We start from the raw sequence: 495,865 nt of genomic DNA, 5'->3' as shown, positions 1-495,865 counted from the left end.
CATGTGATAGGGCAAATTGGACATTATTCTACAGGTGAATGAACTGCAGGAATCTGACAAGAAGCCCAGCCTCTCCCGGCCTTCCTCCTGGGGCTGCATCTGGCTGCTCTGGAGCTGAGTTGGGGCCGAGCAGAAGTGACCACAGGACAAGCCTTTCTTCGTTTGCTTTCACAACCGGGTCGCCCACCTGAACCTGAAAACAGGTTGTCTTGTTTTGTAAAAGACACCCACTGAAATCCTTTCCCCCACCGCAGCAGCAAAGGAGAACACGCACGTGTCTCAGAGAATCAGAGAGGCAGGGTAACATATTTCATGAAGATGGTAAGGAGGAGAAATTAGCTTAAAAAAAAAAAACAAACAGATATGCCAGCAGTACTTTCCTGTTAGCATCGACATTCTTCAAGGAAATGGAGGCTGTGGAAACCTCTGCGGAGATTTTTCTTCTGACTCCATGACTGTTCCCCCCTACATCATGCTTTGCCTCCCACGCATCCTGGAGGATGCACAGTTACGTTTATGTGACTGAGCCGATAATGTCCCCTTACTTTAGTTGTGCATTATGTGTGGTTCATAATTCGGCCCGTGTACTATTTTCTTTCTTTTTTAATAAATTTATTTATTTTATTTAATTTATTTATTTTGGCTGCGTTGGGCCTTCGTTGCTGCGCACAGGCTTTCTCTAGTTGCGACGAGCGGGGGCTACTCTTCCTTGCAGTGCGCGGGCTTCTCATTGCGGTGGCTTCTACTGTTGAGGAGCACGGGCTTCAGTAGTTGTGGCCCACGGACTTCAGTAGTTGTGGCATGCGGGCTCAGTAGCTGTGGCGCACGGGCTTAGTTGCTCTGCGGCATGTGGGATCTTCCCGGATCAGGGCTCGAATCCGTGTCCCCTGCATTGGCAGACGGATTCTTAACCCCTGCGCCACCAGGGAAGCCCCGTGAACTATTTTTTTTCAATGATGGGAAACCATGTCCTAAGCCAGGGAAAATTAGGGTGCAGAAAACCTTGGTGATATGAGAGCTGAGACAGAAGAGGTGGTTTCTCATTTACCTCTGGGTCCTCAGTGTTTAATACAGAGCTTGAAAATACATCGAAATAAGTCTAGCACAGTCAACTCATTTTACAAATCGATGGAGTTTCTATGAATAATGACTCATTGCCCTGGTTCTCATTAGTCCTATTTTACAGATGTGTAAACTGAGACTCAAGAGGCGAAGTGGCTTTTCTATAGTGACATGGTAAATAATAGAGCCAAGAGTCCAACACAGCTCCTCCCAACTGGTTTTTTGCTCCTGAATTCATGGCAGTGTAGGATCTAGAATGCCACTGAAGAAGGAACTTCAGGTTATAAACAGTCTGGTTGGAAGGGGGTGGAGGAGCAGCCAGGAGACTACTAGTCTTGAACTCCTGCTTTCAGTCAGATTGCATATCTGTTGGAGCGGCTGCAGGTGGGAGAGGGCATGCTGAGGCCATAGATGAGTTTACAATGAAAAGGCAGAGTTGAGGTGTGGGTTCTGAATTCCAAGCTGAAGATAGACCAACCTGGTTCTCAACCTCCACCAACGCTGTCAACAAGACCCACCTGGGGCTTAGATAGCAGAGGATTTAACAGGCTGAGCTGTCTCTGTGGAAGGAGGGGCACTTTTCTCCCTATGCCACCTTTTTCTTGCTGGTCCATTCATTCACTGAACTGGATTTCTTCGGGACAGGAGGTTACCCTGGGACTGGCAGGAGAGGTTTCCACTCTCCCATCCAAGAGGCCTCTGTGTACTGGGGGCTGGGAGCTGTTGTGTCTTTCACCAACGACGAAATGAATTATGCACTGAAGGAGAAGGTAAAGATGAAATCTCAGTTTTGAGAGTCCGGGTGTGGAGGAGAAAGAAAGGGTGTGAACAGAGGGAGGGAGTTCCTGCAAAGCACTGCTTTCCTCCACATCTACCCCAACCGCAGAAGAGGAGCCCTGGTGGGAAGCAGGGGAGGGGGTGGAAGCACAGTAACCAGTGGGCTGGCTGAAAGAAGCCTCTCTTGGGTACTTATAGAGCTTGCATCTCCATGGTACCCAGGCACTTAAATTAAACTCCAGCCCAACTGCTTAGAGACTGGTGGAATGAAATGCTCTTTACCTGTCCTCTGCTCACCGTTTGATGCCTCATTGTCAGAATTTTAGATGAGCAAACTGAGTGAGTTTTATAAGATGCTATCAAGAAGGGTGTAGGGTTTGGGGCTAAAACCCAGATAACTTGCCTTAACATGGGGGCTGGGTAGAGTAGTGGAAAATACACAGGCAGAAGAAAAAAATCCGTGTGTGAAATTGGGCTCTCCATCATGGTTGCTGTGTGACTTTGGGTATGAGACAGTACCTTTTTGAGCCTCAGTTTTCTCATCTGTGAAATGAGAGGACAATACCCACCTCACTGTCCACTTGTGACAACTAAACGAGATGATGTATGTAAAGTGCTAGCTCAGCCGCTGAAACACAGGGGTTCTTTTAAAGGTGGTCCCTTACCTCCTTAGCTCTTTACTCATTTATTCAACAAGACTTTTGTCTGTCAACTGTACCAGACAATGGGTCAAGCCCTCGGGACACAGGGTTGTTTCTGGTCTCAGGGCAAGGACAGTTTAGTCGGGGAGATATACAAGTCAACAAATAAATAAATATTTGCATGTTAGGATTGATAGCAAGAAGAAAACAGCATGCTATGACAAAATATCTTAGGGTGGGGACTGGCCCAGAGGAGAAGACCCTTCTAAGAAACTGACATTTAAGCAGAAACCTGAAGTAGCCAGCAATGTAAACAGGCCAAGAATGGGCATTCCAGGCTAAGGGAGCAGCAGGTAGAAAGGACCCAAAGATTTGGTGTGTTCAACACATCCAAAGAACCCTGTTTCCATTCCACTGTAAACTGTAGGAGGTTGTTTTTAAGGAGGGATCCAAGCTAAGCAGTGGTGTCCTAAAATCTTGCAAGGTTCTCTGACCCCAATCACATGGCTTCCTGCACGGTCATTGACATCCTGATCTGGGCTAAACAGAGTCCCTGCTCCCCAGCCCCTGTTCCTCAGCTGCAGAAGCCTCTAAATGTCCAAGACAGCCTAGTAAAGTTTGGATACTTTACTTACTCTATCTTTAGTTTTCAGAAGGTGTTATGTGTCTCGATGTGGATTTGAGGGGGTTTATCTTCTTTGGCATTTACTTAGCTTCTTAAATCTGTTGTCTGATGATTCCTGTCAAAGTTGGGAAGTTTCCAGCCATTATTTCTGAGTCCTTTTTCAGTCTACCCTCTTTCTCCTCTCCTCCTGGGACTCTCATCTTTAGTTACAGTCCTTCAGGTCCCTGGGGCTCTTGTTAATTAAAAAATTTTTTTTCAGTCTATGTTCTCTCTGTTGTTCAGATTAGCTCATTTCCATTGTTCTATCTTCTAGCTCACAGTTCTTTCCTCTGTCCCTTCCATTCTGCTCTTGAACCCATCCACTGCGCTTTTCATTTCAGTTGTTATGTTTTGTTTTTAGTTCACATGTTTCCATTTGGTTCTCCTTTATGTTTTGCTAAGATTTTCTGTTTCCATGCTGAGGCTTTCTGTTTCTCCATTTCTGTCAAGTGTGTTGATAAATGCTCATTGAAGCATTTTTATCATGGCTGTTCTAAAATCTTTGTTAGATAATTCTAAACCTCTTCTTTTGTTGCTGGGAGGGCATCTATTGACTATCTTTTTTCACTCGGTTTGAGATCTTCCTGGTTCTTGGTATGACGAATGATTTTTGACTGAAACCAGGACATTTTTATATGTTCTGAAACTCTGGATCTTAGGTAAACCAGTTTTAGCTGCTTTGCTCTGATACCATTCCAGCAGGGGAATGGGGCAGGGGGCATACCTCATTATTGCCAGGTGGAGGTGAAAGTCCAATTACCCTCTTGGCCTTGTTGACACCTGGTTGGGGCGGGGGAAGCAGTCCACACTGCTCACTGGCCTTCTCTGACACCATCCCAGGGGAGTGTTGGGGCACCTCATCACAGCCTCTTTTTTTTTTTTTTTTTTTGGCCTCACCACACAGCATGTAGGATCTTAGTTCTCCAACCAGGGATCGAACCTGTGCCCCCTGCAGTGGAAGCGTGGAGTCTTAACCACTGGACCACCAGGGAAGTCCCTCATCACAGTCTCTTGAGCGTGGAAGTTTAGGGTCCCTACTTGGCCTTTGCCTGTGTAGGTGAAAGTGTGGCCACAGTTTTTTTTCCATGGTATTTAGCTAGAGTAGGGTGGTTATTGTCTAAAAGTTTTTATTTGCTAGTCTACCCCTTTGCTAGGTCTTGGCTAGAGAGAGCAGGCTTTTGTTGAACTTCTTTTTGTTGGGACCACTGGCGTTTGTGGGTTTCTCCAGCACTCAGTCTGGGATATGGGAGGCAAAAAGAAAACCCAGAGAACTCATCACCATGCCATTCATTACTTTGGCTTTGCAGGCCATATGGTCAGTCTTTGTCAAAACGACTCACCTCCTCGGTTGTAGCTAAAAGCAGCCCTGGACAATCTGTTAACAAATGGTGTGGCTGTGTGCCAATAAAACTTTATTTCCAAAACAGGCCACTGGCCCTCAGGTTTGAGTTTGCCCATCCCTGTTTTAAAATATTTTAATTACTGAGACTTGGGTCTCATCCTAGATTCTCACTTTTCTTTACTCCCTGTGTACACTCTGTCTACAAAAGCCTTGGATCCTATCTCCAAAATATGTGTCCGTTATCACCTCACACCAGTCAGAATGGCCATCATTAAAAACTCTACAAATAATAAATGCTGGAGAAGGTGTAGAGAAAAGGGAACCCTCCTACACTGTTGGTGGATATGTAAATTGGTGCAGCAACTATGGAAAACAGTGTGGAGGTTCCTTAAAAAACTAAAAATAGAACTACCATATGACCCAGCAATCCCACTACTGGGCATATATCTGGGGAAAACTCTAATTTGAAAAGATACTTGCACCCCAATGTTCATAGCAGCCCTATCTATAATAGCCAAGACATGGAAAAACCTAAGTGTCCATTGACAGAGGAATGGATAAAGAAGATGTGGTACATATAGACAATGGACTATTACTTAGCCATAAAAAGAATGAAATAATGCTATTCACAGCAACACAGATGGACCTAGAGATGATCATATTTAAATAAAATTTATTGGAGTATAGTTAATTTACAATGTTGTGTTTGTTTCAGGTGTACAGCAAAGTGAATCAGTTATACGTATACATATATCCACTCTTTTTTTGATTCTTTCCCCATATTGGCCATTGCAGAGTATTGAATAGAGTTCCCTATGCTGTATATACAGCAGGTGCTTATTAGTTATCTATTTTATATATAGTAATGTGTATATGTCAATCCCAAACTCCCAGTTTATTCCCCCCCTTACTCCTTGGTAACCATAAATTTGTTTTCTACGTCTGTAATAGAGATTATCATATTTAGTGAAGTAAGTCAGACAGAGAAAGACAAATGTCACATCACTTATGTGTGGAATCTAAAAAAATTATACAAATGAACTTATTTACAGAACAGAAATAGACTCACAGACATAGAAAACGAACTTATGGTTACCAAAGGGGAAAGGAGGGGGGGAGGGATAAATTAGGAGTATGGGATTAACATATACACACTTCTATATATAACATAGATAATCTCTGTGATAACCTATATGGGAAAAGACTCTACAAAAATGAATATATGTATATGTATGACTGAATCACTTTACACCTGAAACAAACACAATATTGTAAATCAACTATACTCCAGTAAAATTAAAAAAAAAAAAGACAACCAAGAAGGATTAAAAAAAAGACAATCAACAAGGACCTACTGTATACACAGGGAACTATATTCAATATTTTGTAATAACCTACAATGGAAAGGAATCTGAAAAAGAATATATGTATGTATAACTGAATCACTTTGCTGTACACTTGAAACCAACACACCATTGTAAATTAACTATACTTCCATTTAAAAAAAAAAAGTTTGAAAAAATACAAAATCTGTCTGTTCCCCTCTCTCCATCTCCACTTCCACTGTCTTAGCTGCGGCCACTCCTCACCTGCATTATCAGCTTCCCAACTGCGTCTCCTCTGCCCCCTCGCCCCATCACTCTAGTGGGCCAGGACATCTGGGCGTGCTCCGGCCCTCAATAGCGCTTCACTGGTCTTAGGATAAAGTCCAGCACCTTACCATGTACTGTAAGGACCAGTTTACGGGGGCCCTCGTGTCCCCCATCCCCACCCCCAGAGCCTCAATTCCTTGCCTTCTCCCCTCACACCACACAATTGAGCTTGTGTATGTGACTTGCCCTGGGTCACTTCTTCTCACCTCTGGCCATTCACACAGCCTATTTCTCCTGTTAAGGATACCCCTCTTCTGTCTTCAGCTGGTGAATTCTCCTTCTTCAGCTTGTAGCTTAGATGGGACCTCTTCTCCACTGCCCAAGGTGGAGTTACATGTCCCTCCATCTATTATACCCTTTAGGAATCTAGCCTCATCAATTGATTTCCCTATTTCTCTCTCTTTCTCTCTCTCTCGTTGTTGTTTTTCCCTTCCCCAGCTAGACCATAAACCCTGTGAGAGCAGGATGCTTTTTTTGTTTTTTAATATTTATTTGGCTGCGCTGGGTCTTAGTTGCAGCATACAGGATCTTTAGTTGTGCATGCGGGATCTAGTTCTCTGACCAGGGCACTGGGAGCATGGAGCCTTAACCACTGGACCACCAGGTAAGTCCCGAGCGCTGCTGGGTTGTTTTTCATCTTTCCCACATTTCCAGTACCCAGAACAGGCCCCGCCCAGACTGACCTGGATTTGCATTAGAGAACATGGGCTAAACCCTGATCAGGGGCCTAAGATTCCCTGACACCACCTTGTAACCACTTTTCCTGCTCGTAGGGAGCAGATGGCATTAAACTGTTGGAATAATTAGGAGTCCATATGCCCCTCTAAGAAATAATTTGCCCATCTGTGGTGAGGAATGAGAATTATGCAGCATCCAAGTGTCCTTATGGAAGGATTTGTCTTTTTATTTTGAATCTGAAGTTTCTTTCTCAAAAGTCTTTGAGAGCTCTATCTCTTTCTTTACATCTATCAAAACATTAGGAAGAAGCCAAATGCAGTGCATGATCCATGAGTATATCTCCTGGATTGCTTTAAAAAGAGCAAACCACAAAGAACATTCCTGGGACACTGGGGTAAAAGGGAATATGGAATGCATTTTAGACAATATTATCATGTTGGTGTTAACTATCTCAGGAGTGATGGTGGTATTGTAGTTATTGCAGGAGAATAATCCTTGTTCTCAGGAGATAGAAGCTGAAACATTTAGCAGTGAAGTGTCACGATGTCTACAACTTACTTCAAATGGTTCAGGAACCATTTGAGCATTTCGGAGGAAGGGAGGGAGGGAGGGAGGGAGGGATGAAGAGAATGCAAATGTGGCAATATTGTTGAAAATCAGTAAATAATTTTTTTAAAAAAGGAACTGTATTTTATGTTTTATTCAACTCTCATCTCTGAGATGAGATGGCGTGGAATACACCTCGATAAATGTTAGCTAAACTGCAGCAGCGACAACTACTAGGCTGTCTAACAATGTGCACTGAACTGCTTTAGATGATCTGTTAAATTCCTCTCTATGAACTTCTGATATTAGGATTTGAGCGGCTTTATAACTAAAAAGCCCAGCGAACATCCATCTCTCCCCTAGTGAGCCGAATGGCCTGGGCTCTAGATAGATGTCACATAGCTTAACATTTTTATTGTAAAAGTCTTTATAAAGGAAAATAAGCTAAGGTAGGGAAGAAACTTGCCCACCATATTCCAAATAAGGGAAAAGAAATCTGGGTTTGGGTGTGACCATGGGTCGCCATGTCTGAGCTGATCCAGATTAAGAAGGACGGAGGGGCTTCCCTGGTGGCGCAGTGGTTGAGAGTCCGCCTGCCGATGCAGGGGACATGGGTTCGCGCCCCGGTCCGGGAAGATCCCACATGCCGCGGAGCGGCTGGGCCCGTGAGCCATGGCTGCTGAGCCTGTGCGTCCGGAGCCTGTGCTCCGCAGCGGGAGAGGCCACAGCAGTGAGAGGCCCGCGTACCGCAAAAAAAAAAAAAAAAAAAGAAGAATGGAGACACTCTTTGGCTCATCTTCCGGGACAGCTCCCTGGATGTCCCTTTAAGAGCTCGGCTGCCAGTGGACTGCAGCCCCTCTGATGTCCACCCCCGACCCAACTCAATAACTGAAGCTGCCTGGGAGGCTGAAGACTTGCACCTGCATGAAATTAACAGGGATTCGGGGGCCTTTCCTGGCCTCAGTCTCCTGGTATCGTAGTTTTCACGTCCTGGTGATCAAACATAAGGTCCAGCCCGGGAAGCCCTCACATTTGGCAGCTCTTAAGGCAGTGGGACGGGCCTTCAGAGATTGGCCAGCCCTCTGACATGGGCCAGGGACCAGAGGATGGCATGAGAGCAGGCACAGGATGGGTTTGCCCTACACACAGCCTCCAAGGGAGCTCACCTCGTAAACAGTGGCTTCTCTGGGGGACAGCAGTGATAATAGTATCGATAGTGGCTGTGGATTGAGCACGTACCCTGTACCAGGCATCGAGCTGGCACGTCCCACATCCAGCCTCAAAATGTAAGTAACTCTGGGAATTCAGACCCAGGCCTGCCTGACATTAAATTCCAGGCTGCAGAGTAGCTGGTGTAACATAACCACCCCTCACCCCTGGGAATACAGAAGATTCTACCAGCACCTGAGATCTCGCGTCTGAGTGCTTGGTAAAGTTCTAGGTTAATCTAATTACTGTTACTGTAAGGGCGCAAGGACTCAGAAGCCCTCCCCTCCACAGGTGTTCACCCTTAGCTCAGCTCCAGCACCGCTGAAGAGGAATTCATTTCCAATCAGCAAGTTAACAAGTAACGTGGTTGGCCCTCAATAGGGGCAAGGTTCACCCATGGGCTACCAGTGAGTGCCGGGATTGGGAAGCAGAATTATGGGGGAAGGTGGGGGGCAACTTCTGCCTCTGCTTGGAACCATCAGCATGGACGAGGTCCACTGCCTGCAGTTTGTCCAACAGAGCCCTCTCGTCGGCAGGGAGTCCAGGAACTCCCTTTGTCCAGGTGCTGGAGAAGCTCTCCATCTGTGCAACAACCTCTTGAGAAGAGTCAGCTGGGGCTCCCATCATGAAGGGGGCTTCTGAGCCAGCAAGACGGCAAAGAGTAAGTGCAGCGAGTCTTTGGGGGAATGAATGAATGGGTTTATGCAGAAGCGAGTGACACGTGCCAGAGGCTAGGATTTACCTGTGACCAGGAGCTGATCCCAGAGCCTGATTCTTCAGCTTCACCTCTTGCACTAAAGGTGAGCTGGGCTGAGTTCTTCCCATCTCCAGCCAAGAACCAGGACCTGGAATGTGGGCTGTGTGTTTGGGGCAGTGTGAGTTTTGTGCCTGGATGTAGAGAGGGCATGTGTTCCTGCATGCTTAGGTCTCTGTGTAGTCAGCAGGGCAGTGGCTATTGCCGCAGAGGTCCTGGGTGCTGCTAAACTCAACAAGCAGGTGGCTTTCTTTTGTCTCCCCTCCCCTTGCTGTGCCCTTCAACAGGGATGCCAGCCTGGAAAACAAACAGCAGCTCACACGTGTATATATATATACACACACACACACACACACACACACACAAACATACACATGCACACTCCATCATGCTTCTCCCCCTACTTCCCCCATCCCCCAGCAAAACACACAGTGAGGCACCTCTTCCGAGGAATCACCTGCGTTGGCTCTGCAGGTCCCAGGCATTTCCACAGCCACGCACATGCCCCCACTGCAGAGAACCACATGGGACTGGACAGTAGTTTTCCTGGGTAGTGGTCTATTTACAGGGAGATGGGCAGGGGTGTCTTAGGTTGAGTTCCCTGGGGAAAAGATTCTGGGCTGGAGATTTGTGTGCAGGATGTTTCTTAGTGTGTCAGGCACAGCACCCAGGAGGGAGTGAGGGATGCAGGATTGGGCAGAGGGGGAGCTTGGGCTGCAATGCTGTAGCAGCGATGGCCTCAGCCAATCCCATTGGGAGCTCTGGAGCTGGGACAATTCTTCAGAGATATCGCTTACCCAGGTGAGCAGCCAGGCCTTTGTAGCCCTCTATGGACCTGTCCCTGGATGTGGGCTTCCCACCTCACCACCACCCCCGGGGATAGGTGGTGTGACCTTGCCCTGGGCAGCTCCGTTCAGAGGGGGGCTTTATGAAGCGTCCACGGGCAGCATTTCCAGGCACAGGGAGAACCAATGCCTGGGAGCTAAAGGCAGGGATCTGCACTTGCTACAGGGGGTGGTCCACATCATGGTCTAAACTGTGATATTGTGAACTGGTTAAACACACCCTGAAAATTTGGAAGAACACAGAAAATGTTCTCTTGCTGCTTCTACCACAGTTATTATTATTAGTTAATTGTTTATTTATTTTACAATGGTGCCAGGCCTGAGTTCTTGACCTTGGGTGTCCAAGTGCCCGTATCTTTGAAGTCAACAGAGAAAGCTTTTCTCCCTTGGGTTTCTCCTCTCTCTCCTCCTCTTAATGGCTCTTTGACATCTTTATTCTTTTTTGTATCCCACCACCAACCCCACCCCAGTCTCATGGAAATTTGTCAATGTCCATGGTGTAGACATCCCCTCTATGGCTCATGTCAAACTACCAGCGTGATGTCACTGAACACGGGGCTGGGAAGGACATGTATCCGTCTTGGGAGTGGGTTCTAGTACATCCCTGAGTGCAGTAGCAGCAGGGAGGGGCCAGGGGCTGAGGCCCTGAGGCCGTGGGCTGAGGCCTGCAGTTGGTAGGGAAGGGCTATCCTGCTTCCCTCTGTTCTGAGGACCTGAGCCGGCTTGGAGTGTCTGATCGCTTCGACTTGGTCTCCATCCTGTTTCCCCCATGCTTTCCCATCCACAGGATGTGCCTCAGAAGAGGAATCTCATTTCTTTATGTGCTGGTCGTCAGTTCTTTCCCTCTGCCAGGTCTCCTGCAGGTTAATGCAGGGGCTTCCAGCAGGGGTGGGGTTGCCGTGAGGGGGAAAGGGGCCTCCACGTCAATGCTTCTGCCCTCGGTACGATAGCAGAGCCTTTGGCAGGGCCCAGGTTCTCTGTCCCTTGGGCATTTTGTGATGGTGCTAAGTGCTGGTGTCCGTATCCTGTGGTTAACAAGAGCCAGCATGTAGGACTCTTCCATCTCTGTGTAAATGCTTTACCCCTGGACCTCAGTGAATTCTCATGACCTCCACAGGAGGCATGGAGCATTATTTTTCCCCATTTCACATAAGAGGAAGCTGGGTCTTAGGGAGGTTTAAGATGTGTCGAAGGCTTGTAGCAAGTATGTGGTAGAGCAGGGTTCCAACTCAAATCACTGATTCCGGAGTTTGTGCTAAAAACCATTTCACTGTATAGCCTCTCGGGCATAGAGACTGTCAATTGTCCCATCCTACAAGGTCAAAGGAGGAAGGATAAAGTGACCTTTCTACTGTACTTTTATATACATAGTATATATCCCGTGCTGCGTGTGACTCTGTGGGAACTTCCTGCCTCCCCTCGGCACAGGGAGAAGCGTGAGTGTGTAGTGCGGATGGATACAAACACCTCACCTCAGCGCTTGCTGCAGTATCAGTGCGGCTGCTCCTGGACACGCAGCCTTGCTCGGCATGTTCCGTTGTTCTCACATTTCCACAAGTCATACCCCATGCATTCCCCGCCCAGTGCAGGTCACCCCTCCACACGTACCTCCATGATATCTTCATTCATGCCCAGCATCTCTGCACCTGCGTGGTCCTTCCCACGCCTTTGCAGTGTGTCTTGCACACACCCAACACCGCCATACTTGTCCTTCTTCCATGTAGCTTGCACTGGGAATCGTGCTTGAGTGTACAAACCAATACTCACCTGGGCATACACCGTGTGCTCCCCTGCACACGAGCAAACACACAGTGTGCATTGCAATTCGACATACACACCCATGCAGGACATAGCACCTGGGGCAGAGCCTGTGTTTTACACCCCATTCCTCAAAAACACAGTCTGTGGTACCCGTCTGGGCGGACTAAGTAAGTTATGCCTTTCCCTGGCCCATCCTCTCTTTCTTCACCCCAATGTCACTGGCATCAGGATGCCTGGCACACCCTCAGAGCTGCAAGAGTCAAGACACATCCAATCAGTGGAGGTTCCCACAATAATAAAAAGGAAGGAAAACAGCCTGACAGACTTGCGCTCCTGAGAACTGCCCTCCTCCAAGCTGCCCTTGAAGCCTTACAGGTAGGGCGCAGATGGATATCAACTCACATTCTCTCTAGAAATGCTATGGATGCCATGGCTGCATGCCCAGCCCTGCCCAGAGAACACTGGGCATCATCAGTCACTATCAAGATGTTCCTTTTCTGGGCTTCCCTGGTGGTGCAGTGGTTAAGAATCCACCTGCCAATGCAGGGGACACGGGTTCCATCCCTGGTCCGGGAAGATCCCACATGCCGCAGAGCAACTAAGCCCGTGTGCCACAACTACTGAGCCTGTGTTCTAGAGCCCGTGAGCCACAACTACTGAGCCCACGTGCCACAACTACTGAAGCCTGCGCACCTAGAGCCTGTGCTCTGCAACAAGAAAAGACACCGCAGTGAGAAGCCCGCGCACCACAATGTAGAGTAGCCCCCGCTCGCCGCAGCTAGAGAAAGCCCGCACGCAGCAACGAAGATCCAGCGCAGCCATAACTAAATAAATAAATAAAATCTATTTAAAAAAAAGTTCCTTTTCAAGGGGGCTGCATGACCTCCAGCACCGGGACAGTGTAGGAAGGAGGAAATCAAACATTACCCTGTCATCTTGGGCCCTAGCATCCTGCCCAGGTCCCGAAGGAAGGCCCTTGAGAGGTCCCGGGCTCCTCTCCACTTGTCACTTTCCCTTTTGGGTCACCTCGCTCAGACAGACCTGCAGTGCTCAGTGCTGCTGCCTCTCCCCCTCGCCCCTCCCTCCAGCAGGGGCAGCTCCTCAGGGGGTTCTGGGGGAGGACCTGGGACGGGTGTGGGAAGCAATCAATTCTCTCCTCCACACCTGGCACATGAACTCGGCTACTGAGTAGTATCTCCTGGGTGGTGGAGCCCGGAAGGAGACTCAGGGCGGAGACCCAGTCTTTAGTTCTGGAACCCCTGGCCTGGAGAGGCAGGTTCATCCCTTGGATGAACATGGGTGAGTACTGATAAATGTCTCCTTAGGGGGAACTAGGCTGCCTAACCAGGGGACGGAGGCTTCCCCCTTCCAAAGACTGGAGTCTGGGGTGGAGGAGAGATGGGGGAGAAGGCACTAGAGCAACTGTTCTCAACTGAGGGCAGCTTTTCCCCCCAGAGGACAGTTGGCCATGTCTGGAGACAATTTGGGTTGTCGCATGCAGGCAGGGGGCTCTGGTGCATAGAGGCCAGGGATGCTGCTAAACATCCTACCATGCACAGCACAGCCCACGACAGAGCCACCTGACCCCACATGTTCATGGTGCCCAGAAGGACAACCCCTGCAGTAGAGCAGAGGCTGGTCCAATGGGCAGAATGACCTCTGCCGACAGAACGTGGTTGACACTGAGGGGCGGTCCTGCTCCCCATGTGTGGAGGGAGGGAGTGAGGATCCAGAGTGAAGGAGCAGGGGACGTCCAGCCACCCGCTCCCAGCAGTTCTGCCCAGGGACAAGTTCTCCAGGCCGGTGTTGGGAAGAGGTTTCCTGCCTTCCCGGAGGAAGGGAAAGGCCCATGCTGGGGGGTGGGGCAGGGGAAGAACCTTGGTGGGAAGACTTGATGGGCTGGATGTCTTTTTGGCTATTAAGGTTCAATCTAGATCTTCCCAGGGCACTATTTGTGCACGTGTCTGTGTCCTTTCTTCCAAATTCCCATCAAAGCTGAATTAACTGCTCCTCCCACTGTGTTCCCGTCATGTCTTGCACGGTTCTCTCCCCAGCACTTCCGTGTTGCATTGCTATTGTTGATTTGCTGGTTGGTATTCCCCACCAGACTGCTCCTGGATGGCCGTGTTTATTCATCCTTGTATCCCTAGCACTTGGCTTAGTCAACCGAGACCTAAGATATGTAGGCATTCTTTGTTGACAGAATGGACAGATGCATGATTTCAGTGGATATATCAGTAGCTAACAAGTTTTTGTCTAGGCAGTTATCTTTCCTGGGGGAACGACCGTTTCTCTCTCTTTATGGCCCCCAAGTTCTTTTTTTTTTTAATTGAAGTATAGTTGATTTACAGTGCTGTGTTAATTTCTGCTGTACAGCAAAGTGAGTTAGTTATACATATGTACATTCTTTTTCATATTCTTTTCATTATGGCGTATCACAGGATATTGAATATGGTTCCCTGTGCTATACAGTAGGACCTTGTTGTTTATCCATCCTATATATAATAGTTTGCATCTGCTAATCCCAAACTCCCAGTCTATACCTCTCCCACCCACCTTCTCCTTGGCAACCACCAGTCTATTCTCTATGCCTGTAATTCTGTTTCTGTTTCATAGATAGGTTCATTTGTGTCATATTTTAGATTCCACATATAAGTGATATCATGTGGTATTTGTCTTTCTCTTTCTGACTCACTTCACTTAGTATGATAGTCTCTAGCTGCATCCATGTTGCTGAAAATGTATGGCCCCCAAGTTCTGATGGGATTTGGGCCAATGCAAGGTCTTCTGTGAGTTAGAGGGAGGGTCTCTCTGCTGTTTCCATGGGTGCTGCAAGGATGAAGGTTTAGGGCTGCTAGCAGTCATCATTCCCACACGTAGAGAAAACCTATCTGGGAATAAAGCCACTTCCCAAGGGAAGAGGAGCTGGAGGTGGAGCAAAGACATCCTTTGAGCCCCTGGATCCAAATATGTCTGAAGTCAGTCATGCCTTTGGACTTCCCAGTTTTTGCTTTGTGTCCGGATTCTGTCACTTACCATCACAAGCATCCTGATTAATACGGTGATGCTGCCTGGGGGCAAAGCTAGCCTGTGTCCCTCTTCTCATCTCCTCTCCCCTCCAGTCACCTACATGATAGATGTGCATCTGGTTGACTTGCAGCCAGTGGGGCAGGATCTTTCTGGCCAATGGCTCCTGCCTTAGAATAAAATCCACATGTAGGAGACGGAGAACAGGAGGGGAATATCCAGCCACTAGGAAGGGTCTGTTGGGTTGTGTGTCTTCCTCTGGTCACTTCCTCTCTCTAAGCCTCAGTTTCTCATCTGCTCCTGACTGTCTCACTGATTGGGTGTAAAATTCAAAGAAAATCAATTAATTTGGGTGAAAGGGTTTGATAACTTTCACGGCTGCTGCCGCTGGGTTTAGAGGGGGAAGGGGACAAGGGTGGAGAGCCACTGGAAAGGACAGAGGAGCATTCGGGAAGGGGAAAGGATGGAGGGGAATGCTTTGTGAAAGTAGCCGCCCCCATGGAGGACTAAAGGTGGGTGGGGTGAGGTAAGGAGAGATGTGGTCTGTCCTGCTCAGCCTGGGGGCTCCTGGAGCCCTGGGGAGGGCTCTGCAGCTGGCCAGGTGCCAGGTGGTCACGTCCTACCTCCATTACCCTCATAACTGAGGACCCAGGTGAGGGACCCCAGCAGGAGCCTCCTATTTCATTCTCTGGCAGGATGGCCACTGGGGTACAGGCTTTGCTTCTTCTTCTCCTCCTGCCCCAGGGTCTGCTAGCCGAGCAAACGCCTATCGCTTTACGTAGTTTATGTGGGGGACGGATGGAGTGGGTGCTGGAGACCTTTGCTATTTGACAGGTCAAGCTCCAGGACTGGGACTGTGTCCAGCCAATCTCAGGACAGGGGCCTCACCTTCCATCCTCACAGGCTGAGAATAATAATAGCTAGTGGTGGATTAATAGCCATCCCCGTTTGCCAGGCACTAGACTGGGTGTTTGTTACAGCAACCCTGTGAGATGGGATCATCATATGCATTTCACAGGGGAGGAAACTGAAGTTTCAGAGGTTAGGTAAAGAACTCAGGCTTAGCTAGAAAGGGGAGCAGTTGGAATTTAAATGGTAAACTGCTGTTAGAGGAAAATAGTGGATCATTTTTGGGTTATAGTATTCGGAGTAAAAAAATAAAACTTTAAATCCCAATTTTGCACTTGGCAAGCACTGTGCATTTGTTAGTTTTGTTAGTCTTTTCCAACAATCCTATAAAGCAAGTTTTTTTTTTCTTTTTCTCCTATTTTACACATGAGAAAAGGGGGGCTCAGGAAGGGGAAGGTTTATATGGACATCTACCCAGGAAGTACATGATGGAGCTGGGCTCAGAATCCAGTCTGGCTGTTATTCGAGTCAGGGCGAATATTCTTTGCAATCTTGCTTCCAGGAACCAATTCCAGGGACCTCTTTTCAGGGCCCAGGACTCTCCCCTGGGCCCAGGGCTCTCTTGGTGCTCTCTTACTTCTCAGGCTCTCAGAGCTGCCCAACATTTTCACAAAACCAGCCTGGGGCGCCTAGGCCTGGCTCCAGAAAGATTTCATGGGAAGGGCCGCCACCTTGTGGCCAAACAGCAAGCCCACCATGAAGCAGGAGGAAGCCACGGCTTAGGAAGGTGGGGCTTGGGCAACAGGTGAAGTCAGTCTCTGGCAGGACTCCAGCGGGGACAGACTTGCTTTTCGAAGGCTGCCCCACAGCCAGAGGGCCAGCTTGGGCGTCGGAGGGAGGGCTCAGGATGGACGGTGGGGCTTGGCTGTGAGCAAAGTGGATGAGCACTTTTCCGCAAAGTCCCGACTTGGGCCCATCAGAGGATTCCTGAAGGTAAGCCTAGGTTAGACTTCTCCTTAGGCCCTCTCCAGAGGCGTTGCTCCATTTACCTGCGTCGGGGTGGGGAGAGGCAATGCCGGCGTATATGGCACTTCCCCTGCTGAGACGCGCCCAGAGCTTCTGGGGCTGGACCCTCCCTCGGTGAACTACCCTGTATAGACCCTGTCCCCAACTCTGAGGGAGTTACAGAACCTCGTCCTCACTCCTAACCCTAATCCTGTACCTCCGTCCTCATCTGGGTAGTTCCATGCGGGCTATTGCGTCTCCCAGGCTCTGTTCTCTCTGCTCCTTGCCTCTCTCCACTTTGCTAATCGAAGGATTTTTTTTTTTTTTTTTTCCTGCGGTACGCGGGGCTCTCACTGCTGTGGCCTCTCCCGTTGCGGAGCACAGGCTCCGGACGCGCAGGCTCAGCGGCCATGGCTCACGGGCCCAGCCGCTCCGTGGCATGTGGGATCTTCCCGGACCGGGGCACGAACCCGTGTCCCCTGCATCGGCAGGCGGACTCTCAACCACTGCGCCACCAGGGAAGCCCTGGAGCAAAGATTTAAAAGTAATAAACGCTAACATTTACTGGGGACTTACCAGGTGTCGGTGAGATATGTAACCTCATTTAATCATCAAAGCAGCCCCATTCTTATCAGCCCTCATTTATGGGTGACGAAAGGGAGGTTCATAGATGCTGAGTTATGTGGGAGGGACTGCTGGGACTCACCAACACCTAGTCCCCTCCTCTTCCTGGATTCATAGATGACATTTTCTAGTCTCTTTTGCAGTAGGTGGGTCCATGGAACTCCCCATGGAATGTGAGTGGAGGTGATGAGTATATTTCCAGGTGTGGCTCATTAAAAATAAAATAGTTACACATGTGCTCTTGCTGTTCCTTCTCCATCAACCAGTTGAACGCAGAGGACTTCAAAGATCCTGAGGACCTAGAAGAAGGCGGAGCCACAAGATGTAAGGCGCCTGGGGCCCCCGGCTGGAGCAGAGCCGTTGCCGTCACTGACCACGATGAACTACGTCATGAGTAGGGACTCAGCTTTTTTTGTGTTAATTTATGTTGGGCTTCTTTCTTTTCTTTTTTCTTTTTTTTTTTTGCGGTACGCGGGGCTCTCACTGTTGTGGCCTCTCCCGTTGCGGAGCACAGGCTCCGGACGCGCAGGCTCAGCGGCCATGGCTCACGGGCCCAGCCGCTCCGCAGCATGTGGGATCTTCCCGGACCGGGGCATAAACCCACGTCCCCTGCATCGGCAGGCGGACTCTCAACCACTGCGCCACCAGGGAAGCCCCGAAGGACTTCTTAGTCACATTTCTCCCCAGGTACAAGAGCCCCATGCTGGCTCCTCGTGGCCTGCAAGAGGTTGTCCAGCTTCTTAGCCTGGTTTTCGTTCCTGCCTCACTCCCGACATCCACATCTCAGGCCACGTACCTCCTGTTAGGCTCCCATCAGTGCTTCTCAGCCCAGGCTGTACATTCACATCACCTGCGGAGTTTCAAAACCTACCCATACGGCTCCATTCCCCCTCGAGATCCTGATTTAATTGTCCCGGGCCCCGGAGGTTATGGGCATGTTCAGTAAAGCTCCCCAGGGGATCCTAGTGCGTAGCCATTGCTCCAGGCTTTCTGAACTTCTCTCCCGTTGGCTTGTGTATTTCATCTCGCGCCTGTAGCGGGTGCCCATCTCCCAGTCCTGGCGGCGCTCTCACCTTCTCTCCCTACATTCTCTTCCCTGTGAGTACCCAGCTCCAAGGCTCGTGGACAGAACTTGTGGTCCCCTCCCCTAGCGTCACATGTTTGCGCATCAGTCCTGTGCCAGCACTCAGCTCGCCGGGTCCCGCAGATTGCCTTGTGAGTTGGTCCTCACACCTTAGACGCTGCCATGTTGGACCAGGTTTTATTTCTCTTTGTATTCCCAGCCTCTGACGGCGCCCGGGACAACAGTGTGTTCGGTGACTGGGAATGCTGACGAATGACTGAATGGATGGCCTTCTTAGACAGCCAGACTTCCCGTTGCTGAGATCTCCGACACTTTCTGAAAAGCCCTGGAGGCTGTGAGCAGCCCTCTCCCACTGAGGTACCAGTTCCTGAGCCCTGGGCCTGGGAGGGGGAGGGGGCAGGGTGGAGTAGGATTTGAGGGAAAGTTTTCTCCATCCTCCCCCATGATGAACGGGTCATGCCTCAAGTTCCGCTTTTAGAAAATCCGTGCTTGGAGCAAAGTTTTTTTTTTTTTTTTTTTTTTTGCGGCACTCGGGCCTCCCACTGTTGTGGCCTCTCCCGTTGCGGAGCACAGGCTCCGGACGCGCAGGCTCAGCGGCCATGGCTCACGGGCCCAGCCGCTCCGTGGCATGTGGGATCTTCCCGGACCGGGGCACGAACCCGTGTCCCCTGCATCGGCAGGCGGACTCTCAACCACTGCGCCACCAGGGAAGCCCTGGAGCAAAGATTTAAAAGTAATAAACGCTAACATTTACTGGGGACTTACCAGGTGTCGGTGAGATATGCAACCTCATTTAATCATCAAAGCAGCCCCATTCTTATCAGCCCTCATTTATGGGTGACGAAAGGGAGGTTCATAGATGCTGAGTTATGTGGGAGGGACTGCTGGGACTCACCAACACCTAGTCCCCTCCTCTTCCTGGATTCATAGATGACATTTTCTAGTCTCTTTTGCAGTAGGTGGGTCCATGGAACTCCCCATGGAATGTGAGTGGAGGTGATGAGTATATTTCCAGGTGTGGCTCATTAAAAATAAAATAGTTACACATGTGCTCTTGCTGTTCCTTCTCCATCAACCAGTTGAACGCAGAGGACTTCAAAGATCCTGAGGACCTAGAAGAAGGCGGAGCCACAAGATGTAAGGCGCCTGGGGCCCCCGGCTGGAGCAGAGCCGTTGCCGTCACTGACCACGATGAACTATGTCATGAGTAAGGACTCAGCTTTTTCTGTGTTAATTTATGTTGGGCTTCTTTCTTTTTTTTTTTTTTTTTTTTTTTTTGCGGTACGCGGGGCTCTCACTGTTGTGGCCTCTCCCGTTGCGGAGCACAGGCTCCGGACGCGCAGGCTCAGCGGCCATGGCTCACGGGCCCAGCCGCTCCGCGGCACGTGGGATCTTCCCGGACTGGGGCACGAAGCTGTGTCCCCTGCATCGGCAGGCGGACTCTCAACCACTGCGCCGCCAGGGAAGCCCTGTTAGGCTTATTTCTTAAAGCACCTAGTGCTATTTACCCTAATTAATACATGTAACCTTCCCAAGCCCTGTGTTTCGTGAGTGGTCAAGTTAGGATTTGTTCCTGTCGGGCTGTCTTCAGAGCACGTAATCTTATTCCCTGAAAGGCCTTTCCAGAATTGTCTATTATTGTGCAAATACTTCAGGAAGGGGCCAAACATTTCATCCTGGTTATTTTAGGGCTGGCCTGAGGAAAGGCAGGAGAGGATTTTTTTTTACCCAAGACCATTTCCTTCTCCCATATTATGAGTTTGTGTGTGTGTGTTGTGAGGGGCTGCGCTGGCCTGGGTGTAACAGAACACTCATGGATAATTCAACGATGGTTGGCATAAAAGAGGAGAGTTTCACGTTCAAGGGAAACTCTGGTGGCATGTGATTGCCTGTGTGCCACACGGTATGCCCACGCCTTTGGGTCTACCTGGCAGCCGAGAGGCTGGTGGAGGCAGAAAAGTTCTGGGTTGAGCGAGCTCCCCACTGCCTTCTTTTTTTTTCTCCCATTATATGGGTTGTCTTTTCACTTTCTTGCCATCCTTTGAAGCACAAGGCTTTAAATTTTTATTTATTTATTTATGGCTGCGTTGGGTCTTCATTGCTGCGCACGGGCTTTCTCTAGTCGCAGTGCGTGGGCCTCTCATCACTGTGGCTTCTCCTGTTGCAGAGCACGGGCTCTAGGTGTGCTGGCTTCAGTACTTGTGGCTCGTGGGCTCTAGAGTGCAGGCTCAGTAGTTGTGGCACAGGGGCTCAGTTGCTCCGCAGCACGTGGGATCTTCCCGGACCAGGGCTCGAACCCGTGTCCCCTGCATTGGCAGGTGGATTCTTAACCACTGCACCACCAGGGAAGTCCCCCCCCTCTCCGACTGCCTTCTTGCCTGAGATCCCCTCCCTGTCTTGGTAGCCCCCCTGGCTGCATCTATCCTGGGAGGCAACACCATGGTTAGTCCCCGTGTGGCTCCCACCAAACCAGGATTCAAGTAGGCCTCATAACCAGCTAGAGGCTGTTCTGTGGGCGCATATCCAAGAGGTCCTGACGCCAGTTGAATTAAACAAGGCAGCTGGGCTAAAGCACACAGGAGGACCTGTGTCCTGTTTCCTGTCCTCCTGAAGGGAAACAGGGAAACAAGGGTGTTCACACGTGCTTCTGAGAAGGAAGTTCTCTGGAGTAGTTTTGTTCTCCTCTTTGCTTAACTCACAGCTTGCTCTGCTGACAACAGGGCCCATGGGGTCTGATAATGAGTGTAAAGCAGGCTAGCCTGGTCTCTCTCTCCCTCTCCTTCCACCTGGGGAAGCCGCCCCTGACCGGGTTAGAGGATGGGAAGGCAGTGGCGATTCAGAGCCCTTGAAGGGCTCAGGGTGACATGCCACCCAGACTTGCTGGAGAGGCTTGGAAATCAGCCGCAGCTGGGCTTGAATCATTCTACCACCTCCCAGCTCGGTGATAAGTGGCCTCAGTTTCTCCACTTGCAAAGTGAATGATACTAGGAGCTTGTCTTTGCAATCTATCCACTCAATTTACTTCTATTTCCTCCTCGATGGCCACTAGCCTTGTCACCTCACACAGATGATCACATCAGCTCCCCTGCCTGTTCACGCTGCATCAGGAGCACTTGTTGATGAAATTAAAACAAAAATCTCTCTTTCTTTTTTTTTTTTAAATTAATTAATTTATTTTTTGGCTGTGTTGGCTCTTCGTTGCTGCGCGCGGGCTTTCTCTAGTTGCGGCGAGCGGGGGCTACTCTTCTTTGCGGTGTGCGGGCTTCGCGTTGCGGTGGCTTCTCTTGTTGCGGAGCATGGGCTCTAGGCGCTTGGGCTTCAGTAGTTGTGGCACGTGGGCTCGGTAGTAGTGGCTCGCGGGCTCTAGAGCGCAGGCTCAGTAGTTGTGGTGCACGGGCTTAGTTGCTCTGTGGCATGTGGGATCTTCCCGGACCAGGGATCGAACCCGTGTCCCCTGCATTGGCAGGTGGATTCTTAACCACTGCGCCACCAGAGAAGCCCTGCCTCTTGTTTTTAATGAAAAAAAAAAATCAGCCTTTAATCGGTGGGTCTTTTGAACCTTGCCAACCTCTTCTGTTTTCTGGCCTTACTATGCGACCATAGTCCCTTTGCATATGCTGTTCCCTGGGTCTGGGATGCATTTTCTTCCTTCCATCTGGTTAATTCCTCCTTAACTTTCAAACTTCTGTAACTTCCTTTACATTCTCAGTCTAGGTCACCTCCCCAGTTATGTGCATCCACAGCTTTGTAAATCTCTCCTCCTTGGCACTGAACACCCCTGTCGTTTTCACTTCTTAGGGTAACTATTTGCCTATTGTCTGTCTGCATCCCTGACTGTAAGTTTCATGAGGCGAGGGACCCTATGTATGTCTACTGACCTCTTTTATCCCCAGAACTTAGCACAAGACTTGGCACATGGCAAGCTCTCAAAATGTTGTTGAATGAATGAAAGTTGAGGATTAAATGAAAGTATTGTGTGTAGAGCACTTATGTTCTTGGCATGCGGTACACATCAATAAATATGAGCTATTAACGATAATATTGCTCTTCTAACTGTAGGATTGGTGGGGGAAAATTAATCCAGATCATAACTGCTCTTCCTTCTTTGGCTGCCCCAAGTGTGCAAGTTTTGGGGTAAAGTGATCGAGTCTGGAAGAAAGTACACACACACACACACATGAACGCACACATAGAGCCACACAAACTACAGGCATGTCCTCTAATGTGGGGAGAGTGTTTGCCTTCAGTTTTCTGGCAGCACCTTCTGGAACTAGAACATGGCATCAGGGAGAAGTCTGACTGTCCCGGGAATGCTGGGGGGACCCATCCGGGCACAGGTGGGCCTGAGGGTCCTCGCCACCCACCAGCCCCAGGCCCACACTCTCCTTCCCGTCTCTGCTCCGTGAAGGGCGGGGGCTGCAGATGTAGGGAGAGGTCACTCTAGAATTTAGAGCAGCTTGGGGAGCAGGGGGTGCCTGTAACAGAAGCTCCTCCGTAAGTTCACAATTCCGTCTCTGCCTGAGCATCTTGAGAAGCTCCCCTTTCCTCCAGAAACTTTGACCAGGCCCTCACCTCAAAGCATTTGCACAGAAGACCAGTGTCCACAGGAGTTTTAGAGACTTTATTTATGTATAAACAATTTAAACACTTTGCCATAAATTATCTTTGCTGTCCCTAGTCTTTGCTTAGCAGCAAATTAAAATTAATATAAAAACTCGATGAACAAGTCATACATGTATATTACAAAAAAGTTCCTGTACCAAAGTTCTTATTAGACATTTTTTTTGTTTTTTTTTTTACTTTTTTTTCTTCTTTTTGTGGGTTTTTAAAATTTTTTATTTTCTCTCCTCGTGGTGACTGTCATGTGATTGTCTCAGTTTCTGGACCAAACAAACACACTAATAATTTTAAATCTCAAACAGTGATTGTGCCTTGAGGCTTAGGTATGTACAGGGTGATCTGAAGTGGTGCCCGTTAGCAAAAGAGTGTCACGATGCCCACACCTCTACTGCAACTGATACCCACGAACTACAGAATCTAAACAGACTACACCCTGTAACTGCGTATTACTGTCCACAATGGAATCTTCAAAGACAAAAGAATATGAAATTTATCTGTAGTGATTATAGCCACCCTTGGAATTAAATTTTACACTCTGCGCTCAAATAAATTAGCTCAGGCCAGACTAAATCGGGACCTGAGAGTTAAGTGCTGAACGGTATTATTTCGCTTTGATATCAATTTCCTTTCTTTTCTTGTGTTTTTATATATTTTTTTTCTTTAAAAAGTATTTCCAGTGCTCACTCTTTCACTTTTATCCCCCCCCCCAGTCGCTACACACAAATCACCCCCAAAGTCGTGGTTTAAATGCACCTGTATTTGTTAAAAGGAAAACGTCTGTAGTATCTGTCCAACCAGCGGTCTGAATTGTTGTCCTCAACTGGTCCTGGAATGCTGGCCCTCATGGACGTCTGTGTGTCGCTCACGTGTGAATGAGTGAGGTATTAGAAGATGAGGCCTTCTCGTCTTCACGTCTCTGTTTTGCGGTCGGTGTGTTTGTTTGTGTGTATGTGTGTGGGTTTTTTTTTTTTTTTTTCTTCATGTTGTGCGTGTGTCTGTTCTTCCTTTTGGACATTTTGCGTCTCTTTCCATCTCTTTGCTGTGTAGACCCAGAACAAGTGGGTCATATTTTAGGGGAACTCGGAACATGGTTGTGTGATCGTTCATTCGTCTGTTTTGTTTTTCCTCAGGAATTTGCAGCCGGGCTTTAGTCTACTTCGGGAGGTGGGACTTCTCGCGTGGACAGTAGCATTTGAACTCAAAAAATGTGAGCTTTCTTGCCACTTGGTGTCCTAAAGCAGCCCGGCCTCAGTGCCCCTGTTAGGTCTTCATCTCCTTAGGAGAGGAGAGAACAGTGACTCCCGCTGAGCCATCCAGACGAGGAATGGCAGTACATGATTTTGTTACCTCTTTCCCATCTCATTCTGTCTTAAAAACTGGATGTTGCTGCTACTGTCTGCCAGCTCGGGGTATTGCTCGACGGGAAGCACGTAATAGCCTTCGTAACCCTGCACACGCCCCGTGCTCAGAAGCTGCTGCTTCTCGCCCTCAGTCCACAGGCGGCTGCCCTCTCGGCCGTCCCTGGCTTTCTGCTGTTCCTTGGCCCAGGCGGTGCCCAGGGCCCTCTGCCTGGCCTGGTCCAGGATGCGGGCCTTCTCTTCGTCCAGGGTGTCGGGGGTGAGGCCGTAGCGGATGCTGAGCAGCAGCGTGGAGTACTGGAACTCGATGTTGGTGAACCTTCGAGTCCTGCCGTTGACCAGCAGCGTGGGCTGCGACACGGTCACGTTCACCCCGCTCTCCAGCACCTTGCGGCCGATGGTGGTGCCCAGGGTGACCAGGTCGCCGTCGGCCGAGCCGATCTTCACAAAGTAGTGGGTGTCCTTGCCCTCGATGCTGTAATGCATCTTGTCCAGGTAGTAGGCGTTGTTCAGCACGGACGCCACCTTGCGGCTGTCCTCGCCAGCGATGCTGGACGTGCCGGTGGTCACCCGGCCCTCTTTGATGGCGAACATGATGCCTTTGCCAATGATGGGCGTGGTGGTGGCGAACCAGTGGCCTGCTTTCTCTCGGATGCTGGCGTGGAGCTTCTTAGAGATGACCTGCCCTTCGAGGGCCATGAAGGCCTGGTTGTGCCTCTCAGTTGTCTGCTGGACACCTGTAATGAGCTGTGGGCATAAGAAAACACAGAAAGCTGAGAAGGTGGGCTGGGCCGCTGTGTGTACGGGCTGGGCAACACAGCGACAAAGGGTCAGAAAGAGGAAGGCTGGGACTCTCTTGCAAGAATATGTCTTGCGTCTGTCATGATAGGAGCTAAGATAGTCCTACCTTTTGGAACTAGGACAGACTGGCAGGTTTCCAGTGCTCTGATGCTAGGGCCTCTCCACCTTGTAACTGTGCCATTAACTTAAAAATGGAGGTACGGAGGAGTACCGCATTGCTGGTATCTGCACCCAGGCCTACCCACTTACCATGGCTCTCCATCACTGCGGAAGAGAGAGTCACTCTGCCCGCTGATGATCCGGCAGCTGCCGTACACACTTCAGACCCAGGAATATCCTGACCTGAAGGGCAGGGTGTTTGTCTGAGCAGCTGTGAACCCCGCTGCTGTGACCTACCTCTCTTTGAGGCCAGTGCCCTGGTTATTCATTAACTTCCTTGGGTTAGCACCTGGCTACTCAAAGTATGGCTAGCAGCTGAGACATCTCCAGGACTTGCCCTGTTAGAAAAGCAGGATCTCAGGCCTCCCTCCTGACCCACCGAGTGAGAAGCTGCAGCTTAACAAGACACTCTAGCTGGTTTGCGTGCGTATGAATGCTTGAGAAGCACCGGAATAACAGATGCTGGCTTCGTGGGCCAGAGGGACCGTCCCTGGGCTTTCTGAGTCATTTGCTTTGGATCCTAGCCCTGCTTCTGCAGAGGGATGAAATCCCCATTATCTCCTTGGCCTTGAGTTCTCTACTCACAAATTACAGCTCACCTCAATTGGTGGTTGGGGGACAGGCAGGGATAATGGAAGAGGCTGTGCTTGGGAGGTAACAGCACTTAGATAAATGAGCGAAATGATGGCTATTCATCCCCCGAGTGGTCCCCACGGGCAGAACTGTGAGAATGCTGTTCTCAGTTACCCAGCAGCTCCTCTGGTCTCTCTCTAGTGACACAGTCGGGACGATTATTCAGAGCAGGTGAGACCTTTCAGACTTCTATTGTGCCGAGCACAGGTTCTGTAGCTGGGGATATCTGAACACAGATATCCCCTGTCCAGGTGTGGCCGAGGTCTCGGCGGCACCCAAATTGAAACCACCATCTCGGTCATCACCAAGAAACCCAAGCACAGATTATGTTCAGAAAACTCAATCTGTATACCTTTGGGCCATAAAACGCTGAGGTTTTATGTAAGGCATAAAAATGTTCTTTAATGGGACAGAAACTGCAAACCACCGTTTTATTACGTCCCATAAAAGCCAAAAGGGTTATGATCTTACAGGCAGCACAGATGGTAGGTTGCTGCTAGATTTCTCAGTGCTGTGGTTAATCAAGGAGTGACTCAAGGGTACACACGGAACAGATAATGATACCACAATTAAGGTAATAATTGAGGTTGGGAAGAAATACGTGCTGCGCCAGACAAGTAACAGTACTGACATTCGTTGTCCTGCGAAGTCACCACGTTTCACGCCCCTTTTATACCCAGCTCCGATGTTTTCCTCCGCTACTGACGTGCCCTTGGCTCCAACACGGTTCTGTTTGCCAAAGGGAATGCTGATGGTCATCGGATTCTTGGCAGGGACTTCCACTTACCTGTCCGTTCTCACTTGCTTGACTCTCTGACAACTCATAGGGCGGAGGCACGAAATACATTTTGGCCCTTGGGAAGCCGGGAATTATGTTGCTAAGCTGAAATCCAAACATCACCAGCCAGCTTTTCACATCTACGGTGGAAACGAAAATAAAGATTTCTGAAATCATGATGGATGGAAAGCCAGAGAGGATCTTGGAGACAGAACAAAATAAAATGGGGGGTTGTGTATGGAGTCCAGCAGGAGAGGGAGGCAAGAGCCTGTGAAGGTCTCCTGGCCCGGACCCAGAGCTGCTTACCTGGGTTCTCGGAAGTAGATGCCCTTCCAAACTTGGTCAGTTGACCGCCACTCACCCCTCCCCATGTGGTGATTTAGGACAGTGCTGGAGTAAGATAGATCTACTTTCGATGACCTTGCTGTGTGACCTTGGGCAAGTTCCTGACCCTCTCTCAGCTTCAGGTTCCTCAGATATGAATTGGGATAATAACTGTACTAATTGCACTGGGCTGTCGTGAGGACTGACGGAAAAAATCCATGCCAAGGGCTTATCATAGTGCCTGGCACGTGGGTTGCTCAATAAATATGGACACCTTCATTTGGCAAGTATTTAAGGGAGCATCTATTATGGGCCAGTCAATGTGCTTAGAGGCTAGAGACACAACGACTGGCTACATGCAGACGTGATGATTAACACTGTGCAGGACCTCGGTGGGGGGGGGGGGTGCTGCTGCACTGAGGCTGGCTCATTATAGAAAGGGGATTCCCTGAGTGTATGGAACGCAGAGAGTCATCTGGCTCCTGAGACCCTTTCCTCAGGTGTCTACGCTTCAAAGAGAGGTCAAGAGAGAGCTCTGCGTGCTCAGAGGACGACTGCCCTTCCTTGCTAGGGCTCAAGACTGAGTCTGCTCCACTGTCACTCTCTCCATCTCTGTTCCTGAATTCCTTCTTAGTAATTTCATTAGACAAGCAGTCGATCCTTCCAGCAGCCTAGCCTCTTATTTTTTTGGTGATCCTCCCCCTACTAACTCTCCTGCTCATCCTCTGGACCTTGTTATCATCAATAATTCTGATCCCCCCCATTATCTCAATTTCATGTACATCATCCTCTGATCACCACCTGGACTCTCTAGTTTACTCCTTTTCGTAACCTGACACCCATACTCCCCGAGCCTCTCCTCTCCTTAGGACCTTCAACCTACCCTAAACTTCTTTTCCCTCCCTCAGCTTCTTGGTCTCTCTTCTCTTCTCACCTAGCACACATTCCATGGGCAATCATTAGAATTATTCCCTTGTGTATTATCTCAGATCCTTGCCCCTTCATCACACCGGCTTGGTGAAACCACAATTTTGGTTAAATCATGGAAGGCCCTGCCTATTCCATGTTTATCCCTGTGCAGCTGAATGTGGCAGCAGAAAGGAATGTAACCACACTGACTGGCGTCAATTTAAATTCCTGTCAATGAACCCCAATTGTGCCTTCCTGCTCCCTGGCAATCTGACTACATCCCCTTCCTCCATTTAGCCCTTCTCCCATTCTCCTGGATGATTTAACCTCTTCTCATCTCGCCTAAAACCTCCCACACCTGCTTTCCCTTCTGCGCTCTAGCAGATGACCTTAATTTCTAGTCTAAGAAAACCGATGAGGCCAGAGGGGAATGTCCCTAAACCCTCATCATATTTATCAGCCTACCAGCATCTGCACCCATATTCCCGCCTTCCTCCTGTTACTCTAGATGAGCTGTTGGAATCAACCCTCCACTTGGGCACCAGCTCACGTTCATTTTTGCCCACTCAGGGGCAGCACTCCAGCAACTCTCTCTCTCCATCAATTTACTCCCTCTTCCAATGGATCAACCCCATCAGCGTACAAACATGCCACTAAAAAAAATCCCTCTCTTGTCCCTCCTTCTCCCTTTAGCCACCACCCGTGTCTCACCCCCTTTACAAGAACTTCTCAAACTCAAAATAATTTTCTAGACTCACTGACTCCCATTCATCTCCTCTGAATCAGGCTTTGCTCCCAGATACTCATTAAAACAACTCTCGTCAAGGTCACAAATGACCTCTGTGTTGCTAAGTCCAATGCTGACTGCGGTCCTCATCTTGTTTGACCTATCAGAACTTATCTGATAACTCCTGTGTCTCTCTCTGTCTTGGCTTTCTCGACAGCACACTCCCTTGTCCCCCTCTCACCTTTGTGGCCACCCCTTGTCCCTCGTTGGTTCCTCCTCATCTCCCTACTCTGAATATCAGGATGTCCTAGACTCAGTCTGTGAACTTCTTTTGCATTCTATCTACTCTTCCAAACACGGTGATCTTATGCACCCTCAGGGCCCTCAATACCATTTACATACAGATGCTGACTCCAAAATGTATGTCTCCATCCAGGACCTCTCCCTCAATTCCAAACTAGTGTATGTAATTACACTTCAGACTTCTATCCAAAACTGAACTCATCTTCCTCCCCGCACCTGTTGCCATAGTCTTTTCCATGCCAGGTTACGGCAACTCCATCCTTCCAGCTACCATCCTTGACCTCTTCCTTTTTCTCACTCTCTATGTCTAAACCATCAGTAAGTCCTTTACTTTTTAAAAAAAATTGAGGTAAGTTTCACGTAACATAAAATTCATCATGTTAAACATTTTAAAGTACACAATGCAGTGGCTTCCAGTACCTTCACAATATTGTACAACCTTCATTTCTGTTGAATTCCAGAACACGTTCATCACCCCCAAAGAAACCGCATACCTGTTAGCAGTCATTCTGCATTCTCCTTTACCCTCAGTCCCTGAAAACCAACACTGCTTTCTGTTTCAATGGAGTTGCCTATTCTGGATATTTTGAAATCATATAATATGTGGCCTTTCATGTCTGGCTTCTTTCATTTAGCACAATGCTTTCAAGGTTCATCCATGTTGTAGCCTATGTCAGTACTTCATTCCTTTTTATGGCTGAATAACATTCTGTTATTTGGATATACCCCATGTTGTTTATTCATTCATCAGTTAATGGTTATTTGAGTTGTTTACACCTTTATTTTTTTACTATTATGGATAATGCTATTATGAATATTCATGGGCAAATTTATCTTGATTTTTCTTCATTCACTGTCAGGATTTTATTATTGTTATTTTAGGATAGCATTTTAAAAAATGAAGTGTAGTTGATTTACAATGTTGCATTTGTTTCAGGTGTATAGCAAGGTGATTCAGTTATACACATACATACATATATATTCTTTATTTAATTTTTATTTTATGTTGGAGTATAGTTGATTTACAATGTGTTAGTTTCCAGTGTACAGCTAACTGATTCAGTTACGCATGTACATATATCCATTCTTTTTCAGATTCTTTTCCCATATAGGTTATTCCAGAATATTGAGTAGAGTTCCCTGTGCTATATAGTAGGTCCCTGTTGATTATTTTATATATAGTAGTATGTATATGTTAATCCCAAACTCCTAATTTATCCCTCCCCACATTTCCCCCTGACAACCACAAGTCTGCTTTCAAAGTCTGTGGGTCTGTTTCTGTTTTGCAAATAAGTTCATTTGTATCATTTTTTTTTAGATTCCACATATAAGTGATATCATATGATATTGTCTTTCTCTGTCTGACTTAACTTCACTTAGTATGATAATCTCTAGGTCCATCCATGTTGCTGCAAATGGCGTTACTTCATTCTTTTTAATGGCCGAGTAATATTCCACTGTATATGTGTACCACATCTTCTTTATCCATTCCTTTGTTGATGGGCATTTAGGTTACTTCCATGTCTTGGCTATTGTAAACAGTGCTGCAGTGAACATTAGGGTGTGTGTTTCTTTTCAAATTATGGTTTTCTCTGGATATATGCCCAGGAGTGGGATTGCTGGGTATATGGTAGTTCTATTTTTAGTTTTTTAAAGAACCTCCATACTGTTCTCCTCGTGGTCATGCCAATTTACATTCCCACCAACAATGTAGGAGGGTTCCCTTTTTTCCACACCTTCTCCAGCGTTTATTGTTTGTAGGCTTTTCGATGATGGCCATTCTGACCTGTGTGAGGTGATTACCTCATTGTAGTTTTGATTTGCATTTCTCTAATAATTAGTGATGTTGAGCAGCTTTTCATGTGCTTTTTGACCACATGTATGTCTTCTTTGGAGAAATGTCTATTTAGATCTTCTGCCCAGTTTTTGATTGGGTTGTTTGTTTCTTTGATATGGAGCTGCATGAGCTGTTTGTATATTTTGGAGATTAATCCCTTGTTGGTTACTACGTTTGTAAATAATTTCTCCCATTCTGTAGGTCATCTTTTCATTCTGTTTATGGTTTCCTTTGCTGTGCAAAAGCTTTTTAAATTTAATTAGGTCCCTTTTATTTTTGTTTTTATTTTCATTACTCTAGGAGGTGGATCCAAAAAGATCTTGCTGTGATTTATTTCAGAGTGTTCTGCCTATGTTTTCCTCTAAGACTTTTATAGTATCTGGCCTTACATTTAGATATTTGAACCATTTAAAGTTTATTTTTGTGTATGGTGCTAGAGAATGTTCTAATTTTATTCTTTTACATGTAGCTGTCCAGTTTTCCCAGCACCACTTATTGAAAAGACTGTCTTTTCTCCATTGTTTATTCTTGCCTCCTTTGTCGGAGATTGACCATAGGTGCGTGGGTTTATATTTGGGCTTTCTATCCTGTTCCATTGATTTATAGTTCTGTTTTTGTGCCAGTACCATACTGTTTTGATTACTGTAGCTTTGTAGTATAGTTTGAGGTCAGGGAGTATGAGTCCTCCAGCTCCATTTTTCTTTCTCAGGACTGCTTTGGCTATTTGGGGGTCTTTTGTGTTTCCATACAAATTTAAAAATTTTTGTTCTCGTTCTCTAAAAATGCCATTGGCAATTTGATAGGAATTGCATTGAATATGTAGATTGCCTTGAGTAGTATAGTCATTTTCACAATATTCATTCTTCCAATCCAAGAACATGGTGTATCTTCCCATCTGTTTGTGTCATCTTTGATTTCTTTCATCAACATCTTATAGTTTTCAGAGCACAGGTCTTTTGCCTCTTTAGGCAGATTTATTCCTAGGTATTTTATTCCTTTTGAAGTGATGGTAAATGGGATTGTTTCCTTAATTTCTCTTTCTGATCTTTCATTGTTAATGTATAGGAATGCAACAGATTTCTGTGTGTTAATTTTGTATTCTGCAAATTTACCAAATTCATTGATGAGCTCTACTAGTTTTAAGGTAGCATCTTTAGGATGTTTGCCATTGTGGCTGGAAAAGATGCTTGATATGATTTCAATTTTCTTAAATTTATTGAGGCTTGCTTTGTGGCCCAAGATGTGATCTATCCTGGAGAATGTTCTGTGTGTACCTGAGAAGAATGTGTATTCTGCTGCTTTCAGATGGAAGGTTCTATAAATATCAAGTCCATCTGGTCTAATGTGTCATTTAAGGTCTGTGTTTCCTTATTGATTTTCTGTCTGGATGATCTGTCCATTGATGGAAGTGGGGTGTTAAAGTCCCCCACTATTATTGTGTTACTGTTGACTCTCCTTTTATGGCTGTTAGTATTTGCCTTATATTTTGAGGTGCTCCTATGCTGGGTGCATATATATTTACAATTGTTATATCTTCTTCTTGGACTGATCCCTTCATCATTATGTAGTGTCCTTCTTTGTCTCTTGTAACAGTCTTTATTTTAAAGTCTATTTTGTCTGATATTGATACTCCAGCTTTCTTTTGATTTCTATTTGCATGGAATACCCTTTTCCACCTCCTCACTTTCAGTCTGTATGTGTCTCTAGATCTGAAGTGGGTCTCTTGTAGACAGCATATATCCGGGTCTTGTTTTTGTATCCACTGAGCCAGTCTATGTCTTTTGGGTGGAGCATTTACTCCATTTACATTTAAGGTAATTTTCAATATGTATGTTTTTATTGCCGTTTTGTTAATTGTTTTGGATTTGCTTTTGTAGGGCTTTTTTCTTCCCTTCCTCTTTTGTTCTCTCTCTTGTGATTTGATAACTATCTTTAGTATTGTGTTTGGATTGCTTTGTGTGTGTGTGTGTGTGTGTATCTATTGTAGATTTTTGGTTTGCAGTTCCCATGAGGTTTTGATATAGAAGTCTATATGTATACAAGGTTGTTTTAAGTTGCTGGTCTTCTAATTTCCAATGCATTTACAATATCCTGTATTTGTACTCTGCTCTTCTCACGACTGCTGGTTTTGATATCATATTTGTATGTGGATGATTTCCTACCTTTACTTTATGTTTGCCTTTACCGGTGAGCTTTCCCATTTGCAATTTTCTTGTTTTTAGTTGTGGCCTTCTTTTCCGCCTAGAGAAGTTCCTTTAGGATTTGTTGTAAAGCTGATTTGGTGGTGCTGAATTCTTTTAGCTTTTGCTTGTCTGTAAACCTTTTACTTTATCCATTGAATCTGAGCAAGAGCCTTGCTGGGTAGAGTATTCGTGGTTGTTGGTTTTTCCCTTTCATCACTTTAAGTATATCGTGCCACTCCCTTCTGGCCTGCAGGGTTTCTGCTGAAAGATCAGCTGATAGTCTTATGGGGATTCCCTTGTATGTTATTTGTTGCTTTTCCCTTGTTTTTAATATGTTTTCTTTGTCTTTCATTTTTGTCATTGACTAATATGTGTCTTGGCGTGTTCCTCCTTGGGTTTATCTTGTGTGGGACTCTGCACTTCCTGGACTTGAACGAGTGTTTCCTTTCTCATGTTAGGGGAGTTTTCGGCTATAATCTCTTCGAATGTTTTCTTGGGCCCTTTCTCTCTCTCTTCTCCTTCTGGGACCTCTATAATATGAATGTTGGTGTGTTTAATGTTGTCCCAGAGGTCTCTGAGACTGTTCTCATTTCTTTTCATTCTTTTTTCTTTATTCTATTCCACGGCAATGATTTCCAGCACTCTCTTCCAGCTCACTTATTAGTTCTTCTGCCTCATTTATTCTGCTTTTGATTCCTTCTAGTGTATTTTTCATTTCAGTTATTGTATTGTTCATCTCTGTTTGTTCTTTAAATCTTCTAGGTCTTTGTTAAACATTTTTTGTATTTCCTCAGTCTGTGCCTCCATTCTTTTTCCAAGATCTTGGATCATCTTTACTATCATTACTCTGAATTCTTTTTCAGGTAGATTGCCTATCTCCACTTCATTTACTTATTCTTCTGGGTTTTTATCTTGTTCCTTTGTCTGAAACATATTTCTCTGCTGTCTCATTTTGTCTGACTTCCTGTGTTTGTGGTCTCCTTTCTGCAGGCTGCAGGTTCGTAGTTCCTCCTTCTTCTGGTGTCTGCTCTCTGGTGGCTGAGGTTGGTCCAGAGGCTTGTGTAGGCTTCCTGGTGGGAGGGACTGATGCCTGCACACTGGTGGTTGGAGCTGGGCTTGTCCCTCTGGTGGGCAGGGCTGTGTCAAGGGGTATATTTTTAGGTGGCTGTGAGCTCAGTACAACTTTAGGCAGCCTGTCTGCTGATGGGTGGGGCTGTGTTCTCTCCCCCACCCCACTGGTTGTTTGGCCTGAGGCGTCCCAGCACTGGAGCCTGCAGGCTGTTGGGTGGGGCCAGGTCTCGGTGCCAAAATGGTGACCTTTGGGAGAGCTCACACCAATCAATATTCCCTGGGACCTCCACCACCAGTGTTCCTGCCCCCACAGTGAGCCACAGCCAACTGCTGCCTACCCAGGAGACCCTCCAAGACCCACAGGTAGGTCTAGCCCAGGCTCCTATGGAGTCACTGCTTTGTGCTGGGCCCAGTGCATGTGAAATCTTGTGTGCATCCTCCAAGAGTGGAGTCTCTGTTTCCTCCAGTCCTGTAGAGCTCCTGCACTCAAGCTCCTCTGGCCTTCCAAGTCAAATGCTCTGGGCCTCCTCGTCCAGTTGCCAGATCCTCAGGCTGGGGAGCCTGACATGGGGCTCAGAAGTCACTCCTGTGGGAGAACCTCTGCAATATAATTATTTTCCAGTTCATGGGTCACCCACCCAGCAGGTATGGGATTTGATTATAGAGTGAAAGCACCCCTTCTCCTGTCTCATTGTGACTACTTCTTTGTCTTTGGTAGGTAAAATATCCTTTTTGCTGATGGGTGTTCATCAGTTGTGATTTTGGTGTTCAGTGGTTAGTTGTGATTTTGGTGTTTTCATGAGAAGAAGTGAGTGTAAGTCCTTCTACTCTGCCATCTTGTCTGGAATCGAGGGGCTCTACATATATATTCTTTTTCAAATTCTTTTCCATTATAGCTGATTACAAAATATTGAATATAGTTCCCTGTGCAATACAGCAGGTCCTTTTTGTGTATCTATTTTATATATAGTAGTGTGTATCTGTTAATCTCAAACTCCTAATTTATCCCTTCCTCCTCCCTTCCCCTTTGGCAACCATAAGTTTTTTTCTCTGTCTGTGAGTTTGTTTCTGTTTTTAAATAACTTAATTTGTACTATTTTTTAGATTCTACATATAAGTGGTATCATATAATATTTGTCTTTCTCTCTCTGATTTTTTCACTTAGTATGATAATCTCTAGGTCCATTCATATTGGGGCAAATGGCATTATTTCATTCTTTTTTATGGCTGAGTAATATTCCATTGTATATATATGCCAAATCTTTATCCATTTATCTGTTGATGGGCTTAGGTTGCTTCCATGTCTTGGCTATTGTAAATAGTGCTGCTATGAACATTGGGGTGCATGTATCTTTCTGAGTTATAGTTTCATCTTTTCTGGATATATGCCCAGGAGTGGGATTGCTGGATTATATGGTAGTTCCATTTTTAGTTTTTGTAGGAACCTCCATACTGTTCTCCATAGTGGTTACACCGGTTTTCATCCCTGCCAACAGTGTAGGATGGTTCCCTTTTTTCCACACCCTCTCCAGGATTTATTATTTGTAGACTTTCTGATGATGGTACAAACTGATGTTTGAAAACCTCTTTTCAGTTCTCTTGTGTATACACCTAGGTGTGGAATTGCTGGGTCCTACGGTTAAATCCTTTACTTTCACTTTTAAAATAGACCAGAATCTGTGTCCACTTCTCACCACTTCCACCACCTCAGCCCTGGCCCATCATCTCTTGCCTTGATTTCTAACTGTCCTCCCTGCTTTCACTTCTGTGCTCCACATACCTTGTATGCTCCACATACCTTTAGACATGGAAAAGGCCCTTACCATTCCTTTACTCATAACACTCCAGCGATCCCCCATTTCTGTCAATGAAAAAGTGAAAGTCCTTCTAATGGTCTCTAAGGACCCTTGCCCGTGATCTCTCTGACCTTGTCTTCTCCTCCTCTCTCTCTCTTGCTCACTCAGCTCCAGCCTCTGTGCCGTTTCTTGAACATGCCAGGTGCACACTCATCTCGGAGCCTTTATACAGGCAAGCCCTCTGCCTGGAGTGTGCTTCCCTGAAGGTATCTTCTGGCTGTCTCACTCTTCCATTTTTCAGGTCTTGCTCAGATGTTGCCTCCAATAAGGCCAACTTCATGTTTAACCCCTGCCTGTTCCCACCCCCAGAAATCCCAAGTCCCCTTCCTCCACTCATCCCCCCACCCCCAAAACAGTTACCACACTTGAACATGTGTCTCATTTGGGCATTTATGACATTTATTGTTATTGTCTGTCTCCCTCACCGGGAATGTAAGCTCCATCAGGACCCGGAGTTAAAAAATCTGTTTCATTCACTGATGTCTCCCCAGGCCTAGCACAAAATAGGTGCTCAATAAGTATCCATGGAGTGGATGAACAAACACTGACTATATGTGGCAAAAGCCACCCTGAATAGTGTGTGTGACAGAGGAACTACCTGTACCTGCTTGAGAAGATGCTTCTGAAGGGGCTGAGTAAGGTCTACACACCTCCTGCCCTGGGACTGTTATGAGGGGTTTAATGCTGACTTCACTACTGAACATACAGGCCTAGAAGACCCTCTAATGAGAGTGACTCTGGAATCTACAGTGTGTCCATCAGCCTCAGGCATAAACAAGTTCCTTGAATGACGTGGCAAGTACACGTATTAGCGATAGCCCACTTAAGAGTCATTTAACCTCAGTAATCATCAGAAAGATGTAAGTAAAAGCCACAGTGAGATAGTACCATACACCTGTCAGAAGCACTGTCACCAAAAAGACAAGAAACAGTAAGAGTTGGTGAAGATGTGGAGAAAAGGGACTTCTCGTGCAGCGTTGATGGGAATGAGAATTGGTGTAGCCACTATGGAAAACAGTATGGAGGGTCCTCAAAAATTAAAAATACAACTACCATATGATCCAGCAATTCCACTCCTGGGTATTTATCCAAAGAAAACACTAATTTGAAAAGATATATGCAACCCCATGTTCATCGTAGCATTATTTACAATAGCCAACATATGGAACCTAAGTGTCCATGGACAGATGAATGGATAAAGAAGATGTGGTATATATACATATATAATGGAACATTACTCAGCTATAAGAAAGAGTGAAATCTTGCCATTTGTGACAACATGGATGGACCTGGAGGAGATTCTAAGTCAAAGAAGTTACAGAAAGACAAATAACATATGTTTTCACTTAAATGTGGACTCTAAAAAACAAAACTAATGAACAAATGTAACAAAACAAACAGACTCAGATACAGAGAACAAACAGGTGGTTGTCAGAGGGGAGGTGGGTTGGAAAATGGGATAAATAGGTGAAGGGGGTTAAAAGCTACAACTACCAGTTATAAATAGGTCACAGGGATGTAATGTACAACTCAGGGAATATAGTCAGTAGTACTGTAATAACTTTTGTGCATAATCTATAAAAATATTGAATCACTATGTTATACCCCTGAAGCTAATGTAATACTGTAAGTCAACTATACGTCAATAAAAAACGTCATTTAAGAATACAGGTTTGAAATTGCCTTAAAAAGTGTATCAGCATCAAGCAGACAGAAGCCTCGCTTTAGTCTAGCAATGATCATATATCCACAGAGCACCTCTGTGCAGAGTAGGTGGTGAGTGCTGTGCAGTGCGGTTACCAAACTTTGGGTATTTGTGGTTACCCGTCACGATCACCTATCGTGGTTGTTTTGCCATATCCGGGGATCACCTGTACTTGTTTTGCTTTGTCTACTTAAGCACATCCATGATAAAAAAGAAACTTTATGTCACTACCATAAGTGGGAGAGCCCTCTCACTTGATGCAAACAGAAAATAACTGTAAAATTAAAACAGAACAACGCAATTAAGCTGGAGCATGATTTTGTTACCTGCTACCCGGGGAGTCTTAGACCTGCTCTGTCTGTTAAAAAGGGAGATGAGAAGTGTTAATGAGGTGTTACGTACACACCGGCATCAAGTGGAGGCTTTCTCCTCTGCCGAATTGGGAGAATAAAAAGATCACTGAAGAGAAACCAACTTTCCCCATCTGTGTTTCCATGTTATTTAATACCTCATCTGAACAACATATAAACTCAGCCCATCTTTCACCAGGGATATGGAGGGAATCCCAAGAAAGGCAAGAGAGAGGTCTTTGCCCTCAACAGACTCTCCCCTGCAGGGATCAACTTGATCTCTCCCCTGCAGGGATCCCTCCCTAGTCTCCAGGAGATGATGTTAACAACCCCCTGCCTTTGGGACCAGACATTTTAATGGCTGCTCCCATGAACAGTAATAGTTCATGTCATCTATCTGTTCTAGCTTTTTAAGTTTCTAACATGGCTTGGTTTCCAAGTCTAACTCTTCTGAAAAATGTTTCTTCAAGTTGCTTGTCTCCTCCATCCTGCAGAAGGCACTTTCGGTACCACACAAACACCCCTCCTCCTTTCAAAGTCACTGGCTGTCTCTGGTGACAGCCTCCCTAAACAATCTGTCGAGAGGGAGTCCTTGAGGTAGGAGTGGCGATGTGGCCCTTCCTAATAGCCCATCACTCCCCTGCCCCATGTTGCTCACAGCATGGGCAGCTGAGGCCTGCGCTCTCTCTCTAACGCACGCTGTCAGCACAGCAGCCTAGGTGGTAAGTGCAGCGAGAGAAGAGAGTAAAGCAAGAAGGAGGCTGGGCCTCCCTCCTCACTTATGGAAATCAAACTCCACAAAATCCGACTTCACGTTCATGTGTGCCTGGGGGTCTGTAAGCCCAGAGACAGCCGGGGAGAAGCCAACCAGAGTCATCGTGGGTGACATATGGGAGGTTCGCTTACCTCCAAATTTGGGGTTTCAGATTTGCCAAAGCAACGCCACTCAGAGCAGAGTTGGGATCTGTTTCAGGGTGGAGCTGGAGACCCCTGGGAACCCCAGAGAATTACACAAAGGTGGTAATTTCACTCCTCACCTACAAACTCCCTGTCTCCAAGTGCATAGCTGCTTATAAGTAACAAATGCATTCCTACCATTGATAAGTCTTTGCCCAGGGCTAGGTGCCTTAAGTGTCATGATTCACTTACTTTTCACAGCACTACAGGGTGAGTGCTGTTACCGGCACAGTGCTGCCAATGAAGAAGCTAAGGCTCAGAAAGTTTAAGACATTCGTATGGGTCACACAGCAAGTGATTGGCAAGGCCAGAATTGGTGTCTGGAGATGTATTCAGGTTCTAACATCAGAAGGAACCGGCTTGAGGACGGGCCAGGCTTGGGCCTGAGCACAGGTCTTGGTTTGCCCAGGACTGAGGAGTTTCCTGGGACTCGCTGTCACTGGAAAAGCCCAGGGCACTGCAGGTTTTTGGGGAGAGGGTCTGTACCTCTCAGTCTGTCTTTTATATCCTTTCCTCTAGTATCTTTCGTATCACAGATATATCAGTCATCAATATATTACCTTAAACAATAACTGGTAAAAAGGGTGCAGCTTTAGAGCCCGTGAGTGGGAAAGGAATCACTTCTTGCCCTCCCTTACCCTACGTTGGTAGATACAGCTGTGTCCAGCCCAGATGTCTTTGAGCTCCTCACGGGTGTCCTCTCCTGCTCTCCTTTGTGCCAGCATTTTGGGGGAGGACACAGCCTCCTGCAGCCTCAGGAGCTGTCTCTTGCATTCGGAGAGCTCTGTTTCCAAACAGCAAAGATTCTTTTGAGCACCAGAGAGACAGTAGTTCTGTCCACTGTGCTCCTGCCGACTACATCTTAATTCCTTCTTCAATTGTGAGCTGCAAGTTCAACCACTCTGCTCGTCTCCTACGATGCAAATCAAGACGCATATAGATGGGTTTACAGACTCGCCAACATCCGAATGGCGGAGAATGACTTGGTGTTCTCTTCTGGGCTGCAGTCTCCAGGGGTCATCTCACGTTGAGCGGCAGCCCCTCTTACTTTGCTTTGACTGCAGACATCAGCTCTATGCGTGCAGCTTCTCTAATGTTACCTTTTATTTTAGACTCTTTCTAATGTTTTCTGGATTCGGTTTTGTCGGGCTTAGTTCAACTTGGTTTGATGCCCGTTTATTGAGTCTCCATGAAGCACTGGAATGAGGAAAGCCGTCTTGCTATTCAGAAAACTCGAATTTCTTTTTGTCTTTTCAGGAGGACCAGGAGAGTAGCTGAGGGGGTCAGTGAGGCACACTGTGCTCTGCGAATGATTTTGTTTGGGTCTTGGCAGCTGTGGGTGTGTGTTCATCCCACGCTGAGGGCTTTCTTTTTATTTGCCTTTGGCTGATTCATCCCTAAGGTATCCAGTGCCAAGCCAGGCTCTGGGAAGCGCATTCTTGCGGGGCGGGGCCTTCTTCTCCTATGGCTGAGATAGGCATGGGCTGCCTCCCCGTTCACATTGTTTCCTTTGGCTGGAATACGCTTCCTCTCCCTCCCCCACTTCATAATGGCCTCTGCTCAAAGGCCACCTATCTGTGAGTGCCCTAAAGAGACAAGACACTTCCCACCACTCTCTAACTCTCTACCTACTTCATTTATCTTCCCTGCTTTATCATTATCTGAAACTATATACATATGGGTGTGTACTTTCCCCGAGAGGTCCTTTAATTTGAAACTGCAGTGAACTGGGGGGGGGGGGGACACAAACCCGGCCAAGCCCTGGGGAAGAGAGGACGCCCTGGTAGAGCAGCATGGCAGGGCCTCCTGACGAGGCGCACTGGGGAGACCAGGAGGGAACTAGCTTGGCCAAAACTCCTGCACTCCAAAGGTGGCAGCTGCTTCGGTTGTAGGAGGATGCTGGCTTCAACTTCAAAGGCTCTGGGACTTGTCAGTGAGGCATAGCAGGGCCACAAGTTGACCTTTAGGGTCATCTATTTCTTTCTGCAGCATGGGGCACTGAGGGCAGCCCTGTGTTCCAAGGAGCTGCTGCTTTCTTTCCAATCTTGGGGGTGGACAAGTGATCCCTGGCCACCTGAGGGTAGGGACCCCTTGGGCTTGACGCTTCCCTGGCCCATTGGCCAAGAGCTGTGAGTTTCCTGGAACTTGGGGAAGGGCTTGGAATTGGGGTCCCCATTGTTACTCCTCTACAATGCATGTACAGGTGAAATGGCTCCAGATTCCTTGCTGAAAGTTGGTATTTTCCCTCCCATCCATCCATCCATCCATCCATCCATCCATCCATCCATCCATCCATCCAGATTTCCTTGCTTATCTCTCTGAAGATAGGGACTCTATCTCGCCCTCCACTGCATTTCTAGGGCTTATGTATTAGATGAAAATATCTGTGAATAGGTGGATGGATGGAGATGGATAGAAATAGATGGATGTTTCCTTTTACCAATTTCTCACTTATCATGAGGAAGTAGATTATCTGCCCTCCTTGGCCCCTCTGTCCACACCCGTGTCCAAGCTTCCTTTGTCCTTTTGACTTTTGCTCATAGTCTTTCTTCAGCCTTGAGCTCGTTTCTGCCAAACAAGATCCCCCTCGTCCTTCAGGCCCAGTTTGACACGGGGCTCTTCTGTACTATGTCAAAATTTTCAAATCTGAAGTTATCTGCACGTGTGCTACACACACACACACACACACACACACACACACACACACCACTTTGAGAGAAGAGTGTTTGTCTTGCTTATCATTGTATCCCCAGAATGTAGCATGCTGGCCCACTATAAATGCTTGTTGAATAAATAGCTGAACAAACACCTATATGGTAGCACAGACTTAATTCTGCTTTGCATTATCATTGGTTATTTGTATTTGTATCTCACCAGCCTGGTCGTGAGGTCCGGAACTGGGTCACAGTCATTTCAGTACCTATTCTCATTCATTGCTTCACTAGTAATGGTGATGTTAATAACATGAGCAGATACCCTTTTGTGAACATCCTCGGTCTAAGCGCCAGCCACTAGACTTTACCTACATAAGTTCATTTCCTTCTTACGGTCACTCTGTGAGATGATTTTGTTAGTGCCCTTTTGCAGAGAAGGAAACTACAGCTCAGAGATACTGGACAACTAGCCCAAGGTCCTTTAGCTTATAAATAGAAGAGAGGGAATTTGTTTGAATCAGGTACTTCTGAGACCAGAGTCCCATTCTTTCCCCCTTCATAAGGCTGCTTTCCTCTTTTGGGGTAGTAAGGGCTCTTGTACAAGTTATTTCAATTGAATGGACTTGAAAGTGGTCAGGACATGTTCAAATAGACCTGATGACTGCTCTGTACTGCTGTCACTTGACTGCTCTAGATCCTGTACTGCCGGCGTACACAGGCCACCAGGATTCTCCTAGCATCGGACATAAGGCCTCGTTTTGAAATCCCTGGCAGTCTACTGGGACCACCACCCCACGGGGAGCCACTGCCCAACTGAGGTGGCCAGGTCCTCACCTGTCACGTAGTTCTTCAAATCCAGCTCATTGCTGAGAGGATTGTTGCTCTTGAACATATACAGGTTAAAGGGGGCCGGCTCCTTGCCCACGTTTTTCCACATGGTATAGTCTGGAGAGGTCCATCGTCCCGCCAGCACGTCATAATCACGCTGCGTGAAGTGGACCAGCTTGGTCAGGGGATCGTAGAGTCCCCCATGGAAGCCGATGACCATCTGGAAGTCGGGGTTGGAGTCGTGATAAATCTCCCCGTAGGCGGTGTACTGCAACTGCTTGACCATGAGACCGTTGATGCTGAACACAGCCAGGGGAGTCCCTGTGTTATCTGAGGCAACATAGTACTCCTCCCCACTGCTGCTCTCCATGGCGAAGAGGTGACCTTGGAGGTCATAGTAGAGCGAGGTTATCTCCGAGTTGGAGTGATTATAGACATGGGTGATGCGAGTCGGGTTGTGGAGGTCAGAGTAGAAATATTGCAGATGGTGGCCCAGGTTGGTCTTGTAGGAAGCCCGCCGCCCCACGCCGTCATAGCGGTACTGGACACTCCAGCCACTGGCCTTGTTGTAGGCTCTCGTTAGAAGGCCCTTGGAGTTATACTCAAAGATGTCGGCCCCTCGCTGGCACAGATAGCCATCGTCGTCAATTTTGTACTGCACGTCACCGAGCCTGGTTATCCGATCTCGGAGGTCGTAGCGCAAGGGCATGAGGCGCACGCTGTTCCCCGGGTTCAGCAAGTGGAGGTTCCCATTGAGGTCGTAGCTGTAGCGCCAGGTCGGGCGGTCATTGACGGCCACGCTCTGGAGCTGCCCATCCCCATCATAGTCGTAGGTGTACTTAGTGGTGTTGGCATAGGGCCCCAGTTTCAGCTCCCTCTTGATTACCCTGCCCATGCTGTCATACTGCACCGTCATCCAGTACATGAGGGACCGGAACATCTCGTACTGGACTTCCTTGATCCGCCCGTGGGTGTCAAAGTGCTTGCTGAGGGTCATCACAGCCGTGGTGATGATCTGGTTGATATCATAATAGATGACTCCGAACTTGCCGAAGTGCTCCACTTTGCCAGAAATCTCGTCGTAGCGGTAGAGGTCAACAGGAAGGGGAGTCTCACTTATGACCGGCTTGACGCTTGCAATCCGGAAGCTGTTGTCGTGATAGGTGTATTCAAACCTGGCGTTGACCATGCCTTCCTCAGAGAACCTGTAGATTTGCTTGTCCACAAGTGGGCCTATCTTCCGGTACCTGATGGTGCAGGAGAAGCCCCCACTTTGGAGGCTGACCATTTTTAAGACACCGGTAGTCTCATCATACCCGAAAGCGATGGCAGTACTGTCATAGACAATCTCCGATAGCTTGGAGAGTTTCCCATACTTGTAGAATACCTGGCGCCCAGTGCCTAAAAAGGATGTCTTTAGGATGCGGCCGTCATCACTGTAGTCAAAGATGACCGAAGCGTTGCTTTCAGGCGGGTTGTAAGTGTTGCGGATGTAGCCAATGGAGGTGTGGGTGGACATGCTGTGCCGGGCAACACTGGGCATGGTGACGGCGTGGAGGCGTTCAGAGGAGTCGTACTCGAATATGTACTGACGCTGACTCTGAAGCAGGAGGACCATGGACTGGAGGAAGGAAAGGGGAAGGGAACACATGAGTTGGCCACTTACGACCAAGTGCTCAAATGGACAGAATTTATTCCATTTCCCTAAATGGCAGTTCAGAAGCCGTGAAGGATGGGGAAATTTAGACCGGAGATTATGGGTAAGTTGATTTCATCGGGCATGCTACTCTACGGATCATGGTGGCTACTTGGGAGAATGCTCCCCAAACTTTAACGTGCATGCGAAATACCCAGGGATCTGGTTAAAAGGCAAATTCTGATTCAGTAGTTCGGTGGGGGAGGGTGGTGGAGAGGTGGCCTGAGAATCTACTTTTGGAACAAACTCCCAGGTGATACTGATGTTGCTTGGACCATAACTTTGAGTTGCAAGGGGTTTGAAGGACTGAGGTGAGAGGCACTGAGTTTGCCCCCAGGCTCAATGACAAGAAATCCTGAGACTGGTTAGAAATGACTGCTGCTGGCCCAGCAGGGGACAGGTGTGATACACATACTATCTTTGGGACACCGCTGATTAAATCTAAGGAGAAACCACATCCTCCATTTAGAAGCTACCGAAAAGATTAAGTAACCCAGAAGCATTGATTGTCTGGGGAAAGAATGGTCTCAAACTTGAAGCTGTGGAGAGATTCTTGCCTCCCCTGGTCAACCACTGTAGCATCTTACTGTAGCGTAATGAGAACAGTATTCAGAAGGGACCAAAGAGACAGCAGCCCCTTTACAGAGGAGGTAACAGCTCTATGTGCAAGTGACCGCTGTCATGGGGAGGCAAGAAAGGAAGAAATGGAAATGGGCTTGTGTGGAGGTGAGTCCAGGTGAGAGGCCCAGGCTGAGCAAGCCCCTGCCTGATGACCAGATGACCAGGGCTGCCTTTACAAGTCTTGACTCGTGACCTGAAGGCATCTCTTTTTACCGCTGCTACAACTGGACCTTTTCTGACGCGGAGACCTGAGCCTGCCACTTGTAGACACAGGAAAAATATATATAGCAAGAATCCATACGGCTGGTTCAGCCAATAGGCCAGGTAGGGGAGGGTGCTGGTCCGCATGCTCGAGTTTTAGGCAGAATTCCCTACCCTGATGGCTCAATTTCGGGCAAGGCAGAAATGAATCACTGCATTTCCAGTGATTAGTGATAAGGAGTGATTAGCCGTGCTGCCAGTGGGATGATTCTGTCCGTTTCAACAGCACTGTTATTTTGGGGTAAAAATCAGACAATCCACCCTTTTTGCCATTACTGAGTGTCTAGAACTTTTTTTTTTTTTTTTTTTGCTTTTAATGGTAACAGTGCTGGGCTATGAATAACATTTTCCTTCAGACTTCCTCCCTCCCAGAGGGTGAGAGTGCGTGGGGAGCCCTGGTAGAGTCAAAGTAAAGATGTTACAATGTCTTATGGCAAAGCCTGTCAGGTCAGCTTAAACAGAGAAGCATGAATGAGAGAGAGCGAGCTAGCCCCAGATGAGCAAGGGCAGCACATCCACCCACCTTGTCAAGGTAGGAATAGCTCCACACTTTCCCGTCGGCAAACATGCGGGACACGATCCGGCCTTGCTTGTCGATGTCTGTCCTCTCGCTCATGGCCCCGCGCTGAAGGCCAGCCAAGCGCCCATTGAAGAAATAGGAGACGTTGACAGCCGCCAGCCCACTGCTGGGGAGCCAGAGGAAGGGACGGCCCACCTGGTCATAAATGATCCTCAGGGTGAACTTCCGGTGATCATCGTAGATCTTCTCTGTCCGAATATTCCGGTCATAGTCAATGGACAAGAGATTTCTTCCGTGGACCTAGGAAAACACAACGGGCCTGCTTTGAAAGACATCACCGGGGCATGTTAGCTCAGGCTTCTACGGAGGACACAGCTGGCGTGGCCAGGGCCTGTGCGTGCGCTGGAAGAAGAAATACCCTTGAAGACGAGTGCTTTCTAAACTCCTTCACATCGTAGTACACACAGAAAGTGGTCATTTCTGTAGGGTGTGCTAGAATAGAGCAAGGCTGCTAATGGCCAGAGATGACTGATCTGGGCATGGCTGCCATGAGCAGTTAGGTAGGCTGGGCACTGCACCGTTACAGAGGTGCCATCGTGTTGTAGAGAGTGTGAACGGGAAAAACTGGGCAGTGCACAAATTACAGAGCCATACACAATAGCCCTGGCCCCTGGGGTTCTAACTGGCCACCCTGGGAAGCAAGAGGATTTGTATATTTGCACACTTACAATCCTTTTGTGGCACATTATCAGCTAATGAATAGCTGATGATCTTTAAGAGCAGGTGCAGAGATTTCTTCCGAAACCTTAAGAGAAAGGTACCTAGGAAGGTGAGGAGAAGGTCTCAGATATACATATTTTACGAAGATCTGGGAATACGAAGTCTTATTCCTATGTGAACTCCTTTAATTCTCCCTTCTAGAGAAAAATCTCACCACTGTCAAGGATGCAAGACATCAGTGGGGTGATCTCAGCAGGCCTGGGGAATTCCAACAAAGGGAGGAACTGATTTACTTAGATTTGAGAGGAGTGATGGAACACATCCAGACGTAATTGAATATTTATTTAGAAGTCGATCTGATCAGAGAAGAGAGCCTGTCTCAGAAGGCAGGGCTGAGAGACTAGACTCTGGGTAGGGGGAAAGGAGAGGGACTCTAGAGATTCAGCTAGCCCTGAGTGGATGGCTGGAAGGGAAGGAAATGAGGCCAACTCAGCCCAGGCTCTTTCAATGTAATTGACTGTAAATCCAGACATCCCTGGGGTGACTGCTGAAGGCGAGGGAAGGTGTAAACATGCAGAAGGAAGGGATGTGAGACATGTCTGGCACCTGCTCACTTTACCCTAATACTTCAATAGCACTTAACGATAATAATGATGATGGTGACGATGACGTTGATAGTAATAGTAACTTTGGCGTGTGCTGAGGGCTACTGTGTTAGGCATTGTGTTAGGCAGTTTGCATCCACTGTCTGAGTTGATGCTCACAAATGAGGAAACTGAGCCTCCAACAGAGGTTATACACTTGCTCAAGGTTACACAGCAATGAAGTATTAGGTTGGCCTGGAACTTAGGTCTTTAGACTTTGACTAGTTAACGAACCAGCTTTACTGTTTTCTGCATTGTATATATCGTACATGCATTGAGTGCCCTGAGATGTGTCATATGATGAAGAGACTGTAAGGGACTCTAGAGGGTTCCACCCTGCGGCTTTGGAGGAGACAAGGAATAATTCTAACATGACAGGCACCTGTTGTATTGGGGAGCAGCATTGTACCCAGGTAAAGAACTACATTTCACAGCTTCCTTTGGAGGCTGGGGTGGCTAAAGTGATTTAAGTACTAGTTGTTGGCTAGGTGTCTTCAAGATGACCTAGGTCATCTGTACCAGCCATGAATTGCTTCCCGCTAGACTCCTTTTAGGTCATAAAAAATAATAAGCCTGTATCTTGTGTAAGATACTGTTATTTCTCATTTCTGTTACCAGCAGTTGAAACTAATCTAAACTGATAAACCCTTGATGCTTTGACAAGTACTGTGCTAGGTACTTTACATATCTGATCCCAGTTTAATTCTCACAACGTAGGTAGAAATTATTTTATATATGGGCAATTACCCTCAGAGGCAGAGGCAGGATTTGAATCCAGGACCACCCAATTCCCCAAACCATTGCTGTTTTCATGGAGTCATCCCAGGAAAAAGGAGACAGAACATGTGAGATAAACGTTTAGGGAAAAAAAAATGCTGAGGCATGGAGAGAGAACAAAGGTGGTGAGTTCTTGGGATTATAACGAAATCCAGCTTCAAGTGGAAGAGTCATATCGTCAAACCTGGGGTAATTGGGAAGAATCGTCAAGAAAGCAAAGAGCGAGTGTGGTAGGATATTTTCAACAGGCCCAAAAGTTAATGCTGTCAGAATCACTGAAGATGTTGAAGATATGGTCTAGAGTTCCAGAGCAGACCACAAGCTGGCGTCAGAAAGCTCACTTCCTCTGGAAACACAAGTTTGGACATACTGGGTTGCTTCATTTGGGACAACAGCAGAAGGCCACCAAGATTCTTAATCCTACGTGTTTAAGAGTTTCAGTTCAAGACCTCCTTAACATTTTATTAGGCAGAATGAATACTGTGGCAACAATGAGGAAGGATTTTCAGGATCTCCCCCACCATGCCTATGCATATCCCACCTCCTTGGCCATGCTTCTATTCTTCTATCCCTTTGCTTATTCTTTTCCCTTTTGCTTCTCTTTGCTGATAGCATACATTCCCCAGTGCATTTATTATTTATTGAACGTTAAATCTCTGCTCCTGTCAGGCATGGTGCCTGCTCTGGAACGCAAGGACGAGCAACACCAACAAAGCAACACGTCCCAAGAACTTACGATGGGCTTAGTCTGTTCTCAGCACTGCCCAGGTTTTATCCTGTTTAATCCTCACAACGCTCCCAGGCAAGCACTATTATCCCCATTTTACATGCAAGGCACAGACAGGTTTAAGTGCCCTGCTCAAGCTTACACAAATAGTAAGTGGTGGAGCCAGGGTCCCAATCCTCAGCTCACTCTCTTCACCCCTAGGCTGAACCACCCCCTCTGACGAGTGGCTCTCCATCAGACGTGAAATCCTAAACCACCCGGGATGCTCTCTAAAGCATGGCTGCAGGGCTGACTCCACAGCTGCTGAATCAGCTCCCCAGGGAATAGGAGCTGGGTGATTCCGAAGCATACTATTGGTTAAAATGCACTTATAAGGCCTTATCTTCAGTTACCTGGGGGAGGCCAACAGACAAATCATATATCCGTAATATAATCGTGTGTGTATGTACGTATGTGTATGTTTGTATGTATTTATAGTGCTGTAACGTATTCATCGGAGATGCTAACATGTAAATCAAATATACAAGCATGGTTATCATTATAACAACTATATTAGTACGTGAAGGTGCTAAGAATGCAGAAAGAACAGCATAGTGGGCAAGCACAGAAGATGGGTCCCCAACCTCAGACTGCTACCATTTAGGTTTGTCACTATTACTTAAAGCTATCGAGGCCTTTTGTCTCTTGGCTCAGGTGCACCAACCATAAAAAAGTAATAGGTGCCAATCATTAGCCATTGATAATTTAGGGTGGGATTTTATTTCCAAATTCATCATGTCCCTGGGAATGGGATTTTGTTATAGCGCTGATTTGAGCTAACTTTCCCTCCCGATTTTAATGAAATAATTGACATACATCATTGCGTAAGTTTAAGGTGTACAGCATAATAAGTTGACTTACATATATGGTGAAATGATTACCACACTAAGTTTGATTAACATTCATCATCTCATATAGATATGAAAGAAAAAGGAAAAAACACTTAAGATCTGCTGTCCTCACAACTTTTTTTTTCTTTTTTCGGGGTACGCGGGCCTCTCACTGTTGAGGCCTCTCCCGTTGCGGAGCACAGGCTCCGGACGTGCAGGCGCAGCGGCCATGGCTCACGGGCCCAGCCGCTCCGCGGCATGTGGGATCCTCCCGGACCGGGGCACGAACCCGTGTCCCCTGCATCGGCAGGCGGACTCTCAACCACTGCGCCACCAGGGAAGCCCCTCACAACTTCTTTAATCAATGACTTTTATGTTTATTTTGAAAGTTAAGATAAAATTGACATGCAATATTATATTAGTTTCAGGTGTACAACATAGTGATTCAATATTGTATCTATTGTGAAATGATCACCGTAATAAGACTAGTTAACATTAGTCACCGTACGTAGCTGTGAATTTTTTCTTCTTGTGAGAACTTTTAAGATCTACTCTCTTAGCAACTTTCAGATACACAATACAGTATTAACTATAAGGTCCATGATGTACATTACAACCTCATTACTCATTTATTTTGTAACTGGAAACTTGTGCCTTTTGACTCTCTTTTTCCATTGTGCCCATCCCCACTCTTCACATCTGTCAACCACCAATCTGTTCTCAGTACCTATGATCTTGTTTTTTTTTTCTTCTTTTTAAAGATTCCACATGTAAGTGAGATCATATGGCATTTGTCTTTCTCTGTCCAACTTACTTCACTTAGTATAATGCCCTCAGGGTTCATCCATATCACAAATGGCAGTATTTCATTCTTTTTCTTTTGGCAGAATAATACTCCGTTTGTGTGTGTGTGTGTGTGTGTGTGTGTATGTATATTATATATATATATCACATCTTCTTTACCCGTTCATCCATTGATGGACACTTACATTGCTTTCATGTCTTGGCTATTGTAAATAATGCTGCAGTGAACACGGGGGTGCATATCTTTCTGAGTTAGTGTTTTCATTTTCTTCATCTATATGTCCAGAAATGGAATTGCTGGCTCATATGGTAGTTCTATTTTTTAATTTTTTGAGGATACCCCATACTGTTTTCCATAGTGGCTGCACCAATTTACATTCCCACCAACGGTGCACGAGGATTCCCTTTTCTCCACATCCTTCCCAACACTTGTTACTTGTCTTTTTGATAATAGCCATTCTAACAGGCGTGAGATAATATCTCATTATGGTTTGATTTGCACATCCCTAGGGATCAGCAATGTTGAGCACCTTTTCATGGATCTGTTGGCTATCTGTATGTCTTCTTTGGAAAAATGTCTATACAGATATTTTTTTGCAGTACGTGGGCCTCTCACTGCTGTGGCCTCTCCCGTTGCGGAGCACAGGCTCCGGACACGCAGGCCCAGTGGCCATGGCTCACAGGCCCAGCCGTTCTGTGGCATGTGGGATCTTCCTGGACCGGGGCACGAACCCGTGTCCCCTGCATCCGCAGGCGGACTCTCAGCCACTGCGCCACCAGGGAAGCCCCACAGATCCTATTTTTTAGTTGAATTTTTTGGGGTTTTTTTTTTTTTTTTTTTTTTAGTATATCTATTTATTTTTGGCTGCATCGGGTCTTAGTTGTGGCACGTGGGATCTTTCATTGCATCGCGCGGGCTCTTCGTTGTGTCGTGTGGGCTTCTCTCTACATGTGGTGTGCGGGTTTTCTCTCTCTAGTTGTGGCGCACAGGCTCCAGAGCATATGGGCTCTGCAGTTGTGGTGTGCAGGCTCTAGAGGGTGTGGGCTCTGTAGTTTGTGGCACGTGGGCTCTCTAGTCGAGGCGTGTGGGCTTAGTTGCCCCATGGCATGTGGGATCGTAGTTCCCCGACCAGGGGTCGAACCCACATCCTCTGCATTGGAAGGTGGATTCTTTACTGTTGTACCACCAGGGAAGTCCCTTAGTTGAATTCGGTTTTTTCTTTTTTCTTTTTTTTGCCTGTGTCGGCTCTTTGCTGCTGCGTGTGGGCTTTCTCTAGTTGTGGCGAGCAGGGGCTACTCTTCATTGCGGTGTGTGGGCTTCTCATTGCAGTGGCTTCTCTTGTTGCGGAGCATGGGCTCTAGACGTGCGGGCTTCAATAGTTGCAGCACACGGGCTCAGTAGTTGTGGCATGTGGGCCCCAGAGAGCATGGGCTTCAGTAGTTGCAGTGCATGGGGTCAGTAGTTGCAGTGCATGGGCTCTAGAGTGCACGGGCTTCAGTAGTTGTGGCTCACGGGTTCTAGAGCGCAGGCTCAGTAGTTGTGCCGCATGGGCTTAGTTGCTTCGCGGCATGTGGGATCTTCCCAGACCAGGGATCAAACCCATGTTCCCTGCATTGGCAGGCAGATTCTTAAGCACTGCACCACCAGGGAAGTCCCTTAGTTGAATTGGTTTAAAAAAATTTTTTTTGCTATTGAGTTGTACGAGTTCTTTTTATATTTTAGATATTAACCCCTTATCAGATATATGATTTGTAAATATTAAAAAACATTATAATGAAAAGGCTGTCTTTTCATTTGGTGGATGGTTTCCTTTGCTTGTGTAAGCTTTTTAATAGCCCCACTTATTGGTTTTCGCTTTTATTGCCTTTGCTTTTATGTCAAATCCAGAAAATCATTGTCGAGACTAATGTCAAGGAACCTACGCTTTTTCTTGGAGTTTTATGGTTCCAGGTCTTATGTTCAAGTTTCTAATCCATTTGAGTTACTTTTTGTGCATGGTATAAGACAGTGGTACAGTTCCATTCTTTTGTATGGCGATGTCAAGTTTTCCCAGCACCACTTGTTGAAGAGAGTGTCCTTTCTCCATTTTATATTCTTGGCTCCTTTGTTGTAAATTAGCTGACCATACATGTGTGGGTTTATTTCTGGGCTCTCAATTCTGTTCCATTGGTCTTTGTGTCTATTTTTATTCCGGTACCATATTGTTTTGATTACTATAGCTTTGCAATAGAGTTTGAAATCAGGGATCATGATGCCTTCAGCTTTGCTGTTCTTCTTTTTTTTAATGAAACAATTAAAAAAATAAATTTATTTATTTATTTTTGGTGTGTTGGGTCTTTGTTGCTGCTTGCGGGCTTTTTCTAGTTGCGGTGAGCGGGGGCTACTCTTCGATCTGGTGTGCAGGCTTCTCATTGCAGTGGCTTCTCTTGTTGCAGAGCATGAGCTCTAGGCATGCGGGCTCCAGTAGTTTTGGCACACGGGCTCAGTAGTTGTGGCTCACGAGCTCTAGAGTGCAGGCTCAGTAGTTGTGGTGCACGGGCTTAGTTGCTCCGCGGCATGTGGGATCTTCCCAGACCAGGGCTCGAACCCGTGTCCCCTGAATTGGCAGGCAGATTCTTAACCACTGCGCCACCAGGGAAGCCCCAATGAAACAAATTTTTAATTTCAATTTTATATTTACAAAAAGACAAAGAGAATAGGGAGCGGGGAGGCAGGAATGATGCTGGTCACCCCCCCCCCCCAGAGTGCAGCGAGAGGCCACAGCCAACAGAATGGGTCAGACTGCTCTCCCCTGCCATTACTGATAACAGCGATGGACCAAAGGCTTCAGTTAACACGGTCAGTCTGTTTGGGGAGAGTCAGACGGTCTGTCCAGTCCATGTGCATGAGGAGGAAGTCCCAAGTCAGTCTGTTGAGGCCTTGGCTCTCCATAGGCTGGGGTCCTTCTCTTGGAAGTTCTGGGCCGCCCTCTCCAGGGCACATAGGGGCCACAGGGACGATGCCAGGGAAAACCCCTGTGGACCACAGGGGCCCGCTGCTGATAACAGGGTCGGGGGAAGGGAGGCCTAGGCGGCTGGGGACTAAACATAAAGTCAACTTCAAAGGTAAATTCTGTCTGGGTAGTTTGGGGGAATATCTGAATGGAAATGGTTTAAGGAGAATTGATTCAATTGGAAAGGATGGTCTGAAGAAAAATGGGCATCTTGGGGACAGACTAGGAACGGGGGTGTCACCTCGTGAAAGGGGATGGGACAGGGTTGTGGGGACAGGGTTGTGGGGACAGGGGTGGGTGGGGAGATGGTGTGGGGGGCAGGGGGCAGCACCCAGGTGGAGGCAGGGGTTGGGGAGGAGGGAAGGCTTGTTGATCTCTGCAGCCCCCCCTTGAGAGGGGGCTGCCTCTCAAGTCTCTAGCCAGGTCCTCCCCTGGCAGGGCCATCATTGATGCACTTGCCCACTGGGTCGTGCTGGGGCAGCTCCACCCCCCAGGCGTTGGCCACGTGGGGCAGCAGAAGCTGGGAGAATTGTTGGTGTGCGTGCTCGTTCCAGTGCACTCTGTCGGAGCCGTGCTTTTGGGCCTCGTCAGAGCTGTAGAAGTTGGTTTCAATCACATTGGTTTTCAGGGTTGAGGCTGCGGGTCGGAGCTCCGGTGGGAGGAAGCCACTGGTGATGTTGTCGCCCACGGGCATGGCCGTGTTCCAAACCAGGAGGCACGACTAGGGCAGCACCTGGCACAGGCGCCCAAATAGGCTCTCCAGGTTCTGCAGGTAGTTTGGCCAGGAGTCCTCTGCGTACCTGGTGAGGCCCCAGAGGCAGGAGCTCATGATGACCAGGTTCGGGTCGTGCTCACCCGAATGCAGCTCCTCCAGGATGGCTTCGAGGTAGTCGCGCCTCAGGAGTACACGTGCGTCAGGAAGTAGAAGCGCACCAGGTGCGGGCCGGAGCCGAACTAGCGCACCTCGCGGTATGGGTGCCGTTATGCATGCGGCCCTGCTTGCCCCCCTGCACCAGCTCGTCCTGCTCGAAGCCGTATTCTCCCTTGGCCTTGAGCTGGCTGAGTGTGAGCAGGCAGTCCTTCTGCAGCAGGCGCACCAGGTCCTTGTACACGGCCCTCTGGACCAAGTCCACCAGGATGGCCACGAACTTGTTGTGGAGCAGCTGCTGCACTTCGGAGGCGAGCCCGTGGCCCATGACGCTCGGGGCGCGCCGCCTAGCTCCTTCCTTTCACTCGGTGGGTCTGTGGATGGCTCCTCAGGTGTAAAGGTGATCCCTCAGCTCAGGTGGCTGGTCCTGCTACATCCTCAGGCACTTTGCTCCAGGAGGTGCCCCGGAGAGGGGAGAATTAGGCATTCTATGTTTCCTTCAATCTCCTGGGGCTGGCTCCTTTCTTTAAACCTTAAACACATTCTAGTTTCTTGCTTTAAAAAGGAAAGGAACCATCTTTGACTCCACCTCCAGGACAGTCCTATCTTTTGCTTCCCCTTCAAGGCTACTTTTTGCCAAGTTGTTTGAACTGGCTGTGTCTGGGTCCTCACCTCCCACTCACTCCTTTTACTTGATTTTGGCTTCCAACTCCAACAAAGCGAAGAAACGTTTGTCAGTAAATCCCCAGCGATTTCCTTGGTGCTCCTTTCAGTGACTACTTCTTGGTCGTTATCACATCTGTAGCATCCCTAGCTCCTTGGGGCTGGGGCACTGATGGTGATTCCCTTCCATGACTCTGCCGGAGAGTCTGACACCCTGGTCTCACCTCCCCCGGTATCCTGTGTGAGTTTCTCTTTCTCTGGCCATCCCCAAACGTCAGCCTTTCTCAAGGCCCACTCATCGGCTCCTTCCTTCTTTTCTCCAACATTCTTTCCTTAGGTGAATTCACCCATGCTCTTGGTGCCCATACACTCCTATTTGCCCCAACTTTTCTGGTCTGTTCTTTTTAAAGATTGCTTTGGCCATTTGGGTATCTGTGGTTCCATACAAATTTTAGAAACGTCTGCTCTATTTCTGTGAAAAACGCCATTGGAATTTTGTTAGGGATTGCATTGAATTTGTAAATTGCTTTCGGTAGTATGGACATTTTATCAATATTAATTCTCCCACTTCGTGAGCATGGAACACCTTGCCATTTATTTGTGTCGCCTTCAGTTTCTTTCATCAATGTCTTACAGTTTTCAGCATACAGGTGTTTTACCTCCTTGGCTAAATTTACTCCAAGGTATTTTGTTTGTTTTGATGCAATTGTAAATGGGATTGTGTTCTTCATTTCTCTTTCTGATAATCTGTTACTAGTGTATAGAAATGCAACAGATTGCTGTATATTAATTTTGTGCCCTGCAACTTAAGTTTTTAATTCTTTTTTTGTTTTGTTTTGGTAAAGTCTTTATGGTATTTTATATATAATTTCATGGCTTCTACAAATAGTGACAGTTGTACTTCTTCCTTTCCCATTTGGATGCCTTTTACTTATTTTTCTTGCTTCATTGCTGTGGCTAGGACTTCCAATGTTGTGTTGAATAAAAGGGGCAAGAGTGGGTGTACCTGCCTTGTTCCTGATCTTAAAAGAAGAGCTTTCAGCCTTTCACCATTGACTATGATGTTAGGTGTAAGCTTATTATATATGGCCTTTATTATGTTGAAGTACGTTCCCTCTACACTCACTTTGCTGAAGGTTTTTATCTAAATGGATGTTGAATTTTGACAAATGCTTTTCACATCTATTGAGATGGTCATATGATTTTTATCCTTTATTTTGTAAATGTGTATCACATTGATTTATCGATGTTGAACCATCCTTGCATCCTTGGAATAAATTTCACTTGATCATATGTATGATTCTTTAAATGTATTGTTGAATTCATTTTGCTAATGTTATGTTGAGGATTTTTTCATCTATGTCCATCAGGGATACTGGCCTGTAATTTTATTTCTTGCAGTGTCCTTGTCTGGTTTTGGCTTCAGGGTAATGCTGGCCTTGTTAAATGAGTTTGGAAGCATTCTTTTTAGAAGAACTGGTATCAGTTCTTCTTTAAATGTTAAGTAGAATTCACAAGTGAAGCCATGTGATCCTGGACTTGTGTTTCGTGGGAGGTTTTTGATTACTGATTCAAACTCCTTCCTAGTAATTGGTTTGTTCAGATGGTCTCTTTCTTCTTGATTCAGTCTTTGTATGTTGTATGTTTCTAGAAATTTATCCAGTTCTTCCATGTTGTCCATTTGTTGGTGTATAATTGTTCATAGTAATCTAGTATGATCATTTTATTTCTGTGATATCGATTGTAATTTCTTCTTCATTTCAGATTTTATTTATCTGAGTCCTCTCTTTTTTCTTAAGTCTAGCTAAAGGTTTGTCAATCTTGTTTATCTTTTCAAAGAACTAGCTCTTGGTTTCATTGAATTTTTGCTATTGTTTAATCTCTGGTTCATTCATTTTTTTGCTCTGATCTGTATTATTCCTTCCTGCTACTAACTTTGGGCTTTGTTTGAGGTATAAAGTTAGGTTGTGTATTTATGATTTTTCTTGTTTCTTCAGGTAGACATTTACCACTATGAACTTCCCTCTTAGAACTGCTTTTTCTGCATCCCTTAAGTTTATATTGTATTTCCATTTTCATTTGTCTCAAGGTATATTTTTATTTCTCTTCTGATTTGTTTCACTCATTGATCTATAGCATGTTGCTTAATCTCCATATACTTGAGAATGTTCTAGTTTTCTTCTAATTGAGTTCTATTTCTAGTTTCAAACCATCGTGGTCAGAAAAGATGCTTGATATGATTTCAACCTTGTACATTTTTTAAGAATTGTATTGTGGCCTCATATATGATCTATCCTGGGGAAAGTTCCAAGTGCACTTGAGGAGATGTGTATTCTGTTGTTTTTGGATGGAACATTCTATTCATATCTGTTAAATTTATCTGGTCTTATATGTCATTTAAGGCCAATGTTTCCTTATTGATTTTCTGTCTGGATAATCTATCCATTGATGTAAGTGGGGTATTAAGTCTCCTACTATTGTTGTATTCCTGTCTATTTCTCCCTTGAGATCTGTTAATATTTGCTTTATATATTTAGGTTCTCCTATGTTGGGTGCATAAATACTTACAAATATTATATCCTGTTGTTGGATTTACCCCTTTGTCATTATGTAATACTTTTCTTTAACAACTTCCACACATATCATACGGCAGGGTTAACCATGGTCGTCATGTTGTACGTTACATACCTAGCACTTATTTATCTTATAACTGGAAGTTTGTGCATTTTGATCACCTTCCTCCAGTTCTACCTCCCCCACCTCTGCCTCTGGAAACCACAAATCTGATCTCTTTTACTATAAGTTTTGGGATATTTTTGTTTGTTTGTTTTATGGATTACACCTGTAAGTGAGATCATACAGTATTGGTCTTTCGCTGTCTGACTTATTTCACTTAGCACAATGCCCTCAAGGTTCATCCATGTTGTTGCATATGGCAGAATTTCCTCATTTTTTAAATGACTGAATAACATTCCATTGTATATATATACCACAACTTCTTTATCCATTCACTGTCAGTGGACACTTAGGATATTTCCATATTTTAGCTATTATAAATAGCTGCTATGAATATGGGGAAGTAAATATCCATTGTTTTTTTTCCTTCAGACATATTCCCAAAAGTAGAATTGCTGGATCATATAGTAGTTCTATTATATTTTTAATTTTTTGAGGACCCTTCATACTGTTTTCCATAGTGGCTGCACCAATTTACAACCCCACGAATAGTGCACAAGAGTTCCCTTTTCTCCACATCCTCACCACATTTGTTAACTCTTGTCTTTTTAGGATGGTCATTCTAATGGGGGGTGGGGGTGGTGGTGAGGTGATATCTCATTGTGTTCTTGATTTGCATCTCCCTAGTGATTAGTGATGTTGAGCATCTTTTCATGTACCTGTTGGCCATCTGTATATCTTCTTTGGAAAAATTTCTATTCAGGTCCTTTGCCCAATCCAACTTTTAATTTTTTTTTTTTTTTGCGATTGGATTGTATGAGGTTTTTAAAATAAATTTTAGATGTTAACCCTTTATCAGATATATGGTTCACAAATATTTTTTCCCATTTTGTAACTGTCATTTCACTTTGTTGATTGTTACTTTTGCTGTGCAGAGCTTTATAGCTGATGTATTCTCACTTGTTTATTTTTGATTTTATTGATTGTGCTTTAGGTGTCATATCCAAAAAAATCATTACCAAGACCCATATCAAGGAGCTTCTTCCTGTTTTTTCCTCTAGGAGTTTGATCATTTCAAGTCTTACATTTAAGTCTTTAATCAATTTCAAGTTACTATCTGTGAGAGGTCTAAGACAGGAGTCTAGGTTCATTATTTTACACGTGAATATCCAATTTTCACAGCACCATTGATTGAAGAGATTATCTTTTCTCCATTGAGTATTCTTGGCTCCCTTGTCAAATAGAGTTGACCATACAAGCTTGAATTTATTTCTGGGCTCTCAGTTCTATTCCATTGGTCTATCTGTCTGCTTTTATGCCAGTACCATACTGTTTTGATGACTGTAGCTTAGCAGTTTAGCTTGAAACCAGGAAGTGTGATACCGTCTGCTTTGTTCTTCCTTCTTAGGATTTCTTTGGTCATCGGGGTCTGTTATGGTTCCATATAAATTTTAGAATTTTTTTTTCTACTTTTGTAAAAAATGCCTTTGGAATTGTAATAGGGATTGCATTGAATCTAGAGATGGCTTTTGGTAGTCTTGACATTTTAACAATCTTAATTCTTCCATTCAGTGAAGTTGGGACACCTTTCCATTTATTTGTGTCTTCTTTGATTTCTTTTATCAGTGTCTTGTATTTTTCAAAGTAGAAATCTTTCACCTCCTTGGTAAATTTGGTCCTAAGTATTTTATTTTTTTTGATGCTATTGCAAATAGCATCATTTTCTTCATTTCTTTTTTAGATAATCCATTCTGAGTGTATAGAAACACTACTGAGTTCTGTTTGTTAATTTTGTATCCTACACTTTTGCCAAATTTGTTGATTATATCCAACAGTGTTCTGGCAGAGTATTTAGGATTTTCTATGTATGAAATCATGTCATCTGCAAATAGAGATGATTTTACTTCTTCCTTTCCAATTCTGATACCCTTTATTTATTTTTCTCGCCTGACTGCTCTGGCTAGAACTTTCAATACTGTGTTGAATAGGAGTGGTGAGAGTGGGCACCCTTGTCTTGATACTGATCTTAGGAGAAAAGCTTTCAACCTTTTACTGTTCAGTATGATGTAGCTATGGGCTTGTTATATATAGCCTTTATTATGTTGAGGTATGTTCTTTCTATACCTAATTTGTTAAGCGTTTTTATTACAGACAGGTGTTGAATTCTGTCAAATGCTTTTTTTCTGCATATATTGACATAATCATATGATTTTTTTCTTTCATTCTATTAATGTGGTGCATCACACTGACTATTTTGCATATGTTGAAACATCCTTGCATCCTATGGGTAAATCCCACTAGGTCATGGTGAATGATCCTTTTAAGGTGCTGCTGAATTTGGTTTGCTAGTATTTTATTTTTGCATCTATATTCATTAGGGATATTGGTCTGTAGTTTTATTTTCTGGTTTTGGAATCGGGATAATGCTGGCTTTGTAAAATAAGCTTGGGGGAGTGTTCCCCTCCTCTTTATTTTTTTGAAAGAGTTTGAGAATGATTGGTATTAATTCTTCTTAAAATGTTGGGGAAAATTCACCAGTGAAGCCATCTGATACTGAGCTTATCTTCATTGGGCAGTTTCTGGTTACTGATTGTCTCCTTATTAGTAATTGGTCTGTTCAAATTTTCTATTTCTTCCTGATGCAGTCTTGGTAACTTGTACGTTTCTAAGAAATTTCTATTTCTTCTAGGTTATTCAGTTTGTTGGTGTATAGTTGTTGTTCAGAGGAGCCTCCTATGATCCTTTGTATTTCTGTAGTATAAATTGTAATGTGTCCTTCTTCATTTATAATTTTTTAAAAATAAATTTATTTTATTTTTGGCTGCGTTGGGTCTCCGTTGCTGCGCGAGGGCTTTCTCTAGTTGCAGTGAGCGGGAGCTACTCTTTGGTGCAGTGCGCAGGCTTCTCATTGCGGTGGCTTCTCTTATTGTGAAGCATGGACTCTAGGCACGTGGGGGCTTCATTAGTTGTGGCACGTGGGCTCAGTAGTTGTGGCACGCAGGCTTAGTTGCTCTGCAGCATGTGGGATCTTCCTGAACCAGGGCCCGTATCCCCTGCACTGTCAGGCGGACTCTTAACCACTGCACCACCAGGGAAGCCCTTCATTTATAATTTTGTTGACTGGGTCCCTTCTCTTTTTGCCTTGGTTGGTGTACCTAAGGGTTTGTCAGTTTTGTTGATCTTTTCAAAGAACCAACTGTGAGTTTGTTTTATATCATCTATTGTTGTTCTCTTTATTTATTTCTGCTCTTTTATTTCCTTGCTTCTGGTAACCTTGGGCTCAGTTTGTTCTCCTTTTTTCTAGTTCCTTAAGACACAGAGTTAGGTTGTTTCTTTGGAGTCTTTCTTGCCTCTTAGTGCAGGTGTTTGTTGCGGTGAACTTCCCTCTTAGAACTGCTTTTGCTGCATCCGATAAGGTTTGGTATGTTGTATTTCCATATTCATTTGTCTCAAAATACTTTTAAAATTTCCGCTTTAGTTTGTTTTTGATCCATTGGTTGCTCAGGAGAGTGTTTTAAAATTTCCATGTATTTGTAAATTTTCTAGTTTTCCTCCTGTTACTGATTTCTAGTTTCATACCACTGTGGTCAGAGGAGAAACTTGCTATGATTTCAATCTTCTTTAATCTGCTAAAACTTGCTATGACTTCAGTCTTCTTTAAACTTGCTATGATTTCAATCTTCTTTAATGTGCTATGTTGGTGGCCCAACATATAGTTTATCTTAGAAATTGTTCCATGGGCGCTTGAAGAATGTGTTTTCTGCTATTGTCAGATAGCATGTTCTGTATATGTCTGTTAGGTCTCTTTTGTCTATAGCATTGCTTAAATCTGCTGTTTCCTTATTGATTCTGTGTCTGAAGGATCTATCCATTGTTGAAAGTGGGATATTAAAGTTCCCAACATTTTTGTGTTGCCATTTATTTCTCCTTTTAGCTCTGTTTTTGTTTTATATATTTAGATGCTTCAGTGTTGAGTGTATAAATATTTATAATTGTTATATCTTAATGGATTGACCTCTTTATCAGTATATAATGAACTTTTCTGTTTCTTTTTACCATTTTTAAAGTCTCTTTTGTTTCATATAAGTATAGCTACTCTTGCTTTTCTGGGGATTATTATCTGTTTGAAATATCTTTTCCATCCTTTCACTCTCAGTCTATACATGTCTTTAAGGCTAAAGTGAGTATCATGTAAGGCAGCATATTGTTGGATCTTTTCTTTTAAATCAATTCAGCTATTCTGTGTCTTTTAATTAGAGAATTTAATGTTTGCAATTGAAGTAATTATTGATAAGTAAGGACTTACTGTTGTCATTTTGTTCATCATTTTCTGGCTTTCTTGTAGATGCAGTGTTCCCCTTTTCATATCCTGTTGCCTTTTTTTTTTTTTTTTTTGCCTGCACTGTGCAGCTTGTGGGATCTTAGTTTCCCTGACCAGGGATCGAACCTGGGCTCCCTGAAGTGGAAGCGTGGAGTCCTAACCACTGGACTGCCAGGGAATTCCCCTTGCTGTCTTTTTTTTGTGTGTGTTTTGATGTCTTTTGGTACCAGTGTTCTCTGACTTCTTTATCATGTTCTTCCATGTAATTACTACAGGTTTTCCCCTTTGTGGTTACCATGAGGCGTACGTAAAATATCTTAAAATGATAACATTCTATTTTAAGCTGATAACAACTTAGCTTTAATATAACTCCTGAAATTTACACTTTTACTTCTTCACATTTTGGGTATTAATGTTATAGTTTACATATTTTTAATACTGTGTAACTACAAACAGATTATAGTAGTTATGATTATTTTTTTAAACTTATAACTAGAGTTGTAAGTGAATTCACACTACTCTTACCATATTACATAATCTAATTTTGACTACATGTTTACCATTAAAAGTGGGTTTTATGCTACTTTCTTCTGTTTTTATGATGCTAATTAGTGACCTTTTACTTCCACTCAAAGAACTCCCTTACCATTTTGGTAAGGCAGGTCTAATGGTGGTGAACTCCCTTGCTCTTGTTTGCTCATGAGTCTTTTCCTTCCTTCATTTATGAGGACACTTTTGCTGGGTATAGAATTCTTGGTTTACAGTTGTTTTTTTTTTCCCTTTCAATATTTTGAATATATCATCCCATTCCCTTGTGGCCTGAAAAGTTTCTGTTGAGAAACCTGCTGATAGTCTCATGGAGATTCCCTTGTATGTAATGTCTGTCTTTTGTCCTGCTGCTCTCAACTTTCTTTATCTTTGACTTTTGACAATGTTAATTGCAATGTGTCGCAGTGTAGTCCTATTTGGGTTCAACCTAGTTGGGGTCCTTTGGGCCTCATTGATCTGGATGTCCATTTCTCTTTTTTGGTTTGGAAAGACTTCAGCCATTATTGCTTTAAGTATCCTTTCTGTTCCTTTCTCTTTCTCTTCTGGAATTCTCATAATGCAAATGTTCTTTTTTTTGTGTGGGGGTGGGGGGCTTGTGTCTCATAAGTGCCAAGGCTTTCATCGCTGTTTTTCTTTTTTGCTCCTCTGACTGGATAATTTCAACTGTCCTGTCTTCCAGGTTGCTGACTTTTTTTTCTTCTGTATTGAGTCTGCTTTTGAAGCTCTTAATTGAATTCTTCAGTTTAGTTATTGTATTTTTCAGCTCTAGAATTTTTTTCATGGTTTTTATTTTTGTTCAACTTCTTGTCATGTTCATGAATTGTTTTCCTAATTTCATTTGTCTGTGTGTTCTTGCAGTTCACTAAAGTTCTTCAAGAGGACTATTTTGAATTCTTTGGCTGACAGTTCATAGATATTCATTTAAGTAGGCTCAGTTACTGAAGTTCTCTTAGTTTCCTTTGGTGGTATCATATTTCCCTGATTTTTCATGAGCTTTCATTCCTTACATTGGTATCTGTGCATTTGAGTAAGTGATCTCTCTTCTAGACTTTGTAGGTTTGCTTTGGTAGAGAGAATTCTTCGCCAGTTAGCTCAGTTTTAGTTTCTGCAACTGTCTGCTGATAACGACCTTGAGCAGCTGGGGCTTGCTATCAGGGTCTATTTTTGGATGAGGCAACTGCCTGAGCTCTGAGGGCAGGGGTGGGAGGGTGTGCTGCTGACTGAGAACAGTTGGATAGGACTCTTGTCTTGGTTCCCTGCCGAAGTGAGGCTGTAGGATGGGCTCTGCAGTTGCCTGGGTTCTCTGGTCAGGCTTACTAGACCAGTGGGCCTGGGTACTGTACTTAGCGGTAGGTATCTGCCCTGCCCTAGTGGGGCAGCAGAATGGAATCCAGAGTCTGCACGGCTTGTTTCCAGACTTGAATTTGGGAAGAGTGTATACTGAATTCCCTCTCCAGACGCGGGGGCTACAGGTTTTGCTCTGCAGATGGGAAAAGCCATAGACTGTGCTCTCTGTTCAAGTACCACTGTAAGCAGGGCAGATGGATGGGCTACATAGCTTCGCATGTGCTGTGGTTAGGTTCCTTGGTCGGGTGGGCTGAAGCCTATAGTCAGCAATGAGTGGGGCTACAAATTAGTTTTCCTGCTTGGGGTGAAGTGCAAGAACTAGCTCCAAGGTTTGTAAGGCTATTTGTTGATTCAAACCAACCTCTGCCCCAAGTTCCCTGGCCAAATAGGGCCACTGGCTTTGCTTTGCAGGCTGTCAGCTCTGCCTGCCCACCTCTCTGTTCGAGCTTGCTGTGCTATACAGCCTCTACGTGTTCCCACCAGTCCCCCTGGCCAGTCAGGGTGGGGAGACACACTCAGCAGCTGGTAGGCCTATGATCGGCTCCCACGCCTGGGTGGGGCAGGAGGGTCCATTTCAGGCACCTCCCAAATTTTCTGAACAGGCTTTCTGGTTGGAAGGGGCCGAGAGCTACACTTAGCAGCAATGGGGCTATGAATGAACTCCCCCTGTCTGGGCATATCAGGGGAAGCCTCCATGCCTGGTACTGACTTTGCTCTGGGGCAATCAGCTCTGCCTGTCCGCCTCATGGCTTGAGCATTACTGGGTTTTCATGCCTTGGAGGGGGAAGTGGGCAGATCAGCCTCCAGAGCTGGTAAAACTCCTGCCAAGTTCCCTGCTCAGACTGACTTGGTTCTGCAGCTGAGCAAAGCTGCCGGCTGGGATTACCCGGGCGCTGCAGGGAGGGACTCGGTCTACCGAGATCTGAGTGCTGGTTGTTGCAAGCCCCTCCCTCTTTCTCCATCAGGATCAGCTTCCCAGTGGTTGAGCCCCGCAGATCCTCCTGCAGTCCCTGTGGGGTGATACAGGAGTAGCCGCCCTCACAAAGCAGTTCACAATGCTGGGGGGGTCCCAGATGTCGCCCACGAGCTCTCTTTTCCCACTAGTGGAGCTGTGTTGGCCTGGGGGAGGGGCAATGCAGTCAGCGTGCAGGTGCTCCTGTTACCCTTCTGATACACATGTCTTGATCTCTGTGTGCAAGGCGCGGGGGTGGGGGTGTGTGTGGCTCAGCCTCACCCTGTGTTCTAGGACGCTCTTGGTGGTTTCCTGTCCATGAATCCTTGTTAGCTGCTGTGCTTGCGAGGGCAAAGTCAGAGATGACCTATGTTCCCATCTTGGTGATGTCGCTGAGTTAACTTTTGAAATACGTAATTTCTATAAAAATGCCTGATCCTTCTAATAGTTAAATATAATAAATTCGCTGGAAGCTGAGTCAAGGAGTTCAGGCCAGCAGTATAATCTAGTCAAATATGTTTAATTGCGAGGGTCCCTTCATTAGAGAGGAGGTGCCTGGGCTATGGGGTTCGAGATCTTGGAGGCTCTGACAGGCATGCTCATCTCTTCGCAGGCACCTGCCCCCAACTTCAGAGTGTGCCGGGGCTTTCATTTAGCCACACTGTTCTTATTCCGAATTCCACCTAAAAATATTTAAATTAACCTTCAGGCTTCCTGGAGAACATAAAAGTTATTCTGAATTATTTTCACTGCCAGGATCAGCACAATTCCCTTCCCAGCCAGCTCAGTAGGTATTCAGTGATAGAGAAACCAGTTTTTAAATTAATACAATTTTGTGTTGGTAAGGAAGCCGTTATTTTTAATTATTGGGCATTCTCCTCAGCCTGGCTTCCCCAGTTAATAAAACTCAGCTATTTAGCATGGTTTTTATTTTTGCAGAGGGCAGACTTTGGGAAGTAGTTTCCCGATGTGGAATCTCCCTCCAGAATGTTTTGATCTCTCCAGGCGCACGCCTGTCACAAGGAGCCTTGTAAGAAACCCTGAGAAAAGGAAACGCTGTCATTAAAATGGCCCTGCTGGGCCTATAACTGGTGACTCTAACTTAGCTTGAGGGGCAATGTTGGGAGCTGGCGAATCGAGAAACTGGAAAGAGGAAGTTAACGCTGGGCTGGATCCCCTCCTGGAAAGGGCACTGTAGCACAGCAGGAGAGACCTCAGTTGGACTTACAGCAGAATCCCTTGCCCATCCCACGTCACGTCTGGGAAACCCAGAAAAGATTAGTGAGGGAGGGCAAGAGATTCTCCATGTCTGGCGATACTGAAAAGCAGAACTCCCTGCTTGGAGAGTTTAGTTATTCACCCGCCCAGAGGAAAAGCCTGGCCTAGATGACATCTTCATTTCCTTTCTGGGTCAGTCCTCTGGGATTTAAAAAGCAGCTCCCATACAAGACTCCATGCTATGATGGGATCAGGGATGGAGCAGACATAACAACTTGCTATAAATTTAATATCAGCTTAAATAATGCATAATTAGAAGGGTAAGCCTCTGCAAACACATTAAATAATGTATTCCCCAAGCAAACATGATTCTTGGATGATTTGCTGTTTTGGATGGCGGTGAGGTAGAAAGGTGGAGAGACCTGAATTTGAGTTGCAGGGATTTTTTGTTTTGTTTTGTTTTTTAAATGTCGGTTCATTGGGTTGTTTATTTTACTTTTATTTTTGGCTGCGTTGGGTCTTCGTTTCTGTGCGAGGGCTTTCTCCAGTTGCGGCAAGCGGGGGCTGCTCTTCATCGCGGTGCGCGGGCCTCTCACGGTCGTTGCCTGTCTTGCTGCGGAGCACAGGCTCCAGGTGTGCAGGCTCACGGGCCTAGTTGCTCCGCGGCATGTGGGATCTTCCCATACCAGGGCTCGAACCCGTGTCCCCTACATCGGCAGGCAGATTCTCAACCACTGCGCCACCAGAGAAGCCCTGAGTCGCAGTTTTAACACTGGTCGGTTTTGTCATTACAAAGCTGAACCTTTACTGGTCATGCCTCTGTTTCCTTATCTGTCATGGCCTGTGAGCTCCTAGTGGGTAGAGACTATATTTTATTTTTCTTAGTGTCTCTATTATTTTGGAACGTGCTTGGCGCTCAGACATTTGTGAGTAAGGGGGTTGAATTAGACCGAGCGTAAGCACGCTGGCAGCTCTGATAATCTAAGCTCTAATATGAAAAACTGAGATGAGAAAATGTGAGCAGGACATTTGTGACTTCCAAGTATCTGAAAGGCTTCTTCCTTCATTCTAAAGAGCAATTGGAGTCATTCTGGGAGGAACCCCCGAGACCTGGAATTTAATAGACAGAGGTTGGAGGGAGAGGATTTCCATGATGTCAACTTAAAATCACATCCACTCATTCAGCATTGACTGAGCACCTACTCTGTGCTTGTTAATGTGATCAATATTTAAACTAGAGCAGAACAGTTAGGGCCCCTGACCTCATGACCTTACAGGTCAGAGGAGGATAAAGACACATGAACCAACAATGAAAAACATTCGTGTGGTGATGAGTAAATAGAGGAAGGCACTATGGGAACGGAGGAGGGACACGGAGCCAGAACTGGACGGACGAGGCCAGTTTCTCAGAGGAGCTGCTGCCTCAGTGGGGCCCAAAGTATGAGACTTCACAGGTGAGGGCAGGAGATGAGTCAGGGAGAATATTCCAGAGGGGGCAGTCAGCAGGTGAGAGCTCGGGTGTTAAGCAAGGGCCCTGCCCAGGCAGAGAACCTCACTTCCGATGCTATGGGAGTGTTCTAGAGCGGGCAGGTGGTCCATGGGTAGGGATGTGGCAGAGAGGAGGGGTGTCTGATATGGAGCCTCAGCCCAGACGACCTGAACGGACTTGGACTTGTCATCCTGTAACCTGAACTTGTAGAAGTATGTTGCGTGTCTCCTAGCCTCTCAGAAGCAGGGAAGGCACAGATGAATGCTCCTTTGTGTTCAACAGTGGGTACATCTGGGGAGGACGTCTATGCTTCTCAGATCCTTAGCAGCACCAGTCAGGCCCCAATCCTTTGACCTCACCACCTCCCCAGCTAGTCTGCTCCAGCTACACTGGCTCATGTTCTGCCTCAGGGCCTTTGCGCATGCTGGTACCTTAGCACAGAAGGCTTTCTTGCCATTCCATTCCTGAAAATTTCCTACTCTTCATTCAGTTCTCAGCCCAAATGTCATCTTCCTAGAGTGGCCTTAACCTAAATCAGACACTCCCTGTTATTTCAACCGTTTTTTTCCCCCACAGCACCCATCACCATTTCTTTATACTATTTGTAACTTATTTGATTATTATCTGTTTCCCCTTGCTACAGCATAAAGCTCCACGAGGGTCTTTGCATTTTTCCATCGCACCAATCAAAACAGCAAGCAAGTCATCCGAAAGTAATGTTTGCTCGGGGGATACATTGTTGAATATATTTTGCAGAGGCTTACCCTTCCAATTATATATTATTTAAGCTAATATTACGTTTATAGCAAGTTCTGCCTGCACAAGCACTGCTCAGAATTCAGTGTCTTGTCTGTTCACTAACATACACTCAGTGCCTCGAACAGTGCCAGGAACGTAATAGGTGTTTAAAAAAATAAAACGTTGGTTGGTGTAGAATGAATGCACTGTGGCAGGAAGGGCTGATGAAATTCAGGCTCTTGTGATGACTGCATACGTTAACGGACCTACCTGAGTGGGTTCCATGCAGAACTGAGTTCACGTGCGTGTGTTCACAGGCACACATGCATACCCGCCTCCCACCTTGTTCCTGCGTCACTGTCATTTGCCACAAAAGTAAAAGTAACACAAGCCAACGTGTAATTGTTCTGCTACCTACACATGTAGCTGTTTCTTGCTTTTGCAATCTCTGTGTAAATCATAATCAGGAGGAAATATCCTAGAGGGTGGTTATGTGCCTTCCTTATCAGAGAGTCATGCACTAAACCCATCTTAGGAAAGAGCAGAAGTTTTAAATCTTAACAGGAGGAGGTGGTTTCAGTTCTCTCTTCCAAAAGTCTAGAAAAATGTCTTGCTGGAGGGGAGGTGTATTAATGCATTAAGAGGTCCTCAGGACCAGAAGTTTGCTTTATGATTAGGCTTTGGAGGGAGGGAGGATGAAGAATATACCTGGGTGTGTATGAGTGTGATTTAACCATCTCTTCCTTCTGTGGGTGTAGCACCCCCTTTCTCTAAGGTTTCCCCATCCAGGAGTTTTTACTGAGATGTCCGTCACACGAGACACGTGTCCACGTGTGACCCAGCCAATCACAGACCCCCACCTGCCTGACCAGTGGTTGGCCCCGGGGTGTGACTGCCATTCCATCTGTGGCAGGCCATTCAGAGCTCTTCCAAGGGATTTTAGATTTTAATTCTGTAAAAGATTGCTTCCTCTTCCCCCTGGGTCACTAAGCTGAACTGGTATATCAGCCTGGAGTCATCTTTAGCCAAGTCTGCCTGACTCCCAGGGTGAAGAGGTCACCAGTCGAATGTAGGGGTAAATTAGGCTAAGTGTCAAGGGAAACACTGCTAAGAGATGGAAGGGGGCCGAGAGAAGGATGTCAACCTGATGATATCATTTGAGCTGGTGAAGTCGCTAAGGCTAGCTCCTCTCTGGTAGGGGCCCGCGAGGCAAGACAACACATGCCCTTTTTAATTGAGCTAATTTGAGTGCACTTCCTGTCTCTCTCTTGCAGTGGAAAGATCCCTGACAGATACGGAGGCATTTATGCACTAAACATGTTCCAAGAAGGCGCCTTAGAAGGGGGCATGGTCATCATACCTTCCTGTGTCACCCACTGGCTGAATGCCCATCCCATGGCACTTGTCACCAGGGATACGGCAGTGAGATGGTCCTCGTGCTTACGGAGCTTACAGGTACCCTGATGTAACAGCTTTGTGTGTTTTTTGAAGGCCAGAGGAAACAGGAAACAGTGCTGGGTGGTGAGGGCCTGAGGGAGGAGGGCTCTTTCAAGTGAGATTCCTGGAGAAATCCTTGGGAGGCATAATGAAGACCTCCCCTACTTTGAGTTTGGGCACGGACAACCACTTGAGATTTTGCCAAAGCAACAAAGCCATAAAGATTTTGGTGGAAGCGGGTGGCCACGGTCCATCCATCCACCAGTTTACATTTCACCAGCCTTTATGTAAGAGCTGCTGACGCGTTCCTCACCTGAGAGGTGCCCTTGGCTGGAATGCTGGAAGAAGGGGTACCTAGTTTCACTGGGTACTGTTCTATGGTAATATCTTCACCGAGATTTTCGGTAAACTCCAGGGATGCTCAGAGCCTTGAGCCCTCACGGCACTCAGCTGGCCAGGCTGCCGGGAGCTTGCCAGTCCCTGGGAAAGGTCAGGCGATTTGCCTCACTGCACGAGACCTTCAGTTACCACACCAGAGATGCTCTCCAAACCCCTTGTTATCCACGGGGGTGGGGGTGGGGGTGGGGAGCAACAATTACGTGGTGCTGGTTCAGTGGCAGCACCTGCAAGTTCAATCAGTTTCTTCCCCGTTGCAAGTGGCAGCACTGGGGCGGTCAGAATCTCACATCTCTGTCTTGGGGTTCAGTTCCCTGCCTCTTCCCTCCACAGAGCCTGGCAGGCCAGCCCCTGAAGTCTGGAGGGCTTCTCGGCTTCCCAGTCTACATGATCGTGGAAGGGGCCCCTTAAAAGGTGAGCATGACCCAGCAACCCTGCTGGCTGCCAAGTCCCGTTAACTGTGTGTGCCAAGTAGCTCTCAGATGTCCCTCTGTCTTCTCTGCTAACGATTTCGTTTCTTGTTTGGATTACCCCTCTCCTCCTATCCTGTCCCCGTCTGATCTATCTTCCTCTGCACCCGAGGAAGCCTGAGAGGTCTTTCTCTAATGCGACAAATCCCAACACGTCGCTCTGCTAACCAAACCCTGGAACAGCCCTGCCACTGTCCTCAGGATAAATGCCAGCCTAGCAAAATATGCCCTTCCATTCCCTTCCCACCCTAACCAACTCTCTGGCCACGCTGAGTTAGTTTTCTGAAATGACATTCCTTTTCTTTTGGACCTCTCTGCCTTTTTACAGGCGACACTCTGTCTGATCACCCCTTGCTGACATCTCTGCCTGGCTAATTCCTACTGCTCTGTAGAACTGATTCCAACTCTTCTGTGAAGCAACCCTCAGCCCTGATCGGGATGGCAGGGACCCTGCTACGTGGTCACCAAATCTCCTTTCATGGTCTTCTTAGGCATGCAGAAAGACACCATTTCCTGGGCTTCCTGGCAGTTAAGTTGACGTCACCCCACTGTGTTCTCACCAGGAAGGATGGCAGTGATGCCTGCCATGTCTAGCCCTGCTCATTAAGCCCTGAGTTCAGGGCTTATTTGTTCACATTTGTTAACCGATCACACCCACCCCACCCTCCCCTGACTGATACAATGACATACCCCTTCCCTTGAAATCCTGGCCTCTGGGATAGCTCACGTCACACGGCTCACATGTGACACTCTACTTTCCCTCTCTACCTTCTCCCACCTGCTCCCTGGCAATTTCCAGGAGTTGCTTTTATTTCATTCACTAAACGATTTATGAATTGAATTAAAATAAATGAGATGCAAATAAATTCCAGGCTTTCTCCCTCATTTTCAAATTACATTTTCAGTCCACTCAACCTGTTATAATCTCGTAGTGATTTTCATTTAAGAGAGCTAAATGGATATGTGATTATTGTTACAGGAACTAACACCAGACAATTAAATGTTGAGGTGTTGATAGATAAAGCTGTGTTTCGATTTGCATAAACATGATGCCAGCAAATCTAACCCTGGCAGAAACTCAGTTATGAGACTTGCGTGCCTAACTTCTGCTAATTACCATGAGTACCATTATTACGATTTTTAATATTCAGAGTTGGGAATTATAGCCATTTTATTTTAGGGCTGCATTTATCTTTATTTTGAAAACTTTTAGTCAAAATGCATCACCGATTTATCCGAGAAAAGGCACGATTACTATTTCTAATCAAACTTCATCACCGATTTATCCGAGAAAAGGCACGATTACTATTTCTAATCAAACTTCTATGGTGCAGTGTATCAAAAATCAATTACACAGCCCTGAAATCCAGTCATTAAGGATTTAGCTACTAATCTCATTTCATTTTTGTCTTTAGGAAGATACTGCAGCTTGCAACTTTGCAGATACCAGCAGAGGAAGAAAAACATGGGAGGCTGCTGATAACCTAATGTGGAGAATTAAACTCCAACCAGACAAAGGTGAGGGCGGAATCGTAACATGGAGTGGCCTGGCTCTGCAGGGAGGCCGCCTGGGCTGGCTGGATTTCAATCCAAGAACACGGCAGAAGTTATGACCCAGGTTTTGTTGAGCGTGAGCCTTCTAATCTCAGGAACTCCAAAGCAAAGCAAAGCGTGTGTTAAACCCTGCCGTATTGCGCGGTTTACCGTCTTCCTGGTGAGTGTCTCACTCTGCAGTGATTTTATCTGTTTGTTAGTTGACTTCTTATCTATCTGCGGCCCCTGTTGTGCCATGTAGCTCCAGCTCATAGCACAGTGCCTGACTCCTAGTTAGGTGTTCAGTAAGTAGGTGCTGACGAGGACCGAGATCCCGAGGATTCTACCCAGTTGGAGGGAGAGCCTGACGGTAAGAACCAGTCCCTCTTGATGCCACGTAAGTGAACAGAGCAGGAACCAGATTATCTGGATGACTGTTGCTCTAATCAGGAAGCTGTGAGGCCTGCTGGTTAAGAATCCTGAGGGCAAGTGAGACAGACAGAGAGAACTGGGGCTGAGTCCTGGCTTTGCTGTTTGTTTGCTAGACGCTGTACCCTTGGACCGGTTATTTAGCGTCCCAGAGCCTCTGTTTCCTCATCTGAAAAAGGGAGATAATAACACCTACTCCCACAGGGTTGTTTGTTGTTTTTTGCGGTACGCAGGCCTCTCCCGTCACGGAGCACAGGCTCAGCGGCCATGGCTCACGGGCCCAGCCGCTCCGCGGCACGTGGGATCTTCACGAACCCGTGTCCCCTGCATCGGCAGGCAGACTCTAGGATAATACAAGTAAAGCATTTAACGTCGTGCTCTCATCACAAAAGTCCTCGATAAATGTTATGTATTGAAATGTTATATATTGGTTTTTAAAGCTGTAACTTGTGGGTACGTTACCTAGTCTGGGGAAGCTAGAGTTGGTTAAAACTTCCTGCTGCAGTTTGCTTGTTACTTCCTCTTCGGAAGCCTTCCCTGATGCCTGCAGGCTGGGTAGCAGCGCCTCCGCTGTGATTCCCACGAAGCCCTGGCTGTTCCTCTCTCTACTCACCTCTCTACTCACTTAACCCATCGGATATGGATTATCCTGAGGTTTATACATTCTACCGGACTGTCCACTCCTTGAGCGTAAAGAGCCCGTTATAAAACTCAGTATTTAGCACACCGAAACCACACAGTAGCCATGGGCACACAGTGGAAGTTGACAGAGAAGATGATAGCGAGTGTGAAAAGAAGACCCGCGGGATCTCTGCTTATAGCTTAAGGTAAATCCCCAGCTTTTCTAGTCCTGGGAAATGCAGAACGTTTTCTCCGAGGTCCAGCAGGATGTGGCTCACGTGTCTCTCTCAGGGAAGAGAGAAAGGCGCAGTGGAGGCTTGGGAACTGGGAGATGGCCTCAGCTCTGGAGGAAAGGGGGCGTCCCGTACCACGTTGTGGGGGACAAGTTGGGTGGAACGACTTACCCGGAGCTTCCTGCCAAAGATGGTAACTTTGCCTTTAATCTGTTCCTTTCTTAGGCGCCACTCGATGGAGTTCAGGCCATTCTCCATGGGCAGCGAGATGTTGCAGCGCCCGATGGTGGGGGTGATGGTGCCCGCTAGGACGTGGGGCTCGCTGTGGAAGCTGACGCCCATCCCGTTGGCGTACATCACCCGCAGGGTACCGTTGTTGCAGAGCTGGTAGCTGTTCCGTACTTGATCTGGAGAAATGTAAGTGGGGGCGGGGAGAGGGAAATAAATTATCCACTGTGTTAGTCACGAGAGAACAGAACCCCTATTTTTATAGGTTTCCATGGTACTTTGCAGCTGCCAGTGTAAGGCTGCCTTCAATTAGCACACACGCAATGTTAAGGTGAGTAGCAGAGATGCCACTGATCCACAGAAAGAAAAACATTATTAATATGTGGCACTCCAGAAATAATTATGCTGGGACAGTTTTCTTTTACTCACTGAAGAGTACATTTTTTGCCTACACAATTCGTGTCCATCACATCCCCGATCTTTAACATATATATTTTAGCTTAAATGGAACAAAATAAAGGAAACCTACTTAAAAGAATTTGTCTTCTCCTTTCGCCTACCATCTAACCTGAGGCTGATGGTCTACCATAGGTCAGCTCCACTGCAAAGATTCTTTGAGAAAACAAAGAGAAAAAGCAACCTTCCTGCCCCTCATGCGTTAGCTGCTGACTGACTCCACCATGATGCCATCTCCACTCCAGAGGACTCCGAAGAGACTCAACTAGCATGAAGGAGGCCGAGCCAGGGGGTGCTGATAACGTGTGTGTCTTCCCAAATGGAATCTACACTAGTCAATCAATCAGTCAGACTTCTGACCTTTTCCTTTATCGAGAAGTTCCAGTGGGAAATGTGAGTCGGAGGCTCCTTTTATAGATACGATGCTTCCTGACTACCTGGGCAGAGGAGTCCACCTGGCCTCTGAGGCCCTGGCTTTTGGGGTAGTGCGCAAGTGTGCACCTGTCACGACTGCAGCCCTCGTGCAGAAAGACAAAATCTACATCGTTAATCATCTGGCAGAGCAGAAATAGAGGCATGGAAACAGGCTCTGTCGGGGGATAAACAGTCCAGCAATGACACCGTTTATCTAGCGCCAGGACACGTTTATCCTCGGCTAGCCCACGGACATTATATCTTCATTACCTGCACAATTCCTTTTCTTGCCAGCCTGTGCACTTGTCCTGGACTGTACGTCATGTCGAACAGCAAGAGCAACCACCCACGAGGTGGTGAGAAACCTTTGAGGTCTTGGCAAGAGACCGCTAAAGGGCTCTGTGACTGTAACAACCCACTCATCACACAAACCCTTGGAAGAAAGGGAGACTCAGAATGGGACCAAAAAATCAGGTGGGCTCAAGAGACTAAAACCACCTTTGAGAAGGTAACTGTGTGTGTTGGGTTGGGTTGGTGATGGAGAGGTGGGGGCAGAGTACAGAGGGATGAAAGCTGGCATTTTCACATAAATATAAATACGTAGACATTTCCAAATATTTGGTTTGGTATAGATGACATTCTCCTGCATCTGATTAAGTCCTTTTCTACAAGATTGACCTCTTGCAGAGTTAGTTTGCTAGCTATGGACTAAAACAGCAAGCTGAGGGGTGGGAGGTCTCTGGAAGTCCTCCCAGGCTTGGTAACTCACACCTATCCTCTGGCCTTGGCTGAGTCTGGCGGTGAGGGGTGGTGGTAGGTGAGGGGCTTACCTTGCACCACTGTGTAGGAGGCCTCCACAGAAGACAGGTTGGTAATGACAGTGACATCGTCATCACGGTTGGAGTTCTCAATGTCAATGGTGATGGACTTCTCCATTTCCCGGTGTAGGCTGGTCACCACCCCCGTGGGGCGTGTCACATTGGTTAGGCGGCCCTCGTGGTCATAGCTGGAGAACAGACACACTGGTTAGAAACACAGTTCCTGGGACTGAAGGCGTCCCCAAGGGACAGACTCATGGTGCCAGAGAAAGAAACTGGCAGGTGCGGTGGCCAGGTGGTGCAGCACGCTGAGGCTCCTCGGCACAGTCATCAAAACTCCAGCCTTGGGGCTTCCCTGGTGGCGCAGTGGTTGAGAGTCCACCTGCCGATGCAGGGGACGCGGGTTTGTGCCGTGGTCCGGGAGGATCCCACATGCCGTGGAGCGGCTGGGCCCGTGAGCCAGCGCGTCTGGAGCCTGTGCTCCGCAACGGGAGAGGCCCGCGTACCGCAAAATAAACCAAAAAACAACACTCTAGCCTGCCCTGAGAAACGGTGATGCTTTTTTTCTACTACCCACCGATACACCTGAAAACATACATTTCACCCTAGGCTAGGCAGGGGGTACTTAACCAAGTTAGTTAGTTAGTGAGAACAGCAACTTTATGCTCAATATTTGTGTTCCACAAATTAAAAGACGAATAATGAACAAATAAAATCTGAACGGGCCAATTCCCAGTAAGGAGATTGAATCAGGAATCAAAAACCTCCCACCAAACAAAAGTCCAGGCTCACTCGGCTTCACTGGTGAATTCTGCTAAACAAACATTCAAAGAACAGTTAATACCAATTCTTTGCAAACTCTTCCAAAAAATAACGGGGAGGGGACACTCCGAAGTCATTTTACAAGGCCAGCAGTACCCTGATACCAAAACCAGCTAGGGACACTGCAAGAAAAGCCAATTACAAGCCAATGTCTCCTCTAAACATAAATGCAAGAATCCTCAACAAACAAAATATTAGCAAACCGAATTCAACAGTACACTAAAAGGCTCATACACCATAATTAAGTGGGATTTATTCTAGGGAATGCAAGGATGGTTCACATTGGCAAATCAATCAATGTGAAATACCACATTAACAAAATGAAAAGAACAAGCCGTATTGTCATCTGAATAGATGCAGAAAAACTTCAAGGACGTGGGTATAGAGGGACCATACCTCAACAAACATACTAAAAGCCCACAGCTAACATCACACGCAATGGTAAAAAGCTGACAGTTTCTCCTCTAAGATCAGGAACAAGACAAAGGATGCCACTGTATTCAATATAGTATCGGAAGTCTTCTTATCCAGAGCAATTAGGCAAGGAAAAAAAAGGCATCCAAATTAGAAAGGCAGAAGTTAAACTGTCATTATTTGTATATGACATCATATTACGTGGAGAAAACCCTAAAAACTTCACCCAAAAATCTGTTGGAATAAATAAATTCAGTAAAAGCTGCAGGATACACAATCAGTATATAAAATCTGAATTGCATCAAGAAAAGAATAAAATAATACCTAGGAATAAAGTTAACCAAGGGGCAAAACGCCTGCCTGTACACTGTTATAAGACACTGATGAAAGAACTCAAAGAATACACAAATAAATGAAAAGACACTCCATGCTCATGGATTGGAAGAATTAAACTGTCCATATTACTCAAAGCAATTCCCTATCAATCGAAATTCCAATGGCATTCTTCACAGAAATAGAACAAACAAACACTCCTAAAATTTGTATGGAACCACAGATATCCTATTAGCCAAAGTAATCAAGAAAGAACAAAGCTAGAGGCATCATGCTCCCTGATTTCATTTCGTGTGGCACTGGAATAAAAAACAGCCACACAGACCAATGGAACAGAATCGAGAGTCCAGGAGTAACCCCACACATACATGGTCAATTAACTTATGACAAAGGAGCCTAGCATATACAATGAGGGAAAGAACAGTCTCTTCAAAAAGTGGTGTTGGGAAAACTGGCCAGCCACATGGAAAAGAACGAAACGCTATCTTATGCCACTCACAAAATACCACTCACAAAATTAACCCAAAGGGATTAAAAACTTGACTGCAAGACCTGAAGCCATAAAACTCCTAGAAGGAAATACAGGCAGTAAGCTCTGTGACATTAGTGTTCTTTTTTGTTTGTTTGTTTTTTTGCATTTGACACAAACGCAAAGGCAATAAAAGCACAAACCAACAAGTGGGATTATATCAAACTAAAAAGCTTTTGCCCAGCAAAGAAAATCATCCACAAAATAAGGCACCATACGGGCTTCCCTGGTGGCGCAGTGGTTGAGAGTCCGCCTGCCGATGCAGGGGATGCGGGTTTGTGCCCCGGTCCGGGAAGATCCCACATGCCGCGGAGCGGCTGGGCCCGTGAGCCATGGCCGCTGAGCCTGCACGTCTGGAGCCTGTGCTCTGCAGCGGGAGAGGCCACAACAGTGAGGGGCCCGTGTACCGCAAAAAAATAATAATAATAATAATAAGGCACTATACTGAATGAGAGAAAGTATTTGCAAATCACCTATCTGATAAGGGAAGAATATCCAAAATATATAAAGAATTCATACAACCCAATAGCAAAAAACGCAAATAATTTGATTGTAAAATAAGCAGAGGATCTGTATAGACATTTTCCCAAAGAAGACACACAGATGGCCAACAGGTACATAAAAAGATGCTCATCGTCGCTAATTACTAGAGAAATGCAAATCAAAACTCCAATGGGGTGCCACCTCACACTGGTCAGAACGGCCATCATTAAAAAGTCTACAAGTAAGAAATGCTGGAGAGGGTGGACAAAAGGGAACCCTCCTACACTGTTGGTGGGAATGTAAATTGATACAGCCGCTATGGAAAACAGTATGGAGGTTCCTCAAAAAACTAAAAATAGAGTTACCATATCTAAAAATAGAGTTACCCTATGATCCAGCAATCCCACTCCTGGACGTATAGCTAGACAAAACTATACATGCACTCCTATGTTCGAAACAGCACTATTCACAATAGCCAAGACGTGGAAGCAACCTAAGTGTCCATTGACAGAGAAATGGATAAAGAAGATGTGCTGCATATATACAGTGGAATACTAATCGGCCATAAAAAAAGAAATGAAATAGCAACATGGATGGAACTAGAGATTATCATACTAAGTGAAGTAAGACAGAAAGACCACATGATATCACTTATATGTGGAATCTAAAACATGACATAAACGGACCTATCCATGAAACAGAAACAGACTCGTAGACCTAGAGAACATACTTGTGGTTGCCAAGGGGAAGGTTGGGTGGGGGATGGATTGGGAGTTCGGGATTAGCAGATGCAAACTGTTATATATTAGAACGGATAAACAACAAGGTCCTACTGTACAGCACAGGGAACTATATTCAATATCCTCTGATAAACCATAATGGAAAAGAATATATATATATATGTATGTAAAACTGAATCACTTTGCTGTACAGCAGAAATTGACACAACGTTGTAAATCACCTAGACGTCAATAAAATAAATGTTAAAAGGTACAGATTTTCAGTTTTAAAATAAATAAGTGGGCTTCCCTGGTGGCACAGTGGTTGAGAGTCCGCCTGCCGATGCAGGGGACACGGGTTCGTGCCCCGGTTCGGGAAGATCCCACGTGCCGCGGAGCGGCTGGGCCCGTGAGCCATGGCCGCTGAGCCTGCGCGCCCGGAGCCTGCGCACTGCAACGGGAGAGGCCACAACAGTGAGAGGTCCGCGTACCGCAAAAAAAATAAATAAGTCATGGGGATCTAATATACAGCATGGTAACTGTAGTTAATAATACTGTATTACCTATCTGAAAGTTGCTAAGAGAGTGGAACCTGAAAGTTCTCATCACAAGTAAGACAGTTTTTGTAACTGTATGGTGACAGACGTTAACTAGACCTACTGTGGTGACCATTTCGCAATATATACGAACACTGAATCATTATGTTGTACCCCTGAAACTAATATAATGTTATATGTTAATTTTACCTCAATAAATAAGAAAATTAAACAGTTCTACGTGTATTGATATAGGGTGCTTAGTGTCCCCAACTCTTGCTGCCAAGCAGGGACAATGTGAGAAGTGTATTCTGGGAGCCCCAGGCAGTGATTTAATTCCAATCTACTGTATTACCTGGACACCTACGACGTGTAGATTGCTGCGCCTCATTGTGAGATAAACAGTAGGAACTGGAGAGTCTACTTTTGGGGAAGAGCAGGTTGGGGTTGAGGCCAGACTCTCAGGGGCCAGAGGGAGAAAATAGGTCTTCTTTAACTTTCAAGGGAGATTCCACTTCCGATACCCATGGAGTGAGTATCTCCACATTCAGGTCTCTTTGCAAATAAGTCTGCACATCCTGGCAAGGAGTTATGAGTTCCAGTAATGGGACCTCTCAGCGACCCAGTGGAACCAGTCCCGCCTTGACTCACGTGGGGCTGGAGGCTGCGTCTGACTCATTTCTTCAACGTCTACTCACTGACTTCCTACTATGTGTCAGGCACCGTTCAAGGCTCTGGGGACGCGGCTAAGAACAAAATGGATGAAAATCCTTGCCATCGTGATGTGTGCAAGCTAGATGGAGACAGTCAAAATAAACTGAAGTCTAAACTATAGTGTATGTCACACACTATGGCTACTACGTATAAAAGAGAGCTAATGAGAACCTACTTTACAGCACAGGGAACTCTACTCAGTGCTCTGTGGTGACCTAAATGGGAAGGAAATCCAATAAAAGAGGGAATATATGTACACGTATAGCTGATTCACTTTGCTGTACAGCAGAAACCAGCACAACGTTGTAAAGCAACTATACTCCGATAAAAATTAATACAAATATATAGAGTATGTCAGATGGTGAAAGTGGAAAGGATTAAAATCAAGGCGGGAGAAGAGAGAGAGCACGTGTAGTGGTGGCTGTGATTTTAAGTACAGTCCTGTGACTGTCAGGAATACAGGCCACGCTCGCCCAGTCCGAGAACTTAGCAGACACGACAGAACCTCCAGAAGGCATTCCCACGTCTGCTCCATTCCTGCCGAGCTCTCCGTGAGGCACTTCCCGACACAAAGAAGAGGTGGGAGAAAGGTAATAGTTAAAGGGACCCACTCCAGGCTCCTTGAATTGCAGTGCCTGCTTATTCTAGGAAGTAACTCTTGAACCCTACTCCATGGAAAGGCAACTTCCATCCCTCCCTCCGTCCCTCTGATCCGATATTCACTCCTTCCCCAGTTGCTTGGTTGGGAGGAGTTGCTCAGGACTGGAATAGCCCTTTACAGTTTCTCTCTTCTGGAGGGCCTGTCCTTGAGGGTGACGTGTTTTCTGTTCCTCTGGGCCCCAGGTTTACCAAGGCAGGCTCTGCCCTGGCAGGGGCTGGGGGCGGGGCAGAAGTACGGGGGCACGGGGAGAGAGCGGGATAAATTCAAAGTGGAGTAGTAAGGAAAGACCAAACGTGAAAACTGCATTCTTCAATTCTGCTTCTCCAAAATGAATCTCCATCTACCTGACTCCTGTATCCACTGTGCAGTTGGTTGTTTGGAGTCTGAGGGGGCGGGATGGAGACAGAGGTGTGATAAATCAACTGCTTCTCTCAATCTCATTGGCATGTACCCTTCGTTGAATTTCTTTATGCCAGGTGCTTTGCTAATTTCTAAGAGTATCAATATATCATCTCAGTGAATTATCACAGTGCCCCTATACGGTTTGCATTATTATCCCCACTTGACAGATGTATGGACATTGAGGCTCAGAGAGGTTAAGTAACTTGTCCAAAGTCAATAAGTAAGTATATGGCATTCATGTCCTTGTCTTCCTGACCCCAAGATCCGGGAGCTTTCTGGTATACTGTGCTGTCTTCTGGGGAAGGCTGTGAAAACCTGTGTTCTCTCAGAGATATACCCACCAGGCTACGTCTTCTATCAGGACCCAGTGGCCTCCATCGGGGGAAAGTTCAATTCCAAGGCTGGGGCTTCCTGGAACTTTCTGAAACCGACTGGCCATCGAGTAGGGCCAGGATAATTCAATAGTGTTATTTTTCCTCACCTTTCTCTCCCGCTCCCAGAGTCAAGGAGGAATTTGTCTTTAGGGGTTGTACCTTCCCCCAACTTTTGGGACAGGTGAGTTCCCTTTTGGGATCCAAAGGAAGGCAGGAGTTCCCAATTCTACTCACAGCCCCGCTTCAGGACACTGGTGTGTGACGCCAAGAGAAGGCGAGACTTGGAGATCTGGATTTGAGTCGTGCTGCACCACTGACTCTCTCTGTGGCCTTAGGGGCGGGGTGACGGGGGTGGTGGTGGCTTCACGTCTCTGAGCCTCAATTTCTTTATCCGTAAAATGAGGATAATCACACCTGTACTTAGAAGGTCGTTGTGACGGGTGGGCGGACGAAAGGCTTCTCTACCTATGAAGCACTACGGAGAAGGCAGGTGTTTTCACAAGCACTCACTGAAGGACAGATTGTTTTCTAAGAGCCTCGAGGCCTCTGTGTGGTTTTGTTCATCACTCTGTTAACTCCTTTCTCTAAAGTTTTCGCTAAGGCTACTGCGGTCCCCACGGGAAGTAGAGTCTGTCTCTGATGTTTTTTTTTTTTTTTTTTTGCGGTACGCGGGCCTCTCACTGTTGCGGCCTCTCCCGTTGCGGAGCACAGGCTCCGGACGCGCAGGCTCAGCGGCCATGGCTCACGGTGCTAGCCGCTCCGCGGCACGTGGGATCTTCCCGGACCGGGGCACGAACCCGTGTCCCCTGCATCGGCAGGCGGACTCTCAACCACTGCGCCACCAGGGAAGCCCTGTCTCTGATTTTTAAACGACCAACTTGCCGACCAGGTGTAAAACATACCACAAAACGGAAAGAAATTACCATCTCGTTTAGGAGGCCAAGAAAGCCAGACGCATCGAACACCTACAACGGGGAACGTATGATCATTTACCAACTCAACAGTATGGAAAGAAAAGCAGCTCTGCATATCGAGAGAAAAAAATTATGCTTCCATGTAACTTCTGAACGAACATTAGAAAAAGAAACAAACCAAAAAAACGTTAACCTTGTTTTCATTCAGCGAGGGGCCCCTTCTGGAAAATACTCTCTCAGTTAGAGTTCCTGTCTCAGGATGCCCCTCAGTCTGGATGAACTTTGTTACTACAGCTTCTTAAGTCAGGCCTACTTCAGACTGGCCTCCTGAGGGAGACACCAGTTCTCTCTGAAATGCACTGGGTCTTCAGGTGCAACTTCCAGAAGAGAAGATGAGAATCTAGGAGGCGTTTGGGTTAAAGTGTAGCTTTAGCCTAACGTGGTGTGAGAGCTCAAGGTGGCACTTAGATGGCGCCTTCAGGGACAGAGGCACTGGCTGATAAAGTGTGATCAAGTCCCAGCGTCTGGAGGATATGAGGGTGCTTCAGAAGTCTGAGAAAGACAGCTTGGCCCAAAGAAGCAAGGAGAGCAAGGGCAAGCAATTCTGCAGTGCAGCCGATCTCCAGGAGGTGGCAACAGCTTCCTTTACATGCTCCCAAACCCTCTGGAATGCAAACAGGAAGTGCACATCCCTGAGAGTAAAACTGATCCACAATGAGGTCTTCTGTTCTCTCCCCTGTCCCTCTTTCCTTCTGTGACAACACCTTGCCAACTCACTAAATTCTCAGCTGGCAGCAACACCTAGACCGGAAGCAAGCAACGACTCCAAATATATAGTGGTTAGCCAGATCCTTCACCATCAAGGAGAGCCAGATACTTATAAATTCCATCCCCGTCTCAGCCAGCGAATCATGCCTTCGCAATTTCCTCCCACCAGCGTGCCACTGGTTAATACCTGCAGCAGCAGGTAGCTGGACCAAGAACTGCCCGCAGGAGCGAGAGGGAAAACAGCTTTTTGGTAAAACAAACAGCGGGACTATCAAGTACGAGATAATTGTTAGGGGAAATATGCCCAGCTCTCACATCTTTTAATATACCTAGCACTTTATCTGTATTGATCTGCTTCTGCTAAAGAGGAAATTCAGAGTTTATCTACCTGTCTGTGCAACCAAGTGTGTTGCTGGACCTATCGGCAAATTACAGGAGCCCCACCAGGATCTTGCCTTTTAGTTTCTCATTTCCGCACCCATGGCAAACATGAATAATCGGCAAAGTTAATCAACCCTTGATGTCTCAGGCGCTGTGCGTGTCCAATATCCTGAAATTGGAATGGCAAGCAGGCAACAGGCATTCCCAACTCTTGTAGGGAGGGCGTTCAATACCAGACACCCAATAGTGCAAAGCATTTAGGAGTCAGGGGACAGGAATATCCTGGGGCATTAAAGTTAGGAAGACAAGACGAGTAAACGATTCTAAAAGCTACACGGACGGCCAGTCCTGATGCCGGTGAGGGTAGGGTGAGTACTGTTAGGAACTACTTTAAAAACCTACTTACTCATAGAAAGTTGTCCATCCGGTTTCATCACTCTTGGTGGCTAGGAGGCCAGTGTTCCCATCGTAGGTCATGAGGCCAAGCTCCAAGTTCTGCGTGGACACGACTTTGAGGCCTCCACTGGTGCCCACTGTGAGGGTGATGATCTGGTTGTCAGGCATGAGCAGGTGGCGGGGCATGCCACTGCTGTCCCGACGGATCTTCAGGGAATTTCCATTATTGTCAATCAACTCAGTGACATCATTGTCAACACTGTACGTGAAATTGTACAAGTACTCCCCTGTCACCAGGCTCACAGTGTACTGGTGGACGCCATCGGCGTTGAAGACGTACAACTCCTGTTCTCCGGGGGATGCAGCCTCATACTGGTTGAAAGCATTCAGAACGGGCTTGTTCTCGCTGACCGCCCTGATCCGAATATTTCCAAGGTCTGCAACGTAGATGGTACCATCGGGAGCTACAGCTAGGGATGATGGGGAATTCAAGATGGCGTCAGTCGCATAGGCATCATCTCCTGCGTAGCAGTTGCAATTGACGTCGTTTTTGCAGTCACAGTCGGAGGCTGCGCCCGCTAAGAGGCAGATCTCCCCATTGGTTGTTACCTGGCGTAGACGGTTAATCTTCTTCTCGTCTGTCTCGGTGATATAGAGGACCCCAGTGTGAGAGAGGGCAATGGCACTGGCTGACTCCAGAGCAGAGTGAATGGCTAGTTTGCTGAGCGAGTAGTCAATGCCAGGAACCTGGCAGTGCATGGGGCGTCCCGCAATGATGCTGACTTGGTGGTTCTCGGTGATGCGAAGGATGACGTTGTTCTCTAGAACATACAGGGAGTTGTCCATGGGGTTGATGGCAAGGTCTGTTGGCCATTCCAGGCGAACCTGTGGATGACACGGCACCAAATTCAAGAACAGCCTCTAACGTGCTCAGTGTTTCACTGCGCGGGGCACTTCCATTGATTTTATGCAACTGGGAGAAAAGACTTACTTTTTTTTCTTTTTTTTTTACTAACACGCTGTACGAGACGCGCCCATCACGGAACCAACTGCTCATTGCCTATGCTGGGCGTACGTGATAGCGAAGGAGTAACTTGGAACAGACATCTCCTGCTCTATCACCTGCTGTGGCTAGAGTAGGTCATGGCTAGAGTAGGTCACCAGTTCTACCCATGATGCTCTTGACAGCCCCAGGTAATTGGACCAGGGTCAGAGTCATCACATACAGTTAGGGGGTTCACAGCACAGAGGGCTAGTGTGATGCAGCCCATACTCTGCTCACCAAGCTGTGGCCCTGAGGAGGCTAGGTTCATTTAGCATCTTTATCTGATTCACGACAAGGAGCCACGCGGTTTAGAAGGTGTCCCTGACCCAAGGACAGCCAATGCACAGGCTGGCCAGCGAACTACAACCTGAGTGTTTGCTTGAAAAAGTGTACTGGACCAAACACATCCCTTCTCTGCAGAATCTGAAATGAAAACCTCAGTAACTAGTGGTCAGTTAGTTGAGGAACTTGAGCTGAAATTAATGAAGTTGACCGAGGGTGGAAAAGGCCCTTTTGGAAGAGTAAACATAGACTCCAGGTTGTTTGAAGACCCTTATATTCAAGTCCCGTTTCTGTAAATCAACTATACTCCAATCAAAATTTAAGAAAAGAAGTATAAAGTCCCGTTTCTCCTGTGGTACATTCGAGTGAGCCTCTGTTCTCTGCCAACAGGTAAGAACCTGGACTAAAAGACTATCACTTGGGGGAACATCGCAGAGGGATCTGCTTTAGTTACTACTGCGCAAAGTAAAGGTTTATCTAGTGAGGATGCAGTCATTTCAGATTAACAGGGAAGTTCTCATTGACACGTAATACTGTATGGTACATTCTCAAACCTGCAATAACGATGAAGAAGAAAGGTAATTACACAGTAACTCCTACCCTATAATCTGCCAAGGCTGGAGTGTGTCACCAGCTCCACTCTTCTGGGCAGAATTTCCCTCTCCCATTCTCTTTTTCTACTTCGCTCTCATTTCTATCTGACATGTCCCGTTCCATCCTGCCGTCTAGCTCACCTGAAGCCTTCTGCAAACAAACCTGGGATCTGTATCTGTATCACCTCCTCCCCCTCCACTTCTGACCCAAACAGGCCCCAGGTGAGAACTTCAGGCCCAGAACCAGGTGTGGCATAGTGATGAGAAATGAGAGAGAGAGAGAGAGAGAGAGAGAGAGAGAGAGAGAGAGAGAGAGAGAGGGAGGGACGGAGGGAGGGACGGAGGGAGGGACGGAGGGAGGGAGGGAGGGAGGGAGGGAGGGAGGGAGGGAGAGAGTGAGTCCCACCTGGGCCACGTCCATGCTGGAGTCACAGCTCAGTGGCCGGACAGCAGTGAGGTCATTGGAACCCAGCAAGGTGGAGATGATTCCATTCTGGTCAACCTTGCGGATCATGGTGGCGTCGACAAAGTACATGAGCCCGTTCTTGTCAACTGCAATACCTGAGCAAGACAAACAGTGGGAGTACGTCTCTTGGCAAAGAGCAGGGCTGGCAGGATGGGGTTGGTGGATAGGGATGCCCTACCGGGGAATTCCCTTCTTGGATTAGGGACCTGACTGGAGTAGCACACTGAGAGCTGTGGCTCTCAATCTTTTAAGGTGATACCCTTTCTCAGGGGCACTGTGCTAGATCTGCCTAATTCCTGGGGCACTGGCTGTTTCACCACGCAGCCAAAGAATGAACCTTGGGCTGCAAATGAACTAAGGCTGCAAATGAAGGAACGGGGAGATCACTTTGCATCTTCTCTTTTTAGAAAAGATGTTACTTCCCAAGTTCACTGCTTAAAAAATTATTGGTAGTAAATTACTTGAATACCCTTCACGACTGACTGCAACAATGAGGTTGGGAAACAGCGACGCTTGCAGTCACAAACTCCTAAGTCAACATGTATCCTCCAGGAAGTGTTCCCAATGAAGCCTTGACTCCATCGATACTCTGGGGGCGGGGAATGCTGGTCTTAGCACTCCCTTGGTAAGAGGCAGACAGCAGCTTCTATTTCTTTTGCATTTTCACCCCAGTGCGCAAGCCCAAGGCTCCCCATCCTTATTTCATGCTGCTGTGTGCTTTCAGCATAGCTAAAAATGCTAACAAGAATTGGACCTCCAAATGACGGGTCCTTAACCTTCTTTTTTTTTCCTTTTTTTTTTTTAACATGCCCTTAACCTTCAGTTAGTCCTTTTCAAACAGAGATCCGTCAGGGCCAAGAACTGCACCCCCCCGCCCCCGCCCCCAAATCCAGGCCCTTGGAAATGATACCCGTTCTTAATTGCTACCATTATGGGGCCTTTGCAAAATGTCAGGTACTGTGCTTTTGACTTTAGATACACTATTATCTAACAGAACAGCTGTGGAGTGGTTGGAGGCCCTCCTACCGGGCTCTCTTCTGTCTGCAGCCCACACAGCTGGCACTCTGGCTCGCGGAGCCAACATTTCCTTCTGACTCTCTGTGACTGGCGGCAGCCAGCAATCTCCAGGAGCAATCCACCCCACTTTCCATTGGTAAACTAAAGACATTTGCGGGTGATGAAGTGTACCTCAAATAAATAAATGCGGTCTCTTTAAGAAACATTCACCCACACACCAAAGCCATCTAGCAGAGTTAAATTATTCTAGGGGAAGCTGTGTTTGGGACGGCCTGGGCTTAGTTCAGTTCCAACAGGGAGGGAGCCATGCGTGTGGCAAGCTCTCTTTGGGGAAGGGCTTTCTTCCTCTGCAGACTCTACCTCGAGGGCTCATCAGGGTGGCATCCACAGCCTTGCCTCCATCCCCGCAGCGGGCTTCGTCGAAGGGCAAGCATTGCTCTCCCGTCCCTGCCACGACTTCTGAATTCCCAGCCAGGTCTTTAGCTCCGCTCAGAGACTTGACTCGGTAGATTCGCCGACTGTTGGTATCGGACACGTAGAGCGAGCCGGACACGGGGTCCACCGCCAGATAGTACTTGTGTGCTGGGTTGTTGCTTTAGGAGAAGAAGCACAGAGAGGAATGAGAAGGGGCTATGCAGCTGGCCTCCTGGATCAAAGAGATGACAGAAATCCCAGCAAGACTCTACCCACCTCCGCTGTCTTTCCACTTTAGTGAACTGGAAAGAATCTAACGTAATAAGTTAGTGTTCTAACATATCATGGCTCTTAGCTGCTTCTAATTGGACTTAAGCTCCTCACGCTACCAGAGGATTCATCGCTTCCCTTCATGCTAGAATACCATTGCTTCATTTAGCCGTTGCGAGAGATCTCACTCTGATACTGCTTTTGTGTTTGTGTTTTGTGGGTGCCAGCCTCCTTTCTTTACCCCGTGGGTTTACTATGTTCGCAAGGGGGGCTGAGGAACACTTCCACGGGACAATGTCCCCTTCTTAATCTATGCTTCCTCAGTGCCTCCAAAGTACTAGATCATGAATACTGGGGCAACCTGGCGTTTTCCTAACTGTGTGATGGGCGGCTCCCCAGAGCCATCCCCAGTCCTCAGCCTCAGATCTTCTCTACTGTTCCTCGGTGTGGATATGAACAAAGTTGGCATCTTGTGTGATGACACGTGATACCTTGCCGATATCACGTCCAGAATCTGAATGGTAAAGGAAGGAGGCGTAGTTTTCAAATCTTGGGTAACAGTGAGGTCACAGGCATGGCCCGGGATCTGCCAGGACCCTAAGACACACTAGGAGAGAGATACCTCAGGGTGGGGGAAATGAATTAGGAGAGCAAGAAGCCTCAGAGACCTGGATCTCTTTCTCTGCCGTGCGTCCAGCTGTCCTATGTGTTGCTGACGAGGACAGGGTAAGATCTGTAAACTTGGCTCAGGACTAAGACACGAGAAACTCTAAACTCAACTTGGGCCCAGCTGGCGAACCTAGGGGAGTCTTTTGGCCACGATGGGTCCTAGATTCCTTACTGGGGTAATAAAGAAGTCAAATCAGAGCATCACTCATGACCCTTTGGGCTCAAACCCTACATTTTCATCCCTCTGCAGTGTCTGTCCCTGGCTGGAGGCTGAGACCAGAATGGGTACTCGTGCTATTTCCACATTGGTGATTAGCATCACCGCCCCGAGGATGCAAGCAGCAGACACCTCTCTGTCCTAGTGTGGGAGACTAGGTTTTGGTGCCACATGCCTAAAATGAGCACAGGTCTTTTTTTTTTTCCTTTTTTCAGTTATTTTTCAACGGTAGTTTGGAATTATGGGAAGAGAGGAGCTGGGAAAGGTGAAGGGAAGGTGAGGGCGATGGTAGTGTTGGGTACATCTGTCCGGTAGACAGTAGCTGGTCAATTACTAACGAAAATACCACCACCATTTGGGTTCTTCCCTGAGTTAAGGAAGAAAAGAACAAGGAAGCCATTTTTAGGAACAGTTTGTGCGTCGAGACCGTCTTTAATTCCAGCCTCTCCTCAGGTCGCTATTAAGGCATATCAACGAGAATCAAGGTCTTTCTAAAATTCCAGCCTAGATAACAGGTCTGGGAGAGTAGGCTACCTGGGTTCCTTTCCTTCCTTCCTTCTTCTTTTTTCGCCTACTAAGTCTTGAGAGACTATCCATACATGCAAAACGAATTAGGGCAGAAAGGGAAAAAATTCATGCCATTTTCTAATTAGACGCTGTACTTTGTTACTGACCACACAGGAGCTGGTACCATCATCTGAAGAATCAGGGCACTGCACACCTGTGCCTGTCTGTGAGCAACACAATTAATTCTGGGCTTTCTAGGGAGCCCAGTTCAAGGAGGCTTTTCAAAATCTCCGGCAGAAGAGCAGCCAGTTGAGGGGGTGGGGTCAGTTCTTGCTGGGAGCCCATTCTTCCCAGGGCCTCATAACTCATTTCAATCAACATTCTTGCAGAGGAGCTCAGGGAGATGGATGGCCATGCTTTCACACTGGGGCTGTGGCAAAGGTCAGATGGAGTATGGAAGTTTGAAGCGGGTGTCCTTCCGGGGCATTGCTGCCTTTGAAAAAATTTGGCCCAATGCGGGTGTCTAAAACCAGCCAATTTGGGCGTGCCTGAGATGGAGGAGGCAGAGGACTCGTACGCGAGGCTTTTGCACTGACTTTGATGATCTTGTACAGTTTTATTCTTTGTCTAATTTTGACCTAACGTCACGCAGGAGCCTCTGCCAACTTCGTTTCAAGGAGGGAAGAGAAGGATTCCCTTGAGTATTAAAATACATTGCTTTGTTTTTTCCTCCTCTTCCAAATAAAAAGAAGGTCACTTTGCTTCCATTTTAGTGCAACCTGGAGTTTTCCTAACGTTGTGACAGGAAGCTCCCCAAAGCAACATGCACATATATGTGAATTGGACCAATATGGTTTAGGCGATAATCTCAGAGCATGACAAAGCCTACTTAGACAAAAAGTACTCGGCTCGCACCCTTCCTAATACTTAAAAGTGACTGAATTCCATGGCAATTTCCAATGCATCTGACTGCTGGATTCATTCTGACCAGCAGATTGGCAATTAACTTGTTTTTCTTCTTTCTTTTTTAAAGTGACTATATATCCAGGGGGAAAAAAAAAATCATTAAGGAGTTTGAAAATGGGTTTTTGACCCGTTTCCAGTTCATTAAAGCTTTTGTGAACCCAGTCCAGCATTTACAAAAGCTAGAAGTTTGCCTCAACAGTTTAGCCCAATTATGGACCGCACTGAGTAGTCGGGATGAGAGTTTGCTGAGGGTTCATTACCTTGCACTTGCATCTTCCGGAAATTCTAATTACTGTCAGCTTATTTGGTTCCTTTTTGACTGAATTTCATAATTGCTAAAGCTTATCATATCCACAGCACACAATTAGCACATAAAAAGTTACTATATTTGGTACATAAAAATATACAACATTACACAAGAAAGCACAAAACAAAAAGCAAACACAAGGTAGCAAACGAACCATATCGAATTATACGGGAAAGACTTCTTCATCTTACCTATGTTTAAACTCTTTATTTCTTTAGAGAAAGAAAACAGAAGGAAAAAGAACAAACAGTTAGCGGAAGAAGTGATGATAAAGCAAACATAACATTTTCGTTTCTTGTGTAATGGGCCCCCCCCAAAGGCACTCTTTTTCTTTTTTTTTCCCTTCTAGCTGACGGCTCCCAGCACAATTATCTGGGAAGCTCCTCTGATCTTGGATTCCTCCCGGCCATTGGAGAATCTAGACAAGAAAGCTTGAATTCTCTGACCAGCAATGTGGCGTCACGTGACACAGGTGGCAACAGGTGAAACAGGCTAATGAAGGGATGGCACACAGGTTACCTCTTGAGTGCCAACACCTATCGATTGGTAATGGCTGGGAGGGCGGGAGTGGAAGGATCCTGAAGCCAAATTCAAGCTCAGCCGTCAAGAGTGCTGTGACGCCTTTGGAACATCCGCCTTGGGTGTCGTGATGCCTGTACCACCTACTTGCCATTGGTGCATTACAGAGTCTGTACCACCCGAGAGAGAGAGCGGCCCTGCCCACAGCCAAATGCATTTGCCAAACACCCTGTTGAACCCTGAGAGTCTCAACCATTTCCTCGCTCTGCTCCTTGCCCCCTCCCCTCTCCCCATCTCCCTCGCACGCGTGGGCCCCCAAGTATGCATTCTTTCTTACAGATAACACCCATCGGTGAAACTCACAGGCGATACCATCCTCTTGTAATTGGAGCCAAAGACTCCAGTTAACATTCTTTTTCGGAAAACTAGTCAAAGTGTTGCTTCTGTTTTAAGAATAAAAATACACGTCAGTTTCAACAGGAGAGTGGCTGAATCTTAAGGGCATTAAGGAGAAGAGGAGAGAGGCTAGGGCCTTAAATAGAAAAGTGCTCCCCACTCCTGAGGCTCCTAGGCCAACGTGGAAGAAACCCCTGACCCCTCTTTCCCTTCCAGCTAAGGGAGGAGGCTTCAGGGAAGGAACAAAGAGGGTTTAATGCCCTGATTCCTGCCTGGGTGCGGCTCGGGTCTCTGCCGGGGGCCATCATTAGTGCTGGGTTTGCACAGGGATTACATTTTTATATTTTATTCCGACATGTTAGTTTTTACATTAAAAAAAAGTTAATTAAATGATGCTGATAACTCTTGAGCTCTGACTGACATAGTGCAATTTAAGATTCATTCTGCAAAGCCTGGTGTGTCAGGGTGGCAGCCAGGAATTCTCGCATCTATTTTATATTGCTTAATGAAAGTGAAATGTTATCTGTCACCAGTGGTAGTCATATTTGGCTCTTAATTATTGCAATATCAATTCCACTTTTTTTTAGTCAAGATTTTGTGAAAAGACTGGTTGGGATTTGGGTCTGCAGACCCGACCTACTTCTTTGCTAAGAACATCTGCTTTAACTTGATTAATATAATACCTGTGTTGGGGGAAGGAGAAGGCAGGGGTGACTAAGTCACTGAGACTGCAGAGTCCAAATGATCATGTAGATCTGAACTTTGGAGAAAGGCTGAGGTCACCGCTATTCCAGACCAAGGCCATTAGCAGAGTGGGTGTTTAGCAGGCAACAAACCCAAATACGAGCACCGGTGAGTCAGTCTGTGTATTGGGTTGGCCACAATGTTCGTTCAGTTCATGAATCCTTTGTTCGATAAAGTCCTTGGTGAAAATGAAAAAGGTCTTTTATTTTTCTTAAAACCAAACGAACTTTTGGGCCAACCCAAAAGAAGAGCATAGGTGCCCTACTTACAAGGGACAGGCCTAGGCTTTGCGTCCATGGCTTCAAAGAAACCAACGCTTTGAGGAAAAAGTGCTGTCTCAGATTCGAGAATTGAGATGGATTAGCTCTTCACACTGTGGAGTCTCAATGACTCCCCTGCAAAGCCTTCAGGGTCTCCCCAGGCCTTCTCCGCTCGTCTCAGGGAGCTCTCAGCAGGCTGTCTTGTGATTTATGTGTGTGCGCTTGTCTTCCTAGCTTCATCGTGAACAGAAGCGAGTAAGTAAATCTGGACATCTGACTCATCTCCATACGGCTGATTCTTAGTAGAGAGCCCTGGAGAGAGTAAGGGCTGGAAAAATGGGTTCTTGAGTGGAGGAAGGAATAGGCTGCTTCCCTTAGCGCTGCCAGACCCTGCCTTGGATGAGTTCCAATCCCTCACGTTCTGCTCAGAATCACAAAGCTGCAATAAGATGAGACTGTTGTCTCTTTTCATTCCAATTCTATCCCTCTGTGCCACAGAACAGGGTGGAGTTGGAGCGGCCACAGGTTGTGTATGTTTTAGGTCTAACTCAAGAGAAGTGAGTTGAGATACATATAGTTCAGTTTTAGGCGGATGTGCTTACGCAGCTCATACATGGTCCTTCTACCATCTTTTAGATGGTTGCTGGCCATTCTGGTACTCACGGCTTTCAGGAATCCTCCTGCCCTATTGTGCCAACTCACCTAGCATCATTACAGAAAGTGGTGTGCTCAATGGAGAAGTCATATATCGTGGAAGTGTAATAGTTAATTAACAACAAATTTTAGGTTATTTGTCTGGATTTTGTGATGTTTGCACTAATTGTCAGACTTTCAAAATTTTCCATTTGTTTTGGTTTCTTTTCTTATCCTAAATAATAGTCAGCTTCATTCCAAAATTGCATAAGATTCAGGCCCCATGAAACCCTTGGTAAAAGAGCTTTGAACACAGTGCCAAGAACTGTCCAAAATTTTATGGAAATATTGTTGTCATTGTTACTCTGGGTAGGTGCTGTGTTATAGTTTGTTTCCTGACCTCCATGTTTATACCCTGACCTCACAGAGGAAGCATTCCTCTCTGACTACAATCTCATTCTCCTCCCTAATGTTCTACGTTGGCATTAAGCAGGGTCTGTTGGAGCTGTACTCTCAGGCAAAGCTGGCCTTTGGGGAAGCTTACTTTCAATTTCTGCTGCCCTTGCCCACCTTCCTAGGCTCCCAGTTTTCTTGCCTCTCTTCCCTCTCTAGCACTCACACATTTGGGCTGGACCATTCCCTCCCCGAAACATCCTCCCTGGTGCAGTGATGCTGCTGACCTACCCCAATACCTCCGTCAGAATCTCAGCATGGGGAAGTGTTTTAGTTGGGAAAAAAGCATAGTTCATATCATAATATAATTTTATAATGGGAAGATGAAAAGAAAATTAGAATTTCAAACATGAAGGAAAGTGTGAGATTCTTATGTTTATGGAAAGGGGGCCAAGTTAAGAAAAGGCAGAGCGACACTGTCCCGTCCATCATCATTTACTGCCTCACACTGGGGTTCACGTCTTGAGATAGTCTCAAATGGGGGGAGAAAGGAAAGCTTTCCCGCTGACCGAAGTTCACCCTAAGACGTGAGTGACTGACAGATTTACTCTATTCCCCAGGGCCTGGGTTTTCCAGAACCATCTGAAGAGGGTGATAGTTATGAGAAGGGAAATGGGCTCCTAGAGGTGGGGTATCAGGCTTTCTGGGGAGGTGGGTGTTGAAAATGTCTTGAATGCCAGTGCAATTGGAGCTGCCAGGTGATAACCGGTTTACCTAGGAATAAGGCTCCTTCTACCATCAGAAGTTTTTCAAGCACGTAGAACTCTGCCCCTGCATGTTTTGGTCAGGCAAAGGAAGAAGCAAGGAAGAAGGAGAGTGAACGTTTAAATAAAATTCGGGTTCGGGGGGTCAGCTCTGGGTTGGGTAAGTGAGACAGGGACGGGCACCGACTCCCAAAACTGGATCGTTCAGCTGCCAACTCACAATGGAGAAAAGACAGAAGCACGACAGGTCTCTCCCTGCCCGCCCATGGCCCCCCACCTCCCCGCCCTTTGCTGGTTACTGTTTTGAAGAGAGGGGATTGACATCCCTTTGTTTTCCGGTATGTAGTGGGAAGAAAAGAGGAATCAAACCAGTGTTCTTGTTAAAGCTTAACTTCTAATCGCCTGGATACCTGGCTGATAAAACAAGAGCGAGTCCAAAGGCGGTTAAAAAGGGGAAAAAAAAAAAAAATCACACAGCCGTGAAGGGAAATTGACAGTTACACTTCTCCGCAGCTGTCCTCAATGTCACCACGTGGGCCCTTAGCTTGTACCATTGATGTTGTGGCCCCTGCAACTTCAGAGACGTGGAATCAGGGACAAACTCCAACCAAACGGTGGATGCTGGTCTTCGTGCCCTTTAACCCAAGCAACATGTCTTGACCCCCTCCTGTGGGCCAGGCACCGCTCTGGGCATCAAGGGGCAAAGATGTCAAAGGTGCCGGCTCTACAGAAGTTCACACCCTGGGGCCCTACAGACTTGCAGAAATAGCTAAAAAACAAGGCAGTCAATGGTGTCACCTTTGTGGAAAATTAGAGTTAAGTGGCCCAGGGGAGGGAGAGAATTATTTCTGCTGGGGAGACTGGGCTTCATGGAAGAGCCCAGTCTTAAAGATGGAACTGATGAGGGAGACGAGGTAGAGAAGGTATTTTAAGTAGAGCGAGTCAAGGTGTGGAGGCGGGGATGGGCAGGCAAGGGCTGATGTGGCTCTGAGCGGGAAGAGAGGCGACAAAGAAGCCACGGCCAGATGTGGAGGGTGACAAATGCCAGATGAAATCATGCAGCCCTCATGGAAAAGCCCAGCGCCAGCTCCACCCCCTTCCCTGCCTGCTTTCACGGCTCTCCACTGCCCAGAGGATGCCTACGAAGAAGATGCTTTGCTAGGGTAAAAAAGGAAGTAAATGTATTAGGAAAGGGACCTAGCTGGGGAGCTCTAGGAGGGTGGCTTGTCTGATTGTCATTTTGACGGCCTGAGGATTATCCAGCCTCTTCCACTTTGCGTCCTTCTTCCTCTCACTGTTCGCCTTTCAATGATTACACCCTCTTACTCTACCCCATGGCCTCCCCCTCTGTGTTTCCATGATGGTTGGCTGTTGGCTCTTCTAGAACACTCAGCTTGAGTTGCCTTTTCTTGCCCAGGTCCCCATCTCTCACCCTCGAATGGGTGCTCTTTGAGCCTGGGTTTCATCCCCTTTTGGACCCTCAGGGCCCAGCACGGGCCTGACCCACCCTAATGCTTGGTAAACACATCCTGGATCACTGATCACAGAGGCTGGAACCTTCTTGGGTGGAAGCTGGGTTTTCTTCTCTCCTTTTACCCCTCCCAGTGCCCAGCACGGTCTCAGCTCCTCAGAACACTCAGCATCACTTTCTGGTGGTCAGAGCACTAATCTCTCCCCCAGGCGGGGCCTCAGAGACACAGAATGTAGGTGCACCCTGTGACTTCTTCTAAGTCCTTCACTTGGCAGCTGAAGCTGCCTCAGAAAACACCACCGCCCATTTGGCTGCTCAGGTCAAAATCCCAGCATCACCCTTGATTCTTCTCTCCTCTCTCTTTTTTTCCCTCATTTCTTTTTACACCCTATAAACACAATTCCTATCAGATTTACTTCGAAAATATATCCCAGTTGGAAGCTCCCCATCTCCCCTGCTACCACCCTAGTCCATCTCACCATCCCCCAAATCCTGGACAACTGCTACAGCTCCCAACTGTAGTCTTACACCCCAACAGTCCATTCTTCACCCAATAGCCAGGGTCCTCTTTAAAAAATGCAAATCAGACCATGTCAGCTCCACCCCCCTTCCTACTTCCAAATTCCAAAGTGCATTACATAATGGAAAAGAAAATGAAAAAGAATGCATATGTATGTATAACTGAATCACTTTGCTGTACAGCAGAAATGAACACAACACAGTAAATCAACTATACTTCAAGAAAATCAATTTAAAAGCAGAATACGATTCACACGCGTCGACATGGTCATTCAGACCCTGAAGCGCTGGTCCCCTATCTACCTCTCTGCCCCCCTCTGAGACACTCTCAGAAGTCCATACTGGACTTCCATCAGTCCCTTAAATAAGCAGGCTGTTTGCTGACGTTAGAGCTTTTGCACAACTTTTCTCTGCCTGGGATACTCTTCCCCAGGTCTTCACGTGGCTGATCTCATCATTCAGGTCCCACCTCAAATATCACCTAGGATGAGGGGTTTCTCTGACTACTTTATCTTACGAAGCTTCTTTCTCCCTCCTTCCCACCACCACGGTTCCTATTTCTTACCCCGTTAGAGTTTCCTTATGGCATTTAGTGCTTCTTGAAAAATTTTTAATTTGTCCACATGATGTAGTTTGAAGTTCCCTGTCAGACCACAAACACAACTGAGGCTTTGCTTGTTCCTCTGTTTGTTTTGGTTTTTTTTCCCTTCGCCAGACAGTTCTGCACATAGTATATATTTGCCTTGTTGAATGAATTATTTCCCTTATTTATAGACTGCATTTCTCCCTCTACTTACAGATCCCTCTCTAGGTTTGAGGGCCTAGAATCAACTTTCCTGAAAAGAGAGTTTCAAAGAGCTTTTGTCCAGCACAGAGGCCTGGACTTCAGACTCAGTAGCTAGCAATGGCCAGGAGGAATCTCCCAGGGGTGGACAGAAGTTACCTAGCAAGGCCTATGCAGTACTTCTAAGTCAGATCCTAGTAAATGTGCACAGATATCCAGAAAATTCATAGTGAGCCAGCACACAGAGGTGCTCAATATAAATGCCTGAATTAATAGATGAACGTTAGAGGTTCTTAAACTTTGATGTACATCAGAATCTTCTACAGAGCCTGTCAAAGAGAAGAGATGCCTCGGCCCTTCTCTAGACTTACTGAACCAGTGCCTCCGGGGGTGGGCTCCAGGAATCTGTATTTTTAAGAAGTGCCACTTTAGAAACCCGTGAAATGGACCATCAGCTTAAAGGAGTGGTCCTTTCACTCTTTGGTATGTATCAGATTCACATGTGAAGGTTTTATACAATACGGCTACCCAGGTCCCACCCCCAGTACCTTGACTGAAGGCTTTCTCCTTTGCCGTAAGGCAGGTGTCGACAACTGTACTAGATACACATGCAGTGTTTTATAGATACACAAAGCATTTCCCCTAGCCCTTATCTGATTCCAGGCCTAGGTTTTAAACCTCAGCCCGTCACACAGAATCTGTATTCTCTGAAGAACCCCACATGCGGCCACCATTTACCCAGGCAAGTTTCGTAGCAGTGGGAGCAACAGGGCAAGAGAAGGTTTTCTGTGCAGTCACTTACCGTAACTCCAAGATGCTGGTCACATTTCGGGAGGGAAAGATGCGCCGGATGTAATTGAAGTCACCAACGAAGAGGCTCCCATCGACTCCAACAGCCAGAGCTACTGGGGCTAGCAGCTTGTTGCCTTCAGCAAGGCCGTTGCAGCTGGGACAGGAAATGCTCCGGCGGCGGCCGTTGCCCATGATGCTGGTGATGATGGCGGGCTGCTGGGTCAGGAACTGGTTCTCCCCAGTGCCCTTGTGTAGGATTCCTGGGGCAGGGGCAGTAAATGGGGGCAGTTATTGCAGCCCTCTGGGGAGGACACTTCTATAGGCTTACTGAGGATGAGGGGAAGTGACAGAGGGAAGAGAAACAGTAGGAAACGGCAACTTTGGGGAGCTCCCCAACTTCCTCATGATGCTGAGAGAGCTGTCATAGGATAGGGAAACCCCAAGGCCATGGTACGGGGTAAGATAACATTTGTAGAGATCACTGAAGAAGAACTGTGAGGTACACTAAGGTGGACGGTCTGGAAAAAAACAGCTCAACATTCCTTGACATTTACGAGTATTTTGGTCATTTGATGAAAAAGAGCTACGGGAAGGGGAGGGGGCTACCACTTAAATGTCAAGGCCGGAGAGAAGGTTCCAGAGGCAAGACTAGGCCGTATTTGGGAAAAGGAAATGTGCTCACATACCACTTTTAACGTTGAGGATGTGATGTTTGTCCAGGGACCAGCCCCCGAGGTTGGAAGGGTCCAGCTCAAATCCCTGAAGGAGGGCTGTCCTTTTCTCCCACAGGATGAGACTGGGGCAGGTCTCATATTCAAACCCGACAGACACTGAAAGATAAAAGGGGGTGGGGCAGAGCAGGAGATGAGAGAGTTTCCTTGATTACTCCAGAGCCCTCCAGCAGGAATGAGAAACTTGTGCTCACGGTAATACAGATTCAGCTCAAAAAACTCACTCGAGGCAGGCTGATTGCTTTTCGCCTTGTGATTCCATACAATATTAAATTCAAATTTCAAGCTGAACTCAACCTTGAAACTTTACACAGTAATAGTCTGTGGGGATAGAAAGAACTTTCCAATGAACAGTTGGTTTTCAAAAATGACCCCAGCGATGGGGAGGGAAGAGATGAATCATTTAGAAACTGAATACAACGCTCCTTTAGAGATGGACAGGAGACCATTTCCCTTAGCCTGTTCACGGCCCGCATTCGCTATATTTTGTGTTATTTATTTTCACTCACTAGGAGAAAGACCTATGGAAGCTTTGTGGCTCATTTATAAGGAGATTCTGGAGGCAACAGCTTGTGTTAGCTGAGGCACTTTGTACATTCACTGAGGATTCCAGAGAGTTCCAAGTGAGGCAGGCATGGGGACACTGCCTGCCAATTATATGGCAATTCAGTGGGGAACAGAATCCAAAAACTATAAAAATCCTGCATTTGCCACATGGACAAATAGGAGAGAGGGGTGGGAGAAGAAGGATTTTAGTTCCAATTCTGTTCCAGCTCACACTTCCTCGTGGCTCCATCTCCCCCCGTGTGTAAAACAGAGCAAGTGAAGCCTCAGTTTCTCAGAGAGATGTCGTAAGAATAGAGGAGACAAAATGCCGAGATGCCATACATTTTTAATTGGAACGCCGCTTTAGAAACATGAGGCATTGTTATTATGGCTGTTCCTTCTACATTAAATTCTTAACTATGTGTGTCACCTTTGGGGATTCTCCACAGCTTTTTTTAAATCCTGAGATACAGGAGTGTTGAAATGAAGGAGAGGTACATTTTATCTTTTAAAAAAACCCATGTATTTACCGGCTTGTCCTCTGAAAATTCCAAGAAACAATGACCAACTCAGTAGCAAAGAGAAGTGCTAGTGCCTGGCTTGTGGCCTTGAAATATTATTTCTCATTAACAGGAATCAGGGCTCCTTGAAGAAACGGCTGGAACAAGAAATGAACAACAGAAGACCAGGCGATTTGATCACACCAGATAGCAAGGAAGGAAATACAATCTACTAGGGCCACGTCAAAAGAATTTGGGAATCAGCTTGAAGAAGCTTCCACTGACCAAAGATGAGACAATTTGACTATGAGGAAAGATAATAACTTCAATGGATATATTAGAGGTATTTCATCCTGTGAGTTCATAATGGTATTTAAAAACACTGATTTGCCACCAGTAGAGGATGTGAGAGAGCCAACTTATTAGGTTGAAAACTGGTAAATAAAGGGAAAGAATCAAGCATTTATCCTTTCTTTCTTATTTGAACTATACCTCAAATAACCAAGTAGTTAATGAGAAAGTATGTCTATATAGAAGTATTCTAGCTAGTAAATAATAAAGAAGCAATGACAATTAAAATATCATTCTGCAATCCCTAATGACCTAATGAATCTAGGCAATGAGCATCAATGCTGCTGAAATCACAAAAGAATAGACAGGCTGACGTTAGTCACCTCCAGACAGAAGAAGACAGAACCATCTATCAAGCTGTCTTGCTTAAAAAAAAAAAATCAAAGAATAAAATACTTAGGAATAAATTTAACCAAGGAGGTGAAAGACCTGTACACTGAAAATGACAAGAAAGTGATGAAAGAAACTGGAGAAGACACAAATAAATGGAAAGATACTCTATGCTCATGGATTAGAAGAATTAATATTGTTAAAATGTCCATACTACCCAAAGCAAAGTACAGATTCAATGTAATCCGTATCAAAATTCCACTGCTATTTTTTCACAGAAATAGAAAAAACACTCCTAAAACCTGTATGGAACCACAAAACCCTGAACTGTCAAAGCTATCTTGAGAAGAAGAACAAAGCTAGAGGCAACACACGCTCAGATTTCAAACTATATTACATGGCTATAGTAACCAAAACAGTATGGTGCTGGCATGAAAACAGACACAAAGATCAATGGAGTAGATTAGAGAGTCCAGAAGTAAACCCAAGCATACATAGTCTATTAATTTATGACAAAGGAGCCAAGAATATACAATGGGCAAAGGACACTCTCTTCAATAAATGGGTTGGGAAAGCTGGACAGCCACATGTGGAAAAAAAAAAAAAAAGAAAAAGAAATTGTACAACTCTATGACACTCACAAAAATGAACTCAAATGGATTAAAAGCTTGAATATAAGACCTAAAACCATAGAACTCCTAGAAGAAAACATAGGCAATAAGCTCCTTCACGTCAGTCATTGCAATGATTTTTTGAATTTGACACCCAAAGCAAAGGGAACTAAAGCAAAAAGGAACAAGTGGGACTACATCAAACTAAAAAGCTTCTGCACAGCAAATGAAACCATTCATAAAATGATAAGGAAACCTGCTGAATGAGAGAAAATATTTGCAAATCATATATCTGATAAGGGGCTAATGTCCAAAGTATATAAAGAACTCATACCACTTGACAGCCAAAAACCAAAGAACGCAATTAAAAAATGGGCAAAGGAACTGAATAGACATCTATCCAAAGAAGACATACACAAGGCCAATGGTATGTGAAAAGATGCTCAGCATCACTAATCATCAGGGAAATGCAAATCAAACCTACGATGAGATATCACCTCACCCCTGTCAGAATGGCTATCATCAAAAAGAGGATGTGGAGAAAAGGAACCCTTGTGCACTGTTGGTGGGAATGTAAACTGGTGCAGCCATTATGGAAAACAGTATGGAGGTTTCTCAAAAACTTAAAAATAAAACTACCATAGGAGCCAGCAATTCCACTTCTTGGTATCTACCTGGAGGAAACAAAAACATCAACAGTGAAAAGATATATGCACCCCTATATTCGTTGCAGCATTACTTACAATAGCTAAGATATAGAAACAACCAAGGTGTCCATCGACAGATGAATGGATAAAAATGACATGATACACAATCAATGAAATATTATTCAGCCGTACAAAAGAATGAAATCTTGCCATTTGTGACAACATGAATAGACTTTGAGGGCATTATGTTAAGTGAAATAAGTCAGATAAAGAAAGACAAATACTGTATAATCTCACCTATATGTGGATCTAAAAATCTGTGTAAATAGGAATATCATTTGCTCTAAATGCCTCAATGTTTTATTGTGATAAATAGTAAATTTTGGGGACTTCCCTGGTGGCACAGTGGTTAAGAATCCACCTGCCAATTCAGGGGACATGGGTTCAAGCCCTGGTCTGGGAAGATCTCACATGCCACAGAGCAACTAAGCCCATACACCACAACTACTGAGCCTGCGCTCTAGAGCCTGTGAGCCACAGCTACTGAAGCCCAAGCGCCTAGAGCCCGTGCTCCACAACAAAGAAGCTGCCACAGTGAGAAGCCTGTGCACTGCAATGAAGAGTATCCCCCGCTCACCACAACTAGAGAAAGCCCGCGTGCACCAACGAAGACCCAACGCAGCCAAAAATAAATAAATCAATTAATTAAAAAATTTTTTGGAGAAATCTAAGTAATGTTTTTAAAGTGTTTATGAAACAAAGATGATCATAAGCAGAATTTAAAAAAAATAAAAACAAACATAGCAAAGAACAAAAAGCCAAGCTCTTGTACAGGGAACAGACTGGTGGTTGCCAGAGGCAGGGGCTGGGTGGACCAAACAGGTGAAGAAAGTCAAAAGATACAAACTTTCAGTTAAAAAATAAATGAGTCACAGGGATGTGATATACAACATGGTAACTATAATTAGTAATGCCGTACTGTATATCTGAAAGTTGCTAAGAGAGTAGATCTTAAAAGTTCTCACCACCAGAAAAAAAATTTGTAACTATGTACGGTGACAGATGTTAACTAGATCTACTGTAGTCATCATTTTGCAATATATATAAATATCAAATCATTATGCTGTATACATTGTATGTCAGTTAAACCTCAAACAAGTTGGTATAGATAAAATATCAAACTTGAACCTAGAAAGCCTCAAGGTCCAACTATCAATTTATAGGAGATATAGGACAGAGGAATATGTTAAACAGCCACAGGTGTGCAATCAGAAAACAAACCAGACTATGGGAAATGCTACAGGCAAACAATACAGTTTCTTCAACAAATAAATCATAAAACCTAAAAAAAGAGGTTGAAATGGAAGGAGAAACCATAGATTAAAATAATTGAAGAGGGGTTTCCCTGGTGGTGCAGTGGTTGAGAGTCCGCCTGCCGATGCAGGGGACGCGGGTTCGTGCCCCGGTCTGGGAAGATCCCACATGCCGCAGAGCAGCTGGGCCTGTGAGCCGTGGCCGCTGAGCCTGCGTGTCCGGAGCCTGTGCTCCGCAGAGGGAGGGGCCTCAACAGTGAGAGGCCCACGCACCGCTAAAAAAAAAAAAAAAATAATAATAATAATAATTGAAGAGAAATCAGCCAGTTGCACAAGGTGGAACTCGTCTGGATTCATAGTAAGTAAAGGTAAAAATCTATAGTAATTACACAAAGGAACATGAGAGAAAGTCAAAGTAACTAATACCAAAGACAGCAGAAAAAGAAAGAAGGAACAACGGATCACAAAAGGGCCAGAAAACAAAGAATAAAATAACAATACTAAGTCCTTATCATTAATTAGTTTAAACGTAAACAGATTAAATTCTCCAATCAAAAGACATGAAATGGCTCAACGAATAAAACCAACAAGAGCCAATGTTATGATGCCTATAAGAGACTCACTATAGCCATAAGGACCCATATGGACTGAGAATGGAGGGATGGAAAAAGGCATTGCAAACTTTCAAGCAAATGGTAATCCCATCTCCCCCAAAAAGCAGGGGTAGCTATATTTATATCAGACAAAATAGACTTTAACTAAAAGTGTTAAAAAGAGACAAAGAAGGCCATTATATAATGGTAAAGGGGTAGATACATCAAGAAGATATAACAATTATAAATATTTATGCACCCAAGAGTGGAGCATGTAAATATATAAAGCACAAACTAGCAGAGCTAAAAGGAGAAATAAACCATAATAGGATAAAGTTGGGGACTTGAATATCCCACTCTCAAAAATGGACAGATCATCCAGACAGAAAGTCATAAAGGAAACAGAGGATTTCAACAACGCTACAGACCCAATGGACCTAACAAACATACATAGAACATTCTATCCAACAATGGCAGAAGTGTACGTGGAACATTTTCTAGGATAGACCATATGTTAGGCCACAAAACAAGTCTTAGCAAATTCAGGAAGATTAAAATCATACCAAATATCTTCTCTGACCACAATGCCATGAAACTAGAACTCAATAACAAGAGGAAAACTGGAAAATTCAAAAATATATGGAAATTAAAAAACACTCTCCTGAATAACCAATAGATTAAGGAAGAAACTAAAGGGGAAATAAAAAGAGACAAATTAAAATGGAAACACAAATACCAGAACTTCTGGGATGCATTAAAAACCAGTTCTAAGAGGGAAGTTCATAGCAATAAGCACCTACATTAGGGAAGATCCCAAATAAACAATCTAATTTTGTGCCTTAAGGAACTAGAAAAAGAAGAACAAACTGAGCCCGAAGTTAGCAGAATAAAGGAAATAATAAATATTGCAGCATAAATAAATAAAATAGAAAAGAGAGAAACAATAGAAAAGGTTAACCAAAAAAAGAGTTGGTTCTTTAAAAAGATAAACAAAAGTGACAAACCCTTAATTAGACTACCTAGGGAAAAAACAGAGAGGACCCAAATAAAATTATGAATGAATAAGGACACATTATTTAATAATTTATACTACAGAAATACAAAGGATCATAAGAGGCTCCTCTGAATAACTATACACCAACAAACTAAACAACGTAGAAGAAATGGAAAAATTCTTAAAGACATACAACTTACCAAAACTGCATCAGGAAGAAATAGAAAATCTGAATGACCAATTGCTAGTCAGGAAGAAATAGAAAATCCGAACGACCAATTGCTAGTCAAGAGATTGAATCAGTAATCAAAAATCTCCCAATGAAGAAAAGCTTAGGACCAGATGGCTTCACTGGTGAATTTTCCCAAACATTTTAAGCAAAATCAACACCAATTCTTCTCAAACTCTTCCAAAAAATCAAAGAGGAGGGAACACTTTCCCACCCTCATTTTCAAGGCCAGCATTACCCTGATACCAAAACCAGAAAAGGACACTATCAGAAAAGAAAACTACAGGTCAGTATCCCTGATAAGTACAGATGCAAAAATTCTCAATAAAATACTAGCAAATCAAATTCAGCAGCATATTAAAATGATCATACACCATAATCCAGGGGGATTTATCTCTGGAATGCAAGGATGGTTCAACATATGCAAATCAATCAATGTGATAATCCAATTAATAGGATAAAAGAAAAAATCATATGATTATCTCAGGAGATGCAGAAAAAGCATTTGACAGTACTCAACATCCATTCATGATAAAAACTCTTAACAATATAGGCATAGAAAAAACCCAACTCAACAAAATAAAGGCCATATATGACAAGCCCGCAGCTAACATCATACTCAATGGAAAACTGTTGAAAGCTTTTCCTCTAAGATCAGGAACAAGACAGGAGTGCCCATTCTCACCACTCCTAGTCAACATAGTATTAGAAGTCCTAACTGGAATAATCAGGAAGAAAAATAAATAAGATGTATCAGAACTGGAAAAGAAGCAGTAAAATTGTCCCTATTTCCCAATGGCATGATCTTATATATAGAAAATCCTAAAGACTCAAAAAAAAATGTTAAGACTTAATCAGTAAATTCAGTAAAGTCGAAGGATACAAAATTAACATACAAAAACCAGTAGCATTTCTATACACCAAAAATGAATTTTCTGAATAAGAAATAAAATAAATAAATCCCATTTATAATAGCATCAAAAAATACTTAGGAATACATTTAATCAAGGAGGTGAAAGATCTCTACTCTGAAAACTACAAGACATTGAAAGAAATCAAAGAAAACACAAATAAATGGAAGGTATCTTGTGTACATGGACTGGAAGAATTAAGAGTGTTAAAATGTCAATACTACCAAAAGCCATTTATAGATTCAATGTAATTCCTATTAAGATTCCAATAGCATTTTTTTTATGGAAGTAGAAAAAAACAGTCCTAAAAGTTATATGGAACCACAAAAGACTCCGAGTAGCCGAAGAAATACTGAGAAAGCAGAAAAAAGCAGGATGCATCATACGTCCTGATTTCAGGCTATATTATAAAGCCATAGTCATCAAAACAGTATGGTACTGGCATAGAAACAGACAAAGAGACAATTGGAATAGAGCTGACAGCCCAGAAATAAACCCATGCATATATGGTCAACTAATATTTGACAAAGCAGCCAAGAATACTCAATGGAAGAAGACAGTCTTTTCAATAAATGGTGCCAGGATAATTGCATATTCTCATGTACTAGAATGAAACTGGACCCATATGTATACCACTTACAAAAATTAACCCAAAATGGATTAAATACTTAAACGTAAGACCTGAAACTATAAGGAAACAGGAATAAAGCTCCTTGACATGGGTCTTGGTAATGAGTTTTTTTGGCTATGACACCTAAAGCACAAGTAACAAAATGGAAAATAAGCAAGTGGGACTACATCAAACTAAAAAAAAGCTTCTGCACAAGAAACCATAAAAGTGAAAAAACAACCTATATAATGGGAAAAATATTTGCAAATAGTAGATCTGATAAGGAGTTAATATCCAAAACACATAAAGAACTCATACAACTCAATAGCAAAAAAACCCAAATAATCCAATTTAAAAATGGGCAAAGGACCTGAATAGACATTTCTCCAGAGAAAACACACAAACGGCTAACAGATACATGAAAAAATGCTGAACATCACTGGTTATTAGGGAAATGCAAACGAAAAGCACAATGAGATAACACCTCATGCCTATTAGAATGGCCATCAAAAAGACAAGGGATAAAAAATGCTGGTGAGGATGTGGAGAAAAGGGGACCGCTGTGCAACGTTGGTGGGACTGGAAACAGTATGGAGGTTCCTGAAAAATTAAAAATTAAAGTACCATATGATCCAGCAATTCTACTTCTGAGAATGTATCTGAAGAAATGGAAACACTATGTCAAAGACATATTTGCACTCCCATGTTCATAGCAGCATAATCAAGATATGGAAACAATGTAAGTGTCCAATGATGGATGAATGAATAAAGAAACTGTAGTATGTGTGTGTGTGTATATATATATATATATATATGTATATGTATACATATATATACACATACATACAGTATACATAAGTGTGTGTATATATATGTGTGTGTATATATATATATATATATACACACACAGTGAAATATTACTGAGCCATAAAAAATGGGAAATCCTACCATTTGCAACAACATGATGGAACTTGAAGGCATTATGCTAAGTGAAATAAGTCAGACAGAGAAAGACAAACACTGTATGATCTCACTTATATGTGGAACTAAAAACAAAACAAACTCACAGAAAAACATATCAAACTTGAGGTTTACCAGAGGCAGAGAGTGGGGAAAGGGGAAATTGGATGAAGGTGGTGGAACGGTACAAACTTCTAGATACAAGATAAATAAGTACTAGGGATGTAATGTACAACATGATGACTAGAGTTAACACTGCTGTATGATATACAGGAAAGTTGTTGAAAGACTAAATCCTATGAGTTCTCATCACAATTTTCCTTTTTTCTCTCCTTTTTTATTGTTTCTTTATGAGAAGATGAATGCTAGCTGAATCTATTGTGCTAATCATTTCACAATATAAGTAAATCAACTATCATGCTGTATGTCATAAAGTTATACAGTGATGTAAGTCAATTATTTCTCAGTAAAACTGGGAAAAATGAGCTAGTGATGAAAGGGAAAACTACAGATTAAAAAAATTTAAGAGAACCCAGCTATTCCCTTCTTGGTATATATCCAGAGGACACCAAAACATTAATTCCAAAAATATATACACCTCTATGTTCACTGCAGTATTATTTTCAATAGCTAAGATATGGAAACAACCTAACTGTCCACTGATGGATGAATGAATAAAGAAATTGCGGGAGGACGGGGGGAAGATGGCGGAAGAGTAAGACACGGAGATCACCTTCCTCCCCACAGATACACCAGAAATACATCTACACGTGGAACAACTCCTACAGAATACCTACTGAACGCTGGCAGAAGACCTCAGACCTCCCAAAAGGCAAGAAACTCCCCATGTACCTGGGTAGGGCAAAAGAAAAAAAGAAAAAACAGAGACAAAAGAATAGGGATGGGACCTGCACCAATGGGAGGGAGCTGTGAAGGAGGAAAGGTTTCCACACACTAGGAAGCCCCTTCGCGGGCGGAGACTGCGGGTGGTGGAGGGGGAGAGCGCAGCAACAGGGGTGTGGAGGGCAAAGCGGAGAGATTCCCGCACAGAGGATCGGTGCTGACTGGCACTCACCAGACTGAGAGGCTTGTCTGCTCACCTGCCGGGGCGGGCGGGTCTGCGAGCTGAGGCTCAGGCTTTGGTCAGAGCGCAGGGAGAGGACTGGGGTTGGTGGCGTGAACACAGCCTGCAGGGGGTTAGTGCACCACGGCTAGATGGGAGGGAGACCGGGGAAAAGTCTGGACCTGCCGAAGAGGCAAGAGACTTTTTCTTCCCTCTTTGTTTCCTGGTGCGTGAGGAGAGGGGAATAAGAGTGTTGCTTAAAGGAGCTCCAGAGACGGGCGCGAGCCGCGGCTAAAAGCACGGACCCCAGAAACGGGCAGGAGACGCTAAGGCTGCTGCTGCCGCCACCAAGAAGCCTGTGTGCGAGCACAGGTCACTATCCACACCTCCCTTCCGGGGAGCCTGTGCAGCCCGCCACTGCCAGGTTCCCGGGATCCAGGGACAACTTCCCCGGGAGAACGCACGACACACCTCACGCTGGTGCAACGTCATGCCGGCCTCTGCTGCGGCAGGCTCGCCCCGCACTCCGTGCCCCTCCCTCCCCCCAGCCTGAGTGAGCCAGAGCCCCCGAATCAGCGGCTCCTTTAACCCCGTCCTGTCAGATCGAAAAACAGACGCCCTCCGGCGACCTACACGCAGAGGCGGGGCCAAATCCAAAGCTGAGCCCCTGGGAGCTGTGAGAACAAAGAAGAGAAAGGGAAATCTCTCCCAGCAGCCTCAGGAGCAGCGGATTAAAGCTCCACATTCAACTTGATGTACCCTGCATCTCTGGAATACATGAATAGACAACGAATCATCCCAAATTAAGGAGGTGGACTTCGAGAGCAAGATTTATGATTTTTTCCCCTTTTCCTCTTTTTGTGAGTGTGTATGTTTCTGTGTGAGATTTTGTCTGTATAGCTTTGCTTCCACCATTTGTCCTAGGGTTCTATCCATCCGTTTTAATTTTTTTTCTTAATAATTATTTTTTATTTTAATAACTTTATTTTACTTTACCTTTTCTTTCTTCCTTCCTTCCTTCCTTCCTTCCTACTTCTACTAATTCTTTCTCTCTACTTTTTCTCCCTTTTATTCTGAGTCGTGTGGATGAAAGGCTCTTGGTGCTGCAGCCAGGAGTCAGTGCTGTGCCTCTGAGGTGGGAGAGCCAACTTCAGGACACTGGTCAACAAGAGACCTCCCAGCTCCACATAATATCAAACGGCGAAAATCCCCCAGAGATCTCCATCTCAACGCCAGCTCCCAGCTTCACTCAACGCCCAGCAAGCTACAGTGCTGGGCACCCTATGCCAAACAACTAGCAAAACAGGAACACAACCCCACCCATTAGCAGAGAGGCTGCCTAAAATCATAATAAGTCCACAGACACCCCAAAACACACCACCAGACGTGGACCTGCCCACCAGAAGGACAAGATCCAGCCTCATCCACCAGAACACAGGCACTAGTCCCCTCCACCAGGAAGCCTACACAACCCACTGAACCAGCCTTAGCCACTGGGGACAAACACCAAGAACAATGGGAACTACGAACCTGCATCCTGCAAAAAGGAGACCCCAAACACAGTAAGATAAGCAAAATGAGAAGACAGAAAAACACACTGCAGATGAAGGAACAAGATAAAAACCCACCAGACCAAACAAATGAAGAGGAAATAGGCAGTCTACCTGAAAAAGAATTCAGAATAATGATAGTAAAGATGATCCAAAATCTTGGAAATAGAATAGACAAAATGCAAGAAACATTTAACAAGGACCTAGAATTAAAGATGAAACAAACAATGATGAGCACCACAATAAATGAAATGAAAAATACTCTAGATGGGATCAATAGCAGAATAACTGAGGCAGAAGAACGGATAAGTGACCTGGAAGATAAAATAGTGGAAATAACTAATGCAGAGCAGAATAAAGAAAAAAGAATGAAAAGAACTGAGGACAGTCTCAGAGACCTCTGGGACAACATTAAACGCACCAACATTCGAATTATAGGGGTTCCAGAAGAAGAAGAGAAAAAGAAAGGGACTGAGAAAATATTTGAAGAGATTATAGCTGAAAACTTCCCCAATATGGGAAAGGAAATAGTTAATCAAGTCCAGGAAGCACAGAGAGTCCCATACAGGATAAATCCAAGGAGAAATACGCTGAGACACATATTAACCAAACTGTCAAAAATTAAATACAAAGAAAGCATATTAAAAGCAGCAAGGGAAAACCAACAAATAACACACAAGGGAATCCCCATAAGGTTAACAGGGGATCTTTCAGCAGAAACTCTGCAAGCCAGAAGGGAGTGGCAGGACATATTTAAAGTGCTGAAGGAGAAAAACCTGCAACCAAGATTACTCTACCCAGCAAGGATCTCATTCAGATTTGACGGAGAAATTAATACCTTTACAGACAAGCAAAAGCTGAGAGAGTTCAGCACCACCAAACCAGCTTTACAACAACTGCTAAAGGAACTTCTCCAGGCAAGAAACACAAGAGAAGAAGACCTACAATAACCAACCCAAAACAATTAAGAAAATGGGAATAGGAACATACATATTGATAATTACCTTAAATGTAAATGCTCCCACCAAAAGACACAGACTGGCTGAATGGATACAAAAACAAGACCCTTATATATGCTGTCTACAAGAGACCCACTTCAGACCTAGAGACACATACAGACTGAAAGTAAGGGGATGGAAAAAGATATTCCATGCAAATGGAAACCAAAAGAAAGCTGGAGTAGCAATTCTCGTATCAGACAAAATAGACTTTAAAATAAAGACTATTAGAAGAGACAAAGAAGGACACTACATAATGATCAAGGGATCGATCCAAGAAGAAGATGTAACAATTGTAAATATTTATGCACCCAACATAGGAGCACCTCAATACATAAGGCAAATACTAACAGCCATAAAAGGGGAAATCGACAGTAACACATTCATACTAGGGGACTTTAACACCCCACTTTCACCAACGGACAGATCATTCAAAATGAAAATAAATAAGGGAACATAAGCTTTAAATGATACATTAAACAAGATGGACTTAATTGATATTTATAGGACACTCCATCCAAAGACAACAGAATACACATTTTTCTCAAGTGCTCATGGAACATTCTCCAGGATAGATCATATCTTGGGTCACAAATCAAGCCTTGGTAAATTTAAGAAAATTGAAATTGTATCAAGTATCTTTTCCGACCACAACGCTATGAGACTAGATATCAATTACAGGAAAAGATCTGTAAAAAATACAAACACATGGAGGCTAAACAATACACTACTTAATAACGAAGTGATCACTGAAGAAATCAAAGAGGAAATCAAAAAATACCTAGAAACAAATGACAATGGAGACACGACAACCCAAAACCTATGGGATGCAGCAAAAGCAGTTCTAAGAGGGAAGTTTACAGCAATACAAGCCCACATTAAGAAACAGGAAACATCTCGAATAAACAACCTAACCTTGCACCTAAAGCAATTAGAGAAAGAACAAAAAACCCCCAAAGTTAGCAGAAGGAAAGAAATCATGAAAATCAGATCAGAAATAAATGAAAAAGAAATGAAGGAAACAAAAGCAAAGATCAATAAAACTAAAAGCTGGTTCTTGGAGAAGATAAACAAAATAGATAAACCATTAGCCAGACTCATCAAGAAAAAAGGGAGAAGACTCAAATCAATTAGAAATGAAAAAGGAGAAGTAACAACTGACACTGCAGAAATACAAAAGATCATGAGAGATTACTACAAGGATCTCTATACCAATAAAATGGACAACCTGGAAGAAATGGACAAATTCTTAGAAATGCACAACCTGCCAAGACTGAATCAGGAAGAAATAGAAAATATGAACAGACCAATCACAAGCACTGAAATTGAAACTGTGATTAAAAATCTTCCAACACACAAAAGCCCAGGACCAGATGGCTTCACGGGCGAATTCTATCAAACATTTAGAGAAGAGCTAACACCTATCCTTCTCAAACTCTTCCAAAATATAGCAGAGGCAGGAACACTCCCAAATTCATTCTACGAGGCCACCATCACCTTGATACCAAAACCAGACAAGGATGTCACAAAGAAAGAAAACTACAGGCCAATATCACTGATGAACATAGATGCAAAAATCCTCAACAAAATACTAGCAAACAGAATCCAACAGCACATTAAAAGGATCATACACCATGATCAAGTGGGGTTCATGCCAGGAATGCAAGGATTCTTCAATATACGCAAATCAATCAATGTGATACACCATATTAACAAACTGAAGGAGAAAAACCATATGATCATCTCAATAGATGCAGAAAAAACTTTCGACAAAATTCAACACCCATTTATGATAAAAACCCTGCAGAAAGTAGGCATAGAGGGAACTTTCCTCAACATAATAAAGGCCATATAGGACAAACCCACAGCCAACATCATCCTCAATGGTGAAAAACTGAAAGCATTTCCACTAAGATCAGGAACAAGACAAGGTTGCCCACTCTCACCACTCTTATTCTACATAGTTTTGGAAGTTTTAGCCACAGCAATCAGAGAAGAAAAGGAAATAAAAGGAATCCAAATCGGAAAAGAAGTAAAGCTGTCACTGTTTGCAGATGACATGATACTATACATAGAGGATCCTAAAGATGCTACCAGAAAACTACTAGAGCTAATCAATTAATTTGGTAAAGTTGCAGGATACAAAATTAATGCACAGAAATATCTGGCATTCCTATACACTAATGATGAAAATCTGAAAGTGAAATCAAGAAAACACTCCCATTTGCCATTGCAACAAAAAGAATAAAATATCTAGGAATAAACCTACCTAAGGAGACAAAAGACCTGTATGCAGAAAATTATAAGACACTGATGAAAGAAATTAAAGATGATACAAATAGATGGAGAGATATACCATGTTCTTGGATTGGAAGAAGCAACATTGTGAAAATGACTCTACTACCCAAAGCAATCTACAGATTCAATGCAATCCCTATCAAACTACCACTGGAGTTTTTCACAGAACTAGAACAAAAAATTTCACAATTTGTATGGAAACACAAAAGACCCCGAATAGCCAAAGCAATCTTGAGAACGAAAAATGGAGCTGGAGGAATCAGGCTCCCTAACTGTAGACTATACTACAAAGCTACAGTAATGAAGACAGTATGGTACTGGCACAAGAACAGAAAGACAGATCAATGGAACAGGACAGAAAGCCCAGAGATAAACCCACGCACATATGGTTACCTTATCTTTGATAAAGGAGGCAGGAATGTACAGTGAAGAAAGGACAGCCTCTTCAATAAGTGGTGCTGTGAAAACTGGACAGGTACATGTAGAAGTATGAGATTAGATCACTCCCTAACACCATACACAAAAATAAGCTCAAAATGGTTTAAAGACCTAAATGTAAGGCCAGAAACTATCAAACTCTTAGAGGAAAACATAGGCAGGACACTCTATGGCGTAAATCACAGCAAGATCCTTTGTGACCCACCTCCTAGAGAAATGGAAATAAAAACAAAAAAATGGGACCTAATGAAACTTCAAAACTTTTGCACAGCAAAGGAGACCATAAACAAGACCAAAAGACAACTCTCAGAATGGGAGAAAATATTTGCAAATGAAGCAACTGACAAAGGATTAATCTCCAAAATTTACAAGCAGCTCATGCAGCTCAATAACATAAAAACAAACAACCCAATCCAAAAATGGGCAGAAGACCTAAATAGACATTTCTCCAAAGAAGATATACAGACTGCCAACAAACACATGAAAGAATGCTCAACATCATTAATCATTAGGGAAATGCAAATCAAAACTACAATGAGATATCATCTCACACCGGTCAGAATGGCCATCATCAAAAAATCTGGAAACAATAAATGCTGGAGAGGGTGTGGAGAAAAGGGAACACTCCTGCACTGCTGGTGGGAATGTGAATTGGTACAGCCACTATGGAGAACAGTATGGAGGAGGTTCCTTAAAAAACTACAAATAGAACTACCATATGACCCAGCAATCCCACTACTGGGCATATACCCTTAGAAAACCAGAGTCATGTACCAAAATGTTCATTGCAGCTCTATTTACAATAGCCCGGAGATGGAAACAACCTAAGTGTCCATCATCAGATGAATGGATAAAGGAGATGTGGCACGTACATACAATGGAATATTACTCAGCCATAAAAAGAAACGAAATTGAGCTATTTGTAATAAAGTGGATAGACCTAGAGTCTGTCATACAGAGTGAAGTAAGTCAGAAAAGAAAAGACAAATACCGTATGCTAACACATGTATATGGAATTTAAGAAAAAAAAATGTCATGAAGAACCTAGGGGTAAGACAGGAATAAAGACACAGACCTACTGGAGGACGAACTTGAGGATATGGGGAGGTGGGAAGGGTGAGCTGTGGCAAAGCGAGAGAGAGGCATGGACATATATACACTACCAAACGTAAGGTAGATAGCTAGTGGGAAGCAGCCGCATAGCACAGGGAGATCAGCTCGGTGCTTTGTGACCTCCTGGAGGGGAGGGATAGGGAGGGTGGGAGGGAGGGAGATGCAAGAGGGAAGAGATATGGGAACATATGTATAACTGATTCACTTTGTTATAAAGCAGAAACTAACACACTAATTGTAAAGCAATTATACCCCAATAAAGATGTTAAAAAAAAAAAAGAAATTGCAGTATATATAATCGAATACTACTCAGCTGTAAAAAGAATGAAAGCCTGCCAGTTGCGACAATGTGGATGGGCCTTGAAGGTATTATGTTAAGTGAAATAAGTCAGAAGGAGAAAGACAGATCCTGAACGATTTCACCCATATGTGGAATCTAAAAAACAAATGAACAAACAAAATAAAACAAAAACAAACTCAGTGATACAGAGAGTAGATTAGTGGTTACCAGAGGGAAAGGGGTTTGGAGGGTGGGCAAAATGGGTGAAGGGGGTCAGCTGTATGGTGATGGGTACTAACTACAGCTGTGGGGGTGATTACTTTGTAGTGTATACAGATGTCGAATTATAATGCTGTAAACCTGAAACCTGTATAATAACAAAAAACTTGTTGCAAAAGGTAGATCTTATTTGGATTCTGAGTCAAACAAATAAAGTACTACTTTATTTTATGCTACTCATGAGGCAACTGAAATATTGAACAATGACTGGCTATTCGATATTAAGAACTTATTGTGTTTCTTTGTTGTGATATTGTTGTTATGCTTCTAAAGTGTTTTTTAAGGATACACTCTGATATACTACAGATGAAATGATCTGATGTTTGGGACTTGCTTCAGAAAAATATGGGAGGCGGAGGAGTGGAGGAAGGTAAGGAGGAAACAAGATGTGTTGATAACGGTAGGAGCTGGAGTACATGCGGTGCTTTATGATATGCAGTCTTCTTTTTGATGTTGGCTATCATTTTGATATTGGCTAAAGCCTGACATAATATTTATTAAATTAGCCACTGTTTACATTTAAATGCACTCGTTACTCCAATAACTTACTACTGTCTTTAAGTTATTAACTCCACCCATTGGCGAAGCAGACCGCAAGGGCAATATTCTGAGCATGTGTAGCCTGCTAGGGCTGTGACTTTAGGCAACTTGCTTACCCTCTCCCTCTGGTCCCATGGTAACTTATTGCAGTTCTTGAAAACCACAAGCCTACTGGTGAAGAAAATACAGGATTCTGGATTTTAATGAATCCCAGACAGCTTTCTACAAGTAAGAAAATATACTGGGTAGGTTGACATGAATCCACAGCTCACGACTCTTCAAAGACCGATAACGATACGACCCTTCTCTTACGCTGGTCTTTCCCAAGTGGGAAATCACGTGATCCCCTCAGAGGCAAAGCCTGAAACATAGCATGTGGCTTTCAGCCCCCCCTCTAGCTCCGTCTTCTGGTTCTCTGGTTCTGTGCCACCTGAGAGTGTTCTCTCTGGAACATGATCGAGCCCCTGCCCACCTCTCTCCCCATCTCAAATAGTCTCCCTGTCCACTACATTCCAGCCACACTGGCCTAGGTTTGTCCTTCAAAAACACCTCCCTCTTCTCTTTTCCTGCCAGGAAAAGAATGCTCTTTTCCTGATTTTCACACAGCTCCTTTTCATTCAAGCCTCTGTTTAAACATCATTGCTGAGGAACCTTCCCTGAACGCCCACCCACCGTTGCCCCTCTTCCCCAGTACACAACACGTTTTTATTTTCATATTAGCACCTAACGCTGCTTGATATCTTCTTGTCCAGGCTGTGTTTATTATTTCGATCCCTCAGTAGAATAGGAAGTCCACGGAAGAGGACGCTTGTCTGCTTATGGACCACTGCCTCCCTAGCTACTAGAATAGTTCTTGGCACATACTAGGAACTCAATAAATACAGGTTGATTTAATGCATGCCTAAATCCAAGAATCAATAAGGGGTTGAAACTGAAACATACCAACAGCGTCAGAGAGTCCGTAGACCCTTTGGCCATAGGCATCCGTCTTATCCCAGATGAAGGTGTAGGCCAGGTTGGGAGAGGCCTGGAATGACTTCTGGAAGAGGTGCCCCTCTACAGCTACCATGAGATGAACCTTGATGAGGTTCAGGGGCACCGTGGACTGGGTCATGGTGATCTTCAGCAGCGACTTGTAGCCTGCGGTCCTGGAGCTCAGGTAGCGAAGCTTCACGTTGGAACCAGGGAGCTCAATTTCTTCATGAAGAACCTGGAGAGGGAACGCAAGGTAGATACACTGCATCAAAGGCACCCCGGCAGCTGGGCTGCTTGCAACCCAAGGCTACCTGTCTGCTACCACCCCCACCAAAGAATCACGCCTTACGGGGGAGTGCAAGAACCACATTCCATGGCTGAGAAGAGAGAAACCGCCCCCCCCCCCCGACAACCAAAACTTTATCCTGCACTACGGAGCAAAGTGGCTGAGGTTATTATTTTTGGATTAATAATTATTCTTGGTCACTGTTGTGCTTCTTTTTAAAACCACGCTGTTGGCAAAAGATGTAAATAAGAACAGCAGGCTTTATTGCTAGTTGCATGCAAGGAGGCCACAAGAGGCTGTAATTATATGAACCTGCAACTTCCACCGACAATTGCTATAAAGCAACAGGGAGGCAATAATGTAATATGCCCTCTGTCGTAACACTGATGTAGATCGTTAAAGCGCCTCTTATCATGTATCTCTGTGACTAACAGGAATAAAAAGCAATTTGCAGGTGCGTTGCACATATGTGTATTGTTTTTATTCTATTAAAAGCTCCAGTGACTGCTAAAGTCTGGAAACATCCGGAATGTCCAGGAGAGATTCAGTTTTCTCTCCAGTGACTACAAATTCTACTGCATTCTTACTTTTTGTCCCTCCCCCTTAATATTAGTTTCTGGCTTATCCAGGCAGAGAGAGATGGTGGGAGGAAGTCAGCCAGCCAGTTTGGGGCAGGGCAGTATTGAGAGTCCCACCCTGGTACCCGGTGCTCCTACCTGGGTCTCAGGCACGATGGGATTCTGCCCAGGGGCAGCGCTGAAGAAGGTGGACAGCGGGGAGGAGATGATGATTGGATCCGGCCGGACAAAGCCACTGAGGTCACAGCTGGGGATGGAGTTCTCCTCTGTCTTCATCACCAGAGTGTCCATGGCATAAAAGCTATTCCACGGCAGCCACACGGTACGCTCCTGGCTCATGAACGGGGCTCGCTCAAAGTGCAGGGTCAAGGAGGCGCCGCCATTGGCGATCAGGTCAAACCTGGAGAGGGGGTAAGTGAGCTCACTGAGAGGGGTGAACTCACCTGCAGACCAGGTAGGTGCTCTGGCCTCCAGGCTTAAAGTAGTGGGAGGGGCGGAGCAGGCAGGAGAAGAACACGGGCTTTGTGGGAACCCAAACTCTACCACTTACTAGTTGTGTGACTGTGGGCAAGTTGCTAACCCTCTCTCAGCCCCCGTTTTTTCATCTGAGAAACGGAAATAATTATACCAATGTCCCGGTGTGGCTGAGAGGATGAAATTTTGTGATGAATTCAAAGTAGGGGTCAGCCGACTCGGCCCATGAGCTACCACGACCTGTTTTGGTAAAAAGTTTTATTGGAATCCCAGCCACGCCCATTGATTGGCTTATCCTCTCCAGCTGTTTCTGACCTACAGTGGAAGAGCCTGGTAGTTTTAACAGGAACCATATGGCATCAAAGCCTAAAATAGATACTACCTGGCCCTTTACAGAAAATGTATGTCCCCCTCCTCCCCCCTGCCCAGGTGTAAAGCATTTAGCATCGTGCTAGGCTAATAGGAGTCTTCACTACATAGTGGAGTTACAATGATTCGATTCTAGGACACAGGGAGGAGCTCATGAAAGCTTTCTTTTCATCAACCTGTACTGTTTCTGTTGGTTTCACAGAACCTTAACGTTTTTTGAGATATAATTGACATATAATATTATATTAGTTTCAGGTGTACAACATAATTCAATATTTGTATATACTGTGAAATGATCACCACCATAAATCCATTCATCACCACACCTAGTTACAATTTTTTTTTCTTGTGCTAAAAACTTTTAAGATCTGTCTCAGCGACTTTCAAATATACAATGTGGTAATAGTAACTATAGTCACCATGTTATACATACATCCAGGACTTATTTAACACTAGAAGTGTGGACTTTTTAAACCCCTTCATCCATTTTGCCTTGTTTCTGATACTTTTTTCCAAAACACAAATTTATTTGGCATTTGGATGAAATGGTTTCTGATATTTTTGACAATCGTTCTTAAACTATATTCCTGTTTTCCTCCAGAGCTGGATGGAAGTGTGTTACTAGTAAAGTAAAATAAAGGTAGTTCTTCCCCAATTAATGGAAAAGAACGTTAATGGCGAGAAGTCTCTCAATTTTGTGCTTTACTCCTCCGCCGGGATCTCAACTCTTTGAGGGCAGTGGTACTCCCTTGTATACACTTCAGAATCCCCAGCAACCAGCAGAGTTCCTGGATCACAGTAAAAACTCAATGAAAATATACGGACTCACTGGCTTCACTGAATTTTGGTAACACTTTTAGTGTTTTTCAATAGACGTAAAACGAGTGAACATGGAACATATGAATATTAAGGTAAATATCATGGTGGAAGAGTTTATTCTATTAATTTGTTTATATTTTATTTTGGGACATGCACGCTGCTGGGGACGCTTTTTCTTTTTAAATTTATTTATTTTTGGCTGCATTGTGTCTTCGTTGCTGCACGTGGGCTTTCTCTAGTTGCGGCCAGCGGGGGCTACTCTTGGCTGTGGTGCGCGGGCTTCTCATCACGGTGGCTTCTCTTTGTTGTGGAGCACGGGCTCTAGGCACAAGGGCTTCAGTAGTTGTGGTGCATGGGGTCAGTTGCTCCGCGGCATGTGGGATCTTCCCAGACCAGGGCTCAAACCCGTGTCCCCTGCATTGGCAGGCAGATTCTTAACCACTGTACCACCAGGGACGCCCGGGGATGGTTTTGTAGCGGGTACAGGAGAGTCAAATGTTTTGAAGTGAAATTGTTCCTCGTTGGGATGATAGCATCAAACCACCCATGTCTGTGGCACATACCACTACACAACAGATTGCGGGATTCCTCGGAGCATTTCCAAACACACCCTGTGACTTCCAGGGCTTTGCTACCTGGACAAGCTGAAGAATCACCGATCCATGAGGTTGGATAGATGAACTGGGAAGTGGATTTAGGCGATAATTAGTCAGGAAGCAGCTGAGAGGGATCGGGGAGCATAAGGTGGTGAGAAACCTCAGACCGAGGACTCAGAAATGTCCTCTGGTGTCGTCACAGGACTTACAGGGCAAGAACACTGGCTTCTAAGAATGAACAAGCACCGAGGCAGCTCGGCATGGTACACCTTCACAGTCCTAGTGCTTTCAGCTAATTAGAATTGCCTGCACCTAGTGAATACCGAGAATATTTGGTTTCACAGGTGAAAATAGGAGGACAGGGCTACTGTGGGCTGGTGATTTTTGAAACTACCTGCAAGGCTACCTTAGGACATTAGAAAAAAAGCCCAGATTCTTCACCAGAGAAAGGCAAGATTCACAGCACATGAAACGTTTATGATTTTCCAGGTTCCAGTTTTATAGAAAAAGTGTTGCATCAGATTTACATCAACCGTCTCCTCTTTCATTTGGAATAGAATACAATAGCGTGTCTGTGTGTGTTTTAAGGCTAGGGTGGGTGAGTTGTTTTCCCCTTCCCACAGATTTCGTTTCTTCTTTTTATCTTTTTCTTTAAATTTCAAGTCCATGCCCAACGGATTAAGGAAACGACAGCTTTCATCTTGGTGGAGGCTGCATGGGTGCGGGTTTTCAATCAGAGGATAATAGGGAAAGGTTGCCTCCTTCACACCGCAGGGTGACAGCTAAATGTATCTAATTAGGCTTCTCTGATTACATCCCACCCCCTCAAAACAGGAGCAAAAATAACACAACTCCTAAAGCCACAGATGAAAGCAGAAGGGGTTCACCACAGGACACTGTGGCATGTGGATCCTTGTCACCCTGCACTGCCTTTGATTTAAAATAAAATAGAAGTGAGGTTCCAAGAGCTACTCTCCCTTCCTTCTGGCCTCTGCCACACACACACACACACACACACACACACACACACACACACACTCACAGAAAAGCATTTACCTGCCATGGAAAAAGCATTGCTGTGGGCAGCCCTGGAGAGGTTGGCCATTCTAGTTATTTTCCATTTCTGAGACCATACTAAAATATATATATATATATATATATATATATATATATATATATATAGGGGGGATTCTCCCTAGAGATCTGGCCTGGTGGGTCTCCCCCCAGTCCACAAGGGGGAGGCACGTGGTTCCAAGCCAACAGCACCATCTGTCTCTTTGCAGCCTCAATCCTAAGTAAGTGGAGCCCCATAAAGCTACTTACGTGCCATCTTGGCGGGTAATGGTGTAGCCGTATTTTGGATACTTGACAAAAGACACGTTCACACCAATCAGGGGAGTTCCATCTGTAGTTACTACTTGGCCTCGGATGAGAGAAACCAAGCTGAGAGAAAGAGAAACACAAGCTTTTGAGCCCCAGGCAGGAGAACAAGGGGACAAGGGAGTGTCGTAGAGTTCCCCTTCCCCATTGCCCACCCCCCCATCCCCTCTGGTCCCTAAGGCAAGGACGAGACCTTTAAACATGAACTTCTGGCTTCACACAATCACATCTCCACGAGAGATGTGGGCCAGAGGGATGTCTCAATGCAGGCGTTCCCCGAGGAACAGTCTGGGGTGAAATCCACGGGCAGCATCTTCAGTCACTCTGCTGGGCGATGGGGTCCCCTGTGCACACTCCCTCTGCCCTCAGCCTCACTCCGTTTCTTGACATCACTTGCCTTTTGCTTGGCCCGAGCTTCAGGCTGCCCCTCATCACTCATGTTTGTGCCTTAGCCTGGCACGGAGAGTATTATCCTCGGGTGAGAGCTTCCCCATCTGCCTACTCATTTCCTTTTTTGGCCGTGGAGGAAGGCACTGTTACTCTTCTCCTCCAGGCTGGGATGACAGAGGGAGTGGGGGGTTGGGTGGTGGGAGCACACAAAGGTTTTTTATGAGGCTGGGACATATACATACATTATTTTTCCTGTTGCCCTTTAAGAGCAAAGTTTCTCACAATCCATGCCATCCTGAGGAAAAGAGAACATTAGAGATTTTTTTTTTTTTTTTCTGGTAGAACTATCTTGGATTCTGGATTCCATGTAACTATGTATTTCTCTTACATCAAATTCCTGCTACCAGGATTTGGGGCAGGGGAGCGGGGAGGTGATATACCTCTCAGCTTTTTGCCACCATGAGAGAAAGCCCCCCTCTCTCCAGATCACAGTAATTAGAACTTTCCCAAAGATGCCAGCATTCAACCAGCTCCTTCTGGGAAATCCCATAAAGCAATAGAGATGCCACAATAGTCTACTCAAAATCCATGCAGAGAGAATGCACATGCCTCACTTCACCTGAATTCTCCTGACTTCATAGAGAAATGGGCTAATGAGAAGTTCCATTTTTGTACTAAGTTTCCAGCCTACCAGGCAGGTTTGCAGCTGTACCGTTGGCCTTCAAGCCACTGGGCAATATGGCGAAGGCAGAGAGGTTCTCAGGCGTTCAGATTCTTGGACACACTCCCAATTTCTGGACCAGGTAATCAAGCTGACCCGTTCTTTGCCAGAATCTTGTCCAAGTCTCCTCAATTTTTTGGAATGCACTTATTTCTGCAGTCCCAGGTGAACCCAAAACTGGAGGGATGCTCTCTCCAAGCACCTCTCTTTTCTATTAGCAATCCCCCCAACTGTTCAACTCCCACCCCTTGGTGATCTCAGGAGGGTTTAGACTGTTCCACTGACAGCTCTAATTGTCTGCTACTGGCTGCCTATCAAATGAATTCCATTTTTAGCTGGTTCCAACCACAATGCCATACAGTCTTTTGAAAATGGAAAACTAATTTATGAAAATAATTCTTTCGTTCAATTCCATTTCCTTATCTTAGCTCAGACTAAGATTTCTTTCAGGCCTTCCTAGACACTATTTTAAAATCAGTGATGTGTGTTGATGACCACAAGGTACAAGCTGCTTGTGATGAGAAAACAAAATTGGGAGTACATCCCACAGTGGAGTATTTTTCCCCTCCATTTTTTATACAACTGTTATTTCTTTTAAATCATTCCTGTAGCATAAGACTTTGCAGAGTGCCACAGGAATAAAGGGAGCTGGGTTGCCTGTGATTTCTACCCTCAATTTTCCTAATTCTTCACTGCTGCTGGCTTCCTATCGTCTCTAGGCAGTCAATTCGCAGAAAAGATTCAGCTAAGACATGCTATCAGTTCGTTCCTATTTATGATTATTGGTGTGTAACAATTATCACATTATCTAGATAGTGAGATCTGCTCTATAAATTATAGTGGTGGAGTCCAGGCATTTTAGTTATTTTTGTATGCCATTATCTAGGGGAAACGCCTTCTTAGCAGTCTTGAATTAAGCTCTTTTTTACTCCTAGCTTTGTCTTTCATTATTTGTCAGAGGATAATGCACTGAAATTCACATGCTTGGTGAACTTCAACCTATGTCTTGGAGTAACATTTTGCATTTCTGAATTATGGATCCAAGCCGACATGCTGGAGCGTGGAGCTTTCTCTAAAGCAAGCTTCTTTTGCCCAGATCTCTGGGGCTGGTATAGTCTACCAAATATTCCGGAGCCCCTGCCTGCTCCCTACATCTTGCCTCTAACTCAAGGTGCCTTCTGGGAGTGGTAACTACTGGTGAGGAGGAGAAGATTGATTTTCAAGGCACAGGTGAAGAAAGAGTATGAAGAGGAGATGAGGAAATTACTGGATTTAGGGTAGAAATAATAAAATGTTAATAGGAAGCCGACTGAAACAGAGCACGAGCCTTTGAAAGATGCCCTTACAGTCTAAGCAAACTGTATGCAGACCTCACCGAAATGCTCACGGACTAGTGCAAGGGCCTGTCATGAGTCTCTGGCAATGGGAATTATGTTCATAATTAAAAAGAAACATACCTACACAATCCCCGTCCCAGAACTGGGATTTAATAAGCAGGGAAAATATATTTTTGTTCCGAGATCTGTGGTTTATTTTTTTGAGGGTTACTCATATTAAAATAATATTACTGCGTGTAGTATAATCTGTACGTATTAATTTAATTTTAACAATCAAGAAAATAAAGTTTGAGGTTAAATAACTTGCCTAACATGACACAGCTAGAGGGTGTTGGGGGGGGTGGCTGAAATAGACAAGGGCTGAGATTATTTTTTTCTTTTCTACTTTATTTTTAGTAAAACCAGAACAGAGAGAGGCTAAAGTTGCTGGCCCACGGTGACCTCATTAAGAACCCTCATAGTCAAAGAGCTGCCAGGAATTGGGGCTGCACAGCTTCCCAGAGAGTTCTAAGGGGCTGTAGAATTAATTGGCTGTACCATTACCCACCACTTCCCCGTCCCACCCTCACCAGGCTCTCCCAGGGAGGAGCGGAGTCTCAGTCATGGCCTGATGATGTTTCCTCCCCAAAGTCTAATGAGGGAGGCTCCAAGACAATCACTTATAAGGGTAAGGGCTCCTCCAAGAAGTAAAGTCTGTTATTTCCTTTGCCAGCGAGAAGTCTGCTTAAGCAGTGTTATTTCCCGAGTTGCTTCAGGGTCTGCCCAGACCTAAGTGAGGATGAAGAAAACTAAGAGAAAGATGGCATGAAGAGGGCTGTCAGAGGGGTAAGGGGGCAGGGACAAGTGCCTAGTTCCTAGAGGTTCCCAGTTCTTATTTCTCCATGAGGAGGGGTGCCCCCAAGAAGATCACACCCACCATCCTCACATCTGCGGACACCAGCATTATCTGGACCCAGTCCGACCCAGAGTGAGATCAGAGATGTGCAGGCAGGCCTGAAGAACATCCCTGCCTCTCCTATCCTTCCTTCCGCCCTCAGAATCAGAAACAGTGCCTAGAAGACAGAACGGGCCAGGGGGTATCTCAAAGCCAACTCTTCCCCTTGCTTTGTCCTCCAGGGGTACACTTCTAACCTGCCCTGGCGGTGGTGGGGGGGAGAGGAGAGGCCAAGCTGATTACAAAATAAATCCAGAATTTGCCTCTAGAATATTCATAAGCCTCACATTAGCAACTGAGAGCAAATGGAAACTCAAGAGAAACTCCCATCCCACCCCTACCCCCCGCCACTTTGGAATGAGAAGGGGACACGCACTGGCACAATGTCTAGCACGAACTCGGCAATTAGCAGATGCCACTGATGGGGTGGGTGACTGTGAGGATTAGAGCCAACCTACTTCAAGCCTCTAGCTCATCACAGGCATTCAATAAATTCTAGCCACTGGCATCATCTTGACTCTAAGATGGCACAAATGCTAAGTTGTGTTATTAAGTTTATAACTGCTTTTAGAAAATACTCTGCTGAATGAAATATTTCGGGGATGATCAAATAAGAGCCACAAGGAGAGGTATGCTAAAAGGAGATTTAATATAACAATAATATCATAAAATAATAGATCGTAAAAATGATCTAGAAAGAAGGCAATCAACAGGTGTCTCTAAGCAGGTTCTGGGTTGCAGGTGGCCAAATCCCATAGAGGGACCAGGACTCTGCTCTGGAGCTTGACCCACAGAGAGGAAAGGGCCTTCTATGAACCAGAGCAGGGAGCTGCTCCCATGGGGTAGTTTCCAGGCCAACTAGGCCCACAGAAAAACCAGGAGCACTTCCTCCTGCTTGGACAGGAGGGGAAGCAGCGACCTCAGCCACCCGCGGGGACAGAAGGGCGCCTACCTGCTGTTGAAGGGGTTGTCTCCAGGAATGATGTGGGTGCTGTCTTTGCCGGCCAGGAGCTTGATGCGGTCATAGAAGGACTTCACTGCGGGTGAGTCTGTCTGGCCCTGCTTAATGATGTCCAGGGGGTCCCGGGACCCCCGACAGAGCAGGCTGTTCTGACAGGCTGACTGCAGGCAGCAGTCAGGGTCCAGGCAGTCCACCAGGCCATCTGGAAGGGCAGAGACAGAGCTGGGGGTCAGCAGATATCACGGCACAAAGCTGCTCTGAGATGCTAACACCTTGTCCCGAGCAGCCTCAACCCTTCCCAATGGTCTGAATTGGCAGGTTTCACACAACAAGCCTAGGATAATTCCACTATATACTCACAGGAAGTACAAGACTGAAAGGAAATACTTGAGAATGCGGACAAATGGTTATCCCCAGGTAGTAGATTAGTGTGTTTCTCTCTTTTTCTTTCTTGTATTTTTCTGGAATTTCTACTTTTTCTATCATGAGCAAGTAGTATTTGAGTGGTTGGCAATAAAAACAAACATGTTGCTCTTAAACAACATTGCGCAAAAGAATTACCTGTTGCCAGATCTCACGGGCCCGTGCTAATGGGTGTGCAAGTCATCAAAATGCATGGGATTCCTTAAATCTTGCTTCAATGGAGAAAAGCATTCCGTCCCTTCTCCCTCTAAGCCAGGGAGGGTACTGCTGACTAGTGGGAGAACCAGGGTGATGAGTTTGACACTTTCCAGGAAATGTGGAGAAATGGCTTTAGCTTGAGCACCCACAAACTAAGCCATTAGTTTCCCCAATTGCTCCTGGAACTATCTTCCCCATACCTGCAGGACTTTGAACATTCTGATTTATTTGCCTAGATTCCTGCCCCTCCACCTCTTTCCTGAGCTGATTCCTATTCATCTACCCTTCAACAAATATTTGAGTGCCATGAACATTCTGATTTATTTGCCTAGATTCCTGCCCCTCCACCTCTTTCCTGAGCTGATTCCTATTCATCTACCCTTCAACAAATATTTGAGTGCCATCCCTGTTCGGGAAATAAAACAGGGAACAAAGAATGATGGTGTCTGTCCTTAAGGAGCTGACAGTATAGTGGAGGAAACAGATTATGACTCATCCTTTAAGACCCAGACTAGGTGTGGCCTCCTCCAGGAAGCCTTCCTGATGATGCCGTGGCTAGGTTTGGTATTCCCGTTCTGTGTGTCCCTGAATCAGAGATTCTCAGAGGATGGTTTTGCGTCACAATCCTGTAGGGAGAATCAAGGGCCTACCCCAGAGCTCCCCAGGCATAGCTTCCAGGAGCAGGTCCTGGAGTCTGCACTTTAAACATGATTCTCAGGTGATTCTAATGCACAAGAAATACTAGAAGCCGCTGTTAAAGCCAACTTGCTTGTACTAGAATTAATTGTCTCCGTATGCTTGCCTTCCTGTCTGGAAAATGAGCTCTTTGAAAAGAACAGTGTCGTATTCGTTTTTATATTCATGCCTCGCTTAGTGCCAACCATGGAATCAGGCACTCAACAAATGTTTGTTGAATGAGTAAATGACTGTTTCCCATTCCTCACATGTCTGTTAGGGCTGAGGATGGGGGTGTTTAGGGCAGTGTTTGCTCCTTAGAATTCCTATTAGAATGGATTAGTTAGCCAACCCTTCTTCACTCTGCTGGGAATTGATTGAATACACAGTGTAGGAGCTTGGAGAGTAACTTGCTTACATGTAACTCCCTGATTTGATAGCGAGGCATTTTGGGGCCATAATTAGCATCACAGAAACATGCACTCCAACCCTGGGCTGTGACTTGACAAACACTTGAACTGGAACACTGAATCAGAGGCCTGGCTGTGTGCTTTAAATTTACTACAGTGTAATTTTTTGGCATTACCCTTTACGTTTGGTTCCACTAATGAAATAGAAATATTTAATTTCACCAAAGTTCCACTGTAATTTAGCAATTAATGTACAATGATTTTAATGCACTACTTTCTTTTTAGCAAACAAACAAATTAGGAGGTTGCATGTTCTGCTCGGCTTTAAATTACTAACACTAGCCTCTCATTTTCCACGTGGGCAAATGTTGCTCGTGTGCCTCGTAACACATTTAGATTTACAAAGTTTTCTGGAAACGCAGACACAGGAGGGTGAGCAGGCACGCACGCTTGAAATTTAGAGACTTTCAAAGTCATGGCTCTGAGCACCTCAGCCTGATGTGCTGGTTGAATCGGCTGCCCCCCAGGGGCCCGCAAATCTCAGACCCAAGAAACGGTGCTGGAGAAGTGTATCTCAGCAGCAGAATGATGCTGAGGTACCATGTCAGACCCACGTTCAGATCATCCAGGGGCTCCCAGGGCCCTTGGCAGAATAAGAAAAAGAAAAGAATAGAAAATAAAAAGGGAGAGTATTCTGCCTCTACCATCACCTTCCGTGGAGCGCCTTCATTAGACAGAAGGAATCCACCACGGAATGCCTGCTTCAGATTTAAAAATATCCTGCTGAGACATGTTGGCAGTGCTTCATCCAGCCGCTGCAGAAACTTCTCAGGTGAGAAGAAAGCCACTGTTATTAGCACTATAGAGTTCTTTAAGGCCACTGGCCTCGTCCCATTAGGAGTTCCATCCATCTCTGGTGGCCTTTTCCTCCTGAAGCTGGGAATGTGCCACCTCCCACCCCCAACCCCTTTCCATACAACCAGCTTGAGGGCCTCACATCAGGAGTGAATAATAAATTACAGACAGTCTTGCCTATTAAGCACTGAACGTTTTCCTCTCCCAACCCCCTCTAGTCTGCTACTCCTTCTGTGACTGTGACTGCTTCAAAAGCATGGACCTCAAATTTCCCCACTGTTTTGTTGACTCCAGGCTTTTTATTCAAGGGCCTGTCTGGCAGGAGATGTCGTACAAACACATCAGCAATAGCAGATGGCAAATGCTAACAAAAAGGGGATAAAAAGGATAGAAATGATTTCCTCCTACATATTTACATTTACCTGCTCCAGAGATGGTGCATTTGGGGTTCTATCCGTTACTAAGTGTGAGCATACGTTACGCCTGTAATGACCTCATCATGTTTCGTGATTATGGCCTGCTGCCGCCGAACACTTGCAGACAACACTGTGAACTTGAAACTGGCACTCCAATCTCCCCGTGGCCTGTCAGTCATGAGAAGCGCATCTTTATGCCAGCAAGCCCCTCGCATGGAGTCTGACATGGCAATCTTCAGTAAATTACCCTGTCACTGACAATCTTGCAGTTATCTCGCAAACAATCAAGCAAGCAATCAAACTGTTCTGAATTGCCAGTTCAGGACCTGAGAGGCTGCCAATGTCTCCATTCAACAGGGGCATGAAAGCGGCACAGCCCCCCTACGACACTGGACGATTTATTTTTTTTATTTATCCACCTCCTTATTTGTTTGTCTGCTTGGCTTTTTTCCTGGTGAGAGAGGTTTGCAGAGTCTTCGAAAAGGGCCCCATTCTGACTCAGCGGTTATGGGAAAGTGACCCAGGCCTTCCCCATCGGCTCACAGTGGTGCCCTGCATCTGCTTAATAAACATCCTCATTTACTCCACTCTGTGAGATGTGGCCGCCGCCTATCACCTAGGTGCTTTCTGTTAGAACGTACGCTAAATCATAGCTCTGGCTGTGTTCCACACACGTACGTCATATGCTACTTGTAGTGGCCACTTCAGAGAAATATGGACGTGCAGAAACTTTCTGGGGAACGGTAGGTTAGGCATTCTTTGTCTTGCTTTTGATAAAGAAAATCAGAGAATCTTTCATAACAGTTCTGGCAACGTGACGCAGAAATCAGGTTAAGGCTACATTGAAGCCTTTGGATTGGAATTCCCAAGGTAAAAAGCCAAAAAGTCTATACAGCGTCAAAGGTAAGAGCCTGGCCTGTGGAATCCTCTAGGCTCTGGCTGTGTGAGCTTAGAAAGATAATCAACCTGGCTGAAACTCAATTTCTTTGCCTTTAAAACTGAGTGATAGGGCTTCCCTGGTGGCGCAGTGGTTGAGAGTCTGCCTGCCAAAGCAGGGGACACGGGTTCGTGCCCCGGTCCAGGAAGATCCCACATGCCGCGGAGCGGCTGGGCCCGTGAGCCATGGCCGCTGAGCCTGCGCGTCCGGAGCCTGTGCTCCGCAACAGGAGAGGCCACAGCAGTGAGAGGCCCGCGTACCGCAAAAAAAACAACAAAAAAAACTGAGTGATAACAATGCATATATCATAGGGTTATGTGATGGGGAGTTGACAGATAGAGTCTGGCATCCAGTATGTGTTCAATGAACAGTAGGTATTACTATAACCAGAAACTCCCTGAAGTTTTCCACTTTTTCAATTTATAAAAACTGGACATAAAAATAAATGAAATGAATGTCCCCTGATTAGAGTCATTCACTGGTATGTGCTATAGGTAGGTTGCATCTTGGCAAGAAGGCTATGCTTTCAAATAGTGATACGATAATAATAATGGGTGGTAATAATAAATGCTATATATTGCACAGGATTTACATATATTCTTGATTTAAATCCTCATGGTAACCCTGCAAAGCAGAATAATATAACCCTTAAGCTGCAGACTCTGGATCAGGGTATCTGGGTTTGAATCTCAGATCAGCGACCACCAATCTGCTGACCCTGGACAGCTCTGTGCCTCAGTTTCCTTATGTACAAAATGAAGAAGATGATAACATTAGAAGGTGCTGTTGGGAGGATGAAAGCAGTTATTACATATTCAGGACTTGGAAGAGTGCCTGGTGTAGCAAGCGCTCACTAAACTGTGTATCATCCCCCGCATCACGGTATCATCCATCCTACAGAGTTGGAAACTGAGGCTCCGAGAAGCCGAGTAAGTTAGCCAAGAGGCGGGGCAGCAGCTTTGGAGAAAAAGTAGGAAAAGGCAACCCATGAGATCATCACCCTTGTCTTCTTCATTATCGGAAGGAGGAGATGTTTCCTTCCCAAAGGGAGGCTGAAGACAGGGCAGTGGACACCCATCAAGCTGGCAAAGTGTGAGCAGCCATGAGATTTAATCACTTCTGAAGGCCTGTCTGCTCCTACAGCTGGGGAAGTGTTTGGCTGTTTGAGATGAACATCTGAAAAGGAATCAACATGAGAAACAAGATGCCTGGGAATTCATTCCCTGCAAGGCAGGCTGCTGAGGACCATACTATCTACCTGTGAGGCTCAAAGCCCCTTTCAGCTGTTTACTGCTGGCACAAGGTTGCACTTCTGGGCGGCCTCTCCCGTTGCGGAGCACAGGCTCCAGACGCGCAGGCTCAGCGGCCATGGCTCACGGGCCCAGCCGCTCCGCGGCATGTGGGATCTTCCCAGACCGGGGTACGAACCTGCGTCCCCTGCATCGGCAGGTGGACTCTCAACCACTGCACCACCAGGGAAGCCCTGCAAGACTTTTTAAGGAGCTCCTAAACAGTCAAGAGATTTAACCTCAAAGCCTTAATTGAACACCTACTAGCGATGCTACACTCAAGGGGAAGGGGGTCACGGGTAAACAGAGAGGTTACAGAGAAGCCACAGCAAACATCTGAATATTTCCGAGTTGGCTGAAACATGCACAGCTTTTCTGTCTCGGGAAGGCTGCCTGAGTCCATGCATCACTCCTACACGGAAGCAAAGTCTCCAGGAATGAGAGGAGGTTTATTTCATTTGTGTCCTCTTTGATCTTCGTAAACTGGGCAGCTTTGGGAGAATCCAGATGGAAGCATTTGGGGCAGTTTTGGGTGCCTTTTGTTCCCTGCAGCTTGGTTTGCAAGTGACTCCCTCTACAACCTGCATGAGCTCTCCGGTTTCCTTGGGCGGTAAAGCCTTCAGAGGAAGATCCGAATTTACTTTTCTTAGTTTTATTTTGCGACAGGGTGGCACAAATCGACTCCCACAATTCACTGCAGGCGCCATGGATAGCGCTGCTAGCGTCTGCAGGAAGCACTCGTTTGGGAACTAGGCAGCAGCTCAGATTTGAAAAATGAGCCCCACTCTTCCCAGACCGTGGTTTGCTGAGAGGGGCTACCAACCACCAAATCTACCTTCCCCACTCAGTGGGTCAGGAGGCCGTAGGGTGGACTGGGTAAAACATGGGCTTTGAAGACTACATAGTCTTTCATGTATAGGATGCTCGAGAACAGGCAAAGTTCATGAATTACAGTAGGAAGCTAGAAATTGTGGTCACCTTAATGGGGAGGTATTAGCTGGAAAAGAATATAGGGGGCTTTTCAGGTTCTGGGAATTTTCTAGATCTTCATCTTATTCACTTGGCTTCACTGGTGAATATGTCTATAAAAATTCATCAAGGTGTATATTTAAGATTATGCACTTTATGTATTTGCTAACAGACTGACTTTAGGCAAGATAATCACCCTCTCTGTGCCCTGTTCCCCTTATGTACAAAGTAGGCATGATGGTGAGGGTGAGGATGGTGATGGTGATGGTGATGGTGATGGTGATGCTTCAAGGAGCACTGGGAGGACTAAAGAAGATAATCCACATAAGGTCCTTAGAACAGTTGTGAGCACCCAGTAACCTACTAAGAGTCTCAGTCATTTCTACTTCTTTTCTTCTTTGTGAGTCTTCTTGGCATCATATATGTCTGTTTCGCATCCAGAGTGAGGTACTTGCCAAATTCTCATTTTCCCAGGAAAAATACAGGGAGTTAAGGTGGTGAACGCAATATACCCTAGGGCTATTTTTTTTTAAAAAATAAATTTATTTATTTATTTATTTTTTGCTGCGTTGGGTCTTCGTTGATGTGTGTGGGCTTTCTCTAGTTGAGGCGAGCAGGGGCTACTCTTCGTTGCGGTGCGTGGGCTTCTCATTGCAGTGGCTTCTCTTGTTGCTGAGCACGGGCTCTAGGTGTGCGGGCTTCAGTAGTTGTGGCACGTGGGCTCAGTAGCTATGGCTTGTGGGCTGTAGAGCGCAGGCTCAGTAGTTGTGGCGTACGGGCTTTGTTGCTCCGCGGCATGTGGGATCTTCCCGGACTAGGGATTGAACCTGTGTCCCCTGCATTGGCAGGCGGATTCTTTACCACTGCGCCACCAGGGATGTCCCCGTAGGGCTACTTTTGAGATCGGTTAACAATGGGGAGGTGGGGAAATCAATGAAGCAGTGGCAGGAGAAGGCAGGAGGCAACAAGCTGGGGCAAGAAGGGCGAGTCCTGCGCTGTCTGCTCTTTGTGATGGAAATGAAGAGGGACCAGGGGGCGCTGGAGAGCACCCTTCTCGGAGGGCTGGCAAAAGCCAAAGGTTCCTGAATTTTAGCCAGCAGCATAAAGGGGTTCTTGAGTAAAGAAGAAATATGGCGACCATAGCATTTGTTTTGTCTCCGGAGTTATTTTGTTTTAAGGTGAGCTCCTGCAGGACTGTGAGGAAAGTGTGGGGGGCTCCTGGCTAATATTTTTCTGCCCGGCCCCTATCTATATAAACAATTTGAGTTTCCCAAATCAGCATACCAGCATTATTCTGGCAGCCTGATCTTACATAAGCTTGCAAAACATACACTCCTTCAGCCAGCAGGAGCAATCGCCTTGCCAATCTGCCCTCTAGAATTGAGGCTGGGCATTGGACCCTGAGATAGCTCAGAGATGCAAATCTTCCAACACCTTAGGGTATCTGGTCAACCCTACATGCATGGGGGTGGAGGTGAGGAGAGGCAGAGGGTCAGAGAGCACCCTGAAAGGGAGAAACAGGGCCCAGGGCTAATGGGGGTCCTAGTCCGGGTGAGGGTGCTCTTCCCAGACAGCATTGCTGATCCTGGCCAGTCCCTGCCACTGGAACAGCACTTAGAAAATTTTAAGGTGGGCACTCCAAAGCTCAGGGAACCTCTGGGCTCCTATCCCAGTTAGACAAATAACATAATAATACAGGCTTTAGAGTCAGAATGGTCTGGTTTTAAAACCTGTTCCATCGTTCATTAGTTATGTAAATTTGGCAAGTGACTGACCTCCTGTGACTCAGTGTTCCCAGCTATAGAATGGACTTAATAGCACCTACGTCACCAGAGAGCACGGAGATGCTAAGACGGGCCCCGTGAAATGAGAAGATGAAGGTACTGCACTTAACACAGAGGAAGAACTCAATAAAGGGAGGCTATTCTCAATGATACTTCCTGCTCTCCACCGGGGAAAGGCACTGTTCTATTTGCATTTTACCCAATGCCTGCTGACAAGTTGGAAGTGAGGGATAATTGAAAGTATTCTGGCTTGATGTAACTAGGAAGTGAAAGGAATGGGCAAGGCTGACTTGATTTAACCTGGCAATATGAGATTAGTTCTTCATTGCTGCTGTTAGGTCTCCCGCATTGCCAACCTTTTAAAGCAATAGATTGGCTGACAGTGTGCTCATTTGGAAGGTTTCACCTGCCATTAATACCCTGGCTGCCTGATGGACTGTCTTTCAGCAGGCATCTTGCCTCTCCCTCCACAGGGCAACCGCCATCCTTAAACATTGCAAGAAGTAAAATTGTATTTGCACTCCTTCTGGAAGGCCTGTTGGAAGTTTTCCTCTTGCTTCTTGTCAACTCATTTTGTCAGTCTGTGAATTCCAAGCCCCGGGATCCTTGCCCCAAAAGCACCTTCCAGCTTTTCCTATAACTTAGCAATGGAAGATCCATCATGTCCAACCAGAGATCTGGCAGAGCGGAGGCCTCCCTGAGAGCTGCTTTGCTGGCTTTCCTAGTCTTCAGGATGGATGTGGGAAAGAAAGCAAAGGCTTCCTAGGACAACCCAGGCACTGTTACTGAAGGCAGGGATATGATCCAGGTAAGACCTCTCTTTGATATGACTCTGGCTTTACCGCGAAGCTACTGGGGCATCTGGTCGACCCCACATGGCTGGGGGTGGGGATGAAGGATGGTAGAAATTTTCTGACAATGATCTTGAAGTGTGTATCTAGTTGTTTTTGTTTTTTTTTTGAATGGTTCTTCATCAGAAATGAAACAGACGGACAAAAACCAAAACACTATTAACCAAACCCTTTAAAACCAATGCTTCTCAAATTCTAACCAGCATCAGAATCACCTGGGGAACTTGTTAAAATGTAGATTCTAATTCTGTAGTCCTAGACTGGGGCTCGAGAGCCTGCACTTCTTACAGGGTCCTAGGTGATGCTGACGCTGGTGCTCTGAGCACCGTACTTCTATAAGTCAGGCACTAAACCACTACTGGTCAAGTTGTGCTCCCTGATTTCTTGTCCTGGAATCACCTCAGTGATGTTAAAATACTGATCCCGGTTGTCACCCACACCTCCTAAATTTCTGAGGGTGGAAACTAGGAATCTGCATTTTAATGAAAAGGCCCCAATGATTCCTTAGTTCACTAAAGCTTGAGACCCCCTGCTCTGAATTATTGAAACACCTTTCAGATATCCACAGCAGCACAACTGACCCTCAGGAACTAAACCAGCTTTTCCAAATTATGCCTCCTGGGGATGTTAACAGGGGTTCCCTGAAATAGAAATGGAGGTGGGACAGGAGGGTCTGTGGTCAAATGCAGTTTGGGAGATGCTGGTTAAACAAAGTTAAACTGCTTTAATCACACCGGGAGTTCTCAGAGCCCTTGATGAGTGAATATGCATTAGGACTCTTTACTGTTGCAATGGAGTGTGCGGTATTTCCTGACCAAGGACCCCGTTTGGCTTGGAGCATCTCCCTGCAACAGTCTCCCCGCAATCAGCCTTACTGGTTGGGGAGCACTTCATGAGAACACAGAGCTCTAGGTTTGGGGGTTCTATCCCAGGAAGGACCAGCCAAACCTTCATCTATTCAACAGTCACAAGTGGCAGCCCCAGGCTTGATTGTCTCATAAAATGCAGGTTTTTGGCTGATCAGGCCCAATGCAAACCACGTCATCACTACTAGCACACCAGCTCAGAGCCTCTGTCCTTGGGCTCCCAGAGCCTCCCCCAAACCAATGCCATTTCAGCATAGGGGTCCTGTGCTAGGTGACAGTATCCTGGGGGTTCAGCACGACCATGAAGTGTTAATGGCAACCATGTCTTATGAGAGTCGATAGTTGGCATTTAGGAAAAGCTTACTAAGTGCCAGGCACCATGCTAAGTGCTTTACACGCATCCTCTCACTAAATCACCACCAGAACTCTAGGCACCATTAGCCCTGCTGTTTACAGATGAAGATCTGCAGATTTAGAGAGAGGTTAAATACCTCGCCTAAGACCGTGCAGCTTTCGTATGGTGGGGCTGGGTTCTGAACCCAGTTTGCTGCACTCCAACGTTAAATCCTACATGCAGCTGCCATGATAGGTCTGTTACCGTTAAACATTCCGAGTGGCCGATACACAGGAGGTGTTGTACCTGCCACTAAGACATGCTTAGGGCCTGCACCAAGCTCTTTTACTTAAGGCAGGACTACGTCAAACAGAAGAGGGACAATTTAAAGACATACTGAAGGGGCGATTTATTTTTTGGAAAACTGGGACACAGAATGTTTTCGTTGCCCTCTGCCCCAGCTCCTAACTTTACCAGCTTACACTTCTGACTTGGGTGGACCACCACAGGGCTGTCCCCCTCACCAGCAGCTTAAGCTCCTCTGTGCTTTCTCAGCCTGCATCATGCAACCTTATCCAGACACCATCCAGTAAGGCTCACAAGAACCCTTTGAGGAGGCTTCTGTGATCTCTACTTCGCAGATAAAGAAACTGAGGCTCAGAGAGGTTAAGGGCCTTGCCCACAATCACACAGCAAGTAAATGATGGAGGAGTGATTCACCCCTAGGCTGTCCACCTCCGAAGCCTACACTCTTGGTTTCTACCCTCCATTCTTCATAAGAGGCTGTGAGTGGTCACAGCCATATCAAGGTTCCCTGTGAATGTTGTAGAATGTGAGGAAGGAAAGGCCAAGCCTTCAGAAAACATTTTTTTTCTAGTTGCCGTTTCTTTTGGTCTTTCTCTTTCACTCTCCCTCTCTCTCTCTCTCCCTCTCTCCCTTCTTCCCCACCCCCTCCCACTGCTGCTTCTCCACAACCCAGACACAGGCTCAAGGAATAATGATCTCACTTGATCAGAAAGTTTTCACCTTGGACATCCCTGACAGGCCTCTCTGGCACAGTCTCACCCTTGTTAGCCCAGGGCCATGTTTGTATCCCCAGGGGCTTTCTACCCTGCCTGCAGCTGTCTTCCCCCCTTTCCTGTTACAAAAAACCAGTGGCAACAGAGAGCAGGGGCCTCTGATCTCAGCCACTCATTTCCCCACGTGCTCGCCCTTGCCCTGCTGTTTCTGGCCTCTCCCAGCCCGGTCTGCTCCACCCCACATGCCTGTTGACCTCATCAACCACCATTTCCAAGAGCCCACTGACAGGTCAGACAGAAGTGAGCCGATGGCCGGGGAGTCCAGGCCCGGCCTGGGGTGGCAGCCTGGTGGGGTGCCAGGCAGTGACCTGCTGGGCCCCTCAGAAAGGAAAGGGGCTGTCACCACCGACACCTCTGAGCAACAAGCCGGAACAGTGACTTTCCGCCTGAGGAGAGATCCCGTCTCTTGCGGGGGGCGGTGGGAGGACCGGCCCCAAAGCTGAGAGAATTAGCAGCTTTGATGACCGTGTAAAGAACAGACAAATACCCACAGCCCTGCAACTGGGAGAAGGACCAGACTCAGCTATCTACAAACTTCCTGCTAGACTAGGGAAATCAGAAGTACGAATTTCCTAAACACGGCCATTACTACACTCCAGGCACTGTGCTGAACGCTCCCTAGAGATTTTCTCATTTAATCTTCACATCCAGTCTGCTGCGTTGGTACTAGGAGCTGGTATTGTATTGCCAGTTATGAACACAGCATCTGGAGGTCGGCAACACATTGTCTGTGTGGCTTTGGGCTAGTTACTTTACCTCTCTGAGCCTCAGCTTCCTCATCGGTAAAATGGAAATAGTAATCATATCAGCATAATAGAGCTGTTGTGAAAGACTAAATAAGCTTTATGCAAAAGCATTCAGCGGAGAGTAACCATTGGTTTACTCTGGCTTCCTCACTATTCCACATCTGGCCAAGCAAGCCATCGTGTGGGACGTCTGGGCTCACTCAACAGCCATCCCTGGCCGCCCCTGCCTTTCCTCCCGTCCTGGAGGAGGGAGCTTGCCTACCTACTGCCATCAGCCCACAGGAAGCCGATACACAGGGTGAGCAAAGTCGGCCACAGAGGTGAAAAGCAGCAGAATCACGTGTTCACGTCTCAGTGAAACAAACAGTGTATCTTACGTTTGGATTTTCTTGGCATTGAGAAAATGGTGTCAGTGATATACAGTGACTTGGGTGTCACTGTCTGTATGCAATGTGTTTCTTTCATCCCCAAATGAAACTTATTCATCCTAAAATAATCTACTGAATAAATGATAACTGCTTTTTATCCTAGATACTTCTCATTAAAGCTTTCATTCTTCAATTCATTTAATAAGGAATTGACCAAGACAGACAGGGACCCTGAGGTTGTGGGTCTAGATTCGAGAGGGAAAACAATGAACAAATAAATGTATAATAGACTTTGCAAGAGTGATAGTGCTTTGAAGAAAAGTAAAGCAGGGTAAAGGGTTGCAGAGGGTTGGAGGGGAGCCAGGGATGGCATCTCTGAGGAAGTCACGTTTGGGTAGAAACCTAAATGAAACGAGGAAACAAGTCACAGAAACATCTGAGGGAAAAGCATTCTGGGCAGAGGGAACAGCAGGTGCAAACGGCCAGGGTTGGGCTGTATTTTGTGAGCTATGGGAAGAACAAGATGGTGGATGCTGGCCCAGCGGAGGGAGAGGAATAGAAGGACAAAATGAGATCAGATGGAAGCGGGCACCTGCTGATGCAAAGCAATGGCCAACGTTGCACCTGGACGCCATTCTTCGGGAGATGAGACGCCCTGGGAAAATACCAGAAGAGGCGTGATATGACCTGACTCTTAAAAGAATTCTTCTGAGGGCTCTGTGTGGGATAGACTGGCAGCTGCAGGAACAGTAGCCCAGCCTAGCAAAGCTGGTGGCATGATCTGGGTGGAGGTGGGAAGACATTAAGAAACCAGGGCCTTCATAATTAAGAACAGAGATTGGAGGGGCCAGACAGGGGTGCGTCCACAGATCTGTGCGGCAACACGCAGGGACAAACGTGGCAGGAGAGAGAGCCAGGGAACCTGCCACAGAGATGTGAGCCCAGGAATGTCTGCAGCATCCATATGCCAATCAAGTCGCCACTGCCTTGAGAAGCAGAGCATCTCGGCTTGTCTCCCCATCAGGCAGCCCAGGGCCACCACGCCCGGAGACGTCACTCACTGCAGGCCCCCGAGCTCCCCTCTAAAGGGGACATATTGTGCCAAGTCAGTGGTTCCCAAAGTGTCAGCATCATCTGGGTATTCGCTAGAAATGCACGTCAGCGGGCCCCATACCAGACCTATCGGACGAGAAACTGGGGGAGAGGCTCATGCCTTCCGGTGACTCTGAGGCCCACTGACCCACCAGAAGCACTGTGCTAAGCGTTTTGCACGCATAAACTCATCTATGCCTCACAGTGTCCTATAAGGTAGGAACCGTCATTAGCCCCACTTTACGGAGGACAAAACTGAGGCTCAGAGAGAGGGAGAGAGAATGACTTGCTTCGGCTCACACTGTGGAGCAGTGGAGGGGCCAGGACGTGAACCAAAGCTTCCTGACCCCAAAGCCTCGTTACCACCCTGCCAGGCTGCTTCCTCCTGCCACGGGCAATGAGGAAACGTAAGGAAAGGCCCTTCTTTCTTCCCTGCTCTGAGCATGTGTGTTCAGGAATAATCCAAGTAGACACATCAGTTTGAAGGAAGAGGGGTCGTTGCGATTTTGGGGACCAAGATGCTAAGTGGAGGGAGGTAAAGCCAATACGTGGGGTAAAGTGCACTCTGCCCAGCCTGGCACACACGACCTGTCTCTGTCTGTCCAGACCTGCTTCCCCAACCTCTCCCTCCTCAACTCTGCACACCCTGAGCCTTCTCAGATGTCCCCACATGTGCTCTGCTGCCTCTGGCCTCTGTGCCTTTGCCATTTTCTTTGCCCACAATGCCCTTCTCTCTTGCCTAATCTAATTCCTCTGTAGCTTTCAAAATTCAAGCTTTACCGGCTCTGGAAGCCTTCAATGTCCCTCTGCTGGTCTGCCATCACCCCTTGGCCTTATGTCTATCATGGACACTTAGGATACAGCTTTGCAGTGACTGGTTTCACGTATGCCTCACCCCTCCATGAGACTGTGGATTCTTTGCGGGTCTGTGTGTCTCGTTCATTCCTGCAGAGGAGAGATTTGGTGTATATTTGTTGAATGACTAAATGATTTGGGGGGTTCGTTCCAAGAGTGTGGCTTGTTTGTGGGGGAGGTGTTTGCCACCATCACCATCAATGAGAAGAGGTCTGTGCAGGGCAGGGACGGGAGGCGGTGAGGAAGGCCCACGTGGGGTGCAAAATTAAAGAAGGCGCTCACTCTCAGGTGTGAGGTTCCTCCGTTCATCCTAGTGGGTCTCAGATAGATCTTGGCTCAAACGAGCAATGCCAGGCACCTGTTCTCTGAATGGTGACTGGGTCCCTTTGGGGGAAGCATGTACTGGATTTAAAGCCAGGAAACTAAGCCTCTGGCTCCTATCTGCCCCACCCTGCTACGTGGCCTTGAAGAAGTTACTTTCCCTCTCTGGGCTTTGCAGCTGCTGAAGACTGTATATTTCAGCCTTTCTGTATCTGACATTCCTGGGCTCCATGATCTCCCTATCTCATGAAGACATAGCGTCCCTCAGTGCGTGGCCCTACCCATGGGTACTGCTGGTAGTGCTGGCTGGGCAGATCAAGGATGAAATACCTTGAGGATTGAAAAGGGAGGGAATTCCCTGGAAGAGGCTTGGATTTTGCTGTGTGTGGAGAGATACGGAAGCACTGGGCACAGAGCTTTGGGGGACACCTTGCAGTTTTCTTTGGATTCACATTTGGCCGCATAATTCTGGCCCCTCTCCAATCCCCCAGAGCTCGTGGCTGAGAAGATGGAAAGTCAAAGAAAAGAGCACAGGCTTTGGGGCAGCTGTTCTCGCTGCAGTGTGGAGAACGCCTAGCTATTTAAAGTCCAACTGCTCCACTTTCCCCCGCTGGCCCCCCCGCCGGCATTCCATTGCAGAAGTACTTTGTGGCAAAAATGCACTCCAGATCCAAAACGGGGAGCGGGGGGTGGGGGGAAGCTAACACCAAGGCTATTTTTCAGAATGCTGTAGAATTCGTGCTGCGGAGGGGCTGAGGGTGTTAAGGAGGTCTGCCCTGCTCTGATCCCAGACACGAAACTCAGGTGCTGCGAGGGGCCTACAAGGAGGGCTCTTAACCTGCTTCCTGAACCCTGACTTGGCTACATTCTAGCTGGAGGACCTGGGTAAGCCACTTCACTTCTCCGGCCCTTAGTTTCTGCTTCTATGTAAAGGGTAATAAGAGGCTCTCAGGGCTCTCATGGGCTATTGCCATGATTTATTTGGGCAGTTTGGTAACGTCTGAGCACCGGCCTGGCCTCTTAATAAGTGCTCCATGCATCGGGCCTTTGACATCGAACCAAAGGACACTCCCTGCGTTGGTACCGTCCAGCTCCTCCGGTACGTTCCTGGGAGATGCTAGCGTCTACATCAGATCTGTCAGCCCTGGCATGACTGACATTTTGGGCTGGACCATTCTTTGTGGTGAGGCTGTCCTGTGCACACGGGACGTTTAGCGGCATCCCTGGCCTCCACCCACTAGATGCCGGCAGCATCTCCTCTCTTTCTCCTTGTTGTGACTCATAAAATGTCAGACACTGACGATGTCCCCCGGACAGCAAGGTCACCCTCTGTAGGGAGCAACTGGCCTGGACTGAGGGGAGGACTGTGGGAGCCACAGAGCTAATCATGGCACCGGGGCCCTTGAACCTTCATTCAGATGCTGGTCACAGAAACCAAGAGGGTAATCTCTGCCATCTAGATGGTTTCTCTGGCCAAGGCAAAAAGAGAGGAAACCAACAGAATGATACAAATGTTACCTCTCTGCCACCAGTTAAACCTGTGTTTTGATCCTTTAATTCCCTAAAATAAGTCCTCAGTGATTTAAATTATTAACTCTTTTTTGCAGATTATGCATTTTAATTACAATTTTATGATGAATATTTGATTTGTTATCTAATCAGGGAAAAATATATAATCCCTTAAGAGACACTTAATAACCATTTAAACTATTAAAGATTTGATTCGAAAAGACTGAAGGTGCTATGTTAGGTAAACTCATGAACGACAAATTCCACGGTCAAATAAATTTACTGTGAAAGGGGAAAGTTTCTTACTATGCGAAAGTTTTACCTTGGAGGTGATTTTTCCGAAGACCTTTTTGCGACAGCACACATTCTGTACTTATTTGAACCTCCTTCAGAAACAACTTCCAAATTTCATTAGTGTTGTAGAAGAAATGTGATGCTGGCTTTAAGGTAGAAAAGCAGTATGCTGTAGTGGTTAGCGGAAAGGCCCGTTTTGAACATGACCTTCTTGAGGTACCTTATCTGGGAAATGGAAAAACTATGAAGAGGTAGACTCATAAACCTTGCACTTCTGGTGTGAAGAAACAGATGACATAGAAGAAAGAAGGGGTAATTTAGGGGCGTGACATTTGCTGTGAAGGAAACAACAGAGGGTGATGGGAGAGAGAGGTGAAACTTCCAGGTCAAGATAGGCCTCTTTGGGGCCTTTGAGCTGAGACCTAAGAATGAGTAGAAGAAGCCAGTCGTGTAAAATGTCCAGGTCAGAGTATTGCTGGCCCTGGACCAGCAAAGGCTCTTAGGGAGGATGAAGCTTAGCTTGTACAAGGATGGGAAGGCTGGCCAGAGTGGATGAAGCAGAGCTGCTACAGAGGCTGTCGGGGACACAGTGAGAGAGAAGGCGGGGACCCATCATAGCAGGCCCTCTAGGCCAAGGTGAAACATTTGATTTTGATTCTAGCTACAGGAGAGGCCCTTAGAGGGCATGACATCATCTGACTTACAATGTAAAACTATCCCTCTGGCTGCTGTGTGGAGGCACAGAGAACATGGGCAAGAGGAGCAGCAGAGAGATACCGCTGGTTGCCTATTCCCGTGATCGAGGTGCCTCCGAAGCCCAGCACAGCGCTCTTGAAATCTTACTGAGGATAGCGTTTTTGTTTTGTTTTGTTTTGTTTTGTTTTTTGCGGTACACAGGCCTCTCACTGTTGTGGCCTCTCCCATTGAGGAGCACAGGCTCCGGACGCGCAGGCTCAGCGGCCATGGCTCGCGGGCCCAGCTGCTCCGCGGCATGTGGGATCTTCCCGGACCGGGGCACGAACCCGCGTCCCCTGCATCGGCAGGCGGACCCTCAACCACTGCGCCACCAGGGAAGCCCGAGGATAGCTTTTATATGCAATGGAGAATGGATTCTATCTTTTTTTTTTAACCTCAATAGAATAAAAGAAAACTGAACCCCCAATTCTCAGTTTTCTAAACAGAAGATTCTCTAATGCAATGTGCCTAGGAAATCAAAGATCTTATTTCAACTGGAAGATCCTGAATAATAATAACAGCCCCCTGTCGCCATGTGGTCCTCTAGGACTTCAGTTGCAGCTAGTTCTGCTTCCCTCCCAAAGAAGAGAGCCCCAGGGCCTGGCCAGGTGGCAGTGGCCTCTAGGCCAAGTTTTCCTTCTAAGCATTAGATATATTGCTTTCCTCTCTGGGAGCTAATCATTTATGGCTCCAGTTACATTTCCCACAAGGTCTTTGGACTGCAAGGGGAATCCTTATCCAACCCAATTAATAGAGCAATGTTGCACTTTTAAGCTGTCCCCCACCCAACCCATCCATCAACATGATTTGCACACATTAATCAAGGCATTTACAATGGGTTCACCAAGCTTTCCCTCTCACTAGATGAAGAAATGGGACTATTTGGACTTGTGAACCATAACTCTTCCAGAGTCCCTGAAGTCCCGAGCTTGGCTCTGCTAAACGCACAGACAAGGTGAGTTATTAATTACCAATTGAGATAAAGGCCGGGAGAGCATCCCTGAATCATGTCAAGCCAATTTGGATGGTTATGGGATGGGGAGAAAGGGGGAGGCGGCGGTCGGTGAGGAGTGGGTTTCATCTGTTCCAAGTGCTTTTGGACAGACTCCAGTGTTATTTCTCCTCATTTAGACCTGGCTGGAGTGCCCTGAGCTCAGGCCAGCATCCACATCTCTTAACCCAGGGCAGCCTCCTTTGGAGCAAAACAAGGAATCAAGCTTCACAGATGAAGGTGGGCTGGGAAATTCCGTTCTGAAGAGCAGCCTGACTGAAGTCCTTAATTTAGAGAGAGAAATGCCGATGCTGCTGGTGGATGGAACAGCCGCTACCAGGGGCTCCTGATCACACAGATCCGTGGAATTGAGGGAGACAAGGAGAAAGGCTGAAGACCCTGGGCTTTAGGATTGCGACGGGCTTTCTTTCCTGTCCTGCAGCCAACACCCATGCTCCGGGACAGTCCCTTCCTACCCCGTCTGCCCTCACACACTGGATTGTAATAATAATACCACCATGTTTATACATCTTGTCTTTTCAGATGGATTCAGTGAGCTCTCTTTGCGGACACTTTGTGTCATGTCTGTCTTCGTATTTCCAAAGGCCTAATGTTACTAATGTCTAACATTTAGTAAACCCTCAACGAATGTCTGTTAAAACATGAATGAATGGCTGATGGATGGATGGATGGATGGATGGATGGATGGATTCATAACCTAATGACAGAGAGTTAAAGGATTTTTAAATTTTGAGACAAACATTGGCCACCTCTCCAGCCAGGAATGGAGAGCACTTCTAAAACATACTAAAGTTATTTGCTCAGAAACTAAACAGGAAAATGTGTTTATATTTTTCCAATTACTTCTTTCTACTTGAAGTAAAATTCCCCTTTCTTCACTTCACTCCTCTTGTGTTCTGGAAATTCCAGGGGTAGAGGTCTGGGAATAGGCACCATGACATTGGGCTGGGTCAGCCCACCCAGGGGAAACCATCATTTGAACCAGTTTTTCTCCAAATGTGGTCAGCAGACCACTTGTGTCAGAATCCTCTGGAGTGCTTGATAAAAATGCAGATTCCTAGATTCCACATCTGACTTAATGAATCAGAATCTCAAAGGCCTACAAATCTAAGTTTTAAACAAGCTCTCCAGTGTGGCCACGCAACACTGAAGTCTGAGGAGCACTGGTTACAATCTCAGTGGTTCTGTCCTGTGGGAAAATTATGGGTTAGGTGCCATCTCTGTGGATTCAGCATCCATTCTAGACAATAACAACAACATTAATACTAATAACATTAAAGCTAGCAACGGCCAACACAGGAGGGTATCCCATGAGCCAGGCACCTTGTAAAACATATCACACACATTTTCTCAGTGAAACTTCACCCCTGTTCACGGAGGTGGCATTGCCACGCCAGTCTTACAGACGACAAAACTGAGACTTTGAGGGGTGAACTGACGTGCAGAAGCGGGATACAGAGACTGAGCCCCGAGCCCAGGCTCTTATCTATATGATGCTCCAGTGTCACCTATTCAGCAATCAGGGAAGTGACATGAGAAGGAGCAAAGCATCTAACTTTCAGAGCTGTGTTGAAACAGAACAGAGGGAAACAAAGACAACTCCCTAGTGTGGCCAGGAAGGACATGGGGCATGGCGACTCGTGGATAAGCTCAGCTTCGGAAGGGCCATCTCCCACCCCTCCACCTCCGGGCCTCTGCCAACAGACTGGAGACAGCATCTGATAGGATTCCATGGGAGCTTCAGACGGGCTCCCGGGCTGGCTCACAATGATGGGAGCCTTGGGCTTCTATAGACAGAGGGCTGGGGCTCCTGACGCCAAGTTCTGGGTGATAAAAGGGTGGAGGGAAGGAATAAGGACTGTCTTTCCAGGCCAGAGAGCCTACCAACGCCTCCCCACCTCGAGGTTTCCACTTTGAGAGAAAATCTACACCCTTTCTCCTACCCCTGGCTGTGATGAACTAAATCTCACACCTCTGTCTTGGTGGTGATAATGAGATATTATCTGCCCGTCACTTGATCTACATGTTGTGTGTATTCTCAGACTTTAATGAGCTCGTATTTGTCTTCTGTAGCAAAAATATTTCTTTGAGTCTCTCCTTTTTCAAATTGGGGTGAGCAGTTCAAGTAAAGATCTCTCACTATTAAAAAGACAGTCTGCTCCCCGGCACGTCGGTCCGAACCGTTTCTACTACTTCGCAGGGGCCATGGCAGGTGAAGTTTGTCCCTTCAGAAGCAGCCAATGCTTCCTGAGTTTAAGCTGGTGGTCATGTGGCTGGGGGTGTTGGGAGAATTTGAAAGCCATGGGAGTGAGAAGGCAGGAATCCATAAATTGTCTTGGGGGGATATTTTTTCAACAGGGTTGCTCGTCTAAGTACCAGATAATCCAGAAAGTAGTTCAATGAAAAATTTCCCAAGTTTCCCAAGGAAGGTACTTAGGACCATTCTAGATGCATCGGAGAGAAGTTCATTCATTCCACATGATGGCTGGCTTAGGTCAGTGGCTCTCAAAGAGAGCCTGCATCGGCATTCTCTGGAAATTTACAAGCGATACAAATTCTTGCATCCTACCCCAGACCTACGGAATCAACCGGGGTAGGGTTTAGCAATCTGTGTGTAATCAAGCCCTCCAGGTGGTTTTGCTGTAAGCTAACATTTTGGAACTACTAGCGTCTGTAGGCATTAGAGCTTCTTTCCCTCGTGGAGGAACTCAGGTTGAAAAAGGCTGTTATGGGCTTCGAATATCTATATCCATATTTATATCTATATTTATACCGGTTTAAAATATAAAAAAAAGACTATCACTTTAAACTTGAGATTTTTAAAAAATGGAGAACATTCCTAGATGGAAAAATCATTTGCCTCTTCCAGCTCACTTTGGAAGGGCGCTCTATTACTTTCCCCATTCGTGAGGTTTATAACAAATGTGTTCACTGCAGCTGCTCCCCAGGCCTGGGTGGCTGCTCTTACCCACCCACTGCTACGTTTAGAGACCCACACAGCTCTTCTGAGAACTGGAAAAGCAGGACAGAGCTTGGGGCAGAACTTCCACCCCCCCCACCCCCCCCCAACAAACAAAACAGTGATGTAATTAGCGTGCTACAGGATTGGATCTGCAGTTGAGGAGGAACAACTTTAATATTTATCAATAAACAGCAAAGGGCTGAGCACACCTCCTAGGGAAGTAATTAACCATAAAAAAAGGATACTCTGCACAGAGGAATCTCCTCCAAAAAAGGACCTCAGTTAATTGTGAATTGCTTACATACAGCAGGTGAGACAGAATCCATGCCTACCCCTCTCACCTGACACAAGCAACTCTGAATTAACTGGGAGTTTTTTTTTTATAAACACAGCAGCAGAGCCTTTTTTTCTTGGTGGTTAATTACTTCCTTGGGAGGTTGCTTTAATAGTTCCCGTAACAAGGCCATTATTGTCTTTAGCATAATCACTGCCCCATTTGCTTTTGTGCCCTGCCTTTCGGGGTGCCTCTTGCCTCTGCCTGCCAGGAGGGGCCCTGAACTGTGCTCCTTGGGCCGTCCTCAGGCTGGGGACTTGCAGGGTTCCTTCTCCAGCCCCACCACTTCAGGAATTTGGTTTTCTCCTGGTGGGAGCTGGGATCAGGGTGGGGCTGGTGGAGAGGGAAGTGGGTGGCACAGGGCACATTGCGGGAGACTTAGTCCCCCTCCCCTGGGCGCACCGTTCCAGCCTGTTTGCTAAGCTTTCAGCTGCTGCCACCAGCGGCAGGGAAGAAAGCTAGGACAGCAGCTCCTTTCTGGAAGAGGAAGGAGTGGATCTGTAAACAACCGCTTTGCTTGGTGAAACCACCAGGGACCGGAAGCAAAAACAGTGAACATTACCAGGAAAACTAGTGCAATTTTGACCGTCTCTCTTGGGGAAAAAAATGTATATGGACTTACGGCTCACTTTATTCAAAAGTGAATTAAAGTGGCTTCTATTTTGGCTCTGTTTCAGGAAGGTAAATGAATGAACGGGAGCTCTGTAAACTGCATCAATCTATAAACTTTTTCTTGACTGGTGTGCTCCTATCAGCGTATGCACATTTGTTTACTTACAAATTGTAGACAGGTTACAGCTGCAGTCATAGGCTAACGTGTAAAATGTCTATCAGGAGGATGAAGAAAAAGAAAAATAGCATGTCTGATACTTTCAGCCTTAACCCAATGGATTGCACCTCACTCTGGACATCAGTGAAGCTTTCTGACCCCTTGGGGCCATGAGGGCAGGGGCTGACAGTCCCAGAGCCCAGGGACTGGCACATACAAGACAATACATATTTTTGTTAAATAATCAGACTCATACCCTCTTATACACTGAAATAGCTTCTGCCCTGAGGCGATTCTGACCAGTTAGCCATTTTGGTAGGGGTGGATGGCAAGCTGGTACTAATGTTACCGGAGCATGAATCTGTGTTCTCAGGAAATCACGTGGTCCATATGCTACTGCACCCCCATTTAGCCCCAGAATCTTAGCACTCCACCAGGAAACAACACAGGAAAATTCAGCTAGGCGTACAGAGCAGAGGTTAGCAAACTTCCTGTAAGGGGTCAGAGAGTGCAAATTTTAGGCTTCGTCTCGGCCAACTAACCAACATTGCCTTTGAGGGTGAAAGCAGGACTAACATAAATGAATAGTCGTGTCTGTGCTCCAACAAAACTCTACTTATGGACACTGAAATCTGAATTCCACATAGTTTTCATGTGTTGTGAAATATTCTCCTTCTTTAGGTTTTATTCCCCTCAACCGTTAAAAATGTAAAAACCATCTTTTGCTCGCAGGCCGGTACAAAACCAGGCAGTGGGTCGGATTTGGCCCAAGGGCTGTGGTTTGCCAACCACTGGGTAGAACATGGACTTTGGAGTCAGAGCTGGGTTTGGGTCATGATTTTACTATTGGTGACTAAGTTATCTTTAAAAAGTTACTTAATTGCTCTCTAGGCCTTCCCTGGTTTCCTCATTTGTAAAAGTAACATCTCAAAGGGCTGAAAGGATGAAGGGATGCACTGCTTACCACCTCTTAGCTCAGGGTGAGCACATACTGTCATCACCAGCACAGATTTGTTTGTAACTCCCTGCCCTGGAAGGCCTGGCAGGGACGGTCACCCAAAGGCAAAGGCAGGGCCCGGCCACCTTTCTGTGGCAATGTGTACTTGAGAAACCAAAGCCAGCATCCAATCCCAGTGCCTCCAGCCCACGTCTCCAGGAGTCCCCGTTGGCCCGAGGATGCCCGTCCTCCGCTGCGCTTGCTTCAAAGGAAATGTTACGACAACATTTGACAATAGCTGAGGGGAGGTCTTTCAGGATAAAGGACTCATGATGACCATCTATAAACAATGCTCTGCTCTTGAGGGGCTGGGAGTTAGAAGACGCTTGCTCACCTCCCTCATTATCCTTGTTATCCGCACAGGAGGTTTCCATGGCAACGTTGCATCCAGGCCCTCTCCAGCCGGTCTGGCAGACACACTGCCAGCTGTTCTGACCCAGTGTGCATCTCCCGTTGCCGTTGCACAAATCGGGGCAGCCATCTGGTTGGAGAAATGGAGAGAATGAGAAGGAGGAACGTGAGGCCGCGCTGGGGCAGCAGGGGAGCCATGCAAAGGGGGAGCAAGGCCACAGGGCAGCCGCTGGGCCAGCCGCAGAATGGGGCCCGGACCTGCCTTGGGAAGAGTCGGGGAAGCAGGCGACTCATGCGGTTGCAAGGCGTTAGCAGGGGCCCAGATGCAGAGGATCCCCAATGACACTGACCTGTGCGTAGGGGTCTGAGGCAACCTTCCCAGAGTGGGGAACATTCCAGAAAGCTAAACTAGCCCTGAGCTTACAACACACCTAGCTAGGCCATTATTTCCAGCCCGCTGGCTCCGGATGGATGCTACCTCAAGAAAAATCTTTTCTTTCTTTCTGTTTTCAGAAGAGCCTTCTGCAGAAGAGAGAAAATTCCCTATCAACCCAGAGTGGAGGCAGAGTGCCCTCCATCTTTCAGAATTTTAAAGCTAAATTTACAGGCGATTAGCACGAGCTTCTTATGACCAAGAGCTGGATGGTTCTGCTGGGCTATTTTCATATTTTTGTAGTATTTCGCTTTAAGGGGCACTTAAAAATGTTGGCTGCCAATCATTCAACCTATTTATGGCGTGATTTTAAAATAATGCAGGATCGGAAGGCTGGGGAAAGAGTAGGTGCTGAGTGCCATGAATCGGGAAAAGACAGAGGGATGCTTATGCCCGTGGGGGACGGCAGTGGGGTTCGAGTGATTCCTATTTTGTGGTTTTCTTTTCCTTTTGGGGGTGTGTGTGCGTGAAATCAGCAGCCTACCTCATTCCCTAATTGCTCCAGCACCCAAAACAATTGCAGCTATTACTCTCCTGACCTGAGCGTGGGCAAAGAGAGCCTGGATGAGGAAGGAAGAGAAAGAGCTGGGGGCACTAGAGTGAGATGGGGAGTCTCTGTGGCAAAGCCTCTGTCGCCATTTATAAGCTGTAGAGAGAAGCACAGGATCGGGAGGATGTGGCCACACTCACAGAACCTACTTGCTGGCAAGAATTCCTAGATACCCTTTAACAGCTTTACTGAGGTGTAATTTACATACCATAAAATTCACCTGTTTTAAGTGTACTGTACAAGGCAATGACTTCGAGGAAATTTACGGCATTATGGAACCTAGGTATGTTTCCCTACTACGTTTAAGACCATTAATTTAATTGTCCTCAGAAAATAACTCTCCTGAATCTCTCTCTCTCTCTCTCTCATTCTGTCTTGACGTCTGCTACCATCTCTATCTCCATCTCTTTCTATATCTATTTTTAAACTACACAAAGAGCAGGGTAGCTTGGGCCATGGCGGAGGGAGCACTTTGTAATGATGGAGGTAATTGATTTGAAACCTTTGTGGCCCACATCTTCTGAATCGAAAGTGTGCACCTCCCCCTACTTCTCTCTCCAGCGTTCCAGAGGCCGTCACCTGGCAGCCTTCCTCTCTTCCCTCGAGTACCCCTTACAAGAATGCGAATAAACCTAATTTGTGCAAGTGGCAGCGGTGGGAATTTAAAGGACTCCTCCTGAGAAGAAAGGGCTGGAGGGTTTGAAATTGAGTTGAAATTTACTTCTTTAAGGAGTTTCACTCCTCAACGCTTATTCCCTCCCATCCTTTCCAGAATGTGGTATGCATGGGTTAGGACCTGGGAGAACAAGGTAAGCAACAGAAGAGACGTGCCACGTGCAGAAGTCTCTGTAAGGAAGACGAGCTGTCTTGAGAGGAGGAATGAGGAGACGATTACCTGCGAATCTTTTCTTTAGTTGAAGAACCTGGCACTAAATCCACGATGTGCGCAAATCATCAGTGTTTGCATATCTGAAAAAAGACTTAACTTGTCCCCATACCTATCCTCACAAAAAGAGTCACATTTCCATACCTTCCTTACCAAGGAGGTGACCACAGCCCTACCTGGAATACCTGTGACTCTCCCCCTTTATACCTTGAGAGAGAGCGCTGGGAAGGGAGGCCAGCCCCAGTGGGTGTCAGAGAAATGCCACAAATATTTCTGCAGGAGCAAAATGCAACTCAGTAGGAAAAGCCCAAGGGACATTTCACAAATTCTCGAGGAAAAGAGAGTATCTTCAACCTCCAGCCACCCCCAGCTTTACAGTTTCTACCAGTAAGTTCTAGGGAATGGATCACAGAGAATACACTACATGACAGACCTACCAGCATTCACCTGGCACGGTATCTATTATATGTGCTTTGTTATTTAGCTACTTTGAGGTCTCATGTTTGAATAAAATCATGCACAAAGCCTCAACAGAAGCCTCACTGTGTAGGAAACCCACGTCCACTACATAAAAGTCAAATTTGCGAAGAACACTATACTAGCATGTCAGTCAGAGAGATGCGCTCAAAATGTGCACGCTCCTAGATTGAACGAGGCTTTTTTTCCCCTTCTCTTTCTCTCTCGATTCCCCCCCCCTTCTCCCCGACCCACTGAAGCGAGATAAACAGACCACAGTCGTGGGTTTTCTCCACATCGTGTGAGGAAGATGAAAACACAAACAGTGGGGAAGCTCGCAGATTTCTGAGAAGTTCTGGGGCAGCTGGGAATTAATGGACGGGACTTTGTTTTTTAGCTCGAAGAGGAAGAAAGCAGCCTTGCTGAATGCATGGCGTTGCTAGGCAACTCCAAGCTACCCCCCCCCAGCACAAGTTCCTTCTGCTGGTGGCCTTCTGAGGAGGTGATTCGTTGTGTTTGTAAAGTGCAAAGCCAGCCTCCACTTAAGGGAAAACAAAACGTAGGAAGTAATTAGTCTGGAGGGCAAATGGGTATCAGGTAGTGGCTATTCTCTGGAGAGGAATCTGTAACTGGAGTTGAATTGGGCTTATGGACTCATACTTCGGGATCCATGAGGTCTCCTGCATGGAGTCTTCTGGATTTCAGGCTAGCTAGCACTGCCCCTTCCTTGAGTGCCTATCTCTGAGACCACCGATACAGGAGGCCTTAGGCACAGCTGTCTGATTCTGTGCAGGTGGCGGGCTGGCTGTTGGAGACTTCAGGTTCTAGCGTGACCCTAGACTAGAGATTCTCAACTGAGGCAATTCTGTCCCCCATCCCTCCCTCCAGGGGACATGTGGCAATGTCTGGAGACACTTTTGATGATCACATCTAGGGGAGGATGCTACTGACATCTGGTGGGTAGAGGATGGATGTTCAGCATCTTAAAATGCCTAGGACAGCCCCCACAACAAAGAACGATACAGCCCCGAACGTCAGTAGTGCTGAGGTTGAGAAAGCCTGCCCTTGACCTAAAGCTGCATGAGAGCTGAGATTTCCCTGTTTGCTGTTGCATCCCAGCACCTGCCCTAGTGTCAGGCACATAGTAGGTGCTTAAATGAATGGAAAGCAGTCAGGTGGTGCCAGTATCATTTCAGCCTGGCTCTCATCTATAGACTCTTCTGAGAGTGATGAGAAGCTAGTGGGACCTCTTTCTCAAAGATCTAAGTCTTCTTCCCAGGGAGAACTTTCAAGGGCAACAGTGATATCTTGGGATGGTTCTCTCGCGCTTCCCATACTTCTGGCAGAGTGGAAATGGAATAGCTTCCAAGACTTTTCTGCACATAGAATTCCAACCACTAGGAGAAATATATCTGTTGGCACAGTTGCCAGGTAGGCAGGCTTTCTGTCTTAACAAAAATTAGAGCTGATGCAGCAATTTGGGATTAAAAACAAAACAAAAGCCAAGCACACAGAGGGCTCCCGAATTTTCAGCTCTTTCCCTGATCTCTGGACCTGGACTCCAACTTGCATTTCAGCATCTCCATCTGTTCACTCACAAGCATCTCAAACTCAGCAGAATTCAGTGTCTTGATCTTTCTTCCCCTCCCAAACTCTGATTCCTTGATCAACGAATGGCACATGCATGTACACCCCACTGGCCGAGACTGAAACCTTGGAGTCACTGTTAATTACCCTCCCCCACCTCCTCTCTCATCTCATGTATCTGGTCAAAAACCAAGTCCTGCCTAATTTTCCTCTTTACTGTAAGAAGCCCTACCTGCTCTTCCTAAATATCTCTAGAATCTGCTCTCCACTCCCACCCCTACTGTTACTACGTTAACCTAAGCCATCCTCATCTCTGGTTTAGACTCTGGTCAAAGCCATCTAACTGGTCTCCCTGCCTCCGGTCTTGCACCATCATCCATTTCTCTCTGTTCTGGACATTGCTGAAAATACTTCTATAGCTTTCCATTGACCCTGGGGCAAAGTCTGAAGTCCCTACCCTGGCTTCCAGATCTTACATGAACTGGTTGTCAACACATCAGCCTAACTCAATATCACTTTAGGCTTTGTTCAGACTGAAGCCATTTGGCCTTTCCTTATCTGCCTAACTTCAACCCATCCTTCGCCCAAGTCATCTCCAGGGAGCCTTTCCAAAGCTCCCAAATCAAGGCTAGCTCCACCTGTCATGGTACCTTTATCCTACCCTATCCTATCCCATCCACCACACTGAATCCCAACTGTCTGGCAACTCCCTGATGCTTGCTAGCCCTTGTAGCAGCCCTTCCTTAAGACATTTTACTGTCACCTGCAGGAAAATTGTTGTAATAAAGGTACACATCGTCATTAACTGCCATTTGAATGGGGCCCCTAGAACTGTGCAGTGTACAACTGCTCTGGGCATTTCTGTTATGACGTAAACCTGTCAGGGCAGGGACCACGTCTATCTTGTTTACTCTTGGATTGCCAGTACTCAACACAGAGTCAGGGGATGGATGAACGAATGACTTTTGACTGAAATCAGCATCTCTAATGCCTTTGGCAGAGTGAAGATGGAACAGTTTCCAAGACTTTTCTACACACAAGATTCCAAAGACTGGGGAAAAAAAAAAAAATCCATCGACACAGTTACCAGATAGTACCACAGTTACTTTCTGCCCCAACAAAAATTAGGCATGAGCAAAATAATGTCTACAGCACAGTAAAAAGGGGAGCATAAATGTACTTGAAGAAAGCTATACTTGCCATAAAAGGCTTTTCTAAAAAAGCATCAAGAAACGTTCTGCCATGTGCAGCAATTGAGAGGTAGAGATAAGTGGCTAATACGGTAGAAAGGATGTGGAAAGAGAAGTAGGATTTTAACATTCAACATCGGGCGCACCTTAGAAAAGCAGAGAGGGCAACACCCAGATGGGAATGCAAGTGAAAACACAGAACAGGCTGCATGTCAACACAGAGAGATGACAAGGAAAGCCAGAGAAGGGAGACGTCCCTGCTTGGTTCAAGAGACCATTAGGCGAGCTACTGCAGCCTGGACTACACCCCTGTAGGAAGGCTTTTCTGAACCAAGGGGAAAACCTTAACCCAGTTCGGAGTCAGAGGTCTGAGATTAAAACCTAGATCTGCAAAAAAAAAAAACCCCAAAAAACCTAGAATCTGCCTCTTGTTGTCTGTGTGACCTTGAGCTGGTAGCTTCACCTTTCACCCCCGTCTGTAAAACTATATATCTTGCTAATAAATCTTATTTCTTGTCCTTCCCAACAGAATGCAACCTGCACAAGGGCTAGGATTTTTGCCTCTCTTGTTCACTGAGGTATCCTCAGTGTCTAGAAAAATAGTTGGCGTATGACAGACACGCAATCAACGTTTGCTGAATGAATGAATGAAGAGGGATGATGGTAATACTTACTCTGTACAGATGTCAGAGGGGTAAAATGGAATGAGAAAGGCAAAGATCGCGCACATTGAGCTTGAGCACATGGTAAATGCTCAATAGAGAGTAGTACTTACAGTTGCTCATGTTGATATAATTTTTGATATTACAAATATTATAATTAGCGGCAGGCTTTTTTGGGGGGGGCATAGTTTGAAGTGCAGGCCACTTTTTCTTGCCTCACCTCCAGATCAGGAAAAAAAAAAAACCAAGAGCCTAGCCTATTTCAAATTAAGAAATGGAGGCTTCTGGGGTGTCCTGAGTGTGTGATTGCATCACATCCTAGGAAATCCTCACTCCCCTTTGCCCACCAGCCAAGAATCTAGTAATGTCACTAGAAGTGTTTTCAGAAAACCCACTGATGCTGAGGGTGACTCTGAAGGGCAAGAGAGTTGAAGGTGAAATAAGTGATGACTTCCTTTTGGGCGGCATTGTACTTCTGCTTGTTAACTTAATGAGGGAACCCCCCTCCCCCAACTGTTTTAAACATGACTGTTTTCTCAGAGCTGTGCACTGTTGGAACTGAGGAACGGACACACACTGGAAATACGTAATAGAGTGTCTGCCGTTGCACTCCAGAACTCTTTAGACTTGCAAACAGCTGAGGTGCTGGGGATCACTGGGGCTTTGGTGGCCGTTTCTACTGAACAGCAGTGACAAACGCTCAAAAATTAATCTGGTGTTTCAAGACACTCCGGGGAAAACTCCAACTAATTTGAGAAGACTGACTGCCAAAGGAGCATTCTGGTCCCAGAAAACAGCAAGGCTTGTCCTCTAGCTCATCTCTGTGAGCAGGAGGGAGTGGTGAAGAGGCACAAACTGGCATGGACGCTCAGCCATGAACCTGAGCTTGAACAAGTGCCCCTGCTTTGTCACAGAAGTTGTGGAAAATCCAGAGGCAGATGTTCCTCTTCGTTTCAACAGCGTGTGTATGTCTTTAAGGGTTTGCACAGGGGTGGGGGGGAGGGGGAGGGGGAGGGCTGGGAAGGGCAGTGATCCTTTCCATGGTCTAACGTTCCTCTTTTGCTCTTAAGGCAGAAGTCATGCCCCTCCGCCCCGGCAGCAACAGAAACGGCAGAGCTTCCGTGAGGTGATGTAAGTTTGGATCCAGGTGTCAATGCTGCGTGTTTCCTGGACGCACCAGGATTCTCACTGATCAGCATCATTTCTGTCAGTATGGGAAAAGGAAGGCAGCGGGCTCAGCCTTGGGCTCAGAAAACGAAATGCATCTTATTTTGTACTGTTTTGATGCTTTGAACTCCTACTAACTAACAAATTTTTTTAAAAGTAGAAATCATGGACTTCCCTGGTGGTGCAGTGGATGAGAATCCGCCTCCTAGTGCAGGGGACACGGGTTCGAGCCCTGGTCCGGAAAGATCCCACATGCCGCGGAGCAACTAAGCCTGTGTGCCACAACTACCGAGCCTGTGCTCTAGAGCTCGCGAGCCACAACTACTGAGCCTGCGTGCCACAACTACTGAAGCCCGTGTGCCTACAGCCCGTGCTCCACAACAAAGAGAAGCCACGGCAATGAGAAGCCTGCGCACCGCAAGGAAGAGTAGCCCCCGCTCACTGCAGCTAGAGAAGGCCTGCATGCAGCAATGAAGACCCAACATGGCCAAAAAATAAATAAATAAAATAAATTAAAAAAAAAAAAGGTAGAAACCATGAGGGGAGGAAACAGAGTTTAGGCAGCAGTAGCCGGGAATAGCTCTTCTTGGGAGGGAAATCCCATGTCAATTGCTTAGTGAATTGGGACTGAGTCATTATCACCCAGTAGTACTGGGGTCCAACACAAGCCTTGCTTTCCTTGAGGGGAGCCTGCTTTCTTCCCCTGGAACAATACCTTTCTTTATCCCACTTCACCCAATCAGAGGAGGATGTCATGGGTAGTGATGCGCACATATCAGCAGGTTGCCAAGGCCCACAGCGACTGGGGCCACGCTGAAACCCTCTGCCGATGTGCCAGGAGTTTCTCCCATCGCTTTAGATCACAGCACTGCTTCTCAAAGTGTGGTTCTGGCACCAGAAGCAGCAGCATCACCTGGGATCTCATCAGAAATGCACATTCTCAGGTTCCATCCCAGACCCACCATTCAGGACCTCTGGGGGGATGGGGCCAGGCAACCTGCATTTTTAACAAGCCCTCCAGCAGGCTCCGATGGCTGTTGGGTGAGAACCACTGCTTTCAGGCTTAAGTCCTAACTCCTTAAAAGGGCTTCCAAGGCCCTGCCTGATAGGAACCTGTCCATTTCTCCCCTTCTCATCTCCTGTCACTTGAGTCTCTGCTCTCTGACCTTGGCCACGCTGCCCTCCTCTGTTCTAGAACGTAGTCTGGATCCTCCTCCGTTTGCACTTTTGCAGATCCCTCTCCCTAAATTCTGCTCCCTGCACTCACTTGGCAAAGCCATTTATCCTTGGCTGAGCCAGTGGTTGCTCAGGGAAGGCTCTCTGACTTGCATAGGGGTGGGGGGGAGGGGGAGGGGGAGGGCTGGGAAGGGCAGTGATCCTTTCCACGGTCTAACGTTCCTCTTTTGCTCTTAAGGCAGAAGTCATGCCCCTCCACCCCGGCAGCAACAGAAACGGCAGAGCTTCCGTGAGGTGACGTAAGTTTGGATCCAGGTGTCGATGCTGCATGTTTCCTGGACGCACCAGGATTCTCACTGATCAGCATCATTTCTGTCAGTATGGGAAAAGGAAGGCAGGTTCCCCCTCCATCACATGACTTCACAGCACCACCTACTCCTTCTGAAGCACTCACCATCATTCTAACTCCTCTTTTGTTTAGAGCAGTGGGTCTCCAATAGGCTGCGCGTTAGAATCGCCTGGGAGCCTTGAAAAATCCGGACGCCAGGCTGCACCCCCAATTAAGTCAGAATCTCTGAGGATGAGACCCAGGCATCAGTATTTTGATTTCTTGAGCTCCCCAAGTGGTTCCTCTGTGCAGCTGAGGTTGAGAAGCCTCAACGCTCATCTTCCTGGGAGCCTCCAAGCCTCCCGAGTGCAAAAGACTCTGACTCTGTTGTACAGGCTGTTTTCCCAGCACCTGGCATGAAAGCGGTGTGTTGAATGAATGCATAAATAAACCATGTGGTGCCTCTGCTGCTTCACTGGGCCCTTGATTCGGCAGCCAGGCAAAGGGAAAAGATTCCTGCGGGTCACATCCCAAGCCCCTGGATGGATGACACCTCCCCAAGCAAAAGAGACAGTTGGTTCCAGTACGGGGTCTAAAACTGAGCTGATGCCGGCGGCCGTGCATGAGTGCTGGAGGAGTCCGTGCCTTTCACCTTGGAATAAACTGATCCCTCCTGACTGAGAGAGACAGGATAGAGCAGCCAGCGAGGGAGGACAGAGGCCTGTTGGTAGATGAAGAGGGTAACAAGAGTTCCACAAAGGCAGGGATGACAATAATAAGAAAGCCCAATGGTTTAATTTGGTTCTTGGAGGATAATCAAGTTGCTGTCGCTCGGGTTGCTTACTCCCACAGCTGTCCAGCAAATAATGAATGTGGTACCTCCCTGGTATGGAAATAGGAACAAAGGCACGGGCTTTGATCTCTTTTTTTGTTATTTTTAACCATCCAATTTCTACACCCACTGAGCACCCCTATAGCCACAGGAGGCTCGTAAAAATACAAATAACACCTAAAAGGCCTGTGGGCACGGACTTGTTACTTACCGCAGGCTTATGGCTCCCTTTTAACTGCTGTTAAGATCAGGCTGATGATAAATTGCCCTGTATATTCTTTTGTTGTTTGCAGCCCAACTTTAGAAAATGTGAGGAAATCACTAAATGTTTGTTTCTTATAGATGTTAAAAGGGCTAGACAAAGAACCTGCCCCAGGACTGTAACTCTGGATTTTAGGAAGCTTTTAAGAGAATGACAACAATAATAGCAATTCCTCAACTAGACATTTCTGTGTGCCTTGGCACTCTTTTATATGCCTCTCTTGCATTAACTTATGGTTACAACAACCCTACGGTGTAGGCCCTAGTATTATTCCCATTTTACAGGAGAGGGAATGGAGGCACAGAAAAGTTAAGTAACTTGACCAAAGTGGCAGAGCTGGTTAGTGGTGGAGCCAGGATGTGAGGTCGGGCTCCAGAGTCTCTGCTCTCAACTAGGGGGACCGACTGTCCCCGTTTGCCTGGGACTGTCTGGGTTTTAGCCCTGAAAGTCCTGAGCCCCAGGAAACCCCTCAGTCGCATGCCACCTGGGATAACTGTCATTATCAAGGTCAGCGAGTGAGGGCTGGGCTCTTTTCACTGGTGGTCATGGAGGCGAACACCCCCCAAGAGCAAGGGAGAGGGCACAGGCTTTTATACTAGGTCACTTGTTTGAGGACGTTGGGCCCTCCAAGCAGTATCTGTGGCCTCCTTGGGCCAAAGTACCAGGTCAGCCCAGTAACCATGTGGCAGTAGCGTGGTGAAGGCAGTGGGCTCTGAATCCAGCCCTATCCCTTGGCTGTATAATCTTAGGCAAAAATTATAAGCTCTTTATTCCTTAGTTTCTTCATCTATGAAACTAGGGCAAGAAGGGTACCTATCCTAGAGGGTTGTTGGGATTTAAAAGAGAGAATACATATCACGTTACTTATCAAACTTAGCATGAGTGTTAATAGGTGTTAATGCACAAAAATACGCATGATGTGCAAACCATGTGTAAATGCACATAGTAAATGATCCAGAACTGATGGCTATTATTATTAGTGTTGTTGTCAGAAGTAACCTTGAAGAAAACAAAAAAGAAAAAAAAGTAACCTCAAATAGTAGCAGAAGGGTCCCGTATGGCTTGCGAGAGCCTCTGATTGGCACTTGAATTGGTGATGGCGAGGGAGTGTCCACTACTGTTTACACCAGGATCAGCGCAGTCAGTAGAGCAAAGACCCCAGGAAGGTGCCCTCCAAAGAGGAGGAAATGGAAATGAGAAAAGTGAGATAACTTCCTGAAAGTTACACGAGTAAGATGGGCACATAATGCGACACGCTATCTTCGGAATCCCCCTTAAATGCAAGAGGCATGTGAGGTGAAACTGTAAAGGATCCTAGGGCTGAGAAATCTCATTCAGGCTCAAAAAAGTATGTTAACAGAGAGGGGTGGTCTGCCCGGGGCGTGGAAGGGGAGCCCCGTGGAGCAGTAGAGAGTCAGGGTCAACTCAGCAGTGAGTGCGTCCTGCTTGATTGGGGGGAATAAAGGGACACCACTTGCCACTGACGAGTGCGGGTCCCGGTGCTCGGCACTTCTCAACCTCATTACTTCATGGAGTCTTTTCAAGGAGCATATAAAGTACAAGTTACTATCAACATCTGTGGCTGAAAAATCTGAAGCTCAGAGACTTAATGAACTTTCCCAGGGTCATAATCAGTGAAAGTGGTAGCCTGAGGGTTTGCACCCAGGCCCATCCAACTCTGGGCCCATGCACTTCGCTTCCCTCTAACCAGGGAGGATTCTACAGGGACAGGGTTGGCATCGGAATAACACGCCCCTTGCTTTGACTCTCTGCTTCCCGGGCGATCTTCTGATCTTAACTTCCTTTCCCATATAGATTTCTCCTGAGAGAGACAATACACTGAGAAGGAGATGTGGGTTTTCCTCACTGTGGATTAATCAATGACCATTTTGAGTTTATAGGTGGTTTAGGGGAGTGTGAGGTGTCAGTCTGGAGCTTGACCCACTCTGTTCATAAGATGAGAAGCGGACAGGATCCTGCCGGGTGAAGCCACCCCATGATGTCCTGCCTGAGTGGCTTGGTGGTCCCCAGTCAAGAGGGTTGCCCTTTGTCTCCAGCTCTACCCCACGCCCTTGATGGGTCTAGTGTGTGGAAATCAGGAAGTGAAAGGACTTCTGAGGGAGAAATCCCAGTGCAACATCAAGCATGTACGGAGTTGTTATAATGTGTCAGCTTCCAGAGTAAATTCATGAGCTTATTCTTTCATTCATTCGGTAAATATGTGCTGAGTATCTACCAAATGTCAGGTACTTTCTAGACACGGAACATATTAGCGGTAAACAAAAGAGACAAAGTCTCGCTCTTAAAGGTCTTACATTCTACTGGGGGAGACTCATAGCAAACAAATAAGAAATTAATACGGCATGTCAGATGGAGATAATCGCTAGGGGGGGAATAAAACAGGGAGGGGAACTGTGATGGGGGTGGTGTGTGAGGGGGATTGCTGTTATGTATGGGGTGGTCCGGGAAGTCCTCGCTGATGGGGTGATGTTTGAGTGAAAACCCTAAAGGAGGGGAGGGAGAGAGCCATGCCAGTGTCTGGGGGGACAGGAATCCAGGCAGAGGAAAGTGTAGGTGCAAAGGCCCTGAGGCAGAGAATGCTTGGGGTGTTGGAAGGACAGCAAGGTGGCTAGTGTGACTGGAGCAGAGTGAACAAGGGGACAATGTGGGGACAGATATATGCAGAACCTCGCAGTTTACTCTGAGGATGGTGGCTTTATTCTGAGTAACAAGAGCTCTGGGGATATTTTGAGCAGAGGAGTGGCCCGATGTGACTTGAAGTTTTAAAGGGTCCCTTTGTGCAAGGAGAACACACAGGGATGGGGCAAGGGTGGGATCTGGGAAGCTGGCCAGGAGGAGGCCATAGGGGTAGTCTTGGTAACTGTCGTGGTTGCTCAGGCAGGCTACAGGGGTGCCCTGCTACCATGGCTCTGTGTGGCAAGGCTAATTCTCTATGGATTTAGGGTTCCCTACACATACCCTCCAAAAGAAAAGACTTCTGAGACACAAAAGCAGAGGATAAAATACTTCGTCCATAATATAGCACTCCGGTTATGTAAATACATTTGAGTCCTCATCTGAGAATCAGTGAACAAATGGGGTTGAGGACACGGGATTCTGCCCTCCTCTCCAAGTTGCTTTTCCTTATTAAAGACAACAAGCAGAGTGAAGGGAAAGGGCAGCATGGGTGGAGGAGATCAGAGAAGCACGGGGTCTCCCAGGCTCTGTCCCTATAGTCAGGGTTGATAGTCTAACATGGAACAGCTCCAGCAAACGAACTTCCTGACTTTCTTAACATAATGACTTCAGACCACAGGCTTCATGTATTCTGCCAGCTTTGTCTAGTTCTTCTTGGCATTAAGGCCTCCTTGGACCATCCCCAAGCATCCTCCCAGATTATTAATCCTGGACTTTAAATCCCTTTGCATTCTGTTTATCTCTATAGGTCAGCTTGACGCATCTGAATTGTGGCACTCAAACACACTAAAGCTATCTCTATCTATCATCTACCTATCCACCCATCACTGATCCAATATCTATTTATCTATCTATATTTATATTTATTTATTAAGCTATCGAGCTTTCCCTACCAAACAATCTCTCCAAATCCTCTGAAGGCGTGCTCTCAGAGCACTGCATATCAAATGACCTCATACAGTAACCATATTTTGTCTTATTTTCTTTACTTTCTGCCTGGTACAGAAACAATAAAAACACTGCAATCTCCCCTCCGCTTTTCACCTTTCTCTCCTCTGGCTGGCATGGTGTCTCCCACCCCGCCCTTACTCACGAAACCAGCACCTTCATCATTCACCAATCCCCATCCCTGTGACGCGGGGAACCCTGTCGTCCTGACCGTATCCTGTGCTTTGAAACTCTACTTGCATGTAGTGTTCTAGTCCTTTTCTTAACACCTATTTTAGCTGATCAAGGACTTAGGGGGCAGGTCGCTGGTCATGATAGGGTTTTTATCTACCAATTGTGCAAGAAGTCTCCATCCGTAGGAGGAATGAGGAGACTTGTTTTCCTAGAGTATAGAATTCCAACAGTAGCCCATGCTATTGTTAGGTGCTATTCTTCAGTTTTGCATAATGAGTGTGCCCTTAGGAAGGCAAGAGCTTCCTCTTGGAAATCCTCTCATTTACAGAGAAACAAAAAATCCCTCCTTTCAAATACATTTTAAACATGCAAAACAGCAGTATGTTTCTGCCGTCACATTTTCGCTAAATGGATAATTGAATGGTGAAGGGGAGCGGCTACGCAGCTGCTTAACCTGCCGAGTTTCCACACATACACACTCCCAAATTGCAGCCGAGCAATCCCCGGGAGGCAGAAAGCATGACTGATTTTTCCAATAAAGCTACAAAAATCGATAATCCTTGTAGATGGAACGCTCACGTCTCTAACCATCTCAGAGCTTCACTTGCTCTGCTAGCCCTCCCAAACAAGCCTCTGCCTCTACCCGGGCACATGTTACCAATTCCATACCACCAGGACTTAGCCCGAGTTCTATTCCAGTTCTGCTGAATGTCCCTTTTAGAGAGGGCCTGCAATGCGCCTTGATTTAGAGATGCTTGGGTTTTATGGGGCTCTGGGAAACGCTGTTTAGCTTTTCCGGAGCTCCAATAAGTTCTTATGTATGGCTGTGTATGCCGGCATGATTAATGGCACTTGCAAGGTCTTGCAGCTTTCAGAGGTCGCCCTGTGTGTACTGAATAACACAGCGCAGGGCCAAAATTACCCTTGGATGAGAATCCTGGCTCCACACAAATGCAATGGCATTGCCTGCTTTAGTCGACATTGCCCGAGGCTTGGTACCTCTCCCTGACTGTGCTTCTAAGGAAAGTTACCTCTCCAAAACATTTTAAAGATAAAATGGGAACCATTTTGGTTTCTTGGTGATTTCTCCGTGCTGTGTCATAGGTACCAGGATAAGAAAGAAGGCTGGGAAAACCAGAAGGCTGCTATGCTAGTCTCTGACAAGACGTCCAAGGTCAGGGTAGACAGGCCACGGTGCGAAGCAAATTAAGCATCCATGCAAAATATGCTACAGTGTGTAATGCTGTGGTTGAGAATTTAAATGCACGAAAGTCAAGAGATTCGAAATGATGGTTCCCACAGCAACTATAACTCAGTTCTCTGGTGAATATAAAATTAACTTCATTGCAAAACATGCTGTTCGATTTACACCTTAATATAGTCACGGCAGAGTTACAGTCGCTGTGAGAACGCTAACTCTGAATTGTTTTGAATAATTAGTTTAATGAAAAGTTGGTAGCCATGTGAACTCTGACAGAAAGTCAACTTAAATTTAGGGGAGTTGGTCAAGGACGCCTATGCTGAGGGGCAGTAAGTCATTTTCGAAATCTGAGATAAGTTAGGGCACTCTTTGGCCAGGGGGCGCTGGTAAAGCAGAGAACCCCAAAGCATACTAACGGGGGGGGGTCATCCTCCATCACCAAACAGATGCTTCTGCAGGTGGTGACCTTACCAGTAGGTGAGGGTGGCTCCCTGGTGCCCATATATACTCTGATTTCATCGCTGGCCTCCAAAGTAACCCTCTTGTTGTAATTAGCTGGGGTCAAAGCAGCTGATCTAAACGGTGTACTGGTTACACCTGGTCTCTGTCAAGTCAACCTGGATTTAGAGCTCACCTCCCCCTGTCCCTGCCAGTCAAGACTTCCACCGATTGTTGAACCTCTCTGAGCCAGTTTTCTCACCCGTACGATGCTGATGGCAACAGTTTCCACCTCGCAAAACTGAAGTGAAGATTTGACGAGAGAAGGTCAAGACGTTAAGAATCTGGCACCAGGACTGGCAGGTTTTATGGTCAATACTCAGTATCTATCAGCTATTATTATCCGAAAGGGGAAGTCAGTCAATCCGTAAATTCAAAACATATACGACGTCAATTATTTGTCCCGTCTCCTTATTTCAGCCCAGACCGATTCGGTGTAAGCCTGAGTCAGCCGGCAAGGGGTGATAAAGACAGAAATGTGAACTGGAAGAAAGCTTCCTAAGCCATAGTGTGTCTTCAGGAAAGATACTTGAGGCCACTTCTATTGACGTTCTGAGACGAATCAGTTGATCATCTCTTCCACCAGATGAGTATTTCCTAACATTTTTGGTTACTGTTTCCTTCCCCATGAATCTGTTTTATACAATAAAGAGTAAGATGTTTTCACACCCTCCCAAGGAACATTTTTCACTCCATCGGGGGTGATTCTGTGTCATTTTGAATGTATGCACTAGGTTACAGGCCAGCACATCCTTTGTTCAAGCTCTCATGTTCCCAACTCAGGAGCAACCCTGTATTTACTCAGTTTTGGTTATTCCCTTTGCTATTCCTTCTTCCAATCCAGCTCTTGACTTTGTAACCAATGGGCTGTTTGGCCAGCTAAGAAACCCAGTATTTTTTTTTTTAACATTATAACATTTTTTTAAACATCTTTATTGGAGTATAATGGCTTTACATTGTTGTGTTAGTTTCTGCTGTATAACAAAGAAGAAACACAGTATTTTTGAAGCCAACTCACAGTGGCTCTTCACTCTTTTCCTCTCCAACTTTTCTCCTCAGATCTGATGTGCTTTCTCTTTTTCTCTCTCTGAAATGGCTCAGAGGGTCATACCCAGGGAATCTCAAGCCAGCTAGCACTTACAGAGCACCTTCTGTATTCCTGCTCAGGGCAGGGGATCATTCAGGCTCTTTCTGGGTAGTACTTTTGCTGCTGGGTGGCAGGATTGGCCAAACCAAAGGAATTGGTCCTGCCAGAGGTCATCTTTCTTGGGAGCCACTGTCAGGGTTTTAATAGAAAGGGGTGAAGCCCCAGCCTGGGAAGAAAAACAAATGAAAAGCAGAATCCCCAGCAATGTGCACTTCTAGCTCCTGAAGCCATTCCCAGCTGGCTTTAACTCCTGTCTTCCTGTGTCAGCCTCATGCTGTTTTCAGGGGCCCTGCCTCCTTCCCCTCAGTCTTGGCCTGTGGCTTTTTACCTCGCTGCGATCAGTATCAGTAACATTTTCATGTCTGCTAAAAGGCGGGATTTTATGACACTGCAATCGTTTGCTTTTACTGCTCAGAAAATATTTTAAGGTTGCATTGCTTAGTGTAACCCAATCTCACTGGTGATGGATGCGGAAATTTACATGTCAAGGTAAAGGCATCCCAGGAAGCTGAGGTCAGTTAGATGCACTGAAACCGACCTGTGGTCCTGCCAGGTATTTAACTCAACCTGGAATTTCACTTCAGTTTCTTCCGAAACCTGAGTGGGGCTGCGAGCTGAAACTGCAGTGGCCGAACTCCCTGCTGACCAGTGCATCTGGCCTCTTGCACTTCCCTTGAATGTCAGTGTCTGCCTTCAGGAGTAAATTTAACCCGAAGGCCAGTTCAGCCAGGTGGGCTTGAATTTGCCGGCAGATCTACGGTGAGCGTCACCTGCCCTGGCATTTTACACACCGTACCGTGGGCACTTTGGGCTTTACCAGATTTGGCAGCACTGAGGATGCCAGCGGCTACCTTTGCTTTTTTGACTTTCTAGAATGTCACCCTGAGGCCATTATGACAGAGGAGTCCCCAACATGGTGCCCCTTGAACTCCCCCAAATGTATGTTTGCTTATCTGTTCTAAAAATACAAATGATGATTTGTTTGTATGATATTGAATATTTTGAGAAGCGTAATGTATGGAGACAAAGAGCAGCCCCGGCGGACCTTTGAAAGCTTCCATTCTGAACGGCCACATGGAAAGCACACGTCGATTTCTCCCAAGGCAGCAAAAAAGCCATTTCTTTATATACTCAGCTATACTCATATATATGAAGAAATTGTTCTTTTAATCTACGTACTTTAAACGTATTCAATATTGGTTTTGATCTACTGGACGAGCTGAAACGTTATGGTTGATTCAGGAGGTTCAATCAATTGTGGCTCAGACTAGATTGAGGAAGGATTTCCATTGATTTCCTGCAGACCTTGAAAGTTTGCATCCCTGGTAAAGGCAGTTTCCTTTGACTCTAATGAAGAGTGTCCTGATTTGCAGGATCAGGTGGCAAGCTGGGTGGGTATGACAGCCTTTGTAGTTCCAATGTCAATAAGCTTCGTTTTCTCCCCAACACATGCATTTGAAAACGGCCAGGTGTTTCTCTCATTTTCGCATCTTCCTCTGAAGGATGTTTATGGCATGCTCGCATGCAGAGAATGTGAATGACTGTTAGTAGGATATCATGCTGGGAACTGTTCCCGGGAATCAGCAGCCTGATCTGAGACAGCTTGGAGGGAAGAGCACGGTAATCTAGAAAATGCAGGAGACTCGTGCTCTGCTGTCCTGGGGTAAAGATCAACAGGTTTACACTCTGCTGTACTGGAGTCTTCCTTCTGGGTCATGCCTGCAAAGCCCATGGAAGGAATTCCCCTGAGGAGAGCAAGACAGACAGCACATATGCCCAAGAAGCCGAGGGGAAGGGGCTGGGCAGGGGGACTGTGTAGGAAAGCCCTTGAGCCCAGTCATGGAGGGGAAGTGATGGCAGTGACAGAGCTCCAATCACTGATGGTCAGTGTTACTTCCTTGGCTGTTCTCCCCAAGGCAACTCAGGGAAGATCCTCGTTCCTGGCCCTTTACTGCACTGCTCTAGCCCTTGCGCCTGTTTTACACGGCCATTCCCACTAATCCACCGTGGCCACAGAGAGGGCACACGTGCCAGCTCTGTAAGGGAAAGACTTCTCCTCTACCATCGTAATTCTATCAGACTGAGGAAGAGAAAGGGACATAGGGACCTCAAGCAGCATGAATTATTCAGGCACGGTTAGTAAAATACAGGCATCCAGATTCCTGAAGATACCTATCTGGAGTTTCTAGGTCTTGAGCACTTGCAAAGGTAGCATTTCAGAGCATGGCATTAGACCAATGACCAATGCAGAGACATGTTGTAATGGGTGCGGATGTACCATGCTGGGCCTGCTGAGAAGTCAGATGGGTGCACACACATGCATGCACACACAGACGTGTACGCACTCACACGCACAGCACAGGAATGAGTTACTGGCTCAGTTGGCCTATACTGTTGAGATCTGGGGCTGAGCTGTCAACTGGAGCAGATGCAAGGAATAGAAGCCAGAGAGGGCAGCAGAGGAGGCAGTACTGGAAACCCTGCCCATGCTTCTTGAATGCTGTATTTGCCAGTCGTGTAGACCGTGGATTGAAACCAATGAGTCGACCTGGCTGCCTCGTGTCAAATCCTTCCTGATGCTGTTCACTGTGTATTGGGGGGCAAGAGCCTCCTGCTGGCCTCACAGGCTTGTTGTGAGGTTGACTGAGGCAACAGAAAGTCTTTGAGCTCCTTGGAGAAAAATTCACCATGTAAGTGCAAAGTATCACCGTTATATCAGGATAATGAGACTCCCGCCAGCTTAAACCAGTCACCAGGAGAGGTGGGGTATCAAAGAAAAGTAGCCAAAGCTACGCAAGTCTCAATCCAGGCAAATGATGTTTCCTCATTCAGCACTCAGCTTTCACTGGAGATGTCAGTGGCCACAGATGGGTGTCTCGTTTGGCCCCCAGTCGATGGGTGTCTCGTTTGGCCCCCAGTCTTGTCTGAATGGCTTGTACAGCATTTGCATAAATTTTGAGTTGCTTGCCAACATTTAAACGTTGGGAGAGTATGCGTACCAATCTGGATCTCTGGCTTCTACTGAAGAAGTGGAAAATTTGGCAAAACTAGGCTTGCATTTCTACATGGCAACATTCAGCCAGTGGCGGGTTGTGTCTGCCCTCCACAGATAGGGCCTTTAGTTTCCAGATTATTTCCAATCCTTACCATTTTACACCCTATTTAATGCACTTACTTATACTGGGCTTGCCTCACCCACGTAGGGGTGTTTGAATTTACATCTTCTTCTATAGATTTGGCCCTCCCTCCCCTCCCCATAGTCAACAAAGATACTGAATGCATGGTGCCCTCATTATCCAAATCTAGCTTAAGCACCCCCAGCAGAGGAGAGGCCTGTCTGCCAGCTCCTGCCAGGGGAGAACTTGGTTTCTCCCGCACCCTCCTCTAGCCAGTAATTCTACCTGAAAACCCCACAGTTTTCTTACTTAGAGATGTCCAAGCAGTAATCCAACTACATTAGATTATAAGCATCTAAAGGCTGTCCTAATAAATAAAAATATAGCTACAGCTAGCAGAAGATGAGATTTAATTAATGAGTGCTGTTTAACTGAACAAGCTGTGCCATCTATGGAGGATTAAAAGATAAAAAAGGAGAGGAGGGAAAATCAAATTTTAATGAGTTGCCATCTTCATTTGATTTAACTGTCTTCCATTGTTGGAAATATTAACACTTATGAGGGAGTCATTTGTGTGTATCCACACAGTTTGATACCTGACTGCTTCCTTTTATGTAATTACACTGTGTTACAAAGGAATTTAAACTACCATTTGAAGTACAGGGCTTCTATTCTTACATTGATCTCCTTGGGAAGCTAGGAGCAAAGCATGGTGCAGAAAAATAAGCCAAAAGTATTGGTAGAAACACCAGGAGGGTGTCCCAAGTTAGAAAACAGCAAAGTCTCATGCAGTCAAAAAGGCAGTAGAGGTCTAGAGTTCCTCAGGCTGTCAACCGCCCCTCTGCAAGTCACTTCTCATCCCTGCTGCCCCAGGGGCTCCCACGGAAGAGGGGAGGGGGCGTGTGCTACAGCCAGCTCACAGTAGGCACTTCATAAATGTTTCGTGACGAATGAATGAATGCAGTTGCCATTGCCCAGCTAGAACCAGAGAGAGGAAGTATGGACCCCAGACGTGGCATGCAATGAAACACATGTGGCTCTCCTGTTTATTACACCCACGTTCCTGCAGTTGGCAGTCGGATCCACCCTGGGACATTTCTACCGCCCTCCCTGCTTTACACTTGCTCCTTGGGTTCTCCCTTCTTAAAGGAAGAGAATCCAGGTGTTCTAAAGAGCTCCTCCTGCAAGAGTGAAATCAGAGGAAGGGCCCAGACACCTGGCTTAACACATGAGGTCTAGTACCCCGGCCTCTCTTTCTGGACTTTTGGGCTCCTTCCCATGCATTGTTGTATCCTATCCCTACTGCTTTCTTAACTGCTTACTCCATGAAGACACAGTGGGGATACTACAGTAAAGGCACAAAGAAGTGCTGTTCATGATGACTAAGCCAACATTTACGGAACATCAAGCACTGTGGTAAGTGCTTCACCTATAAGTGAAGCCCTCACAACAGTAGGGCATGGGTATTATTAATTCCCAATTTACAGATGGGAGAAACCAAAGCTTACTGAAGATACAGACACTGCCAAAGGTCACCCGACAGGCAATGGATTTGAAGCCAGGCCTGTTTCATTCACACATTTAATCTTTTTGCTACACATTTCCTTACACCAGCCCCTCCCTGCGAACGCATGATAACTACAGTAGTAACTATATGAGCACTGACAATGAGTGTTCACGGTTAGCAGAGAGGGAAGATGTTACAGTCTACAGACAGGATGTGGTAGCTGTTGAGAGTCTGGAGTGGGTATTGATGTGTATTATGTGTTTCAAGCTGTTTAATTCTGGGTAGACCGTTTTCGGCGCTAGGCTTTTCTATGATATGAAAACATTTCCTGTATCAGACCCCCAGAGAGCAGGTCTGTAAGTGAACAGATACAGATCTTTCTTGGCTCCATTAAATGGAGATACAAAGTTAAATCAATTCATATTCAAAGTATGGTGAGAAGCTGATAGCAACTTGCTTCAGGGACCCAACTCGACTTGCTTGCGTTCCTGGGTTAATAGGAAGAAGCTAGTTTCTCTCAACATCCTCAATCTCCCTCCCTATTCACAGGCGGGCGTTGCTATCACCAGCAACATCTGGGCTTCCTGAGCTCACATACACCTAACGGAGAGAAACAATCTCACTGCCTCTTGCCAGGATGCTCTCTTGCAGGGCCAAGCCACTACGTTGGAGTTTCGTGTCATCAGACAGTGTGTCTCTTGGATGGAGTAGCGTGACCAGTGAGTGACAGCTTGCTAACATGTTGGAATCAAATCAGGTACAAATGTTTCCTCTGTGTTGTGAGGTGGCTGTTTTATAATCTTTGGGGGCCCCTACCCCCGACATTGATTCTAGATGAGACACGGCTGCCTGGCAAGCCCTCTTGAAGTTAAAGCATAATTTAAAAAATAAAGAAATGCAATTCACACTTAGCAGAGCCCATCACTCTGCCTACAGCTTTAGACAGATGACGCTTCTGGGCCAGGCTCTAACCAACTTCATTGCTAATTTGACCAGGCGCTGCTGTGGCTGAACTTGGAATTCGTGGCCCAGGATCTTCAGCAAATTTTTTTTTTTTTTTTTACTGCGCTTTCTTTTTCTTTTTCTTTTTTAACCTCTTTATTGCAGTATAATTGCTTTACAATGGTGTGTTAGTTTCTGCTTTATAACAAAGTGAATCAGCTATACATATATTCCCAGATCTCCTCCCTCCCACCCTCCTTATCCCACCCCTCTAGGTGGTCACAAAGCACCGAGCTGATCTCCCTGTGCTATGCGGCTGCTTCCCACTAGCTATCTGTTTTACGTTTGGTAGTGTATATATGTCCATGCCACTCTCTCACTTCATCCCAGCTTACCCTTCCCCCTCCCCATATCCTCAAGTCCGTTCTCTAGTAGGTCTGTGTCTTTAATTCCTCCTGGACAACAATTACCTGGGGCTTTCTGTCTCTAGAACGCTGGTTAACCCTTGCTTTCTCTGGCAGGATGTAGTTTTTGTGATGTATAGTTTGGCCCGCTGGGTGATGCTGGGTGCCATGCATGATTAGAGCAAGCAGCCTCAAAGAACTGTGCCCGAAACTGCTGGAAACCTAGAGTCTAGGGGACATGGAAGCAGTTCCCTCTCCCTTCCTCCTGGGACATGACTATTAGGAAGGTGGGAGGCCATAGGGACTCTTTGATTGACAGTTGAGCTGGCTGAAAACGGAAGCAACCTTAAGAGTCAGCTGTGTAGACGGTAGGGGTCCCAAGGCTAAGTTGGGATCCAGAGCCTGGCTGTGTTTGGAGAACTTGTGAGCATCCCTCACTGTCCCTGGGTCTATAGAAGGTGTCTGAGGATGAACGCAGGTGAGGAAACAGAAAGGATCCTGTGGTCTGTTCTACAGCCCAGCCCTGGGACAAAACCTTGAAGTATGGGAGAGGGGCTATAGGCAAAAAATGAAGGGCTGTTTTCTCAAAGGAACATGTTACCAGCTGATAAAGTTTCCCAGTGCGGGAGAGTGTGGCATTCTCTCCTTCTGTGTGTAAACACAGCAGGGCTTCAGTAGGGTGGGTGCTGAGGGTCCTGGCTGGTACACCCCTGGCGTGGACCCGGGCAGTAGGGGAAGTATCCTAGGGTTCCCCTTAACTACATTTTGTAGGCAGCCTCACTGAGGGGACTGAGCTAGAAGAATCTGAATGGGCTAAAGATGAACATGTCAGACATATTTGGAAACTTCTAGGAATGTCTGGGGTGAGGGTGGGGAGGAAGCTTTGCAGTTGGGATGAACCGTAAAATTGAAGAAGTGATGTAAATCATTCCTTACCGGTGGGACGGACTTGCAGGGCTTGGGGCAGTGTGGGATCTGTCAGCCTTGGAACAGAACTCATGGAGGGCTAGACTGTGACCCTATTCTATTTCACGCATGTCTCATGTTGCCTACTGGTCTCATTTTGACTATCATCCCAGCTCACTTGGAAAAGTATATAAACTCTACTGAATTAATCTCCCCGCTTGACACTTGTTGACTGAGACGAGTCAGCCACATCTTCAACCGTTTGGGCACAGAAAGAGGGTAACGTCGCCATGGACCACAGAATGAGGTCATTTATGGAGAATCCCATGGTGAAAGCAATGGGAAAAGACTGAATAGGCTCCTGAAGGATCTTAATCAACAAAAAAACACTGGCTGGTAGCTTTTAATTACTTTCCAGATGTTGAATCCTATCATTGAGGACCAAGCAGGCCTCCCCTGTACTGATTACAATGAAAACATGTTTTTAAAAACAAACACTTTACTTAAAGCCAGGGATACTTTTCTAATTAGAGGAAAGATTAACTAAATGCATTTTCTCTTGTAATTTAATCCGTTTTAATTATCCCGAGAATGTTTATGATGAAATACTCAACTTTCTCCGAGCTGCTACTTGGTGAGGTTTCTTTCTTTATTACTCATGAAGGGAAAGGCTGAGAGATCGTCAGTGGTATGAAGGCCTCTGCGGGTCTGGTTATAACGATACATAGAAATGCACGATGGCAAGGATAGAAGAGGAGAGCAATAATCCCTGACTTCGGCTGGCGGGTTTTCAAAATGATGGTACCCGGGCTTCCCTGGTGGCGCAGCGGTTGAGAGTCCGCCTGCCGATGCAGGGGACACGGGTTCGTGACCCGGTCCGGGAAGATCCCACATGCCGCGGAGCGGCTGGGCCCGTGAGCCATGGCCGCTGCGCCTGCGCGACCGGAGCCTGTGCTCCGCAACGGGAGAGGCCACAACATGAGAGGCCCGCGTACCGCAAAAAACTAAAATAAAATAAAAAAATGATGGTACCCTATTTTCCAAAAGCAATAAAGGCAAGCCTTTGAAAAAGAGCTTGTGAAATAGAATGCTGTGAAAAAAGTGGGTTAGTATAAGAGTGAACCCCATGAGGCAGGCAACTTGGGAGAAAATGCAAAATCTGTTTCTTCCATGAACATCTGGGATATCCGGTATGACTCCTGATAACCCAGGAAATGAGCCAGGGAATTGCAAAGAATCCCCAGATATGACCCTTGGGTTATGCTCCAAGGAGTCAAGCAATTGCAGCCTGGGAGGAATGCGGGTAATTGTGAAGTTTATTGGGCTGAATAGGGACAGACCAGTGAGAGTCTTCACTCTCCAAAAAGCATGTGTGCTACTCAACTGAGTCGAAGTTGAGGCTCCTAGGTCATTCTTCGATGCACAGGGCCAGGCAGATAGAATCTTAGAACCCAGAGTCATGAGGAATGAGAAGGAGTAAGGAAAGGCGAGACCAGGACAAGGTGTTCTAAGACACACTGAGCTGACAACATCCTCAAATGTAGGAAATACCAGATTTCTTCTTAAAGGAGAACAGATTCCTACCAAAGGCCTCCAGAATATGTCTGTGGCCCCTATATGGAGAAACACTGGCTTAAAGAACTGAAGTTTTATTCTCTTCAAATAATAACAGAATTCCAAAGTAATATTTCAAGGGAAAAGTCTTTTTCCTTTTGAAGTATACTTATGGTCAAAAGGAAACCCAGAATTAAAAATAAATTCTCAGAGAACTCTTGGCTACCCCTGGATATGTCCAAGAGGTCTAGTTTGGGGAACTTTGGTTGAAAGCAGCAAACCCCAGTTTCACAATTGTATTAATATTAACCTGTATTAACCTAAGGATATTCAGATGTTTGGTTTCATGTACAATTGGGCTGTTTGGTAAAATAAGCAGGTTCGATTCCAGGTAAGAGAGGCAGTTTCTCTGTTAGAACCAGATGCCAGCAAGTTACAGAACAAACCTTTGGGAAATGGAGAGTGGGTAGGTGTTATTTTCGACATGCTGCTAACTGCCTGATGGATTGAGGGCAGATGTGTGAGAGGGAGACTGAAGGCAGCAGAACTGTCTTAAAGAGAAGTTGATGTTGATAATCCTCCCCTGTGCTCTGTCTTACGTTGGTAGTAGATAATGATGGTGATAACGGGGGGGATGATGATGGCGATGTTCGCTCACATTGATCTGGCTTTTACTTTATGATGGGCACTGGGCCATCTACTTTACATATAACCCAACGAGGTAGGTCGTATTCGGTATTCTCATTTTACAGATAAACTGAGGCACACAGAGGTTAAGAAATCTGCTCGGATTTGATCTCAGGTAGACTGACACGAAAGACTGTGTCTTAATCCCTTCATTATCATGCTTGCATTGCTCAGATGCAAGTGACGTGGATATGGTCAGGTGGACCTCTACTTTAACACCATTTCTTTTTAAATTAGGAAACACAAATATATCCAAAGAAGGCACACAGATCGCCAACAGGCACATGAAAAGATGGTCAACATAGCTAATTATTAGAGAAATGCAAATCAAAACTACAATGAGGTATCACCTCACACCAGTCAGAATGGCCATCATGAAAAAGTCTACAAGTGGGCTTCCCTGGTGGCGCAGTGGTTGAGGGTCCGCCTGCCGATGCGAGGGATGCGGGTTCGTGCCCCGGTCCGGGGGGATCCCACATGCCGCGGAGCGGCTGGGCCCGTGAGCCATGGCCGCTGAGCCTGCGTGTTCGGAGCCTGTGCTCTGCGACGGGAGAGGCCACAGCAGTGAGAGGCCCGCGTACCACAAAAAAAAAAAAAAAAGGCTACAAGTAAGAAATGCTGGAGAGGGTGTGGAGAAAAGGGAACCCTCCTACACTGTTGGAGGGAATGTAAATTGGTGCAGCCACTATGGAAAAGAGTATGGAGGTTCCTCAAAAAACTAAAAATCGGGTTGCCATATGAGCTAGCAATCCCACTCCTGGGCATATATCCGGACAAAACCATAACTCGAAAAGATGCATGCATCTCTATGTTCATAGCACACTATTTACAATAGCCAAGACATGGAAACAACCTAAATGTCCATCGACAGATGAATGGATAAAGAAGATGTGGTGTATACACACACACACACACACACACACACACACACACACACACACACTGGAATATGACTCAGCCATAAAAAAGAATGAAATAATGCCATTTGCAGCAACATGGATGGACCTAGAGATTATCATACTAAGTGAAGTAAGTCAGAAAGAGAAAGACAAATACCATGTGATATCACTTGTATGTGGAATCTAAAATATGGCACAAATGAACCTATCTATGAAACAAATAGAATCACAGACATAGAGAACAGACTTGTGGTGGCCGAGGGGGAGGGGGTTGGGGAAGGGATGGAGTGGGAAGTTGAGGTTAGCAGACTTCCGCTAATTTATACAGGATGGATAAACAACAAGGTCCTACTGCACAGCACAGAGAACTATATTCAATATCCTATGGTAAACCATAATGGAAAAGAATATTTAAAAAGGGAATGTATATATATGTATAACTGAATCACTTTTGCTGTACAGCAGAAATTAACACAACATTCTAAATCAACTATACTTCAATAAAAAATTTTAAAAAAGAAACACAAATATAAATGGACAAAAAGAAACACAAATATAAACCACTGAAGGAAGTTTTTCAATGCACAGAAGCATTCTCTAGGTAAATCAGATATAAACTGGAGCTGAGATGAGCAGATAATCAGACTAACAAAATTCACAACGTATTATCGGCAAAACCAACACTCTGCTGTATCCATCCCTTTGATGTAAAGTGTATCAGTATATTATGGGAATCTACCTGGAGACCCTCCCTGACCTTACAGAAGAGAGAAAGATTTGATTGTCCTGGAGTGGACCATTCCATCTGATGCATATATATTTGCATCAGAACTAATAAATTTCTGGAGACGGACACGTCCTTCGAGATCATCTCATCCAGGTGTGTTCTAAATCTAGTCAATCACATATTGCATTCGTGACATTTGCAATATCTACACTGTTACCTACTTAATATTTTTCTTCAAATTTACTTAGGCCTAATATCACTACCTGCTTTTTCAACATCCCTAAGCATTAATGCCCATGTAATCATGAGTTTAACGAGCTAGTTATGGTTTTTCCTAATACTTCTTTTTAAAAGCCCCATATAACCAGTCAATAAAATACATTTGCACACCAACAAAAACATCTCATGTTGGTGGACCACACTCTAGAAAGCAGTGATGTGGTTCACCCCCCTCATTGGCCTTGGGAAGAAACTAAGGTCAGAAAGGTTGTGTGACTTCTCAAGGGCACCCAGAATGTTCGTGGCACAGTCAAGCCTAGAACACAGAGCTCCTGTCCTCTGTCCATTTATTCTTCATGATACCACAATGAATCAGATAGCAAGTGATGAGAAAATGCCCATCATGAACATCTTATGGAGTTCATTGCTCCGGGGCCCTCTCTGCATTCCCTTTTTCTTTAATATAAAGTCTTGAGTGTATATTGTGGAACCCAAGACTGATAGTCTTGGAAGAAATGTTGATTCTTTGTAAAAGCTCAAGCGACCAAGTCCTCACTACATACACTCAGGGAGTGCAGCCCATTTTTCAACAGCTCTTATTCTTTGATGTTTTCCTTTCTTTTGAGTCTGGAATCTTCCTCATGCTAACTCTCACCCATGGGTTTCTGTTCTAAGAGTTCCATACTGTTTTTAGTTCTTTGCTCTTGTGAAGGCGGTGATACCTCGTATCAAGCTATCTACTTGTTGGATCTGGCCTTGTCCCTGCGGGCCACGTGCTAGTACATCAAGGGGACCCTCTGAAACATGAAGGTGATGGTACAAGGAATGCTCCAACTCACTGTCTCCCCACAGAACTATAACTGCAAGACTTCTTCCCCTCTTTTCTTTTTTGATGAGACCTCCTTTTCTGCTGGGGCATATGTTACTAAATCACGTAGAAAGTCATACCAAAAAAATGTTTCCATTTAAACTAGAGGATGGTTGAGCCATAAAGCCAGGGGGAGCTTTAAATAAATAAAAATGGAGATCCTAGTACAGGTTCCAGTAAGAGCTCCCGGAGGAATAGGTTACTGAACCAATCAGAGAATTAGCTGCTTCCAAAGACCCAGTGGGAAGGATGGCTCCGCAGTGGCTAATTTTATCTCAACTTGATATCTCATTGTAGAGTCATGAAAGCTCAAATGTTGAAGGATAATAGCTACAAGAAAAAAAAAAGTTTCCATAACTTAAATGAAGCTGGAATGAGATGCAGAAGCAGCTGTACTCAGTCTGAAGTTGGTTCATTTTTTTTTTTTTTTTTTTTTTTTTGCAGTACGTGGGCCTCTCACTGTTGTGGCCTCTCCCGTTGCGGAGCACAGGCTCCGGACGTGCAGGCTCAGCGGCCATGGCTCACGGGCCCAGCCGCTCCGCGGCATGTGGGATCTTCCCGGACCGGGTCACGAACCCGTGTCCCCTGCATCGGCAGGCGGACTCTCAACCACTGCGCCACCAGGGAAGCCCTGAAGTTGGTTCATTTTGACAGTCGTTTTCTTCCTGACCTGTTCCCTGTAGCTCCGAAGCCCTCTCCCTCTTGAACTGTGACCCTGTCTACTCCTGATGACAATCACTTAATCAGCACATCAGATTGTCGCACGGCTGGTTTTACCTTGGGTAAAGATTCATTTTCCTTATTAACATCACAAGAACCCAGTTCTTTCCCCAACCAATTATAGAGGAAAAATAGAAGGGTCCCAGTGCGATAGAGGGAAAAGAAAACTGTTCTGACTTGTGGTACAGGGGCAGGTTACTCAGTCCCACACGATCCTGGGAATCCAGTCCTCGTGATTCTGAAATGCAGCTGGAGGTCAGGACCACATAGAAAAAGTAAACAGACTGGAATAACCATTATAGACATTGCTCACTACCCAGATATCAAAGAGTTCAGCTAGGGTCAGAGCCTAGTTTTGGTGGATTTACTCTGTGTGTGTGTTAGCCTGTATTATTTAGAGTGGATATCTGGACAGCTTACGATAATAGCAACAATCCTCAATGAGCATTTTGCTTTCCTCCGTGTAATCTCCAGCAATAAGAACTTTGGTCTCTCCCTGTATTTTGCCCAACTATTCTGCTTGAGGAACATGTTAACATTTACTCTGTTTCTTTATAAGAGATGTTTATCTGAGTTTACTCTAGTTCATAGAGATTTCTGAGTTATTCTACGGTTCCTTTACGCCCTGGTGTTATAGACTTTGAATAGACTGCTGAGGTTGAATCCAGAGTATTAATAAGGGGTGGTGGGAGGGATGGCAGGTGATAGGAACAACAACCCATTTTAGGATTATATTTAAAGAATGAAACTAGTCTAACCACACAATGTGCCTTCTGATTTATTCATATGAGTAAACTGCAGCCTATTCAAATAATGCTAATATATTCCAAAGAGATACGCGAATTGTGGTTGATTTAGATTCAACGTCTATTTCTCCTCTCTGCAATTCTGGAGATTTTTGCCATACTCTGTATTTAACTTGTTAGAAAGAGTTAATAAAAGATCATTGCTTGGTAGAATCCAACCTGTTGGCAAGTTAGCTCTACCAGTTAACACTGAAATGTTATACCTTATATTTAAATCTTTAGCAATATGTATTAAATATCCAAATATAAAAGAATAATTTGGTTGAAAAATTCCAGAAACGCATCTGACCAAGCGTGGATAGATCCTGGTGATTCTACTTGATTGAGTTTTGGGAGGCTGTGCTTTTATCCTCATCCCTTTCCCCGCTGCATCTGTCTTCTTGCTTCCTTGGGTAAAATAAGCTTGATACACCAGGACTGATGTGAAATGCTTAGCTGACTCTTTGCAATGACCCTAAGAAAACTGTCGCACCATGAGCTTTTGAAAATAGACCACAGACAACCCAAGCACCCACTGCTTTGCCCTATCCCGAACCTCCCAATGCATTTTTTTTTTTTTTTTTTTGCAGGCTAGGTGCCATCTCATTCTTATTTGTTTTCTATTTTCAAAATATAGCATTTGAGGCTCTGCTTGAAAGGGACCAAAGAGCCTCTCTTTCTTTTCTGACCGTCAGTATCCCCGAGGAGGAGGACTGATTCTGGGCTTGTAAATTGCGGCATTCACTTTAGAGTGAATCGACAGGAGAGTCTGCTCAAAATAAAAGATTAAAACTCCATGAAACAGCTCTGGGGGCAGAGGTTGAAAAGCAAAAGGAGCAATGACATGTGTACGAACACCTCTAGATTTTGAATAGCAAATCTCACCAACCAAGGAATGCTTGGCTATTTCTGAGCAAAGCCCAATGAATGTAAACCTGTGAGGAGGTGGCACTGATACTACTAATAAAACCGCAGAGCCCTATTTTCTCACAAGGACAGACTTTGGTGATAAAGATCTTTATGACATACGTAATGCGAGCTCATGAAGTCATGAGAGATCATAATTCTGAAGGAGGGACTTTCCTGGGACGTCACTAGCTTCATTTGGGGGAGCTTTACTTGGCACATACATCTGCACCTTCTCTGTTCCTCAAGAGCTCACGGAGCTGTGAAACTTGAACTAGACACTTCAAGTAGCAAAAACACCTTTCTCTAATTCATCTCACCCAAAGGGCTGGCTAGAAAGAATCATCTCCCGTGTTCTCCCGCTGGCCACATCCTCACCATCTTCTATGAGACTCAAGTTACCATCTTCCCATTTCATCTTCAAAGGCCCCAGAGACATTTCCACGCAACACTTGTTCTCTCTCCACTCGCTCTCTGTGACATTTGGACCCTTCCCTTTCTCTTGGCCCCCGATGGCCTTCAAGTCACAATTGGTATCCTTTCTCTAAAGTGAATGTTGACCCTCTTCTCTTTTCTCCTCCCTCTCTGTCAACACTTGCGCAACTCTCCAATTCAGGGGTTGGCCAGTTTTTTCCTGTCTTTTTTGCACCAGACAACAAATGGCTTTGTGGACCACGTTGCGATGACTTAAGGCCAAGGTGCAGTGCAGAAGCTGCTGATACATCCACACATGGGTGTGGCGGTTCTCTACTAACACTTTGTTTAAGGGACACTGAAATTGGAATTTCATATGACTGTCATGTGTCAGGAAATATTTTTCTTTCAACCCTTAAAAAAATGTAACTATTCTTAGCTCGTAAGCCACAGAGCAACAGGCAGCAGGCTAGATTTGGTCCGCACCCCCACCTACAGTTCTCCAACCTCTGCTCTAATCCATCAGGGCTGCCCTCCTGTGAGCTCTTCCCGGAGTAGAGATGAGTTGTAGGTAGGACAGAGTCAGCAGGCATCCCTGTGGGATGCTAAACCCTCGGCAGATGCGGGAAGGGGAGAGCAAAGGGGAGGCTGAGGCTGGGTTGTGTGAACTGAGACAAAGGGGGATTTTCTACCTAAAGGTTACTGGTTGGCAAGAGCTCTTTTGGGGAGGGAGACTGGGGGCAATGGAGGTATGAGGGCGGGGAGGGTCTGTATTTAGATCACACCAAGCATGCAAAAGTATATCAAGAGGAGCACCCCTGAAGAGTGGGAGCTATTAATAAGGATTTTAAACTGTCTCAGTATTGGGCTGTGCACTTCCTTCCCTTGAAAGCCTTCTGAATTATCCCCCAGACTCTGCAGGGGACTGAAGATGAAAGCGGCTGCAGGGGGAACGGGATCTGGAGCATCATTGAACGATTGCAAAAACAATTCACTGCCAACAGACTGTCCCGGCAGGGTCCCAGTGCTATGGTCGTGGCCTGGATAGGCACGCTGCCCCTCGGATGCCCAATTAGATAGAATTGGGGGAAACCTAATGCAGAGAGCACTTTCTCTCTGCTTGACCACCCAAATGAACAGCATGGGAAACTTGAGTCTGAGCTCATGAGTCAGCCCTGGAGAAGCTCCTAACCCTGCCTCTCACTCCAGGTGCCTGGGGTCTTGGGGCTAGGACAGAGGGGAGGGCCCCCAACTCAATGGCTAGAATCAAAGGTAAGTTCAAGGGGCCATGTTAGTAGTTTGGGTAGAGACCTCTCTGAGAGTTTCCATGCAAGCACGTGGCCTCAGCCAGCTTGGCACGAAACCAACCCCAAACCGTGACACAAACAAAACCAAAACCGAAGAAACTTGAGAAGTATTACTTCTTAAAGAAAATGACCTTTTAAGAAATATTCTCAGTCATCAAGCTTTATATACACAGAGAGGTGACTGAGTGAGAATGAAATGGGGCCAGAGGAGGAGACATTTATCGATGGTGGTGGTGAGGGGAAGGGTCAGGAGCCCAAGGACAAAGCCTTGTCTTGGGACAACAAGGGGATGCTCAAACCTATTAGAGGGGTACCTGGTTACCCAGGAAACCTGGGAGTCCTGCCCTGCATCCAACCTGGTCTAAAAGAAGTGAGTTCAGTTGTTGCCAGCAAGCAGGGATCCGGCTGGGAGGGTATTCAAAAAGGGGAGACTTGAAGACCACAGTCATTTGGGGTGCTTGAAACCTCCAGGCCCTGACCATTTCCCATGCGTGCGCATTTCCCTTCTCCACGATTAGTAATTTGGATGGATTTTCTTATCCGATCTGCTCCCTTTCCTCCCCATCTGGAATTCTGGAAAGAAGGGAAAGCCTTTTCCAATCAGGACCTTGCTTTTCCCTTCCCTATGCCCTGGGAGATTTGGAGAGGCAGCAGGAAATGCTGGAGAGCACTCGTGTCCCTGCAGGAACAGCCCGTTGCAACGCACGACCATCACTATAGATCTACGATTTATGAAAATAAAGCAAATATGTGCCTGTTTCGGTGCCTGCCGTTTGCCTACCAATGGTGCAGTGTTCACCATTCCAGCCCTCTCGGCATTCACATTTGCCATCTTTACAGGTCCCGTGCTCAATGCAGCGGGGGTGGCACACGCGCTGGTCACAAGCTGCGCCTGTCCAGCCCTCTTCACAGCGGCAGGCTCCCCCGATGCAGACGCCGTGAGTGCCACAGTCTACTGAGCACACTTCTGGAAGAAAAACAATGATTACAGCTCAACACCACAGCCGGCGAAACCCTCCACTGGAGGCCAGACCACACACATGGCCCGGGTCCCTGGAGCTGGCCCAAGGCCCAGAGGTATGTCATCCTGGGCGGCCTGTCTCTCCACTGGCTGGGTATTCATCCACTGTGAGGTAGTTTCGAGAGCAGCGTTCTCACAGTGGGGTCCCTGGACTGGCTGCAGTGCCATCACTGGGGAACTATGCGGAAATGCAACTTCTTATGCCCTGGTTGGTCCTCTTGACTTAGAAACGCGGGGAGTGGGACTTAGAAATCTGTTTTGTCAAGTCCTCCAAGTGTTTGTGATGTACACTGAAGTGTGAGAACCACTGCTCTAGGGCTGGAGACCATCCCAGGAAGAGGTCAGACACTGTTGCTCAACCAGTTTGGTAAAGCCACCCGGGAGGTGCCCACCTGAAAAGATACCTGCGGAGCCTGACTCCCCAGCCAGCTGGGATTCTTTTCCCTGTTGAGAGCCTGAACTGACCAGAGGCCAGTCAGAGACCCAGCGGCTCCAACCTCACTGATGACTGCAGGCCCAGCTGTCACCCAGATCGGCACCTTGGTGGCAATCATGACCGCTCTAATCGTGCTGCATTTACACAGCCTCTTTCTCGAAGGAGCTCAAAGTCTTTCGTGGTTGGGGAGGAGACATACAGACAGATATGCACTCTCTGGCATTCCAGACCTCTCACTCGAGGACAAGCACGTGCCAGACATTCATCCTTATGACAGACTACTGAGGGAGGCATGGCTCATCATGCCAGGGGAGGGGAAACCAGACCAGGAGGGTTAGTGACTCACTCCAAGTCACACCGCATGTCGGTAGCACCGCTGGGTCTTGGATCTAGGGCGCCCCCTCCCCCCATCCTCCACAGAGCTTGGCCTGGACCACCAGCATCAGAGCTGCAGGCAGAGGCAAGTGGGCTGAGAAGATACCCAAAATAGCCCATTTTAACTGACTCTTCCTTTTTTTTTTCCTTCTGGAATGAAATATTCATTTCTTTCCCATTGTAGCAAAGCTTCGCATAGATTCCCTTCCTGATTGCCATGGTAATCTGACAGAAGGGGGCGGAAGGATGATGGCTTGCTTGGATAGGCGCTTGACAGTGTGAACGGAACCATTCTTGGAAAGGTGGAGACTGGCTTGAACTGTTGAACCATTCCATTTTAAGGTCACTAGGGAGGTAAGACACGTACTCTTAATTTTAGGAAAATAAAGGGTACAGTGCCACTTCATTATTTTCCTGTCACTGGAGTACTGCAGAGCTTTATAACATGTTCACCTGGCACCGCGAGGGAGCGTCTTTTCTCCTTTATAGGACATTCCATTCAGTTTGTCTGGGACTGAATTGTTCTGTTTGGTTTTCTGGTACCTTTAGGGGGCGTACATAAGAAAGCTATAATGCAAAGGGAAGCATCCCTCCCGGGCCCCTCATCCATTTGCAGTGATGAAACCAACGAGGCACAAGGACCAAGTGGTGTTTGTTTGTTTGTTCTTTTCTCAAGGATCAAAGACTTCATGACTGAGGATAGAGTAAGAGAGGTACTATGCAACTGACCAAAGTCCCTCCATCCCGAGTGGAAAGAGCAGATTCGCATCTGTTTGGGCTTTTGGAAGGAACACAGGGCATGAGGGTTGGGGAAAGTGAGGAGAAAACCTCTTGGCTTACCGACGGAGCAGTCGGGACCCATCCAGTTGGGATCACAGCTGCAGAGGCCCGTATCGGGGAGGTAAGTGCCATGTCCACTGCACTGGTCTGGGCACTGGACCCTCGCCAGCTCACAGTTGAGGCCACCCCAGCCAGGGCTGCAAAGGCATTCTCCATTTACACAGACCCCATGGCTGGAGCATGTAGGATCCAAGCAATCAACTGAAAAAAAAAACAAAGAGGAAAAGTATTGATCACTCATGGGGGATGGGCCATGAAACACCAGTGGTTCACCAATTCCTACCCGCCTGCAAAGCAAATGGAACAGCCCAGGTAGAATACCCATAAAGAATTAAAGACTTTTTCTTTGTTAAAACACCAAATCTCAAACTTGAAGAGAATGTAAAGGAAAAAGGGGGATTTCTCAAGCAGAATCAGGAGGAACCAAATGTAGAGATGTATCATCCAACCTTGAGAACCTTGTACTTAGAAGCATTAGTACCTTATTGAACCACATCAGGGCTTCTGAGACTGGACCATGAATGCTGGTGATGTCTCTACGTGTAATACCAAACCCGATCATCCCTCACTTTTGGAGAGAAAAGTAGAGAGGCTCAGTCTAACTTCACTAATACTTGACTACAGAAGGTACCAAAAGATGAAAAAGAAAACCAGTGACACTCATGCATGAGTCACTTTCCTAATTAAGTTTCACTTAGGCTAAGTCTAAAATTAGTTTTCATTCTCTGAGCACACATCTACTGGAAGAAGTTAGTAAATGTGCAGGATAGAAGAGGTGAAGCTGGGTGTGGAAGTGATCCCAAAGGGGTAACCTTCCTACACATAATCTTAGTAAAATGGATGGGTGAGTCTCTGGCTGTGGCACTGACCTCCCCCAAGACTGTTAGGCTTTATCAGGCGAATTAACGGTCAGATTCCAGTCATTGTTGTTCTTGCCAGTTTCATGGTCTGATTGCTTGGCCATCTTAGTAATCAGAGTGGCTATACATCCAGTAGTGACTTGAAGTTTATTACTCTGGAATCCACTCAAAGTGTTCAATCTTCCACTCAGCACTCAGTGGAGAGCAGTGAGCTGCAAAGGCCAGTTCTCAGGACAGGACTTTTTGTATGAGAATGTGACCCCAAACTTTGGACATCCATCCAGCCTAAGGATGGACAAATAGGGCTTTTTAGAGGAAGGCCAGCGTCCTTAGGTATTCCTAGAAAATGATGCAGTGGCATTTGAACAGAGGGCACTGCACACCGTGGGGTCTGAGTGGTGAACAGTGGTCTTACGTGAGTCTCAGATGGTGCCTTATGGATCAGAGCAATGGTGGGGGGCGGGGTCTTGTCATCTTATTTGACTAAGACATAAACTTCGCTCACTTTAACAGCTTGGAAATCAGGTCTGTTGGCCTAGATTAAAGCCTTTGCTTCTGCCATCAACTGGGGGCACAGCTTGAGGCAGAAATAAGAATTTTCAGCATTAAGAGATGTTTTTTCAGGATCCCACTTGGACCTTCTCAGGAAGACGTTATTTACGGAAATCAGTTCAAAACTATTTGAGCCATGGGGAAGCAAAAGTTGTCATTGTTTTTTTTTTTTTTTTAATCAGGAATACTCTCAAAAAGGTACATTTCAGTGGCTTATTATTAGTTGGAGACATTTATGATGATGTCATTTTCTCTGGTTACAATCACTTTAATGTTGAACTCATTGTCTTGGGGACTATTACTCCTGATGACATGAACCCTTTCTGATATTTTCAAATTTGCTCCATTCAGGAGGGTGGAGCACATCCGATGTAAATGAACTGAAAGATTCAAACACATGGAAGACATTCACAAAGAGGCTGTGCAATGTCTTTAACCTCTCATGCCTCTCACAGTCAAGGGAATACAGTAGGTGCTCAATACATAATTGCTGTGAGGATAAACGGCGGACTTTGCCATAAGCATTTGTTGTTAATGAGACAAATTTCCAGTGTGAAGGACTGACAAGAAATAGAAAAGGGTGCTAACAACGTCTTGCTTTTGGGAAGAATGCTGTGCAATTTGGAATCTGCAAAACATGAACTCATTCATTCAGAATCAATCTTGTCCATATTCTTCTCATAAAAGAAAATCCCAAAGTTCTAGTTTTTCACTCTGTCCCCATTTCAAACACAGCAAAATCAAAATCTACACAAAAATACCTCATGTGCTATGTGCCTCAAAAATCACTCTCCATCTATAATTAGCCACTTAAAATGTTTGGTGAGGTGCCAATAGCTAGGAGTTCTCAAAAAACTGAAAAAAACTATCATATGATCTTTTTCTAAAAGGATGAAATAAAAAGTAATATACCAAAAAAAAAAAAAAAAAAAAAGGAAAAAAATGACACTTTTCTTCCAGATAAATTAGCTTTTGCTTCTCTAGCCTGAATTACAGTATGAAGGAAGGAGGAAAATCCACTGAGATTTATTAGCCCTGGAGTGGAATGTCGTCAAAAGAACCATTTGTTGTATCTAGAAATATGAGATAGGCCTTTCTCAGGTCAGTGAAGCCAGTAAACATGCCCTTTGTGCTCTATAATCATAGCAGCTGATGGAATAACTAAATTCAGACTTTAAGGGGAGCAGTTTCACTATGAATTTTCAATTTGGTTCTAGTTTCATACGATGGTCTCGTGGCCACCTCCTCAGTGTTCCGCAGGCAGGAGGGAGGATGGCATTTTACAAAGCTTTATAAATAGAAACAGTGTTATACTTAAAAGGGGGACAGTGGCCTTTACCAGCTAAGTACCATGTGCCTTATACCACCAGCCCTCTGGCAGCTGAAATCATTAGAACTCATTTAGTCTTGGGCCCTCTGTAGGTTTGACAAAAAAGGGTTGTGAATGCAATTTTTGTCCCTAAGGATAAAAAAGGAGGTCAAGGAGTTTTACAAACAATATGTACTATAACCCCCTGAAGAACCATGAATTACAGTTATGAAGTTAAATGTCATTGAAAAATGACTCAACCATGAAACTGACATGAAAACATGGCCGACTTAAACTAATATGTCAATTCTTCTCTCGTCTCACCTTCCCACTCCCCCAGACACCATCGAGTGAAACCTCACGAATCTGTCCCTTCATTTTCTTGTGCAAATTTGCTAATAGTACAACAATGTTTATGCAGCAGAAATGGAGGATGACAACTATTGATTTCGTGGCCATGGCCATTTCAGGTAAACTGAACGTTATGACTATGATGAATAGCAGAAAGAAAAAAGCCAAATGGAAGAAAAAAGGCTGATCCAGGCCTTCTGACTCCATTTCCTGTTTTGAAAACAGCATATGCATCATCTCGGTTCATTCTTTTGGGGTAGCAGAAATCAACGGAGGCGATTTCATCCTTTCATAATGATCCACGTGGCTTCCTTGTTTTGTTGGACGCTTAATTCATTCTGAACATTTAAATGAGACCAGGTGGGAGAGTGAGAAAGTTGAGAGAGTACTTGAAATCCCACTCATACAGATATGCACAATCTTGACTGGACAGAAAAAATTCTAAGATGGGCAACACCATTGCTCTATCACTATCCTCTTGCCAAATGAGGTACATGCAAAAGGTCGTGTTAACCTTGCTTGTCATATGGTTGGCCTCTCCCATGTCTTCAGCCAATGCAGCTTTGCCTCCTGCAGTCCATTTATCTTTAAGAACTTTAACCTTTCCAACAGGGTTATTAAATCAGCACTTCCTCCATCCAAGCTCCCAATTTGGTTTTATGATGCAGATGGAGGGAGGGAGGCTACCTTTTATTTATTTATTTATTATTTTTATTTTTTTTTGTGGTACGCGGGCCTCTCACTGTTGTGGCCTCTCCCGTTGCGGAGCACAGGCTCTGGACGCGCAGGCTCAGCGGCCATGGCTCACGGGCGCAGCCGCTCGTGGCATGTGGGATCTTCCTGGACCGGGGCACGAACCTGTGTCCCCTGCATCGGCAGGCGGACTCTCAACCACTGCGCCAACAGGGAAGCCCCTACCTTTTATTATAGAGGAAAAATAGAGAGAGAGTTGAGCAAATGAGGATCTGGGGGTGGGGTCACACTTCTGGGCCCCATTAAGGGCACTAGCAGTGATGTATTGGAAAATCTTAGAAGAATAATGTCACAGAAGCTGAGTCTTTGTGGAAATAGTTCTAAAAACTATGAAATGGGAGAAGTCACAAGGGGAGCTTCCGTGTGGGTATCTAAGGGAAAGCCACTGTCATTACTTTGCAGTGAGGGCTGTAATGACTGAGCCAATTCAAAGGGAGGGGAGCAGGCGAGAGATGGAGAGAACCTAGGTTTTTACCTTCCTACTAACTGTGGTTGATTCTTTATAAGGGGAAAAGCAATAGGTGGGCAACTAAAACCATACTCTGGAAGGGCAAATACAGAGGGGGAAGGCTGACAGGCAGCCTGGCCGAGTTCCAGTGCCTTACAGGTCCCAACACCTTGCTACCAAATGACTTCCAGGAGCACTAACCAGAGCAACTAGGACTAGTTAGAGCTGGTTTCCGAACACTTCCGGAGAGGTGCTCTTTCCCTGTATTCCTGTACTTCCTCCCCCAAACCACCGCCCCCCCCCCCCACCCCCAGCTTCCGATCAGGCTTGGTTTGCCCATGTGTGCTAGCGACCACTTCAAAGCACGCTACAGTGAGCTCTTCAGGACTCATCAAATCCCAGCCCTCTCGCCGCACGCCCACTCTCCTCTAAGTCTCTGTGACTGTAGGTAACCAGGATCATTTGCCCTACATGGTGTCTCTAAATGACACAGGTACCTATAGTCTTTCAAGCCTGACTGCCTTCTATTGATATTAATTTTTGCAGAAATATTTACACAGACACATGTGGCTCTGAGATTACCAGGAACAGCTTTAAGGAAAAACAAAAAAAAAAGAAGAGAAAACAGCTTTGGGGAAGGGAGGAGGATTAAGGATTCTTGTGTCTTTTTTTCTGGATACCATAATTCCCAATTCAGAGGACTTTAAATAAAGCAGAAAAAAAGAGGAAGATGGGGAAGGGGAAGGAAGGAAAAGGAAAAGGAAGAGCAGGAAGGGGAGGAAAAGCAGAGGGAGACAGAAGACAGAAAACAAAGGAGAAAAAGCAAAGGAGCTAATTAACATAAAGAAGGGGAAAACAAAACATGTCTTCCAGAGTCAGCTGAGCAAGCCTTCTCTCTTACGTTCTACAGCTTAAGAAGTTCATCACAGCCGAGGGGTTTGAAGGGCAAAATGTTGAAGCTTCCTTTGCACAACGCTGGGCTCACTAGCAAAGGTCCAGGCCTGCAAACGCCTCCCGCCCCCGTGGCTGCCCAGCCCGCCCCTTGGCGCTTACCTTCCTCGCAGTGCTTGCCTTTGAAGCCGGCAGAGCAGACACAGTTGCCATCGATGCAGGAGCCGTGGCCCCCGCAGGAAGGATCGATGCACTGATTCAAGGGCACATCGCACTCCGCGCCTTTCCAGCCGCTGTAGCACTGGCATGTCCCTTTAGAGTACTGTCCATTCCCGCTGCACAGGACGGGGCAGGCGGCTGCAAAGAGCAAAGACAGAGCACCGGGTCACAGAGGATGGGGCTGGGGACAGCGCCTGAAGGGCTGTGTCCGTCTAAGGAGGCTGAGCCTGCCGGGCATCTCGGCTTTGCTTGCAGTGCTCTTGGCTGGGGACTTGGGCCACGGAGGTGCAGAGCCATCTTCAGATAAACAATGACCACCACAACAAAAATGCTACTAATAACAACGAATAAGAACCTACTGCATAGCACAGGGGACTCTCCTCAATACTCTGTAATGACCTGTATGGGAAAAGAATCTAAAAAAGAGTGGATATAGGCATATGTATAACTGATTCACTTTGCTGTACAGCAGAAGCTAACACAACATTGGAAATCAACTATACGCCAATAAAAATGAATTTAAAAAATGCTACTAATAACAGCAGTTACCACCAACTGAATGCTTATTATATGCTGGGCACGGCATAGGATCCTTCACACGCAATTTACTGCTGAATCATCGTGATCACCCAACGAGGTGGGAGGCTAGAATCACGCTCCCATTTTATAGCTGAGGCTCAGATTGGTGAAATTACTTTGCTGGAAATCACAAAGGTCACGAGTAGGGGGGCCCCACTGGAAACCAGGTTGCCTGGACTCTAAGCTGTGCCTTTAACTAAGCTGCATGGACATGCGTGTTGCTGCTGTCAGTAATGCGGATCAGAACCCATTTTGCTGAATATTTTACCCTCAGATTAGTCAACTCCTACTCCTGATGTTTATGTTCATTAAAAAGGAAGGGGAGGGCTTCCCTGGTGGCGCAGTGGTTGAGAGTCCACCTGCCGATGCAGGGGACACTGGTCCGTGCCCCGGTCCGGGAGGATCCCACATGCCGCGGAGCGGCTGGGCCCGTGAGCCATGGCCGCTGAGCCTGTGCGTCCGGAGCCTGTGCTCCGCAACGGGAGAGGCCACAGCAGTGAGAGGCCCGCGTACCACAAAAAAAAAAAAAAAAAAAAAAAAAAATAAGGAAGGGGAGGGCAGGTTGAAGACATGAAACCTCTAGCAGTTCATGTCAGCAGGGACCCTCTTGCCTCTGTTGATAGGAAGAAGGCTGACAATCTGGGGATGGTCAGCAGGGACCCTCTTGCCTCTGTTGATAGGAAGAAGGCTGACAATCTGGGGATGGTCTGGTATGAATTGCCAACAGTTCTTACCAGTTTGGCCTCAACCGTGCCAATACTGCCCATTTGGAGGTCATCAAGAGTGAGATTTTAGTGGTCACCTTCAGACTTTGGACTTTTCACTTCAGGATCAGTTTGTAAAGGGCCTGAATTTCCAACCTGGCTTCCACCATGAGCCTAAAATGAGGGCATGGCTCCAGGCTATGGAACTGGCATTCAGGGACCTTCAGAAATGACCGACAGGGGTGTTTTAACAATTCCTGGTTTACCTGTGATTTGGAATGCACAGGCTCCAAGAATTCTACCGGTACATGTGTGCCTGCAACTGGCACACATGTACCTGTAGAAGACTTAGAATGGTCTCCCCATCCCCTGACGCGATTACATACCTAATTAGATCGCTCCTTAGTAAAGGCCCCATCCACCTTACCGTGCCCCTTTTGTTGTCATGTTCTATTTAGTTTTTATAGTAATTAATTCTCCTTCCGTGTCTAATTTCCCCAAGATACAGTAAGCTACTCAAGGACAAGACTATGTTTATCACTGTTGATTTCCTTCCAGTGTTGCATTCATCAATGTTGGCTTGATTGAGTAAATATGTCTGTTATGTTCCTGACATTCAGGGACTCCCAAGTGGTGCGCGTGTGGGCAAGCACAAAATGGCCATTTATGAAAGGTGTGGAAAGAACAATTTCTAGAGTGGACCTCATGTTGTACATACAATGCCTTTTTCTCGTGAACTGTGTGTGTTGACTGTAATTGACCCTAATTGTAAACTGACATGAAACAAAAACATCTCAACAGCTGACATATGATCGAGGGGCTATCCCCACTCCCATATTCCATTTTAGAATAGTTGTACAAACAACCATTTCCAGTAGAATTCTTATCCTTATGAATCTACCAGAGAAGAAGGATGAGATCAAAAGAGAGAACATCAAAGCTACATGTTAAATTTAGATAAACTCTTTCTAAATGTAGGCAGCACGCCTTCTATTTCCAAGAGATTTGAGCAGAGAGATCTGTAGAGCTGCGACCCATGCTGATTGTCTGAGAGAGGGTAGATGAAAGAGTTTTGAACAAGGGTGCCCAAGATTCAGATTAGAGACCGTGCAAATACCAACAAGTATGAGAAACGATGGGCTTTCTCAAAGTACTGAGAGGGCTTCCAGGACAAAGTAAATTGGTTCCATGTCAGTGCCCCATATGACTCATGCTAAGCTTTAGGTCAGGGAGGGCAAATGAGTGTACATGAGCTACTATTCTCCCTTCCTGCACCTCTGCAGGGGCAGATCATGGCATCTTGTCCTCCTGAGCCTAGGAAGAGCCTAAAAACCTTCAGTGTAGCGCCCTGGCTGGGACTTGGGAGCAGGTGGAGGTGGCAAGAGAAAACTCACTTGCCATTTCTGATCTAGGTAACACTTGTGGGATATCTCCTGGTGGGAAGACTAGAATCAGCATCATTTCTTACCGCACTTCTTCCCTTGCACACTCAAACAGGAAAACAGTAAGAAGCGTGGCTACCCATGCCTAGTGATGAGAGCTGCCAAGGGCTGTTTCTGACATGAGGGTTATATATTGAACTTGTCCTGGATGGCAGAGAAAGTTACATCAAATCACCACCAATGGGCTCCCATTGCACTTTCCTTCCACCCAAAAGGTGGAAGAGGGTAGAACGTAAGGAGGAAACAATTATTGTCCTTATTAATTGATAAAATACAGTTAGGATTATTTACTTTATTCATATTGTAACTGTTTTTCTTCTGTATAGACTCCAAGTGGTGAAAAAAATGGGATTGTCTAGAAGGTAAGAATGGATTTTATTTAAAACCAGGTGCCTGGGAAGTCAAATTTAAAATATGACCTACTTAAATTACTCAGGGAAAAAAAAGGTAGAGAATAGTCAGGTCAGGGAGGTCTCCACATTCTAAATGCAGCCTTCCTTCAATATGTTTGCTGTATGCTCACCAGGAGGGTGGTAGAAAATGAAAAACACTGTGATGTTCTCCAGAAAGCAGGGCGCTTGACAGGTTCTGCTGATGTCACATAACAAAAGCAGAAGGCAGGTTAAAGAAGAACGACGCTCTCTCGTAACCCATTTACCATGGGACAGAGGGCAAGTGTCAGATGAGCGCCTTCCAGTGGTCACTGGGCTGACCTGCACGGAGAACTCCTTCCCTCAGGGTAACTGACTCATCCTCAGACACAACTCAACCCAGAGCATCACAGTATGTAAGGCTCAGCTTGGTTCTCATGTGAGAGGCTGCGTGAGGTGGGGACCTCCTGCATTAATAACTTTTCTTATAGTTTTACTATCACTAAATCTACAAGATTTTTTTTTTAATGACAGGTTATAGGGCAAACAATTCTGACTGCACCTGCCTGGAAGTGATATGGAACACAGGTGGAAAGAATAAGGGTTTCGATGCCAGAATGACCTGGGTTCAAATCCTGACCCATCACTTACCAGCCCTGGGATTTTGACAAGATCACTGTACTTCTCTGAGACCCACTTTCCCCGTCAAAAAATTCTCTCTCAGAGGTGATGGGAACATTAAGTGTGCTAAAATGCCTGAGGACTCAAAACAGTAGCTGACACCTGGTTTGTAATTAACGGATGTTCCCTTACGAAATTCCAAACTGAATCTCCAGACTGACTTCAAGGGTTAATAAAATTAAAAATGCAGTAGGTCTCAAAGGCACACACACACGACCACCACCACCAGAAAAGCATCAAGTAATACTAACAGAAAGACATCATCTTTTTCTTCCCCTAGTCTTCTCTGGTTGTGGGAGGGAGATGGTTCTGGAATCACACGTGGAAAGTTTTATGTCCCCGTCTCTCTCCCCTGTTCCTAAGGCTTTCCAGGAGCACAGCATTGTACATTCAACTTCCTATTTAAAATTAATTAAAATGTTTGCACAAAGTCACTATTCCTGTTTTACTAAATCTAGTAAATGGAAGCTCTAAGACTTGCGCAGAAGAAAAATATGCCACTGCCACTAAGGACTGACAAGTTAACAGGCTTTAGATTCATCTAAATGGCGTAAAGCCCATTTTAATGATCAAGCTGCAGCTTTTTTTTTTTCTCCCCCCCAAAGTTCTCTGTAAGGGATGAAATGAATTGTCAGTGTTATTTACTCAGTGGGAAGTAACAGGACAAGCCACCTGTGTCTGCTGCTTTAAGTTAAAGGGGTCCCACCTACTTGGAGCTTACAGTACAGACACTACCTGGAGAGAAGGTAGAGGGGGTTGAGGAGGCCCAGCCAGCCAGCCAGCCAGACAGACAGACAGAGGGAAAAATGCCTGCAACTTGACAAGTCATTTGTGGGCTGGGCTAGGTATGCGGAGGGACTTTCGAACAATGTGTCTTTTTAAAAATAGGGTTGCCATATGATTCTGCGATCCCACTTCTGGGCATATATCCAGACACAACTATAATTTGAAAAGATACACGCACCCCAATATCCATAGCAGCACTATTTACAATAGCCAAGACATGGAAACCACCTAAATGTCCCTCAACTGATGAATGGATGCAGAAGATGTGGTTCATGTATACAGTGGAATATTACTCAGCCACAGAAAGAATGAAATAATGCCATTTGCAGCAACATGGACGGACCTAGAGATTATCATACTAAGTGAAGTAAGCCAGACAGAGAAAGACAAATACCACATGATATCACTTATACGTGGAATCTAAAACATGACACAAATGAACTTATTTACAGATCAGAAACAGACTCACAGACGCAGAGAACAGACTTGTGGTTGCCAAGGGGGAGGGGAGTGGAGGAGGGACGAACTGGGAGTTTGGGATTAGCAGATGCAAACTATTTTATATAGAATGGATAAACAACAAGGTCCTACTGTATAGCACAGGGAACCATATTCAGTATCCCCTGATAAACCATAATGGAAAAGAGTATGAAAAAGAATATATACATGTATAACTGAATCACTTTGCTGTACAGCAGAAATTAACACAACATCGTAACTCAACTACACTTCAATAAAATTAAAAAACAGAAAACAAATAAGGTGTCTTTTAAAAATGATTCGAAATCTGATAGAAAACCCTTCTGGAAAAGAGACTTGAGAATACTTGAACCTAGTACTCTGGGTAAAGTGTCAAAATCATATTAACAATTGGTTGCCTCGCATCCCCGTTAGTCAATGAACACTTATGAAGAAGCTAATGTGTGCTAGTAGCTGGGTTAGGTGGTGGGGAAAAGGGACAGAGAAACAAAGATGCCTTGAGTCTCCTGAAGCAGTTGAGGATATAATATTTGGATCGTGGAGGTGAGGCAAAGCAAGTTCAGTGTCCTCGAAACCAAAACTGGTGTCCCATCGTCTTTCGAGACTGCGGACGTAGCTTGGTGCTAAGCCGAAGTCAGGAAAGGCGAGTTTTGCTTCTTGCTCCATCCTTGCAATTGACAATCTGTGGGGTTGGCCTGAAAGTGCGTTTGGGTTTTTCCGTAACATCTTACAGTGCGGTGTTAGACACCGTATTTGGCAGACAATAAAGTCTGACCTCTACTGCGCACTATACTCAGAAATAAATCCGATACAGATTAAAGATCCAAATAGAAAAATAAACTACAACAGTATTAGAAAAAATATTGAAGACTAATTTTATTTTCTTGAGAGTGGGATATATAAAAAAGACATCAATTCCAGAAACCAAGAAGATCAGATTTGATCACTTAAAATTTAAATCTTCTACATGATAAAGAAACACCCTAAACAAAACTGAGGGATGAGCAACATTGGGAAAAAATATCTTCTAACATATTTCACAGAATAATGTTTGATGTATGAAATACACAAAGAGCTCTTACAAATCAATAAAAACAGACAAACGAAAACCTGGGCAAAGGACATATAAATATAATTTTACACTGCCAATAAAAGTATGCAAAGATTCTCAGCTTCATTAGCCATTAAATAAGTATAGATAAAAAAATGAGAAATAATCCTTGACTTAGATTTAAAAAGATCTATAGGCTTTTATATGTAGAATGGATAAACAAGGTCCTGCTGTAGAGCACAGAGAACTATACTCAATATCCTATGATAAACCATAATGGAAAAGACTATGAATAAAGAATGTGTATACATATGTACAACTGAATCACTTTGCTGTACAACGGAAATTAACGCAACACTGTAAATCAACGGTACTTCAATTAAAAAATTAAACAAAAAAACAACAAAACAAATCTAAAAGACTGATAACCCTCAACACTGCCATGGCTGAGGGGAAACGGGCTCTGTCACGGTGGGTAGGGGCAGAAATCCAAACTAGTTTCTAGGGGGATCACTTGTCCCTATCTGAAGAGCTGTCTGGCATCCCATGCCCAACGGTGAAGCCTCTCGACGCTGGTGCCTCAGTTTTCCGTCCCTATTCAATGGTCAGGACAAGAAAGGACTGTGTTTTGTAGGAAGAGTGAGGAGGTTGGAAAGCAGAACTAAGGAGCAATGACGGAAGTATAAATGCAAAGATCACCAGGCATTCTGTTCACGATGATTGCCTCTGACCAGAACAGCCACCCACCGCCTTCCTGCCTGGACCACTCAGACACTCTAGTTGGTCTCGGGGGGAGGGGGGCAAGATCCAGCAGGCGCCCCGTGAAGAGAGGAAAGCAAAGGATGCTTCTGACAGACGGGGGCACAGTCCCTGGCTCAGAGGGCCAAAGTTCAGGTGCACCCACTTCCTCATTCCCGTTCTGTCAGATGGCATATTAATAAGCCAGGAAGTGATTCAGGGAAGAATTTCCACAAGGACGAAAAACTCATCAGGTACGTCAGATCTCTGACATTCAGGAGCCATGTGGGGAAAGAAGCACGGGCTGACTTAAGCACGAAAGTATGGATGCTTTAATTAATCCGGGGTGAATTTAATTGCTTTAGTTAAGTGGAAATCGGGTTAAAAATGATGCAGAGCATGCTGGGGTGTGTTAAAAACATGACATATGAGTTGGATGAATCGATAAATTAAAAGTGCACAGATGTTTTAATTAAACCCAGGGAAGTTAACGAAGATCGCAAGAGACTTTTAAGCCTATGATTAATTCAACTCATTTAAAATACCTGTAGAGATATGGGGATGCCTCCATTTTGAGAGTTATAAAAGTTCTCAATCGATAAGTGCTTAAGCTGTTCTTAAAAAAGTTTAAGTTTGTGTGTGTGTGTGTGTGTGTGTGTGTGTGTGACTGAACAGCATTAATTATATAATGAATATTTAAAATTTTCAGGGTACACAGTAAGCTTTTTGCAGCTCAAGTCCAGATTGAAGTAGCTTTTCATTCTTATTATGCTTTAAGCATTGAGACCAGCTTGCAAATTATTTGGTGTCTCGTTATCCACAAGAGTGGGAGCTCCCCCAAGACATGAAGGTCTGTTTATTCACTGCCGTCTCCCCAGCAGGTAGAACAATACCAGGCAGTGTAGGCTTATGAGTTAGCCCGAATTTCCCTTCGTTTTTACCAGCTGTGTAACTATGGACACTATTTTTCACCTCAATTTCCTTATCTTTAAAATGGGACAAAAATTCTGGATGAAAAACCCATGGTGTTTTTAAGAGGATGAAATGAAATAATGTCTGTGAAGTGCCATGTACAATGCCTGGCACATAATAAGAAATCTATAGATTTGATTCTATTATCATTATTTTTATTAGGAGAAAATTGTTCCAAATCATCACATCATAAAGAGACGAGGGGGGAAACACTCTCTTTCCCAGCACCCATCCCAGCTGACCTCTCTAAAGACTGGTTTTTTTCCCCAATACGGAAGTTGTTTTTCTAAAACTGGAGTACTTCCCCACCTCTGTACGCATCACACCTACAGCAAGTTTCTCCGGGGTTAGGCACTCTGCTTTGTAAGACTGTTCCGCAACTTATCTAGTAGTTTAAAAGGGAAACAAGAAGTTTTTAGTCTCAGAAGCGATTTGACTTGGGGGAGGGCTGACTGAGGTAGGTCCTGCCAAGTGATTTATGTTTGGTGATGCAACAAGCCTGGGAAACAGTGGGAGCGGCCACGTTCTAGAGGCATGGACTCACATGAGGGGACCAAATAAAGGGCACTGCAGCTTCCAAACTGGGGAGGCAGGCATCCTCCACACCTGCTTGGCAAGCTGGGGGGAAGTAAGATAAAAGCGGTAATGCTGCTGCCGTTCAGATCTCTCTGGGCCACATGAGAGAAGTCCAAGGGCAACGTCATCCAGGCTCAGACTTGGATGCGCGCATAAGTCATTTGGGGGTGCCGTGAGAGTGAGATTCTGATCCAGAGGGTCTGGCGTGGGGCCTGAGGGTTTGGATATCTAACAAGCACTCCGGGCTGATGCTAGCACCCCAGACCTACTGAATCAGGAACTTTGGGGGGCGGGTGGGGAGAAGCCAGCAAGCTGTGAGTTAACAGGTGATTCTGATACATAGGGTTCTAAAGCCATACCTGGGCTAGTACCTTAACTTCTCTGGGCCTCAGTTTCCTTAGCTGTGAAATGGGGATGATAATGATGCAGGATGTGAGGATGACACAAGATCACTCTGGTTAAACCCTTTGCACAGGGCCCGTCACACACTTTGTGCTGAATATGTGCAGAGGTGCCTTCGCCAAGTGTGGAGACACTTTCTGCAAAGCACGAACCAAGGGCTTGGCTTCAAACCCCACCTCCTGGGTTCTTGCTGCCAAGGAATTCCTGCACGTTTTCTCAGGTCAAGGGTGGGACGAAGGAGAGGTGGGATTCAGCCTCGAACTGCAATGGATCGTGGAATGGCTCCTGTGGGCAGCAGCCATGGCCCCTGGCCTGTCTGCATTACAGGAGATTGCGGGGAGCAGCTGGGGTGGCAGAGGAAGACAGGTGTGAAAGATGGAGGGTCTGAAGGAACATCCTAGGTGGTTCCAGGAAGGACAGGTGGGATCTGATCATCTTTCACTGAGAGAGGTGAGGCCAGCTGTGAAAGGGGAAAGTGGCTTCTTTGCAAAGGATGCTCTGAGGAAAGCATTTCTCGGGTTGTGGAGAGGACCCCTACACCTTTGCAAAGGAGGCTCTGAGGAAAGCATTTCTCGGGTGGTGGGGATGAAGGGGCTTGTCATCTCTCTCCTGAGCGCAGACATCCACTAAGGGGAGGAACTGATGGGGAGACGGGAAAGCAGTGGGGTGGGGGGCGGGCAGTGGAGCCAGCCAGGAGAGTCAGGTGGCTGCGCTGTCTGTGAGGGCTTTGAGAGTGAGTGGTCACTGCCCCCCTTTTAGGGGATCTTCCTGCCAAGTTAGGAAAACCAAGTTAGGGCCATAAGCCTCAGAGTCAGACAGACATGGCCTCAAAATCTAGCCTGCAGTGTGGTCTTCGGCAAGTAGCCTATTTTCTCTAAGTCTCTGTTTCTCCTGTAAAATAGGGATAATAACAATGATTTCAAAGGCTTGTGAAGATTAATGCTGGCTAATGTTTATGGAGCATTTAATACGTGCCGAGCATGGCTCTACATGCTTTACACGCATTTACTTTTTAGTCCTCACGGCAATCCATCAGGTGGTACTGCTACTGCCCCCATTTTATGGATGAGACAACAAGGGCCCAGAGAGGTTAAGTAATTTTCTAAAATGGGAGCAGTTAACTAGAGGAGCATGGATTCAAACCTAGCCAATTCAAACTCTGCAGCTTCCATTCTTCATAGCTTTGTCCTTCTGAGAGGATGCAGGTAAACTGCAGAACAAATGGTATTTCTTTTCTGTAAACTGTTGCTCCTTCATCCTTTTCTTCATTCCTCCATTTCCCCTCCCTCACTTGCTCTCTCCCTTCCTTCATTGAAATTTGTGTCTCGGTGTTGGCTGATTTATCCCTGTGTGATTAATCCAACAAATTTGAATCTTGTTTCCTAGCATTCACTTTGTCTTGTACATTTCCCAGCAATGTTTTCATCTGTATGATCTTTGACCCCTAAATTCAAGCCCCTAGACAGTTAGAGAGCACTTACTATCTCCTGGGTGCCAAACTAGGTGCAGGGAGATACAAAGAAAACGGCTGGAAGCTTGTGATCCAGTGGGAGAAACCGATGTCACCCCCCAGCTAGAACATGGCACGGGATGAAGGGCCACTGCTAAGGTGTCGCCAAGTCCTGTGTGACTGCAGGGTTCCCTCTGTGGGTGCATCAGGGAGGTGGTGACCTGGGAGCTTGGTCCTCAAGGATCAGCAGCAGTTTGATAGGAAAGTTTGGGAAGGATGAGAACATTCCAGCCAAGAAAATGGCATGAGTAGAGAGGAAGAAGCAGGGCCGTGGTGTCTATGAGGGACAAGTAGCTGGAATCTATGGTGTATGGGACTTAGTGGGAGATGGTGCCAAAGGAGCTCAGATCATGGAAGACCCTGAACCTCATTCTAAGAAATATGTTATTTATTCTCAGCCTATGGCCCCTGACCACCAGCATCAGGGCCCTACTGGAGGATAATTAAAAATGTGCATGAGCCTGAGCTACACACCAGTCCTACTGCTTCAGAACCGGCTGGCATGGGGGAAGAGCCTGGGAGTATGCATTTATAACAATTTCCCCAGCTAAATGTCTTTAAACCAAAGATTGACAACCATTGTGGGAGGCAACTGGGAGCCACTGTAGGTGTTTGGGGAGAGCAGTGTCATGCTCCTAAGAGCTCTGGGAGAACGCCACTGGTGGTGAGTAGGAGAAATGCCATCAGGGAGAGCTGGTGGCCAAGTGAACAGGGCAGTGGCTGTGAGGATAGGAGAACAATGGGTTGAAGGTCGATGAAATAGGAGTTGGCAAATGATAAGATGAGGGAGGTGATAGGATGTCCCAGCTTGTGGGGCTGGGAGGACAGTGGCTCAGAGCAACAGGCTCCGATGTCAGACAGACTTTGTTTCAAATGCCTGCTTTGCCACTCTCTACCTAGTAAACCCTAGTTTCCTCTCCTTAAGCTTTCTGGGGTTCAAACCCAAATCCTAGTGTGCAGCTGCCACGCAAACTTGCAAAGCACGTCTTCCTTACACCTCACATCTTCTGAGGTGAATCCATCTCATGGCTGGTCTAGCGTTAAGAGGGCAGGCCAAACTGCTTGGTTTGAATCCTAGTAATACTGCTTCTGAGCTGAGTGATTTTTGAGCATGTCACTGAACCTCTCTGTGTTTCATTTTCCGCCTCCGTCAAAGGGGATCATAGTCATCTATAAAATAGGACAATTAATGATTCAGTGAGATAATTATGCAGTTGCTCGGTGCAGTGGTTGGCTCATAGTAAAAACTCGATACATGTCAGCAACGATGACGACGATGACGATGATTTGACTTTTGTGCTAGCACTTGGCCGAGAAGGACTGAGTAGTGGGTACGTTTGCCAGGTAATGGGAGAAAACTGGCAAGATCCCCATTCTGTCTTTTCAAGGCTCCACACAAACCGGGTAGGAGCGGAGACCAACCCCCCCAGAAAGAAGACTTCACGTTCCCGTGGTCGTGGCATTTCTGGGCCGCCCCTGACAGCTGATCAGCAGCGGGCGTTGTCGTTTCTAATCGCTATTAAACACGCATTACCGAACGAGGAAGGCTCTGGTGTGTTAAGTTTCTACTGCAGGTTGGGGCCTTAAGCTCAGCACCAAGTGTGCCATCTGAGAAGCCAGTGTCAAAACAAGATCGTCAGAAGCCTTGGATGTCTTCTGAAAGGCAAAGCTGCTTTACACGCGACCCAAGGAAGCATCTTAAGTCATTGAGAGACCTTTCAATAAAAGTCAATGAAAGAAAAAGGAATCAGAGTTAAAAAGCATCTAGCCCACAGCAAATAGCATAGAAGTATAGTAATGAGAAAGTCATGCAAGGGGATTAGTAATAACAGAAAAAAACATAAACTAAACAATAACTGAATCATGAGCACGGTTCTAGCTGGACAAGAGGGGCACCTGATGGAAAATGGTACGAGTTATAGGGAAAGAAATGCCATCTCTCCTCAGGCTCTGAATCTGAACAGATTGTTTATTGCATTAAACAATTAATGAAATTCTATGCTAGAAGACACTATTTAGTGTAGCTCCTTTACCAGACTCTCCCCCCGTGGAATTTTCTTCACGTTCCCCGATACTAATTGACTATTTTCATAGATCCACACTTCGTTGCTTCATGAGCTTCCTTATCGTCTCCTTAATAACATCTATAATAGCATTCAGAGCCCACAACCCAGCATTTTGGACTTAGGCTTCCATTTCCCACTTACTTATCACGTGCATCCATCAGACGGGAAGCTCTCAGAAGGCAGGCCCTGGCGTTCTGGCCCATCATTGTATCTCTGGTGCTTAGTGCAGGCATATGATAAGCGTTTGCTGGATGCACGAATAAGTTTGGTCCCCTTGACTGATTTGGAACAAGGTGTTAGAACCCTCATACATTCTTCTGGGGTGAGGGTCAGTTCCACTTTGACATCTGAGCCCCTCGGAGCCCCCGGTTTGGTGGGGGCTGAGGAATGAATGCCCTGCAAATTCATGCCGACTGCTTCCTCCATTCACTGCGGGGATGTCGTCAGATGCCTGATGCAGACTGTCAGGTTTATCAGGAGACAAGGAGCTGTCGTCTGCACCGCACATCTGAGGGCACGGGAGGTGCAGCACGAGGTCAGGAGAGTAAATCCGCGTTTCTGTCACTCGGACATACACCCGGCCGCTCGGATGTGATGGGAATGTGGCGAATTCTCCCTCTGGCAGGAGGGCCTGAGTATGCCGGCTGCCTGCAGTAGCAGAAACTGGCAGACCCGAGGCATCCTGGGCACAGCTGGCAGTGCAGGAACAAAGGGGAATGCGAGTTTGTGATGCGGGTGGACCTGGGCTCGGGACCTCCTAAGGGCTTTTATCAAGAAAGAAGGGACATGATTGTGGGCCACGGCCGGGAGATGGCATGCACTGTTCAGGGTAGCAGGGGCCTCGGGACCAGCTGTCTCTCCTCTCTGCACTTGCTAGCTCGATTACCTCACCCTGGCTGCTCCAGGTCACTCCCTGCTAACACCTACGAGCTTCCTGGGCTCAAAAGTTGTTTGTGAGTAGCAATGTGTCATAGTCACTGACAGACTGTGCTGGACCAACGGGATACGGCCACCCAAGCATCTCTGCCTTACGCGTGAGGGGTGAGGGGAAGGTACACACACGCTCACACCCGCAACCACACATACCCTCACACACACAGCCCCATTTGAATCTTTTTCTTGTTAAAGATCAGAAATGCATCTTTGATAGGACTCACTGAGGAGGGCATAGCATCTTGTGAAAAATGCATAACCTCCATCTAATCACGAGTAAACATCAGACAAACCCGCATCCAGGGACAAGCTAAAAAATACCTGACCAGTACTCTTCAAGACGGTCAAGGTCATGAAAGACAAGAAGAGAGAGAGGAGCCCTCGCAGACTGGAGGGGACTAAGGAGACATGACAACTAAACACAATGTGGGATCTGGACCAGAAAAAAAAAGGGCAAAATAGGAAACAAGTCTGTGAATTAGTCAATAGCATCGATCAATGTTAATTTCCTGGTTTCACTAACTGAACTTTGATAATTTAAAATGTTGACATTAGGGGAAGCTGAGTGAACTCTGGGAACTCTATGTGCATTTTTGCAACTTGACTGCAAGACAAAAATGCTTTTAATATAAAAAGCTGAAAATATTGGGGGGGTGATGGTTAAAATAGGATTTATCTCACATTGTTGATATGAGAACAGATAAGATAGTATGTATTATGTACTTACACAATGCCTGGTACATCTTTAATACGTAATAACTATTAGTTGTTGTTAAAACTATCCGAAAAGGAGGCTTAACTGACCACAAGTAAATGAGGAGCTAATCATTAGGTTTACCCATTTGAAGCTGGTAGAGTTAAATCTGTGTGCCTATTTTTACTGGGTGCTCACTATATCACACAGGTGTAGGTAGTGAATTTTGTTATTTTCAGGAGCCCATACTTACGAGATGAGATGCTCAAGGCTTGAATTTATCTGGGAGCCAGGCTGCTTCACATGTGCTGTATATACAGTAGGACCCAATTTGGGGATTCTTGATGTGAAATGAATGTGTGAGAAGCTGACTGGGATTGATTGCTCAGGGCAGTGCAAAGATTCCTTTCTCGAATGCAAATCAAAACTCCAGTGAGGTATCACCTCACACCAGTCAGAACAGCCATCATTAAAAAGTCTACAGATAACAAATGCTGGAGAGGGTGTGGAGAAAAGGGAACCCTCCCACACTGTTGGTGGCAATGTAAATGGTGCAGCCACTATGGAGAACAGTATGGAGGTTCCTCAAAACACTAAAAATAGAGTTGTCATATGAGCTGGCAATCCCTCTCCTGGGCCTATATCCGGACAAAACTGTAATTCAAAAAGATACATGCACTCTATGTTCATAGCACACTATTTACAATAGCCGAGACATGGAAAAAATCTAAATGTCCCTCAACAGACGAATGGATAAAGAAGATGTGGTATATATATACACACAATGGAATATGACTCAGCCATAAAAAAGAATGAAATAATGCGATTTGCAGCAACATGGATGGACCTAGAGATTAACATACCAAGCGAAGTAAGTCAGAAAGAGAAAGACAAATACCATATGATATCACTTACATGAATCTAAAATATGACACAAATGGACATATCTACAAAGCAGAAACAGACTCACAGACAGAGATCAGACTTGTGGTTGCCAAGGCAGAGGGGGAGGTGGGGAAGGGATGGATTGGGAGTTTGGGATTAGCAGATGCAAACTAGTATATATAGGATGGAAAAACAACAAGGTCCTACTGTATAGCACAGGGAACTATATTCGGTATCCTCTGATAAACCATAATGGAAAAGAATATGGAAAAAAAATATAAAACTGAATCACTTTGCCGTACACCAGAAACCAATACAACATTGTAAATCAATTATACTTCAATAAAATTTTTTATAAAAGGGAAATACTCCTTTCTCAGTAGATTTAAAGGTGGCACTAACATTTCCTATTTATTGCAAGGGATTCCAATTTTCTCTTTTTTAACTTTTCATTTTGACCTGAGTCCTTTTAAAATAAATTCATCTGTGTAAACCTAATGGGTAGACTTAAAGAAATATATGAAGGAAATAAAAATTCTGATGGCCCACGAATTTGGCAACAAACATAGAGGTGGTACATGAAAGAGCAAAGTGTGGGAAACAAGGGTTTAGAGGGTTTCCAAACACCGTCATTGTTAATGAAGTAGCTTAAATTTCAAAAATACTAAGGAAGCAACGTCTTTAGGGCAAAGCGGTAGAAGCTTACTCCTGACATTCTTAAGCCAACTTTGCCAAGAATAAATGGGGAAACAAGGAGAAAGCAATTTTAATCTCTAAACGCTTCAATTTTGTCTGCTGTAGGCATCAACAGCTGAATTAAAATATACAAGTTCAGAGGCCGATTTCAGGAACAGCTTTGAGTGTGCAGGAGGAACTGCTCTGAACAGCCACTCGATATTTGTTTCGTGAGGATCAATTATATACCATGGCTAATGCACGCTCAGAGCGTGCGCCTGGCCACAGTACAGGTGGTAAATGCAAAACGCACACCGAGAGGCCTTTTAAGCAGCTAAATGCACACCCCATTACAGATCCATAATGCAGAATGGACGCTCATCTGCAAATGGATCGAGAGTGAAGAGTTCTTAAATGGCCGGGGTACTTAGGGCTGAAAGGCTGATCCCTGGATGTGCAGTCAGAGCACACACGGTTTTGGGGATTAATAATACATTGATGTGTGTCAGTGTTAATATACATTTACAGCTCACAGGCCCTGCAGCTGAGGGCTCAGCCCATTTGCAGCCACAGATAAAAGGACTATTCTGTCCTTCCTCTCATTAAGGCCTTCACTCCTAGGAAATTAGATTACGCGAGGAAAGCCATTCGAATGCTACTGAGGTTTTCCCTCCTTTAAAGCCTTCGTTCTGAAAAGTACATGGCAACCGTGCGGCAGGGTGTCACCTACCTGCCTCAACAGAGCCCTTCAGAACCGGAGCAAAGGGCTGGCTGCGAGGAACACCAGGCTCCAGTGTCTGCTTGGGCACGTGTCCACGTGCCCCCGGGCAGAGCGTGCCAAGGTGCAAAGCAGCCAAGGGAACGGTCCGGTGGCTGCGTGCTCTCTTCTCCTTTTGTGTCTGACAGGTTTACCAAACCTTCATGAATGTATCCATAGGTGGTGTCATCTAGGAATGAGTCTCACACACGCGCAACCAAATCCAGAACTTCAGGCACTTAAAAGAGTCCTAGTCACTGATCAGTCAGCATTCAGAAGGATGGGCATCGCAAATCTTTGAAATACTGTGAGTGTCTGAAATACGATTTCCCCAAGCCATTGTGATTTAGCTTTTCCAGAGCGGCTTGACTAATGACTGCCTCTCTCTCAGAACGTCAAGGTAGGATGGTCTTTTAATGAGAAGCACAGAAAAGGATGAAAATATTATATGAATATATAAGTAAATATACTATGACCTATGTAAATAAAAGATGGTAAAACTAAACCCTCCGAGGGCTCACAGTATGTTCTGCTAAGAGCTTGGGGTGTGTTCTTGCATTCCATCCTCACAATGAATTTAGGAAGGAATTCCCCACTTTCCCAGAGGAGGAAACGGAGCTTCAGAAATGTTAGATCACTTGTTCAAGATCACAGAGATCCTGAATGGCTGAGCTTGGGATTGGAACCCAGGAATGCCTGACTCCTGAGCAAGGGCCTGGAACCTCTCCATCACTGTTTTTCAGACTCACTGGCGGGTGGGGAATCAGCGTAGTCAGTGTATTTCATTTATAAAAAGTGAAACGGTACAGAATAGAAAAGAAACATGAAGTGCTGTTTGTGAAAGTCTCATTTTAATTTTACGGTTGTATTTATCTAGAATGTATACCTGTGTGTGTGTGCGCACATACCATGTCTAAGAAGTGTGAGAAAGTCTGCTCTCCACTGCACTCGCCTCTGATCGCACTGCTTGAAGGTCAGGCTCAAGGTCTCCTGCTGGCTAGGCAGGCAGCCCTAAGTCCTCTGTTCTTGTGAGAGTCATTTTCTTTCTTATAATACTTTCCCCCCAAGAATCCCAGGGCCCCCATCATCCTGTGCAAAGCAGTGTAGATAAATTAATAATACAATTTAAAACCAATTCAGCCAAGATAAATAGCACTCCCCAGATTAAGAGCATAGCTGGCCAGAATGAATGAAATTTACTAACCCTGAGATGCTTAATCTTCCATTTCATGGACGTTAATGATTATAAGAAAGGAGTGATGGTAATTCACTTCTGCTTTTACAGGAAATCTAACCATCTCATTTTTAGCAAGTCTTTCTTCTCAGCACACCTCAATGGCAAGGATCCCTGCCCTGCTCTTACAGGTATATTGGCCAGTTGTCATACGTCGAAGTCTACTCTTTGCCAAAGCATTAGGACGTGTAGCATGCACGGGTTTACAAGATATCCCAGTGGAATTTGCTGGGGAGGCTACTTTGGTGCCCCTTCTCCCACCCCTTTTTGAGAAGCCTATTTTCTATTTTCCAGTCATAGCAGGGAAGTGGTGGTAAATACCTTTAGCACAGTCTACTCCTAGAAATCCTGGAAAGCAGTGACACAGCCCGGACACACATTCGCCATTCCCATGGCAGTTACGTGGACAGTCCTGCACTGAATCTGAAAAAGAGAGAAATTGAACAATTACTTTTTTCTCTGCCTGCTGGTGAAGCAATTTAATAGTCAGCCATCCACTGTTTTTCAGGAGCAGCGGTAGTAACCTCAGGTGCCTACAGAGGACCGGTAGGGAGAAGTGAGTGAAGGAGGAGAACAGGGATGGGTGGGGACTAGGGCAACTTGAACAACGCATGGATGTAACCACTGCTCTCCGTGTGATTAGCCCAGGCAGGAATATGGGGCTAATACTGCTGCAATTTTTGCTTTTTCAAAAGAAACTACTTATCTGGATTTAAAAACTACAATTTTCCAAGACTGAATGCTGGCAAGTTTTTAAACACTGTAAGCCCCACCCTGCCCCAGTATCATCCTGTCAATCTGAGATTTGGTCTGAGATGTGGGATATCAGCTTTTAGCCTTAGGGATAGAGAGTGATTCTCCAAATGACAGTGGTGGCTCCTGATCTCAGATTTACAGAGTAAAAAAATCCCCTGCGTTAAAGAAAGAGAAGTCGAAATACGTAAGACTGATCAATTTTGGCATGACTTGGGGATTCATGAAGTAGTAGGTTTGGGGTGGTACAAAAGGTCTTTTATGCCTAGCTTTTTGCAGATCTTATTTTTCATGAAAATCAATTAGTTCACCCTTGTTCTAACCTGTATAGCCATCTTATTTCGTGATTTACCTTGCTATGTGTACTCTCAAGTAATGCCTTCAAAGGGATAATTCTGGAATCTTTTCATGTTGATTTGGGTCTGCACAGAAGGAGTCATACTCTTTTAAAATTATGATTATTATTAACCTAATTTTGCCTTACATTCAAATAAACACATTTAGACTTTCAGGTTCTAAACTACTAAGATGATCAAAAGCCACTATGCCCCAAAGATGACATGACACAGTCCTTGGGGAGCTGGGGACATTGGCTTGGTGATATGCATGAAAGACTAGGAAGTCTAATTGTCCCTAATGGAGTCACCTGTGAATGGTAAGGGAGGTTTTCCTTTAAACCGAATTTCCCATTTATTCCCACTCTGGACTGAAAAACCAACCCACGCCGTAGTGCTTTCTTTCTATAGTGCTTCACTTCTCAGCTCTCTTCTGCCAGAATCCGGGTGTGGTTGGTTTCCGGCACTAGGAGAACTCAATCAGTGTATCTGCTTTTTCAAAATCAGTATTGAGCCAATTTATTTTCTTCTTCTCCTTTTTTTTTTTTGGCTGCATTGCGTGGCTTGAGGATCTTAGTTCCCTGACCAGGGATTGAACCCGAGCCCTCAGCAGTGAAAGCACAGAGTCCTAACCACTGGACCGCCAGGGAATTCCCAAGCCAATGTCTTTAGTGTCTAACAATGATCACTGCAGGCTCAACTCCCTGAGGTTGGCACAATAAAGGTGGGCTGAGAAGCATCTAAGTAGCTATCGATTTGTTTCATCTATTCACCCTCCGTTCCTTCTTTCATTCAAAAAGCATTAGGTTGAATCATATGAAGTAGCTGCTTTTGCAGGTCAAAAAGCAATTTCACATGATGTTAGGAGACAATTTGCCACGGGTGTCCTGTGTTCCTGAGTGTCTTATGAGCAGAGGCACTGACTCCTTAGCTCTGGACTATCTTTTTCTAAAGGCTGTCTGTACAGTGAACAGCCTTGGGAGATAGAGACAGTGTCTGTCTCCAGAGCAAAGGGCAAGTTTAGTTACTGTCCAGTATAAATAAAGATAATGTCTCCCTCTGGAGAAAAGAATGAGCAGGCTCACCGCCCATTTGGAGACTCAAGGACAGTAAATTCAGAGTTTCTCTCCTGTCATGTAACCCACTCACTGCCTGTGTAGGTAACACCTGGCTCTGTTTGTGTTGCCCTGTGGGGACTGGGGCTTGGAACTGGCACATATGTTGATACTGTGGATATTACATTGCTCCGAGGAATAAAGTCTTTTGTCTCTGACCCAGGAGCGCCTCCTCTTCTGATAACATCAATGAGACTGTGGCCGGCTACTGTGTGAGCTGACAATTACGGTGAGATCTCAGACCTGTCACAGTCCTTGACATAGGGTTTACTTTTTTTTTTTTTTTTTTTTGCGTTACGCGGGCCCCTCACCGCCGTGGTCTCTCCCGCTGCGGAGCACAGGCTCTGGACGCGCAGGCTCAGTGGCCATGGCTCATGGGCCCAGCCACTCCGTGGCAGGTGGGATCTTCCCGGACCGGGGCATGAACCCGTGTCCCCTGCATCGGCAGGCGGACTCTCAACCACTGCGCCACCAGGGAAGCCCGGGTTTACTTTATTAACTGAGCAACTGTTATATGCAAGGCACCCTACAAGACATTGGTGAATACATTGGTGACTAAGACAGACACAGTCCCTGCCCTCACAGAACTTCCACTGTCACAGAGAATACAGGCCAAAAAAAAATTATCAAATCAAATAAAAATTGTGATATGTGCTTTGAAGAGAACAGGACACTGTGACGGGGAGTAAGAGGTGGAAGCTACTGAGAAAGGACAGTCAGGGAGGGCATCTCTATTCTATGCAGGTGACATATAAGGGTGAGCTGGAACAGCCAGGTGAAGAGTATTCCAGGCAGGGGAATACCCTGGCGGTCCAGTGGTTAGGACCCTGTGCTTCCACTGCAGTGGGCCGAGGTTTGATCCCTGGTCGGGGAACTAAGATCCTGCAAGCCTCGCAGCGTGGCCACAAAAAAAAAATAAAAAAAAATAAAAAAGCAAGCAAGAAAGAGTATCCCAGGCAGAAGGAAGAGCTGATGATGCAAAGGCCCTGAGGTGGAAAACGGCAGAACTGAATCCCACGTGGCTGGAGGGTAGCTAAAAAGGAAGAGAGTGACCTAAGATGAGTCTGGAGAAACCCAGATCATCTAGGGCCCTGGAGACCATGTGGATGAGTTAAATTTTATTCTGGGACCAGTGGGAGCAAGCGAAAAATTTTCAACAGAAACATGACATCATCCAGCTTGCATGTTCAGAAGTCACTCGGACAGCAAAGTAGAGCTAGGTTCTCACTGAGCATCTGGGTCTGGGGATGCTTTGGTGGAAATCTCCCTGTTCTCCAACCTAACATCCTCAGAGACAGAGCATCGAAGACAGGAAGCTCTTTGCTACCACAGTCCCAGGGAAAAGGACTAAAGTCTTTGCATAGGCTCTGTGCTGGGCTGGAAGGCCTCCTTGCCCTTTAGCTGAGGTATTTATCCTTAAGTCTCAGTTTAGAAAACATTTAGCTTCTAGGCGTCTTCCTTCCCTACTGCCCTCAACCTGGGTTTTGTACCCTCCCTTTCCTCTATCTTCCCCTAATTCCTATAATTGTCTTTTTACCTATCTGTCTTCTCTCATCAAGCTCCATGAGGAAGAGACCAGATCTGAACTGATCACCCAGGTATTCTCAATGCTTGGCACACAGTAGGTCCTTGGTAAGTAATCGTAGACGTGTGTGTGTATGTATGTGTGTACGCGCACGCATCCCAGAGGGTGGGAGAATCCAAAATGAGCAAAAACTGCAGTGAAGAGTATTCTTCATTCAATTTCCCCAGGTCTTTTTAAAAAATTAATTTCTATTGGAGTATAGTTGCTTTACAATGTCGTGTTAGTTTCTGCTGTACAGCAAAGTGAATCAGCTATACGTATACATATATCCCCTCTTTTTCGGATTTCCTTCCCATTTAGGTCACCACAGAGCAATGAGTAGAGTTCCCTGTGCTATACAGTAGGTTCTCATTGGTTATCTATCTTATGTATAGTAGTGTATATATGTCAGTCCCAGTCTCCCAATTCATCCCACCTCCCCGCCACCTTGGTATCCATACGTTTGTTCTCTACGTCTTTGTCTCTATTTCTGCTTTGCAAATAAGCTCAACTGCATCATTTTTCTAGATTTCAAATATAAGTGATATTATACGATGTTTGTTTTTCTCTTTCTGACTCTCTTCACTCTATATGACAGTCTCTAGGTCCATCCACGTCTCTGCAAATGGCACAATTTCGTTCCTTTTTATCGCTGAGTAACATTCCATTGTATACATGTACCACATCTTTATCCATTCATCTGTCGATGGACACTTAGGTTGCTTCCGTGTCCTGGCTACTGTAATTAGGGCTGCAGTGAACATTGGGGTGCATGTGTCTTTTTGAATTATGGTTTCCTCAGGGTATATGCCCAGTAGTGGGATTGCTGGCCCATATGGTAGTTCTGTTTTTAGTTTTTTAAGGAACCTCCATACTGTTCTCCCTAGTGGCTGTATCAATTTACATTCTCACCATGCCACCCCCCGCCCAGGTCTTGTCTCTGAAGCATTTCTACAGTTTTTGAGGAAAGAAACAATTATGTAGTACTGCTGAAATATAGAAGGAGCTCACCTCTCTCAGTCCCCTTTTTCCAACACCCACTTAGATATTACTCTTGAAATCTTATCAGCTTTCCTTTTTGTCAACCTGGTTGGACTTTTGCTGAGGAAACAGGGCAGGTGATGAGAGCTAGCCCAGGAAATTGGATTTTTATACAAGTGGAGGCTAGCCTCCCCGAAATCTGCACCGTGCTTCAAGAATGCCACTCTGTTGTACCCTGAGATGAAACGCATTTCCGAAAGCAGGCTGCTTCTCTCCAAAACACAAAAGACATCCCTGAGTCAAAGGTATATTTAGTGTGATGGCTGGTCAACACCCATCTAACATCCTTCCTTCTGTTTCATATCACAGGGGCTTTCGGCGCTCCTGGCTGCTCTTGATGGAGTGTGTTCCGATAATAGATATGTGTGGGAGAATCTCTGAGCCAAATAAAACACTGCACTTTTCCCTACATTTCAGGCCAATTACTATCATTGCTCTATCAAGATGTCTGCCCAACGATTAGGCAGATTACCTCTGACTTTCTCTTTGAGCTACAGTCCAGACGAGAGAAATCCTCTGGGGAGAATTGCTATTCCCAGCTCCGACAGGCGAATGAGGGTAATGGCCTGGGGGAAGGGCATCTCAATACCATGTCTGTGTCCATGTGGATAAGGGCAACGGAGGGCAGAAGCCATTATTAGATAATATGGCCCCCAGACAACTTGCTGTGTGGAAGGGGAAAGGGATTTATCTGGCTCGAATCCAAAGCAATCCGGTGGTTAAGAGCACAGGCTCTGGGAGAGTTTGAATCCTGACTCCACCCCTTACTAGCTGTGTGTGACCTTGGGCAACTTGTTTAACTTCTCTGAGTCTGGGCTTCCTCAACTGGAAAACAGAATATTGGTAGTAATGACCTCATATAACTACTCTGTGGGTTAACTGATCTAGACCCCAGAAGGGCCAAGTCCAGGAGCTAGTACATGGTCAACTCTCTATAGATGTGCCGTTGTAACTGTTTTTGTTATTAACCATTCCACTGAGTCTTTATAGACTCCAGCTAAGCCAGCTGCTGTGTGTGGGGTTTGCTGTCCTGTGTATCAAGTCTTTGCATTTAAACACAAGGCGAATGCATGGACCTGGAGACTGTCATACCGAGTGAGGTCAGTCGGACAGAGAAAGACAAATATCACATGCTCTCACTTATATGTGGAATCTCAGAAAATGGTGCAAATAAACTTATTTACAAAACAGAAATGGAGTCACAGATGTTGAAAACAAGCTTATGATTATCAAGGGGGAAAGGGGTGGGGATAAATTGGAGGGTTGGGATTGACACGTACACACTACTACATATAAAATAGATAACTAATAAGGACCAACTCTATAGCACCAGGGAACGCTACTCTACTCTGTAATGACCTATATGGGAAAAGAATCTAAAAAAGAGTAGATATCTGTATATGGATAACGGACGCATTTTACCGTACACCTGAAACTAGCACAACATTGTAAATCTACTATATTCCGATAAAAATTAGAAAAAAAAAGATTTATAAAAAGTTGTTTTAAGAAAACACACAAGGTGACCAAAAGGATATCATTTCCCATCATGCTCTTAAGAAAAAGATTGTTCTTTATCTTACCATCTCAAACTAGTTCTAAATGTGTTGCCAGTTTCTTTCTTTTGTGATCTGGTTTTTATCCTTTTACATTATTATTTTTTTTCCCTCATTGGTACATAACATGCTCCTGGGAACTTTCCCTAACGGTGGAAGACTTCTCCAGTGACTTTCCTGATACAAAGTTTATGCCATTAGTGTAGAGCAGGGCTTGGCAAACTTTTTCTGTCAAGTGACAGAGAGTAAATATTTAGGCTTTATGGGCCAAACTGTCTCCTCTGCAACCACTCAACTCTGTTGTTATAGCTGCCAGAGACAATTTGTCAACAGATGAATGTGGCTGTGGTCCAATAAAACTTTATTTATAAAAATAGGCAGTGGGCCAGACTTGGCCCATGGGCTCTGGTATGCCAAGCACTGCTTTAAAAGGAGCATTTGGCTAACCCTGTTAGGGCCAATCTTTCCTTAACAGAGGGACTAAGCATTAACTTCAATGCTATGGTAAATACCAAATCCCACCTGATTTCGTACCATTCTGAAGTTGTGGCTGCCACCTGAATTTCAGGTTCTCTTTCAAGAATCAGGGAATCCTTCAGAGCAATCCATGAAACTAACAGAGAAGTTCTTAACATGCAGTCAATAGAAAAACAGCTGTACAAGATGCGCTCTTAAAAAGTCATCAGCTTGGGACTTCCCTGGTGGTCCAGTGGCTAAGGCTCCGCGCTCCCAATGCAGGGGGCCTGGGTTCGGTCCCTGGTCAGGGAACTAGATCCCACGTGCCGCAACTAAAAGATCCTGCATGCAGCAACTAAAAGATCCCACATGCCGCAACTAAAGATCCTGCGTGCTGCAATGAAGATCCTGAAAATAAGACCCAGTGCAGCCAAATAAATATTAAAAAAAAAATCATCGGCTTTCATGAGTGACTACCAGCTCCATTCCAGACAGGTTCAGTACGTGAAGTCACATCATCCCTCCCTTCGGAGATATCGTCATTACCTTCCCACAAACGATGAATCTGAGGCTCAGGGAGTTTAGTGACTCTCCCAGGTAGGATGTGGGAAAGAAAAGGTAGGATTTAATCCTGGATCAACCATCTTATCTAGGTTCCTCTAGTGAAACTTGAGGTCCACAACTAAACGCTGCTGGGACAACATGGCGTCGCAGAAAGGCAATGAATGAGGCCCAGAAGTCCATGCCATTTCCACCACTTCCATATCCTGGGACCTTGAGGGACTCAGTTTCCTGAACCTCAGTTAATTCCTCTGTGAAATGGGTCTAACAATCTTCCCTGATTCAGAGAGGATCAGTTATTATCATTAGTAAGAAGATTAAAACCTAATGACAAAATAAATGTCATGAAAATTATTTATAGGTGATATGATTGTTAAAATTCTTAGGGCTTGCTTTAGAAAACCTCATGAAATATTCTCAAAATAGTGGCCCTCTTACAGGTTTGTATGCACATATAAGGGGAAATTTTGGATAAAATCTTAGCTTTTCCCCAACGGCTACTAAAAAGGACTGCTATAAAACATGCCCCAAATGACAAGTGCTTAATTAAAGCTTTTTGAGATTTACCAATGTGGGAACAAAGATATGATTTCTTTCTTATGGTTATATCCTTTTCCTGATTTATTTGTCAGGTCTTTTAAAAAAAATTTACTTTGAGCTTTCCTTGATTTTTGAGAAAAATTGTGACCTGACACAAATGGTCAGTATTTACTGGCTGCTTAGGGATTTATACCTGTAACGTTTCATTTACTCCTTACAGTAGCACTATAAGGAGGGACTAGTTAGTTCTGTTTTACCATGAGGAACTGAGGCTGACAAAAGTCCAATGATTTGCCTAGGCTGTGTGGCCAGGGCTTGAGCCAGGTGGTTGGACCCAAGCTGTTCAATGCAACTCAATCCCTGGTACTCACAGTGCCTTTTTCATGATTTAAGTAGCATTCATATTTTAATCAGGGCTAGTTTTAGGTGGATGATACTATGAACGCTAAATTAAGGATGCTGGTTTGGTCCCCTACATAGTAGGACCACCTTGGAAGATGCGCCTTCAACAGAGAAGCCAGACACTTCCATCCTTTCCTTCATGACATATCACCTCAGAGATCCCGTACCTACCTAAGACTACAGTGTTGAAGGAAACCATCTCTTTGTCTTTGCCATCATTGTAGAAGGCCAGGTGCCACAGGCCCACATCCAGGTACTGGACAAACACGGCTTCGTTTTGAACCAGGGTCTGTATGCTCCGGCGTTCCCTGGGTGACTCGACCACGCTCCATTTCTCCTTCCCGTCCAGACGCTCCATGAAGTCATACTGGGAAAAGAAGAGAGCATGTGACACAGGGTGCAGACAAGCTCCTTCCCCTCCAGCCCCATTAGTTAACTGAGAGACACTCCTGAGTACATTTTACTATAAGCTCATTTGATTGTAAGTAAAACAAGAGTCATGAAAGTTGTAATAATAACAGTCACCATTTATTATAATTATTGCTAATAGTTTTATGACTATAAGGCCATAATCTCTTTTCAGCTTTTGTGGTTTTTTCTGTGTGTGTGTGTGTGTGTGTGTGTGTGTGAGAGAGAGAGAGAGAGAGAGAGAGAGAGAGAGAGAGAGAGAGAGAGAGAGAGAGAGAGAGAGAGAGAGAGAGAGGGAGAGATGGGTTTTTGCTCCAGTCCCTACTGGGGTGTTATAGGATACATAGCATATGCCAAGTATAAGTTTTTAATAATTCCCCCAATTTTGAATTCCAAATTGCACCTGGCACTCAAGAGTTTCAGGTAAAGAATTATGAACCTATGTTACCAGATACCACTGACTGATCATTCACGAAAGGAAGGTGGTATATCAGAGTAGTTAAGAAAGAGGGCTGAGGAGCCAGACTACCTGGGAGAGAATCTGGAACTTATTAGCTTCACCTGTCCCTCCCTCAATTTTCCCATCTGCAAAACTGAAAATAACAGTACCTATGTTATAGCTTGTTGTGAGAAATAAGATCATATTGATAACAGTGCCTGGCACAAAGCAAACACAAAATACACGTGAGCTGTCATCACCACCACCATCGTCGTCATCATTTCATTCAACTCTTGCAAAACCCCTGTAAGATTGGCACTATTGGTATCTTATTTTACAGATAAGAAAACGGAGGCTCAGAGAAGTCCAGCAACACATCAAAAGTCACCCAGTGACCAAGTGAGCAAGAAAAATGTGGACCTAGATCTGTTTAGGTGCAGTGCCCTCACAGTGCCTGGCCTCCCATCGACCAGCAATTAACTATGAAACTCTGTTTCAATGGAAACCAGGCTCAGAACTGGAAGCAATCAGTGGAAGACAGAGTGGTGGGTGAAGGCAACCAGGAATGGGGTGAGGGGAATGGGAGAGCAAGTGTGATCCAAAGGGGCCTGTCCTAGGGAATGGTGAAATCCTGCGGCAGGCAAGTGGGAGCCACAGAAGATCCCTGAGCAGTGAATGACGATGTGATGGGAGGAATGTTCTGAGGAGTTCATTTGCAGGCAGGCTATGAGGTGTTCTAGAAGAGGGAATGAAAAGAAGCAGAAAGACCAGTTAGCAAGCAACTGCAGAAACCCAAGTGTGAGGTGACAGGCGTCTTGATGAGGACAGTGAATGAGGAAAGGGGACAACTTTGCAGGAACATTTCTAGGGAAGAGAGGACAGGGCTTGACCATGGGCTGGACAGAGAGGATGAAGGGAAAGGCAAAGAGGACACCCATGTTTCTTACTTGTTGATGAGAAAATCAATAAGACCCCAGCAGAAATGCAATCATCTTGCGAACTCTTGCGAAATCATTCCACAGGAAAGTCATTTGCACCTTGACTTCCAGAGAACATTCAAAGTGTAGGTCTTTAGCAGATAAAAACCACCACTGTGGGATTAAGCTCTCTCTCACCACTTTCCCTGCCATAAAAAGGGTTATGTGGGTTACCGACATCCACTGTAACCCCTTTCACGAACTTCAAAGAATGAAACTCCAGGAAATCTACTAATGGGACTTCCTTGTCAGCAGAATTGCCAGCTTTTCCCAACTGAAATGTGATAATTGAAACCAGAAGAGTCTATAAGCTTAGGTACAAAGGTTCTGCTGTCAGACAGACCTGGGTTTGAATTCTGACTGCCATTTGCTACTGTTTGAAGTGAGGCAGATCTTTTACCCTCTTCCTGGTTTGCATACTAGGGAATAATAACACCCACCTTTCGGGGATGTTATAAGGATGACATGAGATAATGCTTAGGGCAGTGCCTGGAAGATAATAACCATTTTATGAAGTACCCTGTGACTCTGAGTCACTTATTTGCAAATCACAAGGATCACAGAAGAGAAGCACATGGTTCTAGTTTTTGTATCTGGGGGCCTGGCAAGGGACGTTGCGTAGGAAGTGGAAATCTCCTCCATCTCTCAGGAAACGAATGTTTGTATTTAGCTTCCCTCTACCCCAGAGCCTGTTGGTTGCAGCTGTCTTTATGGGATAAAATAAATGATCTGCAGTGATATGACAAACTGATGCTCCTTTCGGAGCCCTTTGTAACCAGAGCATTTGTTCCTTAGCAACTTGTAAATTTCCGACTACCCAGACCCATGTCTACAAACTGCTGTCAGCCAGAGGAATGAGTGTAACTTCCTCGGTGCCGAGGTGAGAAGGATATAGTTCATCTGGGGTCCAGGTTATCACTCCCACGAGGAAAAGTTGGGGGAAGGTGGTTACTTGCATGGGGCCATTGCTCATTATTAATTTGGGCATCAGTCATCTCTTGCTGAACTGGCTGCCCAGCCCAGGGGCAGAGAAATGGCTTAGGACCAGCAGCAGTGTGCGCTGTCCAACCAATCAAATGACTCTTGGAAAAGGTATTTGTTAGAGGAGAGACATCTATTTTGGCCGGCTCCTCGGAGCCCCTCCACGGAAGTACGGAGAGCAGTTTTCATTTAAGGAAGAATCTGTGAGCCAGGGGCGCTGGGACATGTTGGTCTGAGGTGTCCCAATCCTGTATCTCTTTGTTGTGCTTTATTTTCTTCAAAGCACTTATCACCCTCTAAAATGATACAATGTTTTTTTTAAAAAATTAATTTATTTTTGGCTGCGTTGGGTCTTCGTTGCTGTGCACGGGCTTTCTCTAGTGGCGGCGACCGGGGGCTACTCTTCGTTGCGGTGGTGCGTGGGTTTCTCATTGTGGTGACTTCTCTTGTTGTGGAGCACGGGCTCTACGAGCACGGGCTTCAGTAGTTGTGGCTTGCGGGCTCTAGAGCGCAGGCTCAGTAGTTGTGGCGCACGGGCTTAGTTGCTTTGTGGCATGTGGGATCTTCCCAGACCAGGGCTCGAACCTGTGTCCCCTGCATTGGCAGGCGGATTCTTAACCACTGCGCCACCAGGGAAGCCCTGATATAATGTTTTTATGCTTATTGTCTGTCTACTCAGAAGAATGTAAACTCCAGGAGGGCAGGGATTTCTTCTGCATGGTAGAGTGGTTAAGACTGAGAACTTCGGAGCTAGACTGCCTGATTAGAACCCACGCTCTGCTGCTTACCTGCTGTGACACTTGCACAACCTATTTCAATTCTCTGTGCCTCAGTCTCCTTATCTTTAAAATGGGTATAATTTCAAAACATAATAATAATACAGCAAAACACTGTTGTAAAGATTAAATGAGTCAAACCATGTAAAGTGCTTAGAATAGTCAGTACTCGGTATATGGTAAACACACCCTGAAAGTTTCTGCTATCATGATGATAATTCATTGCTGTGTCTAATTCATCCTGAGCAGAGTTTGATCAATAAATATTTGTAAAATATCAAGTGCATAAAATACTGAATCTGTAAATGAATTCCATTGAAAGGAAACTAAGTTGCCAGGTACTGAAGGTTTTATCTCCAGTAATGATCACCTGCCCTCCCTTGTCTTCTAATGTGCTTTCCTGAATAGGAGAGAAAGGGGCAGAGTTACAGGCCGCAAGCCTCAGTCATGCACCACCAGACATGCACATGATGGACACTGTGGGCCAAGGAATCTGTGCATGCCTATAGATCATCCAGATTTGAGAGGTGACTTTAGACGGCCATTATGACTTCACCTTTTCAATTCTCAGTGGAGGGACTTCCCTGGTGGCATAGTGGTTAAGAATCCGCCTGCCAATGCAGGGGACACGGGTTAGAGCCCTGGTGCGGGAAGATCCCACGTGCCGCGGAGCAGCTAAATCCGTGTGCCACAACTACTGAGCCTGTGCTCTAGAGTCCACGAGCCGCAACTACTGAGCCTGCGCACCTAGAGCCCGTGCTCCACAACCAGAGAAGCCAGCGCAATGAGAAGCCCACGCACTGAAATGAAGAGTAGCCCCTGCTCGCCGCAACTAGAGAAAGCCCGCGTGCAGCAACGAAGACCCAACACAGCCAAAAATAAATAAATAAATAAATAAATTAAAAAAATTCTCAATGGGATGATGTCCAATGTACACTTTCTTTCTTTGGACTTTCTTTGTTCCATCGCTTGTCTTCCCTCTTTTCCTCCTTTGACACTGTTCCTTAGTGACCACTGTGGTAGAGATGGATGGTCACTGTCTGTATCAGTGTCTTGTTCCTTTCCAGCTTCCTTGCTTTTATGTGGGAGCATGTGACAGTGTTCCCGTCAATGGAACATACGCTGTGGGATGAACTCCACTTCTAGACCCTGCCATAAAACGTTCTGTGCCACCTCCTACTTGCTCACTCTCCCTACCTATCTGCCTCTAGAGAGAACCAGAGTTCTCTTAAATCCCAAGATGATGGAGTCACAAGATAGGAGTGGCCTGGATCCTAGATTAGCACTTGGAGGGAAGCTGGAAATACTGACACAAGCAAGCGATCAACACTTACTAAATTAGGCCACTGACACAGAAAAAAGGGGTAGTGGCTACCAGAGGGGAAGGGGGGTGGGGGAGGGCAAAATGGGTGAAGGGGGTCAACTGTGTGGTGATGGATGGAAACAAAACTTTGGTGGTGAGCACACTGCAGTGCATAAAGACGCTGAAATACTGGCATGGCCCAAAAGTTCACTCGGTTAATGAATACATTTTTCAGTAAAGTTCTTGGTGAAAATGAAAAATGTGTCTTTTATGTTTACTTAAAACGGAACGAACTTTTTGGCCAACCCACTATCATGTTGTACACATGAAAAAAAACATCAAGCTACTGAAATGTTGAGGCATGGCCTCAACAAGTGTTGTTATTTGTGTTATTTGTGTTATATGTTATTTCATGTGTTGTTTCAGCACAGCCTTCAAGATTTCTTAACCTCATGCTTCTCTGCCTTCCTGGTTCACCTCCCAAGATTATAGTAAAGTACCAGCACATGTTTCCATTTCTTAGGGGCGGTGGGAGAGAATCACCCAGGATGGCAGCATCTTCCGTCAGTCAAGTTCCAACCTATTATGTGTAGGGTGTCTATCTATCCCAGTTTGCCCAGGGATGTCCTAGTTTCCATCTCCTCTGTTCCTCCTTCCGCTCTTGAGAGTGCTCCGTTTGGAATATGTAGTTACCCTCCTCACAGGTTAACATATACCAAGCAGCGTCACATAGCATCATTCACGGCTGCTATAACCCGGGGAGGGTTGGAGGCTAGAAATACAAGGTGGATCAAGCCAGCCAGATGCAGAGACTGCTTTCCAGGGCAGGGAAAGCAGAAGCGCAGTAAGAAGCTGGTTTGCATGGAGGCCATCTGGTTCTGGAGAGCCTCTGCTCTCTAAGAATCCTAGACGGCAGCCTGGCTGACATTAGGAAGAGTCCATCTTCCAAGAACTCAGACCCTGGCCAGAGTTGCTTTCTCATGCCCCAGCACTGGGGATTGATAACTCAGGCTTAGCACCAGGGACATCTGTTTCCTCAGCTCCAGGATCCCATCATGATCAATTCCAGGCTGCTTGGAGGACCGTGCTGTGCTTGAAGGACTAAGAAGGTTGCTTCCTGGCACGTTCTGTCTAATAGATCTGCAGAGAGCCTTGGAAGAGGATCAGAAGGCACGTGACCCAACCCCGATGGGGGATGTGTGTGCAAAGGCTGCCTGCAGGGCCAAGTCTGTCTCTCAAGGCAGCTGGCCTCTCTTGACCAGGCAGTAAGGTCACCCAGAGGGTGACAGCGCCATAACCCCTGATAAACTCCCCCTCTCTCACCGAAGTTCTCTTCTTTCCCTTGGCCTCTGGAAAACAACGCATGTTGGCATGCAGTGTGAGGGCTGTGCCTTTAAGTCATCAGTCATAGCCCAAAGTGGCATGAAAACACAACTTTTACGAGTGCTTGAGGGACAAAGAAAGAAACCACAGGAAATATCTGATCCAATTTTCAATCTGCCCCCTTCTTGGCAGAGACCAAGGAGGAATGGTAATTAAGATAACTTAGTGGGTTTCCAGAGGAGCTGGAGGAGAGAGCAGAGGGGGCTGCACCGTTGAGCAGGGCCCGTCACTTCCCCAGGAGGGAAAGCGTCCACAGGCAGGGAGCGCGCAGCTGAGAGATGCTTCTGGAAGCCACGCAAATGCACACCTGCCACAGAGGGCAAGGTTAAAGACAGATCCATCGCCCTTCAGGAAGATGTTATTACTGGGTCCAGGACCCTGGGAAAGTGGGGCGGGGGGCGGGTAAGTTTCTTGCTATTTGGACCACCTGCTCGCTGAGGGCCCACGTGGACAGGAGCAGCGGCGAATGCCGACATTTCCCACGGAGACCCTGCCGCGCCTGGCCCCGCGCTGGCTGCGTCCCCGGCCTCCTGATGTCTGATGTTGATTCTGCCTCAAATGGCAGGGCACATGCAGCAGTTGGCTGGATGGCAGGGAAGCAGCATGTGTGAGTGAGGGCTGCTCGAAGCCACATGACCACAGAGTCTCTGGTGGCATCTGGTGACAACTGGCAGTGGTGGGTCGCTCCTGGGGGCCTGTGCATCTCCTTCTGCCTCCAGCTAGGCCCGTGGCAAAGTGGGTCTGGCTGATTCCTCATCTAAAGCTCTGCACCACCTCTCTTCTCTCCTTCAAAGGGCTGAGTGCTCCGGGAAGCGTGGAAGGATGAGGGTGGTGGGCCGTGCTCCGGTGGGGGTGGGAGGCTCCCTTCCTTCCACGTGGCCTCGCTTGTCATTTTCAGTTCCTACTTACAGCGTCCAAGTCACTTCACTAGATGCTGACTGGCCCAGTGTGGGCACTGCTGGGCTGTCTGTCCACCAGCTATGCGAACGAGCCCCTAAGCTTCTGGGAAGGAAACAACACCTATATTTGCGGACTGTAGCAATCATCATGCTGGGCTCCATCGTGAGGATCAAGCAGCCCGAAATTCCTTACAATAAGGAGCAGGGGAGACTACATCTACATAGGTGCAATTCTTGATTCTTTCACCACACGTCCTCTTGCAGTGGTGGAAAACGTAATCATCAAAAATAAGAAGTACCCATTCTTTTTTCTAGGCATTTGCTATGTGCCAGGCATAATGGCAAAAGCTGATATATGGTATCTCATTTCATCCTCCCAGAAATCTTATTCTCCTCCCCATTTCTCAGGAGAGAACAAAGGCTGCTAGAGAAGTTAAGTAACATACCCAGGGCCACTGACTGTGGTTGGTGGCCAAGCGAGGACTTGAACTTGGATCTGCATGAGTCTTAACGGTGGGAGGTCGCCTTAAGTTTTCCAAGAACCTGGCTGTAGCTTCCAGCATAGCTGGTGGCTGGCCTGGCTTGTAAATTTCCTAAAGATGCCAGTGAGCAGAGAAGGGGGAGGAAGGCAGAGCCCAGGAGTGCTAGCATCAGACTTGAGCAGAGTGGGTTGGGCACCTGAGGACAGAAAGATGGACCACTGCAGAAGATGCAAGAAGACGTCAAGAAAGTTCTGGATGGTTTTGCTGGGTGCTGGCCATACCTGGCCCATAATTTCCTGTTGCTCACCTCCAAACTTCTCTCTCCTTGTGTTCCAGCCACACTGCTCTCCTCTCTGTCTCTGGAATATGCCAAGCTCATCCCAGCCTCAGGGCCTTTGCACAAGCTCTTCCTCCTGATCCTACAGCTGCCTGCTTTTTTTCTTTCCTTTTTTTTTTTTTAACAATTTATTTATTTTAGTTTTGGCCACATTGGGTCTTAGTTGTGGCACACGGGATCTTCGCTGAGGCATGCGGGATCATTCATTTCAGAGCGGGCACTTCGCTGTGGCATGCAGGCTTCTCTCTAGTTGTGGCTTGCGGGTTTTCTCTCTCTAGTTGTGGCACGCAGGCTCCAGGGCGCATGCGCTCTGAGGTTTGCAGCACATGGGCTCTCTCACTGAGGTGCGCGAGCTCAGTAGTTGTGGCGTGCAGGCTTAGTCGCCCTGTGGCATGTGGGATCTTAGTTTCCAGACCAGGGATCAAACCCGCGTCCCCTGCATTGGAAGGCGAATTCTTTACCACTGGACCACCAGGGAGGTCCCCAGCTGCCTGCTCCTTGTCAATCATGCCTGCCTAAACACCATGACCTTAGAAAGGGCATCCCTAACCATCCATTCTAAAATGCTGCTATCACTTCTCCTTTTCTGTCCTCAGCAAAAACTCATCAAAAACTCTTTGAAAAAAACCATGTCACTTATCTGCTAATTTATAGTCCATCTCACTACTCTTGAACACAAACTTCTTAAGACTGGGAGACCTTAGAATAACTATAAATGGAATGTAATCTTTAAACATTGTGAATCACTATGTTGTACACCTGAAACTTATATAATATTGTACATAAACTATACCTCAATTAAAAAACCAACCAAATAAATAAATGTTAATCAGCTTTGAATACAGAAAAATAAATAAATAAATAAGTAGGAGACGTGTCTGTTTTATTCCATATGGTATCCCCTGGGGCCTAGAGCAGTGCCTGACACGTAGTGGGTACTCAGCAAAGATCTTGACTGAATGAATGAAAACCTTTAGGCCCAAAGGAAATCGTACCCAGAGTGAAGTGTATACCAACACAGTGGAATTTGGTGATACAACTACTGAAAGGACATAACCTCTTTAGGAGAAGTTCTTAGGAATTTTTAGTAAACTCGATACAGTTTTCCTGAGTTTTGTTTGCTAACTGCTTGGATGATACTACGAGGTAACATTTAATGAGGCCGGGCACTGTTCTAAGTGATTCGCATGTACGATCTCATTTAATGCTTATAATAGCCCCAATGAATACAAATCACTATCCCCACTTTGCATATGAGGAAACCGAGGCACAGAGAGGTTACATCACTTGCTCAGGAGTTGGTAAGTGGCAGAACTGGGCTTCACACCCAAGCAGTCAGCTTAGGAGAGCGTGTCCCAAATCCGCTGCATTCCAGGCCAGTACACTGAATAAACAGGCAGCCGGAACGTGGTGCTGGTCAGCCTTGCTCATATGGGGAGATCAAGGTTTACCTTCCTGTCTTTGGGAAAGAGAATCTCTGCTGTGTGTCAGGGTGGGAGGGCCTCTGATGACAGAAAGGGGCTCCTAAAGTAGCCTGCAGGACTGTCAACAGAATCATACTCAGGACACAAGTTGCTTTGTGTTTTGGATTCCATCGCCCTGACCTGGAGTATCTCTTCCCTCTTGGTAGGCTGCGCTGGTACGACAAAGACAGGGGTGCCTGGGATTCAGGGGGTACCCCGCCCACCTGTGATGAGATGGAGCCATGTTACTAATCTTCTTGGGGGAAAAACTGTTCTTCAACACACTGCTTAAGCAGAAAGCAAGAAACCAAGGAACGTGAGGGCAGGCGGGACTTTTCTGGGAGAGACAAAGGAAGACATTTTTGGTTACTGGAAATAGAGAGGGAGCTAGAGAGAGGTAAAGGGAGGGGAGGTGAGAGCAGCAAGATGTTGGGGACCACCCAGGCCACAATGTGGCCTCTTCCTGTGACCCCTCCCCACACTCCCAAATCCAAGAAATAAAAAAAGAGAAAAAAACTAAGGGAAATTGTTAAGAGCCTTGATGTGATGGAATTTCTTATGGAAACCAGCAAAGAGAGTGAGCATCTTTCCTGGATATCACGGGGCAAGAAAGCAGAGATCAAAAGATACAAGAGGAAGAAGCCACAGGAACTCAGAAATCATGGGCAGGACGACAGGGCACAGACACACTGAGCACCGAGCAGGGAGCCCCAGCTAACGTTTGGTTTTCCTTGGAAGGCTTGAAGGTGTCTAGATTGGGTTCATAGGAAAGAAAGATCTGAAGCCCAGCTTGCAAGCCTGTGTCTTGCCCAGGCCTCATGCTACAGGGGAAAATGAATATAAAACTATTGGTTCCATCAACAAACATTGAGCACCTACTATGTGCCTGGCCCTCCCTGTTCTGGGCCCTGGGGATCCAGCAGTGAATCATATGGCCAAGGTTCCTGCCCTCCGGGGGACTGACATTGCCTTAGGGGAACAGAATGCCAGGGAGTGATGAGGGCTATGAATAAAAAAGGGCAAACCAAAGACAACCCAAATGCCCATCAAGTGAGCGGACAAGACGATTATAGTGCAGCCATACAACCGCATGTCTACTCAGTAATAACAGGGGTGAGCCACGGACACACACAACAACATGGGTGAATCTCATTGGTATTAGGCTGAGTGAAAGAGGCCAGACACAAAAGAGCACAGGCTACCCTGTTCATAAAACTACAGGGAAGACAAACCTAACCTCTAGTGGCAGAACGCAGATCAGCGGGGGGCTGGTATGAGGTTGCCATGGGGCCCAGGGGAGCTTCTGAGGGGTGGCAATGCTTTATATCGTGATTGTGTTGGTGCTTACTCAGATAGACACACTCTTCACATTTTAGGAATCAAACTGTACACGTAAAATGTGTGCATTGGGCGGCTAGTCATTTATGGCTAAATTCAGTTGACTGAAGCCAAATAAAGTAGAGTATGGGGATAAAGCATAAAGGAGTATCCAGTTTTAGAGTCCCTTGTCGGGAAAGGGCTCACGGAGGGCATGGCGTTTGGGTAGAGGCCTGACAAAAGGAAGGAAGGAGCCACCTGAATATCAGGGAGGAGCATTCCGGAAAGAGGGAACAGCCAGTGCCAAAGCTACGAGACAGAATGAGCTTGGCATGACGAGGGGAGAGCAAGCGGGCCAGCACCGCGGAGTTGGAGGGAGTACGGACAAGACCAGGGGTCTGCAGGCTGCAGAGGGAACCAGCAGGCCACGGGGATGGATGCGCCCACTACAGACCACACTTCTGTCAGCCCTGGAGATGAGGCAGGGAACCCGACAGTCTTTGCGCTCAGGGAGCTGGCCTTCTAAAACTTCAGAGTTTCCTTTCAGTATGACGGTAGCCCGATGGAAGGTCTGCAGAGATGGATGCTCTGACGAACGGTTATAAAAGATGAGACCAGGGCTTCCCTGGTGGCGCAGTGGTTGAGAGTCTACCTGCCAACGCGGGGGACACGGGTTCGTGTCCCGGTCCGGGAGGATCCCACATGCCACGGAGCGGCTGGGCCCGTGAGCCATGGCCGCTGAGCCTGTGCATCCGGAGCCTGTGCTCTGCAACGGGAGAGGCCACAACAGTGAGAGGCCCGCGTACCACAAAAAAAAAAAAAAAAAAAAAGATGAGACCAGACCCTTTTTTTGTAATAAAAAGAGAGCTTCTCACCTGGTGTGTTCACTGTGTCTGGTTCCCCTGAGGGCCCTCTGGGCTTGGCAGGGGCTTTGGCGGTCTGCTGGGTGAAGATAAGCAGCCGATGGGTCCTGCCAAGCCCCACCCCCTGCCCACCAACTCCGTTATCAAGCCTAAAAGTGCGGTTTTCGAAGGAGTGTGTTTTGAATGTCCGGGATGGGATGGGGGGAATGTAGGGGGAAGGAAAAATCAATAGAAAAGGATCGACTGTTACTGCTAAAGAATGTTAGCACCAACTCTAACACCATGGTGAGATCCCAGCACCCCTCCTTCTCAGAGGTGTTTCACAGAGGGATTTCCACGAGAAAGACAGATAAACTTTATCATTTTTTTTTTTGGCCACACCATGTGGCATGCTAGGATCCGACCAGGGATCGAACCCGTGCCCCCTGCGGTGGCAGCACGGAGTCCTAACCACCTGGACCACCAGGGAAGTCCCAACACGGATAAACTTTAAGTAATAAGGCCAGGCCAGGGCAAGGCAGGGACAATGCATTCCCTGGTAGGTGGCCCTTCCTTCTTGGAAATTCTTAGAGGGGCCTAATGCCAGTGCCCGGCAGCCAAACAAGGGCCAGCTCTGCCTTGTCCACTGCTGCAGCACCTCGACACACGGCACATAGTAGGTGCTCAATAAACGTTGGTGGAGTCCAAGGTTATGGCCTGCCTCTGATAGAATGATGTATCTATCTGAAGACAGGGTCTTCTTGGGAGATTGTTAACCCTCTCCCACGAAATTTTCGAGATCAGGGAGAAACAGTTGAAAACCCTAAGTCCTGATCTCCTATTTTCAAGACTTCCCCTCAGTACATAAAAAGTGTGTGTTCCCAGTTTCAAGGGTAATTCATAGCTTTGTGGTATTTGACCACTTTTTTCCTTTTATTTAACGTGGATTCCTAGCAGGGGCTGTGTACACGCTGTAAATCTGCAACAACTCAATCCAGGGTCACAGCTACTAAACCTCCAGAGGGGCTGCTTGGTCCCTCCTTGGTCCCTCCTGGCCTTGTAAGAGCCAGTTCTGAAAGGAAAAGCTATGTCCTCATTGGTAAGTGACGGCTAAAGAAAAGCACCATTTTTTAAAGAAAGGACAATCGTTATGTGAAGCTTCAACACAGCCCATACAAAAGGGGGATCTTCACTGCCCTCAGCTTGGAATGATCTTTCCCTCTCTTCCCTTTCTCTTTATCTGCTTAACTCACCTTCTAAGAGTCAGCTCGGGTAGCATCTCCTTCAGGAAGCTGCCCTAAAATCCTGCACAGGTTAGAATTGGTGGCCTATTTTCACGGTCTTAAACTACCTGTACCCAACTCTTTAGCTAACATTTGATGAGTTTATCATACAAGGGACAGGAACAAACTTCATAAATGATACACGGCATTGACTTTGAGAAATGTACAACGGAATAGCGCTAGCAGGATGCACGCTGTCCACCCCTGTCCCAGCCCACGAAGAGCCGGGCTCGGGCTGGACACGACTGGATGTCTGTGCAGTGTGCCCCAGGAGAGGCACCCCGATCCCCTGCCGCCTCGTATATTTATAAAAGGATTGAGAGGAGACAGGAATCCTGAGTTGTTTCCAATCCTTCCAATCCTGACCGAGTTGGAAGACTCTGATCTTTGCAATCTGGGTTAGAGTCTTGAGGAGGACCAATGAAAACTCAGTTTGCAAACCAGCGCTGGTTTCTGCCAGAGACCTTGCGATTTTCTCCCTGTAGAGACCGCTGGTTGCTAGGTTACCTGCGAGTGAGCGGTAAGGGTCATAACCAGTCAGACTAATCGACTGATCTCCATGGGGTGCTTACTATTTCCTAGGCATTATCTCATTTATTCTCACAACAACCTGATGAGGTACAGCCCTCATTTTACAGATGGCAAAGCTGAATCTAGAGAGTCTCATCCACCAACCTTCAGCTACTACAGAGCAGAGATAAGATTCAAACCCAGACCAAGCTGATCCTGGAACGTCAGTTCTAATCTTCCACCCGGTACCGCATCTTCCAGCTCTCCCTACATGATGCTGCCCTTGTTGCTTAACTTGTCAGGTCCCTATCTTTTTAAATGCCTTTCATCTCTGCATCCCCAGTACTGACATTCAGTGAATATTTGTTGAGCACATGAATGGACTGATTTCATATTTCGTCTTCCCACAAGGCTATGCCCTCATCATGCTGCCTTTTGATCCAACCCGGGAGAAGGGTGGAAGGTGCTGCTCTGAAGACCTAGTCAGCCACAGCGTATGGGTCAAGTTCAGCAATAGTGATGAACATCTCAAGGCTATTCCAAGATGTGCCAAAGCTCTACCACGAGGTCAGAAGAATGGAAGTTTTTACCTCTCATTGCCTTTCTGATGTGATTTCTTATTTACTGCACGTTCCTATTTAATTGTCTTTAGACGGTGGTTTATCAACAATGTCACATTTGGCCCTGTGCCCTCCTAAGATCAACAGGAGGGTCTTATGTGGGCTGCTTGTGAAAATAAATCAAATGTATCACTGAGGAGAGGGAGTAAACTGGGAACGTGTCTAGTCACAAAATGCCTTCCCAAGCACAAAAGCGGAACAGAATCATGGGCACTGGTGGCTTCTCTCAAAGCTGGGCCTAAACCTTTCACCAGGCTGCACTGTGACCCTGGGCAAGTTACTTCAACTCTCTGAGTCTCTGCTCTCTAATCCCTAAGATGCGGACAGTAACATTTCCTACCTCTGAGGGTCACTGTGAGTCCAGCCCAGCTCACAGTAAGCACCAGATCAATACCAGCTATTCTTATGGCTGTTGTTATTGTTACATAAGTGTGACATATTGTAACTCCTTTATGCTAGCAATTCTACTCTTAAGAATTCATCATAAGGAAATTATTAAAAACTAAATAAATATTGAGCTGCATGAGGTGCTTGTACATTTCGGAGATTAATCCTTTGTCAATAGCTTTGTAGTATAGTCTGAAGTCAGGGCGCCTGATTCCTCCAGCTCCGTTTTTCTTTCTCAAGATTGCTTTGGCTATTTGGGGTCTTTTGTGTTTCCATACAAAAACAAACAACCCAATCCAAAAATGGGCAGAAGATCTAAATAGACATTTCTCCAAAGAAGATATACAGACTGCCAACAAACACATGAAAGGATGCTCAACATCACTAATCATTAGAGAAATGCACATCAAAACTACAATGAGGTATCACCTCACACCGGTCAGAATGGGCATCATCAAAAAATCTACAAACGATAAATGCTGGAGAGGATGTGGAGAAAAGGGAACCCTCTTGCATTGTTGGTGGGAATGTAAATTGATACAGCCACTATGGAGAACAGTATGGAGGAGATTCCTTAAAAAACTAAAAATAGAACTACCATATGACCCAGCAATCCCACTACTGGGCATATACCCTGAGAAAACCATAATTCAAAAAGAGTCATGTACCAAAATGTTCATTGCAGCTCTATTTACAATAGCCAGGACACGGAAGCAACCTAAGTGTCCACTGACAGATGAATGGATAAAGAAGATGTGGCACATATGTACAATGGAATATTACTCAGCCATAAAAAGAAATGAAATTGAGTTACTTGTAGTGAGGTGGATGGAACTAGAGTCTGTCATACAGAGTGAAGTAAGTCAGAAAGAGAAAAACAGATACTGTATGCTAACACATATATATGGAATCTAAAAAAGAAAAAAAGATTCTGATGAACCTAGGGGCAGGGCAGGAATAAAGACGCAGACGTAGAGAATGGACTTGAGGACATGGGGAGAGGGAAGGGTAAGCTGGGACGAAGTGAGAGAGTGGCATGGACATAAATACACTACCAAACGTAAAACAGATAGCTAGTGGGAAGCAGCTGCATAGCACAGGGAGACCAGCTTGGTGCTTAGTGACCACTTAGAGGGATGGGATAGGGAGGGTGGGAGGGAGACGCAAGAGGGAGGGGATATGGGGATATATGTATACGTATAGCTGATTCACTTTGTTATACAGCAGAAACTAACACACCATTGTAAAGCAATTATACTCCAATAAAGGTGTTAAAAATTTTTTAATCTATAGAATGAGTTATTTTTGAGGCATTTAAAATGAGTTTATGGAAGAATATTCAAATTTAGAAAGTTGTTCCCTACTTATCATTATGCAAAGAATCAGAGTAAAAAGCGTATGTATGGTATGATCCTATATTTGTAAAAATGATTAATGTATGTGAACAGAAAATATACTAAAAATGTTAACGTTTCCTTTTTTTCTATCATTGGCATATATTCTTCTTATAATGAGAAAACCACAAATAAAAGTTATCTTTTAATAAAACAGTTGGAATTTGTTTTGTTTTGTTTGTTTGGGAGCTTGTGGGGTTTGCATTACGGATGCTTTGAAAAACATGATGATAGCTTATACCATTTCTTTGTGCCAGTCCAGTTGTAAGTGCTTTATAAAGATTACCTCGTTTACATCTAACAACAATGCTATGAATGTATAATATTATTATCTCCATCTTATAGATGAAGGAATCAGGGCACAGAGAGGCTGAGGGACTTGCCCAAGGTCACACAGCTTGGAAATACTGGAGGTTAAAATTCAAGATCAGGCAGTCTGGACTGGTCCACACCCTTACGCCCATGCTTGTCTGTGTCTGGAACAGCTGCATAGGCATTCCACAGAATGTTTATTTAAACTTTATTTTTGTGTATTTATATGCTTAAAAAATTATATTTAAATACCCTCCCTGACTTGACATATACAGTAGGATCTAGTTATCTGAGGATATTTGGAATTAATAAAAGGTCACTTAAAATGGATGCTCTTAACATTGATTGATTCGGAATTTACCTTGAAAAGTAAAACTGTAATTATGAAAGTATTTTTTACCTGATATCTAGGAATATTCAGGTTATACTTGCAACTACGCTCTCATTTTTAGAACGAACACTGAGCTTTCCTACGTACACAAACATGAGACACCAAACATTTCATTGTCCCTCCACTTCACTGATTGCAAAATGCATCCTGTTTTCAGAGATGTCAAAAGATGAGCATCGTGTGTATCTCAGAGTTGATGAAATACTCGAGAACAATGCAGCATCCCTGTAGCTTGACTGGTGCAACACAATCAAATGTAAACATACTGGAGGTCTTCATCAAATTTTCCAGGACCTCTCTTTACGATATTAGAACCGCCCTCTTGGAAGCGCTGATCTTGTCGCCTTCCTTGCCACTTCTCTCTGCCACAGTACTTAACTGTGCTACCTCAGCCAGATCTGCATTTACCCAAGGCTTCCCTGGGCACTTACAGGCAGATCTCCAGCATCACTTTTGTTGACTTAATGAAATTCTCGTCTTGGGCTTGAGTTGTAATTTTACTCTGTCAGCATTCATGTTGACATTGTACTGCAGGATGTTCCTGGAAATGACTGCTGGCAGAGAGGAGAAAAAGGAGGTGCCAGTCTGCTGTGTTCAGTGCATACCAGCTTTGTGACCCTAAACTCTGCCTCAGTTCTTTTGTCTGTAAAATGGGGCTGCTCCTAATGGTGCCTACCTCACAGGGTTGTTGTGAAGAGAAAATAATTCATGTGAAACAGTCCTTGGCACACTGGAGCCCTCAAATAATGCTATTATTATTATAACTAGTGTTAAATGGGGAGGGATCTCTGAGTGGAGAACATTTTTATAAGAGATCAGATGACTGATAGTAATTTTTGTCTTCTAACATCTTTGGCTTCCCTACAAACATCTGTACTGAGGGGGGCTTCAAGGAACATTTTAAAAGCTGTTAATTTTTGTGAAGATCTTGGAATAAATCTTTTCTAAGTATCTCTGAACACAGATCTGAACTTCTGTTACTCTGCTGTTTATTAGAAAACTTCAAGATCTGCACTGGGCTTTCTTTGAATCCACCTGATGTGTGTCTGCTCAGATAAGGTTGTATAAGCAACTGCGCTGGTGGATCCTGCAAGCAAATGCCAGGCAGAGCAGAGGTTCAAGTTCATGTCAGGATGTTAAACCACGAATGCAGTTTCAAATGAACATGTAACTGCACCCCAATGTTCACAGTAGCACTGTTTACAATAGCCAAGATATAGAAGCAACCTAAGTGTCCATCAACAGATGAATGGATAAAGAAGATGTGGTGTATATATACAATGGAATACTACTCAGCCATATAAAAGAATGAAATTTTGACATTTGCAGCTACATGGATGGACTTGGAGGGCATTATGCTAAATGAAGTAAGTCAGACAGAGAAAGACAAATAATGTATGATACCACTTATATGTGGAACCTAAAAAATATAACAAACTAGTGACTATAAGAAAAAAGAAGTGGACTCACAGATATAGAGAACAAACTGGTAGTCACCAGTGGGGAGAGGGAAGACGGGAGGAGAAATATAGGGGTAGGGGAGTAAGAGGTACAAACTATTAGGTATAAAATAAGCTACAAGGATATATTGTACAACGTGGGGAATATAGCCAATATTTTCTAATAACTATAAATAGAGTACAACCTTTAAAAATTGTGAATCACTATGTTGTAACCTGTAACTTATATAATATTGTACACGACTATACTTCAATTTAAAAAAAAGAACATGTAGCATGTTCCAGAATGGTGTTTTTTTTTTTTTTTTAATAAAGAGTTTCACAGCTTATTTTAAGTTTGGGGTGCAACCTCTCTACTTCTGTATCTAAGGCAAGGGATGTGAGTAGATATTTTAAGTGATTTAACCTTGAAACGATTATTTTCTCTCTCTCCTCCTTCAAGCTTGTGGATCAATTTAATTGAAGACCAGCCAGAGCCTGTAAGGGAAATGATGAAAGAAAATACAGTTGCTCTTTGCAACTGCTTATATATATTCACTGTGATTTTTCTCAAAGCTGTGCAGACAAAACAAAGTACATAAATAAATTGAATCCTGAGAGTGCTATAAGATTAGAGTCATCATCTATAACCTCTTAATGCTTGTTTTACTCAAAATAGACTCAAGCTTGTCACAGACCTACTTTTCTTAAAGACAGAGAGATTACTAAAATTAAGAAAAGTATAAAGAATATGGTGACAAATCACCCATATTTTAACCACTCAAATGAATAAATGTTAGCATTGTGTCATATTTATTTTCAGTCTTTGTACGTGTGTGAGCAGGCATGTGTCTTAGAGATGGGGAAGGGCTTGCCTTACCTTTAATGTTTTATTATGGATAAAAACAAGTACTTTTTTTTTTTTGATAGGAGGTAAAATACACAGAATTTACTTTTCATTCTAGGGTGTGGCAGGCAGATGATCCTTCAGGAAATTGTATTTTATTTTATTTTTTATACAGTAGGTTCTTATTAGTTATCTATTTTATACATATTAGTGTATGTATGTCAATCCCAATCTCCCAGTTCATCCCATCACCACACATCCCACCGCCCCGCTGAACAAGTACCTTTTTTTTTTTTTTTTTTGTGGTACACGGGCGTCTCACTGTTGTGGCCTCTCCCGTTGTGGAGCACAGGCTCTGGATGCGCAGGCTCAGCGGCCGTGGCTCACAGGCTCAGCCGCTCCGCGGCATGTGGGATCTTCCCGGACCGGGGCATGAACCCGTGTCCCCTGCATCGGCAGGCGGACTCTCAACCACTGTGCCACCAGGGAAGCCCTTTGAACAAGTACCTTTTAAACCTAATTCTCAGTCCTGTTCTCCTCACCTATTCCTACGGGTGACTAACCTCATGAGTTTAGTTTCTCTCTCTGTGTCTCTGTCTCCATCTGTATACATGATTATTAACATACACACATATAAACATATATATATATATATACACACATACAATAAACATACATATACAGAGATCAAAACATTACAATAAAAAATACGGATTTGAATTATAAACCATGCTTATACTAATAAAACTGTCACATTGATTTGTTTTATATATGGGGTTCTACAGAAGATTTCACTTGAAGATTAAGGTCTTTGTCTGGAAAATTTGAAACTCTTGACTTACAGCACCTCTGAGACTCTGCTCAGTCAAAATATGTGGTTTGGTGCTGCCCCCTTTTACTCATCCCTGCTTTCTCTGTTTCTATCTTTCTCCCCGAGTTCCATGTTCTCAATAACTGACTTTTTTGAAAAACATTCAACGTGCCCTCCCCGTGCATGCCCATCAATACAAGGTCCCTTGTAAAACTCAAGCATCTTCTGAGATTTTTCCTGCTTGGTGACTGCCCAGGAGGGTACCCACTGATTTAATTGGCAGTTTCCATTCCTATCAGGAGGCCACCAGATAATCACAAGGGGTGTCCTGAGAAAGACCTTTCCAGAAGCACCTTTAGTCCAATAAAGAAGAAACCAAGGTTCTCTTGGTTTCACAAACTCTTTCTCCATACCTCAAGCTCTTTTGCAAAGGAAGGGTCTGAAAAACATGCCTGTAAAAATATGCGTCCCTTCAAAATGAAATTAAAATGCTGTGCGGTGAGCTATGCAAGCTGACAGCCCCAAACCCTGGTATTCTCTCCCCACTAAGATCCCAGAACACAGCTCTGCAGGAAGACAGAAGTCCAAGGAGAGCCTGTCTGCCTGCATCATGGGCACTGGACAGGGGCACAGTGACAGAAGCGGGCTGCTCAGAACACGTGGGCGTCCCACCGACCCAGGGATCCAGTTACTTCCACCTCTAATGGAAACTGTGTGCAGTTGACTTGCTTGGGCAAGAGAGAAGGGGACAAGGAAAGACGGAATTCATTTTCAAACAAGGCTCTGAATTGGAAAGGGATAAACCGAGCTGGCGAACAGCTAACCCCACTCGTCGCTATTTATAAATCTGCTTTGAAAAAATGTCATTTAGGGGAATTCTGCTGAAGAGGACAACAGGAATGTTTGCTCGGCTCATTTGATCTTGGTCTGCACAGGCTCGATCTGCCATATTTGCATTTCTTTGGTATGATCACGGGGCAATTTGTGGTCTCTTAAATCGTTCCCTTCTATCGTTCAATGAATGTGTGGATAGTTTTGTTTCCCATCCCACAGACACACCTCAGAGTAAAGCACTGGGGTTGACAGTGTCTGCTTCTATCTTAGCGTCATTCAATCCCTACTACCTGCCTCTAATCAACCCTTACAGCTGGAGCTGTAAGCCCACCCCCCCCCCCCCCCACACGTTCAAGTGGCCTCTGGAAGTGACTGGGCTCTCATGGCTCCATCAGTCTGAGTGATGAAATAGGCGTTTTTAATACTCCCTAAACAGGACTGGGGAGAAGGTGAAGTCCCAGCAGACCTCCCCAGCGTTAACTGCATCTTGTTGGTTCGGTTAATCATGTACCTAATTTGCCGATTATTGACTTGTTCTCACGCAGGATTTTACTTGGCTTGACATATCAGTAACAATCAGTGATGAACTGTCAAGTAAACCTGCTCCCTGCCTTACCCACCAAGATGCTCACTTGCATCAACAGCTTCTGAGATTCCCTTTGATCCCTAGCAGTGCATCCAGGTCAGATGATGATGACGATGACGACCTTTAAGTCTCACCTGTTTCCCCTCTAGAACTGGGCTCAAGCAAACCTGACACAGTTTGTAGGATTTCAAATACTCGGCAAGATGGACTAGGCTACCTCACATACACCAGCCCCATGAGAATCTGAGTTGGTAGGTTGACAATGGCTTAAATGGCTTAGATCAACTTTTGTTTTTCTTTTTTGTCTAGGTCTTAAAAAAATGGAATGCAGGGCACCAAAATGCTGCATTTAAAAGACAATGGGGGCTTCCCTGGTGGTGCAGTGGTTGAGAGTCCGCCTGCCGATGCAGGGGACACGGGTTCGTGTCCCGGTCCGGGAAGATCCCACGTGCCGCGGAGTGGCTGGGCCCATGAGCCGTGGCCGCTGAGCCTGCGCGTCCGGAGCCTGTGCTGCGCAACGGGAGAGGCCACAGCAGCGAGAGGCCCGCGTACCGCAAAAAAAAAAAAAAAAGAGAATGGGATAGCTACCTTTCTAACAGACAAGGATTAAACAATGATATCCAGTTTATGCAAGAGTTCAAGTAAATAATATGGGCACCTACTGCCGCTGGTGGGCAGGAGAGTAGGGAGGGTAATTGGTATAAACTTTCAGAAGGAAAATTTGGCAATTAGTATAAAATCCTTAAGGGTTACTTTCAGGAAAAGAACTAAGGGTGTACACAAAGACTAGCCATGAGGACAGGTCTCCCAACATTTTATCGTTAAGGCATAAGGGCCTTTCGTTGGGATATCTGGTGCCCCTCTACCCAGGAACCTCAGAGGACTGTAATTCCAGCTCCATGGAAGTTAGGATCTGACTTGCTTTGGTCCATATGAGAAGGGCTTAAATGATATGTGACATTTCCAAGCAGCAGTCTTTTGGGATTGGTGCATAACTCACCATCTTCTCCTTCCTTTGCGATGGGGTACTAGTTATGTTCCTGACAGTGGAAATTCCACAGGTCCATGCCCTTGAATGAGACTGACATAGAGCAAAGCCCAATATCACCCAAAGTGAACACGTGAAGTAGGATGTTCCCAACCTCAACATGTTTGCCATTTGGGGTTGGATAACTCCTTGTTGTGGAGAGTTCTCCTGTGCGTGTTTAGCAGCATCCCACCTGCCACTGCCTGCCAGGAGCAACCTCTCCCCAGGGTGACAACCCAAAATATTTCCGGACACTGAAGAATGCCTCTGGGGTGGGGAAGAATTGCCCTGTGTTGAGAACCACTGATATAAACAAGAAATAGCCTCTGTTGCTTTAAGCCACTTAGATGCTGAGTTTTTTTTTATACTGCCACTGATATCCTTTTTTTTTTTTTTTTTTTTTTTTTTTGCGGTACGCGGGCCTCTCACTGCTGTGGCCTCTCCCCTTGCGGAGCACAGGCTCCGGACGCGCAGGCTCAGCGGCCACGGCTCACGGGCCCAGCCGCTCCGCGGCACGTGGGATCTTCCCGGACCAGGGCACGAACCCGTGTCCCCCGCATCGGCAGGCGGACTCTCAACCACTGCGCCACCAGGGAAGCCCGTGCCACTGATAACCTTTTACTATAGCAAAAACACTACATAACTATTCAGCAAAAGGGGACTGCTTCTAATTACAGGCGTTTTTACTTCCTTTTGTTTTTCCGTGCTTTTAAAATTTTTCTGTAATGAAAACAATTTGTCCTTTGATAAGAAGAAAAAAAATGAGAAAATTAATTTTATTTTAAAAACCTATATTTACATCATTGCTTATCGATAGACAGTATTGACTAGGGCCACGCAGGACCTCTAAGTACAATGAAACACTAGTGTACCATATCTTTATATTGTGCTTCTGTTTGCAGAGTGTTTTCCCATCCTCCCTTTGTTGTGGTAGGGGTAGTGTAATTATAGCAACACTGTGAGGCAGGGAACACAGGTAGACAGGGAAACTGAGGCTAAGAGAGGTTAAGGCGCATGTCCGAGGACACCTGGTTAGCACGTAGCAGGGACTCCATCCTCAGTTTTCTAATTCCAGGACCTTCTCCCCTATGCCATGCTACCTCTGTACTGTATCACTGTAGAAAGCCACGTTCAAAAAGTCAACTGGGACAGACTCTGATTCTTTGGGAAATTTAAACAGGTAAGAAAGGATTCTCCCCTGTATTTAATATCCTTGGACAAGGATACCAAATCTTGTAGGCACTTGGTCAGAGCATGATACTCAATAAAATTTAAGCATAGCCATTCATGCAATGCAGCCAAGAGAATTTCATATTCCTCCCCCTCCCCACTTCTTCCTCTTTCTCTCTTTTCAGCTCAAATGAGTCACCTTGGCTAGCCTGCCAATCCCCATAGAACTTATGTTCCTTGATAGGATATGCCAATAGAAATGAAAAATTCTATAATGGTTTGAGACGTGAGTTAGTCACCTATCACTGCGAGGGGCTAAGCTCCATCTCCTGCGGGAAACGTAGCTCATCAAATGGACATGAATGCACGTCATGATAGCGAATGATCACGAGAATGCGTGGGGAGTCGTCTTCTCCTCTCTTGCTTTTTTTAAGAAGCGCCCCTGTATTGTACCTGTCTTGTGCATTCTAGGCATCTGCACCTTGTCTTGCTTACCGGACCCTCCGACGCACGCTAAACTCCCAAACTGGGAGCTGGACGGCAACCCTCTGTGCACACCTACTGTCCCCGGAGTGGAGCTATTTTGAGAGGCCGATCACTAGAACAATCACCGGCTTAGCAGGAGATGGACAGCGTGGTGTAGCCACAAAAGGAGGAGAGACACTGTCATTGAGGGTTTGAGTCCTGAAAGTCAGAACAGCAGGGAACCTGGGAAGAGTACGCTTCTGCCTGCTGTCCACTATCACTCAGTTTCAGAGGGTTACCTACTTGACTTGCCATGATCGCTGGCCCTTCCATGATTCTGCTCAGAGCATGCAAGCGAAGGGGGATCGCAGCGCTTCGGAACAATGTCAAAAGGGAGAGGTTCCCCACCCCCCCCACCCCCCGCCGCAAAGCTCCTGGCATCCAAGGGGCTGATAGGGAAGTTATGCTCAGCTGTGCCCAGAGGCATGTTCCTACTTACTCAAATAATGCCAACAAGTAGATTTCACTGCCGTCAATCTTTCATTATGCTACAGTAGAAAGAGTGGAGCCTGAAGGTCAGGGAGGCCCCCTAACAATTTGCATAACTTCCCAGACCAGCACCCTGCACCTGGCCAGAAGTTACAGAAATGCCTCAGGGACTCCTCTTAGCTGAATCCTTCTCTTTCTCTTGATGAGAATCTCTTTAAAGGACAGACGTGATTTTTGTAACAGGAGTTCTGCTTGGTCATGGGCTATGTTAACTCATCTCTAGATAATCAGTGCTTAGACCAATAAATATTTTTCTGGATGGATGGATGGAGGACTTATTGATTACCACTTTACACATTGATCCCTATAGCATGGGCTGTGTATGTTAATATAAGCCTACACAGCTCTCCCTGCTCAAAAAAGAAGTAGTCCTTTTAGTCCCTTATATCGATCGTTTCAGGCTGTAAAGATGGGACCGCAAATAAATTTCATCTTGAGAGCCAACACCAGTCAATTGGTGGTGGCTGCCTTTAGGGTTCTCTTGGAGGTATCTGTGCACCGAGTTTAGTGAGGAAAAAGTGCAGTCATCGATTAGCAATGTCTGCTGTGAGCTAAGGACAAAGAAATGGTGGCCTGACTGCTCTGCATTTGCCAATGGGTTTAAAGCTTTAAATTCTTCCAGTTGAATTTTCTGGATGAATACCTTCCCAACACATGTTTAAAAAGGTCAGCTTTGACTGGATATAATGGGTGGTTAAGGGTGTTTTTCCCTCCACTGGTGTATTTTCCTAATGTACTTCTTTATATACTCGCTGGATTTGAAAGCAAGTGAGGCGGGAAAACACTGCTTGGTTTTCCTTAGGATATACAATTCTTATTGGAAAAGAAGACCAAACTAGATGAGGGTGAATTTATCCCAAGTGGGATGTATAAGAAAATCTCTACCAGGAAAAATGAAAGGAGGGATGAGAAGAAAAACAATGAAATCCATATTCTAATCTAATCTTGTCATTCCAAACGCTGGGAATAATCTCACTTATGCAGTGTCAAGCACTCCCCAAGGCACTTAGTACGGGGAAGCACAGGGAAGCCACAGGGAAATGGTTGCTGAATTTTGGTTAACGTTACGTCACTCTTTTCAAACACAGTGGGATGTCTCCTAGTGATGTTTTAACAAATAACTAGACCCCTTGAACAAAAAGTACCCAAGGATGAGCAAAGGTCTGGCAAAGGTGACGTCATCAGGTGGGGAGGTAACCGTTTTCTTTTTCTGAGAAATCGTTCCCATACCATAAATGTCACCACTTTACAGTGTGGCAGTTTTTAGTATATTCACTCTGTTGTGCAACCATCACCGCTATCTAATTTCAGAGCATTTACATCACCCCGAAAAGAAACCCCAAAGGTATTAGCAGTCAGTCCCGATTCTTTCCTCCCTCTCCCCTGGCAATCACTAATCTCCTTTTTGTCTCTAAGGATTTGCCTATTCCAGACAATACAAATGGAATCAAACGATATGTAGCCTTCTGTATCTGGCTTCTTTCATTTAGCATAACATTTTCAAGAGTCATCCATGTTGTAGCAGGTAACAATATTTCATTCCCTTTTTTTAAAAAAAAATATTTCATTCCCTTTTATGTTTGAATACTATCCCATGGTAGGGATAGATCACATTTTGTTTCTCCATTCATTAGTTGATGGACATTTGGGTTGTTTCCACTTTGGGGCTATTGTGAATAAACACTGCTATGAACATTTGTGCATATTGTTAAATGAGAAATAAAGTTTTCAATTCTCTGTAGGAATACACCTATTAGTGGAGCTGCTGGATCATACTGTAATTCTTTGTTTAACTTTTGGAAGAACTATTGAATTCTTTTCCACAGTGGCCCTCCGTTTTACATTCCCACAAAGCATACAGGAGGGTTCCAACTGTTATTGTCCATCCTTTAGTTATAACCATCCTAGTGGGTGTGAAGTGGTATTTTTTTTTTTTTTTTTTTTTTAAACTCATGGCTATATCAAGCATGTTCCTACCTGGGCATGAGACGGTGGAAGTCCTCTTCTTATGTAAACACCGAAGAGAGCATCCTTCCCGAGGGAGATATTGAACTTTAAGAACTGGGGTTGACTGATGTGAATCTGTGATCTCCAAAACACGCCAGGTGGGACTTCTTGGGTCACCCGCCGACCAACTTCCGCTTCGCCACTGTCTATGCTGCTGTTCTTTAAGAACCAGGGCACTGGAAAATAGGAATTGACACCAAGTCCATGACATGTGTACACATTAGTTGGCTCTACATTTCTGTTTGATTATATGCCAGTATTTAAAAAATATATGATGGTGAAACCCATGGCAAATTTCTCTTTAGGTCACAACTTAAAATATCTAGGTTTTAAATAATAATCCTAGAAACTCATACCCCAGGGCATCTGAAATATTGGCACAGTGCTTGCTAAACTTCTGAGATTACTCTTTACTGATCAACTATCATAAGAGCTGGAGTCTGATAAGTACATGTAAACTCCAAATGTGACAGGGATGTAAAATGATCAGTAGGGAAGGGGAGAGTGATATTAATTTGACACCAGATTTAATTCTTGCAGCTGTTAATTATTCTTTCCTGCCACAAACAAGTCCAATATACTCTGACATTCTCATAAATTAATAAAAAAGAGCCAGCAGTGAACAAACATCAGTCCAAAATAAATAAAATAACTCAACAGAAAATGCTGACTTGCTCTAAGGCTGACCCAACATTGGGTGTCACCCCTTCCCCGCTTAAGAGGAGGGACTTAGGAACCGTGTGGAAACCACACCCCTCTCACGGTGACACTGGGGCATCTCTGTTGCGTTATTTGAAATCACTTATATAGGAACCACTGGTTGCCCATACTCAGCAACCTTCAGAACTTTAATAACAGGAGTTCCAGAAATTCCTATTTTAAAAGAGGGTTTCTTAATAACAACGAACTAGCCAGGGTCTCCTACACTTCGGAGGGTGGTTTCCTTTATGAACACAGAATTAAGAGAAAGCTGGGAGCTACTAGAAGTTGCCCAAGAAAAGTTAACTGATCTCTCAGGGCCTCAACATCATCCTCTCTAAAATGGGAACAAAACCTTGATGGAAGCTAGTTTTACATAGGCCACTTGTGGTTCCTTCAAATGGATTCTGAACTTGAAAGGAAATATAAATCCACAATCTCCTATCGTCTTGAGACCTTCTAAACCAGTTGAAACCAAAATACAGAAAGAACTGAAGACATTTTGGTTTTGAGGGTCTTTTCATTTTTTGATTGATCGCTTTGGCGGCCTTGTGGATCTAAAACTTCTTCAGTCTCATGGGCAAAGGATGGGAAGCCAGCTCCCTCCTGCATTCTGTAATGGACGAACTCTTTGGAATATATTCATCTGTATTTGGCCACAATCCATTGCAAAAGGTTTGGATGGTCAAGAGAGATCATAAGGTTGCAGAAGACTGGCATGAAAGGTGAGTGAGGCATTCTGACTTAGCTGACCTGGCTCTGTGACCACCTGGCCACTGCATCAAGACGATACTCATAAATGCTTGGTGCCGGTTTCTCATTCCAGAAAATGGAGGGGTGATATTCTTGGATCCCTAAAGGTTTTCCATATCTAAATTATACAAGAAAAACCACAGAATGACTTGAGGGTGTAAAGTTATTTTTTTCCCCATATTTAGTTCAATAGTGGATCAAATACGAAGTAAACAGGGGCTTAAAATAAAGTAGAAGACACGCTGCTTTGGACCTTAAGAAGAAACCCTCAACCTCTAGGATAGGGAACAGGCTCCTACAGGAAGTTTGGAAGCTTCCATCACAAAACATTGTTAGGAAGAAAAGAAACTAGTAATCCTTCGTGGGTCAGCTCTTTAGATGGTTTGCTCCTCAAACATTTTTATGTTGCCTATCAGATATGAAGTACTTTCCTGTAGGGGAGGAATACTGCATAGCGTGTAAGAGCAGAGACTGGGCTGAGACTGCCTTGGTTCAAACCCCAGCTTTGATACTTGGTAAAGTGCATCCATTCTCTGTGCCTCTGTCCCTTGTATAATTGGGACACTACTATTATTTATTTCATAGCACTGTTAGGAGGATTTAATGAGTGAACCCATGCAAAGCTCTTCGACTAATTTTTGGCACAAAGTAAGCACTAAATAAAAATTAGCTATCATGATTATTATTATCGGTAAGGCTCTAAGCCTCAAAAGCATATTGCTTATTTTGCTGACATAATGACATATCTAGGGGGAACCACTTGTTATCACCAGTTGATCAGAAGCTCTGATTATTATAAATTAAAAACGAATTTGTACTTAAAAATGCTGCTTTGGACGGGCTCCTCTCCTCACCAGATTAAGGCCTTTGGAGGAAAGGATACAATAAAAAGGATGCAGTAAGGAAGAGCTGTAGGAAAAAAAAAAACCAACCCTGGGGAAAAACAGTTTAGGAGTCTCTGATAGAGACCAGATGTAACCCCAGCAATCACAGTGTAGCAACAAGTTAAAGAAATGCACTAAAAATAAAAAAGAATGCTAAAGAAATCACTCATCTTTAAACTTAATAAAATGAGCTTTCTTTCATGTCTGTTGGGCTTTCAGGGGTTGCTGGGTTAATGACAGGCTATGAAAAAGTAGCAGGGAATCGGCACCCCCGAGCCCACTAATCTGCTGTTGAAACTTAAACGGATTTTGATAATGTCAAACCAAATGAGGACGCCAGAGGTGGCGAAGAGGCTTCCAGGGAGCGGCTGCGCTGGAGAAATTCCGACAAGGAGCCTAAGGGGGTTGGTTCTGTTTTGTTTTGTTTTTTTTTAAATAAATTTATTTATTTTTAGCTGCGCGCGGGCTTTCTCTAGTTGTGGCGAGTGGGGGCTACTCTTCGTTGCGGTGTGCGGGCTTCTTATTGCAGTGGCTTCTCTTGTTGCGGAGCACGGGCTCTAGGCACACGGGCTTCAGTAGTTGTGGCTCGCGGGCTCGGTAGTTGTGCCTCGCGGGCTCTAGAGTGCAGACTCAGTAGTTGTGGCACACGGGCTTAGTTGCTCCGCGGCATGTGGGATCTTCCCGGACCAGGGCTCAAACCCGTGTCCCCTGCATTGGCAGGCGGATTCTTAACCACTGCCACCACCAGGGAAGTCTGGGTTTGGTTCTTATAGTAGTGGGGTCCCCCTTCTTTCAGTAGACCCCAGCTTCAGGACACTGAAGTCAGTAAATTAGCTGCTCCCGCCAATGAGTACAGGCTGACTTCTCAGTAGTCACACTCCCCCACCAGGGTTTCAGATGCCCCGCCCCTCATGTTCCATCCACCAAAGAAGGCAGTGCACCTGGGTGCTGAAGTATAGGTTTTGTAGCCAGACAACTGGGTTCCAATCCTGGCTCTGGTTCTTCCTCGCTGTGTGACCACCAGCAATTTGCTTAACCTCTCTGGGTCTTCATTCTCTTTTTGTTAAAATGGGAACAATAATAGTAACTATTTCATAGGCTGAGAGTAACAAATGGAAGTACACAAAGAAGGTTCCTAGCATATAATAATAGCAAAATATATGCTAGTTACCCTGAATTAAATAAAAGAATGAAAAACGATAAGGGAAAATGTCTGGCTTTTTTTTTTTTTTACCATCTTCATTGGAGTATAATTGCTTTACAATGGTGTGTTAGTTTCTGCTGTATAACAAAGTGAGTCAGCTATATGTATACATATATCCTCACATCCCCTCCCTCTTGCGTCTCCCTCCCACCCTCCCTATCCCACCCCTCTAGGTGGTCACAAAGCACCGAGCTGATCTCCCTGTGCTATGAGGCTGCTTCCCACTAGCTATCTGTTTTACATTTGGTAGTGTATATATGTCCATGCCACTCTCTCACTTCTTCCCAGCTTACCCTTCCCACTCCCTGTGTCCTCAAGTCCATTCTCTACATCTGCATCTTTATTCCTGTCCTGCCCCTAGGTTCTTCAGAACCATTTTTTTTCTAGATTCCATATATATGTGTTAGCATATGGTATTTGGTTTTCTCTTTCTGACCTACTTCACCCTGTATGACAGTCTCTAGGTGCATCCACCTCACTACGAATAACTCAATTTCGCTTCTTTTTATGGCTGAGTAATATTCCATGGCTTTCTCTTCAGAGTAAAGGATTTTCAAAAAGACATTGTGTGTATATGTGATATGCATGTATATATTTACATACATGTATATGTGCATATATGTGTATATATATGTATGTATGTATCTATCAAGAGAGAGGGGAGAGTCTAACTCTTCTGGAATAGACTTAACTATGGGAACAAGCTTAAAATTGGGAGTCAGGCTCTGTTTCCATTACTGATTTTTGGTGGGACTTTCTAGAAGCCTGTTTGGTTATTTTATTGATTAGCTTAGTTTATGAAAATCCTACTTTATTTAGTAACACTGAAAATGTTTTTTTTTTTTACAGTATAACAGGCATCTGGTTTATTTATTTATTTTTTACATCTTTATTGGAGTGTAATTGTTAGCTTCTGCTTTATAACAAAGTGAATCAGCTATACATATGCGTATGTTCCCATATCTCTTCCCTCCTGAGTCTCCCTCCCTCCCACCCTCCCTATCCCACCCCAGTAACACTGAAATTAAGATCCAGTCAGCTATACCTTCACACTGAAGCTCTTTAATCCTTTATACCCTGCCTCCTGCCAGATAAATAGGTTCTTTCTCTGCGTTTTCATAGCATTTACACTTAACTCTACTGCAGCACTGCTGTTGGGTACTATGTTGATTTTACTTGCCTTTCTAAGTGTCTCTTATTAGACGCTATGCTCCCTGAGGTCAGGCAGGGCTACAAATGCATCTCTGGGTTCTCCGTGGTTTGCACCTGGCAACCCATCTATAAATTCTTATTGAACTGAATCAAGTTTTATCTGACCATCTGATGGGGTACTTTAACAAAACCCCTGTGACTACTGGGTGAAATGAGAGCCTTAAGAAAGATTTACTTTGAAAAGTTGCACGGAAACTGGCTTTAAAAAAAAAAAAAATTAAATTCTCTTTTGAAAGCTCCATGGGGAAATTTACTACCTAAAGAAAACTTCCTTATGAATCCTTCTGAAAAATCATGAGTCAACTCTTAATTTATCTTTTGTATAAAGTCTTATAAACAAAAAAAACGAGCCAAGGCAGCTGGAGTCTAGTGTATAGGTCATTGGATTAACAACCAAAAGGTAAGGGTCCTAATCCTGATGCTTTATGATGCTGAACCATTTGTGGAAGGAAAAGGGATGTAAATGAACTATTCTGTTGAAATCCCATCCTTGTTACTAAGCAGCTGGCTAGTTTTAGGCAGTTCAGCTCTCCAGGTCTCACTGTCCTTATCTCCATAAGAGTGGTTTGGACCCAAGGATACCTTAAGGGGCATTCCACCGTAGCCTACTGTGGTCTACAGAGCAAGTCAGGAGGGTCATCTCTGGGTCTGTACTACAAAGACGCCTATGTGGTGTCCGTGGGGGGAGGGGTTATCAGAAAGTGAGGGTAACACCCCTTTTAACAAACCAGTGATTGCTTTCAAACTAAACTTTCCACATATGCAACTGAATTATTCTTTTGCAAAGAGTTTTCACTTTTTCCATATATATATGTGTGTGTATATATATCTGCATATAAATACCTTTAATATATATAAAATCTTCATTTTGAAATAATTTCAGATTTATGGAAAAATTTCAAACAATGGTACAAAGATTCCTGCATATCCTTCACCCAGACTCCATAAATGTTACATACATTTGTGTTCTCTCTCTGTATATAAATATATATTTTTTCGGAAACATTAAGTTATAAACAGGTGGCTCCCTTACCTCAAAATATTTCCAAGTGTTTCTCCTAAAAACAAGGCCATTCTTTTTCAGAGCCACAGTACAGTTATCACAAACAGAAAATTAACATTGATACAACCAAATATATCTAATTTATAGATCTTATTCAAATTCGCCAATTGTTACACTAATAGCCTTTACAGCCAAAGGAAAAAAGACTTTTTCTACATACTTAAAAAAGAACCTTCAAGGGCTTCCTTGGTGGCGCAGTGGTTAAGAATCCGCCTGCCAATGCAGGGGACACAGGTTCAAGCCCTGGTCCGGGAAGATCCCACATGCCGCACAGCAACTAAGCCCGTGCGCCACAACTACTGAGCCTGTGCTCTAGAGCCCGCGAGCCACAACTACGGAAGCCCGCGCACCTAGAGCCTGTGCTCCGCGATAAGAGAAGCCACTGCAATGAGAAGCCCACGCACCACAACCAAGAGTAGCCCCCACTCGCCACAACTAGAGAAAGCCTGCACACAGCAACAAAGACACAATGCAGCCAAAAATATAAATAAATAAAATAAATAAATGAAATAAAAAAGAACCTTCAAAATGAGTACGCATAACTTCTGTAACTTTAAAAATAATAAAAGGAAAAGTTAGGCCAATACTGCCTCCCAAGAGATTAAAAGGAAAGGTGGCTTTTGTAAATTGCTACAGCCAGCTTGGGGAACCATCTCCATGACTCTGTCCTTGGAGGTCAAATCCCTGGGCTGATGTCCAGGAGGTCTGTGCCGCCCTCCAAGGTCAAAGAGGCCAGCAGCCCGGACCAGGCTCCTGGTCCCACAAACAAGGCTCAGAACCTGGGCTCCCGGAGCCATGCCAGCTCTTCTAGGACAAACATGGTTAACCCCTAAAAGGATGCCATCGAGAGTCACTCAACAAGGAAACAAAGTAATTATGGTTTCTACCTTTACCTCCAAGATGGGTGTCGTCATATTGAGAAGTTCTGAGTTCTCAGGAGGCAATGTTGCATGTGGAGCTGGTCAGCCCTGGGTTTGAATCCCAGCTCTGACAACTACTAGCCGTGTGCCTTCGGGCTGATCCCTCCCGCTCTCTGAGTTTGTCTACTCCTCTGTATAATGGGGTTGCTTCTGAGGATTAACCAGAGTAACACAGGACGCGAATTTTAGGCACTTTTACATCTTTCTATCCAGCTGTTGTGCTGCCTGCAAAACACCTGTAACTATCCCAGATTTGGAGGATAAATATGTGATGATTTATTGATAGTTTATGGTATCAGCTGCCTAGTGCACTATTAACTACAAGAGGGCCCAGGGCTGGAGTGGGCTGTAATGAAACAGACATCTTGCAGAGCAGCTGAAATCAATACACAATGAGTGGTCAATACATCTGCAGACCTGCGGGGGTACCTACTGCATGAATTAAAGTGCTACGTCCAGAGAAAGCAAAGGCCAGTTTAACACCCAAACTGCAGCTGTTAATGTGGGCTCTAGCTGCTTCTCAGGTGGGCAACTGAAAGGCAGCCATGTGTTTATTTCACAATGATCCATGAATGTGCCAAGCAAGGCTGGGTGGGTCATTCACTCATATTTTCATGCAACGACTATTTATCAAGCATCGACTGTAGTGCTAGGTAATCTCTGGTCAACATCAAAGTTGGGGTGTCTGTCATGTTCCCATTATCCATTATCTAGGCAGCCTGAAGTCTCTGCATCGACAGTATCAAGAACAGAGGAATTTAACACCGTTCTGTAGTCATTCTGTGTGAGTCCGGCCGCCACCCTTGGGTTCTAGGCAATGACCAGGCGTAGTGTCCTGGCAAACAGGAATGGAGTCCAGCCTCCATCTCCCAGAGCCGTGGCTTCCATGTCCAACTTTTCTTTCTATCTACGAGCTGCGCAGTGAAAAGTGGAGATGGTGATCATTTTGCCCTAAGAAGAAGATGCTTAAGACACACTGGTTCTTGCGGGTTCATCTCCAGCCTAAAGATGAGATTTCTGGCGTTTTAGAAGCAACACTCTAATGACCAATTTCACAGGATAGCCCACGTCTATAACTCCACGGAAGATTGCTCATGGAAATGTGAAGCGATTGCCTATTTCAGACACACGTACCTAAACTTCCAACCAGTTAAACAAGACTGATGTGGAGCAAAACAACAGCCTTCCATAGCCACATTAGAAGCTAATCATTTCAGAAAATGTCGCCATAATTCATTTATGGAAACAGCAAGACTATTCCCCAAACAAGTGATAAAGGGAACGGACTCACGGTCATAGCACGGAAATGAAGCCTCATGTTAATACTTCCTAAACTTAAACTGAACTCTGGAGGCACCTTAGCATAAATCTGCCTTGCAGATTCTTCTGCCTCACATGTTTTTATCTATTGCAAATAAAGTTGAATTCAGAATATTGCTTCAGTCATTACACCTCGTTTCCATTTATCTGGGAATCAGGACAACCATCTGTGAATTCTGTTTAACCAGAAGATAGGCGAAAAGATTCTCCTAAGGACATGAGATTCACTAGCTCGTCTGAGTCAGCAGCAGCCCAGGAGCCTTCACCCGGCTGTTGCCTGTCTGTTCTTCAGGAATAGACTTCCATCCTGAGCGTCCACTGCGGCTGTTACAGTATGCACAGCATCGCACAGCAATAATGATTTTTATAAAATCCTTCAGCACTCAGAACTACACATGGCCTTTCTTTTGAAACCTCAATTTGTCATCTTAGACAAAAATGGCCAAATCTCTGCCACTCAGGGTGTTAATAGGTATTTATACATCTGACTGTTCAGGTGAACATGCTTCTGTATTAATAAGTAGTTCAGTTTATTAGTATTATTTATAGCAGCTAAAAAATTTATTGAGTGGTTACAACTTGCCATGTAGTCTCCTGATTCCTTTATGATTTTTTTTCCTGTTTTTCAGACAAGAGGACCACAGGAGTAAAGTGACTCGCTTCGGATCACACAGGTCTTAAGTGGCAGAGCTGGGATCAAAAGCTCTGTCTGACCGTTTCAGAAACCCACGTACGTAACCACTAGGCTGACTGCATTTCAGACCCTGGGCTAAATACAAGAGAGACAAAGAGAGGCGTATCCAAGCAGATAGCAGAGACCAAGCTCTGGGTGTGCAGGTCTCTCTGAAAGGGAAGCATGCCAATGAAAGTAAGGGCGAATGTGGCAGGAAGGGAAACTGGATCTCATTATTAATACCTATGTCAAGCCACGATGATGCCATGTATAACAGAAAGTATGCAACTGGGAATGGCTTGTGGAGGGCAATCAGAAGTTGAAATCCATCAGTGTGATGCACTAAGTGGTACCCATCTGTAACAACGGTAGAATGGCACGGCCTCCAAAATGAGGGGAGTTGTTGCATTGGTATGTAGGTTGTTGGTGTACCTGCCAGTAGATGTGCAGTATCTCAATGGCTGGCTCGATCATAATGACCCCTTGTCCTTCTGGGAACTTCAACGACTTTGAAAAAGCCCCATGTAGGGAAGTGATCATTTTGGAACCCTGGGTTGTGTTCATTGAGAGGCTGATGAGAGCCAGAGGAAGAATTACCAACCTCCCTGCTAATCTGGCTCCTAGTACCATACATTAAGCCAACTAGTAAAAATCATTATGAAGTTTTTGCTGAAAGGGCAAGTGTAGAAAAACATGTTTCTAAACAGAATAACAGTCTTTGCCATTTTTTTCCAACTTGCATACCATCTGGAAATTCTGATTTTTTTTTCAAAGGGTAGGAAAGAAATGTGCTCCAGGCACAAATAAATGTTTACAGCTGAGTTATAAACCGAGAATGGTGGGGCTTAAAACAGACATGCCGGCAGTGATGGAACTCAAGCTGCAGTGAGACAAATAATGCTGCAAGGAGCTGGCCAGCTCATTTTTGCACATTGGCCCTTTGGAACGGGAAGTCCTGCTTCCTACTGACCTCATCAAGTACATGGTTGAGACGAAGTCTTCATCAGGGTTTGTCCCCATTCTTAGAGGGTAAAGGAAAAAGATGAAGTGGTAGGATTGTCTACCTTCACATTCTGAAGGCAGCCTTCGCCTTTGGAAAATACAGCACCTCATAAGAAGTGGCAGCCTGTGGAGGCTTGTTAAATGGACCGACCGAGAGACGTTATGATGATGTCAGGAAAAACAACAAATATTCACGGATCTCTTATTAAGTATCTGATATCACACACCATATTCTATAAGTGACATCTCATTATGGGGGACAGCAAGCTTATGAGGGGGTACCATTTTACAGGTGATGGATCAGAGGCCGAGGGAGGGCAAATGACCTGTTTACATCCACACAGTTCCTTAGTGATGGAGCTGGTGTTTGCATCTAGTCAGACCAACCCCAGAGCCCTGTAGTATAGATCATCTGTCAATGCGAAGTTATCTGAGAATATATTATACCCAACTTTATGTCAAGAAGGAAAAACTGATATATTGGAGTTTTGTCTTTCTCCCTAGTGTCCTACAACTTGTAGTTACAGACAAGTCCAAGGAAAGTAGAAATGGGTTTGTACACGATCAAGACTAGTCAGCCAACTTTTTCCGTAAAGGGCCAGACAGTAAATATTTCAGCCTTTGGGGGCCATCTAGGCTCAGTTGCACCTGCTCAATTCCATTGCCAGAGTGCAAAAGCAGCCAGGGACAATGAATGAACGTGGCTGTGTTCCAATAAATCTTTATTTGCAAAAACAGGTGGCTGGCCAGATTTGGTCCATGAGATGCAGTTTGCTGACCCCAGATATAGAGGACACCTTGAATGTAAAATGAGTGTAGGTTTTGAGAGTGACCCATGAAATTCTACTTGGGAGTTTATTCTTTCTTAAGATCAGTGCACAAATTGGCTACATACGACGTGCCCTTTAAAAGTTCTTGTATATTTTGCCTCTGGACCTAGCCAATCAAACTGGATTCCCTTATGCTATCTGACCAGGTCAGAACACTGTACTGAATCTTCGTTCTCAAGGCTTATCTATTCCCAGATCTATAGAAAAAGTGTTCCGTGCTCTTGTAATGAAGACGTATGAGTTCGTTCCTTTTAACATAGAAATACACTTGAGATGGTGAGTGATTCTGGCAGTCTGTGGGCTCCCCTTCCTTGATGTGAAATCCAACGACCAAATCAACCACGTTAAGTTTTAATTGAAAGACAGAATGGAGAAAAAATAAACCGTGAACAACAACAAATGGAAAAGGGAAGACAAAGCCCAAAGAACATATATTCTCCCAACCAATTAATCAAGTGCTTTGTTTCTACCAACATATCAGAGTGTGTAGGCTGCCCTGTCTATTAGACTCCTTTCCAAATCTGAGCAGTGTAAACACTCCTAAAGACCAGGTAATGAAATCTCTATCGATGTGCCATCTTAGATGGGACTCACATGCCTGTGTTTTGCTTACATTTTAATTTGCTTCTGCTGGATACTTACCTAGTAATTGCTTAATAAGATTAACCTCCCTGGCAATGTGTGGTGTATCTTGATTAAAACATTATCGGAGTGAGGGATTATCGTACAGCACAAAAAAATGGAGAGGGTGGTATTTAATTAATTTATTGCCAATATATCTTGATTGTCTCTTTGAAACACTGGAAAAGTAGTCGATTGGAATTGATCCAGGTTATCTAAATGTATAGATTTGGATTGTGCAGAGGAGGTAGGTCACTGGGTAAAGAAATTCAAACGTAGGATCACCGCCTTTAAAAAGAGTTAGGCGGGTATAACACACCATTGTAAAGCAATTATACTCCAATAAAGATGTTAAAAAAAAAAAAAGAGGCGGGTGTGTGAAAACACTAACCTTTCTAGTCATTTTTAAAACCAAACTTCACAACAACTTAAGGAGAGATCTGATCTCTTCGGTCACAGGAAAGAGTACTGTTTTGGTGTTCAGAAAGAAGACGTTCTGAGTTCTACTTCAACTTTAAGCAATTTCAAATGCTCAGACTTTATCATAAAAGTCCTCTTGACAAAATTCACTGCACAATGACTTGGTAACCTCTTTTCTGGCTCAGAACTCATTTGGAAAATATTCTGCTATGTGTGATGTTATACAACTCACACAGTATTTTCAAAAGCAGGTGGCCTCTGAGGGGAAAAGTTCTGGCCCTTCCAAAGACACCATGGAAAATGTTTCTTTGTTCATTTAGAGACATCATACTCTTAGCTAGGACCTGTTCTTTTCCGGGAATCTTCTGTCCTGCCGGTGGGGTTGGAAATGAAGCTTAATCACAAATGGGAGGAGAGGCCGACCTTCACTTATGGAAGTAAATGCCTATCAGTGATTCCCTTTTGTGAAGAACGCTATTTAAAAAGTGTTTGTGCGAATTCCCTGGCGGTCCAGTGGTTAGGACTCTGGTCTCTCACTGCCGAGGGCTCAGGTTCAATCCCTGGTCGGGGAGCTAAGATCCTACAAGCTGCGAGGAGCGGCCCCAAAAAATTGTTTTTTAGTTTAAAAAGTGTGTGTATGTAATCTCAGTATGTATATGGACATAAAATACATCCCTGTGCAAAAAAGATGCATATTCACATTTCAAATGTGTATTCTGCACTCTTTTCAAAAAATGGAGTGTTGATTTGCAGATTAAAGGACATTTGTGGATCAAACATAACAGAGACCCCCAAAAGCAGTGTTTCTCACAGAGCAGCACCACGGACATTTTGGATGGGATACTTCCTAATCGTAGGAGGCTCTCCTGTGCATTGTAGGCCATTTAACTGTATCTCAGCTTCTCCCTACTAGATGCTGGTTGCACCTCTTCTAAATGTGACAATCAAAAAAGTCTTCAGACCTTGCCAGATGTGCCCCTAGGAGGCAAAAACACCCCAGCCGAGAACCACTGCAGTAAAGGCAACTGAAGTTACATTTACAGGTGGTGTCAAGCCCTGGAGATGCGCAGACTGCAAATCTGAGGCCAGCAAATCTGGCTCCTGGCTTTTGGGTCAGTTAAGGTAAAATATACTTTTCATTTTCAGGTCTAGTTTTAGTCACTTGATAACGGAAAGCATATAATTTCATCCTCAGATAAAACTTTTTCATGCTTACTTAAAGGTAATTTAGTGTTATGATTAGAATAGATGAGGAGAACGACGCTTAAAGCCTCGATCAAAAGACGACAAAGTCACACTTAAAGCATTAGGACAGCTCCGGAGAGGCTAATTTAAGCAACATTAGCACCTCAGGGCTGATTAATGTACACCTCTATGGGAAGATGATTCTGGAATATCCTCTGTGGAAAATGCCTGATCTAGGAAAAACCCAACAGCTCCCTTAAAGATGCACACGTCACAGACCTGAGTTCAGATTTGGACCTGCCTACTTGCTGGATTTGGGGTAAGTTTCTAAAACATCCTGGGCTCCAGTTTCTCCAAGATAATTTTTCTCCCTTTAGGGTTACTAAAGTTACACAACGTTAAATCTGGCACACAATAGGTGCCCAATAAATGTTTCCCTTACCATTGCTGAAATATCCCTGTGGGGTATTTTAAGAAATGTCGGGTGAACTGCCTAGTGTGCTAAGAGGCAGAGTGAAAAATTCTGTGTTTGGAGAACCCTTCTGTGCAATCTCTTCTGTCTGTGATTTCCATCCTGAGTCAAGCATCCTCCCCTACCCTGCATGCCAGCCTGCCTAATGGTGCCATTGGCTGCCGTTGGTTGTCTCTGAATTGCCCCACGTCCCCACTTCCCCATGGTTCTGTTTTTTCTCCTCTTTCTTAGCACCTTGTTAGCACCTATTTTTTTCTTTTTTTCCTGCAAAAGTACTGTTGCCTGATTGCTTCAGTAAACATTTCTATTGTCCCCTTCACTGTTTTTGCCAAGGGAAGCTTTGTTCCCGAGTTGTCAAAACTCCTTTCTCTTCTCCCCCGAAGCGGAACAGCTCCGGCTCTTTCTCTTTCATGCCTTGCCAGGTGGTGCTTCCTCCCTGGAGAAGCTGCATCTCTCCCCTGGGGAGAGGGCTCTAGTCTACTGGCCCGTGCCGCCTGCTGCTCTCAGCTTTCCCCATCAGGCAGGACTTTCTCCTGCTGCTCCCCAGGCCTTGAGATGCTTTCAAGCAGCTCCAGACCCTGCCGGTCGCTGCAGATAGCGTAGGGGTGCACATGGCTCTGAGCGGGCACCGCGCCAGCTCCGAGTGGCTCCAGCCAGACACAGCTCACAGACAGGAACAGCAGACAGCTTTGAACGGGGTTACCTAGAAAATGCAGGGCTTTTTTTTCTCCCCCTTTCCTTCCTTTTGCATGCCTTACAAGATTCGGATTAGAAAACCTGAACCAGGTGGCGAGAGCTCTGAATTTTCCTGTGGCCTCAAGAGGGCGAGCTGCGGCTGTAACCTCACCTTTGCCTCCAGATGGTGCTGTTGTCACATCATCGTTTCCTGGTAAGCCGGTCCTTATCCCATTGTTAAAGGTGTGTCCATCTGCCGGCTGGAGTTGCCAATTGAGTCCGAGCAGATGCATGGCTGCAGGAGAGACAAAGTAATGAAAACATGAATAGAGAATTCAGCAATGCAGATGTCAAGGGGGAGGGCCAGGTGCCTTTTCCAAACGACTGCCTTTGAAGGAAGCTGCAGTTCAACACTGGCTTGCCCCAGGCCTCAGGGATTAGCTAAATACAGAAGGCAAGTAGATCTGGGTAGTTGGGTTTCCTCTTCCAGTGGAAAGGAAACAACAGCCTCAGGGGGAGAGCATCCCCAGTGGCAGGCGGAGGAGGGAGGGGAAAACAAAGCCCGGACCTTCCAAATGGTGCCACCCTAAAGGGGAAAGTGCCCCTCTGGAATCACTGTAAAGGGCACTCTCCATCCCTCCCAGCCTTTCCTGCGCTCCGGACAGAGCTGTTTATAGACTGGTGGTCCAGGGGCATTGAAAAGAATAGTTTCCCCCAAACTGCTCACAGTCTAAATCTGTTTCAAATCAAGGCTCCCCCGGCGGGGCCAGTCTGCTGGTCTGGTGCAGACGAGACTATACCTGTGCTGAAATACCAATGTAGCCTCCAGTATCTGCAGTAGTACTGGCCCACGGTAAAGCCCACCTCCCTGTTTCAAACTTGAAAACGATTTTTCCGCTCCAGCCCTCTTCCTGACAAGTGAACATCTTTTGAGCCTATGGTGGAAAAAGCTTGGGGGTAGTGACGGAATGGAGTCCTTTTCCGGAAATAGTACTACGGTGATTCACTGTCTCTCTCCCTCTCACCTGCCCTATCTCTACCCTCCCCCACAGTCCAAGATGAGACACAGAGTTCTGAAGCACTGCCTCTTCTTTGCTAAGCAAACAAGCACGCCTACAAAACTCTCGTTTTACTCCCATACAACCTCCAACCTCCAGACACCAAACTTCCTTCTGGTGGTCCTTGTCACTCCGTTGGTGCCAACTGCCCACGTCCCGGTGAGTTGAGCTAAGCCAATATCCCCCTATGTCTGATGGCTCTTGGTGAGTTGTTCTTACTGTGTGGAGCGAAAGGCAAGTTCCACACACCTGCCTTCTTTCAAAGTCCGTATCTAAGAAATGCTTCCTTTGTGAAAAAATAAGGACTTCCTTCCCCTGCATATTTCTCAGCCAGGCAATAACCACCACATGTCTGTCTGGCATTTCAACCAGACACAGGCTGATGCCTTTGCTACGTTTCCAGCACTGCAGGAGGGAAAGGGCTGTTGACAGGGAAAGGTTCCTAGTATGAGGCCGGGGATGGGAGAAACAATTAACCACAGGAAACACAATTAACAATGCTTAGGAAATTGTTCACACAGCAATTAATTCTGCTTGCTTACCACCACCTAAAGTCAGGCTGCATTCTTTTAAGGTTAAAAACCTATCTTCAAACCTTACAGCTCAGATTGATGGCCATGGATGAAGGTGGCAAGGTGTCCCTGCGTGTACATCTGCTTTTTCCTTACACACATCCCCACCTCAGAACCAAGTTTTCTTTCTCTACCTTACTCCGAAGTGCAAGGCCCACTACTGCAACTCTTCGAGATGATACATGCTAATAAGAGTAAGTGACATTTACTGTACACTTTCTGTCTGGGTAACACCTAATTTTCGCCTGCAGTTTATCTGTTCTATGTAGGTCACTTAGTTGAAGAGGCCAGATTCGATTGCCTCAAATAATGACATATTTTCACTGTACAGAGGTCAGGACATGAGAACTAATCGTGGCAGCTTCAAGAGAACGATAGCTTCTGATTTGTAATTACCAGGTGAAGGGAGCCGAGGAATTAGCTATTTTTAAAAGATTTCCAAAAAAACATACTATTGGGTTATCGGCGCTTGCCTCGAGCCAGCTTTGCTGCTGCACTGGAGATGCGGTTCTTTCAAGGAGGGTCTCTGTGTTTTAACAGAGACACGGATAGATACTGCAGATCCAGCTGGGGCCCAGGCCTTACAAAGCTTTGATTTTTCATATCTAGAAACGGAAGTGATGGGTCCATCAGGCAAAGATGACAACCTCCCCAGCGCCCCATCAATATGAAAACTCTTGTCAAAACTGCTCCCCTTTCCTGGTACTCAATCTTGTCATTCCAAGGTACAGAACATACTGCAACCATCAGCTTTGGGAGATCAGAGAGCAAGCAATATCCCGATCTTACTGGATATACCGAGGGCGTCCACGAAACGGTGGTCTCCGTTTGCGAAGGCGCCTGCCCCCGCCTTGCTTTTTATCTTGGGTTCTGTAGCATCTCTTTATTTAAAAAAAAAAAAAAAAAAGTATTCTGAAAACAAAAAGACCACAGATGGGGTGAGAAGGGTTCGGGTCAGAGTACACAAGTAACTTCTCAGACGACTCCCAGAAGTGAAAGGAAAAATAAGAAAGTGAGACGAAGATGGAAAAAGGACAAAAGCCAAATCCGCGGTGCATAAGCTCTGTCCTCCCAGTAGAAGCGATGCAACTCAAGTTGCAAAATGAAACTCAAGTTTGGGCATACTTTCTATTGTTGAATTGAACATTAAGTAAATAAGTGAGAACTATATCGGGGTACAACCACCTCCTCTTGGTTTTTTTTTTTTTTTTGTAGGCGGGGTGTTGTGGGGAGTCTGAAATAGGCTTTTGTTTGCACTTTTTATTTTTTTCTTGGTCAGCTATTCCTTGTCTCTTACTCGGTAGGAAAATGAGAATATCTTTCTGGCCTGTGGGGATGGACTAAAGTGTCCTTAGGATAAAGACCCAAGGGAGCTGTGAAGTAAATGAGTTTCCTGACTAATGAGAATTCTGTTTCTCATTCTGCTACTGATTTGCTTGATGGTGGGGGCTGAGAAATCAGTCAGTCTCTCTCTCTTTACCTTTTGTAAAGGTTTCCCTTTACAGGTAGGATAATAGCTGCTTAGGGCCAGAGGGAGGTTCAGCAACTGCCCCCCCCCGAAGATTTATTGATAGCAGAGTATCTTGAACATAGAAGGTGCTCCATAAGTGTTCATTGGAATCAGTAATGATACATGCGGGCAGATGTGAGGGGCTGGATTGTAGGACATGATACTCTTTATAAATAAAAAACACATAATACAGGGGGGTAAAGGATGGAGTGAAACAGTGCTGGCCACTATATGGAGGGGTCTGCAAAGAGAAGCTTTCTCATGATTAGAGTATTAATACCTGCTGCCAGTCCTTGGACCCCTTCTATGGCCAGCACCGTGGTAGACATTCTACAGATATTATCTCAAGACCCGCAGCTTTTTTGAGGTGGGTGCCGTCATCATGCCCGTTTCACAGACGAGGAAGCTGGTGACTGTAAAGTTTGATCACAGGGGGCTTTTGGAATACGAGGAGGATTACAGTGGGAGGCAGTTGGCTGCTTCATATTTCATAGCGATCTGGTTACAAATTCTGGTTTGCAGTGGAATCTCGGCAAACCCGGTCTCTTTCTTGCAACTCATGATAATCTCCCTGTGGTTGAGGAATCGCCAATTTTGTAGAGTCAGCACCCCGTTCCTGAGGTTGGGGGTTACATCATAGTTCCTCACCTTATTAATCTCACCACACACGCTGCACACCTCTTCCTTCTGCCACATCATCAGCCTGGGTCTGGAGCGAGGACAGCACGGTCCAGAGCCATGGCTGACCGGTGATATAATACAGAACGACTGGAGAAAGGAACTGTTACTGTTGTAAGCCACGGAGGGTTTGGGGTTCTTTGTTACAGCAGCATGCCTGAGCCAATCTTGACTGATACGTTCAAGTATACGGGAAGTGAGAAATTCCACTTTTATACACTAGGTGTCCATGCAGTCCTTAAAGTTATTCACTTACTGGGTCGGGATCCTTTCTAAAACCCAGCCAGGAAGAGTTTGCACATATTTAAGGCCACTACATTAGCCTCTATGAACAACAGCAACAAGTAGCTCTTTAAACATTATGTCCTAATATCTCCAATTCTGATCTGCTCTCAGAATCAGACTTAGAAGCTGAGAAGCCTCAGAGAAGCCAGAGTTACCGCTTCTTCACCTCAAGATGTTGGGTGAACACTGGCCTCACCGTTTTCTCCCAAAAGACATCTGGATGCAGTGGAGTGGTCCCCTCCCCAATCCCCACAAATGCTCCAGCAGCTCATCCCAAAAGGTCCTGTTCAGACCATCTGAGGGTCAGAAGTGAAATGAGTTTGGGAGACCCTCTCCCTAATGTTATTCACCCCCCCACTGACAGCCTAAATGCACAATTTATCATGGTTTGACAGGCTCTGCTCCAGAGAGATCCTGGGATGCAACAAGGGGGCTCCATGGGTCAGCAGGGACAAAACAGGGAAAGGCTCCAAGGGGAAGTTCATGTAATCCAGGTGGCAGCTGGGAAATCAGCCACCAAAAACACAATAGGGTAGCCAAACTCTGAAAGTATCCCTCTGGCTAATTGGAGAAAACTTTTACCAAGTATTGAAAATGAACCAAGACAGGATGGACAGGCCACACACAGATCCCAGATTTCAGCAGGAATAAACAGACCTACCTGCAGTTATGGTGCTATTTTCTTACTGAAGTTGCCTGCGTTTGTGCCAGATGGGGTCCGATAGAAATACTCAGGGGGAGCCAAAGCAAAGAGAAGAGGGAGGGGTTGGCGGCAGGTAAAAGAATTCTCCAGCAACCACAAGAGAGGAGACTGTAGGCCTTGAAAAGTGGCAGCTTGGAACGGGGGTTGTCTGAAATAGTAATTAGGGTATGTGTGGGCCCTGCTGGGTGCCACTTAGAACCTTCCATGTTCACTGGCTGGCAGAGGATCAAGTTGACAAGAGGGCCAATCAATATGTCAGCAACGCTTCCCAGAGAGCTGCTCAGCCCTTGCTTGTCAAAGAGGGCAAACACGGGGGCCACGGGTGTTCTGCGTTTGCCGAGCAGGTCCCCAGGAACCGGGGGTATCTTTAAAGATCAGTCTTGTCAATACATAACTGGAGGAAGAGATTGGGCTTTTCCCTTTGAAAATGGAAGCCTTCAGGCCAAGCAGAGCTTAGGGAGGGGAGGAGGGAGTCAAGTTTGCTGGGTCTTGTGGCTCAACCTGCGATCAGATTCACAAGGGCCTTAGAGATGACGGCAAAGCTCCTTCAGAGACCGAGGCAGGATGATGGGAAGGGTCAGGGCTGGGTCTCCCCACCCTGACATCTCCCGATTTAGTCAACAATGCCAGGGCTCCCGTGGAAAATGTAGCCAATTCTGAAAGGGCCCCTGCCCAGATGACGGAAAAAACCGCAGCGGAATACTCCGAGCTCAAACGCACCAATGCTGACCTCGAACTTGCACAGGCAATCTGTAAAGGCACTTTTGCAAGTAGTAGTGAAAATTAACACATTGCAAATGAGCCTCCTCGATGATGGTGACAATGAACATTTATTTTGGGACTGTGCCAGGTATTGGGCTAATTACATTATTTGCATCATTTATTCATCATTTATCATTCAGCAGACATTATTGAGCCCCTACAGTGTGTTAGGTGTGTATTCCTAGGCACCAGGAATAAAGCAGTTAAAAAGACAAGTTCCTCGCCCTCAGGGGAAAATAGAAACTAAACACATAAGCGAAAAGTAGAGTACAGGGCTAGGGAATGCCAGGGCATGGGGGTTGGGAAATTGAACTTTTTTGGTTTAATTGTAGACCAATTAAAGATGATTGCCTGTGATAGGTAAATCTGAGCCAAGGCTTGAAGGAAGTAAGAAAGCAATTCATGCTGACATCAGGTTGGAGTGAAGTTAGGGGAAAAGGAGAGTGTGGGGTGCTGGGGGGGATCAGTGGTGGGGAGTGAGTGCCCTTGGACGGGGTCTGCCTTATATTTGGGTGAGATGGGATGACCCTGGAGGATTCTAAAGAGGATGAAAGCTCATTTATTTTCATTCTCACCCTGTGAGGTGGTAGTATAATCTACATTTTCTAGATGAGGAAATTGAGGCTTAGGGAGGTTAAGTGACTTGCGCAAGATCACACAGCCAGGAAGTGGGAACTATGGGATTCAGACTGAGACACTTGTACCTGTAGAGTCAACCACCATGCTCTCCTGCTAGTGACTCACTCCCTCTGAGTCCTCACTGGAGGCCGTCAGGCCCTTGGAGTTCTTTAAATGAATCACTACTTTGCCAAGACTGAACAAGGCAGGTGGGCTACAGAACCACTTACTAAATACTGTCAAGGCTCACTCGGGAACAGACACCTCCTTGTGCAAGCAGTCATTAGCCCTCTATAAATATAAAAACCAGTTTGCTATTTAACTTAAAGGAATCGCCGTTGTCAATAGAAAATAAATCTGTTGGCCAACTTCAATTTACCGTCCTGCTGGCTAACAATCAATATGTTTGGTGACTTTTTCCTTGGTGAGTTTGCTTATCATCCTTCAGGGATGCAGTAGAGTTCAGTGGGTCTTCCTTAAAGAGGTGAGGGCCCACTGCAATGTATTAATTATCCTTTTTAGGAAGGCTGTCAGCGCCAAAATGACCTTCTGCCTAAAAGAAGAGATGTAAACAAAACCATGAGGGATAACATTCTCAGAAATGCCCCAAGTCTTAAAGGAGTTAAAAAATTTTAATTTTAAAGGAGTTAAAAAAAAAAAAATCCCTTCCAAACCACATTGGTGAAGTGATTTCTTTTAGTTTCGCCCCATTGTATTGCAATACACTGAGTGGAATAAATTTTCAAAGCACTGCAGGGGAGTTACGCCCACAAATCCCTTTACTAGTAATGGGATTTGTGCACCTATCTGCTAAGAATGCTCTGAAAACTTACTTGCCTGTGTCCAACTTCCAGCCTGCAGCTTCCAAAATGGTTGCAAAGCTTATGGCCCAGGAATTACACAGAGAAGGAAGGATGAGCTGTAGATACGATACCAGAATCCTGGCAGGACCACGGGAAATGAGGGGGGCTTGGGAGAAATGCACCTGCATTTACCCCTCTACCTGCACTCTCTCATCTTCCAGCTATGGTGCTAAAGCGGTCCTTGGCATGAATTCTGTCTGCGCCTTTCTAATTCTAGTCCCTCACAAAAGCAGGGAGACCTTCTGACCTGCATGTCTGCCATGAGGACGAGGTGAGAGTTGCAGGAGACAGCTCTGGGACCAGACAGCGGTGTGTTCCCGAGACAAGAAGAATCCGCACGGAGGGACCAGCACATTAATCTATTCCTGTGACAGGCTTGGGATGGTACAGTGAGCGGGAAGTGGTATGAGATTAATCAATTCCTGTGTTTGGAGGAAACAAACGGGGCTCCTTGCCGCTTTAGGGTGCATGGCGCCCCCAAGCCGGTGTCATCCCCACCCCCTTCGTCCCCTTGCACCTGCTGCACTGCAGGTGGCAACTATTAACAGTGTGGGTGTGTGGTGTCTGGTGTGCTCAGGTGACCTCTAACAAGGCCCCCTGGCTCCCAACATCACCGGGCAGATCGATACGCAAGATGGGCCCATGAGCTGACATCCACCTTCTGTTTCTGGTGCGGGGTCCCCAGGAACGTACACTGGAGGACAGGCGATGCTGGCCAGGCATCCCATTGTCCACGGAGCCTCGGGCTGATAAATACACACCTGGAGCCATTCGACATACAGAGCATCATTTCCCACCCCAGACTACTCTGTTCCTGCTGCTACTTTTCCCTGGAAAGAACTAAAATAAAAGCCTTTCTTTCTCCAAGAAAGGACCCATGTGATCAAAATACCTTTAGAGAATGATAACATCGGTAGGTTTTATTCTTCAAATAAATCACGGTCTCGGATTTTAAGAGCTTTTGTGATAGCAGAACACATCCCCACAATCCATACACATACACCTCAATGCATCTTTCTTCCGCCCTACCCCGAAGCTTGTCATTCAGCGTCAACAATCCAAACATCATTCGTCTTTCTTTAAAGAACAGCAACCAGCGGTCCTGTTCAAGAGGGGGCCGGTCCACAAGACCACCAACTACAGAAGGAAGGCGACGTGGGCTGCACGCAGCATGCGGCCACCGGCATCCTGGGAAGCGGACATCATGAATGTTTTAGAGGATGAGATGTCACATCGATCAGGAGATGTGCCGTGTGCGCTGGAACAAAGAGGGGGAACTCTCTCGTGAAAAATCGCCTTCTGCAAGAGGGAGTGGGGAGGGGGTTCTGGGAGGTGGCCGTGAGGGCGCTGGCCCTACTCTGTTCCCTCAGCTGCAGCAAACGAGGGAAAGAGAGTCTGGACTCACTTTCCTTCCTGAGTCCCGGGCAGCCCCCAGCAAACCACTCCCTGTGAGCCTTCTGACTGAACTCAGAGCCCACAGCCAGGCAGCCTGAGATTGGCAGCCTAGCCAGGGGGCCTTAGGAACAGGATAAAGGAAGAGCTATCTCCCTATCTTGGGTCCCTGAGAGATTCAGTCCCATCAGGGTTCAAATCCCCACACTACTACCCACAAGCAGATGAACTTGTACCAATGAATTCACCTCTCTGAGCTTTGCTTTCCTTAGCTGGAATAAAAGCTAACATTTTTAGAAAGCGCTGACTCAGGGGTCAACATTCTGCTGAGCACTTGGTATACATTACTTGATTTGCCCTTTACAATAAACCTGGAGGTGGGTACTATTATCATTCCCATTTTGTGATGAAAAAATTGAGGCAGAAAGGTGTTGGGAACTTTGCCCACCCTGATAGGGCTCACAGTTGGGGCAGTTGGTTATGGAATCAAGCACATGCTCTCAGCCCTTTATATCTCTATGGGGAGAGGGGTGATCAAACCAACCTTGCAGGTCATTGTGATATAAAGGAGACAGGAACCTGGGAGTATCAAACACAAAGGAGGCACTCAAGAAACGTGTCTCACTTCCTGTTGGGTCTCGGATCACTCTGTCATGACAACAATGGTGATCATGGCTAACTTTTATTAAGCCCTTACTGTGTGCCAGCATCGATTTTATGGGGTGTGTATATTATTCTCCCATCTCGTAGATGAAGACGCTGAAGCTCAAGAGACTGAAGTAGCATGCAGCTGGTAAGTGGTCGAGGGGTGATTTGAACCTGAGCCCCGTGACACCTACGGCCTGAGTACTGTACCACCCAACTCACAGCAGGACGACTGTCAGCTCAAAGTCCAATACCAGTGAAGATGGGGGACGTACACTCATCTAGATATTCAACCCCCATTGGCCTGAATCCCCTACCAGACACAGCTTTGTGGCTTCCTTTTCTGCATCCCATCACAATGGCAGAGCCACAGTCAAGAGGGGCTCAAAGGTCGTCTGCTCCACACCTTTGCTGTACAGATGGTGCCCACGACAGCCAATGACTGGCTGAGCCAGGATTTGAAATTTGGTCTCTTGATTCTTTGTCTGGTGCCCTCTCTACTGTCTCGTCCACCTCCTTAAAGACAGAGAAGCTGATGGGCAATGAAATGCCTTAAAAAACAATGAGGGCACTGCAGAGAAGCCTTCTCCTCTCACCTAAGATTTTTATTACTATGATTCGCAATGCAGGGCGCAAGCAAAAATAACCTGTTAAATTAGTCAACAAAAGGGGCATTATGGTTCTTTCTGATCCTAAATTCATTAGCTCGGGTTTCTCTGGCAAATTACTTCTACCACAGAAGTTCATTCACACCTACAGTCTAAAATCACCACTTTTCTATTTCTACCCGGTCCAAGGATGTCGTGGTCGATATAGATGTGTTCCCTCCTGCGTTTGACCTTGGTAATTTTTCAGGAGTGAGAAATGAGTTGAAGAAATAAGGACGTTGAGCAAATCCTGTATGTAATTCTCATTTCAATTTGGTCATTTGTTCAGCAAAGCCAAATTAGGCACATGGGGAGGCTGCCAATGTTCTTTTCAATTTTTAATTTTTGACATGGTTCGCTCAAGGATTTTTTTTTTTTTAACTCAGGAATAAAAAAAATCTCATGTTACAGTAAATTGGGCTTGCTCTTTCTCTTAAATGGTTTTTAGTTAAGTGGATTTCACATGCCTAACCTAAAACATTTAAAAGTTGATTCTGAAGGAAAGAAACATCACGTTAAAAACAAAAAGTAGTTCTCTCTCCCAGGGATTGATCATACAGTAGGAACTGAAAATCCCAGAAGTATGGTAGTCCTGGTTCTCTGATGTGTTTACTATCAACACAGTCAACTTTTTACCGGGAGAAAGCTAGTCTGGATAAAAAAGGATACTTTCTTTTCGGAATGCAAGCCACCTAAATCCATCAAAAAAGAACATTTTCCTCTGCAATTAGATAAATGACACAATTAGGCTTATTTGGAGTTTTTGACAATTTACTTGGTAGAGCTAATTTCAGGGGCTTTAAGTGACACTTAAGTCCCAAACATTTCTTTCCTGCTGAAGGTACACATTTCTCTCAACAGGTAGCAGCACTGTGGCTGTGGCATTTTTGGCTTATACAAAGCATTGCAATGACAGCAGAAAGACATTCAACACGGTTCATAATTAACCTTCCTCCTCCCTTCGGCTTGTGCTCCCTCCCCACCCCCCACACCCCCAATTACTCGATGGAAGATCCCAACTCAGGCGTAACCCAATTCACCTCCAGGCGGGGGTTGGTGTCTCTTCTAATACCTGCCTGGGAGAGAGAGGCTCCCTGACCCACATGTTTGGAGCTCAAGAAAGATGAACACGTTTGAAAAGTTCCCCCACTTGTTTTTATTACTTAGATCTTTGAGGCTGAAGTTTCTAAAATGTCCACATTAGTTTTATCTGATTTCATTTCGTCTTTAATATAAGACACTCCTGTGGTAGATATTTTATTATCCCTATTTTACAAACGAAGAGAATGAGACACCAGTTATACAACACGCCCAAGGTCAAGGCTTGCCAGATTTAAAAAAAAAAAAAAAAAAGTTAAATCTGGCAGTTCGACCAAGTCCCCATAGTTAGACTAAATCTCAGAGACACCTTTGTCCTTCCGCAGCCCCAGGAACAGCCCATTGGCTGCTGCCCTCAGATCCTCTAAGCTTAGTTCCAGATCTGTCAGAAAGAACTGTCCAAGGTAACCAGAGTTGGGTCTCTCCTCTGAACCTCTAGAGTTCTCTAATTTAAATGTCATTTCCATTCTGCTTCCAGTCCAACAGAAATATAACACGAGCCACATATGCAACTTAAAATGTTCTAGTAACCACATTAAATAGGTAAAAATAAATGTCATGGTTTCAGCCTAATGCCTCCAAAACATTATCACTTCAACATGTAATCAATGTAAAAATCATTTTTCGTTAAGTCTTCCAAATCTGGCTTGTATTCTGCGCTAAGAGCATATCTCAATGGAGGTGCTGAACTTTCAGTGGTTAGAGTGAAATGTGGTCCTGCCAAAACAATAAAAGTCTGTTAAATAGAAAAATACATCCCTTCAGTTTTTAAATTTAATTACAATGAAATGAAGTGAAAAATTCAGTTCACATGTGGCTACTGGACAGAGCAGTTCTAGACCACTGCGGTTAAATGGGGTTCTTCTAGGCCGATTTCCTCCTCTCTGCCCCCAGGATATTTTGTATCCGCACCTCTCACAGCATCTATGGCTTTATGTGGTGATAACTTATTTGCTGATCACTCTACTTCCCCTCCCATCCCCCCTCAAACTTTGATCCATGAGCACCTTGAGGGGTGAGAGTGAGGCTTTATACCCCCTCTTTTCAATTTGCTGCAGTAGAGCCACTATCAGGTTTAGAACACACTATGTCCAAAAACTATTTATTGAATGAAAGAATGGCTTAACAATTTGTGTTTAAAAAAATGCAGTTAATTGAGGTCTTGCAGTGTACCAGGCTAAGAATAATCATGGCAATAGTAATGAACAGTATCTGTTGAACTCTGACTTTGTACCAGGCTCTCCATTACTACCAGCTTCTAAGCATTTTCTCATTTGAATTCCCTGCTCCCCCAGAAATCATCTTTGAGGCAGGACCTATTATTTCCATTTTACAGATGAGAAAACTGAGGCTTAGGGAGATTAAATAACGTGCCCACTCTCACCCAGCTACTAAGCGCCAGAGCCAGGAATATGCGGATGTATCTCAACCTCCCTGCTGGTGTTTCCCTAACCTCAGTCATCATGGACCACATTCCTGATTTTTTACTAAATCTGATCTCCACTCATGCTAGTATTTCCTCACTACATTTTAAAATCAATACCCACCCACCCCCACCTTAAAACTTTAATCCACTTAGCCTCAACCCAAAATAGTATCTGTGAAATAGAATGTGTGATATATTAGTTATAAGGCTTTGTGATACATGAAAATAGACATAGAATTATTGAAATAAAGACGTTTGCCCACACAGCACACAGTCACCCTGCGCATGTGCTACTAGTGGTCTGTCTCCTGCAGTGGAGAAAACATTACCCCCCTGGTAATGCTGGACTGCCTCTAACTTCGAACATTTGTCTTTCTATTCCCAAGGACCCACCATTATTTCTGTGTTTTCCCTGCCCTCTACAGTGGTCTAAGAAAGCAAAAACATCAGCAGTAGAAGAATGGGCTGGAAAGAAGGCTGCCCGTGCCTGTCTTTTCTCATTATTTCCAGCTGGATAAAAGCAAACCACAAGACCTGACCTCCCACCCACCCCCTCCACCTTGAGGCTTTTTCTTTACTTCTTCAGGGCCAGAGGCCTAAGACTGCTTCAGGTAGGCTGCATCCATGGGGTCAGTCCTTCCTGCCGAGAGCCTCCCCACCTTAGGCCAGGGTGATGCCAGGAGAGTCTGGAACCTGCTAGAATCCAAGAGCCCTGATCCCATCACCTGCCTCTGCCCAGAAACATGTCCACAGCCCAGACCATCACAGATGTGTTCCTGGGCATCCCAGTTTCTACTTAACTCATAAATTCACCAGCCATCATTGAGCAGCGACTATATCCCAGATACTGCAAACCCTCAATGCAATTTTCTTTGTTTTAAAAAATTTTTTTATCGAAGTAGAGTTGATTTACAATGTTGTGTCAATTTCTGCTGTCTAGCAAAGTGATTCAGTTATACACACATATATATTCTTTTTCATATTCTTTTCCGTTATGGTTTATCCCAGGATATTGAATATAGTTCCCTGTGCTGTACAGCAGGACCTTGTTGTTGATCCATCCTGTATCTACTAGTTTTCAATGCAATTTTCAATAACAATAATAGTCAACATTAATATAGTGGTTACTGTGTGCTAGACACTGTTCTAAGAACGTTAAATATTTAGATATGAAATGTTTGGTAGATCAAAGATGGTAGAATATCGGTAATTTTATATGGTCCAACTTAAACATATTAATCACTTAATACAATAGCCCCAGAGACAGATACTTTTATTATACCCATTTACAGATGAAGAAACTATAGGGGAGAGAGATTAAGTAACTTGGTCATTCCACCACTAGTAATAGAGCTGGGCTGTGAACTTGGGGACTTTGGCTCAAAACACTTAACCATAATGCTTTCTGCCTCTTATAGCAAAAGTGCCAAAAAAGAATGCTGCCTTCTGCCTAAAGGCTAGACGCTATACTTCAGGTGCATTGTGGCTAAGATATACTTTTATGGGAACAATGGAACATGATGGTTAGAGTAGCTTTGCAGCCAAAAACCCTTGGCCTCAAATCCAGATCCCTTTGGACCTTAGTGTCTGTGAGACTCTGGGAAAGTTTTGTTTTGTTTAGTTTTTCAACTTCTCAGACCCTCTATTTCCTCATCTGTAAACTGAGAATCTTAAAACTCCCTACCTCCCAGGGGAGATTGTCACATTAAACAAAATAAAGCATGCAAAGCACTTGGCTTGACAGAGAGTTACAAGCTCAACAAATTAGTTATTGTGTGGACTGGCCAGAAATAACTGTCTGTCTGGAGAAAAGTATCTTTCAGATTCCAAACAGCTAGATTAGAGGCAAATAGTCATTCCTGAATTGGAGATGTCCTGCCTTCTGAATTAAAACATCAGAATCCAATGGGGGAAAATACTTAGGGATCATCTCCTCTGGACTCATTTTACAGAAGAGGTTACAGAACTCAACCTAAAAAGGTTAAATACCTTGGCGGAGAGGCTATGCATTGTTCTTGAGAAGCACAGATCCCTCATCTCATTTGCTTCCACCTTGCCGCACTGACTCTTGAAGGCATCCTTTTGGAGAGATGCTTTCAAGAGAAGAGTCAGACCTGCTGACCCGACTCACAGATTTCACGCGTGTGTGATATCACTGGCAACACTAAGCAGTGGTGGGAGGTGCAGCTGGGGTGGGAAAAGGGAGGTGAATGGGGGGGATTCTAAATGATTTCCATCAAACTTTTCCAAAGCTACTGCAAATACGCAGCGTGTTTCCTATGCAAACGTAGCTTCAACTCAAGCCCTCCAACCTCCCTCCTTCTACCCAGATCACCACCTTGAGTCCCCTCCTATGTTAATATTTGGGAGATGCCTCTGTGTGTAAAAACACATTCAATAGCAATATTTCCTACATTTAACCTGATATCTACAAATTCAGCCTGCTCACATGATTCGGTTTGCATAGCGTGGGTGGGATCAGTTAATGAGTCTTTCCTAACCTTCGACTCTGTGCCTGGTGCTAAGCCAGGCTCTGGAGGGGAATGGTAATAACTGAGACACCGCTGCCCTCCAAAAGCTGCTGGTCCAGGCCATTGGTTTCAGGCTGTGGTTCCCAGACCAGCAGAATCAGCATCCCCTGAGAACTTGTTAGAAATGCAAAGTACTGGCCCCCACTCCAGACCCATAAATCAGAAACTCAGGCAGGGGCGGGGCTCAGGTATCTATATGGCTTAACAAGCCCTTTAAGTGATTCTGATGGAGGCTCAAGTTGGAGAACCACTGACCGCTGTGTGAAGCAAGGCCGCTAGCAATGAGTAAAGGAGAACGTGAACGGCGGGAACAAGCTCCTATTGCCTATTTCCACGAGGGTGGAGGAGGTGAGAGCCCCAGAGCCTCCTGCCAGGTGTGCGAGGTCTCTGCCCACGCGGGTAGGATGTCACAAGCAGCTAGGAAGACGCAATACAGAAAAGAGAGGCTCAAGCCAGAGTGGAAAGATGGAGACAGTGGCAGACCCAGACTTGAGCCAAAGTGCAATAGGGACCTGCTCTCTGCCCGTTCTGCCTGTCTGGGAGGACCAGTTATCAGAGACCCATGGCCACCTCCAGACTCAACAGTGCCACTTGCATGAATGCTTTCCCATCCCGCTGGAAGCTTCCTGGACGCCCATCCACGTCGCTCAGAACCTTGCTTTCCAAACCATCAGCCACTTAACAGAATTAAAACAGAACCTGTTGGAACTTTTTAAAAAATTAATTAATTTATTTTTGGCTGCGTTGGGTCTTCGTTGCTGGGCACGGGCTTTCTCTAGTTGCGGCGGGCGGGGACTACTCTTTGTTGCGGTGCGCGGGCTTCTCACTGTGGTGGCTTCTCCTGTTGCGGAGCACGGGCTCTAGGTGCGAGGGCTTCAGTAGTTGTGGCATGCGGGCTCAGCAGTTGTGGTGCACGGGCTTAGTTGCTCTGTGGCATGTGGGATCCTCCCAGACCAGGGCTCAAACCCGTGTCCTCTGCATTGGCAGGCGGATTCTTAACCACTGTGCTATCAGGGACGTCCCAGAACTTGTTGGAACTTGATACATGAATTCATTCATGCCCCCCGCCCCTTAAAACAACTTCACATTTTCTACCATTAATGGATGTGCAATTATAGAGGAGATCAGTGATTTAAGCCAAACATATAAACTCTCAGGGTGGAAATTTTAAGCACTGTGCCTAAAATTGGGGAGATATTTTCAGAGGGAAGATATTTTAGACAGTGGCTCTGAGATGGCATAAAGGGAGGGTTCTCTCCTCCACTCTCTGGTCAGCCCTGACCATGGACGTGCAGACCGAAGGCAGGTAGGTCTTGGGGGATCTGGGCTCTGTTAGAAGGACTGCATCCCCTTTCCCCCCATCAGGCACAGAGCTGCCCAAAACCAGATGATGCACTGGGGTAGTTGTGCCGGGGGCATGTGATTGGAAATACCTGTCTGTAAGCATTCTTGGGGCAAATTCTTTTTTTCTTTAGTCCGGGAGGCTGACCCCATGAGTTTGAGCTGAACAGCTATGCATTAGCTTAGGACTGTTAGGGCTCAGCTTGACCTAGCTTTAGCAGAATAGGGCAATTTTTGGAAGGTTCTTAAGATAGCTCACGGAAGTGAGGGAGGATCTGCCTCACCAAGCCCTGTCTTTTTTTTTTTTTTTTTTTTGCGGTACGCGGGCCTCTCACTGTTGTGGCCTCTCCCGTTGCGGAGCACAGGCTCCGGGCGCGCAGGCTCAGCGGCCATGGCTCACGGGCCCAGCCGCTCCACGGCATGTGGGATCCTCCCGGACCGGGGCACGAACCCGTGTCCCCTGCATCGGCAGGCGGACTCTCAACCACTGCGCCACCAGGGAAGCCCAAGCCCTGTCTTTATTCTCTGTCAGGGGGCTCCCTCCACAAAGGGTGGGCCGTGGCCACAGAGAATGCCAGACTCATCGTCCCACCCTCTTGGGCCACCAGAGAAAAGAGAGCTTCATTTTTTGAGCTTCGCTCTTAGACAAGCAAGTATTCTGATCGTCGCAGCTGGGGTCACGTGCCCTTCCTTGGGCCTGTCACTGTGGCCTTGAAGGTAAGATAACACTATGGCCCTGATCTGAAGACGATGCGAGGAGGGTGTTGAGTATAGACCTGGCCACCAAGTAAGGATGTCACATCTAGCAAATAAAAATATAGGATGCTAGTTAAATTGGAATTTCCCGTGCAATATTCAGGACATACTTATACTAAAAACATTATTTGTTATTTATCTGCAACTCAGATTTAACTGGGGTTCTACACTGAATCTGGCAACCCTGTCACCAAGGGAACTGGTGTGAGCCAGTCAGGCTCCCCATTTTGTGTCTACCACAGTTTGTACGAACCCTTGAAGAGGTACAGGGTTCTCTGTGGAACAAAGCGCTGTCCATGCTCAGGGGTGCCCCTGAGACCCTGCTCCATGGTGTGTTGGGATGGCTGTCTGTCCAGATGAGAATGTGTCAGGCATCTGCGTTTTTCACGAAGTGTCAAAACTGTCTGGCTGTCTGATGTATAAAGCATATGGACTATACTTCTTATCAACCATATCGGTTCCCAGGTGTGACCTGAGGAATTTATCAGAAAATTCAGCTAGAATTATTAGAGAAATGCAAATCAAAACTACAATGAGGTACTACCCCACACCGGTCAGAATGGCCATCATTAAAAAGTCTACAAGTAACAAATGCTGGAGAGGGTGTGGAGAAAAGGGGACCCTCCTACACTCTTGGTAGCAATGTAAGTTGGTGCAGCCACTACGGAGAACTGTATGGATGTTCCTCAGAAAACTAAAAACAGAATTACCATGTGACCCAGCAATCCCACTCCTGGGCATATATCCAGACAAAAGTGTAATTCGAAATGATACATGGACCTCTGTGTTCCTAGCACACTATTTACAGTAGCTAAGACATGGAAACTGCCTAAGTGTCCACTGACAGATGAATGGATGAAGATGTGGGGTAGATGTGTGTGTGTACTAAGTGAAATAAGTCAGAAAGAGAAAGACGACTATCATAGGATATCACTTATATGTGGAATCTGAAATACGACACAAATGAACTTATCTATGAAACAGAAACAGACTCACAGACATAGAGATCAGACTTGTGGTTGCCAAGGGGGAGGGGTTTGGGGGAGGAAGGATTGGGAGTTTGGGATTAGCAGATGCAAACCGTTATCTATAGAATGGATAAACAATAAGGTCCTACTGTATAGCACAGGGAACGATATTCAATATCCCGTAATGAACTTTAATGGAAAAGAAAAAGAAAAGCAAAATTCAGCTAGCATCAAATTGAGATTCCACTCTTGCCAAAGCTCCCTAGAGATGTCTGATAGAGAGTCAGCATGAGGCTACCTAGCTGGTCCAAGCCCATCTCTTAGGCTGGGTTTCAGTGCCCTTTTTCTAGAAGGCTCACTACAACCCGTTTATATGGTCTCTTCCTCTCTAGTCTTGGCTGAAAATTTGGAACCTGAAGATCTCTGCAAGTTCCATTTCTGCCAACAGTGTTGATTCCTGTAAATATTTACCACACTTGCTCTGCAGTCAAGGCACAGCCATTTTTTCTCTTCCTCCGGAAGGAGGTTTATTACACAAAGTAATAGGTGATGTCTTCTTGCTACCATATCAACCTGCTGTAGTACCTGTGTGCTGAACTTCTTCGACAGCAAGAACAAACAGTTGTTACTGAAACCTTCCACCCGGAGGAAAACAATAAAACCAGAAACAAAAGCAAACCAACAAACCAAACTTCTATAGAGATTTGTTCTCTGTTGGAATACTGAACACAAGACAGAGCAGCCCAAAGCTGAAGTTCAATTGTATTTCCTAAAGTAGGAAAACCAAACAGTTGAATTTGATTTTTCCTTCAGACAATACTTTCTTATTCTGGTGATAAGGGGTGACTTTTCAGCACCAAGCATCCCAGAAAGAACTCTGAGCGATGGGGTGAAGTACTGGGCTTGGATTTAGGATACACAAAGCCAGTCCAGGGGCAAGGTCAGTCTAGGCAAGATTTTGAGCTGAAGGACTTTTTCTGTGTGTTCTCCCATTTGTTCCCAGGAGCAAGCAATGCCTGAAAAACTCTGTGTGAAGGAACTGAGAGTTTTAGTGAAAGAAAAAGAGTCTAGGGGCCTCTGGGCATCACATTTGGACTTAAGGGCAAGACTGTGTTTCTTTTTCGGGGAAGGCCCTATGCACTTAGAACAGAATCCTTAATGAAGTGCCAATGATCTCAGACTTGACCTTCAATGTTCTTTCCATGCAGTCTTGTGCTTCATACAGTGGTCAGGAGGTCAGGAGGCAGCTCTCACTGGGTGAGGGTACTTAGCTCTCCACGGTCTTTCTGAGAAATATGCTTCAGTGCACATGGGACCACTTTGTCCATAGGAGGGATTACCATTCTGATAAATGGCTTTAGCCAATTGGTTTATTTTTGCTGAGTTTATTTTTTTTTCCCATACTCCTAATTCAACATCCTTATTTCATATAGCACTTAGAAGGCTGATGGACCCTTATAAGGATGCATGCACGGGGTATGATGGGCCCTATTATGAAAATGGAGTAGACTGTTTAGGGGTAACAAGACACACTTCTCACATAGATTCTCTTTATAGGTCGGCTGTCTCTCTGTGTGTCTAGGTATATGTATGTATGTACATAAATGCATATAAACAAAAATGTGTATATGTCTGTATATATATGTGTGTGTACACACGTATATCTCCCCTTGCATATATGTGTATGTCTAATTAGTGATTTGTCTTCACTGGTTCTATCCAGGTTTGCTGCTGTGTATTCTAGAAGGGCAGTGACTAGGTACGTCTGGTTCCCTACTGTACATCTGGAACCCAGCACAGTAAAAACAGTCTTTACATAACTCCTTCCTTTGCCAAGCACTGTGCTAAGGGCTAGTCAACAACTCTCTCATTTAATTGTCCCAAAACCCCTATAAGACAAGTCCTATTATTGTGCCCATTTTACAGGGAGGAAACTGAGTCACAGGGAGGCTAAGTATCCTGGCTGTGCTCACGTCGCTCGTAAATATTAATAATAGTAATAAAAAAAAAACAACCTGGGATTTGATCCTGAGCAGTCTGGATTCTAGAGCCTGTTTTCTTGCCTCGTACTGGAAAATACTTGTTCTATAATTAATAAGTAAATGGATGACTAGTAAGACTAAAGCACTCTGTGAAAAAACCATGGTTTTCACCCTGGGTTGTTGGGCCCAGAATTCGCATAAAATTCTCTAAAAGTACTGCCCATTCCAGCATTTCTCCCTCTGACTCACGTCTGTGGCTTTCCACACCATCTAAGGCTCATTCTGACTTCCAGAGTCTGTATTATTCTCACAATTCTATTACACGAACTCCCTGTTATAGGATTGCTAATTGCTAATCCCCACATCAGAGGATAAATGTTTAGGTGGACACAGCTGCTGCCTGCTCTTTGCATTTTAGAGCGGTCTTCAACAGCAAAGGAAACTGTGGGCCAAACAAGCTTCTTGTGATGAGCTACAGGAGGCTATGCCCCCTGAACACCCAGGTGAGGCCCATCTGATCTCACGCCTTGAGAAGAGCAAAGAAATATACAAGATCCAAACCATGTTCATCTCCAGACGGCTAAACAGACCACTGGAAGCAGAAGTTGTGCTTTTCTCCATTCGCAATCCACTCCCCATCACAGGTGGGCCCCCATCATGGCCCTGGGAGAGGAGTATCACACTCTCTAAGCTCAGATGGGCGATCGAATCCTATCCTCAAGTCTCAGGGGCTAATTAAGCCTCTATGGCTGGTCAATGCTCCTCACTGTGGCAGTGATTTTAAAGAACTTCTAGGCTGTCTCTTCACGTTCAAAAACTTCTCTCCATCTTTTCATGTATGATTGACACAAACAAATTTCGAATGGTAGAATTTCTGTCAACCCTCCAGGATGCTTCTCTAATTCCGTACCCAAAAGGCAGCACTGCTTGATCCACAAACTTGTATTTGCTCTTTGAAAATACAAAGACATAACACGGGAGAAAACGCTACCAGCGTTCCACTCTGCTCCCCAATCAAGCCACATGGACCCAATACTTGAGGCTTCCTTTTGCCACTTGGATTCCAATGTTCAGTTGCCGTTGGAGACATCTCGTGTTCTCACTGTGGCATCATCTGTTAATGCCCACTGGCAATGGGGAAGAATCAGTCAGCACCAAAACGCATGGAAAACAAACAGAAAAAGGATTCTACTTTCCAAGCAAGCCAGGTTCCGAGAACTGCTACTCGAGAGAAGTGTCCAACACTTTTCCACTTAAATCGCTTTCAAAACTTCGAATGAATCTTCTCTTTTAAACAAATAATGCCATTAGCATGGATGCTATGCAAATGAGACGCAGGGCCTGCATTTGTTTGGCTTCCTCGATATTGTTTCAGAAACCTGATTACATCAAATATTTTTCAGTTTATGCAAAGCAGAACTTCTCAATACATTTTTTTTTGAAGAGTATGTAGTTTTTCATTTGCATGTTAGTCCCAAGTGGTAAATTTACACTCTGAATGTAGGATTAACAAATTTCCATGTCTGTACTGCATTTTGAAACTTAACCATAAAGAAGTTGCTTTCATATGCCAAGAGGCTTCAGAATCTGAAATCGAATGAACGTGGAGGTACCTGGATGCAAGAGTTTAGCACGTAGACAGCACCAAGAAAACCTGTTTTCCCAGAGGAACATATTTTTGTAGTTACCTATTACATACAGTGGTTTTTCAAAAACTGATTTCAAGTCATCTTGGAGAATCCAGGGACAAGGATACACTTTGTGCGGCTAAGAAACCATTCAGATTCTGGGATCCACAGATATGCATCTAAACCCCTTTCCTACTGCTCTTTCCCAGTCTGGCGAGCAGGCCTGGCAGTGCCACTTCCTCCCTGCCAGTGAACAATGTTAGGGCTTGAGAGAGCGATGCGTGATCACATTTACTGTAGCGTCGACTCTTTTTTTCTTAATTGTCCTGAGAACCTAGAAAGGAAACAAGCGTCTGTGCTGACAGAGGAGCTCAGCGTGAACTCTCATTTTTCACATGGAGCTAATTAAAAACTGAAATTAGTTAAATATGGAAATGACACTTGCAAGCACTTTAGTAGAATTCTGGCAAAATCCCTCTGGTGTGCTGTGACATTACCTGCTGCTCCGAAACTCCCCAACTGAATTTCACAGTTAAAGGGCTGAGCAAAGGGAAAGTTATTATTGAGATTTCGGATTCAGAATGGGTCTGTAAAACTCCAAATTAAATTTCACGGCTGGCCCTTGAGTGGTTGGCAATATATAACGCAGGCCAATGGAGTGGGCTGCTCACAATGTCCCTGCAAGCAGCCACTGCAATTACTCCTCTTTAGGTATGGTCCTGTGGGTGGCATGGGGTGACAATCAGGAGGTTAACGGATGTATTTCTCCCGGAATCTGACTCAGGGTGCTTCACATACACGCCAGTTCCGACAAAGAGCCGGGACTCATGCGTGGGGTATGACTGGCCCTATTATGAAAACTGAGGAGACTGCTCAGGGGTTACGACACACCCTTCTCAAATGGATTCTCTTTATAGGTCGGACTGCCTGTGTATCTATGTATATGTATGTACAGAAATGCATATAAACATACATGTATATATGTGTATCTTTATGCGTGTGCACACATATATACCTCTCCCTGCATATATGTATATGTCTTATAGGAATTTCTGTTTTTATTTATAATTGTGATACCCCATCATGAAGCCGGGAGATCAAGCAGCTTGAGTGTTAGGGGGAAGGGAGAATGGTCTTCTCTTAAAATCCGGGGTAGAAGAAACAGCCTTTCCCAACGGACAGTGATGAAGCGGGATCTTCCAACATAGATGGCAACAGAACACCATCCACGATGCCATGTCCTCCTTCACAGGCAAAAGCAGTAGCGTTTGCTCAAGGGCAAATTATGGTGTTTGTCTACATCTGCATACAATTTAATTAAACCAGCCTACGTGTCTGACGCTTCTGGATCTGTGGCAGAGTGCTTGGGAAGTCCAGCCACTCTGCAGACAACTGGAGTGTTGGGATTTTATTGTCTTTCTGACACCCTGTCCACTTGCCCTTGAGGCATCCCCTCCTCCTGGAGCCCGGCCAAGACTGAGGCAGGCACCGCATCCCTGCCTGGGCAGGCCAGCGAGAGGAGCCGCATATTGCCAGAGCCAGCCCTGCTCCGTGAGTCAGCTGGCAGGGCGCCGGCAGCGGGCTGAGTTGCCAGAGAGAGTTATCTGGCAGCCCTGGCGCTCATCTTCCCATCACACTCGGGCTTTGCTAGTCCGAGGCCTGGAAATCATCACGGCTTATCCAGCTGGATGGGTGGAATGCTTCAGCTGTACCATCGGGCTGGCTTATTTTTATTGAATTTTGAATATCCAATTTCAAAGCAATTCAAAAGAATGTGCCCAAGGCTTCAGATCAGCGTGGCTGCCACCACTCTGCAGTAGGGTTTGGAAGTTCATCATTCTAAACAACGGCAAGATTACAGAAGCTTTCCCTGCCAGGACCAGCGCCTCTAAAGAACCCTCTGTACCAACTCCATTAGGTCACATGCCGACAGTGGCGGAAGCTGTCGTGCTAATCCAGGTCCCTCACTATTCAGGCCACGGTGGCCAAGCAAACTTCTTCCACTGATGAAAGAAAGACAGGGGAGTGGAGTGGGGAGGGGGAGGGTAATAGGATGCAAAAGGATCCAGGTACTGGAGGTTGGCACATGGAAGGTTGCTTACAGAGGGCAGGATGGAGAGACAAGATGCACAAAAGTGTGGCATCAACTGGGCAGAGTGGGCAGGGGTGACCCCAAAGCCCTGACCCTAGAGGGAGAAAACAACCGTTCAGGAAGTCAGGAACAACTCTAAACTTGTTTTGTAACAATCATCCCCCTGTCCCATAAAGACTGAAAATACAAACAAAGAAACACTATACCTGCTTCTGTAAGACTGACCTGATGACGGGAATCTTCCATCTCAGGCAGTCTTTTCACTGGCTCCAAAAAATCCATCTTCCCTCATCCCTGTCATTTTATCCTAATCCTGCTACACACATGCCCAGAAGGCATTTGTTTTATTTATTTTTATTTATTCTTTTTATTATTACTTTAAAAATTTATTTTATTTTTGGCTGCGTTGGGTCTTTTTTGCTGTGCACGGGCTTTCTCTAGTTGCAGCGAGCGGCGGCTACTCTTTGTTGTGGTGCGCGGGCTTCTCATTGCAGTGGCTTCTCTTGCTGCGGAGCACGGGCTCTAGGCGCGCGGGCTTCAGTAGTTGTGGCACGCTGGCTTAGTTGCTCCACGGCATGTGGGATCTTCCCAGACCAGGGCTTGAACCCGTGTCCCCTGCATTGGCAGATGGATTCTTAACCACTGCGCCACCAGGGAAGCCCAAGGCATTTGTTTTAAATGCACAAAGCAAAACTTAACCCAAGTGGTAGAAGGCTGAAGAATTGAGAAAAATGGGCCTCCTGAGAAAAAGCCCAACACAGCAACCTAAGGCTGAGGATGGTCAGACAATCAAAATACAACCTGCTCTGATTTCTTTCAGTAGCACTTGGGAGACATCCCAAGTAGTGCCAAGTAGGGCTTGGCACTCACTGAAAACTGTTTTTAAGAAGCCTGGGGACAAAACCAATTCAATAATTATCGATGTTCCCAATCTGTCAACTCCTCCCCACAGGGGCTAAAACATAACTTCAAAATACAGAGCAGGGCTTACTCGGTGGTACAGTGGTTAAGAATCCGCCTGCCAGTGCAGGGGACACGGGTTCGAGCCCTGGTCCGGGAAGATCCCACATGCCGCGGAGCAACTAAGCCCATGCGCCACAGCTACTGAGCCTGCGCTCTAGAGCCCGTGAGCCACAACTACTGAGCCCGCGTGCCAAAACTACTGAAGTCCGCACGCCTAGAGCCCATGCTCCACGAGAGAAGCCACCACAATGAGAAGCCCGTGCACCGCAACGAAGAGTAGCCCCCGCTCGCCGCAACTAGAGAAACCCCACATACAGCAACGAAGACCCAACGCAGCCAAAAATAAAATAAATAAATTTATTAAAAAAACCAAACAAAAAAGCCACAGAGCAAACTGGGATGTGGTGACTCTGATTGTAACATGAGGCAGTCAGTTTCACAGGAGCAGGGCACCTGCCTGCTCTCCCTCAGCACTGCACCCCTGCCCCCAGCACAGTGCTGGGCCATTAGGAGGACTTAATGAATATTTGAGGAATGAATGAATGAACAAACGAACAAAGGTTGTCTTTGTCTTACGTCACTTAGAGTCAGAAAGACTCCTAATATGGCCATTTAATTGTTAGACAGCACTAGATAAAGAATCTCTAGGCCTCAGTTTTCCCATCTGTAAAATGGGTTTGATAGAAGTACCGACTGCATAAGATTGTACTGCAGATTAGATGAGAAAATGAACAGAAAAGGCCTGGCACCATTTAGAAGGGGCAGAGCTCAACTCCTTTCTCACTTATTCAACTGGATAAATCACAGCTCTTTGTACCGGATCCACTTACGTTCCCTTTGCATCATTCTATGGAGTCCGCCTTTAAAAAGGAAAAATAAAAATCAAATATGTAGGAGACCCTTTGTTTTTCTGAAAAAAATTTATCGTTCTTCAAAAGGGATTGTTTTGCCTGCTCACTGCAGTCAGTGTTGGGGTACCTTTTGCAAACCTTGAACGTCCCCTTAAATGAGGGAGCCATGATTTTCCTTTAAGGACAAGCTCTATTGATTCAGATACAGAGTAAAGACATAGAAACCCAAACATGAAATAAATAGCACCAGGATAAAGCAAAAACCCCAAAGACAGAAGTAAAGGAAACCCAAGAACCCAACAGCTAAAAGAAGGTGGGGGGAGCCAGGTAGATGCTTCTAGAAACCACAGGTAAGAACAGCTACCCAGAGGTCATTCCCCTTTTGTGTGTGACCCAGTTTTAAATCATTTGCTCCTTTGAGCAAACAGTGCTGCTGGTTAGTTATCCAGTAGATGTTTTTAATTACAAGCTGAAAAAGTCATTCTGTAGCCCTGAAACCAGTGCCCTCATGCCTAAGAAGTGCTTTTTAATATTTATACATCTAAAGAGGGTTTGCCCTTGCAGACACAGAAAATCATTAGGAAGCCTTCTCAGGAGGATGTAACTTTGGTCAAGGTCATGCACAAATCTAAACTTCAAATTTCAGCCAAGGCTTACCAGTAGGTGCCACTTTTGTGCCACAAACCACTTCTAACCCTTTCTCAACTTTATTTCTAGGTTATCAATTTTTAAGTAGAGGAGAGGAACAAAAATATGCTTGTGAGACAATTCTGAGCGTATAAAAGTTGAAGAAACTTTTCTTTTTTTCCTCGTTACTTGGCACATTTATTTAATAGAGCTTTTTTTGACTTGACTTTTTTCTTCCAGCACGGCAGATGAATGGGAGAACCAAGGAGACCGCACTCAAAGAAATGTCTTCTAACGGTGCTAACTTTGGTTTGGCATGTCACCTATCTAACAATATCAGGGAGAGGAAATATTCCGTCAAAGCTGTGAGCCTGGAGGGAAACAGACTGGATGGTGTCCAAACACACACAGTATCTTAGCAACTTTTGAAGTTCACAAAAGCCAGCATTTCAGTTTGGGAAGCCGGCTGGTAGAAGTTCCATCATACCCAACCACGACTCGCTGAAAGCCACAGCCCAAGGTAGAAGTGGCTATCGTTTTCAGGATCTCCCACCCAAGCTGCCGAAAATCAAGTGGCTATGAGAGGGCAGGTAGCTCTCTTCCCAAGAAAACAAAATAAAACGATGACACCAAACGCGTCCCCCCCCCAAACACATAAAACGGTGATAACCAGGTAAGGCCAAACATATCATGACTGAAAAATGTCTTGTAGGAGCATATTCGGCAAAAAAAATAAAAGCATACAATTAATCTCCATTGGAAGAAAATGGGGAACAGGAATCAGGCAATAGCTACTCCAAGACCTTCCCGTTAAGAATCTCGGTGTGCCTTTGCCCTGTAAAGAGAGGGCTTGAGAATCCTCTCTCACGTATTTCTGGAGAATGCGGAGACTCTGAACACCCATTAAAGATGCCTTGGGGATCACCTTGTAGCCCCTAGCCTGTCTTTTACAGCTAAGTGATGAGCCTGTACCTGGGAGGGGCGAGGTCTAAATGAACTTGACTGATAAGCCAATCTACATCCTCACCATTATCCCCCAGATCTGAGGCTGAGAGTTAATCCTAACAATCTAATCCTTGAATCCGTCCTAAATCCGGCCCTGAAGCCCAAAACGGATCCCAACCCTCTGAGAACCCAATGTATAACTGTCACAGGAGTAGAAATCCATGCCCCTCTGTGAAGCCCAGCTTAGGCTATCTGTACCTCGACCGTTCCTCACTTTTAGGCAATTAAACTACCAGGCAAGTGAGACAAGTCATTTCAAGTGAAAAGAGGCAGGTGCTTTTTAAGCCTTTTGTTTTCTCTAACGCCTATTGTCCTTAAAACATCATGCAGCGACAAAATCAGGAAGTTTACTCAATCCAATTCTACAGTGTTCTAACTTGTTTATTACGTGTGTGAAAATAAGCGAGGAAGTACACTCTTTGTCCCAGAGCCCCCAGCGTCATCCAGCCCAGCTGACATGTACTGACATAACACATGGAACTGATCAGGCTCCCGTTGTGGATTATAGGAACAGGAACACTTCTCTTAGCTCCCGCATTTCCAGAGGCTGACTGCTGTTTTCTCTGCCCAGGAGAGAGCAAAAGCCTGATCATTTTGATGGAGTCATACCTGGTGCCTCCCTCCTCTTCCTACCAGATTCACAATGACCAAACCTGCACATTCAACCTCTAAAATGTCTCCCAGATCTGCTCCCCTCCTGGCCTGCCCTGCTTTTGTCCTTGGTCTGTTCACCTTCTCTGCTTTCTGGGCTTTGGAAACAGCCTCCTTAGATCTTATCGCCTCCAGTCTTGACCACTCATTTCAATCCACACGGGGCTGCCACACTGTTCCATGCCCTCCTCTACTCATGATTCTCAGCAGAGTTCGCATCGCTTAAGAATCAAATCCGGAGGACTTCCCTGGTGGTGCAGTGGTTAAGACTCCACCTGCCAATGCAGGGGACACGGGCTCGAGCCCTAGTCCGGGAAGATCCCACATGCCGCGGGGCAACTAAGCCCGTGCGCCACAACTACTGAAGCCTGTGCTCTAGAGCCCATGTGCCACAACTACTGAGCCTGTGTGCCACAGCTACTGAAGCCCACGCGCCTAGAGCCCATGCTCCGCAACAAGAGAAGCCACCACAATGAGAAGCCCACACACCGCAACAAAGAGTAGCCCCCGCCTGCCGCAACTAGAGAAAGCCCGCGCGCAGCAACGAGGACCCACCGCGGCCAAAAATAAGTAAATAAAAGAAAAAAAAAGAATCAAATCCAAATACACATTTGTATGGTGTGAAAGGCTCTTTGTCCCCTGATGCTTCTCTCCAGTCCCAGCTCCTTTAATACCTCAGCGCCCTGTGTACTGTTTGCTTCCATATGAACCGTAAGTGGTTCCCCAGAACACCACGCTTCCCCAGGCTGAATCACTCACTGCACTTGGTGTTCTTAATTCTATTTTCTGAACTCAGTTGTTTCCTCCTTTCTCCTCCCTCTTATCCTGTTCCTTTCTGGGACTTCTAGGGCAGGGGTCTGTATTGAACTGTCTTCTTCCTCCGCCAACCCCGGGGTCAGCAAGTCCATATCTGCAGTTACTCTGGCGATCAGGGACCCGAAGTTGTCATCAGTAAGAGAGCGGGCAATCCAATCCTTTTTAACTCCAGGCCCTATTTCCCTGGAAACACTTATTTCCTCATGAAAAAAAAAAAAAAAAAAAAAGAAAGAGGAAAAAAGCTCACAAGACCATGTTAAAGCGAATGCTTGGAAAATATTTTTGAAACATTTGGAAGTAATTTCTATTCACAAATTGTCTCTATTCACAAAATGAAAAGGCAAATTATGTGAGCTGGATAAATTGAGAGAGAGAAGAAATCAGACATAATGCTGGGAGCAGACGAGGAAGAGGGAGCAAGGAACAGAGACAAAGACCAGCAATTCTTGCACTTCTACAGTAAGTAGAATTTTAAAACATTAAACATGTACTACCTCCCATGAATGCTTCAACCAATTCCAAGATGCCGGTGGGCGGTTGATTTCACCATATGGCAGAAGAGAAAGTTTAAGCTCAATAAAGACAGGTCTTCCATCACCCAACAGTTGGGAGAGTTGCGGCTAGCAAGTAAGAAACATGGAAGAAGAGAAAGATGGGAAGATGGAGGAAGAAGGGAAGAAGGCTAATAGGTCAAGAAAAGATTGACAGGAGGGGCCCTGAAGATTCACCCAACGTCAACAATGAATGGCAAGAATGTCGTGAAGAACTTTGAAGTCATCCTCTGCTTTGAGCTCCTGACTTATGAAGCCCCTTTCTCAAATAGCCACACGGAAAAAAGAATCAGAATCATTACCAAGCCCCGAAAGCCCCTAGGTTCTTAGGAGGATGGAACCACTGATGGCTCAGAGGCTCCAACTCTGGGATGAACGCTTCTGAATATCCTAATGGGCATACTGCTTTGCCTGTAATACATCCTTCTCTACTCAATAAAAATTAAATAGCTATACGTATTATCAAAAGTGATCTGCTTGTCCCACACTATTCTCTTATACTCTTTCCCACCAGCAACAGTAGGAGTGGGACAAGTCAGAATATAAACAATGCCAAATAAAAAGAGCAAAGAGCATTTGCAGAACTCAGATCACTTCTTCTCAATGGGCCGCCACAAATTGCCCAGAGTAAACGTGCTGGCCAATCTAAAAATGACAATCATTTTCTTATTCCATGTCAGGGCACTCCACAGCTATCTTCTTGTTTAGTTCTAATGATAATTCTGCAAAGGGGGGCACTATTACTCTCATTTTAGAGTGATAATCTGGAGCTCAGGGAGATTTAAATGATATCCAAATTTGAACCCATTTCTGAGCAGATCCAAACACACATTCTTTCCACCTCAGTCCCTAGTTCTAAAATTGACCACGCATTGTCTCTACTTCCTATTCCTTTAATGAAATGATGAGAGGCCCGTCTAGCTGGGTCAGAACCAAGGGAAGAAGAAATCCCGAGGGGCAGGAGAAGAGGCTGATAAATGACCAATGCATGTAGTAAGGGACATAAGCAGGGTGCCTGTGGGGAGAAGCCCTGTGCAAAGTTGGGTCCTGCCCTGGGCTGGCTCAGTCTGGTGACCCTGTGAAGGTCCACTCCAATCCCTTCTAGCAATTACTGAGCACTTACTTTATACCAAGCATGGTGCAAAAAGCTGTGCACACAGCATGTAATTTAATCCTTGCAGTAACTCTTGCAGGTAGGTGCATCTATTATCACCGTTTTATGGATGACAAAACCATCTGAGAGGTTAAGTAACTTGGTCAAAATCATACAGCTGTTAAGTAAAACAGTGGGGATTCCAGCCCTGTTCTGATTCTAGAGGGTCTGCCGTTAGCCACCAAGCAAACTGCCTTCTTCAACTCCCACTGAGAGGATGATCAGGGATCATGATGTCATTGCCCAAATGAGGTCAAGGTCGAGGGGCAGTAAGTATAGTTTCTGAGTTTCAGCTCCCCAGAACCTACCTTAACATGGGCACTGGAATTCAGCAGGCCTGACTTTGAAGACACTCTCTATCTTTCTAATTGTATTACTTTAAGCAAGTTATTTGATTTGCACCTCAGTTTCTGCATCTGTCAAGTGGGAATAAAATGTAGACAATGCATGCTCTTTGAAATGTTGCAGCACTCACTATAGAGTTGCAACGCTTGGGAAGAAAAATTTATATTAAGTTTAAAAAGTCAGATGAGGGCTTCCCTGGTGGCGCAGTGGTTGAGAGTCCGCCTTCCGATGCAGGGGACATGGGTTCGTGCCCTGGTCCGGGAGGATCCCACATGCCGCGGAGTGGCTGGGCCCGTGAGCCATGGCCACTGAGCCTTTGCGTCCAGAGCCTGTGCTCCGCAACGGGAGAGGCCACAACAGTGAGAGGCCCGTGTACCGCAAAAAAAAAAAAAAAAAAAAAAAAAGGCAGATGAAATAATGGACTGACAGAAATTTAGAGCTGAAGGACCTTGGGGATGACCCATGGCCACAGAGCATTATGGTTAAGTGCCCAGATGCTTTAATTAGGCAGCTCCTGGCTGTGTGACCCTGGACGGGTTACTTAACAGCTCTTAGCCTCAGTTTCCTCATCTATGAAATGGAAGTAAAAATAGCAAAACCCGATAGGCTTGTTGCAAGGATGAAATGAGAGCATGTAGGCAAAGCCCAGTGACCTGCACAGAGTAAGTGCTGTATAAGTGCTGGGATTGTTATGATAGGGAAACTGAGGCCCTCGGAGGGTAAACACTTGTCCATGGTTGCACTGAGAATTAACAACAGAGAAAGTAATGAAATACAGGCCTCTTGATCCATTCATGCCGCTTCTCCTCAGCTGTGCAAACCTGAACAAGTTACTTAAACTTTCTATGACTCAGTCTCCCCATCTGCTGAATGGGGACAATTCTTCTTACCACTACTAATAAGGATGTGGAGGGGAAGTAAGTGAGTGATTCCAACAAAGCCTTCAACTTGAAGCATCTCGAGGGCTCACTGAATGTTAGCTGCTATAATTATTCCTTCCCTTCTGATGTGGAAGAGCGTAGCTTTTATCCTCAGGAATAAGGATGATAAAAGTGGGAGGAAACTGTTCCTCACGGTTGTTTGCTGACTCAAAGAACGAGTGACGTGGACAAATCCCAAACTGAGGAAAGCCAGCCAAGAGATGTCCTTTCAAGTCCTTTTATCTCCCCAACTAAACAGACTTCTCCTTCAGGTATGGCGCCTGGAATCGGCACCTTAGTCCTCTAGGTGGAAGTCTTGCCCTTTCTGATTCTAGAAGCTTCTGTCAGCCCAAATCGGAAGCCCTTCATTACAGCTCTCTGCAGCAGTGCTGAATCTTCTTGTGGAAGGAGCACAGTATTCGGAGTCCAATGACCTGGGTACTAGCCCCTGACCTGCTATGGACTAGCTGTGTGCCTTGGACAAGTTCCTTCTCTACATGAGCCCGTGTCTGCAGCTGTAAAATGAGCATCATAATGGATGCTGTCGACCACACAGAATCATGAGGCACCACACAGACATAAAGCATTACTTGCTTTTTCGTTCTCATGTCCTTCCCCGTCTGGCCCCAGCCAGGAAGAAATGAGCAACCTGTGTGATTGCCTTAAAAAAGCCACATTTCCTTCTCAGTCTTCAGTCCTTTATCTAAGGGAGGGCAGCCTTCTTTTCCATTCATGGTCTTGTTGCAGAAGAAGGATGATAGCAAAGCACTGGATGATTGTAAGTGGATACTAAGGCAGTTTTATGGCAAGAGGGATCAACTACAGGGTTGCGTAACCAAAGCAATGCCGGTAAAGTCCTTTCCCTGTACCGGTCCACACAGATCGACGCCAGGCTTCTGATGACTGAGAAGAGCCAGAAGACCCAAATGGACGCAGCACTTCCGCCTTGTGGACTGCTTGGCCACCGCAGCACAATTTCATCCAGCTTCCCAGAGCCCCTCTTCTTCCCTGGGGTTGTCGGGGTAGACCACAGTCCTCCCAAGACTGGGCAGGAGTGGCGGACAGGACCAACGCACCCATCGCCTTGGCTTTTGCCTCAAAGGTGGCGCATTTGGGTTTCTACACAAATCATTTGCCTTCAGTTTAGGAATCCTTCCATTTCATTGCTCCATTAAGGGTGATTTCATCTTTTAAGTGGACTTCAACAAATGATGAAATAAAATACTTTGTAGATGGCGCTGCATTTGAATAAGAGGAAACCGTTACACCCAGTACAGAATGAAGTGTTTTATTTGTGTTTCAAAGGCAGCAAGGAAAGCTTTGAGAAGAAAAAAATTTTTTAAGGAAACCAACTTGTCTACCCTTATTTGCCATTTATGAACAGGAAACTTGCAAGAGCAGAGGTGAAGATGGCTGTGGTGAAGACAGTCTAGGTGATAGTTAAGTAGAAGGACTCAGAGGACACGCTGCATGGGGTTGAGACCTGGCCCTATTATGTACTAATTATGTGATTTGGGGGAGAGTTATCCAATATTATTTTGCCTCAGTTTTCTCTCCTGTAAGATAGAAATGATGATAGTACCAAACATTTAATGTGGTGGTAATACACATTAAATGAGAAAATTCATATGAGCTCTTTTGCATATGTTAGTACTTTTGAGTAAATGCTCAAAAATACTAACAGTCATCATTACTGTTAAGATACTATGAACGATTCAGAAAAATCCTGTGTCGCAGGTTGAGTTGTATTCCACCGCCCCCTGCCCCCATCAAAAGATGTTGCAGTCCTAACCTCCAGCGTCTACGAATGAGATCTTATTTACAAGTAAGTTTCTTTGTAGATGATTAAGTTAAGATGAGCTCATTAGGGTGGGCCCTAATCCAATAGGACTAGCGGCCTTAAGAAAAGGGAAAATTTGGCCACATAGATACGCACGTAAGAGAGAATGCCATGTGAAGATAAGAGTTTTGTTGCCACAAGCCAAGGAACCACCAGAAGCTACGAGAAAGGCCCGTAACAGATCCTTCCCTAGTGCCTTCAGAGGGAGCAGGAATCAGCTGACGTTTTCATCTTTGACTTCTAGCCTCTAGAACTGTGAGACAATAGACTTTTGTGGTAAGCCATCCACTTCATGGTACTTCTGTAGGGCAGCCCTAACAAACTAACACACGCTCTTTCAAAGTGCCACCCTGGACACGTATGTAAAAGAGATTTCTTAGAAGTAGAGGTTGTATCTATTTCCAGAAAAGCAGAAACTTTTGAATGTAAAAGCTTTTGAGTGTAAAAATCACTGTTATAAGACACTGCTGTTTTCAGATTTATCAGACAATTCTAACCTTCTTTTCCCTGTTGCCTCTAAGCAGAGTCTAGAAAAGCTTTCCCAGCCTCCCTTGAAGCAAGGGACAGCCATGTGACACAATTCTGACTAGCAAGATATAAGTAAAATTCTGCTGGGAAGTGTGTGTGTGTGTGTGTGTGTGTGTGTGTGTGTGTTTTGGGGGAGTGGGTTTAGGCTTCTCCTGATAAATGACTCAGAGACTTCAATTTTTTCTTTCTCTTTGTTCCCCCCTTGAAGCTGGATATGATATCTGGAGCTACATCAGCTATCTTGTGACAATGAGGCAGCAAAACCAAGGGAAAAACACTAAAGTTCTGGGAATGGCAAAGTGGAGAGAGAGGAAGGGCTCATGTCCTACATGGTATCACTGAACAGCATAAACAATGCCAGTTCCTGCCAACCTTGGCTATCTAGCGGCTCTGTGTGAAACATAGAGCCTTCATTTTTGTTTTGTTTTTGTTTTTGTTTTTGTTTTGCGGTACGCGGGCCTCTCACTGTTGTGGCCTCTCCCGTTGCGGAGCACAGGCTCCGGGCGCGCAGGCTCAGCGGCCATGGCTCACGGGCCCAGCCACTCCGCGGCTTGTGGGGTCCTCCCGGACCGGGGCACGAACCCGTGTCCCCTGCATTGGCAGGCGGACTCTCAACCACTGCGCCACCAGGGAAGCCCTATGCTTGTTGTTTTTGATAACTGGCAGCTGAATGCCTCCCTAACTGAAACGCTGCCTTGTCTGACCGCCCTGACCAGGACTTTAAGGTCTTCTCCTCACTTTCAGTTTTGAAGCATGTTTCATTTTATCTCCCAATTCCTTCTGCCTGTCTCCAGGCTTCTCTGCCGTGGAGAACTGGCTAGGGAATGTGTCAACCTTCAGCTCTCAGGACAAGGCTAAGGGGCAGCTAACCTGTCTGTGCGTGATCAGAGGGACCCTATTTTCTCCTTTCTTGGAAGCGTTATGGTTAAGGGTGGTTGCAAGAACTTCCTGGGGGATGGAGACACATAACGTCAAAGTCACCAAGTTGATGGCAGTTCACATATCAATAAGATTGTGGACTTGGAGTCAAGTAGACCTTTGTTTTACTTCCAGATCCCAACCACTGACTAGTGAGTTACTGTGGGCAAGTTACTTAAGGGCTCTAAATCTCGTTCCTTAATTAGAAACAGGAAAATCAAGTCATTCTGAAGATTAGATAAGACACTGCATGTGAAGTTCCTGCACATAGTAGATCCTTAACAAATGACTGACTTCACTGTCCTTTTTATAGAGGAAAAAAAAAAATCAGTGGTGATACTTTGGGAAAGATGTACATTCAGGGGTACTTGTCATTACACCTCTGCAGTTGAACCCTCTTTTCACAGCACAAAGTTGACCAGTTTAGTCAAATAACTTCTCAGAACTTAGCACCACAGCTTGCTCTCATGAAGGGGAGTGAGGACTTTGAGTGTGAAAAATAGCATGGAGAGGAATAGCAATACAGAGCTAAAGATGACCCACACAAGGGCAATACCGGGTCTGAGCTCTTACTTTGGTTCTGATGGTAAAGGAGAAAAAAAATACACCTAAAAACATGATTACAAGTCAGTGAGAACAGAATTTCTTGATCTTGGCACTATCGACATTTTGGGTTAGATGATTCTTCCTATGCATTGCAGGACGTTTAGCAACATCTCTGGCCTCTACCCACTAGATGCCGGTAGCATCCCCCAGTTGTGACAACCAAAGGGGTCTGCAGACATTGCTAAAGGTTTCCAGGGGTGGGATGGGCTGTGCTGAGTTAGAGCAGAAAGCAATGGAGTCCTGATGTACAAAAGAGTCTCGCTGGGTGAATCTTACTGGGACGGATCCACAAGTGGGCCTCAACGTGTTACAATCCTGCATCACGTGCAAAACAGCAAGAGGGGAAAGGAAATAATTCTGCACATCTTTGGGCCCCGACCACCTTCTGAATAAGCAAAGGTTGAGGTGACTGGTTATTACTCCACCCAGACTGCAGAACAAGGCGTGGTCATATGTAGATTATTTCATCAATCTGTGCAAGTACCTCTTCAAGTCAAGTCAGCTTAATGGGTAAAATATTTGATATGCTATAAAAAGACCTACCGGGTTTCAATCCATCCTTTTCACCTAGGATCACAGGAAGAGCAGTCACGGAAAGGAAGTGGAGCCGGGAAGGAACCTCAGCGCCATTCTCTAGTTACACCCCCAAGTTGAAGATGGAAGGGTGCCATTAGCCAAGCCCACGGCTCACCTCACACGTGGAAACTATCATAGATCTGCTAATCAGTATAGCTGCAGAATAGGAGTGTTTGCATTTTGCTTTCATTCCCTGCTGATCCTGACCATTTTAAGGGGTTCTTCCCCACGAAGATCCCTCGTCATTCATCATCATTTACTCACAAAAGTGCAGTCTTAGAGTTACCACTCCTTTACACTTCTCTCGGGATCCTTTTGGGAGCCCTTGGTCTTGAGATTATAAAACACTGTTCTAAAAAGGCTCTGTTGCATATACCACGGAGCTCTGAAGAGGGTAAGACTCGAGGAAAAGGCTGTTCTGCATGAAAATACTCACACACATTATTTCATTATACACTCGAGAAATGACAAGCTGGTTTGCAAGAATAGTGTAAGATGTTCTCTCACAATTTCACCCACGGTTAAGAGTCTGTTCACTCTCTTCCAAACTCCACTTTAAAATTTCATCCAATCTTGGAGTTCCCAGAGCAGGTTCCTTTTATTTTAAAGAGGAGTTCAGAGTGTCGTCAGCTACAGCAACACTACTAAGACAATAATGCTGTATTGTCCTGTGATTATTCTAACCTGGCTGAGAAGTTGACTACATTTAAGTGTCATTTATAATAACTCTCCACATTTATGACGGAGCCATGGGCTCGTTGGGAATGCACACAATTAATTAACCCACAAGACATGACATCCAATCCCAGGAACTTCTCTCATGGAGGCTTGGGGAGGCTGCAGGAAGACTGCACAGACTTTAAGGGTGGGATTATCATGGTGTTATGGTATTGCCTCTCTCGCTGGACGAAGTGGAGATGGCTAGGGTCTGATGTCCATCTTTACCTAACTGAGCTTGGAAATGGTTACTGATTTAGGTCTCTCTGAAAACCAGCACCATGATCCAGGGTCAAAAACTGGACAGAAATGTGCGATGTCTGGCTTCATAGCCCAGCCTTATCTCCTGCTCCCCTCTGGCAGAAAAGAGACTAGAAGAAAGGAGAAGAAGGAGAAAAAGAAAGCAGAGACACATAATTATCAACGAAATTTAGGATCATCCACACATTCAACCCAGATTACAGAAACTAAACTGCCTTTGGGGCCTAAATTATCTTGGTGGTAACTTTGGAAGCTAATTCTAAAATTCCCCAGGTGATCATGCAATTTTATGCTTTACTTTGGGCCCCTAGCATCTGACAGGGTATTTCATGCACTTCAGTCAAATGTTAAAGCATAGAAAATAAATGGAGACTTGAGCGTGGTGCAGAGACAGGGCTGGCGGGAGGAGAGCAAAGGCTCATTCCCTGACGTCTGGCCGTCTCTGCCCGGGTCCGTAAACCCACAACCTACTTCATCCATCTCATCCTTCAGCCTGGGTACACTGAGTCAGCCTCATTTGCAGAGACACATTAGAATTTAAACCTGCTCATACAGTGAATGTGTAGCAGATTTATCATAATTTCGAACCTGCCTCTAACCAGCTGATCAAAAGGCAAGTTTCTTCTTTGAAGATTTTCATTTGTAAGCTTCACTGCCCCAAATCAAAAAGGGCAATGGTACAGACTCCCAGGACCACAGTCTGCATTTCTAAGGCAAGTGCCTTCAAGTCCTGGAGCATGTTTTTCTATTTATAAATGGGTGTGCTGTGTGTCAATGTATATACCCTGATGCCTCTTTTCGGTTCACAAGATTTGCACCATATATGAGGGCTATGTTTTGGAGGAATTTTGTCAGCCTTTCAGAGTTTAGTTTTAACCTGAATCTGCTCTTCTTTCTTCCCCCCAGACTTTCATACAAAATCCAAAGTGAATGCCTCCGAAGGGGTCTGGATGGGTTTTACTGGATCAAATGGTCCTCTCACAATAAAGAAACAGCACAGAGATTTACTGAGTGCATTAAAAAAGAATGGCTTCGTGGCAGCCCTGGTAGAATTACACACTCATAAAAAAGAAAAAGAAACGTTTTGGCAAGCCATGCTTTTAGAAAAGTGAGTGGTGATTTTAAAAATGGTGGGTTACTTTTTAATTTGCCAGCTCCCCCATTCTTGACAGCATCCCTTCAGGGATCCAGGTTGGAAACCAGATGGGCATACTAGATATTTCTGTCTTCACCTCCGTAGTCAACACACGACAGATACTATCACAAATCTGTTTTTTCTTCTCTGGAAGACGTCTCTCACAGATTCCCTCTGTTTCTCTGTTTCCACAGCTCCCCTTCTAATCTGGGCCTTCACCGACTCACACACTCACTTGTTATTGCCAGAGTCTCTGGATCAGTCTCCCTTGTCTCCTGTCTTACTTCCCAATCTATCTTCATCTTTAATCAATTAGCGAATAAATATTTATGGAGCATCTACTAGGTAACTGACACGATATCATGTCATAATTTTATCGTATTATACTCCCGCTTATGAACTTAAAGCACCTCCCTGATGCCAAATTAATCAAGTTAAACCTCCTGCCAGATTTCTAGGCCATCCATCACCTAGGCCCGCTCTACCTCACCTACTATTTTCCATGGCTCTTCCGCCGGCATCCTTCCCCTCACCAGCTGAGCTGCCCATTGCCCTTCATCTACCCTATTAATTCTTGCCCCTCACCTTCCCTGCTGTCAGTTTCTCTGCCTGGAACACTTCTCAGCCCGCTCCTAGTTCATTTTCTCTCCATCCTCCCCGGACTGGGTCAGCCTGGGACCTTCTCCACTCAGTCATCCTCAGCTTCTCCAGCCCTTGGGGGTTTCCCCCTTCTCTAAACTCCGATAGCCCAATCCCTAAATTGCAGTTCAGCACCTCTGTGTGTTTTCTCTTGGAAGAGCAAAGAGCAATAATAATAAAACACATCAATATCTAGTTTAAATTTCCCATAGACTATGAGAAAAGGTACCATCATCATTATAACCATTATCAAACGCTTCTTATAGTTGAAAGAAAGGAGGCTCAGGGCACTGAATCTACTTTCCCCAAAGCACTCAGTCAGCAAGGGTCCAGACTGGAACCCAACTTCCTAAACCAAATTCAGGGCTTTCTTCACTGGACTGCTCCAATGCCAGCGGGCCTTTAAAACGAGGAGCTCTTACAACAACCAATCAGGTTTCCTGATTGGTGAACAATGATCCTGGATGTATAAAGTTTCAATGAGTTATCATTTGTGTCAAGAAGGGACAGAGGCAGGGAATTGTGTTGATAACGCATGAAAAAGGAAACCTATCCCAAACTGATAATCCGCTCTCATCACTGCTGCCCTTCTACACCAGAGTCCCCAAACCTTTTTCAAATCCCCGCTGAAACTCATCTTTGAAGACCCCCCCCTCCATCCCCCGCCACGGTCCCCTTGGCTGCCAAGACGCAGGATGTGCTCAAATCAGTTTCTTGATCACACATCTAAGTGCTGAGAAGAAGAGAGGCCTGGGGTGGGCCTGCTGAATTTTGAGTTCCTGTATCAGGAAAGACTCAAATGGATAGCCAAGTTTGCATGAAACAATAAAACTTCGGACGACCTTCAAAAGAAATATACCCGTGTGTGCTGGTGAGCCTGATGTGGATAAAAATAAAACAGCAACAACTGCTACCCCAAACCTTGCCAGTGTCTCCATCACTGGCTTCCTTGCAGATTTCAGCAGCACCCAGGTGGGACCTGACTCAAATTGTAGCTCATTAGCACCGACGGAGAGAAGTTTAAGGGAAAGTGTGTCATAAACAATGGCAATCCAGGCTTAAGCGGGAGAAAGTGACCTTTCTCCCTTCCCTAAAACAAATCGCTGTTTCGGGCCACGCTTGCCTGTTTCACTATTACTGGTTAATATGACCGGAGGCCGAAGATGCAGCTGTGACCCTGGGAACAGGCTCCAGAGTCAGGCTGAACCTAATCCCTCATGTAATGAAAAACCTATTTCTATTTCTGAGGCCTCACTACTCTTCATACTGAAGAGCCTTGTGCCTGTCACACATTTATTGAAGCTTATTACTCATCGAGACAGCAGGGCCCAGTTAGTATTTGGAATTATATTTTAAATCACAGTTTTTCTCTTATTTATGTTAGGATTCCAAGGCTATGGTGAAAGCACGCTGGTGTTACTCTTGATGCGCTTTCAAGTGCATTAAAGCCCCTAGTTGAAATTCTTTTCTACACAGAGAACCTTTACGCATATGTGGAAAATCTTCCGTCAAGACACTGGGGTCACCCCTGTGCGTGAGAACCTCAGGACCCCCACGCGATCACAGGGTTCTGGGGAGAGATTTTCAGTCTCCCCACTCAGCATGAGACTAATCTCCCCTGGGCCACTGGCTTTACTTCCCCCTCTCACATCATGCTCTTTTCTTTGGCTTTCGAAGGTAAGTGGATGCAGTCCCTGAGAATGCTGGGGACGGGGCTGGGAACAGATGGGCTAGAACTGCAGCCTCGTCATCCAGTGGAAAAATAAGAACCGGCTTAACCTAAGGCAGAGGATTTTCTGAACTGACCATGAGGCTTGCGCTTCCGTTTATTCACTAGGCCAGTAGCGAACATGGGGTTGTTTCTTGTTCTACAGAAGCCAGAGAAAACGATAATTCTCTCTAGCTATTCATCTGGCCTCCTGCACCCTTTATCTTCCCAGGAAAGAAATTTATATGACATATACACTACAGTTACTCTAAGGGATGCCTCCCCATAGTTCTTCTCTCTTGTGCATGCTTGCTTTTTCTTGTGGCGCTTACATTTTTCTCCCTCTGTCATGTTTTTCACATGCTTTGCCATTGGGGTCTGCCCCCCAGTTTTTCATGTGAAAGAAAATCCGCCACAGTTGGATCGCGTTTGCACGATATAAAGAATCCTTTCCGTTTCTCTGCGATTCACACCTAGTTACTTTTTAAGTCCGGACTCTTTCTTTACATTTCCACCAAGAGAGATTCTAGATCAGCCAGGCCCTGGAAGAAAACCCTTGTGGTATATCCGACCCGGTAAATGAGTTTTGAAGGATGTGACAACAAGCCAAGAGCCCATTCAGTCTACTCGGGGTATCTTCTCAATTAGCCAGGTTTCAGTTTGCTTGTTGTGTTGTTTTGTTTTGTGACGGGGCAGGAAACACAGGCACAGTAAGGCTTTTAGTTAGGGATGAGGCAGCAGTAGTGTGTGGTGAAGAAAGAACCACAAAGGGCGTGGGCAAAATTAGCAAGGGTACTCAGACATGCAATTATGAGAAGAGTTCAGGCTTGGCTTTCCTGTGATCTCTGTTTTCTCTTTTTTCTTCTTCTTCGTGTTTTAACAGCATTCTCCCTGGGTGGGGTACATAGCTTGTTTAATAAATCCCTTAGTCATACATACATGACAGACAATTCTTTTTCTTCCTTTGAGATAAATTTAGTCACAGATATTTCAGGTCTGCTCTCCAATTTTCCTCTGACATTAAAATAAGCCATCAGTATTTTCCTATGATAAGGATAGGATAGCACTGCCGGGTCAACTGACCTTTCGAAAAGGCTTTATTCCTGTCAGTTTTGATGAGAAGAATAAAATACCATGCAATTAGCATCTATATCCCTAAAAGAGAAATGGAGATATGTCCTCCCAGCAGAGGCCCCAGCCTAGGCAGCACTTTCACCCCAATGACCTCCACCTAAAGAACCAAGGTGGCGGTGCACAAGAGTCGGGAAAAAGCCACAGATGGGCAGACTAGAACATTTTTAAAAAGCCTAAAATTAAATTAACTGTAATGTATGTATATTCCTTTAAAAAAATTAAACTTGACAGAGCAAGCTAAATCTGGACTTGTCCCAAGGATACTTAAAGGTGGAATATGTATAGAGAGGAGAGGAGAGGAGAGGAGAGGGGAGGGGAGAGGGGAGGGGAGTGGAGGGGAGGGGAGAGGGGAGGGGAGGGGAGGGGAGGGGAGAGGGGAGGGGAGAGGGGAGGGGAGGGAAGGGGAGGGGAGAGGGGAGGGGAGGGGAGGGGAGAGGAGAGGGGAGGGGAGGGGAGGGGAGAGGGGAGGGGAGGGGAGGGGAGGGGAGAGGGGAGGGGAGGGGAGAGGGGAGGGGAGGGGAGGGGAGAGGGGAGGGGAGGGGAGAGGGGAGGGGAGGGGAGAGGGGAGGGGAGGGGAGGGGAGAGGGGAGGGGAGGGGAGGGGAGAGGGGAGGGGAGGGGAGGGGGAGGGGGGAGGGGAGGGGAGGGGGAGGGGGAGGGGAGGGGGAGGGGGGAGGGGAGGGGAGGGGGAGAGGGGAGGGGAGGGGGGGGAGGGAAGGGGAGGGGAGAGGGGAGGGGAGGGGAGGGGAGAGGGGAGGGGAGGGGGGAGGGAAGGGGAGGGGAGAGGGGAGGGGAGGGGAGAGGGGAGGGGAGGGGAGAGGGGAGGGGAGGGGAGGGGGAAGGGAAGGGGAGGGGAGAGGGGAGGGGAGGGGAGGGGAGAGGGGAGGGAGGGGAGAGGGGAGAGGGGAGGGGAGGGGAGGGGAGAGGGGAGGGGAGGGGAGGGGAGGGGAGAGGGGAGGGGAGGGGAGGGGGGGAGAGGGGAGGGGAGGGGAGGGGAGAGGGGAGGGGAGGGGAGAGGGGAGGGGAGGGGAGGGGGAGAGGGGAGGGGAGAGGGGAGGGGGAGGGGAGGGGAGAGGGGAGGGGAGGGGGGAGAGGGGAGGGGAGGGGAGAGGGGAGGGGAGAGGGGAGGGGAGGGGAGAAGAGAAACAGAGACATTCATATCCGAGCAGATAAAAGCAAACATTGTGAAAAAGCAAACCTTTAGAAGCAGGATTGGAAGTTGGTTTCCTTAAAGTCAGACCAAATTTACATGTCAAAACAGTTCATTAAAATATGCACATAATAGAAAGTGTTTCTGACCAGACTATTCAGGACAGTGTCTGGGGGAGTAGTGGTGTGTGGAATCATTTACACACATGCCAACTACAAGAGGTGAGCTCCGGTCCCTTCTCTTTCACTGCCCCACTCTCTGTCCCCACACCACCAGCCAGGACCTGGGTAAGTCGTGAGTGGCTATCAGCCTGGGCATATCCGTGTCCTGTCCTAGACCAAGACCTGCCCAATGAGGAATTAGGAAACTTTCCTAAATGTTGGAAGTTCATAAATCCATTGAATTGGACTGGGAGCTAAAATTGAAGGGTAACCTCAAATAGTCTCTACTGGACCTTTTTTTTTTTTTTTTTTTTTACACCATGAAGATTACAAACTAAGGCAAAGAAAAGATCTGATCTAAAAGAGTTCTCCTTCCTCATGTTGATTTTTGATCAAGATCGAAAAGAAGACTTTGGAGAATGCCCTCACTTGATGAAAAACAAATATCCTTGCCCTCTGGCTTCAAGGGTTATTCCAAAGACAACACTCTAAAGACAGAAGTGATTTTCCTAACCCCCAACTTTCAATGCTGTCCTGGGAACCAATACCCACATTCATTCTTTCCATCTCTTACATCACTTGCAGTAGCAGAGATGGTAGCAGAATTCCATGGATAGCAATTAGACACAAGGGAAGATAAACCAACCTTAGTGAGAAATGATTTTGTAGGAGGGAGGTGTTTTGAGAGGCCCCCCTTCATACACTGTATTTGAAATATAGATTGATGTTCATCATTGAACACATTACTCTCGTCTATTAGGCAAGAGCCTACCGTGTCTATAAATTCAATTTCCTTTACCATGGTAGCTTTCTGGTTTATTTGGATAAATGTCGAACTGTCTACTGTTATTTATCTAAGTAGCTCATGAGGGAACCAAAAGTCTAATGATGTAAGATGAGGTGGTGCAACAGCACCTCCAAGCAATTCTCAACGATAGCTCTTCATCTCATTACCTTGCCCGGATGCACTGCTTGGAGAAATTGTGCAGATTATGTGTAACTTGGTATGCTGGGTGTCATTTTTTCACCATACTTGTGTCTTTTAATTGTGCCATGTTTTATCCTGCTTGATACGTGGCACTTCACAGTTTGCATTGCTGGGTAACATTTCTAATTATTCTATTCACAGCTTCTTCTGCCTTGTTCTTACTTCTCGCCTTAATTTCATCCCACTCGTTTTAGTATTTATTCTTCTTTCTTTGGCTCTTCTCTGGGCACTGCTGCGGTCCCACGGAGTGTAAGCTTTTTTACTGGGGAGCTTTATGGTTGTTAAAGTAACTTCAGGAGGAGATAATGCCTTCACGGGACAAAACCAGGCCGCATAAAAGTTGACACAGATCTCCTCAGTTTCTTATTGTAAAATGGTTAGACCGCTCCACATTTCTAGGGGAAGAAAAGGATAGCTGAGCACTGATTCATACCGACGAGTTGATACCAAAGCTTTTTAGTAGAAAAGCTTCTGTTCCCTGTTGGGTCTGGGAAAAACTGAAACTCAGACGCCTCTATCACTGTTTTATGTGTCTGATTAACATCATGGCACGCGTTGTGCAAAACATAACTTACCCAGGCTCTAAGCTTTCCTACTAACTGTACTATTTTATGGGGTTACTTATGAGACTCTAGGTCTAGGAAAAAATTTCAAGTAAAAATGTCCTAGAATCCGAGGCTCGTCAGCAGATTCCAACATACGATGTGACCAGACGGTAAGTCACCTAAATAACATTTCTTGCCCAATGGAAAAACATAAAATTAATGTAATAAATTTAATAAATTTAAAATTAATATAAAATTAATAATACATGAAATTAATATACAAAGTTATACGAATTTTCTTCATGGCAAAAAAAGTCTTTACCCCACAACTCTCTTGAGATTCAGAAACTCTACAAATCAGCTTATGAAACACATGTACTCTAATTTAGCTAATACCCCAGAAGTCAATGTTTGTAAAACTGGGGGCATAAGGGAGCCTTAAAGCCCATTTCCAAAATGCATCTAACTCAAGGGCACACTGAACTTCCTTGAAAGATGTCCTCTTGTTTATCATGGTCTGAAGAACAGAAAGCATTTGACACACTGCCTTTCCCTGTGGAATATGACCAAGCCTAATCTAAACTTCATTAACGTGCCTCTAAAACGCTCATGGTGTAACGTAAGTAAGCAAACTGATAGAACTGCATCATGACTGCAAAGGCCAAAGCAAGGCAATATGCCTTTCTTTTACAAAGATCAGAGTCCCTAAGGGGAGTGCCAAACATGTTTGCACAAATCTTCCCGTAAATGACCTAACTCCAATGAAAATCCATCCCAAGGGAAGGACCTTCCCTAACTGCTGTGCAGTGCTGATGAAAGAAATGTAAAGACTGGAGGCAAAGCTCCTCCCTTCTCATCCATAGCTCTGATTTTTAGGAAAAAAAAAAAAAGAAAAAGAAAACGTCTTTGAAAGGCGATATGTATTATATATCGTATACCTTCCTTTCTCTCTCCAAGAATGGAGGATATTATTTTCCTCCGCAAAGCTCTTTTCTTATCAACATGTAGCTTAGGACTATTTTCTGAAACATTCTGATATTTACATATTTATTTAAGGCTAGAAGTCGGTAAGATAAAAAATGAAATTAGTGGAACGTGCAATGCATTATCCTCTCTTTTATGGTAATATTAAATATATTAATATAATTGATGGACCATTTGCTCTCCTAATGCAGAGTATCTTATTATGAGACATCAATTTCATAAAAGATTTATTTGATGACAAAAGGGCTCAGGCCAAAATTCTGAGTGTCTATTCTTTACAACCAAGTTATGAATTTTCTCTAAAGGCATTTTCCATGAAGGACACAAGAAGTCTGGTTTAAGGTGACCTCAAGGGAAATACGAATGTCTTAAAAGTTTGCTTTGGGGTCAAGTTTCTGAGCTACACTGCTACACAGGGCATTTCGGAGCACAAAAGATCCTGTATGGCTTGTGTACACAGACCTAATTCACCATATAATGGTTCCCTTCTCTACTTGCTGCCTTGTAGCAATTGCTTTCATTTCTTAGCACATCCTCATTTACGGAGAAGCAGCCAGCCGACTTTCAGATTTATGCCATTATTTGCTTCTTCACCTTGAACTCCAACTGAATCCTGCTACACTTTTGGAATGTGAGTGCCAAACGGTGGTTGTGTGCCAGACACAAGCACTTCCCAGTTTCACTCAGCTAGCTCTCTTGATTTCAGGGAATCACAGGTTCCTGCTAGAGGGTTTCAGTGTGGTACTTACACAGCCCACCTAACTTAACTGTTCCTTTGCCTAAACACTTTGTAACTTGGAGACGCAATTTGGGAACAGAGGCAATTACAACATCAGGGAGCCAGCAACTTCCCTTGACGTGGGGAACGAGTAGAACTAGAAATCAGGGATTCTGGGTACTTGACAAATGCCCTCCACACATGGTTCAACTCAGCCCTAACCCTAATTAGCGTTCATTAACTCAACAAATATTTATTGATCGCTTACAAGGTGCTAGGCACTGTTTTGAGGATACAGTGACCCAAGGACCTGTTCTAGGCTTCTCACTGGACCTGCCCTAGGAGTATGGTAACCAATACAATAATCACAATAGCTCCTTCTAGTTAAGCTTTTATTGTATGCCAGGTACCACCATATTTCACCAGTTCTAAGATTCAAATTTTGTTCACATTTTCACATCTCTGGAATCAGAATGCTCCTTCAAAATTAGTGTTTTCTTACAACTGAGGCTGGTCAGGCAGCACACTGGTCTGCTGGTGTGACTGTGGACCTATCTATACACAGGGTTGTATATCAATTCAGGTGGTCTGTGTCTACCTCCTTCTAAAAATACATATTATAAATGCTAAGGAATCATGCCATATTTGACTGATAACCTTTTCTCTCCTTGGGGATACGAACAATAATGACACTTCTCATACACGATGACATATTGGATTTGAAGAAAACTGTATGCATGTATCATTTCAGGGAATACTTGAAGCATCTTTACAAGGTAGGAGTTATCCCTGTTTTCTTGTATGGGAAACTCAGGTGCAGGGAGATTAAACAGCAAGCCCATAGTCATATGGTTTTTAAGTACATACATCAGAATTTGAACCCAGGTCTCTCTGACACCAAAGCCCAAGTATATACTTTCCATTACAACAAGCTGTTTCTTTTGTAATTACCAAGGCAGGGCGAGAACCTCTGCAACTGTGTTATAGGTAAAATGTAGAATGAAATAATACCTATCTACAGTACATTCAAAGCTGGGCCCAGAATCTTAAATCATGAAGCAAGTACAAATAAATGAACAAATGAAAGACTTAGGAAATGGGGATCTGTGCGCTTGGTGACCCCCCTAAGTGATCCAGACAAATAAACAGAGTGTGTGGAGACAGAGACAACAGTGTCTCATTACTGCTTCAGGACCAATGACTACTAGAGAGAGAACTGCTACAGACGAAGTCCAGGACAGAACTGCATGGTGACTCAAGGGACAGATAGGTGGTGGACACTCCATCCTCATCCACCCGACACATACGTCATGGAGGCACAAAGTCCTGGGCTGGGAGATGATAACAGTATCCCATTTCCTTACTGTGGTCCTTGGGAACCTGGGGTATAGCACTTACTCCCTCCTTCCTGGTTTTGCATTAAGACGCTCTATTAAGTTGGAACCAAAAATTGCGTCCTCATTCTCACCGATCAAGTCCACCCAGGAGGGTGGAAAGCCCTGTATTGGCCGACTAGCTTGATTCCTTATTTCTTACTATTTTTTTTTTATTGAAGTGTAGTTGATTTACAATGTTGTGTTACTTTCAGGTGCAAAGTGATTCAATTATATATACATATATATATATATATTTATATGTACGTATCTGTTCTTTTTCAGATTCTTTTCCATTTTAGGTTATTACAGGATATTGAATATAGTTCCCCGTGCTATTCAGTAGGTCTTTGTTGTTTGCCTATTTTGTATGTAGTAGTGTGTATGTGTTAATCTCAGACTCCTAACGTATCCCTCCATCTGACCCCTGACTACTTTGATTTCTGACGGGCACCTTGGGGAGAAAAGCACAAACACTTCCGCCCCCTCAGCAGAGGAACTCATTTTTCTGAATGTCAAACGTGAGATACAAATGTTGCCATGTGGTGGCTAGGTGATGAAGACCTAGCTCATGACTTAATTGACTTTCCGTAATAAGTCGACAGACCCTCTGAAATCAGGTATACAATTAGGAAATGGCAGTCCCACTGCCAGAGACGCACCAGTGTGGAGACACTGACAGGACTTTATTATCTGGTTAAGAGCACATGAGCATATCTATTAGATAAAAAGTCTGCTACTAACATGGAACGGATAACATAACTGGGTCCCCTGACTTAACTTGCGGGCAGTTCTCTTTTTCTCTGCGTGGTCGACTGTGAGGTTGGACCGTCTGGGGCCGGGGAATTGGGTGGAAATGTTATTTGCCGGATTGTTCAGACATCATCATTAGCATTTTGCCCTTTAGATAATGGGAGATAAATATATAATCTGGAATTCATACAGGAGGGGAAGGTTTAGTGTTTCTCTGGATAGTCAAAGAGCAGTGAGTTTGAAAGAGAGAGCTGACATGTTTCCTAGGCTCTGTCCTCATGAAGGATGCCAGGTTAAACTGACGTCATCAGTTTCTGTCATTTTCTTTATGTTTCCCCCCAAACCTGCTCTATTCAGCAAGACGGGAATACACAAAATAGCAGCTGAGAACGCAGGATTCATCAGCTGTGAGTCTCAACACATCAATTTCCAAGTGTAGCAACTTTAAACACATTGTAGGCTTTTAGTTTCCATAGAAAATAATCTCTCATTGTTTTCAAAAGAAACTGAAAGCACCCCAAATTACCACACTTTTAACATCCTGACATGTTGATGGCCCGCGTTCTTCCCAGATCAAAGTAAGAGTGGCAGAAGACAGAGCGGTGAACGGCTTACTTAAAACATAGTATTTCATATTTGGCAGGAATTACTGTAGTGAAAAGAGACAAGGTGACTTTCTAACACACACACACACACACACACACACACACACACATATATATTAGTTTGGCAGGGATCTGAAGAGCTAAAAACTAATTTAGGATGACATAAATGCTCTTATCTTTCTCTCTGCCACCCTTCCTTTCCCAGCCACGTGAAGAGTTTTTGACAGAAGACTTGTTTTTAACTCAGGGGTGACGGTCTGAATCCTGTGTCTTGCTGAACTGTTCTGTTGACACTCATCTTAGAATTTGGAGGATTATCTGGATTTAAACAGCAAAGTCATACACTGCAAGCATCTTTCTTCCTTGATGGGGGGTAGCCCTGCAAGAACGTTGGTGCCTTTTAAGGAAATGAGATCTAGCCAATGTTAACCTGGGACAAGAAAGCAATGATGTCATTCAGGGACCCAGCATTGTTACGACCTGTTAGAAAACCTCAACAAACTAGGCATCAGGCACTGAGTCATCTTTAAAAACAGGCAATGGTTTTGCAGAGACACCTATGGTAACTGAAGATTGAAGACAAGTGAGTATGTGGCAAAATACCTCGGCGATTCTACTCCATCCATGAGTTGGGGCAGTGTTTCAAGCAGTCTGTTGGGATGGAAATTTTTATCTTATAGAAAGTTTTTTAAAGAGAAAAGGAACTTGCTTTTTCTACTTTTGGTTTGGGTCAAAAATCAGATGTAATTATTCATTATGTAACGGGATTGCAGGCAATCACCTGCTCCATTTACAGTGGACGTATGAGTGGCCTCTTAGCCAATTTGATAGCATTATGTTTTTGATTGTTTGTTTGTTTTCTTTTCTTTTGATAAAGGTGGAAACACTCTGAAAAGGTACTCTTAGGAAAAGAACAGTAATACAATCAGACGGGGGTTGGCAAACTCTGGCAACAGCACATGGAGCTAGGGGAGAGTTTTACATTTTAAACAGTTGAAAAAAATCAAAAGAATAACATTTCACGACACAGGAAAAGTACATAAAATTCAAATTTCTGTGTCCACAATTAAAGACGCCTGGAACAAAGCCATGCCCATTTGTTTACACACTGTCTGGGGCTGCTTTTGAATTACAACAGCAACGTTGAGAAGTTGTAACAGACTGTTTGACCCACAAAATCAAAAATATTTACTATCTGGTTCTTGACAGAAAAAGTTTTCTGGTCTCTGTAATAGAAGGTATTTGGGAAAGCAGAAATATGAGGACAGGTTAGGAGACCAAGGAGATGTGGCTTTTGTACACTTCGTTAGAAGACGAATTCAGGAAGGAGGGGAACCAACTACTCTCCCTTGCTGATAAGGACAGAATTAGGTAAGGGGAATTGATGCTACAAAAAGGATGACTGAGGTTTTATGCAGTATTTGGGAAATCTGGCCAACGGTGATGTTTAGTAGAGAGCAGTCAAGGGAAGGATGTTAGACTAGGCATCAGGAGACCAAGCGCCTAGTCCTGGCCCTGCAACTAACTAGCCATGTGACTTGAGACCCTCTGGGCCTCAGCATCACTTCTCGGCAAATGATTGTAATACGCCAAGTTCATTTTCTGCCAGAGTGTATGTTGGGGGCTGGGGGTATGGTTCAAGTTTAATCGTAATATAAAAGCGCTTTAAATGGAAAAGCGTACAGTTCTAAACAAATAGAAGACTCTAACCAGTTACTGTATGTACCCTATAAGGATAAAAACACGGTAGAGTTGGCATAACACAGGTGAGAAACACTAGGCTGGTCACATGATTTAGAAACTTAGGGATCCAGAGGGATTTCTGGTGTTGCAGGCAATGAAAGTACTTGAGCTGCCCAAGGATAACAGACAGCTTCCTGAGCAGGAAGCTCTCTTGCGTTTCACGGCCAAATTCTTCTAAACCCGTCTTCCCTGTAGGAACCATTTGGGCCAGGGGCTGAGTAACGCACAAAATAGTCCCCTAGTGGTTTGCACAGCTTTTCAGAGGAATTCATTTTAGGATGTTTCGTACACCGGGAGAATCTGGCATCGGGAGAATCTGCTGGAAGAGTGTATCGTAAAAGATCTCTGACCTCAGCTGTGCGAACAGGAACTGGAGGACCTCTCCCGAGCTGGTAAAGGCTCACGTCTTCCATTTTGCCAGAGGGCTGGTGTTATGCTGATTTACACCCACCCACAGGCTGGGTCTATGGAAGAATTTGTCATGGGGCTGAACGTTTCCAAATTGCTCATTTCTGGAAAGACTTCATGCAGGTTTCAACATGCAAGGAAGATAATTTGGCCTATTTGTTGCAGTTCCTGGCAGGCCTGAACCCAGTGCCTGTCCATAAATGTCCTGCAGTTGACGCTTCAATTTCAGGACCTGTCATGTTCCAGTGGAACACAGGGTCGTGTACGAGCTAGTGTGGGCTCAGGCCTTAAAAACTTCGGCCTCCTTAACAGGAAGGCTTTGATTTTTATGTTGTCCTTCTGTTCTCCCTGATGGCTTGTCTTCTAGGTAGGCACAATCACGTGTTGCTCCTGACGGCACTTTTCTCTGTGTTTTCAATGCACTGTTTGTGTCCCTGCAGCTCCGTAATAAATAATATACTGCCTTTCATCTTTAAAGTGATTTATACACATTAATTAATCCTCACCATACTTTGGAGTTTCTGAACGTTAATAACCATCATACTCCCAGGTTTTACTTAGGAAACCAAGAACCAGAAAGAAAACAACTTTGTTAAAGCTAAGGAGAAAGGCATCACTGGGGTCATGACCAGTCCTCCAGATCGTGACCCCTCACCGTGCTTGCAGACCCGTCATCACCTCTGGAGAGGAGCCCTGTAGCCCTCTATGCACCACCACTACTGCTGGGTGAATCGGCCCATTCCATCACTCATTTTCAGTCATAAACAATTCTTCAGTACTCCAGGGTCGAAGCATAATCTTACCTAAAGCATACATAACAGGAAGTGACGGATTATAAACTAATAAGCCATCCTAAGATGCTCGGGTCCAGCTTCCAGTAGCCTCCAGACTGAGGACACATATGTTTCCTAATCCATCATTTACAAGTTACACACCCAATTAAAACATTAAACTCTCGCTACAGGGTTTTCCACGATCACCCTACAGAGAGCTATTATATTTTAACTGTCAAGCTCGATAACTCAGGCACTAGCCATCTATCTCTCTCCTGCGAGTGGAGAAGGAGGTACACAAGGGACGGTACTGGCAGAGGCAGGCAGTGCCTCAATTTCCGTATTTGGGCCTCTCCATGGTGCCCACCGGCCCAGCAGAACATTAAGCCTGAGAGGTGAGCTCATGGACCCTTTTTGAAGTTTCTGACACAAAGCTGAATCATGCCAGGACCCCAAAGGCATGTTCAATTTGCTTCCACCAACCCCTCCCCTTCTCCTCCCCAACAGCTACCTGGGGAAGCACACAAAACTACCTTTAATGATACAAAAGATTCCACTCAAGTGATTGAGGGTGCAACAGATGCCCTTGCCCCTCCTCGAGTCAATCCATGACTCCATCCTTCATCAAGAGGTAAGTGAGAAGCAGGCATGACCTTCAACTAGGGGTGTGTGGGTATCTGACCTCAGCCCATATGCAGAGCTGGGGTTTAGAGCACAAAGGTGTTTGCAAAGCCCCGGGTCAACATGGTGCGTTTCCCCGGAGTGTCAATTTTCTTACTTCTAGAGGCCATTCCTGAGAGATGCAACTGACGAGGACTGTAAAAACACCTTTTTCTCTATTAAGATGAGCATAGCAACATTATGGGAGAGAGTGAAAACCTCGCATCAGTTCTTGGCCTGTCGTGGTTTGCCTTGGGCAGGGCCCCAGATCTCTGGGGGAGCACAGTCACCCTTCTCCGCCATCAGGCAAGCTTGGGCATAATGGTCTGGGAAGTTCTGGACCAGCTTATTCTCTTGCTGGCTGCCGGAGGATGAAGGAAGTGTGAGAGAGAAGGGAGGGCTTACACTGGGAGAAAGGGCAAAACCAGAATGGTTAGGGATGGTTTTTATTTTCCCTCTTGTAAATAGGAAGGGTTTCAGCATAAGTGTTATGAGCTGATTTAGAACCGGTCTCTTTTTGCTGCTGGGTTATACGTTTGCTTTGCAACGTGGCACAGCCAAACTGGGGAGGCCTGACAGAGCGGCCCTGAGACCAAGCCAGAACCATCAAGTGTTTTAAATAAACTTTAACAAATGTCACCGTGGCCTCGGCCTGGGCCAGGAGATCTGCCGCTAGCAAGTTCAGGTGACAAAGTAGCAGTGCTGAGGGCACTTCGTTGCGGCCAGGAGCTGCGAGCAGGCTTTGTGTCTAGCCCAGGATGCTCAAATGCATGGGGCACCCTGTCCCTGAACTCTTGGCATCTGCTGGTTCCCACAGTTACAAGGCCACATCCCACGGATGCAAATCAACATCCCTGGCATTCAAAGAAAGACACCCCAGCAACTTCACCAATCTGCTATCCTAAGTCATACCCTGAGCTCCCACCCAGAATCACAGCTGGCGTGGGAGGTGAACCTGACTCAGATTCAGCAGCATGTGGGATGAGACTTGAGGCTAAAGGGACAGAGGCAAAGGAGGGGACCTGGGCAAGATCCACTGGGTCTGGGTGACCTGATTCCCTATGAAGACCTGGTTGGGTGCTCTAGCCTCTCTATCCTGTTTCTGTTCTCCAGCTCTAAAAATCATCTAGCTGCTTTGGCTTTCCATCCAATATGATGTTCTAGGCATGCTGATTTGCTTTTCTTCTATTTGGTTTTTGTCTGAAGTTAACCAATGCTGCGTGAATTTCAGAGCACAGACCTGGGTTAAAATCCAAGATGGAGGAGACCAGAAGGCTACTTGAGGAGTGGGGGATGGGTTGGCAGGCATGACAATTTTCAACTTAGCTCCAAGAGAGAATACAGTAAGGATGCTTAATTTCACTTCTGACAAATGTCATTTAGAATCATGAAGGAAAAACTCATCAGACTGAAATGGATTCCAGGAGGAAAAAAGCACTCCCCTCCATCACTCATTTTTACATCTTTCAGGAGCCAACAAGCCAATGGTACAGACAACAGAGGCCCTCTACATTCACAAGTCGGCGACAGCGCCCCCACCTGCTCACAACTGCCCTGACTTACCTATGAAATACGCCAGCAGGATGGCCAAGACGAGGGCCGCAGCGATGGCCGACAGGGCGGCGCATTTCCAGCTGCAGTATTTGGAGGGCTTCTTCAGCTTGAAGGCCTTCCTGGAGAAGGTATTCCGGGGCAGCAGGCGGGGTGGTGGTGTGTAAACGGTTCCTGAGGTCAAAGGGTATCCCGGAGAGGAGCTGCTAAACAGGGGTGTGCTTCCCGAGGATGTCTTAAAGAGGAAGTGCCTGCCAGGGAAAGGGAAAGGGTCAGGATCCACATCGTGGCTATTGAGGACCATCCAGCTGCTTTTTTTCCCCCACTCTGCTTTCTATAGCATTAATATAGTTCTGATTATCTACCCAACCGTGTCATGGGCAAAGGGGCGAATGTTACATTTGATGGTGACATAAACTAATTCCATAAACTCACATCACTTCATGTTTTCACATATACCTCTGGATTTTATCTTCCACAATAATCCTGCAACATATGCAAAGCAAATATGGAAACTGAGTTACTGTTGCTCACTCAGAGATGCTGGCCATGATATGGTGAAGATGGTGCTGAGCTCTATCAGGTATTGGGACCTATTATTTAAAGGCACTTGAAGAACAGACTTGTGGTTGCCAAGGTGGGTAGGGGAGGGATGGGTTGGGAGTTTGGGATTAGCAGATGCAAACTATTATATACAGGATGGATAAACAACAAGGTCCTACTGTACAGCACAGGGAACTATATTCAATATCCTGGGATAAACCATAATGGAAAAGAATATGAAAAGGAATATATGTATGTATAACTGAATCGCTTTGCTGTACAGCAGAAATTAACATTGTAAACCAACTGTACGTCAATCAAAAAAAAAAGGCACTTGAAATATGTTGTCACAACTATTTACAAACTGAATATTATAATATCCCCATTTAAGATATGAGAAATCAGGCTTGGCAAAGTCAAGCAACCGTTCAAGGATTTAAACCCCAAGCTCTGTCTTATACTGAAGTCTGTGCTCTTAAGTGTCATCCTACACTGTCTCTCTTGAGCCTTCTTTCTGGGCTGTTTTCCCCTTTCACTTGCCTCCTGTTCTGAAACCACCCCTCTAGGTCATTTTTTATTTTCCCCATCCTTTTTTTTTTTTTTTAAATTGAAGTATAGTTGATTTACAATGCTGTGTTAGTTTCAGGTGTACAGCACAGTGATTATATATAAACATACATATCTATATGTATGTATATATATTCTTTTTCAGATTATTTTCCATTATAGGTTATTACAAGACACTGAACATAGTTCCCTGTGCTATACAGTAAATCCTTGTTGTTTATCTATTTTATATATAGTAGTGTATATCTGTTAATCCCAAACTTCTAATTTACCTCTCCCCCACCCCTTTCCCCTTTGGTAACCGCAGGTTTGCTTTCAAGATCACAATTCTTTCTTTGGAAATATCTTTGTCTGCCAATTGAACAAGGTGCCCCTTGTCTAGAACTATGGTATGTCAACAGGATAATGCGCTGCACTGTTGACCCTTAATAGAACCCTTCCTCAGGGGTCAGGAGCCTGTCACTCTAAGGACACATCAAAGACCATCGATTCTCCCCCAATAGATTTTCTCCCTCTTATGTGTGCCATTTATGAAACTTCAAAGGTGCCGTGCCACACCTTGTTTAAAATGACTCGTCTTCCGGAAAATATCTAGTGGATTTCAAAGCACGGGTTCAGTAGAGTCTAGAGTCTGACCAGGTGGAGGCTGGGGGCTGTGTCTTATTTTGTACCTTGTTCATCTTTATGGTCCCAGGACCCAACGCCAGTTCAGCAAGTAGGGGCGACTTGAATGAATAAACGAAGCTCCCTCATTGTTTTACGAATTTACTCAGTTTCAATTCTAAGATTTTAAAATGTTATACAGGTATTTCCTTTCCCTTCAAGTTTTCATTAGGTGCAATTATATTTATGGACCACACACACTATGTGCCATAATGCTAAATGTTTTACTTGAAACTAAATCTCACGGTGACCCTATGAAGTGAGTACTATTTTTACCTTAGTTTTACAAAGAAGAAAACCGAAGCCCAGAGTTAGCATGCGGTGTCACTGGGCCTTAAACTCCGGTCTGCCTGACACTAAAAGCTCTAACAGGACTTACTACACCACATTCTCCTTGCATATGGTGGTTAGCAGGCTTTCCTAGTGGGATTCTGAGGCAAGATCACTGTCCTTACAAATATTTGTATCTTGGCTGCTTCCAGATAAAACCTTGAAAGTATTTTAATTCTTGGCAAAGATCAAAGGAGCCTGAGATCACTGACAACCCTGTCAGAAAATGAGTATCTGATTAGTGAATTATTTAGCATGGCTAACATCAAAATAAACAACCAATACTTAAAACTTTATTTGTGGGGGCTTTCCTGGTGGCGCAGTGTTTGAGAATCTGCCTGTAAATGCAGGGGACACGGGTTCGAGCCCTGGTCTGGGAGGATCCCACATGCCGCGGAGCAACTAGGCCCGTGAGCCACAACTACTGAGCCTGCGCGTCCGGAGCCTGTGCTCCGCAACGAGAGGCCGCGACAGTGAAAGGCCCACACACCGCGATGAAGAGTGGTCCCCGCTCGCCGCAACTAGAGAAAGCCCTCGCACAGAAACGAAGACCCAACACAGCCAAAATAAATAAATTAAAAACTTCTGACGTTCAGTGGAACTAAAAAATGGCATTAAAAAAAAAAACTTTATTTGTGCTAATAAGAATGTTCAGTGATCTGAACACAGCCAAGAGGTTTGATTCTATAAGTAAGGTTTGTACTCCCTGTCCAATAGATGTCTTTGAATGCTCCTGATAAAAAGAGCCTTTGGAGGGGGAGGCAGTAGGCGTTGTGTCTAAAGGAGGCACTTTGGAGCAAGATTCATCTGGATCGGAGTCCTGGCAGTGCCATTCCTGGACAAGGAAGTTCATGTAAGTTACCTGACGCTGCTCTTGACAGCCTCCATTTCCTCATGGGTAAAATGGAGTACAGTGGGAGTAATAATAGCACAGGTTGTTGTGGGGATTACACACCATCATGTAGGACAACCAGTTAACCAAGGGTGTGTTTCATCGTAAGTACTCGATGCCCTACAAACAGCATTGATTCTTAATTCTTCAGAGAATATAAGGAGGCTGAAACATGAGTTTTACATTTAAAGCTTGACAAACGTCGAGCAAACGCCTGAAGAGTTCTCCAGGTCATAGATAATAGTCCACTGCCTTATAATTAAGCTAGAACATATACACACCAGAAAGCCAGGGTGGTGGAAGAACTCTGGGATTTGACTTAGAACTGCTTCAAGTTTACTTCTTGGACAATTCTCCAAGAGTGGGTAGTAAAAACAGGGAATCAAACTTAGAGGAATATACGGACATTGTAAGCCGTCATTAATGAGGGTTTACAAATATACGAACACCAGTTTTCACTCCAACAGAGATCTCACCCATTCCCCTGGCTTCAGCCATCACTGATGGGGCTGGAGTCCCCAGATCTCCATTTCTAGCTCAAGTTCTTTCCTGAGACCCACATTCCAATTGTGTATTGGGCATGTCTTCCTCTACCTTCCTTAACTCTCTTGAGCAAGTTGCAACCAAACACGGACTCTTTTCCTTCCCCTCCCCAATCACACTCCTCCTGACTCCTGTTATTCCCAGTCGTCTAGGACACAATCGTCATCTTCACCCCCTCCTTTCCCTCATCTTCTCCTACACGATGGGTTAAAGTTCCCTTTCATTTTATTTCTGAAAACTTCTCCCACCAACCCTCTCCTTCATCCCTCTGCTACTTCTCTTCCCAAACCAGAAATTCCATCACGCCCTCACTTATAAATCCCTAGGGTTTCTCCAGTACTTAGAAGAGGAAAACCCAAATCTCAATACGGGACTACACTCTTACAACCACTACTCAGCCTTTTTTTTTTTTTTTTTTTGCCGTACGCGGGCCTCTCACCGCCGTGGCCTCTCCCATTGCAGAGCACAGGCTCCAGACCCACAGGCCCAGCGGCCCATGGCTCACAGGCCCAGCAGCTCCGCAGCACGCGGGATCCTCCCGGACCGGGGCACGAACCCGCATCCCCCGCCTCGGCAGGTGGACTCCCAACCACTGCGCCACCAGGGAAGCCCACTACTCAGCCTTTTTATCCTCATCTCCAACCTTATGCTTCCAGCTCCCATGAACTCCATACTTCAGCCACACCAAACAGACACAGTGCCCCTTAACTAGTCTGTTCATGCCACGGTGCCTTTGTGGATGACGTGTAATGCTTTCTGGAATGGCTTTTCTTTTTCTTTCCCACCCATCCCACGCCACCCAACTCCTACTCACCTGCCAACGACCCACCTCGGAAACCTATTCCAACCTTCCCCCCCAGCCCAAGCACCCCGTCACTTTGTGCACTCAAGAAGCTATTTATATACTTGTTTATATATATGTGTGTGTGTGTGTGTGTGTGTGCATATATATATAAATGTATATACAAACAATACTTATATAAATAATATATAACATGTTATATACTATGCTATGTTATGTAAATATGTTTAATGTGTCTGTCCCAAACCAAATTTACACTTGACAGTGGTATTACTATCTTGGTACTTCCAGAATCTAAACAGCAGGGCCTCAACATCAGTCACAGTTGTGGACAGAATCAATAAAGCGAAAGCAGGAATGTTTTAGCAACATGAGGGAAATCACAAGATGAAGGTGAAGAAGTTTAAATTGACTTTAGTTATTTTTTAATGCACTCATTTATAAGAAATAATAGAAGAATATGATTATTTCTTATGTAGTAAGTCTCCTACACACGAACCTTCAAGTTGTGAACTTTCAAAGGTGCGAACATGTGCTTGCCTGTCCAATCACGTAAGTTAGGTCACGTGTCTCACGTACGTTGTCACACGCGTGCATCCTCTACAAGTGGCTGTGCTTTTGTGTGCTTTACTGTAAAATACTGTAGAGAGCACGGTGGTACAGCATCTTTATTTCAAGCCCAGAACCTGTGCCATCAACGTCAGGCATGCGTGAAAACTGCAGCTTGCCCTCCGTCTCCTGTTGCTGACGATCCTTCAGCTCTACCATCTCCCACCTCCTCTCCCTCCTCCAGTCAGTAACTCTCCTTGCCTGTTCACTCGATGCCAGCCCCTGTATGCCAGCTGTTGTGCTGTACTACCGTACTTTTCAAGGTACTGTACCATAAGATTAAAAATGTTTTATTTTTTTGTTTTTTTAACGTATGATTTGTGTGAAAAGTATTATAAGCCTATTACAGTACAATACTATATAGCTGACTGTGTTAGTTGTGTACCCAGGCTAACTTTGCTGGACTTATGAACAAACTGGACTTATGAAAGAGCTCTCAGAACGGAACTCGTTCGTATGTAGGGACTTAACTGGGATTGCTCCATGATTGCTTCATGAGATCCTAACACTGTCCCCTTGACAATCCAATCTATTTTTCATACTTCCTTCTAAAAAGAAAGTCAGATTATGTCACATGTCATCACCGTCCCCTTATCAAAAAAAGAAAGAAAGAAAGAAAGGAAGGAAGGAAGGAAGAAAGGAAGAAAGAAAGGAGGGAGGGAGGGAGGGAGGGGAAGGGAAGGAGGGAAGGAAAGAAGGAAGGAAAAGAAAAGAAAAGGTTTCCAATAATACTTAGAATAAAATCAGAAATCCTTCCCATGGCCTACAATTCCCTGCATGATCTGACCCCTGGCCACCTCTCCAACTGTATCTTCCTCCACTTTATCCTCCTCCCCTCCATGAGTTACACTGTCCTTTTGCTAGTCCTCATCATATCACAGCCAACATATTCCTGCCTCAGGGCCTTTGCACTTGCTGTTCCCTTTGCCTGGAAATAGCTGCACAATTCGTTTCTTCATATCATTCAACATTCTGTTCCAGAGTCACTTTCCCAGAGAGATCTTTCCTGCCTCCCTTACTTTTTTCTCTGTCATTCTCTATCCTGTTATAACTGCTTTATTCTCCTTCAGGGTATATGCATTTGTGCTATTTACTGTCTGCCTCCATCATTAGAACTGAATTTCTATGAAGTCCAAAATAATTGGGTTTGTCTGCTGTGTTCATCGCTGTATCCTAACATCTAGAATAGAGCCTGGCACAAAGAAGAAAGTCAACAAATCTTTGTTGAGTGAAAGACCTGCAATGTTCCCAAGGCCAAAATCATGAATGCTAAAAGGACAATACTGTGAACATTTTGAATTCTGAAATTAGGATCCTTCTGCCATGTTGACTCTTATTTTCCAAACAGATTTATAAGTTTGCATAGTTCATACAGGCAACTGTCTATATTTATACATACAAGGCCAGATCCTGCCACAGACCAAAAACAACCTGTATACTTTTTGGCACTGTATTATCTTTTTCAGGATACATCTCTCAGGCCGCTCATTGGTATTGTGGTGTCTCTAATGATCATTGTTAAATGAAACTCATTTAGTGATCACATCCCTTGTTTCTAGTTTCTGGTCCTTAGAATTATTAAGTCAGAGTACCAATGATAGCAATTGTTGAAACTAGGTGGTTTTTCTTATGTAGTACTATTCTTCCAACTTTTCTGAATGTTTGAAAATTTTCATAGTAACAAGTTGAAAAAATGCAAGCTCTGATTCACCCAAATGTCGCAGTCACATGAAGCAGGAATAAAGATAAATAAAATGAAGCAAGACCCACAAGGTGATGGCCTGGCCACATGGTCAATGGGAGGACCCGGAAGGCTTAGGGAACTTCTCCGGATTTTTCCTGAGCTGGCTATTAAGACAGCTTTTCCCCCTCAGGGGCAGGCTGAGGGTGCTCCAAGGGATCATTTGTGATGCCCCAACCGAACGTCTTCCCAGCAGTCGGCCAAGTAGCTCAGCTCAGGACTCCAGGCATCAGCAGAAATGTGTCGTTTCCAAATGCACTTGACATTCTTCAAGCACAACTCAATTGCTCTCAGAATCGGCCACTTGTGCCTGGGAAAGGAAAGGCAAATGAGGGGCCCCTAAAGTGCTGCCCTTGGAGTTTGCTAACACTTGAGGGGAGAGAGAAAATCAGCCCTTGATGTTGCACAAAAAAATAATACTTCTTTTTTTGTGTGCATACGTCTTTCCTTCGTAGCCACGTGGGTTATCAAAGCTTCAGTCCCAGGACCCAGCATTCTGCTCAGCACAGGTTAGGGGCTCAGAGGCTGGCTGTCGAATTGAGTACTAAAGCTAAGGAAGGATAGTTCCTCTCTGTCCTCTGTTCTGTACCCTCAGTCCCAGTGAGCTCTTAGAATAAAGTAATCATCACTTCACCCTAAACTATCAATCTTTTTAGTACATGTCACCACCTCTCCTCTTGTGAAAACAAAACTGTTTAATAAAAACTATGAGAGAGCACGCAAACCTAACAGCCATTCCCCCATGAGCTTTACATAACAGCAAAGGCATGCAGTTTTGAGGCAGAATCTTGGCAAACCAGGCTTTTGCTTCAGATTGGCTTAGAAAATTAAGGGCATACCTTTTTCTCTGATGAAACAACCATGGAAGATTTTAAAAAGAAGTCTAACAAACAAGAAACTCATGCCTCACATCCATGTAAGAAGGACCCCATCAATTAAAAACACCGTGCATTTTTTTTTAAACATCATTATTGGAGTATAATTGCTTTACAATGGTGTGTTAGTTTCTGCTGTATAACAAAGTGAATCAGCTATACCTATACATATATCCCCATATCCCCTCCCTCTTGCGCCTCCCTCCCACCCTCCCTATCCCACCTCTCTAGGTGGTCACAAAGCACCGAGCTGATCTCCCTGTGCTATGCGGCTGCTTCGCACCAGCTATCTGTTTTACGTTTGGTAGTGTATATATGTCCATGCCACTGTCTCACTTCTTCCCAGCTTACTCTTCCCACTCTCCATCTCCTCAAGTCCATTCTCTACATCTGCGTCTTTATCCCTGTCCTGCCCCTAGGTTCTTCAGAACCTTTTTTTTTTTTTATTCCATATATATGGGTTAGCATACGGTATTTGTTTTTCTCTTTCTGACTTACTTCACTCTGTATGACAGACCCTAGGTCCATCCACCTCACTACAAATAACTCAATTTCCTTTCTTTTTATGGCTGAGTAATATTCCATTGTATATATGTGCCACATCTTCTTTATCCATTCATCTGTCGATGGACACTTAGGTTGCTTCCACGTCCTGGCTATTGTAAATAGAGCTGCAATGAACGTTGTGGTACATGACTCTTTTTGAATTATGGTTTTCTCAGGGTCTATGCCCAGTAGTGGGATTGCTGGGTCGTATGGTAGCTCTATTTTTAGTTTTTTAAGGAACCTCCATGCTGTTCTCCATAGTGGCTGTATCAATTTACATTCCCACCAACAGTGCAAGAGGGTTCCCTTTTCTCCACACCCTCTCCAGCATTCATTGTTTGTAGATTTTTTGATGATGGCCATTCTGACCGCTGTGAGGTGATACCTCATTGTAGTTTTGATGTGCATTTCTCTAATGATTAGTGATGTTGAGCATCCTTTCATGTATCTGTTGGCAATCTGTATATCTTCTTTGGAGAAAAGTCTATTTAGGTCTTCTTCCTCTTTTTGCATTGGGTTGTTTGTTTTTTGATATTGAGCTGCATGAGCTGCTTGTATATTTCACTGTTGAAATATAAATATTCACTGTATATTTCACTATTGCATTTTTATTTTATTCTTGCGATAGAGATGGAGTTCGACTGATCTAGAGCAGAAGCTTTGAGAAGCAGTGGCTGGCTAAATTACTTGAGGCCCCAACAAAAGATTTCTCTTCCTTCTCTCCTGAGTCAATTGTGAATAAACTCACTCATTAACCTGAAAACCTACCAAAGAAACAAAGAAACAAATATGGAAAATCCCTTAACACCAAGTACCGTTTTGTTTTTCAGCTTGTAACCAGTGGGATCCTAAGAGGCAGTCGCCCTCTTTTTTCTTGGTTTAGCTGTATTCCCAGGGTGAAATCCCAGCAGGGCTTCGAAAAGGAAATGTACTAGAGAAACAACTGTACAGAGGACAAGTTTTTGTTTCCTTCCTCTCGCTCTCTCTCAATCTGGATCCCGCTCTCTCATCACAGAGCACCATGCAACTAACCAGGACGGCTAATGACAACAGCGCAGCCGCTGTCTTTGCTCATGAAGTCAGCCGCAGCCAACGTTCTCCTTGAAACCGAGTGAACGCCTTGAATGGTCTCCAGGTAGCACCGTGTGCAAAAAAGCAGCTCTGGTTATCAGGGAAACCAGGTATTGATTGTTGCTCTACCAAGAAAATTGACTTCTCCAGAAAACAAACTCAGAGGTATTCAGAGTAGCGGATGAAAGTATTGATATGCCATCCATTAATCCCTGAAAGATTTTGAGTATCATACAGGCTGTTGCTGAAATTTGATAAAAAGCCAGAGAAAGGAGAGAGGCAGAAGTGCACCAGGAGTTGGGGGGTGGTGATCAGTACAGAAGATCCCATCCCATCTCACTGGCGCTGGCCGTGCCCTTTGAAGCACCAGGTTTATTGTGTCTAAAGGAGTTAGTTTAATAAAGAGGCAGCCCATATATATGTGTTAGCATACGGTATTTGTTTTTCTCTTTCTGACTTAGGGGGAAGGGTAAGCTGGGACAAAGTGAGAGAGTGGCAATGACACACATACGCTACCAAATGTAAAACAGATAGCTAGTGGGAAGCAGCCGCACAGCACAGGGAGATCAGCTCGGTGCTTTGTGACCACCTAGAGGGGTGGGACAGGGAGGGTGGGAGGGAGACGCAAGAGGGAGGAGATACGGGGACATATGTATACGTATAGCTGATTTACTTTGTTATACAGCAGAAACTAACACACACTGTTATACTCAATTATAACTCCAATTATTGGAGCAATTATACTCCAATAAAGATGGTAAAGGAAAAAATAAAAAATTAAAAAAAAATTTTTAAAAGAGGCAGCCCATAAAGGGTACTGTAGCATGTAAAGTTGCTATAATTAGATTTTCAGGAGATATGATAAAACATTTAGCTGGAGAGAGGTTAAATAACCACCACACTTTCTGGCATCGCTATTATGCTCTCCAATCTGAGAAGGAATGGTGGTGGTAGAGGGGAAACTCGAAGGGTGGGTGACATGGGGGGGGGAGAGAGAGAGAGAGAGAGAGAGAAGGAGGGAGAAAGAGAGAGAAGGGAGAGAGAGACACACATAGGGCATGCAGAGTAAAAGAAAACAGAAAAAGAGAGAAGCTTCCAGGATGAGATGGAAAAACCATAAGATAATGAGAAAGATGATGTTGGACACCATACTGTTCAGCCACTATTTATTTATTTATTTATTTATTTATTACCCATGCCACGCAGCATGTGGGATCTTAGTTCCCCAACCAGGGATCAAACCCACACCCCTGCGTTAGAAGCACGGAGTCTTAACCACTAGACGCCCAGGGAAGCTCCCCAGCCACTTTTTGAATAGCAAAACTAAGCAATCTTTTAACTGTCGTGCCTTTATTTTCCTATTTGCAAATGTAAGAGGTACACATTACAAAAGAAAGACAAAGTATATAAGTTTAAAAAAACAGAAAGCAAAGGTCTCCCGTACTCTGAGAGAGAGACTGGTAAACATTTGATGTTTAGAGTCAGACTTTTCCCCTACATATAAACATTCTCTTATTATTATTATTATTATTTTAATTTATTTATTTATTTTTGGCTGCGTTGGGTCTTCGTTGCTGTGCATGGGCTTTCTCTTGCTGCGGTGAGCGGGGGCTACTCTTGGTTGCGGTGCACGGGCTTCTCACTGCGGTGGCTTCTCTTGCTGCGGAGCACAGGCTCTAGGTGTGTGGACTTCAGTAGATGTGGCACGAGGGCTCAGTAGTTGTGGCTTGCAGGCTCTAGAGCGCAGGCTCATTAGTTGTGGCACACGGGCTTAGTTGCTCCGCGGCATGTGGGATCTTCCCGGACCAGGGCTCGAACCCGTGTCCCCCGCATTGGGAGGCGGACTCTTAACCACTGTGCCACCAGGGAAGCCCTCTCTTATTATTATTAATTTAATTCTTTTTGAAACCAGTAAGGTATTGAGTGTACAGATTCTGAACCTGGACAACCAAGGTTTGGATCCTGGCATTGGGCAAGTTACTTACCCCTCTAAGTCCCTGTGGCCTCACCTTTAAAGGGAAAGATGGCTCGTACCTACTTTATAGGCTTGTTAGGGGGATTGGATGAATTTATTTACGTGAAAGCCTTAACACTGAGCTTGACGTCCAGTGAGTGATCAATAAATGTAGCTATTAATCGCTTGAAGGCAGGAATCATGTATATCTTGCTCTTTACTAGATCTCCTTGACATACGCAGTGCCCAGCTCATTTAAAATATATGTAAAATGAATGCGTTGTCCTAATTAGCACAGTGACTAGAGCATTGCTGGCAGCTCCACCCCTCAAAAATAATTTTATTAGGAAGGGAAGGGATGGAGGACATCACTAATATGTTTCTTCTCCTCTTCCGGTTGGGAATTTATGCTTGGGTTGAGAGGTGAACTGTTGCTTTAAAAACAAAACTTTAAAAATGTTTAAAAAAAACTGCTACCTACTTCCCAAGTTTGAAGAAGCAGCCAATAACCCAATTAGTATAATGAAAAGCCCATTTCATATCATGAGTTCCTAAGCTTAGACTCAAACCAATTTTGATGCAATGAGAAATAGGCTTTCAAGGTTTCTGACCCCTGAACCTTTTAGATCAGAGGGGACCGTCATTACATTTGCATATGCCATGAGCAACAGGAAGATCCTCTATTTTGCCCTCTTCAAAATGTGCAGTCATACCAAAAATACTCACAGCTGGAATAATTAGCAACTCAATTTATTGCCTTCCATTTTCTAAATAGAAGCTTGATATTTAAATAGCGTCACACTGTGATATAACATAGCCTTTCTCATGGAAACACTTTGTTTTTCTTTTCCCCCTATGAAATGATATGCTGTTCAGTGTGACAGGCAAAGTCTCAGGAGGTCACTAAAGAAACCTGGTGTTTTGTGAGCAAATCCATTTCAGAGTCTTTGGGATGAGATAAGGAGTCTTCCCCCTCCCTCAAACCACTGCCCTCCCCCGCCCCCCCCGCCAGTTGTTCACTTCTTGACTTTTTTCAAGTTAATTGATAAGAGTCTTAATATAGTCGAGGAAAAAAAACAAAGACTTCTGACTTTGATTTCAAACATGGCCTTGAATCTACCATACACTATAATATGGTGACTTCAAACTTGACCTTGAATCCACCCTACACTATAATATGGGAGTGCAGAGACAGCCATCTGAAATAGACTTGCATTTGTGTTCACTGGCAGCCAGAGGTGGATGCAGACAGAATGCATGCCATCAGATACAATCAAGGAGCAGAATGACCTCTCCCACTGTGTTTACTGCCTGTACCATTCAGAGAGTCAAAGAATTTTCGAGCTGGAAGGAACCTTACAGTATGTCCCTTTATCATATTCTGCTTAACGCTATTACATCTGTCCTGTGTGTTTGCCTTGTCTCTCCAGTCAAATTACAAGCTTCTCCACAGCGGGTCCTGTATCTTTTGCTTCCTAGTATTCTTCTCTGTTCATAGTACGTGTTCAACAAACGTCTGCTGAAGGAACACACAAATTACGGTTTAATGGAAAATGTACAGGCTTTGGAGCGAGGCACGTCTGGATTGGAATCTCAACTCCATGAGGAGCTGCATGACGTTGGGAATGCCAAATAATCTCTCTGAGCCTCAGATGCCTCCTCTAAAGGATGGGTAAATAATAATATGTACATTACAGAACTGTTGGAAGGGCTGAAAGAGGTAATAGGATTTGTGAGCACAGAAGCTGGCCTATAGGAGGTGTTTAATCCATGTATGTATTGTATTTTTTCCTCATCTCTGGAAAGAATATAATATCTAAAATATGAAGTTATGAGTCAACCAATATTTACTGGGCACATGGATAGAATGGTGAATTAAGTCCTTACCCCCATGGGGGATTTCTAATTGGAGAGACAGACCAAATAAACAAAACTCAAGTCTGAGTAAACCAATAAATACATGAAATAATTACAAAGTGTGAGAAGTACTATGAAGGAAACAAAGAACTAAGAGAAAATGTGGGACGCCATTAGTGTGGTCACTCCTCTCTGAGGAGATGATCAAAAAGAGGAGGTCTGAGGATAAGAAACGGGTAATCAAACGGTGAAAAGAGCATCCCAGGCAAAGGAAATGTATGTGCAAAGGCCCTGAGGTGGGAAAGATTGAATTTTTGAGGCTGTGAATGAAGAACAGCGTGGATCACTGTGTCGTGATCCAGGGGCTAAGTGGTGGGAAGAAGAGGTTGGCCCAATGGAAGACTATATTATGCATGGTTTTGAGAGCAAGGAATTTGGATTTTAGTCCAGATACAAAGGGTTTTAAACTTTATCTTCTCTGTGAACAAAGGAAGCAGATTTAGGAACACTCAAACTTGAAAATAACTATGGTAGAAGAGACTCATGGGAATTCAGTCTAGTCCTCTATGATGAGAAGGCCTGGCTGTATTCCTTGCCATCTGCCTTGAGGGTTTGGGTTTTTCTCCAGAATATTCTAGCCACCCCTTAACATGGCGCCTATCACTCTATCGGCATGTGGATATAATTAGACATCTTAAGGTGAACGTGAGCAAACACAACTCCTGATTTTCACTCCAAACTACCCTTCTCTTCAGGCTTCACCCATATTGGTTAAAGAAGCCTTCACCCATCAGCTGGACAGGTGCCATCCCCAGGAAGCAGACTCTAGGAAGAAACATCTGCATACAGAAACTTTATTAGCAAGCGCTCTTGGGAGTGACAGAAGCAGGGTGGGCGGAGGGAGAAACTGAACAGGGATGCTGTCGCAAAGGGCGAGCTCTGGAGCTGGGATGCCTCTGCAGAGTGGTTTCAGTTTGGGCTGCAGGATTTGGGCCTTAATAACCGCACCTGGACCAGTCATTAGATGTGGGCTGTCCACAGGGATGTAACCTTGGGTGCAGGGTGGCTGTCTTTAGCTGAAGTTCAGTCTCAGAGAGGGACTTGGCTGAGATCTGTTGGCAGGCGAGATGCGTGCTCTAGTTTCAGAGGGTGGCATCCGGGTGAGCGCCATACCATACACCTCACTAGGCTTCACTAGGGTTCCTGTCCTTCCCTCACACCTGATCCATCTTCAGTCGATTTCCTTTCTGCCTCCAATCCATCTTCTTCTCGCCACTTACACCTCTGTATCACCTTGCGCCTGACCTACAGCATCCAGCAGCCTCTAAACAGGTCTCCCTTCTTCCACCTTGGCCCTTTACATCCATCCTCCACTCAGGAGCCAGTCACTGTCTGCAAGCACAAGTCAAATCGCATTACTCTTCCGCTTAAAATCTGCCACTTCCTTTATACTTAGCAGTAATCCAGCTCCTTGCCATGGCTGACGAGGAACCTTGTTATGGCCTATCTCACCTCCTCCCAGCCTCCACTGACTCTGCTCCTGAGGCTTCGCCATACTTTTCTGCTGTCCCTCAAAGAGGCCAGGCTTCTCTCCATCTCAGGGTATTCTCACTGTGTTTCCCTTGGTCTGAAATGTTCTTAGCTGAGACATCTGCATGGCTCCTCCTTCTGAGTTCTTTCAAGGCTCCCTTCAAAGCTCACTTTCTCAGAAAGCCTTCCTTGATCAGTCCTTCCCACCCCATCATTTGATTATCCTCCCTGGCCTGAGGACCACCCCACCTCCTGGTTCATGGCAGTGGTGTAGAGACACAGCCTTCTCATCCGCTCAGCACTAATCCCTTTGAGTAGCTATCGTGTTTGTGCCTGTCTTACTGTCTGCTTCCCCAATGGCATGTACCTTCCTTAAGGGCCCAGATGAAGTCTTCCTCACCACTGTATCCCCAGTCTCTGGGAGAGTGCCAGCAGACGTCTGGTGCTCGATCAATTTTTAGGAAATGAATAAAAACACGAGCTAATCTAGATCTTGAAAAGTTTATTTTCTGCTGCCTGTAGGAAGGCACGAATTTCAAAGTTTCCTGTCTGCTCCCAGATGCAACACTTCTATTTATTTATGCTGTAGCGTCTCCTTCAAGGGATGCTCTGTCATTTTGGTTTTCAAGGTTTTGGTAAACAAGACCACGTTTTCATTATGTCTACAAGTGGTTATTTTAAATCCTTTGAGAAGCCTTCACCTTTCTATTCTGAGGAGGCTTCTAGCACGTTTTGTGAGAGCCTTCTCATTTTCTTGATCTTTCAAGCCAGAACGCTCCTCAACTTGTCTGTCATTCTTGAGGTACATTAGCCATAATCACATTGATCATTTCCACTGAGAACACACGATGGTTTAGGAAAACAGTGGGGTAATGCATTTTTTAGGCTTATTTCTAGGACCCCACTTAGTGATTCTGTACATTTTGCAGTCCTTCATTTCTCCCTTTTCACAGTAAACCCAATAGATGTATATATTCAGGCATTAGTTTACACTAATCTCAGGGCTACTTCCTGGTTTGTAACCGGGAGCCTCAGAGATAAAATTCGTATAAGTCTGGAAGAATTTTTGGTAAATGTACTTGCTCCTTATCTGTCACTTCTCTGCCCACCGACATACCGAGCAGTTTATCTTCATAGGTTTCGTATCTCTGCAAACATGGAGATTTCATGGTGTATTTTCCCTTCCAAATCACTTTTAAAAGAATGTGATGAGAATGGATCTCATCTCCGAAACCTCCTATGTTTACCCTCCACCACCCAGAGAAGAATCCATTTATCTTTCTCTTTTTCATCCCTACCTCTGTAACAAAGGAGTCCTGCCCGATACACCTTTTTTATTTCCTATCTTTGGTGCTTCAGTGATCTCGGGAAAGCCTGAAGAGTTGCATTTACCATGATGTGCTGCACAGGGATCGCGTGGACCATCTTTCAGATGCTAACATATTACCCACATGGATCCATTTACCTATTAATCAAATCACACGTGCTGATATTTTCTGTCGTGCCCTCAAAGTTAGCCATTTGAGAGCATGTTTTGGAAACAGACATTTATTCCCTAGCATTCTGCTTGGAAAAGACTGGAGCAAGAATCGGGTTCTCCAGACTACTTGGTCTCTCCCATGAGTAGATCTTTTAGACCGAGGGAGACACACTGACCCTCTAGCTGTTTTCCATTAATTAATTTTTTCTCCTACTGAGGTGAAATTTACATAACATAAAATTAACCATTTTAAGGTGTACAATTCTGTGGCACTTAGTGTGTTCACAATGTCGTACAACCACCTCTATTTTGTTCCAAAATGTTTCATCACCCCAAAAGAAAACCCCGTCTCCATTAAGCAGCAACTCTCATTCCCTCTTCCCCCACCCCCGGCTCCGGGTAATCACTCATCTGATTTCTATCTCTATGCATTTTCCTATACTGGATATTTCAGTTACTACATGGAATCATACAGCATGTGACCTTTTATGCCTGGCTCCTCTCACTTAGCATAATGTTTTCAAGGTGATCTCCACTGTAGCATTTATTAGTGCATCATTACTTTCTCTGTGGCTGAATACTATGCCATCATATATATCATCAACCTTCAGTATCCGCAGGGGACGGGTTCCAGGACTCCACCTGGATGCCAAAATCCATGGATACTCAAGTCCTTTATATGAACTGGCAGAGTTATTTGCATATAATTACATACATCCTCCTTTGAATTATCGCTAGATTACTTGTATTACCTCGTACAATGTAAATGCTATGTAAACAGTTGTAAATACAATATAAATGCTATGTAAGTAGTTGCCAGCGCGTCGCAAATTCAAGTTTTGCTTTTCGGAACTTTTTTTTTTTCCAAATATTTTTGATTCACGGTTTGTTGACTCCACGGATGCAGAACTTGCGGACGTGGACGGCCGACTGTATATGTGCCACATTTTGTTTATTCGTTCATCCACTGATGGATATTTGTGTCGTCTCCATCTTTGGGCCACTGGGAATAGTGTTGCTCTGGATATTTGCAAGCAAGTATTTGTTTAAGTACCTGTTTCCAGTTATTTGGAGGATTGCAGTGGCTGGGTCATATGGTAACTATGTTTAACTTTTCGAGAAACCTGTAGTTGGTTTCTAAATGTAGAGAATGGTGGTCCACATTGAACTCCTCAGCAAGGTTACATTCTGGTTGGCCCTAAACACTGTGTCAGATTCCTTGCATCCAACCCATGTCGTAAGCTTATTTTTGAAAATTTGAAATAAATTACAAAAACAAGAAGCATCACCAAAGAGCCAGGTGGCAGTATTTGCAGAAAGAGTAATCATACCTTACAAAATGCTTTAACACTCCCAACTCAATGGCTCTCATTTCAGGAAAGAGGCTATAGTGAGAGCCTGGTAGCGTTTATATTCTAGGAAAGCTATCTTATCCCTTACATTTAAAAAAAAATTATTTTATTTTATTTATTTTTATTTTTGGCTGCATTGGGTCATCATTGCTGTGCACGGGCTTTTTCTAGTTGCAGCGAGTGGGGTCTACTCTTCGTTGCAGTGTACAGGCATTTCATTGTGGTGGCTTCTCTTGTTGCGGAGCACGGGCTTTAGGTGTGCGGGCTTCATTAGTTGTGGCACGTGGGCTCAGTAGTTGTGGCTCACGGGCTTAGGTGCTCTGCGGCATGTGGGATCTTCCCAGACCAGGGATCAAACCCATGTCCCCTGCACTGGCAGGCAGATTCTTAACCACTGTACCACCAGGGAAGTCCCTTATCCCTGACATTTTTATTTAAAAACGCTTTCATTGTTAGCCCATGCTCTGAGCACTGTATTATAAGCAGTGCTTACTCACTAGGCCCAACTATTGCAGAACCTGGTAAATGAGTCTGCATATGGATGAATTTCAAAAGTTTAGGTGGAGAGAGATATTATGTCTTATCTTAAAAGCAAAATTACGAAGTCCTTCTCTAGGAAGGGTTTGAAGAAACTCTGTGCTTCCTACTTCAGTCAGGGTCAGAGAAGGTCTGAAATGTAAGACTCAAAGTGTGTTCCTGGCTACCATCTGACCCAGCAATCCCACTACTGGGCATATACCCTGAGAAAACCATAATTCAAAAAGAATCATGTACCACAATGTTCATTGCAGCTCTATTTACAATAGCCAGGACATGGAAGCAACCTAAGTGTCCATTGACAGATGAATGGATAAAGAAGATGTGGCACATATATACAATGGAATATTACTCAGCCACAGAAAGAAACAAAATTGAGTTATTTGTAGCGAGGTGGATGGACCTAGAGACTGTCATTCAGAGTGAAGCAAGTCAGAAAGAGAAAACCAAATACCATATGCTAACACATATATGGAATCAAAAAAAAAGGTTCTGATGAACCTAGGGGCAGGACAGGAATAAAGACGCAGATGTAGAGAATGGACTTGAGGACACGGGAGGGGGAAGGGTAAGCTGGGACGAAGTGAGAGAGTGGCATGGACATATGTACACTACCAAATGTAAAACAGATAGCTAGTGGGAAGCAGCCGCATAGCACAGGGAGATCAGCTCTGTGCTTTGTGCCCACCTAGAAGGGGTGGGATAGGGAGGGTGGGAGGGAGACACAAGAGGGAGGGGATATGGGGATATATGTATAGGTATAGCTGATTCACTTTGTTACACAGCAGAAACTAACACACCATTGTAAAGCAATTATACTCCAATAAAGATGTAAAAAATTACAATACAATACAAAAAATAAAAGTGTGTTCTTGGGATCACTAAGTGTGTTTGTATATTACTAACTTCAGGTAAAGAAAGTGTGCCATGGTATTTGGGAAATACTGGAGTAAATAAAGTTAAGGAAATTACTACATATTTTCACAAGCCTTTAACATCTTAAATATTCTAAATATCCCAGTACCCTCTGCAAAATATTTATCATTCTGCTTACTGATTTGATTACAGAAATTTTAACCCACCCACCTTCCCAGTCTTCAAACTGGTGTTCCATGCGGTATACCTTTGAGAAATAAAGTTTTCATTCATTTCCATTTCTGAATGAGTACACTAAAGTACAGAAGAAATGAAAAACCAACAAACCCCAATAATGGTTATTTCCTAGATTTTTGTAGGTTCTTAAGACCTAGTCACTGGGTGGAGAGAGGGAGGGAGGGATGGAAAGAAGGAAAGAAAGAAGAGAAGGAGGCAGGCCTATCTATGTCATAAAAATTAAAAGGGACAGATGAAGTATTCTATGGGATTCCTTCAAAACCTAGAAAAGAAAACAAAATCGATTTATCTAAATTCTTGCATAGCTAACAACAAGTCCTAAGTCATCAAAGCTATCTTAGACATAGCAACAGCCAGGGGAGAAAGAAAACTGCTACTCATTTTTGTGTGTTAGGGATTTCCTTTTTCCACTGTGGTGGAGATTTCTGGCATTTAAGTTTGGGGCCCTGCTCCCTTTTTTCAACCCTCAAATAAAAGATAGTTAGTTATCTTGAAAACAATTGATTTTCCCATTTGAATTTACATCAGACCCTTTGGGGCATAAGCAAATATAAGAAGGCCTATCGGTGTACGTACCCACATTTCTTTACATGTATAATGTCCATAGGTACAACATTTTCTTCTCACTTAGCACTGTATAGGAAATGCTTTAGCCCTTCAGGGATATTAATTAAGCTTTGTAGCAACGCCTGTGACATGTCTGCTTGCCTACATATATCTGTTGGACGCTCAGAGATTAATGCTTTGCAGAAGTGTGCCATTTAAGTGTGTTTGTAGGCCAGCCACATACCCAGTGACAATGCACAGAACAGGTCCATACACTTCAGTCACACACACACACACACACACACACACACACAAAGCCATTAAAAAAGGCAACCATCATTTAGCATCAACACGTAAATATTGCTATGGCACTTCATATCCCCTTGGGCAGATCCTGCAGTGTCCCTGTCGCAAAACATGTCCCAGGGAAGCAGGCACTGAAAGCCTGGCTTCCTTGAAAGGCTCCTGGTTTCTCAAATGCTGGGCTTCCTAAGGCTCAAGCCAAGGCTTTTTAAAAATGCAAGTGTCAAGGAAAACTGTCATGCATGTTTGCCTTAAGTACCCAAAAAGCTTGTCACTGCCATCTTGGAAGTCTTGACGAAGATGCAGACGGACATGCTGAGGCACAGGAAATTGAAAGCTGCCTGACGCGGAGGTGGCATGTGAGACTAAAAGGCAGGGGCCTGCCATCAGGCATTTTCTTTGCAAGTGGGAGCATTAAACAAAACCTCAAGGAGAGTCTGGTGAGGGGAGGCTGCCTTGCAGACATCGCAGAGGTGTGGACTTGAACTGTGGTCCTGTCTGGCTCTTAGGTTTGGCTTGACAAGAAGTGAAGTGGTTACATGAAAAACAAAGCAGTGTCTGCCTTTCTGGGAGGGGAAGAGGAGTGGCTGGGAAGGGCAGGGGCCAGGAGGGAGGAAGAAGGTCAGGCCAGGGTGGGGGGCTTGGACAGCACCCACTCATCCTTGGGGGCTGGGCAGGGCAGTGGTTAATGGGTAAACTGTAGGCAGCATGCGGATTTCAGAGCCTAGTTGCCCCACCTGTAACCTGCACAGCCTGGGGCAAACGATGTGACATTGTTGAATCTGTTTCCTTGGTTGGAAAATGGTGAAAACGACTGAAAATATTTCATGGGGATATTGCGTGGATTAAACGAGGGGGCTCAGCACATACCTGACAGTAAATGTTGGCTTTCACTGTTCTGGAGCTAATGACCAATGACTCCCATAGACAGCCTCCTGAAAGTATGTATTTCTTGCCTTTTAGTCCCTTTTCCTTTCTTCCCTGTGGGATCCTTTGGTTAACTGCAGTGAACTTTAGTTCCTGTCTTTCTGGTATGTCCATCAAAGTCTCTCCTCTTCCTCACTGCAAATGTGACCATAACACACCTCTGCACAAACGTCTGCAGGCTCCGTTTCCTACACAGAATAAACCACAGGGTGCTTGACTGGGCCTTGAAGGTGTCCCTGCCACAGGCCCTGGGGCCTCTCCTACACTGAGTCCCAGCCCAGTGGATCCAGAATACTTGGGTATTCTTGCTTTTCTGGCCTTTTCTTATTCCCTTGCCTCTGCCTGGAAGGCTCTTTCGCTGGGGTAACTCTCATGTTTCCATCAGAATGGGATTCACACCCCATTTCTACACAGCCCAAGCTTCCCTGACCCCCAGCATCCTATGTTCCCAGACAGTGCCCTGAGCTTAAATCCATCTTACGACTTTCCACATTCACCTAAACTACATGCTTAGCTTTCTCCTACTAGACTGTAATTCCCAGGAGACAAGGGCCACACCATCTTCCTCCTACACCCTCGGCGCCTTGCTGGATGCTCAGCCCCTAACATGACCTGCATAAACGCTGGATGAATTAAGCTGAAGTCCAATGAACACAGCTGGTAATGGGATTACAAATGGGAGGTGGGAAATACAAAAATCCTTATTTAGCATAAAATTGGAGTTTCAGATAAAGAACCTAGATAAGTTTGGCTTGAGGGCCTCTTATTAACAGAGCCCTCACATACTTATTTCACAAAAGAGACTGTCCGTGTGGGATTTTCAAACCCTTGATCATTGTGCTCTCCTGTAATAGTTAGAACAATAATACTGCCGTACTCCACATTTCTCTTGGGGACTCAGAAACTTGACGAAGTCGTCTTAGACGTTCTTATAATATCCCCATTAGGGAGATAGAGGCAAGGTAGATGGGGAAAAGAGGCAAATTTAAGCCTTGCCATATATTAATGAGAAAACAAAAGGTAGCAAAGGTTAGGCTTGAATCACACTGGCCACGCTGCGTCAAGTTTGGGATAAAGAGAAAGGGCCCTATGGCTAGAACCAAGGGCAGTGAGTGAATCCAATTTTCCCCACAGCGATACCTCTTTTTCATTTTACCTGGCACGTAAGAAGCAGAGTTGAGTTTCTAGGGTATTTGAGTATTAGCTAGTACATTATTCCTTGAAAGAGAAAATCCTTTCAATTCTATGCCGAAAATCCAACACGGTGAACTTCAGGGCTCTTATTTTAAACCCATAAAAGAAACGTTGACCATTAAGCAATAAAGAGAGATTGTAACATTCGAATTGAGATGGACATAATTCGGCGCAATCTATCAAAATTCAAAATGCACATTATACATACCCTTTGATCTAGCAATTTCACTTGCAGGAATTTAACTTTGGAATATAATCAGGTAAGTATGCAAAGAAAGATATACACACAAGACTCTTCATTACAGTTTTGTTTGTAACAGCGAAAACCTGAAAGCAGTCTAAATGTCCATCAACAAGAGACTGGATAAATAAATTATGCCATTACGGAATACTACACAGACTTTACAAAAGAATGAGGAGTAGTCAAGATGGCGGTGTGGGACGGTGCGGAGTTAGTGTCGCCCCCCCCAACTAGGGCACCTGCTGGCCTCTGGTGGGGGACTCTGACCCCAAGGACAGGGGAGCAACCCCAAAGTGAACCGGTAGGACACAGGGGGACTGAGGGGGGAGGAGAAGTGGATGCCAGACAAGATCAGCGCCCCTGAAGCCAGGGAGATCAGGAGAGGCAGGTGGGAGGGACTCTCCGGGAAGAGTCGGAGAGGAGCGGAGGGCGACTGCCCTGCTCACGGGGGCCCGGGGAGCCTGCTGAGCTCCCAGGCCGGTCCCCTGCAATCCAAAGCCCCCTCCAGGCCCCACAGGTCCTAGGGGCATAGGAGGGAGGCCAGGGAGACAGGAGAGGCAGGTGGGAGGGGCCCTGATGGAGGAGCAGGGGAGGAGCGAGGGTGTTTGCCCTGACCACTCGGGCCTTGCAAGCCTGCCAGGGTCCCAGGTGAGGTCCCCTGCCCTCTGAGACCAGGGTGGGGGGCAAGCCTGGGTCCCTTCGGTTCCTTGAGCCTAAGCGCCACCTCCCACAGCCCCCAGGGCCTTTTCCAGTCCTGGGGGTCCTAAGCATTGGCCCCGCCCACCACCCAAACCTTGCCCTTGCTTAGGCCCTGCTCTCCACAGCCAAGGCCTTCCACCGCCTCCCTTTTTTTTCCTTTCCCTCCTCCTCTTTTTTTACTGTTGTGGTACTGATGTACCTTCCAGTTGTGGATTCATATATATTTTTATTTTTACATTCTTTCTACCATATCTGTTAGTTTCCTAGTCTAATTTTATTTTTCACTCTGTTGTTTTTCTCTTTTTTTTTGCCACCCCACGCAGCTTGCGGGATCTTGATTAGCAAGCCCGGGGTCAGGGGGAAGCTCCTGAGGTGGGAGCTCCAAGTCCAAACCACTGGACTAACAGAGAACCCCAGACCCCAGGGAATATTCATCGGAGTGAGTTCTTCATCTCAGCACCAAGACCCAGCTCTACCCAGTAGCCTACAAACTCCAGTGTTGGAAGCCTCAGGCCAAACAACCAGAAAAACAGGAACACAATCTGACTCATAAAAAAAAGAAAAAAGAAAAAAAGACAGCAAAAACATATGTCACAGATGAAGAAGCAAGGTAAAAACCTATAAGACCAAATAAATGAAGAAGAAATAGGCAATCTACCTGAAAAAGAATCAGAGTGACGATAGTAAAGATGATCCAGAATCTCGGAAATAGGATGGAAGCATGGATTGAGAAAATACAAGAAATGTTTAACAAAGATCTAGAAGAACTAAACAACAAACAGAGATGAACAACACAATAACTGAAATGAAAAACACACTAGAAGGAATCAGTAACAGAATAACTGACGTAGAAGAATGAATAAGCTGGCTGGAAGACAAAATGGTGGAAATAACTGCTGAGGAATAGAATAAAGAAAGAAGAATGAAAAGAATTGAAGACAATTTCAGAGACCTCTGGGACAACACTAAATACACCAGCATTCGAATTATAGGGGTCCCAGAAGAAGAAGAGAAAAAGAAATGGTCTGAGAAAATATTTGAAGGGATTATAGTGGAAAACTTCCCTAACATGGGAAAAGAAATAGTCATCCAGGTCTAGGAAGCACAGAGAGTCCCATACAGGATAAACCCTAGGAAAAACACACCAGGACACATATTAATCAAAGTAACAAAAATTAATTCAAAGAAGAAATATTATAAGGAGCAAGGAAAAAACAAAAAATAACCGTATGGGGATTCCTTTGTAGCTGATTTTTCAGCAGAAACTCTGCAGGCCAGAAGGGAGTGGCAGGATATACTTAAAATGACGAAAGAAGAAAACCTAACACCAAGATTACTCTACCCAGCAAGGATCTCATTCAGAATCGATGGAGAAATCAAAAGCTTTTCAGACAAACAAAAGCTAACAGGATTCAGCACCACCAAACCAGCTTTACAACAAATGCTGAAGAAACTTCTCTAGGCGGGAAACACAAGAGAAGAAAAAGACCCATAAAAACAATTCCAGGGCTTCCCTGGTGGCACAGTGGTTGAGAGTCCACCTGCCAATGCAGGGGACATGGGTTCATGCCCTGGTCCAGGAGGATGCCACATGCCACGGAGCGGCTGGGCCCATGAGCCATGGCCGCTGAGCCTGCGCGTCTGGAGCCTGTGCTCCGCAACGGGAGAGGCCACAACAGTGAGAGTCCCGCGTACTGCAAAAAAAACCCCCCAAAACCAACAATTCCAGAATAATTAAGAAAATGTTAATAGGAACATACCTATCGATAATAACCTTGGATGTAAATGGATTAAATGCCCCAACCAAAAGACACAGACTGGCTGAATGGATACAAAAACAAGACCCATGTATATGTGGCCTACAAGACACCCACTTCAGACCTAGGGACACATACAGACCGAAAGTGAAGGGATGGAAAAAAATATTCCATGCAAAAGGAAATCAAAAGAAAGCTGGAGTAGCAATACTTGTATCAGATAAAATAGACTTTAAAATAAAGACTTTTATGAGAGATAAGGAAGGACACTACATAATGATCAAGGGATCATTCCAAGAAGATATAACAATTATAAATGTTCATGCACCCAACACAGGAGCACCTCAACACATAAGGCAAACACTAACAACCATGAAAGGGGAAATCGACAGTAACACAATAGGGGACTTTAACACCCTGCTTACACCAATGGACAGATCATCCAAACAGAAAATAAATAAGGAAACACAAGCTTTAAATGACACAATAGACCAGATAGATCTAACAGACATTTAGAGAACATTCCACCCCAAAGTGGCAGAATACGCTTTCTTCTCAAGTGCACCTGGAACATTCTCCAGGATAGATCACATCTTGGGTCACAAATCAAGCCTTGGAAAATTTAAGAAAACTGAAATTGTATCAAGCATCTTTTCTGACCACAACACTATGAGATTGGAAATCAATTACAGGAAAAAAACTGTAAAAATCACAAATACATGGAGGCTAAACAGTGCTCTACTAAATAACCAAGAAATCAGTGAAGAAATCAAAGAAGAAATAAAAAAATACATAGAAATAAATGACAACGTAAACTCGACGACCCAAAACCTATGGGACGTGGCAAAAGCAGTTCTAAGAGGAAAGTTTATAGCAATTCAGTCTCACCTCAAGAAAAATCTCAAATACACAATCTACCCCTACATTTAAAACAACTAGAGAAAGAAGAACAAAGAAAACCCACAGTCAGTAGAACGAACGAAATCATAAAGATCAGAGCAGAAATAAATGAAATAGAAACGAAGAAAACAATAGCAAAGATCAATGAAACTAAAAGCTGGTTCTTCGAGAAGATAAACAAAATTGATAAACCCTTAGTCAGACTCATCATGAAAAAAAGGGAGAGGATGCAAATCAATAAAACTAGAAATGAAAAAGGAGAAGTCACAGCTGACACTGCAGTAATACAAAGGATTATAAGAGACTACTACAAACGACTATATGCCAATAAAATGGACAACCACGAAGAAATGGACAAATTCTTGGAAAGGTACAATTTTCCAAGACTGAACCAGAAAGAGTTAGAAAATATAAACAGACCTATCACAAGTAATGAAATTGAAACCATAATTAAAAATATTCCAACAAACAGAAGTCCAGGACCAGATGGCTTCACATGCAAAATGTATCAAACATTTAGAGAAGAGCTTACACTGAGTGATCCTTCTCAAACTCTTCCAAAAATTTGCAGGGGGAGAAACACTCCCAAATTCATTCTATGAAGCCATCATCATCATCCTGATACCAAAACCAGAAAAAGATGTCACAAAAAAAGAAAATTATAGACCAGTATCACTGATGAACATAGATGCAAAAGTCCTGAACAAAATACTAGCGAACAGAATCCAAGAGCACATTGAAAGGATCATACACCATGATCAAGTGGGATTTAACCCAGGGATACAAGGGTTCTTCAATACATGCAAATCATCAATGTGATACACCACATTAAAAAATTAAAGAATAAAAACCATATGATCTAACTTTTCTTTTACAGAAATGTTCTACTAAATATGATTTGTTTCATCTTGATATAAGAAGGAAAGGTAGGGCTTCCCTGGTGGCTCAGTGGTTGGGAGTCCGCCTGCCGATGCAGGGGATACGGGTTCGTGCCCTGGTCTGGGAAGATCCCGCGTGCCGCGGAGCGGCTGGGCCTGTGAGCCGTGGCTGCTGGGCCTGCGTGTCCGGAGCCTGTGCTCCGCTACGGGAGAGGCCACAACAGTGAGAGGCCCGCGTACCGCAAAACAAAAAAAAAAAGGAAAGGTAAATAATTGTCCTCTGTGATCACTTCTTTCCATTGCCAATCCAAATAAAGATATTTTCATTTTCTGTTAATAAAAATAACTAAACCAAAATAAATAAATTTTAAAAAATTAAATAAATAAAAAACATATGATCATCTCCATAAACGCAGAAAAAGCTTTTGACAAAATTCAACACCCATTTATGATAAAAACTCTCCAGAAAATGGGCATGGTGGGAACGTACCTCAACATAATAAAGGCCATATATGACAAACCCACAGCAAACACCATACTCAATGGTGAAAAACTGAAAGCATTTCCACTAGGATCAGGAACAAGACAAGGATGGCCACTCTCGCCACTCTCATTCAACATAGTTTTGGAAGTCCTAGCCATGGTAATCAGAGAAGAAAAAGAAATGAAAGGAATACACATTGGAAAGAAAGAAGTAACAATGTCACTGTTTGCAGATGACATGATACTATACACAGAAAATCCTAATGATGCCCCAGAAAACGACTAGAACTAATCAATGAATTTGGTAAGGATGCAGGATACAAAATTAATGCACAGAAATCTCTGGCATTCCTATACACTAACAACAAAAAATCAGAAAGAGAAATTAAGGAAACAATCCCATTTACCATTGCAACAAAAAGAATAAAATACCTAGGAATAAACCTACCTAGGCAGGTGAAAGACTTGTACTCAGAAGACTATAAAACACTGATGAAAGAAACCAAAGATGACATAAACAGATGGAGAAATATACCATGTTCTTGGATTGGAAGAATCAATATTGTGAGAATGACTATACTACCCAAAGCAATCTACAGATTCAATGCAACCCCTATCAAACTATCAATGGCATTCTTCACAGAAATAGAACAAAAAATCTTACAATTCATATGGAAATACAAAAGACCCCAAATAGCCAAAGCAGTCTTGAGAAAGAAAAGAGGAGCTGGAGGAATCAGGCTACTCGAATTCAAACTATACCACTAAGCTACAGTAATCAAGAGAGTATGGTACTGGCCCCAAAACAGAAATAGAGATCAATGATACAGGATAGAATACCCAGAGAGAAACCCACGCACATATGGTCATCTAATTTACGACAAAGGAGGCAAGAACATACAATGGAGAAAAGACAGCCTCTTCGGTAAGCGGTGCTGGGAAAAGTGGACAGGTGCATGTAAAAGAATGAAATTAGAACACTCCCTAACACCATACACAAAAATAAACTCCAAATGGATTAAAGACTTAAATGTAAGACCAGACACTATAAAACTTTTAGAGGAAAACACAGGAAGAACACTCTTTGACATAAACCACAGCAAGATCTTTTTTGACCCACCTCCTAGAGTAACAGAAATAAAAACAAAAATAAACAAATGGGACTTAATTAAATTTAAAAGCTTTTGCACAACAAAGGAAACCATAAATAAGGCAAAAAGACAACCCTCAGAATGGGAGAAAATATTTGCAAATGAAACAACAAAGAATTAATCTGCAAAATATACAAACAGCTCATGGAGCTCAGTATCAAAAAAACAAACAATCCAGTTAAAAAATGGGTGGAAGATCTAAACAGACATTTCACCAAGGAAGACATACAGATGGCCAAGAGGCACATGAAAAGCTGCTCAACATCACTAATGATTAGAGAAATGCAAATCAAAACTACAGTGGGGTATCACCTCACACCAGTTAGAATGGGCTTCATCAGAAAATCTACAAACAACAAATGCTGGAGAGGGTGCGGAGAAAAGGGAACCCTCTTGCACTGTTGATGGGAATGTAAATCGATACAACCACTATGGAAAACAGTATGGAGGTTCCTTAAAAAACTAAAAATAGAACTACCATGTGACCCAGCAAATCCCACTGCTGGGCATATACCCTGAGAAAACCATAATTCAAAAAGAGACATGTACCACAATGTTCACTGCAGCTCTATTTACAATAGCCAGGACATGGAACCAACCTAGCTGTCCATCAACAGATGAATGGATGAAGAAGATGTGGCACAAAATTACAATGGAATATTACTCACCCATAAAAAGAAACGAAATTGAGCTATTTGTAGTGAGGTGGATGGACCTAGAGTCTGCCATACAGAATGAAGTAAGTCAGAAAGAGCAAAACAAATACTGTACGCTAATGCATATATGTGGACTCTAAGGAAGAAGATGGTACTGATGAACCTAGTTGCAGGGCAGGAATAAAGAGGTAGACATAGAGAATGGACTTGATGACATGGGGTGGGAGGGCGAAGCTGGGGCGAAGTGAGAGTAGCATCAACATACATACACTACCGAATATAAAACAGTTGGCTGGCGGGAAGCAGCTGCATAGCACAGGGAGATCAGCTCGGTGCTTTGTGACCACCTAGAGGGGTGGGATAGGGAGGGTGGGAGGGAGGCTCAAGAGGGAGGGGATAGGGGGACATGTGTATGCATATGGCTGATTTGCTCTGTTGTGCAACAGAAACTAAAACGGTATTGTGAAGCAATTATACTCCAATAAAGATCTATTAAAAAAAAAGAGGTAATTAAGGGAAAACGAGGACATTAGGCTGGGGTGTCCTTGTAAGAAGAGGAGATAAGGACAAAGAAACACAGGGAAGACCACGTGAGGGCAGAGGGAGAAAACAGTCATCCACAAGCAAAGGGGAGAGAATCTCGGAAGAAACCTAACGTATCAACACACTGATCTCAGAACTTCTAGCCTTCAGAATTGTAAGGAAATAAATTTCTGTTGTTTAAGCCAAAAAATAAAAAAAAAAAGAATGAGGTACGTATATATGATATTACCTGAACTGCTTTCTACAATTTCTCACGAAGTTAAAAAAGGCCGTTGTCAAATGGTAGGTATAACACGATCCCTTTTATATTAAACTTAAACAAAATATGCTCAGATACCATAAACATTTCTGGAAGCCTAAAATAATAAACCTTCAAATGAGATTTCCTTGAAAATAGGAATGGAGGGGCAGGGCACGAATATACTTTGCACTTTTCACCTTTCTAATTGTTCAATGTTTTTACCAAGACAATGAATACATTTTGTAATAAAACACCTGGAGATACCAAAGCTGTTGTAATATGTGCTCTAATTCTTTGTCTTAAATCCTTGACCATTCCTTTGCAGAAGGAAATGGAGATAAAGATGCTGCGTGGGAAGAAGAGGCAACAAAGTCGCCTACTCGTCGTGCAGGGAAGAGTGAGGCGATCTGAGGGAAGCTCCAGCAGGAAGCCTGCCTGCAGTCCCACCCAGACAATCCGCGTGAGAAACCAACGAGTCATCTGGCCTCACCCTCCTCATTTGCAGAACAGGCATCGGCCTGCACAAGTGATCCTAACATGGGTTCCCGTCTCAAAATTCTGCCTTGGTGCTGCCAAATGATTCCCCCTCCTCTTAAATGATCAGGTCAACCTAAATCATGTTGACCTTGATTCCTTCTCCTGGTCTGCTTTCTGATGCAGCGGGCAGGATCAAGGGGCCGACTTCCCAGAAGATGGCAGGTAAATACTTATTTCTGTGTCCTCATCACCAGGCCCTTTCTTTCCTACGCCACCCCTCACCTCTCCCTCTTCTTCTAGGCTTGAAATAGGCCTTCAATTTTAGCCCTGCAGAAAATGCTATACTTCTCCCTTCTCCCCCAAACTGAAGGTATTGTGAACTTGAAGACGCACGTTATAGGCAGGACGTGAGGAGGTCCCCATCCTAACACAGCTTTTATATTTCCAGACAAGGCCAACGATGGTGAGAACTCAGAAAACAAAGTACCCCCAGACCCAAACTGAATGTGTCCTTCCCTCCTGGTTCTCACACCCAACCCAGTGTCCCCCACACCATTATACTGAAATTCTAGCGGGGGGGTTAAATGTAAGTGTGCTACCTTTCCCCCTACTACTGAGCTTTTCTACAGCTAGTAATATCAGATTAAATCACAGGAGTGTAAATAGCAATGGGCATAATTATTGACAGTAGGACATGTTGACTTTTAGGACAAAACTTTTTGTCTAATTAAATGTGGAACTATTCTGATGGTACCTATAATAAGGTCCATTACAGAGCAGACTGACCCCTGCAAAATGTCCTATCTAAGATGGTCACCACAAAAAAGCATAAAATGCATTTTTATATTGCTGAGAACAGAAGCTTGGAGCATGGAATTAAAAGTTTCCCATTCACTGTCTTATGAAAAAGCAAAACCAAGGACTTCAACTTGATAAAGGTAAAGCTGCTTCTCCAGCCACTTTCAGGAGATGAGAAACGCGTTGAGTTGTTCCGAGTTAACTTTCTCATCGTGAGCCCTCGTAAAGAGCACTGTTTAGTGAGACAATAAATGAGCACGTTTTAATTAGAAAATGTGGAATCCAAGCAGTTACGCAGGAAAGAAGAGGACAGCTTAAAAGAGACATCAATAAAATAAAAGTTAAAATGCATTAAGTGGCTTCAGTGAACTCAAAGGTAAAGCCGTGGGCCGTGTAAGAAGTGAACCAGAGGGTGATGAATCAGAAGCGGATGCGAATTACTCAGTGGACCTTATTCTTTCCACTTCATATTGGAATCAGTTGTAAACTCCCTTCGGTGCCCAAGGCAAGTGAAGTAACCAGATGCTCTGAACCTCCCCTAACCCCACCCCTGGGCAGGACTGTGTGCTCAGAGGAGAATCACTATAATTAGCCAATAAGAGAAGGCAGCTGGGTGAGGGCAAAACTAGTACTGAACTTGGCCTGGGTTTTTTTTTTTTCTTTTTTTTCCTTCTAGACCTCTATCTTACGGTCTCCCAACACTGTGGTGTTTGGTTATGGCCACCCCCTTCTTCCTGGTCTCCTGTTCCATGTGGGCACGTGATCCAGGCCTAGACAGTCAACGTGGCCCAGGCTCCAGGTCTCGGGATTGGGTTTGCTGTGGGCACGGGATTCTAGCTGGGTTCCTGAGAACCAGGAAGTTCCGTTGACATATCCAGGGAGTTCCGTTGAAATATCCAGAAGAAGAAATCCTTTTTCTATTACTTTCTGAGCTATGAGGATAGAGCCTATAATTCCCACAAAGATCTCACAAAAGGAGACCTGCTTAAGAACAATGTTGGAAAACGGAAAAACAAAGCTGAGAGAGAGAGAGAGAGAGAGAGAGCCTAATGCCTGAGTTTAAGTCCCTGAATCCAGTTCTGCCTGAATCTTGATTCTGTCCCGGACCCTTCATCTCCCCAGGTTTCGTCCTCCTGACATGCTGAAGGGGACAACTGTATCCATCGCACAGGGCTTCAAATCGGATAATATAAAGTGCCTAATACAGTGCCCGGCACAAGGCAGGCACGGAAGAGATGACAATGCCTAAAAACAAAGCCCAAAAGAGTGTTCAGTCCTTCACAGGAAGTGGAAAGATTTTCAATATGACCACCATCTCTCCTCACGTGGATTCTGAGGTTTAGAAGCTGGAGAAGATAATCTTTGCCGTCCTCTGCCTTTAGCACTCAGCTGTAGGACATTAACATACTAAGAGAGACCGAAGCTGAATACAAGACCCTCACACAGCAGGGTCCCGTTCCCAGAGGGCTTTTACATTTATTCTCTCACTTTACTAAATTGGCCGGGGTGGGGTGGATTTGGGGTCCCACCAAATGCTTAAGTGTGCCTAATATCACCTTATGCCTTCTTATTACCTGTTCCAAAGTGCAGTGGAGAGGATCTGGGTTGATAAGAGATTAAAAAGTCATGAAGATTAAGCTCCATTTAAAATTCTTATCTAAGCACATACCAACACAAGAAGAAGACATTTCCCACCTTCTTCCTAGAACAGGATTTTTAATCCAGTCCTTCAAATAATTACAAAAAAATAAGCTTTTAATCGTCATATCGTTGGTGTGCAACAGCTTGACAGGAGGACTAATTGTTGAGCAGTTGTCTTAGGGATGCTCCAACCCAGCTGAAGCTTTAACAAGCCGAAAGAGAATTTCAGAACCATCTCACAAATAAAAAAGAAGTGTTACTCATTCTCTTTTTAAATATAAGGCAAGCACTCACAGCTAAAACACCAATGACAGAAATTGGAAGCACTTGCTGATTCCTCAGACAGTTACGCTGAGCAAGAAATGATTCTGTAAGGGATTTAAAAACACATGATTTTGAGGGTGATTCTCCATGGTTAACATTGTCATGGGCTTCCCTGGTGGCACAGTGATTAAGAATCTGCCTGCCAATGCAGGGGATACGGGTTGGAGCCCTGGTCCAGGAAGATCCCACATGCCATGAACCAACTAAGCCCGTGCGCCACAACTACTGAGCCTGCGCTCTAGAGCCCGTGAGCCACAACTACTGAACCCCACGCCCTAGAGCCCATGCTCTGCAACAAGAGAAGCCACCGCAAGGAGAAGCCCGCGCACCGCAACGAAGGGTAGCCCCCACTTGCTGCAACCAGAGAAGGCCCACGCGCAGCAACGAAGACCCAACGCAGCCAAAAAAATAAATTAATTAATTAATTTAAAAAATTGTCATGACTTCTGAAAAAGGATATTTGCATTCAAGACTTAGGGAACAGCCCGGAATAGATCAGTGGGTTTTGGAGGGGAAAAAAGGTATCTGAGAAAAAATTGCTTAAAGCTTCTTAAACTCCCCTATCATCTAAAGGATGCAGCCCTAGTTGAGCAAACTGGCTGAACGCCTGGGATAGATTGCAATTCTGGGGACATAAGATCCCCACTCACAAGGGCAGGCGAGACCAAGACTAATAAACCAAAGGAAGCTTCAGAAAAGGTGCAGAGCCTACTTCGCCTGCCTGGGAGAACCACGAACGCCTTACCTGGCTTCTGTGAAAAGAAAAAATCATTGGGGAGCCAGAATTAGAAAAGCCTTGCCTTCCATCCAGTCTCTCCCGTCTGAGCCACATAAAATATCCTCTGGGAAGGCTTCAGGAAATACCCCAGGGGAATGACAATTGATATTAGCTGAATGGGTGAAAGAGCACAGACAGAGATGAAAATATTTAGCTTTTTTCAACCTTGAACTTAACCCAAGAGTCCAACATTTACACATACTCAGGGCAGAGTCTTGCGCTTCCAAGCCATGACCACAAGGTGGCCTCAATCCCTAATTGGGTCCCCGCGGTCCAGGCTGCAGAGGGACGGCTTTTGAAAAAAAAGTTCCTTCTCCCCAGAGGCTTCCCTGTGGTAACTCGCAAGTAAGAAGTCCAAGTCCCCAAAGCTTTAATAAACTTAACAGGGCTTTAATTTTCCAGCAGGAGACAAATTTCAAAAGGACAGCCCTCCTGATACACCTCTACCTTCAAGGATGTTTCCAAGTTTGCAAACCATGCCAAAAGCAGAATGGAGTGGTCTTAGGTAAGATGCAATGCTTGTTTCTTTCTTAATGCACCTTGTAATTTGCACACGAACCACAACACTTTATTTTCTTATTAACAGGTCTGAATGTGTTTAACACCGCAAGCCCTAAATTGCAGAGGAGTGGATTAGACTAGGTTCTCTTTATTTTCCTGCCAATTGTCAGAAAGTGATTTGGGGTACAGGGTGCCCCTGCTTACTGGCTTTTTCCTCTACCACTCATCCCCCCCACCCCCCCGGCTCTATCCAACAACCAACCTCTTGTCTCCATCTGCCAAAAACAAAAAGACACAGCCTCATTTCTCATCGGAGAGCTTGCCTACTGTGCAGTTCAGATATTGAGATTAATAAGCTGCCAGTTTCCAAGGAAGACTAAGAAAACTACAAAATTAAAGCTCACTGCAACGTGCAATGCTGCTGGTGGCCAGGCGGGATCATGGTGTCAAAAAGGCAAGGTAAAGCTATAAACTAAGGCTGAGCTGGAAACGCTAACCTAAAGGTCTCGTTAATTTCCATGTTGCCTCTGATGAGAAGTTAGAGGGAGCATAATGTTCTGCAATATGGAGAAATCAAGCGGCCTATTGATTTGAAAAGTGCTGGAATGCATCTGGTTCACCCGGAATGAATTCTAGGTTTAAACCTCACGCAAAAACGTTAAAAAAAAAGGAAGAAAAGCAAAACAGGTTACACTGGTTTAATATTCTCAAGATCAAACTTGTCAGTGATTCTGTCAGAAAATTAATCCTTAGGTAGAAAAATCAATCTGGAGAACAAGTGGAGAAGAGTCTTCAGGTTCAGCATGGTGAACATGTTCCAACAGTCTCGTTGCTTCCCCATGACAACCTTATTTACTAAAGGTCTTGAGTCTTGATTCCCAAATATGCACTCCCAATAAAGCATCCATACGAGGCTAAGATTACTTGGTCTTAAAGATAAAAAGTATGTTTTCTGAAATGCTGATACCCAAATTAGATTCCTCAGGTGCCACTTACCAAGCCCAACAAGCTCCATTCTTTATCAGAGCACTTCCTGGGTGTTCATCACAACTTCCTCAGTGTCCCTACTCAAACTATGACCAAATGGCCAGCCACCATACCCGCGGCTGCGTGGCTTTCTCCTACCAGTCTAGCAAAGACTGTCTGCAAGATAAACCCTATGCAAATCACAGAACTAAAAAGGTAGCACCGCTTCTTACGTCTGCAGTGTCAATTTGCTCTCGCATTTTACGACATGCAGCGCACTAAACCTCCTCTCTGTAACTCAGCTCACGTGGATCCCATGCTGCCACCACCGTGGAGGCTCAGGACTTCAGACTGACCATCCTGGATGGCCACCGATCCCGCAGAGCTGGAGACAAGGGTCCCTTCTATCCTGCCTGGCTCATGATATTGTCTGTGACTCACTCTATGTCCAGTAACGGACTGGGGTTCATCCCTCAGATCATTTCTTGCCTCGTGTCACTTATACTGAGTTAACTTCACCATTTCCATGGACTGGATACATTCTAATTGGATAATAAGCATCGTTTTGTTTTGTCCTTTTAGTCTCAAAGGCATTACCATGTGGTGGTTAAGAGCATTGCACGTGCAGTCAGGTAGACCCAGGTTTCCACCCCAGTTCGGCCCCTTAACTTATTTGGAGACGTGTAAGTAACTTCATCTTCCCAAGCCTCAGTTTCTGTTTATTTAAAATAGGGATAGTAACATATACTCAACAGAAGGGTTAAAGGGTTCAGTGGGATCATGCATGTAAAACTAAGCATGGAGCAAAAACTATTTGATCAAGTTGTTATTCACAGAACTACACAATCATGTACAATAACTATTAAATTGAACAAAGTTTCTGGAGAGATTTTTTTTTTTTAAGAGAAAAGTCCACTGCTGAGAGCTTTGGATACACGAACTATGCTATCATTTGCAAATGGTTGTGCTTCTGTGTTACATCTATTATTTTAGAATCAAAATAAGTCTGGCCAATAACAGCTACTCTTAATACTCTTGTTGCCTCAGAGATTTAACGAGTGGAAAACCGAACTTGTTTCCTAAATGACATCCCTATTCACTCAGCCTCTTAGGCCAAAAAACTGGATACCGTGCTCACACCTGCCTAACCTACATCTTGATATTCCATCAGTCACAAATTCCTGCTGATTCTACCTTCAGTACATACCCCACATCTTTGAACGTGCACCTTCTGGCCAGATTGGTAAGAGAAAGGCAGACAGCTCTGATACTGCAGCTACGGGCACCCTAATGGAAGCCCCACCATTTTTCATCTTAACCATGACAGTATTTTCCAAATTGGACCCTCAGTCCTGCTATAACTTGCCCTCAAGCCCCCCTCCCCACCCCCCACCTGTTGAACCTATGGCAGCTACCATAGTTAAAAACAAAACGGGACCATTTATGTTATTATTTTGGCCTCCTGTTTAAAATGCTTCAGTGACTTTTCACTGTTCTTGGCGCTGGGTCCAAAATCTTTAAAGCAGCCCCAAACCTTGCACTGTCCGGCTCCTGCCTGTCTGTCTAGTTTGCTCTCTCTTCCTGGCATCTTAGCGTTTCTTCCCCCAGTGGGTCGTGGTTTTCGCCACCGAGAACATTCTCTCAGTCTAATTAACACCTACTCATCCTTAGGGCTCAGCCTAAATGCAAATTTCTCCTGAGTCTGGCTTCTCTATACCTCACACGGCACTTATTACACCTGTCACTGTAGAGGCGTATGCCTAATCTTTTGTTCACATTCTGTCTACAGTCAGGAAACTCCAGAAGGGCAAGGACTTTGCTTTTCTTCCTCACTGCTGAATCCTCGGTGCCGGGCACCTGGCTGGGTCTCACAGATGTTTCTCGAATGAGTAATGGATGACCATTTCAAAGAGCAAGTTGCAAACTTGTTTGTAGCTCGAGGATCTGGATGGCTAAAATGAGGCCTTCTGGTATTTCAGGGCAAAAGCAAACTCAGAGGGAAGTTTTGTCCCGCTTACGGATTCTCTTTAGCGACCTGCTACCGGGATGGATTCCAAGAAAGAAGCTTGCCTCAGCAAAATGCATAAAAGGAAAGCAAGTTAGGTTCTGTCGCTAAGCTACTTTCTACTGTCTTAGACAAAGAGATGCTGACTTCAGAAACTCCCAAAGAAGCAGCTGGCCAGGAAGATTCCTGACCTTGCTCCTCTCAGGAGAGGAAGGAGGAGATAGGTGCTATCGACCCAGAATTACACAGGGACCTCGTTCTAAGATCTTCTGCCAGTAAGCTGAGAGAAAGATGGTGGGCAGAGCGATTCTGTTACGCATACGTTAGAAAAGAGAGTCCAGGCTGTTTGCAATTAGTTCCTCTGCCCTATGTTTGGTTTTTCTTGGATTATATTATGGTTTACACGTCAGCTGATTGTCTTGGGTAGTACAAATTTATATGCATTGTTATTTACATTATTAACGTTGATACCGAACTCTCCTTATAAGCTTTTTCATCTTGTGTTAAATTCCAGATTCATACAGTCTATTTCCTGGCTATGCCTCCTTAATTAGCACCTTGATTCTACTTGTCATAGAACAAAAATGGAAAACACACAGTCCAGGGAAGATCTAACGTGCCTCATTAAGACTGACGGGAACATCAAAAAGCAATGCAGAGGGGCAAGGGCTTGTTCCTTACTGGTCTAAAGAAACACCTTGGATTTGGCCTGGAGTCTCGGGGGGTTGCAGAATGCTGCCCATCACCTCCCAGAGTTAGGAAATTCTTCCATCATGCCCAGAAGTCTGTATTCATGAAAGTACAGGTGGTGAAGCAGTTTGTCAATTTCCATTGCATTTTCAAAATTGATGAGTACATCATGGTCAGCCTCCAGAATGTCTTGCCCTCAATGGTTTTTTCCTGCTGTGGTTAATCAATTCTTACTGGGTATGAAAGACAGGAATTGGAATCCTAGTATGATATCATGCCCCTAACGTAAGAGCTTCCATTCCTACATTTGCTCTTGTGGGTAAGAAAATGACCCCATTAAACTCACAATATTTCAGCATGTGAGTGAGTGAAACCGTTCAGCTCTACAGTTTCCAAGACTATATGGAAAACCACTGAAGAATGAGAACAAATGATGTTATAATCTTTGATTTTTTTCCACTTACCTGCTAGGTAAACTCTTTTTTTTTTTTTAACATCTTTATTGGAGTATAACTGCTTTACAATGGTGTGTTAGTTTCTGCTGTGTAACAAAGTGAATCAGCTATACACATACATATATCCTCATATCTCTTCCCTCTTGCGTCTCCCTCCCTCCCACCCTCCCATTCCCACCGCTCTACCTTCTAGGTAAACTCTTGTTCATCCTTCGAAACCCAGCTCAAACAGGCCCTCAGCTGGGAAACTTTTCCTGACCATCCTGGGAAATTTAATAACTATTTCAACTGTACAACTACTGTAACTTACGCACTTCCATTCCTGTAAACACTGCACTATCTTTTTGTTTATGTGCCTATCTCCATTTTTAGGTTGTATGAGCTTTAAGGGCAGGATACATGTTTTAATCATAATCTCCCCAGTACCTAACATAGCGCTTAGTATTTTCCAGGGATTCAGTAAGTAAATGCTAATAAGAGACTGTATAAATCATATTTAAAAGAGAAACACAAAGTTCAACAATTCTATTAATTATTGCTAAAGTTTTCATATATGAGACAAGCTGCACATCCAAATTATATGTATTCAGTTCCATGGATGGAGTTTCAAATATCTGCGACTGACTTAGTAATAGCCCCATCTCAAGGGCCTTATATTCTCGAACTCTTGGCCCTTGAATGTACTGATCAAAGAACATCTGGATATGTTCTCCCTTGTTTTTTTTCCTTCTGCTAGGCTTCAAGGTTTTGGCCATCTTACTTACTTCCCAAGCTTGCCTCCTCTAAAAGCATCACTGAGAAGCTCCAATCCTAGGAGAAATGCCATGTATCCTAGCGATCTGCAGAAGGACTCTACAGGTCAGAAAGCATGTTCTGGGAGAACTTCAGGAGAACAAGAAGGGGATAGGCTTGGCGTTGCTGGTCCTCTCCTCCAGATCCTTTCAAGGGAACACTTTGTTGCCAACTGATCACATCAGAAACTGGGCGATGGGAGATACGCTTATGCAGTGTATGTCTTCTCATCACCCACAGGAGACTCTTTGTGAGGAGTAGACACTCTGATGGATCTTTCCCTGAAGACGTGACAATCAAGGCAATAAAGGTAGGTTCGTGGCTGTTCCTGCCTCAGACAATCTGACCACCTTATTTTATGTGTAGGAACCACGAGAGTTCCATCCAATGCGGCTCATAATTTACCATCTCACTGAAGCCCTAGAACGCTTGCAAGTTACTCTGCCCCCCAAGTCTAGACTCTGAATTTTTAAAATGCTAATAACAACGATTCCTTCCTACCTCACTGGATCGCTTCCATGCTTGAATGAGGTAGTGCATTTAAACCACTGACATCGGCATGTACAAACTGCACAGTAAAAACTGGTTGTTAATGGCGATGGTGGTCCTCTTCTTTCCTTTTTCTCCTTCTTTTCCCCCAATATCTACTACATTTCTCCTTCCCTTTCTCCCTCCTCTTTCTTCATCCTAACCACTGTGCATAGCCTTTATGTCTAGAAACTATTTTTCAAACAATGGTCTGTTAATGTGAAAACAGTCTGACTAGTACCCAACAAGCTCTACGGCAGTTCATAAATATAAGGACGAAAAAGACAGAGTCTTATCCAGCCTTAAAGACCACTACCAACTATGAAAACACCCGAAGTTAAGCCTGGCGGACCAGTCAACTTTCAGCCTGGAACCTTTCCAGCAAAGCTACTTATCAGTGGGTTATTATATCAGTACAAATGCTTAAATCTATCTATTATATATAATATATGCATAGAGTTTCTATTGACTTTACCTGCTGTAAGCCTTAGAGATTAAGACTGCAGGCCTGGTTACAAGTCACCTATAGTTGTTGGAAAATAAAATGCATTAAAGCTTGGAGTGGCCACAGTGACAGTGGTACACAACTTATTCAAGATCTTATTAATAAAACAAAACATACTAGAGGTAAGAAACAACATCAAATGCTATGGCTTGCATAATTATTTCGAGCCGTGTGCAGAAAATTCACGGGCCATTACCAGAAAGATTACAGATTATTTCAGTCTTTCCTTAAACCTAAGTTATTAAAGTTTAAAAACTATGTGGGAACTTTTTGAAGGTTCAGTATGAATTAGTCCTTCTCTCTTTAGTCTCCATGGTTCTTCCGGGCAAGGAAACTGTACCAATTGAAGCACACAAACCATGAAAGTGCCTGGGGATGGAACAGCAAGGCCGTTCCAGTATCTGGCTGACCCACTGTCAATTACATTGCAGCTTGCCACGCTGTGACCAATGCCCCTTCCTTCAGGTCACTAAGGCAGGTGTGATTTTTGGAAGACCAGAAGCAAAGGTGAGAAAAGGACAGAAGCAAAGGCAAAACAAAACAAAGCCAGACCTGGAGATCACTCTGAAACCCTTCCCTCTCAACATAAGTGCTGCCGCTTTTTTCTTGTTTGTTTTTTTACACTATTGTTTGCCCCTCAGGCATCAAGCTGTTAGTGTATACAGGAGGGATTAAAGTGAGACTGCATGTTGGATGAAGTATAAATTAAAATTATACTTCTGTCAGTCTGGAATCAGGGATTGTTTCTCAAGGTCTCCCCAAACACTTAATTTCAAATGAGTCTTCATTTATTACTTCAAGAAAGGCTAAATGCATAATTTATCAGCAGCTTTCTGTCAATATACCCTTAGAAGCATGTTTCCCATGAGTCTTTGAGTAAAAATATGTTATGCTAATTCTATTAGTTGGGTACACAGGAGCTGTGGAAGAAAGTAAACAAGCATTAAAAGGAGACACATGTGAACGAAGAAATACCTATCAACCTACCGTCCAGGGTCAAATTACCAAGGGAACAGCACAGAGTCGGTAAACTTGTCCCATAATGTAGGCGGGATTTTCTCCCGACTGCTCTGGGCGGGTGATGCAGCAGGGAGCCAGGATCGTGATGGGGACTTACCGGGTCTCCAGGGGCACGTTGCTGTTTAGCACCCAGCTGTCCTGAAGCTGAACTGACTCGGGCGTGGTGGCCAGGTCGTTGGGCGCGGGAGCCGGGGCGTGAATCTGACTCCGCCGATTGGTCAGCGAGTTCCTGTTGAGGGAATTGGCTGACGAGTGGTGATGGGACAGCGTGTGGTTGTGCGGGGGTGGCAGAGGGGGCCTCAGAGTCGACTGGCTGTGGTGGTTCGGAGGGCCTGAGAAAAGAGGAAGGAGAAACGGCCATTAGGGGCTTCAGAATGCGGCTGAGTTCGCTCTGCAAGCCTGCGGAGGAGGGCCTGGAACAAAAGCCTCGATATTGACAAATGCCGAACGTCACGAACTACAGATGCAGATACGACTGTGTCCAGCACCTCAATGTCAGTTACTAACAAATAGTATACTTTGATTTGCCTTTATCCCTCAGCATCAAATTAAGAATGAGAAACTAGGTTAGCAAAACCAGGCTGGTGAGGGCTGACCAGTGGAATTATTTGAAACATATTAATTCTGCAATGAAAGTAACATGATATTCAAGGCTGAGCATTGTTGTAACAAGTCCCTAGCCCATCTCCTGGTAAACCAGTACACTCCATACATTCTTTAAAAACATGGCATCTTTCTGAAGGTATAAGAAAGATGGCACGGGCTTCTCTGGTGGCGCAGTGGTTGAGAGTCTGTCTGCCGATGCAGGGGACGCGGCTTCGTGCCCCGGTCCGGGAAGATCCCACGTGCCGTGGAGCGGCTGGGCCCGTGAGCCGTGGCCGCTGAGCCTGCGCGTCCGGAGCCTGTGCTCCGCAACGGGAGAGGCCTCAACAGTGAGAGGCCCGCGTACCGGAAAAAAAAAAAAAAAAGATAGATGACACACTCTAAGTCAGGGAGTAGTAAATGTAAACACCTATCAGGGGCCAGGCAGGAAAGTGAAGTGGACTGGGGTGAACTGGAGAGGGCAGGGAGCAGCCCTCACTCAGATCCAGCCTCACGTGGCCATGTAGGGGTTAGAGCTCAAGGCAGATGATCTTCCAGTTTTTCTAAGAGAGCTGAAGATCTGGACTTTTTCAAAAGAGTTTTCTATATTTTAAAAAATGTTGACAATTAAAAAATATGTGTGTGTGTTTGTGTATTTATATATATGTTTATATATACACACATATTCATATGTATATGTATACTCTTTTTTTAATGAGAATCAACAAAACACACCTGTGAGCCCGCTCAGATCAGGGGCTTCATAACATCTGTCTTCTGAGAGATGAACCCTGAGGACCCAGTCTCTGGAGAAGGTCAGGGTTGATGTTTTCAAACCACGACCCTTACTCCAAATTGCATCCTGCTTTCTAAACTTGCAATCCTCTGTCCTTGCTGGAAAAACGCACAAAGGACAACTATACCCCTGTATTCCCCTGTAATTCCCCTGTAAATATGACCACGGATGGCAATTCCACACACCGTTTTCCTAGCAACCCACTCTCCACCTACGAAGTGAAATATTTTAAACATAATGAAAATGAAGGTCGTTCACTATGCAACGTAAGCCTATAATTTGGTTTTAATGGCTACTGAAACATGACTTTTAATTTGTGTCCTTTGAGAAAGTTTATTTTTTGAAGCCTCCAGTCGGGGTTGGCAGCCCGCCAGGTGACTGCCGAGCCTTGTCATTTTGGCCCCTGCCAACTTTGAATATCCTCAGCCCCTGCTGTCCTGGCTTTCAGAAGTTGGCTCAAGTCATTTAAACAAGCAATTTGACACAAATTTCAACTACTTGGCTCCTTATGTGACCGGGCTACATCTCCAAAAGGTGTAATCTACATTCCGTGGCTCCTGGGAAGCCTTGCAGAAACGTTCCGAAAGAAAGACAACATGTCAAGAAGATCCTAGGTTTGGAGAGCATCATGACCATCGAAAACAGGAAAGAAAAATACAGAGGAAAGTGCTTCCTTGAAGTTTGCATCTCTGGGCTGAAATTACTTGGGGGGATTTTTTTTTTGGTGTGAGAAAAAGACAACTAAAGCTAAAACCTAATGGGAAGTGCCACTGTACAAGTTGTATAGATTTTGAATCGCGTCCTCCAAATGAACCTGTAATTCGTATTTTCCATTCTGCACCAGTGGCATTTTAAATATATCTTTGAGGGAGTTCCATTGCTGTAGCAGGCTACTATATTTTCTGGCATTGTTGTCTGTCTTGTAATCTATTATTATATAGTTATTTACGTTTGTCTGTCTCGTATTAGTGGAAAGAGGTGAGAAAAGGGGGTGAAATGATGTAATAATGATCCTTCAGAGATGCTATCCAAGCCCCTCGCACAAGGTTAATGAATTCTCATGCCTTTCTTTCTCCCCCTCTCAACTCCCATCAAAGTGGTGTCATTATTCTCCATTAGTTAGGTAATTATGAGACTTGCCTCGGGAAGGCGAGATGAATCAGTGTTCAAGCGAGAACCCACCCTTCCCAGCCCCAAGCACTAACCTACCATCTCCCTCAGCCCCCCTGGCCCCCGCCCTCCAGCCCTCCAGACCACACACTCTCCCAAAGTACAAAGAGGCCGTGTGAGGGATTTAATTCACTAAATGAGATATCGGGACCCTCCTGCTTCCTGTCTGTTCACCCTGAGATTTCTCTGTCTGCTCCAGCCTGGGTGGCCCTTCCCTGTCCATCTGTGTTCAGTGTGGGTGGAATTCCTGTGGCTGTCTTTCTGCGGACACAGCCAGGGATGGTGCTGATGGGGGAATGGAAACGCCGACCCGGGTGTGGTGTGGTACGTTCCAAACAAAACAGAGGCTGAGTTTTCCAGTTAACTGAGAGAAACGTCAAACTCTCTTTCCATTTCTCCTAAAGAGAAGGCCTAGGGTTTCGTGGGGTCGGGGGGAGATGGAGAAAGAAGTGCAGAGGAAGTTGAACAAATACTTAACTCTCCACTCACCCGGGTCCTCCTATAAAGCAACAAATTACTGATATCAATTACAACAAAAACTATCCCCCGTCCTCAATATCGAAAGATGTTCTCCTTACACTGCTGCTCATTTCCACTGTGACGTTGATCATATTTGCTCATTTATCTCTCTATCCAAAACACAAACTTTTCAACTAGGTACAGGAGCTAGAAGGAAAAGACAATGACAACACAGACGGGTAACGGCTACCACTGGGGGAGAAGCAGAGCGGTGCGGGAGCACTGAGCCGGTGGTTAGGCGATAAAATCGGAAGAACTGAGTTCAAGGATCGGGTCTGACCCCTTTTGAGTTGTGTGACCCTGGGCCTGAGACTTCATTTCTTTAACTGTCCGTGTCCTCACCTGCCAAATGATGAAGACAGCAGTAACTACCTGTAAGGAAGTTCGAGGGGAAGATGAATGTAAAATGCTAAACATGCTACCCGATGGCTGGCAAGTTCCCCCAAACCACGTGCAGGGAACACTGCTTGGTTCTCCTAGGAATAAACGGATGGATAAAGATGTAACTGCAGCTCTCAAGGATCCCAGATTTGAGGAGATGGAGTACACCCAGAGCTCATCTCTCTAGGCCAGGAGTCACAAACCAGCGGCACCCAAGCTGAATATTACCAAAACTTCAAGGTCAAGATTGTATATCCTGTTCCAGACTTCTGGCTTCTCTTGAAAACAAAAACCAATTGAAGTCTGTATTCTCTCAAGGCAACAACTGGATAGAGCTGAATGCCATTGGGTGGTTTTGTTTGTTTAGTTTGTTTTTGTCATCAGCCCGAACGATCCCTGCCATCTTCATCTGGTCGGATGTATGCATTTATGTTACTGGCTGGTGGGCATTTATGTTTTTGACTGCTGGCTTGACTTGGGGGTTCCTTAGCATTCTGTGTGGGTCACATACCGCTAATATAACAACATCTCTGCTACAGCTAATGATCTCAAGCACTTTTTTGTGTATGTTTTTGTTATACTCATCCAATGCGTTTGCAGGATGTGACGGTTTTCTATTTCAAAAAATGCAGACAATGGCAAGCAACATGCCTTACTGCTTTCTAAGACGCTAAATGACATGAAAAGCCGTTCTCCGAGGCAAGGGTTGTCTTCAGTCTGTGGTGAAACAAAAATGAATAACCTCGGCTTGACGAAGGAAACTTCGCATCTGCTCTGAGTTCCATACTTTTATTGGGCTTAATTCACGTGCATCAAATGGCCCTTCTATTACATAAATATGAAATCACATAATAATGTAATTGAGCCACAAATAACTATGTAACATAAACACTTACATGGTATCAACCTAATAAGTAGGCTTTTAGCAGGCAAAAGGCAACAGGCATTAAAATTGCTGTGTTAACCTATTATTCTACACCTGATTTATCTCGGGTCCAGAACCTGGAATTTGTTTTTAGGTACTGTGGGGCTTTTAGTCCTAGGAAGAAGGAGCTATATATTGGTTCTTTGTTAAAAGCCAGGGTGGGACAGGTAGGACTCGTAGCAAAGATAAGTTAATTTGTGGAGAAGGTGCTTCCTGTAGATTTAAAAATTAAGTGCTTGAATGAATGCTTAACTTGTCCTGTTTGCTTGTTTGGGCTCATTTGCTTGAACGGTCTATGCTTCCGAGCATCTAGATTTGCTGTGGGACAGTTGCCAGCAATTTTGATCCTGACAGAGATGCCGTTCACATATTCTGTCCTTCCTAAATGCCAATTGGTTGACAGTAGAGTTTTAAAAAGTAAAGCAGTGCTTCTTTATCAATTCACAACATCAATTCCAACAAAGTTGTGTGGCCACTAAAAAATCAACTGTTTTTAAAATTTTTAAAGTATAGCTGATTTACGATACCGTGTAAGTTTCAGTGTACAGCACAGCAATTCAGTTATACATATACTATATAGGTATGTATATATATTCTTTTTCAGATTCTTTTCCCATATAGGTTATTATGTAATACTGAGTATAGTTTCCTGTGCTAAACAGTAGGTCCTCGTTGGTTATCTATTTTATACATGTTAATCCCAGCCTCCTAATTTATCCCTCCCCCCATCCCCCCTTCCCCTTTGGTAACCATTAGTTTGTTTTCTGTGTCTGTGAGTCTCTTTCCGTTTTGGAAATAAGTTCATTTGTGTCTTTTTTTTTTTTTGATTCCACATATAAGCTATATCATATGGTATTTGTCTTTGTCTGGCTTACTTCACTTAGTATGATAATCTCTAGGTCCATCCATGTTGCTGCAAATGGCATTATTTCATTCCTTTTCATGGCTGAGTAGTATTCCATTGTGTATATATACTGGAGTATCAACTCTTGTGTTGACTAGATGAGTGGTGCTCAAATAGCGTGTGGAAACTAGCAACACCCACATTTTAAATAATGTATAAAGAAAGAATTCTCTTTGCAGCTAAGGAAGTAAATTCACAATAATTGGCTACTGTTGTTGCATTTTTCCTAAATAGACAGCTGGGGGAGGCATTTAGGCTGCGTCTACCCTTGCCAAGCGGGGTGTTGATGACAGTGGGAAGGCAGGGATGAACTCAGATTGGTGGTGTTTTGCCCACACCAATTATTCCTAGCAATTAAAAATGATGATAAAATGTGTGAAAGAAAAAATAAAAGTAGAGCCCTGCCTAGCTGCTAATAATTCACGCATTCTTGGAGATGGCATGCCAGTTGTTGGCCTTTAAAAAAAATTTCAACCCTTCGGACCCCAAGGTAATGAATTAACCACAAACTGTCTGCCTTAAGAACTTCACCTTTGGAGCAAGTTCCATCTTGATGGCAATCTGAAGATGCAAGAAGTGGGGATGGTGTTGACAGAGCTTCTGGAGTCTCTGGGTGATGAAAACTGGCACCAGGACACCCTGTTCAAATTTGACCTTGAATGGGAGCTAGAGGGAGTCGGAGGTGAGAATTTTCAAGAGTAACAGCCTCTGGTTAGAACTATGGAGAGTGGAGGCTATTGCAGATGGCCAGGCTGCTGGGTGGCTTTGAACTCCTGCTTGGCCACTTACTAGCTGTGTGACCACTGGAAAGTTACATATTGTTTTCTGAGTCTGTTTCTTCATCTGTAAAATGGGTATAGAGATTTTACTTCTTTCATATGGTTGTTAGGAGAATCAAATGAGAATATTTATAGGGAGCCTAGCGCAATTCTTAGCATATAGTAAGCTACCAACACATATTATTTTGTGTTATAGTTAATAATACCAGTAATAGTAATAACAACAACAGCAACCATGGTTCTGGTGAAAGTAATGAGTACGTCCTGGGTCGCTCCAGTTTTCCTAGCTCTTTGAGGTGGGAGCTTTCATGGTGAGATATCAAATCAGCATATGGAGGCAAAGTCACTAACCTCAGACCTCTCTACCTTCAAATTCTGTCTACAGAAGGGCATAGTGACTAAGTGACATGGCACAGGCATTAATACAGGTGGTCTTAAGAGCATCTCTCTAAGAGCCTGCTGAAGTGGAACTTGGGATTCAGAACTGTCCCATTTCCATAAACAAATAATGACAACACACCAATAATACTGACAATAGATGCTATGAATTAAGCTCTCCCTGTGTGTCTGATCCTGTGGTAAGTGCTGTACTTAAATTATTTCAGGGTATTCCCACTCACTCCTAAGGGACAGGTTCTCTTATCATCCCCATTTATACAGATCCTGCCCGTGAGGCTCGGAGAGGTTAAGTAATTCGTCAGTGGTCACACAGCTCAGTAAACGGTAGAGCTGATATTTGACCCCAGGGTCTCTTCCCCACTCTGCCGCATGCAGAGGAGCACGAGGCCCCAGAGAGCACGCACACAGGGAGGGAATGAGGACCCTGCCCCAGTTTATGCACGCCCCCTCAGATACAGAGGAAAACTGGCTTGACGCATTTCTTTGCACATGTGCTTAAATTGTAGGAGCAAATCTTGTGAGAAAGTGGAGGGAACCGCCCACCTCAAAGCTCTGCCCCTCACAGTGCTGCTTGAATCAGGAGAAATAGGCCAGAAGAGCCAAAGTGCAGCACAGTCTCTTTTCTGTGCTTTCCCAAAAGGCCCTCCTCAAGCTTCCTCCTCCACGCTGCATCCCTGGCTCCCAATTAGGTCTGCTGGAGGCAGAAACAAGGGCACACTGCTCCCATCTCATCCCGCCAGCTCTGACTGGAGGCACTTTGCCAATAGCCCGGGGTTGGGGGGAGCGGGGTCCAGATCCAGCTTCCTCCTACATTTGGAGAGAGGCTTACTTATTTGTCTCAAAGTACTGGATGCTGTGGACATTCAGCTTGCTCCCTCCTTCCCTGCCTTTAATATCTACTGAATGATTTGTTTCCTAAAGAGCGGACTCTTATTTTTTATTATTGACCCTCCTATGGTATTGCTGGCTTTGCAGGATGGTTGGCTGGTCTGCAGTATTTCTTGCAACTGGCTGCTATTGTCAGGCTGCACATTTCTCCGCATTTCAGAATAGAGGAGAAAAAAGAAAGCAGGATGAAGGAGCCAGCCAAGTTACGGCCTCTTTCTCATTTCCCAGGGGGCCTCAGATAGGCTCTGGCTGGTGCCTCTTGGCCTGAGTTGCACAGTCCTGGACCAGGGGCCATCCTTCATGGAAAGACCCCAGTCAGCCTGACCAGAGCACCAGAGAAGGAAAGGATGGTACTTACTCATAAGGAATGATCTGTAGTTCTCTTGCTTACGTAAAATGTATGACCTCAGAGAAAAAACATTCCGGGTGCCTTCATAATGACACATCCCATGACAGAAGCATGGGGGTTGCAGTCATAAGGAGGAATCACTTGCAGGCTTAGAAACCAAAGTTTTGTCACCTCTACCTACATTCATAAACAACTACAGTTTGGAGGGACATATTAGCTCATCTAAGAACAACCGCTCACATTTAATAAGCCCCAGCTATGTAATAAGCACTCTATATATTGTACCTTATTTCAAACTTATAATACTCTACTCAGTATTCTGTAAAAACCTATATGAGAAAAGAATCTGAAAAAGAGTGGATATATGTGTATGGATAACTGAATCACTTTGCTGTGCACCTGAAACTAACACAACATCGTAAATCAACTACGCTCCAATAAAATCAAAATGAAAAATAACTTACAATAACCTTCAGAATAGATATTGTTGTCCACTTTAAAGATGAGGAAATGGAGGGGCAAGGAGGTTAAATGATATGCTTCCCTTCGTACATTTTGTATTTAACTGTATACATTTGGGCCCCTTTCCAGCGCACGCGGGGTACATCTCTTTCATCAGCCTTGGCACAAGGTTTTGTATTATTTTTGGACTCTCCTGTGTTCCCAGCTAGACTGTGAGCTCCTCCAATGCAGAGAGCGCGTCTCTCTTGTTTTTATATCCGCAGCACAAGGCTACAGTACCTGGCACACAAGTGGCACAGAGTGAATGAACAAATGAATTGACAACTCGTGTCCCTGGAGGGTGGTGAGCCTCAGCAGAGAGGGATCAGACTGGGTTTTTGCCTCTGTTCTTTGAGCATGTAGTTAATCCCCCTAACGCTTACTGCCCTCAGAGGGTCCATTAACAGGGAGAGAGCCAGACACGGGAGGAAGGTGACTTCCATCCCCTCTGCTTTAATTTGTTTGTTTTTTCCTGGCTCTGCCTGAATTCCTTTTTATTTTTATTAATAACAATCTTAACTGAGCTATAATAAAATTCAGCTCCTTGGAGTGTACATTTTAGTATTTTAAAAGTACATTCACCGAGATGTGCAAACATCACTGCTGTCTAATTTTAGGACATTTCTGTCACCACCCCTCTCCCTCCGGCAAGGAAACCCCATACCCATTAGCAGGTGCTTTCCAATACCTCCTGTTAATCTACTCTCCGTTCCCATGAATTTGCCTATTCTGGACATTTCATTTTAATTAATTAATTTATTATTTATTTGTTTATTTTTGGCTGCATTGGGTCTTTATTGCTGCGCGCGGGCTTTCTCTAGTTGCAGTGAGTGGGGGCTACTCTTTGTTGCGGTGCGAGGGCTTCTCATGCGGTGGCTTCTCTTGTTGCGGAGCATCAGCTCTAGGCACGCAGGCTCAGTAGTTGTGGCTCGTGGCTCTAGAGCACAGGCTCAGTAGTTGTGGCCCACGGGCTTATGTTGCTTCGCGGCATGTGGGATCTTCTGGACCAGGGCTTGAACCCTTGTCCCCTGCATTGGCAGGCAGATTCTTAACCACTGCGTCACCAGGGAAACCCTGGACATTTCATATAAATGGTGATTCCCTCTGTTTTTTTTTTATAACCACGATGTTTGTCTGTTGCAGAGTCCCGTTGGAACCAATCAAAGTTAGATCTCAGATGGGGGCCACTTCATACCATTTAAAAAAAATCTTTCCCGGGCAACCTGAAGCCAGTCCTTCACAGGAGCTTTCTGTCTGGGCCCCCCCCCCCCCCCCGCCGCTGCTGTTGATATTTTTCAGGTGGAGATTGTTAGGCGATGGCCATTTGAGAGCCAACTGTACACTTGAGGGTCTGAGGGGGATCCTGAAATTCGTTCCACTGCTTCAGGCATGGCTGTAATCACAGCAGAGAGCCATTTCTGATCAGCCAAAACCTAGCCACGCACAGGCAGGTACTCTCGAGGGGAGGAAGGAAGAGAGCGAGAAGTCTTGAATCGGGTGCCAAACCAGCAGCTACCCTTGAATTACAAGCTTAATAGTGCTTGTTGGTTTGGGACTGTACCGCCCAAATAGGGCAAGTTCTCACCTCTGATGGATCACAAAGGGATTTTCATCATAGACGCCACATCATTTTACCATAGCCCTATACTCACTCCTTGCTTTCTTAAATCATCAGGAAAGTCTCACTTGAGATCAATGTCAACTCCATTAGCTACTTTCCAAGTGACAAATACAAAAAGAAAAAAAAAAAAGACCACTTGAAATATTTGAGAGAAATCCTTCTAAAGAGAAGATTCTATTGCGAAGTTACATCTGAGCAGGGCCTGTCTGAGCATTTCAATAAATCTACATTACCCTAGGTATTTTGGCATCCTCTGGGAGAGGAATGCCTATCACTAGAAAGTAATGATTCTGGGTTTTTCAATTGCCCTAAGGATCCTGACAATGCTATTAAGACCCATGCTCTCCCTGTCGAGAAGTTTAGGAGTGAAATTATTAATACGCCCAGACGTTATGTTGATTGTTGCGCTGTAGCAGAAAATACTCTCTCTCTTATTTGAGCTGCATTATCACTTTCCCAGGCAGAGAACTGCATCAAAAATTTAAACTCCTCTCATTCCAGCTCATCGCATAGCTTTTCAAGGTCTTATTGTAAAATAGGTTGGGCATAATTTGGATATTTCTCTACCCATGAAAGATAGGATGTTTTTCAAAGGCCAGACTTTTTTTTTTTTTTTAAATAAAAATCACAGTGGAATTTTCTCACATCAATATGTCATTCTTTCGCTCTTTAACTAGGTTTTCCTTGGGGTGTATTTCATTCCTTTTTTTTTTTTTTCTTTGAAATGGTCACAATTCTTTCCCCCGAACATAGGAAGAGGATCAAAACAAAGATAAAATATGATTTTGATTTCAGATTGAGCCTCTGAGTAACAGAATGATGGGTACAAGCTCTAATCTACACCATTCGTTAATACCAACAATGACTGAAGCGCACTAGTTAAATGGCAAGGACAGGATAAAGGTTCCTAGAGCATTTTCACTTCAAAACTCAGCAGAATTATTTACTATCTGGGTGACCTTTTCCCCAGATCTCTTGTGGTACGCACCTTATAGGGCAAGGGAACAAAAGTTTCTCCACACTATATAAACAGAAGTCAGGGGAATGTCACACCTTGAACTGCATCTGGTTTCATGTCAAGTGACAGCTGCTATAATGGGATATACAGAGCATATTGCTGGAGATGTTTTCAGGATACTCTATCTGCCTTCAAAATACATACATACATACACACACACACACACACACACACACACACACACACACACAAGTACATAATTATCCCAGAGAAACAAATATCTGAGAGCTTCCTGAAGAAGCATTCCCCTCCCAGGATTACATGGTTCATGTACTATCAGAGAGAGTGCCCTTTGGATTTTCTTTATAATTGTTTGGTGTTTTCTCTCAAAGTTGTCTTGGAACTGCTTTGCACTCTTAGTTGAAGTGGATCAGACAGTGCTCAAGGTTCTTCTTATGATGTAGCACGGATGATGAACAGGTATATCCAGTGCTGAGGAGGGTAAGATGAGAAAATCCACCCCCCGGCGCTACCCAAGAGTCCCAGGATGCAAACAACTTTCAGAAAACACTGGGACCAACAGGATGCCAGTGTGCTCTGCCGATCTCAGTTTTGCGGGGCAGGAGGTGTCAATGACATTAGAATCACCATCTCCTACTGTGCCCCCGCCTTGAAAAACAGGGTTTCCTCTTAGCCATGGTTGATCATGCTATTTCTAGGGCTTTTTCACAGTCTTTTCAACATTGATTTCTCCAGTTTTGCCAGGGCAACTTCTGTCGACAACCTGAGTTATGAAGTAGGTAACCCGTCTGGCCTTCTGTTTCCCCATCCATAAAAGGTGGTTAATAACCATCCCTACTTGGTAAAGAGAGTTAAATGAGATAGTATGTTTAAAGCTAAAGTGCTTAGAAAATGCATTATGAATAGGAAGTACTTAGGAAATGTCAGTATTCAGTTACTTTTGCCTAACGAGGCTAATTCTTTCTAGAGATGGTGGAGAGAGGAGTGAAATAGATCCTGTGACTCCAAGATTATTTCAACGACCTGGAAAACTTCCTGCTGCCAGATATTCTTGAGGTAAATAGCACCATTAAGTATATGGGACCCTTATCTAAAAAACATGATACAAATGAACTTATTTATAAAACAGAAATAGATTCACAGACATAGAAATAAACTTATGGTTACCAAAGGGGAAAGAGGGGGAGGGATAAATTAGGAGTTTGGGATTAACATATACACACTACTATACATAAAACAGACAAACAACAAGGACCCTTTGTATAGCACAGGGAACTATATTCAATATCTTATAATAAATTATAATGGAAAAGAATCTGAAAGGAACAGATATATGTACATATGTATACATATATCACAGATATACCTGTATCTATACCTATATCTATATACATACGTACAACTGAATCAATCTGCTGTACACCTGAGACTAACACATAGTAAATCAACTATACTTCAATTAAAAAACAACAACAACAAAGGGTCTTTTTCCTACTCATGAGTTACAATAGCTCTAGGTCTTAAAACATATCGAAATAATCAGTGCTCTTAATTTGCACCTTTTGTAACTTAAATGCACTGAAATAGAACCATCTGATGGTTGGCAATTTGAAGGACCTTATAAGTAGCTTTTCACGTTTTATAAATTCTCTTATTCCTTATGAAAATCAGCATTAGGAAAGCTCAGCTTTTCTTGAACCTTGGTGTTCCTATTTAGTATCAGCCCTCATTTTGCATGAAACACTTGTGGAAAATCCAGACGTTTAAGTTTCTTTTGCTGAGGTTCACCTGTGAGCCAAGCAAGTTGCTCTATTACTGCTATTCACCAGTGAACCCCCTGAGGCCCTGAGTTATTCATCACATTTAGATGGCATAAGTCATGAATTAGCAATTTGTTTCTCAGGGCTTCTTGGGTTACTAAAACTTTCTAGTATTTATCATCTCAAATGGGATTATTCTTAATCCCATAACATAGAGAATGAGTCATCTCTTTCATGAAATAATCAGATTTGGTGAAGCAAATAATTTCCATTTCTAACACTGCTTATCTGACACTTTAACAGTGTGGCCTGGGAAGGCTTCTCAATGATGATATTTGATCAAAGACCTGAAGGAAGGAGGGAGAGAGCCATTCTAATATCTGGGGGAAGAAACATAGCAGAGAAAAAGCAAGAACACAGACATTTTAAAATCTGGGATGTGTGTAGGGATTAGCCAGATTATCAGCCTAGGTTTGTCTCTTCCATTCAGCTTCAAGCCTTGTTCTCAAAGAAAACATTGAACACTGAGCCTGCACTCTAGAGCCCACAAGCCACAACTACTGAGCCTGCATGCCACAACTCCAGAAGCCCGTGCGCCTAGAGCCCGTGCTCCACAACAAGAGCCCGTGCTCCACAACAAGAGAAGCCACTGCTATGAGACGCCTGCACACCGCAATGAAGAGTAGCCCCCGCTCGCCACAACTAGAGAAAGCCCGCGTGCAACAACAAAGACCCAACGCAGCCAAAAATAAAATAAATAAAAGAAAATAAATTAATTAAAAACAACAACAACAACAACATTGAAGTAGATAAGAAAGGCCCTCCTCTGGGACCAGCGGAGTGGGAGAGGAGTGGGAGATGTTTGCCCCACCCATTCGACCCCAGGAATCCAACTGAGCTCCCAGGCCGGCTCCCCCACCCTCCAAGGCACCACCCCCTGCCGCATAGGTCCTGGGGGTGTAGGATGGAGGCCAGGGGAGAGCAGGAGAGGCAGGCAGGAGGGGGACTCCAGGACTGGAGGAGCAGGAGAAGAGTGGAGGGCATTGGTCCCCACCCTTTTGGGCCTGGAGAGCCTGCTGGGCTCCCAGGAAGGGTCCCCCGCCCTCTGAGACCAGAGGCAGGAGGCACGCCCGGGCCCCTTCTCTTCCACTGAGCCTAAGCCCCACAGCTCCCAGGGCCTTTTCCAGCCCTGGGGGTCCTAAGCATAGGCCCCGCCCACCATTCAAACCCCACCCCTGCTTAGGCCCTGCCCTCCACAGCCAAGGTCATTTCCACCTTTTTTTTTTTCCTCCTCCTCTTTTTTTACTATTGTGGTTCTCTTTTACCTTCCAGCTGTTGTTTCATCGATATTTTTATTTTTATATTCTTTCTAACATATCTGTTAGTTACCTAGTCTAATTTTATTTTTTACTTTGTTATTGTTTTCCTTTTTTTGTTGTTGTTTTTTTGCCACCCTGCATGGCTTGCAGGATCTTGGTTCATGACCCGGGAGCTGGGCCAAAGCTCCTGCGGTGGAAGCTCCGAGTCTGAACCACTGGACTAACAGAACCTCAGACCCCAGGGTATCTTCATCAGGGTGAGGTCCCCTGGAGGTCCTCATCTTGGCACCAATACCCAGCTCTACCCAACAGCCTACAAGCTCCAGTGTGGGAAGCCTCATGCCAAACAACCTGTAAGACAGGAACACAATTCTACTAATCGAAAAAAAGAAAAAAATGAGATGGCAAAAAAAATATGTCACAGATGAAGGAGCAAGGTAAAATCCTACAAGACCAAATAAATGAAGAGGAAATAGGCAATCTACCTGAAAAAGAATTCAGAGTAATGACAGTAAAGATGATCCAGAACCTCAGAAAAAGAATGGAGGCACGGATTGAGAAAATACAAGAAATGTTTAACAAAGATCTAGAGAACTAAAGGACAAACAAACAGAGATGAACAACACAATAACTGAAATGAAAAATACTCTAGAAGGAATCAATAATAGAATAACGGAGGCAGAAGAACGAATAAATGAGCTGGACGACAAAATGGTGTAAGTAACAGCTGAGGAGTAGAATAAACAAAAAAGAATGAAAAGAATTGAAGACAATCTCAGAGACCTCCTGGACAACACTAAATGCACCAACATTCGAACTCTAAGGGTCCTAGAAGAAGAAGAGAAAAAGAAAGGGTCTGAGAAAATATTCGAACAGACTATAGTGGAAAACTTCCCTAACATGGGAAAGGAAATAGTCACCAAAGTCCAGGAAGCACAGAGAGTCCCATACAGGATAAACCCTATGAGAAGCACACCAAGACACATATTTAATCAAACTAACAAAAATTAAATTCAAAGAAAAAATATTAAAAGCAGCAAGGGAAAAACAAAAAATAACATACAAAGGAATCCCCATAAGGTTATCAGCTGATTTTTCAGCAGAAACTCTGGAGACCAGAAGGGAGTGGCAGGATATACTTAAAGTGATGAAAGAGAAAAACCTGCAACCAAGATTACTCTACCTAACAAGGATCTCATTCAGATTCCATAGAGAAATCAAAAGCATTTCAGAAAAGCAAAAGCTAAGAGAATTCAGCACCACCTAACCAGCTTTACAACAAATGTAAAAGAAACTTCTCTAGGCAGGAAACACAAGAGAAGAAAAAGACCCACAAAAACAATCCCACAAAATTAAGAAAATGGTAATAGGAACACACATATCGATAATAATCTTGAATGTAAATGGATTAAATGCCCCAACGAAAAGACACAGACTGGCTGAATGGATACAAAAATGAGACCCATATATATGCTGCCTACAAGAGACCCACTTCAGACCTAGGGACACATACAGACTGAAAGTGAAGGGATGGAAAAAGATATTCCATGCAAAAGGAAATTAAAAGAAAGCTGGAGTAGCAATACTCATATCAGGTAAAATAGACTTTAAAATAAAGACTTTTATGAGAGATAAGAAAGGACACTACATAATGATCAAGGGATGAACCCAAGAAGAAGATATAACAATCATAAAGGTTCATGCACCCAACACAGGAGCACCTCAATACATAAGGCAAACACTAACAACCATGAAAGGGGAAACTGACAGTAACACAATAATTGTAGGGGACTTTAACACCTCACTTACACCAATGGACAGATCATCCAAACAGAAAATAAATAAGGAAACACAAGCTTTAAATGACACAATAGACCAGGTAGATTTAATTGATATTTATAGAACATTCCACCCCAAAGTGGCAGAATACACTTTCTTCTCAGGTGCACGTGGAGTGTTCTCCAGGGCAGATCACACCTTGGGTCACAAATCAAGCCTTGGAAAATTTAAGAAAACTGAAATTGTATCAAGCATCTTTTCTGACCACAACGCTATGAGACTGGAAATCAATTACAGGAAAAAAACTGTAAAAAACACAAATATATGGAGGCTAAACAGTGCACTACTAAATAACTAAGAGATCACTGAAGAAATCAAAGAAGAAATAAAAAGATACATAGAAGCAAATGACAATGAAAACACGACGACCCAAAACATATATGACACAGCAAAAGCAGTTCTAAGAGGGAAGTTTATAGCAATACAATCCTACCTTAAGAAACAAAAAAATCTCAAATAACGATCTAACCCTACATTTAAAAGAGCTAGAGAAAGAAGAACAAAGAAAACCCAAAGTCAGTAGAAGGAAAGAAATCATAAAAATCAAAGCAGAAATAAATGAAATAGAAACGAAGAAAACAAGAGCAAAGATCAATAAAACTAAAAGCTGGTTCTTTGAGAAGATAAACAAAATTGATAAACCCTTAGCCAGACTCATCAAGAAAAAAGGGAGAGGATGCACATCAATAAAACTAAAAATGAAAAAGGAGAAATGACAACTGACACTCCCGAAATACAAAGGATTATAAGAGACTACTACAAACAACTATATGCCAAAAAAATGGACAACCATGAAGAAATGGACAAATTCTCTGAAAGGTACAATTTTCCAAGACTGAACCAGGAAGAATTAGAAAATATAAACAAACCTATCACAAGTAATAAAATTGAAACTGTTATTAAAAATCTTCCAACAAACAAAAGTCCAGGACCAGATGGCTTCACAGGTGAATTCTATCACACATTTAGAGACGAGCTAACACCAATCCTTCTCAAGCTCGTCCAAAAATTTGCAGAGGCAGGAACACTCCCAAATTCATTCTATGAAGCCACCATCACCCTGATACCAAAACCAGAAAAAGATATCACACAAAAAAGAAAATTATAGACCAGTATCACTGATGAACGCAGATGCAAAAATCCTGAATAAAATACTAGTAAACAGAATCCAACAACATAGTAAAAGGATCATACAGCGTGATCAAGTGGGATTTATCCCAGGGATGCAAGGATTCTTCAATACACACAAATCAATCAATGTGACACACCATATTAACAAATTAAGGAATAAAACCATAGGATCATTTCAATAGATGCAGAAAAAACTTTCGACAAAATTCAACACCCATTTATGACAAAAACTCGCCAGAAAATGGGCATAGAGGGAACCTACCTCAACATAATAAATGCCATATATGACAAATGCACAGCAAACATCATACTCAATGGTGAAAAACTGAAACCATTTCCACTAAGATCAGGAGCAAAACAAGGATGCCCACTCTCGCCACTCTCATTCAACATAGTTTTGGAAGTCCTAGCCATGGTAATCAGAGAAGAAAAAGAAATGAAAGGAATACACATTGGAAAGAAAGAAGTAACATTGTCACTGTTTGCAGATGACATGATACTATACACAGAAAATCCTAAAGATGCCCCAGAAAACGACTAGAACTAATCAATGAATTTGGTAAGGTTGCAGGATACAAAATTAATGCACAGAAATCTCTTGCATTCCTATACACTAACAACAAAAAATCAGAAGGAGAAATTAAGGAAACAATCCCATTTACCATTGCAACAAAAAGAATAAAATACCTAGGAATAAACCTACCTAGGCAGGTGAAAGACTTGTACTCAGAAGACTACAAAACACTGATGAAAGAAACCAAAGATGACATAAACAGATGGAGAAATATACCATGTTCTTGGATTGGAAGAATCAATATTGTGAGAATGACTATACTACCCAAAGCAATCTACAGATTCAATGCAACCCCTATCAAACTACCAATGGCATTCTTCACAGAAACAGAACAAAAAATCTTACAATTCGTATGGAAACACAAAAGACCCCAAATAGCCAAAGCAGTCTTGAGAAAGAAAAATAGAGCTGGAGGAATCAGGCTCCCCGACTTCAAACTATACTACAAAGCTACAGTAATCAAGAGGGTATGGTACTGGCACAAAAACAGAAATATAGATCAATGGTACAGGATAGAAAGCCCAGAGATAGACCCACGCACATATGGTCACCTAGTTTACGACAAAAGAGGCAAGAACATACAATGGAGAAAAGATAGCCTCTTTAATAAGTGGTGCTGGGAAAACTGGACAGCTGCATGTAAAAGAATGAAATTAGAACACTCCCTAACACCATACACAAAAATAAACTCCAAATGGATAAAAGACCAAAATGTAAGGCCGGACACTATAAAACTTTTAGAGGAAAACATAGGAAAAACACTCTGACATAAATCACAGCAAATCTTTTTTGACCCACCTCCTAGAGTAATGGAAATAAAACCAAAAATAAACAAATGGGACCTAATGAAACTTAAAAGCTTTTGCACAGCAAAGGAAACCATAAACAAGACAAAAAGACAACCCTCAGAATGGAAGAAAATATTTGCAAATGAAAAAACGGACAAAGGATTAATCTCCAAAATAGACAAACAGTTCATGGAGCTCAATATCAAAAAACGAACAATCCAATTAAAAAATGGGTGGAAGACCTAAATAGCCATTTCACTGAAGAAGACATACAGATGGGCAAGAGGCACATGAAAAGATGCTCAACATCACTAATTATTAGAGAAATGCAAATCAAAACTACAGTGAGGTATCATCTGATGCTGGTCAGAACGGCCGTTATCAAAAAATCCAGAAACAGTAAATGCTGGAAAGGGTGTGGTGAAAGGGAACCCTCCTACACTGTTGGTGGGAATGTACATTGATACGACCACTATGGAGAACAGTATGGAGGTTCCTTAAAAAACTAAAAATAGAACTCCTATATGACCCAGAAATCCCACTACTGGGCATAGACCCTGAGAAAACCATCATTCAAAAAGAGACAGGTACCACAATATTCACTGTAGCACTATTTACAATAGCCAGAACATGGAAGCAGCCTAAGTGTCCGTCGACAGATGAATGGATAAAGAAGACGTGGCACATATATACAATGGAATATTACTCAGCCACAAAAAGAAATGAAACTGAGTTATTTGTAGTGAGGTGGATCGACCTAGAGTCTGTCGTACAGAGTGAAGTAAGTCAGAAAGAGAAAAACAAATACCGTACGCGTGCAAAAAAAATACAGAAAAACAGGTACTGATGAACCCAGTGGCAGGGCAGGAATAAAGACGTAGACACAGAGAATGGACTTGAGGACACGGTGGGGGGAAGGGGAAGCTGGGGCAAAGTGTGAGTAGCAGCGACGTATATACACTACCAAATGTAAAACAGTTGGCTGGCGGGAAGCAGCCGCATAGCACAGGGAGGTCAGCTCGGTGCTTTGCGACGACCTAGAGGGGTGGGATAGGGAGGGTGGGAGGGAGGCTCAAGAGGGAGGGGATAGGGGGATATATGTATGCATATGGCTGATTCACTTTGTTGTACAAAAGAAACTAACACAGTATTGTGAAGCAATTATACTCCAATAAAGATCTATTAAAAACAATAAAAATTAAAAAGGCCCTGATCCTCTCTGGTCTCTGCCTGATCTGGGACTGAAGCAAGTAGTCTTCGACCTCAGGTCCCTTGCACTTGCCACACCCTTGGCCTGGGGATAGAGGTTGTGGAGTGGCCCACTCCTTTAGTGTGTGCAGGTCTCAACTAAGTGTCACCTTTTAGGACATGCCTTCCCAAGACAACCTCAGCACTCCTATCTTCCTTACATTGCTTTCTTTTTGCCTAAAGTACTTATCACATTTTTAAAAACTGTCTCTTAGAAAGTAAGCTCCTTGAAGGCAAGGATGCTGTTTTATTCTCTGCTGAATTCCTGGCTCCTGGAACACTTAGTAGATACAAGAAAGTGTTGCTGAAAGAATGAATGAATGAATGACGCTTTGAGAAGTAAGGTAAGAACAAAGGAGTCGAAAGGAGAGTGCAAATTCTAACAAAAGGGCAAGTCTTTCAAAGGGGCTGTTGCTTGATATCATTTGAGACAAATCGCAAAAGCTTGAACTTGACCAAAGTTCAGGAAAAAAATTATTGCAGGCTTCTTTACCAAAACACAGCTCTATCTCACGCAAACTGCAGCAATATTTTTCTCTTCTGTAGCAACCCAGACGTGACAACAAATGCCTTAAAAGCAGAAATCCCCACGGAACTAATGATGGCAGAGGCCTCTGACACACCCCAAGTGGAAATAGACACACTTCGCTTCCAAATTCTGACTAACAGGATCTCTGGTGGTTCCCTGGACCACTGGAAAATGTTAGTTTCTCCATCACGAATCTACTGTATTAAAGAATCTCTTCTACAGGCCACTGACTCACCTGAGCAGGGTAAATCCTGATTTATCTCTGTGGCTGGTGATACAAAAAGCAAATGACTGTGGGAAAGGAAAAGGACGGTGCTGCAGAGGATTTGCAAATCAAAAGCAAGATAGATGGAATTCCTCCTCCTTCAGGAAGCCTTTTTGGAGTGGATCAGATGAATTCCGACGGCTTCCTTAATGTATGGTGACAAGTGTGAGATATTTTATGGTTGCTCTGTTCTAGGACTACCATTGGGGCTAACACTGGCACGTTACATATTAAACCACTCCCCTTGGCCACAGTTAGCCCATTAAATCTTTACAAATCTCTCTAACTTATACATGGTATATAATTGGAAAAAGTTTTCATTCTATGGGATTCTTTTTGTACAGAGCCTAGCAAAGTCATTTGCCAGTTGCTTCTTGATAAAGCCTTTCATATTCTCTTCCTTTTGCCTTCTCTCCAATTAAATTCCTTGCCAAGAACAATGACCCTTGAGCTAAGCTCACTTATGAGAAACCATTTTCAACCATTTGTTTCTTTGTTCCTTCACTCATGTCTTCATTTATTCACGTGCACATTCATTCAGCAATTAATTATTGAGCATCTACCCTGGGTTCCATGGATTTTTGAGGCTACAGAATCTCTGACTTCTAGGAAGGTAAAGAAAGACAGTCATAACCTATGCTCACCTTTTCACTGAGCCACAAAGATCCCGCCTTAACACTCTTTTTCCCCTTGTGGTTGTTACTATCAGAATGCTTCATTTTTCATGTACGTTTTTATCCACGTTGCAGTTCATGCATAAAAATTTTCTAAGGGCCATTATGACATATTGCTCTGAAAAATTTTCATATATGCATATTATTAAGCTAAACATGAGACCTTACCCCCTTCTCCCCACCCTGGTCTTATCTCCGAAAGCTAACTCACTATTCTGTTGGGTCTACATACACGCATGTCTCAATATACTAGGATTTTTTGCTAGCGTACCATTTAAAGGATGCTCTGTGACACACAGAGAAATTCAGAAGAATGTTAATTATTACCTGTGGAGAGAAACTATAACATTTTGATTCATTTGTGTTTTAAACTGAATGTGGTATTTATCAACTGTCTTTTATGTTTCATTCTAGATAATAGAGCATGGCGAATTGGAGTCCTCAATTATGCACATGGAATATAAGCGCTCTACTGCTTTCTTAGCAAGGTTCAGACTTGGAATTCCTGCCCTGGATTCTGAATCACATCAGTAGGACACCCATGGCCCTTGGGGGTACTCTCTGCACACTTAAAGTGCAGTGAGGCATCAGGATTCATGAAGTGAAAATGGAAGTGGACCATATGAAGAGGTCTCACCACTCGGGTTTACCCTGATTGTCCAAGACACATCTGCAAGTACCCTAAGCTCGTGGCCCTCATTCTGTGAAAAACACAAGTGACGTATAATTGATATGCTTTCCTAGTTAAAGTACATGTAATCTGAACCGAAGAAGAAACCATAAATAGAAGTGAGAAAAGCAGACTTTAACATTAAAAATACAGAAAATCTAAGGACTGTTTCATTAGAGAACTAAAAAATAAATGACCTATTCAATTAACCAGAAGAAGCTCATGGCAAACGAGAGCATTGTGCCGGGACAGACTTTTGACAGACGTGAAAGCTAATCAAAATACCACGATGGGAACACTCATACCTTGCTGGTAGGGGTGCAAAATGGTACAGTCACCCGGGAAAACAGTTTGCCAGTTTCCCACGATACTACACGTACCCACACCAACTAATAATCCTGATCGTAGTATTCACCCTAGAGAAATGAAAATGTATGTTCACCCAAAACCCACACGTGAAAGTTTTATAGCAGCTCTAGTCTTAATCACCAAAAACCAGAAACAACTCAGAGGTCCCACAACGAGTGAATGGATAAACAAAGCGGGGTACAATGGAATAGTACGTAGCAGTGGAAGGAATCAGCTACGGATACAACAATCGGGATACATCTCCAAGGCACCAGGCCGAACGAAAGAAGTCAGTTTCAAAAGGTTACCTGCTGTGTGATGCCGCCCATAGGACATTCTCAAAAGACCAAAACTTTAGTGACTGAGAACAGATCAGTGACTGCCAGGGGTTGGGACTGGGGGATGGTGTGACTACAAAAGGATGGCACAAGGGAGGTTTCTGAGGTGATGGAGCTGTTCTGTGTCACAATAGTGACCGGTGGTTACACAAATCTATTCATGTGTTAAAAGTCATGGAACCCTACAGCATAAAGGTAGGTACTATATGTTAATTTTTAAAAGTATAACAAAACAGAATTAAATGCCTTGATGAATGCTAAGAGCAGGACAGAGTTATTCGGTGTTGATGGGGGAAAGATTTGCATCAGGTCAGGAGCCATTTCAGGTACAGAAGCTGAGGCTCTTCTCCAAAAAACAAGGGAGCAAATTGACCCCCAACCTTGAACATCTGTTTTCAACATATATAATAGCACATCCTTAAAAATAAAATAAAAAAAAGCACACTAGAAAAAACCCCAGATGGAATCAAGATCTGTGTAAAAGTCCTATCGGCATGTCGCTAATAGATTTGGTATTTGAATTCATTAGAATATTGTTTGCTGAAGCTCGTGTACCTCTCGCAAGCTGTTTAAGAAACTGTGCTGTGTAAGGAGATAGGATGGTTTTGCTGTATGGCGCTGACGGCTCCTTTACTGACACTCAGCACAATCCATAACCTCGTAGCAACCTTAACAGTACTGCATTATTCATCACAGTAAGATCGTCAGTTGATGGGAGACAAATTACAGAGCTTCACAACCTGCTATACTTCCTGACTCCATACAAGGCAATTCTTCATGAATGGAGATTGCTACCCAGGAAGAGAAACTTCTGTTTGTCTTATGAAATTTCCCATAGTAGAAGGGGTCGATTCTGGGAGCAGAAAAGTATAGTAAAAGAAAAAAAAGTTGTAAAAGTATTTAGAAAGAACCCCGAAGGCAGCTCACAATTCAGCTACATGTCAGGGACTCAACAGAACCTAAGCTGGGAGAAACGGAGAAAATCATACCTGTCTTGTTTAAAGGCGATGGCACAGTTCTGCATGATGCCATGGGTTTACTGGAAAAACATCTTCAGGAATGGAGGGGTCGCCAGCAGTGGATACAGGTCTGGCCCTTCACGTGGCCATCTACACTGACTTGGCTTGTACTGGTGCCTGTACTAACAACTGGCCAGTGCCTTCTCATCTTGTAAATTTTACATCCTCCTGCAATCCCTTCCTGACCACTTTCTTCCCGTGCAGGTGAAATGGACCCTTCTCTCTTTCAGGAGCTCCAGGTACCACTTACAGATGCTCCTTTCCCACGTGCCACTCTTTACTGCCCTTGTCCCCTCGCACAAGGGACCGAGTCCCAGGTCCAGGGTCTGTTACATGATGGGGTAGGGGAAGAGCAATAACTTCTTGCTGGTAAATGGATAAATGAAAAGGGATATCAAGGTTGCCAATAGCAACGGCTTAACCTGGGGAAACAGGTGTGATGTAATTAGCATAGTGTCTGTGCAGCTCTAGCACCTGTGACCCACATCAGTCCTGTCCTTCAGAGGCCAGGAAGTTCCTAACTGATGCACTGGGATCCTGGCAGAAAGGAGAGGGAAGTACGGGAAAACGACACTGCCTGCATTCAGAGCAGGGACTGTGGCTTACAAAGGCTGGTCCCAAAAAGGGGACGAGGGCAAAGTGTGAGAAGCGAGAATTCTAACCAGGGTAGCATAGGCACTGACAAATAACAGGATGGGCTAATTGCTCTTCTTTGCTCCTCTGTTTCTGGCTCAGTTGGGTAGAGCAGTTCACGTCTTATTTCCTCTTCCCTTCCTGGGCACGTTTTTCCCCTGGCTCTGCCCTTGTCCCTTAGGTGTTCTGTTCTTTCCCACGCACACGTATGAGGACACAGCTAAAAGGCCATCTACTGTTTTGATATTTCCAGCCCCTGTTCTTTGCTTCCAAGCCTCAGGGCAAGTCTATAAGAAACCATCATTCTGCTTACCTGGACGATTCAAGGGCAGTGCTGCCTGCACAACCGTCCGGCCGACCGTGTAGTCGGCTACGGCTCCTCTATCACAATAGCTGACTGCAGAGCTGAGGACACAAATGCCAGTCCCTGGAAAGCCGGTGCTGCACAGGCTGGACCCGAGATACCCACTCGTGAGACTGTCTGAACGAGGAGAGCCTGCTTGCAGGAGGGCAGGAAGGTGCAGCAATGTGGGCAGCCCTGAGTCAGGAAGGCGGTAGCTATCTTTGTCTTTCCTCCCGGGGATCACACTGCCAGTCTGGTTAATACCCAAAGGCTCTCGACATTTCTCATTGCTCCAGCCAAACTCCCTCGTCCCAATTTCTCCCTCTGAAGCAGCCCTTTCTCTGTGTTACATCAGTGGCGAGACTTGTCATCCGCACTTGTTTTTCCGTAAGGAAGCAGCCCTTTTCAGGTCCTTGCTTTTAAAGGTCACAACCAGTGTGGCATGTCTGCAACCCCGCCGGGTTACATTTTGGGGAATCCAGTGAAGTGTGGTTTGAAGCCAAAACAGTTTGAAAGAACGTATCAGGGGAGAAAACATGGATCCTGTCCCCTTCTTCTAGGAGGGGGTCTGGTGAGGGAAGTGAAATGCTATTGTTCTACTCCACTTCCACGCTCCCATTCTGCCTTCGGTGAGGAACAAACAACTGACATGATAGGGCACTGGGAATTCAAAACATTTGGGGGTGTAGAGTAGGATCTGATGTGAAAATACGTGGGTGGAGTTTACTGTTCTAGAAAACAGCCTTTCTCAGCCTAACCAAAGAAAGTATTCCAGGGGGGTAAAGAGCATCCTGAGGGAATCGGTCCCAGTTTAGCCTGATTTCTAGAATTCGTTTGATCATTCTAGATCAAGTAGCACCTTCCATAAGGCGCTATCTCAGTTGTTTTCACCATATTTACTCTTTTAAGTAGTCTCCTTGAGTACTTTGTGTCAAATTCATTTTTCACACTTAATCATCAACAATACTGATAATAATTGTAGTACTACTAGCTAACCTTTGTGAGCCCCTACTTTATGCCAGCTTCTATGTCAAGAATTTTATTTACTTAACACAGAATGCTAAGTAATGATAAGATATTGACTTACTTAACACAGAATAATGAGATTATCTAAGTAAAATAATCTTACTTAGTCCTTATGGTGACCCTAAGGGAACGTGCCCATTACACAGATCAGGAGACTAGGGCTTAGAGAGGTTAAGTAACTTTCTTCAGGTTGCACAGCTGGAAAGGAAGAACCAGGCCAGGCCATCTGATTCTACAGCCCTTGCCCTTCATGCTAGGTGGTCCTGGGCTGCAAAGAGGCCCTTTCATCACACATTACTCATAAATGAGGAGGTCCAAGGAGGGAACTTTCCAGATAACCAAAACTAACTGCAAGTGCTTAGATGTTTTTATTTGAACCATGTTATGTAGATATAATAATTCAAACTTGGATGCTAAATTTGGCTGCATTTTTAAAGAGAGCATAATGAACATAGTTCAACATTTAACTGATGACTGAAGACCGATGAAGAGCACACATAATTGTTCTAGGCGGACAGCTAGCTCTGTATCTCCTGATTTACTCTGTCTCCTTCTTGGAGGTCAGGCTGTCCGGTGTCAATCTCGGGGTTGCCTCTGGGCCTACTGCTTTGCTTGGCACCATCACACACACCCCTCCATTCCTGCTGTCCATCTTTTAAGTTTTTTTTTTTAATTATTACAATTAAAAGAAATTACATGCTAAGGAAGAACAAACAAGACCCCAGATGAAAGCCTAATGAAGTACAGAGCAAAGGCTTCCTTAATGCTATTGTGAGAACTTAGGAGCGCATTGAAAAAACTCATTTTTTAACTTGGGGTTCTATTCCAGAAAGCCAAAGTTGCCAAGGATCTGTCGAGAACACTCACTGTGTTCTGAATCGTTACTTAACTGGTTTCTGTAGAGGATTTTTTTTCCCAGCTGGAATATAAAACTGGAAGCCGGCGATCGCTGTATATTTGGAAAATGAACACTTGCCAGTGCTTAGGCCAGGGCTGCAGAGATAAGAACCTCCCCTCCGAGAATTTTGAGTCGAGCTCTTTTCAATAGGATATGGAGGCTGCTCTGGGTGAAGAAACGAGGGACACTTGGCTTTGTCTTGGGGCTGGCAAACTATGGCCCATGGATCATTTTCAGACCTTGGGCTAATGTTTTGTTCAACTTTGAAGGATAGTTTAAAAAAAAAAAAGAAGATGTGATAGAGACCATATGTAGCTCACAAAGTGAAGCCTAAAATATTTACTATCTGGACCTCTAGAGAAAAAATTTGCTGACTTCTGGCCTAGTGGGTGAGGGAAGTCTTCCTGGAGGAAGAGGTACATGAGCAGTCTCATAAATTCATCAAGATCTACTTCAGTCTTGCACACACATGTAGGTATGTTTATTATAGGTGTATTACGTTTGTGTGAATGAACGAATGATGAAAGACACAGGCATAATTGGTAGGTTCAGTTAGTTTTGATCATAGGCTATGGTTCTGGCTTATTCCACTGGGCTGATACCTTGAGCAAACACAGACTCTAAATCAGACACATTCATGTCAGCGTACGGGAGAAACAACCGAGAGAAAAAATAAAACAGTCGAGTTTCCTTTCTCAGGTTTCATATTACATTCAATCAATCTATACAGGATTGAGACATTCAAATATGGAATTACAGTAAGGCACGCGCTAAGTGTCCAAAAAATGACAAATCACAGAAGTTAATATTCCCCCCACACACCTGCAATCAGCCTCCCTACTTACAACTGTTCACCTAGGACAATGGGAAAATGAGCAAACACATCTTTTTCTTCTCTGGTGTTTTATACCTCGCCTACTACTTGGGCTTCATTGAAACAGAAATGTCACACTGCTATCTTTAGAACATTCAGAGTTTGAACTAAAAAACACTGTAGCTGATGCCATAGACAAAAAGTGAAGACATGCAGATTTCATCTCTGGAACAGCAAAAGGAGACACAATTTCAAAACAGCTATTAATCTGTGATGAGGGAAAACGCAGAAAGGCATAGGATTTTCCTTCCAACCACAGTCAAAGCCAAAGTTAAAGAATCCAGCTATTTCTGAAGCAATTAGCAGTGTGTATTATTTCCCAGCACTCATGAACAGAATCATTTTGAAAACCAGTGCTCTTGACGCATTTCACTATAAAATCAATTACTTTTAAAAGCAGGAAGCTCATTCTCCGCTCCCGGAACATATGATACACCACCTGCCTGTTCCAAGAGATGCTTCGTGTTTTTTAAAAAATGGGCTTATGGGATTGGGGTGCTCGTCCTTCTGGTGTTATCTGCACATTTCTGCAATAACGAATTTCAAATTCGCTCTTTACTTCTATGACCATTACGCAGCCCCATTCACAAGCATTCTGAGTCTACACCATAGGGGAACTTTCATCTCTTGTTAGGAATTACGTTTTCCAAACCTGATATGATCTTAATTATCAGAAGTGCATTCATGCCCCAGTTCAATCTCTGACATCATAATAAAGTACAATAGCTCCATTTCAGATGAGAAAAAGCTGATTCAGGGAGATACTGTATGTGTCTGTTTGCATAACACAAATCAGGCCTGGACTTATTTTCTTAGAGAGATGCTTCATGGATAACATTTTCATTTTCATCAAAGGCAAGCAATTTAAAAGCTTCTGTTGCTGTGGACACTCTCTATAGCAGGGGATCTGGGCTGATTACAAATGGCAATGTTTTTCAAGGGGCAAAAGGTGCTATTTTATTTCCAGAGCATATGAGGTCAAGCATGGTCACAATGGTAATGCAATACTTTGGGATCTTTTGGTTTTTTGCAGAAAAGGAAAATAACTCCTCCCAGCTAAGGCTGGCACTGATAAAGCTGTAAGTGTTATGGAACTATATGGTATATGACGCTCGTATCTCTCAGTAAGTGTTTTAAACAGATCATTTTCTACCAGAGCAAAAACAGTAACTTTTCCTGGCCATTTTAAATGTCATTTAATGAATTTCCTGTTTGGTTCAATTAAAGCCTCCTTGAAAAGCAGTCATGCTTTCTTTCCCAAAAATCTCTCTCTGCTCTAGGAACAATTTACTCACTGTCAAAACCTGGCTAAGCATCTTCAATGGAAAAAAAAAAAAGAAAGCAAGAAAGAAAGAAAAGAGAGAGAGAGAGAGGAAAGAAGAAGAAAAAGAAAAGGAAAAATGTTCAGTTCATCCTAAGTCAATTGTCAACAGACTATAGAAAATCAGAATTTTTGGAACAAGCTTGAAGTCCATGCCCCAAAACAAAAAATCCTTTTTTTGACTTTTCATTAATTCTTCATACAATGTCACTAATTTATTTGTTCCAACAACAAATTGAAAATTTTATGTCTAAACATCCATCAGCACCCAGGTAAAAATTAATTGTTACGAAATCTGTATTTGTGGGGATGTGTCTCAGGTCATGTCAAACCTGCCCTTTAAGTTACTTCTGAAAAAGCCTCCTCTCTCTGAGATAGGCCAGACCCAACTGATCTTTTTATGTCTCTGGTCTTCTCTGAAAGAAAGTAAGAATTGCTATTTCCCCAGAGCACAGTAAAGAGATCTGAGCATGCCTCTTCTTTAAGCAATAACCATTAATATGGGTTCTGCTTGTACCAGACATCTGTAATGCTCTGGGCTGTATTTTTTGGTGCGATAACAGTGTTGTCTTGAGAACTGGTGCATGGAGAGGACAGAAGGCAGAGAGGCAGAGCTGAACTACTCACTTCCGCTCCTATCTAAGGGACAACGCTGTTATCCTGCAGGAAAACCGAGCCCTGAGCCATCAAGGAAAGTTTCATAAATCTTCCTCCACCAGTTTTGTCAGTCTCTGTTCTAGCTTACGGCCCATGGCTGACCTGGGTTAGAATCCACTCTCTCGTATAAGGATACCAAACGATCTGAAAGATCACTGAAGACCATCGCTGAGACTCCTTCAGGTCCAGACCCCAACTTCTTCAACAGCCCATCCTATGGGCAATCTTTCCTGGAAATGAGCCAGAATTCATGTTAAAAAGTCCAATAGCCATTAACTGAGAATCTGTTTTGTCCCTGGGCCCAAGCTTGACGCTTAGAACCATGTGATGCCTAAGATTTAGCCCTCACCCTGGAGGAGTTTGTAGTCCAGTAGGAGGAACAGACAACTTCAACAGAACTTGATAAGTGGTAAGAAAGGAGAGGGTGCAGGGTGCTCTGTAATTGTCTTCTCATGATGACAACGTAATACAAACTCATAAGCTTTTGCATGGATTCAGAATTTTCTAGACTGGAGCAATTTCATGGGCAACTGAGGCAGGCTGTAACATCCTCTCATAGGCCTTTCTCAAATGCGCTTAGGAAAGTCTAGGAATGACCCTGCCCTTCTTCACACATTCTGCCCACACACATTTGGGTGTCTCTTATGTGCCCTTGAAAGATCGAGGCTTATCACTCCATCTTCATTTACCACTGAATAATTAAATGCACTGCTCTTCCCATCAGATGTAATTTTGGGAACCTGAAAGCTCTAGCTATTGGCCTAAAACTCTCTGTCCCACGGCTCTAGCAGAAGTGCCTCAGGTTACACTAGGAATATCCTTTATGGACCTAGAGGAAACAAATGCCTTCATAACATGTGAGAGCTTCATGTTACCCAATTAATCTAATTATCACTCGGTGTCTTATCAAGGCTTAGGGTCCAGAGGGACTGGGAAACAGAACTGGTGAGTTCTGATGTTGGAGTGAGAATGAGATGGGAACCTCAGGCCTTTGGGGGGGCGGTTTTAGAGAAGGTAAGAAAATGCTAGTAGAGGAAATGAGAAAAGACAATGAGAATTTTCCATCCTTGTCTTAGAGTCTTACTACACCCCCTCCCCAGGGAGGAGCAGGAACAGGGGGAGGGGGAGGAAGAAGAAGAAGAAGAAGAAAAAGGAAGAATAGGAAGAGGAAAAGGATGAAGGAGCGAAAGGTGGTTTCGGTGCGATTAACTGATTTTCCTTTCTGCAAAATGGAATAAACCATACTAACCCACCTCCTGGACTTCAGTGGGCATACTGAGATAATGTTGGTGATATCCTTACCAGAAAAAAAGGGACTTAGGGGCTCCCCTGGTGGTGCAGTGGCTGAGAGTCCGCCTGCCGATGTAGGGGATGCGGGTTCGTGCCCCGGTCCGGGAAGATCCCACATGCCACGGAGCGGTTGGGCCCATGAGCCATGGCCACTGAGCCTGCGCGTCCGGAGCCTGTGCTCCGCAACGGGAGAAGCCACAGCAGTGAGAGGCCCGCGTACCACAAAAAAAAAAAAAAAAGAAAGAAAAAGGGGACTTAGTTTCCTAAATTGCACCTTGATAATTACTGGCATTTTTAACTCAAGAGCATCAGCCTTTTACTATGGCAGACATTTGGCTAAGGCAGAATCCACAAGGCTAGGTGTGTTTCAGAGTGGTTGGGCAGATGCCAGGAGACAGGCTGTGATGGAGACTCAAGGATGACCTTCTGCAGCCTTAGGCAAGCCAAGGCAGGCAAGTTAATTCTAGCTGATGAATCCCTTCCTTCCTAGATCTGTCCAAGCCAGATCAGCCTTCCCAGGGATTTCAATAAAGAAAACACCCCCAAAACCTAGGTTCTGATACTGTATGTATTGCTTGCTTCCCTCAAATGTAAACTGTTTGCACATGGAGGCATCCTGCCCTCCCTCAAAATGGGCAGCATACACGAGGAAGCCCTCTCTGCATGTACTGGAAAAAAAAAAGGATTAACTTATGTACTTAGGCCCCCAAGGGAGTGACATAAACCCAGTTGGTGTCCCTGCATCCAGGAGACTGCATTAGCACTACTGCATTGCCCGGGAAACTTGCAAAATCACATGTGGCTGACATATCCCCCGACCCGGCATCGTAGATAACTCACAGGCACTATTTGCTCCCCAGTGTCAGTGAAATAATGTTCCACGGACATGTTCCAATGTCAGTGGAATAATAATGTTCAGGAAAGGGGTTCCTTGTATTCCATGGCAACTTTGGAATGATAAGACATTGGGGAGAAGCGAGGAGTGATGTAAAGATTTCTGACCTTAGACTGATGAAATCAACCCCATTGAAGGAGTGGATATTTAATCACGAGCAAACAAAACAAAAATCAAAATAAAAATGGAGAAATCAAAACAAAACTCAAAATAAATTTAAAATTACTTAAAAGCCCTGTTTTCTTTCTCTCTTACCCATAAAAACTATACACACACACACACACACACACACAAACACAGCAGGTTACTCGCAAGAAGACAAAAATTCAAATCCCAAGCTGTTAATACCAAATGTTTGTTGTTTTGTTTTAAGTAAAACTTTTAAATTTGAGATAATTATAGATTCACATGCAGTTGTAAGAATAATGCAGAGAGATACCAAGTACCCTTTATCCAGTTTCCCCTAATTGTAACTAACATTCTATGAAACAATAGCAACAATATTACAACTAAGATGTTGATATTGACCCAGTCAAGATACAGAACATTTCCATCACCAAGAGGGTCCCTCATACTGCTCTTTTCTGGCCACACCCACTTCTCTTCCACCCTCCCTTTTAAGAAGTGAGGTGAACTTTAGACATCCCAATCTTAAGCATACAGTTTGAAAAGTTTTGATAAATAATGCACCCATGTAACTCTCAGCTCTCTCAAGATATAGACTATTTCCATCACCCCAGAAAGTTCCCTTGTGTCCTTTTTCAGGCAATCCCCAAGCCCTCTAAGTCATGCTTATGATTTCGACCACCATAAATTTGTTTTACATGTTTTGAACATTTATAAAGGGAAGGATAAGTCTGTGCTATTTTGTATCTGACTTCTTTTGCTCAGCGTAACGTTTCTGAGATTCACCCATGCTGTTGTGTATCTCAGTAGCTTACTCCATTGTATCGCTAAATAGTACTCCATGTGTGATACGAGAGTTTAATTATCCATTAATTTGTGGGTGGACGTTTGGAGAGTTTAATTATCCATTAATTTGTGGGTGGACGTTTGTTTTGTTTCCAGTCTATGGTTATTGAGAACCAAAGCTGCTATTAACAATCAGGCAAAAATCTACTTTGGGACATATATTTTTATTTTTGGGGGGTTAACACTTAGGCTTGGGATTGCTGGGTATATGTTTAATTGTATAAGAAAATGCCAAACCATTTTCCTAAGTGATTAGATGACTTTACAACCCGCCATCCCCACCACTGTATATGAAGTATTCTACATCCCTGCTAGTATTAATGTTGTCAGTCTTTTTAATTTTAGCCACTCTGGTATGTGTGAAGTGATACTAAGTTTTATTTCTTTCTACCCAGACACATGGCAGAAAGAAAGTCTTGAGATACATCTTGCCTGCTTGTTTGTTTGCGAGATACATTTTGTAATGCAATGTGTGGATCAGACGTCTTGTTGGATTTCAGGTAAAGCCACAGCTTAAGCATCTAGCTGGCAACATAAGACAAGACATGCCATCTCAAGCTCTCCAGATGCTTCTAACGCAGGCAGTCCTCCAACTTCACTGTGACCAACAGTCCTGGGGAATATAAGTTTCATGTGATCCTGACTTATGCATTTAGCAGGGTCCCCTTCAGGTTCTGGCGAACACTTTATCCACGCTTTGGTTACCTTGAGTTGAAGGAAGTGTTAACCCCTTCAACTGGGATATACCCAGCAGTCCCAATCCTAAGTGTCAGGAACTTTAAATATTTGTCCGCCTTTATGCTATTGCCAAGAGAGATGAAAATTGGCTGACAGGTCAGACTAGCCAGTTGGACATTTTCACCTACTCTGCATGCTCCTGTCGAGAAAAACAACGTTTGGCCCATCAATGGGCATCCTATTGACTTGCTTGCATGGTTCCTGGCAGGCGCCCACGGACAGAAATGGATCAGAGCTGGTCCCCGTGACGCTGACACAGGAGTCGGCAAGAACACCTCACCTGTCATCTGCGTTCAGCTAACTGGACCCCAGAGCCAAGAACTGCACCTGATTCTGCTCACCTGTTAAAAGTATGTATAAAGACAAATACATGACTAAAGTTTGGATGTAGAGAGATGCTGTAATCACATCTGTGAGCTGATATGAAGCATCCCCTCCTCTCCGGGGTGCATCTGAGAGACAAGAAAACAAAAATAAGAAGACCCAGGACGTGGACACTGTCAGCACACGGAGCCGGTCATGAGTACAAACACAGGGGTGTTTTCACACAGCAGGCATGACAGTAAGGCACTCAAAGAGACGTTCATGTATGTTTTATTCTAACATCTTTCTGCTTTATAGTCACACCTCACGTCTCTATATAGTCACACATATTCCTCGGGTAACTTTGATCGGAAGATGGTGGCCAGGAGAGAGAGAGAGCTGTGGGTGAGTAGTCCGCCTGGTATAGTGGGAAATACTGGGTCTCCCGGCTGAGCATAAACTTCCAACCTCCACACTTACAAGCCATAATGTGGGAGCCACGTGGGAAATTATTTAACATATCCAGGGCCCCGATTTCCTCCTCTGTCAAATGGAACTTATAACATTTATCCCATGGAACTACTAGGGGAAATAGACAAGCTAAAACCTGTGAAAGTCTTCTAATATACAACCTGAAGTTACTAGGACTCAAACATGGACTGAATCTTTTTTTTTGGCCACACCATGGGCTTGTGGGATCTGAGTTCTCCAACCAGGGATGGAACCCAGGCCCCAGCAGTGAAAGCACCAAGTCCTAACCACTGGACTTCCAGGGAATTCCCAAACATGGACTGAATCTGATGACATTGTCCATGGGGACATAATTCTGGTTTGAAGCCACTCAAGCTGTCTTTCTAACTCTCTGGCAGAGGTTCTGAGATTACATAGATAATTTAAACTATTTATTGGTCAATTAATCCTGTTTCTATTCAGATGCAAACAAGGCTGTTGAAATAGAGGTGACTGAGAGACCAGGTGGTGCCCTCACATGATGGGTTAAAGCCTGAAAACATCCCACACCCTCTTTGTATGGCTTCGGTTAGAGTATAAGAGATGGGTGTTCGGGGTAATCTGTCTACAAGGTCTTAAACCGGACAACAAATATTAAAGTCCAGTTTTTTGGATCTGTGAGCCATTCTCTTGTCTCCTCATCCTTTCTCTGTTCCAGGGATATGGCAGGAATACAAATTCTGATTTAGAAGGGGCAATAAGCAAAATGCTAATTGATCTAAAAGTGGCCTAAACCAAGGGAGCAAGTCCTTCTGCTTGGGTAAGGTGAAGGAAGAGGCTTCACAGCCAAACTCGCTACTGAAGGATGGGTTGAGTTCATCAGACAGTTGAGATGGAAAGAGTGTCCCTGGCAGTGGAAAATGTATGATTGGTGAGGGTGGCTGGGATGTTGCATGTAGGAACGGGGAGAGGGAAATGAGAACAGATAGGCAGACCAGGTAGAGAGTGAGGGCTTTCCATGATGTTGTCACTTCCTTGAGGGCAAAGTATATGTTTTAGTTGCCCTTGTGTTTCACTACCTGACAGAGCCAGGCAGAGGAAACGTGCTTGGATTGGCTTTTGGGAAGACAGCAGTGATTAACTAGTAGTACGACAGATGGACTGTAAAAGGCAGAGGCTGCAGGTGGGGGTGCTGTGGAGAGCGTTTCTGTAGACCCAGCTACAAGCGACAAACTAAGACAGCAGGGTGAACTTTAAGAGCCAGGAAAACAGGTTAGAGATACTAAAGAAAGGAAGTGACAGAAGTGGTCAGCTGGCTCTGGGTCATCAGGGAAAAGGAAAAATCAAGAAGGGCTGCAGGTTTTTAGCTGGGGAACTCGGAGAGGGACATATTTTCATAGAAGATCATTTGCTGGTCTTCCTTTTCTCCTTCCCTATAAGGACAGTTCCCATTTCAGGACTTAATTTCCTTCTTAATATTCCGGTGTCTTCCTCCAACACGGCTGCCCCCATCCACTAGCAATACTCACTAACAGGACTTCACTGCAGGTGATACGATGTCACACAGATATGGGTGTCCATCCTGGCACTGGTACTCACAAGCTTGCAGACTGGGGGAAAGTTCTTTAATCCTCTTAGGCTTTATTTCATCTGTAAAGTCGGGAGACCACACCACTCTACTCACAGGGTTGTCTTCATGAAGATTATATGGGGTCAAGTATAGAACATCCTCTGCACCATGTCTTGTTCATCTTAAGGGTTCAATAAACGTTTGTTTTGCTACTTTGGCTTATTATTATTATCATCTTCATCAACATTTTGGTCATGTCTCATGGTCATTCAGGACACTTTCTGTGACACATTAAGAGCTCCCCTCCTTCTTTCACACTTTGCGTCTATGACAGCATGATTTGCCTCTAGACCTACACTTTGCAAGCTGCAATGCCCAGATGAATCACCTGAGGATCGAATTCCAGATCTAGAATCTAATTCAGGGAGTCTGGGGTGGGGCCTCAGAGACTATACTTCTCACAAGCTCCCAGAGATTGCCAATGTGCTGGTTTGCGGACCACCCTTTAAGGAACAAGTATCCAGACTCTCCAGACAATTCTGGAGCGGAGAATGAAATGCAGATTGTAACCCATTTTGATCTTTCAGTGCCTGTCATTCATGCTGACCAGGAAACACTTCCTTTTAGAGTCAATAGCTTCCCTGTAGTTATATACTTTGTTTCCCTATCTACGTGTTTAACTCCTGTGAATGGGGCCACAGGAGAGACTGAAGATCACCCAGTCTTTTTTTTTGTGGTACGCGGGCCTCTCACTGTTGTGGCCTCTCCCTTTGCGGAGCACAGGCTCCGGACGCGCAGGCTCAGCGGCCATGGCTCACGGGCCCAGCCGCTCCGCGGCATGTGGGATCCTCCCGGACCGGGGCACGAACCCATGTCCCCTGCATCGGCAGGCGGACTCTCAACCACTGCGCCACCAGGGAAGCCCCACTCAGTCTTTTGAGACTCTAAAGTTCTTGGAACTGAAGTGGGCATTAAAACATAAACTCTATTTATTCCGTGCACAGTGAGTGAAATCCTTGCACATCCAAATGTAATAAAGATATTTTTCGACACCTGTTCTATAATTTATCACACAATTTCTCTCTCTGCCTACTGTGGCTTATCATCAGGACAATACCAATCGGATAAGATGAAGATGCTGCCAGTAAGTTTTAATATTATGGTGAAGTTGTATATTTTCCTAGATGGTTGATTTGATACAAGGCCTAAGCCTCGGTCCATAAATCTTTGGGTGCTTGAGATTCGTAGTAATTTCGTATTTAATCTATAGCCTATCAATACATCGTCAGGACCTGAGCAATGACTATGAAGAACCTGGGAGATAAGCATGGGTGATAGTGGATAATAACCTAATTTCAAATGCATTTATAGGCAGAGGACTCTGCAATGGGCAAAATAAGTCAGGTGGTTTTTTTTTTTTCCTTATATTGTTGATGATTTTGCATGCTGGGCTCTTGTGCGGGTGTTTTCTTAGGCATTATGGACGCCATCATGTCATGAACGATACTAAATGCAAAGAAAACAGTTCCTTTCTGGGAGTTTTGTTTAGTTGAATCGTTGTATGTGAATTTCAAGATCTCCCTCAGTTATTTACATCCTTGAGTTTAGAACTTGCCAAGGGCTGGGTGTGAGAATCTATGTGCCCTGAAGGCTGCGACTGTGCTTTATTCCTGACTGTACCTCCCGCAATGAGAATAATACTTGACCCATAACAAATCTTTTTTTTTGAGTGATTGAATTTGGTGTTTAATCTTCATTCATTTGTTGGAAGCCACCAACAGAGCCACTTCTAAAACATAGCATTCCTGCTTCTCCTTTAGTCTAGGTGTCAAGTTAAATTGTTAACATCCTCCTCCAAGCTCCTCTCCTGACAGATGAACCCATTCCAGAACAATCCTGGGCGCTTAGAAATGCAGACACCCTGATGTTATGACTCTTATTTCCTCCACGTTGCAAATGGAGAAGGGGCTCCCGCCTTTACAACTCAGCAGTCAGCTGAGATCAGCATACTCAGACAGCAGAGCGTCACTTCATATTCGCCTTGTCTCGTCTGAAAATAAGAGTGTCTTGATTTATTCCATTTCGCGTCGCTGCGATCTTGTGGGAATTTAGGAAACGCAAATAAACTCGAAAAAGAAACGGTTGTGATCCTGTCTCCCTCTGAGAGCCTTTGCTGGATCTATCGCCAGGGCACTCTGATGTACACGCCAACATTTTCGGTTTACTGCTCATAAATTCTGCACGGCTTGCTATTCTTTCCAAAAGGGATTTCAGAAAGTGAGACACAGAGCTGCTTTCCAAACAAAACTCATCCCCCTTAAGTTTCAGACCAAGGCTGCTCTCGCAAAGCATTTTTCTCGGAGGCCAAGGGATCGCCTCCCCCCTTCCCCCCTCTGGGAATCCAAGGAAAGCTGAGCTCTCCTCCCTCACTTAGAATAAAAGCCAAGGAATAATGTGTCCTTAAACTATAATTTGCTTGCGTTCACCAGCTTCCTATCCACTCCCACAATGGTCCTCTATGTAAATCAGATTTATTTATTCATAGGCACTAGCATTCCATTACTTTCATCAAAACCAGTCAAGCTGCATTCAGCGGTTTCTGCATTCTTATAAACTAACTGGAAAAGCAATTAACATTCGCCAGCCTTTTAGGTAGTGGGGAGAGGGGGCAGGACCCCACCACCCTCTTGATAACACCACCTCTGTAGGCGGATGGCGGTGCAAAATGACTGCTCCTCTGTGTCGAGGGAGATAAGAGAAGTGACACAGATTAAAACAAATTGTTGATCCATACCAGGGAGAAGCTAGGGAAACAATAGAAGTAAAAGCATAAATGTCAATTTGGGATGATAAAGGATACAATCTAAATGTAATATGAGAGGCCCCCAGACAAAAGCAAGAAATAGAGATTGCACATTAGTGAAGTATCAAAGTACTGGAGCATTTGAACACACATGCGCGCGCACACGGAGGCATATGCTCCCAGCATATGAAAATACAAGCAACACATTGTTGATTGCTCAGCAAACCCCATTATGAATTAACCGCTCTTGCAGAAATTCTCCCAAATTATGCTCATTTCAAGCTGCTCCGAAGAACATTTTGTCCCCGTGGTAACTTCGCTTCCCATATTGGCTTCATTCTTCTGCTCCTTTTTCTTCTAAGTGCCTACGGGCCACACACACACACGTGCACACACACACACACACACACACACACACGCACATACACACACACCCATTCTGGTTGTCAACCTAACAGGAGGTTCTGGCCAAGTGCTCACTGGGCTCTCTGAGAGAAAGATTAAGAGTGAGGGCAACGTACAAGGTCACCATCTCAGCTTCCAAAACAGTGCCACCCGCTCCTGTCTCCCTCCCCGGCAGTGTGCCTGAGAAGTCGAGATCTGAAAATTCATTCCTAATTACTTTAGTGTCGACTCTTGCCTTTATGGTGACAAAAATCAAACCACAGGCTCAGCTGTGGCTCCGTCTATTATAATCGCTGCAGCTTGCTAATACGGCAGGCAGAGCTGACAGGGAGGTGTGCAGGTGGGGACGTGTCCCTCATCCTCCCAGACTAGGGCAGCATCTCATACCTGATGGGCTTCAAGTGTCAAGATGGTTATTAATTACCACAATGGTCAGCGTGATGCAGTGGGACCCGGGGAATCGGCCACATTCTGGACATGTTCTGTGCTTGTTCAACACCCATCTCAGCGCCTCTTTTTGAGTGTGAGTGGTAACTATTTTTATTCACTCAACATAACTCTTATGCTTTAACACAAAAGAGAAATACAAACAAATCCTTCATCTCACAGATGCAATGCCGCAAATGCATATGGAAACCAACATTTTGAAAGGCAGGCTATGTGTTGTTTCACTATTATTTAACCGTCACTGAATGCTAACTTTGTGCTAAGTACTATACTAAATGTCATATATTAGTAAACAGTAGCTGTTGTTATTGTTGCCATCCGTAGGGAATAATAATAACATTAATCAAAGTAGCTACACTGAAAGAATAATACTGGGGTGGTTACAAAAAGCTTCTTCACTTTACAAAATAATTTGTCGGAAAGTTCCCTTATACACACTTTCCTGAACGTATTGGTCATCGTTAAAGTCAACTCAATCTAACCAATGCATATGGAGTCTCCATAATATACAAAGCAACGTGCTGGGCACAAGGGGACAGACAAGACTGAGACCCTTCGCTTGGCAGAGAAGCCTTCTCTTGTTGTCTGCCACGCTATGGGGCTGTGAACTGCATGGGGTACAAACTGTCAGGCGCTGGTTGAAGCGCTTTGCATGGATTTTTATCCTTTATCCTCATCCCCAATTCCCCATTTCATGGATGAGGAACCTCAGACATTCAGTTTAGTAAGTCTCTCAAGGTCACCAGTAGGCAGGTGGCAGGCTTTGCACCCCCTGACCCACGCTCAGCCTGTTATTACACATTCTTTTTCCTACTCCCTGATCTAAGGTGGAAAGAGAGTGCTTCAGCTTGGTAACTCTTATAAAAAAAATTCCCCACCTAGAGACACCCTGAGAGTCCCAATTCGCAAAGAAAGAGAATGCTCCATCTCTATTGGGTTTACGGCACTGCATCCCCACAAGCCCCAGAGATTCCAAGCTCTCATCAGTGGATGAAGTATGTTCATCAACTTGCCCCTTTTGCTTTGCTTGGCTTCTGAGACGATGTTCTCTTGGGCTAGAATTGGGATTTGCAGATCACCCTGGATTTCCACAGGCAACTTGTCCCGTGAGCAAGTCTCTTCCTCTTCCTCAGTTTCCACATCATAATTTAGCAGTGAGGGGAGGGGGGAGAGGGGGAGGGGAGAAGGTGGGGAGGGAAAGAGGAGGAAAACGAAGCTCCTTCGAGAATTCCTCCTTCCACAGAATTGTCAGGGACGTCTGATGCTCGAGGCATCAAAGATGGGCCTTCCTCGGTTTGAAAGGCACTGATGCGTCCCCTTGGGAAAAGCATTTCCTCCCTACCCCTTCCCATCCCCTCCCTGTACACCTCTGCCCTCAGACTCCAAGTGAGAAACCCAAGGCGGCTCCTTTTTACGCAGAGCCTGGGCCAGCGGTTCCTCTCACCCTGAGAAGGAATTGAGCTACCAAGGCAAGGGCAGTGGAGCACTGAGAATAAGTGAGGCCTCCCACGGACTTTCTCCTTTTTTCCTCTTTTTTTTTTTTTTTTTTTGTTCTGGGGCTTCCCTCCCTCTCAGGAAGAGCCCGGCTCTGCTCACCGGCATCTCAGCCTTTCAAGGTGAACCTCTAGTCCTGGAGATGTGCTTCCCGGCAAAGGCTGGGGGAGAGGGAAGGGAGGGGGTCCAGATCAAAGCCAGCTTTGAAATGAGTATAATTTTCGGAATGTTGCTAAGAGTGTAACACACAGTTCAGCAGGAAATTGGCTCTGGAAACAGCTTTGTAGTTGCTCCCCGGGACTGATGATTTCCCTGACCTGGTGGCAAAGGTGCAGAGCTGAACGGCGGGGGAGATGAAGATTGCTGACTCTCACTGATCTGATTTAAATTTTTCACCAACCGGGTCCTTTGGCTCTGACTCGTTGCACAAAAATACAGTACAATAAAGTCAGAAACAAACCCAGGGAGAAACTGGGGTTCTTGAAATGGATTTTTGAGCAGCTTCCAGGACTGGACGTAAAGGACAGGAAGAATATTTTGCTTCCTGTGGCAGATTGAAAAAAGTCACGGAGTAACAAAAAATAGCAACTGTTTATTATGCATCGGACTCTCTAAGTGGCTTCCATCACCCAAGAGTCCATAAAAAGGGCAGACCACGGTGCCCGGCACACAGCAAGTGTCCATATATGTTATTAGCTTCTTTAATCCTCATGACAAACCTGTAAATTAGGTACCTGTAAGTAAGGAGTCCAAGTAACTTCCTGAAGGCCAGGCAGACAAAAGGGCAGCACAGATCATCAAACCCTTGTATCGGAATCTGAACCTACATTCCTCACATATATACAGAGTGCATCTTGCATCTTGGATCAGAAGAGTTAACAGTGACATTTGTTTTGATACAATTAATGTTCTGATACAACGAACGCCCTCTAAATTAAGGAGATACCATTTTTACCTAAAATAAAAGCCTGCCTACGTTTTCCTACAGAAAAAGAAATAGAGGACAGATAGTCTTTCCTTGTTAGTACACAGGCTTTCTCCTCTCAGGAATGCCACGAGGGTTGAAGACGTTCTGTACTTCTGGTTTATGCCTTTAATTTCTGTTGGTGGTGGGCGTGTTTTAAGGGGAGGGAATGGAGAGTGGGGATTAGGTAGATAATTGGGGAATCGATGCAGGAGAGCAGAAGATTTTGCTGGGAAAGCGAGACCTAGCCACACGCCTGGAGTATCAGTGGAGTGACAGAGGCCGATGCCAGCAGAAGGGAGCTGGTGGGTAGCGGGGGTGTGGGGCAGAAAAGAACTTCAATATGGAGCAAACTTCCCTGAACAGGAGGGGAAAAGACACTTCCAAGAACGGATTCAGACACCTTAAATGAAAGCTCGCTTGGGATGAGATTTGACCATATGTTGTCAAGGATTTAATTTCTTCCTTTTTCTCCTCTCTCTCCAACTCCCTTCTCTACTGCTGGGGACTGAAATCCCTTTCGACAACACTGGCTAGCTGTCCTTCATGTGTCATATAAGGGCTGCCTCTTCTCACAACAATGGACATTCAGAAGAGAGCACCCTGAGGCTGGGGGTGAACCTCAGTTTCTCCTTGCTTCTCATTCTGAGCTGTTATCTTCTCATCCCAATCAGGAAGGAGGGTGACTTGAAGGCGGGGTGGGGGTGGTAAGTGGAATGACGCCCCTAAAAATGTCCACATCCTCATTCCCAGAACATGTGAATATGTTAGGTTTCATGGGCTGAATTGTGCCTCCCCCTCCAAAATATGTTGAAGTCCTAACCGCCAACCTCAGATGTGCTAATAGGGTTATTGCAGATATAACTAGTTAAGACGAGGTCCTACTGGAGCAGGGTGGGCTCCTAATCCAATACGACTCGTGTCCTTGTAAGAAAACAGACACACAGGGAACACTCCATGTGACAATGAAGTCAGGGAACGGAGTTAACGCAGCTGCAAGGCTGTCAGCAAACCACGAGGACCTAGCAAGAGACAAGGAAGGATTCCTCTAGAGGTTCCAGAGAGAGCACAGTCCTAACAACACCTTGATTTTGGACTTCTAGGCTCTGGAACTCTGGGACAATGAATTTCTGTTGTTTCAAGCCACCCGGTTTGTGGTCCTTTGGTACGGCAGCCCAAGGAAACTAATGCGGGGAAATGAACTAATGGGGAACAAAGGCTGCAGAAGAAATGAAGTTTGTTCATCAGGTGGCTCTGAGATGCGGAGATTATCCTGTAGCATCCAGGTGGACTCGAGGTAATCATCAGGGTCCTTACAGGTAGAAGAGGGTAGCTGGAGAGTGAGAACCAGAGAGATGGCAAAATCAGAAAGAGCAGGTCTGACGCTACTGGTTTTGAAGATGGAGGAAGGGTCCATGAGTCAAGGAATTCCGGCAGAGCCTCTGGAAGCTGGAAAAGCCAGAGAAACAGAGGCTCCCCTAGAGCCTCCAGAAGGAACGCAGCCCAGTGACACCTTGATTTTAGCCTAAATCAAGGTGTTTCCAATGTCTGACCTGCAGAAGTGTAAGATGATAAATTTGCGTTGCGTTAAGCCACTAAATTGTGGTAACTTTCCTCTGCTGATGGGCATTTAGGTTGCTTCCATGTCTTGCCTATTGTAAATAGTTCTGCAATGAACACTGGGGTGCGTGTATCTTTTTGAATTACGGTTTTCTCCAGATACATGCCCAGGAGTGGGATTGCTGGATCATATGGTAGCTCTATTTTTAGTTTTTTACAAAACCTCCATGCTGTCCTCCATAGTGGCTGCACCAATTTACACAATATCGCTTATATGTGGAATCTAAAAACATGGTACAAATGGACTTATTTATAAAACAGAGGTAGAGTCACAGATGGAGAAAACAAACTTATGGTTACGGGGGTGGGGGAGGGATAAATTGGGAGATCGGGATTGACATATACACACTACTATATATAAAATAGGTAACTAATAAGGACCTACCGTATAGCACAGGGAACTCTACTCAGTGCTCTGTAATGACCTATATGGGAAAACAATCTAAAAATGACTGGATATATGTATGTGTACAACTGATTTCCTTTGATGTACACCTGAAATGAACGCAACATTGTAAATCAACTATATTCCAAGAAAAAAAAAATTGTAGTGACTCAGTGCAGCAGCCGTGGAGAACTTATACAGGCGGTAACCCTGAACCCACGCAAGTAAAACTCAAGAGTCAGGCACCCCCCAGGCCAAGTACAACATAAGAGGAAATGGGAAAACTCAACCTTGGTTGAGCTCCTGTTTTCTCCCCTTTCCACTTGCTGGCCCTGCATTGAAGGCACACAGTCTCTGCTCTGTACATGTACTGTAATGGCAACGACAGCTGTTAACATTATTGATAGCTCACCAGATGCAGGCACCATTCTCAGCACTTAATATACATCTCTTCTAATCCTTGAAGCAAACTTTGGTTAGGCTCTGCTCTCATTTCCTTTTTACTGAGGAGGAAACAGAGGCAATCGAAATTAAATAACTTGACCTAAGGTACACAGTTGGACAGTGGTGAAGCCCAGACCTCAGTGGACAGAAGTGGTAGCGGGGGGGGGATTCAGAAGTTGCTGGAGTGACTGGGCCTCCTGCAGACTGAGCGGCAGCAGAGGGTGTAACCCCTCTCCCCTCTCTGCCTGTCACTATGTCCAGGGAGGGTATGCCAATTGCAAATTGCTGTCTATCTCACTTTAAGGCTTCTATTGTTTTAATTTCTCCACCACAATCTAGCAATAGATTCATGCTGAAGATATTCAAATCTTGAAGTTGGTCTTCATTCAAAGTTGGCAGGAAGGGTATTGAGAAATGGGAACATGTTGCTTTCTTCCCCCCACCTCTCCCCCACCCATTTCAACTGCGGTGCCAATATCCTGTCGAGAAAAGGATAAAAAGATTGTCTGCATAAATAAATATGCTTTGTAACATCACTGAAACTTATTCTTCCTGCTTGATATGAAAATATGATGGGTGATAGTATGTGAAACTTGCTTCTTCCACTGCTTTATCAAAGTTTATAAACCCACTGGTTTTTGGCACGTAGTTAACATGCTGAAATCCCATGTGAAGAGGATGGATTCAGCCATTAGAACATAGTTGAGGGTCCAGGTTGTGCAAGGAAAAGAGGCAGGAGGATGCAGAGATAAAGCACTCCACTAGCTAGGCAGCCAGCCATTGAGCTCTGGTGAGCGCCCTGCAAGGTTCTCAGCGTCACCTTGGGCTAACTCCATCTTGCTGAGGTTGCCAGCAGAGCTTTGCTGGGATGCAAGGATGCTAAGGAATGACCGCCTCCAGGCCTTCTAAGAGATAATCCCTCATCCATCACTTCATGCGTCCCTGAACCTTCCTTGCTGTGTGGCCGTTCCTGTTCCACCTAGGAATGCCCTCTCCTTTCCCTGCCTTTGCCCAAGGTGTACCAGCGGCTGGCACAAGGAATAATGATGAACGCAAGGTGTACACTGGGTAAATCACCTCCATTCTCCACTTGCTCTTGAGAGAAGGAAAAGGTACTCTGGATTTCCATATTCCAAATCACGGTGGTCTCAAATTACCTTATGCTCCGGTCCTTCCTTTGCTTCACGTCTTAACACCTAACTTACCTCTAATCTGTTCCTTGGATACCTCTGAAATCACCCTGCAACATTTTTTTTTGCATGCCCAGGAGATGCCAAGATCTCAGAACACAAAGATAGCAGACCTGTGCCCACCCTTAGGGAGCTCACTGTCTGCAAAAGGAATGTGCAAAATTACATGAATCCACTCACTGCCTCTTCCTGCCCCCTTAGTATAATTCATTCAGTCAACATGTGTGTATTGAGTGCCTGCTTTGTGCCAGAACTGTGCTAGACGCCGAGGATCCAACAATGAACTAGAGGGGCAAGGTCACTGGCCCCAAAGAACTTCACTTCTGGGAAACTTAAAATGGAATGCTCATGGGTCATAAGCCACGCCCCCTGGTTGTACATCTTTCTGCAGTCTGATAGCAGCCCTGGAGGGCAAGGACACTGCCTGGTACAAAGAAAACATCCATAAATATTCACTGCATGAATGACTGCTGGAGTTGATGCTCACTGCTTCCTGGACCCCCTCACGGGTGAGTACTCTTCTTACTGCTCCTGGGACCAACCACGGCTACCTGAGTTGCAGTTTCGATGCCTAACACAGAATAGGTGCTCGATAGATATTTGTTGATCTCATTCACGTTCCTCACTTCGCTGCCCCACCATGCAGCATGCATGGCCTTTCCTGTGCAACACCTCTGTTCTACAGGAACAATGAAAACTGCAGGCAGTTCCTTCATCATAGGTAGAACAAGATATGATTGTCTCTTATCACAAAAGGAAATAGAAAATCACTCTGAATTCTAGAGATTGTGGCAGATGGAAAAAATTTCAAATCTTCTAATAAGAAGTTTATATTCTGAGCTCTTAATAACAGGTTTTGGATGCCTAAACATGCTTTTTTCCTAGGGTTTGTTTAACCAAAAAATACGTATTCATAAATTGCACAGTCCTCAATTTAGCAGAAATCCAAAGAGAATGTGAGAGTAATGATAGGTTCTTGCTCTTTGGAATTTAACTGTGCTGCCATGGATTTACTTATTGTAATGTAACTCGGGATAAATCATTCCTCTATAAATATAACTCCTTCAAAATTCAGAGTATTTCACTCTGTGGAAGGACACGATTTAGTATCGGTATTCAAGACCGAGGATGCTAAGCATTCAGAACTATCTGCCCACAGAAGAATGATTTAATAATAGTGAAACTGTACCATAAGCGTTGTCTCTTCCTTGTTTTTGGAGGAAATGAATGTGGACTGAGCTATGAGTTAGTGGATTTCAATGACAGCACCTTTTGTGCAAGAACAGTTTAGATCTTGGAGCCACTTTGGAGAAATGAAAAATGTTAGAAGTTTCTCTCCCAAACAGAACTTACTTGGCATGCCTTTATTCTTTTTATTTGTAATGGAGGGAAGGAGAACATTAAACACACATTTTGAAGAGACAATTATAATAGGTTTTGGCATCCTGGATACCCCAGGGAATCACATCTATGAGATTGCTATTTTATGTGATTCTTGCCCTGAATGGCAAGTGCATTTCATCATGCATGCCAATCTGATTGATGAGTAGTGGCTGCTTAGAGGACTGTTGAGAAGTTCTGGCAGGCTGCATCTATTCCCAGCAGGAAAGAGCACTGCGATCAATTAGTGATGTCTGCCCTGGGTGCAAGAATGAGAAGTAGTAGCATGTACACTTAGTTTCTGCCAAAACGGGTATATTTCCGAAACCAGAAGAGAAAATTTTCATTGTGTTAGTATTGCAGAAAGATAAATTAAGCTACACGTCCCAATGGGCCAGATTGTTATAGAAGTCAAAAAACGAATCCTGTGAGAGTCCTAGAAGATAAATCCCTGGTCGATAACTCTATAATAAGAGCCCAATCTGCCCTTCATGATTAAAAAACATATCTATTGACACGAAGTCTGATATTTTGTACAAATGTAGTCTGTCCTAGAAAAAAGCCTTACTCATAATTGTAAAGGCAGGTGCGAACTTCAGAAGGCTTAATGTTCCTTAACCACATGAGTTCCATCGTCTGTCCTGTTTCTACTCGTAATATAAGTGCTATCCTACATTTATTTATTTTTCTCTATAAAATAAAACTATTTGTTCAAAATTTTATTTCTAGTTTGCATGATAAAGTCTAGCCATTTGGGTGATAATAAACATCCTAATTTTTGTGTTCAGATCCCAACTATTTATATTTTTTAACTGAAAATTTAATTTTCTAATCTTTGCAAACGCAGGTTTGGTAACTTATTGTTAAATTCAGGTTCACCCTTAAGGCTCTAAGAGAACTTTTCACCTAAAAAGTGCTGACAAATAAGAGTTAACAACCAAACAATTATAAGTGAAGGGTGATAGCTGAGTACTGACAAAGGAGATCTCTTTAAGAGTAATTTTCCGGTGACACTGCAACAATACTTTTGATAATCCTTCATTCCCTAAAGAAGGGAGATTAAACACAAGTGATTACATTATGCCACAGGACAAAGGGAATGTAGTTAATATTTTTGAAGTAAGGCAATAATCAGACATTCAGTCGATTAACCCTTTAAAAAGTCCAACTGTAAACCCTGACACAGGATAAAGAAAACTTCCATGTGGCATCCACATTTTAAAAAATTATCCTATAAATTTCTAGTTTGTTTTCTCTTTTCCCTTTAGAAAAGGAGACTGTCTCCCTTGGAAGAGAATATAACTGGTTCAATTTTTGCTTTAAAGAAAAAAGAAAATGAAAATATAAGACTCAGCAGAAATGTCACACTGAGGAATCATAATAAGCATTAAACATTATGTAAGTCATGCATAACCACTAAAATATATGACCCCTTTCCATAAATTGAAAGGCGCTGTATTCAGCAGATTATGGGCCTCAAATGCTGAACTAAGGGAAGCTCCTAAGATACCCCTGCCTTTGTAGGCCTAAAGATTAACTCTGATCCGTGGTACCTTTCTCTCCAAGCAAGCAACACACTCTGCCTGGAGAACTGCCAAGGCTGGACTTTCTCTTCTCTTTCGTCAGGAGATATTTGTTGAGAACCTAGATGCTGAGGACTGTGTTGGGGAGAGAAGGAGGGAGGGAGAGAGACAGAGAGAAGGAGGGAGGGAAGGAAGGAAGGAAGGAGAGAAGGAGGAAAGAAGAAGGAGAAGAGAAGAGAAAAGTGTGACTACAAACTCTCTCCTCCGAGGATTTCCAGCCAGCTGAGCTCTGCCAATAGTCTCTAGACAACACTTTTAGGCTCATCTGTTGCTAACAGCATGTGCAGTTGTAACAACAGAAAGCCTAGAACAGAGTGATTCTGAGAACCAAGAACTGGCTGGAAATATTAAACAGGCAATCAGAGGAAATGCTCCAGTCAAAAACTAACTTTAACTTAGAGACAGGGAATTTCAGCTTAGAAGGATCTAGAGGATCATAGAGTTGAATGTCCTCATTTTACAAGTGAGGAAACAGAATTATATGGATAAGTGACTTGCTCTCTTACTGTTATCTGTCTACAGGACACAGCGTCTTTAGGCAACAGAGAACTTCGTGTTTTCCTAAGAACTTCGATGTCATCAGTTCTATCAGATTGATTTAAGCGAGGGCGGCATCAGAGTTAAAAATTGGGTTGTGTGGCTATTAATACAAAATCAATGATGCTTTTATCTCTATGTTGGGGCTTGCAGGAGAAAAGAAGGAATAGTATCTCTTCCTGAATTCTTAGGTCTATACATAGGCTACAAGAATTTACAAAAAGGGGCTTCCCTGGTGGTGCAGTGGTTGAGAGTCCGCCTGCCGATGTAGGGGACACGGGTTCGTGCCCCGGTCCGGGAAGATCCCACATGCCACGGAGCGGCTGGGCCCGTGAGCCATGGCCGCTGAGCCTGCGCGTCCGGAGCCTGTGCTCCACGACGGGAGAGGCCACAACAGTGAGAGGCCCGCATACCGCAGAAAATAATAATAATAATTTACACAAGTATTTATTTTCATTTTTAGGATGATTTCAACAAACTAAAGGGTCCAGGACCATCTTGACCAGAAAAAAAATTGCCCACTTTTATTTATACCCCTTTTATTACTAAGTTGGTGTTGTGAGTGACAATGTCTAAAGTGAGCCTGTTCAACTTTTGGTGCAGTATTTTGCAAACTAGGGTCTGTGAGTTCTTAAAATGGAGATATACACATATGGAATATAATAATTCAGATTTATGCTTTCTTAAGTGGATATGCCTCCTTTGTCTTTGATTTCATCTGCTGTGCCATCTAGGATGGAGGGCCTGTTTAATTAGATTCTAGGGCAGCTGGCAAAAATATCAACTCCCAGTCTCTCTCCCTCCTTTTCCCAGCTTTCTGTTCTTTCTCTCTCAATCAAAGGAAGGTAATGTGTAGCCAATCAGCAGAAAACCTACAAACAGAAATAAGAAGCCACAGGAGGCATCATTCACTTTGGACACCCCCAAGGCACAACTTTACATAGAAAGCAACATGAATGGCTCCCCCTGGATTTGTACGCCCCGCTGGGCTGAGTACTCTCCTCCCCGAATCCGATGGAAGACGTGAAGTCAAAATCTTGACTCTTCAGCCTCATTAAAGACAGACGGAGCCCGGGGTGGGGGAGGAGGTGTAGATGATCGCGCCCAAACGCTGACCTTGAGTAGTTGTGTCAAAGGAGAAACTGATGGGTTTGATCGCGGCCACTGAGTTCAGGGTGGGTGGGTAGCGATGCCCTTCTCAGAAAATCAGGGGCTGCACTTGGGCAAACAGGTGCACAGGCTAATTGTCAGCTCCCTGCCGAGTCCGCCAGTCCCTAGAGAGTGGGCCTTCGCCTTGGGGAGTTCTCTGAAATGGTCCCTGATTTGATTGTTTAGCGCCGCCCACAAGAGGCTCTTAACTGCATTCCTAGAGCACTGGCTTTCGACGGAAATTACTTAAAACACAGCTTAAGTGTTAAATCTGGACTGTGTAATGTGCAATTGAGGGGTTTTCTTTTAGTTTATTATTAAAAAAGATAATAACCTCACTCCCGGCTGCCTCCTTGTAGGAAGCTCTGACAGGTTCAGTGGGAAACCTTGGGGCTGGCGCACATTAGAAGTTCTCTCCTGCAGAGTTGGCAGGTGTGAGCTATGTCAAATAAATTTATTACAGTCTGTGCTAATAATGAAAATTACAGAAAAGCTAGATGAAAGTGCTCTACAACCAGCTAATTTGAAGCTACCTTACTAGACAATAACAAGCTCCTAACAGTTTTTCCTTTTTTTAAAAAAAAAAAAAAAAACACTAATTATGCTTAATGTTCCCTGTCGCATTAGCTTTCATGGTAATTATATTTCAAAACTTTTGCAATTAGGGTGCAGTTAATATTGTGGAATATTGCAATTATTTTTCATTGTGACACCTCTATTGAAAACTGGTGGCATAATGATCACATTGTTCAACTAAATCAGAACTGTAGAAATATGGCAAATGAACCAATTACACATTATTATTTCTAATTACAGATAATGTCATTTTCTCTGCTTTTGTCCAAAAGAATTTCTCAAACACAGATATCCTGAATTCTCCTATTTGTAAAGTCTCCCTCGTTTTCTCATCCACACACTGGTATTTTCTTATATTAGTGCCTTGAGTGCTAAATTTAAAAAGGTCGCATGGGGATTTCTTGAATTTTCTTCCTCCACCCCCAACTCCCTGCTGTGGAGTTTCTAAGCCAGATGCTCTCATTGAAAAATCTCAGCCTTGGCCTGGCTACAGACAACACACTGCTGCTAGGAGCCGGTGTGAATTTAGCATCTCATAATCATCATTCACAATGGCTCATTTTTATTCATTCCACAGGTCTAACCTCTCCTCGCAATGAAGATTCATCGGTGGTAACTTGCTGTATCCCAAATACCTTCTAAATAGCCCCTATTACCCGCCCTCCATCACAAAATGATGAGGTTGGAAGTTGAATTTTTTTAATCTGTGTGTTTCTACCTCTGTATTTCTAACTATCTGAAAATGGAAGAGAGACCCACAGAGGGTTTCTGGGAAACAGTTAAGTTTGGGGATTTATTTTTTCCTTTTACGTCTAATATCCTCATCTATGGTGACACTTAATAATAACGATCGTGACCATGAGGTCATTTACAGACTCACCATCCCTGATCATATGGGGTATGAAGTGCTGTCCAATTTCATCCTACAACCATGTCTTGAGACATAGAGACTAGACATTAATATCCAGTTTTACAGATAAAGAAAATGAAGCTTAAAGAGTTGTCCAAGACCTTATATCTAGTCTGTGGGCATCAAACTGAGAGCAGCTCTCCTGGCTCTTACCCACCATCCCTATGGTCAGGACAATCAATCAGGCATTGGGGGTATCTGGGATGTGGCACTTTTGGCATTCACCCCAGGACAGTCCCCAGCTTACCAGGACCACTGATCATCCTATCTATAGTTAAAGTTAACATGTCTATGAACTAAGAAACATATAGGTAAGATGCTTTCTACCTTGCGCTCCCTTTAAGTTCTGAGTTTCCAGAGTAGAAGAGAGACACACGTGAGAAGCGGGGAAAGATAAACAGAAATGACCCCACAGCTAGATTTAATCCCCTTCTTCACCTATCGGTTTTCTCGAGAAGCCTGCAATCTCTGTGTGCAGGAGGGGCTAGCTATTGCCCCCTACTTGGGCTCTAGGACCTCTCTCTGTCGCCGGCCTGTGGTAAGTGTGCAGTACATATTTGTGAGATGATATTGCTGATACTAATAACTTGTGTCTATAGAGCCCTTATTAAATTACTTTGCTAAGTAACTTAAACGCATTTTCTCAATTAATACACGTGCCAATTTACTAAGGAAAGCGCTGTGCTACTTTTCTCCCTTCTGTACCCATGAGGGAGCCAAGAGAGAGAGAATCTAGGTGATGTGGTCACTGTTGCCCAGGAAGGGTGTGTGGGAGGCAGATGGGGACACAGTTCTGATGATTCTACAGCACAGGCTCTTAACTATAAGGTGATACTTTGGAAAGAAGGACCACTGTGGCTTATCCAATCCCTTGACGGTGTTTGGCTCTTTGAGAGTCTAAGACAAAGCACCTGCTTGAGGGGAAACAAATGTCCTGTCGTCCTGCCTGGGGAACATAGACGGGCATATTTTTCCTCTGCTTGCCCAGGCTCATAGGACAGCAGAAAAGCTTCCCAGGCACATAATCATGCTTGGAATTTCTCTGTAATCTAGTCTTGGCTGAATTCACCTCTCAAATGAGCGACTACAGCTGCCTCCTAACTTGTTCTCTCCTTTCTATTCTTCCTACTCTCCCATCCCTCTCCATTCAGCCAGAGTGATCTTTCAAGATCTCCTTAAAGCATGCCACACCCTGCTTTAAATCGACCAAAACGTGTCCTTGCAGTTTACAGAAATCCTGAACCTCTTACTTTAATTGCCTGCATCAGCTCTTCTCAAACTTTCCTGAGCAGGTCCACGAATGGGCTGAGGATCTAGTGGAGGGAAATGCCTGTTCTGAATCATAAGTTCTGGAGTGGGGCATGGATGCTGTATTTTTTTTTTTTTTTTTTTGCGGTACGCGGGCCTCCCACCTCCATGGCTCCTCCCGTTAAGGAGCACAGGCTCCGGACGTGCAGGCCCGGCGGCCATGGCCCACGGGCCCAGCCGCTCCGCGGCACGTGGGATCTTCCCGGACCGGGGCACGAACCCGCCGCCCCTGCATCGGCAGGGGGACTCCCAACCACCGCGCCAGCAGGGAAGCCCAATGCTGTATTTTTAATAAGCTCCCAGAGGCTGCGGGTGCTACTGGTGCTATCTCCACCTACTTTTCTATCACCTCTCGGGCTTCTCTCCCCCGGGCTGGTGACGTTCTAGCCACGTGCATTTTCTTCTAGCTCCTCTACGTAATCCAGAGCTTTCCTGTCTTGGAGCCTTTTCCTTACTGTTCCCTTGGCCTGTATAAAGCCCTCCCCCTGCCCCAGGCCCTAGCCCAGCCACTCAAACCTTGTTCCATGGTAACCTCAATTTTACTTTTCAGGTTTCTGTTAAAAAGTTACCTCCTCAAAAGGCTTCCTCCCCCATCCTATCTAAGTAGGTATCTTCATGTTTGTTTGTTTCTTTAATCTCAGCACATGGTATGTTTCTGTCATAGCACTCACGTTGGTGATCATTCTATTTTTATGACTCCAAGATTTTAAGTTCCCCTTTAGAACAGAAGCTTCACGAAGGCAGGGGTCACATCTTCCTTGGGTACCTCTAGGCCCCTAGCGCTTAGAAGAGTGCTCCCTTGGGATTGGCGTGCGGTGATTATAGTGAACGGAAGCTCTATCCAATCAAATGGCGGGTTTACTGTACATCAGAACGTTCGCGGGAATTGCTTCCGTTTGAACTGCGATTTCCCTTAGGCTGCCAAAGCTATTTTTCCCAGGAGTACAGAACAATATGTAAAAATGCCAGATTTGTTTTCCTGTTCGGAACAAATACAGCCAGTCTAAGTGCCTCACTCCTTTCATATAAACTGGAGGAGTACAAAAGCAAACTGCCACACGCTATCACTTTCCAGGCGGAATTGAAGCCCTGCAATATGAAACCAAGTTCCCCTTCATAAGATACAGAGAGCTCCGAAACATGTAAGTGACACCGGGTCTCATCCTCCCTGAGTCCGCTGCCAGAACGCTTTATTTATACAACTCATTCCATTTCTCTGAGGAGTCTTACGACCACCTTATCAGTTTTCCTCTCGAGGAGGCAACTCCATAGGAAGGACGAATCCTCTTAGGCTGGGGCAGCCCTAGAAAGTGAATGATACGATCCGTGTCACAGAAGCAGAAGCCGGGGGACCAAGGAGGCTGCAATGGCCTTGCGTCTGAGATCTTGAGAAGGGCAAGGACATTAAAATGACAAGGCAACTACAGACACCAACAACAGTAGCAGTTGTGGAGATGCCAGCCCGGGTCCACACCTTGGGTACGGTGCTTTCTACACTTTGCTTTGAGCACTTAGATCTACTGAAGGCGACAGTTAGGTTCATCTCTGATACACACGCAGCTTCTTGGGACAGAAGATCCACACCTACGCATCCCCCCTCCCCCTTCCCACTGACCCTTCACCTGCAGAGACAGCCAGAACCTGCTCCTAAAACTCTGTTGCTTGTTGGCAGGGATACTCCTTGACCTGACTCAAGATGGCCTGAAGAAATCGAAGGGGACTTGTTTTTCAAAAACAGCCTGTGTAACAGGTTAAAACAGCCTCGCTCGTGTGCCGTTGGTCGTTCCTACACAGCTACTACATTTCATTGGCAATATGTTATACAGAGTTATAAAAAGATCTATTGCCTATGATCTTCTATTTCTACTTCTACAATTTTATCCGAAGGAAACAATCGTAGATGGGTAAAGCAATTTTCATAGAAGGATGATCTTTGCAGTGATACTTTTTAACACCAAAGAAAATTGAAAAAGCAAAAGTGCCTGACAAAAGGGGGTAAGTTTAAGTCAATCATGCTATGTCAGCAGGACGGAATAACACTAATATGGTGCTCTGGAATAATACTTAATAACATACAATAAGGTGAATAACTAGTATTTACGAGCAGTTATGAGCTTGTGAGTCGAGGTGCTAAGTTCACTTACGTACCAATTTATTTCCTCTCGCAAAGATGCACTGACACGGATATTATTATGACTCCCATTTTACAGACTAAGAAACTGAGACCTAAAGAGATTAAGACACTACCTAAGGTCACCCTGCTAGTAAGTGCTGGAGTGCAGATTCCAACTCGGGCAGTCTAACTCCAGAGCCCAAATTCTGAAGCCTAGTGTCCTCGTGTGCTGGTTCATGGTACCATATGTTGCCATATGAAAGAGGGTTTGTGTAGAGTGGAATCTCTGATTGGGATTTAAAAATTACATGAATATGTCATTACATATAACTTGTTTATAACATGTAATTGCATATAATAAATATAATGGGTTTTTCTTTCCATCCTATGTCAGCACATATTGATTGACTGTGGACTACTTGCTCAGGAACACTTCCAGGTGCTAGTAATTTAGTTGTGAACAATTAAGATAAAATCCTTGTTCTCATAGATCTCACACATAAAGAAAGAGAGAGACAGAGGAGAGAGAGGGACGCTATATATCAAAGGTTAACGGTGATTATCTCTGGGTATGTGTAATTTGGGGTATTTTTAACTGTCTTCTTAAATCTTGTCTAAATATTCCAATTGTTCTCCTATGTTCACAGAACATAATAAGAGCGTAGTTCATTCACATTATTAATGAAAGACAATTTAAAAAAATTAAAAAGCACATACATTTCAAAAACGACATCTCAGTCCACTTTTACCCTCTTATCTCCCGGGGGCTCCCCGTGAGTCTGTCCTGAATTGCCTGTCTCCAACAGAAGAGTCCCCTGGGCCAGCACTGCTGTCCTCCCGTCCCTGGCAGAGCTGGTCACGGTGCTATCAATTCTACCTCCCCTGTCCCTCCCACTGCTGAGTCTCTGTGCTTCCGGAGGCTTCCATCAAGACAGGACACGCCAGGCTGACTGAAGGCGTGACCTATTTCAGACAATCTCTCTGTGCCACAGTCATAACCAGGTAGTTATTAACCGACCCTGTGATTAACAAGAAAATTAACAGTTTGAAAACAGGGCCAATCCTCCTATCCTTTCACTTCAAAAACGAATCTGTGTCAACCTCCTCTATCTGGGCTCTTTTGCAATTAATTCTCACAGCCAAATTTCACTTCGAAAACATGGGAAATGATTTTTTAAAAACCCTGTGTTGATAAATCATTACCGCAATTCCCAAATTTTTACCGTGAATCATCAGAGCAGCCCTAATTAGAAAACAGATACAAATAGAGAAGTTCTCATGGCAGGCCTGGGAAAGTTTCTTCTCTTGCCTGCTGGGAAAATCATTTAACCTCTCAGGGCCGTAATTTCCACCTTCATGATAACCAGATAATAATTCCTCCCCCACATAAGTGTCGGTGGTTTCATGTATATAAAGTGCTTTGATGACTTTTTTAAAAATTGCAAGGGAAGTTCCAATGCTTTTTCACATCTCTCCGGCGCCTGACATCTAAGGGTTTCCTAATGCACCGCAGTGAAACGTTTGCCTCTGTGTGATGTTTCCAGAGGAAGATATCATTCCTTCCCCGCCCCCCCCCGCTTTTTTTTTTTTTCCTCGTGGGTTGAGGGCACAGACAGAAAGATACTGTAAGAAGCGGTATGAGGTCTAGCCATTTCAGGTGTGAAATGAACCTTCCCTGGCATCATCCCCAATGTGCTGTGAGCTGCAGCAGTAACGGAACTCGGGGAGGTGAGCCAAGGGTAGAATAAAAGGCTTAATTGAGAACGCCTTTGCGTGAGTGGATTTAAACAAGACCTTTCAAATTAATTTAACGTACTCTCTTTTATTTAATTCCCTTTGTTCAAATGTCAACTTTTTGTCAGAATAGAGTGCAGTGCTTTTCCTCCGTCCTGATAGGTGCTTGCACATTTGCCCAGTGACATTTTCTCAGTACAGAGAATCTGCTTTCTGTGGAGAATTCTGTCTGGAGCAACACGGGAGATATTTTCATCTACCTGGACAGAGACTTCCAGTCCCTGTTGGTTTTTCCACCTCCACAAAGCATCGCCCTCTGAATGGCTCTTGCTGGTTTCCGCAGAGCGGCCAGATGTCTGCAGTCGGGCTGCCCTGATTTCTTTTTGGGGCTCCACCACTTTCTTCTGTGTCATCTGTGAAGGGTACTTGACATCTCTGTGCCTCACTTCCTTCATCTGCAAAATGGGGAAACCCAGTACTTCGAGGGTTGTTGTTCAGTTAACGTACAGCCCTTGGCTAAGAGCCTGGTTCGTAAATGGATTGTAAGCACGAGGGGTTATTATCATCATTACTATCATTATGATTTTGCAAGCTTTCTTTTTACCTGAAATATCTCACCCTCCTTGCCTGTCTCTAGCATTTGATACTGTTGGCAACAGTGATTCTTGCAGTCATTCCCCAGGATGCTACATTAATGTGGCTCTTTCTCCAAACTTGCCCACTTTGCTACCTTCTTTTCTTTCGTTTTTTTCCCATCCCGAACATCCTGGAGGCTCTGTTTCCTCCTATCAGCACACCCGTTCTCTCAGCAATGACCTTCTCTCCACGGGCTTCAAGTGATATCTGTGTGCAGACAGATGACTGCAAACTCCCCTCTCTGTTCGCAGCGTCTCTCAGTGTTCCTCATGGTATTCCCCTTCATTCTTCTCTTCTCTTCCACTCTTCCCTTCCCTCCTGTCTCTCCTCTGAATTCCAGACACAAACTTTCAGCTACCTGATGGGCATCACCATCTGGCCAGTCCACAGCTCATCAGAGTCAGAGTTGGTTTCTACTTTCCATCAAAGATCTCCTTCCCTCCAAACCTCAACCCTTCTTTTGCTAAGAGGAATCTTCCTATTTTCCTGGCTGTGCTCAAGTACTCGCAGCTACCTTTGATTTTTCCTTCTCTCTTTTTAAAAAAAATTTATTTATTTTTATTTATTTATTTGGCTGCACTGGGTCTTGGTTGCAGCACGTGGGATCTTCATTGCAGCACGCTGGATCTTTAGCTGTGGCATGCGGGATCTTTAACTGCAGCACACAGGATCTTTAGTTGCGGCCTGCAAGCGCTCAGTGGTGGCATGTGGGATCTAGTTCCCTGATCAGGGATGGAACCTGGGCCCCCTGCATCATGAGCACAGGGTCTTAGCCACTGGATCACTAGGGAAGTCCCTTCTCTTTTTTTCCTCCACATTCGTCCAACACGCAGGTTCCGTGGCTTCTTTCTGGCCAAAGTCTCGGCATCTCTCACCACCCAATGACATGGCCTAACGTAAGCCTGTCCTTACTTCTGAGAGCCCAGGCTGTGTTCTGCAATAACCAGCTAACTCTTTGCATATCTCCAGTTTCTCCCCCACGGCTTGCCTTACACCTGCTTCCATGGGAACCCTTCCTCAAGAGCATCTAGGGAGCTTTAAACACCCTGGTGCTCAGGCTACTTCCCGGTCCTATCACATCAGAATCTGGGGGTTGTCGCTCAGGCGTTGTTTTAAAATCCCGAGGTGATTCCAGTGTGTAACCAAGGCTGCCAATTACAGCCTAAAGGGGCAGCTCAACACGACTAAGCTACTGGATCAGGGCTCCCCAAACGTTAACACGAGTCAGGACCCCCTGGAGAGCCTGGTAAACCAAAGACTGCTGGGACCCAACCCTGGAGTTTCAGATTCTATAGGTCTGGGGAAGGCGAGAGGTGGGTGCTGAGGATTTGCATTTCTAGCAAGTTCTCAGAAGCTGCTGATGCAGCTGGTCTGGGGAAACCAAACTTTGAGACCTGAAGTTTGGCACTAAATTATTTCCTTTATTGGAGGCATGTGAAGGTAAGCTTGTTGAGAGGAAAACCGCACTTCTCGCTTAAGTCTGCGTAGACTAAGAAGTCCTCAGTAATGCTACAGCAAAGCGCTCTTGGAATATGACCCAGATTAGCTGAAGATGGAGGAAGTCATGTTTTCTGTGCACAGATCCCTTGTCTCTGCAGTCATGTTGCCCACTGTGAAAGGGCCCGAGTTAATATTCTGATCCTACTTCCAATAGGATTGTGTCAGCGGCCCAAAAGGTTAAAAAAAAAAAAAAAAAAGACCATGGCATGGATTGCTTGTGTGTGCTTTTCCAACCCAAACTCCTGTGGAATTGTCTAGGCTCATGAGTTTAGTTATCTGTTTCTCTCTCTACTTATCATCCTACCTATGCCTATCTACCTGCCTACCTATCAACCTATATCTATGTATCCATGTGTCTTTCCGTCTACCTACCTACTTATCTATGTATATTGCTTCTAAAAATAAGGACCTTTGGACTAGCCCGAGGCAGCGCTCACAGATGCAGCAAAGCATATGGGTGCTCACAAGACTATCGCAGGAATATCCCATTACTGAGAAGAATGTGGTTTCTCCTTTTTCATTCCACTTAGATTTTAAAGGTAATTCTGACCTGCCAGGCAGATGAATCTATATTCAACGTCTCCTGACGGCAATCACTGTAAATAGCGTTCCTATCCGAATTCTTGGGAGTTTATAGTAAGAAAGGAAGATGATGGATATAATCTGGGATGGGGTTTATCCATCTTTTTAAGACCTGATTTTCCCCCTACTTTTCTAAACATCTGTATTACCACCAGCACTTTAGCTAATATTGTTCTTGTGCTGAAAAGCAAAGTTTACCAGAGCTGTCTTGACTGTGAGCACTTTATAATTATAAGAGAAGAACGAGTCTCTGAATTCTGAGTAAGGAAAACAAAGTCACTACGAGCCGTACTAGTTCAGCTAATGGCACAGATGAGACTTAAAGAGCAAAATGAAAGAGTAGAAATCACGCGGGTCCTCATTGCTCACTAAATTGGGGGAAAAAATCCTACACAGCTAAACTACGTCAGCTCATCAGTCAGTCCTTACCCATATTCTAAAAGTGTGCATTAATCAGGGAGTGAAGGAAGAATGGCACAGGGCCTCTGCCTCCCGTTCTTTTAAGCATGAGAGGGTGATAACTGCTATCGCAGACCAGCCGAGCTCAGCTCGTTTGGGTGGTTATAAAGATTCACGCAGCAATTATTTAGAGGCTGGCACATCCATCCTTTCATCAGGCTGCGGAAACACACAGGCTAGCTCTTCTCTGGACGTTCAGCTAAGGGGGAAAAGCAGGCGTGAGTCTAAAGGCAACCCCTCTCTAAAAGCCTTTGGAGTTTACGCTTCCCATCTTCATCCCTACACTCTCGGAGGTGAAACAGAGAGCTGGTTATAAAAATACCCATAAAGGTCTTAGAGGTTGATAACGGGGACGCGCTTTGCCTCCCAGCTCTGACTCTCCTGCGAGAGTTATCACAAATGTGGCTTCTGTGCTTCTGCCAGTGAGTCACCTCTTTCCCTCCATGCTGCTCCAGAACTTCTCATTCTGTGTCTCGCTGCTTTTTAATGGGGGCACGTTTTCACCTTTGTATTGGAGTTTAGGTCATAAATGTTTTCTTTCCCTTCCTGAAGGACAGATTCAGAGTTTGAGCCTTCTCTGTATTGCCCCCATCATCCAGCACAGACTCAAAAATATTTACTAAATTAGAAAAATGCAAATCAAAACTACAATGATGAGGTGAGGTATCACTTCACACTGCTCAGAATGGCCATCATCAAAAAATCTACAAACAATAAATGCTGGAGAGGGTGTGGCGAAAAGGGAACCCTCCTATACTGTTGGTGGGAATGTAAACTGGTACACCACTAGGGTGAACAGTACGGAGGTTCCTTAAAAAGCTAAAAACAGAGTCACCATATGGTCCAGCAATCCCACTCCTGGGCATATATCTGGAGAAAACCATAATTCAAAAAGATACATGCACCCCAATGTTCATTGAAGCACTATTTACAATAGCCGAGACATGGAAACAACCTAAATGTCCATCAACAGAGGAGTGGATAAAGAAGATGTGGTACATATATACAATGGAATATTACTCAGCCATAGAAAAGGATGAAATAATGCCATTTGCAGCAACATGGAAGTCATACTGAGTGAAGTAAGTCAGAGAGAGAAAGACAAATAGCATATGATATTGCTTATATATGGAATCTAAAAAAAAGGCCACAAATGAACTTAGCTACAAAACAGAAGTAGAGTTATGGATATAGAAAATAAACTTATGGTTACCAGGGGGTAAGGGAGGAGAGGGATAAATTGGAAGATTGGGATTGACACATACACACTACTACACATAAAACAGGTAACTAATAAGGACCTACTGTACAGCACAGGGAACTCCACCCAATACTCTGTAATGACCTATCTAGGAAAAGATCTAAAAAAGAGCGGATACATGTATAACAGATTCACTTTGCTGTACACCTGAAATGAGCACGATATTGTAAATCAACTATACGTCAGTAAAAATTTTAAAAAAAATTTACTGAATGAATGCATGTCTGAATAAATAGCAGATATCACATGTTTTGGACAGGAGCCACATACCTCAATTACGAGCTTTCTTCATTGTCTGACTTCCATTTATAATCCATGGTATGTAGACAGGGCCCTTTACACCCAGATTCCACCCTCACTTCCGGTCATTCCCACTCTTGGCCTGAATCTAGATACATCTGCATGCTAGTCTTGGTATCAACATTTCCCCAAGCCTTCTCCAAATGCACCATGTTCTTTCCTATCTCCGTGCCTTTGCACTTGCTGTTGGCTTTTCCTGGAAACCCACCTGCCCTTCTCAGCTGACGACTAATCATGATTTAGCAGTCAGGTGTAGGGAGACTTTCCCCCATCCCAGCTGTAGCTCAGGTGGGGAGGGGCTGGCTGTGCCATTCTAGTATTGTGTCCCACATTAATCAGAACACCTGACCTGCTGTATCACCGTCATCTGTTTATTTCTGCTCGCCTTAGTGCCTCTCCTCAGCCCATCCTGCCACTAGCTAGATAAGGGTCTCCCTAAGGCCACGTACCTGGTGTTAGTCATCTCTGACTTTCATCTCTGTGTACTACATAATGTGTCTGTAACAGTAGATACTCAAGAAGCGTTGTGCATTGAAATGAATTCGTCGTATATCATCTGAGGGCAGTAAAAGCTACCTGCTAGAATCTTCAGCTTCTCAAGCCTCTAAGAACATTATTTCGAAACAACATGAAACAGCGATACTCACTGTTTAAGACAGTGCTTCTTCAAATGTGGGTCCCAGACCAGCAGTATCGGACACTACTCGGTAACCTGTTAGAGATGCAAATGTACAGGTCCAACCTCGGACCTACCAAATTAAAAATGCTGGTAGAGGGCCTAGACATCTGCATCTTATAAGCTCTCAAGGTGATTCTAGGCTTTAATGAAGTTGAAGCACCCTTTTGAGAAGTGTGTAGCAGTGAGGAGATCAGGGCCATTGGAATCAAGCAGAAATGGTTCAAATCCTGGCTGCTGTACTTGATTTGATGGTTACATGATTTGGTCAAGTTAGCTAAACTCTGAGAGGCTCATTTTCTTCATCAATAAAAGGCAGAGGGACCAAAGCAAGTGACAAACTTGAAATGCCTGAGACTATGGTAAACGTTCTGCAGATGTCGGTCCTTAACTTTCTGTTTCCCAAAAGGTATGCCAAGATTAGTCCCTCCAAATCTTCAGGAGGAAGAGGAACAATGCTGCCTGGTCAAATCGTTTTTAGAAACAAGGCATCTATTCTCCTCTCCAAGATTCTCAGTTCCCATAAGCATATGAAAGACTCTGAGAAGCCTTACAACTTTTTTCCCCCCAAACTTTGTTTGATCCAGTCTTTTTCAAGGTTTTCTTTTTCTTTCTCTCCCTTTTTCCCTCTCTCCCTCCTTCCCTTCCTTCCTTCTTTTTCTGGTGGGGAGTGGTGGAGAGGAAGCAACCCCTTAGCTTCCCATTATTTAGGAGGACAAAACCAAAGGAACATTTCCACCTTGGATTTGCCTTTTAGATTATTTGCTTTTGAATTGGAGTTTGGGAAGCAGAATGACCTCAAGAATTTTCTGACAGTATCATATTGAATATTTGGCAAATATAAATTATTATTTGGCAATCACCCAACAGGTAGTGAGTATATGCTAAATGCCAGGATTTCTCTTCGGTGTTGAGGATACAGAACGAGGGAAGGCCTGTCTGAGGAGATGATGCTGGAGCTAAGTGAACGAAAGGTCAGCTATGGGGAAATAGGGAGTCAGCCATAAGTGGTCCAGATTTTATTCTAAGTGAAATGAAGATATATTTGATAAAACATGCCACTCTGGCCTGCTTTCTAGGCATGAGGGTCTTGCCCTGTATTCTATATCTTCACTGATGAAACCAGAAACCGTAAAGATCAAGTAAGTCAAGTATTTTCTCTCCATTCATCCATCCACTCATCCATTTAATACAGAGTCATCTCTGGCTTCTGACATGCTGGGCACTGTGCTTAACAGGGAACAGAGGTTTAAAGATTAGACAAGGCTTCCCCTCTCGAGGACTTTATTATCTAATAAAGCACTCACCATGTGAAAGAGACCTGGTAGAATAACAGATGACTATGCGTGCTGCATTGAACTACTTTGCCATATTTCTCAGGGAGTCAATGTACACCCTGGGACGCAATCTTTGGGTGGAAGAAATACCACAGGACTTTGATTACTTACATTTTATTTTATGGTATTATTTTACCATATTCAAAAACATGCTAAGCAGAATTGTTTGGAACCTGAATTTGTGTGGCACACAGAAACTAGGGTAATAAGGATTCAAAGCTGACACATCCAACTCAGTTCATCTGTCACCCGTTAGACCTAATCTTGCTTAGGGGTTGATCCCGTACTGAATGATTGTCCTACTACATAGTGTTAAAAGGCTTTGGAAATTTTTTTCCTTCTTTATTTCATTAACCCACGTTTTTCCCCCTCTAACACTTTCTTGAAATGCTTCTTATAAAAATCTTTTTCTGTTTCCTGTGGCAAAGGAAAGGAAGAAAAATACCAGCAACAAAGCATATGCTAAGGTAATTTAAGAGTTGTGATAAGCCAAAAGGAAAAGATAAACAGGCCCCAGAAACCCACGAAGTTAAAGAGTTTGCTCCTTTTTAAGGAAGTCTAATTGGACACTGGCGGGGGTCTTCATCAGTGTGCCTAGTTGTTTTATGAGCGGAATTTTCTACTACAATGTAGGAAGTTAAAGTGTGCGCTGAATTTCTCTGAAATTGCTTTTCTCACATCTATCGTTCAACCTTGAACTGGTCTGACCAATTATGGAGGGAGGAGGGCCGTGGAAATACAGGTATAAACTCCAAACCTGAGGTATGTGGAGAGTTTTTACAATCTGCCAACTCTTTGGTCTGAGTAGCTACTGAGTTACTTTCCCATTATGAATTTCTCTCGTGATCATTATAGGCGGTGAGTTCTGAGTAGCCCAAGCCTAATTGTTGATAGGAGGTCTTGATGCAGGCAACGAGAAAAGAAGAAACCCAGCAAAAAGGTGATGCCTACCTGCCAGTGAAATCTCAGAGTGAATGTCAGGTTTAATGAGGGAGTCTGGAGGAAGCTTCTGAGTTCTATGGGGAAGAGTGCTTGATTTCGCTGTCCACGTGGGGTGTCATGACTATTAATAAACAATAATGGTAACTTGCATGCCTGCTTCTCACTGGGAAAGGAGAGGCTTTTTTTTCCACACGTGATCTTGAAGTATAATTATCCCTGTGTTAAAAATGGTGAAACTAAAACATAGAGAAGTTAATTAAAGAACTTGCCCAAGGTAACAATAGTCCAGATGGAGCCAGGAGTAAGGCACAGACTTTGGATCTCTTACAAGAGGGTTTTTCAGAACTGTGATGGAGACAGAATAAAGGCATGGGCTCCCACCTTTAGCCCTGCTGGGGAAATACTTCTCAAGTACTTTTTCTAGCCTTGACCTCTGAAACGTGATAGCTTGGAAAATGAAATCACCTCCGTCCCCAAGTAGCTGCACAATGGATTTTGGGTGGCATTTGCCCTCCCACGTAAAGCTCTTTCCAGACGATCTCTGCTTTGGTTCTGCACCCTGACAACGGGGAAGGTGTGCTGCACTATTGGTCCTTCACGTCAGGAAGGAAAACCACTCCTATGAAGAGGTCCCTTTGAAGCTTAGTTGCACTGAAACACAGGGATGCTTCTTAGATCAACCTAATCTAACCCCAGTTATTCAAAATATGCAACTCTGGGCATGAATATGAGCCGGGCATATATCTTCCGTTCCTTTATAAAGAAATGTATTTGGCTTATAAGCATGTATGTGCTATACTTCCTCCATTCTAGGAAATGTTCCTTCCACATTTAATATTCCTGAAATTAGGACTTTATGATTAACATGCACGTTGAAAGTAGCATTTCTTATTTCTGCTCCGAAATGCTGTAATTAAGTCCATAGTGTGCCCACTATCAATGTCATCTCACAATCTAGAACAGAGTCTATTTCTCCCAGAAGCCCCTTTCACAAAGGACTTAAGGCATTTTACAAGATAATACAATGAAACAGAATTTCCTCAGCATAGGAAGTTTCCTCTTTGTAAAGGTTGAATCTTTTCCAAAACAGGTGAGAGTAAAATCAAAGCCTAGAAGCCTCTGGGTTATTGTGAAAAAGGGATCTGATCTTGTGCTGCTGTGAGGACATGGGCAAGTTAGGGCCAGCAGAGTCTCAGAGCTGTGGAAGTCATCAGTATCAGACAGAATGCCAGAAGGAGGACAGGGGATCTGGATCTGGTGTAATGATGGCTCTTCAAACGCAGGTAATGTCCAGCCCCTGTGACACGATGGACGTACTGTGGGTATTGAATTAAAATGTGCTGACACTCTCTGGCTGCCAATACTAACTCTGGAACTAGAGGTGAGGCAATCTTCCACACTGTATACTCCCATATCAGAAAGAACAACCACAACAAAACACTTGAGTTTGAAGTCTTCTCCATCTGGCTGCCTTGGCAGTGACCTTAGCAGATCAGCATAAAACTCAGCTATGTTATAAAGATATTTGGTCCAGGGTCCCTAGAACTCACCTAACCTTTTCATGACCCATGTAAGCTCTCCTTCCTCTTAACTGTATATACTTGTTGTTAAGTCCACCTAGAAATCCAGAGTAACTGTGCAAAGGAACCAAAGAATTTTACCATTAGCCGTTATAATCTTACTTGGTAAATAAATTAAACTCATCACTGGAAGTACAGGGAGATAGTAGCTGAAATGTAGTTGAAAAAGTTGCTGGTAGCTTAGGGGAAGTTAAGAGAAATCAGTCATGAAGGTCAAAGCCTATTTTGGGGGTGCTCTGAGCCCAAGGTGTAAGAATTCTATTAGTTCAGTGTGTTAAAACAAACCAATAGTCTGAAACACATATATATGTATTTTCATGTAACCAAAAAAAAAAAAAAAGAGGAACAAACTATGACTTAATACATGTGAATAGGTAGACAAAGTCTTACAAAACAGACTTTGGTAGTGGAAAGTCTGGGGCCATTAGAGACTGATTACTATCCATTGATAAGTAACTTCAGTTTTATGACCCTCAAATGTCTTATCTGTTAAGTGGGGAAAATGAAACTCTTTATGTCCTCCTCACTACCTGGTAGTAAAGGGGTTTTAAATAGATACTACAGGGCTTCCCTGGTGGTGCAGTGGTTGAGAGTCCGCCTGCCGATGCAGGGGACACGGGTTCGTGCCCCAGTCCGGGAAGATTCCACATGCCGCGGAGCGGCTGGGCCCGTGAGCCATGGCCGCTGAGCCTGCGCGTCCGGAGCCTGTGCTCCGCAACGGGAGAGGCCACAGCAGTGAGAGGCCCTCGTACCGCAAAAAACAAAAACAAAAACAAAAAAAAAACAAACATAAATAGATACTACATATGACAGTGTTTTCTAAAGGCAAAAACGGTATACCAGCAGGGATATTATTATCGATGACAGTGGTGGTGCTACCATCACCATTACCATCATCATCACCACCGTCACCCGTAAGCTAGACAACTGGGACCACAGTTCAAAGGTCTGCAGGGGCCAAGCCGATCATATAGAGAAGTTAAGTGGAAAACGCCTACCCCACCTAAAACGCGCAGCCTCTACTTGCCGGCTGATATTGGTGACCGTGATGTAGTGCAGGCAGGTAATGCTAGATGTGTTGTTATTTCAAGAAAGACAGGATTATGAATGTTTATATAAAATATCCTGTTATTTCAATGTTGTCACCTAAATAAAAACATTTAAAAAACACCAGCAAGGACAAATCACATAGGTTTGCAGGCTCATGTGTCCAAGGGCCAAATATTTGCAACCTCTGAGATAATGTACATGAACTCGTTCTTTGAAATAGACAATATCAAAGATATGTTATGCTATATAAGCGTAAGTGGCGATTATTATTTAATATCAGCATCATATCATCACCATCATCACCATTCATCTAGCAAGAGACAACGGTTTTAGTTTAACAGACTTGGCCACTCAAGACATCCTTAGAAGTGGACTGTGTTGTGTCTAGTTCTTATTCTTTTCCTAGAATTGTGACATTTGAAAGTTGGAAGAGACCTTTCAGAACATCTGGCCCCAACTTCCCCAACACTGTAGAATCAAAAACAGAGGGTCCAAGAGGAGAAGTGACCACCCAGGTGACACAGTGAATTCTTGTAGAATTAGGACACAGATTGATTCACTGGTCCCCCACTGCCTCAGGGCTCTTTTCTTCTTTGCCATGATTTTCTTTCTTTGTCTCACAGATTCTTTTTATCTTCTGAACCCCTTCAGCAATTTGAGATCAAAAAAGAGAGGCAGAAAATGCCAAGCCTGCCCAGTGTAATAAGACTTCTTTCCCTCCCTGTGAATTATTTTCACAACCCATTTTCAGTTTCTTATATGCTAACCAGTTTTCAGTCTTCAAGAGGAGGTGCACAGGTTAGCAAAAGAAACAGAAATCCCAGCATCCTCTTATTTAAATAGATGGTGTCCCACCCTATCTCTTCCCACTTTTTCAAGCAAATTGCTCTACCGGAGAGAGAACCCACCTAGAAATAGGGGCGGGGTCACAGGCTGATAAAGATCACTGCTCCAGTAAAATCGCTAATAGAAATGTATCACAGACAACGGTCAACTGCTGCAAGAGTAACACATAAAGCAATACCTTAAGCAGGCAGAGTGAAAGTGGGGTGGGTAATGGCCAGGCGCCCCAGGGAGATGGAAAAGGTCATTGAGATGAAAATAACCTTGGGAACTTGGAAAGAGTGCTCCATTACCACAGACGGGGAAGAAAACCCAGTATCCAATCAGATGGAACAGATTGAAATGCGATTGCAGTCAAGTGTGAATGCCACCAAATGCACGGTGGAACTACCTGGGGGGCTGGCATGAGGGAATATGAGCCCTGCCCCCCCCACCCCCACCCAGTCCACGGTTGGACATCAACACAATTGAAAAGCAGGGATTTGTAAGGTCCTAATTTGCACAGGTGCATCTTCGTAGATCCTGAGTGAGGGTGAGGGGTGGGAAAATGTGATAAAGATAAATTAGGGGTCTTTCTGAGAAGGGACACGACTGTTCTGCTGAGGTGTTAAAAAAGATGCTACACCGTCAGCTTGGTTTTTTTTTTTTTTTTTTTTTAAGTGAAGGGATGCAAAGTCTGCCTTTGGAGTGGGAGAGGGAAGGAAAAAGGACGATTGATCATTGCCTTTATTGTTAGCTTCCCATGGTTGACTGTTCACTGATAGAATTGGTTCAACTCCAAGATGCTGTCTTTGAAACAATTATTGTTTTCCACTAAAATACAACTCTAGCAGAAAACATTAATTGAAGTGATAACTGCCTAAATGCTTCAGTATCAAAAACGCATGTGCCTTCACATTTTTGTATTTTACAAGCACCAGAAAGGAATAGGATAATAAGCCACAGAAATCGTAAAACACAAGATGTGATACAAAATGACAGAAGAGAGGGCTGGGGGCCTCGGAGGAATCAGGGGGAAAGCTGGTCCTGGAACTTTAAAGCACCACACAAAATGATTTTTCTATACTCTACTGGTTTATTCAGATTCTAGAGTTGAAATATTAACTATACTGGTTTTCTTTGCTTGCTTCTGGCTTTCTTTGCCATGCACACTGCTTATTCCATCAGCCAGAAATGCCTTCTTAATTCTTTACCTCTTCTACAACAGGATGAGGAAAACAGCCTGGGAGCCAGGGTCTGCCCCCACTACTTTCTTGGACCATTCTTCGGAAATCGAAAATAGCCTCTGCACACCTTTCCTCCATCCTTTGACTTTGTTCCTATTTATTTGTTCATTCACCTAATATTTATTGAGCACCTGCTCTGTGCCAGGCACTGTGCTAGCTAAATGCATAAAGTAAAATGGGACACAAGGCAGATATGGTTCTTGTCTTCAAGGAGCTTAAATCCAGTGTTGAGTTCAGTCAGATGGTGAGTTCAATAACAGCATGGGGAACCATGGAAGGGTGACTAACCCAGATCAGGTAGACCAGAAGGCTTCCCGGAGGAAAGACCACCACACGCAAAGACTCTACAGCACGAGTGTGCCTCATTCAGGAACGATGTACGGAGTGGGGTGAACGGTGAGAGATGGGGATAGGGACGTGCATAGGAGCCTTCTGTGATATGCTGAAACGTATAGGCTATATCCAGGGAACAAGGGGTCCCCCCAAAGAGTCTGAAGGAGCAGAGAGATGTGTTGAGATACGCGTTTTACGGAAACTCTGCTAACTGAAATGTGAGAAAGAATTAGATGACAGAGACAAAAAGAAAGAATAGCCAGTTAGAATCAATTTTATCTCCAGGCCAAAGATAATAGAAATTTGAGCTAGGGTAGTGGTAGCAGGGATACGAAAATATTTAAGAGTCAAATTTGATAGTGTTTGGCAATTTATTCTCCGTAGAACCGAGGAACAGAAAGCCTGGTTTCTAGGTTTCTGGATTGAGCAACTGATTGGATGATAGTGCATGCACTGAGACGAGGAATACCAGACACGAATCAGATGGAAAGAATATGTTTGGGATTAAATATGCTGCGATTTTTGAGTTTCATTTCAGAGCTGTTGTATTTGAATTGCCTGCTGGACATCCTAGCAGAAATATACGGGGGACATTTAGATATACTGGGTAAAAGATTTGACCTGGAGAAATGGATTATCAGGGTCATAAACTCATAGATAGTTAATTTTAGTTATGAGTGTAGATGATCACCCGTGGGAGAGTACATAAAAAGGAAAGGAAAGGGGGCCTGGGTTTATAGATACCCTGACATTTAAGGGAGCAACAGAGAAGGGGGCATCTATGGGAAGACAGAAGCGGCCAGAAACATAGGAATAAGAATGAAGAGAATGTGGAACAATAGATGCCAAAGGAAATGGCATTTCAAGGTGGGAGGAGCAGTGAAGAAGGGAAATGTAAGATATGATGAGACATTTATTAAATTTAGCAAATGGGGGCTATTTGTGAATGTCGTAAAAGCAGTTATTAAGTAAGTAAAAATAAGGGGTTGCAGAGTATAAGGAAAGTGAGAAAGTAGAGAGAGGCTAGACAATATTTTCAAGAAATTTTTCAAGGAGACGAGTAATTCTCCACTTATTTAAATCCTGTTGGCAAAGATCCTCCAGAGGGGATCCTTAACACAGGGTGAAGGTGGGACCAGATGGGATCTAGAACACAAGTGGGAGGAAGGCAAGAGGGATGATGCTTCTTCCAGTGTCACAGAAATAAGACAGGAGGCTTTGAGCTCTACTCTCACGCCCAACGTCTAGTAGCTCTGTCTTGCTTTGTATTCAGTTGGATTCTGCTGTGGGTGAATTGTGTTCCTCCAAAAGATATGTTGAAGTCTTAACCCCTGGTCCCTGTGAAAATGACCTTATCTGGAAAGAGGGTCTTTGCAGATGGAATTAAAATGAGGTTATACTGGATTAGGGTGAGCTCTACATCCAATCACTGGTATCCTTATAAGAGAGATTTGGGGACCCAGAGACACATACAGGGAGAAGAGAGCCACGTGAAGATGGAGGCAGGGATTGAGCTATGCTACTACAAACAAGGAAAGCCAAGGATTTCCAGCAACCACTAGAAGTGAGGAGACACAAGGAAAGATTGTTCCCTAGAACCTTTGCAGGAAGCACGGACCAGCCAGCACCTTGATTTTAGACTTCTAGCCTCTAGAACTGTAAGGGAATACATTTCTGTTGTTTTAAACTACCCGGTGTGTGGTGCCTTATAACAGTGGCCCTGGGACACTGGTATAGATGCTAAGGCCATGCATCTACCAGGCTAGTTTCCCAGATTATGACTGTTCCACCAAAAAGTGATCAATAGAAACAACTATCTCAAAAGCACCATCAACTCAGGAGAGCAGCTACTAAAAAGAATGAAGAGAGAAACATTCCTTAGATCCAAGGAAGACAATAGATTGGACAAACATGCATCTTTTCTCATCATGCCCTAGGGTACCTTTTCTGTTCTTTCTAACAGTGATCAAGCTCACACCCACAATCATAGATGATCTCAGATGTAAAAACATTACAGTGACCTTCAGTCAACTGGCCCAAGTTGGAAGACTTTAACTGGGGATGCATCCACCTTTTTGCTGCCCCAGTCTACCACTGTCCTTTGAAATCTAGATCAATAAGTCTGCCTTAGCTCATCTCAACATGTACCAATGGCTAAATGATACAAAAAGACCAAAGAAATGACCCTTGTCTTGAAGTGGTGACAACTTAATGTTGACACAAGTGACTTCTATGCATGAAATACCCAGAGAATATTACAATTCAGAATGTAATGAGGTGCTGAATTGAATAAGGCAGACTATAATACTTGTGCAATTCTGACTCTGGCTGGAGTTGGGCTGAGCTGGTTGGGAAAGTTTTGGGGAAAAGACGGGACCTGTACTTAGACGGCTACTGGGTTAGTGCTGAGGAGGAACAGTCATTAGGATATCTTCTCTGTCTCATGCCATCCTAAGCCTGGGATTTTTCAGCAGGGCTCGGGCCTGGGTTGGGATAAAGCTCTAAAACCCTAACAGCTCCACAGGGCTCCCTAATAAACAGATACAAGACAAATCTACAGATTTGATGAAAATGCTCCAGTGCCCAACCTTCCAAGTTCATATCGCCTGGTATCACCTCAGAGACATAGCCTCTGATCAACATACGTTTGTTGAGTGAAAATATGTCTGATGATATTAAACAGCTACCATCTGGGATTCTAACACTGTATTTATTAAGTGTTTTGCGTGACCAATCTCTTGTACTTTCTTTTAAAATTCTTTTCTTTTTGTCAAAAGAGAAAAAATGCGCATAGTTTAAAGAATCGAATAGTTCTACAGCGTTTGCTTCAAAAATAGCAATCCTTTTGCATCACCACCAGTTTCTTCTTTCCCAGAGGCAACAACATTTACCTTTATTTTAGCTGACTATTTTGGTATTTATCTCCAGGTCTATAAATAACAGGCTTTGCTGCTATTTCTTGCATTTTCAATTTTAGGCATTACCTAGTAACTTCTCACTAGAAAAAGGCAGATCTAGGCTTCTTCTTCTACCTGCCCCATCCACACATGTACTTTTCCATCGCCCCATCCTTCAGATATAATGCTTAGATCATTATTCAGTGTTTAAGACCTGAGGCATGTAGGAAATGATAACTATTTTTTATTTCTTGAACCAATTTTTTGGGAGCTGTCTTTTAAAAATTTACTTAAATTTCTATATACCTATCATGCTAGAGACTGATTTCTTTGCTCCTGTTGTACTGCTGATTCACTGTGTATGCTTGGGCAAGTTACTTAACCTCTCTGTTCCACAGTTGTCCCATCTGTTGAACAGGAGATCATACCAACCCACAGCATAACGGTGTCAATGTCCTCCAGCCAAAACACCACTAGGAACATACTGTGGTCAAACCAAACAAAGATGGGTTTATTAACTCATTGCAAGGAGGGAGAAGATACACAGCGGGGCACCATGGGGTGCTTCAGTAGAGGGTATTAGAGAGGGCCGTGGTCAGTGATTTTAGGGAGGGGCCAAAGAAACCGGTTCACTCTCCATTTGGTGCTGTCAGTCAGTGGGAATGATCCTGATTGGATCGCAATATATTTCATCTACAGGAAGACGGACTAGAAGAGGCTAATAACACTGCCATTGGTAAAGAAAGTACAGTCACTCATTTCAGCCTGGAGAGGGGGGTGTTTTGTACTTTTCTGTTTGGGATAGTGACTTGCTTTCTGTCTGTGTTCAGGCAAGATTATGACGTGGTCTTGCTTTCACTTTATCTCACTTTATCCCAACCACAGAGAGGTCTTGATGAATGCTGGTATTCGGTAAGCTTGCTTAGGTTCAAGGGGAGAACACCATGACCTAGCTGGGAATGCCAGGCCAGCTCCTAACAGCACTTATGCCCAGACGCTAGTGTCAGGCCAATTCCCAGCGTCAAGGGCTGATTTTCCTGTTCTCATTGGTAAGAAGGATTAAATGAGCTGCCCTATGTGAAAATCATTAAAACGATGGCTGCTATAAAATAAGCCCTTACAGGGCTTCCCTGGTGGCGCAGTGGTTGACAGTCCGCCTGCCGATGCAGGGGACGCGGGTTCGTGCCCCGGTCCGGGAGGATCCCACGTGCCGCGGAGCGGCTGGGCCCGTGAGCCATGGCCGCTGAGCCTGCGTGCCCGGAGCCTGTGCTCCGCAACGGGAGAGGCCACAGCAGTGAGAGGCCCGCGTACCACAAAAACAAAACAAACAAAAAACAAACTTTATTGCTAAAAAATGCCAACTATCATCTGAGCTTTCAGTGAGTCAGAGTAATAACAGCAAAGATCACTGATCAGGGATCACCATATCAAACATAATAAGAATGAAACACTGAAATTTTGCAAGGATTACAAAATGTGACACAGAGACACGAAGTGAGGAAACGCTGTTGGAAAAATGACACCAATAGACTTGCTTGATTCAGGGCTGCCACAAACCTTCAATTTGTAAAAAACATAATATCTGTGAAACGCAATAAAGCAAAGCACAATAGAACGGGATATGCGTGTATATAAAGAACTCCTACAACTCAACAACGACAACAAAACAAACAACCTGATTACAAAGTGGGCAAAGAACCTGAATAAACATTTTTCCAAAGAAGATATACAAATGGCCAGTAAGTACATGAAAAGATGCTGAACATCACTAATTATTAGGTAAATGCAAATCAAAACCACTTCACGTGCATTATGACGGCAATTATTTAAAAAAAAAAAACACACAGAAAATAACAAGTGTTAGAAGGATGTAGAGAAATTGTAACTCTTGTGCATTGCTGGCGGGGTAATAAAATGGTATAGCCACTGTGGAAAACGGTACGGCAAGTCCTCAAAAAATTAAACATAGAATGACTATACGATTCAGGGATTCCACTTCTGGGTATATACCCAAAAGAAGTCAGAGCTGGTCCTCGAACAGATATCTGTACACCAGTGCTCATAGCAGTATGAATCACGATAGCCAAAAGGTGACAATGACCCAAGCGTCTAGTGACTGATAAATGAATGATTGAAATGTGGTATACAGATACAAAAGAATAGTATTCAGCCTTATAAAGGGAGGAGATTCTGACACCTGACACAACATGGATGAATCTTGCAGTCATTATACTAAGAGAAATAAGCTGGTCACAAAAAGACACACATTGTGTGATTCCACTTATCTGAGGTACCTAGAGTAGCCAAATTCATAGAGACAGAAAGTAAAACGGTGGTTGCAAGGGGCTGGGGTGAGTAGGGAGTTAGTGTTCAATGGGTAGAGAGTTTCTGTTGGGAAGATGAAAAAGTTCTGGAGATGGACGGTGGTGACAGGTGCACCACAATGTCAATGTACTTCGTGCCACAGAATGGTACACTTAAACATGATATTTAAAAAAAGGTAACTTTCATGTTATGTATATCTCATCACAATGTATTTGCTAAAGTAAAAAATAAATAACATCAAACCTGATCTCTCTTCCATCTAAATCTCCTTTCAAGATATTCAGATGCATCAGAATGTCCTTTAATATTCATGACAACTTTAGGAGTTGTAGACTTTCATTACTATTTTACTGATTAAAAAAAACGAGGCATAGGTGAAGTAAGTCATTCACGATCACAGTGTTAGAAAGTGGCTGAGCTATGATTTGAATCGAACTAGTATAGACTACAGTTATTCTTTTTTTTTTTTTTTTTTTTTTTTTGTGGTACGTGGGCCTCTCACTGTTGTGGCCTCTCCGGTTGCGGAGCACAGGCTCCAGACGCACAGGCCCAGCGGCCATGGCTCACCAGCCCAGCCGCTCCGCGGCATGTGGGATCTTCCCAGACCGGGGCGCAAACCCGTGTCCCCTGCATCGGCAGGCGGACTCTCAACCACTGCGCCGCCAGGGAAGCTCTACAGTTATTCTTAATTATTATTTTTGGGAGGGGTTTAAGAGATTTACCAGGGACTGGGGTTATAACTTCTGTTGAAACTGCCCACTGGTAAAAGAAATCTATCTTTCCATTTAATAGAGCACTGAGACATTTCTAGCAAGGGACTGGGACCACATTTTTTTGTTTTGTTTTGTTTTTTTTGCGGTACGCGGGCCTCTCACTGCGGTGGCCTCTCCCGTTGCGGAGCACAGGCTCCGGACACACAGGCTCAGCGGCCACGGCTCACGGGCCCAGCTGCTCCGCGGCATGTGGGATATTCCCAGACTGGGGCAGGAACCCACGTCCCCTGCATCGGCCGGCGGACTCTCAACAACTGCGCCACCAGGGAAGCCCTGGGACCACATTTTTAAATGGCTATTTAATATTGTGCGAGAAGCTAGTTAGAATTAAATGTAGTCTTGAAGAAAAATTGGGAGAAGCTGAAGATCTGGGTAAAAATTGTTAGGGGCAGGAAACTGTTAAGATGTCACATATAGGACATCTTGTATGTACCATGAAGCCAGGGAGAGAGATGGAGAGGTAGAATGTACACAGTGCTTATCGACCTTGGGAATTTTGTCAATAGCAAGATTATTTGCTGAGAAGAAACATCTCACTGCTGTATGTCACTTCTGTGCTACGCATCTCCAAAGGAATTCTCTGTCCATCTTGCCTGTGTGCTCATTTGCACTGTGGTGCAGAACAGCAGTCCCAGCCCTAGCCGGGCTGGAAATTGGTGAACCTACAAACTACGTGTTTGTGTGTGTGTACACATGCACACGCAAGTGCATTACAAGAAGGCACAAATAAAAACAAGAAAAGGTCCAACCTCTGTTTAGCAATGTCGAGAGAGTCCCTGAGAACTATCAATTCCCAATCTCAGAGTGGAAGACCTTGTTTCAGAGGCTGGGGTGAGGCTCTCTGGGAGCCCAGGTCAGTGGTACAGGTGCTTGCTTCTTCTGCCTGCTGGGATGGATATTGACATTTTCAACCAAGTGTCATCAGACCCCCAAACCACGCTTCTCAGCTTCTGCAGGGAAACTGCAAGCAGCGACTTTGCATGACTGGGTAGGTCTCAATTTTGACAAAGCCCTAGACGGTGGGGTGAAATCCACACCATGCAGTAAGGGGGGTTTGGGGGGGGCCTATAAACGTGGGGACAGTCTGGTCCAGCTGGATGCAAGGAACTTACACACACAAAGAATGTTACAGCAAGAAGGGAAGCTCAGAGACCTTTTGGGGCAATGCGCAACCTTGACAGGTAGGGAAACCGAGGCTCAGGATTATTAAAGATCGTGCTGTGGATTCAATCAGGGACAGAGTATAGAAAAACTAAGTTCTTCAGCTTCTACTTTAGAGCCTTCCCATTACACTCATGCTTCCCAAACTTGCCAGACCCTAAGAATCATCCGAAGAGAGGAGTGAAATCACAGTTCCTGGGTTCCTCCTGAACTTATTCAACCAGAATCTTCTGGAAAGAGTCAGGGGATATGTGTGTTTGCCAAGCAGTGGAGGTGAGGAGTATTTTGTGATGCTGTGTCAGTTTTTTCCCAACCTTCCGAACACTGTAACTCATGCCCCTTAATGCAATGCATTCATTGTCTTCTGTTTCAATAAGCCACACACATATTTTAGAGGTTAACATTTAACAGAGGGGTGGGGAGAAAAGTCTCTGGAATTAGGAAGGTTGGGTTTGAAACCCAGGCCCTTCATCTCCCAGTTTTGTGACTTTGGTCACTTAACTGCTTTGTGCCACAGTCTTCTCATCAATAGAATGGGTATGATGGCGATCCTTGCTGCACTGGGATGTGGTGGCGGTTAAATGAAAGTAAATGAAGTAAGGTATATAAAATGCTCAGCATAATAGCTAGCATGGAGGGAGAAGAAGGCCTCGGGCTGAGAGCCAATCCCATGGGCTTTGCATTTAGGGCAAGAGTAGGGGGTGAGTGTGCCCTCCTCAGCCTTGAGATGGCATCCAGGACTCACTCCACGCTGCTGGTATGCTGGGAACCCCTCTGGAGGAGAGGTGGCCAAACCAATGCCTGGAACCAGAAGGGGATTACAGGTAGCTCTGAACATCTGACCCCGACATCCAAGTTGATGGAAGAGAAATGGGAACCAAGGGACTCATGCATAAAACAAATCCAATTTGGGAGAGGAAATGACATGTGGACTTGATTTCCTGACCCCCAAATCAAGAGTGAAGAATGAAATCTCTCCCAGACAGGTGAGGACTCCTTTGACTGAGGCTCCCACCTGGGGCCCCCTCTGGGGCCCTTACGTTGGCTCTGCCACTACTTGTCATGATATGTACAAAAACTATTTTTCAAAACCTTCTCATTTAAAGACGATCTACAAAGTTCTAGAGCATAGAAAAACAGACAAGACAAAACAAAAAATAGGTATATTGAATATGTTTTGTAAAATAAGTATACTTCCCTGAGCTGGGATAGTCTAACCTGCCTTCCTTCCCCATTAGGATCCATTTTCTTCATTCATACATGATGAAAAACATTACATTTAGCAGTTACTGAAGACACTAATTAATTCATTTATTTAATAAATACGTATTGAGCATCTATTGTGGACTGACACCAGGAATCCTCCAGTGGAGGTTTCTGCGTAATGAAGTGAAGCTGAGAGAAGAAACAACAGCCTAGAAAGAACAGACTAAAGTTAAAATGCGGGACCTTAAAAGAGGTCGGATAAACAGCTTCACAATGTAGAACGACTTCTAAAAGAAAATGACTTCGTATTATCAGCACAGTCCAATCATCCATGTGCGTAAGAATTGCTGTGAGCTATTCAGGAAATCCTAAACTAAATTAAATTATAGTGGGCATAATCTGTTTAAGGAGGCAAGAAAATTTGTAACATATGAAAGGAAAAATTCTTCCCCAAACCTAAAATATATAAGGGGAAGACCTTTCATTAACTTAAAAAATTTCTGTGCACCCCCCCTTCTTCCTCATCCCACATCCAGCCCCGTGGATGGTGGGAGAAGCCAGATGAGTGAGGCTGTCTGGGGCAGTGCTTTAGTCTTCAGGAGAGGATATCATTTCTCACTTCTCAATGGCTGTCAAGACAAATTTGTAACATAGAACATCTGCTTTTCAGGTTCTGGGGGGCGACTATCACCCCAAAGTTGGCTAATTCCTGTAAACATTTAGCTATGAGCAATGATATTTAAGGTCTATTGTCTATGGGGCATATGGCTTACACGCTCCTTTATAGAACTAAGGTTTATGGACGGACCAAGTCAAGTTTTGCCCTTGGGCTGTGCAATTTTGGTGCATTAGTAGAATGGTTTTTTAAGTGAAAATATTCTCTATGGCTTATGTGGAGGGAGGTTATAAGACGTTGTGACAGGATATTCTTTAGCATATGAATTATGGCATGTTCCTGAGAATCGTTCATCTGGAATGCACACATCATCTCCTGTAAGAGAGATTTCTTTCTGACCTCACTATAAGCATTCACAGAATTTCCCCGATGCTGTCAGTTGATTTGCTTTTATCTCACAGATGTTGTGCATCTTTGCTCTCTTTTTGCTCTGGTTTCTAGGAAGCTTAGAATCAAATTTTATATCTTAAATAACGGAACAGGACTTTATGTATAGTATATAAGCCTACGTGTACGTTCTTCCCCCTAGATTTTTCCCTTTATCCTTACTGTATCATTTTATAGCTCTCCAGTTTCAAAAAAAAATTGTTATAAGCTGTCACAAATTATAGGGAAGATGTAAGAAAAGGAATGAATGAATGAATGGATGGCTGAATTACTGAATGAGTAAAGGTCTTTTGCTTTATGATGCCAGATAAACAAGAGAATCATTAAATTAGCTAGGCAACTGAATTCCTGGACCACCCTAGGGAACCGGGAGCTTGCTGGTTTTGAAGTATTACGTTCTTTAGAATTAACCAAGGCGTTGCTTTTTGAAAAAGAGCTGGTTGGTGCTTTTTGACCACCTAGAGGGGTGGGATAGGGAGGGTGGGAGGGAGACGCAAGAGGGAGGGGATATGGGGATACATGCTTACGTATAGCTGATTCACTTTGTTATACAGCAGAAACTGACACGACATTGTAAAGCAATTATACTCCAATAAAGATGTTATTAAAAAAAAAAAAAAAAAGCTGGGCACCTTCAATGCACTTTAACAAACTGACACTCTCCAGAAGGGACAGCTCCTTTGCCACACAGAACCTATGGAAAGGGTCCTGGCAGAGGCATACTGGTTACATTTCTTCTGTATCATTTGATGTTACTAATGAGTATTCCAAACTCCTTCTATTTAGACTTTCAAGAAAACGAAAACTCAACCTTTTAGAGTGGAGGAGGTAAGCCAATGCTTTTAGACCATAACGTGGCTGCCCGGGTATCTTCTGCCTCATATTCTGAGAGCAAAGTGCAAACCCCATTCTGATTTGGAAGGTAGTCTTATCTGTCCATCGGCAGGAGCCTCCATTATGCTGCCACTGAGATCCAGATTTTTTTCTTCGAGGTGAGTTATTTCATAGATTTGAAAGTATGCTGCTATAGACAAGAAACATCTCTGAAGCTGACCTGTCCCGGCAGAAGGTCAGAACACAGGATGAGCCACTTGCTGGAGTTCAGCTATCTGGAAGAAAATGCTTGAGGTGATGGGAAACGGTCCTCTGCTAAGCATCTCACTAGCTGTACCTGGGTATCCGCACGATTGGCATAGATTGAAGGTGAGAGCAAATTGGCTGCAAAGGTGCCAAGGTTTTAGTACTGTCCACTAAAGGATGCACTACAGTCATAGAACATAATGACGGTGGAACCATAAAGGTGAAGTTTTTCTGTTGCTTTGAGGAGGTGTTCCTGTCAAAAACGTTTTAGTTGTACAGTTTATGTCCAGTCTGTCTCTTTAGAACAGAGGCTCTTTGGGCAGGAAGTGAGTGCAATCACCCTCCTAATGACGGGCTTCACTAACGTCAAGTCATAACAGCAACAGTAAGAGGACAGCAGGAAATAATTCTTTCACTGTCATGTATGGGCTGAAGAAAGTGTTGGAAGGGGTTTTATTTCACCTAAGAAAGAGGCGAAGACCAAACTGGACCAGATCTTCAAAGCACAAGGTCATTGCCAAGAGACCAAATTCAAAAGCTCTGTGTTATTAACCAGCTAAACATAACATAATCAATCACATGGTCGCTTGCTTTGTGCCTCCGCACCGACCGAAAAACCCAGCCCCTTTTCATCAAACTCAATTCAGAACACCCAGGCGCGGCTCTGTACTTTGCACCTTCTGTGTCAAATTCTATTTTCAATCCTTTATGTCAAATTTAAATTCATGGCAACTGCATTCAGATCTTGATAGAATCCCCAATTTGTCCTGGACCCCAAATCCATTCTGCAACACACACACACACACACACACACACACACGTGAGCACACACATTTGAACTTGATTTGCACTCACTTCAGTGCTGGGCCAGAGTCAAGAATTTTGAATGGCTGCGTGTTGGCCGGAGCTTTAACCAGTTCTCAGGTAAGTACCCCCCTGAAAACAAGGATGTTGCACATTGGTGTCTTCACCCCGAAGGGTGAAGAAATCGTATCAGGGTACTTCTTGTGTGGGATGAAAATGGACCCTCAAATTGTCTGTGGTATTTTGCCGTTACTGAAGCTTACATTGCTATCAATCTTAAGTGAGCTGAACAAATTGGTGTGAGTGATGAAAAAATGGATAAGTTTGACTCTGAACACACACATCTGTTGTGTCCACCAAAATGAGGTCTTGATTAGGCAGAAAATCAACAAAAACTCCCTATCAACCACTCACAATCTGATACAACGTCCAAAAGAAAAGAAATCACTCACAGCGTTATTACTAAGAAAACATTCTAGACAGCCCTGAGATTAAGAACTGACCCCTCTTATGGAAATCAACTTGGCTTGGGTATACATATAGGCATAAAAGGATATAGTTTTTAAAAGCTCATTTTCTTGCTAATAATCATCTTTTTAAAAAAGCTCTCAGCAGGTGCACCTCATTTCAAAAGCGTCTTGTACTTTATAATACAATATTCATCACAATTACATAGTATGAAATAAAAGGCAGCAAAACATAAGCGAGGATAGTTCAATTAAATGCAACATAATCTCTGCAGCAAAAAAAAAAAAAAAAAAAAAGATCCTGTAGCTAAAATCAGGTTATGATGAAAGAAAAAAAGGGAATATATTTCCACATATTTTTAATTATATAGTATTTCCTCAAACATGATTTTTCATAATATATTCCATTAAGTTAACATCATATTTGAAGAAAGAGCATTTTCCGATTTCATTCTAAGCCTGATTTTGAGCAATTACAGTGTCATTGTTCCGCGGTAGAAAGGTTGAATTCATTTACTGTGTGGTTACGCTAGTCATGATTGATGTCTCTTCTCCAAATGATAAACCAATCACCCCAATGATGTAATGTCATTTTAAGAGTGCCATAATCACATTTCTCTCAAACTAGAAGTTCTGATGAGTTCTAATAAAGATTTATGGTAGATTAAAGGCCTTTATAATATCAACAATGGATTGCTCATTTGATGAGAGATTTGATTAGGTAATTTTTTTTGAAAAAGAATATGAGTTTACTAAATATATCAGGCCTGGCTTTGAAGAAGGGCATAGGCCATCATAAGTAGCAGTACATCACTCCATCTCCTGAATGAATCATCTTAAATGTATTTACGAGGTCCTCTGTAATTGTAGAGGTTGAGGCCACTGGTGGCATATACTCATGGGTGGAGCTAAAACACAATCCCATCAAGAAACACTCTTGGCGTGGAAAGCTCTGGATTGCCTTTGATGGGACATGCTAAGGAACACCACCAGTGGCCAACTCAAAAGATAACTCCAAAGCCTTGGGGTCGGAAGCAATTAATTTTTGCAAATGTCTCCCTCGGGCCCATGGGTGCTTAACCCTAGATATCGCTCAATCCTACACTCACATGTTTTGTGAACATACCACCAACAGCAGAGACTGAAATAAGGCAGGGCTAGTGTGGGACTTGGGTCAATTCCACCTAAGATTTAGAGATGTGGAACTGAGGCGGGCACCACAAAATCCTCAAAAGGGGAATGGAACGCTGTGACCAGTCCCTTTGCTCTGTGAATGTGAAAATCACCATGAGAACCAGGGATTTAGAGGCAGTATATATCATGGTACCACGCAATCAGCTTGTTAATTTCAAGTGAAGTGGGACAAATAGAGGGTTAGAGGAGAGGTCACCCCCAAACACTTCAGACTTGGCCAGACATTCAGCATTCATGTCAAGGGAACACATTTTAATCGCCAAATCATCTAAACAAGCAAGAAAGAGTCAGAAGCCAACCATCAGAAAAACAAGAGATCTGAGATGCACACACACTGGGCACGTGAGGGTGTCCGGGGTCACTTGGCTATGACCAGAATTGTAGTAACACAGCATTCAATATTCCATCGTCTCTCTGCACTTCCCCCTTGAGACCTGCATGCTGTCACATGCAGCGGTGGGCAAATTCCTCCCACTCTGTTCAGCTAAGCAACGCCTCTTCAGTAACTGCAGCCTTTAAACCAACATACTCTGGAACTGCAATGCCACCAAACGACAAGCGCGCTTCACCTCCCCGCTCCCCACACCACCTTCTCCCCAGCCCTTGTTTCACAGTTGTCATTTTGCAGGAGACTCGAGACTGTCACACACACAACATGTTCAGACACCACAGTTTCCTTACCACTGCTGGAGGCTTGCTGGGGCCCTGAGCATGCTCTGAGCAGGTATGAATTGGGGGAGAACTCCTCATCGGGGTTGGTGTCCATGATTTGATGGGAGGTGTTGCTGTCTAGCAATGGCATCTGGCAGCTAACTGGTGGAGGATTATGGGAGCTAGGCAGCTGAGCAGATGGGAGGAGGCTAGACGAGGATGTAGGTGGAATGGGACGACCTGGGAAAGAGGACAGAGGGGTCAAAGGTCAGCAATGAATGTCATGAGAGCAACCAGAGAAAGTTACATTGCAACCACCTCACAATACAAATAGCCAAAAAAAAAAAAAGAAGAAAAGAAAAAAAATGCTCCAGATGTATTTTTTCAAGTGGTTTGAGGTTTCTCCAAATGTCCAAATTCATACGACCATAGTTGCGTATTTCAGAAAACGGGCATGAGTGGAAGTATCCATCTACACAGCTGAAATGGAATCAGTCAGGGAAACATCCACTTCCTTCTCTCTCTCCTGCTATGGTCCTAACTGAAGTCTCCATCATCTCTCAACGGACTAGCTCCCTGAGGTTCTCCCTGCTTCCACTCTCGTCATACGCAATCTATATCTCCCTTTGTCTCTCGCCCTTCTCTACAGCAGCCAGAATGCTTTTTTTTTTTTTTTTTTTTTTTTTTTTGCGGTACGCGGGTCTCTCACTGCTGTGGCCTCCCCCGTTGCGGAGTACAGGCTCCGGACGCGCAGGCTCAGCGGCCATGGCTCACGGGCCCAGCTGCTCCGCGGCATGTGGGATCCTCCCGGACCGGGGCATGAACCCGCGCCCCCTCCATCGGCAGGCGGACTCTCAACCACTGCGCCACCAGGGAAGCCCCAGAATGCTATTTTAATGATAGAAGTTGGGTCATATCACTCTCCTGCTTGGCACTCTCCAATGGCTTCCCATTGCCTGTAGAAAGAGACCCAAACTCCTTATGATGCCCTCCATGTCTCTCCTACTCCGGCAGTAAGTGCCTCTCTCACTCACCTCTGGAAGTGGTCCTTAACCACACTCCACTTGGCCCCTTAATCTCCAGCCAATGTGCCATCTCTATTTCTGTTGCTTGAACGCGCCACACCATTCTATCTTCAGAGTCTTCACACTTCCTGTCCCCTCTCTGTGGAACATTCTCCCCTACTCGGCACATCACTGATACGCACGGACCTGCTTCTTCTCTTCATTCAAGCCTTCCCTGTTTGCCTTCTTGAAAACTGCCCACTTACCTGCTCTATCCTACTAGCCTGTTTACATTTCTTTAAAGCCCTTATTACTATCTGAAGGTGGATATATCTATTTATTTTATTCACCCCTATATCCTCAGTATCTTCCTCACAAATAGCACCTGTTGAATGAATGAACAGATAAATAAGGTAGACTAAAACCAAGTTAATTAGTTTGGGGAAGAAGCGGAGGAGAAGCAGAGAGGGTGACGTATTTGCATCTCGAAGGACTGGCCAGTGCCACCACCCTCTCCACCATGCGGTTCTCCTGGATATCACGGGGGGATTCCTACAAAGAAAAGCCACATCAGGCCACGGGGAGGAGCAGCCGTCCTGGCAGGAGGTACGGGCAGTGCCTTGGAGCTGGCCTTGGGTCAAGAAGTTCTCCTGCCGCACAGAAGGCTGCTGCAACCTCTATTTTCCCATGGCAGGGAGGTCCTGGCAGCCAAATTGCTGAGTGAAGATAATTGCCGTGTGGACTTTCCCCTGATTCACGCTTACGTCTTGGGGTCATTGTGACTGCTTGTCTGCTGGTTTGTTCATCTGGGAAGCTCAGAAAAATGAGCCAAGAGCTGCAGCCCAGGGGATGTGCCCTGAATTGGGCGTTGCGGAGGAAAGGGTAAGGTATGAAGAAAGCAAACTTAAGAACCAGGCTAGAGTTTCCACTCAGGCAGAAGAAACCTGTTTTCCTGCTTTGAGATGCACTATGTGTGTGGAGGCATTTTCAGGCACCTCAGATGCATGTTAATTTTTGTCATCACTTTTGAAATTGTATTTCCTGATCAATTGCTCGGTGCATTAAATGCTCCTTACTGATAGCTCATTGTGAATGAATAAAATGTATGAAGGGGCTTCCCTGGTGGTGCAGTGGTTGAGAGTCTGCCTGCTAGTGCAGGGGACACGGTTTCGAGCCTTGGTCTGGGAGGATCCCACATGCCGCGGAGCAACTAGGCCCGTGAGCCACAACTACTGAGCCTGCGCGTCTGGAGCCTGTGCTCCGCAACAAGAGAGGCCGCGATAGTGAGAGGCCCGCGCACCACGATGAAGGGTGGCCCCCGCTTGCCACCACTAGAGAAAGCCGTCGCACAGAAATGAAGACCCAACATAGCCAAAAATAAATAAATAAATTAATTAATTAAAAAAAAAAAAGGTATGAGGGCCTCCAAATGGCACTCTGCTGGATGCTGAAGATACAGAAATAAATGAGACATCAGCCCTGCCCTCAGAGAGCTCACAGTCTAGTGGGAGAGACGGAGAGTAAAACACATCATTTCAATACCACCTGATAAGGGGCAGGATGGTCTCATGTAAGAATATGGTTCTGTGGGGACCCAGAAAAGGGACACTTGGTTTGGCCTGGCCAGGTGGAGGTAGTGGTGGAGAGCCAAACAAGGATTCCTGGGAAAGGTGGTGTCTGGGCAATCTTCAAAAGAAAAGGAAAGGGACTCCTGGCGAGAGGAAATACAACTAACAATAGCACAGAGGCATCAAACCACTAGCCTATTACCCTTTTTGAGGGTGGGGGTGGCAGAAAGAGATAGGAAATGAGGTACCCTTAAAGCTTAAATGTTAGGGGCTCAGTAACACAGCTGAAGAAGAACCATCCCTGAAACAGATCAATGGATGAATGAAGTTTGAGTTGAAATATTTAGTTCATTCATAACTGTTTGGGAGCCGTATAAGAGGCATGATATTTCTGTGAGATGATCTGGCAAAGGTAGACTGAATACATCAGTGTCATCAGAACCAGTACTCACATTTAATCAATGTGATTTCCCCCCAAAGCCTTCTTCTAATAACAATGTTACCATCATGATCACTACGTTAACTGCTGATGTTTTTGCACGACGACTATCTGCCAGTCACAGCGCCAGTCACTGTACACAGATGATCTCATTTAATTCTGAAGACAATTCCATGAGGTTAGAACGGTTATAATCCCCATTTTGCAGATGAGGAAACCGAGGCACAACGAAGTGAGATTGCCTAGCTAGCAAGTGACGGGGGCCAGGTTTGTCTATTCCCAAATCTACCCTCTCACCCTGTCTGCATGGTGTTTGCCCAAACAGCAGGGTGACAAAAAAAGGAAGACAGTGACGTACAAGGAGGGGAGGTGATGGACAGGAAATCATATTTCCAGTTCCCCATCTCCCCATCCCAAGGCACTCTCGAGATTTCAAGTAAGAAACATTTCTTTGAATAACCACTGATAGCAGCTATCAGCCGGTAGAGTTCAAAGCTTTTCTCGTAATTTTGTTATGAAGTTCAAAGTGGCTCTTTCACAGCCATGTCGCCCTCCACCTTCTTCAAGGCTCCTGGTTGCAGGAGCGTCCTGACCAGGGCACTGTGAAGTTGGCATTGACGTCCACTTAGCAGCGGGGCCCTGGCAGGAACAGATTTTAACTCACAATCAATAGGCTTTAAAGTTTGTATTATTGAGGCATATCTGAAACTGCATGTTGAAGGATGGCTGGGAGCCAATTTTTAAATTCCTTTGAGTGACTGAGGTGGAACTGAAGTTCAGGGGCAATTTTCCAGGGGCCTGATATGATAGTTGCTGTGAAATCATTCTTTACGTGAACTTGTTGAAATTGTGTTCAGCATGAATTCATTTCCTATAGTACAGAAAGAAATGCCTTTTAATTTATACAAATACAGACAATGCAAGAGCACTCCTAACACAGTGAAAGCACTGGGGCTATTCCAGTGTATTGGAATACACATCACAGAATTGTCTGATTCCTGTAAAATCCATGCCTCCTTAAAATCTATGCCTTGGTAGCGCCTTAAATTCTCTACCTGGTATCTACCACTACTTGGGAAATTTCTCAGTCCCTAGATCTGCCCTCAGCCAAATTGTACGTGGTTCTCTATTTGCTATGTCATTTGCTAATTTTGTTCACTTATGCTACATTTTTCCCCATGACTGTTACAACTGACAGAGACCATCTGTACCGACACAAACAGGTTCCAAAGTACAGGGGAGAAAGCTGGAACTTATACAGGCTCACTTTATAGACCCGGATTTCTTACTAAAATACTTAGCGTGGGATGGGCATGTAACCAGGGGCTATGTCCTTACCCAGTTCCTATTCTATGCACTACGGGGGCTCCCTGACCCCCAAACTATTTTTGAAGTATCATTCTGAATGGGTATAGAGTCCACAGCAAATGTACAGAAAACTGGGTTTAATCAGTCCGTTAAAAAGCAAGAGGAAACACGCAAAGGCAGCGATATGTCATTCATTAAACTCATATGGTCTTGTATATGTGTGGGTGTGTATGTGTGTTTTCCAAGATCCCCATGTAAATCAAAGTCTAATTACCTGTGTGATTGGATTCCCCATGACCTTAGAAATGCGGACCAATTCAAATTGTGCTGATTTATCTGTTTCCAAATGAATAAGATTTTGTGATGGTGTCAACTCCTAAAATTTTTCTGATTGAAAGAAAGACCTACAGCCAGACAGAACAGTTCCATGTGAACTCTGATAGATTGGGAGCGGCTGTTTGGAAGGCTGTGTTGAGAATGATTCTGAGGATGCCCGGGTTTCGGTGGTATCACCACTTAGAAAAATCGTGGACAAGGAGTGGGGGTGAAAGGTAGCAGATGCACAGAGCATATTTGCCATCTATGCTCCGGGACTTTATCCACCATCTGCTTCAGTCACACCTGAAAACATTATCCTACAGCATCTGCGGTTTAAGTCACATTACTTTAACTCCCAATGTCTCAATTACAGCTCTATTTTCCTTCTTAAACTGATTTGGAGCCAGCTTTAGTTCTCCCACCCAAGATTAAAGGGCTACAATCTCCTCTCCATCCCCAAAGCAGTAAGTATCACCCATGAAATTGCTGCTTTGCCCAACTGTTGCTAACATAGTCATTCACTAATTTATGATGGAGGGCATGTTGCAGATCAATCCCCAAATTCACTTCAAACGAGTTCCTTTTTCACTCAAAAGGTTAATGGCCAGCTGATATTAAAATGTTCTGTGTAGACAATGTATAATTGATCTAGGCAGGGACGGGGTGTCAGGATATTTGGTGGAGTAGAGAGACATGGATGGGAGACAGTCAAAACAAAGCAAAACAAACAGCATGAAGAATAATTACATATAAAATAATAAGTTAAATGACTTCATTATCAATTATACATGTGATCTTGCTTTGTGCTAAGCCAAGTATTTTACATGTACTCTTTTTACATGCACAATTTTCTATGAACAAAATCCTATTATCATCCCCTTTTACAGGTGAAGAAACTGAGGCTTAGATGGACTAACTTTCCTAACATTGTACCACTAGCAGAACTGGCTGGGATTTGAACTCAAGCATTCTGACGCCAAAACCCAAGCCTTGAATGGTCCATTCTACTCTTGTCCGTATTAGAGAAGCGTGATTGTTAAAAAAACGAAAAAGGTGTGAACCCCAGACTGACTGGCCCTCTTCTGGAAGGCACCATCGAGATCATCCTAGGTGAGGTAATTAACCATAAACAGCCACAGTGATTGCTCACACACGATACATGATTTATAAAGAGAGAAAGCAATCCTTAAGTCAGAAACGGGAAATCCTCTGCAGCTTTGTACGTTTAAGGATTAATAAAAATATAGCTTTTGTGTTAAAGCTGAGTATTGCAAAAGGACTGCATTAACAAAAGCAAAACAGTTGGTTAGAGAATTTAAACAATGGTCCTAATGACAGTTCCGAACACTAGCTATTTATTCAGATGTCTGATTAAATTATCCATTTCCCCCCAAATATTTGGGGTTTGTGAAGTCCCTGTTTTTGACACAGTGAAAAGTGAGGTATGTGACTATGTATGTAAATAGAAATAATTTCACTGCTTGAGATTATGTCCTCCTTTTTGTTTGTAATCAATGAATAGTTGAGGGATGTGGACCCACTTTCTCTGGAGTTCCACGAGAACATCGTTCAGGAAGGCGCATTCAATCTTTTAAGCTCTACCTAGCACATGGAACTCGCAGAGGGCTGTGTGGTGGGACATTCTTCAAGGTATGGTGGGCTCAGTGAGGCACTGGGCCATGGCAGTCATGGCCACCACCACGTCTGCAGACCCTGACAACAAATCTAACCGGACTCCCTACCTCCAGCTGAAGGAACGCGGACGAAGCCACTGCACACCTATTCAGCCTATTTTATGTGCCAAGTACCAGGCTCGGGGATTTTTCACATACCCTTCCACAATGATCACAACAACACTGTCTAGAGACTCAGGGATGTTAGTAACACACCCAAGAGGCAGAACCAAGATCTGAACTTCAGTTTGTGTTTTGCCAAAACTACAGTGGGCTCTTCCCAAACCTGGAGTTAGCTCACATTCAAATTCACCTGTTAATCGGCTTCATCATCCAACCCACCCCATTCTCATTTTCCACTCTGCCCCAAATGAAACCCTGGACTCCAATGGACGTGATCGTCCAGTGGTCTTTTGCAAATGTGTATCTCTGCCTTCCTGCCTGCAGTATTCCTGTCTCTGTACTGTGCAATCCATCCTTAGTTTCTTGGCCTACCCGCTTTTATCTGTCCTCCAAAGCCCAAGTGGGGAATGGAGAGGGCACAGACTTTGGAGCCCGGCTGACTGAGCTCTGCCACTTTCTGTGTGAGTTTAAGCAACTAACTTTACTTCTCTGGGGCTCTTCGATGACACTAACTTCACATGTTGCTGTGAAGACTGGAGATGATATACGTAAGGCTGTGTTTGACACATGATAGATGCCGGGGACCCAGATGGAGCCAATGACACTTGCAGCTTATCAGTTCCAGTCGGTTCACAAGCACCTACTGTGTGTGCATGGCCGTGTGACAGTTATGGGGTCTTGTCATTCTTTCCTCTTGGGGTTGAGTCTGGGAGATGGTGAGGCTGGAAAAATAAAGCCGTCTTGCCACTCAAGGGGAGAGGCTGCCTGAGAAAGGGGTCTGCAGGGAGGAAAGTTGAGGTGTAAGATGCGGGGAGAGATATTCTGATGGCATCGTTAGGATACCTGGATTCAGCCATTATTAATGGAACGCTGCCACTAAACTTTTCGATATATGAACCAATTTATTCTCCACCCAACCCTCTTTTCTTGTTTTGGTTTTTCTTTAAGCCAGTTTCAGTTGGTTTTTGTCACTCAGAACCAAAAGCATCCCGCCTAAAACTGACTACCAAGCCGAAGTGAGAAAATGATCTGGCCAATGCCATACAGTTGTTTAGTAGAAGACCTGGAATACATTTCAGCACAGAAGACCTCCAGAATTATGAAATGTTCATGTTCTATAACAGGACTGTCTTCCTATTAAATCATGAGAAATTGAACACGTGGGGTCCCAGAGAAACAATTTATGGTAGGCGGTACCTTGTCTATTTATAAGAATATTGTGGGCATCAGGGAGTGGGGGAGAGATGCAGGCAAATGGGTGTCTCCTTGTTACCAATCAAGCATGCACTGCAGCAGCTTTCTGCCCTTGGCATTGCAGAGAAACTCAAATCACTTTCTAGCTGGACTGGGCCTTAGAATAAATACGTCGATCTTGGAGGTAGTGAGAGAGACTCACCCAAGACTCAATTTCTTGCCTGCATCTGAAAGTTTAAAAAAGAACAGAGATAGTAGTTTCAATCATAACTGTAGAATGCAAAATGACCTCAATGAACAGAGCATCTGAAAATCAAAATATAGGCATGTACACACATATATGTATATTTTTACATCATATTATGTATTTATATTCCCCGTAGCAGGCTGCATATATTTAACATATATACATGTTAGGCTAGATCAGCCATTCTTAACAGGGGGCAATTTTGCCCCCTAGGGCAGGGGTCCCCAACCTCCGGGCCGCGGACTGGTAGCGGCCCGCAGCCTGTTAGGAATCCGACCGCACAGCAGGAGGTGAGCGGTGGGTGAGTGAGCAAAGCTTCATCTGCCTCTCCCCATCGCTCGCATTACTGCCTGAACCTCCGTGAAACTGGTCCCTGGTGCCAGAAAGGCTGGGGACTGCTGCCCTAGGGAACATTTGGCAATGCCCTGAGACATTTTGGTTGTCACAATTCAGTGGGATGGGGGTGGGGAAGGGAGAGGATGCTACTGGCCTCTAGTGAGCAGAGACCAGAGATGCTGCTACACATCCTACAACGCACAGGACTGTCCACCACAACAAAGAATTTCCAGCCCGAAGTGTCAACAGTGCCGAGGTTGAGAAACTCTGGGTCAGCATGTGTGATGGCTTCAGATTAATATCCTTTATGTCACATGGTCAGTTTCTAAGTAGCTCTTTTTTTCCAGTTGGTAAGAATTAGGTTGATATTAGAAGTAAATATTGGATTCAGTTAGCTTTTCCCCCTCTCCCAAGAAACCTTCAAGCAAATAAGTTTAAGTGGCAATTGGGGAATTTAGGTTAAAGAGAGGGAAAAGTTCCGCAAAGCAAATCTAATTTGTCACTGAGGGACGTTGTAAGTTGCCTTTCTCCAGAAGTGGGAGAGACCTGTTCGTCAAGAAATGGTTGGGCTGCCTTTACAGACACAAGAGATTCAGGGGAGAATGTTCCAACTCGTGTGTAGGTGAGTGAATCTCACCTGAGGAATCTTCATGATGACCTCTTATGTCTTCTCAATGAGGCAATATTGGCTTAACTGGGTTTGAGCTATTCCAGATCAGCCCATTTCAAGTTTTTCTTTTTACAGAAGACATAATTGCCCCCTTCACTCACACTTCACTGAACTCACTGAAGCCCAGTTAAGCATCTTCTCAAAAACAAATGGTTTTCAGATGGCCCTGGCACAACTACCTCGATTTTGCACAGGCTATTATACATAATTTATCAGAAGAGTGGCAGGCGGTTGGACTCGCCCCAGTTAAAGGGCCTCTTTCAGGAGCTTCAAGCATGAACTGTCTTCACAGTTTGGGGCTCCATGTCTTTGAGTGTCATTCCTAGATCTCACTGACAACTTGCCTGTTTATATATCACATCTTCCTGGCAGCATTGCACTTTGGAAGGTGTCAAATATAGATCGGGCTCTAGATAGAGGGGAGAGTTTATTTTTGAAGTAATATGATTTCTATAACTTTTTTTAATGCCAGCCTTTTCATATTCATCAGATGAAATGCAATGAATCTGTACAGATTCCCCATTTGAGGACACAAATCTATTTCACCTGAAGCAACACAAATCTTTACCGAAAGGCAAGGGATCCTCAGATACGTTCTGACCAGAAATTCCTAGTTCCTTGACACAGGCACCTTAATTACATCTCTCAGCTCCTTTAAGATGAGATAGCATTACTATTTTGGTGATGTGTAGTTGTTTAGATCAGTGCTGTCCTATAGAACTTTCTTTGATGACAGGCATGTTTTAGGTCGATAATGTTTAATACATGTGATTATTGAACACTTGAAATGTGACTGGTGCAAATGAGGAACGGAATTCTTAATTAATTTAGGTTTATATAGCCACATGTGCCCAGTGGCTACCATATTGAATGGCACAGCCTAGGCTATGGTTCTAGCTTCCCCGTAATTGGTATCCCTCGCTCCTGTGTTTCTCCCCTCCATTCAAGAGCCAACATATTTCTGAATATACAGATTCGTTCCTGTCATCCTTCTTAAATCTCCCAGGACTCCCCATTGCCTACATAATACAGTTCAAACTCTTGCATGGAATTCTCTCTTGCCAGGCGCCCTCATTTCCTATACCCTAACCACATCAAAGTAACTGGACTACTGAATATCTATCTTCCCCTCCCATCCCTCCTCTCTGATAGTCTCAATCTTCTCCTGCAAACCTCCTGAAAGACTCAGCTCAAGCATCATCTTCTTTGTAAATCTTTCCTGATCACTCCACCCACTGGTTGCCCAGGACATCCTTCTATCATTGTACTTGTAATATGTTAATATATTTATTTTTCTAAATGTCTGGCTCAGGACTTCCCTGGTGGCGCAGTGGTTAAGAATCCACCTGTCAATGCAGGGGACACGGGTTCGAGCCCCGGTCTGGGAAGATCCCACATGCCGCAGAGCAACTAAGCCCGTGCGCCACAACTCCCGGGCCTGCGCTCTAGAACCCGTGAGCCACAACTGCTGAGCCTGTGCGCCACAACTACTGAGCCTGCGTGCCACGACTACTGAAGCCCGCGCACCTAGAGCCCATGCTCCACAATAAGGGAAGCCACCGCAATGAGAAGCCCACACAATTAAGATGAGCCCCCGCTCGCCGCAACTAGAGAAAGCCTGCGTGCAACAACGAAGACCCGATGCAGCCAAAAATAAATAAATAAGTAAATAAATTTATTAAAAAAAAATCCTTAAATGGCTCATTCATGAGACTATCAATGACTGGGTAGAAACTGCGGATTATGCACTTTTGTATCCTGGAACCCAGCCCAGAGCCTGTACACAGTAAATAGCAGTGCGATTGGTTGACTGTAACGATTCACTCCATAAACATTTACTGGTTGTATATCAAATGCACATGGCATTGACTTCACTGTCAATGCAGTTGACACCAACAGTGACACCAACAGTTGACCAACAGTGGCTGTTGGTCTTGGGTTTTTGGTGCCTCTCAGTGGGTAAATATTTTGCTGAGAAGAATTGATTCTGATTTTAAATGTATGTTTTCCTCTTAATCAAGTAGCTAGAATATTAAGTTATTGCTTAATCTGGTGCTCAGATGAAGACAGCAGTCTGTGACAACCTTGGAGGAAAAACTGACTGATTGATTTATTAAGAGATAATATGTCAGTATCCAAGGTGGCGCCTTTCTAAGGAATTCTCCAGGGTGGTGGTATGACCATATTTTTTGTCTTGGCTGCTGACCCCAGAACCTAAGCCCTGTGTAAGATGTACTCCCACTCTAATTATGAAAGCTTCCTACCCTAGTGAACTGCTTGGGAGGTGTGACCCAACACTATCCAAGAACACAAGATCAAAGTGCTAAATGCAGTCCCTATGGTGGCATGAGTAACACACAGAAGATACATTGGACTGTTTCCCTGCCCTCCTGGAACCTACATTATAGTCTCAAAAGAACTTAGTTGGGGGGAAAACTTTTAGAGAAAGACTTAAACTGTATGCCCATGTCAAAACTTAATTTTCAAAAAGCTTCCTTGGAAAACATCTTCCATGACATGTAGGAATCCATCTTACTTTTATGTTCATTCCTTGGGTTCATGGTACATGGACGTAATACTATTGCTAATTGCTAAGATTTGTTGAGCTCTCACAATGTACCAGGCATTATTTCCAAGCCCTTTACATATATTATTATATTTACTCTTATAACAACACATTAGGGTAAGTAATATCATCCCCATTTCAAAGGACAGAAGACTGAATTAAGAGGGGATAGGTTGTTTGATTTGAAGAATTTGAGCCCAGGCTCTAGAGCTTATAACACTGCATAGGGAATGACAATGGAATTTAATTAACCATTGCAATGACAAAGTACCCATCACTGATATGACAGTATGACTGGCAGTAGAACCGGACTGAAGTTTAACTTGGCTCTGCCCTTGATTTGCTGGGTGAATTTTGGAAAGTCACCTAACTTTGCTGTTCTCAAATGTTTGATAAGTAAAATGTATATAAAAATACAGATTATTATAAGCATTGAGTGAGACAGTTATATAAATGTTCTGAAGTAAAGGGTAAATATTATCATCCATTAGAAGGAGATGAGATAGATGTCCTATTCTCCTTTTCCAGGACATTTTGAGGAATAAATAATATCATATACGAAAGTACGATGCAAATGGTAAAGTGCTCTACACGTGGTAATTGTTCTCATAATTGGAAGCTTTCTTCTTCAAAAGCTTTGTTTGCAGAGAGCAAACAGTTCTCAACTGTAAGTCTGTATTTTGCTATGTGCCTCAGGGACAGCAAAGATAAAGCACAGGCTCTAGGTGACAGATGCTTGAACTATTTCATCTCTCTGCTGCCCAGGCTCACAGTATCCCATCCATTCCTCATTGAATGGTCCTTGATAAGGTGCTAAAAGATTAGAACCACCAATAGCCAAGAGAAAGGCTGAAAAGCTCCCGCTCAAAGAATGTAGAAATGTTTGAAAACTAGAATGGAAAGTTTAAACTAGACTAGTACTAGGTCTAGTTTGTTAGGAGACCACGGATGTCATACACATTAGTTCATTCCTTCCCTGAATAGTCGTTTCAAAATCATTGCCTTGTACACAAAAAATCTCCACTAATAGTACAGCTAGAGTTAGGAGGCCACGGTTCCTACTGTGGCTACCTCAGGGCTTGCTAGTTGTGTGACTTACAGTAAACCTGTAAGTCAATGCATGCAATGTTACTGCACTATCACATAACAGCACCTAGTACTCATAAGCAATGTGATGTAGCCTCGGCCACAATCAAACCCATACTCCAGTGGAGGAGACTAATATTCGTAACTTTTTTGAGCATTCACAATGTTCTAGGCAGCACGCGCAGCACATTTCAGGGTTGGTAATTTATGTAATCCTTCCAACAATACTCTCTGGAAGGTACGATTATTATCCCCATTTTACAGATGAGGAAACTGAGGCTTGTAGAGATCAAGTGATTGGACCAAGGTCACGCAGTAAGTAAAGATCACAGGCGAGGTTGCGTCCTAACAGAAATTCACAACCTGACTTGCACCCTCCCCATCTTCTCTGAGCCTGGCTTCCTTTTTCCATGAAGGTCAGAATGAATCTTCACATTTCTCTTTTCAGGCACTGCAGGGTCCTGTTCTCTGAAGGCTCATTTAGAGTACTCAGGGTAAACTATGCCTCCATGCAGATAACTGAAGACACACAAAAAAATGGCCTTAGAGGGGCAGGAGGAAGCACTAAGGAGGAAAAAGAGGAGAATTAACTCCACAACTGGGAGCATGATAATCACGCCTACCACGCAACCCAGCCACACGTGCCTCTTAGCCTGAGGACTGGCTGCCAAGCGACTGATGTGTGTCTGAATCTCACCTTTTGCTACACTGTGGTTGACAAGACATGGGAGAGGAGATGTTTCAGACTTTCCACAATACCCAGGCATCCTAGTGGCCTTCCGAACAGCGAAGATGTCTTAGTTCAGCTCGTGAGAAGCTGTCTTGTGTTCGTGCGTGCGCACATCAACACATTCTTAGATTGACTGGAGTCAGCAAAATTAATACGCACCCACAGGGCGCTGTTGGCCAAGTCTCTATTTTCATAAATAATGCCTTTCTCGCCTTCTACAAGCCTGTTTGAAGACCTGCAGTGCATCCTGGCTACAATTCAAAGCCCATCTAATGAAAGCACCTCCACTGTCAGCAATGTTAATGTCACTTTAAACAGTGTGAACTGTTGCTAAATGTGTCAGGAAACAATTAGATAACATAAGAGGCATGTTTTCTCAGTGCACAGAGAAATATATTATGCAGACGGGAGATAAACGCAAAGTTTTCTGAGCTCCGGCATATTCAGCACTCTCCTTCTCTCTTTTTAATCCAACAGAGAAATTGTTTGGCAAGACTCAGCCCTGTTTCAAACACTTGGAGAAGGGAGAAAGGCCTGCTTTGCCTCTGACTGCTGTTGCTTGAGCCCTGTGTTATCAGGCTCAGCGAGATACAAACAGTCTTCCACTCAAATTAAATGTGTGCTCTCCTAATTAGCATTATAAATATAGGTTTCTCTGAGCCAGGGTTGATAAAATTACAGTGCTGGGCTGGAAAGGAACCGGCAGCTCTCCCATGCCAACACAATGGCTGCAGCGTTTGCCCGGTTAGAACAATGCCTCCAGAGCCTGCCCCCATCATCAGAGGTCAGCCTGGGGAAGGAAGGTAAATTCCAAGCAAGCTGACATTAGGACAACGGCCAGGCCCAGATGCAATCTGTTCTTTGTATGTGATGGTATAAGGTTTGGCTTCTAATCTCTGGGGAGAATGGTTCTTACTGCAAAGCTTCTTTGTAGAGTTTTGTCATCGCCGCCACCGGTGGGATTCCAACAGGGGCCTCAAAACCACAGGCAAAGGCTGACTAAAATGGATTTTTCCCAGGTCTCCACCCACAATCGCTGTCCGTGGTTCTGAAACCTCACCAAGCGCTAGGAAATGGTTGCTTCTTTCTTCCCACCCCTGAGATGCATCTGCCCAACTTCTTGGGGGAGTTTTGAATTAGTCAAGGGAATCGATGGAGGAGAGGGAAAGAGAGAGAAGACGAAAAGAGTAATGAAAGAGATGAGGGCAGAGTCGCGGGAGTAGGCATAGCCACTAAATAATTAGCAGGGAGTGAAAAAGGGAAATGATTTGTTTTGACATTATTTTCAAACAATCGCAGTTGCCAAGAAAGAAACCACTGCCAACCAGGGCTGAAATGCAGAAAGACTTAAGGTGAGTGAGGAGTTTGCATGTCACGTGATGCCACGATGTGCAAGGTGGGGCATGAACATGGTGGGGCAACCCCACCATGGTAGAAGTGATGTGATTAAAGTGTCAGTATCACTTAACATACACAGAAAATCTGAAGCTTTTTCCTATGAAAACGTGCCACATTGTACAGGCAAAGAACAAAGACAGTCACCGGTAGTAGTTCACGTCTGTTTCACCATTTTACGTAGTTCTGCCATGTTAGGTGAATCTTAGAAGCAGTAGGTAAGGTTGACCTGTTGCTCGTCTTCTTTGCTCCTTTGCTTCTCTTTAGAACAGCTATCTAGTTACCTCTTGTTCTTTTCCTGAGGTTAGTAAAATTCACTGAATGATCTGGATAAAGTCAAAGAAAGCTATGGCTTAAGACCACTGAACGCTAGCTTTACAAGGAACCTTGGAGAGTATCTGGACCAACCATTTCTCTTTGCTGATGACAGAATTGTGGTTCAGAGAAAGAAAGTGGCTTTTCCCAGAACACACAGTGAATTAGTGACCTGAGTCCAAGGTTCTGTCCACTAAATTACACTACTCTTAATAATATTCAAGTTGAAGGATAAACAGAAAAACCAAAGTTCAAGTTACAATGAAGAAAATCGAGTTTCATAGCAAATCATATTAATGGGCTACAATTTTACAACTGTACTGCAAAATGTGTAAAATAGGTATTGCCCCCTCTTCCTGAAATGAAGCCCAACATAAAATGTTACATTCTTATTTTCCAAACTGTGTTCTTCGGAACACTGGGGTTTCTTAGAATAGAAACCTGTGTCCCAGGAGAGAAGGGTTCCAGAACCAAATGGTTTGTACAGTATGAGACGCATAAGAAAAAAAGAGTCTCGCTGTACGCTATGCAGGTGTGATCACACCTGGACTGGCTGGTCCATTCCATTCTCGGCTAACATGATCTTAAGAGCCTAGCTGAGAAACTGGATTTGCCCAGGGGAGGAAATTCAGGCTGATGTATGTTTTAGAAATCATTTAAGAAATTATAGGCCCTGCAACTCTTGAGCCTGGAAAAGAGGTAAGGGAAGGATGTAGCAATCCTGAAATAATTGAGTCAAGATCCATGGAAGAAGAAATGAACTTTCTGGAATGAGTTCAGATGTCAGTGTTGGAATGATGAAAGTTAAAGGAGGCAGATTCAGCTTGATATCGACGGTATTTATTTTTCCCTCTCCTCTATCTAAGTTCTACCTAGTATTATGGTTCCTCAGGCATGCACTTTCTCATTCTTCCTGGAGTGTAATCCACTCTTCTGTTCATTCAAAACGTATTTATTGAATAACTACTACATTTCAGGCTGTCTTCTAGGCTACAGCATCGCTCTAGGTGGTTGTTGAATCTGCACTATTAGTGTTGTTGTTTTTAATCTTTCCATCTCCCAGCACCTCACAAAGCTCTTGCTCATGGAAAGTGTTTAATGTTACTATTTGACCAAATGGAGAAACAGGCAAAAGAGCTTTCTAACGACAGTTGCTGAATGACATCAGAATCTGCAACCTTACAGGTAATAAGCTCCCCATCACAGAGATTATTTAAGCAGTCCTGATCAGCCCTGGTGAGCAAGGCCACAGAAAGTGTTTTCGAGTTCAGTGAGAGGTGGGATTATAGGCCCTTTACGTTCAGCTCCAGCTCTAAATCCCCATAATTGTGTGTGTCGTTGTCACTGTCCCTTGGGGTAAAGGAGAGAGAGGATCATTTAGAAGATGTCTAAAAAGTAAGCAGTCTGCCCAGAGCATCTCCCTGCCCCACAGGAAGTCAGAGACACATCTGTCTTCCTGTCTTCTGCATATCTGAAAAATTTTAGTTCCCAGCTGAAAACTGAGACCCATATAGATTCAATGCATCCTTAGAGGACTTCCATTTATTTAAAGGAAACATGCCACTGTGTTGAAGCTCAGGCTCAGATTAATTATAACAAGTGTAATATGTGGCCAACCTTAGTCTCATGATTCAACATTCCTGCTTGATCAGTTTCCAGAGCTAAATGAGAGCCTGTAACCATTTGCAAAGTCGTAACATTTTTTCCTTTTATGAGTGCTTTCATCTGTGAATCTCAAAGCATGGGGTAAACAGTGATTAATGTTCACTTGGGAGGTAAACATGCATTTGCTCACTCATTTGGCAAACCAGTTGCGGGAGGGGCTGACTGGTCAATGTACAGGCAGAAACCGGCATGCCGGGCTCCCTCTTCTCACCTTTTTTTTTTTTTCCTATGATCCCAGCAAACAAGCCACATTGTTTGTTTAAGCCAACAGCTGGCATATGTATACTTAAACTAAAATAGTTTCTATCCAGTATAAGAGGTTGTGTGGAAGATAAAAGGACTAGTAGGCAATTCCCATCAGAGTTCCTAGACAAGACAAAAAAGGGATTCACGAACCCTCCTTTTCTCCCTCCTCTCTCTCCTTCCTGGCCCTACCTTTCTTCCCTCCCTCACCTTCCTTCCCTCTTCCCTTTCCTTTCCTTCCTTCCTTTTCCTCCCTCCCTTTCTTCCATTTATTCAACACATAGTCTTTGAGTGTCTAATACATGTCAGGCACTGTTCTGTGGACTAGGGCTCTGAAGTGAAAAACCAAAATCTTTGCCTTCTTAGAGCTTATGTTCTGGTGAGGAGAGAGGAAAACCAACAAAGAAGTCATAACGAAAATAATAACAAATAAAAAAACCAACAAAATAACATACCTACAGGCACTCATATACAAACACCTACACGTATGCATGTATACACGGGCTATAGGGAAAAATAGAGAACAGTAAGGGGACTAGGGAGAGGCAAGGTGGGGCTTAAAAGTGGTGCTACTTAATTCAAGGTCATCAGGGAAGACCTCCCAGTTAAGACAACATTTGAACAGGGATCCAAAGGAAGTGAGAGAGGGGGCTACGCTGATACCTAGGGGGAAGCCCAATCCAGACACAAGGAATAGCACTGATGCAGGCTCTGAGCTGGCAGCATGCTTGGTGTATCCAGGAAGAGCAAGCAGGTTGCAGAGCCTGGAATGCAATGAGAGGTGAGGAAGAGGGAGGAGGCCTGAAAAGCCACTGTGAGGTCTTTGGCTTTCACTCTGAGCTGCTAGAGACTTCTGAGGGAGGAGTGACCTGCCTGATGTACAGTTTAGCAAGATCACTGTGGCTACTGTGTTGAGAGCAGACCTAAGGGAGGCCAGGGCAGAAGCGGGGAGGCCCGTTAGAAGGTGCTGTAATAACCAGGTTAGAGATTATTGGGGCTTGGGCTGTGACAAAGATCAGAACCTGGAAACATTCTGAAGGTAAAGTTGACATGTTTTGCTGATGGATTAATGCGGGCATAAGAGAAAGGGAGAAGTCAACAATAATTCGGCTTGTGGCCTGAATAAACCACGGTTACAGAGGCGTGAGTCCTACCGTATTCACATATCGATGCTATGTGCTTCCTTTTGCACGTAGCATAAGATGAAAGATATACCTGGACCAAAAGCCATTCCCAATGTTTGAAAATGATGCTAATCGTTGCCTAGAAAACCCTTCTCATACAGATAGGCAAATCATTATTTTATTCACAACTTTACAAAAAAAATCTCCCAGGAAGAAAGATGTACAAAAAGAGCTTTTAGATGTTCAGAAACAGAACAAAATTGACAAGGCAGACACCCATGTTTTATCTGACTTCAGAAAATCTAATAAAATCTAAGCTGAGAGAGCTGAACTTTCACCTCTGTCCAGGCAAGGTGATGCTATACATGCCTCAGAGTTAAAATTTCTCAACACAGACAGAGATAGGAGTGGTCCAGAGAATAAGCCATTTTCCCCCTGCAAACTCATATTCACATGTGGTACAGAGCAGTATATTAATTTTGGTCCCATTCTCTGATTTCTCCTTTAGCTTGACCTGATTTTCTTGCAAGCCTCAGGCACAGTTAATATGTAGGAAGGGGTGTGTATATATATTAGAGAATATGTATTTGTGTGTGTGTGCATGAGTAGATGGGGATCTCGGCTGAAATATTAATATAGTGCCTTTTTATTATTATTTATGGGAGAACTATATCTTCAGGGCTTTTAAAATAGAAAGAAATGGAAGATAGGTGATGTGAAATTATTTTTTAGTGTTCATACCCTTTGGTTGATATATAAATGATACAAATGAAATGGTAAACAGCATTAAGGTTACACTTATTGAATAAAGAGAAATGTAGATTTACAACTATACAAAGTTCTCAGTTGTTATCATGATAGGGAAGTGGTTATTTATGTAAAGCTCCATAAATTTTTAGAGTCTTATTTGCATTTTGCTGTCATTGAATTATTTTATTACAAAACTGGAAGATGAATTTCTATCTATGAAGTTGAAAATCTAAAGCCTGGATAACAACTGGCCACAAATATACAGCTTCAGTCTGAACAGAATAGGCAAAAAGCAAATTGTGATAGTCTGTGGAATGAAACGGTTGCTTAATTGGTTCTGAGTGACCCGCCATTCTAGACAGGCATGCAGTATTAACGGTGGAGAAACTGCTTAAACCTTTCCAGGAAAATATGCCAAGTCCTGGAAAGAAAGACAAACATTCTCCTGAGGTGGATGGGCCTAGAGTCTGTCATACAGAGTGAAGTAAGTCAGAAAAAGAAAAACAAACACCGTATGCTAACACATATATGGAATCTAAAAAAAAAACAAAAACAAAAGGTCTGAAGAACCTAGGGGCAGAACGGGAATAAAGACACAGATGCAGAGAATGGACTTGAGGATGTGGGGAGGGGGAAGGGTAAGCTGGGACAAAGCGAGAGAGTGGCATGGACATATATACACTACCAAACGTAAAACAGCTAGCTAGTGGGAAGCAGCCGCACAGCACAGGGAGATCAGCTCGGTGCTCTGTGACCGCCTAGAGGGGTGGGATAGGGAGGGTGGGAGGGAGGGAGACACAAGAGGGAGGAGATATGGGGACATATGTATACGTATAGCTGATTCACTTTGTTATAAAGCAGAAACTAACACACCATTGTAAAGCAGTTATACTCCAATAAAGATGCTAGAGAAAACAACAATAAAAAATTATTTAAAAAAATGCAACAAAGGAAAAGTAGCCACAAAAATCATGTCGGAACCATCTACTTAAAAGTAGGTTATGAGTGAAATTTCCTCTTCTCAAAAGGAGCCTCGATTCAAATGAATGTCTCACCCCTGTCATCTCCCATAGGGTTATGGAATCTTATTTATTTAAATTGGCTGGTCGTCCCCTGAGAGTTCTACCAATGGAGTGATGCGAAAACTCATTAGTCCCATTTTATTTTTAAATTCCATGGAACAGTCTCAAACAGAGTGTGATCACTTTCTCAAGGGCTCCCACTGTGGAGCATCATTTGCAACAGGACGTGCACCAGTAAATCATAATGCCCATCGCTCAAATAGAGGTTTTTGTCTTGTCTTCTGCCTTTCCTATATCACTTCGTGGGTAACAAATCCAGCTCAGAATGACACCTCCTATCAAAATGTGACTTACCGCAGCAGGGCACGTGTGCCCCTTTTTGTCTAATTCTGCAATTTCTTAAATTCTATGAGGAATACACATAACTCTAAATTCCATGCTAAAGAGAAATATAAAAGAGCCGATCATGCACATTTGCTTTCTAGAAGGCTCATACTCAGCGTATACAGTAGAGGCAAGAAAGCAAAAAAATACCAATTATCATTAAGCCCAGAGGTAAAGAGATCAATGCATGGGCTAACAATCCGGGGCTGTCAAATGCTAAAGCCACTACATTCTCATCTTGTTAAATCATCTGATGGCCGTTTCTTCTTTAGTTAAATAGGAATAAATAATAAAAAAACAATTTACAACTAGAAGATGCTAGCGTTTTACAGCTGCTGAATGTCTTTGGGGGAGATTAGGTTCTATAATGAGGAGATATAACCATCATTTTATAAAAGCTGTTGCTGTCTTGGGAAAAACACCACTGAATTCTATTAGAAAAAGCCTTTCCTTCATGAACCTATTACAGTCATGCACTGATTGCTTGGCATATGCTTAATGATATCTTCATAGCTGAAAAACAATAATTTGTTACTGTAAATCTTGACATAATATAGTAAGTTCAACTGTGCTTTTATGAGTTCTACCTTTGACTTCAGTGTTCTAAACTTGCAAAACCCTATAAAAGTTGAAAAGCAAATCAGCTACCTATAATTTTAACATATATATATTTCCCAATAGCTTAATTAGAAGTCTTTCTCAAATCATTTAAATATCATTCCAAGCATCCCTGGCTGCTGGTTCTGCATTAAGAATACCAAGGATACGGTGATGGGGAGATGAGAATTATGGAGTAGGGAAAATTCTGTGTGTAGTGTAGACAATTAGTATTAGGTAATAAGCAGCCAGCATATAATACTATTTTCCTTATTTTTAAAAAATCATGGGGTCAATTAAGACAATATTAACTGATGTAACTCTAACAAAGACATTTCTAAAAGAGACAGTAACTCCTTGGATTCAATTTCTTTCGCCAGAGAGATGAAGAGAAGAGGAAGGAACACAGCACTTCTATTTCCTTCACTTCCTACACACCTCCCTCCACAACAAGTGAGCTGCAGCAATCTCTAGCTGTCCCCTGCAGAAAGACCCAAGCAAGTCTTGACCCATAGATTCCCTTTTGCTGCTGCTGCTTCTCACAAAGACAGACATGGCCTCAATCAAAGCTTAGGCCCCAGAACTCATTTTTATTCCTTATAGTCAGAAGTCTACCCTTGAGCTCTGGTGGTGTTACATTCAAAGCCAAAATCAGAAGTCTCGCAGGGAAACTTTTTTATACCCTAAAACAAGAAGATGAGTAACCTCTAGAAGGGAAATAGATAACAGGTTTTCTGACCTTACCAAATACTTCTGTAGTGTTTGACAGTAAAAAAAAATCCTTTCTTAATATCTTTGGCAACTAGGATAAATCTGGTTACAGATATATACATATTTCTTTACATTTTTAAAAATCAATGACTATACACACAAGCATTGTGTCTTCTCATCAAAGACAAAGAACTTCATACCACGACTCAGAATTCACGAGTCATAGGACAAACTAAGGTAAAACTGGCTCTCTCTCGAGTAGTTTATCCAGCCTCTACCACCTAGCAAATGATCACACTGATCAACAACCCTGCCCCCTTAATCTTCCACTTATTCCAATCAACATAATATCCAAGTTGGGAAATGGAAATCTCCATGTAGGCTGACACATTTCCTCATATATAAGGTTTAAGGCTTTGTTCTTTGCTGCTAGGTTCCACGGAGAAACTTACCTCCAGAGATTCAGATAACAATTAGTGATTCATGCCCTCTTAAGAGTGATGGTACTAGGTGGGAAACATAACACCTTCGTGAATGAAGATAAGAAAATTCCGTTGTAACTATTTAGCATTTTTGATGCCAAACCTCATCTATGTCACACCAGTCCCCGAATCCAGTACTAGAGAGCTACTATTAACTCCCTGCATGCTACTGGGCAGGGCTGGGGGCGGGGGATGGGATAGACAGATGAGGCCAGCCCTTGGCGACCAGCTGAAAGTCCAGTTTTCTTGCTTTGTCTTCACAGCCTGGGTGCTTTGGAAAGGAGTTTCTCTTAAATAGTCACGCAAATCTTACCCTGCAATCCCTATCTTCTGGAACAGCTCCCGGGAAGTTATCTTCCAGGCTTTTCCTGGATTGTATTTATGGCTTTGCTTACTTTCAGAAGTGACGCTACATCCTCTCTGGGTTAAATGTGGGAGGAGGAAAGTAGTTTCTTGTTTTAACTTTTGAGCTCAGGGGAGGAGCTCTATCTTCTCTCTCCATCACATGACCTAGCATAGTACAGAGGCTGGGACTGTCACCTAAGTCCTAGTAGAATTCCCCTCCTCAATGAACCCTTCCCCCCTACAGCATCACACAGCTGATGAGAATGAAGGTGACAGAGCTGAGTGCTTTCACCCTCCAGCTGGCCTCGAGGCCGTACATTATAACTGAGTTACAACCTATGTGATGAAAACAATGATGGTCCCCATCATCATCCATATCCTAATCCCTGGAACCTGTGAGTATGGTACCTTGCACAGTAAAAGGGAATTTGCAGATGTGATTGAGTTAAGGATCTTGGGTTGGGGTGATAAGAGGGAAATAACAAGGAAGCAGGAGGGTCAGACTTCAAGGAGAAGATGTGACCACAGAAGCAAAGGTCGAAGTGGTGTGAGGAAGGGGCCAGCAGCCAAGGAATGCAGGCAGCCTCTAGAAGTGGAAAAGGGAAGGAAACAGACTCTTCCCTAGAGCCTCCAGAAGGAACGCTCCCTGCTGACACCTTGATTTTAGTCCACTGGGACTTCTTTTGGACTTTTCACCTCCAGAGCTATAAGTTAATAAATTTGTGTTATCTTAAGCCACTAAATCTGTGGCAATCGGTTAGATTCATAATAGGAAACGAACACAATGTACCATGTGGCTTTAAAGGAGGCCTGTTCTACACAGTCTGCCTTGTCCAATATCAGGACCACCCACAGCAGGGCACTGGGAACGGGGCGGAAGTGGGAAAGATGTCCAGCCTGCTCCCAAATCCCTCAGCCAGAAAAACCAAGCTCTGTGAGAACAATCAAATCAACAACCAACAGAAGGAATGCTGACACTGTCAGTTCCGGCAAAAAGTCACTGGTTGGGGAATCGACTAATATCTTAACGACTACCCAAGAAGGAAAAGTGGTCAGAGCACTAGTTTTTTAGCCGTGACTCTCCAGGAAATCTTTAAGAGCTGGGGACTGCTGTCTACATGGGAGAAATACATGGGTCCATTCCTTGGTTCTAATGCTGCTCTCTAGAGAAGAGTCTGCCCTGTGGCAGCTCACTGGTCTCGTTTGGCATACAGACACATATTTTTTTGAAAACACAGTGGTTTTTTAAAAATTGAATTGTAATGCCTTTGATTGAAATGCGCACTCTCTACTTTACCAGAGACATCACCATTCTCTCTTACGTACCCCTGGCTATTTCATTCATTCTTATTGCCTACGTGGTCCTTATGGGAACTTGAGTTTTCAATCCAAGAGTAAGATCTGTGGTCACTTTATTATTATACATTTACTATTTAACACTCTGAAGCAACTCTCATGACCTCCTCAACTGTCTGTTCTGACCCACCAAAGACTATCCCTCTGCATGTTCCTAGTGATAAGCCACAGGGCTCTCTTGTTGGACATGTCCCATATGTTCATGGAAAAACTGAAGAAGGATACAAATAAAGGTCTTAGTATCTTTGTAGAGAACACAGTGGTAGAATTAAAAGCTTATATTTTGGACATGAGAATGAAGATCCAAACATAACCTGAGTCACCCAACCTGAAATCTATGAGGGTAAATGTAAAGTTCTGCATGGGGGATAAATGAAAAGAAGAAAAAAGAAAAAAAAATCTATGCAAGCACTAGATGGGAAAATAGGATTCAACAGAAGCACATATAAAATAACAGCTCTGCTACGAGGCACTGATGGATGTGTTTGGTCCAAACAAACCACTAAGAGAAGTCAAAGCTCTGACCAAGAGACACCATACTTCTTCAAGTTCTACACTAAGCCGGTCGAAACAAGCCCATAGACCTAGTAACGTTTCAAGATGACACTGTAAACTGGAAGATGTTCATAAGAAAATGGCAGGATGGTGTTGGGGAGTAAATTCAAGTCAGGTGAAAGTCTAAAAGAAGCTAAGATGCTCAGCCAGGAGAACTGGAGGCTGGGCAGGCAGGGTCTGGTGTGCACAAGGGCAGCTCTGATCCAGTCCATACTGTCTAGCCCTGTAGAGGGCGGGCGGCATTTATTCTGTTTGTTTATAGAGGGCAGAAAAGGGGCCAAAAATAGAGGAGATAAGAAAAAAAAATGTCTAGCTAAGTAAGATGGATTTTCTAATGAACTGGTGTACAAGAGAAATGCACTTTCCTGTGTGGGAGTGAGTTCACCATGGATGGAGGCATTCAAGCGGATGTTAAACAGCCCTTAGTGGTGATGCTAGAGAGGAACTCCAAGTGCGGATAAAAATGGAGTAAGATGACTTCTGTGGTTCAGTCCAAAAGCAAGATTCTCTGATACTATATCCTTACTATCCTCAAGATAATGCATAACTTGGAACGTGGTTCCTATAGAAGTAGAAGGGGAGAAATCAAGTTCATTTACGTGGAGCTAGAGGTGCCACTTAGGGACAATCCAAAGAGGCTTTCTCTTCTAACAAACTGGTCCCTGGTGAAACTTAGCCTTGGGAATGTGATTCATAAGCATGTCCCGGGCTATTAATTTGTTAATAAAAGATGTCCAAAATACCCTAGCATTGAAGTATTCAGTGTCATTTGTAGCATTTTCCTCTGCGGCTTCATCTGTTCTCAACCTTTCAAAAGATTCCTGGCAGCACGTAAACAACACCTGAGCATTCTAAAAAAGACTCCCCAGCACTTCTGGGCTACGTGGGGGTGAACACTTCTAGCAGTCTAAGCGCTGCAGACAGGTCAGAGTTTCCCTTTCCCTCTTGTTTCTGACTCAGGATAATTTCTAAATCCAACCATTCGCCAGTCAGCCCCTATGGATGGATGCATGTAGAAGGAGAAAAAAGTTGAGTGAAGGGATGCTGGATCCAATGCTTTTCTAAGTCGCTGAGCTGTCATGAGTGTATGCTAACATTTCACACTTGCTCAGCCAGTCTTCACTGAGGGCCGACCACGTGACAGGAGCCGGGCTAGACAGCAGGAACAAAACGTGGAACCAGACTGGCCTGTGCCCTCGAGGAATTCACACGTTAGTGAGCAACACATATGCATAAATACACAACTGTTTTCAGTGTGGTAACTGCTCTTCAAGGGATCAGCTTAGAGTGGCGTGGGAACCCAGAGAAAGTGCAGTGAACTCTCCCTGGGAAAGGAGGGGCTGATAACAACTAGAGACAGAGATGGTTTGGGAATCAGGCATTGCTAAGTAGACGGAGGTGAAAGAACAAGCCTGGAAGGAGGTCTTGTATGATACCTAGGTGGGTGGAAACTAGCAAGTAGAATGGCCACAGGAGCAACAGCAAGGATGAGCTGTCCACCTTGTTCCCTGTCTCCATCTAACAAGTCGAATTTTGGGTGTGTCTGTTTCCAATGTGAAGTGGGGAAAATGGAATTTCAAGTGCCTGCCTTCCAGGGTTACTCTGAAGATAAAAATGAGATATCAAGGGAGTGTTTTGGAAAAGGTTAAATGTGGTAAGTTTAAGTTGAAAAATCACAAACTCTGCATCTCGACAGCCTGCAGAATGCAATGTATGTCTGTGGGCCTAACCTCGAATGCCTTCAGAGGGGTAAATAGTCTCCAGTTTGCTTCAGGCCCTACCACTCCCTTGTCTTATTTCACATGCCAGGCTGTTTCAAACACCTGTGCGATCTGCCTAAAGCCAGAACACCTTATTATTAAAGGGGTCTGCGCAAAGTAATATGAGAATTATGGACATCTTGAGTCTGGATCTCTCTTAGGCAGTGGGAAAGTGATACATTGTTCTGAGCTGTGACATCAATGAAGGTAATTAATATAAGATAATACCCAGTTATTTCAAAGATTCACTTATATTTTATTATATTCATTTTCTTATATTTCTTATATTTTGAAGTTATTTTTCACACAGCCCTTTTAAATAAAAATAAGTATCATTCCTGCCCTACCAGGAATGGATTAATACTCTGAAAAATTCAGAGAGAGAGGAAAGTGATAAAGGGGAAGATTTCTACTTGAAAAAAATAAAAAGAAACCTCTGCAACAACGGCTTAATTTAAATTACACCCTTAAAGGGAAAATAAAATTTTACCTAATCTGCAAAAAATGGCAAGCAAGACTGAAAGATGACTGCTGGATGGATCTCTCTGGCAGTCTGCTCACTACTTGATACAAATTATTCTTGATTTTACAGAAAGGGATGTAAGGAGGGGGCTGAGAAATGACAGACGTTCACTAATTCAGCATGCTGGAAGGAGAGAAAGAGGAGGGAAAGTGCTAGAAAAATAATGCTATGGGGACAACTAAAAGAGAAAGAAATACTGAAGGGTTGAAGATAGGAAAAGTCTATGAAGGATTTTTGTGGCCACTCCCAAATTTCTAAAATAAAACTTACCTATCTAAAAACTGCCAATTGAAGCCTGTGGTGCGATAAAGCCAATTAGATCCATCACGCCAGAAGGGAATCATGGAACGTGGATGGAAGGGGAGCTTCTGCACATGTGTTTGTTTGAAACCTATTGTTGAGTGGGAAACGTCTGCCCAGTAATTTCCTACATTTCAGTGCAAGATGTCGGCTCGAAGCAGGTGCACTGCTTCCCTTTTTCTCCCCCAATTCGAAAGCCATTTACAAATGCATCCTGGTGATACACACCAAAACATTACCAAACCCAAGAACAGCATGAGGCTGCATAGGAATCTGAACTTTGTTTATACAATTCGGACACTCAAGTGCACATGCCATAAATGACAAGGTTCCCGCAGCAAATTAACAAGAACAATTTTCCCATCTCAGGAGCTGTCAAGATGGGCCCTGTTGGCCAATTTATCTTTACTCTAGCACATCTCTGGTGCTTGTCAATCAATAGTGAAACATTCGGTGCTGATTGCCATTTTTCTCTCCACTTCCTTTCGCCTCTTGTACCAGGCAATTTACTGCAAGTCAATCAAGGTTGGAGCCGACCTTGTTTAAATAAAACACTGTTGAGCTCTTTTCACACCAACAATTTCAAAGACAGAATGAGCTGTATCTTTTACATTTACATTTATACTACCTTTTTTTTTTTTTTTTTACCCCCTACCAGTTCTCCTAAAATGCCACCCTGAAGTTATAAATCATTACTACCCACTTGGAACTAAGAAAACTAAGTTGAGAAAATGGTGAGGAAAATGTATATTTCACATACATTTCTCCACCACTAAAGATTCACCCAGCCAACAGAGGAGTCTTACCATGAAAAGAGGACTCCTGACTGTCTTGCTACCACTGGTCAGCCCTAGTTCCAGGCGGGGCCTCACAGCACAAACAATATATCCTAGATCATCAGAACTTGACAACCCAAAGTCAGCAATTTTAAGTGTTTGCCCCAGAGATCACGTCCTATAGTTGAGAGAGTTTCAGGACATTTTGGTGATAGTTCCTATCGTTACTGGGTGAAGCATCAACTTTATTGTTATTATTATTATACACATGGAAGGAAAAAAGTGGAGGAGAGAAAGCAGCTGAGCCTATTGAAGTTCCTGAAAACAATCCGTTCCCAGGTTTGGTTGTCAAAACCTTCCTTTCCTTGCAAACCATCTACGATCTATATTTTTCTGAATAAATAGGGCTCTGGTTGTTTAGTAAGATAGAACTTTGCAGTCCCACCCCCGCAAATGATAAGAATACACATTGAAATGAGGCCTGGCTAAATGTGACTCTTAAAGAAAGTAATACAATTGGGCAAATGTAGAATTTCCTGAAAATAGTAACATGCAGCTTCCCTGCTAAAGTAGCGCTACGCTCTCAAAATGATTAATTAGAAGTGGATGCTTTTTAAGTGTCTACTATGCATACGTTAAGTCCCAGTTTAGGCATTTTCAAAAGTGCAATTTCTCCCACTTAAAACAAGCAAAATGTCCTCGAATTCTCAGAGCTGGAATGACTGATCCCTATTCTTTTATGCCAAATGCGGTTTCGTTGGGCTTAAACATCTCTCAGCGTGGCCGATGGTCTTGTCGTTTGTCAGAAGGCACTACTGATGTATTCACTCTTCCACGTGACAGCTACTTACTGAGTGTCTATTAAGCATCAGGCACCACCGAGTACACAGAGGGGAGCAAAACTGAGGGGGTCTTTATTCCATGGAGCTTAGAGTCAGATCAGGGTATTAGATACTAATGAAATCATCTCCCCAGTAAAAGTATTGGTATAAACGGAGATGAGCTCTGTGCAGGAGGCATTTAACGGTGGCCTGAAACAGGCTGGGGAATTAGGAATGCTCCACGAGCGTGTAAGCCAGCTGAATTCTGACTGAGAGGGGCTTACTGCCCAGTCCAATACTGCTCAGAATGTGGTCCATGAGCCCCATCCCATCAGTGCCCAATGAGAGGAATATAGAAATTGAGAGCACATGCTCAGAAACTTTCATAGCAGTTTGACATGGCCACGATGATACAGCTGGTCAGTAGGAATGGGTCATAGACCAGTTTGGGTGAGGTCAACCTTGCATGGGAAGTCCCAGGTGGTGCAAACTGCACACAGTCAAGTGCAGAAGGACCATATTTAAAAGGTTCCCGAAGGATTGGATCTCAAAGGGGTCCATCACCACAGACAGTTTAAGGAGTTCTGATCTTTGGATGTAAACAGTATCATTTCCCTGTCTAACTTCATTAAAGTCGAACACTTGGCTTCATTTAGACCACAGGGGACAGCAATGCCCCGCCCCTTCCTGGTCTGAGATGGCAGCAAGATGTCTGTTCCACTATGAGAACAAGACAACTTACAGTCATAATCCGGAGATCTTCTAGGATGAAAGAGTTGAATTTGGCCAAAAAGAATTCATGCTTCTTTTGGCTAATCAACGTGTACAATAAAAGTTAACTGTGGAGGAGGATTCTGGGGTACTGTGTTTATGGTCCAATTCATGCTCTGGAGCCAATAACACAGGTGTGTTCCACCTGTGGAAAATTCACTGGACTCTACATTTGTTATATATATGTAAAACTACAATAAAAAGTTATTAAAAATGTCACAATCAAAAAAGACAAAGAAGGGCACACGAACTGTTTCAGATGAAAGGAGACCGAAAAGACATGAAAACAAAGTGCAGCTTGTGATCCTGAAAGGAATACTAGACTGAGGAACAGGGGCTATATAAAGGGCATTACTGGGGCAACTGATAATATCTGAATATGGATTGAGGATTAGATTATCTTCTATCAATGCTAAATTCATTTTTTGGGGTATTGTTTTGTTTTGGTAACTTGTACTGTGGTTATGTAAGAATGTCTTTGTTCTTGGGAAACACACACTGAAGAATTCAGGGGTAAAGGGGCTGGATGTTGGATGTGGGAGCATCTTACTCAATTGGCTCAGAAAAAATAATATGCTCCTGAGAAAGGGGGGTTGAGGGGAGACAGAGGGATGCGGAGAAAGAGGAGAAAAAGGGGGAGAGAATGATAAGGTAATTGACAAATGGGACAAACATACACAACTGGCGATAGTAATTGTGTTGGAGTGGTTCTGTTGACTTTTTCTAGAGTTTTGAAATTGCGTCAGAAGTTACAAAAATGAGGATGACAATTTTTAAAGAAAAGTTAACTGTTCTTTAAACGAATGACCAGCTTGACTAGGCGGCACATGGTTGCTCCAACAAACTGGGTGTTTTGTACAAAGAAAAGTGAGGGGGCAAGGTTTCTCTGAGCATTCAGAGTCACTGGCACAATTACCCCTCAAATGGAGGTTGGGAAAGCTTGACAGTTCCTTGGGCAGACGTGTTCAAACCAGTCTGACATAGTCTGATAGAGCAAACGTTCTTTTTTTGACATAAATTCACTTGTGATCTGTACTCTGACACTGAGTATCTTATCTCGAGGTGGTCCTTAATGGTGCATGGTATAGTTACTGCTTTTTCTCTTATTCTGGTGTTTTCTTCCTCATGATTATATGTGTCGGTACTCTCTGTCTCCTTCAAAATGCTATTGTCTTTTGAGACTAGGCACTTTTCAGAGGCTTAATGAGGCTTTTATATTGTTAGCTGATTTATGGGGTTCTCAGTTAATGCGGGGGTGGGGAGAGAAAAGAGGGTAAAAGAGGTAAGGTGCTCCAGGAAGCACTGAACACACACAGTTTGTATTAAGTTCATTCTTATGTGTGTAGAATTTGTCAAAGAGTGACCTTCGGCTATAGCAGAACCCCTATGGGAGAAAGGTACCTGTCTTTCTTCAATTCCTCCCATTATTTCTCTCCCACTGGAATAGGGAAGAACAAATCTGACTCCATATTAGATTCGTTTCTTTTACTTTAGCCTTTGTGTTCTATTGCTTTTACTTAGAGTTAAGAATGTTGCCTGTAGCCTGAAATATAGAGGATGGCCCATCCTCAAGGCTCTGACCTTTAAGGGTATAACACTTTTCCATTCATATAGAGATAAAAAGCTGCAGAACAGAGAATAACATTTGCCTTGTTGGAGGTTGACAGGAACATGGTGACCTGACCTATGTGGACAGCTGCAAGGACAAAGGATTCCAACACCAAGAAATCTGCAACAACAAACCACACTCCTCCCTCACCTTGCTTTTACAGATGCTTTGATGAAACCCTTCAAGCAGTTTAGGGATTTTGGGGCACGTGCCACCTGTCCCCTTGCATGGCCCTGCAATAAACCTTTCTCTGCTCCAAACTGATGTTTCAGTGTGTTTGGCCTCACTGTGCATCAGGTATGCAAACTTGTGTTCGGTGACACCATGATATTTTTTCAAGTATAATTATTAGACCAATGGGTCACATTATACAGTAGAATTCCAAAGCTGTGTTAGCTTGGCCATAAAAGTCAGGGTCCAAACTCTGCTTTTTCCACTCTGAACTCTCTTCAGAAAAAAAGTTAAACTTTCAAATGCTTACCTACTGTTCCATTTAGCACCGCCTTATGGGCAAGGGAGTAGTTGGATTTACCTTGAATAAGGAAATCTTGTGAACTAGGTAGGTAGTTCAATTTCTTCCCCAAGCTTGGAAAATTTTGTCATTAAAAAAAAAAAAAAAAAAAGTATTCTTTCTCCAAAATATACTGTAAACATTGCATGTGCTCGTTGCTAATAAGGGGAATATTTTCACTATCAATGGAAATTAGGCCATCATATTGGAGGATGTGGTATCACATTTACTTTATATTTTGGTCTCCATTCTTTAAGCACACATGCTCACATGCATGCACGCACACACACACACACACACACACACAATCTTTCATTTCTAAAATAAAAGTTGGTTAAAAAATTCATATCTCAGGTTCTATCTAACCTCTTCATTTTTCTCCCCTAAAAGCTATGATGCCTCAGTTTTCGATGCTAACAAATGTTGCATGACAGGGCCACCGATTTACTGCTCTGCACCCTTTTTAATTATGGATGGATGAAGGAAAATTTCACTGAGGAAAACAATAAATCACCGGTGAAATTATTTGTTAGCTGAATGAGCTGAATAAACAGTTGGCTTCGGGGCAGAGATTCGTCTGGCATCTTTTAAGTCATCTCATATTTTTCCTTTCTATTTCCACAGAAAAGCAGGACTGGGCCTGCCACAATCAGCTGGGAATATCGATGTTGCTGAAAAGTGGAGGAAACAGATAAACACCAGCCCCACAGATGTCCTGAGTGTTGAATACAATACTTCTGGTAAACTTTTAACAGTAATGAAGACAATGCAGGCATACCTCATTTTACTGCACTTCAAAGGCGCTGCATTTTGTACAAACTGAAGGTTTGTGCTAACTCTGAGTCGAGCAAGTCTATGGGGACATTTTTTCCAGCACCATTTGCTCACTTATGTCTCTGTGCCAAATTCTGGTGATTTGTGCAATATTTCAAACCCTCCACCAGCTAAAAAGATCACAAGTTGCTGAAGGCTCAGGTGATGGCGTGCAGTTTTTAGTAATCAAGTATTTTAAAATTAAGCTATGTACATTGTTTCTTTTTAAGACATAAGGCTATTGCACACTTACTAGACTACGGTGTAACTGTATCTTTTATATGCACTGGGAAACCAAAAAAATCATGGGACTCACTCTATTGCGATATTCACTTTATTGCGGTGGTCTGGAACTGAACTCACAGTGCCTCCAAGGCATGCCTGTACTCAGAAACCCTTACTGACGGTGTACCATATGCTTAAGTCATTTCATTAACTTCTAACAACAACCCTATTTCCCTACACCCTTAACAACACCACCTTTAACCTAGAAAGTGGCAAACCCAGAATTCAAGCCAGTTTCTGACTCTAGATCTTGAGCTCTCAGCCATCCAGTGTCTATAAATTTCCTCCAAGGAAAGCACTTTTCTCAAAGCAGTCTTCGTGTATTATTTAAACTTTAAAAAGAAAGCCCAAGCTAGGGCTGGAAACCCTGGTTTGTAATGTTACCTTAAACCTATACAACGCTCGTTCTCTCTGTCTAGGTGAGGAAGGAAGGAGATTTCCCAGGGCCTCCTCAAGGGAAGCAAGTTTGAAGCAAAGTATACAAAGGACAGGCTGAGACGGGAAAACGGGCTATGGCTGGAGTTTCTTGGGGACGTGAAGGAAATAAGAGTAATAAGACTGTTTGTTTCCTAGATTCCACATATATGTGTTAGCGTACGGTATTTCTCTCTTTCTGACTTACTTCACTCTGTATGACAGACTCTAGGTCCATCCACCTCACTACAGATAACTCAATTTCGTTTCTTTTTATGGCTGAGTCATATTCCATTGTATATGTGCCACACCTTCTTTATCCATTCATCCAATGATGGGCACTTAGTTTGCTTCCATATATATGGAATCTTAAAAAAAAAAAAGGTTCTGAAGAACCTATGGGCAGGACAGGAATAAAGACACAGACCTACTAGAGAATGGACTTGAGGACACGGGGAGGGGGAAGGGGAAGCTGAGACGAAATGAGAGAGTGGCATGGACATATATACACTACCAAACGTAAAACAGATAGCTAGTGGGAAGCAGCCGCATGGCACAGGGAGATCAGCTTGGTGCTTTGTGTCCACCTAGAGGGGTGGGATAGGGAGGGTGGGAGGGAGACCCTAGAGGGACGAGATATGGGGATATATGTATAAATATAGCTGATTCACTTTTATACAGCAGAAACTAACACACCATCGTAAAGCAATTATACTCCAATGAAGATGTTAAAAAAAAAAAAAGGAGGGAGGAGATGTGGGGATATATGTGTATGTATAGCTGATTCACTTTGTTATACAGCAGCAGCTCACACACCATTGGAAAGCAATTATACTCCAATAAAGATGTTAAAAAACAACAACAGACTGTCCGTTTCCGATTTGAAGGCAGTGGACTGGGTCAGGACTGATAACAAACTGTTGCGATTTTTATAACAAATGCCCCCCTCAGAGTCACCAGCACATGCTGAGCCCTAGAAACTTCTCTGTAAAAATTCAGTTAGTACCCACCCTTCCTTGATGTTCCTGCTGAACTCGTTACAAAAGTTCTGAAGGGTCATGGCCACTTGGAACGCATTCATTCCAGTAGTAGTGACAGTTTTCCAGTGAGCGCAAATGTCTCAGCTTTGGACTTGCACTCACACCAGCAAATGGGCTGCCCCGGAGTAAATCTCATAAAGATCTCCGCTGGAACCTTTGTTTAAAGGTACTTCAATGGACCCTGGAGCTCTCAACTTTGGAAAGAGATTTGAGTCCAGTCATCAGATATTCTCACCGGAATTGCGGACTATTTCTGTGGCTCCTCCTGCATCATTAAGCTTCAGATTCCTCGTCAATATACTGATTAGACACTGCTTTATGCTGGATCCTACAATCTTGTACGGGGAGCAGTGCTTGTGATTTAGTATTTTAGATAGAGGCTCAAGTCCATGTTTCTGATGGGCATTTCCTGTTTCCCTCAGTACTAAAACAGGTGCAGGTTCCCAAAGGGCTTCACTGGGACTTGTCGAGCGGACAAAATCAAGGGCTGGGAGGTAGAAGACAGAGGCCCTTGGGGCAGTTTTGTTTATGGCTTCATATGTTGTACTGAGAGATGAACGATCCCTTCCCACCTATGGCAAATGTGGAAGAGTATGACAGCGGCAGAAAAGACCCAACCCCTCCTTCCCATAGAACCTGAACTAGTTGTGTGCTCTGAGCTCTAGTCCGTTGTTTCTTGGCACTGACAACCTAGTGGCTGAGGCAGCGCTGACTCCACAGATTTAATAAAGCATAAAGAATTTAAAATCTTGATTGTGTCGATAAAAAAGGAGGTACACCCCAACAGAAAAATGGCCAGTGTGGGAAAGAACATGGAGTTCACAAAGGCATATCCAAGCATACATTAATAATTAGATGAAAAAGATGTTTGACTTCACTATCGATCAAATAAATGCGACTTTACAAAATGATGGGATGCTTTTTTTCTAAGTTAGCAACTGCACCAGTATTTTAATAAAGGTTAATAGCTAATGCTGGGTAAAGTATGGGAAATTCAGCACGCATATACTGCTCAGAGTGTGTATCGTGAAATTCAACTTTTTTGGAGGGTGATTCAAGGGTATATTCAACTGCTAGGACATTTTCTTGAGGGGATTATCAGAGATGGATAGGAAATGCACATCACTTTTTTGTAATGCTAAAAACTGAGAAACGAAATATCCAACAGGAGTGGAGTGCTTCAATAACCAATGGTGAATCCATATGTTGGACCATATGTAGTCCTTAAAAATAGTATCTTAGAAGAATATTAAATCATGTGAGAAAATATATTATAAACACTAGTGTACATATATGTATGCATTTATGCAAAAATATACTATATACTATTAGTAGGATTATAGTTAATTTTCTCCATATTTTTCTCTTTGTACTTTTCTGAATTTATTTAACTTAAGAAAATGAACATAAAATGCCTTTGTAGTTAATACGTATGTTATTCTACATATATTATGTACCTGTCTCTACTTGGAATTCTGTCCCTTTCTGATGTCACAGAGTTAATTACACAAAAAATCCTATAGGAAATGGGGCAGGACACGTTCTTCCCTTCTTCCAGAATGTTCACACTTAATCATAGTGCCATAGATAAAGTACTGGTATGAAAATCCTCGTTAAAATTGTTAAAAGTGTGACATTCTTCCTTTTTAAAATTTTTTTTGGTGAGGTAGCTTCAAAACAAAGCGGACAAACTCAACGATGCAGAAGTCTGAAAATGTATTAACCCGGTGGGTCTTTAAAAAGATGTGTCACATTTGTCACCACGGCTGCCACCTCAACTCGACAATCCACCAAGTCCTAAGAGTGTCCTCCAGTGGTCTTTGAGTTTCCAGCGTGAGCTCTCTGGGGGTGATGCCTGGTCTCAAACCCTTTGGTGAATGGGACTGTCTGTTAGCTCCAATAGACAATTAAAAATTCAAATTACGTTAATAGGCCAGAGAAAAATGACTGTTTGCAGAAATCAGTGGCAATTACCAGACATAATGGTTCCCAATTAGGCTGGAGGGGATTTTCAGTCATTCATAATTCACTATCTTAAATGTATCATAAAAAAGTAATTGTCACTTGTTAATAAAACTTACTTAAAAACAATGTAGCTGGTCTTGTGTAGAAAGTAACTCTTCTCTCTTCCTCCTTGGTTTTTAAAAAGGTACAGTTCTTAATTAAAAAATGTAGTACAGGCTGGTTCAAAACAAAATCAAGCAGTGATGAATGTGTTTAAAGTAAAAAATAACGCCCTTTCGAGGCCTCCACTTGTACTTCCCAGGGGTAACCACTGTTTTATCAATTCAGTGAGTATTCTTTCTCCAAATCACTTTCCCACTCCCATGAAAAGAGGGGAGGGAGGTTGGGGAGATTGTCCAAAGAATATGTTGTATTGATATTTTTAGCCAATTAAAGATGAAAACGTAAAAACATCATCTTGCTGCTTCTGTCGTGTTCATTTTTTTCCCAAGGTTTTTATTTTTATATTCACATGCAGCTTCCATTACCCCTAGGACTAGAGTCAGCATTCATGCATGTCCTTACAATTCTATTCTCAGGCAATGCCATGTGCTTTGTAAACCACGCTGCACATGGGATGTGATTCAAGGACTCTGACCAGTTGGTTCCGAGCTGAGCTTTATTTCTGGTGCTTCAGGGAGAACCAAAAAGGACTGCAAGAAGCAAGAGAGAAGGAGAAGCAGGTAGGGGAAGGGCAGAGGGTAACTCTGAAATAAAATATTAAGGGAATGGGTTTTTCTCTTGCTGAGTACCCATATCGTGTCTCTTTTGTCTTCTGTGATGGATCCTGCCCAAAAAATGACATCTGCATTCCCAATTTTCTTGCCCAATCTGGGACACTTTGCTACAACTTCAAGTCCCAAATTGCAGCGCTGCACCCAACATAAAGACTGAAGCAAAGGCAAGAATGGGCTCTCCCTGTCCCCGGGCAACGGAAGTCTCACTCTAGTGAGTCACAGTTCAGCAATATTTCCAGAAATTTCTCTAAAAGGAAGCTTCAGGAGGATGCTCTGAGCCAGGCGCCTTATAGACAGGATCTTATTGCATTTTTATATCCCCATGTTACAGGCAAGGGCCCTGAGTACTCAGAGAGGGTCCATACCATGCGAGTGATGCTAAGTGACAGTGCTGGCATTTGAGCCCAGATATTTCTTGATCCAAAGTCTGCATACATTCCCCTCCAACACACCACTGTCTCTTTGTTCACACTGTACAGACGCAATTTACAACTGTTGATGACATCTCAACTTACGACTGCCCTGTCTTTCTTTCTTTCATGCTCCCCACTACACTGAAAGGTAAACCACCTCAGGGTTAGTTAAGGACATGACATCAGCTACACATACACAAATGATCTCATTTTGATATTTCTCAGAAGTACTTGGAGCAGTGAACTTGCTTTGAGATAGTTACCAGGAAAGCAAGCAAGTACCTACAGTGCCCTTCATTGCACCCAGTCTTAAAAGTGGGTGCTCCCATAGCGGGAGCAGAGAAACCTCCATAAAGAGCCTTTAGGGGCTTCCCTGGTGGCACAGTGGTTGAGAATCTGCCTGCCAGTGCAGGGGACACGGGTTCGAGCCCTGGTCTGGGAGAATTCCACATGCCGTGGAGCAACTGGGCCCACGAGCCACAACTACTGAGCCTGCGTGTCTGAAGCCGGCGAGCCACAACTACTGAGCCTGCGTGTCTGGAGCCTCTGCTCCGTAACGAGAGGCTGCGACACTGAGAGGCCCGCGCACCGCGATGAAGAGTGGCCGCCGCTTGCCGCAACTAGAGAAAGCCCTCGCACAGCAATGAAGACCCAACACAGCCAAAAATAAATAAATAAATACGTTTTTTTTTTTAAAAAAAGAGCCTTTAGGACATACATCTCATACCACGATCTACACACGGCTGGCTGCTCCTTGTCATTTCCATTTCAGTTCAAAGTTTACCTTCCCAGAAATGTTTTGCCTTTCTCCCCTCTAAAGCGAAGATATAAAGTACTTGTTACTCTATCACACCCCCTTATTTCATTGTTTTTCAAAGGTTACTCATGATGGTATTTTTTTTATTGGTTTACCTATTTATGTCTGTCTCCATTTACTGGGATGTCAGCTTCAGGTAAGTGAGGTCTTTGTCTGATGTGTTTACGATTGTATCCCCACACCTAACCTAGAGCCAGGCACATAGAAGTGAGACAGGCTGGGACCTGGGACCCTTTGCTGCAGTGCTTGCACCTGCACAAACGTCTCCTAGAGCAACAGAACACAAAGAAACCGTAAGGGACTAAAAACAACTGCAAAAACAGGGTGTTGGGAGCAAAAGCAGGGTACCACACATGCCCCCTGCAGAAACACCACCAAAGCGGTGGGCAAACCACCTAATTCACCCCTCCAGCCCGAGCCCTGGACACACCCCTATCCTCACCTCATATAAGGAACAGCTCGCACCCCCTCAGCGAGTGAGCCAGCAAGGGAACCTGTTACTTGTTTTCCATCCCCCCACCCCGCTGCAGCAGGGCCCCCAATAAAGCCTTGCCTGTATTTCTTATCTGGCCTCCTATCAATTTCTATTGATTAAGGAGGCCAAGAACCCTGGTCAGTACAAGAATTATGTGTTGAATGAATGAATACATGTTTATAAAATCAAGCATCTGTCTTCATGAATGGTTCAAGTGTTGGCTTTTAGATGAGGGACTTTCATGCTGGAGTTGGTTGCTGTCATGGAGACAGAACTGAGACAAACGACAGGGCTTTGGAGAGGAGGGGGCAACGGTGAGCCTTCTTTACTCTGCACCTTACCGAGGTTGACTAGAGATCTCAGCGTCTCAAAGTGGCAAAAGGAAGTGTCACCATCACTTTGGCTGGTGACAAACTGGCTGGTCCCCATGGATGGTACATTTTCAGTGGGGTTTCACCTCCGTTTCTGCAGTGGAGTGCTTTTCTCCTCATTAGCAATGTTTCACACTGCCAACTCAAGGTCGCTGATTAGGTAAAGACCATATGATTTGGCTCAATTGGTCAACGTGAGGGGATGAGCTTTGGACGTACACCATGTAATTTTCATCACTAGAATTTGTTGTGGGATGGGATCTGACAGCAAACACTCCACGCTCCTGGACCAATCTACATTCACACTTTGTGTTTCTGTTTTCCTTCTGATTTGGAAGACGGAGGAAGTTTTCACCACCAAAGGACACACTTCTGGCTGAGTCTTAAGTCCTTTGACTATTTGATTCTATCACTTGTCTGAATCGTTTTTCCTTGTACAAATGCTGTGTACCTGACTTACAAAGTAAAGGTGACTAATTCTATTTCTGTATTTTTTTTAAAAGTTTCAATGATATTTGTAAACCAATTTTAAAATTAAATGTTTAAAAGGAATTATTAATATTATAAAAGTAATAAAAGCTTAATGAAAATGGAAGGAATAAAGAAATCTATAAAATAAAGAGGAAGGGTGCCTGTTTCTCATTCCCAACACTCTTGCTTCATTTCCCCCTCCTTCTCCTAGTAAACCCACTTTCTAGATATAACCACTCTGAATGCCTTGTTGTATGTCCAGCAGTGTGCTGCTAAAGGCTTAACAATTGGCTCTCCAGAAAAAAAACCTCTGGCTTATAAAAGCATTTACCTTTTTCTGTGGAATAAATGCTTTCACCATGTGCAATTTTAAACTAAGAATATGATGGAATTGGGAAAGGGTGTTACACAATCAGCTCTTACAAGACAGTGCAAGCCAGCTCTAGCACACCACTATGTGCTCCTTCCAGATTATCTGTGTATCATGTGTATTTCTTTCCCTTCCTCCCTCTCTCCCTCCCTCCCATCCTCTCTCCTCCTTTTTCTCCTCTCCATCCTTCCTTGCATCCATCCATCCATCTATACTGATACATAAACAGACATACCTGAGTCAATATCTAACATAAGCATTGTGCATTTTATTCTGCAAGTTTCACTTTTTCACCTGGTATATTGCAGCTCTGTATTTTGAAAATGTCCTGACTCTCCCTGCAACTGGAAACACTGTGCTAGCTCAACAGCAAAGCTGAGCATCACTTGGTCTACAGATGCGCCTGTGAGCGTGCATGTGTACCCACACACTCGCTGTTGTCTATCTATTGTAAAAGGGAGTAATTCATCATTGGGCAGCAGGTTCTGCTCAGATGGTTTATTGTCCTGACCTCATTAAAAGCATGTAATCTACGCAGCGCCATAAATCTATGCTTCTAAATACTTTCCTCTTTAATTTTTTAATACTGCACACATGAAGGGAAAGGTTAAAGCCAATTAAAAGAGATACAAATACCATTATTAGTGCCCTGACAAACAGTTAGTTATTGGATTTGGTCCTTTCAGTTTAGAAAGCCATTTTTTTTGGTTCCTGAATGAAATAGTAATCAAGCTGTTTATCGACTTGTCTCATCTCTGAGATGCTAAATATATATTTTTTGGTCCATTCTCTCTCTCAGTTGACATCATGCCTACACACATAAAAATTAGACAACTTAAGGTCTATGTACAAACAATAACAGCACAGCTGCATGTGGAAACCCACATGTGGACGGACCATCATTTTCACTGCGGTCCAGGAAGGAGAGAGCCACTCAATTCATTCTTATGCAGCAAATAGTTGTCACTGTTGTGGTTGTTGTTTTTCCCTCCCGTTAAGGTTATTATACGATACTGACAGATGCTTAAAAGCATTTAGAGCTGAAAGAACTGTCAGGAAAATTGCTGCAAAGGATTGACAAATGATGATGTTTCTGTCCACAAGGTTCTTATTTCCTGTGCAAAACAGACAAAAAGAATAAAGGAAAAGAGCAAGAATCATCAATCTAGGAACTGGGTATTGTTTTCTGACATGAGTTTGTATTTTCCATCACATTTGGCCAAGAACGTGACTCTGTTTATGAAAAGGCTGCAGTACTGCCACTGTGTTAGGCTTTCTTGGTGTCTGCTGGTCTCCTGTCTCTCTTTCATTCCTCTGGATCTGAAATTTGACCACCTTATTCATTTAATTGTCCATCCACAGTATTTTGTGAGAATCAGTGCTGACCGTTGTTTCAGAAGAAACTCACCTTCACACCCTCACATCCATAAGAATTCATACAGCTCATGATTCGTATAAGTGGCCTATCATTTTTCTTAGTATCTTGCCCTTCCCTCCTATAAGAGGTCAAAGTCAGGCACTTAAAAAAGAGCTTGCAGAACACTACAGAGCTACACTTTCAAAGGAGAGAACAGAAGCACACACATTCATAAGGAAACTCTGAAGACAGAGAGAGTATAACAGGGAAGCACAAATTTGACTCCATATTGGACGTGTTTCTTTTACTTTAACCTTGTATTCTATTGCTTTTGCTACAAGTTAAGAATGCCACCTATAGCCTAAAATATACAGGATAGCCCGTTCTCAAGGCTCTGACCTTTAAAGGTATAATACTTTTCCATTCTTATAGAGATAAAAAGTTGCAGAACAGAGAGTAACATTTGTCTCGTTGGATGTTTATAGGAACATCGTGACCTGATGTATGTGGACAGCTGTAAGAAAGAAGGATTCTGACACCAAGAAGTTTGCCACAGCCAATACCCTCCCCCCTTCTAATATGAAAGAAGCCTGAATTCTAACTCTGCTAAGATGGTTCTTTGGGACACTAGTCCACTATCTTTCTCAGTCTGCTGGCTTTCTGAATACAGTCCCTATTCCTTGCCCCAAAACCTCGTCTCTCAATTTATCGGCCTGTTGTGTGGTGAGCAGTATGAGCCTGGACTCAGTAACAAGAGCATAAAATATTTTAAAGTTAAGGGGATAAAACCCTAGAAACAATAATGAGTATTTTCTATACCATCTGTCCTCTGGAAATGCTAGAACAGGGGTTCTCAAAGTACATTCCCTGGACGAGCATCATCATCTAAGGACCTGTTAGAAATGCAAATTTGGGGACCCACCCCCTACACACTGAATTAGAATCTCAGGTTGGGGCCCATCAAGCTGTGTTTCTAATAAGCCCTCTGAGGGATTCTGGTGCCTACTCAAGTTTAAGAATCCTTACTCCAGGGAATACAGTTTTCTTAGCTGCTTCTCCAAGTCTGTGCTTGTAGCCAGTCATTAACTTCTGAACACGAGCCGACCATTCCCACTGCTGCTTCCACACTATACCATGCGCTACAACACATTACACAGATTTGTTTACGTGGCCTCCTCTCCTACTAGACTGTAAGCTCCTTGAGGCCAGACGCCGTATCTGATTCACTTCTTAATGCTCAGTGCCCAGCCAGGGGCCTAGATCAAAGCTGGTGCCTAGGACATTAATTACAAGATAAAATGGCTAGATAAAGCCCAACGAATGAAAAAGAAACAGAAGTATACAAATTCATTAAAGTTATTAGTTCTAAGTTGATAAATGACATCCACGTCTAAGTAAAAATGATTTTGCCTCCTTTAAAAAAGAAAGAAGGGGGCTTCCCTGGTGGCGCAGTGGTTGAGAGTCCGCCTGCCGATGCAGGGGACACGGGTTCGTGCCCCGGTCCGGGAAGATCCCACATGCCGCGGAGCGGCTGGGTCCGTGAGCCATGGCCGCTGAGCCTGCGCGTCCGGAGCCTGTGCTCCGCAACGGGAGAGGCCACAACAGTGAGAGGCCCGCGTACCACAAAACAAAACAAAAAATAAAAATAAAAAAGAAAGAAGGAATTAAAAGTGGTTACAGGAATATTCTCAAGCAACTTCTAACAGGTTCACTGTTTATTCTCTTGAGGAAAGAGAAATAATTGAATACACATCATACTAATAGCCTCTTGTAAAGTGTGCTGACAAAATCCAGTTAGTTCTGAATATTCCTAAGATGGTTTCACATTCAGACAGGACCCACCTGCCCATCTGATGACAGACATTCTCAAATTGAAAGTTACCTAAATACGGACTATAATAAAACCACAAGAACTGCCAGTTCAAGCCCCCGGGAGCCCCTTCCACCCTCCCAATATGTAGGAGGGTGGAAGGCACTTCTTGGAAAGAGGATATACCCTGAAACCATTCTGATTGCCTCTCTGTGAGGAAATGAAAGACCTGAAGTATGGAGCCTTCAGCCCTCTGTAGCCTTCTTGGACACTCTGAAGGTGTCCTATTTAGCCTTTATTTTCTACCATGGGATTTACCATGGCATCACATACAGGCTGGTCAAGGCCTACTTTATGAACACATCCCGTGCCTGCCTTTATGTGGCTATGGCGTCAGATCACCTGGGTTGTAATCCAGGCTCCAATATGCTCTGGCTTCTTTAGCTTTTCTGAGCCTCAGTTTCCTCATCTGTAAAATGGGAACAATTGTGATACCTGAGAACTAAGTAAAAAAATGTACATATATAATATGTATAGTTTATATAGAAAGCATATCTATCTATCTATCTATCTAATGAGCCAGGTGTCTGACACATAATAAGGGCTTAATAAATACTAGCTATTATAATGAACTAATACTGTTATGTGCTATGTGCTACCAGGGCTTCTTAAACTAGAATCCATGGGCCTCTAGAGAGCTATGAAATGGACAAAAATGTGTCCATGAGCTCCTTGAAATGATCTGCAAAATGTTTCCTGTTTGTCCATATTCCTTTTCTCTGGGCATATGGCTCAAAAGTTTAATCACATTCTCAGTGTGATCCACGGCTTCTAAATGGTAAAAAATCACGGTGTTGGGGATTTTAGGAGCCAGATTATGTCCCCAACAAGCTGGAAAACCAGAGAAATGAGACAGTTTCTCTAAGGCTGGTGTCTTCCTCTGGGGCGTGATGTATAGCGTTAGGATCTCCATTTTTAATTCCACACAATGTGTGTTTATTTTCCTTCTTCCACTTCATAACGGGAAATGGCATTTCAAATGCATTCCACCATGAAGATAGGCAGTTAATTTTCACCTCCAACACCCTCAAGATTTAAGAAAATAAGAGAGCTTCAAACTACCACTCCTGACCTGCCAAGCACAACGTGTAAGCAAGGCAGATGGGCAGAAACAACACTGGACCCTGAGCCAAGAGCACTAGGGTCTGCTCCTGAATTCTGTCCTAACCACCTCCGTACCCTGAGGAAGTGGCTTCCCCTCCCAGCTTCTCTGATTCCTTACCTGTCAGACAGGAGTTATTCTCAATCGTCATTTCCAACTTTTTGTGTCTAAGGACCCAGATATAACACAGAAATGGATATACTAGGCTGCCGTTTTTCACCAAAGAAAGTTATCTTCTCTTTTTGAAAATTTGAAAAAATATATATTTTCACCTATTTGTCAATCTATCTGGATAGATAGATGAAAAATATCATTTATTCTAGCTACAGACAGCAAATGGTGAACATATGAGTTTAAGGACCCATTAAACAAATATTTATTTAGTACGTGTTAAATGTCAGTCACTTGAATAGGGCTGGGGATACAGCATCAAACACAAACAGTTGCTGCCTTCATGGACGTGACAGTAGTGCCAGAGAGTGAAAAAATACACGTGCATATCACCGTTGTAAATTGTGCTAATATGCACTGCAAAGGATAAACTGGATCCCGAAAGATTAAATGGGGGAGGGTGACTTGACATAAAGCTGTCAGGGACAGCATCTGAGCTGAGAGCTGAGGGATGGTAGTAGCCAACCCTACAAAGCAGCAGCAAAACTTTGTGGCAAAGAGAAGACCTCAAGTCAGCAGGACCTAGGGCAAGGCCCTTGGCCTCTCTCTGACTTATTTCCCTGTGTGTAGAATGTGGACGACAATGGGATTTAGTCCATGAGACTGTTGTGAGGATTCAATGAACTGGTAATGAAAATTTATTTGGGACCAAGGCTGGCGATGTCCTAATGAAGTGGTGCAAAATAAACATCACGCTGAAGTAAAAGCATGTGCTAAGGCCCTGAGGTGGGCAAGAGCTGGGTGTGTTTGAGAAACTGCAAGGAGGGTGGGGCTCTCCGGTGGAGCATAAATGGGAAGGTGGTGGAAACTGAAGCTGGGGGGGTGACAGGCATGGTGGAGGACGTTGAAGCCCATGCCAAGTTCAATGAGAAGGGATTGGAGAGTTTAGCAATATCCCCAGTGGACCTCTGAAGTTCACTGCCCAAAACTTAGAATATTATTGTCTCTAATTTACCTTTTGTATAGCTTTCTAATTCAATTGTTCTATGAAATACCTCCTCAAAGGGAACAGTTTCTTTAGGTAACAAGTTCTAAATAAAGAACCCCTGTTTCATTCATGCTCATTAAACTGTTTTTCCCCCCACCTAGATCCCTGCAATAATAAATATAATTATATCCATCTTTAATGACTTTAGTTTCTTGAGCTGCAGGTGCTGGAATACTGTATTTATTAACATATTTTAAGCCCTTTAAAAAGACTGCATTCATTCCTATGATAATTTAGTATCCATAATACATTCTCTGTTCTGAATAGATATTAATCACCACAGAATGACTGATCTGCGCGTGTAGGAGCTAAGCCCCGCTCTAACTAGTAACTAGTAACTTTTTAATTCAATATTGTCACTGAAACTGTTGATTAAAATTTAGTTGCCCTAATTGTCCTTGCCCCCGTGCCAGCCCCGCCCTCTGAGGACGCAAACCAAGTGCGAACAATCAGATTCTCTGCCACCTAAGATGAAAGAGATAATTTTGAGTGTTTGCATTTCTAGTAATACTCTGCTTGGAAAAAAAAGTTCTGCTAAGGCCAGTTATTCTGAACCACTTCGGGTTTGTTAGCGGTAGGAGAGATGGTTACTGCAGAGAAACAGGCACCAACCCAAAAGCCTGCTCCCAGGAAAGCAGCAGAACTGCCTGCTTCCGTCTTGAACAGAGGGAGGCCAGTAACGCTGTGTCAGTTTCCACGTGGTGGGCTGACGTGTATTCTGCCAGAATCCCAGCACCCTACCAGGTTCAAGAAAATTCTTCTTCTTTCTTTGGAAATAAAAGGAACAATCTGATCATAAAATTCAGATCAAAATGAAATGAGGGCAATGAGTACAGAGGAAATAACCATTGCACGTGCTGGGCTCTGAGATAATATCTCATTGAATCCCATAAGAGGGATCAGAGAGGTACCATGATTATCCCTCATTTACCTGGAGCTCAGAGAACTTTAACTCACTCAGGGTCACACAGCTAGTAAGGGACAGAGCACCAGAGTCTGTGCTCTTACCTTTTGGCCACACTGCCTCTACAATCAATCAGTCAATCAATCAATCAATCAATCAATCATCCCTGGGGGAAGGGCATTGAAAAGCATAATGAAATATATAATGCACTGTTATGTGTCAGAAAAACTCGTATTTAAAACAAACACATAGCAGCTTTCCCTTTTTGGTGGCTTGGAGGTTGGTGATGGGAAATGGCATTATTCAGATCTGCGGGGAACTAAATCTCTACACTACTGTCTTCCTCTGGCAAAGCCTGTTGGGATAGAGAGAAAAGCTAAGTCTGGAATAGACTTGGCTTCTGTCTGTCAACGTACTGCCAAGGGCACTGGCTCTGGGGGCAGAGGTGGGGAGTGCTGACCTGCTTTGTTTGTGTAGGTACAATGGGAGGGACACTTGAATTTATGGCCAGTCGAGAGAGAGGGAGAGAGGGAAAGAAACTCTTCCTCTTCCCCAAACTCAGTACAGTCTGCTCTGCACAGAGGGCTTGGGTGGATGACCGCGTTTGCTTATGTGTTTGTTTGCTACTTGGTGATTCCTTTTTTGCACGCGCCAGGGGAAAGGGGCTGAGTTCTACAACTGGATCAGTATGGAGCAGAGAGAAAGGAACAGGTGCTGGTGTGATAGGCCATTGAACTCTGAGACCCCGGGCGCTGGTGGGCAGGTGTTGGGAAGGAAACGTGAGCACAAGTCCAGGGAACCGGGGAACTCACGGAAGTTGTGGCTGGTTTGTGGGACTAGGGTTTGAGCTGATACCTTGGCCAGATTTTTGTTTGTTTGTTTTTGCGGTATGCGGGCCTCTCACTGTTGCGGCCTCTCCCGCTGCGGGGCACAGGCTCCGGACGCGCAGGCTCAGCGGCCGTGGCTCACGGGCCCAGCCGCTCCGCGGCATGTGGGATCTTCCCGGACCGGGGCACGAACCCGTGTCCCCTGCATCGGCAGGCGGACTCTCAACCACTGCGCCACCAGGGAAGCCCCCTTGGCCAAATTTTAAATTATTATTAACGCTATTCCCACAAGAAGTATTACCATCCACTCTGCAGACAGATAAATTAGGACACGGAGAGCTCAGTCACTTCAACAAACACAAATTCCAGCGCCCTGCCTCAAAACCAGCAAAGCAGCCAGGGCCCACACCCGGGTCCCTCATCACCAGCCTGGCTCATAATGCACAGGGAGCCCTGCCAATCTGGGAGGCAGAGCCTGTGGGATGATGGATGGGATCCTGTGACCAGTGTTCCCTGGGACACGCAGCCGACAGACTGCCACGCGGAGGCATAAGTCCTTCCCCGCCTGGGGCCAGATGCGGGTCAAGTGGTAGCAGAGAGTCAAGGTCAAGGTGATCACCTGTAGCCTCCCTTCCACCACCCCACTCAGTGGGGGGCTGCATTCTCAAAAGGTAGCATGGAACCTGCTAGGGCTTTCTAACAGAAGTGGGAGCATCTCTGCCATGACCGTAGGGTAGAAAGATAAATTGCTAGTGAGAAGATTAAAAAGTTAAAGACAAAGGCAAAAAGCCCCCAAACCTCCTACAACGTGGGCTAAGCGAAAAAGCCCTCATTAGCTGTGACAGGCTAATTGTGTGTATCTTTATCTACAGAGTCGGCATTTCAACCTGGATTTCTGATTCCACCTCCAGAAGCTTTGACTCTGTGAAGGAATCTGAACACACCCACCATTATATAAATACATGTAAATCCACCAGTAAACATAAACACACCACCACCACCAACCAGATTTTCAAGTGAGGGCGCTTGGAAATTACAGAATTTTGGAGACACTGTGTCTCGAAACACACTGTTTATGTAAAAGCTCCTCTATAAAATCTTTCCAGATTAAAAGCAAGTTGGATCTTAGACAGAGGAAGAAATCCCTTTGCAGGCATCCTATGGTCCACGTGCAAAGGATTCCAGCTCGTAGACCCCAGGCTCCATCTGGGACCTTCACATTTAATTCTTTGGTACACACAGTGGCAGCCAGCGCAATTTTTTTTTTTTTTTTTTTTTAAGTTGAATTAGACGTGGAAATTGCAGACCTTAGGGACTCTCCCATAACCCCCATGTCCGGCCCTTGCTGTGCTTACTGCCATGAATAGCCTGGCTGCTTTACACTTTTGAGATGCTAGGCCAGACTGGATGGTATGTAACGGCATTCATGATGAGGGCTCTGCCCATCTTTCTAGTCCAATCCTTTGCCTTCCTCCTGCTCTGTGTACCGGCCTTCCTGGACTGAGTATCTGAAGTTCCCTGATCTGCCAACTGCTGGCCATTTTCAGGACCCAGAAGGCCCTGCCTCACATCTTCCACGGGAACCTTCCAGGCTACGTCTCTTGATCAAAGGCCTCTACGAAGCCTTTCCTGACCTTCTTGTTGACGACTGGCTGCCCTCTCTTCTGCACCCACCTGGTGCCTGCCGCCGCGCAAGGCTTTCCTTCCTCAGCACCGAAGTCTACGCTTTCTGCCTTTCTGTTGGCAGCCCTTCCCCATGAGACAGGAGCTTTTCCAAGCTGGGGACCATGTCTCATTTGCTTTTCCTCCCAGTGCCTGTCAGAGTGCCAGCATAGAGACGGGCCTCAAAAGAGGCCTTTGGAAGGGAAGAACCCACAGTTCTGTGGGTTAGGATGGTGGTCAGAGAAGGGTAAAACACCCAGCATGCCTCCTTAGCTGGGGGAAGAGGACAGGGGGTGCCATCCAGGCAGTCCAAGATAAGCCGACCCAACCCTGCTGGAAATCAGCCCTTGGACCCAAAGGCCATCCTGGTAAGCAGGTGGTGAGTAAGCACAGACCATTCTTCCTGCCATGGCCCAGGGGTCTTTCCGACTCCCCAATCCCCGCCAAAGGAAATAGGGCTCCCCAGCAGTCCAGGTTACTCCTTTGCACCCCCATTCCAGAATGCAACCTCCAGGAGAGTTAAAAAATATATATTATTCAACTCAAGAAAATATTCACTGCTACTTAGGAGAGGGTTAAAACCATTTTTTTTTTTTTTTTTTTTTTGCGGTACACGGGCCTCTCACCGTTGTGGCCTCTCCGGTTGTGGAGCACAGGCTCCGGACGCACAGGCTCAGCGGCCATGGCTCACGCGCCCAGCTGCTCCGCGGCATGTGGGATCTTCCCGGATCAGGGCACGAACTCGTGTCCCCTGCATCAGCAGGCGGACTCTCAACCACTGTGCCACCAGGGAAGCCCTAAAACCATTTTTTTTAAAGGTGAAAAAGCTACTTGCTCTTCAGGTCAGTCACCATCGTAACGATTCTTCTCTTGCCATATGCTCCTTTGAACTGCATTAATAGGACATCTCTCGCTGAAGCATCTGGTCTCAGCCACTTCAAGGCGCATGAAGAAGCACACACATTCAGGCTGAGTCTATGGTAACGTGGAGACGTATTTGTACTCCTGCCATCATAAAACCAAATACTGTACTTGCAAAATTCTATGCTGGTTGTGTTTTATAAAAACATTCCAGAAATGGGGCAAGAGATAATCCAAATGAATGGAGGCAGAATTTGGGGGGGTGGGGCTTTTGTATGCCCGTATGTTGTGTGCATATATGTGTTTGCGTGTTTGTATAAATACATATCTGTACACATATACACACGTTTTATGAATTGGTCATCACCTTCATGGCTCAAACATAAATTCTTGTTTTCTATCCAAAGGAGCTAAACATTGAAAGCATCAGTTGAAAACAGAGCCCCACCACTCTGCAAAGTATGGACAGAGTGGTAGGACACATCTATATTTTAGCACTTTGAAATACAAAAACGGAAAATTTCCATCACAAGCCAAAGGCAAAGTAGCATTATCAACCAGCAACCACATTTTCCCCACCAAGAACAGAAGACTGTACTGGCAAGCAATGCCATACAAAGGGTTTCTTCTCTTTCATTGGTAATAATCTTTATCAAATGGATACACTTCCTTCAGTTTTTCCAAATAACTCACCCCACTTTCTTAAATAGTTCATTAAAAAACCTGAGTGGGTTAAATAAAAAGTTTACTATGTAACAAATGATGGCAACATCCATTCTCTTCTTGTCCTGAAGATCCTTGTGCTTATTTTGTCAGAAACACAAGAAGTAGAAATGTGATTGCGTTTGTGCTGACGCTAAATGTTAATAGATTTGCCTAAACGCCTGCTAATAGCCCCCCTAAAATTAGCTAGACTAGCAGTGCATGCCTAATGTGGTGGTGTTTTCCTTGTTTTACTTGCATTTTTGCTTCTCCTTCTTTGATGAGAGGGAAACAAAGAGCCCTAGAAAAAAGTAGAGGTCTTTGGATGTGAAACACTTCCAGTGTCCCACATGAATTCTGCAGAAGGAACATATATTCTGAAACTATCCCACAGTTCTGACATTCTGTCATGAAGGTGACAAATCCTAGTGCTCTAATGTTTCATTAAATTAAACATGAAATGTTTAATGTTTTGTTAAATTAAACATGAAGCCATGACTTTGCACCCGAGAACCAGGGCCTTCTGTCAATCCCTCACATTCCTCCAGGTCACTCCTTAGGTTATAAAAGCCGAGTTTTGTTTACTAGAAGTATTGTATTTCTCTCTGCAGTTAAAATGTACTTTCTCCTAATGCGCTTATGAATAAAAACCAACAAGCAACACAGTTTTTAGGTGCTTACAACGTTTCTAAACTCAGGCCCAAAGAGAACAGCTTGCTAAGAGACCCTTAGCTAATTCTCTATTACAATTTTTTTCCTTTCAAATATTTACCACCATGACTGAGAGGCTTCCAGAGGGCAGAGGTATTACGTTTTCGTCAGATCTCAAGCCCATTTCACAGATGGGCATGTGATTGTCCAAAGAATGGAAGACTTGCTAGAAAACTGCTGAAACAGATCTTTCAGACTAAAGAACTCTCAAACTAAAGAAACCTCAATAGCCTGCCCCTGCCCGTGTCCTTTTCTATGATGACAGAAATTGACAAGGTAAACGGAACAAGACAAAACAACAGCTCAGATTTAGGAATGTGTTTGCACAAGCAGAGAGGCAGCGCGCAGAGCTCTTGTCATTACAGAATAAAAGTTTTCATGGAACGTCATAAAGCAGCAGGTAAACAAAGCATGGGCACTGCTGGCGGGGCGGGGGGTGGGGGTGTGTGAAATGAAGCTCAGACAAAAAACCTTGCTCCTTTTCCACCAGTTCGATGGGATGGTTATAAGCAACTTCTTGAGTTCCTAGTAATCCGTCCATAGGATCATGTCACAAACAAAATTTCCAAATACTATTTTATAAAACACATTTGGATACTACTTTTTAAATGGGGGAAAAACCCCTACCAACTATGTAGCAACTTAAAAGGGAAAAAAATACTCATGTCCCATGACGAAAGTGTCTGAATATTTTTATACTTTTTTTTTTTTTTTGGTCAATTTAAGTGGGTTATAGCTTAACCCACTTTAACAAGGTTCCATCATTGTCAAACCAGCAACGGCAGGAAGACCATCTCTTAAAGGGCAAGTTGCACAGACCCTTCCAGTCCAAGCAAACTTGACATCTATACTTTCTCTTTGTCAACACACCAGCTCCTATCACTGGCCAAAAACATAAAACAGCCCCGACTGGGTAACACATCTTTGCTCAGATCTCCTGTTTGAGAACCCTGCTCCCAGTTACTTCCCCAACAGGTAAGAATATATTTGACACCTACCATTCTGAAACTTCATGTCTGTGAGGCAAACTGAATAAATTAAACGGATCCTGCTTTAATCTTCTTTTCTAGACCACAAACGCCTTAATCAAAAGGAAAGACAAAAAACAAGCAAACGAAGAAAACAACAAAGAAAAACAAACGTTCCCTGAGGTCCTTCTCTAAACCACCAGAGTATAAGCAAGGAATAGTTGCCTTTCTTTTTACTGAATGCCCAGAATTTGTCCCTTAATATCGACAACAGAGAATTATTTCTAACATCCCTCTACTCCATCTTCCTCACCGCCCCACCCATCTTTTCCCTCACTTCTATAATTTGTGGCCAAGACAAGGCTTAAGTTACACTTTAAATCAAAACCTGGAAGATGCTTCAATTGGATATTTGGCTGGGCAGACCTCCTGTAAAAATCCCACGTAAAGACACATTTGTTTCCTTCCTGCAAATGAAGTGTGGCGTTCGTGGTCCCTCTGGCTCTCTCTAGTGCATACTTCTCCTGTCAGTGAGCTTAAGCTGCAGGACTTCAGGTTGGGGTTAGCTGTCCTGCAAAGCTCATCTGGCTCTTACCATTAAGGCAAGAGGCTCTAAAGGGCTAGCAAGATGCTTTTAACTATGTTGGAGGGGCCAGTCATATCTTGTTAGCAACAGCTGCACACTTACCAGGCTTTCAGGGACTAGACGGGGCTGTCCTATTCCTTCTGGGGATTAGGAAAACAGAAAGAAGTTAACCAGTCGTTCACTGGAGCCATCCAGGCTGCACCAGGTTCTTTCTCCCAAAACCAAGTGAGGCCGCTTCCTCTAAACTTCCTCCTCCTTCGGCTTCTCCTGGAATACACGGCCCGCCAAGGCCCTGACTGCTGTTTCCAAACTACGACTCAATAAAAGGCTTTTAAAGGTTGTGCCGGGAGCCGGGAGCTTCAGGTCCCAGTTTGGCTTCCCCATCAGCATTCCTCAGCAAGCCTGCACAGTGAGGTATGCTACATTATTTATGTCCGCTCTAGGCTCTGGAAAACACACACTGGCATCCTGATTACTAAGAATCCTCATGGATACAATTAAACCGTCCCCACACATATTTCTTCACTACCCCCCCCTTCCCAGATTCAACCTCTTTCAGAGGAAACAAAAGCACTTTGAGGCGTATCCCAGCTCATCCCTTACGAGCCAAGACAGCGTTGAAATATGGTCACGATGGCAAATGAGCGGAGGGAAAAGGACACTTTCCTTGGAGTGGGCGGAAGACACTCCAGGGAGGAAGGTTCAGATAATAGTTTGGGGAACACCCGGCAAGTGGCCTCCCTGGGTTGGGGATATTGATATGGAAGCAGCCAAGTGGAGGCGATACAAAGAAACCATTCTGATGAATTCATGGAAGACTGATTTCCAATGGGCTGTTAAGGGAAGGAAGGAGCATTTGGCAACACAACTAACCTTCCAAGCTGGATGAAGAGCAATCACGCTCACCCAGCAAATGCTCCTTGGTGCCCCATCAAAGTCACAGTTCTAGATGGGAAGATCACGGATGTAACCAGGTTGAGCAACGATCCTGTCCCCAAGTCTCCTCTTTAGCAAAACGAACAACTCTCCAAGTTGTGGTCTGCCATTTCCCTTCTGGTCAATAGCTCAGCCAAGTGTTCTGAGTCGGGCCTCTTCGCGGGCAGAACGTACTGCACGCTGGTACAGCAGAGGAAGGCTGATGACAGCAACTTCCTCCTCTGTAGGAGTAGTGAAGAGGCTATGAATCTCCCCCCGTCTCCAGCTAAAAAGTCCCTGCTTGGCAGGCAGAGGTGACTTCACTTTGTGAAAGCCCCAGGCACTGCTTAGTGAAACCACCTTTGGCAGGACCACACAGTGAAGTCAGTTTATGGAGGCAAGGAGTCGGCTGGGGGAAAGGCAATGTCTCATCCAAGAACACAAGGAGAAAAGAGCGACCTGCTTCTCTCCAAAGGCTTCCTTTGAACGTGTATTCCTGTGTTGAGTCAGTTTTTTTTTTTTTAAGTGACTGTCACTTCCAATGACTTAGCCCAACCCCACTCAGATATCTTGGGTGGAAAATTGGTGTGTGAGATGGAAACAACGGTAGAGAACGCAGTGTAGGTCAGTGGAGCAGAGCCCGGAGCAGGCAAACCCACTCTCTGATGCACACGGTAGCAAAGCAATTTGCTCCAGTGCACAAAGAACAGAGCTTTCCTCAACCATAAACAGATGAAAGGGAGCACGACAGCACACACACACACACACACACACACACACACACGCACACATTCACATACCACAAAATGATAGAACCCAGGCACCCAAAGATCTGGTGAATGGAAAACAGATACAAGTTACCTTATGGGATGATTTCAAATTAGGGTACTGGCTGCTTAGATCCAGAACGCTGGGTCATCCAATCCACTGTCCCTTAAGGAGGCCTTGGCCATACATGGGCACCACTGTGCTCTCAGCTAGAAGTGAATTCTCTCATCTTCTCCACTAAGGAATCCAACCAACACTGTAATTTTTGTTGGAAAGGACTTAGAAGCAACTAACAAGGGAGATGAGAACAGAGACGATTCTTTGAAAGGAAGATTATTTAAGAATATCATTTATTTCTCCAGTAACTAAGCAATCATCAACTTAGAGGTTGACCTCAGGCTAAAAATCTTGGCAAGGATCCCCCTGAGAGCCTCTTGCTGCCCACCAGAGCTGCAGTGTGGGCGAGACCCAAGGATCTACCAGTGCTTTGCTAGCCTGTGGCCTCAGACGAGCTGTTCAACCTCCCTGAGCCTCCGTTTTCTCATCTGGAAACTATGGATAGTGAGACTCACTTCTGGGATTTTGAGGATTCAGTCAGAAAGGTCAAGGGCTTAACCCAGTGCCTGGCACCTTGCGAACTCACAATTAACCTTGGTGTCTATGAATTTTCAAAAGCTTATCGGTTCAGTGGCACAAAACTGACCGTGACTGGTTCACAGACGCCCGAGCCCCGTCTCTAAGTGCTCCCCCAACAGTTGGATTGTTATTGACAATCTGTGTGCCAAGTGCTGTAGTTATCGCTCTCGTTTCCCTCAATAAACTTGCTCAGATGAGTTGCCCCATGACAGAGATGTCAATAAAAACTAAAGAGAGTATAAAAACTGAGAGTATTAAGAGGCGGATTGTGAGACATTATTTTTTTAAAAAGGGAATTCCAGCCCTTTAAAAATCAACTGAATACCTTTCTGTTGATTAAACTGTAAACTAAAACTATTTCAGAACTTTGATATCCAAAGCAGGACTGCTCCACTTGAGACGGAAGAAAAAGCAGCCTGCAGTCACATCCTCTAGAACCTTCCATCCACTTATCCACACCCCCCCTTCCACAAGCCACAAAAGGAACAGAGATTGAGAACCTCTAATCTAATACAGAGCTAGCATTTTATTAAAAAAAAAAAAAAAAAAGACAAGGAGGAATGGAGAGATTAAGGGACTCTCAATTTCATGTCACCCAGCATAGTTCAACTGGAACCTATGGGTCTGACATCCTGTCAAATGCTCCTTCCATCCCCCTGCAAGGCTGAGGGTAAAACCAATGGAACTCAGGTTTTTATTTCACTGTCCAATACATTGGTTTTGACTCAATCCAGTATTTCTACTTCAATACTGTGTGTGTAGGACCCATACTTAACTTCATGATGAACTTAATTTTTTTTTCAGAAAGTGATTACTTTAAATTTTAAGTTTCTCCATAAATGAGGTTTCACAGTTTTCCTTAAGCCATTTTACTATCTAAGGGTTTCGATCAAGGTTTTAAAGCCTTTTGAATGAGAAAGGCAATACTTCAAACTCTTCCTGTTTTATAAAGGCTGCATTTTCAATGGATGATAACATACACAAGTTATTCTCAATATCTTTGAAAAATAGAGACATTTACCCATGTAGCTCTTCTCTAATGATCTAGTTAACAGATCGTTGTATCCTCTTCTGTATATACAAACACAGGAGGTCCTTAATATGCAGTTATTTGAAGTATTAACCACACTCCTTCTTGCTTACATAAACAAGAACTATCAAAATTATAAATCTTCAAAAGAAGCAGGTTCTACAACATTTCACTACTAAGAAACAGCCAGACAAACTGCTACTACATCTCTAGGAACGGCTGGATTGCATGGACATCGTTAAGATCCCTTTCTCAATTCCAGTTTCAAACAACTCCATCTTTTGCTTTTTGTCAAACCACCTGAACAAAAATGCGGTATGTTGCATCGTTCACTGAAGCTATTTCTCCAGTTGAAACATGAATTATGAGTTCTTCTGAAACACAGCAGCTAAATCAAGTTGTAACATGCTTTAGTCACGGCACAGATCACGGCTAATCGCTTTCTAATACAAGTCAACATTCTGCTGCATTAAGTTAACATTTCTCTTATTTTTTCCTCCATGGTATGTACTAGATTGGGCGGCATGAAGTTGAACATTTCTTCTCTTACCAGGTCTCCTTCATCTGAGGGTAACTGACTGTGCCGGGCCATTTGTGCTTTTACAACGTGTGGGGCTCGAATGCTCATCTTACGACACAGGCTTCCTTGGTAAATAACGTGGAGGAACTCTTGGTGGTGTTTATATTCTATGTTGTTTTTTTTGTTTCCCATGTGGAAGCTCCAACCTCATCCCTAATAATGAACATCCCTAAATATGTACTCCTGAGACTACCTAAAAGGCATGGGTGTGTCTTGTTGTCAGCAGGGTTGAGAAACTACCCTGTGTCCAGAGCAATACAATGGATGGTCTGGGGCACCTACATCCTGTTTCCATCAGGCAGAACAATTGCTTGAGGGTATCCTTTAAATTGGGGGCTTAAGAAGTGAAAGTGGCAGAGGAGATTCAGAAATCATGTAATACTCATCTGAATAACTTTCTCCCATGAAGCAAAAGAAAAAGTCATCGGATTCCCCTCAAGTTCAAGTTAAGCTCTTTAGGAAGAGGACGGCATTTTTCTTGTCGGTAGAGGCTCATTCAGAAACTTGGTTGATTCTACAGCATTGCAGGCTACGGCTGGGCTAGAAGGCAGCAGGGCTTCTGGTACAGAGCCCACAGAGAGAGTGCAGGGATGGGGTCGCTCGTATGCCATGCCTTCTCTTTCTGCTCCACAACAAGATGTCCTATCGAACCCTTCCTGGGATATTTTATGATGTGGCTCTTTTTAGACTGAATCACCAGTGAAGGTAAGGTATTCCTAGTGTTTTCACAGCCATCCTCGAACCCAACTCTCTCCTGAGCCGCTGTACATCAAAGGCAAGATCAAGATAAATTACTCATCCTAACATGGATTGAAAGGGTTTTCCCGGGACTTAGATGGTCATTTAGTCCAAATCTCTCATTAGTCTACGTGGGGAAAAAGAAGATCAGGGAGGATAAGCGATTCTTCTAATGTTGTCAGGGCTCATGATGGAGCTGGGAAGAGAACACTAGCATGGAAATTCCTCTCATTTATATGGATTTATTATTTTATTTCCCTTCTCTTCCTTCCACACCGACCATCCTCCTACTTTGCCGCCCTTTGCCAGACCTGAAAAAAGATCATGGTCAAAGTTTTCTTAGTCTGTGACTGACTGCCTGTTGCCAGGGAGGAAGTTTAAATCTGGGCACTGTTCTTAGGAAGCCTTTGTAGGATGTTCAAATGCCCATTGTGGACGGGACCACAGTTATAGGAGCAGCTGTTCCCCAAAGCGTTCACAGCTGGAGCGTGGCCTCTCATGTCCAACCTCTTGTTCAGACAGAACTGGTTTTGAATCTCTGAATGGTGTATGTCCTAACTTTAGCTTCTGTATAAATATACCAGGAAGATAATGGTGCCTGGTCCACCTAGCTCTTCTGAAGTTTAGACTTAATTGGCCATGCCTGGCACACATTGAAGACTGAGTAGCTAGGCACTGTCATCGTAATCTCTCCAACATGGACTTAGATACATCCTAGGAGAGTTACACATTCTCCTCTAGCACTTGAGAATCCTGGACAGAGCCCACTCGTTTGGAGGACTCCCTCTCTGAAAGGCGTGTCTCCTGAGTGGCTGGCAGCATCTTGCCTTATATCCTTCCATTGGGAAGAGGGTTGATAGGACGCATTGAATTGGGGCACCATGAACATGCACTTTTCTGCTTAAATCCACAAGGAGGACAAGACTTCAGACAACAGGGAATTGTGATTCAAATCCCACTGAGCCCCAGGGCATCAGTGTGGTCTGTGTCTCTGCCTGGGGGCGTAAGTTCACTGGATTCCCGCTCATCACCACTGGCTGGGAAAGGGTGGGGCTAGCCCTGACTCTCCTATTAGTTCAACAGGTGGGGAGTTTTCCTAGATCAGCATTTCTCAAATGTTAGTCATACTCCTACCACCTTCTGGACCTTTGCTCTACCCAGTTGCCCCCTGCATTCCATCCAATCTCTGCTTCTTCCAGTTACTTAACATTTTTCTTTAAATTGACTTGCTTCTAACTTCAGCCTCATCCTAGCTAGTAATATCCATGAAATCACAGCTTAGAACTGCTAGCTATATATGTCTACATATATATACGTGCTTATGAGTATATACATACAACTCCTCAGATGCATTTCAATAAATAAATAAATATTAAAATAAAAACATCAGTTCTGTGCCTCTTAAGGATGTCTTGTTTTTGTACCACACACATTGACACCGACATGGCACTCAGACGTGTGTTTGGAAATAGTGTCCTAAATGAAACACTATTCTTTTTTCTTTTTTTGAACTACAAGGTGCTTTCTCCTCTTCAGAATGCAGTGCCTCAGAGTGAAATGTCACCAGGAAAAGAAATGCTGTAAAAATGAAGTTTTGATTATGTCCTATGGCCTGGATAGAAAACTCAGAGAAGAGTCCACATGCTACTCTTCATCCCGGGGACTGATGCTTGAGGGTGTTAAAATGCTATTTATTTTCTGACAGGCCGCTTGGGCTTGGCACCATGTAAATCCAACGTGTTTGTAGAGGTTCCCTTGGGGACAAAGGAAGAATCATCTGTATAGATCAAATGTGTATTAGCTGCATTAGCAATTGGTCCCTGGAGACTGATAAAGACTTTTTTAGACAGATTTCCCTGCACAGCTTTTTAAGAGCTTTCATTGAACTAGCCTGGGCTATATGAGTTTGGGGCTTTCTTCATGTCCTAAGTGTCAGAAGAGAAAGGTGGAAAATGAGAAGCTGGGATGAGAACTGCTACGTTCATCGTAGGCAAATCTCGATACCATGTCCACGCTCCCTTCCCCCATCAATATTTCATGTTCCCAGAGTCATAAGAAAACACATCTGTTGCCTTCCCGCATCGTAATTTGTGGGATGGAAGAAATATTATTACAGCACAAGTTCAAGACTTTAAAAATTCATTGCCTTCTCAATTTAGAAAGCTGACTGTGGTTAGCACTTAGGAAGGCTCCACAGACCTGAAGTGACCAGGGAGGACAGAGTCCTGTTCCTAAGAAATCTGAGCAGCGTGAGATGCGGCGAGGGAGGAGATGCTCCCAACTGCTACTGCCCGGGCTGCCGACCGAGCCAGGGAGGTGGAGGCCTCAATTCTCTGCTCCCTGTCCACGGAAGGTTTGCTTTGTTCCCTGGCACCATCTGGGGGTACGGAGGGAGAACGCTGCCCTGGTTGTAAGCTCCAAGGCAAAATCCAAGTTTTCAGCAAGCATGTATTCTCCCTGCTTTTTCAACATTCCATTGCTCTTTCCACCATAGCATGGTGGTTCCCAGGGCTTAGCTCAGTTGTGTGTGTGTGTGTGTGTGTGTGTGTGTGTGTGTGTGTGTGCGCGTGCGTGTGTGTGTGTGTGTGTGTGTGTGTGTGTGTAACTGGCAAGCTCTCTAGTAAAGCAACTCCCTTTCAGAACCCCGGGCAGTGACGTTAATAGTCCGCCATCCTCTGAAGACCTTTCAAGTCATTAATCTGCGCTGTTTTGACTGCTTTCCTTTTACTTACGGACACATTTCAGAGACTTAGACAATCTCACAACATCATCCTCATTCTCACTAACTGGGATGCACACAGCCCTCCTCAGAATGGAGGGGACCAGGCCCTGCTCATGAAGGAACAAGAGCCACTGGCCACAGCAAGGGTCCCCAGGAAACTCTGAGACTTCTCAGGGCAGGAGGCAAACCTTTGCATTTCTAGCACCTGCTTCACAGAAGCATGCAGGAGAGTTTAACCTGAAGCAAAATCGTTAAGGAAGAAATTAGTGTACTTTCTGGCCTGATATATTATCTCATAATCTCATCCCCTGTGCCCTACCTTTTCTTGGGGACACTATCACCAGTCTGTGTGCCATCCTGGACACCTCTCTGTGGCTCACAAACACATTACTGCTTCTGTTCTGTCCCCCTCCCATGCTGCTGCCTTTCTCATTTGCCTTGGTCCTTAGTCATGTTATTGGGCCAGTAAAGATAGGCATCGCTCAGCAAGACAGTTTTCCTTAACCTGTAGGTATGAGAGGCAGACGTCCTTAGACACAAGCCTGGTAGAAAACGCAGCTAGGAGTTCAACTGCTCCAGCCAACTGCCCATGGAGCATCTTTTCCACAGACGTAGTCGGACACTTTGTGGGATACACTCAGGTTGCTGCTTAAAGAAGGTAATGTTTGCTAAGAAATCCTAGGGCATTAGATTTGATACAGGAGCATTATGTTTCCATGAGCAGCATTCACCAATAAATAAAAAATACAAATCTTCATTCCTTCCATTTCTAGTCAACAAATAGAAAGTTAGGATGTCTGAACCTGGAGAGTTGTACACAGGGACCTCTGCCAGGGCAGTGCCCACCCTCGGGGGTAGGTTTTTTGCAAGGGAGGTCTACGGGGCAAACTCGCCCAGCTATAACTTCAACAGGGACAGAAGCAATTCTAAACGGAAACAGGCACATGATCCCTACTTAAGAATCCTCCAGTGGCTCCATCACCCATAGGACAAAACCTTCACTTCCATCGCATGACTTTCAGCCCCCTCTCCACCACCTGCCTTTTGCTCTATGCTGCAGGAATACTACAGTTCTTGGATGATTTCATCTTATGTCACACTTTAACCCTCTATAGTTGAGGTTTTTTCTATTTAACAAGTTTTTTCTTGCATTCTTTTATCTCTTAAACGTAGGAGATTATCCCTATACTTCCTTCAAAACCCAAGCAAACCACTCATTTGGGGGGGGGGGATTTTCCACACCCTTTGTGCTCCAGGCATGACAATCTAACCTCTGCATTAAATGACGCGTTCTCTGTAAAGCACTCCGAACAGTGACTAGCACACTCAATAATTTTGAAAATCTCTAAGAATTGCCTCATCATTGCATTACACCACCTTCTATTTATCGTATTTGCTCCTGCGCCCTTATTAGACACAAAGCTCCTGTCTATGACTTTGCTGAACCGCTAATGTCTTGCCAGGGTTTGGCACAGAGGAGGTGTCAGACAGGACAGGCTGAGCTAAAATGGACTAAAGCAGTTCGGCTCTCTGGCAATTTTACAGGGTGACTGGTTCACTATTGCAGGACCCGTCATGCAAAAACTGGGAGTGAGGCTCTTCTCAATTCTGTTCTCAGGAGACTAAGTCTCATACTCCCCTTTAATTCTATTTGGGCACTACTGTCTGGCTGTATTACTTACCAGGCCAGTGCTCAGAAGCCACACACACATCTTAGCAGCAAAAGCAGCAGAGGCAAGACAAGAGCTGGTTCCCCTCTTTCCATTACGCTAATCAAGCTCTGTGTTACTGCGCCTTCCCCTAATCTGATTTGAGAAGGGCCTTAATAGCAGGGTAGAAGCAAAGAATGAAGCCAGTTCTTCGAGGAGTCACTCACGTTAATGGCATTTTTCTTTGTGGTCCATTGGGACAAGTGCGGCCCCTGACTGCGGCCAGTTGTTGCTCTTGGATACGAGCATCAGGCCCTGCCTGAAGGTGTACCCGTGTTTGATGGCACAAGTCAGCCCTCCTGATTTAATTAGTCTTTTTTTTTCTTTCTCTATCTCTCTTGACCTTCTGCTTGATTATGTAGTGAAGTATTCCTGGAGAGCAGTAATCCTATAAACTCGACATCAGCCCTCACAGCTATGAAAACGACAAAGCTGTCAAAATTTCAGCCTTACGACCTCCAGACGGGATCAGCTCAGAGATAGAACGGCAGAGAAATGGAAGGGCCAGGGTCCATTAAGAGGAAAAAAATGAAGAGTTAAATAAATAAAAGGACCCAAACAATGACAACGGGAAGCTTTAAATTTCAGGTTACGCAGGAAACTTTTGCCTTTCTGCTTGTGCCATTAACACAGTGATTTAGTAATTTCCGTGGGAGCTGCCATCCCCTTGGAATCCTATTAGTGTCAGAGTCAGGGAAAATGAGAAAGTCTTTTTTTCTCCCCGAGTATGCAAACAGAAGCTTAGAAACATGTTTGCATTTGGATTGGATGATCTAAACCAACAAAGTTCAACCTTTTCACTAGGAGCTGTGAGCTGTTTGACAAGACCTACTTTTTATCAGGCAGGTTCAAAGTCTACACACTGCAGAGGCTTCCTTAATAAGAGGACTAATAAGATTATTCCTTTAAAGATCTAACTTTGGCACCCATCCTCCTATTAGACAGCAGAGCCGATTCATTCTCTAAATTGCTTACCCTCGAAAGAAAAGCTCTGTTGATTGGACAAGGGCCCCAGCATGGCACACCAAGATGCAATTAGTAGGATTCTCATTTGGATTTGACGTGGCTATTATTTTCGTCTTTTTTTTTCCTCGATTATTTTCTGTCAACAAAAAATTAATTTTCCAAACTAAATACAAAGATTGCATTTCAATGAGATGAGTCAGAATCAGTGATGTTTCACCTGCCCTCGGAATCTCTTCAAACACGTTGCCTCCAGTTGGGGATATATTTTGCCAGCTACCAAAAAAAAAATCTAGTAAATGTAGGCACATTTATGGGCAAGCTGGCTTTAATGTAAGAAGAGAGAAATGGGGCATATCTGTATTAAGTATATATAGAATAGAGCAAAGGGCTCTATTCAGTAAATTTTTTTCCAAGCTTCTATTTCGACCCATTTGGGATCATAACCCAAAATCTTCAGTTGAATGGGGAGGTTTGAGGAAGAAAGATCATGTGATCATCAGATTGAAGTCCCTCTAACTTCCCACCCCCTACCTTCCTGTATCAAGGCTTATGTGATCTGCTGAAATAATGAGCCATTTTCACTCTCCCTTCCCTAGGTGGGACGATGTTCAGCCATTTAAAATTGACCCCGTTTGGAGAAAAGTGATTTAAAAATGGGGACCATTTAAACTGGCCACTGCATTTCTCAAAGGTGAAATGGTGATCAGAGTATGGTATTTAATGGCCTAAGAGGTCTGAAAAATGTTCTTCTCCTGATGGAAATAGAGTCCATCTTCTAAGGAGAGAGGATGAAGCCATCTGTGGAACTTGGTCCTTTCTGGCCTCCAATGACTGAATCAGCATCACGTATAGCTCTATATCTTAATGCCTAGCATCCTGGAGGACACCACATCTCACTGACTCTGTGATATACATTTCCTTGCTCTGAACATTTATGAAATAGGAATTCTTATCGCAACTCATGGCATGTCGCACTTTAATTGGCAAAGGTTTCTCCTTTCTCGTTCACACGTAAGATAACAATGAGTTATTTTGTAGGTGAGTGTATTTTAGGATTGCTGAAATATTGTCATAGAGACTTAACAAATCTTGCGTGGATAAATGACTAAATAGATGGGCCACCTTC

At 44.6% G+C, this 495,865-nt stretch overlaps 1 protein-coding gene and 2 pseudogenes across 1 annotated transcript; 1 reads left to right on the top strand and 2 right to left on the bottom strand.

Moving 5' to 3' along the window:
- Window positions 1-20,062: 20,062 nt before the first annotated feature.
- Window positions 20,063-485,533, bottom strand: TENM2 (teneurin transmembrane protein 2). The gene is made up of 29 exons (XM_089909643.1): window positions 484,778-485,533; window positions 484,120-484,202; window positions 432,510-432,719; window positions 349,924-350,158; window positions 308,835-309,073; window positions 255,085-255,207; window positions 240,950-241,155; window positions 214,912-215,107; window positions 206,739-206,840; window positions 188,825-189,019; window positions 183,499-183,699; window positions 181,608-181,793; window positions 148,655-148,801; window positions 125,232-125,442; window positions 120,841-120,960; window positions 117,398-117,659; window positions 116,363-116,630; window positions 98,222-98,365; window positions 97,546-97,795; window positions 90,452-90,472; window positions 87,271-87,503; window positions 85,834-85,988; window positions 83,518-84,392; window positions 75,074-75,249; window positions 73,317-73,552; window positions 45,675-45,971; window positions 42,580-44,194; window positions 26,879-27,009; window positions 20,063-25,245 (listed from the first exon to the last, which is right to left on the bottom strand). The coding sequence occupies exons 2-29, from the start codon at window positions 484,133-484,135 to the stop codon at window positions 24,484-24,486; spliced, it is 7,812 nt and encodes a 2,603-aa protein (XP_089765769.1). The 5' UTR covers window positions 484,136-484,202; window positions 484,778-485,533; the 3' UTR covers window positions 20,063-24,483.
- On the bottom strand, window positions 53,153-73,187 carry LOC149749719 (PC-esterase domain-containing protein 1B pseudogene; annotated as a pseudogene).
- LOC149749720 (uncharacterized) lies at window positions 69,141-72,664 on the top strand (annotated as a pseudogene).
- Window positions 485,534-495,865: the final 10,332 nt, after the last annotated feature.

Source organism: Delphinapterus leucas, chromosome 3 (assembly GCF_059928025.1).
Source record: "Delphinapterus leucas isolate spDelLeu-1000000601 "Yukka" chromosome 3, BTC_Dleu_Yukka2, whole genome shotgun sequence".
In the NCBI taxonomy this organism is placed as follows: Eukaryota; Metazoa; Chordata; class Mammalia; order Artiodactyla; family Monodontidae; genus Delphinapterus; species Delphinapterus leucas.
This window is presented reverse-complemented; position numbering and strand designations above follow the sequence as displayed.

Coding starts and splice junctions, on each gene's coding strand:
- TENM2 (XM_089909643.1), bottom strand. Junction 90,473..97,545: donor ACCAGCATCTTGGAGTTACG/GTAAGTGACTGC, acceptor CTTTCTCTAAAG/AAATAAAGAGTTTAAACATA. Junction 44,195..45,674: donor GCTATTCCTACCTTGACAAG/GTGGGTGGATGT, acceptor TCCTTCCTCCAG/TCCATGGTCCTCCTGCTTCA.